Genomic DNA, 471599 nt, shown 5'->3' with positions numbered 1-471599 from the left:
TAGATCTGTGTTAGCCACGATTTAATTGAACAAACCATATTGTAAGCAATGAATCAATTCTCACAACTCTTGGAACGAGCGCGCTGTAAACATGAACGAGTCGCATTGTGATCCGATTAAATTCCTACTACTCTTTTTTACGACTCCTTCGTTCAAATTTTATAGATCTGTGCTAGCCACGATTTAATTGAACAAATCGTATTGTAAGCAATGAATCAATTTCCACGACTCTTGGAACGAAAGCGCTGTAAAAATGATTGAGTCGCATTGTGGTCCGATTGAATTCCTACGACTCTTTTTTTCGACTTCTTCGATCAAATTTTATAGATCTGTGCTAGCCACGATTTAATTGAACAAACCATATTGCAATGAATCAATTCTCACAACTCTTTGAACGAACGCGCTGTAGAAATGAACGAGTTGCATTGTGATCCGATTCAATTCCTACGACTCTTTTTTACGACTCCTTCGTTCAAATTTTATAGATCTGTGCTAGCCACGATTTAATTGAACAAATCGTATTGTAAGCAATGAATCAATTTCCACGACTCTTGGAACGAAAGCGCTGTAAAAATGATTGAGTCGCATTGTGGTCCGATTGAATTCCTACGACTCTTTTTTTCGACTTCTTCGATCAAATTTTATAGATCTGTGCTAGCCACGATTTAATTGAACAAACCATATTGCAATGAATCAATTCTCACAACTCTTTGAACGAACGCGCTGTAGAAATGAACGAGTCGCATTGTGATCCGATTCAATTCCTACGACTCTTTTTTACCACTCGTTTGTTAAAATTTTTTAGATCTGTGTTAGCCACGATTTAATTGAACAAACCATATTGTAAGCAATGAATCAATTCTCACAACTCTTGGAACGAGCGCGCTGTAAAAATGAACGAGTCGCATTGTGATCCGATTAAATTCCTACGACTCTTTTTTACAACTCCTTCGTTCAAATTTTATAGATCTGTGCTAGCCACGATTTAATTGAACAAATCGTATTGTAAGCAATCAATCAATTCTCACGACTCTTTGAACGAACGCGCTGTAAAAATGAACGAGTCGCATTGTGATTCGATTCAATTCCTACGACTCTCTTTTACGACTCGTTCGTTCAAATTTTATATAGGTCTGTACTAGCCACGATTTAATTGAACAAACCGTATTGTAAGCAATGAATCAATTCTCACGACTCTTTGAGCGAACACCCTTAGAAATGAACGAGTCGCATTATGATCCGATTCAATTGCTACGACTCTTTTTTGCGACTCGTTCGTTCAAATATTATAGATCTCTGCTAGCCACGATTCAATTGAACAAACTCTATTGTAAGCAATAAATCAATTCTCACGACTCTTTGAACGAACGCGCTGTAGAAATGAACGAGTCGCATTGTGAACCGATTCAATTCTTACGACTCGTTTATATTCTACTACTCATTCCAGAAAAAAGTAAGCAATAATGCGCTTAGTCCCAGAGATATTATAGCTTGGTTATTTTGCCGTAGAAGGGAAAAACCAGAGTAGTCCACGTCAAAATGGCAAAAACCAGAGATGTCCTTACGCGTGGGCGACAAGCATGAATCTTGCAATTAGTATTATATTATGTAGTAAATTTATGTATTCCGATAAAAACCTATTTAAATATTAATTTTCTTCCTACAACTAAATAATAGTTTAGATTGAGGTTTTATACAATTTTTAATTGGACATCCCTGGGTTTTTCCTGTTTTGTTTTGCATTTTGACATTTTTATATCGGTATTTCAGAATATGGCGGTAATTAACAATATTAATAATTCAGAATTGGTAGTAATATATATTTTTCTAATTTCTTTACAAACACTAAATTGCATTTTTCTCGGCTCCAATAAAAATGCACCTCCAAACCAAACAAAGCTGGTTTTTCCCGTGTAGTCTTCAAATGATGTTGTTTTGGAATTTATGTAATATACGAAAATGAGCCTTTCATAAATATGGATGGCTAAACATAAAGAACATAGAAATCGTATTACAGTGTATAGTAAAATAAGTTAAAAAGAATCACTAGCAATGACAATTTCGGGACGACCGGTATTCATCGATGCGACTGTACTGTATACTTGCCAAGGATTAAACACTGTTTGTGAGTGTGAGCGCCACACTTGCCAATGTTGTTTACAAAGTGGCGATGGTGGGGATACTTGCCAAGTACGCAAATATTGGCGTACTTGCCAAGTAGACGAGTCGTTAGAGAGTCGTTAACAGAGTCGTCTTAACAGATACGTTCAAAGCTTTATTTTTTACTTTTAACTTCAACTTATTGTTGTGTTTACGGCTATTATAACACGCGATTATGTAGCACAGTTTAACCGATAAATTGGACAACAAAAAGTCAAATCTAAATTATTCCGGATTAGGCGTAACATAATCGCGTAACTCGTCTATACCAATTGCGCATTATTGGAGCTACACGGTTTCTGGATTATTAGGGCTAAATTGGCGGATGCTGACATCAATACCGCTGTTAATCCAAAATACCTGACATCAAACAGTGCAGAATATCGACGAGGAATGATAGATAGAGACTACAACTGTATAGGCTTGGATAAGGTCAAGGGTCTTGAAAGGGACCAGGAATCGATTTAGTTTAAAATAGAAAGCACTTATAGAAGCGAGACGCTGGGGATAGCTTGGTGGTTAGCAACGGCAACGGGGTTTGAATTAGATACTTGGATTCTACCTAAAATAGTTTGCTTCTTTTCTAAAAATAATAGATTGTATTTTTTTTATAATAATATATAATATTTCTTAACTAAAATATATATCTGTTTAAAAATATACATTTCAATAATATTATTAAGCTTTATCTTCGTGGCAGTTGTTGGTTGCGTCCTTCTTCATCTGCAACTGTTTGAAGAGTTTTAAGACTCTTCCTGGGTAGGTGGTATCGAAGGCATTGTTCTTTTTTTATAAATTGGTCTATGTCGTCTACGTTTATACGCTCTTCTCAAATATCACATTTTTATTTTTCTTTTCTTAAAATTTTTATAATTTAATTGTGTTAATTCTTTTGGTAACATATTATATAATGTGGTAGTTTCTGTTGTTAGATTTTGTGAAAGTTTTTTTGAGTTCTTTTGGTTGTTCTGATATCTGACCTTCTTCTAGTTTCGTAAGTGTGTATTTGTTTGTTAGTTTTTAGAGAAATATTTGTTTTTATTAATTTATTTTTGATTTTGTGTAGAAGTAATATAATATTATGATATTTTATTAATGGTATACTTCTTCTGATGGTGTCAGTTTATCTAGGTTAAATATTATTTTTAGTACCTATTTTACTTTTTTGTTTGTTTTTGTCTTTGTAGCATGATTAAGTTTTTTCTGTTGTATTACTCCACGTATTAATTAAGTATATATTCCTTGATGACACTAATGCATGATATATTGGTTTCTTCATATTTGGTAGTATTATGTTTTTCAGTTTCAGGAGTGTAGCAATTGTTCTGGCGTTTTTTTATTTTTAAACTATTTATATGTGTGTCCCATTTTAAATTTTTATGAAATTTAATGCCGAGGTAATTGACTTCAGATATTTCTTTTATTTTTTGCTCGTTTAGCGTTATATTTAAGTCTTTTATTTGCTTTTTTATATTAAATCTTATAAATTCTGTTTTGGATTCATTTATAGTTGTTTTTTTATTTACACAAATAAAAATTGAGTGATATTTATTATGCTGTTGTTTATACAAGGAGTTTCAAAACAAATGCGAAAAACGAAGTGATGGCTCCTTATTAAAAATAAAAGTACAAAATCAGCATTTTAATTTCATTCAAAGCATTATAATGTCATTCATTTATGTATAAAAATACTAGTCCCCAAATATCACATTTAAAAAATAAAATGTATTATTACGGGTCTTATAGTTCACAAAAATGTGCGTTAAGCTATTGTCCCAGCTGTTTTTTCCTTTTCCCAGCGCGAAGACTCAATTAAAAGCATCTTCCTCAATGACACACGAGCTAGCGTCACGAGAAGCGTCACGAAAAATGGTAACGATAGTTATTATTCCCTTTTAGCTCCTTCAATTTTACCCTGGAGAATTAGACGCTGAAAGTGATAGCGTCTTCCACGTAGTATGTATCCCAAATAGGCTATTTTCCTCTTCTTGATGAGTTCGAAGAGTTCACGCGCTTCTGGAGCAGTTCTTCTGAGAATCTCATCATTCCTCACACGGTCGACCCAGGACACTATTAGCATTCGTCGTAAGGTCCACATTTCGAAGGTTTCAATTCTGTTTCTTCAATTCGTTCAGGTCAGGCCAATTTAATAGACTCCATAGTTGATCTATCCTCCATATCTCTAAAAACTGACGGGTATGTGGTGCCTTTTATAAATAGTTACAGTTGAACAGTGGAGGATCGAGATTTTTTGGAAAAATCAAAATTCACGCAAAATAGGAGTTTTTAGATCAAAATCATAATTATATTGACTTTCAAAAAAGGCTCGTCTAGAAACAACATTATAGGCGGCTCAATGGGCTCATAAAGCCGCCTCTGTAATTGAAGGTAAATTTAAATAAAATTTAGAACCCAGAAAGTTTAGAACTTTCTTTGTCAAAACATTCTTTATCTCTTTTATAAAAATATATGATTTTTACATAGTAATCATAGTTAATCGCTTATTCATTGTAAAAAAAAGATGAAAATTCTGAACGTAAAGATCTTTATCCTTATCTTACTATTAAAGAAAGTAAAATATTTTTATTGGCAATTTTTAACTGGTTGTTAAATTAATCTTGGGTAATTCGTGTAACGCCATATTATCGATCGCTAGTCTGTCCGTATTTCTAATGGTAGGAATTCTTAAGCCGTTTCCAGCATTTTCACGATACAGTTTTTACTATTTCAACTTCATAGTTTGCAATGTTTGATATCGGGTCGACATAGTTAACTATTGATGCGTTACATCGTCGACTAATACTATAATTCAACAATGACAATCTAGAGAAGTGTATCGCTAGTGATGCCGCTTCAAGGCGTATATATAAATTATCTAATCGACCGATTTGAAGCAATTAGAAATCGAGTAATGCGGCCATTGACGCTTCACCCTTCCTCCTATTAAATTCTACAGATATACCTTCATAACTTACAACTATTCACAGGCTATACTATCGATCGCCACCTCGTCCGTATTTCTGGCTCTCGAAACTCTAAAGCCGCTTCCAGCATTTCCGCTTAGCAATTTCTATTATTTCAGCCTTATAGTTTGCAATATTTGATATCAGGTATTTAGAACTAACCACTACATTGATATTATTTTGTTGATTGTATCAACTGTCCCTAACTCAAATACAGTTACTTCAAATCGGTCCTTTGTTTAATTTATGCGTCTCAAAGCAACATTCAGACGTATAAATTAAACAAAGGACCCATTTGAAGTAACTGTTTTTGAGTTAGGAACAGTCGATACAATCTCGATAACACATTTGCTGATAACGCAGGCTATGTGGTGATTAAAGATCGAATATACCTTGTGTTTAAATAGAAACGATGTACTGTAGCCTTGAAAATAGAATTTCAGTTGATCAAGCGTCTAGTATTACAGTGAATTTTCTACAATTTTTAAGTATTAACTCAATAGAATGTTCTCACCAATAATGGTCGCAGTCAATATAAAGACCGAGAAATTTACTACTCTCATTGAAGTATCTTTTAATATCAAATTTTACTTCAAACTTAAACTGTTTATTTACTGAGAAGAACAAAAAACTCACACCTTAGATAATATTTATCTCCCTATTAAAAACTTTTCTTATTGACATTTGTCCCATTATTGCAAGGATAATTCCAGTAATGCGGTTATTGGCGCCCTCCATACGTCCTACTATTAAATTCTAAATTTTTAAGATATATCTCCATAAACTGCGAACTATTCGCACGCTATAATATCGATCGCCAATCTGTGTATATTTCTGGTGCTACGAACGCCTAAACCGCTACCAGCTATTTCACCCTAGAATTTCTATAATTTCGGTCTCATAGTTTGCATTGTTTCGAATCAGATATTCGGGATTAATCACTGTATTGGTGCTAAAAGGTCGGCTGATTTAATAATAATGAATCGGTGTAGTGTGTACTCTGCTCCGATTTGCATGAGTTAAATAAATGATTGTTTTGAAGCAACTGCGTTTCAGTTCAGCACAGGACAATTTCTCGCTAATCGTTTTGCTGAAAACGCAGAGCATGTCATAATTAAAATACCCAATATGCAGTGTGGTTAGATGGAAATGTGTTGCTGTGGCCGTAGAAATTGCATTTCAGTTTATCAAGCACTCAATTTTTCAGTCAATCTCCGACATTGATTTAGGTATTAATTGATCACAATTTGGTTACCAATAAAAGTTGGAGTTAATCTAAAGGCCGAGCAATTTTAGTACTGCCACTGAACTATCTTCTATTATCCAATCTCACCTTAAACTCAAACTGCTTGTTGACTGAAAAGAAATAAAAATCAGACGGATTTGTCAAATTCTCGGAGAATTAGGAATTAGACTGTAAATAATTTTGATCTCTCTATTAAAAATGTGAATATTTCTTAATGGTAATTTCAAATTTCACCATTAAATTCTAATTTCTGGAGATACATCTTTATAGCCTACGAACTATTCGAAGGCTATACTATCGATCGCCACCTCGTCCGTACTTCTGGCGCTAGAAATTCTAAAGCCGCTTCCAGCTTCTCTGCTTAGCAATTTCGATTATTTCAGCCTTATAGTTTGCATTGTTTGGTATCAGGTATTCAGAATTAACTACTGCATTGATACATTTGTCTGATTTAACAATAATAATATTGGGAAGTGGACGGCCTGAATGTTGCTTTGAGACGTATAAATTAAACAAAGGACCCTTTATTTGAAGTAACTGTATTTGAATTAGGAACAGTCGATACAATCTCGCCAACACATTTGCTGATAACGCAGGATAACATGTGGTGACTAAAGAGTCAATATACCGTGTGATTAAAAAGAAATTATGTACTCTAGCAGTGGAAATAGAATTGCAGTTTCAATATTGCAAGCGTCCAATATTGCAGTGAACTTGTCACAATTTTTAGGAATCAATTCTGTAATGTTCTCCCTAATAATGGCTGAAATTAATATGAAGAACACAAAATGTATTAGGTACTCTCATTAAAGTATCTTTTAATATCCTATATTATATAAATATAAGTCCGGTTCTACAGCGTGATCCGCCTTCCGGTTCCTTGCCGCCATTGCCTTCTGTCCATCCAGTCATCGGCTTGTAAATTGCGCAATGACATTGCCTTTGTTACCTCCTTTAACCATGTCTCTCGGGGTCTTCCTCATTTTCTTTTTCCCGTTGGGATCCATTTCATTATATTCTTTGGTAGTTTTTCTTCTCCCATTCTGTTTACATGCCCATACCAGATTAATTGTTTATTTTTATTTCTTTTATGATGGTGATCTCTTTCTTCGTTATTCTTCTTATTTCTTCATTTCGCACTTTTTCCAATTTTGATTTTCTTGCCGATCTTCTGAGGAAGTCCATTTCAGTTGCTAAAAGCTTTCCTTCCATGGACTTGCTCATCTGCCATACTTCAGCGCCATAAGTAAGTGTGCTCTTAACTATAGTGTCATATATACGGGTTTTTGTTGTGGTATTTATATTTTTTTGCCAAAGAATAGAATTTAGTGCCCCTGTAATGTTTCTGGCTTTTTTTTTCTTTTAATATCCAATTTTATTTAAAACTTAATCTGCTCAGTAACTAAGCAGTTTAATAGAACAAAAAAATGACACTCTAGATAATGCCTATCTCCCTATTAAAAATGTAAACTTTTCTTATTGGAATTTTCAAAATACCCCATTATTGAACAAATAATTCTAGTAATGCGGTTATTGGCGCCCTCCGCAGGTCCTATTATTAAATTCTAAATTTTCAAGATATATCTCCATAACCTGCGAACTATTCGCACGCCATAATATCGATTGCCAGTCTGTCTATATTTCTGATGCTACGAACTCTTAAACCATTTTCAGCCGTTCCGCCCCACAATTTCTATTATTTCCGTCTCAGAGTTTGCATTGTTTGAAATCAGATATTCGGGATTAATCGCTGTATTGATGCTAAAAGGTCGGCTGATTTAATAATAATGATTCGGTGTAGTGTGTACCTTGTGATACTGCTCTGACACGCATGAGTTAAATAATTGATTGTTTTGTTGACTGCGTTTAAGTTAAGCACAGGACAATTTCTCGCTAATCGTTTTGCTGGAAACGCAGAGCATGTCATAATTAAAATACCCAATATGCAGTGTGATTAGATGGAAATGTGTCGCTATGGCCGTAGAAATTGCATTTCAGTTTATCAAGCACTCAATTTTTCAGTCAATTTCCCACAATGATTCAGGTATTAATTGTTGGAGTTAATCTAAAGACCGAGCAATTTAGTACTGCCACTGAACTATCTTTTATTATCCAATTTCACCTTAAACTCAAACTGCTTATTAACCGAAAATCAATAAAAATCAGACGAATTTGTCAAATTCTCGAAGAATTAAGAATTAGAGTGTAGATAATTTTGATCTCTTTATTAATAATGTGAATATCTCTTATTGGTAATTTCACACTTTCCCATATCTTGGACAATTCCAGCAATTAGGTTATTGGCGCCCTACACTCGTCCTACCATTAAATTATAATTTCTGCAGATATATCTTCATAAACTAAGAACTATTCGCAGGCAATACTATCGATCGACACCTCGTCCGTGTTTCTGGTGCTAGAAACTCTAAAGCCGCTTCCAGCATCTCCGCTTAGCAATTTCTATTATTTCAGCCTTATAGTTTGCATTGTTTGGTATCAGGTATTCAGAATTGATCACTGCATTGATACGTTTGTCCGATTTAACAGTAATATTATTAGGAAGTGGACGGTCTAAATGTTGCTTTGAGATGCATAAATTAAACAAAGGATCGATTTGAGGTAACTGTATTTGAATTGGGAACAGTCAATACCATCTCGCTAATACATTTGCTGATAACGCAGGCTATGTGGTGATTAATGAGCCAATATACTATGTGATTAAACAGAGATGATGTAACTGTACTGGTGGAAATAGAATTTCAGTTCATCAAGCTCTCCCAATTTTGTAGTTCATTTCTCACCTCTTTTGGATATTAACACAATGTGCGAACACAATAACGATTAAAATCAGTATTGACTTTAATCTAAAGCTAAATCAAGCTAATATTGATTGCTCTTTAGAGCAAACACTTTAGAACTCTAATTAAAAAATCATTTAATGTCCCATTACTAATCTAACCCAATCAACTTAAACTAGATAGGGAATTATGACTCAAGAATAGGACATTGAGTTGGAGAGTCATCAACTCGAGGGAGGAGGGTCATGGTCAGGTCCTCAAAGTAGGAATTGACCTCAAATCTAAGGAAGCAATTTAGTTAAAGAAGTGGAGAAAATAGAGACAGATCCTCCAGCCTTCACCTCACGGGTTCCTCAGCCGGAGGCAAGCTCTTCGACTGTAAAGGGCGGCACGGAGGGCTAAACTCCAACCGTGGAAGAGTGTGTACCCTCGGAGGAAGAACTGTTTTCAGAGGAGGATGGGAAATACCCTGTCCCCTCTACAACATGGGTATGATGGGTTTTATAGACTGTGTGATGACTCAAGGAAGGGGGCACAATAGATCTTTAAGCGCAGTGTTTAACACCCCTCTTACTCGTTCTACATTCTACAACTCAAGAAAGGAGGATACAATAGAAAATTAAGATCCCAGTGATTAACCCCCCTTCCCACTCATTCTACATTCTTACGGCGCACAGTGGTTTCGGCAATGGAAAAAAAACCCAAAAAAGAGGGTGTTAAATCGGGTTTAAATTATCCCATCTTACATCGAGTTAGTTCAAAGACAATATAATAATATTACTTTTTTAATTTAATTACTAGTTTTCAATTTACAGCACCTCCTTTTTGACAATTTTCTTAATATACGAAAACAAGTAATATTTTACAGCCCTTCTTTTAATTCCTAAAAATCGGTATTACCCAGGAACTGTTTCGTTTATCCATGGGCATTAAAAGTAAAAATCATTTTGCCAAAATATACCGTGCCTTTGGTGCAGTTTAGTTTGAATCTATTTCTAATAAAATTACTTTACTTCTTACTTTAATCAGACTAGAAAAAAAAGCTTTGGTCTCGGATTAATTTGACTAAAAAAAGCAACTGTTAAAGTAGTGATTCTATAAATTTTATCGCCAGATTCGGCCAAGTTTGTTAAAAATTTAAAATAAAAGATAAACAGTGTGAAAAAAAATTAAAACTACTTTCTTCATTTTTGCGGATGCCGAAAACCGATTTTAGATAAATTTTGATATGAAACTTTATCAGTATTGTTGTTGGATTTGTCTAATTAGCTGGATAATAAACATGTCGCAATTTGTGATACCATACAGTGTTGTGTGCGAGTTACTCTTTAACCGCTAGTACCCTTTAGAGCAAGGTTTAAGGGAACAGTATCCAGAATTACAAGGAGAGCGGTTGTTGCTGGTAACTGGAGCCATAAAAAAAAGATTTGAACCCAACTTTGCCAAAAAATTGAGAGAAGTGCATCATGTGAAACGAATTTTTTTTCGAAAGTATAGTGAGTGGTTGCAGGGCGAGTTTTTGGTTAATTTTCCTGAATCTGATCATGAATCCGAAAACGAGTCATCCCTTAAGTCTGTCGGAGGTCGCCCAGAGAAACCTTTTGAAGATTTGTGTAAAAGAAGTAAGCAAAATAAAATAAAAAAACTTCGAGAGGATTTTTCGGATGAATTGATAATCGCAGCAGCAGAACAAATAAAAAAAGAAAAACAATCTGATCCTATGAGGTATATTGACTCTAAAAAAGCCTTGGGTTTAATTCTTGACGCATCTTTAATAAAATATCAATATGAAATATTAAGAAAATGTGTTAAGGAAGTAGGCTGTAATATTTTCTTATTATAACTTCTTCTATTTTTTAAACTTTTGAAGGAATTTTGAATTTGCCAGCCAGATTCTAAAGCATTGTTTTATCGACTATCGAACCGTTCTTTGCAGTTTTTTTCAATTATTGGTCAGGACCCATAATACAGGGTAAAACAAAAATGCGCGCATTTTTAACAAAATTTTAAGTGAGTCTCATTTTGTGGGGGGATGGAGGAAATCCATTTTTTGTGGGTAGTTTGAAGGAGGTGTTTTATACCTCGGGACGTTTATGAGTTTTTTTGGCTATCGCTCTCCATTGCGATGTTTTCGATATTCTTATGATTGTCGGTAGAGTTTTAATACTAATAATTTTATTTCATTGTGAAATGAAGATATCGTATTTTTAAGCATTATACATTTTAATGTACAATTAAATAAAGCAAACAAATAATTTTATAAAACTAAAAAGTGTTACAGTTATACAGGGCGTTAAAAATTTATCTAGCTGGTATATTTAAATTATATGAACAGGTTTTATTATGTATCTTGGCATAACAAAACAAGCATTTAACACTTTTTCATTAACGATACAGTATAATCACTTAGTATAATCATTAGTTAATACGCATAATACTCAAAAATACAATATATTAATTTCATAATGAGATAAATTTATTAGAATTAAAACCTTACCGAAAATCATAAAAAAAGGAAAACATCGCAATGGAGAGCGATACCCCAAAAAAACTCAAAAACGTCCCGAGGTATAAAACAGCTCTTTTAAAATACCCACAAATAATAGAAATCCTCCATCCCCCCACAAAATGGAGGTCACTTAAAATTTTGTAAAAAATGCACGCTTTTTTGTTTTACCCTGTATTATGGTTATTGGCCAATAATTAAATAAACTGCAAAGAACGGTTCGACAGTCGATAAAAAAGCGTTTCAGAATCTGGCTAGCAATTCAAAATGCCTTCAATAGTTTAGAAAATACAAGAAGTTCAACTTGATGCAAAAATTTTCACTTTGCGTTTCAATTGGTGCTCAGTTTACTTTTAAATAAATTTATTAAACCATGTTATTTGATGTATTTTATTAAGCTGAATCGAATAAAATTCGTCCCAATGCGATTGGATTAACGGTTTAGGAAATATAGGGTTTTTTCGTTATATTATCAGTTTCACACCACTGTGCGGCGCGGAGCGGCGGGTTCATTTTCTTCAAAGATGTCAGGGTTTTTCGCCACTGAAAAAGAAATGTACACAAAAACACCACTGCCTATAACTTAACCTTAATGATGTAACTTCCGATCACCAGCCAAGAGAAGATGGTTGTAAAAGAGTCTACTGCAGAAGAGAACTGAGTTAGACAGCCTTAAGAGTAGTCAGTGATTTTCAAATTGTTATAAGTACTATCTACTGTATACTCATGATCATCATTCTCAGCTTATCACCATCTCAGCTACACTATTTCCAATTATGGTGTAGCCTCCTTCACATGTTGAGGTTGAGATACGCTCTTTGTAGTTGTCCATTGTTATCTATTGTTGGCTCAGCGGGTCCAAGTTATCCCTGCTAATTTCCTAATATCATAGTCCCATCTCAGGTTCTTACTTGGATCTTTTGTCTGTATACTCAAACCTTGGCATTTCCCAACTTGTTCATAAATTAATTTATTCTTGATTTGGTGAGTGATGTATCTTACGATTATTGTAATATCAATAGACTGTTTATCAATAAACTTACAAATACCATTACTTAGTAATCGCCATTGATTACTTAAACGTATTTAAGTTCGAGGCTTTTGAGCGGATCGTAAAGCATGTTAATGGCTTGCAGGTAAGTGGTGCTTTACTGTCAATAAGCATTTGCTCCCAGTGAAATACTTTACTTAAAAGGTTTTCTTAATGTTTATAGTATAATGCTTCAGCTAAAACTGATTTGAGTTCGTTTAGAAACCAGTCTATTCTTAAATTTAATTAACATCGCACACATATTGATTAAAACTGTCAAAAACGTATTTTACGAATTGCTTTTTTTTATGTCAGCAAATAAGATTTTGTGCTATATAGGGTGAGTCTTAAAGAAGTGTAAATATTTTCAGGGCTTGTAGATATCGATAAAAGACATATTTTCTCTTTACCGTTCTTTAAATAAGTCCAAAATAACTGAGACATTTTACGTTGAAAATTAAAAAAAAAAGATTTTTCGCTTAAATTTTCAGAACCACTGGATCTTTTCTGGGTTTTCTTTCTTGTAAATTTAATCTACTACCTATGTTGCTATATTATGTTTTTTAACTAAAAATTTTAAAAAATTCTAGAATTTCTTTCAAAAGATTTCAAATTTTCAAAATGTTTATTGATTCTCGTATAGATCATCGGTACATTACAGTGATTAAACATATACATATATGAGAACGCTCCAGCTTGTGTTAGGCTTCATCAAGACCAACGACTTCCACAGAGAAAAAAATGTTCGCCAATGCGACATCATCTCTCCAAAATTTTGTAATAATTGCATAATTAATTGCTGCAATACATGTGCAAACAGATAGAATGGAACGAATTGGGTATAAATATAAGTGGCCAAAACTTGTTTTAACGTATGGTGCAGAGACCCTAACACTAACCAAGTAAACAGCAAAATCAGAATAACGCAAAGAGCAATGGAAATATCAATGTTGGGGCTATCTCTGAGAGACAAAGTACCGAATATCGAAGTACGGGAGAGGAGAGATAGAACAAAAGTCATGGATGCCATAGAGAACATAACTACTTTGAAATGGAATTGGGCAGGGCTCATTGCAAAACTAAACGATGACCGATGGACGAAGAAAATAATAGAATGAAGACCAACACATGGCGTTTCCACAGTAACTGGATGCAAATTGATCAAGATAGAGAGTTATGGAAGCAAACGAATGGGAGGTCTACGTCCAGCAGTGGACTTTATTGGCTAGTTGATGATGATGAGAGATCGCCCACCTCTGAAAATATTTGCACTTATTTAAGACTCACCCTGTATAGTTTTAATATCATCAATCAATGAAGCAATAATACGAAAAAAACTTATATTATCTTCGCTTTTCCATCTCGATACGGAGAAATTTATTTCAAACCAGTCATTAGGTCTGACTTAATGGCCTTTGCTATTTAGATTCGAGGGATTTCCTATCGATCTGGATCGTATATAGCGGGTTTTCTTATCCGGAAAACTCGGTTATTTCCATAACTCATAAGGACCAATTTTATTCTGGATCGAAATTTTATTTGAAGCGCATTTCAAGAAGAAAATATCTTTAATGCGAGGTGAAATATTATTATTTTACATTTACAACATCTATGAAATACAAGTTGAACGAACTATAGAAAATGAACTAATTTTACTTTATTTGTTTTTCTATGACTCACGTTCCTTTAAAGCCTTTAAAATACCTATTGGTATTGATTTGGTTTAACAAGAAAACGTGACTAATTAAAAAACATACTAAAATACAACTTAGGGTAGAGTTTCTCGTCTAAAAAGTGCTAGTGGAAATAAAAGACATTCTCATAAATTAACACAACACTGAAAATAGTAGAAGAATATATATATTTAGGACAACTAATACACAGCTCGGGATCTCTACTACCAGAAATCAACAGAAAAATTAAGTTAGCATGGAGTACTTATGGAAGAAATTCAATCATATTCAAATCTAGAATGCCACTCTATCTAAAGAAGAAAATAATTCGAGCAATATGCACTACCAGTCATAACCTATCCAGGCGAAACCGGGACACTTAAAACGTTGACATTGACTATATTATAGGACGACAACTTAAGTTATGTTGGTATTTGCCTGATTTTGCATTGCTACCTGTTCAGTGTTAATTTAAAAATAGATGCGGTTTTTCTTAAATTACTTAAAATTGTTCAAATTTGGCATGTATATTCAGCATACGCACTGAGAGAAAAAACGTTGTAAAATCAAAAATAATGCTAATGAATCAAATAAAATCAAACATTTTTTGGCCTCATTAATGGTCATAATTGAATTAATAAGATATCTATTGATTTTATGCATATACTCGTATATATAAAACATACATGATCATTGTCATTGTTAGTGGTATATCAGATTTAGAATAAAAATGCTGCCTATTTGATTTAAAGAAATATACATTTGTTTATTAGTGTTTTCATTTTGTTTTTCAAATACATTCCTTTTGTTTCAAACCTTTTATTTATATTTTCAAATGCAATGCTTAATGATTTATTAATATGTCACTTTGTTTAAAGCTTGAGTTGATTTTAATCGAATAGGATCAGTACTAACAATTTAAATGAAATAAATATCAAATGTATTAGGAAAATAACTTTATTTCGGAATTAATCTTTTGGTGATAAGTAGGTAAATACAATTGTATTGAATGTCCTTCCAAAATAAAATAGAAAATAATAGATATAAGGGTATCCTGGTGAATTTTGTCTAGTGACGAATGGTTTTTGTAATGTCCTGGAATTGATCTGTCTTTATTAGATTCCTTCAAAGGTCACAGAGATTCTAAAAAAGAAAGAAACGTTTAGTTAAATATATGATATACTTTTCTCCATCTTAAAACTGGAGTTAACCTGAAACAGAAATTTTTCTATACAGGGTATACAGGATTTGCAGGTTTTCTGAATCGTATAATTGCAAAAAACAGTATTTTTTAGGTTCCTAACGCCACTATAGATAGAAAACCGCGCTGTGTTGAATTTAAAAAGTGGGGTTCTTAAATTTCTTAAAAAACTCGAAAGTCAATCACTCGTTCTTTCGCGAAAAAATATTGTAGTTGGGTAATACATTAAATTTTCCACCCTGTACAAATTTCTGTTCTGTACAGGATGAGTTAACGATAGAGTAAAGTCCATTATCTCAATAATTGTTTGGATGTTTACAAATAAATGTTAAACACAAAAGTTATAGGGAAGGTTAAGGTACACGTTTTAAATTATTGTAGAATATACTGGGTGCTTCATAAAGTAAAAAAAAATAATGAAGGTTGGAAAAAATATATTTTTTATTTATTTATTAATATCTCTGATATTATCGAAATATATTTACTCATATATAATATATTATGTAAAGTGGTCCAAAAGAAAGCCAAAAATGCAATAATATACAGGGTCTTCCATTAAAAAAAAAACATACCGATCACATTTTTGAGCCACCATAAAAGTTGAAATATTTTCCTAAATACATCCTAGTATATACTTTAGGTTTGCACTTAAACAAAATTGTGAAGTTTATTATTCTAGGAGCTACAGATGGCCCGACGCACTACTGCCGGACCCTGTATATTATAAAAAAAAATATTATTAGATAAAAAAGTTGTAGAATTTTACGTAAAATTTAAAAAATTAAATAAAAAATAGGGTGTTGCATTTAAAAAAAACATGTTATATCCGCAACACTTTTTTGAAGCACTCTGTATATTCTACAATAATTTTAAAATGTGTATCTTAACCCTCCCTATAACTTTTATATTTAACATATTTTGTAAATCTCAAAACAAAGGAGATAATGACCTTACTCTATCGTTGACTCACCCTGTATATTCTGTAATGTTTATCAATATATTTTTTTACCTTTTATACTGGTACGAGCTGTAGTAAGTTCCACCTTTTTAATAATTTTGCTAGCTTGACTTCGTATTCCTATACATCTGAATTCTAGCGAAATATTACATACTTTGCAAATTTGAATTGTTGAATTCGTTCAGCGTTAAATTCAAAATCACAATGCATCATTTCGGCCGGCGTCGTTTCCATCACTCTTCAAGAAAACCTTTGGTCGCCATAATGCTACTAAAATAATATTAACGTTTGATTATTCTAAAAAACTACTTAAACAATACATTACCTGTAAACGATACAAAAACTGTCATATACTATAAATATCATTGTACTATTCAAAATAATGGACCGCGACAAAAATCATACAACAACGTGTGGCTGATCGGGCTTATCCCGTCAATACCGCCAAACACCATCTTTTTATGTCCACCTCAAATGCATGACTTTCTATTAGAAAATATTAATCACGTGACAAAAGCCTAACAGAAATGTTAACAATCCTTATAGAAATAAAATACTCTCGTGCTTAAAATAAATTTATTATAAGGACGTTTTATTGGAATAAATAGACAAGCAACACTTTTCAAAAATAATAAGGCAATGTCAGTTTATTTTAAACGTGGTTCTTTTGAAACATATAGAGTAATAATTACTTTAAAAGGACTAAATATTAGATATCCGATAAAACAGTATTCACTTTATTTCGAATGCTTTAATTTTTATTATGTATATAAAACAATATTATATTATCAGCAATCGTTTATGAAACAAATAATTAGGTAAATCGAATTCCATAGAACGAGTTAATTATTTTAACGTGATTTATTGTGCATTTTACAATGCATTTTTTTTCTGAGTGCGCAGATCTTTAAAAAAACTATTTATAACTTCGCTGTAAAATTAATAGGGGAGCCAATATTTGGATAGTTCAAAATTTGCATGTGATTTTTCTATGTTTCCAACCACGATGCACCACCCGGTATGTCCATACGAACAAAGTTTCGTAAAAATTCGCATCAAATATAATAGACATCCTAACCAACTATACACAAATCGATAATGAGAAAAAAATTCGAAATTTTTGATTTTTTTAAAGAATTTAAAGTAACTTTAATTAAAATTAACAACACATACAATGTTTCCCTTTTCCCAATTCCCAATTCTACCTAAATTAGCATTCCTCCAACGCACGCAATAAATTTTTCTGGCACCCCCTAAGCGGTCGATGTTTCCTTACGGCTATTCTTCCTTTCGAAAGGCCAACGAAACCGCTTTCTTTCTCTGCCGTTTTGGCCACAAAATCCAGCGGGTGGCAACACTGCACGATGCGTCGCGACGCGTTGCCTGGAGACGGCGCCATCGATCTGCAGGAAGACGAGTCGACGCCGCTGCCGCCACCGGGACGGACGGCGTCATGGGCGTCGCACACAGACGTACTTCTGAAAATCCGTGGTCAAAACTTATCCCACTGCCACACAAAAAGCGATTTTTGCGTTTTCCCGTCGAAGCGCTTTTGCGTTTTTACAGTTTGAAGCGTATATTTCGATTTGTGTCCATCCTTCTTCTTCATGTCCCTAGCGAACTTTGACGACTGCCATATTAACAATATCTCTGTATCGCTCTCGATCTTGCGCTACATGGAGTAATTCATCCGCGCTCAAGCCTGTCCATTGTCGCAAGTTCCTCAACCACGAAAGCCTCTTGCGCCCAATCCACTTCTTTTCTTCGATTTTTCCGTTAAGGATCAGTCGGAGAAACTCATCGAGGTCCTCTGGTTATATGGCTAAGGTATTCAAGTTTTCGTCGCTTAAAAGTATTCAGAAGTAGTTGTATCCATTAAAAAGACGCAAAATACCACTTGGCGAATTTCATACACTGAAGAAGCTCTTGGATTTCGCGGCCCGTTCAACGTTCTTGAGAAAGAGATAGGCGAGATCGGCACGGTTAGCGCTGAAGAGACGCTTATAGATATAGATAGAGATAGAGGTAGATATTTAGACGAATATAAAAGATATGCTCGTCGAGAAACGCAATCGCTATATATTTCTTAGAGAAGTGGAAAGCTGCTCACTAGTGCTTGGTTTAAGCGATGATTTAAGAAATAAGAAGATGCGCAACTTTATGGGCGATTTAATGGCACGAAACATGTCAGAGATATAGCTATGGCGTTACCGTCAGCCTGTCCGAGGATTCAGAGATTTTAACTCTGCGCCGCTGGACGCTTATAGTCATTTACAGCGCAGCGGATAGAAAATACTATACCGTAGTTCTGCTTTCAGTCGACAGAGTGAGTCGTTTTCGGAGACAGTGTAGCCAGAACTACTGATTAATACGTAAATTTAAGGATTTTGGGTACTGTATTTTAATAGTAGTATGATTATATCAAATGACTTAATCACCATTAAATCTTGGTGCGATTCGAACCTCCTGAGTCTCAACATTTCTAAAACTAAAGCTTTGTCGTATAAAAACTCGCTGCAGCCTTTTGAACTTAACAACACCACCATTGGCGTCGTAAAACCTGTAAAATTCTAGATTGTTGTAGACAATTCTCTGAAATAGGACATGCATATCGACGCTTTGTCGAAAAAATTAAGCTCTGCCTGTTTTGCATTAAGATCTGTTTCTAAGGAGCTTAACTTGTCAGTGGCTAGAAATGTTTATTATGCACTTTTTGAGTCGCACCTCAGATATGCCCTTCCATTCTGGGTTACGTGTTGTGCGACTCAATTTGACCGCATTTTCAAGTTCCAGAAGAGAGCTGTTCGATATTCACTGGGACTAAACAGCAGAACTCATTGCCAGAACTTTTTAAAAAATTAAAAAATTTGAATCTGTTTGCCTAATACGTAAGCATGTATCAGCTCCTCAAGAAAGGCCATCTCACACTTATCCACTCAGGAACGCGGAGCAAGATCTTTATCTACCTACCCCACGTTCAGAGGTAGTTATAAGTTCAATTTATACAACTCGAAAAAAATGCACAATCACCTGCGATTTGAAATCAAATCCATAACATCATTTTCTTCATTTCGCAAAGCATTGAAATCTTATTTACTAGACAAGGCTTTCTACGCCGTAAATGACTTATATTTTGATAATCGAATTTGATATTAACGTAAACACTGGTCTAATGTTTGCTATTACTATATTTACCAATGACATCGAGGTAAATTTATCTAGAGGCCATTGATATTTAGTATAAAAATAAATTCGATTACTAAATATTTTTAAATCTTATTTTTATTTTTTATTTTTATTTTTAATTTTTATTTTTATTTTTATTTTTATTTTTTTATTTTTTTGTTCTTTGACATTGTATACATTTATAGACATTTATTTTAAACAATAAGACTGACATGCTATTTGTATAATGTTTTGTATTTTCTTTTGTTTGTTTGTTTACTTTACCTTTGTCTACAAATTGTAAATTTTTTTGACAATAAAGGCATTTATTTATTTATTTATTTAGTACGGATTTTCTATCATAAAAGAATTTAATAAAAAATTATATGATTAAACAAAGAGCGGCGTCAAAGTTAGCTTGGAAATGAAGATCGTTGCTATTTGATATGTAAAATATTATGGTAAATGTCAATAATTCGTCATTTTCAAGCCAACTAAACGACTTCTTCTGACATTTTTATTTTTGTTGTTTATTTTGTTTAACGCGAATAAATTTTCAATACATAAACGTGGATTTTTCATCCAAAGATATTTTCGTCAAAAAAAAACGTATTATAGATATTACACATTTTAATATGGCAACCCTGTCACCTTCAGATCCACAGCGCCTTCAATATGCTTTTGCTGGTCGAATTAGAGAAAACAAGTGTTTTATACGTTGGCCGCAGAACGATTGGTGTCCCCACCGTACATCACTTGAACGCAAAGGGAAATAAATTTAGCCTTGTCACGAATTCGCCCATTAGGTTGCATATCTTCCCAATTCTTTCAATCAACGAATCAACGGTTTAAGTCTGAACCATAGACAAACTAACAAAAGCAAGACGCGTCAACGCTGTACTGCAAAACGGTAACAAGTTTGATAAGAGTTTATTACCGCGTTTGCGTCAACTGGCCTTTTAGACGAGGACGGTTTACTTATGGATTGTGTGTTTTGTAGTAGCCTTTTAGACGAGGATGTTTTACTTATCGATTGTGTATTTTGTAAAAAGGATATTTAATTAATAAGCGTTTATTAAAATCAAATACATTTATTTCCATCGGTAAAATAAAAATTATTTCTGGACGTAACAGATATAAAAACAAAAAAGTCAAATAAACGAAAACGTATTCCTCTTATTAAAATAACAAAAAAGATGATAAAAAAACAACAGTTATGGCAAACGAAATAAAAGCATTATTCTTCAAAAGGTACAAAAAAATAATTATGTATATTATAATATTAATAATAGGAACAACAAGAAACATCTTAAAAATATACAACTTTTTCAAATATAAAACAAAAACATAAACTTTACATTTTCACAAGAATTTACAAAAATATTAATATTTCGAGTCTATTATAAAATATAAAGCACGAAAATTCAAATCATAAAAAGATAAAGATTCTTATAACTTACAGTCAATTTGTAGAACCTTCGTCTTGTCTACGTTAGCGATGTAATCACAATAATATGTATAATCACAGTAATTATAATGTTCTTCATAAATGTAAAATGTATTACATTATTTGTTTTCGTTTTGTACGGTAATAAAATAATAGTAATAACCAAACAAAACGCAAAATCAGGAATTCAACAATTCGTTCAAGGCAAAAACGTTTTTCGTTTTATTTAGTTTAGGTTTGACGAGTGCGACTGCACGATGAATTGAGACTCAACTGGCCAGCGCAAAAACAATAATTCGACTTCAATCCTTTGAAAAGTCTTGCTTTTGTTAGTTTGTCTATGGTCTGAACTCACCTTGAACCGAGTATGTACACCCGTGCCTAAATACCTAATTTTTGAACTAAGTTGTTCAACGATAAGAAGTCATTCAACAACCTGTTATAATTTTGGTTTAAATCTGAACTCACCCTGAACTAACTGTTATTCTTATCTTTCATTTTCTTGTGTGTCTAGGTTAGGGTTGCCAACCGTCCTCTATTCCAGAGGACAGTCCTCTTTTTGATCTCACTGTTCTCTTTTCTCTCACGTATTGAAAAAGTCCTCTTTTTTACATACCAAACTCAAAATCTAAAAAATATTCGTCTATCGCTACAATGCTTTAAAAAATTGTTAATCTTTAATAATAATATAATTTAAATAATATTTGGGGGTGGAAGCGATAAACATGTTTAACTATTTTATGTTTACTTACTGTTAGCTTATGTTTTGAAAAAAAAAATGTTGAAAATGGTTTTGAGTATAAACATTTTTAAAAAAGTAAGAAAGACACCATCAATCGCATACCGTTTACACAACATAACTTTTTGGTAAATTCTAGACATTTGCACGAGGTTTCAAAAAAATATTTCGTCTGTGCCTCTTTTTTACCCTCTCGTCCTCTATTTTTTACTTTGAAGTTGGCAACCCTAGTCTAGGTCTAGAGAAGAGTTCATATAAAGACCAGCTCTGAGAGAAGCTGTAGTACCTAGAAAGAGTTTATTTTCCTATTAGGAATTAATAAAAACATAAAAAACTGATCTTCAAATATCGCGCAATATTATCCAAACGCTATACAAGCCAATCAAATAGCAGAATAAAATTCAAACTATTATTAGCCCGGTCGAGCTACCAAAATCAGTGTGTTTTTAGAAAGGGGCTGATTATAAATAATTTTTAAGGTGTTTAAACGTTGAAATTAAGCGTGGAGGTCACTTCGAAAATTTTGGCGTTTGGTCGCTACTTAAATTATACTAGCAGAAAAAAAAGGTGTAAATAAAATTAAGATATTTCCTTTCGGAAACGGTAAGTAGCTAAACGACCAGCGAGGCTCCTACGGATAGAGCTAGAGGAGCTCTATATTCACCCCATATAAATTCTGTTTCGAAAATGCACAGTTTTTCAGATTTCCCTTTGAAAAAAGTTCTTTCTAACTTCGATTTTTTATTTACCAACTTTTTTCACTTTTCTAGCTTGTTACAGTTAGAAGACGTTAATGTAATAATTCTAAATGCGGATGTGACCCGCTTTTTAGGTTATGTTGTATTTAAAAAAAATTGCCGAAAATGAAAAAAAATCGTTTTTTTTTTCTCACCCTGTATGGACTTTTTTGGCAAACTGCTGATACTAAAAAATTAACTAATCGATCTGCATCGATCCACGCCCAAAAATCTTTTAAATCGGAATAAGTGAAGAAAACTCGATTTTAGCCGGGAAATTTTTTGGAAAAACAATATCTTCAAATTATTTAAATGGGGAGATTATAGGACTCCTCAATGGTTGTTTAACTACTTACCGCTTCCGGGATATTTGCGTTTTTCGGTATTAATAAAATATCAACGTTAAATCGTTTTCTACGGGTCCTTATAAAAATCTAAGAATCAGTCGTCTATCCTTTGATGCATAAATGGTTTCTTAGAATTGAAGGGTTTGGTAGTTATTCAAAAAAAAACTTGAGAAAAGCAAAATTTCCAAAACTTTTATTAGTAACCAAACACCAAAATTTTCAAAGTCACTTCCGCGCTAAATTTCAACGTTAACACTTTAAAAATTATTTAGAATCATAAAAGAGGCCCTCTAAAAAAGCTCACGGGATTTAATACCTCAACCGGACTATATTGATTGCCCCAATATGTTGTCCAAGCTTTCAAAATAAACAATAAACGCTACTATATGTATAGGCTTAAACCGTTGTAAATAAATAAAAATAAAAGCAATGGAAGTTTGCAATTAATTCATTGTTAAACATTTACCGATTGTGTATTTCGTTGCTTTATTTGAGTAGAGTGTTAATAGGTATCAAGTTTTGTTTTAAATAATTAATATTTTTTTCCATAGCAACTGTTAAAATTGCCTTATATCTATCAAAAATAGTAGATAAAATAGTACTTTAACCGAGGATAGGTTAAAAACCATGATACAAAGAATACAAGGTATGATATTGCGCAGGTTGGTCACTACGTCACAGGTGATAAACGGCACGATTGTTCGGCAAGTTCCGCGCGCAAATTTCAAATTGTCAAACAAATGACACAATAAATGTGAAAATAATTTTTCAAATGTCAAGCTCGATGATTTGACATAACTTTTGGGGTTATGTCCTAATTCTTCCCTATTTTAGGTCTTTTTTTATTAGTGGCAATTGCACAATATGGATACTTTTTTGTATAGCGTATGACGTCACAGGTGGTATGCGCAAACTTAACGAAATTGGAGCCGCTATCGATCATACCTTGTTTTCTTTGTACCATGGTTAAAAACTTTATTTCTTCTCGCGCGTTTTTTAATTGCTTCCATTTTTGAAAATTTTTGTATTCCGTTTCATAAGTTATTCGGGATTTAAATGGAAGTAGTTTGGATATGGCGTTTGTCGCCTCAGCCTGAATATCTGTTGGTAATTTACTTATTTCGTTTTGAGCCATTTCTGGCTCCAATTCAATCAGCAATCGATACGAAAGAGAATTAAAAAATATTGACTGAAAACTGACAACTAAAGAGACAGCTTTATTTATTTGTCAAATTACATAGAAACCAACGCCAACCCAGCACAATATTTTTTCTACCCGTAATAAATTCCTTGAAATAATAATTTCTGAATATTTTTTAAAACGTAATTCGCTCTGGAAAAAAAATGTTGTTTTATACACAACGATAAAATTCTATTGTCGTCTCCCTAAACTAATTCACTCGCGATTTCATCGCTCGTGAATTAATCTTTTCGGTCAACGATAAAATGCCATTTTATCGTCTTGTATAAAAAATAACTATTAGTTTTGTTTTAAATGGCCATTTTTTGTATTTAAAGTAGTTCAAAAGTTTTAATGGTTTCGCAAATAAACGCAGTATTATTTTATATTATGGCTCTTTCAACAACGGTAAAATACGAGAGAAAAATCATTGGGTGGCTTTGATAGAAATTTACTGTGGAAAATGCCATATGAAATATAAAACCGCGCACATCTGCGAAACCGTTAAGAATTTTGGAATATTCTTAATACAAAAAATGTTAATTTTTTAATTCTCCATCTACTGACAAAATAATATACAGGGTTTTCCATTTAAAAAACGGAAGAAAATATATTTTATATTTTAGAAAGTTTGGCGTAGAATTTGGAACACCCTGTATTATTTAAGATTGCGATATTTATAGCAAACTAAGTATAGAACATCTAAAGTAAATGCCTAATATATTTTCGATTCTAGAACAGTTCTTGTAATTTGACTTTTTTAAGAAAGGCTGAAAAATATGTATTCTGTAGTAATTGTGTTCAAGATTTATTATGGCAAAATTACATTATATTGCATATTAGCAGTCTTGTGCATAAAATCAATGTTGAATTTTCTAGTAAGATTATTTTTGCCCAAAACACATTTTTTTTATTTTTATACGGGGTGGTCCGAACTGTATTCCGGAAACTTCGGTAGCATATTCTGCAGATAAAAATAAGTAAAAAACTTCTTATAAATGTATGTCCTAAAATACTTAGTTTCGGAGATACAGGGTGTAGAAGTTTCATTTTTATTTCGGTTTTTTCTAAATAATTTCTGAAGTAACGTCAATATTTGAATGAAAATTGGTGTCTAAGAGTTTTGTAACACGAGAAATTTGATTTTGATGTCAAAATGACTCCTATTTGTATGGGGCGCCACCTACATGCGTTTTGACAATTTTGAAGAGTAATAACTTTTCGTCCGTACCTGTATAAAAATACTGATTAAAAAAATATACATTTCCATGACTTTTTACGTAAAAAATGTATCTTGGTAAAAATCGCTACGAGTAAACGTTCTCAAGATATTGAAAATAGAAATAGTCAATACATGTTAAACAAAAATTAAGCACACGTTGAATAGACTTATTTGACTGAAATAATACATTTTTATTTTTCTAAATGAATCATAAATTTTTCTGCGAAAAAATGATGATAAAACAGTCTCTGTTGAACTTTTGGCACAAAAAGATTTCAAATTTAAGATTTCAGTCTAATAACTATTTAGTCAACATGTTTAATTTGTCAATGATGACAGGTATTGATAATTTCAATTTCAAATATCTCGAGAACCATTACTCGTAGCGATTTTTACCAAGAGACCTTTTTTGTGTAAAAAAGTTGTTAATGTATATTCTTTTACTCAGTAGTTTTATACAGGTATGGACGAAAGTTATTACTCTTCAAACCAGTCAAAACGCATGTAGGTAGCGCCCCCTACAAATAGAAGTCATTTTGACATCAAAATCAAATTTCTCATGCCAAAAAACTCCCAGACACCAATTTTCATCCAAATATTGACGTTACTTCTTAAGATATTTGAAAAAAATCGAAATAAAAATGAAACTTCTACACCCTGTATCTTCGAAACTAAGCATTTTAGGGCATACGTTTATACGAACTTTTCTACTTATTTTAATCTGCAGAATATGCTGCCGGAGTTTGCGGAATACAGTTCGGACCACCCTGTAGGTATATATTTTTTTTAGATTTTTAATATTCATTTTTATACACATATTGAGTAGAAAAAACAGAATGTAGATATATTTTAAAGGTACAATTATTTACAAAACAAAAGGCCAAACAATAAATAAATTTTAAAGGAAAAAAGTAAAAGCAGTAGAAATAACCGTTATTTATTTGTTATACAAAAAATATTTTTAATAAATAAATAATTAAAAAATATTTTTGTAATATATTGCATAGTTTAAATGCTTTTGTAGAAATACATTTTTGTTACTGGGTAAAACCATTAATATTGCAATAAAAGGTTTCAATTAAGCCCTTTTTTCGTTTATTTTTTAGACTTAATGAAAAATTAAATTTTCGTTTATTTTTAATATCTAACTTTAAAACATTTCAATTAATTGTTAGAAACTAAAACAAAACAAAATATTGAAATGACAGAGACAAAACGTTTTTAGTAATCAATATTTTATTTTCTAATGATAATTATTGACAATTTCAGATCTATCTGAAATTATTTGGAAACTTAACAATTCTTATGAATAATTATGAACAGAAGAGAAAGTATTTGAAATAGTAGTGAAGTACACACAAAATAAAAATCAAACCATTATGGTGATTTTAAAATTTTAAAATGAAACCACTTTACGCGAGCTGGGAGTCAAAATCTAAGGTCGTGACACGACACGCGTCACGACAGGGGAGAGCAAAAGTGGTAAAGACAGCCTACGGCACAAAACACATACACAAGAAGAAGTGCGAGCGCCTTGCTAAATATTGGAAAGTGAAATTGACGTTTAAATTTGACACTGTTGACAAGTCTACTGCTACTAGCGCCCCCAATTTCGCTTGTAGGAACTACGGACTAAATTGTCACGCATGGCGGGAAGTTTAAAAAAATAATTTTTTTTATTTCTTCATTTATTTTTAATTATGACATACACAAAAACACAAAAAATACACCATTTTTTAAAAATATGTTTAATATCAGTATCAAATATACAACAGAAATTAATTTCACCACAATAAATTAATAAAATTAAAAGAATAATGTTACAAGTAAATCAAGAGACAAAATTAATTATAACAGAACTGAAAAAAATGGCGTCATAGATGGCTTAGAAATAAAAGATATATCGTAATTTTGAAAGTAAAATTATATGGGAAATGTCTTCGATCATCATTTTTAAGCCAACTGGACGATTATTTCAAACATACAAGCTGAGTTCGTTCATAGTGCTCTGAGAAATCTAGATAAACAAAGAATAATAAATTAAAAGTATTCCAGGGGAAAAGAGAGGAAAAACCTGTATCGTCTCTGATATCTGTCAGGGTATTGTTGAAAGTGTCATCTTTTTGCTCGAAGTTTTCAGGTCGATCAAAAAGATGACATTTACAACAATACTTTGCTGTAACTTTCACAAATATCAGAGAGAGTACATACAGGTATTGCCTCTCTTTTCCTCTGGGATGCTTTATATCTGTTGTTCTTTGTTTATCTATATTTCTCAGAGCATAATGCCGAACACGACTACAGTATATAATAATTTCAATATCCGAAGTGGAAAGAAAAAAGATCACCTTTCTGTTTTGTACTATGGTCCCTTTCTTCCGATGGCTCATCTCGTTGATATTTAGGAAGGATAAATAGGAAGGAAAATATAAAATTCAATTTGATTTGATGATCCTTTTCTGTCACCTAAAATCAGGAGAACGACAATGAGCATGTTAAGATGAAAAAAAAATTATCAACACTTACCTACACGTTAGTCCGAGGAGTTTTATTAAAAACCTATATATTTGCCTAAATAATTTATGTATTAAATTTGCAAAGCAAAATGCAGCGTGTAAACAAAAGAAATAAAATGGCGACAAGTCAACGTCAACGACCCGACAAGGAGAAAAGTGGTGTTCGAATAACAAATTATGGGTCACCAAAAATTGTTTTTGTCTCCTTTCAACGCACACTTTAGAAAGAAAAAGAGATGAACTGGAATACTGAAAGAACGTCAAGGTTTTATCTGTCACTCTTGTCAATAATTTATCGGTAAGGAAGATTCCTAGAAAATCGCTTGTAGTCAAGTTTTCAACCATTGCCAGTTCTCCCATAAGAAGTGTCATCCACCTGGCCTACGGCTTAAGCTCCGCGCGCACTGAAGAGGTGTCGGCGCGAGCGAGCGGCGCGACTGACACAGAAGTGTCTAGCCCTAGCAGTCAACTTTTAAGCTTGACCAATCAGGTTGGTTAGCGTGGTTATTTGAAGTGTGTTAATTCATTTGTGTTTGTCAAAAACTCTAACGTGATTGGTCGGGCCTAATAGTTGCCTGCTAGGGCTAGACACAAGTGACTGACACGACCGGTCGGAAAGTCGATTGTAGCCGCGCACTGGAGTCGCATGATCGACGGTCGAGAGGACGTCAGCAGCATAAATTTGAGCATAGACGAGGAGAAGTTTATTCTAATTTAGTCAAATTCATTCGGTATTTCAAAAAATTATAAAGTATTATTACTATTTATATTTTTATGGAACTTTTTATATTTTATGCTTTGTGATGGAAATTAATATTATTTAGATCTTAACCAAACACACATTAATATATTTAGATCTTACCAAACCACATAAAATTAGTGAAACAGAGTGGAAGATGGGGATAAAATATACTACATGACTCTTAGCTTAACCGATTTTAACAAATTTGGTATCATTTAAAAGGGTTTAATTTGTTCTTTAAAAACAAAGCTAGATATGAAAAACAGTCAAATAAAACTTCTATTTTTAGTTTTTTAATCTAAATAAGTGTCATTGCAAACATTTATATATAGCTTTTGTTATAAATTTTTAAAATCTTTGTTTTAAGTCAGTAGTAAATAAAACGAAACTTGTGTTTACATTTTGTTTAATGATTGACGTTTCGACCAATTTTAATTCGGTCTTCTTCAGAATCTATAATATACGTATAAATAATTTTCTACGTTTGTGGTAAGAAAAAATTATATATTAAACATATTGTTAGTAATAAAATTGTATTGTATATTATAGATTCTGAAGAAGACCGAATTAAAATTGGTCGAAACGTCAATCATTAAACAAAATGTAAACACAAGTTTCGTTTTATTCACTACTGACTTAAAACCAAGATTTTAAAATCTTAAAATATAATAAAAAAGTCAAAGAAAATTGAAAAAAGAAAAAATATAAATAGTTTTTATAGTACCGTATTATCGAAAAGGAACGGCATCAGCGATGATCATGAAATTAAGGTCGGTGCCATTTTATATGTAAATTTATATAGGAAATGTCATCAATCGTCATTTCCCATCCAACTGAACGCCGTTTTTTCTATCATACGGTAGATATATGTACAAATATTTTATTCAAACATAAATATTATTTTCTCTATTTGTACCTTGTACGGAGCGATCAACATAGTAACATAGGATGACTATTTATCAGCTGTTATTACTAACGTCAAAACAAACCAAAAATTAAATAATATGATAAGTTTTTTGACGATATTTAAATTCGATTTCCATAATAATGTGAAATAATCAAAACGAGATGAGAAATAAATGGGTTTAATCGAAAGGTTTTCTAATTCAGTTATTGAATAAGTGTAGTAAACAATATAGGTTACGTGCTTGTAAGAAATTTTTTAAAAAACCGCATATTAAGTATGATATGGTCTCGTACACTTTCGATTAATAATTCATCGGATATGTTTAATGTAAAACCGCTCCACTAAAAACTTCGCTCGGCGTAGACTATTCGTCCCCCTCTCATGCATTCTCTGATTTCGCCTGATGGCGCGAGTACCGCCGATAGCTCGAGGCGCACCGATCGCACCGATCTAATGCGGTGCGCGGGCTTACATTTATTTCAACTTAAATTGAAAATTACGTGCCGCTCGCTCGCGCCTATACCCCTTCAGTGCGCGCGGAGCTTTAGAAAAAATCGTCCGATTGAAAAGAAATTTGCTAATGTCGATAGACTGGATCAAGGCCATCTCAACAAGATCTTAACAACCGTTTGTGGGCCGCTTAAGGATCTGATATTGAAGAAAAATGTGGGTCGATTTCGGCATTATTGGGGACGGGCTCCAGGACGATGCCCACGACCGACGCGCGACGTTTCGAACCGATGCCTCTAAATGGACGAAATCTTCAGGATTTTTCTTAATTATGGGACGATTGGCATTTGGCACGAGGATAGAACTAACCGAATGTAGTCCTCAGACGGACAGACAGTCATTTTAATACAAATTTCAAACTACATTTTTTCAAACATATCCATCAAATCCTTTAACTTGATAGGTGTTTGTAAGAAGTTTCACTTCACATATGCGCACATAGTGCACACTCAATTTTTTTTAATATAATATTTTAATAACTATACTATTGTAATTTGTAGTAAGTTACCAATTGTTAAAAAGAAATTTTACTATCAGTTTCATAAATTGAAAGATAAAAAAGAAATTAAGACCAGGCTAAATTGCCCTAGTAAAAGAATTATTGTTTGATTTAATTCATCAAAAAAGGACTAAACGACGAGTTAACTGTGTAAGAGATTTCATTTTTCTGGAATAAAAAAAGGAAGTAAAATGGAAAGCGCAATTAGAAAGAAGGTCGTTAAACTGGCATGGCCCAAAAGCAGAGGCGGCTGTAGTACTCCCACTTTAATTATTACAGATTTCATGTCATAAAAATTGTGTGTAAAAATACAATAATGTGGTGGATTTAATTTAATTTCAAGTTCATTTTCATCTTTTGAGAGCATTTATATAAAAGCTCGTTTTTAAAAATATTTTTTATTTAATAATTTTATGCTTCTCTCAATCGGTGCATTTCTATTAATGCATCATTATTGCAAAGCTTAAGTGGCAATCTTCCGTCAACTAGACTGGACCAACAATGGATTAAAAATATATGAAGAATATCTTAACCATCTAAGATTCGCTGATAACATAGTCCTAGTTGCCAATAGTCTTGAAGAACTACAAACACAAATTAACAAACTAAATACAGCCAGCAATAAAGTAGGTCTCAAAGTCTCAAAATAAATTTAGCAAAAATTAAAGTAATGTATAACGAACTAGTAGACAGAAAATACATTCTAATAAATAATACAAAACTGGAAATAGTAGAAGAATACATATATTTGGGGCACTAATCCGCTCGGGATCTCTACTACCAGAAATCAACCGAGAACTTATAGAAGAAACTCAAATCATATTCAAATCTAGACTGCTATTTCATCTAAAGTAGAAAACATTCGACCAATGTGACTACCAGTCATGACCTATGCATGCGAAACCTGGACACGTAAAACAGACATCATAAGGAAACTGCAGGTCGCAATACATTCATTGGAACGAAATATGCTCGGAATAACCAAGAAAGACCGTAAAAGAATAGAGCGGATCAAAAGATCCAGGCAAAAGATCCAGGTAATAGATAAAAAATATGTGGCGGATTTTTTTATTAGCCTCTTTTATTTTTCTTTTAGAGACTATTCGAACTTAGAGACTACTCTAGAATTCGAACATTTTAGGGTCTAGATGTTTCACCAATGTAAAATTTATCGCATTCGCATGGTATTTGGTATATGTATAATAATAAAAAGAAAATTTATTTTTTTCTGGTATATAATAAAATAGATAAATTTTACATTGGTAAAACATCTAGAACCTTAAATGTTCGAATTAAAGAACATAAAGATTATTTAAGAAAGAGAGATTTTTACAAATCTAAGATTTGTCAGCATTCATGGGACACAGGGCACAGAATAAATTTTAATAACGCCAAAATTATAATGAAAGAAGCGATAGCCTCTAAAAGAAAAATAAAAGAGGCTTTTTGATACAATCTAATAAAAATAACGGTTTTGCTCAATCATCTGTAGATGTTAGTAATGTATGGCAATCGCTTTTTCGATTTTCAAGAACATAACATAAATAAACATAACATAAACGTAAAAATAACCTACGTAAAAATTAAAAATAATCATACAGAAAGTTTGGGGCTTTTTGGTTTTACCTTTACCTTATTAAGTAATTGTTATCAGGGGGTAATTGTTAATTTTGAAGTTTAACTTGATATAATGTCATTTTAACAGAACGTCAACGGTTTTTTAGACGTATCTGTTTAGACGTTTGTTCGTTAGGCAAACGAACGAATGTAATAGATGTCATCCACAGAATCAAATCCCTCAAGTGGCAATGGGCACGATACATGGCGAGAAGGACGGACAAAAAATGGATCACAAAAATTACAGTATGGTCTCTCTTCAGTCCTTCACTCTACGGGAGAGTATGGTGACATCATGTGTCGATTTCCCTCACTTCCTCGGACCAAGTTGTTCGACACTGCGCCATATGTGAAGCTTCGGGGAGGTTGTGGCCCACTAGGGTTTTGACTTGGTCTACCCACCTCTTAGGTGACCTTCCACGTGATCGTCTTCCCTCTACCTTCCCCTCCACCATCAGTCTCTCAATTGAGGTGCCACTCCTGGCAATATGGCCAAGATATCGGAGGATTGACTGATTTAATCTGGTAACCAGACGTGTCTCAATTTTTATCTTGTTTACATATGTTTACTTATTTACAGTATGGTACACACGAGGAAATAAGAGACCTAGAAGAAGACGTCTTCTAAGGGAAACTTGAGATGGGATCATGATATTAGGAAATTAGCAGGGATAAGTTGGGTCCGCAATAGTATCTAAATATGTGAGTGAGGTTCCACCATAATTGGAAATGGTTGAATAAGCTGAGAATGATGATGATATTCCTATTCTAAATTACATTTCTTTACACCCATATGTAAAAAATCCTATTTGTTCTAAATTTAAACCCCCTTCAAAAAAAACGCCTAGATCCGCCCGTGTCCGAAAGAACTTCTATTGTCCCTAGGGAATGGATATTTAAAAAAACGGATCGGACGGGTCATTAATTTTTATAAAGACGGCATGACAAAGCACTAAGGGAATAAAGTAGGACCGCTGACGTACTTGGTTACTTTGCATTTTGTATTTTGTAAATGTTACAGACAAATTTAAAAGCAGAAGAAGTAAATTTAACGTATCAAATGTAGCGCTTTACGTTGAAGCCGAAAGAGAAAAATGGTATTATTTAAATTACGGCAGTTTTGGCTACAACATATTTATATCCAGCCTGCCAACTTATGACTAGTGACAGCAAAACTAAAAAAACTTGGTAATAACTTTATTTGGTTTGCGTATAATCATAGACAATGTAATAGGTTAGGTTAGGTTAGGTTGCTGGGGTTTGGGATCATATTTGATCCCTCACTCGGAGGCCTTGGGCCCATTGCGATACCCCTGTATTGTTTTACCAAACCCTCCTCTCATGCTTTCTTTGGGTTAAAGCACTTCCAGCTCTATGCAAAGTTCCCGATGTCGCTGATGTTGGCTTCTGCTGCTTCCTCTAGTCTCTCCAAAAAACCTTGCCCTAAAGTTTTAAAGCGTCGGTATTCCAGTGTCTGACAGTGGCACAGCAGGTGCTCTATGGTTTCTTCTTCCTCTCCGCATTCTCTGCAGTAGTCGTCGTCGGAAACTTTCCATCTTACGAGGTTTACCCCCGTGCCGTGGGACAGTTTCCAGTGACGACACCTACAATTATGCGTACTAGGTCCTTTTTGTGCTCTAGTAGTTGTTTTGTCTTTTTGCTATCTACCACTGGCCATGGTCTTCGAGCTGTAGCGCAGTCCTCACGGTGTTGCCACATCTCTTGCTGCTTGGCTTTGATGGTAGTTCCTATAGCCTCCTTTAGTGTGTTGATCGTCACAAATGGTGGGTCATCTGCCACGACCTCTCCCCTGGCCCCGTCTTTGGCGAGTCTGTCTGCTTCCTGATTGCCCACCACATTGCTGTGGCCTGGCACCCAGCAGAGAGTAGCCCCGCCTCGACGCAGCCAGGACAGTGCTTCTCGGCATTTCATCACAGTTTTCGATCTCACTGATTGCATGGTGATGCTTCTTAAAGCGGCCAAGCTGTCAGAGTATATCACTATATCCCCTATTGGTCTATCAGCAATTTTCTCTCGTATACATCTAGCCGCTTCCTTTATGGCGTAAACCTCTGCTTGTAGAACATTACAGCCATCCGATAGCCTCAAAGACCGTTGGATGTCTAGTTTCTCTGCGAAGATACCTGTGCCCCCTGAATTTACGGAAGCATCTGTGTAGACTGCTATCTCTTGAGTGTTCATTACTCGGTTGCTTTCCCATTCTTCTCTTGTCGGAATGCGAATCCTTATCTTTTCTCCAAAATCATGTTTAGTGAGCATATAGTCCGTTTTCTGGTCTAGCAGAGGTGGACTCGTGTTCACCATGATTTTTCCTATCACTGGCAATATCCTCGAGTGACCGTAGTTGGTCTGGTTCCACAGATTGGATTCCCTTAATCTTAGGACACCCTTAGCGGCCAGATCCTTCACGAGCCAGTCGATTGATTGCAAGTCCAGAATTGCTTCTAGCGCAGCTTGCGCTGTGTTGTTCCTTGCCCCAGTTATACCTAGAGCTGCTAATCGCTGTACTTTCATGAGGCTTTTTCTATTAGTCTCTTTAAGTACCGCTTCCCACCATACTAGTGCTCCATAAGTGATGATTGGTCTACTATAGCAGTGTACATCCAGTGTATAATGTACGGTTGCAGACCCGATCTCTTTCCAAATAGTTTTTTACATGCATAGAATGCATTTATTCCCTTTATCATCCTTTCCTCCGTGTTCCTTTTCCAGGAAAGCTTCGAGTCCAGAATGATTCCTAAATATTTTGTCTCCTTAGCAAGTACAAGCGTCTTCCCTTCCAGCTTTGGTAGCGTGAACTTGGGTATCTTGTATTTTCTTGTAAACAGAATGAGTTCGGTTTTGTCTGGGTTGATGCCCAAACCATTCCTTTTTGCCCATTCCTTCAGAGCAGATTCCATGATGTCACTGATCGTCTGCAAGTTTTTGCCAACGATCAAAATTACCACGTCGTCTGCATATGCCTTTATCCTAATTCCCTTTATTGTCAGAGAGGTCAGTATCGGGTTCATTACAATCAGCTCGGATAATACCCCTCCTTTTGTGGCTTGCCGGATTCATTAATTTATGAATAATTAATTTTAATTATTGAAAATGTGTACTTGTTTCCACACCACCCAAGAACTAAAGTATATGGCGCGTTTATTTTAACGTCGTCTCCCCGGAGGCCTACTTCGCTAGATAAGTTAAAAACTTTAACTTATCTGCACAAGCCCGACGGATCTGGCTCATTGATGTCAAAGTCGATCGTGTCTGCTGTGCTGGGCTCATCAGGGTGGTCTCTCAATACGTCCAACTCTTCATCTTCAGCCGCCAGTGGGATATCTACAGGCAAGTTCAACTCATTCCAAGTCCAAGTCACAAAATTTTCCATTGCAGTATGCACAAATCATTGAACATTTTAATCCTGCTTTTCTGCATCCGCAGGCTTTACGCATAGTTGTTGGTTTTGCATTTACAGGATAAAAATGCCAACAGGGATTTTGGAGCTGGATCTTTCAACGTTGTGCCTGGAGTAATGCCTGTTTTTGTTTTCTTCCAACCCCATTCTTCGACATCTTTGGTACAACCAGACCAATGCTGAACCTGATGGTAAGTTCACAATGAATGCTGTCTAGCACGACAATTAATTATTCATAAATTAATGAGCGAATTAATGATACGCCACGGTTTTATGACAAAATTGAAGAAACTAAACTAAAACTAGTTTTAGTGAACTAAATAATCGACATTTGATTTCGGAAAATCGACTATACATAATATATATCATATTTTACGCAAAATTGTAAAATTTCCAGGGATTTTGTGCCTAAACGGTTGACTTTAGCGAAAATTTTCATAAAACCTTTTTATAGGAAATTTTATTCTCTCTATTCTCTCTAATTTTGCTCTGCTCAAATTTTTGCGAAAAACGCATAGTTTTCGAGATATTCACAAAATACCGATTTTGGGCGCCATCTTGGCAAAATGGCGGCGCCGCGCCGGCGGCAAGTCTGGAAATGTGCATTTTATGGATTTTAGTTACGGACCTCAAAATCTATAAACCTGCAAAGTTTCAAAACTTCCGGACTATTTTCCAAGCAGGCCCCTTTTTTGATCCCCAGTGACTGAACTAAAAGTAAGGATTTCAGTTACCGTCTCCTTTATGCTGCCAGGGCTAATCTGGACGGGACCTTCTTTCTTTACGCGGAATCCGAACCGCGGTCTTCGGCCATATCATGGTCAATGGCCTACCGACTTGGCAAGTGTCTAAATCGACTCTTACTCACGAGATGTCCTATCTCATCCGACCTCGAACCGGCGTGAATGAGCAGTGTGTGTCAATAGATTTTACACTTTTGTCTTTATTGGACAACAGCACGATACAGAGTTTCGATCACCCGTCCATCCACTAGTATCGCCTTACGTCGCTTAACTTCGGTAGTAAGTATAGTAATTTTATAATATTAAATCCCAATAAAACCATCTCTACATGAAAATAACTTTTTTTATTTCATTGATATCAGATGTTTTTTCATATTTAAACTATTAAATAAATATTGCATCGTGTGTCAGTCTCGGTCTCGGCCAGGATTAAAAATCTAGGTTCGGTCGGACCTTAATAAAAACTGTTGTTTATCTCGAAATAATGATTTTGGCACTTAGAACATTATTTACTTCAAGTCAATTGACAATATTCCTTTTTTTCCTGAATTTTACATTTTCTTTCCAATTACCCACACCATTCTTTCATCTATGCTGCAATACATTTATTAATTAGTCTCGCAGTAATGAGGAGCAGAAAACTAGGAAAAGCTGTTCCACAACGGTATTTATCGACCAACTTTAATAAGAAACTTGTTCCTATCTTTAGCTATGTCTTGTTCTCCATTATTATATGAAACTTTTTTATAGTCGGCTATTGTGTGGGCCTTGCAATATGGCGTCATAAAAGTTTACTTGCTTTGAGACGGAAAGGATGGTTTTAGTAGCCTATTTTTTGGTTTAGCAATTAATATAAAAATATATTCTTCTTCTTCTTTTACTTATATGAGATCTAGTCGATCTGTTAATTTTAAAGTTGCCTCTGTAGGACTTCTTGGGAGATGATGGACTGCCAACTGTCTTTCTTTCTTTTTGGAGGTCTTCCCGGCTACGGCTGTCTCTTACTCATGGGTTTCCCTTGAAGAGCTATGCGTGGTAGCCTGTTTTTTCTTCCATGCGTTTTAAGTGTGCGAACCATTGTCTTTTTCTTTGCCTACCTCATCTCACTACGTCCTCTATTCCACATTGTTGTCTGATATTCGTGTTTCTTATTCTGTCTCTTCTAGTCTTCCCCATTATGGTTCTTAGGTTCATTTCAGCCACTCTTAACATGCTTTTGGTCTTGTTTGTTTTTTCTCGGATTTCTATGCCATATGTCATTATTGGTTTGATGCAGGTCTTATAAATTTTAATTTTGCTGTCTGTTCGCATGAAGGGGTTTGCCCACACTATTTGTCTCAGACATCCTGACATGGCCGTTGCTGGCTTCTCAGAGCCGTCTGGCTTCTCAGAGCTTTCTCTGGATCATGGTAGTGCATGATCATGGTGATCATAGACATATCTATTCCTAGGTATCTGAACTGTGATACTTGCTCAATATTTTTCTTTTCTACTACCAGTTTGCTTCTTACTTAAGAAGAAGATGTATTGTGTATATTATTGGATATAAAAATGTTGCTGGCAGTACGAAAAACAAAGGAAAACAAAAAATGCTTTGTTTTAGGATTTTATCTTAATATTCTAGTAGAAAGACAAGATTATTAAAAGATCAAAAAAGATAATTTATATACAGGGTGGTCCGAACCGTATTCCGGCAACTTCAGCAGCATATTCTGCGGATAAAAATAAATAAAAAAGTTCGTTTAAATGTATGTCCTAAAATGCCAAGTGTCGGAGATACCGCATACCAAAATCTCTGCTTTACGGTGAGCTTGTAGACGGTAAGAGGAGGCCGGGTGGACAACTCAAAAGGTTTAAGGATATTTTCCACGAAAACTTAAGGGGAATTAACAAGCAGAATGAGTGGGAAGAGGCAGCTCACAATAGAACGGAATGGAGAAGCATTGTAAAGTCAGTTAAGAGCGACAACCAAAAAGTAAAGAGGCACCAAAGCAATGAGATTTTTGAATGTCTGGAGTGCGATAGACAGATAACATCACGTATCGGGCTTTTCAGTCACAGAAAAGCTCATGAAAGAAAACGCCTTGCGTGACAATATTCTGAAATAATTTCTCAAATAATTTCTGAAGTAACGTCAATATTTGAATGAAAATTGGTGTCTGGAAGTTTTCTGACATGAGAAATTTGATGTTGATGTCAACATTACTGCTATTTGTAAGGGGCGCCCTCTACATGTGTTTTAACTGTTTTGAAGAGTAATACCTTTTTGTCCGTAACCTGTATAAAACTAATGAGTGAAAAATATACATTTCCGTGATTTTTTACGTAAAAAATGTTTCTTGGTAAAAATTGCTGAAATAATAAATTTGGGAAATTTTTATCTTTTTAAATCAATCATAAATTTTTCTTCAAAAAATAATGATAAAACAGTTTCAACATGTTTAATTTATATCAAAGATGATAGGTATTTATAATTTCGATTCCAAATATCTCGATAACCCTTACACGTAGCGATTTTTACCAAGAGACTTTTGTTACGTAAAAAACGTCGCAAATGCATATTTTTTCACTCACTAGTTTTATACAGGTACGAGCGAAAAGTTATTACTCTTCAAAACAGTTAAAACACATGTAGGTGGCGCCCTCTACAAATAGGGGTCATATTGACATGAAAATCAAATTTCTAATGTCAAAAAACTCCCAGACACCAATTTTCTTCCAAATATTGACGTTACTTCAGAAATTATTTGAGAAAAAACAAAATAAAAATGAAACTTCTACACCCTGTATCTCCGAAACTAAGCATTTTAGGACATACATTTATACGAACTTTTTTACTTATTTTTATCTGCAGAATATGCTGCCGAAGTTTCCGGAATACTTGTATAATCAAAGGGTATGCAAAATAAGTTCTAAAAATTTTCCATGCTGATAAAATCAGCATGTTCATTTTAACCCTTTAAAACTTAATAATCCGAATTACCATTTTGCTAAAGGAATATTTGTCATATAAAGAAAATAGTCATAAAATTTTACGACAGACTATCTTAAATCTTGTTCAATAGCCGACTGTAAAATAAATCCGTATAAAAATGTTGAATAAGAGCAAACTCAAAATGGAGCTGGTACAGTATTAAAAGTTTTTCGATAAATATTTTCGTTCAAGAAATCAAACTTTATTCCTACACCTCTAAGCGAGCTTCTGGTTTCTATTGAACCAGCATGGCGATAAGAAAACACCTCAGCCCCATAATAATGGTTGTTTGTCTCTTTTCTTTTATGTATAATGCTTGTGTTTGTCGTTATGAGAATATTTCTTGAAATATACTCTTCTTTCTTTTCTTTCCGTTTGTAAGATCTGAATTTATACTGTAACGTTTTTAATTCTTTACTTTTTTATATACAGGATGTTTCAAAACATTTTGAATGAAATGTAAAAAAAAATGCTCTTTATTTTCACAAAATATTTCACATTTTGTGAAAATGAAGAGTAAATTTTAATTTTAAATTTCGATAACAGCTACCTAAATTTTGGTTCACCTTGTATAGCCTGATATTTAATTACAGTAACCATTGTATGTTAAACCAAATTGAAATTTGACCCGAAAAGTTATACAGGGCGAGACAAAATTAATATGGAACATTAGTCACATTTAAAAGCAAGTTACTCCTTTATGTTAAATGGAACACCCACTATATTTTTCCTGTATCCAATGGGGAATTTATATATCTTCAAAATATTATTAAGGTTGCCTAACCCTCAGACAAAGAGTTTCCTAGATATTTTAATTTTTATGATTTTTCCTCAGTAGATCTTTAGTATTTGAAAAAATCGAGGGTGGCTGTGTAATATACCTTTTGTTAATTTAACAAAACTTAAAGATTGTAGAGTATACTCAAGAGTAATAAAAAGACACACGTTTAAAACATATTTTAATTATTACGGAATTAAAACTAGATATAGAAACCTATAATTATGTGACAAAAATTAGCTAAATGAAATCAAATGCTTAAAATGCTTCCTTTCCTGTTAACTGCATAAAATAATTGTCTTTTAAAAAGGATCTTTTCATTTTTTCAAAAGCAGCTACAATAATTTCTCTCATGTTGTCGACAATAGTTGGTCGAGTTTTGTAAACACTGTCTTTAACATATCCTTATCTAGTCTGGTTTTTTATGGGGATATGTTAAAGACAGTGTCTTTAACATATCCCCATAAAAAACCAGACTAGATAAAATCAGTGGTATTTAAGTGAGGGGTGTAGTAACAAAACGTACAATCTCCACTTTTTATAAGAAATGCGGTAAAATATGATTCGGATACTACATTTCGAGCTGCATTAGAATAAGATGCTATTTAGCATCAAACTGGACAATATCCTATTGTATTTTACGTTCAAATGTTGGCTTTAGTTTCAAAACGTGCAATCTCCAAACAACCAATAGGAGAAACCACAACAAGACGACGTGATTTGGTTAGTTATATTAATCTAATAATATTAGCGAATAATAATTACCAAAGAATTGAGGCACGGAATCCAGGTACGTGGAGAAGTTACCTATAAGAGTGACTTAGGTACTGATAAACCTATTTGCAAAAGAGGTAAACGTTTAGGTGATATGGTCTCAAATATTATTGAAAAACAAAATGTGATAAAGGAAAAAAAAAATCGCACCATCACTGCTTTGCTGAAAGGTCATTATGGTGAAAACTGGAAATAAGATAAAGATTTGGAATTTTATAAGTTCGTTCTAGATGACGCAGAAAAACAGTCTGAGGAGGATAAAGGAGAAGACGAAATTTGCGAGTATTTTGATGAGGGACCCAGCGTGAGAGTTTAAAGATTTACTTAATTAGTTAAAAAAAGATAGTTTGAATCCTAAACAATAAGATTTTTTGTATTTGAATAAACTACTTCATTTTCGTCGATATTATTTTTTGCTGTTAAGTCGGTCAGTTGCTACAGTTTACTTTCAAAATGTACAATCTCCACAGTTTAGTTTCAAAATGTACAATCTCCACAGTTTAGTTTCAAAATGTACAATCTCCAAATTAAATTTTTAAATTTCGAAGTTACTCAGCAATATTTTTTATTTTTCTTGTAGCATGATATACTAAGTACCTACTTATCTTAAACTGCAGAGCCATTGAAAATTATGTTTGCATCTATATTTTGATTTATAAGAGTTTTTCGTGATTTTCTCAAAATTGACACAGAAGGAGATTGTACGTTTTGTTACTACACCCCTCAAGTATTCTATTAATTGGTGGATGCACACTGCATTCACCAACTAATAGAATCATAGTAATTCTTTCTGATGTAGGATAAGTTTGCATTTTTCGCCAAATTTTTGAGATTTTTTTTTGTGTTTTAACTGACACAAAATGATAACTAGTTGTTAAAGTTGGACTAATTAGACAGCTATGTTGAAGTAACGTCAGACATATCACAGTCACCTAGATTTTATCAAATAATAAAGATCTACTCAGATCAAATCATTTAAATGAAAATATCTAAGAAAATCTTTGTTTGAGGGGTAGGCAACCTTAATAGTATTTTGAAGAGACATCAATTTTCCATTGAATATCAGAATAATATACTGGGTGTTCCATTTAAAATAAAAAAGTTACATGCTTTTAAAAGTGACCAATGTTCAATATTAATTTTGTCTCACTTCTCACTCTGTATAACTTTCTGGATCAAGTTTTAATTTGATTTAAAGTACAATAGTTAATTTAACTACATATTAGGCTATTCCGGGTAAATTCCAGTTTAGGTAGTTTTTATTGTAATTTAAAAATTGTTCTTTATTTCTAGAAAATGTTAAATATGTCAAAAACCTTACATTTTAGTCATATACTTCTCTTATAAAACTCAATTTTATTTTTCTCCCAGAATCCTTTCGGATCTTTCGGAAATCAATTAATATATAGGGTCTTCCATTACAAAAAACACAACTTTGATATGTAATTGTTTTGGGACACCCTGTAGAACTCTATATTGTTAAAAAGTGCTCTAAATTAACCTACATATTCCCAGACAATTTTATTTCAACACAAACTGTCGTTCTCCTTAGAGCCTCCCCGGCATATGAGAGGTGCCACCTAAAATATATTTAAGGATTCATTTCTGAGCCCAGCTTAACCTAAAATATCTGGCACGCTTGTTGACGCATTTTATTTGATTTCACTCCAGAATATTTGATGGGGAAGGAACTGGATTTGTTAATCATGGAAACCCTCGAGATGTCTCGAGGTGAGTTTGTGGAAGTTTTTTATGTTGTTGACTTGACATGACACACATTGATCGATTAATACATTTTCTTTGCAACTACCCACACCATTCTTTCATCTATGTTGCAATACATTTATTAATTATTCTCTCAGTAACGAGGAGCAGAAAACTGGGAAAATCTGTTACACAACGCTATTTATCGACCAACTTTTAATAAGACACTTGTTCCTATCTTTGGCTATGCCTTGTTCTCCATTATTATATGAAACTTTTTTATAGTCGGCTATTGTGTGAGCCTTGCAATATGGCGTCATAAAAGTTTAGTTGCTTTGAGAAGGAAAGGATGGTTTTAGTAGCATTTCTTTTTGGTTTAGCAATTAATATAAATATTATATATTGTGTATTTTATTGGATATAAAAATGTTGCTGGTGGTACGAAGAACAAAGGAAAATAAAAAAGTCATCTTAACACCCTTCATTTTGCTATATATTTTATGTTATACGGGGTGATTCACTAAGGTTAGGCGTTTATGGTGTAGCAGCTCTGATAAACGTATTCTGCAAAAAAAAATTTACCTATATATTCCAATTTATCCGATACAGATGAAGTTTGATAGTACAAATAAAAATTAACGATTTCTTATTGAATTAAAAAAGCCTGTTGAAATAACGAGCTAAAACAAAAATAATAAATCAAAATTACGATTTTATATTCTAGCAATTTCGATTTACCCATCTAGAAGATTAATATTAATTGCGATCCCAGTTAGAAACAAACGAATAATAGTTTTATAGTCCCGTTTCATTAGCGGAACGCGAATAGTAAAGACAGTAAAATTTTAATTGACCCTCTGGCTGAGTTAAAATTTCAAACGAAACAAAAGGTATTTCGAGTATCGTAAAATGAAAATGGATCTGGCATTTTAAATAATAGGTATCGAATGATAAATGGTTTGAATCTAAATAAATTTCAGTATTATTATGTAAGAGATGTTTTTAATTAAAAGTAGGGGAAGAAAGGTGGTTCTCTCCCCACAAGGGTCAGAACCGGGAATTCCCGGTTCTTTTGAGACATCAAAGAACCGGAACTCGAAATTATTGATTCCCGGTTCTTTCGGTACTTTCGGGACTCGGTAATAATAATTAAAAACATATTTTTTGTTACGTGCGAAAGACTTTTGATACTTTCTAGCATTCGAAATCAAACTCTTCTAAACAAGTAGTGATGTTATCTCTTACTGTTCTTACTTCTGAGTTCTGAGTTCTAAGTTATTTTGAAGTGTAAATATGTTATTTTATTATTTAGTATAATATTGCTAAATATATTAGTTATATTTTTGTGTTATGTTTTTATAGGCATTTAGCTTTTGTCTGAAATTCAGTTAAGTTGGTTTATGTTGTTTGATGTGAAATTTATGTTACCTATACTTTTTTCTGTACTTGTGTTCATGTTTGTGTTAATGTTAATTTTTCATGATTTCATTAATTTTTCACATTTCTTAATAATTTGATATTATTTTCATTAAAAATCTCCATTTTTTATCCATTTTACTTTGAAAAACCATCCCTTGCTTTCTGATTGATGAACTGCACCACCATTAAACAAAAATCAATCAGTACCGAAAGTACCAAAAAAAAGCCGGTGCTGCCATCATCGGAGAAAATCGTAAACAACCGTCAAATGCAAATATACGGGTTTAAATAGCGAGTATATGAAAAATGTATTATATAATTATTCTAAAAGTGTTGGAAGTATAATTTGTGAAAATTCTAAAAATAAAAATCAAAAAGTAAATATTTTGATATTTCAAAAGGTCTAACTTGTATTATAATTTATTATTCCAACTAAAAAAAAATTAGACGAGTTCAACTACGGTAGCGAGCATAGTTTTACGCACCGGTTTTGCTAGTGGGGTCTAGTGATGTAAACTTTAGTTACTTTTATGGACTCGTGACTACTAGTTCCTTTTGGTAATAGGACTCGTTACTTTAGTTACTCGTTACTTTGGTACTTAGTATCGTTACTTTATCGTACTTATCGTTGTTTTGTGTACAGGTTGGAAGACTTGGGCTTGACGTGGAACTTCGTTACTTATTGTGCGCGGCGATCTTCGTTGCATGCTTGGTTTAACCTATAAGGGGTTTCTATTTTCTTCTAGTGTAAGGGCTTAATAGGATAATTTCAATACTCGGTATTCAAGTACTGAATAATATGTATTTAATAATATGTATAATATTTTTATAATATGTTAAATAAAACTATGTACTATTAATAAAATTAAAAATAAAAGAAAACAAATCATAGAAAATATGTGTATAATAAATATAAAGTATTTTTTTTATATTTCCTCTCTCTCTTTCTCTTTGTATTACATTAATAAATAGGCAAACATTAAAGAGTAAAAATTAAAAAAATGTATATATTTTTGTTAAAATGTAAAAATATAAAAAAATGTATATTCCTCTGTGGCGGATTCATCTCTTCAAAAAAGTCCTTTGGATTAACGCAGCAGTGTTTACTAAAAATTACTATTTTTATTTTGTCTTCTTACAGTGGAAGTGGCGAAATATCTATTCTCTTTTGAAGAAGAAAAATATTTGCTCTGCTTTTTCAGATGCTAACATTTTTTGTGACTAACGTGAATCCATTTTTAATTAATATCTAAGACATGTTAATCTAAATAAACAATTCTGTTCTATAAATAAAAAGCGACAACAAACGGCAAAGGAACAGACCGCCTCCGGGTCGGCATGAACCAATCATAATAATTGTAATAAAAATATCATACATTTGCCATCCAAAACACCGGCCGGGGGCGTCAAGTCAACACTTTAAACATAAACATATTGATAACAACTAGACCTACGTCGAAGTAAGGAATATCTCGGTTCGTGCATTTCCAGGGATTACGATTACTGCTGGCGCAAACGTAACGAATTAGCTTAGTAACGAGTAACGAGTCCTAAATTCAAATAGTAAGCGTTACTTCGAGTCCTCGTAAAGTAACTGTTACTTTGTGACGATTACTTAGAATTTTTACATCACTAGTGGGGTCATAACTGGGGCTATTTTCAACATTCGCTGGTCCAGTGCGTATATGCGTATCTCATGTTAGCATTTCCTATAGAGTAATTGTTAACATTTACTAGATCTTCGACTTTAACTTCAAAGTTATTTTTAAAATTATTTATCACAATACCTATATATTACTATTATTATTGTAGAAACAGAAAGTTTCTAGAAACCATTATAAAGTGCCTCGGAAACCTTAAAAAACTTGAAACTACAGATAAACTTATCCCAAGTTTTGTTCTGACAACTACTGAAAGTTATTGCGAAAAATATAATATTTTTTTTATTTATTTAAAGGTGTTGGTTACCGAGGGCAAAGTTTCTGAGGACAATAATTGCCCGAGGTAATTAACACTTTATAATTTCTGTGGTACATACTTAATTTAGTATATTTTGTCCCACTTTAAAACGACACAAATGTTGCATTTATTAATATTCCGCTATATTTTTATTATTGCTGCTGGTAGGAATTTTCCTTGTTGCCAGGCTACTATTGTATTAAATGACCTGTTTATATTTTTTTTGGCAATTGTTGTCAATAATGTCAACATGAATAAAAGCAGCACTCCAACAGCAGTCATACAAAAGAAAACATTGTTTCTAGCAATGGAAACACATTTCAGGGAACATTTAATAATTGTAAATTTATTACACGTGACATTAATGATGTAAATACATTATTAAAGTGGATAGATGACGTCTATTTTCATTTTACATTATTACTCAAAATCTCTATTTTTTATAGTTGTAATCTACAACAGTATGTCCCCGGATTCTCGGATTGTATGTACAAGAGGAAAAACTTTTTATTATTGATATTTTAAGAAAAATGCATAAAACAAGCAAACGTTTTTATAAAGAATGCATTTCTGAGGAGATGTCAATAACAAAAAAGTGTTTTATCTTGTAAAGACAAATCGGGGACATACTATACAGGGTTGTTCACCACATACGACACGGAATATTGTAGCTAAACGATTAGATTTTTACAAATTGTAAGTTTTGGGTTCGTTGAAGGACTATTAGAGCTACAATTTAAAAATATTTTTACAAGATACAGAGTGTCCCAAATAAATAAAAAATATCAAAGTTGTTTTTTTTAAATGGAACACCCTATATATTATTACATTTTTAGTTTCTACGATTAAAATAAAGGTAAATTTGAGTAGGATCTATTACACTTAAACCTTACCGTTTTTGAAATATTTTTAATTTTGTGAAATTGCAGTATAAATTTTAATGCTTCGTTTCTCCGAGGGTATCAAAGTTTTTAATACTAAATATTTACTGAGGTTTATTTATTGATCAGTTATTGTGTTGCAATAATATAAATTTTACTACCTTATACAGAGTGTCTAAATATTTATTTTAAATAATTATTAGCTTTAAACGGTAATAACTTGTTTAATTTAAATGGAACACCCTGTATATTTTATGATAATCAGATGCACAATTTAATTGTCTCTCAAATTGTATTATACCATTTTTACCTCTCTTCAAGTTTCCGTAGAAAATGCATTTTCTTGTAATTAAGAACTCATTTATCAATATACCCAGGGAATACTGACATTTTAGATTATTTTTAAAGATGTACCAAATTTTTAAAGAGTACAGATACTAATATTGTCGATATAGTTCGTTTATATCATTAAAAAATAAAAAAACTGTTTAAATATTTGTTAAAGAGGACCAATTAATATGATTCGAGTATTCAAACTACATTAATTGACTGTTTGCGTTGATTAATAATAATTGCTCCAAATACTAAAAAACTGAATTATGTATGTGTATTAGACAGTGTGGTAAAAAACCAACACCTTAAAATTTTTTTGACAAATGCTTATTTATAACAACAGAAATGTTCATTTTCATAACTTATTATTATATTAATTTCTGATTCAAATCCACATTTATTTAGAATAATTTATTAACGAACACAATTAAGTATGTAATTAATTAGTATTTGGTCGGAAATACTTGTGGTATATTTAATTAATGGTATACTCTTTTATAAAGATATAAATAGTTTTCTTTTTGCATACAAATTGGCTAGTAATATTATCGTTTTACTAAAAACGATAATATTACTAGCCTGTACATTTTGTACATTTGTTGTTTTAAAAACAATCTAAAATGTCAATATTCCATGGGTATATTGATAAATGAGGTCTAAATTATAAGAAAATGCATTTTCTACGAAAACTTGAAGGGATAGGTAAAAAGTGGTATAATACAATTTAATAGACAATTAAATTGTGCATCTGATTCTCGTAAAATATACAGGGTGTTCCATTTAAATTAAACAAGTTATTGTCGTTTAAAGCTAGTAATTATTTAAAATAATTTTTTAGACACTCTGTATAAAGTACTGTAATTTTTATTATTGCAACACAATAACTAATCAATAAAAAAACTTCAGTAAATATTTAGTATTAAAGACTTTGATACCCTCGGAGAAATGAAGCCTTAAAATTTATACTGCAATTTCACAAAATTGAAAATATTTCAAAAACGGTAAGGTTTAAGTGTAATAAGCCTTTATCAAATTTACCTTTATTTTAATCGTAGAAACTAAAAATGCAATAATATACAGGGTGTTCCATTTAAAAAAATACAACTTTGATATTTTTTATTTATTTGGGACACGATTTCTTGTAAAAATATTTTTAAATTGTAGCTCTAATGTCCTTCAACGAACCCAAAACTTACAATTTGTAAAAATTTAATCGTTTAGCTACAATACTCTGTGTCGTGTGTGGTGAACAACCCTGTATAAAAGGTAGAGGGAATTATGTAGGGTTGCCAACTTTCAAAATTAAAAATAGAGGACGAGAGGGTAAAAAAGAGGTACAAGCGAAACATTTTTTGAAACATCGCTCAAGTGTCTAGGATTTACCAAAAAGTTATGTCATTAACGATTAACGGTATGCAATTGATGGTCTTTCTTACTTTATAATACTTCCTCTAAAATAGAGGACGGTTGGCAACCCTAGAATTATGGCATCTTAATTCCCGTTAATAATGTCCCAAGAAAGTTATGACTCTTTGTTAGCGTAACCAAGCTTATATTAAGAGTAATTCAGTAAGAAATAAACTATATCTACTGTATTTTTATTACATATGTCTTGATTCTTTTCATTTCAAACGAGAACCAGTGATTTTTTGATAGGCTTTCCTATTCAGAAGTGAAATATACATTTTTATACATCTTTTTGAGTTGATGTTTACTGAATATATATGTTTGGTAGTTCTGAACACCCACGTTCAAACCGATTCAATACAATTTTTGTATCGTATTGATCAATAGAAGCCATGTAAAGTCTAGTTAAAAATATCTCGATTGATGCTAACAGCATTTTTCATAAATATATCTAGCCTAAATAGAGATACAACCAGCAGCGGCGCGCATTTCAATATTTTAGGGGAGTGCAAAAAATGTTCACGCGACCACACCCAAAGATTGTTTTTTGAAATCAAATATTCAATATAAGGCTGCTAATTAATGGATCTTATTTTATTAAAAGGAAATAAATCATCCCTGTGAGTGCACGGATTAAATGTATATACAAAGAGTGCTAACAAGTGCTGTTTTCAAGAAATCCCTAAAAAAATATAATATTTAGAGTTAAATTTCGCAGAAAAAAATATATTATAATTTTTAACCGCAGCATTGCAACACAGATAACATAATTTACTGTGTATTATGTTATCTGTGATTGCAACCAATAAAACCTGCAAATACAATTTTGCAATACTATGGATTCAGGGGAGTGCCGCTCGAATGGCTTAAGTCATATCTTGTGAGGATTAATAGTCTACGTCTTCTTTTCTGTGGTGTCCCTCAGGGTTCAGTACTGGACACTATTTTGTTTCTGTTGCAAGAAAATCTGCCTCTTTGCGGACGATAGTAGTTTCACTTGGAGCGGCCCAGATGTTACATTTTACGGATGTTAATATTTTATAATAACACACTCTTAAATGATTATAACCATTTACAATTCTCCAATTGTAAAAATTTTATTGATACGATTTTTTTTTGTATTCTGCAATATTTTTTCTATTAGCAATTTTAGTGACTTAATTTTTTTTTTGAATTGTATGATGCTTGGTTAGATCTTTTATTATTTGTATATTTTTTGTGCTTTTATTTGTTTTTTAAATGCTTTGTCGATGAAACTATTTTAGCGTTTTGTACAATAAAGCGTTATTTATTATTTATTACCGAAATTTAAAAAGTTGGTAACTTTGCAATCCCTATTCCTATGTAAAAAACATTCTGAAAACAACTGCATAGAATTCGATCGACGCGATAAACTCTTTTAGAAAAATGCGACACGAAAAGCTTCTAGGTCGCATCGGGGCACATGCTCTTTTTCCCCGTGAAAATTTTATTTTCGACTCTTTGAATTTTTATTGAATACATAATGCATGTGTAAATTTATGCCGGAGTTGTTTGTCCTCGTCTAAACGTCGCCCGTACTACATGCTCGAGAGTTGAGAGAGTTCACGGAAAATTGTTGGATTTTACGAGAGAAATTTTTGCTGGAAAGCAAAAATCTCCAATCGAAAATGCAAGGTTCTGAAATGTGGAGATGCATGAAAGATATTTAAACATGTTCAGTAGATTCATTTTACAAAGGAACTACACTATCGGATAAAAGTAGAACAACACTTCGAGAAATATTTGCAAATCGCAATTTTTTAATTAGACAGCAAGAATATTTACTAACAAAACAAATGAATTATTGGATTAGTCATGCCAAGAGGAATTCCAATTTCAAAAGACTTGAAGCAAAGAGCTGTGAATGCATTCACGGAAGGTAACAAACAAGCTACATGCCGATATTTCAAGACAGTTTGTGTTACCCCGGGACAGTGTATCTAAAATAATTTCATCGTATAATAACAGGAGACACTTAGAAAAGTTGCCAAAATCGGGAAGGCCAAAGAAAACAACAGTAATGACTGACAGACGCATCAAAAGAATTGCTCAAAATGATCCTTGGAAGTCCGCACCTAGAATTATTGCCGAAATTCCAGAAATTACGGTTGGTATACGAACAGTACAAAGAAGATTAGGAGATGCAAAGTTATTTAGTAGACGTTCAGCTAAAAAGCCGTTAGTTTCGGAAAGATATAGAGCAGCAAGGTTGGCATTCGCACGTCGGCATTTAAACTGGACCGTAAAGACTGGAAAAAAGTTCTGTTCAGTGATGAAACGTGCTACAAAATATTCATTTCTGATGGAATGAGACCTGTGAGGCGACCAATCAATACAAGGTTTAATCTTAAATACGTAACACCTACAATTAAACAGGGAAAAGGCAGTATATTTTTATGGGGTTGTTTCTCATGGAATAGGATATGCCCTATATACACTTTATTAATGACACGATGGACCGATTTGTTTATAGGGATATGCAGAATGGGAAATGCCACTGCGTTTTATTTTCCAACAGGACAACGATCCAAAACACTCTTCACAAGTTGTTCAACAGTGGTTTAGGGAAAATGACGTTCGAGTTTTGCAATGGCCAGCACAATCCCCAGACCATAACCCGATTGAAAATCTCTGGGAAGAAGTAGAACCAGAGTACCTAAACGTAGAACGTCGTATTCGTTCCCAAATGTTTCCAAATAAACAATCCTTGATAGATAAAATTAATCAAGTTTGGACAAATCTTCCCGAAAATGTTATTCAGAAGTTGATTGCTCCAATGCCGCGCCGTTGTCAGCAAGTTATTAATAATAATGGATATTCTATCAATTATCAATTACTAATGTATTACTTTCAATTATTATTGTGTTAAATATTAAATATTTTAAATATTTAATGTGTTAAATATTTTTTGTTGAAATAAGACACAATAAAATCTGTTGAAAACAATTTGTTGCTCTACTTTTGTCGCCCCCATGCTCATCAGTTTTTATAATCATTATTATTTACCATTTTTAAACTGATTAAAAGTAGGTACACCAAAATTGTGTAAAATATTACTTTTAGTGTAAGGATACTGTGTTAGTACACATAGCCGAACACATAGCCACGACACCGATGTCTTTCATCTGATTGTCAAGTGATTGAGAGAGTCCAACAATATATGACGTGACTTGGCTGAACCTTCTATAGTTCCAATTTTTTTAATTTTTTTGAATTTGATTTTTTTATGAAGCTAGCTAATCCACATTTTTTGTAAAGAGAGTAGAAGTGATCGATCGTTAAGCTGCTATTCGGAACGAAGATTTTTCTTAGACCGATTTACACTAAAAAAATTAATTTGTGAATTTAATAACAATATTGAGGGTTATTTCTTGCCACAGATTATTGTAGTAAATTTACCATCCGTTCTTTAGTTTTAAAACTCGTTTGTTAAATCGCTGTATGGCTAATTTGTGGCATGTATGTAAATATGTTATAATATATCTTTACATTCACAAATATTCTTGATGAATTCATGTGCAACTGGTAGTAACTTTACTTATTTATTGTAAATTTATTTTTTAAAATCGTCAATTTATTGTACTATTACTATACTAACCACAAAATTAAAACATTTTGTTATAGAAATTCACTATAACAAACAATAACACTATACAGGGTGTCCCAGGCTGAGCGTGGATTAGAAGTCTCTAGAGAACCACAATATTTAGATCGGAGATTTTTTGCACATCATTGTTTTACAACGAGATCTATCGATTAATAATATTTTCAATATGGCTGCACTTCCGGAAATACCGGAAGTTGACAGCGACCTTCTTATTTTAAATGGGTACCCCCATTTTTTATTACATATTTAAATTCTCTGTAAAATTTTATGAATTTTGATATTAAACACTCTATTAACCGTTTTTGAGAAGAAAAAAAATATTTAAAATTTTTGGACGAAAAAAACTACCTAAACTAACTACGTTAAAAAAATTGTATAGCATAAAAGTCAAATTTAGTGATTACCACAGCCACTGTGACATAAAGAAAAGACATGCGGCTATTTATTTCAAAAATTAAATTGTTCAAATGTCATATAATAATGGCGGTAGCTGTCATGGACTTGAGCGATTAAAAAATTGTCAAAAATCATTTTTTTCAAATGGAACCCCACTTTTTTTTATTTCACTAGTGCAAAGGTTTTCCAATTCGTTACTTTTTGAGTATATATGTTCCTATACCTAAAATAAATCGTTTTTAAGTTATTTAAGATTTAGTTTGAAACATATATTTTTCATGATGTTATCTAGCTTCCTTTGACATTAAGCGTCAAACAGTCAGACAATTTATTTCCATCTGTCAGAAAACGAATTATTTGAATTTCCTGCTTAAAAGTTTAAAAAGTGTATTTATAAAAAAATATATCTCGTATTTTCGCTCTTTAGTGATATCTAATAGTTGATATTATTAATAATATACCGTATGATCGAGAGTTGGCTTGGAAATGATGATCGATAACATACTGCTTTTTGAACAAAGTGTCACAATATGACATGGTCAGATTTATTGTTTTACATCATTTGACGTTTAAAGTCATAGGCTACTGGTTAAAATCAAGAAAAATATACGCTTTAAAACTAAATCTTAAATAACTTAAAAATATTTTATTTTAGGTATAGGAACATGTATAGTCAAAAAGTAACAAATTGAAAAGCCTTTTTACTAGTGAAATAAAAAAGTGGGTTTCCATTTGAAAAAATGATTTATGATAATTTTTTAATCGCTCAATTCCATGACAGCTGCGGTCATTATTATATGACATTCGAACAATTTCATTTTTGAAACAGATAGCCACATGTCATCTTTTTATGTCACAGTGACTGTGGTAATCAATAAATTTGACGTTTAGGCTATACACATATTTTTGACAGGCAGTTTTTTTCGTTGAAAAATTTTAAATATTTTTTTTTCTCAAAAACGGTTAATGTTAGGTATAGAGTGTTTAATATCAAAATTCATAAAATTTGAAAGAGAATTTAAATATGTAAGTGTTGCTATATTGAAAATATTTTTAATGGATAGATCTCGTTGTAAAACAATGATATGCAAAAAATCTCCAATCTAGATTATGTAGTTCTCTAGAAACTTCTAATGCTTGATATACAGCCTGGGACACCCTGTATATCACTATAACAATTATTACTTTTGTAAAATCACAAAGCGTTAGTAGATATTAATAAATTCAATAAAACACGTGTTTATAATTATATTTATTATAAAGGCTAATAAAAAGTCACATAAGAGACCTTATGAATGTAAGATACTCATTGCCATCTCTTCTTGTCTAGAAGAACCTTACTGGAATTCTGCGCCTAACCAAAATCGGAACAAAATTGCCAATAAATACAAAATAAAAAAAAACATACAAGAAAAATGTATCTAGTCAAAACAGTCAACTTACCAATTTGAAGACTATGGATGTATAGAGTCCTCTATTCCAATTTTCTATTAAATATGTCTTCCGAAACACAGTCTGAAAGAATAAATAATACTTAGAGAGTTGTAGATATAGAGAGATCATGGAACAAAATTAAGATGCAAATAATTATAATAAATGGAGATTGTATTTTCTAAGCTTTATATTTACAGAAACAACATAATATAAATATAATTAGTGTAATATACCTTACCCATACTGAGACACTTCCACCTGTTCAAAATACTGCTTAGATTAAAATGTTCTTTATCTTTTCTGTAACTACATTTATAATCGATTACTTAATTCGCATCAACTTCACAAGAAGTCACGTGACATGACGTCGTTTTCTACTAAATATATTATGGTAAATTCACACAAGTCTTGTGAATATGTCTACAGATATGCAATTTTACTAGAAAATTGTATTTCTGTATACTATTTCCTAGACTTTCGTGAGTGTATATATCCAACCTTGAGCGTCGACTAGCGTTGGTTAATGGTTCGTACCTTCAGGCGTGTCTTCAGGTAAGGCTACGCTACGGTTTACAGTTGGTCGACTCAAATGTAAGTGACTGGGTCTATAAATCATTGAGCGTGGCATTGAACGAGTAGGCGCCAAATGCGCCGATAATAAATTAGCTCAATTAGATCGCGAGATTATTATACGTTGGTGGCTGCGACGCGACGTAGAGTCATCGATTCTTCTCCAGCGAGCTTTCGCATGTACACTATAAATACCTGTGAAAGCGTAGATTGAATACCGATACTCTAATTGAAGGTAAAACTGCCATGTATGAGGCACACGTGGCAGAATTTGAAATTTTAACGAATAGATATCTGTCGATTACTGATCTATTATTAGATATTATGTAAATAATATATGATAATAAATATACACTCACGGGCAAAAAAACCGGCCACTAAAAACTAGTCCCAATTTCAGAGTTGGATTTCTCGCGAGCCACTCATTAGATTTTGATGATTTTTTTTTAAATTGTAAATTAATTCCTTCTTAACGGATGCTACGTCAGAAATTTTTATTCCGAATTTATTTTGAGAATGTTCAGGGCACAACAATAAGACGACATTTTTTGCTCGAACTTTTTGTGACACCCTGTAGGGTGCAGCAGCTGTAGTAGCTATTGCTAAATCAAATCACATGGTAGCCTCATCTTTTGTGAGCATTTTGTTTTTTTTTTAATCACGACATTATCTCTGCGTGTATTGGAGATACGCTGCTTTAAAACGAACGTCTCGGAAAACTTTCTCGTTTTTCTTTTAGTCTTTGTTGGATTGTTCTCTCACTGACTTGAGTTCTGCGCACGGCTTGTAGCAGATGTTGATTCTGAAACCTGTGCTGAAACGTTGTAATTCTACGATTTCGTAAGTATTCAGGGCAATAAAGCGGTCGTCAATTGTATTTGTCTTCCGTTTTCTTCCGGAACCCACTCGCCTGGTGAAATTTCCCGTCTCCATATACAGATTCATCCTGGACTGTTGTTCGAGGTATACCCAGGATATCGGATACATAACGTTGACTTCGGCCATCCTCAATTAAAGCCACAATACAAGCAACATCCGTCACAGATAATGGCATTTTTTAATTTGACAACCGTTGTTGTCATATTGCAAATTCTCATAAATCCGTTTTCGCCTATGCCGCCTTGATTATTTATACATAAAACTTTCTGCCTGCGAAACATTTTTCCGAGACGTTCGTTTTTAAAGCAGCGTATCTCCAATACAAACAGAGATAATGTGATTAAAAAAAGCCAAATGCTCACAAAAGATGATGCTACAATGTGATTTGATTTAGCAATAGCTACTACAGCTGCTGCACCCTACAGGGTGTCACAAAGTTCAAGCAAAAACTTCGTCTTATTGTTGTGCCCTGTACAGGGTGGGTCAAATTCGACGCTTTTAAATGGAAACATCCTTTTCTATAGGAGATAGACGAAAACTAATATTGGTGTCTGGAGCTCAATTTTCATCAAAAACATGATGGTGAAAACCGCACACCAATATCTGCTACAGTTTCGGAATTACGGGGTGTTTTTCATAAATGTGCATTTTTAACAAATCGCTGTAACTTTTTTGCTATGGAAAATTCTGTATTTCTATGAAAACATTTCCAAAGCACCTTTTTACGTAGAATTTAATGGTTTAAGTATATTTTTTTTTAAATTAATAATTTAAGAGTTATCAATAGAAAAATTGATTTTTTATTTGGGACACCCTCTATATTTTTAATTAATTGAAAAGAAAAAGAAATTACCTTTCCAAAAATATAGCACACTTGATATTTTGTTATAATCCCCTTCGAAATACAGAATTTTTAAAAGTTCGCCACTTTTAACTAGTAGGCTTTGGACCCCTTATTGATGATATGCCTTTAATGGAACTGGAAAACATATTTTCCCAGCAAGACGACGCACCGCCTAAGAAGGCTGAAGTTATCAGCAGATTTTTGCAGCCAATTTCAAGAATAATTGAATAGCTAACCAAGATCCCAGCCATTGGCCGTCGAGGCCGCCTGACTTAGTGCCCATGGATCTAATCCTATGGATATATTTGCGGAAGAACAAAGGTTCCTTATTCTTCCGTATAATCTACACAAGAATTAGAAATACTTACCAGTTATGAGAGGGTATCTTTCACCCCTACTGAGTTAATGAATTCCGCGAGAAATGTTTAAAAACTGCCCCGTCTGTCCATAACAGAAGACGGTCGATATGTCGAACACCTGTAGCACAATCTCATGTCTTGGTTTGGTTCGGTTATTAATTTTATTTTTATTGTTATTAGATATATAGTTTAAATGTGTTGATGTTGGTTAAATATATTTTAAATTGTTATAAAACTCTGCATGTCTCATAGCAAATATTATTTTCGTTTTAATTGATGCTCACAGCTAGAATTTTTTTGCATTACAGCCGGTGCCGTTCAAAGCCTGCTTATTTAAAGCGGGCGAATTTTTATATACTCTATATTTCGAAGAGGAATCGAGCAAAATATCAAGTGTGTTATATTTTTGGAAAGGTAACTTTAAATTCTTTTCAATAAACTAAAAATATACAGGGTGTCCCAAATAAAAAATCAAATTTTCTGTTGATAATTCTTAAAGTATTAATTTTAAAAAAATATATTTAAACCATTTAATTCTACGTAAAGAAGTGTTTTGGAAATGTTTTCATAAAAATACAAAATTTTCCATAGCAAAAAAGATACAGCGATTTGTTAAAAATGCATATTTTTGAAAAACACCCCGTAACTCCGAAACGGAACAGATATCTTTATGCGGTTTTCACCATCATGTTTTTGACAAAAATTGAGCTCCAGACACCGATATTAGTTTATATCTATCTCCTATAGAAAAGAGTGTTTCCATTTAAAAGCGTCGAATTTGACCCACCCTGTACATGCTTAAAATAAATTCGAAATAAAAATTTCTGGCGTAGCATCCGTTAAGAAGGTATTAATTCAACTTTGAAATTGGGACTAGTTTTTAGTGGCCGGTTTTTTTTTGCCGGTGAGATATAGTTGTGACCAAATAAAGTTAAACTTGATCGGCACAGCGTTGTCCACTTTTATATATTTTCGTTTAATTAAAATATTTTATGAAACAAAAATATGATAAAAAACAGGTATTATTTACATCAACAAAACTGACCTTCTTAACAGCTCTTAAGAGTCTTTTACGCTACTATCTGTTCGGGTCGCTCTCAATGGTTGGGTAAAGCGGGTGTGTGGCCGAAGGAAATATATATTATATTTCAGAAATCTGCCTAAGGCCGATCCTGTCGTGTCAAGCCACATCCAAAATTCCAAACACACCTGCTTTGATTAAGGCTTGATTAAGGTTTGCAGAGCTTCAGCATTTGCCATAAAATAGCGAGCAATTTGTTACAAAACCATATAAATTATATGTCACTGTAATCAAAAAACTTCAAATCTATATCCGTATTGTAACGGAATTTTAAGTTATGTCTTTATTTTCGAGAAAATTTAGTCCAAACATAAGGAATATATGTTTGATCATCAAAATCTTAAAAATAAATAAGTTGTCTAAAAATGTGCTACAATACGGATATAGTATAATCCTTTATCTTTAATTCCCTTCGTCATTTGTGTAAAAATAGCTAGCCAGTTTTACATAAAACGTTAAATGCCGAACACTTATTTTGCTACTTTTTCGGGCTAGTTATGGACTCTTATTATACTCTTAAATACAAAGTGTTTATTCTTTAATTTGACTCATATATAACAGTGTTCACCTCTCGTTTTCCAAACTATTTTAACCTGTAAATACCCTTGTAATGGCTACTCAAAACTAGGTTCTCCACAATAATAGCATCCTACGGATAATTGAAAAAAGAAATTGTGCTTCGCCAAATGCATCACGTTACGATTTCATCTAGCGGAATAAAGAAAAACTGGAGTAGAAATAATATGAGACCACCGCAAGTGGCACGAACTGAAACTCAAATGGGAGCACAAGTTAAAGTTGTCACACACATACAGTTTTTCCTTAAGGCAAAACTACGCAGTCGAAGCCTTGAGGATTTTTGATGTAAAACTTCTTTACTCACGTTCGGAGTAAAAATTCAAGGCCGCGACACGGTACACGACACACGAGAGGAAAAGAGGTAAGGACAGCCTATACGGCTTAGAGAAAATTGCCTGGAAAATTGTCTGATTTAAATGAAATTTGGTATGTCGATCAAAAGCCAACTTGATCGTGTACGATACGTGTCATTGTAACAGTTAGTTTTGACGTAAGAAACGTCAAAAGTTGATGTCGTCCGATCGCGACCAAATTTGGTGGCTAGGCTATGTGACTGACGGCGCACACTGGACTTTTTAAAGTAGACAGAAACCCTGCCATACACCAAACCGTGCGACGTACGAGCGCTAACAACTATATGTTGGGACAAGGTCTTGTTTGCAATAAAAAATAGTAATTTGTTAAAACGACTCAATTTATTTTGTTTATTGTTCTAAATTCAAACATTACAATATGATCTAGACAATTTAACTATGTTTTTATAACTTTGCAAACAAATCACTTTTGATAATAGCTTTTGCCAAAATCAAGCCAAATTTGCTGACAACTGTATATTGGGACAGCACAAGAAATTTGTTTAATACAGAGTTACATCACCTTTCGCCTTAACAACTGCCTGAACTCTTAATGGCATTGTATTTATCAAAGATTGGCACATTTGAGGAGAAAAATTATCCCAAATTTCCTGCAGTTTTGCCCGCAAATCAAAAATTGTTCGTTGAGGGTGGTTTCTTAAATATTGCTTCATTTTATGCCACACAGTTTCTATAACCTTCAGGTCCAGACTACTTGAAGGATGGGATAGAACTTTTATATTATTATTACCGAACCAATTTTTAGTAGATTTTGCTGAATGGCACGATGCTCCATCTTGTTGGAAAATATAGTCTTCGTTTGGAAACAATTCTTGAGCACTAGTCAAAAGTGAGGTCTCAAGTATATGTTGATATTTTTGGGCGTTAACAGTGCCATCTATAAAATCTAATTTGCCCAAACCTCTTGCTGACATGCAACCCCAAACCATAATCCCCTTAGGAATTTTAACAACCCTCTTTAAGCAATCTTTATGAAAGGCTTCTGCTTTATTTCGTATTATTCGTTTTAGATGATCTCCAACGCAATCATCAAATTTAGACTCATCGCTAAATATGACCGTATTCCAATCATTTTATGTCCACGATAATTTAGATTTTGCCCAATTGTAGCGATTTTTCTTTTGAATTTCTGTCAGTAGCGGTTTTTCTTTGGCCTAAATAAGAATTTGTATCAATAATATTCAGGTAATTGATTATCCACACAAAATAAAGTTTATCTTGTAAAACCCCAGACCGCATTTGTGGATATATTTTCGGCAACATTCTCTTGATATATTTAAACCAGTTACAGTATAACATTTAACTATTACTTCGCGAAGAGTACTTCTTCTCGCAGACTTGCAAATTTTTACTAAATTTCGTAAATCTCTTTGAGATACAACTTTTGGCCTTCCCGAACTTTTACCTCTAACGGCTCTAACGTCTACATTGATTCGCCGTATTTTTTGATTATATTAAAGACCCTGGTTTTTGGAATACTTAAATCATCAGAAATTTTTCGAATTGTTTTTCCCGTACTGTATTGACGAATGATAATTTCGCGTAGTTTTTGATTTGTAGCTTTTCCACGGACCATTACTTTGAATTAAATAATTAACAAAATTGAAAATTAAAAAAATTAAAATTACTTACAGTATAAAAAAATTAAAATTACTTACAGTAAATCTCACTACTCAAAGTATCGAATCACTTACAAGCTGTCAATGCTGAAGTAAACAGTTTGCGACATTTGACGTTTATAGCAAAGCCGCCTATGATGATATTAATTATTTAAAAATACTTGTCCCAACATTTAGTTGTTAGCAAATTTGTCCTTTTATGAACAAAATTCTCTACTGTAAATATGGATTGATTTACAAATTCATAAAAATATTGTCAAGTTGTTTAGGATATATGGCTATGATTATATTTAAAAAATTAAACATATATTTTTCAGTCATTTTGAAAAACCAGGGCAATAATTCCAAAATATTACCTTATCCCAACATATAGTTGTTAGGGCTCGTATAGATTTTCTGTAATGCTCATGGTATGAGTTGTAGAGAATATTGTCCTCAGACTTTCTTATCTATGCTCAAACTGGTGCATTTTGTCGAAGAGGCATATTTTCCGCAATCGCGGAAGATTTCTTCGTGCGAAATATTGTATATAATGTTTTGATATATTTTTACAATTTAACACCCCATAAGTATCTCTTTGAACTCTCCTTTTCAAATTCTATTTTTACAGTCAGTGAATAACATTGAATAACATGTAGTTAAAGTCAGATTCAGATTTAAAATTATAATAAATTCAGATTTCTTTGAATTTTTTAGCCTCTTTAGCCTCAATTATTTTCAGGATATGGGATAATTGCCACTTGCACGACCAGTGACGCCCCTACAGATAGTGGAGCTATTTTGAAAGATAATTCGAAAGATTTTTGGGCGTGGATCGATACAGATCGATTAGTTAAATTTTTTAGTTTGCACAGTTTGCCGAAAAATGCATACAGGGTGAGGAAAAATAAATAATAACCGATTTAAACTGTGTTTCGAAACAAGGCAGAACATTTTCGACATTTTTTTTTAAATAGAACATAACCTAAAAAGGGGGTCAAATTGCATTTAGAATTATATCCAGAAAATCGACAATGGAAATCTTTCAAATTAAATATCTCGGAAAGTGTGCATTTTCGAAACACAGTTTAAATGGGGCGAATATAGAGCTCCACTAGCTCTATCTGTAAAGGCCTCACTGGTCGTTTATAACCTATTTACTGTTTCCGAGAGGAAACATCTTATTTTTATTTACACCTTTATTAGCCGACCATACCAACAGGTATTATGGTAGGCTATTAAGATCGGCAAAAAATTTTTTTTTTTTAATTTCACTCAGAATAAGTTATTTGGGTTATAAATGACCTATATACAAAATATTTTCATGGTGTCTGTCTGTAACACGATAACTCAAAAACCGCTAAACCGATTTTAACCAAATTTGGCACAAAAATACTGTGGCACCCGAGAATCTGGCCATTAGTTTTTGGTGGGCGTGGGGGGTTGGTAACGGGGTATGGAAGGGGGTTAAAAATTTTAAAAAATCGTATCTCCAAAATTACAGTATCTAGCGAAACGCGGTTTTCAATTTAAGATTAGGAATAATATTTGCAACAAAATTTGTAATAACATCAAAATCAGTCAAAGTCACAGTTTTTGAGATAAAAAAAAATTGGAAAAATTCCTTTACTTTGAAACTAAAAGAACTGCAACTATCAACTTTTTATTAACATATTTTAGTATGGGCGGCTATACGTGCCTCTCGGTGCCAATTTTTTTTCCGCTGGTATAATTTAATGTAGCAACCAAACGCCAACATTTTCGAAGTGTTTCCACGCTTAATTTCAACGTTAACACCTTAAAAATTATTTAGAATCATAAAAAATATTCCCTCTTCTAAAAACACACGGATTTTGGTAGCTCAACCGGACTAATAGGAGCCTGGTAGTGGTAGGAAAAACTTGAAGCGCGCTGGTACAATAACTGCAACGGAAGAAGGAAGAAGACGCAAAAAGGTCCCCTGTATTTGAATCGCAATGTCCGGCAAATTTCATCGGACATTATAGTGGTCCTACGAACACAGCGTTTCGATTTCGTTATTCCGGTCTCGCGTTCGTGACGTAGGCGGTCTGCCGCCCGCCCGCGCGCCTTTGTATGACTCACCAGAGGGCGCATGCGAGCGACGTGAAGCCCCGGTAGGTGGAGCAGTCGTAGTACAACTTTTAACCAGGAGAGTTCGTTTACGGTGCGGTTCCGCGTTCTGGTGGAAAAACTCTTTTTGGAAATGTTGCGTCCGACGACGTTCGTCTGTGTTTTCGGCCTGCTAGCGGGGATTTTAGCCCAAACAGAGGTAAGTCTATTTCAAGGCGGTCAATGATACTGTGTACATGACGACAAAGGAACGAGTCGGCCGTCATCGCGACGACGACATGCGGTGACATCGATTTTTCCACGGTTTCTTCGGCTGTTTGTGTGTATTCTTGCGGAGCGGGTTGCCCCACGGCGGTTCCACGCCCCTAACACATTCGTTTTTTCGCTTTTCCGGCCCTATATCCACAGGGATTTTCGTCAAAATAAATAACAAGTTCTTAATTAAAGGTCCGATGAAGTGGAAGTAAATAGAACAACATCAACAGTCTATTAGACCTAAATTTATTCTGTTCTTATTTAGTTAATGGTTTTTATAGTGAATTTTTTTTTCAATCATGGAAGGAAGTAATCAATTTTTCTACCTTACATCTACTCAGATTATCGTCTAAAACAACTAATGGTGAAACTAAATGATGAACATAAACAATCCATTTGATTCAAATTTACAACGTCCTTATAAGAGAAATGCGTTTTATTACATATGTAAATTTTATATTACTTTGAAGATATGGAAGGTGTCAAGTACTTTGAACTATCAAACGATTTTAGAAAAATTAGTTGGGTGTAAAATTTATTTCAATGACCTTTACTAAGACAGGTCAAATTTACTTTGCCTATGGTCTTTACTAATTGAAAGGTTCAGGGGAAAACATTCTACCACATTATAATAGGTCTAATTGGTCCCTACAAAATGCATAAACTCTGCAGAGCAATAATCTGTTAAATCCTTTGATATATGCCTAGTCAAAATATACAAACAGGCAAAGAACCTGATAAACAACAATCGTCCAGGGACATAACTTGATAAGTCCATTTAATTGCACCATCATATTTAGGCATAAAATGTTTTAATAAGATTATTTCTAAACTTGTGCCAACTTTGCATCAGGACAAGGGTGCATAAATGGGAGGGGTAATGGGGATAATTATCCCTCCTAGAAAGAAATTTATAATAATAATAATAGCTCCCGTATATAGCGTTTGATGCCTTAGAAGTAGCAAGGTACAGCTTGCTATACTAGAGCCGTTCGGTATACAAGGAAGGTAATGTGGCTAGCACTACGCTTCAACCGCCTATTGTTACCTCAGGATTGTGAATCCCAAGTACTCAAGAAATTTATAAATCAGATAAAATGTTACCATAAAAGAAATTAATAAAGCCAATCAAAATAGAAAATTCAGCCCAATCAGAGTTTATCTTTTTCCGCAGTCACAACATCTTTCAGCAAAAATTCAATGTAATATTCTATTTAAATATTACCACTACCCGTTCCAGACTCAATCTCTAGATGCGCCACTGTATCAGGATAATTATAAAAACAAACTGCGAAAATTCTTATTAGATAATGTATTTTAATCGGTAAATTAATTTTTTAATTTTTAGGTGTAATTTAAGTACTTTTTCTTTTCTATGTTCTGTTTTTTCCTGACTAGTCGCGAGTCGTGAGTTGTTTTAGGAGTGTTTTGTGCAACTATTAGAGTTTTGATTTTTGTCATTATGTCGGAACAGTGGATTTTCTGGAGGCTCTGGCCAATATATATACCTGTGTCATTTGTGCCTGTGTGTTAACCTAACTGTAGGTTCCCTTAAGTACTCTTGAAGATACACACTGCCTCATATCTGAGTGTATTTTGAAAACATTTTTTTAGTTTGTTAGGCGTCCACATTTTCATTAAATTTTTTCTGGTTTTCAAAATTTAGTATTTATTTCATTTCCCATTACTGTAATTAGTAAACCTACAAAACATAGTCATTACAAGTATAGTAGTCACATTATTACGTTCCGAACGAGGCGTTTTCTCGCTCTCCTGTAAAATTAGTGAAATGCCACATCAATCATGTTTTTCCTCTGGACTCTGGACCCTTCAATCAAAATCATCAATTGTAAAATACAAACCAAACGTGTTATTCCTGTGAAGACACGAATGGGGTCAAGATTCTTGAAAAGTCCAACAATTTTCACACCTTGAGTTTTAAAAAAAATCTTAAGTTTTAAATGGAAGATAACCGAGAAATGGATATAAAAAAGAGATGAGTAATTAAGACCCAGTCGAGCTGATGTAAATAGAGAAAAGTCAACAACCTGAATATCTAAATTAGATGCTATATTTTTGCGTACTTTCATTACTATTAAATTGTTACAATATAATTTTTTTCCTTAATTTATTAATTTTATATATTTTTGTAGACATCGAAGGGTTTCAGTGTCCTGTATATAAAACGATTAAAACCATTTCACCACTGAATCTTGTCGAGGTGTGTATTTTAGGTGTACGATATGAATATGCAATAGATATAAGCTGTACTGTAACAAATTACCTATAACAGATGCGAAAGAACACCGAATTACGCGTTCAGGTTTCTGTGACCTTCAGAAAGAGTTCATAGACAATCGGCATCAATGTATAGTTTGGGTTATTATTTGTTTGGGTGAAAATAATCTGCACCAATATGTTATCGAGGCATACAAAAAGGTCCACAGACTTCGAGACATACGAAAAATCAAGTCCATTTAGCGTGTGTCGCAATTTTCACACCTTTTTATATAGCTATAGCAACAGCAGCGACTATGAAAAAAGCTGTGTGATTTTCATAGAAAATAAGGGCACCTGTAATTAATTTGAGAATGTTATAAATCGCTAAAAGAGGTTTCAAATCTCTTGGATTTCTATTAATATTAAATAAATTTTATTAAAAATTGAACTAAAATTGTTAGTATCATTAAAAACAATTCAAATTCAAAAATTGTATCAGTCAAATTCCCTTATTTAAGGTGAATATTAAAGTAAATATAAATACAGCTCATTCTAAGCTCTACTTATCTTTAAGAAAAATTTAAATCATTGTTGCAATTGGGCCTTAATGCCATTTCGAATGAACAATAGTATTAATAATGTACATTATAATAATAATAAATTTTATATCATAGTGTGTATTAAAACTACTAAAACCCTTTTAAATTGATATTATATTAACAACTTTTGTTTTTTAATCCAAAAAAAAGTTACCAATTTTCTCAATCAGAATATTTGCGGTCCTGAAAAGGACCTCCGTTTTCCCATGTCCGTCAAGGTAGGTAATGGGTAAACGGTAAAAAAACAGGATAATGAAATTTAAAAAATTACAAAAATTGTTCAAAAGTGCCTCCCTCTTGCATTAAACAATAACCCAAATGATCATAAAATCCCCTCCACACATTGGATAACATATCAGGGGTGACAGTGTCAAAGGCATTAAATATTTTCTGTCTTAACTGCTCCAAGTTTTTAATTTCTTCATGGCCGTAAATTTTAGATTGTATGTACTCCCATAAAATCATTCACCGAGAAGTCAGGCGAAATTAAATGTCAGTCTAAACAAAACTGTAATTTTTGAAAACTTGTCAAAATTTGGACACACGCTAACTGGACTTGATTTTCCTATGTCTCGAAGTCTGTGGACTTTTCTGTATAATCTCACAGTAATTTAATAGATTGCTCGTCATATTATATCAGCTCGTAGGAGATTAGGAAAAAAAAAGATATTTATAGTTTAAAAAATAATTTATTTAACAAAATTTAATTAAAGACGTGACAAAATAGTTACATTTCTATTGGTTCTATCGGACTTTTTTCGACTGTATAAATCTTTATTTTTTGTACTAACTTTAATGCATAAAATATTTTCAATCTAATAAATAATTTAATGATGTAAATAAGAGGAAATTTCTCACATGGGTGGTCAAATTCTATAGTTTTCATTATATCAAACAGCCTCTGAATGTTTTATTCAGTGCAAAACTCATCAAAATTTAATATAAATAATTTTTCCAGCCCGTCAAAAAAAAATGAACAAATTTTTCCACTTTCATGATCAAAGGCTTTTAAATGGGTAAATAATTTCGAGTTATCCAGAGATTCGGATTCTTTTGCAAATTTTAGACAAATATCACATTGATGTATTTGAAGACCCTTTTTAATGATGTAGTCAAACATAATTAAAGGCATTTTGAGTTGAAATCTTTTCTCAGAGGCTGTTTGATATAATGAAAACTATAAAATTTGACCACCCATGTGAGAAATTTCCTCTTATTTACATCATTAAATGATTTATTAGATTGAAAATATTTGATGTATTAAGTGTACAAATAAAGATTTATATAGTCGAAAAAGTCCGATAGAACCAATAGAAAGGTAACTATTTTGTCACATTTTTAATTAAATTTTGTTAAATAAATTAATTTTTATACTATAAATATCTTTTTTTCCTTATAAATAAAACACATTTGCATTCCATTTTAAATAAGATATACAAATTACCAAACCTTAGAAATAACAGTTCAAAAGTTCAACAAAATCCTACACGCGTTTTTAAAAAGAAACATATAACCACGCACTATGTCATTCCAGCAAGCGAATACGACACAGCATAGGTTTCCGGACTAAACGACTGGTGTATTTACACCACTCAATAGGCGTGTCGGGTTTGCCGAGCGGTTTCCGATGCAGTCGCTTTCTTTCGCATCTGTTATAGGTAATTTGTGGTACTGTGTGTTCCTGTATAGTTATTTTCTTCTTATTTAAAAGGGATTTATTTCATTAATTGTGTATTTTTTTAATTCTTTTTAGTCTTCAAGGGGGGATGCTCATCCAATCCAGAAAGTCATTTTTTTTGGAATTTCAGATGATGGTTTGTTTAATAAATATGAGATTAGAATTTCTTGACTTATAACGAGTTATAACTCATCACACAGTCTCAGGGCTTTAACAAAAGCCAGTATCTGATACGGCTCCGCACAGAGGCCAGCTCTCCATCCTCGAAATCAGCCGTTCATCGCACGTCGTCTTGGCGCACTTAGTGATAAGTTGTTTCCCCATTTTCCCCACAGAATCTGCATTCGCCGTTGTTTCTCAGCTTCAGCCTACTGAGGTGTTCGTTGAGGGGTCCTGTTAAAAACCCCATCAAAATCCGAAGATTGTTTTTACTTAAATCAAGGAAAATCTTTTTTTTTCTCGGTCTTAAGTTCTGAGGACTGGAGGACTCCCATTTGTTTTTAGGTTAGACAACTACAAAGGCATATCTTTAGTGTTTTAGTTACCGGAATTTCCTTTGTACAAGCATATTTCAATTATGAGTGATATTTTCATACATATATGTACAAATATTTTTTGATTTTTCAGTTTCGTTAGGTTAGGTTAGGTTATATATCAATATGTCAGTCGATATTACTGTTTAAGCAATATCGTGTTTATGTACCTTCTTCAAACATCGGTGGGTTTTCTGTAGGTGGATTAAACAACGATCTAATAATATATCGACGTATCCTCGAGCGTCTAGTTAAAGTTAAGATAGAATTTTACCGTATGTTTCGTTTTATTAAATTTAAATTAAATATTATTTTCTTAATTGTTTCTTGTTTGCTCTGGCGATGAGGGATAAATTCTTAGAAAAGTCAAATTAATTAATTTTGTTAAAGAATTTCACCAGGAATTTCACCAAGACTAAAAATGTATTCAATTAATGTATCTTTATTTAAAAAAAAACTATTTAAAAATCCTTATAACACCACCGGTTCTTGTGTGGGTGGACGAAAGATGACTTCATAGAAATATCTTCTTACTGCATTTTCATTCTTTCGTGATTTTTTTTTTGGGTTTTGGACGCTTGGTTTTTACTGATGGTTTATCGGTTTACCGGTTAAATGTCCTAAAATAGCGGTAAAATATTACCGGTAAATCGTCTTCAAATACTGGTAATTTCGGTAGTCATCCAAAAATAAATATACACTAATCTAGAAGCAAGAAGCCAACTTTTCCAGAACTCAGAAAATGTTCGATACAACGAAACCCAATCGAAAATACAATATTTATTGTATGCTATTAAAATTTAATATTTAGTATTAAAGTATATTATTTAGAATTAAATTACACCGAAAAAACATGGTATAATTTTCAATCGCAGCATGGCAACCAATAAAAATTGCTTTAAAGCAGTTAGTTGCAAAATTTTTAAAATGTAGGATTGCTAAAGTAACAAATAAGAGCACCACTTTAAGTATCGATGTTGTATGTCCTTTAATCCTTACATAATCGTAATTGTAAACAACTTGATTCTAAAAAATACGGAATATAAATAGCATCAAATCCGCTATAACAAAGACAATAGTGTATCTATAATATTTTCAAAGAAAATTGGAAATATTGGGATTCGGACTCTTAGTTCGTTTGTCGACGATGCCGACAATGACAATGACAGACAAAATAAAGAGTCTTATCCTATTCAAATCCTATTTTCAATTGACATTGAAAAACTATAACTAGTTCAACACATCTCAAAGTTGAAAATGCAAGAATTTGAACACGAACGCTATTGATATTGATGATATGATTCGTTAATTCTAACTCAGTCTCTAAAAAGGTCAAAATTGAACTGCTCTAATATTTCTGTTTCTTCAACATCAACAGACACTATTGTCGATTAATCAAAATCTGTTTCTTTCAGTAAGAAAAAAAGCAAAGGCCAACCAGGCATGAATCTGTAAAATAAAATAACATCTATGGTTATTGCCCAAACCTTGAAATCAGAAATCCAATATTTTCAGCAAGAAGGAATTTGAGGAAATATTTAAAAATGCTGCTTTAATTTGATAGAAGTTGCTTTTATATTTTTTTCCGCTGGTTCTGATAAAGAATAACCTAGAGTTCCCAACTTTCAAAATAAAAAATAGAGGACTAGAGAGTAAAAAAGCGCCTCAGACGTAATACCATATGACGCGTCCAGTTGGCTTGGAAAGGAACATCGATTAATTTCCCCATATAATTTTACACTCGATTTTACATATAAAATGACAGCGATCTTCATTTCATAGCCATCGCTGATGAACGTTTTTCTCGATCATATTGTATTTCTTGTGCGTAAATATTGCTTTTCTGTACGAACGAGTGGGAGTACCGAAAACACATTGTTTCCAAATTAACAATTTTATTAAGAATTTTGGCGATAGATGAATATTTTCTATATTTTGGGTTGTAGTTCAGTCATTGGGGATCAAAAAGGGGGCCTACTTGGAAAAAAGTCCGAAAGTTTTGAAACTCTGCAGGTTTATAGGTTTTGGGGCCCCTGAACTAAAATCCATAAAATGCACATTTCCAGACATGCCGCCGGCGCCGCCATCTTGCCAAAAATAGGTATTTTGTGAATGTCTCAAAAACTATGCGTTTTTCGCGAAAATTTGAGGAGAGCAAAATTAAAGAGAATGAAATTTCCTATAAAAACGGTTTTATGAAAATTTTCGCTAAAGTCAACCGTTTAGGCACAAAATCCCTGGAAATTTTACAATTTTACGTAAAATATGATATATTATGTATAGTCGATTTTCCAAAATTAAATGTCGATTAGGGTTCACTAAAACTGGTTTTAGTTTAGTTTCTTCAATTTTGTCATGAAACAGTGACGTATCATTAATTCGCTCATTAATTTATGAATAATTAATTGTTGTGCTGGACAGCATTCATTGCGAACTTACCACCAGGTTCAGCATTGGTCTGGTTGTACCAATGATGCCGAAGAATGGGGTTGGAAGAAAACAAAAACAGGCATTACTCCAGACAATGTTGAAAGATCCAGCTCCAAAATCCCTAATGGCATTTTTATCCTGTAAATGTAAAACCAACAACTATGGTAAAGCCTGCGGATGCAGAAAAGCAGGATTAAAATGTTCAATGATTTGTGCATACTGCAATGGGAAATCCTGTGACAACGTCACTGAAGTGTCACTCGACGAATCCGATGAAGAGGAGTTGGACTTGCCTGTAGATATCCCTCTGGCGGCTGAAGATGAAGAGTTGGACGAATTGAGAGACCAGGCTGATGAGTCCAGCACAGCAGACACGATCGACTTTGACATCAATGAGCCAGATCCGTCGGGCTTGTGCAGATAAGTTAAAGTTTTTAATTTATCTAGAGGAGTAGGCCTCCGGGGAGACCACGTTAAAATAAACGCGCCATATACTTTACCTCTTGGGTGATGTGGAAACAAGTACACATTTTCAATAATTAAAATTAATTATTTATAAATTAATGAGCGAATTAATGATACACCACTATTTTATGACAAAATTGAAGAAACTAAACTAAAACTAGTTTTAGTGAACCCTAATCGACATTTGATTTCGGAAAATCGACTATACATAATATATCATATAAGCAAAATTGTAAAATATTCAGGGATTTTGTGCCTAAACGGTTGACTTTAGCGAAAATTTTCATAAAACCTTTTTTATAGGAAATTTTATTCTCTTTAATTTTGCTCTCCTCAAATTTTCGCGAAAAACGCATAGTTTTCGAGATATTCACAAAATACCGATTTTGGGCGCCATCTTGGCAAGATGGCGGCGCCGGCGGCAACTCTGGAAATGTGCATTTTATGGATTTTAGTTAAGGACCCCAAAACCTATAAACCTGCAAAGTTGCAAAACTTCCGGACTTTTTTCCAAGCAAAAATCCCCAATGACTGAACTATTGGGTGTGTAAAAATGAGGACTTTTTTAATACGGGAGAGAAAAGATAGAAAGAGAAGAGTACGATCAAAAAGAGGACTGTCCTCTGGAATAGAGGACGGTTGGTAACCTTAGAATAACCGGTAAATTTGATATCCTTATACAGTGTGAGTCAGGAGTCTTAAACGAGTGCAAATATTTTCAGGGCTGGTAGATCTCGATAAAAGAAACACATTTCCTCTTTGCCGTTTGGTTTGTTTAGTTAGTAATAAGTCCAAAATAACCGAGATATTTTACTATGAAAATTTCCAAAAAAATACTTAATTTAACTACTTAAACTATTTGGATCTTTTTTATCTGGGTTTTCTTTCTTGTAAATATAATTTAATGTACTATCTATGTTGCCATATTATCAAAAAATTATGATTTTTAACTAAAAACTAAAAAAAAATCGAAAATTTTTTCCAATTTTTTTTTGCGAAAAAAACTTCATATTCTGGAGTCGAAATATACTCGTACTACTCCTAAAATGTTTGCACTTTTTTAAGACTCACCCTGTATAGTGGGCGCGCTATAGAATATAGTGACTGCAGTTCACTCTATATTTTTATTTTAATAACATCGTTAGTAGTAAAATGAGTTTTATTGTTGACAACAACCCGAGTGGGGGATTTGCCTACATCTGCATTTATTAGCGTGGTTGTGCTGGCTTGCGGATTATATAAGCGGACGTGCAAATATTATCTTTGTAACTTACCTGGCCGAAGCTCTATTGCATTGGGAATCGTTCGGTCACGATTGGTACACGTCGTGCCACTTTTGACATCGCAACATTGTAGGATTTTAAAATTACGGTCGGTCGGTGACTTGCGCGTGACAATAATGACAGGTTTCCATGATTGCTTTTTAGGAATACTTTATTTTATATTAGGAAAATTGATTTTCGGCGAGGCGGTTTAAATATACAGTAAAGTAAAGTAAAGATTTCAGTTAACGTCTCCTTTTGGCTGCCAGGGCTAATCTGGACGGGGCCTACTTTGTTTACGCGGAATCTGAACCGCGGTCCTCGGGCATATCATGGTCAATGGCCTACCGACTTAGGAAGTGTCTAAATCAACTCTTAGTGTGCGAACACAGTGCAAGCAGGTTTCCCGCTTACCGGTAGTCGGCGTGGATCTGGGTACCTATTCTTGACATCGTTCGCAACTTTGCGTATACACGCATCACGTGTGTTGTTTTTTACAGGGTGTCCCAGAAACAAGCGCAAGTATTTTAAGGGGTGGCGGATCTCGTTAAAAGAAACATATGCTCTCTTTATCGTTTTTCAAATAATTACAATATAACGGAGTTATTTTACTTTGAAAATTCCACACCTGTAATTTTTAACCAATCAAAACGTGTTTTTTTGATAAATCACCATGGCAACGGATAAATTTTAGTGAAAATTTTTTCCTTGTGGGCACCCAACAGCGAATTATACTGGAAATTTTTTGACGTTTATAATGACAGAATATATTTTTGAGAGTCTGGTTTTTATTTGTTTACATGATAATTTTGATACATTTCAATTACAAAGCTGAGATGAAAGTTTGTAAACTGCTTCCATACGCTTGACTTCGATTTCCTAGTATTCGCGGGTGTCAACTGCTTAATCTCCTGGCGAATATTTTCTTTGCTTTCATGACCGAAGCGAAACATTTTTTTTAAGCCGTGCCGCTTGACAGCTTCAAAACTGAAATAGTTTTTAAGTTTGGGTGTCTCTTAGTTGTCATAGTAACTAAATAATCAATTCGACCAAAAAGCGAAAAACACATTTTAATTATTTGATTTTCAAACACAATTTGGTGTGGAATTTTCTTACCGAATACCACACGAGGTCAAATTAAATCCGGACATTTTTTCTCGCTCATGAATATTTTTAGAAAATTATCCCTCGTCTTCGACTCGGGATAATTTTCAAAATATTCATGGGCTCGAAAAAATTTCCGGAAATAATTTGACCTCTAGTGGTATTACTAGTGAAAATTTCACACCTCTACTTTTCAACCAATAACATGCTTTAATGTTGACTAGTTACCATGGCAACTGAAAAAATTTCCGGAAATTTTTTCGAGGCGCCACGAAACTTTAGTGGAAATTTTTTGACAGTTGAAAAGGTAAACATAAGATCTACAATCATAATGTGAATGAACTACAAACTGTTTCCATACACTTGATTTTGATTTTCGGGTGTTATCTGGTTTTATATTTTCAATTTCTTCTTTAATGACTTGTTGGTTTACTTTTTCCAAATCGCGACATTTCGCTATACACTTCTTACTCTACGTACAGACGTTTTAAAACTAGTAATAGCTTAATGACAGAATCGCAAACAAAAATGACAAAACACATAATATGTCAAAAACATCAATACCTTGGCCAACTTAACAAATTGAAATTATTTTAAAATGTCATGTTGGATTAATATTTTTTTTCAAATTTAGGTGTGAAATTTTCTTACCGAATACCACGCAAGCTTAAATTATTCCTGGAAATTTTCTTTCGGGCACGAATATTTTAGGAAAATTATCCCTCGTCTTCGACTCGGGATAATTTTCAAAATATTCGTGCCCTCAAAAAAATTTCCGAAAATAATTTAAGCTCTTGTGATATTATAAGTGAAAATTTCCAAAAGAAATGATTTTTTGCTAAAATTTTGAGAACCACTGGATCTTTTCTGGATTTTCTTTCTTGTAAATTTAATCTACTACCTATGTTGCCATATCATCAAGAAATTATTTTTTTTTAAATAAAAACTAAAAAAATTCCAATAAAATTTTCAAAAAATTTCGAATTTTCCAAAAAAAAATTTTCGCGAAAAAAACCTCATAGGCGTGTTTCTGGGGTTGAACTATACTACCAGTTAAAATACTTGCACTTATTTCTGGGACACCCTGTATATGGGTACATGGTAGCGCCACGCCGCCTCGCGCTTATAACCTTGAAAAATTAAACCGTGTTATCAAATCGGCTAGTTCACAGTGAAAGCAGGTAGGCGCCGTAAACCAGCGTTCATCGGCGTTCTCGCTTTTACCGGAACGAAGGCTGGCCAAAATTATGTTTTATGATTTTTTTTGCTCTTTTGCTAGTAATATTAATTATTAGAGGAGAGGGTGCTAATATGGAACCCCGTTTTGTTTTTCCTACACAATATTTTTTCCTCTACTCTGAAACCCTTTCCACCGATCAAATAGGGCCATTCTGTGCAAAACCGAGCAATTGGATGAGGATGATAAAACAAGAAAGTAATTTGTATATTATAGACGATATTTGAGCGAGGATAGGTGTTATAGGGTAAAGACTATTTCCTTTAAGAATCTATTTAAATCAATGTTTTTTTTGGCAGTGGCAAATATTGGTAAGATTTTTGTACATATTCCAAAGCTGGAAACAAGCATTGAACGGACACTAATTTCCATGCGGAATATTGCCGAATAGTCTTACACCTTATAAAAATGCCTCCGATTTTTTAAATAGAAAACATTATAAAGAAATAGATAATAAGGAAAAGTTTCAAAATAAAAATATGTATAAAACAGGACTTGCCAGCTGGGCTCTGTATCCATCATGAAAGTTATTATAAACAATTTGCAAAAAAGCACTATACAAACAATTCCACTATTTAATAATCTTAGAAATATTCAGAAGACACTCAAGATAATTCACACTTATAACTGAAATATTATTTGATAGTCAACTTACGACTTAAAAAAGCTAATAAATGTGCTTACATTTAGTATTTATAGATTTATATTCAGTTAAGATAAAAAATGAAAATAAAAAATATCACTTTTGGCCAGGTTTATATATAGACCAAATACCCCTATGTGCGGCGCCGGCCTTTGAATATGGAAAAAACACCTATTTGAGACAACCTCAAAGGAATAAAAAGCCTCTCTGTGTTTCCACACATAGAAAACACATAAAGTATTTTATAATAATTTTAATATATTGTGTTATCCATTATACTATTCTGTTTTTATGAATTTATAATTCTTTAATTAAATAAAAAGCCTATGCATTACATGTTTCTATCAAAATGAATATATTTATTTATAGGATGTTTTTTTTTTATCATAATATCAATACGTAGTTCATTAACGTAGTTTTCGTGTAGTTAATAAACGGGAAAAGTAATTTTTGAAGAAAAACTACACGTAGTTAATCAGTTAAATTATTTCTTAATTATCTACTTCCGAACCCTTCTCGCATCTCCGAAAAAGCCAAATAAAATAATACACGTGATGCATATACGGAAAGTTACGCATCATGTGTATTGTTATACGGCTTTTTCGGAGATGCGAGATGCCAGCGATATTTGAAGATGCGAGTGGTCAAGAATAGGTCCCCAGAGGCGGCGCTGGTTGCCGGTAAGCAGAAACCTGCCTCCACTATGTTTGTACCCTTACTCACGAGATATCCGATCTCATCCTGCCTCGAACCGGCGTGAATGAGCAGTGTGTATCAATAGATTTTACACTTTTCCCTTGGACAACAGCACGATACAGAGTTTCGAACCGGTCACCCGTCCATCCACATCGCAACCAAAATAGGCATAGTCAATATCTCCTTATAACCATAGGGCCTCTTCTTTTCCACATGACGCCATCTCGATGGGTTTCAAGATAATTTATGCACATATTATTCTATAATATGTGCATATATTATCGCTTAGATCTTGTTAATATATTTTGAAGATAATTAATAATTATAAGAGTATTAATAGAGTAATTTTGTTAGGAATTTCTAAACTTCAGTAAATTTACAATTTGTTCGAAATATGTGAAGCCTTCCTAGTTAAAACAAAATATTGACGAGATTAATATAAATCATATTAACCTAACCTAACCAAGAAATTTTTATACAATATATATTTTCGTAAACCCTAAATATTTATGTTACCCTAAATAGTTTTTGAATATAGCTATATTTTACAGGTGCAGGTTTGTTTGTTTAAATTATTTGTTTGAGGTATTTCATTTGTATTCATGTTGCTAAAAGGCGTTACATAATTATTTTAGCAAGCCTATATCAAGATTATGTAATGCCATTTTAGTTAAGGCTCATCGAAAGGAAGTGCATCCGTTATAAGCTTTCCAACGGGTATTTGAAAACATACATAGTTTACAGTTCAGCTTGACGGTGACTCAACTTAATCTGCAGTCCGGTCTTCGTTGGCAGATGCTAAAAAATTGATTAAAAATCAAGGACAACGCGATTTAAGAATACCTATCAAACAACTTATTTTGGGTAATTTTTTTAGCTGAAACCACTTATAAAAAATGAAATAAAAAAATTCAGTAGTTTTTGCAGTTATTGAAACGATAAGGAGACTTATCGGAGGGTGAAACCACCCCTCAAATATTAGAATATTTTTTATTTAAAAACCGGTAAGTTTTCCGGAAAAACTCTTAAACACGTATATTTTATTTTGTTGTTTTACATATTTTAAAATTTTTTATAAATTTATACAGTGTGTATCATAAAATATGACCATTGAGTAATCACAATTCTGCTTAAAAACTGCTTAACGTTTAAAGCTGATTTTTGGCAAACGGATTGACTGTGGGGTGTAGAGGTTCGATAAGGAGGGGTTTCTTGAATCTCAAATTCCAAGAGGGTGAAAACGCCCTTCAAATATTACAATATTTATTATTTAAAAAACGGTTAGTCTTTCGGGAAAACGCTTGGACAAGCATAATTTATTTGGTTTTTTACATATTTTGAAATTTTTTAAAAAATCATACAGGGTGTTCTAAAAAGTTGGGTAATTTCTTAACCACGATTCTGCTTAAACTGCTTGACGTAAAAAGCTTATTTTTAGCAAACGGATTTTTCGAAAGTCAAATTCCAACGAGATGAAACCCTCAAATATTACCAAGTTATATAATAATATCGCCATATTGTTTTTTCTCATGCTGACATAAATGAGAGAAAATGTTATCCAGTTTGTAGGTTAATGGAAATTCTTGCTTTGCTTTATCATCACCATTACAAATGATTAATTCGACGCGAACGAAGTCGCTGATACACGCTAGTATTTTATAAAACTCCTCCGTACAAGACTACTTTACAGGCCCTACCTCCTTTCCAAATCGAGATATAAGAGACTTATAGGTATGAGAATTGTGTGATGTAACGTTGTTTCGGGTAGTAAAAATTAAGTGGAAAAGAACCCGAACTGGACGTCGCTTTTGTGACAGTTTCAAATGTCAATAAAACTGTCGAAAAAGTATTAACACGTAAGGAGGGCTTAATTACGTAGTTGTTGTGTGCAATAACATTCAATAACTGAATTTTCTCGAATATTCAACTTTACCGAAATCACATTTTTATAGCTTCACAACTTCTCACACCGCACCGATTTGATCAAAAGCAAAAATGGATTCAAGCATTAAGCAGCTCGGCGAAACAAATAAACAAAGTGCTCATTACATTATCAAAAAATTAAATAAACATACCGGGTGCGTCTCGAAAGTGGTTCACCCCTATAGCTTTTTTATTTTTTCAGATAAAAAAACGAAATTTGGTTAGTATATGACAATCAAAAGTTATTGTAGTAAGTTTTGGTAAAATAGGAATGTGACCAAAAACAATTGAATACTTTTTTTTACAATTAATCCTCGTTTCCTCATCTGAAAAAATAAAAAAGTTATAGAGGTGAGCCACATTTGAGACTCACCCGGTATACTATGGGAGAATAAATTATAATTTGCATTATTATTGGTATACTTGTTTTAATCTAGTAGCATTAGTGCTTAAATTTTTTATGAACATCTAAAATTATAATTTATAATTATGTGCCTTAAAAAATCGTTATAACCTAAATAACCTCTATGTCTTCGCTAGCCAAATCGGTGCGTAAAACTATGCTCGCTACCGTAGTTGAACTCATCTAAAAAGATTTATTAGCTTGAATAATAAATTATAATACATACAAGTTAGATCTTTTAAAGATATTAACTTTTTTATTTTTAGAATTCACAAATTATACTTCCTCTAACACTTTTAGAATCACTATAAACTAAATTTTTCATATACACTGTACTGGCTATTTATATTTGTGTATTTGTATGCTATTTGTATATGCCAGTTGTTTACGATATTCTCTGATGGTGGCAGCACCGGCGGAGAAGGCACTTATCACCTATAAGCTTCATTCAGAACCTCCCATAGAGGAATAAATTAGTGGTGTCAGTTACACTTTATACTTTTTAGTTTACGATCATTCACAATGTTTAAAAAACACAATTAAAATTAATAGACTATCCCAGCAACAGCTTGCGTTAGTCAGTTGTGTCCATAGAGAAAGCCTACCTAATATTTAGCTTAATAAAATAATCAACTTTTGATTTCTAACCACAATTTTTCTTGACGGAAAATAATCAAAGCCCAAAATAACATTTATCCCAATTTTTGAAGTATAATTAGTGGAAAAGTTAAAATGGAAAAGTTAAAATTAGTTAAAATTAGTGGAAAAGTTAAAGTTTGACAACTTTTTCTACTAATTGAAAATGTCTACCACTAATTTTGACGTTCCGGCTGCTTAAATGTTGAAATTAAAGGAACAAACTTCTATGCTAATTGAAACCATTAATTTATTCCACTAATTCCGAGGTTCTGAATGAAGCTTAAAGGTTGATTCTCACTATACCTTACATATCAGCTCCCTTCCGTTTACATAAAATATATCACGTAAATGAATAGGACAATGCACACTATCCGTTCCGTTTTCCTTCCGTTCCATATCTTTCCTTCCATACATTTTTTGGCGGACGGACTGAAGCGTATCGGAAACAGCGTTGTCAAGTTCTTACAGTACCAGTAGTTTGTACCAGCTCTGTTAAAATTTTGCTGATATTTATTTATTCTTTCGCCTCTTAATTAAATCTTTTACCTTTTTCAAAAGATACAAATTTTTAAAATAAAACTTTCGTAATGATATAAATTCTACAATAAAAAGTATGGAACTGATACGGCCCGCGAGCTTACGTATATCGTCAATACAATAAAAATACGGAACGGATATGGAATGGAAACGGAAGGTATAGTGAGAATCAACCTTTAATGTTCGAGTAATAATAAAATGAACTAAACAAACGTCATAATTATAAAAATAGAGCCGTCGAAAAATAATATATCAATTGAGGTAATTATCCAATTTCACCTATTAACTAAAACAACTTAAATTACAGACATTAAAATTAATTAGGTGAAGATTAGGTGTAACTAATAATACGCGATTTCACAGCCTCGCTGGATGCGAATAATCTGTTACGTGCGATGAACACCGCTTTAGTGCTGCAGCCTTCACTTTAATTGCCACAGAATAGGTAATGGGATAATTTTAAAACTATATAGATTTAACTGTGTTAAATAATAGGTCGCGTTAAAACTAATGACACCCACCAGGTGCATTAACGAATTGCGGAGTAAACGTATAAAGGTCAAGAACCCTAATGGGAATATACAGGATGGTATTTGAAAAGTTGAGGAAAGTAACCAAATATGAAATACCATTTAGTTTTTGTGTTATATAAAGAAAGGTATTGCAAATCAAAAATTTTAATTCTTAGTTATTATCAGTCATACAGTTGTACACAACTTAAAAACTGTTGTATTCCTTGCTTTGTTAACGTAGGTACTCCACAGGGTGTTTAAAACTTGCACGAAAATATTAATATTTTGTTTTCCCTCGTATATAGATCGTATACAGATGGCAACTTTCATTTTTAATTTAAAAAATAGATACTACAAAGTCAAATAATCTACCTACAAGTTGCTTAAAAAATTATCAAAATCGGTCCACTAGAACACAAAATACAGGATGCTACAAATTCGAGGTACGAGCATTGGTATCTCGAAAACCGTAATAGATACAAAGATGATTAAATTAGAGCAAAGTTGCTCCTAAGGATGTTCACCAAGATGCCATCAATTTTTTTTTAGAAATTTTATTTTTTATATAAGATTGAGTTTTTTGGAAAAAATGAATTTTTTTGAAAATCAATTTTATTTTTTCCTGTCGTTACTTTTTAGAAAATAAAAAAACTAATTGCACATTCTCATAGCCACTTTATTAGGGCTATCTGACAGTATTTTGAGATTTTCAAATTAGCTGATAGTTTGTGAGATACAGAGGTCAACTTAATTTTTGTAAATACGGGCCTGCATTTTTTGTTTCAGGTTTTGAAAGAACTCGGTCTCCTGAAAACATTGATACGCACTTTATATTTTTACCGGCGTGAAGATAGCCAAGGTTTTTGATCCACGGTTTCAGATAAATCCCAGCCACAGTATTTTTTTTTTGTTTTGGGTACCTTAACAACAACAAAACTATTTAATTATTTATTTAAGTCCGACTCTGTTTTTTTTAATTATTTAATCTGATTATATTCATCGCAACAATATTGATAGGCGCTAATTAACATTGAATAAAGAAAATCGAGCCAATTGGAAGATTCAAATAAATTATATGCAGGTGATCCAGGTCAGCAATTTAAGGAAATTATTTTTAACTTTTTTTTATTGTGAATTTGAAGTCTCAGTGTGCGATCTAATAATGTGCATAATATTAATCGTAGTTATTATAAATAAATCAAACTTTCTCCAAACTAGTTTTCAACATGTTCGAAAGGGTTACTCCCTAATGCACAAATTTATTTTTAATTAATTTTAGTTTAATCTTATTTATAGCTCTTTGAACATATCTTCTCATATTTCCGAATGAAAAGGGTCAGTGATGGGCGGTGGGTAAGTACCCAATTTGTAGATAAATAAAATCTGAGTATATATGTATGTATATACCTGTACATTTAGATGAACATCCTAATTTTATAAAAGGTATTTACGACGACCGCATAGTAAATACCCGGTATAATACCGGGAACAGGAATATACCAATATATATATATTAGGAATATTGTAGATATATTCCTGATATTACTTGTATATTTCTGGTATTATACCGGATATTTACTATGCGGTCATTGGAAATACCTTTTATAAAATTAGACTGTTCATCTAAATGTACAGGTATATACCGGATACCCTATTTTTTTTTTCTACGCCCGTGTCTCGTTTTTCAGGTAGAATGCAGTGACGAAACTAGTTCTTCGTTGGGAGCTGTCTATTTCGAAAAATGACTCAAACTTATGTTCTTTTTTTTAAACAGGACACTCTATATATTATTTTTTATTTTATTTGTCTTGTTTTCTAAAATTATAATATGTATACTTCGAAAAATGACTCAAACTTATGTTCTTTTTTTTAAACAGGACACTCTATATATTATTTTTCTATTTTATTTGTCTTGCTTTCTAAAATTATAATATGTATACTCTAGGTATAGTTATTTATTTAGGTACTGCTAAACTGCTCTTATTTAAGAGTTATATTATAACTATACATAAAAATTAGCGTGGAATAGCCAATAACCCACATTTTACGTCGAATAAATTAGTTGATTGTTTTGATTACCTAATTTAAACCGGCCGACTATGTAATAAAGTTAAATAATGCATTTTTACCCCTTTTATGAAAATATGTAAGTATTTTAGAAAACCCGTAACAAGGAAAATAAAATAATATACAAAATATCGCAAAATATCGACAGATTCTAACGAAGAATTAGTTACGTCACTGCATTCTACGTAAAAAACTGTACGGGACACCGTTTTCACCTTATCGATAAGTTATAAGATAATCGAGATACAAAGGGAATCGAAAAATGCAATAATTTCAGATTCGCCCTGTATATTAGAAAGTAAGAGAGCTAGGACATATCTGTATGTAGCATCTTTAGTTTCATAAAAAAGTAACATCGTAATGTGAAAACCGCATCTTTGTAGCTCGACTCATAAACGAGAAACCCTGCAAAACACACGAAAATGGTACACCCTGTACAGACGTACTGCCAAATCAAGAAATCAACTACGAATGAAATCCAAGATCGATTTATATATTTTAATATTTTTTGTGTTCGTGATAATTCCTTTGCAACTTCCTCCAAAAACCGACAGTACGGGGAAGGAGCGTTTCGAGGAAGTAAACGGACGAAGGAGCGTTTTGACGAAGGAACACACAGTCGCATAAATCGACAATTTCCCATAGTAAATATATGATTTTTAGACGAAGGGACGCGAGGAAGGAACGAAGTGAAGTAGCGAAGTGTGAGTATGGGGCGTTACACTGGACGCGCGTTTCGCTAACCATGTTAGCATCATCAGCAGATTATTAAAAACTAAAATACAATCTACAATTTGAGCGTTTATATACTCACTCAGTAGGCACCGAGTGGGCGTGGCAAGATCTAGCCAACCGAGTCAGAGCCCACCGAGCGTAACAGTTAGATTTCCGCTACTAGAGTAGTAGGAACAAAGAACTTGAAGGAATTGGACCGTTGTCTCTGTTCATACTATCTTTACATTTATTAATTCTGATGCTTTCATATGCATCTAATTGCCTGTAATTTGAGACTTGTTTAATTAATTTTAAATTATTAAGATCTATGCAATGTTCTTTATCACCAAAATGTTCGGCAACGCAAGATTTATCCGGTACTACTCCGATCTTATCTGAGCTAAATGTTCTTTAAATCTAGTTAATATTGATCTTCTAGTTTGCCCAACATATTTCTGATTACAATCTTTACAAATTTCATAAATACCCGACCTTTCCAGTGGAGGTGTTTTATCCTTTGGATTACCTAATAATTGTTGTAATTTATTATTAGCACTATACACAAGTTTATAATTGACATTCTTAAAAATTCCTTTTAGACCACGGGATAACTCTCTTAACGGTATTGAAAAATATTTTGACGTATCTTTCTCCACTTGAAAAGTCGAATTTTCAGAAATCATTAACCTATACCTACGTTTTCTAATTATTTTATCAACTAGTGAAGGAGCATATCCATTACACTCAGCTACATTTCTAATGTAATCTTCATAATATAAACCCATGGTAATTGCTCGAAGTCGCGGACGCTCCGTCGCGGACGGTCCGCTCCATCTGACAGCGCTGTTAGGTTCATTTTACAGCGCTTTCAGATGGAGCGGAGCGTTCGCGCGGAAGATAGCCGTCGGACGAACTCCGTCGGACGGAGCATACGCGCCCATGTAAAATTATTCATATAAACTCATGGTTCTTGCTCGTAGTCGCAGACGCTCCGTCGTGGACGCTCAGCTCCATCTGAAAACGCTGTTAATCTATAAACTCCATATAGGTTAGTTTTTTTGGTCACCCTAACAGACAGGCATATAGTATCGATTTAATAACAAAAAATATCCTTAGTAACATAAGGGTTTTATATCCGATTTTATGCGGCATGATCCGATCAATAGCCACAAACAAATATAAATATTCAAATACGAATTTTATGTAGGTTTTCTTGATAGCACAAGGACCAGTCGCAACAAACGGTTACGACAACGGTTTTATAAAAGTACGAATAAGAGTTCTCAAGAAAACTCGACAGAAGAAATAACAACGTAGAATTTTACGTATTTACGAAATACCATCCACTGCTTTAAAACTTCAAAAACAAACACCAAACGTTTGAATGCGTTTTGAAAAATAAGCTTTATTTTACATAAAACTGAAAAGAAATCTGTTTATTGTCCATTGTGTTTACTGTTGTTTACCTCTTCATATTTTGAAATGTTTTTATCTATGTACTTGAAATATTTGCAGTAAAAAGATATTGGTATTAAGCGCTAATACAACAAAAGTATTTTTTTAACAGGAAAACCATGGATCTTTTCTGGATTTTCTTTCTTGTAAATTTAATCTACTACCTACGTATTTACTACCATATATTACTACCATATTATCAAGAAATTCTATTTTTTAATTAAAAACCAAAAAAATTCCAACTTTTTTTTCAAAAAATTCAAAATTTTCATTTTTTTGCGAAAAAAACTTAAAATCGTGCTTTTAGTGTCGAAATTATACTACCCCTATAAATATTTGCACTTATTGAAGACTCGCTCTGTATAAACTGTTAAAATTCATAAAAATAGCATAGCGGTATGCCAGACCGCACGTTAACAATTAAAGGTTAATAAGCTATGGGTGGATATTTACTGTGTCATTAGGTTTCAATATGAAGTATAAATATATGTATAATCGCATTCTTTTTGAACAATACCGGGTGCGTCTCAAAAGTGGCTCACCTCTTAACTTTCAGATCAAAAAAATGAAATTTGGTATGACATGTTTATTAAAGTAGTTAGGTGATTCAGAGTGCTTTCTGGCAGATTCGAAAACATTTTTAAAGTTAGCCCGTCGGTCCCAGATGAGGATTTATTTTTGATGGTATCAATTGTACTGCGAAGCTTTTCTAAAACTACGGGCGAAAAAAAGAAACTGTGTAAGTTTACATTATCAGTAGAGAGATATGAAAGTGGATCATGAGAAGGACATATGGTATTAGTTAAGTTTTTCGCTACATTTACAAAGTAATCGTTAAGGTTCTCAGATGAGGTAGAGATATTGCTAGACGAAGAAGCTTTGTATCTCACATCATTCACAATAGACCATGTTTCTTTTAGCAACATTACCAGAATTGACTATTCTCCTATTATAATAAAGGTCCTTAGCGGCTCTTATAGTCTTATAATAAATTTTTCTGTATAGTTTTACGTAATTGTGGAAGAAGACACTGTCTGAGAATTTGTTTAAGTGAGATAATGAACGCATGTTTTTAGAAGATATGCGTAGACCTTTAGTGGACCAAGGTTTATTATGATTATTTTTGATAGGCCTAAGAGGAAAGGATTTGAACGCTAGACTGGTTAATGTTTTTACGAAAATAGAAAATTCGGTGTCGACATCATAAAGATACCTTGGTATATTTTTACTTTATTCGATGGAAAATGTTATTCTCTGTCATGGCTGTGTTAAAACACCAATTTTTAATCAAGGAGCCTTGGAAAAATATGTTTGATCGTTTAATGTTTTTCGTGTCTTGTACTGGCTGGTTAAAAGATGCCCGAATCATATTTTTCACCATATCTCAATTTTTTCAAATGGAATAAGGGTGGCTCATTAACATATTTGGAAAACCCATTTTACAAATAATTTGGTACCACACACTTGGTATTTCGAGTCAAATTGTCGTTATGAACCTCATGTTATAATTTCAAATAAGCCATAATATGCATAGACCATATGCGAAAATGTTAAAAGTTGACATAAGATATGTCATTCTATACAGAGTGTTATTTTCTATCGAATAAAGGAAAAAATACCGAGGGTGTCATTTAAAAATCAACAACTTTTGATTTATAAGCGTAAGTCTTCCACTGTTGGTCTTGGTCTTCATCTTGCAACACTGGTCTTGTTCTTGCGAAAATGTATGACCAAGACCAAGACCAGTCTAGCTCACCACTAATGATCAATAAAACAAGAGTTACAATGGACTTTAAAATGAAAATTTGATGATTTTTTATCGGGACTATATACTGGTAGGTGTATCCGTTTTTTTTTTGATCATAGAACATTTGATCTCTCTACTATTACTCGAATATAGTACTTAGATATTAACTAAGATATTCGTTTTCTAAATCAATATTTACTTATATGACATTTAACAATGTATTTTAAAGAGTGGTATGGTATATTACCATAAACTCACACAATCTAGCATTTCTTCGCTCATTTTACAATGAAATCTCATTTCAAAGCAAACTAAAGAATAGTTTTCTATTTATACACTGCCCACATGCACAAATCCATAATAAAATTTGAATTACTAATTTTCTACAACCTTCAGAAGCTCATGCATTTGTTCGTACACAGCCATAAAAATGTGATAAAATAGATTTGTTGATAGGTATTCATATGATTTTTTTACTGACGTTTATTACATAAAATAGATTCATAAAATTGGAAATGATTCAACTAATTTAGTGGTCAACGGTTGATTGATTTTTTTAAATAATGATGATTATTGTAGCATATTCTTCATAGGATATCGCCATATTTGATTATATTATTTTTATCTTTAACGGAGCTACTTGGTAAGAAAATCTATGGAAATTTATACAGCAAAACTAAATTTAAAAATAAATTAATACATTTACTTTACACCATTTTTAACAAGGATCTAGAGATTTGTTGTAAATAAAAAATACTGGAACCTCATAATTAGATGTATTTTATTTTGGTATTCCGACAACACCTTTCCTTTAGATGTGGTGTATAACACCCTCCCATTTTTACCAGGTACATCTTCAGAGCGATAAAAAATTAAACTTTTCAGTCTACATATTTTTAAGCTGAAATTGTAAAATATTGTATGGTAGGGAATGCAATCCCGCACCAAAATATCAATCCCGCAAACCCGCGGGATTAAAGCAATCAATCCCGCGGATCCGCAAAATTGCGGGACTGTAATCAATAGTCATACATTGGGTCCCAAAATGGTACAAAAGGCATTGTATATTTTGCATAGGCCCACAATATATTGATATATTGATATAGCGTGTATCTTAAACTAGCTGTACAGACATTTGGACACCGATGTATACAGGGTGTTCAAAAAATATATTTAATATTAAATAAACTTAAATTTTATTATAATTTATCTACTTATTTTATAAATAAAAATATTATTCTGATTGAAGATTTTTTTAACTTGTGTTAGTTATCTGCTTTTAGATACACTCTATATATCAATAAGTTTTTGGCATATGCAGAATGTACAAAGCTTTTTGTACCATTTAGGGCCAAAAATGCATATTTTTCGAAAAAAAACGTCGTATTTTCCTTAAAACAAAAAAAAATAAAAAACCGATCAAATTGTTTTTTCTTGAATTGTTCAATTTCAATACAGATTCGTCGTACTTGGTAAAAATTTCGATTTTTTAAAAATTGTAAATTTGCGGTAAAAAAGATTCATGATCAAATTTTCACACTGTTATAAAACACCCTGTATACGAGAATTCGCTAAATATATTTTCGAAAACCACATCAGCATCTTAATCACAATAGATTCATCTAAAACCTGGTCCAAACCGCATCCCAAAATCTTTTTTAGTTCAAGAGATATCTCAACTTTAAATTTACCCTAAAATTTTGCTTGTCCCAATAATTATGTCCGGCAATTTATTTGACGAAATTGTCCACAAGTACTAGTTAAACGCTTTTCTTCACTTACGTACATACGCCAGAAAGAAATCTAACAACTAGCCTGTTTGTTTCACTTATTTTTAATGGCTAAGCCGTAAGGGGAATCCCCTGGCTCCGAGTGTCGACGCATCGGCCCGGAACGAAGCGGTTTGAAGATCAAAAGATTAAGAAATCGAGATCGATTCGGTTGCTCAGTAGTAATGTGTTGATCCCGCGGATCCCGCACGGTAAATCCCGCAACTTTGATCCCGCGGAATCTCAGAGAGATCCCGCATTCCAGCATTTGCGGGATTGCATTCCCTAGTATGGACTGTTAAGAATATTGCAATAAGATCAAATAAAATGTGATATACAGGGTGGTCCGAACTGTATACCGGAACCTTCGGCAGTATGTTCTGCCAGATATAAATAAGTAAAAAAGTTTATATAAATGTATGTACTAAAATGCTTAGTTTCCGAGATACAAGGTGTAGAAGTTTTATTTTTATTTCGATTTTTTCCAAATAATTTCTGAAGTAACGTCAATATTTAGATGAAAATTGGTATTTAGGAGTTTTTTGACATAAGAAATTTGATTTTGATGTCAATATGACTCCTACTTTTAGGGGCTCCACCCAGTGGCGGACTAAGGGGGGGGGGCGGAAGGGGCGGTCCGCCCCGGGCCTCCTCTTTTAGGGGGCCTCCGAATCTAGTAATTTTTTATTCAACTGGCAAACAAGGCCAATATGTGTTCAGTAGTTATAAAGCAGTTTGTAGGTGGAGTATGCCAACCATACATATATGCCAACTATAAACAATATAAATGGAAGGAGATATTTACTTAATTATTAATTATCAGGCCCCAGAAATTGTCAATGGCATTTTCTATTTAGGAAATTTAATCAATGAGTAATTTTCTTTGTTTAAAATATCGAATAATTATTATTTTTTATATATTTTGAGACTGAATTTATTTATTTTAGCTTTAAGTTATTTTTCAATGGTTTCATTATTTATTAAATTACAACCAATGCACAGCATAACTTGTATTCTAGCTTCCTTACTGATGATGAGCAGTGAAGAGTCTTTAGTATAACGGGGGCCACGGGCCTAAGACAGTGAAGGGGCCCCTCGGATCTTGGAGGACTTACAAAATTGCGATATTTTGTCGCGGTATTTCCCTGGAAGCATTTAAAAAAAAATATTTAAAATTTTTAGACGAAACAAACTACCTGGCAAAACAAATTGTACAGCCTAAAAGTCAAATTTAGTGATTATCACAGCCCCTGTGACATAAAGAAAAGACATGGGGCCATCTATTTCAAAAACGAAGATTATTTTCTTTTATCTATGTTCAAAAATTAAATTGTTCAAATGTCATATAATAATGGCTGTAGCTGTCATGGAATTGAGCGATTGAAAAATTATCATGAAGAATTTTTTTTCAAATGGAAACCCACTTTTTTTTTATTTCACTAGTGAAACGGTTTTCCAATTCGTTACGTTTTAACTATACATATCCCTATACCTAAAATAAATAGTTTTTAAGTAATTTAAGCTTCTGTATGTTTTTCTTGATTTTATCTAGCTTCCTTTAGCATTAAGTGTCAAACAGTCAGACAATTTATTTCCATCTGTCAGAAAATGAATTATTTGAATTTCCTATATTATAACTACTGCTGCCTTAAAAGTTTAAAAAGTGTATTTATATAAATATATTTCGTATTTTCGTTCTTTAGTGATATCTAATAGTTAATATTTTAGTAATATACGGTACGATTGAAAAAAAAAACAGCGCAAAGTTAGCTTGGAAAGGATGATCGATAATATACTGTAATAGGCTACTGGTTAAAATCAAGAAAAATATACGCTTCAAAGCTAAATCTTAAATAACTTAAAAACGATTTATTTTAGGTACAGGAACATGTATAATCAAAAAATAACAAATTTTAAAAACGAAAGTAACGAAAGCCTTCTCACAAGTGAAATAAAAAAAAGTGGATTTCCATTTGAAAAAAAAATGATTTATGATTTTTTAATCGCTCAATTCCATGACAGCTACCATTATTATATGACATTCGGACAATTTAATTTTTGACATAGATAGCCACATGTCTTCTGTTTGTGGTACAGTGGCTGTGACAATCACTAAATTTGACGTTTAGGCTATATACATATTTTTGACAGGCAGTTTTTTCCTCCAAAAATTATAAATATTTTTTTTTCTCAAAAACGGTTAACGTTAGGTACAGAGTGTTTAATATCAAAATTCATAAAATTTTACAGAGAATTTAAGTATGTAATAAAAAATGGGGTCACCCATTTAAAATAAGAAAGTTGCTGTCAACTTCCGGCACTTCCGAAAGTGCCGCCATATATTTTTAATCGATAGATCTCATTTTGAAACAATGATATGCACAGATTTTGTGCATATCATTGTTTCAAAATCTAGATATTATAGTTCTCTAGAAACTTCTAACGCAGGCTCACCCTGTATAACCCTGGGACACCCTGTATAAATACTTGAATTTTGTCAACCATTATACATACGTCATTCAATTTTTACAAAATGTGCATTAGAAGTATATCATTATCTAAACAGACCGGGGGCCACATTTAGCTTCGCCGCCCCGGGCCCCCGACAGGCTTAGTCCGCCACTGGCGCCACCTACATATTTTTTAATTAATTTGAAGAATAATAACTTTTCGTCTGTACCTGTATAAAACTAGTGAGTAAAAAATATACATTTATGACGTTTTTTACGTAAAAAAGGTCTCTAGTAAAAATCGTTACGAGTAATGGTTCTCGAGATATTTGGAATCAAAATTATCAATACCTGTCATCATTGGCATAAATGAAACATTTTGACTAAAGAGTTATTAGACTGGAATCATAAATTTAAAATGTTTTTGTGCCAAAAGTTCAATAGAAACTGTTTTATCATCATTTTTTGGAAGAAAAATTTATGATTATTTAAAAATATAAAAAGTTTCCAAATTTATCATTTCAATCAAATAACTACGTATCTACTCAACATGTTTATTTTTGGTCAATAATGACATGTATTGACTGTTTCTATTCTAGATATCTTAAGAACGGTTGCTTGTAGCGATTTTTACAAAGAGACATTTTTTACGTAGAAAAATGTATATTTTTTCACTCAGTAATTTTATACGGGTAAGGCCGAAAAGTTATTACCCTTCAAAACAGTTAAAACGCAAGAAGGTGGCGCCCCCTACAAATAAGAGGTTGACATCAAAATACAATTTCTCATGTTAAAAAATTCCCAGATACCAATTTTCATCCAAATACTGACGTTACTTCAGAAATTATTTCGAAAAAATCAATACAAAAATGAAATTTGTACACCATGTATCTTCTAAACTACGCATTTTAGGACTTACATTTACGAACTTTTTTATTTATTTTTATTAGGAAAATATGGTGCAGAAGTTTCCGGAATACAGTTTGAACCACCCTGTAGATATTAATACATCATACTCCAGTTATGTATTTTTAATTTTTTTTATATTTTAAAGACACTATTTCATCCAGAAAATTGAATATTATATTATTTACAATTTCTTTAATAATAATATTAGAAACGTCTTGTATTTACAGGAGGTTTCAAAACACATTTGGCATTTCTTGTGGGGAGATTGCTCACGTAAAAATATATTTTTTTTAATATCAATATCATAGGTACGATTCTGCTTTGTTTCGTAGCTTCAGGGTGCAGGGCGCACAAATGTTATTTTATAAAAAAAACAGTGACAATAAATAAAGTTGTCACTGACTGTTTATCTCTTGTTAGCAACATTCTGTAAATTGTTTAATGCCGATTAAAAATTGTTTCTTGATATTTTGTCGATTTCGGTCTTCGAGATAAACGCAATTTTATTAATTTGCCGCAATACAAATCTAACAGCAATTCATTTTATTTTTAACGTCATTAACTGGCCAAAATATTAAATAAATACTCATTAATTCCTCTTAAAAATATTTTTAAAATTACACGATGTTAAAATTGCGTTTCTCTCAAGGAGATTGAAAAAGCAAATCGAAAAAATGTCAAAGTGAATATTATTGTTTAATCAGCATTAAACAGCCTACACAAAAGTCAGTGGCGCTCATGTTTTTAGAAAAATATTCCAGTAATATCCCGTATACACATCTCTGGTAAATCTGTCGACACTTTTTTAACGTTAAAATAGTTAACTTATAGTAACTTTTACCCTCAAAATTCCATTCGAATCACTAAAATCACTTGGAAAATAAATTATAATAAATAAAAAAATAAGATTTTAACCATCTGTAAAAACAAAGCAAAATCAGACCTATGTTGATATAAAAAATAAATCTTATTTTTTTAAGTGAGGAATATGTATACATCATACTTCTGATACAAAATTTAATTATTACTATTAGAAGTACCTGTAACGCCTACTATAACATATGTTACAGATTAAACTAACAGTATGCCTTTTTTGTCGTTCTGAGGGTGTATTTTACAACTGCTTCCTATTTCTCACGATAATCTCTACAATTTTCCCAACAAAGGAGCCATTTTTAGCTTTGGGGTTCCAATAACATCTGGCGCTCTCGACCATTGTAATTCCAGTTGGTACCCACGCACGCAGGTACCTCAACTGGACAACGCAGTCGGCATATCAATCTTATTTGACGTACCTACCAGCCGTAGAAAAGGTTATTACTAGGTACTTCATTCACAGATATCGACTAGATTTATGAATGACTAAAAAATAAAACGTTAAAGTTTGCTATAAATGTAGAATTCAATATTTCTTAAATATTTGTATCATTTAATTTATTTGTGATGATTTTTATTTACTTCAATATGCAGTTGTTTTGTTTAAAGAACACCGTTACCATGACAAATATTCAAACTTTATAAGTATCAGACTTTACTTGCTAAATTTCTAAAATTGTCATAGTAACGAAATTTTTAAAATGAAACTTTTATAACAAACGAAAATATTTGTTTTGCGAATATTAATTTCAACTTTTAAAATGTTCATTTCATGGATTTTACCAATACTTACCATAATAGGTATGATCATGTTTTTGTCAAAAAAACCCATGTGCAAATGTCTTTTTATTATCTCAAAAAATGTAAGAGATAGGTATTGGAAATAGAAAAATTATGAGATATGAAAGTATAGTTTTCAAAAATTTAATAATATACCGGGTGTTCCGTTTAAATTAAAAACGCCACTTTTCAAATGATGCGGCACCATTGTAACGCTGAAAATAGTTTAGCAACCTTTATCTAAAAATCAAATTCAAAATCAATTTTTCAAAAAAAATATTACCGGTTCTCCATAAAGATCTCACGTGCCATCACCGTGATTCACCCTATATAGAGTACTTTACACAATTAATAAATAAAATTATGTTTACTCTTCCTTGTTCTCCAAACATGGTGTTAGCAACTTCCTGTTTATTCAACAGGTATTATAGTTGGCATATTTAAGCTTTGTTTAAGTTGTTTTATTATTTTTTTACGTAAAAAAATACAATAATTCTTGTTGGGGGGGAAAATATAGCAAACACGGAAATATAACTTTTAGGTATTGACGTTCCGCTTAGTATAAATGAAATATGATTTTTGAAAGACTGAAGTGTATAAAGTCGAATCATTTTAGATTGGGTATTTAGGTTTTTCGAGATTCCGGGATTTTGGGATCCCGGTGGAAACCCTACGTATACCTAAATACAAGTAGTGAATTTCTCACTGTACCAAACGATACGTATACGTCTTTGGCCTGCTTTAACTGTCTATTATCTATGATCGCTGTGTACACAAGCTGTATTATTGAACAAAAAAACGGTGTCACAGTAGTAGTAGACAAATACATTTCTATTGGAGCTTTGTTGTGCTGTCGCTGTAATTCTTGACTATTAAATTAGATGTGCTGAAAGCTGTTAATCTTAACTTGTAGGTTTAACTTTAATAAAAATATTTCTGCCTTTTTTCTGTTAAAAAAACTGACATATTAACGTAGCTTCTTTTTACACATACAACGAGCGATTAGAAACTTCACCCTAATTTAACATTTTTCTGCTTCTAATGAAATTTTATTTCGTTTTGAAGTTGAAAAATGCCACTGAAATATTTTAAACTGTTCTTTAATTAAATTAATTTCGTGGCAACTCGATAGGATATTTCAAACTGATGAAACTAAAATACATACAGTGAGTGTTTTTTTATTTAATTACTGAGAAGTATGTTCCACGATCTTCTTTAGAAGAGGAAAAACTTTATTATTATTAATATATTGAGAAAAACGCACTATTTATAAAAAATACTTGTTCCGAAATGGTTGATCCCATTTTTGCATTTCCAAATTTTCATACCGTTTTAGAGAGAAATAAAAAAAATAAAAATACGGTTGAATATTTTCCTAAAAGTCCGAAAAGTCGTTTTTATCGTAATATAATTTCGTTTTCATTCCTTGATAGAGGGTTGTTATTATTTTTAATTAACGTCATATTTTTTGTTGTTAATTTTATAGGTCTGTTGTGTTTTGAGTCTTTTTGTTGAAAGTTCTTTTTTATCAGTGCATGTACTAAAATGCTTAGTTTCAGAGATACAGGGTATATAGAAGTTTTATTTCGATTTTTTCCAAATAATTTCTGAAGTAACGTCAATATTTAGATGAAAATGGTGTGTCTGGGAGTTTTTTGACATGAGAAATTTGATTTTGATGACTCCTACTTGTAGAGGGCGCAGCCTACATATGTTTTAACTGGTTTGAAGAGTAATAACTTTTTGTCCATACCTGTATAAAATACTGAGTAAAGAAATATACATTCACGGCGTTTTTTACGTAAAAAAAGGTCTCTTGGAAAAAATCACTACGAGTAATGGTTCTCGAGATATTTGGAATCGAAATTATCAATACCTCTCATCATTGATATAAATTAAACATGTTAACTAAATAGTTATTAGACTGAAATTATAAGTTTGAAATGTTTTTGTGTCAAAAGTTTACCAGAAACTGGTTTTTCATTATTTTTTCGAAGAAAAATTTATGATTAATTTAAAAAAATAAAAAAAATCCCAAATTATTCATTTCAGTCAAATAACTATCTACTCAACATGTTTATTTTTTGTCATTAATGACATGTATTGACTGTTTCCATTCTAAATATCTCGAGAACGGTTGCTCGTAGATATTTTTACCAAGAGACATTTTTTACGCAAAAAATCACGGAAATGTATATTTTTTTACTCAGTAGTTTTATACAGGTACGGACGAAAAGTTATAACACTTCAAAACAGTTAAAACACACTTAAATGGCGCCCCCTACAAATAGGAGTCAAATTGACATCAAAATTAAATTTCTCATGTCAAAAAACTCCAAGACACCAATTAATTATCATCCAAATATTGACGTTACCTCAGAAATTATTTGGAAAAAATCGAAATAAATATGAAACTTCTACACCCTGGATCTCCGAAACCAAGCATTTTAGGACATACATTTATATGTAGTTTTTTACTTATTTTTGTCTGCAGAATACGCTACCGATGTTTACGGAATACAGTTCGGACCACCCTGTATAGAAATTTGGAAAAGTATAAAGGGAATAACCAGTGTTTCCTCTTGTAAATACGATACGGGACATACTCTATATTTCATAATAACTTTGGCAGCAAAGTTTTGTAATAACACTATTTTATTATAGGAAAATTCTTTTTAAATCTCAATACAAACTAAGTTAGAAGCCTTACCCAATATAAAATATCTCTCGGTATTTTACGTTGTAATTGGAAGTAGCTTAACTTGCGCTGAGATAATATTCCACAGCGGTAAGGAGCACCTGTGTAATATTTAATTTTATCATTTAGGAACGGTTAACTCAAACAAGTGTTCTACTTAAAGAGAGAATTAGGCGAATGCTCGAAACAGTAGTAATAAGACGTCAATGTTTAAAAATACAGTTGTGTGAACAGGAAATTTGTTTTGAATTAAGTACATAGTTAATGCAGAGTCGCGAATTTTAAGTGGTCGTTATGCTTTTGACGATGTTTTCATCGAATGGCAAGGTTATTAAATTCCTGCGTCGGGCATTTATCGAAAAATGGCACATTTATGATTGTATTTACGCCCCGACACAGCTTTGAATATTAAATTTGCATAATTTATCATATTTCAGTGCAACGTTTAGAAATAGTTGTAAGAGTTAAAAGGGATATTTTATTTTACGTTCCAAAAATATTTTTATTTACAACTTTCATAATATATAATTTTGACATCGTCCTGATACCTCTATTCTATTTTTAAAAAAGTTCAAATTCGTATTTAATGTCTCGAAAGGGGTCTACTTTGTTTATGCAGAATCCGAACCGTGGTCCGTGGTCCTCGACCATATTCTCATAGTATAAGGAAACTAGTAGCTTTACTCCTTGACAAATCCTTTGTCCTTTTTCTGCCACTTTATTTGACCTTGTTCTGACGTCCTTGGTCTCGCGTGACCACTGACATAGCTGTACAGTAGATATCTATAACTAGGCAAAGTATAGTCGTGGCACTGGCCATAGGTTCCCAGAGATGTATTTAGGAAAATATGAGTTCACAATAAAATAAAATAAAAAAATTTGATCATCGAATAAAAATTTGCTTGAAAACAGAATATTTTCACATTTCGTGTTAGTAACAATTCTATATCTGAAAATCTTCTGATGGGAAGAAATGCGGAAAAAATATATAATGACATATTTTTGTATTATTATTTCTACAACTTATAAGAATCAAGTTTAATTTTAACATTAATATGTTTGTTTTGTAGTAATATTGGTTAGGTGATTTTCAATGGATAACTACATTACACTAAATAATAAAATAACATATTTAAACTTTAATAATTGCTAATAAACATTATAGGAACTTCAAAAGAGAAAAGAAGCAAGAACAAGAAGAAATAGCATCACTACTTTTTCACGTAACAAAAGAATAATTTTTTAAGTATTGTTACCGAGTCTCGAAAGTACCGATAGAACCGGGAATTAATAATTTGGAGTCTCTGTTCTTTGATGTCTCAAAAGAACCGGGAATTTCCGGTACTCTCTTTAATCGATACTTTTTTAAATTTGATCGATCAGATCTGAAATTAAGCTTCTTCTAAACCTCAAGTTCGTTTGGCCATTTAGATCATCGTTGATGAATATTTTACTTTTCATATGGTCACTAATAATGCCCCCCCAAACGTTGTCGAAATTCTCTGGCCATTTAGTATAGACTATAGACCTTCCTCATTCAGTGTGCGTGTTCGTGCTACCCAGTACATACCTGGTCATTCAATGCGAAGCTTGAAATGTCAGATAAAAGTATGTTCTTTGCGTTCACGATAATATTGTCAAATAAATGCATCATTTGCTCACAAAACTATAGACTCCTATCACGAAAAACAACAAATATGAAACGTTAAAATTTTTTATTTGGTATCTACCTAAAAATATCTAAAACGGCTAATTGGTAAATGTGTAAAACATTAAAGGCTCTTTAAAAATCTCTGATAATAATTTCATTTATTTAAAAAAAATATCGATATCTTTAAATTTGCGACTTAAAATAATAAAATGTGTTCAAACATTTTTAACTGTAATTGATATAAAAAGTCAAAGCACAATTTTTTGGATTATTACGACCTACACCAACAGCACACATTAAAGCATTCATTTCTTGTCAGTCTTGCTGGGACGTCTCTGTGCTGGGATGCAACGCTCGAACTTCGCAGGCCGACCGACGGAACTCGACTGAAACGCAAACGCTCTGCAATCTGCCACAATCTGTCGAATTCGAAAATCTGGCAGAAAATATATGGGAGAGTGCAACTACTCTTTTCCTTGTACTATGATATTATAGCCCATGCATGGTCTACTGACTTGGCAAGTGTCTAAATCGACTCTTACTCGCGAGATATCTGATTTCATCCGGCCTCGAATCGGCATGAATGAGTAGTGTGTGTCAAAAGATTTTACACTCTTGCGATATAACAACAGCAAGACAGAGTTTCCAGACGTTCACCCGTTCATCCACTTACATCGTCTAAAGTAGCTTAACTATCGGCAACCGGTGTTTTGATTTAGTTATACCATTGCTCTTTCTTTTTTACTTCTACTGTTTCTGCATCTTCTTTAAAGTTATTATCAATTCTGATGACATTTCCAAATTTCCGGAATACAGTTCGGACCACCCTGTATGTAACAAATTTGTACGTTCGACATCAATCGGGTGAAATTGAAACTCCTTTAGCTCGCTACGTTTGTGTTTTGAATACACTAACTTGCGTACTACCCATTCGCAAACGCAAGTAAATGTCTTATTGTGCAAGCATGGTTTTCAAACGATACATATGTCTTACTCTATAAAGATACATCCCTGCATACTTGTGGCTAATTGAAATTTCCCTAATACAGACCTGGTCATCTCGCGGTCTGGGTTTTACGTATAAAATAATTATGAAGAGAGATACTACTGGAAACGCAAATGCGTTAAAGAGGAAAGAGGGATATAGATTGGGTTGGTACATTTCTCCTATGCGATATTGCTAGCCAATACCGATCAAGATAAGGGTTCGGGAATTAATGCAACAAGGGTCAGACCGTTAAATTAACAGATTAAATAAACAGATCGTTAAATAATTTTGCTGCAGGTCTAATACCTCACATAATATTTTGCACTATATTGTGACTGCTTAATTTAATTTTGTTTGTTATCTTCCTAATCTTAAATCATGCCTGCCGCACGTTGTATGATTAACGGCAACCCTGCTTTATCTATCAACTTGTTAAAATGTTAATCCGCAAAGGCGCGTTTCCATTTGTCGGCTTTTGTCATGCTTTTGCCTATCGGTACAGGCAGAAAGGAAAAGCCGAGTAAAGACGGTCCTAAACGATGCGTCCAACGTTGGAACGAACGTTCGAACCAACATTTGACACAGTTTTCGACAATATTACAATTGGCGAATAATGTGTCTCCTACATGATGCTTCGAACGTTGGTTCCAACGTTGGACGCAAACCTAAAGGCTGATTCATGGTACACCGTGACGGGCCGGGGCCGTGCGACGGTGAAGGCACGGCCAAACATTGTCAAATGGTATTTATACCTATGCATTCATGCTAAGCCGAGCACGGGCCGAGCTTCGCCGGAACCCGTCCGTGCCCCGTCCGAGAAATGTCGGTGTACATTTTTCCTCGGATCCGCTACGGTCCGGCCCCGTTGCGGCAAACATAAATGAGTCGCCCGGGCTAAATACTTCGTTCATCTACGGGCCTATAGCGGCTGTTTTCTAGCAGTGTTGCCGCACCCAACTTTTAGCGCGTACCACATTATAAACTAAAAATGTACCACTTTGGTACAATTTTTTAAAGCACAACAAAATACATCTGCATATGACTTTAACCGGTTTGGTCGCTGTGAATTTCTTCATAAATTTCTACATAAAAAAACTTCCTGGAGAAAGACACAAATCGAGACGAAAAACATGAAATAGAAATTCAGAAAACCCAATTATAAGTATGTATAGGTTGAAGAATTCTAAGTAATTCTAATACTACACACAATACTTGGAAAACTTAAATTTTATTTAAAAAAAACGCAAATATAGAAGCATGTTAGAAACAGTAAATTTTCAAGTTTTTTCTTCGGGTTATTTAATATAGGCAACGCTATAGACATTACAACGTTTATAATACGTCGTTAATTAATGCGGATTTTCTCCGAATGGTATCGGTAAGCGCGTTTAATGCAATATCAACGACAATAATTATTAAATATCTATTCAATTTCGGTGCGCGTGGAAAATAATTATTGTACCAAATCATCCTGGATTTGAAAATGTAGTACCACTGTACCAAATAGAATTAAAAGTATCAAATTTGGTACAAATGTACCACTGCGGCAACACTGTTTTCTAGAATATAATCGGCACGGACATGATCCCCGTTGTCAACTCGGTGTAGCATATATTGAAGGCCCGGTAGAGATGGGCGGTTATTGGTAAAAAACCGGTTATAGGTTAACCGGAATTATCTTTGAAAAATAATAACTTGACAAAATTAACCGACACAAATTAACCGGTTATTCAAATAACCTAACCTAACAAAACTAAATATTTAGTTTTCCTATAGGTTTACTTACCTCTACACTCCATAGGTCTACTTCAAATTTAGATAATAAACTTAGTTAAATCGCATGATTAAATAGAGATTGTAGCAATGTAAGTATGTATATGTACAAAATGAATTTAAATAAAAATGCTAACCTCACTTTTTTGAGTAGACATGGATATGATATTAAAACTAGTAATTACTTAACGTTTAAATAAACCACACAACTCACAAGTTCTACAATCTACAACCAAGTTATTTTAATCAAATACCAAAGAAAAATAAGGAGACTGAATGAATAAATAATGAAAGATTATCTTCATTCATTACTTGAACTTCAATTTTGTATTCTTAGTCTAAGCTTCAAGAGAGACTTCAAACTACAAATAAAAAATATTTACGGTGAAACGTGGGTGAAACTGGGCGAAACCATGGAGAACTTTTGAAAAACCGTTGAAAATCCGTTAAAGTCGGTTAAAATTTAAATATAGAATTTAGAGAATCTATTTGAAGTTAGGTTCGTATCACTTGGCTAGCTGGTGGCTAGTAGTAGCACAGAACAGATACAAATTGTACAGATACAAGATTTGTATCTGTTCTGTGGTAGTAGTCTATAGCATTAGTACTTTGTTTTACGGCCTGACCTGTCAGGGCCATTCGGCCGTTGTTTTGATTATTATCAGGGTTCGCCTGATGCCTGATTTAATTTTGACATTTGATGTTTGATGTCATATATTTTCGTTTTGGGAGCGGGAGCGGGATCTCCCGTTATCGTCAAAATATCGGGAAGATTCGTGCCGTTCGCTTCTTCGAAATTTACGATTCAAACAGCTAATATTTAATTGTTACTTGTTTTAAACAAGTACGATTTTTTTTAAAATAACCGGCTATAGGTTATTGAACGTAATGCAAGGTTATTAGGTTAACTGGCAAAAAAAAACTATCTTTAAATAACCGGTTATTTTAGAGGAAAATACCGGTTATTCAAAAAACCGGTTACTTTTGCCCATCTCTAAGGCCCGGACGTGGCTCGGTGTCTACTTTACGGAACGTGCCCGGCTCGGGTACGGCCCGGTGTACCATGAATCAGCCTTAACGCTACATTTGTGAAATTAACTCAGTGTCGTACGTACTCTTGGCTTGAGTAGATATGGATAATATATTAAGTGCTGGGATTGCCGCTGGTATGATAGTTTTAAGTTGCGCTAAACTATTCCTACAGAAGCAAAAAAAAGAAGATGTAACAGGAGATGGTGGATGCTATCTTTAAATAAAAGCAGGGAAACGTATGTTTTGATACTTTTGATAATTTCACCCTAAAAACTTTATGATAATCGTTTAGCATTTTTCATAGGCTTTCCAAAAAAGTGCCACAAGTGGGGTGTTACCATTTAAGATTTTCAAGTGAGTAGGGGTGCCGTCTAAGGGGTAGGTTGGGGTGGTTCAAAAAATACTTCATATGTATTCCCCTTCGATATTATAGAAACGGTATTTTTTATTTTTTTGATATCTTTTTTGGTTTAAGAATTATAGCCATTGTAAGTTTTCAGTGGCCCACCCTGTATAGTCACAGGCATACATCGCAGACGCTTTTCAGTGTAAATCTGAGGATTACTTAATATATTTGTGTTGAAATTACCTACTGTAAGGAAATTGTATCTGATATTCTAAATAGGCAACAGAAAAAGAAAAAGAACGTATTTTAGATTATGTAACATTTATATTTCTCGTATACAGGGTGGTCCGAATTGTATTCCGGAAACTTCGGCAGCATATTCTGCACATAAAAATAAGTAAAAAAGTTCGTATAATTGTATGTCCTAAAATGCTTAGTTTCGGAGATACAGGGTGTAGAAATTTCATTTTTATTTCGATTTTTTCCAAATAATTTATGGAGTAACGTCAATATTTGGATGAAAATTTGTGCCTGGGCGTTTTTTGTCATGAGAAATTTGATTTTGATGTCAATATGACTACTAGTTGCAGAGGGCGCCACCTACATGTTTTTAACTGGTTTGAAGAGTAATAAGTTTTCGTCCGTATCTGTATAAAACTACTGAGTAAATAAAAACACATTCACGACGATCTTACGTAAAAAAGGTCTCTTGGTAAAAATCGCTACTAGTAATGGTTCTCGAGATATTTGGAATCGAAATTATCAATACCTCATTCATTGACATAAATTAAACATGTTGACTAAATAGTTATTACACTGAAATCATAAATATGTTTTTTTTTGTCAAAATTTCAACAGAAATTGTTTTATCATCATTTTTTCGCAGAAAAAATTATGATTAATTTGAAAATAAGAAAAATTCCCAAATTTATATTTCGGTCAAATAACTATCTACTCAACGTGTTTATTTTTGTGTCGATAGCGACATGTATTGACTATTTCCATTATAAATAGGTATCTTGACAACGGTTGCTTGTAGCGATTTTTACCAAGAGATTACCAAATTTTTTTACCAAGATTTTACCAAAAATATTTAGTAAGTTTATAGTAAATATAGTAATAGCAAATATTAGACCAGTGTCACAAATTAACTACAACAGATGCGAAAGAACACCGAATTACGCGTTCAGCTTTCTGTGACCTTCAGAAAGAGTTCATAGACAATCGGCATCAATGTATAGTTTGGGTTATTATTTGTTTGGGTGAAAATAATCTGCACCAATATGTTATCGAGGCATACAAAAAGGTCCACAGACTTCGAGATATACGAAAAATCAAGTCCATTTAGCGTGTGTCGCAATTTACACACCTTAAAAAATTAGTTTTTTATAGCTATAGCAACTGCAGCGACTATGAAAAAAGCTGTGTGATTTTCATAGAAAATAAGGGCACCTGTAATTCATTTGAGAATGTTATAAATCGCTAAAAGAGGTTTCAAATCTCTTGGATTTCTATTAATATTAAATAAATTTTATTAAAAATTGAACTAAAATTGTTAGTATAAAACAATTCAAATTCAAAGTAAAACAATTCAAATTCAAAAATTGTATCAGTCAAATTCCCTCATTTAAGGTGAATATTAAAGTAAATATAAATACAGCTCATTCTAAGTTCTACTTAATGCTATTTCGAATGAACAATAGTATTAATAATGTACATTATAATATTAATAAATTTTATATCATAGTGTGTATTAAAACTACTAAAACACTTTTAAATTGGTATTATATTAACAACTTTTGTTTTTTAATCCAAAAAAAGTTACCAATTTTTTCAATCAAAATATTTGTGGTCCTGAAAAGGACCTTCGTTTTCCCATGTTCGTCAAGGTAGGTAATGGGAAAACGGTAAAAAAACAGGATAATGAAATTTAAAAAATTATAAAAATTGTTCAAAAGTGCCTCCCTCTTGCATTAAACAATAACCCAAACGATCATAAAATCCCCTCCTCACATTGGATAACATATCAGGGGTGACAGTGTCAAAGGCATTAAATATTTTCTGCCTTAACTGCTCCAAGTTTTGAATTTCTTCATGGCCGTAAATTTTAGATTTTATGTACCCCCATAAAAAGAAATAATTCACCGAGAAGTCAGGTGAAATTAAACGTCAGTCTAAACAAAACTGTCATTTTTGAAAACTTGTCAAAATTAGGACACACGCTAAATGGACTTGATTTTTCTATGCCTCGAAGTCTGTGGACTTTTCTGTATAATCTCACAGTAATTTAATAGATTGCTCGTCATATTATATCAGCTCGTCGGAGATTAGGAAAAAAAAGATATTTATAGTATAAAAAATTAATTTATTTAACAAAATTTAATTAAAGATGTGACAAAATAGTTACATTTCTATTAGTTCTATCGGACTTTTTTCGACTATATAAATCTTTATTTTTTGTAAACTTTAATGCATAAAATATTTTCAATCTAATAAATAATTTAATGATATAAATAAGAGGAAATTTCTCACATAGGTGGTCAAATTCTATAGTTTTCATTATATCAAACAGCCTCTGAATGTTTTCTTCAGTGCAAAACTCATCAAAATTTAATATAAATAATTTTTCCAGCCTGTAAATAAAATTAACAAATTTTTCCATTTTCATGATCAAAGGCTTTTAAATGGGTAAATAATTTCGAGTTATCCAGAGATTCGGATTCTTTCGCAAATTTTAGACAAATATCACATTGATGTATTTGAAGACCCTTTTTAATGATGTAGTCAAACATAATTAAAGGCATTTTGAGTTGAAAACATTTCTCAGAGGCTGTTTGATATAATGAAAACTCGAGTGAAAACTATAAAATTTGACCACACATGTGAGAAATTTCCTCTTATTTACATCATTAAATGATTTATTAGATTGAAAATATTTGATGTATTAAAGTTTACAAATAAAGATTTATATAGTCGAAAAAAGTCCGATAGAACCAATAGAAAGGTAACTATTTGTCACATTTTTAATTAAATTTTGTTAAATAAATTAATTTTTTATACTATAAATATCTTTTTTTTCCTTATAAATAAACACATTTGCATCCCATTTTAAATAAGATATACAAATTACCAAAACTTAGAAATAACAGTTCAAAAGTTCAACAAAAATCCTACACGCGTTTTTAAAAAGTAACATATAACCACGCGCACTATGTTATTCCAGCAAGCGAATACGACACAGCATAGGTTTCCGGACTAAACGACTGGTGTATTTACACCACTCAATAGGCGTGTCGGGTTTGCCGAGCGGTTTCCGATGCAGTCGCTTTCCTTCGCATCTGTTATAGGTAATTTGTGCCAGTGTTTACAAGATCAAATTCGATTATCAAAATGTAAGCCATTTACGGCGTAGAAAGCCTTGTCTAGTAAATAAGATTTCAGTGCTTTGCGAAATGAAGAAAATGATGTTATGGATTTGATTTCAAATGGCAGGTGATTTGGTTGGTGCATTTTTTTCGAGTTGTATAATATTGAACTTTTAACTAACTCTGAGCGTGGGATAGGTAGATAAAGTGTAGATAGGTAGATCTTACTACCGCGTACCTGAGATGGCCTTTCTTGAGAAGCTGATACATGCTTACGTATTAGGCAAACGGATTCAAATATAAATAAGGAAGGAAGAGTTAATATTTTTAATTTTTTAAAAAAGTCCTGGCAATTAGTTCTGCTGTTTAGTTCCAGTCTGTGGTTCCAGTGAATATCGAACAGACGTGGTATTTTTCATTTCTCAATATATGCCCTAAGTATGATGTTTTTCTTATTTTTATTATATTGAGCAATTCTCTTTCTCTGCCTATTCTGCTGTAGACTTCGGTATTTGTGATATGTGGATTTAAGTAACATAAATGTTACTTAAATCTACGCAAGTATTAGTTGTACAAAAGGCGACCTTATTGCTGTGGTAGCAATCTCTTCCAGGCAAACTTTGGGTGAGAGAGAAACCGAAATAGTGATATTTTATAAGAATATAAAAAAACAATAAAACAATTTTATTTATTTACTTATTATGAATTAGTAAAATAAATTGATAGGTAGTAGTCACAGAAATTGACAGTTATTTGGTCATCACATTCCAAGTCTTTAGTTAGATCACAATTTATGGAAAGAAGTGATAAACTATTTAGTCGATGGTTAGACATTGTTGTCCTATATTTATTTTCTACATAGGACATCTTGGAGAAGGAGCGTTCTGCTTTACAGCTAGTGATTGGCAATGTTAAAAAAATCTTTAAAATGGTATAGCAGTTAGGGAACACGTTAATAAGTTTATTTTCATACATGAGCATAAAAATGTCACTGCAAGAGGTGTAAGACTCAGACATAGATTGGAGTAAGTATGATTTTAATTGAATGCACTCATTCACTAAATGCTCGTCTACGTCATCGGGATTGTAATCAATAATATGAAGTGTAATTTCCAAATCTATGTTTTCGATATTTTTGTCTTGCAAATCCATTAAAAATTTGAATTTCTTGCTATATGTCTCATAGACTTGTCTCCTTTTATTTAAATCCATAATCAGCTTATCCAACGCAACTTTTAACGTGTCTCTTTAAATCTTTCTGCGCCGTATACTGAGAATTCACCTGTAGACTTATCTGAAAATTTGGGATAATGCGTCTCTTGTTTATGTAATTGTAGTCTATTATTACACTAGTACTTAATTTTTTAGCTTTTTCGTCGTATTCCTGTAACATTTGATCTGACTGATGTCGTATGTTGCTCACAAAGTCTTTTAAAGAAACAATTAACTTGTTGCCTTCACAAATGTCTAAACCAGGGCTCTGTATTATTTTATTAACTAAATGAAATCTCTCCAAAACTTCTTCCCAAAAGATAAACAAAATTGCAGTCTCGAGTTTCGCCATTTTATTGAATAAATTTCGTGCCTCTTTCCGGAAATCAACTTTCTCAACCTCATTTTCGCTGAAACTTTTGAAAATTTTCATAATGTCATCATAATTATTTTTAAAGCTTTGACAGCATCATAGTGGCAAGGCCATCTTGTCTGGCTTAAACTTTTAACCTGAATTTTAATTTTATTTCATGATTCAACAGTTCCCACCTATGGGTCTATTGTTTTTCGCGGGGCCCCTGGGCTGCAGCTCAAACAGCCCGTAGGTAGATCCGGCCCTGAGTGTAAGTAAGTAAGTAAGAATGTAAGGGCATATCTGAGGTGCGACTCAAAAAGTGCATAGCCACAGTTCTAGCCACTGACAATGTTATTTTCGGTTTACTAAGATTTTATGTTACGTATAGAATTTTACTGTTGAATTCAAGACTATAAACTCGACAGTGTACAGAACTGCTCTGTAGATCTCTGGGGTATCGCAATTTTAGTCTCTTCTACTATTAGCTAGCGAAATATAGCAAACTCGAACTTATAAACCATTTAATAAAAGACACTTTTTTCCCTTTTTTCCACTTACTTCCCTCGTGTAAAAGGCCAAATTGCGATTTTCCGAAGACGGCAGCAGGCAGCCCGCAAACCGAGCCTCGACGGGAGGGCCATTAAGGTTTCTGGCCCCTCTGGGGGCGAAAACCCGGGGCTAGAAATTAAGGGATGACTCACACAGCGCGCGGAAAACTTCCTTTCGAACGATGGCGGCGCTTATTTTTGAATTAGTGCCAAGAGGACCTTTTGTGCCAGACACTGTGGTTTTCTAGGGGTGTGTGGACAGGGGAAAATGTCATAAAACCGATAATGAGGGTTAGTATCTGTTGGAGGACGCAAGTCAAAATTAGCTGGCGATAATTTTTTGTGTTAACTGAGCGTTTTGAGGGTCGTTAAGGTCGAATTTTAAGTCCTATTATTATTTTTTTTCGTAGTTAAATACATAATACCTGAATATTTAAAAGAAATAACTATTGCTGATTTGTGTATTCGCTCTAACAAACATTTTTTTATTACCTACTAATAAAATAGTGACTCTTGCTTAGGGTCTTGGTCTTGCGTAAATCTTGCACTGATCGGTCTTAAAACAAAATAACAAGATAAAATAATTTACTGATGATAATATTAAAATATTTATTATCGGGTTTAAATGAGTTATACAGGGTGTTTGAAAAAACATGTGCCACCTCCCGTGTAGGAGGATTCCTCACGGGAAAATAATATTTATTTTTCATATCAACATAGGTCCGATTCTGCTTTGTTTCGTAGCTACAGGGTGTTAAAGTCTTTTCGATTTATTATAATTTTCTTCCAATTGCTTTTAGCGTTTCGAATGAAACTTTGAGGGAAAAAGTTACTATAGATACTACATATTTTAAAACTAAAAAAGTGTCCACATATTCACCAGGGACGTGCATATGGGTTATCACTGGAACATTTTTCTAAAAAAAGCATGTACGCCACTGACTTTTTTTCTCTTGTTAGCCAGATAGTGTAAGCAGTTTAATGCCGATTAAAAGTTGTCTCTTGATATTTTATCGATTTCGGCCTCCTTGGTGAGATAAACGCAATTTTATTAATTTGCTTTGATCCGAGTCTAATAGCAACCTATAAAAAAATTTAATATCATTAACTTGCGATATGTAGATCGATTCAGCCTTAAATGAGTCTTTGGGATTCACAATCCTGTGGTAATAATAGGCGGTTGAAGCGTAGTGCTAGCCACATTACCTTCCTTGTATACCGAATGGCTCTGGCATGGCATGCAAGCTGTACCTTGCTACACCCAAGCAGGGTTCGGAAAACTACATGTTACTTTTAAAAACTACATAAACTACATTACATGTAGTTAATCTAGTTTATGTATGTTGTATGTTCATGTAACTTTCAAATATCAAAGGTTTGAGGCAGGTTTGAAATGAGGTTATAATAAGTCGAAGCTTTAGAAAACATATAATTTGTTTTAATGTTTTGAGTCTTCGTATTTTATAATAATTTTAATATATTGTGTTATCCTTTATATTCTGTTTTTTTATGAATTTATAATTCTTTAATTAAATAAAAAAAATCTATGCATTACATGTTTCTATCAAAATTAACATTTATATTTATAGGATGTTTTTTTTTATCATAATACCACAGAACAGATACAATTTGTATCTATTCTGTGATAATACCATACGTAGTTTTCATGTAGGTAATGAACAGATAAACACGTAGTTTTTGAAGAAAAACTACATGTAGTTTATCAGGTAAATTACGTCTTAATTAACAACTCCAAACGCTGTTTCCCAAGGCTATATACGGGAGCTATAAACGCTATATACGGGAGCTATTATTATTATTAACTTGCCAAAGTTTTTAATTCATCGATTCCCCATCAAACAACATGAAAAAAAGTTCCTATAAACATGGGTATGGTAAATATGATATAGAGTTACAGGATGTTAAACTTTCTAAAATTAGGTTTTTTGTAATTATCTTAAATACCATTATTTTTTTTATTTGAAATTGATGCAGGTTGGAATAGTAATAAACTATAGTAATAAACTATAACTGATAGCAATAATATTTAATAATAAATTAGGTAGTAGGGTTAGGTATCTTATTTTTACGTGAGGACTCTCCCCATGCGAGATAGCACATGGTTTTTGAAACACCCTGTATTTAGCATTATTATTCACACTTTAACTTCCGTATAGCTTTTGTGGGATTTAGTAGTCTGTATGACCAGCTTGTGTTGCACTTTAATAGTCTGTGTACACACAGCCTTTGTGGCATATTATTATTAGTTTTAAACTTGTATTTTCATGTTGAAATAATATTAAATTATTCAAGTGCCTGTTTAATTTTAAGTTCACTTTATTTTAATAATAAGTAGTACCATTGTTGCTTACACCATTTTTCTCTTTAATTGCAGGTAGGTCATCTCGATAGCCAGGTCACACAAGACTTCTGTTGCTATAAAACATTTGTCCATTTGCACCGTCCAATTCAAAGTTGGTTATTACTATTAGTAACGTATCATCTATTAGTATTATTTTTATTTTATATTATTAGATGTATTTTTTATACAACATTGAGGCTGCGTTAAATTAGTTTTATAGTTTTTATTTTTATTTTTGATTTGGTCGCTTGAAAAAAATGCCCCTTACCTAATTATTGTGAAATGTTCATTTTTAAAATTAAACTAATATACTCTTTTATGCAGAGAAACCAAATGAAACGAAACTTTTTTATTACCTTAATGTAAGCAAAGGAAATGTTGGTTGGTATATAAATAAATAACGACAGTGACAATTAAAAATCTATGGATTTAAAAAATTTAATAATGACTCGTGCAGCTGGTTCAATATCGTGCCAATTATTGTACAAAAGTAAAACATTTTCTATTTCTAGATTTTTTATTTTATTTTATGAACACAGCCTTGTTTTATTGAGATATTCGAGTAAAATAAACTCTGTTATAAAATTGGTTTTATTATTTTGAAGCAAATGTATGTACTGCACGCTTGTTTAATAAATTTACTTTAATAATTCTTAACGAAAATTGAATATTAAACCCACAGAGATAACGTAACTATTTAATAACTATGTTATCTTTGATTGTACCATACCATCGAAAAAAAAACGGCGTCAAAGACTAAGGAATAAAAATGGTCTATACTTATTTTACTATAAATATCATAAATAATCTAAAAAATCACATAGAGTGTTCAAAATTCTACGCCACTTTTTCTAAAATATAAAATAATTTTTTTTGGTTTTTTTTTTAATAGAACACCCTATATATTATTTTTTTATTTGATGGAGAATTAAAAAATGAATATTTTTTGTATTAAGAGTAATTTCAAAAATGTTAATGGTTTCGTAGATATTCTCGGTATTATTTCCTATAGTTCTTTCAATGGTAAAATACGACGGATAATCACTGGGAGAGGCTTTGATAAAAATGTGGAAAATGCGTTCTCGTATTTATAATAATTTTTTTAAGAAAGTCTGAAAAATATAATTTTTTTATTTATTTATTAATATCTCTGAAATTATCGAAATAAATTTACTCATATTTCAGGATTACGTAAAGTGATCTGAAAGGAAGCCAAAAATGCAATAATATACGGGATGGTCCATTTAAAAAAATCCTGATCCACTCACTTTTTCATCCACCCTGTAGAAGTTAAAATAATTAACGATACCTTAAACAAATTTCCCAAGTTTTTTATTCTACAACCTACAGATGCCCGACGCACTATTGACAAACCCTGTATACCATAACAAAATGCATAGTATACATCTTGTGTGGTAGAGATTGAATTGTTAAATCAAAAATAATTCAGAAATTTTCTTTGCCAGATATTTGAGATTGTCTGATTGTCTCATTTGTCCACACCTTAAAAAGTAGACAATAGTTAGAAATAATAGTTAACACACAAATAGACATGATAGAAACGGCTTGAGTTATTGTGATGGTTATTTGTTCATCGATGCTAACAATTTGTGTACATATGAAATAATATTTAAATTTATATATTTGCATTCTTGACAGTTTATTCCCCGTATTCAGTATGTTTCCGGTATAATCCCCGCGTACGTCTCTGAAAGAGGAAAAGCTTTTATTATTAACTTCTTGAGAAAAATGCATTCTTCATAAAAAAGTAGTTAATTCAGTTTATACTTTTTGAAATTGCTATACCATTAAAATAAGAAAAAATATGAAAAGATAGTTGAATATCCCAAAAATCAAATCGCGTATCTATGGTAATATTACTTCGTTTTCATTCTTCGATAGGTGGCTCTTATTAATTTTGATTAACCTAATCACAAAATAAAATATGAAATGAATAATATCTCACCGACACTTTACGACATCGTCTGTTGATATAGAAGAAGTTTTGCTTGCTGTATCGGTGAGAACCAGCCCCTGGACAGCGCACCTGATGAAGGGTAGACCCAGAAACCGGTTGTGGGAGTGGAGCTTGGTTCCCCCCTTTACGACAAGCAAAACAATTTTTTTTTACTTTTTATTTTTTTTGAATTTTTTCTTTACTTTCGATTTTTCGAAATTAGAAAAAATACACAGGTAAAGGTAAGAAAATATTATTTATTAAAAATAAAATATATACCTATATTTTGCTGTTTTAAAATGTTAAAAAAACATAGAATTTATAATACTTAACCTTTTTCGTATCATTGCACTAAATAAAGTTTGTACTTCTTTAACATATTAAATTAGCAAAAAAATTACGTTAATGAAAATCTTCGATGAAAATTAAGAATAAAAATAATCTATGGTAATCGCAAAACATTTTTCGATGCACGTCATCAATCATATCAATATTGACACTGAAGTCTATAAACCTGACTAAATGAAATTTTGGCAAAAATGTTTAAATTTTTTGTGTAATTTAAGATACCGAGCAGCTCTTCATTTTACTATATAGAGCAAATGATTGTAACAGTTATTTTATTTAGATTAAAGCTGTAAAAATTAGTTTAAACCGATTTTTTTATCGCTATGTTGGTCACATGGCGCCGGGTTCAACAACGTTGTCGTTTATTATTTAATAATTACCCTAATGTCAGTCATTATTTTGTATAATATCGTGTTTTTGTTAGTAATTCTCTTTTTTTTTGCCTATTTTCATAGTCTTTTTTAAAAAATTGTACTTTTAAGCACAAACAGTTCTTTTAAGAACTAAATTTTCGAGTTTTTGTATTGCATTTCTTGAAATTGTGTGATGAAAATATACCGAAGCCTTTAAACAGTCAAAGCAAAGAGCTTGTGCTTCCCTGATAAACTATTTTGAGCGAGAACGTGACAATAAAGGTCCTTTATTACCCTTGACTGCAGTAGGAGAAGTAAGTTTGATTGATAAGCACATTATACCATCTTTCAAAGTTATTTCCACATTACTTTTTGTTAAATTCTGTGATTATTAGTTTGTACATTAATAGCACCCTCTTACTTGTTATTGCCACTTATGGCGTTGTGAGATTATACATCAATAAATAAATAAATAACCCATAATAACGCTTAGATTAATCTTCATAATCGACTAGTTTTTGCCAATATGTAAAATAAGCTATAAAACAAATAAATCAATTAATTACCAAAATATTAGTTACTAAATTAAAAATAAAACGTAAAAATCTTTAAAAAATGATATAATAAATACTAATTTGTCAATTTTAAATTAAGATTCATCTCAAAAATTCATCACAATCTGGCAGCGCTGTCGCCATCGCTTGTCACTCAGAGTTGATCACGTGCATCGGAAATTGTTTTGCGATTACCGTATCAAAGAATTAAAACCTTAAAATGATATTACTCTAGAAACCCGTTTTGATTTTTTGGACTTAAAAATCAACTATACATATTATGTTGAAGATTTTTTTTCTAAAGAATACATTTTTCTCAAAATGTTAATAATAAAAAAAATTCTTCTTTCTAAAGACAATACGACGAGATACTGTATATTACTTAATTTTTAATATTACTTTTACTTTTATTGCAGAATAGATACTAATAATTTGGCACAATTTCAGTTAAATTTTAACGACGATCTTAATAAAATTAATAAATATGCTCTGGATCATAATTTGAAATTAAATGCCGGTATATCTTGTGTTATAGTATTTGGTAGTGATATAAACAAAATTACAAATACGGCTGGTAACATGAATATAATAATAATAATAATAATAATAATAATAAAAAAGGTTTATTGTTCCAAATCACATACAAAATACATAATATATAAATTATTTTAACAATTGGAACAAAAGGCAGTCAGCTTCCTTCAAAGTCGAAGGTGCTGTTGAGGCCACGAAAAAAAATATACAACAATATTACCAAACAAAAGGCAATAATAATATAATTTTGCACAAATCAATATCATACAAAACTAAAAAAAAAGACCGTACAAAAAGTATTATTACGACACAAAAAAGCAACAATCTTTAATAAACTTAGAACTTTCTACTTAAAATAGCACAAGAGGATTAAAAAAAATTAAAAATTATATCAATCATTCCGGGAGCAGTTGATTCTTAATTTTTCTTTTGAAAGACAGGACAGACCTCGAAAAATCAGTAATTGTGAACTTATTTATTGACGTAGCAATTTGGTAGGAAAATGACTTTTTAAAGAATTCTTTTTTATGAGCGGGTATGGTTAGAAGATGTTGTCTGCGGATATTTAGGTTATGCACATCTGTACGAAATTGTAATTTGTTGTAAAGATAAGGTGGGCATTTATGTTTCAGAATTTTATAGAAAAAACATACCGAGTGCAAAAGACGACGTTCGGACATGTTAAGCCAATTAAGTTCTCTAAGTTTATGTGACACTCTTTGTCTTCTTCTTATTCCGCAGATCAATCTTACGCAAGAGTTCTGGATTTTTTGTACTCTGTTGTTATCTTTTGAGTCGAGAAATGGACCATATACATTATCTAGATAATTAAAATGAGATAGAACAAGCGTGTCACATAAGATTGTTTTAGTTTTTTGTGATAAAAAGTGCCGCTGTGAATATATTAGTTTTAATTTTGAAAAAGCTCTGGCCAAGCAGAGGGTGATATGTCCGTTAAATTTTAGTTTATTATCCATGACTAGACCAAGGTTTTTGCAAGACTTCTGAAATAAGATAAGATTATCACCTAATCTAGGTCTAACATGCTCCATAATCATATCCCGGTAACTCTCCGCGCAGAACAATAGAGCAGTTGATTTACTTGGATTTAAATCAAGCATATGATCCGAGGATACTTTCAATATTCTATCCAAATCAGAGTTAAGTTTTCTATGTGCAGCATCAGCTTGATTCTGATTAAAAGATATATAGATTTGTGTGTCATCGGCATACAGGTGATACCCACTGTACTTAAGACTCCCTACAAAATTTGAGGTATATATACTAAATAAGAGAGGACCCAAAATGCTACCCTGTGGGACTCCAGATGAAACACTCAATATCTCTGAATAGTTATTCTCCCAAACAACTCGTTGACATCTATCTGTCAAAAATGATTTTATAAACGATGAAGCTTCTACTGTAAAACCTATGTATTTTAAAATAAGTATTAAAAGTATGTGGTTAAGCACATCAAAGGCTTTACTATAATCGAGAAGTACTAGTACGGTAGCATTATTCTTATCCTGGGCTCTCACCACATCATCAACAACATCAGTCAAAGCACTGCCACAGCTATAACCAGCTCTGAACCCCGATTGTTTAATGGGCAAGATACTAGTAACTGAAAGATAGGATCGAATTTGGGTTTCCATTACTTTTTCTAATATTTTCGACAAAGTTGGTAATATTGAAATTGAACGTAAATGGCTGAATTCTGTGGGGTTACTTTTTTTTGGTAATGGTGTCACATTAGCAAGTTTCCAAGACTTTGGGAAATAAGATCTCTGAATACAAGAATTAATTATATCAGTTATATAAGGCACTATATGAGGACAACAAAAAGATATCAAAGAGATATTTAGATCATCGGATCCAAAGGCTTTAGATCTAATAGCCAGAATAATATGAGATATTAAATCTTCTGACACAGTAGAAAAAGAAAAAGAATTTTGAGGAAGTAAACTGTTGTTATTATAATAGTCTAAGATATCCTTTTTAGGAATATTACATGTTTTTGTTGTTTGGGTAAAATATCCATTAATTTCATTGACATTTTGTAGGTTTTCTGGAATATTACTAGTTTTGTTAGACAGTATATTAAGTCGTCTTAGCTCATTCCATTGTTCCTTGGCTGTGGAGGTTTGAAACTTATAGTTAAGGTATGCTTTTTTCTCTGATCTAATTGCTGATGTTGTTAAATTCCTCATTTGCTTGTAATAATTCCAATGTTCAGGATTTTTTGTTCGACGATAACGATTTAATGCCTGGTTTTTAAGCGTTTTCATATATTTTACATTGTCTGTTATCCACGGACTATATGCATATCTTTTACACTTGATTAATTTCATAGGCGCGTGACAGTCAAAAAGTCTTAGAATGAGATCAGTCAGAAATGTAACTTTTTCGTCAATATCATCCATACCAAAAATTAAATCCCAGGGAGCACTCTCAAGATCCGATTGAAAATTAGTTAAATTCATATTTTTAAAATTTCTATATTTAATAGGTGTTTGACTAGGCTTCCTTTCTATATATTTTAATACTACGTAAACCAGAAAATGGTCCGAGACACTTATATCCTTCACACCAGAATCCTGGACATATTCAGTGTTACAACAAATCACATCAATAAGTGTAGAACTAGTACATGAAATTCTAGTAGGAACAGAAATAATTTGCTCAAGATTAAAAGTTTTGATTACATTTTGAAATTGTATGGTTTGCGAGCTGTCATTATCTATTAAATTAATATTTATATCACCAAAACATATTATTTCGCTGTTTTGTGTAAAAAAATCAATAAGCATATCCTCTAGGTATGATATAAATTCATTATTATTTGCATTAGGCGGCCGATATACAGTGCCTATAATGAGAGTTTTTGCGCCACATTCAAGTTTAACCCAAAGATGCTCAACAACATCCACAGACTCGCCACGTAAAATATCATAAATGAATTGGTTCTTAATATACAAGCCAACACCACCCCCCCGTGAATGCCTGTCCTGTCTTACAAAATTGTATCCCGGAACATCTATAATTTCATTGTTAATATTAGGCGTCAACCACGTCTCTGAAATTCCGATCACAGAATAATCATTACTTAGAACATGGTCTTTAAACGTATCGAAATTATGCACCAGAGATCTAATATTTATATGTGCTCCGTTAAAAAAGGTCATTGTAACAATTTATTAAGAAACAAATTAATTAATCGCTATTCAACTACAATTACAGCCTAATAAACTTAATCCATTAATATAATATAAATATGTCTAACCAATTCTAAATCTAAAAGGTAATTAAAGTAATCTTCTTAATATTTAAAAAAAAAACAATTCTTGTAAACAACATTAAAAATAAAGACACATTTATCGACAACACTATGAGTCTTATCTCGGTATATGAATGACCAACAGAAAAACTATCATGGGCATCAAGTTGGATTTTGACCGCCAGCACCAATAGAATAAAATCTGTTGCTTACTTGAATTTATGTATGTTTCCTGGTTGATCTAGAAGTAGTTCTTGATCTTTTCGCTTCGGACAGAGGTGCTTTGGTTGGTGAGTTGCTATTATTTAGTTCCCTTTTTTTTGACTTTTCGTTTTCTATGGTTTGGAATTTAGCTGTAGATTTTTCTTTATTTTCAATACTTAAAGATGCCGGCACAAACACTTCTTCTGAGTCAGACGTTGGATTCGGTGATTGTGGCTTATATCCATATAGTAATGTTGCGATACCCATTGTTACAGAGACTAAAAATCTTTGAGTCTATTTTGATGCGAAGCTTTCTTTTCAGGCACATATAACTACTAAATTAAAGGCTGCTTATATACGGTTGAAGAATTTTTCGTCTCTTAAGAAATATATACCATCAAAGACTAAGTATCAATTATGTGACACACTTATTTTATCTTTATTTGATTATGGCGATGTTGTTTATGGTACATCCATAAACGCTAGATTCTCTAGAAAAATCCAAATACTTCAAAACTCGTGTCTACGGTTTTCTTTTAACATTCCTTTTAGAGATCATATAACGCCACATCTTAAAAATTTATCTATTTTATCCATGACTAACAGACGACAATTTCATTTAATGACATTCATTTATCGAATTTTAACTACAGAGCAGCCTCCCTATTTGTTCTCATTGTTTCACTACGTTGACCATGATCATTCGACTAGACAAGTGCATTATTTTAAAATTCCTCAACACCGAACAGCTAACTTCCAAAAATCTTTCAGTTTCATAGCGCCACATTTGTGGAATAATATTTCTAATAACTTTAAATTTCAATCCTTTACAGATTATAAAAACAAATTAAAAATCATTTACTAAATTCGTAAATATTATAATTTCTTCGACTGATTTGTGAAATCTTGTTCTTCTGATATGCCCGTCATTGGTTGCTGTTCCGGTTTTTACACTGTTTCATTATGCCTCTCTGCTTATCTCCGCTCATCCCTGATAAAATTATATTTTCACTTTTTTTGTATAATTTTAATTTTTTTAATTTTGTTTATTTCTATAATTTAATATATATCTATTTTGTATTTGGGGTCGCACCACTCTGGCACTTTGTGCCATTGTATCGGTTTTTTAATCGCGGTGCGATCCCTTTAGACACACATTTATTAATACTAATATTATTCTGTAAAACTTAATGGGGTCTAATAAAGAAATTTGAATTTGAATTAATTATTTATGTTATTTTTATTTTATTATGTTGGTAGTTCTTACCTACCTCGCTTTGATTTCCCCTGCACGCCACTGGAAGCTTCGTAGCTCTACTTAACATGCAAAAAAGTCGTTTTAATAAAAGAAGAACAAATTCTGGCCAGTAAACTGTTCGAAATACATTATGCCTCCTCACCGCCCCCCAACTGAACTCCGGTCCTTTTACCTATTCCGCCCCTGTACAAAATTAATGGTCTCGCCAAAGTTGAGGAGGCGAAAGGGCCCTCCGAGGAGGAAGCACACGCCGAACGATCGATCCCGAATAATGGAGAGCGTCGGGGGATAGCGATGCCCGTCCAGAGCCCTGCCTGGCCCTCCTCCTGAATATGAAAGACGTTTGCCCTGCCTTTGAAGCGTATCGGTAATTCGATTTGAAGTTTCGGGGTGTAAGGAGGGAACGGGTTGGTTTTATAGGACCATTCGGGGGAGGTTTATGGATTCTTTCGGGGATTCCGATTGAAAAACGGATCTTTTTCGCTCTTTTCATCGTCCAGAGAATATTTGCTTACTGATGTATACAGTTCTGGTATATGCTAGCTTGTTCTGGATACAGTAGTGATGCTCTTGAAGCATTTTCCATCCACATTTAAAGGCGTCGATGAATTTTTGGACCGCTCGTGAAATTTCTTTTATACAGGGTGTTTTAAAAAACATGTGCCATCTCTCTTATATTAACATACGTCCGATTCCGCTTTGTTTCGTAGCTACAGGGTGTTAAAAACTTCATCTTCTCTCTATTTATTATATTTTTTTTCCAAGTGCTTTTAGCGATTCGATTGAAATTTTGGGCGTAAAAGTTACTTTAAGTGCGAAATATTTTAATGCTAAAGAAGTGTCGACATGTTGGCCAGGGACGTACAGGGAGAATTTTGCTAACAAAAGAAAATAAGTCAGTGGCGCACATTTTTTTTGAAAAATTTTCCAGTATAACCCTTATGTACAGGGACAATCATTTTAAGTGTCTCACCCATTTTAAAATTCTCCTGTGTCCTATTTTAAAATAGTAAAAAAATATTTTAATGTAATTTTTCGCGAGGATGCCGATTTTCTACATCAAAATTTTTTAAAACGTCAATTTTGAAAGATACGACGCCATCTTGATTTTTTTTAAATGGAAACCCCCCCATATTTTAGCATGGTCCGATAGACATATATTAGCTAATTTCAAAAATGTATATATAAATGTTTGTAAAATTTTGTCGATCCGATCCGATCCGACCGGTCCGATCCGATTCGATGAGAGAGGGAGAGAGAGATGCCATATCGTACTGGGATTAAAAAGAGGGCGAAAGATGCGATTATTGTTTGCTTTAGAACGGCTTCTTTAAATTTACGCTTTTTCCAATGAGGTATCCGAGCACTTTAGGCAGTGTAGTTTTTGGTCACTGTATATCGAAAACGGTAAGTGCCAAGTAAAACTAAACTATACATTTTTGAAATTAGCTAAAATATGACTATCGGACTATGTTAAATTGAAAATCGGTATACTCGCGAAAAATTACATTAAAATATTTTTTTACTATTTTAAAATAGGACACAGGAGAATTTTAAAATGGGTGAGACACTTAAAATGATGTCCCTGTACATAAGAGTTATCACTGGAAAATTTTTCAAAAAAATGTGCGCCACTGACTTATTTTCTTTTGTTAGCAAAATTGTGTAGACCGTTAAGGTGCGTATTCATTATCCGAACGAACGAATGAAAGTGCGGTATATTTAGACGCACCTTAAAGGTGCGTATTCATTATCCGAACGAACGAACGAACGAACGAATGTTCGCTAGTGGTATGGACGGGGACCGTACGATGGAACCGCACGAGAAGACCGGAGGCATTTGTTGGCGAACGCCTTTGATGTACCGACTCGAAACGGATGGTCGAGCGAACGAACGAACGAACCGCCGGCGCCGCATGCGTTCGGTCCCCGTCTAAATATACCGCACTTTCATTCGTTCGTTCGTTCGTTCGTTCGTTCGTTCGGATAATGAATACGCTGACTGAAAGTTGTCTCTTTATATTTTGTCAATTTCGGTCTCCTTGATATAAACGCAATTTAATTAATTTGCCTTAATCCAATTCTAATAGCAACCCTTTGTCATTAACAACATGTCATTAACTTGCCAAATTGTTAAATAAGTACTCATTGATTCCCCATTAGTAGTTACAGTAAGTTACAGGACGTTAAAACTTTTAAAAAATAGGACTTTTTTGTTTTAATGAGGATTGTGTTAGAGGAATCAGTAGGGCTTTACGTTCTTAAGGGAAAGTATTTTTGCTCTCTTAGGAGTAGGAATAGAACCGTATGAAACATCATGAAAATTAGAACCTACGTTTTAAAAACTTTCTATAAACTCACCTCAAAATATTTCGGGAGTTTCTCCTTTCATAAACATTCTAGAGTGAAATCAAACAAAATGCGTCAACAAGTGTGCCAGATATTTTAGGTTAAGTTGGGCTCAGCGATGTATCCTAAAAATATACAGTAAGAATACTGAATCTACAAGAGACAATAACTTCTTTACCTCTTTCGTTGAATTCCAACGAATTAAACAAATTTTTACAGGGAGATGAAATAGCCAAACTATAACCCAGACTTGTAATGGCAAGGATCATAAAATAATTAACTAGAAAGAAGTGCCAACTCTGTGTTAAATCCATAGTTAAATCGTGGAAACACGATACGCCACCGAAAGCCTTCGTTGTCGTCTGGAGAACTAAATTTCCAGTTGACAGGTTGACATGATAAGGACATGATGGCTTAATTTTCATTTCCGTTTCCGGTTATTCAATGGCGGGCCCAGTTCAGTTCAAATGTATTTTGTATTTTTTCTTTTCATAAATAAAACCAAAAAATAATTTATTCACATATATTTATTTGACATATGGAACAACGTGACTAAATAAATATAAAAATATACAGGATTGTATTGTTTCAATACCAATTAGTTAATTATATGCACTTTTAACGTAAATTAGTTAAGGTATAAGCATGACTTACAGTAATTTGTAAATAGACAAACGTATTCGCAGACTTAAGGACAGAAAACGGACACAGGGACATGAAAACGGGAGCCTTACACAAACAAAAACCTGAAAACAGAAAAACAGATTTTTTTAAACCAAAACTAACAGTGTAAAAAATATGAATATAAAATATAAATATACTAGGTCTACACTAAGATGCATTTTACCAGGACATTTAACAAAACTTGAAAATAAAATAAATATGAAATAAATCTAATTTCCCTTTTACATTTTAAAATAAAGATAAATAGGTATAAATAACAAATTTATCAACTAATATGTATCTTATAGATTTATTGTATTATAGATAATAAACCACACATACTGCAGATAATTAATGTGGGTTATAGTTAAAAATGATCTTACCTTGTAGTAAACTGTTTCCATTTTCAAAAAAATCGCCGATCAAAGAGATTATAACAGCATTTTCTTGCATCTAAAAAAGTAAAAACAGTGTTTATTTACTACCTATTTTTCATATACATAGGACATACCTACTACTGCAGAACCGTCATTTTCTCCAGGATTCTTTATGTAATATATATTTTATATACTTTATTACCTTTATATTTATAAATTTCAGCCGAAATATTAAATTGAACTTCCAAAACGAAACTATATAAACATATAAAAGGAGTGAATTAAAATGGCGTCGAATAGATTTGTTCGATTTGTTCTAGAACAAATCTTAAGTTGTCTCTGAAATCTGTCAATTCTAAACTGTGAATTAGACCATAGTTAGACAGAAACAATGCTGTCCTTGTCTAGGCGGCCATACTTGTCGTGAGGAGAATGACAGGAATGACACTAATGACTGTTTCCAATTTTCCTATTTCACCGTCACCCCCCTGGCAAGGATGTCGAAAAACAAAATGGCCATCCAAATGACAATCGACAGCACGACAATAGTATACAATGTTGCCAACTGGAGAAAGTTAAAACTAGGCAAAGTATAGTTGAAAACTACCAGGGTTGAATCAGAAATGACGAGTAACCAATCCAAGGTTGATTCTCACTATACCTTCCATATCAACTCCCTTCCGTTTACATAAAATATTATATCATGTAAATGAATAGGACAATGCACACTATCCGTTCCGTTTCCCTTTCCTTTCCATATCCTTTCCTTCCATACATTTTTTTTGACGGACGGACTGAAGGGTATCGGAAACAGCGTTGTCAAGTTCTTACATTTGTACCAGCTCTATTAAGATTTTGCTGATTATTATTTATTCTTTCATCTCTTAATTAAATCTATTACCTTTTTCAAAAGATACAAATTTTTAAAATAAAACTTTCGTAATTATATAAATTGCACAATGAAAAGTATGGAACTAATACGGAAAGGAAGCTTATGTATAGCGTCAATACAATAAAAAGTACTGAACGGATATGGAATGGAAACGGAAGGTATAGTGAGAATCAACATTTAATTGAACCAATCGTTGGGTCATACAAGTTGGACATGTGTAGGCCGCTTTTTGAAAACATTTTGAAACAAAGCTGCATACGGCGATGATAATAAAATAGACATGATAATAGATATTCAAGAAATTAATTCTCTTGAACGACTCTAATTCATATCTTCCAAAGACGAGTTATTAAACTGACGCTCCCATACCATCCATCTATCCCTCCGTTGTCTAGAATCCGAAAGACGAGAAATATGAGGGTGGAGCTGTCAATAAGATCATAAATCTCGCTCACTCGCCAAGAAATTCCGTTATTAACGATGCCAAAAACAATGCCGCGAGCAACATATGGCGTCAGGCCTTTTTCCTCTAAACGCTAGGCCGCGATATATTGCTTTCTGTTTGTTGTCGGCGCGCGATATGGCGAAAGTCGTGTCGCTAAGATGAAGGGAAAAAAGGTGGAAATATGTGGGTAAAGGAGTAGAGAAGTATAGAAACGTGTTATGAATACCGGCTATAATACAAATAATGTATTTTTATCGACATTTTCTCTTCTAAAAAGTCCTTTTCGTACAAAGTAGCATTGTTTTTGGTCTAAGTAAAGAATGGGGTTAATAGTTCAGAAATATTATGTTTTTAAGATGATCTTAATGAAAATCATTATTATTTATATGTATTATGTGTATTTTGTCACTTAAAAAAATCTACAAAAGGAATTAGTTATTTTCTCTAAACACTGTTGCGTTAATCCAACGGAGACCGACTTGTTAGCAATGATTTACTAATAAACAAATTTGCCTAACGGACAAAAAATGCTTAACGTTTCGGGAAGTATATCTCTTCCCGTCGTCGGAGGCAAAAAAAACACAAAGAAAAAATAAAAAAAATATCCAAATCCTATATAACAGATACGTTTATAAAAACCGTTGAAAAAATTACATATCAAATTAAACTATTAATTAACATTAACAATTACTACCTAACAACAATTACTTAATGAGGTAAAACCAAAAAACCTCATACTTTCTGTATGTGAATATTTTTTATTTGTTTTTAAAAAATATTTTATATTTTAGAAAGTTTGGCATAGAATTTTGAACACCCTGTATAATTTAATATTAGGATATTTATAGGAAAGTTAAGTACATACCAACTATAGTAAATACCTAATTGTTTTGATTCAAAAACTGGAAAAACGTATTTTATTAATGTCTCTCTGAAACTAACAAAACATATTTAATAATAACTTAGGATTATGAAAAGTGATCAGAAGGGAAGCCAGAAATGCAATAATATACAGGGCGTTCCATTTAAAAAATAATTTCGATCCACTTACACTTTTTTGAGCCACCCTGTAGAAGTAAAAATATTTACTGAAATAAATCCTAATACACGCTTTAGATTTGCATTAAACAAATTCAAAAGTTTTTTATTATAGGAGGTATAAATGCCCGATGCACTATTGCCGGACCCTGTGTAGATTGCTGAAAATTTGTATATACCGGGTGCGTCGGAAAAGTGGCTCACCCCCTATAACTTTTTTATTTTTTCAGATAAAAAACGAGATATGGTATGTTAGTATATGACATAAATTAGGATTGATTAACGAATTCAATTGTTTTTGGTCACTTCCTGTTTCACCGGAAATGAGCTGTGATTCTACTTTCAAAGCGTCTTTATGCAAATCACATTTTATACGAAATAACAAGATATACTTTTATATTGTCTCAAAATATGGAGTAAAACTGATTAGGTGATAGTATATAGAAACTAATGAAATTGTTACAATCTTTCTAGGTATTTTAAAATTGCTATAGGTATAAACAATTTCCTGTACGGGGTGCGTCTCCAAAAATGGCTCACCCCTATAACTTTTTTATCTTTTTTCGGGAAAAAAACGGGATTTTGTATGTTAGTATCTGACATAAATTAGAATTGATAGACGTATTGAATTGTTATCGGTCACTTCCTGTTTCACCGGAAATAACTATAACTTTTGATTTTTAAATGACACCCTCGGTATTTTTTTACTTCATTCGATAGAAATCGACGTTCTGAATAGAATGACATATCATTTGTCAACTTTTGACAGTCTCACTTTATAAAAAATTGTATTTAAAATTTCAATCTAGAGTGAATTCTAATTCTTAATCAAGAAACCTTGGAAAAATAGATTTGATCGTCAAATATTTTTAGTGCCTTGTTCTGGCCATCAGTTAGAAAATGCTCAAATCGTATTTTTAATCATATCTCAATTTTTTCAAATAGAACGAGGGTGGCTCATTAGCATATTTGGAAAAAGCATTTTTTTACGAATAATTTGATACCACACACTTGGTATTTCGAGTCAGATTTTCGTTACGAACCGCAAGTTATAATTTGAAATAAATCATATGCGAAGTGTCAAAAGTGTCAAAAGTTGACATGTGATATGTCATTCTATTCACAGTGTTATTTTCTAACGAATAAAGTAAAAAAATACCGAAGGTGCCATTTAAAAATCAGTAGTTGTAGTCATTTGAAACAATTGATTACGTCAATCAATTCTAATTTATGTCATATACTAACCAAATCTCGTTTTTTTAACTGAAAAAATTAAAAAGTTATTGGAGTGAGCCACTTTTGAGACGCCCCCGGTATATACTTACCTGCAGCGCCCTAATGAATTCTTGTTTTAACGTCCGATTCTGAAAGTTATTAAATTGCATATTTATTTCTTGCTACGTCATAACACTATAGCTGCATATATTGCATGGAAATATATGTAGAAGCAAGTTATTACACTATTCTCGCATAGGTGAACAAATACGCCCTATTTTGTTATGCAAAATGGAATAGTTTGTCAGGAAGCAAAACTACAATAAGCCAAAACTGAACTCTTGAGGCAATAAGCAGATCATAAGACTAGCTTGTATACAATAATAAATATATCACATAATAATTAAATTAAATTTATGAGTACGGTGTCCAAATAAGAATAGCAGAATCTGCAGTGTTAGAGATAAATACTTTATGGCTATATTAGTATTTTAATTTATTTGTTATTAAATATTATTAAATTATCGCAATTGCATATATAAAGAATTCAATATTTACATTCCCTTTGAAACAATTCGAACTTTATGTTAAACGTGATATTCGGATGATCCTAAATTGTGAAGTGATTTTTAATAAAATATAACAAATATTTAATAAAATATTTATAATAAACTAGGTATTCGCATATTTGTATTATCCATAAAATATTTTAGTATTTAATTTGTTATTGAAAACAATTTATCCCAAAAATTTTGTAATAAATTCCTATATTGCCTGTAAGGCCGACAATGTGTATATTAAATCTAGTTTAATTGTTTTTCATATATTCTCAATTTAGAAAAAAATACATTGAACAAATATTGACATTGTGCTTTTCGTTTTTTTTGTCGAATTATTGAAATTTTTTATCTTAAAAACAGGGTGTAGTAGAAAAATAGGAGATAAAATTGACTATAAAAATTCGACTGGTTTAAATAAAAACAGCAAAATAAAAACACTAAATCACCACAATACACCAAAACACTTTTACTTTTACACTGGGCGCGCGTTTCGCTAACCATGTTAGCATCATCAGCAGATGATTATAAACTAAAGTACAATCTCCAAGTTGAGCGTTTATATACTCGCTCAGTGGGCACCGAGTGGGCGTGGCAAAATCTAGCCCACCGAGTCAGAGCCCACTGAGCGTAACAGTTAGATTTCCGCCACTAGAGTAGTAGGAACAAAGAACTTGAAGGAATTGGACCGTTGACTCTGTTCATACTGTTACGGATTCCGTGGGTCCACTATTTAAACTCACGATAAAATACTTAACGAATTTATTTTCTCACTTTATACACAATTACTAACTTATAACACACAACAAACTAACTATTTATAAGATTCCTTCACCAAATTGTCCGATTTTCAATTTCCACGCGGTATATTCAAATTTCAAAAACTCCTCAGTTGTCGATGGCTCCGGCTTATATACTCTATTGACTGCTTCTCGAAATTTCCCCAATTCTCGGAAAGCGTACTTCTTCATACCAGACAATTCTATTGTCTGATTCCCTTACTTCTCGACTTGACTAAAAGATGGCGCCTGAAAAAGTCTTTTAATTTCTGGCGGATACGTTGCGGTTGTGCAGGCAACCAGTAATACATTTTTAATTTCTGGCGGATGCGCCATTTTTCTTGACATTGCCCCCTTCTCAAATTTGATCGTCCCGATCAAGGTTTCCTGTCTGGTATCTCTTCAATCGATCCAGATGAACTACTTTCATCTTACTTCTAGGGCTGCGTTGAATCCGGTACACTACATCATTTATCCTCTTGATGACTGTATAAGGACCTTCCCATGCTGGAGTTAACTTTGGGGACCTTCCTTTCTTGCGCTGTGGATTATACAACCATACTCTATCGTCCTGTTGAAATCCCGTAGAATTAGCTCTGAGGTCGTAACGAGCTTTCATCCGGTCACTGGCTAGCGTAATCTTACTTCTCACGGCCTTATGAATTCCCAATAATCTTTCCTTCCTAACGACTCTTTCGAACGACCGTCCAACGTTATCTTGTTCCATTTTTCCTCCAGATCGAGTACTTGGTCCTTGTCTAGCTGCGCAAATCTTACAACGTTGACACCATTTCTTAACATCTTCACAATAATCCACCCAGTAAAAACGGTCTCTCAGCTTGCTCAGGGTCTTGTTTACCCCAAGATGGGCTCCAGTTTTACCACATGAATTTCTTCCAATACCTGGGTGACTTTCTTCCTTGGTACCAGTAACTGAGTTGTTACGGTCCTGCCATCCGCACTTTCCCACGTGCGCTTTAACAATCCATTCTCAATCACCAGTGAATTCCACTGAGCCCAGAGAGCTTTGAAAACCAGCCCTCTGTCCGCAATATCCTGCGACGGTGGTCTCTCGCCGTTACCTTCCTTGAGCCGTAGTATTGCTCCGATGTCTGGATCTTCCATTTGATCTTTCCTCAATTGTAACGTCGTCCATTGTTCGTCAGTTCTCAGTTTAAAATTCTTTACTCTGATAGTGCTTTCGCGATGTTGCATTTTCTTGTCCAAGGTAGCTCGTCGTCGATCTAGGTCGTTGTCGATAATTTGTACCCGTCCTACACGGCACCCAGCGGTTCTCTAGTTTCCCGAACACAGTCTTCTTTGGTATCACCAGGTATCATCACAATTTTCGATGATCTTTCTTCCATATTTCCTGGTCTCTTCTCTTTAGATACAGAAAATTCCTCATTTCCGATTTTCAGGATGTTTCTATGGTGATCAAACGAAAAACCATGTTGACTGATCACATCCATCCCCATGATAAAATCATCTTCAATGTCAGCCACTAAAACGCTATGCCGAAACTTCAAATTCCCTAACTCCAATTCCATGAAAGCCTCTCCCCGTACAACGGCCATTTCCCCCGTAACTGTACGTAAATACACTCTTCTTCTAAGAGGCATCATCTTCCATTCTTGCACCGAGTTAGTCCGCACCAACGATACCATAGCGCCTGTGTCCACAGTCATTCGAATTCTTCTACCATTGACCTTCCCGTTGATCACCAAACTGTCAGCGGTTTTTCCTAGACTCCTAACGGAAAACATCCTAGGGGCTCTGTTTTCTTCAGCCAATACTCGCTCATTAGTGTTGATTTCCTGGTGCCTATGTTCTCTCGATGGTAAACGGAATCGCATTTGGACGCGGCAATCCCGTTTGATGTGGCCATTCCTGCCACATCTATAGCAACTTATGTCCTGGGATCTTCCGATGTGCCGATGTTCTCTGGATGGTGAATGGAATCGCATTTGGATGCGACAATCCCGTTTGATGTGGCCATTCCTGCCACATCTATAGCACCTTATGTCCTGGTATTTTCTCTGGTTCTCTGTCTGGTTATTGTTGACTCCCTTGTTTATTAGTAGCTCACATAGTTTGTCGAATTTTCTACACATCTCCTCCAAACTTCTGTGGGTACTCTCGGGCTGTTCCTCTACCGTTACCGATCTTATCTTCGGTCTAGGGATGGCACTAAAAGCAGCTTCGATTTCCAGCGCCCTGACCAGTGCTTCGCTGCTGGTAGAAAATCGGGATATTTGCAGCGCCCTCTGTAATTCGTTGTCCCTCAGTCCGCTGATAAAGCACTGAGCAGCGAGTTCCTCCCTAAATCCTTCCGGTGCTTCAGGATACGCTAGGTGTACCAGCCGACGTAAGTCTGCTTCAAATTCCTGCAGACTCTCTCCGGACCTCTGCAGGCGTGTCTTGATCTGTGCCTGGTAAAGTTGGCGTCGATGTTGGTCGCCATATCTTCTGTCCAGTGCAGCGACCAAAGTTTGGTATTCCTGCTGTTGGGCTGCAGGAATAGTTTGCAACAGTTCCAGGGCAGGGCCACGCAGCGCGATGACAAGTGCCGCTGCTTTCTCCTGGTCAGTCCATCCGTTGGCAGCGGCGGCTGCTTCAAACTGGCGGTGGTACATCGTCCAGGTGGTTTGTCCATCGTAGGTCGGGGCCTTGAGGTTCGCAGTTCCATGAACGCCAGGTGTCTTTACTTGTACCTTGGTCTTCTGTAGGTCCATCTCTAATTTTTCCATTTTCTGCTGAAGGCGTTCCTCAAGATCTTCTACGGCTTCTTGAAGGTGGATGTCTTGCCTTTTTTTCAGTTCTTCAAAGTTCTTCTTAAATCGGTTTTGATCTTCTAATTTTTCTTTCTGGCGACGCACTTCTAAATCTTCAACAATTTTCTCCAACCGTTCTTGTCTAATTTCTTGATTTTCAAGAATTTTCTGAAGCCGGTCCTGTTCTTCTTGTTTGTCGTGCTCTCGTTGAACTTTGAAATCTTCCAGAATTTTCTCAAGCCGGTCCTGTTCTTCTTGTTTGTCTTGTTGTCGTTGAATTTTCAAATCTTCGAAAATTTTGCTTGCCGGTCCTGTTCTTCTTGTTTTCTTTCTTTTGACGCGCTTCTAAACTTTCTAACATTTTTTCTTGATTTTCCATAAGTATTTTCTGTAGACGGTCTTGTTCCTCTTCTTTCTCTCTTCTCATATTCTCCATAAAATCGCCCAATAATTTGCTTACTTCCTCCATTTTCTTCGCTTGCTCCCTTGTACCAACCATAGAAATAATTAAATTCGGTCTAAAAATCTTCCAATCCACTTAATTTCTTCTTAAAATCCTCTTGAATCGCACTTCCGACACCAATTGTTACGGATTCCGTGGGTCCACTATTTAAACTCACGATAAAATACTTAACGAATTTATTTTCTCACTTTATACACAATTACTAACTTATAACACACAACAAACTAACTATTTATAAGATTCCTTCACCAAATTGTCCGATTTTCAATTTCCACGCGGTATATTCAAATTTCAAAAACTCCTCAGTTGTCGATGGCTCCGGCTTATATACTCTATTGACTGCTTCTCGAAATTTCCCCAATTCTCGGAAAGCGTACTTCTTCATACCAGACAATTCTATTGTCTGATTCCCTTACTTCTCGACTTGACTAAAAGATGGCGCCTGAAAAAGTCTTTTAATTTCTGGCGGATACGTTGCGGTTGTGCAGGCAACCAGTAATACATTTTTAATTTCTGGCGGATGCGCCATTTTTCTTGACAATACTACTATCTTTAAATTTATTAATTCTGATGGTTTCATATGCATCTAATTGCCTGTAATTTGAGACTTGTTTAATTAATTTTAAACTATTAAGATCTATACAGTGTTCTTTATCAACAATATGTTCGGCAACGCAAGATTTATCCTGTCTACCATATCTTATCTGAGCTAAATGTTCTTTAAATCTAGTTAATATTGATCTTCTAGTTTGCCCAACATATTTCTGATTACAATCTTTACAAGAAATTTCATAAATACCCGACCTTTCCAGTGGAGGTGTTTTATCTTTTGGATTACCTAATAATTGTTGTAATTTATTATTAGCACTATACACAAGTTTATAATTGACATTCTTAAAAATTCCTTTTAGACCACGGGATAACTCTCTATCAAACGGTATCGAAAAATATTTAGACGTATCTTTCTCCACTTGAAAAGTCGAATTTTCAGAAATCATTAACCTATACCTACGTTTTCTAATTAATTTATCAATTAGTGAAGGAGAATATCCATTACACTCAGCTACATTCCTAATGTAATCCCTTTTTATTTCATATCTTTCGTTGGAAAGTGGGAAACTAAGTAATCTATGAACTAAGAAATTTAAACTAGCCATTTTATGTTCAACACTATGATGTGATTCATTAGGAATATATCTGCGTGTGGTCGTATTTTTCCTATAGATATCAAACTCCAGGCAATTATTAGTATTTCTAATAACTAATACATCTAGAAATGGCAATCAGTCGTTGTTCTCAATTTCATGCGTAAATTTAATGGAAGGAAAACGATTATTTAACTTAGAAATAAAATTATCTATGGTGTCTGAATGTGTGTCAAAAACAGCAAAAATATCATCCACATACCTAAACCATACTCTTGGAAAATACTCAAACTGATTCTTAGCCTCCACTTCAAACCTGCTCATGAATAAACTAGCCAAAAATGGAGACAATGGATTACCCATTGCTGTACCTTCCCGCTGTTCAAAAAAGGTCTCCAAACAAATGGTCTCGACAACAAAACTGTGAGTGAATATATTGAGCTTACATCGTTATGTATGAAACAAAATTGTTTTCAATTTAATAACAACTTTTTTGAACAGCGGGAAGGTACAGCAATGGGTAATCCATTTTTGGCTAATTTATACTTTTTTGCAAACTACACAACTTAAATGTTTTTTATTCATTGTGATTTAGTAGTTAGTAGCGAATTTAGTTACTAAAATATTTATTTGCATTAATTATTCTAAAATATTTACACTATGCACATTAATATGTAATTTATAAATACATATTTGTACACGGTAACTTAATTCCAACAAAATAATCTCTGAATTAAAAGCCTGCAAATAATTGAAATGAAACCGAAAAAAAATGTTTTTATGAAAATTTGAAGTAGGTATTCCAAAATACTGTTACGTCAGGGTCTCGACTGGGTCTCAATAAACTATCTTTCTCGCGCTTATAGATACTCATAAGACTTTTTTGTCGCGCTCATTTAAAATCTTTATTCGCGTCAGGCAAGTATTAAAACCCGTTGAATTCGTCTGGCAATTAACACATATTTTTTAATATCATCTAATAAACACGCTGTAAAAATTTTAGAATGCCTAAAGTATATTTTCCAGGTATAATAATTACACATTTTTGGAATGGTCGGGTTACACTTTAAACCCGAAAAAAAAGTCTGGCATACTTATTTCTAGGTTAAATAGATGCTAAAATTTAAGAATAAACAAATTTCAAGTTGCCTAAAGAATGTTTTTTGGATTTATTTTTTTGCAAATGTTAGGGGATGCGTAGTAGCGAAATACCCCCAACCCCCCAGCCAGACTTAGGATTCTGGGTTCACAAGTTATTAAACTTTATTTTTTTTTTGTTATTCTAACTTGCCTAAAATATGTTCTCTAAATATGTCGCCAGTTCTCCGGCCATTATGGGCTACTTCATCTCCCTTCACGATTTGAAATATTGTATTCCTCATGATATACGTCCTGATATCCTCGACAGTTGGTTAAAATGTGATAATACGATTAAATATGGCTGAAAGGGATTAAATTTGAGCTAGATGCGTCTTCTGATAATTGACATTTGGTATTCAAACGCGGTAACGGCATTAAAGTGCACGTTATTATCTTAATTAATGAAATTGTCGTAATTGATATTCCTAGTTTTGTCATTTATGGCTTTCCGTTCTATGTCGCGTCGTCTTGAATAAGGTCGAACTGTTACAGCTTAATTATTATTACCCAAAGCTGTAAAAGTACTTCACACTTTTCGAGGGTGTTTATAATTTAATCAATGCTTTGATTTTTGACCGTCCAAATGTTTGATTTAACCACAGATTTAGCATTATCCATTTTTTAACAATTAAAAATGTCATTTGCGTAGTTTCAGGATCGTATAAACCAGGGTTGGCATGATTTAAATCGTGATTTAAAGCAAGTGATTTTTTAAATTTTAATCATGTGATTTAAATCATTTTTTTTTTATTGAAACTCTTAATAAAATCAAAAAATAACTTTAATTAAAAGTTCGAATACATATCATTCGCAAAGTCTAGTGCCAGAACTAGGTTCTTCTGATATAAAGACTATATCTTCATTCCCGAGAATTTATATAGATAATCGTTGTCAGAAAACGAAATGTTTTTTTTTTGAAACGGTTGTACGTTTCCAAATTCCTACCGACATTTTGATCTGCAGTAAGCACTTTACACTTTGATATTAGATAATATATATACTAATTTCATTCTCGACTAAGACTATTTCCGAAAAATAGGTAGTGTAGTGTTTTATTAAGAGTAAAAATTATACTTTCTTTGACACCTTTGAAGGACCATCGTAAAGCTATTCCGACGTTTCAGGGAGTACAAAAAGTACATTTTTACTCCGAATAGAACATACTATTTTTTTTGAAACATTACAAATAAATTTTTTATCAATTTCAAACATTGCAAATAATACGAATAGTAATCGGGCAACAATTTGTACACTCGTTGAATTTGACACTTAATATCAGTTTAATAATATATTTTTGTACTTTTGTGCTTAGGTGTAACAGTGCTTTACTTTTGTGCCTAGGCGTTAAAATGACAAAAGTTAAAATATCTTAGAGATGTTTGAAAAAAAATCCTTTTGATCTGAAGCGAGCGACTTTTTTTGCGGAATATATTGGTGACCAATATCGAAAAATGACACGCGCCGTAGAATTGTTAATGTTATCGGTATCAGGCAGAGTTATAAAGATTTAGCCATTTAGGATAGGACTTTAATTGGAAATAAGTCCTAATCATTTGGAAATCCGATTTAAATATTGTTTTGAATTAAAATCAAAAAAATCTTATTTAAATCAAATAAATCTGATTTTTTGATTTTTTTTTTAAAAATCATGATTTTTTCCAACCCTGGTATAAACAGAGCGTTAAATAAATATCTCTATGAAAAATTAAGATCTGAATGTTCATCTAAAGCTTAGAACCGTTGATTGAGGAAATAAGAAGATGCGCAAACTTATGGGCGATTTCGTGGCACAAAACTTGTCTGAGATGTAGCTGGCGATACAGTCGCCGTTAGTCAACCTGTCCGAAATTTAGTTTAGCTCTGTGCCGCTGCGCGCTGATAGTCGTTTACAGCGCAGCGGATAAAGAATACTGCACCTTAGTTCTACTTTCAGTCGACAGAGTGGGTGGTTGCCGGAGACAGTGTTGCCAGAACTACTAATCCGTAGATTTACGGATTTTGGGTAAAATACATTAATAATACGGATTTTCTATCATTAAACAATTTAATATAATATTATATCATTAAACAAATAACGGCGTCAGAGCTTGGAAACGAAGATCGCTATTATTTTATATGTAAAATTTTAATGCAAATGTCAATAGTTCATTTCCAAGCCAACTAAATGACTTTTTTCGATCATACGAAATATTCAGAGAATTTTAATTTATGTTGTTTATTCTATCTATGTTTAACACGAATAAATTTTCGATACATTAATGCGGATTTTTTATCCAAACATATTTTCGTTGATCCTATTACAGTTCTTACACATTTTAATATGGTCATCACTTTCAGTTTCACACCGTCTTCGATATGCCTTCGCTAGCCGAATTATAGAGAAAATAAGTGTTTTATGCGTTGGCTGCAGAACGAGTAGAGGCTCCACCGTACAGCACTTGAGACGTTAGGGAAAATAAAATCAGCCTTGTCATGAATTTGCCCATTGCGTATCTTCCCAATTCTATCAATCAACGTTAAAACCGTTGTTGTTTCTGTCAAAAATGTCAATATGTTTTCAAATGGACGGCTATTACTACTTACATTAACTATTACCTTTATCAATCAATTTTCGTTTTTTATTTTTCCATCAGGGGACTGCAAAAACAAACCAATATAAATCACGGCGCTTTTTTTTTATAAGTTGATAACTTTATAATGTCTTTGGTTGATAAGTTTCTTACCTATTAACTTTCTGCAATGTTGTTGGCACTTATTACTAGTATCAAAAGATTCAAACATTTCGAATATATATTTAACCGACACAAAGAATGTCTGGTATGTCTAGTTTAAGTACTATTATTATTATTAATAACCAACTCTGGCCGTTATGAGAGAGAAATACCGGGTGCGTCTCATAAGTGGTTTGGTTTTTTTTCACCCCTATAACTTTATTTATTTTTTAACATAAAAAACGAGATTTGGTATGTTAGTATGTGACATAAATTAGGATAGATTGACGTATTCAATTGTTTATGGTCACTTCCTGTTTCACCGGAAATGACTACAACTTTTGATTTTTAAATGACACCCTCGGTATTTTTTTACTTTATTCGATAGAAAATGACACTTTGAATACAATGACTTGTCATATGTCATAACTTTTGATATTTTCGCATATGGTTTATTTGAAATTATAACTTGCGGTTCGTAACGAAAATTTGACTCGAAATACCAAGTGTGTGGTATCAAATTATTTGTAAAAAAATGCTTTTTCCAAATATGCTAATGAGCCACCTTCGTTCCATTCGAAAAAATGAGATATATTAAAAATACGATTTGAGCATTTTCTAACCGGCCAGGACAAGACACTGAACACATTAGACGATTAAATCTATTTTTCCAAGGCTACTTGATTAAGAATTAGTGTTTTAACATAGCCAGGACACTCTTGATTGAATTATAAAATACGATTTTTTATTAAGTGAGAATGGCAAAAGTTGACATATGATATGTCATTCTATTCAGAATGTCATTTTCTATCGATTAAAGTAAAAAAATACCGAGAGTGCCATTTAAAAATCAAAAGTTGTAGTAATTTCCTGTGAAACAGGAAGTGATCAAAAACAATTGAATACGTCAATCAATCCGAATTTATGTCATATACTAACATACCAAATTATAGGGGTGAGGCACTTTTGAGACGCACCCGGTATATATGAAATATTTATGAAATTTTTTATCTTTGAAGATGCGTGTCACCAGAAACGAGGTAGCAATTTCGTTTTAATGGCTCTAAATACTTCTAAAAAAGTAAACTCGTATAATATAATATAAAAGCGATGTTTATTGATATAATCATCTTATTGCTACATGAAATGTCCTTACCCAGTTTACTAGAAAAATTAGTATCGTTTTTTAAAAGTTTTAAAACTTTACTTCAGCATACATTTTAAATAAACTACTGGCATTTTAAAATTACCTATTCTGTGTCGGCATAACAACTTGGCACTTAATGTTTGTACTTCGGTGATATATTGTACATTTAGAACCGACGAAGATAAATGTGTTGCTCTAACTTTGTAGAAACGTCAAAGTTTCAGTCTCATTTGTTTGTTAAACAGTAAACTAGAACAGGTATGTAGATTCTTTTGTTGTAGATGGTTTGTTATATTTGCAAATCTCCATTTCAACATATTACTTTTATTACTTTAGTGTAAACTTACAAAAGAAACATATCACTTTAATTAAGTTTTATTATTAATTATACAGGGTGTCAAAAAAATAGTGTATCTAACTAAACTAATAAGCCTCCCGAAGAAATTACAGTCCTCAAAAGGTTAAATAAAAATAATATATTTTGTTTCTTTTTAGGAACATTGGTAAAGCTTTTCTCTTGAAATTTGGTACTCTTACACACATTTTAATGCCAAAGCGATTGGCGATAGTGTAAAAATCCGTAACAGCCCTGAAAGGTTTTTTTCCATTAAGGTAGAGAGTACTACTGTTGGTACTTTTTTTATTCTTATAGATACAGTAATTTCAATAAGTGGCCTAAAAAGCTAGGACTTTTTTACTTAAAAAAGATGCTCTTCATTTAGTTCGAAACGGTGAACGGTTTTCAAGATATTTGCATTTAAAGGTTACGATGCATCGATTTTAGCATTAGTGAAATGATAAAATGTAAAGAAAGGGTATAGCCGGATTAATATGGGAAATCTGCCCCCGCGGCTTTTTTGACTCGCACTCAGGGGATCGATTTGGTGTCGAATCAAAATAATTCACCTAAATTTTTAGCTCTTCAAGGCTCTCCTTCCCACTGGCGCTAGCCTAGCATTTGTAAGGGTTTGGCTGTCACAAAATGCTGCAAAAACCATGTGACCTTTCTTCACGAATCTTTTTTTATTAGTTTGTATACATCTTAAGACGTGCTTATAATTATATTTCCTTCCCCAAACTCAACTCAAACTGTTTCAAATTTACCCTTAAAACACCCTAAAAAAAGATGATTTTATAAGTAATTTTTTTAGCATTAAATGTATTCAAATCGATTTTAAAACTAATTACGAGCATGTCCGGAAGCTTCCTTAATAAAGTGAAACAAAAATTATTTCAAAATATTAAAAAACATGGTCGCAATTTTGTGACGCCCGGCCCTCTGCAAACCCAATTTTGATCATTTTTGTTGCCCGTAATGTGGCGCCCTCACGTGAATTTTGTTGCTGACGCTTCTGAAGGCGGGCAAAGGAAACCAGGTACGTATTCGAATTATTTGGATAAATTATTTTATAACGCTTGTCTCTTACACAATAATGAATTTGAAATTTTATTTTGTAATCAAATCACACGGCAAACAAAATTTGCGTTGCATCTATTGTGTGTGTATGGTCATTGATCATGATGCAATGTAACAAAACATAAAACAATAAATAATTAATAAGATGGTTTGACCACTGTGAAGTAATGGAAGTCCACAGTAACTTGAACCTGCGCCGGCGCGCGACGCGACTTCAATAAGCAAAAATTAGAGTAAAATCGTTATATCGCATTAAATAAAGAGATAGTATATGATACATGATACAGAGATTACATGATATAATAATTTTGTTACTACCTATTCTTACTTTGCTCTATTATTTTTAAATTGTTTAAAAAATTAATATTGTTAAAAGTGATAAAAATTATACTACTATGTATTATACTGGCGAAAGTTAAAGTGCCATAATAGTAGTACTCTACAAACAAAAAATAATTCGTTGAAAAAAAAACACACCAAAATAAAATAAAAAACAGTGAGATGTACTAAGATGACATCTTTACTCAAAAAGTATGTACTACATATAAGAAGTCAATGGACATACATATAGGCAATAATAATGCATATAAACATTTATTATATTAGATAATAATATTGTTTAAAAAATGGACGATTACGATAGACCACTTAACTTTTAGCAGAGATATTTCTAATAGGCATATTTCTAGATTTTCTAGGATCCACCAATTCGGTCAAAAGACATTTTATGTAGAATTCCGTAAGCTGTTTTTAGTTTCTTTTCCAAAAAACTTCATCTTTGAAAATAATTTCGTGTTTAATCCCCAAGGGTGTCCACACAGGAAACAACAGAGGGCCAGGGTTACTAAAAACATTGATTATCTCCAAAAAATATATATTAACATTTCATAAATCTTGTTATTTTACAAGTAGGCTTTGGAGCATCACAAAACAAAAGCAAATAAATAATGGAATTGTGGTAACTAATAAAATGCTATTATATCGGAGCAGAAGTGTCTCAATTTTGTAATTTTTTTTAAACGTATATTTTACAAATATTTTTTTTATGATGAATGTAGATGATAGGGGTAAATTTTTACTGTTTTTGTGCTCTTTCACATTTTAATAATATTCTCCCATATTTGTATTAGAGTCATTTTTGTTAAAAAAAGTTTGCAAACCTAAAGTATGTACGAGGATGTATTTCAGGAAAATATTTTAACTCATTATAAATCATTTATGTGTCCTCTCTCCTTTCTAATTTCTAGCAGTGGTATGTGTTAGCGGCCATTATTGTTTTATCATTCGGAAGCTCTATATAAATGTTCTGTTTGTGTGTAGTTTAAAAGAGATTTTAAGGTAAGCACAATTTTTTAATTACCTCGTTACACCTTCCTAAGAGTATTATTAATATTATAGCAGCGACTCTTCCCTTATTCGATACCCAATTTACCATATTTTGACTCCAATGAATGAAATCTCCAAATATTCTCGTATAATGATAAAGAGGATAGCTGTGCAATATATTTTTTTTTAATTTAGAAATAGTAAAAATCTAAATGAACCAGAGAAAGAAAGATTTAAACACTTCAAAGAACTTCTTACACTGATATTCGGTAAGTTATTGTTGGATCAATATACAGATATGTTTAATATTCAATAATCAGTTTCATATAAAATTTAAGGGTGAGATTGTTAATCTGGAAATAAAATACAACAAAGCCCAACAGAGTGCTCGATGAATGAGTATGCTAACAAACCAACTGCTTGGAGGGAAAAGAGAAGAAAAAAATGACTAAACGAGGTCCACGAAATCGTGGCGATATACCATAACGATTTCGTGTTTACCATTTTAGTATGTTGTTAAACTAGGTACTTATATTTTTAATACATTTTGATACAAATTCTGTTCTTTTACAGTGTTTTCTTACTTCTGGTTTCTGCAGTGTAAATAATTATTATTATTGTGTTATTTGCGCTATTGCGTTCCATGATATAAAGAAATATAAGAATTTTATCTTTTAACCACTTACTTAAGAAAAATGGTACATTTAATACAAAACAAAAATGGAACAATTTTAAGGCTACTTCTCTTGAACTTACCATCGAGATACTGTAACGTTTTTAGTTCGTTACATGTCTTTGATTATGATATATGATGTCTGGGCACAACCCTGTTATTGTTTGGCACAACCCTGTTATTGTTTGACACAACCCTGGTATCGCTCTGTGGGAGCGCGCGCTGTCAACATCGCTTCTGTCAATTCTCTGTCATCTAACTTCACTTTTGGTTGGACCGTTTGGCCTCTTAGACGCCATTAGTCCCAGTGTTGAGAAATGGTGGTCATTTAATGGCTGTATTATCTGAATCAGCTGCCATTTCGAAGCTACAGGTAAAGCTGAGTTATTTTCCTTTTAGATTCGATATTATTAGTGAATATTTTTAGGGTAGAGTTACGGATGTCCCAACTTGTATTTGTATTTGGCTGGCACGTTGGCGTCCCTTTGCTTTTGTCCTCCAGAATGTCATTTGGAAGAAAGGACAGATTGTTTATTATTTATTGAGCCCTCGGAAGTATTTCGAGGTAGGTTCATTTTGTTTATTAGACGGTGTTTGATTTTAAACAAGAGTTTCGTGTTCTTAGGGTCTTACGGACGGACATTGTCTTACGGACAAGTGGCCAAGGTATGGACCACTATCTTATGGACGGATGTCCCATGGACAAGTGTCCCCAGTAGGATTGATTTGTCTTACACATAGAGTGCCCCAGCGTGGATGTGGCTTGAGCCCCGTGCTGCTTCACCCCCATTTCTAAGCCTGGATCGCCGACAGACAGTACAGAGATGCTAGACCTCCTCGCGCTGCTACTGTTTGAAGCAGGGTTACATAAAAGAACAGCTAAGTGTATATTTAAGTTCTAGTTTTGCATTTAACATCTAAAATGTTTTCAGTCTTAAACAGTAACGTACATTTTAAACAATAGCGTACAGACTATATTTAGTGGTTAGATTATTAAGGATATTTATGTCGATGCAGTAGTAAAAGTGTGATTTAGATTTTAGATTTCATAATATCACGCATTGTAATAGTATTACTTTCTATAGACATTATTATTACGCTATACTAACAGATGAATAACGAGATAGATTCTAGAATCTACAGGTTGCAACACATCTGATTTAACACCGTATAAATTTAACAATTTAAATAAAGTAATGCTACTTTTCCTATATTTTCTATAACGTTACACGCATTGTATTTTCTTTATAGTCTTTTCATAGAACGTATTTAATATTATTTACATATATAGTTTTACTCAACAAGTAACCACTATAATAATTATATTAATTGTACAATGCTATTTACCATCAGAATTCATCACGAATAAATATAGTCATTAGTTTTAAGTATTATACAACTGTGTTTTCTTTCTCTGTACATGCCTGGCGCCCAATATCTATATATCTTTTGTTTATTATTATTGATTAATTTTCTCTCTAGTGAAATACCTTATCCACGACTGCTCTCCGATGAAAAGCTGCCGTTCGCAGTGGTAGTTGTTTAAAAAACGCTACAATACTTTTGGAAAATACAAAGTTTTGTCTTCCTAATTTTCGTTCTAAAAAGATATAATTGGTATCATTGAATAAATACTTCTTAAAAAGAACGAAAAGTTAGGCATCAAAACTTGCATTATTTCCTAAATTCGTTCATAAGAAGTAGTTTTATCTAGCACAAGATGTATATACGAAGCAAAATACATACATATACACGCGGTAGTCACAACTGCAATGTGTAAACAGAGTTTAAACGTAATACACAAGCACTGTGTATCCTACGGCACACTGTGTATCCCTTACTTTGTGTATACGTAAATGCTATACTGTGGCTACATTGTGAGGCGGACGTTTAACCTTTGTTCATACGTGTTGAACTACAATGTGTAAACGTAGCATATTTACATAGGGGGAATTGTGTCACCCTGTGTTTACATCTAATAATGTAAACACATCGTAAATGTGATTTGATGTGCTGTATGGGGTTGACCCTGGATTTATCGAGAGATTCATAAGTGCAAGTAGTCGATCTTCTACCTCACAGGTACCTCAGCCGAAGACTAGCTCCTCGACTGTGAAGGGCACGGAGGGCCAAACCCCAACCGTGGAAGGGTGTATATCCTCGGAGAAGGTTGATGGCCACTTCTCGGAAGAGGAACTTCCGTTGTCAGAGGAAGATGAGGAATACCCTATCCCCTCTACAACGGGAGAATCCTCACACACCCCAGTAACATAAACCAGGTCCAAAGTCCTACTCCAGCCCCTCTTCCCACCCCGAACTTATCCTTTCTTCGTCCCCCCCCCCATGCATGGGATATCCCAAATAAACCTGCACCATGCAAAAGGGTCTTCCGCTACAATAGCAAGACTCTTTGAGAAAAATCATTATGCAATGGTACTAGCCCAGGAACCCTGGGTGTATCAGGGACAAATTAGAGGTTTGTCAGGAAAAAATTCAAAGGTAATATATGATAACAGGCAGGAATTTCCCTGAGCCTGTATTCTTATAAGAAAGGACATTAACTACACATGTGTTTCAGAATTTACAACCCCAGATCTTGTTCCTATCATGGTTCAGCTTAATATCGAGGATTGCAGTAAAAACATCGTGATTGCCTCTGCTTACTTTCCGGGTGACGGGGAGGCACCGCCTCCGGAGGTACTGGAGCTCGTGCGATTCTGCATCCAACGGCGACTACCTCTGCTATTGGGATGCGACTCCAATACACAATGAGGTATGGGGAAGCACTAACACTAACACTAGAGGTGAGTGTTTACTTGAATTCCTCTTAGCATGCAATCTTGAAGTTCTCAATGTAGGGAACAGCCCCACGTTTGTGACAAAAACGCGGGCAGAAGTGTTAGACTTAACAATCGGGAGTGCTGATGTAATCAGTTACGTGAAACAATGGAGGGTCTCAACGGAACCCTCCCTATCAGATCACAGAATCATCGAGTTCAAATTAGGAGGAATCACACCCCAAACAGAAACTCGAAGGAATCCAAGAAAAACAGACTGGGACATGTATAACACCAATCTCGTAGACAACCTAAACCGTATAGATGCAAGTAGGGCCAGAAACCATCTGCATCTAGAATGGTACGCAAGGGAAGTCAGCGGTGCAATATTGGATGCATATGAATCTAGTTGCCCCGCAAGTAAAGGCATACAAAAAAGTAACAACAAGCCCTGGTTGAACAAGAAGTTGGCCAAACTTAGATCGGAGGTCCGACGACTCTTTAATAGAGTTAAATCCAGTGGCGAATGGCAGCTCTACAGCGAGAAATTAACTGAGTATAAGAAGGAGATAAGAAGTGCAAAGCGGTCTGACTTTAGATCCTTTTGCGAAAACATCACTTCTACTCCTGATGCAGCTAGATTACACAAAGCTATGGCCAAGAGTGGATCTATCCCCAACATGGCACTTAAGAAATCTGACGGAAGCTACACGGAGGGAGAGGAAGAGAGAGCAAATCTCCTACTTTATACACACTTTCCAGGTAGCATACCTATTGATACTTATGTAGCTCCCACTGAACCCCACAATCCTTGCAGGGAAGATTGGGAAGTGGCAAGCTAGTAATAACAGAACAAAAGCTGAAATGGGCGATCGACACCTTTCAGCCCTATAAAGCAGCAGGAGTGGATGGGATCTTTCCTGCCCTTCTAAAGGAGGGTCAGCAAATAGCTACTCACCATCTACTAAGCATTACAAGAAGCAGTCTAGCGATGGGATATATACCAACCACATGGAGAAGAGCAAAAGTAATCTTCATACCCAAAATAGGCAAAACTGACTGGACAAATCCCAAGTCATTTAGGCCTATTTGTCTCACATCGTTCATACTAAAAACGCTGGAGAAAGTAGTTGACAACCATATTGGAGAAAATCATCTAAAGGTTAAACCACTGCATGATAGTCAGCATGCATATAGAACGGGCAGATCCACAGAAACTGCTCTGTACCAATTAACGGAGCTAATACAGACAAGTCTGGATAGCAAAGAAACAGCAATTTGTGCCTTCTTGGATATTGCGGGGGCGTTTGACAATATACCACATAAGGTGGTCAGGCGATCTCTAGAAACAAGAGGGGTGAACAGAACTATTATTCGCTGGTTTTGGGAAATGCTGTCAACACGAACAGCAGAGGCTCAGATGGGCACCAAAACTGTAGCTGTTAAAACAACGCAAGGAACTCCACAAGGTGGAGTAACCTCCCCTTTGCTGTGGAGCTTGGTGGTGGATGAACTACTAGATGAATTAACTCTAGCGGGAATACACTGCATTGGGTATGCAGATGACATAGTCATGATCGCTCGGGGGAAACATGAAGGCACCTTGTGTGATATTATCCAAAGAGGACTCCGTATCACTGAGAGATGGTGTAGGACTGTCGGGCTGAGTATCAACTCAGACAAAACCGCGATAGTGCCATTCACCAGAAGGCGAAGTCTGAAAAACTTGAAAAGAATCCAACTAGATGGAAAGGAAATACTGCCAACACAGGAAGTTAAATACCTGGGAATAACCCTGGACAGTAAACTCCTGTGGAACAGGCATATTAAGAACACTACCAGCAAAGCCATAAAGGCTCTCATGATATGCAGAAGACTGGCCGGAAATAGATGGGGCTGCTCCCCTAACATTTTGCGCTGGATGTATACCATGATAGTAAGACCCATGATTACTTATGGAGCAGTTGCCTGGTACACAAAACTAGAGCAACGGACGGCAAGGCTAAACCTATGCAAAGTCCAGAGACTAGCATGTGTTTGCATCACAGGAGCCATGAGAACCTGTCCAACAGCAGCAATGGAGGTCATTCTAGATCTAACACCACTGCACATTGTCATTGGTAGATATGCCAATGCGAAAATGATTAGAATGGTCACTAACGGAATTAGTACTGGGAGAATTGTCAGATCAGGGGCTTGGAACACCCTCAAAAAGGAAAGGACACTCCTGCAACTCCCAGTGGACGATATGCCAAGAACGTACAACTTTGACAAACATGTCAATGTAGTATTGAGCAATAAGAAGGATTGGAAGAGCGAAACGCTTGCCCAGCAGTTAAAAGACCATACCATAACTTGGTATACTGATGCTTCCAAAACCAATACGGGAACAGGGATCGGAGTGTTTGCGCCGAGAGCTAATTACTCCGAACCAATGGGCACTTACCCTAGTATCCTACAGGCAGAAATCTACGCTATCGAGAGATGCGTACAACTTATCTTAGATAGGAACTATCGGAAACAAGAAATAGCCATCTTATCTGATAGTCAAGCAGCGTTAAAGGCGATCAACTCAGTATCAATCGATTTGAAATTGGTCAAAGAATGCATAGAGAAGCTGAATAAATTAGGCAAAAAAACAAAGTCCTCCTACACTGGGTGCCTGCTCACCAAGGGATAGAAGGCAATGAAAAAGCAAATAATCTAGCTAGGAAAGGAGCGAACACTCCACTAACTGGACCAGAACCGTTCTGCTTTCCAAGTGGTAACCAACTCAAGGCGGAACTCAAGGACTTGGAAGATTCCATCCGCTACCTGGAATGGAAATCTTGCAATGGTCTAAGACACTCGAAGAAGTTTCTGAGGGCTTATGATCAAGAAAAATCACAGATCTTCCTGGGTCTGAGTAAGAACAATCTTCGGATTGTCACGGGGTTTTTAACAGGACACTGTCTCCTCAATGAACACCTCAGTAGATTGAAACTAAGAAGAAACGGCGAATGCAGATTCTGTGGGGAAGATGGGGAAACACCAGTACACCTCATCACTGAGTGCGCCGAGACGACAACCATTCGTGCCATGAATTTTGGTACGACTGATATTGGAGATGGAGAACTACCCTCTATAAAACCGTCCCAGATACTGGCTTTTGTCAAAGCCCTGGGACTGTATGATGAGTTATGATTCAAGAAAGGGGGACACAATGGATCTGTAAGGTCGAAGTGATTAACCCCCCTCCCACTCATTCTAAATTCTTCTAAAAAAGTAGTCGATGCACCGCCTTCTGTTAGTTTAAAAGCTACCTCGTCTCTTGGATTCCCCGCAGGTGTTATAGTTTGTCTAGGGAAGGGCAGCCTTAACTCAAACGGTTATCGAAATTTTCAAAAAAAAACTGTTTTTTCAATTTTATTTTTATTTTTATAGAAAATTTCAAAATTAATTAATGATCATTTTTTTCTAATTCTTAGAAGTCTAAGACATGAAAAAATAATATGATCATGATTCTTAAGCGAAAAGCCGATTTTTAGCGGAGAAAAGAAAATTAAAATCAATTAATCTTCGTGAAATATGTCACTCACTATAAATCGTCAGAAATGTCTTTTATACCTTTTAAACTCAGTATTTTTTAGAATTTTTTGAAGTGGTGGAACAATATGAAAAAAATTAAACACTCATTTTTTTCTAAAATCTTCTCGGACTCATTTTTTTATAATAATCTTTATGTTTATTTCTGGCAAGGATGTATTTTTAATGAAAAAATATTTTCTATTCACTTTTTTAAACTAAACAAAAATATAAGTTAGTTAAAACAGAATATTTTAGAGAAAAAAGTAGTTTTTAATTCTTTTCATATTGTTCCACAACTTCTATTGTTCCACAACAAATCTAAAAAATTCCTGAGTGTAAAGACATTTTCTGACGATTTTTAGTGAGTGACAAATTTCACAAAGGTTGAAAAAATGAAGATTTTAATTTTCTTTCCTCGGCTAAAAATCGGCGTTTCGTTTAAAAATCATGATCATATTATTTTTTCATATCTTAGACTTCTAAGAATTAGAAAAAAATTATCATTAATTAATTTTGAATTTTACTATAAAAATAAAATTGAAAAAACAATTTTTTTGAAAATCTCGAAAACCGTTTGAGTTAAAGAGGTAAAAATTTAGGTGAATTATTTTGATTCGACACCAAATCGATTCCCTGAGTGCGAGTTAAAAAGCCGCGGGGGCAGATTTCCCATATTAATCCGGCTATACAATTTTAAAAATAAATTATTCTTCTGATTTTGCTAATACTAAAAGCGATGCATCGTAAACTTTAGACCTAAATATCTTGAAAACCGTTCACCGTTTCGAACCAAACGAAGAGCACCTTTTTTACGTAAAAAAGTCCCAGCTTTTTATGTTACTTGTTGAAATTACTGTATCTATAAGGATAAAAACGTACCAACAGGAGTACTGTCTACCCTAATGGAAAGTACCTTTTCAGGACTGTTACGGAATTTTACACTATCGCCATTCGCTTTGGCATTAAAATATGTGTAAGAATACCAAATTTAAAAAGAAAAGCTTTTTTCCATAACAAGGGACCGTTTTCTGCCGGAAACACTACGACCTGTGAGGCCTATTGTGTTTGTCCCCTTCCTATATCTGCACCCATTCTCCTATCCCTGTGCTCTACACTAGCTTATGCAGGTCCTTGATAGGATGGGAGCATAGTTCCTCGTGTTCTAGCCTAGTAAATTCTAGCCTTCCCAAATAAAAAGTGTCGCTTGCGATCCAGAGCCTCGCAATGACATATTATGTGCTCCGCTGTTTCAGGATCTTTATCGCAGAGTCCGCAGCAAAGACTTCCTTGATACAAGTTGAGCTTGTTCAGGTAACACTTGCCAGCCAAGAGGCCTGTTGTAATCCGCACTTTATTCCTGCTAAGCATTAGCAGTTCTTTTGCGGTTTTAGAGCTAGGTCCTTGGATAAAAGCCTTGCTGTGCCTGTGCCCTTGTCTGTTTCTCCAATGGACATTATATATGAGTTTTAGTGCAGTACGGGCCATACATTTGGGTATTCCCAGTACTGGCTCTGGACCAAGATAGGATACCGATGATCCCTGCCTAGCTAGCTCATCGGCTTTAAAAGAAAAGCTTTACTAATGTTCTTAAAAATAAACAAAACATATTATTTTTATTTAACCTTTTGAGGGCTGTAACTTCTTCGGAAAGCATTTTAGGGCATTTGTTCATAAGAACTTTGTGTTTCATTTTTATCTGTAGAATCACCCACCGAAGTTAGATACACTAATTTTTGACACCCTGTATATTTGAATTTCCGTTTATTCTCACTATGAATTTCTCTTTATATATGATTGATAAATAAACGAGGATATGGTGATTAATTTAAATCTCATATAAGCTCGGTAAATAATCAGATCAGTGGAAATCAATGCCGTTTACCGTAACAAAATTAATTTAATTACTTAACGATATGCTATATCCAAAACGATTTATTAATATTTGAACAATAATGTTTGCCAAAATAAATAAAATTAAAAGCTCTAGTGGTATAATAATCGGCATTGTTTACTTTATACATATTGATATAATACAAAAATGTATGTACCTACGTGGGCGGAATATTCTCATTTTTGGAGATTTTAAAACTATTATTGATATTATGACAATTATTTAATTACTAGCGTGTACCAGCGACTTCGTTCGCGTCGAATTAATCATTTGTAATGGTGATGATAAAGCAAAGCAAGAATTTCCATTAACCTGTAACTGGATAAAATTTTCTCACATTTATGTCAGCATGAGAAAAAACAATATGGCCATATTATTATATAGCTTGGTAATATTTGAGGGGTAGTTTCATCTCGTTGGAATTTGACTTTCGAAAAATCCATTTGCCAAAAATAAGCTTTTTACGCCAAGCAGTTTAAGTTAAGTTACTATAAATGCGTAATGCACATTTTAAAGCTAAAAAAAGTGTCAACATATTCACCTGGGACGTGCATATGGGTTATCACTGGAATATTTTGCTTAAAAAGGCATGTACGCCACTGACCTTTTTTTTCTTTTGTCTGCGACATAGTGTAAGCAGTTTAATGTCCATTAAAAGTTGTCTCTTGATATTTTGTCGATTTTGGCCTCCTTGATGAGATAACGCAATTTTATGAATTTGCCTTGATCCAAGTCTAATAGCCACCTTTAAAAAAATTTAATATAATTACTCATTGATTCCTCATTAAAAAATATAAAAAAGTTCCATAAACATGGGTATGGAAATGCATAGTTTTAGAGTTACAAGATGTTAAAAAAAAAATAAATTAGGTTTTTTGTAATTATCTTAATTACCATTTTTTATTTGAAATTGCTGTAGGTTGGACTAATAGTAATAATAACTAATAGTAATAATATTTAATAATAAATTAGGCAAAATACATAATTTATTAATTTCATTTTAATTTTAAGTTTATTAATTGTGATTAATAAAATTGCGTTTATCTCATCAAGTAGGCCGAATTCGACAAAATATCAAGAAGTAACTTTTAAGGTACGCGCACACTGACCAGAGCCGCACGTGCCGCATCAACGGAAAAAAAATATTGTTTGTGTTTCTTTCAATGAAGGTGCGCACACTAGCCAGAGCCGCACGAATCGCATCGACGAAAATGCGGCCAGCATTCTTGGGCCAGAATGATTTTCGATAAATGCAGCTAGTGCTGCTGACGTCATACGCAATTCCTTCCACTCTCCGTAGGTAGCCCAAGAGGAGATTAGAAATTTAATATGCTAAGAAAGTTTGCAAATTTTTCATGGTTCATATTGAAAAATTTTTAGTTTATCCTCAATTAAATACGGAAATAATGTGGATTTTTGCAAATATTGTGAACCTATAACTTTCGAATCTTTCTCGTGATTTCTTCTTCTTCTATTAGCAAAGAGCTTATAATTATTTCTTGTTCGTTGTCATTCATTGTCGAGAAATATTAAAAAAAAACACGTTTATCACCGCAGACAGGACTCTGGAAGCGACTGATGAGAAAGTCGGTTGGCAAATACGGGTGTAGTAGGGGCAAAAAGGAACAAAATATCGAATAAAGGCCGAGACACACATTACCGCACCGCGTCCGCACCGTGCCCGCACCGTGCCCGCACCGCAAGTCGGCCGACTTTCGGTGAAGATGACACGAAACCACACCTGTCCGCACCTGATCCGTGTGTCGACCGTGCGGTCTGTCTCATGATTGCAGTTCAGTATTATTTTAGAAGCTTATGGAGCTGTTTGCAATCAAAGTGGTTGCAATAATTTTCCACACTCGTTCTTTATATTCAGCATTCCTATATTTTTCGTTCGACTGGTCATATAGCACTGAAAACTTTCTTATCTCTTCGATTAATTTTTCTACATCCATTTTAATATTAATAATGTTTATTATTATAATAATACTAATATACGAGTATTATATTAATTTAGTGTTTAAAATATAATTTAAAAAAATGTTTAAAATAGATTCGTACACCGCACCGTGTCCGTCAAAAAGTAAACTAAAGTAGTTGGGCACGTGGCGGGCTCGGTGCGGGGATGACGGTGCGGTGACGTTGCGGTAAGGTGGGGACTACGCGGTTCTTTTACGTTGTGCAATTCTCTCTCCGTGTAGCGCCCAACACACGGCCGTCACACGGTGCGGACGCGGTGCGGTAATGTGTGTCTCGGCTTTAATACGGAGCGTGCGGCGCGTTCGGTACGGCTCAGTGTGCGCGCCAAGAAAAAAAAAGTGCGATTCGTGCGGCGAGTGTGGCGCTGGTCAGTGTTCGCGTACCTTTAATTGGTATTAAACGGCCCACACAATTTTAATTTCAAAAAAAAAAAGTCAGTGACGCACATGTTTTTTTTTGAAAAATATTCCAGTGATAACCCATATGCACGTCTCTGATGGATTTATCGACACTTATTTAGCATTAAAATATGTAGCACTTATAGTAACTTTTACCTTCAAAATTTCATTCTAATCACTAAAAGTACTTGGAAGAAAATTATAATAAATCGAAATATTATTAAGAATTTAACACCCTGTAACTACTAAACAAAGCAGAATCAGACCTATGTTGATATGAAAAATTAATCTTATTTTTACGTGAGGAATGTTCCCTCGAGAGATGGCACATGTTTTTTGAAACACCCTGTATAACTTACTTACTTGCATTGCCGAATATTTGACACGCATCAGAAGATGGTTACGCTAGGCATTTTCTTTCATGAGCTGTTTTATTACTGAAAAGCCCGATACGTGATGTTTTCTCTCTTCCGCACTCCGGACATTCAAAAATATTATTACTTTGTTGCCTCTTTACTTTTTAGTAGACCTTGTTAACTAAGTTTACAATTCTTCTTCATCGCGTTCTATTGTGTGTTTGTGCGCTGTTTCCTCCCACATATTCCGCATGCTTATCCCCTTTAAGTTTCCATGGAAAATATCGGTAGGCGGTTTTCTTGCATCCTGCATACGTGACAAGCCTATCTTAAGCGGGATTTAGTAATCATGACTTCAGCGCTCTCGCAGCTTTCTCAAGGACCGATACGTTTGAGATATGGTGGTACCATTTGATTCTTAACAGTTGTCTAAGATATCTCGGTTGCAATTTGTTTAATGCGTTCGCCGCGGCGGTACGACACCCAGGTTTCACTTCCATATATCATGGTGGGGATTATTATTGCTGCTCGGTATACTGCAAGTTTCGTTTTTGTGCTGCTCAAGTCATGATTGTAGAAAACCCTCCCTTTTAATTTCCAGAATGCTCTTGAGGCGCTGCTAATTCTGTGCTGAATTTCAGAGTCGATATTTTTGCTTTTTTCGAAATCAAACTGCCAAGGTTCCGCTACATATTCCAATAGTTCTCCGATTTTTATAGCATTGTTATGATTTTCCGGAGGAGTGCTCATGATTATATCTACAGGGTGGTCCGAACTGTATTCCGGAAACTTCGGCTGCATATTCTACAGATAAAAATAAGTAAAAAAGTTCGTATAAATGTATGTCCTAAAATGCTTAGCTTCGAAGATACAGGGTGTAGAATTTTCATTTTTATTTCGATTTTTTCCAAATAATTTCTGAAGTAACATCAATATTTGGATGAAAATTGGTGTCTGGGAGTTTTTTGACATGAGAAATTTGATTTTGATGTCATTATGACTCCTACTAGTAGAGGGCGCCACTTACATATCTTTTAACTGGTTTGAAGAGTAATAACTTTTCGTTCGTACCTGTAACGAACTACAAAAAAAAAACTACTGAGTAAAAAAATATACATTTACGACGTTTTTCACGTGAAAAAGGTCTCTTGGTAAAACTCGCTACGAGTAATGGTTTTCGAGATATTTGGAATTGAAATTATCAATACCTGTCAACATTGACATAAATTAAACATGTTGACTAAACAGTTATTAGACTGAAATCATAAATTTGAAATGTTTTTATACTAAAAGTTCAACAGAAACTATTTTATCATCATTTTGTTGCAGAAAAATATATGATTAATTTTAAAAAAAAAATTTACTAAATTTATTATTTCAGTGAAATAACTATCTACTCAACGTGTTTATTTTTCGTCAATAATGACAAGTATTGTCTATTTCCATGCCAAATATCTTAAGAACGGTTGCTTGTAGCGATTTTTACAAAGAGATATTTTTTACGTAAAAAGTCGCAGAGATGTATATTTTTTCGCTCAGTACTTTTATACAGGTACGGACAAAAAGTTATTACGCTTCAAAACAGTTAAAACACATGTAGGTGGCGCCCTCTACTAGTAGGAGTCATATTAACACCAAAATCAAATTTCTCATGTCAAAAAACTACCAGACACTAATTTTCATCTAAATATTGACGTTACTTTAGAAATTATTTAGAAAAAATCGAAATAAAAATGAAACTTCTACACCCTGTATCTCTGAAAGTAAGCATTTTAGGACATACATTTATACGAACTTTTTTACTTATTTTTATCTGCAGAATATGCTGCCAAAGTTTCCGGAATACAGTTCGGACCACCCTGTATATAAATAAAAAATAAGTCACGAACAGAAAAGTATTTGAATAAAATCTTCCACAGAGTCAACTCTCTCTAATGAAAATGTTAAATAAAAAAATAAATATTACCTAGATTTTGCTCTACCTGCGTTTATTTATTTTTAGTCTTTTTGAAGGCTCTTTCGAAGTGTATACTAACATATAGGTACCGGTTTTAAATTTAGATGAGGTGGAAACCAGCATTCAGTTGCAACATACTATTCTAAATAAATACTATTTTGAAAATACCATAAGATCGAAAAAACGACTATTGAATGACAAATCGATGATAATTTTGGCGAGATCAAGCCCTAGGCGACAGTACGTGACTCTTACTCTTCTTAATTTGGCCTTAAGAAGGTTGTAATTTATTTTTATATTGAATAAAAAATATTTTTAAATGATATAGTATAAAATTCGAGAAAAAAATATTATTTTGGAAATAGATTTGTGTTTTTGGAAACGTTCTATCCTTTTTAAATATTTCTCTAATTTATGTTAATTTTTACATGGTGGTACCTCGTTAAAATTATAACCTATATTCATTCCCCAGCCGGTTTTTTTTCGATCATACGGTATACGTTTTATACTTTGTAACATAATAATTATCTTTTAAACTATAAATAGCACTGTGTATTATTTATACAACAGCTACAAGGTGTCCCAAATTCGATAGAAATCTCGAATTCTATAAAGCCGACTTCCAAAAGCTTCCTTTTTAAGGATATTCAAAAAAATGTATACTTTCTAACTTTATAAAACTGAAGAGATCAGTTTTGTTAAAAAATATTGATAATCAAGAAAAATCAATTGTTTTTTCGAAAAAATACCGTGGCGTACCATTAAATTTGATTTTTTTTCTAATTTTTAACACTCTATTGATCAAAAAGGAAGTACTTTAGACTCGTATTAATAATTAGACCGGGGAATCACAACTTAATTTTGAAACTAGTGATGGGTTGTTATTTAACTATCTGTTATTTTATAACAATTATTTAGAAATAACATAACGCAACCGTTACTGCTTTTAAAAAATAACAGATATAAAATAACGACACGCAGAGATCGAGTGTTCGTGAAACGAAGTCGGCGCTCTGCACCGCCACGAAATTCGATGCTGCTCGAAACAATTCCAAAAAACAACTATGGATGGAAAACCTATTATTTCGACAACCATCGATACAGGCGGCGAGATACAACGGACAACGGAGTGGGGTATGCGCTACGGCGCGGCGCGTCGTGTTGGGCTGACAACAGCTTAAAAATAATAGGATATAAAAGAAGCAGCTTTTTTGAAACAGTTGCGGGCATAACGCCTGGCTGTCGAGATAACAGGAGTGGGAAAGGAGCGCTGCTGCATCGGTCGATTGTCGATGGAGGCTCGCAACGGGTTGGAGAATAACGCATCAGTTGTTTTAGCTATGTTGTTTTTTTACCTGTTACGAGCATAACAGAACGGCGTTCGAGATAATCGGAGGTTTGAAACAGGTTGGAGAATAACGCATCAGTTGTTTTAGATACATATTGTTTTTCAACCTGTTACGAGCATAACGGGCGGAGGTCGAGATATTATGGCGCTGTATGTTTCAATACTTTGTTATTAAGTTTCAATATTTAAGTATTTATTTATTCTGAAAAATTTTCAGAATAATATTTTAAGATTTTTTAAAAATGTATACAGGGTGTTTTGAAAAATCTGGTCATTGATTAATCACGATCCTGCTTAAAGCCCTTGACGTAAAAAGCTGATTTTTGGAAAACGGATTGACTTTAGGGTGTAGAGGTGCGATAAGAAGGGATTTTTCGAAACTCAAATTCTAAGGGGGTGAAACCACCCTCAAATATTAGAATATTTTTTATTTAAAAACTGGTGAGTTTTTCGAAAAAACTCTTAAACACGTATATTTTATTTTGTTGTTTTACATATTTTGAGATTTTTACAAAATATATACAGGGTGTTTCATAAAATATGACCACTGAGTAATCACTATTCTGCTTAAACTGCTTGACGTTTAAAGCTGATTTTTGGTAAACGGATTGACTGTGGGGTGTAGAGGTGCGATAAGGAGGGGTTTCTCGAATCTCAAATTCCAAGAGGGTGAAAACGCCCCTCAAATATTACAATATTTATTATTTAAAAAACGGTTAGTCTTTCGGGAAAACGATTGGACACGCATAATTTATTTTGTTTTTTTACATATTTTGAAATTTTTTAAAAAATAATACAGGGTGTTCCAAAAAGTTGAGTAATTGATTAACCACGATTCTGCTTAAACTGCTCGACGTTTAAAGCATATTTTTGGCAAATGTGAGAAAATTTTATCCAGTTTGTATGTTAATGGAAATTCTTGCTTTGCTTTATCATCACCATTACAAATTAATAATTCGATGCGAACGAAGTCGCGGGTACAACTTAACAAGTATAGCTAGAGACGTGAGAAATATAAAATAAGAGACGCCCCCCGATGCGCAGTGGACATCCCACAAATTTGCTTCAATCAGATTTTTCGTAGCGTAACTGCATCTCTCTTCCGCCGAATGCGTTCTCTCTCTATCGTGTGCGCGACCGGTGCTATCCCCAAGTCTCTTCCTATATTTGTCAAACTGTACATGCTAGTTTAAGTGTAAAATTAATTCGAACTCTAGTGTGTAGTTGGTTTACTTATGAAGAATATACTACACATTTTCTTATATTGCTATTTTTTGACCGCAAATGGTAAAATCATAACGAAGAGCTTCTCGCCCGTCGAGTGAGATGCACCCTGTACACTGCTACGCAATTCAGAATCTACGCGGATCGAGGGGTAGGGCGTAGGTAGATCGGAATTTATAGATATAGACGAGTGGCGGCATTTTGGCTTTTTTATATCGCAATTTGTAAACAGCGCTTATTTGTAAACAACCCCCGTTTTTAGAGAGGTATTTTAGATAACAATCGATATTTAGAAATGTTATGACACCCTGGAAATACTACACCGAGCACGTCATTGTTGCAACTGCGTTAATACGCCTGGCGGTGACCGCCTCATATTCTTTCAGATATTTAGCAATAAAATAAAGAAACCTGTTATTTTTAAGCTGTTATTTTAAGCTGTTTTTTATAAATAACTATAACAGTTTCAACTGTTATCTAAAAATAACAGTTTTGCCCATCACTATTTGAAACTGTTTAAGAAAAAATACTCTGTATAATACAGATAAGATAGTGCTCGCATTTTTCCAGTATCATATATTAATCTTATGATCATTTTTTTCTATTATTTTCATCTTATTATAATCTTAAATGACCTAAAAATGTCTATTTTTTATTTAATCATCTATTATTAGAATCAATGGAAAATCTTTATAGTTGGTTGTCATAAAATTTTTTATTGGTGACAAGTCAACTTAAGCGAAATAACTTTTTAAAAAAATGTTTTAAGAGTTAGTTTTCGAAACTAAAATTTTAATGTTTAAAAATCTGACTCATACTAAAGGCATGTTTAGTTGTTTTATTAACCGTTATTTGAAAAATAAGTAGTAAAAATAGTAAAACATAATATTTGAAAATAAACACATTCACCCAATAAAACAAGTTTGACTTTACTTTTAATTTTTAATGATTCTTATTGCTTTGTAACTAGAAACTATAGATCAATAAACGATTAATTTTGACTAGGGGTGGGATATTTTACCTATCGATAAGTTATCGCAATTTACGTATCGATATATTTTATATATCGATAGGTAATATCGATACGATAAATCGAAATTTATTTTTTATGATAAAATGACAAGACACTAAAAACATTAGACGACCAAATCTATTTTTCCAAGGCTCATTGATTAAAAATTAGTATTTTTAACACAGCCATGGCACTTTAGATTGAAATTTAAAATACAATTTGTTTTTGAGTGAATATGTCAAAAGTTGACATATGGATATGTCATTCGATTCAAAGTGTAATTTTCTATCCAATAAAGTAAAAAAATACCGAGGGTACCATTTAAAAATCAAAAGTTGTAGTAATTTCCGGTGAAACCGGAAGTGACCGAAAATAATCCCAATTTATGTCATATACTAACATACCAAATCTCGTTTTGTCTAAAAAAAATAAAAAAGTTATAGGGGTGAGCCACTTTTGAGACGCACCCGGTATATCAATAGGTAACGATATATTGATCATTTATTTTCAGTCACCTATTGTTATTCGATATAAGAATAACTTTCCATATTTATCGATATATTGGAAAAAATCCCATCACTATGACTAACCAGCCTTTTTGATATTTTGTGTAAATTTTCTAAAACAGTTTGTTATTGTTCTGTATCGTATTGCCGATATTCGTTCTGATATTAGCTCGCTATTTTTGAAGAAAATCTGGCGACAATCTTAGAAGTTTTAATTAGAATCGGAAAAGATTCTCCGAGGAAAATACGAGAGAGATAGAGAAAGCGAGATAGAGAACGAATGAATGACGAACGACAAAAAGTTTTTTCATTTGCATTTAAATCATTCTTTTCTACTTATAAGACGACGGGCTTCCTCCTCAGCGTGGAATTAGACAGCGGGGGAATGGAAATACTGAAAAAAACGAGTTATTTATAAAATATTTAGAGGAAAACGCGAATTTTCTTTTTGCTTTCCTTTTCTGCGCTCGCTATTTTAGAAATATGACTAAGCTCTTTAAGATTTTCTTGGAATGTTTTAATGTTTTGTATAATTTTGTTCTCTTAATTCTTTTATGTAATTCTCTAACCGTATTGTGAAGTTGTTAGGTGTGAGTGCTAGCGGATTGCATCACGTGACCAAAATTTAAGAAATACTTCCTTTAGATGTTGAGGAACCAACAAACTAGATGAAGAAGAGAATACCCTGTATATTCTTGCATTTTTGGCTTTCTTTCAGATCACTGTACATAATCCTAAGATATGAGTAAATATAGTTCGATAGTTTCAGAGATATTAATAAAAAATTAAAGTGTTATATATTTTCACCCTTTCTTAAAAATAATATTAATAATAAAAGAACTATCCTGAAATCAAAACTCTATTAGGTATTTACTTTAAATGGCCTGTACTTACTTTGCTATAAATATGGTAATCGTAAATTATACAGGATGATCAAAATTCTACGCCAAACTTTCTAAAACATGAAATTTTTTTTTTACTTTTTTTAAATGGAACATATTGTATATAATTTTTTCAATAAACGGAATTTAAAAATGAACGATTTTTGTATTTAAAGTATTTCAAAATTTTTAAAGGTTTCGCAAGGATATTCGCAGTTTTATATTTCATATGGCATTTTCCACAGTAAATTTTTATGAAAGCCATATGATAAAAAAAGAGCCATATGAAATAATACTGCGTGTATCTGCGATGGCATTAAAAATTTTGAAATACTTTAAATACAAAAAATGTTCATTTTTTAACTCTCATTCTAATAAAGTAATAATATACAGGATTTTCAATTTAAAAAAAAGAAGAAAAATTATTTTACATTTTAGAAAGTTTGGCGTAGAATTTTGAACATCCTGTATAATTCACGATTACAATATATACAGGGTGTTTCAAAACAAATGCGAAAAACTTCAGGGGGTGATTCCTTGTTCAAAATAAAGGGTAGTTTGCTTCATAAACGTTGGGTCAAAAGTCAACCATTAGGGAGATATCGCGGTTCAAAGATGGCGGAAAGATAATGTTCTTATTTTTTATCTTGAAAACGAAAAGAGATAGACTAATGAAATTTTATGGAAGCATTACTGTTATGAAAACACACTTTCTGGTAATTTTTTCACTTTTTTAAAATGAGTGGAAGGGGTTGAAATAAACTACCCCTATCATTCTTGTTAACGAAATTTAAAGAAAAATCTTATCAAACACATGCAAAAAATTAATTTGGATAGTTTAGTTTGTTTAGAAACTTTTTATCTCTTTGTGTTTTTTTTATAAAACTCACCGATTTGAAATTAAAAATAAAATGTAAAGCATTACATGTCAGGACTAAAAATATTTTTAGATTAAGAATCTAGTGATAATAATGATAATAATAATAATCTAGATAATAACGTATTGCAGTAGAGTAATGTCAAATAAAACAATATTAGAAACATCCTAAAAAGTGACAGCGGCCGACTAGATTTTTTCCTAAAAAAATTACAGCTGCCCACTAGATTCTTCATCTAAAAATGTTTTTTGTCCTGACATGTAATGCTTTACATTTTATTTTTTAATTTCAAATCGGTGAGTTTTATCAAAAAAACACAAGAGATAAAAAAGTTTCTAAATAAACTAAACTATCAAAATTAATTTTTTTTGCATGTGTTTGATAAGATTTTTCTTTAAATTTCATTAACAAGAATGATAGGGGTAGTTTATTTCAACCCCTTCCACTCATTTTAAAAAAGTTAAAAAATTACCAGAAAGTGTGTTTTCATAACAGTAATGCTTCCGTAAAATTTCATTAGTCTATCTCTTTTCGTTTTCAAGATAAAAAATAAAAACATTATTATTCCGCCATCTTTGTACCGCGATATTTCCCTAATGGTTGACTTTTGACCCAACGTTTATAAAGCAAACTACCCTTTATTTTGAACAAGGAATCACCCCCTGAAGTTTTTCGCATTTGTTTTGAAACACCCTGTATAGCAAAGAAAGTATAGACTATCTAAAGTAAATACCTAATATAGTTTTGATTTCAGAACATATCTTGTATTTGTAATCATTTTTTGAAGGAGGGGTGAAAAATATATATTTTTAATTTACTTATTCCAATCTCTGAAACTATCGAAATATATTTACTCATATCTTAGTATTATATAAACTGATCTGAAACGAAGGCAAAAACTCAATAATATACAGGGTGTTACATTTAAAAAAATCATCGCAATCCACTCACTTTTTTGAACCACCCTATAGAAAAAAAAAGTTAAAATATTTTCCTGAAATACATCCTCGTACATACTTTAGGTGTACACTTAAACAAAATTCCGAAGGAGCTACAGATGCCCGACGCACTATTGCCGAACCTTGTAGAAAAATATGAAATAGCTCTTTCATTATTCCTAAGAATACAGAATATATGTATTGCTGTCTGTGCTAAGACACTGTTTTTATTATTTCTTTAAATAAATGAGAGTAGAAAACATTTTATTTAGCAGTTTGAAAGTTATTAAATTATACCTTGTTGGATGTCCCAAAGAAAGAATAAAGTAATGCATTTTTTTATAAAGGAAGCGACGGAAGTGAACTCTAATTTGATTCTTTGTAAATAAGATTAGAATCTTCTTAATGGCGTTAAAGACCATCTCCTTTTTATTAAGCAAAATTTAAAAGAGAATTTTATTTTCTGTGGCTTCTTGGTAACAAGATTTTCAATCTTTAATTAGATTTTATGAGACCTAATAGCGCTTGGCATAAAATGTTTTTATATTAAATATTAATTATTATGATTTATAAATTCAGATGTTATTTGGATTTCTTGGTTTGCTTTTTTAGGTTTGTTTGAAATATTTTTTTTACTTATCTATTCTGTTTTTTGGTAAATAATTATGAAATTATTATTTCTTATTGGCCTATTTTGCGTGAAAAGCTTACAACGTGTTTTGATTGTTATTACCTAGACCAACCTTTCACTACACGTCGACACCTGTAAAATAATAGCAAAAAATTGTGTGTGCACTATGTGCGCATATTTGAAGTGAAACTTCTTACTAACAACTATTAAATTGAAGGATTTGAAGGACATGTTTGAAGAAGTGTAGTTTGAAATGTAAAAAAAAATAATAAATTAAAATGACCGTGCCGAGTATGGTTCCAATATACCCATAATTAAGAAAAATCCTGATGATTTCGTCCATTTAGACGCATTGGTTCGAAACGTCGAGGGCGTCATCCTGTAACCAGTTCTCAATTATGCCGAAATCGACCCACATTTTTCTTCAATATCAAATTCTTAGTCCCACCCTGATGAAGTTGTAAACGAAACGTCGTTTCCAACTTTGCAGGGTGGGACCATGTGCACCGTCGCTCACAGTATAGCCTACCCACCAAATTTGGTCGCGATCGGACATCAACTTTTGAAGTTTCTTATGTCAAAACTAACTGTCACAGTGACATGTGTCGTGCACAGTCAAGTTTGCTAACCTCACAAACCGACATACCAAATTTTATTTAAATCGGACGATTTTTTTACGATTGATGATGGGGTTTTACAGTGCACGAAACGTTACGACGCTCCAAAGTTACGACGCTCCAAAGACCCATCTCAACTTCCTCATTGGCTTACCACTTTTTCGATCATTACCACTTTTCGTGACGTGATTCTAGCGCTTGTTTCATAGCCTTCAATGTTTAATCCCTGCGCGCGTAAAAAAGTTTCACTTCTAGATTTGTAGGATTTGAGCCTAATACATCTCGATCCGGTAGCGATCGTCTTACCAATAGACCCACAGCTGATTTTATAACTAGGAACTAGGCTATAGCTAGGCATTACTTAGGCTGTATTCCGTTGCTTACCTTGATATACCTATCGGTTTCCTGAAAGTTTTCTTATTACGGAACACGGTCACACGGTTCCTGAAAAATTCGGTTAAAACTGTCACATGACTGTCACCAAACTATCCAGCGCGAGAAGGCTGGTTTTTCTGGTTTTGTTTGTCAATAAATATCATTTATGTTAGTGAAATCAAGCAAATATTGGAAGTTCGAGTGAAATTCTCATTTAATTTGTAAAATTTGTTATAATATTTTGTATTTACATCCAAAAGCAATGGAGGTAGTCAGTAAAGGTAAATAAATTTCATTAACTAAATAGATTGATTTTTTAGGACCAATTAAACTTATCATGCAGTCATTGTTTCTCAAAGTCAGGAACATTTAAAGAAAACATGAAAAACAAGACAACAAGTAATCGTGAATGTTTTGTAAGCTATAAAAATATAAATATTGATTAGATTTGTTTATTTTTTATCGATCTGTTTTAATATTGGACCTCCAAATCGTCACTTGAGCTGTCTAACGAGTTTAACAGTTTATTAATAAAGTACTTTTTCAATATTAAACTCCATTGAAAAGAAGAAGCAAACGTAAAAGCAGAGAATAGGTACATTAAAAATGCATAAAAGATAAATTTTGTAATAAAGGTATTGAAATTTAGAAAACGTCAACATTTGACATTTCCAGTATTCTACCAAACCGTTCCGTATCAAACCGATGTTTTTCAGGAACCGTTCTTTACCGTAGTTTACCGGTGTGGTTCGCCTGGTTTTGCAACGGAATACAAAATAACGAATAATACAGAATACAGAATAACAACGGACAACGGAATACAGCTTTATAGGTACCCGGTGGCGTAGAGGTACAGGCCGTCGTCTACCAATCTCAAGGTGTGAAAAAATAAGAATAGTTTGGGTACCTAGGTCGACTCAGCCTTAAATTAGTACTTGGGATTCACAATCCTGAGGTAATAATAGGCGGTTGAAGCGTAGTGCTAGCCACATTACCTTCCTTGTATACCGAACGGCTCTAGTATAGCAAGCTGTACCTTGCTACTCCCAAGGCGTTAAACGCTATATATACGGGAGCTATTATTATTATACAGCCTTAATCTGTTGAGAGTACCAAGTCCTAAACACATGCTTCTTCATTTGAATATCACACAATCTCTGGTCTGGTTCGCCTGGTTTTGCAACGGAATACAGCCTTAGTTCCATCAAGGAAGAACCATCCAATAAAAACCGTCTACCGTAACACATTCTGAAATACAGTACCGTAACGCTATACACTACGTTATTTCAAAACACCTACCCATTTCAAAATTTGACATTTTGGTAAAAATAAACCTGCTTTTAGCAAATTATACGATTGCTGTGCATAAGAGGATTTACATGTTTTGACATGGAAATGCTATACCATTTTTAGCTTTTAGTTAGCCCTTGTTATCCGCAGATAAATCATGCCCGTTGCGTTCAATAAAATTACCCATACAACTATACTCCCACGTTCCATTCAGAATGGAGGTGTACGTATACGTTATTCATGCGACTTGTCATCTATCTGGTATTGTATGCAGCGATCGAACCAGTTATGCAGATCGCACCACGTAATTATACTCAACTCAAAGATCTATACAAATGAATGGTATTGCCGGAGGTATGTATAGCAGGCTTTAATAGTCGATCGATGAAAATATAGGTTTAAATTTATTTTTAGAACCTTTCATTCGAGGGCGCGTTTGGTGGGATGTTTTTATTGGACCTTGCTATTAATATGAAACGGAGAACGCAATATGGAATTATAGAACATCAATAGATAAATATACAGGGTGGTCCGAACCGTATTCCGGGAACTTCGGCAGCATATTCTGCAAATAAAAATAAGCAAAAAAGTTCGTATAAATCTATGTCCTAAAATGCTTCGTTTCAGAGATACAGGGTGTAGAAGTTTCATTATTATTTCGATTTTTTCCAAATCATTTCTGAAGTAACGTCAATATTTGGATGAAAATTGGTGTCTGGGAGTTTTCTGACATGAGAAATGTGATTTTGATGTCAGTATGACTCCTACTTGTAGAGGGCGCCACCTACATATCGTCGGCTTTATGACGAAAAGGCGTATCTCGATTTTTGGCGATTTTAAGATATCAACGTCATGACATGCCCAATGGGTCATATTTTAACATAGCGAATTTGCGCATCTCAATATTGTACCTTTTTCATTTTATATTCGTTTAAAAATTTGCCCCATCTCAAATACTACAATTCTTCGTTATGACGAAAAGATGTATGTAGAGATAGGGCTCTTTGTTATATCAATTGTTATACCAATTGTTATACTACAAGAAAATAGTACTACTACTTGAGATAGGTCCTTTTGTTTTAAGTTATGAAAATGCTACCTAATTATTTTCTGATGGTTGCTTGGGACAAAATAAAACTTCTATCATGGCACCAGCTCTCTTTGACAGTGTGATTTTAAGTCTGTTTTTTTGCAAAAAACCATTGTTAGAATGAGCTAGACTCTGCACATAGCTGTATGGGTTATGCAAAAGATTGTCCGAGAATAAATGGCCTAAGAGAAATTGATCGAAAGCAAAACAACGAAACGGAAATTGCCCTAATGGAAAAATTCCCGAAATTATAATTTCCCTAAGAACATTTTAACGGACCAAAAACTTGCCCGAAAAATACAATAATTTTTATCTCATTATCATTGTCAGGCCATTGGCATTGTCATTCCTGTCAATTTTTGGAAAATTTTATTTATTGTGCCTATCATCATCCTGCATATACACGTAGAATGGAAGTATCATTGAACAGGGAAAACAGAAACTGTTAGTCCACAGTTATTTGTATTAAAAAGGCACGAATGAAGAAGCATGTTTTGTTTTTGTTTAATTTGGTTTTTATTAAATGGACCGTGAGTTTAAATGCCTTGTATTAATACCCTCAATTAACTGAATAATTACTAAAAATATATTAGTTAAAAAAAATATTTTTGTATAAAAAACAATATTACTAAAATAAGCTACATAACTGTATTTTAATTGCTTATTGTCTTTGCTTCTGGTATGAAAATTGTCTTTGTTTTCAGTTGATTTACTCCAACGTGAATAAAAGTATTTAAAAATATTTGTTTCTGATTTTTTGGTAATATTCTGATTTTTTCTGTATGTATGTATTGTATTTTCTTGTATGTATTCCATAATGTGAATATTGTATTTTTTTTCCTTATTAAGGACACTTTACCATCATTTTTAAATTTATTTTACATGGGCGTATGTATACTATTCGTTCGGAAATAAATTTATTATTATTATAACAAAAAGGCCTATCTCTATTAAACAACTAAAAAGAAATTATTTATTAGAATTTACGCACAATTTATCTTCAGAACCTTTCCTCAATGTCTCCGTTTAAGTGTTAATACAAAAACACTATTAAAAAATTAAAGACTTTACATTTATTGGCCAAACACAGTAAGTGATTTACTTTAAATTGCTCTCCTGAAAAGTAGCAAAAATCGAGATACGTCTTTTCGTCATAAAGCCGACGGTATGTTCATTTTTTCGCAGAAAAATTTATGATTAATTTAAAAAAATAAAAATTTCCCAAATTTATTATTTCAGCCAAATAATTGTCTACTGAACGTGTTTATTTTTTTGTCAGTAATGACATTTATCGACTATTTCCATTCTAAATATCTTGAGAACGGTTGCTCGTAGCGATTTTTACCAAAAGACATTTTTTACGTAAAAAATCACGGAAATGTACATTTTTTCACTCAGTAGTTTTATACAGGTACGGATGAAAAGTTATAACTCTTCAAACCAGTTTAAACGCATGTAGGTGGCGCTCCCTACAAATAGGAGTCATATTGATATCAAAACCAAACCAAACCAATTTTCATCTAAATATTGAAGATAATTCAGAAATTATTTGGAGAAAATCGAAATAATGAAACTTCCACACCCTGTATCTCTGAAAGTAAGCATTTTAGGACATACATTTATACGAACTTTTTTACTTATTTTTATCTGCAGAATATGCTGCCGAAGTTTCCGGAATACAGTTCGGACCACCCTGTATACATACATATATCGACCTACATATAGAGAAATTGGAACAATTTCCGTTGCACGTCATCAATGACACCATGCGTCGTCTTATGGAGTTTGCTGGTGGTCGTATTATGATGTGCAACGAAAGTTATTTTAATTTCCCTATATTAATCCATTACAGTCAGAAGGGACAGCATGAAAATATAATCTTTTGTCAGTTTTGTTTGACGTTTTAAGCTTGATTTTCATGTATCCGTTATCCGACGATACGATGATACTATACTAATTTTATTGGTTAAATTTAAAGACTTCGATTGGTTAGAGAATTACACAGATTTTAAATTTATTGCATTTTCAAGCCTCCGTTCTCGGATATACGATTTGCTTGCGATTGGTGTCATTTTATATTTTCATTTCCATAACGATTTCGCTGTCTTACTTATAGTATAAGAGCTAGCAACGTTTTTTCGAGAGAGAATTTTAAGAAAGCCGGTTCGTTAATATGTATATCTTTTGCTATGCTCTCCTGAACAGAGTGCGGACCGTCTGGCTGGCGGTAGACGTTGCGTTCACCACTGCGCATCACATATTCGCCCTGTATTTCCGGAACTAAGGAGGCTAGAATAAACATATGTGTAGCATATTTAGTTTCTTAAAAAAGTAGCAAAGTAATGTGAAAGTCGCATCATTGTATCTCTACTTATAAACTAGAGATCCTATAAACCATAAAAAATGGGATCCCTGTACTGATGTGATGCGCAGTAGTGAACCGAGTAGTCTACCGGCAGCTAGACGGCCCGCACTTTGGTCAGGAGAGCATAGCAAAAGATATATTAAAGAACCAGCGTTGCTAGCTCTTATATTTACGCGTACTATTATATTTTTATCAAGGTTAGATCTTTGGGTTAGATTAAATTGTCAAAAAAGTGTCAAAACGTCCGTTATCGTACGACTTTTCTCCGTTGACGGGTTGGAGTAAAAAAATTTCGGACCATCGTATTCAAACTTCGGTCTGCATCATATTACAACCTAACCTAACCCATGCAGTGACATTTTATAAGAAGAAATAATTTTCAGCTTATTCGGCCATTTCCAATTATGGTGTAGCCTCCCTCTCATACCCTCTTTGTAGTTGAGTTTTTTGTTGTCTATTGTTGGCTATGCGGACCCAAGTTATCCCCTAATTTCCTAATATCATGGTCCCATCTCAGGTCCGGCCTTCTTCTATGTCCCTTAATTCCTCGTGGGTACCATGCTGTAATTTTTGTGCTCCGTCTGTTGTCCGTTCTTCTTGCCAGGTGCCCTGCCCATTGCCATTTCAGGGATTTGACTCTGTAGATGACATCTATTTTATGTTTTTTTTTGTCGTATCCACTCTATTCCTTTACGGTCTCTCTAGGTTATTCCCAGCATATTTCGTTCCATTGAGCGTTTTGCGAACTGCAGTTTCCTTATATTGTCTGTTTTAAGTGTCCAGGTTTTGCATGTATCAGTCATGACTGGTAGTACACATTAGTCGAATGTTTTCTTCTTTAGATAGATTGGCATTCTAGATTTGAATATGATTGAGTTTCTTCCATAAGTACTCTATGCTAACTTAATTCTTCTGTTGATTTCTGGTAGTAGAGATCCCGAGCTGTGTATTAGTTGTCCTAAATATACATATTCTGCTACTATTTCTAGTGTGGTATTATTTATTAGAATGTCTTTTCTTTCTACTGTTTTGTTATACATTACATTAGTTTTTGCTATATTAATTTTAGTGCTGGCTGTAAGCAGTAGTTCATTAATTTGTGTTTGTAGTTCTTCAGGACTATTGACAATTAGGATTACGTCATTAGCGAATCTTAGATGGTTAAGATATTCTCCATAAAAATAAATATTTTTTGTTTTTTTTTTCGTTGCTAATAATAATACTCTATTTTCGAATTTCTAGTTTTAAGCGTAATGTTACCCAATAATTTAAATTAACTACCTTAAATTCGAAAATCGAATTAATCCTGTTCCTCCCTTAATAATCTCTCGGATGACGTCCAGGAAACGGACTTAAATGACTCAAAGACGTGATTTACGTTGCAATTTCCATGATATATGCGAGTAATAAGCCGTGCATCAGGTTTCCCTCCTTAAGTGCATCCGTAATAAGGTGTTGGGGCCGAAATTCTAGTTCTACATTCGCCAAGTAAGAACGTTTATTCGAAACGAGTCTCTAGACGTCCTAATGCATTTTGTTGTTGCCGCCCAAACTCGTTAAATCGCCAATAAAACTTTATTTAAAGTTGAAAACTGGCATCGGTCCAAACGCCTTGCGCTGTCTGGTTCTTACTTCCAGTTGGGCCTTTAGATGGCGCCCTAGAGAAATACAGAAAAAAGAGCTGGAAAGTTAAGATACAGTACAGAAAACTTTGTTTTTGTTGACCAAATTTACTAGTCAAAATTAGTCGTGTTTCTTTAAATATAAATAAATTGGCAGGAGTGTGAAACAGAGAGCATTAAATAGTCATATAATATCGCTGAATATATTAGTCTAAAAGTTCTGCTTTTATTGGATATTTCAACAAAATTGTATTTTGAAAATTGTCTGTATTTGAAATACACTCACCGGCACGAAAAACGAACGTTTTAAAATTTTCATGCACTTTAAAGTTTTATTTATTATAGTGTTCTAATTGACCAATTTTGATGAATTTTTAAGCAATGTGTAGCTAAATTATTTGACTTTTTAGTATCTCTTTCTAAATTAAAAATGAAATTGCCATATGTCAATTACACGAGAGAAAACAAAATGTTGATTTTTTGGTGAAAGTTTGAAACACCCTGTAGAGTACGTTAACAAAGCAAGGAATTTAAAAATGATTTTGTCATCTAGGTGCATCTTTTCTCGATATTTTGTTTTTTGATTCATCTCAATAGCATTATATTTTTTGAAGATATTCGCTTTTGAAGAAGACACTTTTTTCGTATTTGTCACATTAAAAGTATGTCTTTGCTTTTGATCCTGATCAATAAAGCTATAAAATAGTGTTTATAATTTATGTAATGTCACTGTCTTTGAAAAATCATATTATTATTGTCTGTTGGGCAATTACTTTAGCAGATATGGTTTTAAGTTCAAAAGTTGATCTCTATTAGAGTAAACGTCAATAATAGTATATTACATACCGAGGAGGGAAGTGTTTCATTACTGTCGAGAGATTAATTAAATCTCGAGACAATAATGAAAACTTTCCTCTGAGGTTTGTATACTATTTTATATACATTTTTTTACTATTTTATATACAAATTTACATCATTAATTAAAAAATAGGGACAGTATTTTATTTTGAAAAAAAATAAATATGCGAAAATTTGTCGTTTTCTGTTTTGACATTTCCATATCTAAAGAAGGCGTCCATTCTTCTCAAAGAGACCTGGTTTAAATTAATCTATAGTATAACTATAGATACTATAGATTAACCAAACCGGTACCGAACCAAACCGCCCATACAGCACATCAAATCACATTTACGATGTGTTTACATTATTAGATGTAGACACAGGGTGACACAATTCCCCCGATGTAAATATGATACATTTACACATTGTAGTTCAACACGTATGCACAAAGGTTAAACGTCCGCCTCACAATGTAGCCACAGTATAGCATTTACGTATACACAAAGTAAGGGATACACAGTGTGCCGTAGGATACACAGTGCTTGTGTATTACGTTTAAACTCTGTTTACACATTGCAGTTGTGACTACTGCGTGTATACGTATGTATTTTGCTTCGTATATACATCTTGTGCTAGATAAAACTACTTCTTATGAACGAATTTAGGAAATAATACAAGTTTTGATGCCTAACTTTTCGTTCTTTTTAAGAAACATTTATTCAATAATACCAATTATATCTTTCTAGAACGAAAATTAGGAAGGCAAAACTTTGTATTTTCCAAAAGCCTTAAAATTGTTCCATTTTTGTTTTGTATTAAAAGTACCATTTTTTTCCATAAAATGGATTAAGTGGTTAAAAATAACATTCTTATATTTTTTTATATTATGGAACGCAATAGCGCAAATAACACATAATAATAATTATTTACACTGCAGAAACCAGAAATAACTGTAAGAAAACACTGTAAAAGAACAGAATTTGTATCAAAATGTATTAAAAATATAAGTACCTAGTATAACAACATACTAAAATGGTGAACACTGGTATATCGCCACGGTTTGGTGGACCTCGTTTAGTCATTTTTTTCTCTTCTTTTCTCTCCAAGCAGTTGGTTTGTTAGCATACTCATAGATGAACAATCTCAGATTGACAATCTCACCCTTAAATTTTATATGAAACTGATTATTGAATATTAAACATACCTGTATATTGATCCATCAATAACTTACCGAATATCAGTGTAAGAAGTTCTTTGAAGTGTTTAAATCTTTCTTTCTCTGGTCCATTTAGACTTTTATTATTTCCAAATTAAAAAAATTATATTGCAGAGCTAACCTCTTTATCATTATACGAGAATATTTGGAGTTTTAATTCATTGGAGTCAAAATTTGGTAAATTGGGTATCGAGTAAGGGAAGAGTCGCTGCTATAATATTAATAATACTCTTAGGAAGGTGTAACAAAGTAATTAAAAACATGTGCTTATTACCTTAAAATCTCTTTTAAACTACATACAAACAGAATATTTATATAGAGCTTCCGAATGATAAAACAATAATGGCTGCTAACACATACCACTCCTAGAAAGGAGAAAGGAGAGAGAACACATAAGATACACTTGGTCGGTGTGTCTACGTTGAGGCTATCCGCGCGTGCGCACACCTTCATTTCATGCTAGAATGTAGACACAACAGTACACTATTACAAAGTGTCTATATAGAAATTTATATTATGTGTATACGTCACATTTTTACAAGGTGTGTACTATAGGCACAACTATGATACGAAGTATCACACATACATATGACATATACATTGTATGTCCCATATATCGACGTCAGATTTCATCATTTTAATAATTATTTGTTACGTTACAAAAAACTCTTTAGAATCTTGAGTGCATACGGTATACAACTAGTAAACACTGTATCACACAATTCTATCAATATAAACCTGCGTGTATCTCATATGTATATGTTAGGACTAGATGAACACTTAGGTTCGCTTTAACATATTTGGTTTCTCATGTGTCTCCCTTGTAGAAACGTAATTTCATTTGGACGTTCTGTATGGGCGGTACCAGTGGTTGTTATGGCGCAAACTTTCAACAGCAAAACAAACAACTAAGTGACAGTTTTGAATTTCTCGTTCGCTTTTCGAATTTATATAACATAGAAAGCCAGAATGTTGTCGGAAAGTTGTGATAATGAAGGTACTCCACCAGAACTCCACCAAAGTACTCCACCAGAACTTATAGACTTACTTTAATATTGGTACTCCACCAGAACTTACAGACGCTGCAAAAAGAGCAGAAGCCAGTTTACTTCCAGAGTAAAGTAGGGAGCGATGTGAAATAGCATTGAAAGTATACGAAAAATGGTGTGCCGAAAGAAATGCTAGGAATATTGCTTCGGAGACAGTTTTGATGGCATATTTGGGACATGGCAAGGCAGAAAAAGCCATCTACTCTTTGGACTACGTACAGCATGATACGGACAATGCTAGAATTAAGGGAAAAGACTGACATATCAAAATTTCACAAACTCGTCGCTTTTTTAAAACGCCAGAATTAGCCCAGGTTTTAAGCCAAAGAAGCCTAGCATTTTTACCAGGCAAAACTTTTCAACAAATAAATGTATTAAATTTTTCAATTATTATTGTTAATCTTCTTATTTATTTTTGTTGATCTTAGATAAGTATTTAATAAAGATATTACAAGAATATTTTGCTTAATGAAATAAGAAAAACCGAGTGTAGGAAATGGAGGAGGGAAGAAATGTAGATAATTTGACACTTTTTTAAAAGTCAGTAATGTCAGTATTACATATGTGGTTGTAAATAAAAACTATTTTATAAGTGTGTTGATAAGGACCCAAAACCAATGCTAAAAAAGCTGTAAATCGTTATTGTTATTCAAAAGCGAATATCTCCAATAAAAGTGAAACTATTCAGATGAATCGTCGCAAATTTTTAGATTTTCTCAAAAATTTTACTTTTAACTAAATCAATCCAAGTAGTTATTGCAAATACCCTGCATAACCCCAATCTTTACTTTAACCGAACTTACCATAAAGGTTAGACGTTACAGAATCTGATTGACTTTATTCAAACTTATTCAACTGATCATAAAACTCCATTTAAAGTTTATGAAACTGAAGCTGACCTGGCACTTTAGACTTATCCAGTCGATGTCGATATTACGGTCAGAGAAGCAACTCGAAGAATAAAGGGATTTAAATGCAGTTTTCAATGATTTTCGAAAAATTGACCTAGAAAGATAAGCGGTTTTCAAAGCGAACTATGAACAGTTTATGCCGGAGAACTGTCAGAAACTTTTCAATGGAAAATTACAAACTTGTTTATAGAGCAAATATATTTGAGGTGAAATGCCTGTATGATTTGATTGTCAAATTTTGCGTATTAAATCTGGACGAAGTCTGTGGGGCCTTTAGGAGTTACGAGGTTAGTCGTAGTTAGTAACGTAGTTAGTTAGACTAACTACTAGTTTAAGTTTATAGAACGTTATAAATAAAATGTGTTTAGAATTTTATGTAGAATCCGCCAAGTTCGATCATCGATCTTTCGGCATTCTTTATAAATGTCAATATTGTGTGTGCACTATGTGCGCATATTTGAAGAGAAACTTCTTACTTCCGTCTGCCTGTCTGTCCGTCTGAGAACTCCATTCTCATTTCTAAGTTTTTTTTCTTGTCAATTTAATCTACTATCTATACCGCCATGATATCTGCCAAGATGAGCACAGCCGTACCATCCTTTTCTCGAAGGTATTAACGGCAGTTTTCACCACCCTGTAACTTCGTTGTGGATAAAGCAAGAATATTAATTTTCACTACGCATGAAGACATACTATAGCCGGATAGGTTACCAAAATATCTACTAATTATACCTCATAGTTTATGAATTATCGTTTGTCAAATTTCTTTAATTTCGATATTGACTCACTGACAGATCATCAAAATTCTAAAATATTTCTAGATGTATCACAACTTGGTCACAACCTTCGAATTCGAATTTTAGGTAGCTTTGAGCTTATAATGGCAGGAAAAAATGAAAAATCTTGAAATATCCTTATGGATTAAACGTTAGCCGTCTAGCCGCTACCTGTAACTGTCTGAAAAAAGGTAAAAAACTAGAATTAATCGAAGCGGTGTCTTCTGCTTTTATTTGTATATTAATGTAACAGCGATAAAATTCAAGGATTATAGATTTTTTCTAGTCTTCAAACAGACTTCAAATTTCGAATTTTAGGTAGCTTTTAAAAAGTAAAAAAGTATAAAGTTATAAAATATGTATATATGAAATATATATATATATATATATATATATATATATATATTATATATATATATATATATATATATATATATATATATATATATATATATATATATATATATATATATATATATATATATATATATATATATATATATATATATATATATATATATATATATATATATATATATATATATATATATATATATATATATATATATATATATATATATATATATATATATATATATATATATATATATATATATATATATATATATATATATATATATTTTTTTTTTTTTTTTTTTTTTCTCACACTGTTAGTGGTAGTTCTAGTCCTGTCCGGGCTGTAACCAGCCAAGGGCACGACGAATATTGTCAATAAGGTGAGACAATTCTTCGAATAATTCCGACGGTACCAAGCACAACTGCTTTTTGCATCCACATTATGGTGTTGTTCGGGAGGTTTAGTTCTTTGATATGTTGGTTTGTCATTTTGTGCACAAGTCCATTGGCACTTATTATTAACGGTACTATAATCACCTTCCGCAGTTCCCAGATTGCTTTTATTTCCTGAGAAAGTGCAGCGTACTTGTTTATCTTATCTGCATAGGCTTTAGCCACGTTATAATCCTGCGGTACTGAGAAGTCGATTATGATGGCGGTTTTTTCAGGTTTATTCCATATTACCATATCGGGTTTATTATGTTCTACTCCTATATCTGTTTCTACTGTAAAGTCCCAGTATATCTTGGTGGTGTTATTCTCTAATACAGCTTTTGGAACGTACATGTGGTGGGGGGTAAATGTGTCAAGGAGGCCCTTATTCAGGCATACCAACTGGTGCACTACTTTTCCCATGTTATTATGTCTTTCTAGGTATCTGGTCCCGGCTATTTTACTGCATCCAGAAGACAAGTGCTGTACAGACTCCTCACTAATATTACACAAACGACATTTTGTGTTTTCAACTTGTTGTTTTAATATATACCGTGCATATGTTCGGGTTTTTACTACTTGGTCTTGAATGGATAGTATTGCGCCTTCGGTTCCTGGGAAGAGGTATCCAGCTGTTAGGTAGGTATTTGAGGCCTTGAAATCCACATCTTCTTGGTGTAAGGAGGCGTAAAATCTGCCATGCAGTTCTTTACTCTGCCAGCGCTGTTTCATCTGTCCAGCAAGATTTACAGCTTCCGGTTCTTGGTCGCTAGCCAGGTTGAGTGATGTATAGTTTTTATCTAAGACTCGTATGCTTTTATACACAGGTGCATTGTTGGTGAGTAAATATTTTCGTAATTTCTGTCTTTCTTCCTGGCTAGCAGACTCTAAACTGATTAGTCCTCGACCCCCTTCATCCCTAGGTAAGTACAACCTTTCTATGGCCGAGTTTGGGTGTAGTATGCCATGCTTTGTAAGTAGAGATCTAATTTTCCGGTCCAGTCTTTCTAGATCCGTTTTTGACCACGTGAGTATGCCGGCGGTATATGTTAGCACCGGTACTGCCCAGATGTTGTATGCAGTAAACTTATTTTTGGCATCGAGTTGTGTTTTTAATATTTTATTTGTTCTTCGTACCAATTCCTTTTCGGCCTGCTCTTTATTGTCTTTCTGTTTCAGCTCGTAGGTTTGTTGTATGCCTAAATATTTGTATGAAGTCTCCGCTCCCAAATTTCGAATTTCGCTTCCGTCCGCTAGCGTGATGTCTGCGCTTTCAGTTAGCTTTCCCCTCTTTATATGGATAGTCGCACATTTATCGAGCCCAAACCTCATACAAATACCCTGGCTGAAACTTCTGACCAGCTCAAGCTGTCCCTCAAGCTGCTCTCGACTTTTTGCATACAACTTGAGGTCATCCATGTAAAATAGATGTGTAAGCTTCGTTCGGTCGTCAATCTTGTATCCGTATGCGCTTCGGTTTAGCATGTTACTCAACGGGTTCATAGCGAGACAAAACCACAAGGGACTCAAGCTGTCTCCCTGGAATATTCCTCTCTGGATGGGGATTTCTCTGGTCTTGTAAGAGTTGGTATTTCCTCTAACTAATAGTGTGGTGCGCCATGAACCCATTAGGTGCCGGAGTAGGTCGATGGTTTGCTCATTAATTTTATAGATTTTCAAAATCTCCATCAGCCAGGAATGAGGAACCGAGTCAAATGCCTTCTGGTAATCAATCCAGGCAACAGAGAGGTTTCTTTGACGTTTTCTTGCCTGCATGGTGGCAATGTTGTCTATAATCAGCAGTTCCTTACACCCTCTTCCTTTATGCTTGCAACCATTTTGCTCCCAGGACATAATATTATTTTGTTTTAGATGACAATTGAGTTTATGGCATAAAATAGATGTTAAAATTTTATATGCAGATGGAAGGCATGTTATCGGCCTATAGTTATTTGGCTTGGCTAAATCACCTTTCTTAGGCAACATATGTGTTTCCCCCTGCGTGAAGTATATGGGTATGCTGTTTGGGTCTCTCATAGCATTTTGAATAAGGCGTGCGAGTGGTTCGTGTGAATTTGATAACGCCTTCCACCAGTAATTGTGGATCCCGTCCATTCCCGGCGCTGTCCAGTTTTTCATCCGTTTTACTGTGGCTTGCACGTCGTCTTTCGATACTGTGATGTTGGGCATCTCCGTGTATTTTTCCGAATTCTCCTTTTCGATGTTAATCCACTGTGCTTTCCGATCGTGTTGGATGTTTTCAGCCCAAATTTCTGACCAGAATTCTGTCATCTCAGTCTCTTTTGGGAGTTCATGTTGTTCATCAGTGATTTCGGCCTCAAGATTTCGGAAGAACAGTCTTTGATTATTGTTGAAGAGTGTGTTTTGTTTACATCTTAGTGTTCTTTTATGGTATCTTTTCAGTCTTTTTCCAAGAGCAGCTATTTTTTGTTTTAGAGTCTCCGCTCTTTGTATCAATGTTTGCTCCAGTAAAAGGGTCCCTGGTTTCACCTTAAGTTTACGCGCGCACGTTTTAATTTTCTTAACAAGTTTTCGGCTAGGTTGTTGGGTACTGAGATAACTATGAATTATTCCTATTTCCTTTCGGTAGTTCGATATTTTTGTTTCCAACCGTTTTTTCCATGGGGGGCTCTGGGGTTCTCCTCCAGGCGAATTATATTTATCCTGCTTCAGAATTTTACAGGTTAGTGTAGCTGCGCAGTAAACTTTATGACAGAGATTCTCAAGGCTGTCCGCTTCATTAAAATATTTTTCTAGAGCAGTATTAATTGAGGTGATGGTGGTTTTACATTCAGCATTCATTTTGAGTCTTGGTATTTTTGGCCTTGTACCCATCGGTATCCCTTCATAGTTTTGATTGGCTTCCTGAAACATGAGCAATATACTCTCCTGTTCTTCTATTCGCTGTATATCTTCTTCTGATGGTGCGTAGGTGTTTAATGAGTGCAATCTAGGGTTAAAAGTTCCTGAAAGTCTTGGTGTTCTTGTGTTTATAGATTTTCTGTTAGGGCTTGTTTTAGCTTCAGATTTCATAGTATTTAGCTCGTCTGTTGATATTAGTTTTCGTGCCTTGATGTTGGATATTTGCGCGGCTAAATGCTGAGAGCTAAATTGCTTATTAGGGTAAGTTGTATTCCATATTTCCTGCAGTTTGGATCTGTACTTGGATTTTTTTGTCTCTCCCTCAGTGACGTGGAAGTAAGCATTCATCAGAGCAAGGTTCATCTCTAGTCCAATGCTGCCTTCCTCCTCTGCAAGAAATGGCGGGACTGCCTTGAAGACGTGCGTCCGGCTGGTCCAAACTACTTTGGGTGTCCTGATTGGAGGTGCTAGGCCTTGTGGTTCCGTTTCGCAAGGATGTGCCACTCGCTTCACGTTCCTGTGCTAGGGACTGTACCAGTCTTCCCCAGATGCAATCCCAACATCGGGGGCGGGTTCGAGGCTTCGTTTTCTTTATCGAGAGCAAAGAAAGGATCTCAACGTGTGGATTGCTAGTCCACATGTCGGCTTGCTGGGATCTGCGGGGGTGCGCCCCGAGGCCTAATGGCCTCCCCTGCAGGCGTAGCTGGCTGTACAGGTCTTACGTCGTTACACCAGCGCAGAAGACACTGCTGGCAACAGTGCCTATTCGGCCAGACCGGGAGGAGGGAGGAGGGAGAGTAGGAATCTTTGGTAGGATTAAAGGTTAGGACATGACTTCTCTCTGAAAAAGGAGTGTGAGAGCAAATCAAGGCTCGCGTGGGCAGGAACGCATTCCTGAAGTAGGTCTAACCCACCACCGGGATCGTAGGAGTGTACCTACCCGCTACCCCGTATATATATATATATATATATATATATATATATATATATATATATATATTATATATATATATATATGAAAAGTTAATAAAAATGCAAAAAGCAATTTTCTACCACTTGTAGTTACTCAAAACTTATGTAAAATGTAAAAAGATGGTATTTTCGTGCAACTACAACGAGTAGAAGTCAACAATTTAAAGGTCTAAAATGCTGCCAAAACTGTGACGCGCTGTAAATCTGTTCATGCAGCGTTCCGAAAAACCTTTTAAATTATGATTTTCTACCACTTGTAGTAAGCCCAAGTAACTATAAAATGAAAGAATATAATATTTTAGGTCTTAAAATAGCACTTTTGAGCTACTACAATCAGTATAAATCAACAGTTTATAGGCTAAGAATCTATTGGTGACAAGACAAACTGAATCTGTTCATGTATGTATCTATAGAACTAATAAAATAAGCTAAAAGCCCCGAGTTTTAGCCCCTAGCTCACATAGCTCAACTTCTTCACTCACTTACATTCTCAAGCTGTATTATTGATTAACATCAACAGTCAGTGTCTAATCAAATCCCGTATATAATAATAATAATCCGCTAACCTCAAGACATATTGGTGATTCTATTTATAGATAATTTCAGGAATAAGAGAACTGTTCACCAGGGTTCGGAAAACTATATGTTACTTTTAAAAACTACATAAACTACATTACATGTAGTTAATGTAGTTTATGTAGAGGGTGTAGTTTATGTAACATATGTATGTAACTTTCAAATGTCAAAGGTATGAGGTGAGGTTATAATAAGTTAAAGCTTTAGAAAACACATAATGTATTTAAGAAAACAGAAGAAATATGGCTTTAAATATAACCATTTACATCATATTATTTAGACTCTTCATATAAAGCAAAATTATTCATAATATCAATAGGTAGTTTATTAACGTAGTTTTCATGTAGTTAACGAACGGGTAAAGACGTAGTTTTTGAAGAAAAACTACACGTAGTTAATCAGGTAAATTACGTCTTAATTAACTACTTCCGAACTCTGCTGTTCACTTAAAAAGTACACTTTAAAATATCCATAAACTAAACTATACAGATTTGCACCAAAATTAGAATCTAAAATAATTTGAACGAACGCGATGTTAGAAATGTATTTTTTATTTATCCAAATAAAAGTTTTTAAAGTCATTCGCTCATGTCCATCTCCAAAGATTTTTATAGGCCACTCTATTTTCCTTGGACCGTGAAATAGAGAAGTACATCCGCATAAAATCCCCAGCCAGTTTGATTTATTTCCTTTCTGTAAGAGAAACTCATTCCATCCACACTCAAACTCTATTTAAACTTAAAAACTGGCGCTGACCCAACGTTTTTACTTCTCTTTTTTGAAGGAGTCGGTTCAATAAGCAGCACATATGAGATTCGATCGATCAACCAGGAAAGTCAAGTTTATCATCAAATACTATAGAAATGGTATTGATCAAATCCAGTGGACATCTTGAAAATGAAGCGTATTTCTTATTTATGATTTTAATTGGTAATGTTAATGAAATTTATTTTTGCAAGGCAGGCCTACAAAATATACAGGTAGTTCCAATATTCCGTGAACGTAGAACAACTACGTATTTTTGGATCAAGATAAGTTAGATAAGTTAATTGCATATTATTTACCTTTATACAAAAGCGCTTGGTTTGTGCCGTTAGAGGGCATCAATCAAAAATCTGGCGCTACTATGGGCTTTGTACCTTTCAGATGATTTCAAAAAATTCCGACCGCAGCGGTGTACTGTTTGACCACCGGATCTGAAGCTACGGAAGGAATGCGAGAAAAAAAAATTGATATTGCCACGTTTATCTATAAAATTGCAAAATTGCCAGGCATGAACTATAAATTTAATATATTTTTATTATATATAATGTGTTTAGTATATATTCTGACGTATATTACTAAGGAATTTTAACGTAGTTCATATTGTTCGATGTGTTTTATTTAATAACTTATTTCTTTCATTCTGTATAACCTGCTTATTATGAAAGTTGAAGATTTTTCATGGATATCATTGGCAAACCGGCATCGCCGCGCATGGCCGCCTATTCATCGAACATGATTGGCGAGAGTACGTCACAGGATTTGTTACCACGCGGTTACCATGGCTTTTACACCTTTCCTATTCGCTTGCTTTATCCCCAACTTCACGGTCTCTTCTGAAAAGAGTAGGAATATTGAATACTATTCAAATATCCAGTGGTGGTGTCATTCTTTTGATCATTATTACTTTATTTCATTATTTTATACCGGTTATCCTAAACTTTATTCCTATATTTGATAGCTAAGTTGTGTTTTATTGTTTTGTTATCTTGTTATAATGTTTTTCGTTCGTAAATACTATTCAAATATCCAGTGGCGGTGTCATTCTTTTGATCATTATTACTTTATTTCATTATTTTATACCGATTATCCTAAACTTTATTCCTATATTTGATAGCTAAGTTGTGTTTTATTGTTTTGTTATCTTGTTATAATGTTTTTCGTTCGTAGTTTTTAATTATTAATATCAAGTTTGATCGTATATTTGTGTTTTAAAATGAATAAATTTGTTAAGGGTAAGACGCTACATAGCCAGACAAGAGAAATAATAGCTAATTTATATAGGTAAGTAGAATAATAATAATATAATTAAAAAATATTAAAATTAAATATTGGCTAAAATGAAAAGCACCACATTTTACCTAAATATTTTAGCTAAACTAAAATAAATATAAATTAAACGTGGATGAAATCTCATTTGGTTTATTTCCTTGTGTTCATAATAGGGTTTGCGACGAAGAAGCTACAGAGAGTTCGCTTAAGTTGCCGCTTAAACGTAAACTTGAGTGGATATCTCTTTATACCGGAGGTAGCGTATCGGCTATAAAAAAATTCACACAGAAGATAAAAAAAAGGCTGGAAACTAACCCCAATTGACAATTTCAGATGTAAATAAAAATAGCGGAAAATGTGAACTAGTAAAGGAGAGCGTAATTAGAGCGTTGTTGGGTGCAATAACATTAAATAACTCAACCTTTCCCGGATATTCAACTCTCCCGAAACAACATTTTATAGCTTCATAGTTTCTCACATCGATTTGATCAAAAGTAAAAATGAATTCAAGCAGATGGACGAAATCAGTGAGTAAATAAAGTGCTCGTTAATAATCAAAAAATTAAATAGACCTACATACTATTAGAGGATAAAATATAATTTGCAATATTAAAATTTCGTTATAGCCGAAATAGCCCCAATTATGCCCCACTAGCAAAACCGGTGATTAAAACTATGCTCGGTACCGTAGTTGAACTCATCTAAAATGTTTTTTTAACTGAAATAATAAATTATAATACAAGTTAGACCTTCTCAAGATATCGAAATATTTACTTTTTTATTTTTATTTTTAGAATTTTCACAAATTATACTTCCTAACACTTTTAGAATAAATTAAATAATAAATTTTTCGTATTCTCGCTATTTAGCCCTAAACCCGTGTATTTGTAAGTACGAGTTGTTTACGATATTCTCGGATGGTGGCAGCACCGGCGGAAAATGCACCAAGCCTATATCAGCAACCTTCAAAAATTATAAATCTTTCGAAACTTAAAGCTTCCATTTTCAAAGTAACTATTGCTATTTTGTGACTTTAATTTGAATTTTATTTACTCAAACCTGTGATAATTGTGAAAATTATGGCATTAAAAAACTTAAAAAGCTGTGTGAACTGCAAAAACCATTTTGGCATAACGTCGGTTTTCAATGTTTCATAGGTATTTCATACATATGTCCTTATATAAAATACAATTTCTTATAATGTCATAAACTGTATATGTTATTTATAAAATTAAAAGAAAATTATAACAAATTTGAATAAACAATATTTGGCGACATAATTCCGGAAAAAACCGAACCGTTGTAAGAATAGCGCTAAATAATATATTATTATACAATACAATGCTCTTATGGGCACTTGCAATCTAAACAATTGTTTCATTTATCTATGGCTTGACATTGCTCTTTTCCTGTAATCATCCAGACTGAAAAGAATTGAATTTACATTTTATATAAATAAGAAAATTTTCCTTGATTGAATTTTTATGGGATCAATTTGATCGTTTGTGAAAACTGAGGAAAATACGCCTCCGCCGCCCGCAACAATTTTCTGACTGGAAATGATTAACTGCTTAACTGCCAGCTGGAATGATCCATAGATATTTTTCGTCGTGAGATTTATTTGTCTGGATCCGTCGGCGGCGTTCGACACTTTTCCAGAATTTTCAAGAAACTCTTGGATATTTGTTTTTGATCGATTAGTGGGGAAAAATTATTTTTAGATTACAAAGAAACATACTTTTTTGTGTCTTGACTCATTTTAGATTTTTTTATTTAAACGAATTGCACAAAGAGTTTATTATGTGGTACTATACGTATATTGAAGAAAATCAACTCGTAAACCACCTTTTGCTCCTAAACTTTATAGCTATGTATATTGCTTATTATTGCTTTAAATAATAAATGAAAATTTAAATCTCTTACTGAACCGTGCGTTCATGAAAGTTCATAAAATGACAGCGATCTCTATATTCTTACTAGTTGCATTCATATATTACTAGATTTCGTCATAGATAAATTAATTACTAATTTATACAGTACATATGGAAGAAACTCAGTCATATTCAAATCTAGAATACCACTTTATCTAGAGAAAAAAACCCTTCGAAACCTGGACTCTTAGAACGGACATTACAAGGAAACTGCAGGTCGCACAACGCTCAATGGAACAAAATATGCTGGGAATAACCAAGAAAGACCATAAAAGAATAGAGCGGATGCGACAAAAGAATCTCAGAAACTAATCCCTCAAGTGGCAATAGGACACCTGGCAAGAAGGACAGACAACAGATGAACCACAAAAAGTACAGCATGGTACCCACGAGGAATCAAGAGACCTAGAGGAAGACCAAACTTGAGTTGGGACCATGGTATTAGAAAATTAGCAGGGACAACTTGGACTTCGGGGAGGTTGTGGTCCACTAGGGTTTTCACTTGGTCTACCCACCTATTAGGTGACCTTCTACGTGATCGTCTTCCCTCTACCTTCCCCTCCACCATGTGTCTCTCAATTGAGGTGCCACTTCTGGCAATATGCCCAAATATCGGAGGATTGATTGATTTAATTTGGTAACCAGACGTGTCTCAATTTTTAGTTCTTCGATAATGGAGATGTTTGTTCGATGAGCCGTCCATGGTATTCGCAGCAACCCACATCTCCAAGGTGTTTATTCTTTGCTTATCACTTTCCTTTAATGTCCATGTTTCAGAGTCATACACAGCTATGGGGAAAATGAGAGAGTTGCAGTGCGCAATTTAGTTTTTCTGGTGATTGCTGAAGTCTTCCATATCTTAGTCAGCTTTGTTGTGGCATTCCTCGCCATTGCCACTCTGCGCCTGATTTCAACCTCGCATCCTCCAGAGTTTTCTATCATGGAACCTAAATAGTTGAACTGGCTCACAACCTCGTATCCAGCCACGTTTCGGGTATCAGGTTGGTTGTTGCGGAGGGCGATCAACAATCATCGTCTTGGTTTTCCGTTTATTTAGTTCCAAGCCATATTCTTCACTAATAGAGCACAGTGCAGCCATGACTTCCTGCAACTCTTCTTTGCTGGCGGCTATAATAAGAATACATTATACTAGGCCTTATAAAGAATACATTTTTCTAAAAATATTAATAATAAAATAGTTTTTCCTCTTGCAGAGACGATCCGGGGACGTGCTATAGAATAAATACACGAAACTAATTTAATAGCATATCGTTTGGTTTGGTTTGGTTTCGTCATTGTAATAAAACATGAAATGGCGCAATTTTATCGTCACGAATTATACTACTTCATTGATTTATTCGAAGTAAAGGGCAACGCCCTTGCTTGGGACTATGACGTCTAAGATTGGAACGAAACATTCATCAATTGGAAATTTATAGGGTAGTTTTAGGAGCGCCAGTTGCTCCGATATTGTCTATTGTAGTCGCCGAGTTTGTTGGGAAAGCCAATACCTATAATAGATGCTCTAAATGGAAAACAACAATTTGGCAAAGTTTCAACTTGTAAATAATTTAAAATATTTATTTGAAGTAATTTAGTATGTACTTAACCGTGATCTATCGGGAATAATTTTATTTAAATATACAGTACGTCCCCGGATTGCCTTTACAAGAGTAAACACTTTTTTATTATTGTCAATTATAAGTCAATTTGAGAAAAATGCATTCTTCATAAACATTTCTGCTTGTTCTAAAATGGTTAACCCTGTTTATACTCTTCCAATATTTATTTATATTTTAAATAAATTTCCATACCGTTTTAATGAGAATTAAATGTCCTACAGTATCACGTTTTCCGATAACTTAACTAAAATTTTCCGCTTCTTTAACATTTTAAAACAGCAAAAAACATGAAGATAATTAAAACTCTATCAATAACAATCTATCAAAGGATGAAAATGAAATTATATTACCACAGAAAGGCTTTTTGATTTTTAGGACTTTTTTAGTAAAATTTAACTATATTTTCATGTTTTTTTTTAATTTCCTCTAAAAACGGTATGGAAATTTGGAAAAGTATAAACGGGATTAAACCATTTTATAGCTTCATTCAGAACCGCGCAATTGGTGGAGTAAATTAGTGGCTTCAATTAGCGTAAAAGTTTGTTCCTCTAATTTGAATATAAGCATTCAGAACCTCAAAATTAGTTTTAGGAATTTTCAATTAGTAGAAAAAGCTACCAAAATTTTAACTTTTCCACTGTTTATACTTCAAAATTATAATTATGTATCTTTAAAAAAATTTATTAGAACTGAAATTTATTAGTCTCCGCTGGCAAAATCGGTGCGTAAAATTGCTATGCTAGCTACCGTAGTTGAACTCATCTAAAAAGTTTTATTAACTTCAATAATAAATTATAATACAAGTTAGACCTCCTGAAGATATCAAAATATTTACTTTTTTACTTTTATTCTGTAGCTACTTGGGCATCCGTATGGCGGAAAACGAAATTCTCTGTTAGTTATTTTAAATAATATTACTTATACAAAAAAATTCAAAAATGCCTAATCATTTTTATTTTTTTGTACGTTTTTTACGTAAATGAGACATAATCTTTGTAAAAATTAAAAACTAAGAAGAAAAACAATAAACATATAATAAAATCACGCAACTATTTCACCGATAACGACTGCACTGTTCTCCAAGCTTGGTATACTACCGTTCTTTTAAAATAATTACCTAAGCGATGTATATGCCGTCAATAAAAATTCGACAAATTTGCAAGTGGCCAATGTAATGAATGGAGGGAGTGTTTTACGGTGACATACTCATCCAGTCCACGTGGACTCTGCCCCGTATATATACAGGGTAAGTCTTAAATAAGTGCAAATATTTTGAGGACTAGTAAATCTCGATAAAAGAAACATGTTTTCTCTCTACCGTTTTTCGAATAAGTCCAAAATAACCGAGATATTTTACTTTGAAAATGCCCAAAAAATGATTTTTTGCTGGTTCTTTTCTATTTTTTTTTTCTTGTAAATTTAATCTACTACCTATGTTGCCATATTATTAAGAAATTTCTTTTAAAAATTCCAAATTTGCAAAAAAAAATTTTCGCTAAAAAAACATCATAATCATGTTTCTGGGGTCAAAATATACTATCGGTAAAAATATTTCCACTTATTTAAGACTCACCTATCATAGGTAACGATCTAAAAAGTTGATTATTTAATATGTTTTGTAGTAAATTGATTATACTCCAATATTCTGTCTGCATTATTGAAATTCCGCACATACATTATATCTACAGTTCATACCAAATAAACTTTTCACATGATTAAGCTTGACCGGCACAGCGTTTGCCTACTTTTTTATATTTTCTTTTAATCAAAATACTTTAGGAAACAAAAATAAATGAATTATAAATATATAAACAGTTACTATTTACATCAACAAAACTCACCTTCTTAACAGCACTTAAGGGATATAAAGGGTACCGCTTCCCCGTTCAAAATATTCTAATAAGGTTGCGATGCGTTTTTTACCACGGCTATTAAGCTAACTTGTACACTTCGCACTAAAAAGGTTCTAAGAAGAACAATGTTCGACTGCAAGGTCTGCTAGTAAACATTTTTAAGCTTAAAAAGTATCACAACACTATTTATTTAAACGAAAAACTCATAATAAAAAACTAAAGTGTCAAAACGAATGACAATATCAGGAAATAAATAAATAAATGCGACAACTTGACATTTTTTTACAGCAGAGCTCCCACCTGAATCCCCAGCAGGAAATTTAAATTCTACTTAGTCAGCAAGGCGCCGAAAATGTAAAAAATAAAAGTTTATTTGATATGACCGTATGTACGGTAATCGCAAAACAATTTCCGATGCACGAGATTAACTTTGAGTAACAAGCAATGGCGACAGTACTGCCAGATTGTCAGAGATTTATGGTAAAGGGTAAACATGTAAAATTGGGAAACAATATATTTATTATGTAACCAACATAGCGATCTAATAATCGGTTTAAACTAATTTTTAATAAAATTCGGTTTTAAACTATTTTTTCAATTATCATTTGCTCTATAAAGTAAAATTAAGAGCTGCTCCGTATCTTAAATGATACAAACAATTTAAACATTTTTGCCAAAATTTTATTTAGTCAGGTTTATAGACTTTAGTGTCAATTTCGATTGATGACGTACATCGGAAAATGTTTTGTGATTACCGTATGATTTATTTAAAATCAAACCTACAAGCAGCCACGATACTTCGATCAGTTTATCCTCTTTCCACAGCGGTTATCGTACTTATTCTTGCGGACCCGTGTGGACTCGGCATAACCTAACTAACTCATATGTCCCGCCCCCATATGACCTTAAATATCGCCTTAAAGAATAGACACCGTAATGATTCATTCGAACGTTCGAGAACAATCGAGTTCCACTGGAATGGAGTAGTACATACGAGAACATTCGAAACCTTCTCTATACACTTAATAATCTATGGATTATTCGAAAACTCTTTAGCTGTGGGTATATAAACCGATGGCTGGGGCCTGAAGAGGACAGAAATAAATAGACGAGTACAGTTGTCGCGCTAAATTCAAAATAAATTCATTCTAGATAAATAGTTATAAATAGTTTGTAAATCGTTCTTTAAGTCTTTTATCGTTATTATTTTTGTTATTTAGTGAAAATAAATTGTGTTTAAATAAATTGTGACTTTCTATCCACATGGAACCGACGAAAAACGTAACATTATTAAAAAGGATACAATGCGCGAGCGCTTTCGAGACCATCCGTCTGGTACAAAAAGTTCTACGATTTGTGTAATTTTTCCATTACAATTTTGAACAAATATCTACAGCGGATTAATAACGTGTGCGATTAAACGTGTTTAGTTGTATTTAAATAAACCACAAAAGGGGGGAGGGGGGTCGACGCAGGTATGCGGCTGTGGAAAATTCCAACTGAAGCGTCCAATGCTGCCGCAAACGTGGCACCGTAATGAATTTTAAACGATGAATCGTGTGTTTCGTTCGAGTCGTTGGTATCGCAGTCGCCGTCCATTACGCGCAATTAATCATTTCGGAAAAATCGTCGCAAGGGAAATACATTTTGTTGGAGATAGCAAATTGTCCGATAACCGCACAAAAATAAAGTTGTGCAGAATCGGAACTCGGACCAAATATATATTGGTTTTAAGAAAATAAGAAAAATAAATGTAGGATATGAGATGAAACAAATATTTAAAAATATACATATAATTCTTTATAGATATTAGAAACATTCAGTTTTAAGACACTTTACAGGATGAGTTTCCTACGATATTCTCTATAGGTATCTGGGAAACTACTGGAGATAGAGAGTCGGCTAAGTAAGGGAAGAATTGCAGTTTTGTGGGGTCATAAATACGTGCCTTTCAGATTTTTGAAAAAGTTCATGGCTTGCTAGATATTTCGAAAAAAAAACAAATTTTAGCTATTTTAAAAATTATCCCTAATTCCATTATGATCTATTTTAGACAAAAAGTTTTCAGATAAAAGTTGTAGATAGTCATATCTCTAATGAGTTTGTGTTCTCCGATTTTTTCTAAAGCCTCTCATTTTTTACATACCTATGACACAAACATGTTTTTTTTAAATGGAAACCATAGTTGGCCATGACTTCATAAAAAGTGCCATTTTTAAAGCTTTTCAGCGATATAAGCTATAATATGTTTTTTTCACAAAATTACTGAGTTATAACCAATTCTTATCTTTCTTGACTAATTTCACTTAGCTGGCTATGGATACAAGTTCAATCGTCGTTGCTCTCAGAAATGTGAAACTGTCACATCCAAACTTTGTAAATTAAAATAAACAAAAATTTTAAATATGAAATTTTCAAATGAAGAAAAGCGTGTAGGATTATTGGTTCAACTTTTCTTCGCCATACAGTTTCGAGGATACGTTGACCTGTGAACGTTTCTTACGTTTTTTAGAGAACGGTTTTCAAGACATGTTAGAAATGTTAAATTTAGATACTCACGCATTAATAGACTGGTTCCAACATGATTTTCATTATGACACCCCCACCCCACAATAAAAGAAATGTTAAAAATTATTTATATCATAACTATGTAGACTGATAGAAGGAGGTGGACCAATTGAATAGGCCTTCTCGATCACCCAACCTATCCATTTTAAATTTTTTTATGCGGTATGGTTAACAACAAGGTACTCTCCCTCTTCGCTTTTTTCTATATTTTTAATATTTCTACCTAAATAAGTATATACCGTATGATCGAACAAAAACGGCGTCAGCGATAGCCATGAAATGACGAAGAGTAAAGCTGTAACTATGGTAATATTAGAGATTAAGAAATTACACCGTGGGAAAATTTGCGTTTAACAGGCAGTTCTAAAAATTTTTTGAAAAATATACAGGGCAATTTAAAAGAAAATGCACGATTTTCAACATCTTTTTTTGCGAAAAAACTTATGGGCGTGTTCCTGGGGTCGAAATATATGTACCACCCCTGAAAATATTTGCACTTATTTAAGACCCACCTTGTATATAAAAACCTTCAGTTATGTTATGTTTTAACAGCAGGATTATGGGACGTCGTTGCAGCCAATATTATTTTTCAAACAAACATCGTTATAGAAGAATTTAAAAAGATGTTTCAATAAGATATTTTTTTTTTTTTTTAATAAAGATACTCCTGCAACTCCCAGTGGACGATATGCCAAGAACGTACAACTTTGACAAACATGTCAATGTAGTATTGAGCAATAAGAAGGATTGGAAGAGCGAAACGCTTGCCCAGTAGTTAAAAGACCATACCATAACTTGGTATACTGATGTTTCCAAAACCAATACGGGAACAGGGATTGGAGTGTTTGGGCCGAGAGCTAATTACTCCGAACCAATGGGCACTTACCCTAGTATCCTACAGGCAGAAATCTACGCTATCGAGAGATGCGTACAACTTATCTTAGATAGGAACTATCGGAAACAAGAAATAGCCATCTTATCTGATAGTCAAGCAGCGTTAAAGGCGATCAACTCAGTATCAATCGATTTGAAATTGGTCAAAGAATGCATAGAGAAGCTGAATAAATTAGGCAAAGAAAACAAAGTCCTCCTACACTGGGTGCCTGCTCACCAAGGGATAGAAGGCAATGAAAAAGCAAATAATCTAGCTAGGAAAGGAGCGAACACTCCACTAACTGGACCAGAACTCAAGGCGGAACTCAAGAACTTGGAAGATTCCATCCGCAACCTGGAATGGAAATCTTGCAATGGTCTAAGACACTCGAAGAAGTTTCTGAGGGCTTATGATCAAGAAAAATCACAGATCTTCCTGGGTCTGAGTAAGAACAATCTTCGGATTGTCACGGGGTTTTAACAGGACACTGTCTCCTCAATGAACACCTCAGTAGATTGAAACTAAGAAGAAACGGCGAATGCAGATTCTGTGGGGAAGATGGTGAAACACCAGTACACCTCATCACTGAGTGCGCCGAGACGACAACCATTCGTGCCATGAATTTTGGTACGACTGATATTGGAGATGGAGAACTACCCTCTATAAAACCGTCCCAGATACTGACTTTTGTCAAAGCCCTGGGACTGTATGATGAGTTATGATTCAAGAAAGGGGGACACAATGGATCTGTAAGGTCGAAGTGATTAACCCCCCTCCCACTCATTCTAAATTCTAAAAAATTCTAATTTTATAAAGATCCACATTTAAGGGTTGTCTCTACAGGATTTATTCAGATCCCAGAAAAAATGTCTGATATTTTCTTATATGGGATCCGATTTAAAATAAAACATGCGAAATAAAGCTTGTATAACCCTTAGATTAACAATAAAAATTATAACCTAACCACAAAATCCATAATTCTATTTTAAGCTTCTTTGTCTTTTTTATTAAAAAGAATATACGGGACTATTGAAATTTTATTATTATTTATTTTGAAATTAAATTTGAATTGGATTCCTTTCTGAAATGATTTTTTTTTATTTTTTTTAATATAGATACATATTTAGTTAATCTATTTATTACACTATGCTTTATTACTTTACATTTTCTTGCTCTTACCTCTTACAATATCTTGATATTAGTGCTTCTTGATATCTTGCATTTTTCTTGAGAGTCTTAATATCTTATACGTATCTATTAAAGTTGGATCTGTATTTGAATTATACGCAACAACATTCTAATTACCCGAAGAAAATATACAGAATGTTCAATAAATTCAGAATTTTAATTTTAATTTTTAGTGTAGTTTATTTTAATTTTTCTATTTATTATTTATTTCCTCATTATTATTTTCTTTGGACATATAAACAAATTAAAAAAATCTATATTTATAGTTTTTTAGGGCAGTAACCAATTATACTTTTTTGTTTCAGGTATGGATATTGCAACAGTCAAAAACTTTGCAGAATTTAAAGGCAGACAGGTTTGGTATAATATATTATGACGAATATTGAACGCCAAACAGAAACCGATATGAAAATTATATTTAAATTACTAAATATAAATTGGATTCGTTATAATAAATAACAATTTAATATTTGATTTCCGAAAATAATTAGCTAACTGTTCCAAAATTTAGATTAATTGTTAATTATTATTTACTATTTTATCAGATTTAGTAGAATTAACTATGTATGGTTATGTGTGTTCGTTATATATTTCGGTTATGTGTGCTATTTTTAACCATATTAAATAATTCCATGAATTTATTGTAATATATGGTAATCGATAGAGTGGATTAAATTTGAAACAATTATTGTGTTTTTTGTGGATAGTCAGGATACAAATTATAATTAACTATTGATATGCAGTCAAAATAGAACAACAAAATCTTTGGTTTAATTTTTACTTCCTTTGTTATAGTGATTACTTTCTGCCACTACTCGCTGACGAGTTTTTGACTCATTTAATTATGATTACAGAAGGCGTTTCCTTTCTTGAGCTTTTCTGTAACTGAAACACCCTATACGTGATGTTATATCTCTTCCACACTACGGACATTCTAAAATCTCATTGCTTTCTAGCCTCTTTACTTTTTGATTACCGTTGCGTTCTATTGTGCGCTGCTTTCCCTCACTGATTCTGCATGTTTATCCCCTTTAAGTTTTCATGGAAAATATCCTTATACCTTTTGAGTTTTCCACAATGCTCTTGAGGCGCTGATGATTCTGTGCTGAATTTCAGAGTCGATATTATCCTTTCCGAAATCAAACTGCCGGGGTAATTGAATTCCGCTACATATTCAAATAGTTCTTCTCCGATTTTTTATCGAGGGCACATGGTTTTAGTTTTATCGATGTTCAGCTTAAGGCCCAAAGCCTCGTATATCCAGGTATATGCGTGTTCTAATGATTACCGACTATCTGATATACTATATGATCAATTAACACGACATCATAGTAGCATGCGACATTATAAACGCTGATAATATCAAATCGAGCACTAATGTTATTAATTAGATATATGGACTTACTTGGTTTCCGCGGAATCCGAACCGCGGTTCTTGGCGGCCGCGGCATCTCATCAATGGCCTACCGACTCGGCGAGACTCTAAATCGAATGTTAGGTGAATGAATGAGCAGTGTGTGTCAACAGCACGACAGAGTTTTCAGACGATTACCCGTCCATTTATTCGCATCGTCTAACGTCGCTTAACTTCGGTGATATATCGGGAAGCGTTGTTCCGACGTAGCTGGGCCGCTGCCTTACATAAAAAGTTATATATTAATGTCAAAAAGTAATAATAGAAAATGAAAAACAGTAAGTTTTTAGGCCGGCGATATGATGCTTTCTACTAATAAAATTCATCAGATTAATAAATAATCTGTAGAGATGGAGCCGCCATAAGTTATCAGCCAATATCACCTTTAATTATTTACAATTTATTTATCCGATTTAGATTTGACCTTTACCAGAAAAGAACATGTTTATTAGACAAGAATCTGTAGATTAGATTAGATTCTTAGAGGTGGCTTTCGGCCTGATCCACTGTGACCTTCTCAGATCTATTGTGGTCCTCTTCTGATCCTTAGATTACATTCTCCAGTCCTATCCTTTTAACAAAGTTTAGCAACTTGGAGACTGAACCCTCCATGTAGCTCCTTGGCAATGGCCTATCATTGCCTATTACCGGGAACCGCACATTTGCCAGGCTGTCACACCGACATAAAATGTGTTCTGACGTTTCTTCTTCAGATTGACAGAACCTACACATAGCTTCGTCTGTCAATCCCATCAGCTTTAGATGCCTATTTAGCTTACAATGCCCTGTTAGTAGACCTACTACAGCTTTGACTGTCTTTCTGTCCTTGCTTATCAAGTCTACCGTGAATTTTGGCGAATGTTCTACAATGAACCTTTTCGCCTGTCTCTGCCCTGGTGAGTTTCTCCACCATTCTAGAGATTTGTTGGCCACCCATCGTTCCGTGGCCATTCTCGTGACCGCCTTTGCAACGCCGCAGAAGGGTTCTGGGCCTATGAATGGCATTGATGAGCCTTGATTGGCCCTTTCATCTGCCTTTTCGTTACCCTTGTGACCCTCGTGCCCTGGCACCCAGGCCAACGTAACAGTGCTACGTCCGCCCAAAGTATTTAGAGCACGCACACAGTCCCACACTAGTCTAGAATTGACCTCCGCGGAGCTGAGTGCCTTTAGCGCCGCTTGGCTGTCTGTGAAGATGGCCACAGAACGATTCGTTCTTTGTTGCCTTATTATTTCTTCTACACAATAGTGGATTGCCGTTATTTCTGCCTGGAAAATTGTGACATCCTTGGATAGGCTTACGTGGAAGGATCTCCCTTGTTTCGGCCCTACTATTCCAGCTCCTACGCCTTCTGACGTTTTTGAGCCGTCTGTATACCAGGTTGCCTCAGCTTGAATGGGTACACCTTTACTCCAGTCTTCCCTTCCTGGTATGGTTATATTAAATTTGTTGTTGAAGCTATACCTAGTAGCTGTTGCATCAATTGGTAATCCCAATACTTTGTCTGCTTTTAGCTCTTCGATTAGCTTCTGGTTTGCAGCACTATGCGTTTGGCTTATGTGCTGCTGACCGTGAATTAACCTGTGCATGACAGATCTGGCTTCGCCTTGTATGAAAATATGTAGTGGTGGTAAGTTCAACAAGACTTCCATCGCATTTGTAGGAGTGGTTTTTATGGCCCCAGTTACACACAGACACGCAAGCCTTTGTGTGGAACTTAACAGCCTTACCGCACCCACTTGCGATGTCTTTGTCCACCACGCCACCGACCCGTAGGTTATCATGGGTCTTACTACCCTTGTGTATAGCCATAGAGTCATTTTAGGGTTAAGTCCCCAGTTTTTTCCACACATCCTTCTGCACCTACCTAAAGAGATGGCAGCCCTCTGTGTTGCTTTCGCTATGTGAGTATTCCATGTAAGCCTTTGATCAAAAAATATCCCAAGATACTTTGTTTCTTTGGCAAATGAAATCTCCGTTTCTCCTAGCACTGGTGGTTTTAGGCCTTTTGGTGCTATCTTTTTTGTAAAATTGACAATTTGTGTTTTCTGAGCATTGACTGTCAGTCTCTCTTGTTTCACCACTTGTCAACTTTGTTTAGGGCTGTCTGCATTCTTTCTGATATCATACCAGCAAACTTGCCCCTGACCACAATTACGATGTCGTCTGCATATCCTAGGCAATAAAAACCTTGTGTGGACAGTTCGTTGAGGAGGTCATCTACCAAGGTTGCCCAAAGTAGAGGAGATAACACTCCTCCCTGTGGACAACCTCCACCCGCTACTGCTTTGATAGTAGCTTGCCCTAGAGTGGAAATCACTATCCTGTTTTCTAAGGCGGCCCTTATCCATCTACATACCACTGCAGGTGTACCTCTTCTACTCATTGCATTTACTAGTGAGTCGGTAGTAGCATTATTGAATGCTCCCTCAATATCTAAAAAAGCGGCCATTGCTATTTCTTTGTCCTCTATCGACTTTGAAATAAGCCTATTTAAATCATCTAATGCAGCATCCGTGGATTTACCTGGTTGGTATGCATATTGACGATTGCTTAGGGGACTATCCCTTAGCACTTCGTCCCTTAAAAACCTATCCAAGAGCCTCTCTAGCGTTTTCAGTAGGAAGGAGGATAGGCTTATCGGTCTATATGACTTTGGTGTAAAGTCCGATACCTTGCCTACCTTAGGAAGATATATGACCTTAACCTTTTGCCATCTTTCTGGTATGACTCCCCATGCCAGGCTAGCTTTGAGAATCTTACATATGTGAGGTATTAATTCCTCTATTCCCATCTGTAATAGTATGGGATATATACCGTCTGTACCCGGAGATTTATACGGCTGGAATTTATTTATTGCCCATCTAATTCTACTTGGTCTGGTAACTTCTGTGGCAATTTTCCAATCCACAGGCCTTGGCCTGGCCAGCCTTGGGTCTAGGTTGGTTTGCCTAGTAGAGTCCCTCAGAATTAGCGAGGCCGGAAAGTGAACTTTTACTAATTCTTTAAGAGACTTTCTTCTTTAGTTTCTGTATAAGTGCCATCAGCTTTCTTAATGAAACCTATTTCCTTGATGGATGCCCCATCTTTTGCCAGGACTTTATGGATACGAGAGCATGCCGGGACATCTGTAATTTCCTCGCAAAACTTTCTCCATGAATTCCTTTTGGCTTTTCTAATTTCTTTATTGTATTGCGTGAGCTAATACCTGTAGGTAGCCCAATCTTGGTTGCTTTTGGCCTTGTTAAAGAGGCTTCGAACTTCCGATCTTAACCTCTTCAAGCCGTTGCTCCACCAGACTGTATTGCTACCCGTGTTTTTCTTAGTTTTTTTCTGGACAGTTTTCATGATAGGCCGCCACAATTGCTTCGCTTACCCTTTCCACTGCCGAGTTTAGTGCTTCTACGCCCTTTATCTGTTCCGTATTACGTCTAGATACCTACTGAGAGACATTCTAAATCCTATCCAGTTTGTATCTCTTGGGTTACGGTATTTGATTTCTGACGGAAAGATATTAAGGTCAAACCGAATATGTCTGTGGTCCGAACACGACGGTTCGTCCGACACATGCCAGTTTGTTATGTTATCACTTACCTTGCCTGTGCAAAGAGTTAAGTCTAAAACTTCTTTACGAGCCCTAGTGACAAACGTAGGTTTATTTCCTATATTGGATATTAGTAAACCCTCAGATAAGATGAAATTTTAAAACAGACTCACCTCTAGTATTGATGTTAGTGCTGCCCCACACGGTATGATGTGCGTTGGCGTCACATCCTATAATGAGCTGTATTCCTTTTTCTAGGCAGAATGCAAGTACGTCGCTTATAATGCTAGGTGGACATTGAGCTTCATCGCCAGGGAAGTAGGCTGAGCATATCACCATTCTCTTTTCTCCTTCTTCCGTGGTTAGTGTTAGAATAGCTGTAACTACATCATCGGTGCAGAGCACCGGTATTAGTGTACAATCTACTCTATTACTATGAATTATGCACGCTCTTGGTCTTATGGGCCTAGGCGTGCATAAAACCTTACCTTGTTTAGATGATAGACCAGCAATTTTCTCGCCTATCCTCCAGGGTTCCTGCAGGAGGGCCACATCAATGCCTTCTTGTTCCATCCTTCTGACCAGCGTTGCTGAAGCAGCTTTTGCGTGCTGAAGGTTGGCCTGCAGGATCCTTATTTCTCTCTTCACTGCGAAGAGTTGGAAGGGTCAGGTTTACAGGACTCTTCCTCCCCGATGGATTCCGCGAGCTCTTGGACCAATGTCCTTTTGAGCGGGCTGGTTCCATCCAGAAGAGGTTCTTCCTCCACCTGAACTTCCATCGGTAGGGATTGCTCCCCTTCTACAATACAGGTAGTTGCGTCTGGCTTCTCCCGCGATACTGTTGTCTTCTCTTCTTTAGGCCGGAAGGTCACCCTTCCCATCCCGTAGAATGGAGACATTTGGAGTTCCTGGAGAGCATCTCTTGAACCTTGGTCCATCGAGAAGGTCCACAGAACCCCCTTGTCTGAGGGTTTACTGCCCCAGATAGTCCACAGATGCGTCCTGAGGCTATGGTTACTTATACCCAATCTCTTGAGAATCCTTTTAGCCTCAAGACGCTCCCCGTCTTTTTCGTCCGGTATGAAGACGACACATGGGTTGGGCCTGGGTATTTCATCCCCCTCCAGCACCGCAAGAGTGGCACCCTCCCACGGCGCTAGAGACGGAACGACCTCCTTTACCCACTTCGCAGTAGTGTCATCCGCACAGATTAATTCCAGGAATCCCGGCTTGTACGTGCCCCTCAGAAATCGGACCTGTAGTTCTCTTTCCGGAATCGCTTCGTACACAGTCAAGATGGATTTCTGGACTGCCATAAGCTTGTCCGGTTCCATCCTGACTTCCGGGAAACCCTTATGTACCACTGCTAACCTAACGGAAGCAGCAGCTTCGCTATAAGACACACCTTCGGTTTTTGGCCTTTTCCTTTTGCGTTGGATTTCAGGTGGTGTGCCTTGGTCAGACCTTGGCCTTTTTGGCCCTTCGGTCGGTGGTTTTACACATTTTGTCATGGCCCTTGAAGGCTTTGACGGCCCCTCTGTTGCCCTTTCAGCAGCTTTGACAAAGTTGGCTTTGATTACGGCCCGTTTGGCCTGTATGTAATCTTGGCCTTCTTTTACCAATCTGGTGATTTTAGCTTTAGAGATGCCAGATAGCTTAGCAGCCCTGATTTCTGCGTCTATCATGAGATCTACGTCTTCCGTCGCAGTTACTCTGACAGACTTAGTAGCTCCTTCCCTTGCAGCGTGGGAGGATTCCTTTGAAGTTCCCGGCCTTTCGGCTTGTGGAATTTCTCTGGAAGTTCCCTGCTTTTCAGCTTTAGGAACCTGTTTTGTGGCCCTTGAGTTACTATGCCCCTCAGCTTTGGTTACTTTTTGGCCTTTTGTTGTATTTTTTGACCTTTGAGATTTATTATCCATATTGGTTCCACGAGAAGCTAGGGAAAGGAAATCCACCTCCGCAGAGCCCCGCATGCGGAGGTAAGGTCTAGATCCGATGGGGTGCGACCTGTTGCCCCAAAGGAACCGTTCGTGACAGCTAACCCTAGTGCCATCCAGCCTTCGCCACGGTGTCTAACAGCTTAGCTTGGGAGATGTTTATCGACTTCCCGGTCTAGATCCACCTCGTGAAGGATGTGATCAGAGATCACATACTCTCAATCATTGTTGAGAGTACCCAGCGGTCTTGGGAGGGTTCATGGAGGTGCAATGTCCTAAGACTCTCCGTGCAGGAACCTTCTCCCCTGAAACTGAGTTCCTCAACCCCACAAGAATCTGTAAATAGAAGTTTCTAGAGAATCTCTAGAGAGAGTACTGTATACAGAAGGTCCACTAGATCTCCCCATTCCTACTGACAAGGACATCTAGAAATGACAGACAGAGGTTTTTCTCTTTCTCAATCATAAATTTTATTGACTCATTTTGTGAATTGAGATGATTGAGAAAGGAATTCAACTGTTTATTGGTTTCATTCCAGATTATGAAGGTATCGTCAATATATCGAAGCCAGATTTTAGGTTTGACGATTGCTGAGCTAATGGTATGGGTCCCAGACAATTCCATATACCCCGCTGGCAAGCGAATAAACCTTGGTTCGGCGTTTACATGTATAGGAGTGAATCGCTATGGCAATCTAGTAAGTCGGAAGGAGCAAAAATACGAAGTATTTATTACATAACCACTTAATCTGACTAGATTCCATGCGCTGCGGAAAATACTTGCCTTCTGTCTTTATTCAGTACATCTTATTTTGCTAAGCATGTTGACTGTACTCTTCGTACACACGAAAATCGGCACCCAAGACCAGAAATGCCAGCCCTAGTATATACCGGGTGTTGCATCGTCGGACGGGACATGGGAAATCCCATGTAAATTTTAATGGGGTCAATTATTATTGGCTTCCCTAATTATTTTAGAGAATAATTTTATTTAGGTTTATTGAAGAGCACTAAAACCCACATTCAAAAGAATAACTTTAGATATGTTTGAATAGCTCGTTTACGAGTTATTGCTGATTTCTTTTTAAATATTTCTCCTTTCTTATGGCCCTGTATTTACTTATGAGCACCAGTCAAGGTAAAAGATAAATGTCAAATGAAGTTGTCATTTCAGAAATTAACCTATTTAGTGCTTTATTATTAATATAAATTAATATGAATTAAAGTATAATAAAGTAATCAATTACAAGGTTAATTATAGTATTATTACAATATTCAATAACTTATTAATTTAGGTACTATTAAATTGTTAGAACTTTAGGATTTAAGAAGATGTTCAAATATTCCTCCATCGACTGCTAGACAATAACCCAGGCGATCATAAAATTCTCTTCTTACATTCCCTAGTTGGTAAACTGAAATTCTATTGCATTCGGCAGAAATAGCATTTTTAACTCGTCTAGATTTGGGTATTTTTTATCCTTGTATATCCTGTTTTTTAAATGGCCCCAGAGAAAGAAATTATTTGGCGAAATATCAGGAGACCTTGCTGGCCAATTTACTGTATGATTTAGGCTAATAGCGTTTCCGTTAAAACTATCGTCTAAATATTCCCGAACAGCCAGGGTACTATGTGCCGGGCAGCCATCCATTTGGTACCAAACTTCCTGATTTTCCCTAGCGGCATCATGTAAAGCAGGTAAAATATGATTTTCGGGTAGTTCCAAATAATATTCTGCATTTAAATATTGCGTAAGAAATAATGGCCCGATAATATTGTGTCCGAATATCCCTGCCCAAACATTTACTTTCTGTGGATATTGCGTCCTTGTTTCGACAAACCTGTGTTGGTTTTCTTTGTTCCAATATCGATAATTTTGAACATTGGGTTCATTATTTAAGGTAAACGTGCATTCGTCAGTGAAACATATGTTTTTTAAAAATTCCCTATCCGTGTTTGCTCTTTCCATCATATCAAAACAAAACGCCTGCCGCCGTATTTCGTCCCCATCTCGTAGCTCTTGGTGCTTTTCATATTTGAAGGAATAGTATTTATGTAGTTTCAAAATTCGAAACGCTGTAGTGTGATCTATTCCTATTTCATCCTTAAGTTTCCTTGTGCTGATCTTTCCATCGTTCTCTTCCACGCACAGTAAAACTTCCAAGTCGATATCATTTCTTGCATCTTCTCTTTGTTCCTGCCTTGCTTCACATCTGCAGTTATTTATTAGGGTACCTTTGGTCTCAAATCTCTGGATATTCCTTGCGATTGTAGATTTCCAGGTATCGGTCTATTCGGATACAGAGCAGCAAACATGTCCGACACCTTTTGATAACTATTTCCTTGATAATACCATTTAATCATCAATTCATGGCTAATATTTTCGATGTAGGTATGAGTTTTCAATAATAATAAAGCACTATATAGGTAAATTTCCGAAATGACAACTTCATTTGACAGTTATCTTTTACCTTGATTGGTGCTCATAAGTAAATATAGGGCCATAAGAAAGGAGAAATATTTAAAAAGAAATCGGCGATAGCTCGTAAACGGGCTAATCAAAAATATCTAAAGTTATTCTTTTGAATGTGGGTTTTAGTGCTCTTCAATAAACCTAAATAGAATTATTCTCTAAAATAATTAGGGAAGCTAATAATTGAACCCATGAAAATTTACATGGGATTTCCTATGTCCCGCTCGACGATGCAACACCCGGTTATATTAGCTACAGGACAGAGCAAGGAAGTCATCGGCAAACCGTCATTTTGAGCATAAAACTTATCTTTAACTTGAAAATAAGAATTGTGCAGACATCACATCAAGAGTTTAATCACTCCGCTGAAAATGTTATGTCTGCCTTCAATCTAACTTCGACAGTGTCTAACGACTTTTCCAAGGGTACGTTAGTATATAAATTTTCCACATCAAAACTAACAAATTTGTGTGAAGGAACTAATTCTATGTTCTTAAATTTCTACAAAATGTTTGGAATTCTTAACAAATAAAGTTGTTTTTCCTGCTAATGGTTGGACATTTTGGAGGAGAAATCTACTTAAATTGCTAGTTCCTGAATCTCTTGGGCTAGTGATAGCTCTCAGTGGCACACCAACTACTTGAATTTTTTATATCAACTAAATTTATACGCATCTAAATAACAAAAAGAATGAAAAATCGAAACCAAAAAGAAACCTGCAAGAAAATACCAACAAGTTTTTATAAACGATTGAACTCCCGTTGAATTTTAATTTACGTCTCTGTTCTTTGCACAAAACTTCAGGAACGTTGTTGTACGTTGTATACGATAAAGAAAATATATCGGCATTTTCTGGCTTTTCTATTCAATTGAACCGGAGTTAAGCAAGACCGACCCGGAATTAACCGACAGTTAGGCTGCGATTTATGGCCTGGCTATTGTCGAAAACGTTCAGACCGAGAATAATATTAACATTTGTTGTGTTTTCGCTTTTTTTTCGCCTTGTTCTAGAGATATATGGGGTGGAAGCAAGGCCGACAGCCTTACATAACCTTAACTCCTACATTTTTCTTTACAACAATGTTTGTTTACTTGAAAGTGGTAGACAATGATGAATTGTAAAACGAAATATCTTCTTGAACTGACAATTTGTTTAATTTTTAAAAAAAATGTGTGTGCAGCTTGTGCGCATATTTGGAGGTAAAACTTCTTACTAACAGCTGATTTGAAGGACCTGTTTGAAAAAGTGTTTCAGTTTCACAAAATATGTAGTAAAATGACAGTCTGTCCGTCTGATGACTCCAATCGGGTACCTCTATCCACGTGCAGTGTTTGGTTTCAATCGATCTATAATTAAGAGAAAAATCATGACGATTTCATCCATTTAGAGGCATCACACATACATAAATGCTATGTTTAGCTTAAAAAAAATCGAAATTACAAATATTCTTTTTCGTATGTTCATCCACTCACTGTCGTTCTTATAAAATCTGTGAACCTAATCTTAAATGTTATATTTTTTTTCCGAGCAACTATAAACGGCGCAAGCGCTACCGAAATTTGATGGAGTTCGCACTTTCTCGGGAGAGCGTTAGCCTTGCATAAACGTGTAGCGCAAAAGAGTGTCATTTACACCCAACACAGTCATTTGAAAATTAATTATCATTATGGACAGTATAATTAAATAACATCAATATAATAAATTTGAATTGTTTTGAGTGTAGATAAAGATATTTTAAACACACTATTATGAGTTTATTTTTTTTATAATCTTGTTTTCATAATGAAGTTATAGTAATGAGTTCCACGGAATTCCGCTTTTAATTCGTTAAAATTAAAATCCCCAATGTATGTTGATACAGATAAAAAAAATCAGGCTTTCCCAAATCTGCGCTTTTTTTTAAATAGCCCTTTATTTGCCTGAGTCGCACTGATTTCTATAACAGTCCTGTAATATCAAGAAAAATTTTGTTTAGTTCTAAGAAGATAGATATTTTAAATTATGAATTTCTAAGTTTATTAGAATTTTTTTTTTTCATATATTATTGACAGTAGAAAAAAATTCAAATGGCTGTGCTGGGTGTAAATGACAGTGTTTTGCGCTTCACGAAAAGTGCGAACTGCATCAATTTTCGGTAACCCTTGCACTACTCTAGTTGAATGGAAAAAAATATTATATTTAAAATTAGCCCTACAAAAGTAATAAGAAAAACAATGTGTGGATAAATAGAGGCCTCGGTTCAAAACGTCGAGGGCGTCATCTTGTAGCCCGTCCACCATTATTCCGAAATCGACCCACATTTTTCTTCAATATCAAATCCTTAGTTCCACCCTAATGAAGATGTAAACGAAACGTCGTATACAACTTTATAGGGTGGGGCCGTGTGCACCATCCTCACATACCCCACCCAACAAATTTGGTCGCGATCAGACGACATCAACTTTTGACGTTTCATACTTCAAAACTAACAGTGACACGGTCAATTGGTTTAATCTATTGACATACCAAGTTTCATTTAAATCGGGCGAATTTTTCTTGTCGTTACCACTTTTCCTCTCGTGTGGCGTGTGTCGTATCGCGGCGTTGAATTTATACTCCCATCGCGCGTAAAGAAGTTTTACTTCAAAAATGTAACGACCTTATAAAATATTATTATTAGCGGACATAAAAAAAACATGAATTGAGACAAATAAAAGCGCTTACTAACTTCACAATGGAACTATGTACGATACGCATTTACATTTTAAATATTGTACTTGATGTTTTACTTACAAAGGTGAACAAATAAATTTTGTTATGATAAATTATATTACAGACAGTCGTGTTTTATATTTCTAGAGATATTTTTTGAAATAACAGATTATACTCATAAATATAAGTTGAAAAGAATGCTGAGAGGGTAGATATTATCCTGTAAAATTGATGTAAGACTTTAGAAGTTATTTTGTTGTGCTTGAAGGAATGCGTATTTAAGCTGAAAATAGAAATATCTTTAATATTAAATAAGTATAAAATGTCTAAAAGGTATTTTTAAGATCTTTTATAAACCGGCTGATACAAAGCACCTACAGCAAGTATCCTACATTTTATTTTTTACAAAATATAACTATGACAACTAGTTTAAAAAAAAAGTTTTAAAAATATGAGATAAATATGTTTTTATACAATTTTTCAATTTTACTTGACATATTTAATATCTCTCGTCAGTTTCGTGTAGGTAGATGGATTTATGAATATTTAATTTACTACTAAATTACTTTAATAAATTTATAAGCCGGTTTTTGAAAGAAACCCTTAAAAATACTTTCCAGCATTTAATATTTATATACACTCAGATGCAAAAAACCCAACGGAGAAATTTTTGGTCAAGTGTTACATTTTTGTTATTTTTAGCCCTATCTTTATGATTTTTTAGCAAGCTGTATTTAATTATATCAACTTTAATTCCTAAACTCAATTTGAGATTTAACTTTAATATTTGACATATTATACAGGGTTAATCGAGGGGTTGTTTTTTGTTCTAACTTTAAAACACCCTGCGCCATAATTTCGTGTGTAAATTTTGCTTAAATATAATTTTGCTTTGCGGTCAGAACCATGTCTCCTAAGCATTTTGTTTTTTGGATCTTGTCAATACATGCCTTGGTAAATTTTTAAGAGCGAAATAAACTGATGACGAACATTTTTTCATTACTTTGTGATGTAATTTTTTTAATACGACTAGATGGTTTTGGTACTATTATCGTAACGTCATAATACGCTGCATTGAATACTCTATACTAAATTTTAAAAAAAGACTAACGATGCAGCCCGGGTTTTAATAAACATTAATAACGAAAACAGAACTAACGATATTAAAAAAACATCTGTAATACTCAAGTATACAAAAAGAAAAAAATACCCTAATACTTTGTATTACCTTCTTTGGCTGCTATAACTGCCTGTACAGATCCGTTCATACTGTCATTGAGGGTGCATATATCATATTGCGCTATGTTTTCCCATTTTTTCTAAATGGACCAAGCGAAGTTCATTTAATGAAGCTTCTGCCCTCCTGCCCATTATTTCCCAAACGTCGAACATGATGGGCGGTTCATAGCTGTATATAGTTCACAATAATCACCACAACCACAAAAAATTGCAAACTGTTGGTGGCAAGTTCATTTCGCTCTTAAAAATTAACCAAGGCATGTATTGACATAATCAAAAAAAAATGTTCTGGAGACATGGTTCTGACCGTAAAATTATATTTTAGGAAAATTTACACACGAAATTATTATACAGGGTGTTTTAAAGTTTAGGCAAAAAACAACCCCCCGTTAACCCTGTAATAATACAGGGTCATTGGCTTATTGAAGGGTCATTGGCTTATTAAAACCAAATACTAAAGTTTATCAAAAAACTGAGTTTACGAATTAAAATCATATAACAGCTTGCTAAAAATATTATGAAAATAGGGCTAAAAATAACAAAAATATAACACTTTAAATTTGACCAAAAATTTCTCCGTTGCGTTTTTGTTGCATCTCAGTGTAGAATATTGAGTTGTTTCTGTTTTTAGCTTAAATTTACAAATTCTCCAACGGAAGAAAGTAACTATATTGAAGTCTGATAATAACTTTATAACATGTACAATTTAAAAAAAATTGTATAGTGCACATAATTTTTTTTTAAATTGTATTTTTTCATTCGCTTTCATCAATTTATGATTATTTACAGCTATCATCAGTAGGTTATTTTTCTGCTGAACTTTTTGACGCGAATTGTCATACCTAGTTATGAACTATAAATTGTTGGAACGCAGGGCAAATAGCATTCTATTTTATGTCGCCACGCAAATATTTTGACACAAAATTTAAAATGTAGGCAAAATCCTACATAGTTCAATTATGAAAGTTATTTCCTATTGTTGTAAGTCTTCATTCATGGTGTACTAATTTTTGTGTTAAGAGCATTATATTTTGTCTTTCACTCCTGTATCAAATTATTTCTGATATTACTGTACGAGAGAAATCGAATACCTTTGAAAAGCTCTTATCGCCATTTGAAGTAGTTCATTCTACCGACCTTTTCTAGAATAGCAACATTAAACTGAGCTGGATACACGAGAACGATTACGGATCCTATCAGAGGCACAACAGGAGCGGCAGGATATAAATTCGGCCGATTTATCACATAAAGATAATCTGGGACTGGTCCGAGATGCCCCGCCAAGGACAAATGACCCCTGAAAGCCTTTAAGGGTCCGAGGAAATGAGCGGTCAGCCTATCTACCACAATTTTTAACCTACTTGTAGATTTTAAGTAATCCATAGAAAATATTAGGTGTCTTATTTTTATCGATACGACAGGAGAGTCTCTATACCGGGTGTTTTTCAAATGCGGCTCATTCCTATCTCAGAATGGGACCCATTAGTCTAAGAGCTAGCAACGTTTTCGAGTAAGTATTTAAGATGTCTGGCTCTTTGACATATCTTTTACTATGCTCTCTGGAACATCATGCGGCCCGTCTGGCTGCCGATACTCGTTGCGTTCACTACTGCGCATCGAAAGAATATCCTATATATATTTTTTTTAATTTAGTCCTAGAAATTCTAGTATTGAATATAAGTCGAACATGTCTTCATAGCGCAGTGTGTAGAGTTTCTGCCTGTCAAGCGAGGAGCCAGAGTTCGAATCCGGATCAGTGCAAAAACTTTTTTATTTTATTTTCGTTTATATTCTTAATATATTATTAATTAATAATATTTAATACTTTACTATCAGAATATAAACGAAAATAAAATAAAAAAAGTTTTTGCACTGACCCAGATTCGAACTCTTCACTCCTCGCTTGATAGGCAGAAACTCTACGCGCTGAGCTAAGGGGACTCGGTCGGTTTATATTCAATACTAGAATTTAAAGGACTAATAAAAATATAGGATATTATTTCAATGCGCAGTAGGGAACGCAACGTTTACCGGCAGCCAGACGGGCCGCATGCTGTTCTAGAGAGCATAGTAAAAGATATATCAAAGAGCCAGACGTCGTAAAACACTTGTTTTTCCGACGTTGCTAGCTCTCGTACTACATGTTGATATGAAAAATAAATCTTATTTTTGCGTGAGGAATCTCCCCACGGGAGAGGGTCCATGTTTTTGAAACAGCTTGTATATGATTGGATTAGAAAAGCTTGTTTTATTGTTTCTTTAGAAGCTCTCAGCTTATTCATTGAGGCATTTGAAGCCTGCATTCCATAAATGATGCCAAATTTTAAATTTACGACATTTTTCTTCTTTAATTTGTGCAAACTGGTTTGCACAAACCAAACTGCTTCACTATTAAACTATCTTATAAATCTCGCCTAACGATTAAATACACATTCGACAAACAAACTGTGACTTTAAATGTTAACCAACATATGCCACAAGTATGTAAAACCATGGTAATTCTCAGTTATCAATGAAGACGAGAGATATTTTATTCAAGCCAAATTGATTAAAGTGATTAAGCTAAGTGATCAATCTTTGTTATCTCCTGCTGACTTCCGCTATTCATTTATTAACAAAATGGCTATGTCCTACTGACTTAAAGGCCGTTAGACGAAAACGAATTGCGATCTATCATGCATACCCAATCCACATTACAAAGTGGAGTCCAAGAATTAATTCAACGCCAAAGTATACCTGACGTGGAAACGGACAAAGAAAATCAAGTCGAAAAAGTGATCGTTCATGATTCAGCTATGGAAGACAATAACTCAAATGAAGAATTAGATAAATAATACAAAAATAATAGCAAAAATAATAGCAACATACAAAAATAATAACAACACATCAGCTCTGGATGTACCTCTATCTTGCACCGCGACATTATCTGGACAGGTATAACCGGGTGACTGGTATTCTACACCAGGAAATCTCCAAAAAATAAATTATTTTAAACGAAATTACACCGTACTACCGATACTTACCTGAAGAAATAGTAGAAAACGAAAACGTAAAAGTATACTGGGATACTGACATTATCACAGATCGTACTGTGCAGCATAATAGACCTGATATAGTAGTCTTCTATAAAAAACAAAAACATTCTTACCTACTAGACATCACAATACTACTAGACGAAAATATTTAAAATGCAAGAAAAGAGAAAATTACAAAATATGAAGCACTGGCACAAGAACTAAAAGCCATATACGGTTTGAGCAAGACCTTTATATTACCAATAATACTTACCTGTAACGGCCTAGTAGACGTAAACCTTGTTCAAAGCCTTAAGAAACTCCAACATCACAACCCGAAAAGAATCATCTCTACCATGCAGAAGTCCACAATTCTTTCTACCTGTTCTATCGTTTGCACTGTGGTGTTGAACCGCGATTAGGTCGTTGATAAGAATTATGCCGACTTAAGCTTGATTTTCATGCATCCGTTGTCCGACGATACGATGATACGATATTAATTTTATTGGTTGAATTTAAAGGCTTCGATTGGTTAACCGTTTCTAACCAATCAAAGTCTTTAAATTCAACCAATAAAATTAATATCGTATCAACGTATCGTCGGATAACGGATGCATGAAAATTAAGCTTTAGTCGCTAAAACCGGCTTTAAGCTGAGGAAAAAAAATTGGTCAAGTGCGAGTCGGACTCGCGCACGAAGGATTCCGTATCATTCATTATCTATACAACATTAGACACTATATTATTATAAACTTTTTTTCCGATTTAGCTGAAATTTTGAATGCGCGTATAAGTAATTTAAAAAAAATGAAGAAACACATTACTAAAAATTGTATTAATCAATAATAAATATGTAAAAAGTAAAAATAAATATGTAAAAATAAAAAAAAGGATTAAAAAAAGTCGCCTTGACGCCTTGTAAAGTCCTAACGCTTTAACCACGCGGCCACCGAGGACTTGAAAGATTCTATGTAAAATTCTTACTTAAAAGAAAATGTTTAGTGAAAGTACTTTTTTATTTATAAACATTTATTTAATTCTGCTTTTAGTATTTGTTCTTATAGCGGCAACATAGATACATTATCTGTAAAAATTGCAACTGTCTAGCTATAACGGTTTATAAGATAGACCTTTGTGACAGACGGATGGACGGACGGACGGACGGACAGCGAAGTCTTAGTAATAGGGTTCCCGTTTTTACCCTTTGGGTATGGAACCCTAAAAACTACAAAAATAATAATTTGTGTGTTTATGCCTTGTTTGGAATTTATATGAAATTTCTATATTAGGTTACTTATTTATTAATTTCTTGCTGTTTCTTTTTTTAAAGTTTCTTTATTTAATAGTACAATATATCTTAAATTATACAGGTTGTTACTTATAGGGGAACAGAATGGCAACACTGCCTATTGAGAACGCATGCACTTATAGGGTTTTCTGCCGAATTGTCCCGTCGCCGCGTCATCTATCGACGAGCGGGCCGAGGTTGCCATATTTCAACCATAAAGCTGTTAAACAAATTAACAACCTGTATATATTTAGATGTAGATTTTATTACCTTAATTCCACACATATACAATTGGTAAAACTACCCTAGTGTTAACAATTAAATAAAATATATGTATATGTTACTCACATTTAAATCTGGACTTTCTTAGTCATATCCATTAATACACGGATGGTATGGAGGGGAGTGGTACCCTGATACGACTAAGAAAGGCCAGATTTGAATGTGATTAACATATACATCTATTTTATTTAATTGTTAACATTAGGGTAGTTTTACCAATTGTATATGTGTGGAATTCCACTGATATGTGTTTTAAGTTGTCTGTTAAATTTTTGATTGTATTTTGCTCTCTTAACTTTGTAGTGTCCCGAAGATGCAAATAAATTTTGAGAAACGTCGACAAATTTAAAACAAAGGACTTCTGTTGATTTTTTTCGGTCCTAATCCAATTAAAAAAAACACAGTTTAAAAAATATTGACTGAAAACTGACCACTAAAGAGACAGCTTTATTTATTTGTCAAATTACATGGAAACCAACTCCAATGCAGCACAATATTTTTTCTACTCGTAATAAATTCCTTGAAATAATAATTTCTGAATATTTTTTAAAACGTAACTCGCCATGGAAGAAATATTGTTTTATACACGACGATAAAATTGCATTATCGACCAAAATGTTATTATATTAAATACCATTTTATCGTCTTGTATAAAAAATAACTATTTTTGTTTACTATAGAAAAACGAATATTTAAAAAAGTACATTCTTAAAAACAAAAATTAATGCACCGTTACATTGTCTAATTGAGTCACTGGATTGGAGCGGAGACTCTTTAAGGTCAGCGGTTTCCGCGTATTAGGCAGCACGCTAAAGGGCTCATTTACGTGGAACATGATTGACCTAGTCGCCGATATAGAACCGCCCAGCTTTTCCCAATAATTCGTCTTGCCCTAGCTCAGTCGAGTAGAAATATCGAGGCTTTCACAATTTGTTTTTAGGGTATTATTTGTGTTTTCAACCTAAAAACCGGAGGTAACAAAGCAGGGTCGATATTGTTGCCATGGCAATCGTTACAAAGTTAATAAGTTCATTAAAATTTGTTTTTTTTAAGAAAAAAAGGTATTTGTTATTCTGAATTTAATGGACATATGGACAGGAATTTATTCATTTTGTGGTTATACGGGGTGAGTCTAAAATGAGTGCAAATATTTTAGAGCTGGTAGATCTTATTAAAAGAAACATTTTCTCTTTACCGTTTTTCAAATAAGTCCAAAATAACCGAGATATTTTACCCCCAAAATTAAAAAAAAGAATTCGCTTAAATTGTGAGAACCACTGGATCATTTCTGAGTTTCCTTTCTTATAAATTTAATCTACTACATATGTTGCCATATTATGTTTTTTAACAAAAATTAAAAAAATCCAAAAAATGTTTCAAAAAAATTTCAAATTTTATTTTTTTTGCGAAAAATGCGTTTTTTTTGCGAAAAATACCGTGTAGACGTTTTTCTGGGGTCGAAATGTACTACCTCTAAAATTATTTGCACTGATTTAAGACTCACCCTGTATAATTTAGAAGGTGGGAATCATACTTAGTAGCATTATGAATATAATCGTCTAGAAGATATTATATAATACACGGTATAAGTAATGAGATCGTTGGAGAAGGACCATGGCATAGCTACAAATTAGTTTCAACGATTAAAATAAATGTAAATTTGATTAAGGATTGCCACACTTTAATCTTACCCTTTCTAAAATGTTTACGATTTTGTGAAAAAGCAGTAACAATTTTAATTTTAATGCTTTATTTCTCTAGGCGTATTTAAGTTTGTAAAACCAAATATTGTACTGAAGTTTTTCTATTTACTTAATTTTGTGTTGTAATAATAAAAAATATACTACCATATATACAGTGTGTCTAAAAATTTATATTAAATAATTACTAGCTTTAAACGGCAATAACTTGTTCAATTTGAATGGAACGCCCTGTATATTTTACGAGAATCAGATGCACAATTTAATTGTCTATCAAATTGTATTATACCATTTTTTACGTATTTCTTCACGTTTTCATAGAATACAATTTTCTTATAATTTAGACCTCATTTATAAATATACCCATGGATATTGACATTTTAGATTATTTTTAAAGATGTAACAAATTTTCAATAAGTACAGATACTAATATTATCGATATAGTTCGCTTATTTCATTAAGAAATAAAAAGAAACAAGTTAGAATAATATTTCATAAATGACAGCTCCCAGCAAACAATTTTTGGGATTATGGTTTTTGGCAAAACGAAGGAGGTCAAAAAATGCATTTTTCAAAAAAAAAGAAGGCTATGGCAAATTTGTTTCCCCATCTTTAGTTTCATTAAACAGTAGCACAGTAAAATGAAAATCGCCTCTTTGTACCTACTATATAAACGAGAAACCCCATAAAACACGCGAAAATGGGTCACCCTGTACAGAAACTTTAAATAATAAGTTTGTAAACTTATAAATACTTTCAGGCTTTTGCGGAAGGAATTTAATATAAAATAGTCATGGCGTTTTACTTTGGGCAAGTTAATTAGAAAGGTTTTGGAAATAAGGTTAGGGCATGTTCAAATTAAAGCGGCGTATGTCGACGTCTCAAAACTACGCCTATAAAAGTCTTTGAATCTTAATTGCTTTAAAGGACTTGCTAACGGCGTAGACAGAGCGGGAACACCCAGTAATTTCTCTGGGAAAAGTTTCCATCCGCACCATACTACGTTTTAACTTAAATTCGTTACGGAATCCTGCCAAATTATTTAAATAAACATTAGGCGTAAATGGCCTAAGTTCTTTGGAGGGTAATTATGTTTTCCGGTGAAAACGGACCTAGGGGATGAAGAATAATAAACCCGTCAAAATTGTTATTATATATTTATCAGACCTTACCACATAAATGACGTAATTCTAAAAACGCCTTTTACTAAGAAGCACTTTGGTTTTGTCTTTATGCATCATTAAATTAAATGTAATAACTTTTTTCTTTTTTTTTCATAGCAACTGTTAAAATTGTCTTATATCTATCAAAAATAGTAGATAAAATAGTACTTTAACCGCAAGGGTAGATTAAATTTTAAAACTTTATATCTTCTCGCACGTTTTTTAATTGCTTCCATTTCTGAAAATCTTTGTATTCCTTTTCATAAGTTATTCGGGATTTAAATGGAAGTAGTATGGATATGGCATTTGTCGCCTCAGCCTGAATATCTGTTGGTAATTTACTTATTTTCTATTGAGCCATTTCTGGCTCCAATTCAATCAGCAATCGACACGAAAGAGAATTAAAAAATATTAACTCAAAACTGACAAATAAAGAGACAGCTTTATTTATTTCTCAAAATACATAGATACCAACGCGCAACGCCAACACAGCACAATATTTTTTCTACTCGTAATAAATTCCTTGAAATAATAATTTCTGAATATTTTTAAAACGTAACTCACTATGGAAAAAAATATTGTTTTATACACAACGACAAAATTGCATTATCGTCTCCCGAAATTAATTCACTCGCGATTTCATCGGTCGTGAATTAATTTTTCTTTTTATCGCCTTGTATAAAAAATAACTATTTTATCACTTTTTTTAGAAGACAACTTTATTTAGTCAAGTTTGTCAAATACTATGCAATCTGATGAAAACAGCGTTTCGGTAGGCTTCAAAATTGCATTAGGTTGTTGCATCGATTTTTGTGCTTTTACAAAAGTTTAAAATACGATATCTTACACATCTTCATAATTCATTCTACATAGTGCCATACTCTGTAGAGAGCTTAGGCTACCTCTTGCATGTACTTGTGATGTATGTCATCAGTATTTCACAAGCAAAAGCAAACAAAACAGGATCGATATTAGTGCCATGGTAATCGTTACACAATTAAAAAGTTCATTAAAAATTAATCTTTCTAGAGAAATAAAAAAAGTTTGTTAATCTGCATTTAATTGAAAATGGGCGAGAATTTATTGACTTCGTGAATTATATTTTAGAACGTGTGATTCATACTTAGTAGCATTATGAATATAATCGGCCAAACTAAAAAATATGTGATATTTGTGGTATTTGCCTATAATTTTTATCAGAAAGTTTTTTTCCTTTTTTTAAAGTTATGAAATTATATTCATTAGAACGCATTTAACATAAATAACTAAATTCATTTTTACTATGAAGCACTTAAGTTTTGTTTTTGTGCACTATTAAATTAAATTTATCTTGTAATGGAAGAACATTTTTCTTTGATGTTCTTGCGAAAGGTTAAAATGCGATATACGAATATAGTAAATTTTAAAACTGGTATTTAAAAAAACATATTTTTATGTTATAATTTTATCCTAAGTAAAACAACACTTGATATATTATTTGTATATATTTGCAATATTAATATATTTGTACTAAACTCCAGTCAACCAAAAATACAAAAAAGTGACAAATAATGTCTGAAAATAATGCGAAAATAGTGTTGTTAGTGTTAAATTATAACAATTCAAATCGTCGTAATTGAAAGCTAGATATGTCTATTTCATTAAATATTTTTGATTTAAAAAATGGCATAAATTGTTGTGTTTCATTAAAAATTTCATAGAAGTAGTCCATGGCTTTATAATTTATATCCAAAAGGATGCGTATCATAGTAGAGTTATGAAAACATGTTAATGTTTTAATTTTTTTTTTATTTCCTGTTGTTTTTTAAAATAATCATCAATAATAATAAATAAAGATATAGCCAATTAATACATTGATATAAAATAAAACCAGAGATAAAACAATTAAGAATAAATATTTAACTATTAATAAAATAATAAATAACAAAAATTCTATTTAGCTAATTTAGAAACAGTTATTTTTTAGCTGTATTAACACATTTTTACTTAATATCCTCAGAATAAATATTTTATTTAATTTGATGTTTTCGTATTTGAAATATCTTATTCCTTTTGAATCGGAATCAATAAATAATGATATTTAAATTTTAATAACCTTATACACTCATACACTGACACACATATAACAACTAAACATTTCTTTCGTGTTTTTTTATTATTAGATATTTGTATAAGTAGAAGTAGCGGTTTTCATTATTTATAAGAAGTTTTACAAAAGAAATTAGAGCTATCTAAGTTCAATTAAAAGTTAATTTACATGTAATAAGGGTTTTAGATAGTAAACGTAGATATTGTTTGTTATTATCTTGAATTTTCTATAAGAGCTGTATTATTTCTTTCTGGCTTTTCTTAAGACAAAATAAACTAAAAGCTTCTTTTCTGTAAGAAATACTCTAAATAAGAACGAAACAGGACTGTAGAGGTTCCGTGCTTAGGATAGGGTGATTTAAAGAAGAAAATTACGGCATTTTTTAACCTGTGCGTTTTTCTAACGACCGATAATAAATATTAAAGGCTCTTGGAATTGTTTCTAAGGCTTCCCTAATTACTGTAGAGGATTTATAGGGAACCGTTCGAATTTTAGCTTTAAAAGCAATGAGTTTGATTAATTTACTAATATAATAGCGTTAAATAATGTCTGTGGTGAGATTATTTCAGTGATTCATCAATGACTTAATATTTTTAGAGGTACGGTAATCGCAAAATATTTTCCGATGCACGTCATCAATCATATCGAAACTAGCCTATAAACCTAACTAAATAAAATTTTGGCAATCAAGAAATTATGTTTTTAACTGAAAACTAAAAAAGTTTACAAACGTTTTTTAAAAAATCCCAATTTTAAAAAAAAATCACGAAAAAAAGTCTAATAAAAATCTAAGAATCTTGTTTCTGGAGTTTTTCGCGAAAAAAACTCATAATCGTGTTTTTCTAATATCGATAACTCTAACAATAAAGTGTTACGTTTCTTTCTTTTTAGAGTAAATGGCTCGTACCCTAAGCATAGAAATAAAAGCGAGGTTTGCCGAGAACTGAATAAAATACTTTTTTTTTTGAACTGAATAAAAATTCGAATCTCCTGACAATTTCACAGCTCAGAGAATCGGTCTTTTCAACGTCCGAAACTATTCTCTTCGTGAAAATATTTGAGAGTTATACGGAATAGGTCTGTTTCATAGACTATCAATACATCCACAAGACATGCTTTTGTATTATTTAACTGAAAACAAGATTCACCTTTAACCGCTCACGTGCGGAAGTAGAATTTAACCGCTAACGTGTGGCTTGTCATGCCGCTACACTATTATTAATGTATAAGACATTATAAACAGAAACAATTTGTTTTGTCAAGATCATTTATTCATAAATCATTTAAAGGATTGTAAAAAATTCTATAGTGAAAGATATAAAAGCAAATAAATTTAAATGGTACGGGCACTTTCAAAGAATGACCAACAATAGACTACCAAAACAAATTCTGAATTGGACACTCACTACATACTGGTACCTAGATGTATGATACCTACATTATGCTAAATTCTCTGAATAAAAAGATTAAGGAAGAAGTATAATTCTATCCATGTATTCATGCATGTTCGACGGAAAGAGGACTCTAGGGTGGCGATCATTGACAGGTCTGTCTCATGTGTCAGATTCACTTGACACATTTGAATTTGATTTGAAATTTTGTGGATTTGTCAATCTTTACTGAGCTTATTTTATGTTATTTATTATTTATTCTACTACTGATAGTTGTTTAAAGGTAGTAAATCTAAAAGGAATTGTGGCAACTTAAATTAAGAGTGACACTATTGCGATTTATCGAATAGTGTAAAATAGTTGGTTATGTAGTATGCATATATTATTTTATGGTTGTGTAGTATATATTATATATTTTTCCATTTATAAATAATTATTATAGCTTATCTATTTTTATTAGAATTATATATTTTTATAACAATTTTAATAACTCACAACATTTATTCACAACGTAAAATAAAACAACAAATTATTAGTCGTTGTAATGTAAACAACGCTTTGATGAAAAAAGAGCATCTCTAATTGCAACAATGATATTAAAATGTCCCCGCACAATATGTAATATTAGCTTTAACTGTTATTACATTACATTTAATTAGTACATGTACACATTAGTTTACCATAAATTAAATGAATGTTTTTATTCACTGAATATGTTTTGTTCTAAATCAAATAATAAAATGTTGTCTGTTTTAACAATATGTTATGTTCCTGTGTACTGAAATATCAAAGAGAATTTTACCTAATTTTTCACTTCAGTAAAAGAAATAGTCAGCCTTTAGCCCTCATATTAGTGACTTGGATCATCTATATTGACTACAGTATACAGAATCCAAAGCGTCAGTCAAACGTGATCTCCTGCTAACTCCATTTTTGATTTTAAGTAAATAATACGTTTAGTACATAATTTTTACTAAAATTTTTTAACAAAATATTAAGTTTTATTGTTCCCCAACAAAGAGTATTTTTATCTCTGTATCATATTAATGCATGAATATACTTGCTACATGTATACATCTTGTTTTGTACCGGTTCTTTTCTGTCCCCTGTTTAAAAAAAAATAGGAATAATGGAGTTAGCAGTTTATCACATTTCACCGATGAAAGGACGTGCCCGGGTGCGTCTCATACCGGGTGCGTCTCAAAAGTAGCTCAACCCTATAACTTTTTTACTTTTTCAGTTAAAAAAACGAGATTTGGTATGTTAATATATGACAAAAATTAGGATTGATTGACGATTACGGAATTGTTTTCGGTCACTTCCTGTTTCATCGGAAATTACTACAACTTTTGATTTTTAAATGGCACTCGGCATTTTTTTACTTTATTCGATAGAAAATATCACTCTGAATAGAATAACATATATCATAATATGACCACAGTTGACATGCGGTTCATAACGAAAATTTGACTCGAAATACCATGTGTTTGGTATCAAATTATTCGTAAAAAATTCTTTTTCCAAATATGCTAATGAGCCACCCTCGTTCAATTTAAAAAAAATGAGATATGATTAAAAATACGATTTGGGCATCTTTTAACTGGTCAGGACAAGACATTAAAAACATTATACTATCAAATCTATTTTTCCAAGGTCCCGTGATTAAAAAGTACTGTTTTTAACATAGAACTCTAGATTGAAATTTAAAATACGATTTTTTATTAAGCGAAAATGTCAAAAGTTGACATTTGATATGTCATTCTATTCAGCGTATCATTTTCTAACGAATAAAGTAAAAAAATACGTTATTTCCGGTGAAACAGGAAGTGACCACAAACAACTGAATACCGTCAATCAATCCTAATTTATATCATATACGAACATACTAAATCTTGTTTTTTTTATCTGAAAAAATAAAAAAAGTTATAGGGGTGAGCCACTTTTGAGACGCACCTGGTATATTTTTCAGTTTAGAGGCTGTCTGTTGTATGATTTTTGAAACGCCTGCGCCTCGCCGAGGTGAAGAATACGGGGCATGGGAAAAAGGAAGGCAGAAAACGTTTCTCTTCAATCCGTCGCTCTCTATCAGACATTTCTGGAACATTCCGCAGCTTCCGGAAATGTTATGAAGTCCCCCACCAGGCAGCTTTTTCCTGCGGTTTGGCCGAGCATCGATGCGCCTGGGAATGTTAAAGGTCACGGTTGAAAACCAGAGGCTCTTTTTCGACAGCTTTGTCGTATAATATGGATGAAGAAGCTGGCGGGCATGTTTTATAGATTAGATTTATTTCAGCGGATTTAAAAATAAAATGGAAAAATCAAAAAATGAAACTTTGTATAGTATGGTAAATAATATGTATGGAAACGATCGATTATTGGGTAAAATATATGAGGTACCGCAAAAAGTTAAATACAAAAGTTTTTAAATATCTATTAGCGAGTAATAAATTTAAATATACATGGTCGGTCATAAATTCGTGACACATCAAAGTTTCATTTTTTTAAAAGGAACCCCCTGTATATTATTGCATATTTCAATTATTCCTTCAATTCTAAGCCAAAATAGAGATACACACAATGTACCTCAAACCAACCGTTTCTGAGTTATTGACTTTTGAAAATATCACTTAAACAATTTGATTTAAGTAATTTCGATGTGTTCGGTTTCATTGAACGATGCCATTCTGCGGAAACTGTGATACTTAATAATATTTGATACAAGTTAACATTTATATATGTTCACTCAGATGCAAAAAAAACGCAACAGAGAAAAATTTTGTCAAATTTAAAGTATTATATTTTTGTTATTTGTAGCCATATTTTTATGATTTTTTTAGCAACCTGTATATAGTTATATCAACTTTAATTCGTAAACTAAGTTTTTTTATAAACTTTAGTATTTGGCATATTATACAGGATTAATCGAGGGGTTGTTTTTTTACCCTAACTTTTAGACACCATGTGCAATAATTTCGTGTGTAAATTTTTCTAAAATATAATTTTACGGTCAGAACCATGACTCCTGAGCATTTTGTTTTTTTTATTCATGTCAAGACATGATATATATATATATATATACTAAATTTAAAAAAAAACGTTAGACTAACGATACAGTCCTGGTTTTAATAAACATTCATAACGATAACAGAACTAACGATATTAAAGAAAACATCTGCAATACTCAAGTATACATACAGAAAAAAATGTAAAAAATACCCTAATACTTTGTATTGCCTCCCTTGGCTGCTAGAACTGCCTGTATACGTCCATTCAAACTGTCATTGAGGCTGCATATATCATATTGCCTTATGCTTTCCTATTCTTCTTTAAGAACCAAGCGATGTTGATTTAATGAAGCTGGTACCGATTTGCGACCTTTAAACCTCTTGCCAAGCATTTGCCAAACGTCGAACATGATGAGCAGTTCATAGTGATATCTGTAGTAGTATATGGTTCACAATAATCACCAAAGCCGCCTTGTCATATTGAAAAATAACTTCAAAAAGAAATGGTAATTAAAAAAATTGTAAATTATTAGTGACAAGTTTATTTCATTCTTAAAAATTAACCAAGGCATGTATTGACATGATCTAAAAAATAAAATGCTCAGGAGATATGGTTCTGGCCGTAAAATTATATTTTAGAAAAATTTACACGCGAAATTATTGCACAGGGTGTTTTAAAGTTAAAGTAAAAAAACATCCCCTTGTTTAACACTGTATAATATGCAAAATACTAATGCACACTTGCACCGTTTGTATAAACTTTGTTTAAAGGCTAAACAGTGATTAACTATACATATTTTATTATAGTTAATCACTGTTTAGCCTTTAAACAAAGTTTATACAAACGGTGCAAATGGGCATAAAGTTTATAAAAAACTGAGTTTACGAATTAAAGTTGATATAATTATATACAGGTTGCTAAAAAATTCATGAAAATAGGGCTTAAAGTAACAAAAATATAACACTTTAAATTTGACCAAAAATTTCTCCGTTGCGTTTTTTTGCATCTCAAAAAAAACGCAACAAGTCTATCTTTTGCAACAAGTCTATCTTTTGCATCAGTATAAAATGAGATTATATCAAGTATGGAAATTACAAAATTTTTGTTTAACATCTCAAAACCAAAACTCGATATCTCAGAAACGATTTTCTAAAAATGCTACAACACAATACCTTCAGAAATCAATTATTTGTTATTGTCATTGGCATGCATAGATAACGGAAACGAGTTTAGATTGGAATATTCGGCTTGCCGCCAAAACTTATAATTGTTTTGGGGTGCATACGTTCGTTGTACGGGATCTGGCGCTGCTATAGCGGTTGCTAAGAACAACCGTAAACAAGAACAGAAATAATGTTCTCTTGTCAGAGTCAGAATCTTTAAAAATTATAAAATATTTCAAAATTTAAACTGCCCTCATTGAAAAATACCGAAAAGTGTTTAGAGCGTCCATTTTCAAAGTAATTATTGTTATTTTGTAAGTTTAATTTAATTTTTTTTACTCAAACCCGTGATAATTGTGAAAAAGTGGCATTAAAAACTTATAAAGCTGTGTGAACTGTGAACTGCAAAAACCATCGTGGATCGTGGCATAACGTCAGTTTCCAATGTTTCATAGGTTTGGTTTCCAATGTTTCATATAGTTTTTTATATGTACTTATTACTTTTTATTTACACTGTATTTTATTTAAAAAATTAAAAGAAAATAATAAATTTGAATAAATAATATTTGGTGACATAATTCCGGAAAAAGCCGAACCGCTCCGAAATTATCAACAACTTTAGAGAGCGGCCATTGTAAGAATAGCGCCAAATAGTATTTACATTGTCCTTATGGGCGCTTTCCAATCTAAACTTGTTTCTTTTATCTATGGTGGTATGTCAGTTAGATTATATATTATGTTTTTAGTTTCATGGGTTATTTTATACCGCTGGCTTTAGATACAAAAATATTAGCACAAAGATTCTTTAAAAAAAGAATTAGTAGTAATAGAAATAAAAATATTTTCCTGAAATATATCTTCGTACATTCTTTACGTTTGCACTTAAAAAAAAATCTCAAGTTTTTTATTCTAGTAGCTACAGCTGCGTGGTGGACAAAGACATCGCAAGTGGGTGAGGTAAGGCTATTAAGTTCCACACAAAGGCTTGCGTGCCTGTGTGTAACTAGGGCCATAAAAACCACTCCCACAAATGCGATGGAAGTCTTGTTGAACTTACCACCACTACATATTTTCATACAAGGCGAAGCCAGATCTGTCATGCACAGGTTAATTCACGGTCAGCAGCACATAATGCCAGGCGCATATTGATGCTAACCAGAAGCTAGTCGAAGAGTTAAAAGCAGACAAAGTATTGGGATTACCAATTGATGCAACAGCTACAAGGTATAGCTTCAACAACAAATTTAATATAACCATACCAGGAAGGGAAGACTGGAGTAAAGGTGTACCCATTCAAGCTGAGGCAACCTGGTATACAGACGGCTCAAAAACGTCAGAAGGCGTAGGAGCTGGGATAGTAGGGCCGAAACAAGGGATATCCTTCCACGTAATCCTATCGATGTCACAATTTTCCAGGTAGAAATAACGGCAATCCACTATTGTGTAGAAGAAATAATAAGGCAACAAGGAACAAATCGTTCTGTGGCCATCTTCACAGACAGCCAAGCGGCGCTAAAGGCACTCGGCTCCACGGAGGTCAATTCTAGACTAGTGTGGGACTGTGTGCGTGCTCTGAATACCGTATGATCGATTAAAAACGGCCTCAGCGATGGCTATGAAATGAAGATCGCTGTCATTTTATATGTAAATTTATATGGGAAATGTCATCGATTGTCATTTCATAGCCATCGCTGACGCCGTTTTTATTCGATCATACGGTACTTAAGGCGAATGTAGCACTGTTACATTGGCCTGGGTGCCAGGGCACGAGGGTCACAAGGGTAACGAAAACGCAGATGAAAGGGCCAAGCAAGGCTCATCAATGCCATTCATAGGCCCAGAACCCTTCTGCGGCGTTGCAAAGGCGGTCACGAGAATGGTCACGGAACGATGGATGGCCAACAAATCTCTAGAATGGTGGAGAAACTCACCAGGGCAGAGACAGGCGAAAAGGTTCATTGTAGAACATTCGCCAAAATTCACGGTAGATTTGTCACAGTCAAAGCTGTAGTAGGCTAAATAGGCATCTAAAGCTGATGGGAGTGACAGACGAAGCTATGTGTAGGTTCTGCCAATCTGAAGAAGAAACGTCAGAACACATTTTATGTCGGGGTGACAGCCTGGCAAATGTGCGGTTCTCGGTAATAGGCAATGATAGGCCATTGCCAGGGAGCTACATGGAGGGTTCAGTCTCCAAGTTGCTAAACTTTGTGAAAAGGATAGGACTGGAGAATGTAATATAAGGACCACAATAGATCTGAGAAGGTCGCAGTGGATCAGGCCGAAAGCCACCTCTAAGAATCTACAGCTACCCGACGCGCTATTGCCTCACCCTGTAGAGTAGTTTCAATCAACGTATTCTTTAGTAATAGGCTAGTAATAAATTAATTATTTGTGATAAAGAAGTATCAGTCGTTAATTTAGGCACCACTCTACTATCTGGTAAGTTACTTATAAAGGAGTACAATTTACCTAATTGGAGTATTATTTACATGGAAAATATTGTACTCTCCCCTAATGTCACAGGTCACAGAATTACCTTGTCACCTCGACGACCGCAGACGCTTACAGGTTCATTAAAATGTTCTCTCTGCGCTTTGATCCATCGATATCCGCCTACAATAACCCAGAGACAACGATCCGGCGTTTGTATGCGTACAATGAAACCGCAGAGACAATTCATAGATAAATTATTTTACTTGGATTTACCGAAATTGAATTTTATTAAGAGTTTATATTAAAAATTACTATAATTTTAGAAATTTTATTTAGTTGTGTACCTAATCCATTATTAAGGTGGGTTCCTATACAAGCGAATTGCGAAATGCGAATCTTGTTGTTATTGGCCGATTTCCAAAAAATACGGTGGTTGCAAAATTGACAGAAAGTTGTATTAAAATTTTGCGCATAAAAAAACTTGAGAATTTTGTTTGTGCAAAATCTAAAGTATGTACGAGGATCTATTTTAGGAAAATATTTTAGTGGATCGGGATGATTTTTTTAAATGGAACACCTTGTATATTATTGCATTTTTGGCTTCCTTTCAGATTACTTTATATAATCCTATGATATGAGTAAATATATTTCGATAATTTCAGAGATATTCCAAAACCAAAAAAAAATACACAAAAACTTGAATATAAATTAGGAATAAAGAAAATCTAAATACAAATATTAATAAAAAATATATATATTTTTCAATCTTCCTTAAAAAATATTAAAAATACAAGAACTGTTCTGAAATCAAAACTATATTAGGTATTTACTTTAGATGGTCTATCTTACTTTGCTATAAATATCGTAATCTTAAACCATACAGGGTTTTCAAAATTCTACTCCAAACTTTCTAAACCGACCAGTGTAATATTAAACCTTACCCCAAAGACGATTTATTTCCCATTTAAATTACATGGGAATTTGCCACATTTTTTGAAAATATTTTTTTTAAGGCAATAAACTAAAAATTTAGAGGGCGTCATGAGACAAATGATCAACTTTGTAAATAGCGGACACCCTTATACACGTATAAGGGTGTCCTTAGGTAAGGGGTACACGTATATACATACTATGTATATTAATATATAATGTATAAAAATAAAAATTAGGTTTTGATTAAAAATATGATGAGCGTAATAACCCTGCAGGCGGATCTTAGACTATACATTTTGTAATTATTTTATCAACTAAAAAAAAATATCAATAGGGAACTTCCCCAAAAAATAAAATTATTTAAAAAACCATTAAAATCGAAAGATATTATCATAAGGAACTTCCTAGAAAAAGAAAAATTCCAATAACAATTAAATTACCTCAGAAATAAAGGTTTAAAATTTGAATAATCTTACTTGCTCTTAAAACGCGCCGCCATTGGTTGTGACGTCAGACCGTTGTAGTTTGATCCGGTGACCGTGAAATATTTAGCTACACTCCTAATGTAATCTCTTTCTATTTTATATCTTTCGTTTGTAAGTGGAATACTAAGTAGTCTATGAACTAAAAAAATTAAACTAGCCATCTTATGTTCAACCATAGACTTAAAATAAAATATAGACTGAGCATCTCATTCATAAATAGCTGGAACATGCGGTCAGACACTGTCTTGTTATTGTTGTGTTATTGTTTTAGGTTATAACGAGTGCGACACGAGCGATAGATAGGTTGTCTCTGTCGTAACGGTCGTTCCCTGACGACTCTGCCGAGAAACACAACACTGTCTTTCGTTTCTCAAGTACACCTGAACTCCCCGTATCATAGCCGGGTAACTTTTTTATTTTAATGAAGCTATAATTAAATTAAAAATATATCGTATTTAAACTTTTTTATATTTTATTAAGATTTAGGACAGGTTTTTTAAATAAAAGTTTAGAAAAAACAATTTAGAGTCCAAAACGGATAAAAATAATAAAAGTTATAGAAGAAATTTTATAATCGAAATTAGGTAGTTTTTGAAATTAATAATAAATTATTAATTTTAGTCAAACATTTACAACCCCTAATATTAATCAAAACAGGATCTATTCCACAGATATAATAGAATCGGCGACAGGGAGAGAAAAAAAATGATTGTTGTAATTTTTTTTCTGGTTAAGTGATGTCTTATTATGTAAATTAGAGAAAACATAAATCTGTTCCATTAAAGCAAGGAAGGTGATAGGAAGTGGATAAAATAAAAACTACATTTATTTAACTCGGTACTATCTTTATTATACCGGGTGCGTCTCAAAAGTGGCTCATCCCCCATAATTCTTTTATATTTTCAAATAAAAAAACAAGATTTAGTATGTTAGTATATGAAATAAATTTGGATTGATTGACGCATTCAATTGTTTTTGGTCACTTCCTGTTTGACCGGAAATGACTATAACTTTTAATTTTTAAATGGCACCCTCGGTATATTTCTACTTTATTCGATAGAAAATGACACTCTGAATATAATGACATATCATATGTCAACTTTTGACATTTTCGCATATGGTTTAATTGTAATTGTAACACGCGGTTCATAACGACAATTTGACTCGAAATACCAAGTGTGTGGTATCAATATATTCATAAAAAATGCTTTTTCCAAATATGCTAATGAGTCACCCTTGTTCCATTTGAAAAATTGACATATGTATGATTAAAAAATACGATTTGTACATCTTTTAACCGGCCTAGACAAGACACGAAACCTATCAGACGATCAAAACTATATTTCCAAGGCTCCTTGATTAAAACTTAGTGGATTGAAAAAACTGGATTGAAATTTAAAATAGGATATGTTTTTAAGCGACAATGTCAAAAGTTGACATATGATAAGTCATTCTATTCAGAGTGTCATTTTTTATCGAATAAAGTAGCAATATACCGAGGGTGCCTTTAAAAATCAAAAGATGTAATCATTTCGGTGAAACAGGAAGAGACCAAAAACAATTGCATACGTCAATAAATCCTAATTTATGTCATATACCTACTAACATACAAATCTGTTTTTTTATCTGAAAAAAAAAAAAAAGTTATAGGGTTGAGCCACTTTTGAGACGACCCGGTATATTAAAAATATTGTTTCATAATGTAATATCATTTTAAAATTCTTGTACGTTATTTTAGATTCTGAAGATAATTTTAGAATAAACCGGAATATATTTTTTAAAAAAACATTATTAATTATTAACAGGGTTATAATTATGATTTTGTTACAATGTAAGTAAGTAAATAATGTAATGTAAAAGAAAAAAATCAGATTTTACATTTTACTAAAATATTATCTAAATAAGTGCCTTTCTACAACAACGCCACTGACTGCCAATGGGTAAATTGAGAGTTGCCTACCGGTCAAAAGTCGTTTCAAGACTTAAATGGATTATTTAAGTCAAATTCCTTGCAAATTTGGCACTGGCGAACCATATTTTATAGTTTTTGAACAGAAAAAGTCAATAAAATAAACACTTAAGGACTACAAGCTAAGAAAATGCGTTAATACAGCCGGGGAGATAGCGGCAACAAAGCTTTACCGCACACGTGCGACACGTACTACAAGGTAATAAATGAATGAATAGGCTCCCTCGCCTCTAATCGGTGTTGTCATATTGTAAAGAACTTATCCTTATTAAACAGTATCCGACTTATAATTTAGTAGTATAAGGACTATTTAATACATCTATGGAATATTAAAACCTACTTTATTAAACTGTAGTATTAATATCTCAATATATGTGTATAACAAGAAAAAAAATATTGATAATATTAAAGACGTGACAACATAGGCTGGATGAGGAAGGCTCGGTCGACTGTATCCAGAAGTAAACATGTGTACAAAAAAGGTTGTTTGTCCGCGTTGAGATGTAAATAGTGTAGTCTATATTTTATTTTAAGTCTATGTGTTCAACACTAGAAGAATTCCTTTTTCTGTGACTATGATTATTGATCATTAGGATTATATCTGTGTGTTTTAAGTCGGAGTTTGATCGCTAACCCTTTTGGGTACGAACATCAACTCAAAAACAAAATAATCGAAGAAAAAACACATAAAGGGGGAATTAATAAGAGATTAAAAACATGTATAATCTCATCCCTGAATCATTATTCTCTTCCGTTCTTCTTATTCTCCGCTTCGGAATATTTAAGTCGACTTCGATACCCAAATTAATTCTCACCGCGCGTGCTGGCTATGAATTTACATTACTTCCAGCTGACACCAGAAAGTCTGTCGTTGATTATACGCAGCGCCGCCGAATCGATAGGACAATTACGGTTAGAGATGGGCGAAACGGTTATTTCATGTAACATTTGGAAGAATTAAAGATAACAGGTTAATGTTATTTCAGAAATTCTAAAAGTACCTAGTTTAAATCAATACTTACTTATCGTTTACTGTCGTCTCTAGATTGCGGTTTGATATGTTTTTTTGATATTTTGATTGTTTTGCGCAAAACTTTTTTAAATATAGTCATCAGGTATAATAATACTATAATTAATAACTACATGGTATAACGAAAAAGAGACATTTTCAGTGTTAAAGTTTGTATAGTGTTAATATGAAAAAACAGATATAAAATAACAACTTGCGAATAAAACAACCCATCTCTAATTATTATGATACTTCAATCCCTTTCAAATCTTCGCCCTCCTAATCCAATCCCTCCTCCACAACCCGCATCGTTCATTCCGATAAGAACTTTTATTGCGATGCCACAGCATCTCTCCTGACTTTGGCTATAGCTTATATTAAACGGGACATGCGTAAGTGTACGTCCATTCCATAGTGCACCCGCTTTCCGAGGGCTGACTTATATCTCGACAGGTTATGTCGCTTTGTGAACCTGCGCCATTGAAGCAGGTAGTCGTCATTAACACTCCCTTGCAGTAAGCGGGAATGTCATTTGTTATCATGGAGCTATCCCGTGGGGATCTATTATGTCTTTTATTAGCTAGTGATAATGTTCATGTTCTTATACTTGTGTGTCATCACATTATATATATATTTAGGTCCTAAAATCAAGCTGGGTAACCAAAATATGGAAGGTACTACAAAATACGGAACCAAAATACTGAGATCAAACCCAGGATCCATTTGGCATGGGTAGCATTTGGAAATACGAGCGATATTTTCAAGGTAAAAAGGTGCCCATCAACCTAAAGAAAAAGGCTTACGACAGCTGCAATTATGGCAATTACCTAAAAACACCAGAACAACTACGATTAGCACAAAGCCATGGAAAGAATCATGTTAGGAGTCACCATTAGGAAAAAAATACGCACATACGTCAAAAAACAAAACTAATAGATGTTATCCAAAAATATCCTTATGGATAAATAAAAAATAATAATTAATAAATAAAAAATAATAATAATAATAAATTATATAATTATAATTATTAATTTATAATTAATAGATGTTGTTAAAAGAGTGGCAAGTCTGAAGTGGCAATGGATAGGACATGTGGCAAGACAGAATCCAGACCGATGGCCCCAAAAAGTCATTCTATGGAGACCTAGGGGAATAACAAGAATTGCGGGTCAACCAAAAAAGAGATGGGTCGATGACGTCAGAACAGTGACAGGAAGACAATGGATAAAATTGGCTAGAGATCGCGAAGCATGGAAAAAACTAGAAGAGGCTTATATCCAACACTGGATGGAACCAGGCTGAGAATGAAGAATAATGTTCATGTTAAACTTATGTTTAACATGAACCGTTTATGAAATTAATCGGTCTCATTTTGAATTTCGTAAATAGCCTACGTTGTTTTCACACCTCACAGCTCACATACGGTAATCGCAAGACATTTTCCGATGCACGTCATCAATCATATTGAAATAGACACTAAAGCCTATAAACCTGACTAAATGAAATGTTGGCATAAAAATATTTAAATTTGTTGTTTGATTTAAGATACCCAGCCGCTTTTCATTTTACTTTATAGAGCAAATGATTGTAACAGATATTTTATTTAGATTAAAGCTGCAAAAATTAGTTTAAAGCAATTTTTATTATCGCCATGTTGGTTACATTGCGCCGCGAGCATCAACGTTGTCGTTTATTATTAACGTTGTCGTTTGATAATTATCATAATGTCAGTCATTATTTTGTATAATATCGTGTTGTTGTTGAATATTTGGGAGTAATTCTCGTTTTTTGCCGATTTGTATAGTCTTCTTTTAAAATTGTACTTTTAAGCACAAGCAGTAAATTTTCGAATTTTTGTATTGCTATTTCTTGAAATTGTGTATTAAAAATATGACAAAGGATTTAAACAGTCGAAGCAAAGAGCTTATAACTTTTCTGATAAATTATTTTGAACGAGAACGTGACAATAAAGGTCCTTTATTACCCTTAACTGCAGTCAGAGAAGTAAGTTTGATTGGTAACACTCTCAAAGTTATTTATCCTTATTTCGATTTGTAGTGCGTAGCTGCTGCCTTAAATTTAAATATTTCTACTGTGAGTGTTTAATTACTGTTAATAATAAATTAATTACTAAAATATGAATTATTAAATTAAAAATAAAACGCAAAAAATCTTTAAAAAATGATGCAATAAATATATTGTTTCCGAATTATACATTAAAATTTATCTCATAAATCCATCACAATCTGGCAGCGCTGTCGCCATCGCTTGTCACTAAAAAAAATTGATCACGTGCAACGGAAATTGTTTTGCCAGTATTTTAGTATTATGTCCTTTCTATGTAAGTGTTAAGTTTTTTGAGTAATTTTTTTTGGAATAAACAGTTTCATTTTTTTACTTGCAAAAAAAATACTTCCTGAAGTGTCTACAACTATATTCATGGGAAAATCCTTCCCTAGAGGCCTCTTAAAGAGACAAAGTCAAGCGTAGCTTGAACGAGGGCACACATGAACCTGTCGGGACGCAAAATAGTGCTTTGGAGAGAAAACTGGGTTAGCCCTTCCCCAGCGGGCTGCAGTTTGCCCTCTCCTGAACTGGAAATTTTTATGTAAAGGTTTACCCTTGAAACGGAGCCTGACAGACGGAAAACAGACAAAGCCAAGTGGTTTTAATTTTGACGAGTTGAATAACGAGCTGGCAAAGATCCAGCATTCTTAAATATAACATTAAAGGTGAAATAATAATACTAATCACTTTGTTTATTTAGCTCATAGCTAGCCAAATACAATTTTATTTTTATTTAATATACTAATAAGCGATATAACGCCGATGAAAATACGTAAAAGCGTATCTCGAATTTTGACGAAATTTAGATAGATCCGCCAATGCACATAAATTGAAATGTTCTTCAAGTTGTGACGTTAAGGCGTATTTCCAAAACGCACTGTTCGCTTATGGAAAATGAAAAGTTAAGGGCGTTTTGTTAATCGTATAACGTAAAGCGCATCTGAAATAATGTGTTAACAAACCCCTTTATAGTACATTTATCAATAATTTTTATAATTTATCTTATTAATCTTGCCATGAGTTAAATAACTTCCAAAAATGAATCTCCCAATTTTAATACTCCGAGACTTATGTTTAAAATAGTAGAGTAATTTTTCTTAAAATCGCTCTCCTGAAAAATCGTTAAAAACGAGTTACGCCTTTACGTATTTTCAACGACGATAATACAGGGTGGTCTGAACTGTATTTCGGAAACTTCGGCAGCATATTCTACAGATAAAAATAAGTAAAAAAGTTTATATAAATGTATGTCCTAAAATGCTTAGTTTCGGAGATACAGGGTGCAGAAGTTTAATTTTTATTTCCGATTTTTCGTAATAATTTATGAAGTGACATCAATATTTAGATGAAAATTGGAGTCTGAGAGTTTTTGACATGGGAAATTTGATTGTGATGTCAATATGACTCCTGCTTGTAGAGGGCGCCACCTACATATTTTTATTTGTTTGAAGACTATTAACTTTTCGTCGGTACCTGTATGAAACTACTGAGTAAAAAGAATACATTTATGACGTTTTTTACGCCAAAAAGGTCTCGGAGAAGCCAAAGGTCGGTAAAAATCGCTACGAGTAATGGTTCTCGAGGTATTTGGAATCTAAATTATCAATACCTGTCATCATTGACGTTTTATCATTAATTTTTCAAGGAAAAATTTATGATTAATTTAAAAAAATAAAGTTCCCAAATTTATCATTTCAGTCAAATAACGATCTACTCAAAATGTTTATTTTCTGTCAACAATGACATAATGTATTGACTATTTTCAATCTAAATATCTTGCAAACGGTTGCTCGTAGCTATTTTTTCCAAGAAACTTTACGTAAAAACCGTCGTAGATGTATATTTTTTACTCAGTAGTTTTATACAGGTACGGACGAAAAGTTATTACTCTTGAAACCAGTTAAAAAAATGTAGGTCTACAAGTAGGAGTCATATTGACATCAAAATCAAATTTCGCATGTCAAAAAACTCCCAGATACCAATTTTTATTCAAATATTGACGTTACTTCAGAAATTATTTGGAAAAAATCGGAATAAAAATGAAATTTCTACACCCTGTGTCTCCGAAACTAAGCATTTTAGAACATACATTTATACGAACTTTTTTACTTATTTTATACGTTTCCGGAATGCAGTTCGAACCCCCCTGTAAATCGTGATAATTCTTTTGAATGTTTTTTTTAATAATCACTTTTTTACCTTATTATAAAACACACCTTGCTTAAATTTTCTTTCCTCGAGTAAAGTTCAACAAAGTTTTTGTTCCGAGGTAACGAAACGTCAAAACTATGACGCATTTACAACGGCGATGGAAAAAACTTGAACTCATTAACGTGCCCTCGAGAAAAATCCCGCAAACTTTGCGACTCTCCAGCCTTTCGTCTTGCTTGCTAAAATTCTGGATCTGTGCCAAACTCATCGTTCTTCTTGTCGCAGCCCGAACTCGACTCGTTTTGTCAATTTTCGTCTGTTCAACTTTTTGTTTCTGTTTTTGATTAAAATATGCCTATTACGAATTGTCAACGGGGATTGATTTTGTTATTATATATAATTCAGTTGCATTAGATGCGAATTCATATATTTTTTTTTCGAACTCCTAAGCTTCATTCAGAAACTCGCAATTGGTGGTTTCAATTACACTTTATACTTTTTACGTAGATAAATGAAACAAGTTTAGTTTGGAAAGTGTCCATAAGGACAATGTAAACACTATTTGGCGCTATTCTTGCAACGGTCGCGACCCAAAACTTTTGAAAATTTCGGAGCGGTTCGGCTTTTTCCGGAATTATATCGCCAAATATTGTTTATTCAAATTTATTATTATTTTCGATTAATTTTATAAATAAAATACAGTGTGTTGTATACAAGAAACTTTATTTTATATAAGGACGCATGTATGAAATACCTTTGAAACATTGGAAACCGACGTTATGCCACGATCCACAATGGTTTTTGCAGTTCACAGTTCTCAGCACAGCTTTTTAAGTTTTTAATGCCACTTTTTCACAATTATCACCGATTAGAATAAATAAAACTTGAATTAAACTCACAAGATAGCAATAATTACTTTGAAAATGGACGCTATAAACACTTTTCGGAATTTCTTTAATGAGAGCGGTTTAGATTTTGAAAGATTATTATGATTTTTGAAGATTCTGACTTTGACAAGAGAAAATTATTTCTGTTTTTGTTTGCCGTTGTTCTTAGCGACCGCTATAGCAGCGCCAGATCGCGTATAACGGTCGCGACCCAAAATAATTTCGCGACCTAAAATTTTTACGGGCTTTCCAATCTAAACTTGTTGCATTTATCTATGACTTTTTAGTTTACAATCATTCACAATATCTAAATACACAATTAAAATTAATAGAATATCCTGGCAACAGCTTAAGGTAGTCAGTTGTATCCATAGAGAAAGCCTAATATTTATCTTATGAAACAATAAACTTTTGATCATTGCCTGGAAACTTATATGGTGAAATTTTGATAAAATAATTTAGTACACACTAAGAACACGGTATGTCGCTAGTGGTAGGAAAAAATATTTTTAGAGGTTAGTAGTTTATTTGGTTGCCTGTGATATGCATATACAGGGTGTTTCCTAATTAATCTAAAAAACAAAAAAATCGTTAGAAAACGAATTAAGGCGGGCTCTTAATAAGTATATTTATTTTTTTCTCGACAACCGTTTGATGAACAAGAAAAACTCAAAAGATCAATTTTGTTGAAAAAGAATGGCCAGTCAAGAAAAAAATATATTTTCTTTAAAAAAGCAGTGGTGTACCATTTATGTTAAGTAAAAAAATCGATTTTTTTTAATTTTCACACCCTGTAGATCAGAAAGGAAGTACTTTAGACCCAATGGTTATATAAAAATTGTTTTAAGAACACATGAGGAATCACACCATAATTTTTTTAGACTAATTCGAAAACACCCTGTATATTGTCAACTTGACAATGACTGCTGATAAATCAAAAAATACCTTTTCAGTGAAAAAGTCTGATTTTCGCAGGAAAAAGTGTTGATTTTATTGAATTTGGGCCTGCGTTTGCAAATACTCGTTTGTTTTTTAATTTTCCATCTATCTAAATTTTAAATATCATAGTCAGAAAAAAGTTTTATTATTTATTATGTAAAATGGTGTTTTCTTGTTGTGTTGCATCTTGCAAAAGAAACTAACAAAACTGCAAAAATGTACGTGTTTCCAAAAGACGATAAGGTATGTATCTTAGATAAAAGAAAAATATATGGTATGTATTCGTTGTTTGATTTTTTTTTCGTTCGCTTTAAAATCTATAAATCTCGGTCTATTCATTAGATAGCCAGTCGACTTACGATCATTTACATGAAACTCTGTAATAATAAAAAATAAATTGTAAAATATATATATATATATATATATATATATATATATATATATATATATATATATATATATATATATATATATTACAATTTATTTTTATTATTTATATTTATTTATATATATATATATATATATATATATATATATATATATATATATATATATATATATATATATATATATATATATATATATATATATATATATATATATATATATATATATATATATATATATATATTATATATATATATATATATATATATATATATATATATATATATATATATATATATATATATATATATATATATATATATATATATATATATATATATATATATATATATATATATATATATATTCTTATGTTTTATTAAAGTTACTCTGATATACTAATATATCAGTGTAACTTTAAAAATAAATCCTTTCAATTCAAATATAAACATAAAAAACGCTGCTGAGACTATCAAATTGTTGATATAATAATATTTTGAGTTTAACCTATCTCTTTAAAAGCAACTTTTTTCCAAAGCCTACCATAAATTCACTGAGGCGTCGTTTCTTAGTCATTTTCATTAATATCTTAATTATTAGATATTCATACACCTAGTATTATGGTATTCTGGTACATTGTCGATTTTTTGAATGAAATAATCTTTTCTATCTTATTTTTTATTAGAATGGTCATAATCAAGAGGGCTAGGGATACCGTGTTAGAAAGATAAGTTAATTAAAAGCTTATTTGTTCGTATTTATTATAATTTTGCTAATAACTTTGGTTTGAAAAAAGACATCAAGATGCAGTTTTCGCTGATTTTTTAAACTTTTATTACTCTTTAGTATCAGATAAAATTATATATAGTTATAAATTATATTTCGTAGATCAATCAACGAAAAACGATCTTTAACATGCTAAAAAAATCAACAAAATTGGTCCATTTTTTTCAAAGTTACAACTCGTTGAAAATGAGTAAAAAAATCGCTGTGGTATTTAATTTGACGGGCAGTTTACTTGGTTATCAAACCGTGATCCCGTAGATTACTTAAATACCTACAAATTTTCTAAAAAAAGAAAAATTAGCACATTTTTGAACACAACAAAATAATATCAACTAAACAAAACTAGAAAACGTCATTTTTACTGCATCACAAGCAAATAAAAATTAATACGTAGCCAAGAGCCATAATTCAGGATTTTTCTGGGGGGTGCCCGGCACCCCCGGGCACCCCTGTAGTTACGCCAATGTATCTTTGTTATTAAATAGTTATTATAACTTATCTGTTTTTATTGAAAATATATATTTTTAACAATGTTTAATGTCTAATAACATTTATAGGTAACGTAAAACAAAATCAGTAAATTATTAGAGACATGCCATTCATTACATTTTTCCATTTTAAATAAAATTAGAACGGCACTGTTGAACCTCTAAATTTGTTGATTTCATATGAGAAATTTTGGAATATATACCTTTTAGTCTTTTTTTAATAACAGGGGTAAGATTTTCAATTTTGAATTATGCATAAAACGTACAAATACCGAAAAAAAAGCTAAAAGCAGAGGAACAGAGCCATTTGTCAAAGCGATATTTCGCACAGCCGGTAGATTTTAAAATGATAATTCGGTCCGTTTCGAATATTCGTCATGGCAGCGCCTATGTATGTATGGAACACACGCGCTGTTAATATTTTTTGTGGAAATTAATGACCCTTTTAGTCGCTCACAGGCCTCGATATTCGTTCCAAAACATATTAGTCCCCAGCTGAAAAGGGCATTTTTCATTATTTCGGTGTTTATCGTTTGGGTAGCAATGCTACGGGGGGTGCGCCCCCCCTTGACTTCCCACACCGAAACTTCAATATTGCCTGTTAATGACAAATTTATCCTATTTTATATTCGAGTATCAAAGTACAAACCGGCACAAAGTATCGGTTTTTGCGTAGTCCGATTACATCATTAAACCAGCGGCGGCTCGTAAACTTTTTTATTTCTCGTACTACTATTTTTATTTTATTTTTATTTTTTTATGTATATTGCTCAGGCATCTGTAGTGGTTAGTAATCTATGGTTATCTTTTTTGATTATAAACATAACATATAAGTAAAGATTCAAAACAAACAAAAAAATAATCATATAATATACAGAAAGTTTAGAGGCTTTTTGGTTTTACCTCATTAAATACTTTTTATCAGGTAGTAATTGTGTCAGTTTTGAAGTTTGACTTCATATAATGTCATTTTAATAGAACGTCAACGGTTTATAATAGACACATTTGCTAAAAAACTAAAAAGTGTTCTTGAATAGTTGTATTTAGATATTTTAAATAGTTTTTCTTTGTTCTTTGTAGTTTTTTTTGCTTCCAACGACGCGACGGGAGAAGATATGCCTCCTAAAACGTTAAGCATTTTTTGTTCATTAGGCAAATTGGTTTTATTAGTTTGTGAGTTCAGAAGTGGGATAGCAAGGCAAATTGGTTTTATTAAAATGACTTGAGCACAAAAAAAATGCAGTGTACCGAGCAATAAACCTCACCCTGTTATATCGAAGCTAAACCTGTGTGCCGGCCGTACCGCCGAACACGAATGCATTAAACAAGTTGCAACAGAGGCACCTTACACAACTGTTAAGAATCAAATGGCACTACCATGTCTCTAACGTATCGGTTCTAACTAGCTATGAGAGCAGCTATGCAGTGATGTAAGTATTCCACTAAAAGTTTATGATATACAGAGTTTGTCTTAAATAAGTACAAATATTTCAATGCTGGTAGATTTCGATAAAACAAACATCTCTGCCGTTTTTCAAATAAATCCAAAATAACCCAGTTATTTTACTTTGAAAATCACCAAAAAAAAGTGATTTTTTATAAAATTTTGAGAACTTTTCTGGGTTTTCTTTCTTGTAAATTTAATCTACTACCTATGTTGTCATATTATCAATAAATTATATTTTTTAACTAAAAATTCCAAATTTTTTTAAAAAAATCCAAATTTTCAAAATTTTTTTGCCAAAAAAACTCATAATCGTGTTCCTGGGCTCGAAATATACTACCCCTAAAAATATTTGCACTTATTTAAGACTCACACTGTATAATAATCAAGTAAACGGTTTTTAAAATTATGACTCTGTATTGATTAAACGTTACTTCGCCAATTTCGTTCAATTTCAAACCTTGAACCCCATTTCGAAAATACGCTGTGATTTTGTAAGTATACTCTTTTTTATGTTGAGCTATACCGGGTGCGTCTCAAAAGTAGCTCACCCATATAACTTATTTATTTTTAAAAAATATAAAAACCGAGATTTGGTATGTTAGTATATGACATAAATTAGGATTGATTGACGTATTTAATTATTTTCGGCCACTTCCTGTTTCACCGGAAATGACTACAACTTTTGATTTTTAAATGGCACCCTCGGTATTTTTCTACTTTTTTCGATAGAAAATGACATTTTGAATCCAATGACCTATCATATGTCAACTTTTGACATTTTCGCTTAAAACAAAATTGTATTTTAAATTTTATTCTAGGGTGCCATGGCTGTGTTAAAAACACTAATTTTTAATCGTCTGATCAATCTGATCCTCTAATGTTTTGTGTCTTGTCCTGGCCGGTTAAAAAATGCCCAAAACGTATTTTTAATCATATCTCAATTTTTTCAAATGGAACGAGGGTGGCTCATTAGCATATTTGAAAAAAGCATTTTTTTGCGAATAATTTGGTACCACACACTTGGTATTTCGAGTCAAATTGTTATTGTGAATCGCATGTTACAAATTCAAATAAACCATATTCCAAAATGTCAACAGTTGACATATTATGTCATTCTATTCAGAGTGTCATTTTCTATCGAATAAAGTAACAAAATACCGAGGGTGCCATTTAAAAATCAAAAGTTGTAGTCATTTCCCTGTGAAACAGGAAGTGACCGAAAACAATTGAATACCGTCAATCAATTTTAATTTATGTCATATACTAACATACGAAATCTCGATTTTTATCTGAAAAAATAAGAAAGTTTTAAGGGTAAGCCACTTTAGAGAGGCATCCCGTAGTTGTACTGAAAAATAATATTTTTTACATTGAAAAATATACCGATTTCACAAATAACAAAATCAAAGCTTTGTCAATTTTCGAGAAGATAAAGAAAAGCCAAAAATAATGAACCGAATTCGCGTAATTTACTAATATTTTTCAATCGATAATTTGTTTTAGCATCGGGACTACTTACTAATATTAAAATCCTCTAACACAGTGTTGCCAACCATTTCAATGATTGTTGATCGTTACTTTCTATCCAATAAAAATGCTCAGTTTAATTATGGAGAAAAAAACTAGGCACTAATTATATTAAAACGCAATTAACAGCTAGTATGCGAGCTCTGTTTTATCGAAACGCTTCAAAAGGGCATATTAAAGACCTAAAGGCCCTTTGAGTGGCAAATTTGATGGCGCTAGTAAATCAATCAACTGTGATCCGGGAAGCTTTTTATTCGATTTCTTTATTTCAAGGGCACTTTAGCCAGAAACAAAATCCTATTCAGCTAAAAGATTTTTCTGGCACTAAATTCCAGACAGCTTAAGGCCGACTACTTAGTTCGCTTAATAGTTTTTGCTATGTTTCAAATAACAGTTTTATACCGTGCTGGCAACTGTTACTTTTGGGTCGGTATTTACATGTGTAGAAGTAAATCGCATAGGGATCTTATTAAGTCGAAGTGAGAGAAATGCGACCATGTGCTGTTGCGATGTTGCTGGTACGCCTTTCCCTGTCAAGTAAAGTAAAATCACGATCGCAAACCGCTAATTTTTAAGACTTTTTTTTCGAAAAGGTAACTAGATAAAATCATTAGATATGTTTCTGAGCATCTGAAATGGAATTATAAGAATATCGTTAAGGTGTCCATTTTTTTATAACGAGAAAACGTCAGTAATCGCTATAATTTAAAAACTCAACTTTTTTATACATAACACGCCATAACTTAAGAACCACTTTAGATATTGAAGCTCTTTTTTATTTTGAAGATCGGATCATTTACAATATGTTTTACATTATTTACTTTTAGTAGCAGTTTTCAGCAATCGTGTAACTTTTTTATTTATAAAGAATTTTGCATACTGTCTGCTAAGAAAGTTTTTGAAAAACTACAATCAATTATTTCTAATAGACTTCGAGATATCGATTTTTGAATTCAGAGTTCCAATAGCGCGACCACTGTCGAAACCAACTCAATTCCATTCATGTTTACTAAAAATGCAAATGTTTCTAACTTGCACTTAAAAATCTTCAAGCTATAGGGAAAATTACAACGACTCGTTAATAAATAAACAAGTAAAGTATCACGAGACGTAATTAAATCGTGAACACATGATGTACACCTTTCCCTAGAACTTTAAGTACTAACAGAGGTACTGATTGGGTCAAACCGGTCGACTGCGACAAATCTGCTATATCCCCTTCCAAGTCTCTTAGCAATGTGCACAGTTTCTCGGTTTATTTCATACGTTTGGCAAAGTGTTTACTGTTCCCTCTTTGTTCAGTACATTATAAACGCATTGTACTTTTCTTACATACGGAAATTTCGACCCAAGACTAACCTTTGCCAGCGCTTAGTATTAGCGGGTCATTGAGTAATTTTATTTAACATAGTGTATCTCGTTAGCTATAATTGGAGTTTTTTTTTCTTTTCGGAGCTCCGTTCATTAATATAATTAAGTAATGAAGCCATTTCATTTCGTATCTGTATGTTTCTGTAAGGTATAGGCCAAAGGCCAATACATTTAGTAGATATTATTTTGAAATAAAGATTATTATTGAAATGAAACTCCTTTACGCGCGTTGGGAGTAAAAATTCGCCTTGAATGACGGCCGTGAGACTTATGCGAAAGGACATCAGTGACGCGCGTTCTAGCGAAAGGAAAAGTGATAGCTGCAGTGTTGCCACAGCTACCCCATCCGGGATAGATCTACACAATTTATAAAGAAATGTAAAACAATTTAACCCCGTTATCACGAGATAATCTACCCCAGTGAAAAATAAGCTTGTGGCAACACTGGATAACGATCTGCGCCATACGCGGCTAAGAAAATCGCTATAATAAACTTGAAACTGTACCAACCTTGATGTCATGCGTATTTTCATCGATAGGTTTGTTCTGAATAAAGGTCTAGGTAAAGCATCTAGAGAATTAGAACTTAGCTGCCTGCTGAGAATTAAAACTTATATAGAGTTAGTAACTCGCATTTTCAGTGGAGGACACTGTCGTATTTATTTCAAACCAATAATCAACCAGAATATTCGTATAATTTAATAAAATTACTGTAAATCACTATAAATAATGCAATGTTTGTAATTGAACTGTAATTTCTGTATTATTAATCCGGTAAATGATGGAGATAAACAATTGTGATTGATTGAAAATTTTATTTCAATATGAAACTTCTGTTAAGAACATTCTGGTAATTCGAATAGTGAATTGAATAATGATAATACAAGTGACATCTATCTAAAGAAGACAGCGATTTAGGTGACAATTTGGTTATATAAAAAATACTGGTTGTCTAACTGATTTTGAAAAAATAATGTAATTTTAAGTGATATGACAACTTATCAAAAAGCTAAAAACAAATTCTTATAGAACTTTTTACGCGGAATCCATTGACGTAGATACTTTTTTTCTTAATATTTTTATTTTTAAGATATTGACTAATGTATTTTTTTTAAATGGGCACCCTGTATGTTTGTAAGTAAATTGATTGGTATTTATATAAAAATTTTAAAAATTTATAATATTATAGGTTTATTAAAACAAACAACAACGAAAATTATAATATTCATAGTACATATCTAAAATTTTGCACTAGGATATGCAAAATATTGTTTTTTGGAGTTGGAGATGAGTGAAAGTTAAATTATGTTTTCAGTTTGTAATAAAATATCTATGTACTAAAGTATCTAAAAAGAACGAATTTTTATCATAACTTGTGATGCCATGATTGTCAGATATTAAAATACACAATATTAGCTTCTTGGAAGTTTTTTGAGTAATCGATCAATTTTAAATAATGATATGATAATATTTTCAAGGAATTTGGATACGTTTAAGGGGTAAACAATTTCTTCGAAATTTTAGTCTCTAAAGGACGGTCCACACTTGCTATATAACACTGCTATATAGCAAAGTTATATAACATGTTACATATTTTTTAGTCATATTTACCAAATTTCGCTGCTATATAACTTGCTAGATGTTATCCATTTGTAGTCGGTAAAGATCAAAAGATGTTGCGCAGCACTGCTATTGTAACATAAAACAACGCGTCCAGACTTGCTAAATTTCGAAATGAAATCGATTCAATATTCAAGAGTAGTGTCACTTCATTTTCCAATTATTTTCCAAATATATAAAAATGCTACTTACAAAAAGTACTTTTAGGAACATATGAACAGTTGACATCATTTTTAAAATAACACAAAAACGTACGTAGAAACACGCAACCAACAAATTGTGTTCACGAAAAGAAATATGCTTGAACGTACATTACAGTAAATTTCATTTTTTTACCTGAAAACCCATTTAAAATATACTTATTTCCAATACATTTATAAATTATTGAAACAATCTGTATACTATTAAGAATATTCTAATATTCGCAAGTACCATATTGAGATTATTTATATGTTAAAAATAATTTATTCTAAACCTGTTTTTTACCAGGGTATGTTTTATAAACTCAGCTGTAAAAATAATTTGCAAAGTAAATTTTACAAAATGGAAGAGAGGCTACAAAAATGAATAATTCAGAAGCCTGTTTTTAATCAACTTTCTGTCAGGCGCAGACAATATCCGAACCAAAATTTGGTCACGGAAATTTGTAAATGCTGGTCTGTTAATTAGGAAACAAACAACAGCATTTCAAGAGCTGTTCATCCTGCTTTTAAGTGAAAGCCTCGAATTGAATATTGTTGCTAGAACGATAGAAATTCAACGATTATTAACTATTAAATATTATCAGTGTATATTTATCATGTATTTAATAAAATTAAAGAGTATTACAAGGTTTGCATCAGTTGTTTCCAACTAATTAAATAAGTTTAATTATACTGGACGCTTTCCATGCAAACCGCAATTAGTATTGGAGGTTCATAGTGGTCACGGAAGTAGTCACTAAATGTTATATTATGAAATTGTTCAAATTCCCACTGGTGAAATATCTTTGAATTAATCATCATCCTTAAGTACCCTTGATGATTAAAATGCCGTTAAAAATGACTTCACATCAGAATTTGTATACTTATAAATTATATGGTCCGAACTGTAGTCTGGAAACTTTGGCAGCATATTCTGCAGATAAAAATAAGTAAACGAATTCATATAAAAGTATGTCCGAAAATGTTTAGTTTCGGAGATACAGGGTGTAGAAATTTTATTTTTATTTCGAATTTTTCCAAATAATTTCTGAAGTAACGTCAATATATTTGTTCCAACCGGACGAGAGAACCGTCCTAGAACGGTAATTTCCTATCAGTTAATTCATTTGTTAATCTTGATAAACGATCAAACTTTTCAAACAATAAGTGGGCGACTAGAAATTACCGTGCCAGGGGCGCTATTCTGTAAAATCGTCGGTATCGGTAAGTTACGACGCTCTCGATACGTATTTGTATATAGTAAAAATGTGTTAATCGTTGTTGTCCTAGTTACCGATCGGTCCTATGGCAGATATCGTAAATTTGTACCGACAAAATTGGTATCTCTACCGTGCCCTTGTCAACCTCACGGTAGAGATACCGAGAGTCGTCGGTACAAATTTGCGATATCTGCATTGGGCCGATCAGTAACTCTGACAACAACAATCAACACGACGCTCATTGGCCGTACGTACCGATAGCTGTCGGTAACTTACCGATACCGACGATTGTACAGAATAGCATACATCGGTTCTCGGTCCGGTTGGAACGAACCTTATATTTGAATGAAAATTGGTGTTTGGGAGTTTTTTGACATGAGAAATTTGATGTTGATGTCAAAGTGACTCCTATTTGTCGGGAGCGCCACTTACCTGTGTTTTGAAAAGTAATAACTTTTCGTCCATACCTGTATAAAAGTTCTGAGTGAAAAATATACATTTCCATGATTTCTTACGTAAAAAATGTCTCTTGGTAAAAATCGATACGAGCAACCGTTTTCAAGATACTTAAAATGGAAATAGTCAATACATGTCATTATTGACAGAAAATAAACATGTTGAGTAGATACTTATTTGACTGAAATGATAAATTTGGAAACTTTTTATTTCTTTTTAATTAATCAAAAATGTTTCTTCGAAAAAATGATGATAAAACAGTCTCTATTGAACTTTTAGCACGAAAACATTTCAAATTTATGAATTTAGTCTAATAACTATTTAGTAAACTAGTTTAAATTTATGTCAATGATGACAGGTATTGATAATTTCGATTCCTAATATCTCGAGAACAATTACTCGTATCGATTTTTACCAAAAGACCTTTTTTACGTAAAAAACATCGAAAATGTATATTTTTTACTCAGTAGTTTTATACAGGTACGGACGAAAAGTTATTACTCTTCAAACCAGTTAAAAAATATTTAGGTGGCGCCCTCTACAAGTAGGAGTGAAATCGACATCAAAATCAAATTTCTCATGTCAAAAAACTCCCGAACACCAATTTTCATCCGAAATAAAAATGAAACTTCTACACCCTGTACCACCGAAACTAAGCATTTTAGAGCATACATTTATACGAGATTTTTTACTTATTTTTATCTACAGAATATGCTACCGAAATTTACGGAATACAGTTCGGATCACCCTGTATAATACGATATCGGACAAAAGTTAAATCTTTTTCAACTTCATACTATGTTGGAAAATGATTGAAATTATGTTATCATCGATATGAAAAAATTGAACAAAATGAAACATTGTTATTCTATTTGTCTGAAATGGCAATGGATCGGACATGGATCCAAAACGATGGCCCCAAAATATCATTCTATGGGGACCTAGGGGAACAACAAGAAGTGTGGGCCGACCAAAAAAGAGATGGGCCGATGGCATCAGAACAGTGGCAGGAAGACAATGGATGAGATTGGCTAGAGTCGCGATGCATGGAAAAACTTGGAAGAGGCCTATATCCAACACTGAATGGAACCAGGCTGAGAAAGAAGAAGAATGTTATCATCGCCGCCTAAAAAATGTCGATGAATAAACTACAGAAAGTTCTTTCCAATATACGCTTTATGAAGCACGCTATACGGAGACTATCAATCCGCTATGTATAGAACTTTTTTGTAGAGGGTTTTGTCGGCTTTAATTTTGTATATAAAATACTTTCCTGTAGAAGTCAGTTTTCAAGAAATACGCGATAAAGGGCAGACGATGAAAAAGTATCAGAAAGTGTTACTATAAATATCCTGATATTACTATGACGATATACTGAAAAACAAAAAGTGCCATCCCTCGTGATGAGATTCTTCATGTGAAATAAGACTTATTTTTCATATAAATATAGATTTGAGTCTGTTTTGTTTCGAAGCTACAGAGGTTTAAAGTCTTAATTTTTTTTTTCGAATTATTATAATTTCCTTCCAACTGCTTTTGGCGATTCAAATGAAATATTGAGGGTAAAAGTTACTATAAGGTCGACATATTTCAATGCTAAATAGTGACAACTCTGATTTTTTTCTCTTGTTATCAAAATTGTGTATACCGTTTAATGCCAATAAAATTCTTTTTAAATTCATTGCTTTGTTAACATATTTCACCAAAATATCAATATTTTGTTTTCCCTCGTATAATTGACAGATGGACACTTTCATTTTTAATTTAGAACCAGATACTAAAAGTCAAATAGTTTAGCGATAAATTGCTTAAAAAATCATCAAAATTGGCCCGCTAGAACAAAACATTTAATTTTAATTTACATAAAAATGTTAAGGTGTCCGTTTTTCGTACCTGTGAGTGTAACTATAAATATAATATGCATTATTATATTATTACAAAAATAACCATAATCTTTTTACAAAATATAATACAATCTGCATATTGTATTTATTCGCTAATCGTAATAACTCTTCTACACTCACCGGCAAAAAAAAACCGGCCACTAAAAATTAGTCCCAATTTCAAAGTTGGATTTCTCGCGAACAACTCATTAGATTTTGATAATTTTTTTTAATTCCTTCTTAATGGATGCTACGTCAGAAATTTTTATTCCGAATTTATTTTGAGCATATACAGGGCACAACAATAAGACGAAGTTTTTTGCCCGAACTTTGTAACACCCTGTAGGGTGCAGCAGCTGTAGTAGCTATTGCTAAAATAAATCACATTGTAGCCTCATCTTTTGTGAGCATTTTGTTTTTTTAATCACGACATTATCTCTGTTTCTACTGGAGATACGCTGCTTCAAAACGAACGTGTCGGAAAAATACTTCGCAGGCAAAACCGCGATTCATCCGTGACAAGGACTTTAGTCCATTGCTCAATATCCCAATTCACATGTAAATCAAACTGAAGACGTGCTAGACGATGTCTTCGAAGTAGCTGGGGTCCTGTGGCAGGCCTCCTTGCAGACAAGCTGTTTTCTTTTAGTCTTCGTCGGATTGTTCTCTCACTGACTTGAGTTCTACGCACGGCTTGTAGCAGATGTTGATTCTGAAACGCTGTAATTCTACGATTTTGTAAAGTATTCAGGACAATAAAGCGGTCGTCAATTGCATCTGGCTTCCGTTTTCTTCCGGAACCCATTCGCCTTGTGAAATGTCCCGTTTCCATATACAGGCATCCTGGACTGTTGTTCGAGGTATACCCAGGGTATCGGACACATAACGTTGACTTTGGCCACCCTCAATTAATACACCTGCCAATTAATACACCTGCCACAATACAAGCAACATCCGGCACAGATAATGGCATTTTTTAATTTGACAACCGTTGTTGTCATCGCATATGTCGCCTTGATTATTTACACATAAAACTTTGTCCCTGCGAAGCATTATTCCGACACGTTCGTTTAAAACAGCGTATCTCCAATACAAACAGAAATAATGCCGTGATTAAAAAAACAAAATGCTCACAAAAGATGAGGATACAATGTGATTTGACTTAGCAATAGCTACTACAGCTGCTGCACCCTACAGGGTGTTACAAAGTTCGAGCAAAAAACTTCGTCTTATTGTTGTGCCCTGTATATACTCAAAATAAATTCGGAATAAAAATTTCTGACGTAGCATCCGTTAAGAAGGAATTAATTTATAATTTAAAAAAAAATCATCAAAATCTAATTAGTGGTTCGCGAGAAATCCAACTTTGAATTTGGGACTAATTTTTAGTAACCGTTTTTTTTGCCGGTGAGTTTATTTCTTAATAACTGAGTATCTGAAGTTTGAATTTCTATTTGATTGAATTTGCCTTTCTCCAAAGATGTAGGCTAAGATGACATTCGTTTTCATAAAGCTATAATATTTATTTGCATTTCCTTTATTGGACACGCCTTGTTGGCTGATATAACCAGAACACGCTGACATAATGTAGCATACATATGCCCCACTTATCTTGTCTGCGATATGTTTATGTTGTGTGGTAGCGTTGTCATAAATTTTATATATAGAAATGAAACAAAGTGCGGTGTAGGTACGTGTCGCAGACGAATATATCAATATGTCAACTTTTTGTATTTAACAGGGATATAAAATTCAAAATTGATGGAAAATCTTTGTTGAGACACGTATATACACTGTCAGTGTTTTACTGTACATTGTATATAAAATAATAATCTGACTTTTCCATTATACAACAAACAGGAACGAAATAATGGCTTTTAATAATACTCTTCGTTTTTCTTTTACTTTGAACAGACTACTAGGTTAAATTGTTATACCGGTGGTTATACCGAACAATAGACAAAAAGGCTAGATAGAATTACAAAATGTTTTACAAAAATTCCTTACTCTTCTTTTTATCTCTTATTAATATTCTTAGTAATACTGTGGGCAGCGGCATAGAGTGGCGTCTATACATGGGGATGTAATAAGTTACTGCAATTAACGTTTAACCAACACAATAAAGGTTTTTTTTTTCGTTTTTTAATAAAGTCTTTAATTTTTTATTTTCTCTATTTTTAATTTTGAAGTTACAAAAATAAAATATAAAAAAAATTTAACCGGTTAAAAAAATAATCAAACCAATTTAAAAATAGATTATATTACGGTATCTCCAAAAAAATCCTCTATGGGTATTTCGCCACTGCAAGAAAATCTACAAAATAAAATAGTTATTTTTTCTAAATACTTTTGCGTTAATCCCAAACGGAAACAACTTGTCAGAAGTTAGGTTTACAGTTATACAAATTTACCTAACGAACAAAAAAATGCTTAACGTTTCGGAAAGTTTATCTCTTTCCGTCGTCGGAAGCAAAAAAATACAAAGAATAAAGAAAAAAACTATTTAAAATATTTAAATTCAACTATTCGAGAACACTTTAGTTTTTTAAAAGGCTGTACTTAAACTGCCGTTAAACGGTAGCTTACTAAAATGCCGTTAATAGGTGTTACGTCGTTGATGAGACACACTTGACGGTTTTATGAAATATAGGAATTTTATAAGGACTAATCAACGCTGTCCACCTCACCAAATAACCAACTTAACCAACGCAACTAACCTTGACACTTGTAAAAAAATATAAAAAACAAATATAAATTAGTAAAAACCAACCAACCCCAACAAATAACCAACTAACCAATGAATTAACACCCTCCAAATAACCATGCTAACCAACCCGCCAAATAACTAAACCAATCCACCCAAAAAGAGTGAAACCAATGCAATAAGATCACGCTATAAGCCAAAAAAATATAAAAAAGTCTTGGTTCGACGTGAGATTTGAACCACGGACCTTTCGGTCACGGAACAATAGCCTCAGCCACGGAGCCACATGTGCTCTTGCAAAATGTCTATCGCTAGGCATTACTTTCCGCCGACATGAACGACGTCATAATATCTATTAACGGCATTTTAGTAGGCTACCGTTTAACGGCTGTTTAAGTACATCGTTTTTAAAACAGATAAGTCTACAAAAACCGTTGACGTTCTGTTAAAATGACATTATATCAAGTTAAACTTGTAACAAAATTAACAATTACTACCTGATAACAATTACTTAATAAGGTTAAACCTATAAGCCCCAAACTTTCTGTATGATTATTTTTAATTTTTACGTAGGTATGTTATGTTAATTTATGTTATGTTCTTTAAAATCAAAGAAGACAAAAAAACAAAGCTGTGAATGTATCTGCTAGATAAAATAGTAGACAAGGTCAACAAAAAAATTACTGAGTGCCTTACAACCACATAACCATGCAGCGTGCACTTTTATAAACATTTTCATTAAATTGGCGATATTAAATACACGATTTTAATTTAGTATTAATATTCAAAATATGCTTTGGAGGCCCTTCTTCAACAGTTTTTAATTTTTCTGAATACACCATAGAACTAAAGGATGATTGCAAAAATATATCTATATAACAGCCGCACTCAGAATCGGTCATGGCGATGATATTTTTTATTTTATACCGCGAATGAGATGTATTTAAAAAACCGCATCACCAACCCATCAAAACAGCGAACGGAAGATGTAATCGCGGCCGGAAAGTTCGCTGACCCCGGCTCGCGTTCGGCGGCATTCAAGATGTAACGAGGACAGTCGCATCATCGGGTTCTCGAGATGCGTTTAGCGTAGGTCTTAGCCTCATATATAAAGCTCGACCAATACAGACATTAAATTATTGAAATTGAATTTAATTATTTGGCCAACTGGACGCCGTTTTTTTGATCATACGGTATATAAAAGATACAATATTAAATATATTGTAAGCAAATAGATTGCAAAAGTCTATAAACGTTCCCTGTTTCATAACGGATACATTAATTATTGTTTTTTTTTAAGAAAAATTTTAGTTTCTCGGATTTTTAAATCAAATACAAATATGTAAATAAGAAATATATTTTATTTAGAGATTAGAGAATTGCTAAAGCTTCATGCAAAACCTCGCAATTAGTGGTCTCAATTAGCGTAGAAGTTTGTTCCTTTAATTTCAATGTAAACATTCTGAACGTCAAAATTATTGGTAGACATTTTTAGTTAGTATTTTATTAGTAGAAAAAGTTATCAAACTTTTAACTTTTCCACTAATTATATTTCAAAATTTGTAAGAAATGTCATTTTAACCTTGATTATCTTCCGTCAAGAGAAATTGTGGTTAGAAATCAAAAGTTTATTGGCCTTCTCTATGGATACAATTGACTAACCCAATCTGTTGCTAGGATATTCTATTAATTTTAATTATTTTGTTTTTTAAATATTGTGAATGATCGTAAATTAAAAAGTATCGAGTGTAATTACAACCACTAATTTATTCCACTAATTGCGAGGTTCTGAACGAAGCTTTAGCAATTCTAATCTCTAAATATATTTCCTATTTACATATTTATTTTGTAATTGATTTAAAAATCCGAAACTTAAAATTTTCTTAAAAAAGGTTCTGAATGAAGCTTTACTGTTTTAAAGTAAATGTATTGTTGTCTGCTCTAATTAATTGAACTTACATTTCGCAATATGGTAGTTTTATAATTTTCTGATGTATGATAGGCCGTTTATATTATATGTATAATATTAAAATATTATAGTAAATAATAACGAAATCTTTATTTATCTTCTTTCTTTAACAGTAATAACAGAAATTTTCGATATCAATATCATTCATTCACTTTTCGGAAAAATATACGTATACATGCTTTTATCGAGATTTTTTTTTGTAAACTTTTGCTGGTTTTTCCTTTACACGAAATTCGCGCGAAATGTATTTACACAGCACACATTCGAAAAATAAGTTATAAAAGAAGTTCGAGTAGTATTATGAGTTTTAAAAGTAGAAAATGTATTTCTATATTCATTAATAGAACATATTTTGCTCCAGTTCAGTATCAAATTGAGCGAAAATAAAGTTAGCGCTTGTTATTAATTTTATTAGTGGACAAGGAACATTTTAACCAACCAATTTTGTGTATAAAGTATTGAACAAATTCTTGGAAGGCTAGGTTTATGCTTCGCCTATTCAAGGAAATTTCATGACGAGTAATTTCCCATCATATAAGTACCTATTCTTAGAAATAGTCTGACGCATCTTAACTTCCGCCTGTGTTTATAACAAGCTGGAAAGTTCGGGAAATTAATACATCTAAACAATTTCCTTCATGATGAAAGGGATGAATTTGCTTTATACTTCATTCCAGGAGTCGGCTTTTACTTACGTTTACTCTCTTACGTTTTACTTTTTGGAATACATTTTAATACACTCAAATGCAAAAAACCAATGGAATTTTTTTTCGTCAAATTTAAATTGTTATATTTTTCTTACTTTTAGCCCCATTTTCGTGAATTTTTTAGCATACTGTATATAAATCTATCAACTTTAATTCATAAACTCAGATTTTTATAAACATTAGTATTTGGCTTATTATACAGGGTTAATTAAACGGTTGTTTTCTTAGCCTAACTTTCAAACACCCTGTGCAATAATTTCGCGAGTAATTTTTCCTGAAACATTACTTTTCGATCAGAACCATGTCTCTTGAGCATTTTGTTTTTTGACACATGTCAACACATGCCTTGGTTAATTTTTAAGAGCGAAATGAACTTGCCACCAACAATTTGCAATTTTTTCAACTATCATTACTATATGATGTTCTTTTTTTATATCACGAGGTAGTGACTATTTTCGTAACGTCATATCGACACTGATTAGAACTCTGTATTGGTTTTATAAATATCAGTAACACCCACAAAACTAAGGATATTAAATAAAAATAGCTGTAATAACAAAGTGTATAATCAAACAAAAAACTTGTAAAAAATACATGGGGTGGGTAATATACTTTGTATTACCTACCCCGGCTGCTATAACTGACTGTAGACGTCAGTTCATACTGTTAATGAGGCTGCAAATATATTGCGTTATGTTTTCCCACTCTTCTTCAAGGAAAAATCAGAAAAGCCACCTCGTCATTAAGAAAAATAACATAAAAAAGTAACGATAATTGAAAAAAATGCAAAATATTTGTGGCAAGTTCATTTTGCTCTTAAAAATTAACCAAGGCATGTGTAAACATGAATCAAAAAACAAAATATTCAAGGTACATGGTTCTGACCGAAAAATCATGTTTTAGAAGAATTTACTCACGAAAATATTGCACAGGATGCTTTAAAGATAGCGTAAAAAACAACTCTTCAATTAACCTTGTGTAATAAGTGAAATACTAAAGTACGATTTTTTTAAGAATTAAAGTTGATATATTTTATATTTATATACAGTTTCCTAAAAAAATCAAGGAAATAGGGCTAAAAATAAAAAATATATCAGTTTAAACTTGACCAAAAATGTTTCGGTTGCGTTTTTTGCCTCTGAGTGTAGATTAATGTAACTAACAATAACAGCGTTTTCAGATGGAGCTGAAAACGCTGCTTCATACGCGACCCATGTGAAATTATTCATATAAACTCATGGTACTTGCTCGAAGTCGCGGACGCACAGCGCTTTGAACATATGGCTCTAGAGGACAAAAATCCAAAACTTCTCTTTTATTGTAAGCAATTTATTCAAACTAGGTTTATTTGACACAAATGATGAGTACTCTCATTGTACTAAATGATGATGTTCTTAGTCCCACGTTTATGAAAAAAAAATCTTATAAATAATAATAATGTTGGAGCTGTGTTCCATCTAAGCAAATAATAAGTTATAGTATGAAAACGGTGTAAGTATTAAATAAATTCCTGTAATAAAAAGAATTGAAATAACATTAGAACATGATTCCTACAATATAAGCCTAATATAAGATAAAAATATTTTTCTTTAATGAAAAAATGTTATATTTAATTAAAAAAACTTAAGATACTATAAATTTACTTTAGGACAACAAAATGCATAGATCGTAACTACTCTGATTCAGGAGAATCACTGCTGACAGAATCTTCCAAATTTATAGTATCCAAATCACAGGTAGATGAAGTATCCTCACGTATAAGATATTTCTGTACATCATTTTCTAATATGTTACTTTTTCGCGTTGTTACTGTTCATTTTGTCGGTATGAGGGGTTCGGATGTTAATAGTTACCTCTTTAATAGACCATATCCATATATTATTTTTTCCTTTTCTTGGGTATGAGATTTTATAATAAATTGAAAGATGGACACTTTTTTTATGCGACATTTCACTCCAACATAGTGGACTTTTTCAGGCACAGGTGGTGTCTCATTTGACTGGAAAGTTCATCAATATCTAATAAGAACATATTTTTTGAAATACAAATAATTTTGAGTACTTGTCCTTATGATCAAGCCAAGTATTAGCCAGATCGGCATTGCTTATCAATTTTACTCCATCTGAAAAGTATTATAAAATAAAGTTCGTCGCAAGCAGACGCAGGTAAACTATACAAAAATTAAAAGTGTATGAATATGGCAACAAAAATATTCAATAAATACGATATGTTTTGATATGTTTTTTTAAATGCCTTTTTGAAGTTTGAAACGTAAAATTTTTATACCCATTTAAAAAATAAATAAAAACTAAACAATCACGAACTTGTTTAGAAATAAATTTAAAGTACATACCTTGTTTAACAATATCCATAGTGGCTTTCAATTAAGTACGTACCCGTTTAACTCCATAATATACAGAACTACTATGAATGTTATTCTTTTCACTGATGAGATAATAATCGCAAAATTTATTTTTAGTGAAAATATTTGCTAACAAAAACGCTGTTTATGAAAAATAATATACAGGATGGTTGAACATTGCTATAAATTGCTATTAGCTTTAAATAAAGAACTAAAGTTACCAACCATTACCCAAAGTAGTGTATAATATCAAAAATAATAAATGCGGAAGTTTTAAAAGATGTTTTCTATACTTTTAATAGATAGCATGATATTTAATTAATTAAAATAGTAGACGCTTCGTTGAGTCAAGAAGATTATATAATTACGAGTATATTCATTATTCCTCAGTCCGCTTCTAAAGAAGATCTTTCTCTCGGTATAAATAAATTAAGTATTTCCTAACTTATTATAAAGACGTTGGTGAATGGAAAGGGTGCGAAATCTCGTTACCATTAAGAAGGTTAAATCGTTTATTTAGGTCCAAAAGAAACATTTTAAAAGGGATTTTTACGTAAGCTGACAGTAAACAAACCTTCCTTTTTGTAGAACACTTAGAAACGTTAATTAACATATTTTCGCTTCAGGAATAATTAACTTTTATGTATTCATTTTTTCCTTTTTCCCAAAAAGCTTCCAACCAAATATTTACTTTAAAAAAGTTATTCTTTTAGCTGCAAAATTCTGCTAGTGATATATTGATGATTGCCAATCAAAGTTTGTTCAGTAACCTTATATTATAGGTTATTTCAATAAGCTTATTCAATTTTTAAGTAAAAATTTTAATCGTTCAGTAGATGGCGATTTATTATAATGTTTTACCTGAAATTTAATTTTCACATATAACGTCGTGATTTACTTTGAGACTCATTAACGAGTATATTTATAAAATTGTATGGAACAACTAAATGTATGGTTTTAATGGCTAGTCAGAATTACAATTTGGCTTGTATTATTGTTTATATATTAGTGAAACATCTAGACCCTTAAATGTGCGAATTGAAGAACATAAAGATTATTTAAGAAAGGGGGACTTTCACAAATCAAGATTTGTCAGCATTCATGGGACACAGGACACAAAGTAGATTTTAACAACGTAAGAATTGTAATGAAAGAAGCGATAGCCTCTAAAAGAAAAATAAAAGATGCTTTTTTAACACAATCTATATATTAGGAGATGGAAACAAAGTGTCGCTAATATGGATGCCGGGACATGTCGACCTAGAGGGAAATGAACGTGCTAATTCCCTCGCCAAAAGTGGTGCAGGCTCACCATTCGTGGGCCCAGAACCGACACTTAGCGTACCAAAAAATCTCGCAAGAGGCAGGCTCTGTGAATGGGTTAGGGGTGTAACGCTTCGGGACTGGTATGACAGTCCCGGAATGGAACATGCCAAAACAATCCTAGCAGGGCCGTCCAAACGTAGAACAGATGAACTCCTAAAGGCTGGTAGGAACGGAGCGCGTACGCTTACTGAAGTATACACGGGCCACTGCCGGCTGAGATCACACCTACAGAGGATGGGACTGGTGGAAGACGCCGAATGCCGACTCTGTATGGAAGATGACGAAACAATGAAGCACGTTATGTGTACCTGCCACGCTGGGGGCAGGACCAGGTTTGAGGTGTTTGGCAAACCCACGCTAGACTTATCAGACCTAGAAGACATATCACCCTCGGACATAACGGCCTATGTTAAAAGGCTGGGTCTTGAGGGCGAACTTTAATGCTCTTTTTCTATTAAAGAGCTTGTAGAAACTGAGCCACAATAGGTCCTCGCGGCCTCAGTGGAGGGTCCCACCTGGGACTCACTTTTAGTAAAATGCAATACAATCTAATAAATATAAATGTATTGCTCATGCATCTGTAAAAGTTAGTAATGTATGGCAATCGCTTCTTTGACTTTAAAGAACATAACATAAATTAACATAACGTACGTAAAAATTAAAAACAAATTAAAAATAATCATACAGAAAGTTTGAAGCTTTTTGGCTTTACCTTATTAAATTCTTCTTCTTCTTTACGTGCCGTCTTTTTCGTGGAGATTGGCGATCACACTGGCAAAATCTTCACGATTCTCGGCTTTCCTTATGAGTTCTTCAAAAGTTAGGTGAGTCCAGTTTCTGATGTTTCTCAACCAAGATAGTTTCTTCCTGCCGAGACCTCTCTTTCCTTCAATCTTACCCTTAACTATCAATTGTAAGATGTGGTATTTTTCATTTCTCAATATATGCCCCAAGTATGATGTTTTTCTTATTTTAATTATATTGAGCAATTCTCTTTCTCTGCCTATTCTGTTGTTCGGTATTTGTGATATGGGCTGTCCATGGAATTTTAAGCATTCTTCGATATATCCATGTTTCGAACGATTGGAGGCGATTCATCTCTTGAACTTTCAGTGTACATGCTTCTGCTCCGTATAATAGGATTGACCAAACATAACACTTAACGAGCCTAGTTCTCAACTCAAGGTCAATCTGGGGTTCTGGAAGACGTTCTTCATTTTTAAAAATGCATTTCTCGCTTGTTTTATTCTGGTTTTTATTTCCACGTCGTTGTTCAAGGTGCTAACTATCCAGGACCCCAAATATTTGAACTTGTAGACCTGTTCTGACGTATTGCCCTCTCTTATTAAGTTATCAGTTAGTAGTTGTTAATTTTGAAGTTTAACTTGATATAATGTCATTTTAACAGAAGGTTTTTGTAGACGTATCTGTTTTAAAAAAAAATAAAGTGTGCTCGAATTGTTGCATTTATATATTTTAAATAGTTTTTTTTCCTTTGTTTGTGTTTTTTTTTGTTTCCGACGACGGAAAGAGATATACTTTCCAAAACGTTAATATTTTTTTGTCCGTTGGGCAAATTTGTTTATTAGTAAGCCACTGCTGACAATTAGTCTCCGTTGGATTAATGCAGCAGTGTTTACAAAAAATACTATTTTATTTTTTAGATTTTCTCGCAGTGGCAAAGTACCCATATAGGATTGTTTTGGAGAGATGATTCGTCACATAGGTATAGACATTTTTTATTATTGTTTATGTTTTAACACGACAACACAAACAATAACACAAGTCAAATAATAAGCAGAAAAATGATATGTTATCACTTACTTATTAAAAAGTTTATTAACGAAGATCCACTAAATATTATTGATTATTATACAGGGTGAGTTTGAAATAAGTGCAAATATTTCCAGGGCTGGTAGATCTCGATAAGAGAAACATATTTTCTCTTTAACGTTTTTTCAAATAAGACTAAAATAACCAAGTTATTCAAATTTGAAAATTAAAAAAAAATGTTTGTTAAAAGGAATAGAAGCCACCGGATTTTTTCTTTATTTGCATCCCTTTTAGTGCCGTAACCATAGAGTAAAGCCATAACCATGGGAATATCAGTGACTAAGAAATTATACCGTGGTAAAGTCTGCGGTGAACACACAGCTCTAAAAAAATTTCTAAAATATACAGGAAAATTTGAAAGAAAATGTACGATTTTTAACATCTTTTTTGCGAAAAAAAAAACATAAATGTGTTCCTGGGGTCGAAATATACCACCTCTAAAAATATTTACACTTATTTAAGACTCACCCTCTATAAATGATTAATAGTACCGCGATATCAAAAAAACGGCATCGATGGCTATGGGGAATATATCATCGATCACCATTTCCATGACAACTGGACATTTACCACACATTTTTTTAAGATTTATACATTTTATCCACTGATATAGTTATAATATTTATTTGTTTCTTCGATCACGAATTTATGTTAATATAACGGCAGAATTGAAAAATCATAGATGTTAACTTTTTTAAAATTAAATTTTACAGCACTACAGTTTTTTTTGTAAAAAATCAATGCTATCAGCTGGTAACACAATCTTTTTATTAAATAAGACAAACATTTTATGCGTTTGAATGTAAAAAATACATGGGAGGAACTTGTATTAGCATTATATTTACAAATCTTCAAAAAAAAGAATATAATATTTAGTCTAGAGAAATTACTCGTACATTCCAATCAAGTAGTTGTAATTGTAGAAGTTTCTAATATTTATATTGGCCCTTAACTTTTCTCCCGACTTTATATCCTAATTTGTATACTCTTATTTGAGTTTTCCTCGTAAGAAATACACGAAAAATGTATTTACACCGCTTATATTTGAAATATAATTTTTAAAGTCACGACCAGTACGTTTATAAAGCTATTTGAAAGTTGAAAAGTTATTTTCCAAATGAAAGGTCCAGCGGAAAAACATAATAAGCGCTATTTTACTAATTTTATAGGAGAGCCTTGGATGGTTAATAGTTATCAGGTTATTTCCCTGTATGTATATTTTTACTTATCATATTATCAAATGATTTAACAGCTTATTGCCATACAGATTTTATACATTTTATAGGGACCAGTTAGACCTACTATAACATTGTAAAACCCTAAAATTAAGAAATTAGAGCTTATCGTGTTTTACCCCTGGACCCTTCAAATTATATTTAAACTTTATGTGCATTTACTCAGAAGGAAAGATCTCTATTATATTGTAATGCTAAAATATAAAATATTTTAATAATATATCAACAATCTGATATTTTAAATACTGATTAAGTATTTTTTTTACCAAAAATTCGTTGTTCCATACAAGTTCTATGATATCTCAGTATAATTTGTGTTGGTAATTATTACCGATTATTTTATAGCATAGCATAATCAACGATTGATTAAAGTCTGCTTTCCATTATTAATTAAAATATGCCAATCTACTTTGATATTCCCTAATTAAGTTCATCGAAAACAACTCGTTATTACAAAGTAGTGTGTTTCAAGGCTTTAATATAATTTAATTCAAAATGTCTCATCATTAGCCTTTTGTTATAACAACTATATTCCATTAATACAGTACCACTAAATTAAATTGCTAAAATCAATAGACCATATTTAAATATGCTTGTGGTAATATTGTTTAACAACGATATAGTCCAAGAGGCAGTGAATTTTTTTGTACTTATTTTCCCAGTGGGTAACTGTACAATAGTTTGCTCGGATGATGACATTAAATGACAATTTGCGACTCTGGCTAAAATTTTCGGATGGGGTTTCTAAATAATTTTTTGACGATAAATAAAAAAGTGCACTTATTTTTCCAGTCAAAAGTCATAAATATATGACATTTATTAAAATGAATCATTTTATTAATGGAAATAGCAATCTGGCACATCCCAAGTGGTGGAAAGTCAACATGACTACTACTAATAGAGGACGCCACCTACATGTGTTTTAACTGTTTTTAAGCGTCATAACTTTTTGTCCGTACCTGTATAAAATTACCGAGTAAAAAAATATACATCTCTGTGACTTTTCAGGCAAAAAATATCTCTTTGTAAAAATCGCTACGAGCAACCGTTCTCAAGATATTTAGAATGGAAATAGTCGATACATGTCATTATTGATGAAAAATAAACACGTTGAGTAGATAATTATTTCACTGAAATAATAAATTTGGGAAATTTTTATTTTTTTAATTAATGATAAATTTTTCTGCAAAAAATGATGATAAAACAGTTTCTATTGAACTTTTGGCACAAAAACGTTTCAAATCTATGATTTCAGTCTAATAACTATTTAATCAACATGTTTAATTTATGTCAATGATGACAGGTATTGATAATTTCGATTCCAAATATCTTGAAAACTGTTACTCGTAGCGATTTTTACCAAGAGAGCTTTTTTACGTAAAAAACGTCGTAAATGTATATTTTTTACTCAGTAGTTTTATACAGGTACGAACGAAAAGTTATTACTCCTCGAACCAGTTAAAAAACATGTAGGTGGTGCCCTGTACTAGTAAGAGTCATATTGACACCAAAATCAAATTTCTCATGTCAAAAAACTCCCAGACACCAATTTTCATTCAAATATTGACTTTACTTCTGAAATTATTTGGAAAAAATCGAAATAAAAATGAAACTTCTACACCCTGTATCTCTGAAAGTAAGCATTTTAAGACATACATTTATACGAACTTTTTTAATTATTTTTATCTGCAGAATATGCTACCGAAGTTTCCGGAATACAGTTTGGACCACCCTGTATACATATTCTTTTACTATTTCCAGTGTTGTATTATTTATTAGATTTTTTTTCCATTATTCGTTGTTCGTTACTTTAGTTTGTGCTAAATTCATTTTGAGATTTTATTGCTGGCTGTATTTAATTTATTAATTTGTGCTTGTAGTTCTTCAGGACTATTGGCAATTAGGATGTCGTCAGCAAATCTTGATGGTTAAGATATTCTCCAATTATTTTTAATCTTTTGTTGGACCAGGCAAGTTGACGGAAGTTCCGTCTCCCTGTGGTACTCCTTTCCCAGTTGGGAACTCTGGGGTTGTTTTATATATCATTACTCTTGCTTTGGATTCTTTTATATATTGGCGAGAGTTTCTATATAAGGCTTCTATATATTATAATATTGAATTTAAATTATATACCTCTAATTCTAGTCATAAGAACTTATAAAAATGTAAATACTAATAAAAATAATGCCCAAGATAAATATAATATAAAAATGTATGCTATCAACACTACAACATAACCGAAGGGGCTATTATTTACAGATATTTAAAAAAAAACTTTTTAATTACGTTTATTAATATACCATACAAGTATAATTATAAAATATAATTAAAAATTTTAATTAAAAAAATTAAAATTAAATATTAATAATACCATACAGATATAGGCATAAATTCTCAATTATTTTTAGTTAACAATATTAAAGGGCTATGGTTTCAATTAAAATCAATCGGGGTTGATGGAGATTATAAAATTTAAACTAGCAATTAAAAATTTACCACGACCCGACAGATTATTATCGATTGTCACATCAAAACCCACTGCGGCCCCGTTTTTAATCATGTTGATGTTTATTGTGTTGCAAAATTCACACTGTATTTTTAGAAAAATATATGGGTCCGTTCTGTTTAAAACTTCAAACGGAAAATGTTATTTTTAAATAAAATCCTACCCAAAAAAGGTTTGCATAAATATTGGAAGCTTATATGGCAATGCTTTGTTTTCCCCACTAGCGATTTTAGTCTTCCTATATACGGGAAAATGTCACCGATATCCTTTGTTTTCTCTGAATTTTTGTATACTATCCTTTTCATTTTTTTTTCAAGAATGTGCGAGGCGGTATAACTTAATTATAAAGTTTTTTTTTTCAAACGTCACAAAAGCATTAATCTTTGGAACGTGATTGCCAATATAAAAACGTCATTTTACGCCTAGGCATAAAAGTGAACCACTTTTACGCCTAAGCCATGCCTAAGCACAAAAGTAGTGTAGTATTCAACGAGCGTTTTTTTACAACCATAGTTTCTCGATATATAATCACTGCCATTGTATTAATATTTATATTTTTAAAGTTTGAAATGGTTTTAAATTATTTAAAAAAATATTTGTGACGCTTAAAAAAATAGCATGTTCTATTCGGAGTAAAAATTACTTTTTGTGACTCATCTGTAATGTCAAACGTACAGCCTAACCATAAAAAGTATCATTTTTACTTCTTATAAAACAATTAATAATTATAAAGAAAAACGCAGACTTTTTTTGTTTTTTTTTCCAATGGGGGTCTTGATGTCGATTCAGTCTCCCATAGATACTATCGAAAGAAGACGGCTTAGGAATGACAATTTATGATAATTTTGCCGAGATCAAGCCCTAGCGGTTGTTACTTTACCAGTGGTCTTCTTTATTTCTTAATGACGCTTACTGCCAGTTGCTCTTAAGAAGATTGTAATTCATTTCTATATAAGTAAAAATTATTTTTAAATATAATTAAATTAAGTAAGTGTAGTTTCATTAATTTTAAATATAATTAAATTAAGTACTAGTAAAATTCTAGAAAACATAATTTTTTGGAAATAGATTTGTGTGTCTGGAAACATTCTATCCTTTTTTAATCTTTCTATAATTAATTAATGTGAATTTTTGACAAGCTTGATGTCAATTTTTACTAAATGACGTCTAGAGATTGACCTCGACAAAATTATAATCGATTGTTATTCCTCAGCCGTCTCTGACGCCGTTTTTTTAGATCATACGTTACTTTTTTTCCTTAGTGTTTTTATTGAAAGAAAAATATAAGTTGTAAAGCTATATTTCAACTTAAACTTCAAATTTTTAGGATAAAATGTAATTGAAATAAGTTAACGAGTTTATTATTGCCGATATACCGGGTGCGTCTCAAACGTGGCCTACCCCTATAACTTTTTTTTACTTTTTCAGATAAAAAAGGAGATTTAATCAATATGATTAAAAAGAGCATTTTTAATCATATTTCAATTTTTTTGTTCAAAAATGTCGCATGTTACGATTTCAAATAAACCGAAATGCGAAAATGTCAAAAGTTGACATGTGATACATCATTCTATTCAGAGTGCCATTTCTATCGAATAAAGTAAAAAAATACCGAGGATGCCATTCAAAAATCAAAAGTTGTAGTCATTTCCGATGAAACAGGAAATGATCAAAAACAATTGACTACGTGAATCAATTCTAATTTATGTCATATACTAACATACCAAAATTTCTCATCTAAAAAAATTCAAAAAAATATAGGGGTGAGCCACTTTTGAGACGCACCCGGTATATATGAAATTTGTTTAGAATAAGATACCGAATGATTCTATCGGTGTTTGCTGACTGGGAAAATAAGTACCGAAAATCTTCACTGCCTCCTAGACTAATATGAACCTCCAGGATAAAAAGTAATTGAAAGAATTATAGTTATAATAATAGCTCCCGTATACAGGGTCCGGCAATAGTGCGTCGGGCATCTGTAGCTCCTAGAATACTAAGGAGCTAATACTAGAACAACTTGAGAATTTTGTTTATGTGCATACCTGAAGTATGTACCAGGATGTATTTCAGGAAAATATTTTAACTTCTATAGAGTGGTTCAAAAAAGTGTGAGTGGCCCTGGATGATTTTTTTTAAATGGAACACCCTGTATATTATTACATTTTTGGCTTCCTTTCCGATCACTTTACATAACTCTAAGATATGAATAAATACATTTTGATAGTTTCAGAGATATTAAAAAATAAATCGAAAATATATTTTTTTCAGCCCTTCTTAAAAAAAATTATTAAAAATACAAGAACTGTTCTGAAAACAAAACTATATTAGGTATTTACTTTAGATGGTCTGTACTTACTTTGCTATAAATATGAAAATCGGAAATTATACAGGATGTTCAAAATTCTACGCCAAACTTTCTAAAATATAAAATTATTTTTCTTCGTTTTTTTAAATGGAACACCATGTATATTATTTTTTCAATAGACGGAGAATTAAAAAATGTATAATTTGCGGTTTTATGTTTCATATGGCATTTTCCACAGTAAATTTTTATCAAAGCCACACCCAATAATTTTTCTCTCGTATTTTAGCATTGAAAGCGCCATATGAAATAATACTGCGTGTATCTGCAAAACCGTTAAAAATTTTGACATACTCTAAATACAAAAAATGTTCATTTTTAAACTCTCCATCTAATAAAAAAATAATATACAGGGTGTTCCATTTAAAAAAAGAAAGAAAAAATATTTTATATTTTAGAAAGTTTGGCGTAGAATATTGAACATCCTGTACGAATTACGATTACCATATTTATAGCAAAGTAAGAACAGACCATCTAAAGTAAATACCTAATATGGTTTTGATTTCAGAACAGTTCTTGTATTTTTAATAATTTTTTTAAGAAAGGCTGAAAAATATATATTTTTGATTTATTTTTTAATATCTCTGAAACTATGGAAATATATATATTTATATCTTAGGATTAGGTAAAGTGATCTGAAAGGAAGCCAAAAATGCAATAATATACAGGGTGTTCCATTTAAAAAAAATCATCCAGGTCCGCTCACACTTTTTTGAGCCACCCTATAGAAGTTCAAATATTTTCCAGAAATACATCCTGGTACATACTTTAGGTTTGCACTAAAACAAAATTCTCAAGTTTTTTATTCTAGGAGCTACAGATGCTCGACGCACTATTGCCGGACCCTGTATAGCGTTTAACGCCTTGGAAGTAGGCAAGGTACAGCTTGCCATACTAGAGCCGTTCGGTATACAAGGAAGGTAATGTGGCTAGCATTACGCTTCAACCGCCTATTATTACCTCAGGATTGTGAATCCCAAGTACTCATTAGCTGAGTCGACCTAGGTACCTAAACTCTTATTATTTTATTAAAAATAGTTGGCTGATGAAATGCCGGCTGTGGGATTCGAACCCACAACCTTTGAATTGGTAGACGAGAGCTGTACCTCTACGCCACCGAGCACCTTAATTGAAAGAAGTTAACGGTTTTATTATTGCCGACATATAAATTTGTCTAAAGTTTCCATAAACTCGTCTACAGGAAATATTAATTTTCGGATACACGTGTACACACGTGCTGATTAAAGAGCGCGCTATCCGAAAATTAGGTCGCACTTAAAACGTGAAATATCCAAATATGCGAGCATAGAGTTTCCCCAAATCAAAATCGTTGTGAAGAAACATAATGATGCAACGGCGTTAAAATTACTCAACTTCGATGTTTAAAAGCTTTAATTAGGATTTAACGTTTCCCGTGAAAATTAGTTTTCCAAATGTAATTAAAACGTTAATACACAATTTGATTAAACAGCGAATTGTTTTACTTCACTTTCGAATGGATTTAGTGGAAAATATTGTAGGTATGTAAACAAACACTTGAATTAATTGCTTTTTATCCGTTAAAGCGAAAATATTTGATACACAATTTTAACTTGATATAAAATGGGATAAACGCTTGATTTAATACTTTGGTAGAGATATTAAATCCCCTGGATTTTTTTAGGCCCTCTCTAGTGGAGCCCTATAATCGCCCAATTTGAACTGTGTTTCGAAAATTTAAAAAAAAATTCCCGTCCAAAACCGAGCTTTTTTCACTTATTCCGATTTGAAAGATTTTAGGGCGTGGACCTACGCGTAGGAGGCGCCACCTGCAATTTTGAACTGTTTTGAAGAGTAATAACTTTTCGCCTGTACCTGTATTAAACTAATGAGTAAAAAAATATACATATCCATTTTTCAATAAAAAAAGTATCTTTGATTGTAGAAATAGTTTTTTTTGTATCTAGTAGTGGCGCCTCGCGCACTAGACACAAAAAAAACTATTTCTACAATCCCAAAAAACTCTCTAATTTGTCATTTCAGACGCATAACTGTCTAGTCAATATGTTTTAATTTCCATTCAAAAAATATCTTGGGAACGGTTGTTCGTAGCGATTTTTACCAAGATACTTTTTTTACTGAAAAATGGATATGTACCGATACTTGAATTTTTGAACGAGGCGTAGCCGAGTTGAAAAAATTCTCGAGATCACCAAAGTAGTTCGCGCACGAGTTGCAAACAACATTTTTTTCTACAAACATTAAAATCGGGAAGCGTGAGAAAGCGTGAGCTTGGAATGTATGTTTTTTTTTATTTACATCGTCATCGATACATTTAATATCATTTAACATCGTCATCGATTTCCTTTTAGGTCGTTTTAATACTTGGTATTTCTGGTGCCTGCCGCCGCACGGTGGGGTATTAGCATGAAAAAGGTGATCGAAATTCGAAAAAGCAAATGTGTTTAAGATTTCCCAAAAAAAGATAAATGATAAGTTAAATCATCTCTGCCATGAATGGCGTTGCTATGGGTGTGTTTAGTTGCATTCATTTGTTTCAACGAAACGTCAAAGTTGTTACTTCTCACAGATAAGAGGTAAATGGCTAAATTTTATGTTTAAAATTATAAATTGTTGTTGTTCTTGTGCTCTTTTTACGTTTATATTATCGTTTTGATTGAAAATGGCTCAGCAAGCTGCAGGTATGTATTCTACAAAAGCGTATTATTTATTTTGATATTCTCTATACTAACGATTTTTTGCAACTAAAAGTTAGGCGTTCAGAAAATTTGATTAAATCTGTGACATTTTTATTATACTTAGAGATTTAGTAGCGCATTTCGAAGAATCCAGCATATTGTCTATATACGTTTTACTTAGTAAACATTGGGCTTTCATACAGTAAAATAAAATACTGCGACTTTTTGCGACTTTGCTGATAAAATGAGAAAAACATTCTTGGTTTCCTCTAATTTGCCAATCAGTGCTATACTAATGCGAGGTGTAAACCGCGATGGCATTGTTGTGTACAAAGCGATCGCATTAGTGCCATTAGCAGTATAGCACAATTTGGCATTAGTAGCGACTTTAGTGGTATGGGCATTGCTCGCGAATCAGTCGTAGCATTAGTAGTAGTAGTTGCGATATTACTACTGGCACTGACCGTGGAAACACTGGAACAGTGATTTTTCTTTCTTTTTTTAGAATCGACGAATTATCCTTTATTTTGTTCATATTATTTCCTCTTTAATTGAAAATAGCAATAATTTATATAAGGTCTACATAAAAAAATTTCGATCAACTATCAGTGTCAAATACCCCACTGTGCGCCGCGCCATGAGGAACTTACTAAAATGACGGTCGATAACATAGAAGATAAAGATTCAATTTTGATTGTTAAGGTACCCGATACAAAAACAAACATAGACCGAGTCTTTACAGTGTCAAATTTGAATTATATTGAGATTTACCGAAAATACGCAGCTCTTCGTCCAAGAAATGCTACCAGTCGCAGATTGTTTTTAAAATATTAAAATAAAAGATGTGTTAACCAAGTGGTCGGCATAAATTCTATTGGTAAGATGCCTAGCATGATAACAAAAACGCTTGAAGCTGTCAGATTATGAGGCCTACACTGGGCATTGTTTCCGGAGAACTTGAGCCACACTCCTTGCTAATGCAGGGGGTGATATATTTAGTTTGAAGCGCCACGGAGGATGGAAATCTTCGACAGTGGCCGAGAGATACGTCGAGGATTCTATCAACAATAAAATAAAAAGCGTGTCAAATACCGGGATCAAGTACCTCTACATCAAAATTGGATAGTGTTTCAAGTCCCAAAACTCCCATATCTCAAGCAGAATTAGAACTATTTAGTTTGGGATTAAAAATTGGTTCGTGTACTGGTTGTACTCTTAATGTCAATCTTGTAAATAATAACTAGAATATGCATTAGTGTTAAGTTTTTAAGAAAAACGCAGTGGTTTAACAACTATTTATTTATGCATTACTTGAAGCGTACATGCAGTCACAAAATCTATCTGTCAACTGTCTATAGTAATGTGGTAATAGGAATGGTATAGAGTATCGATACAAATAAATAATAAGGATTTTAGTGTATTCTTCTCAACACCCCTCCTCGCTAAAATCCTTTAAACCTAATAAATCTCTAAATTTCAAAAATGATGGCCCTTGCAATCCCTTAGTTAAAATATCAGCTTGTTGCTTACTTGACTCTATATGTATTATGTTAATATTACCATTTTTTACATAATCACAAACAAAATTAAATTTAAGCTCAATATGTTTAACTCTGCGGTTATTGCATGGGTTTCTTATTAATGCTATACAACCTTGATTATCTTCAAAATATGTTATTACATTAAAGTTAATATCAAAATCAAATAGTAATTTCCTTAACCATAACCCTTCACAAACAGATGAACAGAGAGCTATTAGCTCGGCTTCTGTTGTAGACAATGATACACACTTTTGTTTTCTTGTACACCACATTACAGTGTTATTATAAAGTTTAAATACAAATCCAGTTATAGATTTTCTATCAATTGTATCATTACCCCAATCAGCATCAACATAGCAACATAACTCTTTACTCTGATTTCTATGATAAGTTAAACATACATTAGTATTACCTCTTAAATATCTTAAAACTCTTTTTAGATAACTCCATATTTCATCTGTAGCTTTATCTTGAAATCTACTAAAGAAATTTACAGAAAAATAGATGTCAGGTCTGGTTCCAAGCATCAAATACATCAAACTTCCTATTAATTCGCGAAATGGTTTAGTTTTTAGATTTTTAGGATCGGTACATACATTCAATTTTAATTTTTGGATCGATTGGTACTAATGAACTTTTACAATTCTCCATCTCGAATCTTTTTAAAATACTTTCTGCATATCTTGATTGATTTAATTTTAGAATACCCTCTTCTCTATCATAATCTATTGCTAGTCTAAGAAAATATTTCAATATACCTTTGTCTTTCATTTTAAACTCACTCATTAACTGACATTTTACTTTATTTATTTTTTCCAAATTTACCCCTGATAATATTATATCGTCAACATATATTAGTAAATAAATTTTATCATTTTTACAATCTGAAATATACAAACAATAATCGTTTTCTGATCTATAAAATCCTATGCTTATCAGGTAAGTATTAATTTTATCATTCCAGCATTTAGATGATTGTTTCAACCCGTATAATGATTTTTTAAGTTTAAGCACTTTATCTGAGTTCCACATCCTTTTAGTTGTCTTACAATTTCTTCAAATTCCATTAAATACGCCTCTAATGACTTGTTCTCTTCTAATTTAAGCGATAGTAACTTTTTCTTTAAATACAACTGACCTGGTAGACCTTTTTTCTCATATTTTTCTTTTAATGTTTCCCACATTTTATAAGCTGTCTCCTTATCTCTTAAAGTTTCGAGTTGACTATCTTCTACACACTGGACAATTAACGATTTTGCTTTTGCATCTTTCTTCACCAAAGCTTCCTTTTCTTTTTCACTCATTGCACCATTTATCCTTATTTCTTCATTGATTGCATCAGTTACATTATTTTCAGCAAGAATCATTTCCATTCTAAACTTCCAGTTAAAATAATTTAACCCATTCAGAGCTTCAATTGAATATAATTTTCCCATTTGCGCCATTTTCGTACAAAACTTTCCCGGTATATTTCCTAACCTTACTTTTGAAAAACTCGCAAATTCCTGGGATTCTATTTGTTTTCACCAATTCCTTTTTATTGCTCTGGATGCTCTGTATCCTCTGGGTGCTCTGGGCGCTCTGGGCACATAACCTTTTAAGAAAAACGCAGTGGTTTAACAACTATTTATTTATGCATTACTTGAAGCGTACATGCAGTCACAAAATCTATCTGTCAACTGTCTATAGTAATGTGGTAATAGGAATGGTATAGAATATCGATACAAATAAATAATAAGGATTTTAGTGTATTCTTCTCAACATAAGTTTGATATTTGTTATTTGTTTATTCTTGAATATTTCGAAATAAATAATTCGTTATGATTTAGTTCTTCATTTTCCATGAAAATTCCAAAATCCCATATAATTTACATGCAGTGTGCGAAATAGACATTTCGCGCATTACTTCCCGCACCGTGTCATGGTAACGTAGGAAAATCAAAAAAAGTGTTACTTCGCATATTGCTATCAATTCGAACCTTGTCATTTTTTGACGTTTGTAGAAAAAAGTAAATATTTTTATAAAGATTGATTGTGTTATCATGGTGTTATCAAATACATAAGTTCAAAATCATGTTTTTAGAAGTTTAAAAATGATTAATTGTGATTATAACAAAAAGTTTATCGAAATGTAACGTTTTTAATTACTAAAAAATAATACATTTTCAATATAAAATATATTTAATTTGATTTATATATTTTTTTTCTGTGCTGGCGTTAATCCAATTTTATTAGACTTAATGAAAATATATGCGATTTTGCAACAAAAATGTACGTCGGAAATTTTATTTTCCGATGTAAAAGCCAGCAATGTGCTCGCCTGAATTTATTTTAAAACGCGCTTGAAATTTGAAGTTATTTTTTTGTCATTTTTGTTCACCAGCGATTTCAGTCTTCCATCCCTGGAATGCCCAGTTTCAGCATTCCGTTTTTTTTTCTATCATGCTCGGTAGAAATTTTAAAATTCAATGCCAATTTTTTTGGAGAAAAAAAATACCAACGGTGATGAGGAATGTTTCTTTATAATATATCGATATCTATCAATAGTTATGGATATATCGAATAACAATAGGTGACTTCAAAATTATCGATATATCGATAACTATCGTAACCTATTAATGTATTGATTGCATTGCCATTAGTATCGATTATTGATAATTATCGATATATTTATATATCAAAATTTATTTTTGCACGGGTAGAATTGAATTTACCTTTTTTAAAACCTAAATATCAGTTAAAAATTTCAAAATTGTTATATAAAATAATATTTTTATTGAAATAAAATAAGGTTTATTATATTTTCAGTTTTCCTTAAAATTTTCACACCCTTATAGCAAAATAAAATACTAAATCACCACAATACACCAAAACACTTCCTTTTACTTTTATACTGGACGCGCGATTCGCTAACTACGTTGTAAAATGTTTTGGTGTATTGTGGTGATTTAGTGTTGTGGTAATTTAGTGTTTTATTTTGCTGTTCCAACCCCTAATGTAACTGTAACCCTTATTTTATATTAGAATACTTACTATTAGGGATATATTTTTAGATGCTTTATTGATTGCACAGCTACACCACAATCGACTGAACTACACATTTTGAAAATTTACATATTTCATATAAAAAAAAATTGGCGCCGGGAGGCACGTATAGCCGCCCATGCTAAACTTGACTGATTTTGATATTATTACAAATTTTGTTGCAAATATTATTCCTTATCTTAATTTGAAAACCGCGTTTCGCTCGCTACTGTAATTTTGGAGTTACGATTTTTTAAAATTTTTAACCCCCTCCCATACCCCCTTACCGACACCCCACACCCACCAAAAACTAATGGCCAGATTCTCGGGTGCCACAGTATTTTTGTGCCAAATTTGGTTAAAATCGGTTAAGCGGTTTTTGAGTTATCGTGTTACAGACGGACAGACAGACAGACACCATGAAAATATTTTGTATTTAGGTCATTTATGACCGAAATAACTCATTTTGAGAGAAATTAAAATTTTTTTGCCGATCTTAATAGCCTACCATACCTATTGGTATGGTCGGCTAATAATAGCAGAACATTAAATCACCTAACAAAAGCTATTTTTTTGCTTTTAAGTTATCTAAGTTAGTACATCAAAAGAGGCCGCAAGTGTACTTTAAATTTTGAACTGACAAATATCATTTTCCGTCATGAGTGTCCCAAGTGTTCAGTAAAATGTCAGAGTATGAACTGGTTCATGGATCAATAGATAATAGCCAAACGCTGCAAATAGACAGGATTACTTAACCTCTTAAATAATACAATATACGTACTTTGGCCAAATTCCTATTTCACTTCCTCCCATATCAGCAACGACTGCACTTTCTATGGACAAATTTGGCCGATTAAACCGTCCTGATTAATTTACAGTTTTTAAACAGAATTATCCGGTCTAGTTGGGTTTATGAATTGTTATTAGCTTACTTCAGGTTTTTTTATTACCGATTCTGAACCGTCCTAGAACTGTGATACTCATGCGCAGATGGACATATAAAGAAATTATTAAGTTTGCGCATGCGCTGCCTAGTTCTAGGACGGTTCAGAATCGGTAATAATAAGAACCCAAACAAAGCTATTAGCTTTTTTCGTTTTCCTGTTATTACCGATTCTGAATCGTCCTAGAACTGTGATGCGTATGCGCAGAAGGAAATATGAAGACATTATTTCAATTGCGCATGCTCTGCAGAGTTCTAGGACTGTTCAGAATCGGTAATAACAGGAAAACGAAAAAAGCTATTGTTTATGAATTAACACGGACACAGTGATAACGGCAGGGGGAGGAGTATGTAGGTACAGTGACCAAAAATACCGCATAGGCGGGAACAGCGACTCTTTGGAAGCCGAAGCGTCGGTTACAAAATGTGTCCCAAAAAAAAGTTACATATCAAAGTTGTGTTTTTTGTAATGGAACACACTATATATTAATTGATTTTCGAATTCTAGGAGAAAAATAAAGGTGAGTTTTATAAGAGAAGTATATGACTAAAATCTAAGGTTTTTGACATATTTAACATTTTCTAGAAATAAAGAACAATTTTTAAATTACAATAAAAACTACCTATATTGGAATTTACCCGGTGTAGCCTAATATGTAGTTAAAAAGGTTGCCTACCCCTCAAACATAGATTTTCCTAGATATTTTCATTTACATGATTTGATCTGAGTAGATCTTTATTATTTGATAAAACCTAGGTGGCTGTGATATGTCTGACGTTACTTCAACGTAGCTGTCTAATTAGTTCAACTTTAATAACTAGTTATAATTTTTTGTCAGTTAAAACAAAAAAAAATTCTCAGGAATTTGCCGAAAAACTTATCCTACATCAGAGAGAATTGATATGATTGTTATGAGTTGGTGAATGCAGTGTGCATTCACTAATTAATAGAATAGTTAAATGCTCCTGATTTTATCTAGTCTGGTTTTTTTATGAGGACATGTTAAGGACAGTGTTTAAAAAACTCGACCAACTAGTGTCGACAGCATGAGATAAATTATTGTAGCTGCTTTTTCAGGTAGAACTCCACATGAATGCCTTTAAAATGAAAAGATCATTTTGAAAAGACAATCATTTTATGCAGTTAATAGGAAAGGAAGCATTTTGAGCATTTGATTTCATCCAGCTAATTTTTGTCGCATAATTATAGGTTTATGTCTAGTTTTAATTCTGTAATAATTAAAATATATTTTAAACGTGTATTTTTTTATTACCCTTGAGTATTTTACTCCACAATTTTTATTTTTGTTAAATTAATAAAAGGTATATCACACAGCCACCTAGATTTTTTCAAATAATAAAGATATGATGACGCAAAATCATGAAAATTAAAATATCTGTGAAAATCTTTGTCTGAGGGGTAGGCAACCTTAATACTATTTTGAAGATATATAAATTCCCCATTGAACACCGGAAAAATATACTGGGTGTTCCATTTAAAATAAAGGAGTAACTTGCTTTTAAAAGTACTAATGTTCCATATTAATTTTGTCTTAACCTGTATAACTTTTCGGGTTAAATTTCAATTTGGTTTAACATACAATGGTTACTGTAATTAAATATCAGGCTATACAGGATCAACTAAAATTTAGGTAGCTGTTATCGAAATTTAAAATTTACTCTTTATTTTCACAAAATGTGAAATATGTCAAAATCTTTAGATTTTAGGTATATGCTTCTTTAATAAAACTCACCTTTATTTTTTTCCTAGAATCCGAAAATCAATTAATATATAGGGTGTCCCATTAGAAAAAACACAACTTTGATGTGTAACTTTTTTTGGGGACACCCTGTATAATTCTATATATTTTTATAAAATGCTTTCAGTTAACCTACATATGCTGCCAAAATTTCATTTCGATATAAACTACCGTTCTCCTTGGAGCTTCCGCGGCGTATGAGAGGCGCCACCCTGTACAATATAATTTTTGTTTATGAAATAAAATCCAGCCAATATGTCTAATGAAGTAAAATAAAAATAAAAAAAAAAAGAAAATCACTGTCTTACGGATAAAGTTTTTAGAAACTAGCGTGAAAATGCATCCCTATAAAATATCTTCTTTTAAAACTTTTCTTCTTTAATATTTTTATTTCCATTTCATTAAAAAATCTATTTTCCGGAGTATTTTCGAAGTAAAATGGAACTATAAAAGTCACGTCTGATAAAAATATCTTCGTTTGAAACAGTCAAATATATGAACGATTCAAAATATTTTTATTTACTCTCAAAGAGCTCTATATAATCGAATTCTAGTTTCAATTTATTATCGATGTGGAATCAAAAGGAAGGTGCTGCCTTACAGGATTCGAAGTAGATGAATGAAATTTTATTATTACATTGTTGTGTCGGATTTTTATTTTAGGTCTTTCAGTTGTTTTTTTTTTCTTAAAAGAAAGGTAAAACTAGATAGACAAACAACAAATGTTTAACCCATCTTTCTACTATTCTGTAGCTGAGTACGTCATAAAGTAAGTAACAATAAAATGGTAAAGTAAAGGTACATTCAGACTGAGAGCGTCGAGCGTCGCGTAGTGTTAAGGTGCACGCGCACTGAATCGGTACCAGTCCGGCGAGAAACGGCGAAGGCGGTGACTCGACTATCGTAGATAGGTAGAGGTAGGAATCTGGCCTCTACTGGCCGAAATGTTTTAGTGGACGCCGGCGCCGTCTATATGTACGATGGTCGCAGTCGCTTTTGCTGGTCAGTCCGATCTGATGCAGTGCGCGCCCAGCTTTAGCGTCGCTTTCGGTCGTTCAGGGTGGGAGCGTCAGCGCAGCGTCATTTGAGCTTGTTCTTTATGGTTTGTAAAATGGCTTCAAGGAGAGCAGTTTGTCTAATGTTACTATTGGAAACACCACATTTTACATTCAAAAGAATGGACAAAAAGTAGGAATTCACCCTATAAACAGAAGACGATATCTGCTTGGAGAATTTTATCATTTATATCTTGAATTTCGAAAGCTCTCATATATACATATACTCGTACTGTGAAAAAATACTTACTAGAAATACCTAGAATTGTAGCTGTTTCTTCAAGTAGTCAGTCATACAGATTTATATTTTTATATTGAGGCAATTTTGCATTCCACAGTGCTGGTCTTGCCTGTATTTCGGCGATTAGCACCTCTGCGTGCTGGTCCTCAGACGCCATGACAACCACTGAACGCTAGAAATCTCGCCGAAAAACAATTATTCAGATTGAACTCGACGCTTGACGCTCAGTGGACGCTAGTGCAACGCCGAACGCGACGCTGTCTGCCTGAACGGTCTAATTTAAGTTAAGGGAATTGATTCCATTTCGTGGCGATGCGGACGCGACACAAAGCGACGCGACGCTCGACTCTCTCAGCCTGATTGTACCTTAATGATGTTTAATCGCTGTTATCACTCACGTCAATATTGAGATGAACCGCTTATTTAAAAAATAAACATATTTCTTTAATCCAAAAGATTCATTTTTGAGACGCTCTGTATACATAAATAAAATTATTGATTTTTAAAACATTTATACACAAACGAGGGAGAGGGAAATCAGACAACGAACAGAGATGATAGATGTTAGGTAATAGCTTTTAGACTACCGTTCGAGACGCATTAATGTTTTTTTTTGTAAGTTTTGTGACAAAGAATGTTATTAAAGGTAAAGTAAATGTTTCCTCGTTATTTAACTAATGTTAACTAAAATATATTATATTATATTTTCTTGTTGTAATGTTCTGTGCCTAGATCATATATATACTTACGTGGATAAATCAACGCCATAACATTAGCATTAAAAAATATGTCCCCAACATCACGACATGCCATTTTCAAACCTTCTTTATTGCACTTATGAAACGTTCAATAGAGGACCTGACTTTACGCATGCGCATTAAAAGTGGCACGTATTTCCAAAATAATTACAATTTTATCCGGTTTAGAAAGTACAAATTATACATTGTTATGGAAACCAACTTTTCATTGTCATCATATTGTCATAATCTTTTGTCATAATCATATATGTTATAATGTTATTATTCCACTGTGTAACAACGCTTGTTTTTGGCGTTTTTTATTTTAAACATTGTATTAATTACTCTTTTATCGACCCCTTTTATACATATAGCCAAGGATGCAAGTGTGTTCAGTGAGATGTTAATTATAAGTTTGTGCAATTATATTTCTATTTTTTATTCGTTGGGTTTTAATTTTTGGGTAAATATTCGTAAAAATGACAAGAAAGTGTTTGGTGTGTGGAAATTATAATATAAATATTCCCGAATTATCTTTTCACAGGCAAGTAACGTATTCAGTTTTTCTTTTATGTATATTAAACCACATGCATACTTTCTTGTTAGATTTCCTAAGAATATTGATATTCGTACGGAGTGGCTAATTTATTTTTTATATAATTTAATTTTTGTGACAGTAACATTCAATTATTGTTCAAATATATGCATTTTACAAATTAAATTTTTAAAATTAATGTTCAAATTTGGCGCGTGGGCGATAGGTCCTCGACAAGGATAGATAGAGTAGAAGCACCGCGTGTGCAACAAAAAAAGAAGATAAATGGAAGTCGTTGATATGTTTGGGACAGTTTCCATAGTGATTTACTTATCCACGTAAGTATATATGATCTAGGGTTCTGTGCTTAAGCTTTTACTTATTGATTTGATCTGTCAAAGATATTATGTAGCATGTGTACTGAATACTTTACTTGCCTATGAAAAGATAATTCGGAGACCTTTATATTAGAACTTCCACACACCAAACACGTTCGAGTCATTTTTACGAATATTTAGAAAGTCCAACGAAAAAAAAAAATAGAAATATAATTGCACAAACTTATAATCAACTTCTCACTAAACACACTTGCATCCTTGGCTATATAAAAGCGGTCGAAAAAAGAGTAAGAGTAAATGTATGATCTAAGGTCATAACGTTCTATTTTCAACAACGATATATACTAGGATATTTATTTATTTTAAATAATTTAGTTATTTCATATTATATATTGCAATTTTTTTGATGGATGGCATTTTCTAGCTAAATAAATCAAATTAATTTTTTCATCCCCTGATGTACTCGCCGCGTATATTGATTATTTGAATTTAGGGATATTTAATTTAAGGTAATTATTTACCTTTTAGGGTACAATTTTTGATAGACTCTCCAAATTTAATTAAGTGTACATTTTAATCTAATGGAATTTCGTGTTTTTACCGGTTACAAACTCTACTTAATTGGAAATTATTTTAAAATCCTCAAACTACAGCGCAAATATTTCGAAAATGTTTAAAACCATTGACATTTTAAAATAAATATTAAAATTTGGAAAGGGTTTTAATTTTATCCTACCATTTCCATTTCCGTAATTGGCATTATAGCGTTTTATTTGAAAAGCACTCGTATTGAGACAGTCTCTAAAAAAATAGTATTAAAAAGTTTAAAATACTAATAATAACCTGGTTTCGGTTATAATCGGTTTACGCAAGTTATTTTGTACAAAATTTGTGCAGATCTATAAATTATTTTATATTCGTAACTCGCTAAACTTATTTTGAATTTAATATCGTTTAGTAATAATCATTAAATATCAATAAACCGTTTTGCAGAATTACATTTTTTTGTGAAAATACGCAAAAATATATGATTTTTAAAAGTTTTTTGTTAAAAATACTATTGAAATTGACTGCTACTTGAAATTTTGATGGTTAAAATTTACTGAAATTACCTCTTGTTACAGGGCTTAGATCCGAACCTGAGTTCGGGAGGCGCGGTGGCCCATTTCGAGCCCCAAGTAGCCATCCTGTGCGATGCGGGACCCAGAGGGCAAGAGGCCTACCAGCCCAAATACATGACGGAGCAGGGCGAGTGGACCTCTGATCTTCGATCTAAAGCCGCCTGTCTCAGAGACAAAATGGACATTCTAAACTACTGCAAAATGGTAAGTCGAATTGGTAGTCACAAACATTAGTTTTGTTTCTATGAAAATAATTGGAATACGAATGGTGTTGATGATTGAAGATGTAGTCCCTCCTATAAATTTTTTATATTAATGGTACAAATCTGAAAAATTTTGCAATATCAGAAACCAGCATAATATCAGATTTATCTATGTGGTTAGTGAACTTTAGGTCTCTTTTATTCGAAAAGTTTTGATCCGACTTCACACTTAAAAGAAACTTTACACTAAATTACCAAATTTTTAAGTAATTAGAGTGCCAAATCCTAAACACATGATAAATTGTAATTGAATATCACACAATGTCCAAATATTAGCGCATGCAGTAATATGTTTTTGTATATTTAACACTTTGAATAAAAAGATTAAGGAAGCAGTATATTGCTATCCATGTATTCATGCAAGCTAGGCGGACAAAGGGCCCTAGGGTAGGGATCCTTGACAGTTCTGTTTGACGATTCATTTGACATATTTGAAACATTGTGGATTTGTCAATATTTACTGAGCTTATTTTATGTTATTTATTATTTATTCTACTACTGATAGTTGTTTAAAAATAGTAAATCTGGAATGAAATTGTAGCAGAACTTTGACACTATTGCGATTTATCTATATAAAAAGAATCTAAAATGGTTGTGTAGCGTGCAGTAGATATCGGTCAAAAATCGAGGGAAATAATGGAATAACTTTTCGCTTGTAAGTGACTATATAATATATATACGTGTAGTAAACCGATTATTTATGAAATTCAGTTAAAATTAACTAATTTTATATTTTTTCGTGCATTTTTGCTTTTATTTAATTAGATGTCAAAGAATTTAGATACGTCAATTTGACTTACCTGCTTCCGTAGCGTATGGGATGTTTGTGTTAATAAATAATTATTATAACTTATCTATTTTATTAGAATTGTATATTTTATAACAATTTAAATAACTACCAACATTTATTGACAACGTAAATTTTTCTGATTGAATTAAGCGCTAGAATTTTTCAGTCAAATGAAATATTGTTTAACTATTTTACCTTGTGTATCAACTAACAAACCGGTATTTAGAAAATAGGCGTATTAGAAGAAAGTTATGGTTTGGTTTATGTTAAACTAATATTTAGTCAAAATTTGATGGCATTTGCTACTGCACTTAACTCTTTGCACACGAATATCGCTCTCGAAATTAGAGGTAGAGGCTCAAGATAAGAAAAAGTAAAGGTTCATTAGATCCTCGCAATTAGTGGTTTCAATTAGCGTATAGAAGTTTGTTCCTCTAATTTGAATGTAAGCATTCAGAATGTCAAAATTAATGGTAGGAATTTTCAATTAGGGGAAAAAGTTAACAAACTTTTAATTTTTCCACTAATTATATTACAGTTGAGGGTTGGAACCTTTGGTGTTACACAGCAAAATAAAAACACTAAATCACCACAATACACCAAAACACTTTTACTTTTACACTGGACGCGCGTTTCGCTAGCCATGTTAGCATCATCAGCAGATGATTATAAACTAAAGTACAATCTATAAGTTGAGCGTTTATATACTCGTTCAGTGGGCACCGAGTGGGCGTGGCAAAATCTAACCAACCGAGTCAGAGCCCATTGAGCGTAACAGTTAGATTTCCGCCACTAGAGTAGTAGGAACAAAGAACTTGAAGGAATTGGACCGTTGTCTCTGTTCATACTATCTTTACATTTATTAATTCTGATGCTTTCATATTAAGATCTATACAATGTTCTTTATCAACAATATGTTCGGCAACGCAAGATTTATCCGGTCTACCATATCTTATCTGAGCTAAATGTTCTTTAAATCTAGTTAATATTGATCTTCTAGTTTGCCCAACATATTTCTGTTTACAATCTTTACAAGAAATTTCATAAATACCCGACCTTTCCAGTGGAGGTGTTTTATCCTTTGGATTACCTAATAATTGTTGTAATTTATTATTAGCACTATACACAAGTTTATAATTGACATTCTTAAAAATTCCTTTTAGACCACGGAATAACTCTCTATCAAACGGTATTGAAAAATATTTAGACGTATCTTTCTCCACTTGAAAAGTCGAATTTTCAGAAATCATTAACCTATACCTACGTTTTCTAATTAATTTATCAACTAGTGAAGGAGAATATCCATTACACTCAGCTACCTTCCTAATGTAATCTCTTTCTATTTCATATCTTTCGTTGGAAAGTGGGAAACTAAGTAATCTATGACCTAAGAAATTTAAACTAGCCATTTTATGTTCAACACTATGATGTGATTCATTAGGAGTATATCTGCGTGTGGTGGTATTTTTCCTCTAGATATCAAATTCCAGGCAATTATTAGTATTTCTAATAACTAATACATCTAGAAATGGTAATCTGTCGTTGTTCTCAATTTCATGCGTAAATTTAATGGAAGGAAAACGATTATTTAACTTAGAAATAAAATTATCTATGGTGTCTGAATGTGTGTCAAAAACAGCAAAAATATCATCCACATACCTAAACCATACTCTTGGAAAATACTCAAACTGATTTTAGCCTCCACTTCAAACTGCTCATGAATAAATTAGCCAAAAATGGAGACAATGGATTACCCATTGCTGTACCTTCCCGCTGTTCAAAAAAGTTGTTATTACATTGAAAACAATTTTGTTTCATACATAACGATGTAAGCTCAATATATTCAATCACAGTTTTGTTGTCGAGACCATTTGCGTTCAGTAATTCCTTCAAGTAGCCTAAAGTATGTGGAATTGGAACACTTGGGAACAACGAAGATACATCAAAGGAGACCAAAATTTCACATTCATGCAATTTTATATCTTTAATTTTGTCAATGAATAACTAAAACTAATTATACTTCAAAATTTGCGAGAAACGTCATTTTGGGCTTTGGTTATCTTCCGTCAAGAGAAATTGTGGTTAGAAATCAAAAGTTGGTTGTTTTATAAGTTAAATATTAGGATTAAATATAACGATCTATGGATTGCTAGAATATTCTATTAATTTTAATTGTTTTTAAACACTGTGAATGATCGTAAACTAAAAGGTATAAAGTATAATTGAAACCACTAATTTATTCGTCTAATTGCGAGATTGTGAATGAAGCTTTAAGTAGGATTTATAAACTCACAGTTGGATTTGGCTTTGGCGTTGGCGCCGCCGCCCAATTCTTAAAACTGTATATTACCATAAGAGCATTTATAAACACGGTTGGCGTTGGCTTTGGCGCCCGGTTGCCGTCGGACTTGAATTATGTTTAACTTTTTACCGTTCGCGGCGGTTCGCCGTCCGTAGCACCACGTAGCAAATGACGTTACAGCCAATAGAATAGTAAAGAGGGATCACGTGATGCTTTGTTTATATCTAGTTTTGAAGTATGGGAATTCCAAATTTTCCCAATAACCCTAATAGGGTAATTTCATCAAGACCATTACTTTCCAAATCCATAATTAAAAATCTCGAACAAAAAACCAAAACTTTAAACACTTTCGTCTCTAAAAACGCCCTATAGACTCTGCTACTCTCAAGTAAAAAGTAAACAAAAATGTAAGGTTAGATCTGCCCAAAACGGCCAAAGCCAACTGTCAACCGTCGAGTTTATAAATGCGATTTTGCGGCGCTACGAACGGTCGACGGCAACTCCAACGCCAACGCCAAATCCAAAGCCAACTGTAGAGTTTATAAATCGACCTTTAAGCTTCATTCATAACCAATACAAAATAAACAATTCAGAATAGTGGAATAAATTAGTGGTTTCAATTACACTTCATACTTTTTAGTTTACGATCATTCACAATGTTTAAAAAACACAATTAAAATTAATAGAATATCCTAGCAACAGCTTGCGTTAGTGAGTTGTATCTTGTATTCCTAAAGAAAGCCTAATAATATAAAACAATCAACTTTTGATTTCTAACCACAATTCCTCTTGACGTAAGATAATTAAAGGCAAAAATGACATTTGTCGCAAGTTTTGAAGTATGATTAGTTGAAAAGTCAAAAGTTTCATAACTTTCTACTAATTGAAATTGTCTATCTACCACTAATTTTGACGTTCTGAATGCGTACATTGAAATTAAAGGAACAAACTTCTACGCTAATTGAAAACACTAATTTATTCAGATCGGGGAAATTAGCAACTCATTGAAAGCAGGAATTATAAAATACGATCCTGCTTGGGCTGTTACAATCCTGCTTCAAATCCCAACCCAGCCACACCTACCAATTTTCAGCTATAGTTACTTTTATTTTGGTTGCTGACTTCCCAGTGTTGGCAACATGAGAAGCAGAATCGCCCAAACTGGTTCCTGCTTGCGCTGCTATACCCCTTGATGCATCCTGCTCTAAATGTCAGCAACACTTGCTGTTTTTAAGATAGGCAAGTTTAAGTCTGATTGGTGACGTCACACATAGCAACACTATAAAAACAGTTTTGGCGATCCTGCTTCCCATGTGTTGCCAACTGGGAAGTTAGCAACTAAAATAGAAGTAACTATAGCTCAAAATAGGTAGGTGTTGCTGGGTTGGGATTTGAAGCAGGATAAAGCAGTATTGTAGCAGCCCAAGCAGGATCGTATTTTATAATTCCTGCTTTCAATGAGTTGCTAACTCCCCTCACCTAATTTATTCCGCTAATTGCGTGGTCCTGAATGAAGCTTTAGGCTGTATGATAACCACTATATTATTTTTTTCTAGTTATGTGTTGCTCATTCTTGATGTAGACAAATGTAAGTGTCTACTTATATCTGTTCCATACAAAGAGTATTACTTCCGAAAGAACGATTCGCAATGCCGAAATAATTCAGTGCTGCTACTATTCTCAATGTGCTATGTCTCAATTCGCTATCTATCTTTGACCTATTTTCATGGGAACGTCGTTGATGCCATCCATAACGCGCCCCTAATACTCTTTCTACGAGCTGGAGCGCTCGCGGCGCATAAATTATACACGTGGCAATCATTACACGTCATATAATGCGCTACGAAGAAAACCGTAGAACGAGAGTTGATGGTAAATTTACCGGAAAATTCGACAGTTTCGTTGCCGCTAGTTCAGAATCTATCGATACACATCGCCAGTTTTCAACAAGTTCTTGCAGACGTTGCTATGCGTTTTTAAGAGTTTTTATTTCTACACTCAGATGCAAAAAAACGCAACGGAGAAATTTATAGTCATATTTAACGTGTTATATTTTTGTTATTTTTAGCCCTATTTTCATGATAATTAACACACCCTGTAGAAATCTTATACTTTATATTCATCAGCACTTATGTTCATATTTAAGCCGCTGCACGACGCAGGCACAGGGTTCCTTCAGAATCCATCAACGCGTATTGTACTCCCGCTTGTTTAATAAATGTTTTTAAAAACATCTCCACAAAAACCTCAAAATTAACTGTGCGTATTTTTTTTTCTTCTTCCTTCTTCATACTAGGCGAATCGCCTATTTGGTTTCGTCGTCTCTACCGGTTAGACTGACAAGTTGTCGCTCCATCGTTTTCGTGGACGTTCTAAGCTTCTGCGACCTAGCGGTGATTTGTCGCGTGCAACTCTCACTATCCTTCTGTTGTCCATTCTGCTGATATGGTCGTTCCATTCTTCCTTTCTGCTGAGTACCCACTCATTTACATTTTCCACCTTGCTCGCTCCTCTAATGCTTTCATTTCTCTCCCTGTCCAGAAGCGTCTTTCCAGCTATTCTGCGTCTGCGTAGTACTCTCATTTCGGTTGTTTCTAGTAGTTGTTTAGTTTTCGCTGTATCAGGTCGAGTTTCTGCAGTGTATGTCATTATTGGTCGTACCGTTGCCTTGCAACGTACCTAGGCAACGGTAAGTTTTCCTAAAATATAATTTTACAGTCAGACCATGTCTCCTGGGCATTTTATTTTTTGGACCATGTCAATACATGCCTTGGTTAATTTTTAAGAGCGAAATGAGCTTGCCACCAACAATTTACAATTTTTTCAATTATCATTTCTTTTTTGAAGTTATTTTTCAATGTGACAAGGCGGCTTGGGTGATTATTGTGAACTATATACTACTATGAACTGCCCATCATGTTCGACGTTTGGCAAATGCTTGACAGGAGGGTTAGAGGTCGCGAAGCAGTACCAGCTTCATTAAATGAACTTCGCTTGGTCCTTAAAGAAGAATGGGAAAACATAACGCAATATGATATATGCAGACTCAATGACAGTATGAACGGACGTATACAGGCAGTTATAGCAGCCAAGGACGGTAATACAAGGTATTAGGGTATCTTTTACATTTTTTTTTCTGTTGGTATACTTGAGTATTACAAATGTTCTTTAATCACCAAAACCATCAAAAATTACATCAAAAAGGAATGATAATTAAGAAAAAAAGAGTTATAAATTGCAAATTGATTGTTATCAGTTCATTTCGTTCTTAAAAATTAATCAAAGCATGTATTGACATGAATCAAAAAATAAAATGTTCAGGTGTCATGGTTCTGACCCTAAAATTTTATTTTAGGAAAATTTACAGACGAAATTATTGCACAGGGTGTTTTAAACTTAGGGTAAAAAACAACCCCTCGATTAACCTTGTATAATATGCCATATACTAAAGTTTATAAAAAGCTGAGTTTACGAATTAAAATTGATATAATTATATACAGCTTGTTAAAAAATTCATGAAAATAGGGCTAAAAATAACAAAAATATAACATTTTAATTTTTTTACCAAAAACTCCGTTGCGTTTCTTTTGCACTGAGTGTATCTGTTGTAGGTTGTAGGCAGTGATAGGTTATGGGTAAATACCCAACAGGTAGGTAAATAAAATTTGGGTACTTATAGTATGTCTCCGGATTGTCTTTACAAGAAAAAAAAATTGTATTATTCACATTTTGAGAAAAATGCAGTCTTCATAAAAAATTTTGCTTGTTCTAAAATGATAAATCCCGTTTATACTTTTCCAAATTTCCGTATCGTTTTAGAGAAAATGAAAAAAAAACATGAAAATTTATAATATACAGGGTGCTACAAATTCGAGGTACGAGCATTGGTATCTCGGAAACCGTAATAAATACGAAGATAGTTAAATTTTGGGCAAAGTTGCGGCTTGGGATGTTCCTCAACATGCTATCAAAAAAGTTTCAAAAATGTCAAGGATGACTGAGTTTTTTATGAAAACCTATTTTTTTGAAAATCGATTTTATATTTTCCTGTCGTTACTTTTTAAAAAACCAAAAAACTAATTGCACATTCTCATAGCCACTTTATCACTGCTATCTGATAGTATTTTAGATTTTCAAATTAGCTGATAATTTGTGAGATACATAGGCCAACTTAATTTTTTTAAATACGGACCTGCATTTTATATTTGAGATTTTGAAAGATTTTAGTTCGAGTACAACGATATGCCACACTAATGCAGAAATTGACTGGAAAAATATAAAATTACAGAAAAAAGTGTAAATTTGCCGGAAAAATGTAAATTTACAGAAAAAGTGTAAATTTACAAGAAAAATGTAAATTTACATGAAAAGTGTAAATTTGCCGGAAAAATGTAAATTTACAGAAAAAGTGTAAATTTACAAGAAAAATGTAAATTTACATGAAAAAGTGTAAATTTGCCGGAAAAATATAAATTTACAGAAAAAGTGTAAATTTACAAAAAAACTGTAAAGTTTGCCAAAAATATTTTTCAACGTTATTATGGCAGCTCAATGCTTTCGTAGTTAAGAGCCCGAATATAATCATAAAATCTGTGAAAAAAGGACCAAGGTTGGAGTACTATTAAATTTTAATTCGGTTTTACCTTGTTGCCTTATTCCACGTGCCACTCGCGTTTGGTCCGAAAGCAAATTAATTAAAATATAATAACAGGTAAAATTGCGTTTTAAAGAGGCCGGATCATTGAGGAGAGGGACCATAATAGCGCCATTTACTTCCTATTTTTTTCTTTTAAAACCTAATTTAAAAAAATAAAACGGTTTTCGGTAGGTTTTCCGGCGTTCCTAATTTAGTCCATTTTGAAGTTGTTCAGAGCAAAATTGAGTTCTTGTCGTGTTGAAGTTTCCGTTCGGGGGTTTCTAAAGAAAATAAAAATAAGTATTTATTTTGCTTAAATACAGATTTTGATTACACAAATTTTTACTAAAGATTAAAGGTTTTAATGAAAAAAGTCTTTAAAGGCTTTTAAAGTCACATGAGATAGGTATATTGATTTTTTTATTTCTTATTTAGATCAGAGTTTACTTTAGCATTAAGTCATTAAGTTATGCCGTTGTTTAGGCATAAAAGTAAAGCATTTTTACGCCTAAGCATAAAAGTACGAAAATACCGGGTGCGTCGCAAAAGTGGCTCGCCCCATAACTTTTTTATTTTTTCAGATAAAACATCGAGATTTGGTATGTTAGTATATGACATAAATTAGGATTGATTGACGTGTTCAATTGTTTTCGGTCACTTCCTGTTTTGCCGGAAATGACTTCAACTTTTGCTTTGCAAATATGCTAATGAGCCACCCACGTTCCATTTGATAAAATTGGGATATGATTAAAAATACGATTTGGGCATCTTTTAACCGGCCAGGATAAGATACTAAAAATATCAGACTATCAAATCTATTTTTCCAAGACTCCTTGATTAAAAATTAGTGTTTTTAACACCGCCATGGCACTCTATATTGAAATTTAAAATACAATTTTGTTTTAAGCGAAAATGTCAAACATTGACATATGATATCTCATCCTATTCAGAATGACATTTTCTATCTAATAAAGTAGGAAAATACCGAGGGTGCCATTTAAAAATTAAAAGTTGTAGTCATTTCCGGTGAAACAGTAAGTGGCCGAAAATAATTGAATACGTCGATCAATCCTAATTTATGTCATATACTAACAAACCGAAACTTGTTTTTATATCTGAAAAAATAAAAAAAGTTATAGGGGTGAGCCACTTTTAAGACGCATCACCCGGTATATTATTAAACTGACTAAAGTGTCAAATTCAACGAACCGCAACCCTGGTTCCTCGAAATATCATTACTTACAAGATATTACTTTTAATTTTTTTTTATATTATTCTGAACGGGTTAAAATTATTTGTGATGTTTGAAAAAACAGCATGTTCTATATTCGGAGTAAAAATTACTTTTCAGCCAATGACACTTTTTGAACAGTATCATTTTTACTCCTAATAAAACAATATACTATTTTTCAACACTGCCGTATTTACTATCAAAATAACCTTTTACTAATTTATCTGAAAATTGTGTTCCACTTTCCAACTTCCTTGGCTTAAAAGGGCTATATTTACCATTTTTTTTAACTTTGCTCAGGCTACATTTACTTTGCCTAACTTTGTTTTATAAATTTTAGATAATCTAACTTAATTAAAGGACGTTTCTCTGCACGGACTAACTTTTTCGTTTGACCTATTTAATAAGTAAAGCTTCTAAAATGGGAAGTTAAATATAATTCTAATAGTTTAAATCGAATTTTACGGAGCATAGTGGACTCTGTAGTTAGTCTGGAAGTTTGCTCTTTCTGCTGTATTAAGGCATTTAAAGAAGGGACAAAATTGTCTATCTTAGTTCAATCATTTCATATTTTTTTAACAAAAAAAATTGTGTATGCACCAGAGCTGCAACAAGTCACTTTAAAAAAAGAGACGAAGTCTTAAATTATAAGTCATTTCTAAAATCAAAATGATTTAAGTCTTAAGTCAATTTCGATATAATGTCCAAATGAGTTAAGTTTTAAGTCTTTGACTTAAGTCATTTTCTTTCAAGTCAGGCCATTTTTGTAAAGACTCATAAAGGGCCCGAGTTAAGACGCTCCAAAGACCCATTAAATCGGACGATTTCTTCGACATTGATGATGGGGTTTCATAGTGCACGAAACGTCGTCAAACTATCATGAAAAGATGAGACTCTTCGAGCCCCATCTACTTTCCGAGTTTCAGAGCCCTAACTCATATAAGGCCCGAGTTACGACGCTCCGTCTTAACCTCCGGTCGTTACCACTTTTCCTCTCGCGTCTCGCGTTTTGTGTGTCACGGCCTTAAATTTTCACTCCCATTGCGTGTAAAGAAGTTTCACTTCAATAAATTAGTTAGTATAGGAACTTATCACGAAGTTAATTTGGTATATATATTGTTAACTGGACAGTTACTTATAGGGGAACAGAATGGCAACACTGCCTATTGAGAACGCGTGCACTTAAGCCGGGTCCACATATGTAGCACTCTATTGTATCAGGATCATGTATCACGTATCAAGAGCTTGTATCGTAAGTATGGACGTTTATTTGGGCTGTGTCGACTGAATATGCATATCGTGCCAAAGTAAGCGTCCATACTTATAAAATTCATACGTACCAGCGTACAAGCGTGCGTATCATTGTATATGGACGGTACAACAAATCACCTTGTATCGTCGTATCATGTTCATCAATTTTTCTCAGCGAACCCTCAATGCCCCTTTGATGATCGGAGAAAAACCGCCTCAAGACGGGTCAAGGCGTATCAAGTCAATTGTATCGTTATACTGTATCAAAACACGTCCAAATGACAGATCGTGATACGTGTATCCGATACGCAGTGTTAAGATACGCGCCAAAATTCGGATTGGCATGTATCAGATACGGTATCACAAAGGTGTACCATATGATCGCGTTAATTCGGCGTCCAAACTAGCGATCATGAAACATGTTGGTGCAACGCGACGGAGATATGATACACGAAGATGCTACATATGTGGACCCGGCTTATAGGGTTTTCTGCCGACTCGTCCCGTCGCGTCGTCTGTCGACAAGCGGGCCGAGGTTGCCATATTTCAACCATAAAGCTCTTGCCGCGAGTAATAAACAAATTAATAACCTCTGTACCTATATATTATATTTGGTATATCAGAAATGTTAGCCATCTGGAATTTTACATTTTTTGCAATTTGTCCACCTCAATTTTTACATTTTTCGTCAAAAAAGGTTACGAATTGATTTGTAGAGAATTGAATTTTCTACAACTTTTATACGAGGCATGTTTTTTAAGTAAGTACCGTTTTGGAATTAAAAAAAAACGTGCTAGATATATAATATAACGAAAAGATATCGCAATAACTTTATTTTTACATGAAAGCCTGTACCTTAATCTACTTTTCTACATAATTTCCGTGAATATTGAGGCACTTGTCATAACGTGGCACCAGTTTTTCAATACCCTCCTCATAAAATTCTGCCGCCTGACTGGTTAACCACTGTATCACAACTGTTTTGACTTCGTTATCGTCTTGAAGACGCTGACCGCCCAGGTGTTTCTTCTATCAAGTGCAGGAATCTTTTATCAAGTGCAAAAATCTATCAAGTGCAGGAATAAATTGTAGTCACTGGGCGCCAGATCAGGGCTGTATGGAGGATGATCTAGAGTTTCCCATTTAAAAGATTTGATGAAATCTTTGGTCCGATTAGCCACATGTGGACGGGCATTGTCATGCAGCAAAACAATACCCTTACTCAACTTGCCACGTCTTTTGTTTTGGATTGCACGGCGCAGATTGTTCAATGTCTCACAATAAGATGCTGCCTTGATTGTCTCATTACGAGGCAGAAACTCCACTAGCAATACTCCTTTTCTGTCCCAAAAAACTGCACATGATTTTCCGGGCAGAAATTGTTTGCTTAAACTTCACTGTTTTGGGTGATGATGAATGTCGCCATTCCATGGACTGTTGTTTCGATTCTGGTGTTTCGTAGGCCACCCATGTTTCGTCACCAGTAACAATTTTGTCTAAAAAATCTTCACCTTCATTGTGGTACTGCTCAAGGAAAGTCAATGCACTGCCTAAACGTTGGGTTTTGTGCAAATCCATCAACATTTTCGGAACCCAACGTGAACACAATTTCCGGTAATTCAAGTTCTCGGTCACAATGCGATACAAAACACTACGAGAACATTGAGGAAAGTAGTCGCACAATGATGAAATTGTAAAGCGTCTGTTTTCTTTCACCTCTTTGTCCACTTTCTGCACCGAATCTTCATTAACGACCGAAGGACGCCCACTCCGTTCTTCATCATGCACATTTGTGCGGCCATCTTTAAATGCTCTCACCCTTTTCCTTACCATTCCATCACTCATAATGTTTTGTCCGTAAACTTCACAGATCTCACGATGAATATCGATCGGTTTTACGCCTTTAGCACTAAGAAATCGTATGACAGCCCGTACTTCACAATCGGCGGGGCTCACGATTGTCGGAGGCATCTTAAACACTCAATAAACAACGTATACAATGAAGAATCAGACTGTACTGGCACAAAATAGAAATCAACCAGAAGGTTGACTCTCAAAATGCGCGCGAAACGGTGGCTAACCTAAAAATTCCTTTATGAGCGGGTAACACCTGTCAATGTAGCGGCGTTACCGGTTTAGTCAGGGCAGGTCAGGGTTTAGTTGAATTCTGACGATCGCATAATAGGAATATATCACATAAATACGAATTTTAAAAGCGGAACAAATAAAAATAAATTATTAATAAGGAGAAATACATTGATATTAAACAAATGCATAGATTGTTTTATTTTAAATACTGTATTAACCCATCTTAACACAATACTTATTACCTACCTACCTAATCATAATTTTATTATTATAATGAGCCTGATTTATCTGGGTAACATTGTGTTCAAGCGAAACTTTCCCAGCATTAAAAAAAACATTTTTATTTTGATAATGTGTACCCAAAACGCAGAACGTGCCTCTAACAAATAAATTCAGGATTGTAAACTGTTACACTTTAGAACGTACCTATAGCAACGCAATTTGCGTAATTTCCCAGACCATAAAAACTTTTAAGAAAGGTGTAGGGATGACCACGGGTTTCTGCCAACCAGTAAAACGCAGCTGGTGAGTAGAAAGTTGACCTTTAATTAATTGGTTTAGTTTATTTTTAAAATTCACGATCTCTACCCATTTCCAAATTTTTGACTACGCATATATTATCTGCCTACCTAATTGCAAAAAAAACGCTGCATAAAAATTACATGTGGTGGTACATATACAATATAAACTTTACCTTTCGAAATAACGTATTACGTTCAGTCTGTAATCACATACCTATCAGATAATAAAAATACTTATTCAATATAACCCTGACAACAGCCTGCGAAAGTGTTTTAATCCGGCCCTGAGAGTTACCCGCTGCTAATATGGCGTCGCGATTCGTGAAACGTCATCAAATTCGGCAGAGTCGGCGTTCTGGTTGATTTCTATTTTGTGGTACTGGCGTCTGTGCATAGACAAGAGATGTAGGTAACCAGCGCGCATGCGCGGAACACCGACCGTAGCGCTGCGGCGGCGGAATCGCAAAACGGTACTTACTTAAAAAACATGCCTCGTATGTATAAGTCATTTTGTTAAAAGAATATTATTTCTTGGCATTAATTTACATAAAGTGTCAAATATTATGACTAAACGTGGCTCTTTCAACTTTTCGACAATTCATAATAAATATAAGGGGCATATTTAATCGTATTATATTATCGTTTATCATTCCTCAATTATTTAACTATGTATTATTTTTATTTCTAATTACTATGTCATTTGAATAACAAAAATCTTTGTTTTCAGGTGTATCCCAAACGGGACATAACCAATATTGTGGAAAGCAGTCACTATTTAAAAATTGGGTCTTGGTGTAGAGCTGGTGCCACTCCCGGTTCTCAATCTAGAGGAAAATGCAAAACTGCACGTTGGGTTAAACCTTTCAGGTGTCTAGGTAAGTTATTAAGGACATATTGTATCTGTATTAGTTTAGTTAGATTAGTTCTTATGAATTTTGAAACGATGTTTAAATATTTTCTTAATATTCACCATTATAAAACTGTAATCGAAACCCTGGCGCAATATCTTTCCAGGTTAATCCACTTTGCATAAAACCAATAACTATGAAATTAAATAAGTAAACAAATAATATAAAATAAACATAAAATACTACACCAAAGTCGCAGAAAACTTAAACGAGTTAAGGGAATACGCAAAGCTATTTAAGAAAGTTATGTAACAATTGCATTCACGCAATCTCCGTCATTTTAAATATAAAAACCGTATTTCGCTCATTCCTTATTCAATGTCGTTTCAAAAAAAAATGGCGAATGCGCAAGGAAATGCTACCACACACACTTCATCTATCTATCTAAAAATGTAAATAATCAATTCTAAGCTTTGTCTATTTACAAAGTCACGTAAACAAATAGTCACAAAATCATTCTACCTGTGATTCTACTTTCAAAGCGTCTTTATGCAAATCACACTTTGTACCAAATATTTATACAAGATACAATTATATTGTCTCAAAGTATGGAGTAAAACTGACTAGGTGATATTAGGAACTAACGAAATTGTTACAATCTTTCTAGGTATTTTAAAATTGCTATAGCTATAAACATTTTCCTGTACGGGGTGCGTCTCAAAATTGGCTCAACCCTAGAACTTTTTTATTTTTTTCAGATAAAAAACGAGATTTTGTATATTAGTATCTGACAAATTAGAATTTATTGACATATTGAATTGTTATCGGTCACATTCTGTTTCGCCGGAAATAATTATAACTTTTGATTTTTAAATGCCACCCTCGATATTTATTAACTTTAATCGATAGAAAATGACACTCTGAATAAGATAACATATCATATATCAAATTTTGACATTTTTGCGTATGGTTTATTTGAAATTGCAACATGCAGTTCATAACGGCAATTTGAGTCGAAATACCAAGTGTGTGGTACCAAATTATTCGTAAAAAATGCTTTTTCCAAATCTGCTAATGAGCCACCCTTGTTCCATTTGAAAAAAATTGAGATATGATTAAAAAACGATTTGAGTATTTTTAGTCCGGCCAGGACAAGACACGAAAAACATTAGACGATCAAATGTATTTTTCCAATGCTCCTTTTAAAAATTAGTGTTTTAAAACAGCCATGGCACTCTAGAGTGAAATTTAAAATACGATTTTTTTTAACCGAAAATGTCAAAAGTTGACATATGATATGCCATTCTATTCAGAGTGTAATATTCTATCGAATAAAGTAAAAATATACCGGTGTTATTAAGGTGCCGTTTAAAAATCAAATGTTGTAGTCGAGGAATTACATGTACAGGGTGTCCCATTTTGGTTGAAATCATACGGTATCTCCGTTATTAGTGAATATAGAAGGGTGCGGTTTGCGCAAACCTGTCTCACTTTTTTGTCAAATGGAAGATGCCGTAAACAAAATTTTCAGAGCCCTCTTCGTTTCCGAGCTAAAGGGTCTTTTTGAAAATTTTGCAATTGGGGGACACCTCCTATAGCTCTGTTATTGTTAAAGCTATCGAGAAGGTGAAAACTGTTTATTGTAGAACTTTTTACGTAGAATACAGTGGCGTAGTCTGTTTTTCTACCAAAAAAATATTTTTGAAAATATGAACTAAAGTTATGTTTTTTTAAATGGAACACCCTGTATATTTATAAATCATATGATCTGTCTTGCCATAAGCTTCTCAAAAATATATATCACTCTATATTTATTTTCACTATTTACTGCAATATTTAAAAGTTTTTATTAAAAGATCATATTTATTAGTAGGCCATGATTGATAATAAAAGAAACTAAAGAATTATTAAAAGTATACTGCTATCTGTCTCTTGTTTTATTTTGGGAGCCGCTAATAAATTCTTTATATATTAGGGAAACTTAACTCTCTACCGCTATTTGTAAATCTTGGAATACGTGTATACGTAAGAATAATCTATCGTATCGGAAATTTTAGATATTCCTTTAGCTAATTTACGTGAAATATACTTTCAGCAAGATGGGGAACATTCCCCCTCATAACTATGGAAATATTAGAATACTGTTAAATTATTATTTTTCAAATCAATGAATTGGAACCAATGAACGCATATTGATAGCCTCCTCGATTCCCGGATTTCGCCGTTCTCGATTTCTGATTTTGGGGATTTTTGAAATACGAAATATATCGTGGGCACTACAACAATGTCGAACACCTGAAAAATGCTTTAATAATTCAAGATTTAGATATTTGCAAACCCATCCCGTTATAAAAAAAAGGAAAAATATATTCACAGTTTCAGTGGTAACAGTTATTTCAAAAGTAAAATATATCAATAACCAACCAAATTTTAATATGTGTATGACTATTTTAGTAAATACCATTTTGATTTTTTGTTATTTATCACGGCCTACTAATAAGAAAATGATATATTTTAAATATTGCAGTAAATAGTGAAAATAAATATAGAGTGATATATCATATGATTTATAAATATATAGGGTGTTCCATTTGAAAAAACATAACTTTAGTTCATATTTTCAAAAATATTTTTTTGATAGAAAAACAGACTACGCCACTGTATTCTACGTAAAAAGTTCTACAATAAGCAGGTTTCGCCTTCTCGATACCTTTAACAATAACAGAGATACAGGGGGTGTCCCAAATTGTAAAATTTTCGAAAAGACCCTGTAGCTCAGAAATGAAAAGGGCTATGAAAATTTTGTTTGCAGCATCTTCCGTTTGACGAAAAAGTGGGACAGGTTTGTGCAAAACGCACCCTTCTATCTTCACTAATAACGGAGATACCCTATGATTTCAACTAAAATGGGACACACTGTACATTTTATTGGCAGTCGCTGGCAGTCATTGGCAGTCTTACGGCAGTCACCCATAATAAATACATGGCAGTCATATGCAGTCTTCTTCACAGTCATAGACAATCGCTTGACAGTACTATAATAGAAAATATTAATATTCATTCTTACTGTCAACACAAGACAAGCCTTCCTTATTTTATTATTAATTTTCAATCTACACAATGTACCTAGTTTAATGTTAATCCAAATTAATTATATTCAATATAATATTCAATTAAAATAAAATTTAGTTATTTTAAAATTCTTTTAACGTCCAACCATACTTCTCCTTTCACTGACAAAACAGTACTAGTTTTTTCCATTTTCAATGGAAACTGTGTCCGTTTGCTCAGTGTAAAGTTAAAATTTCTTATGACGCTGATCAGTCCAACTTTTGCTTGTAATAAACCAAATCTTAAACCTAAAAAAAAATTAAAAAAGATTACCTAGGATAATAATTTTTATAAGAGTATACCGGGTGCGTCTCGAAAATGGCTCACCCCTATTACTTTTGTAATTTTTTAGATAAAAAAACAACATTTATTATGTTGGTAGGTATACGACATAAATTAGAATTGATTGACGTATTCAATTGTTTTTGGTCACTTCCTGTTTCACCGGAAATGCCTACAACTTTTGCTTTTTAAATGACACCCTCGGTATATTTCTACTTTATTCGATAGAAAATGACACTCTGAGTAGAATGACATATCATATGTCAACTTTTGACATTTTCGTTTAAAAACTCGTATTTTAAATGTCATTCTAGAGTGCCATGGCTGTGTTAAAATCACTAATTTTTAATCAAGCAGTCTTGGAAAATTAGTTTTGATCGTCTAATGCTTTTCGTGTCTTTCGTGTCATATTTGCAAAAAGCATTTTTTTACGAATAATTTGGTACCACACACTTGGTATTTCGAGTTAAACTGTCGTTATGAACCGCATTTTACAATTTCAAATAAACCATAAATATGCGAAAATGTCAAAAGTTGACATACGATATGTCATTATATTCAGAGTATCATTTTCTATCCAGGAAAGTAGAAATATACCGACAGTGTCATTTAAAAATTAAAAGTTGTAGTCATTTCCGAAAATAAGACAAGAAGTGACCAACAAGTGAAGTGAAGTGATTGAATACGTCAATTAATCCTAATTTATATCATATACATTCTAACATACCAAGTCTTGTTTTTTGTCTAAAAAAATAAAAATGTTATAAGGTCTAATATATTTGAATATTATTTTGTAGAATAATGAAATGGTTAGTTTCTAAGTGTAAATGTTTTTTTTATATATTAAGGAATTTGGTTTGGCTAGTTTTTATATTATGTGCTATCGATATACAGGGTGGTCCGAACTGTATTCCGGAAAGTTCGGCAGCATATTTGACTGATAAAAATAAGTAAAAAAGTTCATATAAATGTATGTCCTAAAATGCTTGGTTTCAGAGATACAGGGTGTAAAAGTTTCATTTTTATTTCAATGTTTTCCAAATAATTTCTGAAGTAACGTCAATATTTGGATGAAAATTGGTGTCTGGGAGTATTTTGACGTGAAAAATTTGATTTTGATGTCAATCTGATTCCTATTTGTAGGGGGCGCCACCTACATGTGTTTTAACTGTTTTGAAGTATAATAACTTTTTGTCCATACCTGTATAAAACTACTGAGTAAAAAAATATACATTTCCGTGATTTTCTACGTAAAATATGTCTCTTGGTAAAATAGCTACGAGCAACCATTCTCAAGATATTTAGAATGAAAATATGTCATTATTAACGAAAAATAAACACGTTGAGTAGATAGTTATTTCACTGAATTAATAAATTTGGGAAATTTTTATTTTTTTTAAATTAATCATAATTTTTTCTGCAAAAAATGACGATAAAACAGCTTCTGTTGAAATTTTAGCATAGAAACATTTAAAATTTATGATTTCAGTCTAATAACTATTTAGTCAACATGTTTAATTTATGTCAGTGATGACAGGTATTGATAATTTAGATTCCAAATATCTCGAAAACCATTACTCGTAACGATTTTTACCAAGAGACCTTTTTTACGTTGAAAACGTCGTAAATGTATAATTTTTAACTTACTAGTTTTATACAGGTACGAAAAGTTATTCTCTTCAAACCAGTTAAAAAATATGTAGGTGGCGCCCTTTACAAGTAGGAGACATATTGACATCAAAATCAAATTTCTCATGCTAAAAAACTCCCATACACCAATTTTCATCCAAATATTGACGTTACTTAAGAAATTATTTGGAAAAAATCGAAATAAAATTGAAACTTCTACACCCTGTATCTCCAAAAATAATCATTTTAGGACATACATTTATAGTGTGACCAACGGATCTGTAGCTACGGGGTATCGGCAGGGGAACGCAGTTGTAAACAGAACACGCCCAATTTCATTCATAAAATAGGCATGGGCGTACGGTGTTTTATGAAAATAATGTGTATCATAAATATAATATTCAGATTAATAATTTTTTTCAAAAAACTTTATGCTGTTTGAATCGTTACTGTTGAGTTAGCAGATAAACACTAAAAGCTTTTATTAAAGCTCCCTTAAATATTTTGAATCATTTTATTATTATGTGTTGTTAATATAATAGAAGAAATAATTACAGCTGGGGGTTGGAACCTTTGGTCTTACACAGCAAAATAAAACACTAAATCAGTACAATACACCAAAACACTTTTAATTTTACACTGGACGCACGTTTCGCTAACCATGTCTGCCATCAGCAGATGATCAAGACTGAGTCTTGAGGTGTATTTATTTATATATCTGTACTAACTATATTTTTTTCTATAATACATAATTTTAGATATAACTATTTCCAGCAAAAAAAAATCTTGAAAATAGTTAACTTTGGAAGCGCAAACAAAACATAATTTTACTCACCAGTAGATCCAATATTACCTATTACACCAGATCGCTCCGCCAGCACTTTTTAAAGGTTAGGTCATTGTCTACCCATATGTTTCATCCAAATAGATAATACTTGGCTATATTTTCGAATTTCGCGTATATATTTATATCTCTCTCTGCAATTTAATGGGCCGCTCCATTAATATTTATCTGTTATTTTGACATTTACGCCAAAAAAATTTATTTGATTTTAATAACCCCTTTAGCGTTTCCCTGCCAAAATTCGATTCTTCCTGCAATTTTTGTAAAAGCTTTCTAATTGTGGGGACGAGTTTGAATTCGAGATAAAATCTATTTATCAAATTCCTGACCACTTGGAAAAAGTCGTCGAGCGTTTCAACAGCAGTCTCACGTGGTCGTTTCTTTCCAGGGCTGGATATCATTTTATCGGGGTTAGTTTCCAGCCTTTTTTTATCTTCTGTGTGAATTTTTTTATAGCCGATACGCTAACTCCGGTATAAAGAAATATCCGCTCAAGTTTACGTTTAAGCGGCAACTTAAGCGAACTCTCTGTAGCTTCTTCGTCGCAAACCCTATTATGAACACAAGGAAATAAACCAAATGAGATTTCATCCACGTTTATTTATATTTATTTTAGTATAGCTAAAATATTTAGGTAAAATGTGTGCTTTTTATTTTAGCCAATATTTAATTTTAATATTCTAATTATATTATTATTATTCTACTTACCTATATAAATTAGCTATTATTTCTCTTGTCTGACTATGTAGCGTCTTACCCTTAACAAATTTATTCATTTTAAAATACAAATATACGATCAAACTTGATATTAATAATTAAAAACTACGAACGAAAAACATTATAACAAGATAACAAAACAATAAAACACAACTATCAAATATACGAAAAATATAGGAATAAAGTTTAGGATAACCGGTATAAAATAATGAAATAAAGTAATAATGATCAAAAGAATGACACCGCCACTGGATATTTCAATAGTATTCAATATTCCTACTCTTTTTAGAAGTGACCGTGAAGTTGAGGATAAAGCAAGCGAATAGGAAAGGCGTAAAAGCCATGGCAACCGCGTGGTAACAAATCCTGTGACGTACTCTCGCCAATCATGTTCGATGAAAAGGCGGGCATGTGCGGCGATGCCGGTTTGCCAGTGATATCGTTGAAAAATCTTCAACTTTCATAATAAGCAGATTATACAGAATGAAAGAAATAAGTTATTAAATAAAACATATCGAACAATATGAACTACGTTAAAATTCCTTAGTAATATACGTCAGAATATATGCTAAACAAATTATATATAATAAAAATATATTAAATTTATAGTTCATGTCTGGCAATTTTGCAATTTTATAGATAAACGTGGCAATGTCGATTTTTCTTTCTCGCATTCCTTCCGTAGCTTCAGATCCGCTGGTCAAACAGTACTTGGGCTGCTACAATCCTGCTTTATCCTGCTTCGTATCCCAATCCAGCCACACCTACCAATTTTGAACTATAGTTACTTTTATTTTGGTTGTTGACTTCCTAGTTGGCAACACATGAGAAGCAGAATCGCCAAAACTGGTTCCTGCTTGCGCTGCTATACCCCTGTTACATCCTGCTCTAAATTTCATCCCAGCAACACTTGCTGTTTTTAAGATACAGCAAGTTTAAGTCTGATTGGTGACGTCACACATAGCAACACAATAAAAGCAGGATGGCAGAAACAAGTTCCTGCTTTTTCTGCTATAATCCTGCCTCATCCTGCTTCAAACCCTATACCAGCCACTCTTGCCGTTTTTGAAATACGGCAAATTTCGTTTTGATTACTGGAAATCGGGAATTGGGGAATTGGAGCTTTCCAATCATGTAACATGTAAAAGATCAAATATAAAATGCTTCTGATGATTCCTTTCACAACGAGACTGCCAGTAAATTACGTAAGAATACCCATGGGCTCATTGGGGATGTAAAATGAAAAAAAAAACATTAAACAAATATCTATGAAAAATAAAATTTTTATTAAACAAAAAACTAAAAATACTATAAATCACGAAAGATAACCATCACGTGACAATTTTACTGTTTATCAAAAACAATTGATACCGCCAATTCAAATGTGTTAGACAGAGACAAAAACAAACAATCCAAAAGCCGCGGGAAATACATAAATACATACATTGCAAATTAAATAAAAGCTTTTAAAACATTTTCAAAAACAAGCTTTTATTTAAATGCTCTAAAAAGAAGAAAATAATTTTCTGTAACGCTTTTACTATGAACTTATAATCTCATTACACAATTTATATGATATATAGTGTGACCAACGGATCTGTAGCTACGGGGTATCGGCAGGGGAACGCAGTTGTAAACAAAACACGCCCAATTTCATTCATAAAATAGGCATGGGCGTACGGTGTTATATGAAAATAATGTGTATCATAAATATAATACTCAGATTAATAATTTTTTTCAAAAAACTTTATGCTGTTTGAATCGTTACTGTTGAGTTAGCAGATAAACACTAAAAGCTTTTATTAAAGCTCCCTTAAATATTTTGAATCATTTTATTATTGTGTTGTTAATATAATAGAAGAAATAATTACAGCTGGGGTTGGAACCTTTGGTGTTACACAGCAAAATAAAACACTAAATCAGTACAATACACCAAAACACTTTTAATTTTACACTGGACGCACGTTTCGCTAACCATGTCTGCCATCAGCAGATGATCAAGACTGAGTCTTGAGGTATATTTATTTATATATCTGTACTAACTATATTTTTTTCTATAATACATAATTTTAGATATAACTATTTCCAGCAAAAAAAAATCTTGAAAATAGTTAACTTTGGAAGCGCAAACAAAACATAATTTTACTCATCAGTAGATCTGATATTGCCTATTACACCAGATATGGTATCGCTCCGCCAGCAGTTTTTAAAGGTTAGGTCATTGTCTACCCATATGTTACATCCAAATAGATAATACTTGGCTATATTTTCGAATTTCGCGTATATATATTTATATCTCTCTCTGCAATATAATGGGCCGCTCCATTAATATTTATCTGTTATTTTAACATTTACGCCAAAAAAATTCATTTGATTTTAATAACCCCCTAAGCGTTTCCCTGCAAAAGGAAAATTCGATTCTTCCTGCAATTTTTGCAAAAGCTTTCTAATTGTGGGGACGAGTTTGAATTCGAGATAAAATCTATTTATCAAATTCCTGACCACTTCGAAAAAGTCGTTGAGCTTTTCGACAGCAGTCTCACGTGGTCGTTTCTTTCCAGAGAGGATATCATTTTATCGGGGTTAGTTTTCAGCCTTTTTTTTATCTTCTGTGTGAATTTTTTTATAGCCGATACGCTAACTCCGGTATAAAGAAATATCCGCTCAAGTTTACGTTTAAGCGGCAACTCAAGCGAACTCTCTGTAGCTTCTTCATCGCAAACCCTATTATGAACACAAGGAAATACACCAAATGAGATTTCATCCACGTTATTATTAACTTACCTATATAAATTAGCTATTATTTCTCTTGTCTGACTATGTAGCGTCTTACCCTTAACAAATTTATTCGTTTTAAAACACAAATATACGATCAAACTTGATATTAATAATTAAAAACTACGAACGAAAAACATTATAACAAGATAACAAAACAATAAAACACAACTTAACTATCAAATATACTAAAAATATAGGAATAAAGTTTAGGATAACCGGTATAAAATAATGAAATAAAGTAATAATGATCAAAAAAATGACACCGCCACTGGATATTTCAATAGTATTCAATATTCCTACTCTTTTCAGAAGAGACCGTGAAGTTGGGGATAAAGCAAGCGAATAGGAAAGGCGTAAAAGCCATGGCAACCGCGTGGTAACAAATCCTGTGACGTACTGCCAATCATGTTCGATGAATAGGCGGCCATGCGCGGCGATGCCGGTTTGCCAATGATATCGTTGAAAATCTTTCAACTTTCATAATAGGCATTATACAGAATGAAAGAAATAAGTTATTAAATAAAACATATCGAACAATATAAACTACGTTAAAATTCCTTAGTAATATACGTCAGAATATATGCTAAACACATTATATATAATAAAAATATATTAAATTTATAGTTCATGTCTGGCAATTTTGCAATTTTATAGATAAACGTGGCAATATCGATTTTTTTTTCTCGCATTCCTTCCGTAGCTACAGATCCGCTGGTCAAACAGTACCCGAACTTTTTTACTTATTTTTACCTGCAGAATATGCTGCTAAAGTTTCCGGAATACAGTTCGGACCACCCTGTATAAGTTCAAATTCAGAATAAAACACTGCTCAGTTGGCCTTCGTTGTATTAATATAAACATCTAAATTAATAAATATTCCTAATAAATTATATAAATATAAAACCTAAGTATTTTACATAACGGTGTGTCACTTTTGAGACCCACCCAGTATAGTATATTTTCAAACAAATATATAACACACTAAAGTATGCATTACAAGCAATGACTAAAGAATTCAAGGACCAATAACACCTGAGACCAAATTGTTACCATTTGTCTCCAAACCCTCTGATACTCAGGATGATATAGGAACTAATAAAGAACTTACCTATACACATTCTTGGTCCCTCCCCGAATGGTAAGAACGTGAATTCGGGTCTTTTAGCCTTATTTTCTTCACTAAAATTCTCGGGATTGAAAACTTCCGGATTTGGATAATAATCTGGATCTCTATGAAGACCATAAACCGGAAAATGAACGCGAATGCCTTTTTCAATGACTACGTCTGTACCAGGCACTTCATATCTTCTATTGCACATTCTAGAAATAACTGGTACTGGAGGATATTTTCTCATTGCCTCTAAAATTGTTAATACAAAAATGATTACATTTCGAATAATATGTACATTCAATACTGTATTTTAGGGTGGGTCAAAAAAATCGATTATTTTTTTTCACTTTATACTCTGAAAAAAAGGTAGGTAAATACCTCACAAAAATTATCTCCTAGTATGAGCTCTTAATTTTAATAGGAAGGTTCAGTTTTCTTTTTTTTGCTTATTACTAGAAAGAAAAATTCATATCTCGTTATCTACTATTTGGAAAAAATATCTCCTCCAGCGCTTTCACATGCGACGGACCGTCCGTCGTGTTTTTTGAAGGTCCGACGGACTGCTTTCACATGAACTTTTAAATCCGTCGGCGATAGACATGAATTTTCAGAACACGCAAACCATTGTTGCCATTGCTTCATTAATTCGACGAAGAAGGCAAAAACGTACGAAAAAGGGAATATTGGTTCATCCAATTCTAAGTAAAAACTTTTAAAAGGTGCTTTTGTGACATCTTTTATTGGATTCACATCATTCATAAAAAAAATTATATTTTTCTCGCAAATTAATTAAAAATGTTTTATTAAGTTCCTGTATATATGAAACAGTTGATAAATAGTATAATATAATCGATAAATCAAATTGTCAACAACTTTTTTCTTTCACTTTTTTATTTTCATGGGCAAAGTCGTAATTATAACTGAATCGCAAAAAGACTATGCTAAAATATTTTTTAATATTTCATTTTAATAATTCCAAATTAATAACTGCGCTTTCACATGCGACGGACCGTCCGCGACGGAGCGTCCGCGACATCCAGCAAGTACCATAGTTTATATGAACAGTTTCACATGGGCGCGTATGCTCCGTCCGGATGATTTCGTCCGTCGGGCATCCGTCGAGCCCTTGCTTCGACGGAGCGTCCGCGCGCGTACGGGCTACGTGTTTAAATACGCTATTTCACATTTACGCGGACCGTCCGTCGCTGACAAAGTGCTGCGTTGCAATGTGCAAGCGTCTTTGCAGCTTAATAATAATGAGTGACTTTAAAATTGATACAGAACTATTGATCTACGCCGTGGAAAACCAAAGAAGTATATGGGATGTCTCCTGCGATCAATATAAAACAGAAATATTAAAAACAAAGCATATGGAGACGTTTCGGCTGCAGTAGTACCCAATTTTGAAAATGTCCGGAAGAACAGTGTAAAGCTGGTAAACAAAAACATTTCCTAATATTATTAGATAAGTTATTAAAATAAACTATTAATGAACAATAATAAACAAGAGATTCTGCATACAAATATTTATACATCTATTAGTATACATAGTTTTTTGGTAAGGCGATTCTAATTTATAATTACATAAGTACGATTTTGCCTATAAATATCAAGAAAAGAATCCTTATAGAATTAGAATACTACTGCAGCCGCAACGTCTCCATATGCTTTGTTTTTAATATTTTTGTTTTTATATTGATCACAGGAGACATCCGATATACTTCTTTGGTTTTCCACGGCGTAGATCAATAGTTCTGTATCAATTTTAAAGTCACTCATTATTATTAAGCTGCAAAGACGCTCGAACATTGCAACGCAGCACTTTATCCGCGACGGACGGTCCGCGTGTATGTGAAATAGCGTATTTAAACACGTAGCCCGTACGCGCGCGGACGCTCCGTCGAAGCAAGGGGTCGACGGTTGCCCGACGGACGAAATCATCCGGACGGAGCATACGCGACCCATGTGAAATTGTTCATATAAACTCATGGTACTTGCTCGAAGTCGCGGACGGTCCGCTCCATCTGAAAGCGCTATCATATGTTTAGGAAATTGAATTCTCTACAAAAAAGGTCTCCTAATTTTTTTTTGTAAACCTCACCGTTCGAAAGTTATTCGAGGTTGAAGTCTGATTGTTTTAAGGCAATTTTCTTCTTCGGAGATGTGAATTTTTCTTTCTAATAATAAGGAAAAAATAGAAAACTGAAAGGCAGAGGACCTTCCTATTAAAATTAAGAGCTCATACTTGAAGATAATTTTTTTGAGGTGTCTATCAACCTTTTTTTTCAGGGTATACAGTGAAAAAAAAATAGTCGATTTTTTTGACCTACCCTAATCATTATTCATTATACTTGCCGTTGACAACCATGTCTAAATATTTCATTTCCATTACTGCTTCATATGTTACTTTTCCATCGTGTACCAGTAATACATCCTCGATTTCCTTTCGCAGTTTGTTTTGGATATCTTGGTTTTGAGCTAGTTCTAAAAGAGCGAACGTCATAGCGGTGGAGGAAGTTTCAAAACCCGCCACGAAAAATATAAAGCATTGGGCTATTATTTCATTGACTGATATTCCTTGTTTGGTTACCCGAGTTGATTTTTGAGAGATATATTCGGAGTTATCACTGACGGTTCCAGTATTCTTCAACTCTAACAGCAGCTGCATGAAATCTTTTCTGTATATCCTGTTAGATTCTCTGTGTTTTATCGTGTCTTGGACGAGATTTATAAAGAAGTTTGCAACCGCATTTCCGGATCTTTTGTATTTTAATTTACCTAGCAACCTCCAAGGGAAAAGGGAAGTAAAGATAAACTTGCTAAGTTTGGGTTCTATCACCCTCTTGCCGACTTTTCTAAAGATATTTTCAGGGTCCTCCAAGGAATTACATTCAATTCCGAAACCGCAACTTCCGATAACATCTGTAGTGAAGCGTCCCAGCACATCTTTAACAGCACAAGGCTCCAAAGAATCAGCGTATTCGCCGAATGCTTTCTCCAAACCTCCAGTTTTCTCTACCAACGTCTCGAACATCATCTTCATCTTACCCGAGGTAAAGGTAGGAGTTAACTTGGCTCGAAGATTCTTCCAAGCCTCATTCTCCATGTTGACCAGATTCATACTCAAAATGTCTTCGGGTGTGTGATAGCTTCCTCGATTCACGAAATGGCTAAAGTCTCTTAGCATGATATTCTTAATTATAGCTGGATCGATTGGCATGTAGACTGGGTTGGTAAAGATGTATATGCCGCCGTGTTTTGAATTGGCCACCTTGAAAGTGTTGTATCTTTGTAGTACGCTGGTTGATAGAGACGTGTCTCCGAAAATGGTTTTGCGGACATTTCCGAAAAATAGGTCTGGTTCGATTTGAATAAGTCCGCGACGCTTCCAATAAGTATTTATCCATTTCATATAAGCTATAGCACAAATTACCGCGACGAATATGATTTCTATAAACATGTTTTATTATATTTAACTGACTGTTAACTCACTGAAGCCATGCACTGAATACCTCATTAACTAAGGATTATTTATCTTTTATACTAGGTTTAGTTCAAACAATTAAATATATGTTTAGCATTCATTAAACACGTTTTATCAGTGCTCTTTTTTTAAATGTTTTTAAATATCATGATGATCTTCCACTTTCAACTGTTATTTGTAACGATAAAAAATAAACCAACACCCATGTGGCCCAATGTGAGTTTATTTTAAATAACTACCCTCAAATGAGGGAATTGTGCGTTTTTTTTCCTTCTTGGAGAGTAGTTTCTTTGATAAAAATTATTTTTTAAGTATTTATCCATAATTTTAAATAGGTAAAAACATTTTTTGTAGTTTGATTCAAACTCTGTGTACCGAGCTTAATATAGGCTCTAGACAAAAAATATACCGATTTTAATCTTTAATGGACTGTAAGAAGCTACAATATACAGAGTGGTCCGAATTAAATTCAAGAATCTTCGGCAGCATATTCTGCAGATAAAAATGATTAAAAAAGTTTGTATAATGTATGTCTTAAAATACTTAATTTCGGAGCGCGACCATACCAACAGGTATGGTAGGTTATTAAGATCGGCAAAAAAAGTGTTTTTATTTTCACTGAAAATGAGTTATCTGGGTGAAAAATGACCTAAATACAAAATATTTTCATGGTGTCTGTCTGTCTGTCCGTCTGTCCGTCTGTAACACGATAACTCAAAAACCGCTAAACCGATTTTTAACAAATTTGGCACAAAAATACTGTGGCACCCGAGAATCTGGCCTTTAGTTTTTAGTGGGGTTGGGGGGTTGATAAAGGGGTATGGGAGGGGGTTAAAAATTTAAAAAAATCGTAACTCCAAAATTACAGTAGCGAGCGAAACGCGGTTTTCAACTTAAGATTAGGAATAATATTTGCAACAAAATTTGTAATAACATCAAAATCAGTCAAAGTCGCAGTTTTTGAGATAAAAAAAATTGGAAAAATTCCTTTACTTTGAAACTAAAAGAACTGCCTACCAACTTTTTATTAACATATTTTAGTATGGGCGGCTATACGTGCCTCCCGGCGCCATTTTTTTTTATTTTTATGTAAACAGGTATTACTGCCTTCAGGTGCAATTAGAAAACATGAGATAATATAGTCGACACCTGTATTTAAAACAAGATATGTTATTTTCATTTCAAAATGATGCCACAAAATGAAAATTATAGTTCAATTATTTATGTAATTGGACAAACTAGGGATAATTTCAAGAAATTAATAAAACAACCAGAGTTTTAAAGATAATAATATTTATTCTTTAATAAAAAAAAAATTGGCGCCGGGAGGCACGTATAACCGTATAGCCCATACTAAAATATGTTAATAAAAAGATGGTAGGCAGCTCTTTTAGTTTCAAAGTAAAGGAATTTTCCCAATTTTGGTCCGCGGTTATTTCCCCTATCCGCCACCTAGGGTCGCGTCCGATGGGAGTTTGGAGTTGTCCACACGGATTTTCTCAAAAACGGACTACAGAATCACGGAATATCTCAAAAACTGCTTTTGATGTTATTACAAACTTTGTTGCAAATATTATTCCTAATCTTAAATTGAAAACCGCGTTTCGCTAGCTACTGTAATTTTGGAGTTACAATTTTTTTGAAATTTTTATACGCCTCCCATACGCCCTTACCAACCCCCCACCCCCACCAAAAACTAATGGCCAGAATCTCGGGTGCCACAGTATTTTTGAGCCAAATTTGGTTAAAATCGGTTTAGAGGTTTTTGAGTTATCGTGTTACAGACGGACAGACAGACAGACAGACACTATGAAAATATTTTGTATTTAGGTTATTTATGACCCAAATAACTCATTTTCTTCTTAATAGCCTACCATACCTGTTGGTATGGTCGGCTAATAAACCTTCCGGTTTCTATGAAATTATTAATATTGTTATATTTCAAGAATTTCGTTACCATGGCACTTTTAGAAATTTAGCAAATAAAAGTCTAATTAGCCGACCATACCACTATTGATACCTAGCCTTCTATACCTATGTATGGTAGGCTCAAGGGGTGTCTCACTATTGGAATTACATGTACATTTTCTTGGCAGTCATTGGCATTCTTATGTCAGTCATTGGTAGTCTTATGGCAGTCGCCTATAATAATTACATGGCAGTTATAGGCAGTCTTCTTCATAGGCATTAGCAGTCGCTTAGCAGTGGAAGGATATTTTGGCAGTACGTGTACATTTTTTACCCGAGTGAGACACCCCTCGGGTAGGCTATTAAGATCGGCAATTTTTTTTTTTTTTTAATTTCACTCGAAATGAGTTATTTGGGTCATAAATGACCTAAATACAAAATATTTTCATAGTGCCTGTCTGTCTGTCTGTCCGTCTGTCCGTCTACCGTCTGTAACACGATAACTCAAAAACCGCTGAATCGATTTTAACCAAATTTGGCACAAAAATACTGTGGCACCCGAGAATCTGGCCATTAGTTTTTGGTGGGGGTGGGGGGTTGGTAAGGGGGTATGGGAGGGGGTTAAAAATTTTAAAAAATCGTTACTCCAAAATTACAGTAGCTAGCGAAACGCGGTTTTCAAATTAAGATTAGGAATAATATTTGCAACAAAATTTGTAATAACATCAAAATCAGTCAAAGTCGCAGTTTTCGAGATATTAACATATTTCAGTATGGGCGGCTATATATATGTGCCTCCTGGCGCCAATTTTTAATACTTATAATTAGCCTAAAAATACTTAAAATAAGTGGAATATTTGTCTTGGTAACGATTTTCTTTAAGAAAGAACTATATTAGAATCATTATTTCTTTTAATCTCTTTACCCAAGAAACCAAAAAGGTATAATAAAAACATGATATATCGTTGAAAAGCAATTCTATTTTTCTTTTGATTTCTTAAATAATATACATGTTGAATTTAAAATAAAAAAGATTTAAGCGATTTTATAACAGATGGACATAAATAATGTTTATCTGTATGTGATATCCAATCGGTTCTTTTAGAAAGATCAAATATATCGACTTTTCTTAACCCAAATTTCAACTTTAAGAATGCTCATTTCATGATTTTAGCAATGTCTATTACAGATCATGTTTTTGTCAATTTTACACGTTTTATTGTTTATCTCGGAAATTGGTAGGAATTACTTATATATGTTAGTGTGAGATAGAAAAATTATGAGATATGAAATGGCAACAGCAGTTCCTAAAAATAAAATATACCTAGTAATATAAACAAGGCTAGTATATACCAGCTTGTTTTATTTACAATAACAAAGATGCACTTTTCAAATCATGCTACAATACTTGTAACGCTGAAAATGATTTAGATAGTTCGATAGTTGGAACCATGTTGGAACAGGTGTCTACTTATTACTGTGTTATTACCTATACAGAAACGTATTAACAATAATTATTATATATTTTGTTGAACCCACACAGTCTAGTATAAATAAATATATTACAATCTTACTATACTTATACAATAATATAAAAGTTCTCTAAATTATTTTTTTCCTAAACGTAACAATCACATAATTACACACATTTTATTATACAAAGTCTTAAAGCTTTCAATTACAAATAAGATAAATTGTAAAATAATATCCTCCAATATTTTAAACTCTTTTAACATCCAGCCAAATATCTCCTTTCACGCTCAGAATAATTCCAGACTTTTCCATTTCGAAAGGAATCTTAGTCTTATTATTTAACGTAAAACGGTAGTTTCTTAACAAGCTGATCAAGCCCACTTTGGTTTGTAACAATCCGAATCTTAAACCTAGAAAAGAAGTATTTATTAATACATAAATTAACATAATTATTGTTTACTAAAATGTTGGTGAGTTTTTAATTTGAATTTTTCGTTGTAATAGGCTTCTTTGAAAAAGTCAATACTAAAATACGTTATATTTCATTGCATATACAGAGTGGACCAAAAGTACATCATTACTACATTGATTTCCACTATTTCAAATGCATAGTTTTAGATATACAATTTATATTTTCGGATTTTCTATATACATCCAAAATCAATATCTATTTATGAATTAATATTTTGTTATTTATTATTAATTTTCAATTACATAGATATAATAGTTATTAATATACCGGGTGTTGCATCGTCGAGCGGGACATAGGAAATCTCATGTAAATTTTAATGGGGTCAGTTATTGGCTTCCCTAATTATTTTAGAGAATAATTCTATTTAGGTTTATTGAAGAGCACTAAAACCCACATTCAAAAGAATAACTTTAGATATGTATTTTTGATTAGCCCGTTTACGAGTTATCGCCGATTTCTTTTTAAACATTTCTCCTTTCTTATGGCCCTGTATTTACTTATGAGCACCAGTCAAGGTAAAAGATAACTGTCAAATGAAGTTGCCATTTCAGAAATTTATCTGTTTAGTGCTTTATTATTATTATTAAAAACTCATACCTACATCGAAAATATTAGCCATGAATTACACTACCGAAGAAAAAGTATTGATGGTTAAATAGTATTATCAAGGAAATAGTTATCGAAAGGTGTCGGACATGTTTGCTGCTCTGTATCCGAATAGACCGATACCTGGAAAATCTACAATCGCAAGGAATATCCGGAGATCTGAGACCAAAGGTACCCTAATAAATAACTGCAGATGTGAAGCAAGGCAGGAACAAAGAGAAAATGCAAGAAATGATACCGACTTGGAAGTTTTATTGTGCGTGGAAGAGAACGATGGAAAGATCAGCACAAGGAAACTTGAGGATGAAATAGGAATAGATCACACTACAGCGTTTCGAATTTTGAAACGACATAAATACTATTCCTTCAAATATGAAAAGCACCAAGAGCTACGAGATGGGGACAAAATACGGCGGCAGGCGTTTTGTTTTGATATGATGGAAAGAGCAAACACGGATAGGGAATTTTTAAAAAACATATGTGTCACTGACTAATGCACGTTTACCTTAACTAATGAACCCAATGTTCAAAATTATCGATATTGGAACAAAGAAAACCAACACAGGTTTGTCGAAACAAGGACGCAATATCCACAGAAAGAAAATGTTTGGGCAGGGATATTCGGACTCAATATTATCGAGCCATTATTTCTTACGCGAAATTTAAATGCAGAATATTATTTGGAACTACTCGAAAATCATATTTTACCTGCTTTACATGATGCCGCTAGGGAAAATCAGGAAGTTTGGTACCAAATGAATGGCTGCCCAGCACATAGTACCCTGGCTGTTCGGGAATATTTAGACAATAGTTTTAACGGAAACGTTATTGGCCTAAATCATACAGTAAATTGGCCAGCAAGGTCTCCTGATATTTCGCCAAATATTTCTTTCTCTGGGGCCATTTAAAAAACAGGATATAAAAGGATAAAAAATACCCAAATCTAGACGAGTTAAAAAATGCAATAGAATTTCAGGTTACCAACTAGCGAATGTAAGAAGAGAATTTTATGATCGCCTGGGTTATTGTCTAGCAGTCGATGGAGGAATATTTGAACATCTTATTAAATCCTAAAGTTCTAACAATTTAATAGTACCTAAATTAATAAGTTATTGAATATTGTAATAATACTATAATTAACCTTGTAATTGATTACTTTATTTTACTTTAATTCATATTAATTTGTATTTATAAATACATCTTTAAGATTTCCGATGTAGGAATGAGTTTTCAATAATAATAAAGCACTAAATAGGTAAATTTCTGAAATGACAACTTCATTTGACAATTATCTTTACCTTGACTGGTGCTCATAAGTAAATACAGGGCCATAAGAAAGGAGAAATATTTAAAAGAAATCGGCGATAACTCGTAAACGAGCTAATCAAAAATATCTAAAGTTATTCTTTTGAATGTGGGTTTTAGTGCTCTTCAATAAACCTAAATAGAATTATTCTCTAAAATAATTAGGGAAGCCAATAATTGACCCCATTAAAATTTACATGGGATTTCCTATGTCCCGTCCGACGATGCAACACCCGGTATGTGTTTTAGGGAGTGCGTAGTTCGAGTCTTTAATAAAATTGTCACAAACGCATGTATCTACAAGGTGTTTCAAAAAACATGTGTCAACTCTCGTGGGGAAATTCCTCACGTAAAAATAAGATTTATTTTTTATATCAACATGGGTCCGATTCTGCTCTCTTTCGCAGCTACAAGATGTTAGTCTTAATAATCTTTCGATTTATTATAATTTTCTTTCAAGTACTTTTAGTGATTCTAATGAAATCTTGAGGGTAAAAGTTACATTTTCATGTTAAAAAAGTGTCGATAAATTCATCAGGGAAAATTCATAAAAAAAACATGTGCGCCACTGTCTTTTTTTCTTTTGATATCAAAATTGTGTAGGCCGTTTAATGCAGATTAAAAGTTCTCTCTTGATATTTTGTCCAATTCGACCTCCTTGCTGAGATAAACGCAATTTTATTAATCACAGCTAATAAAATTAAAATAAAATTAATAAGTTATATATTTTACCTAATTCATTATTAAATATTATTGCTATTAATTATTATTACTATTAGTCTAACCTACAGCAATTTCAAATAAAAAAATAATGGTATTTAAGATAATTACGGAAAACATAATTTTAAAAAGTTTTAACATCCTGTAACTCTAAAACTATGCATTTCCATACCCATGTTTATAGGAAATTTTTTCATATTTTTTGATGAGGAACCAATGAGTACTTATTTAAAACTTTCGCAAGTTAATGATATTAATTTTTTTTTAAAGGTTGCTATTAGACTTGGATCAAGGCAAATAAATAAAATTGCGTGTATCTCATCAAGGAGGCCGAAATCGACAAAATATCAAGAGACAACTTTTAATCGGCATTAAACTGCTTACACTTTTTCGCTAACAAGAAAAAAAAGTCAGTGGCGTACATGCTTTTTTTACAAAAATATTTCAATGATAACCCATATGCACGTCCCTGGTGAATATGTCGATGTTTTGTTGCTTTAAAGTATGTATGTCGCATTTATAGTAACTTTTACCTTCAAGATTTAATTCGAAACGCTAAAAGTACTTGGAAGAAAATTATAATAAATCGAAAAGACTGTAACACCCTGTAGCTGCGAAACAAAGCAGAATCGGACCTATGTTGATATGAAAAATAAATCTTATTTTTACGTGCGAAATCTCCCCGCGAGAGATGGCACATGCTTTTTGAAACACCCTGAATATATTATTTAGTTAAAATTATAAAAATTTGATAGGAAAAATTGAATTAAAGATAGGCGTTTGTTGTTATGGTAACTATGTTGTTTATGTTTAGTATATATACAAACAAAAGCTGGACAAAAGTAAAGTTCGGAGCTTGTGTCATAAGGACTTGCAACGCCGGAAAACTAAATAATAATAATATACCGTATGATTGAAAAAAAAAGCGTCCAGTTGGCTTGGAAATGACGATCGGTGACATTCTCCATATAATTTTACATGTAAAATGACAGTGATCTTCATTTCATAGCCATCGCTGACGTCGTTTTTTTTCGAGCATACGATATTATACAGGGTGAGTGTTAAATAATTGCAATTATTTTCAGGGCTGGTAGATCTCGATTAAAGAAATATATTTTCTCTTTACCGTTTTTCCAATAAGTCCAAAATAACCGAGTTATTTTACTTTGAAAATTTCCAAAAAAAAAACTTTATGCTTAAATTTTGAGGACCACTGAGGAGCATTTCTGGGTTTTCTTTCTTGTAAATTTAACCTACTATTTATGTTGCCATATTATCAAGAAATTATGTTTTTAACTAAGAACTAAAAAAAATCCAAAAAAATTTTCAAAAAATTCCAAATTTTTAACTTTTTTCGCGAAAAAAAAGTTATAATCGTGTTTCAGGTGTCAGGAGATACAGGGTTGTTCACCACATACGACACGGAGTATACTAGCTAAACGATTAGATTTTTACAAATTGTAAGTTTTGAGTTCGTTGAAGGACTATTAGAGCTACAATTTAAAAATATTTTTACAAGATACAAGATAAGCGTGTCCCAAATAAATAAAAAATATCAAAGTTGTATTTTTTTAAATGGAACACCCTGTATATTATTATATTTTTAGTTTCTATGATTAAAATAAAGGTAAATTTGATTAAGGTTTATCACACTTAAACCTTACCGTTTTTGAAATATTTTCAATTTTGTGAAATTGCAGTAATAATTTTAAAGCTTCAGTTCTCCAAGGGTATCAAAGTTTTTAATACCAAATATGTACTGAAGTTTATTTATTGATCAGTTCTTGTGTTGCAATAATAAAAATAATACTACCTCATACAGAGTGTCTAAAAATTTATTTTAAATAATTTCTAGCTTTAAACGGCAATAACTTGTTTAATTTAAATGGAACATCCTGTACATTTTAAGAGAATCAGATGCACAATTTAATTGTCTATCAAATTATATTATACCATTTTTTACCCATCCCTTCAAGTTTTCGTGGACAATGCATTTTCTTATAATTTAGACCTCATTTATACCCAAGGAATATTGACATTTTAGATTGTTTTTAAAGCAATAAATGTACAAAATGATTTTTAGCAAAACGATAATATTACTAGCCCATTTGTATGCAAAAAGAATATTATTTAAATCTTTATAAAAGAGTATACCATTAATTAAATATAACACCATTATTTCCGCCCAAATACTAATTAATTACATACTTAATTGTATTCGTTAATAAATTATTCTAAATAAATGTGGATTTGAATCAGAAATCAATATAATAATAAGTTATGAAAATAAACGTCTCTGTTGTTATAAATAAGCATTTATTAAAAAATGGAATATCATTTTTAAGGTGTTAGTTTTTACCACATTCAAAATACACATCAGTTTTTTAGTATTTGAGGCAATTATTATTAATCAACGCAAACAGTCAGTTAATATAATTTCAATACTGGAATCATATTAATTGGTTCTCTTTAACAAATATTTAAACAGGTTTTTTTTTATTTTTTTAATGAAATAAACGAATTATATCGACAATATTAGTATCTGTACTCTTTAAATTTTGGTACATCTTTAAAAATAATCTAAAATGTCAGTATTCCATGGGTATATTGATAAATAAGTTCTAAATTACAAGAAGATGCATTTTCTACGGAAACTTAGAGATAGGTAAAAAATGGTTTGGTTTGGTAAAATTGTGCATCTGATTTTCCAAAAATATACAGGGTGTTCCATTTAAATTAAACAAGTTATTGCCGTTTAAATCTAGAAATTATTTAGAATAAATTTTTAGACACTCTGTATAAGGTAGTATTATTTTTATTATTGCAACGCAATAACTGATCAATAAATAAACTTCAGTAAATATTTAGTATTAAAAACTTAGATACCCTTGGGGAAATGAAGCCTTAAAATTTTTACTGCAATTGCACAAAATTGAAAATATTTCAAAAACGGTAAGGTTTAAGTGTAGTAAACCTTAATCAAATTTACCTTTATTTTAATCGTAGAAACAAAAAATGTAATAATATACAGGGTGTTCCGTTCAAAAAAATACAACTTTGATATTTTTTATTTTTATTTGGGACACACTCTTCAACGAACCCCAAACTTACAATTTGTAAAAATCTCATCGTTTAGCTACAATACTCCGTGTCGTATGTGGTGAACAACCTTGTATACTACCCCTAAAATTATTTGCACTTATTTAAGGCTCATCCTGTATAGAATGAGTATGGTCTTTTACCTATGCACATCCTAGGTCCTTCGCCAAATGGCAAAAATGTGAAGTCCGGTCTTTTGGCTTTGTTTTCTTCTGTAAAGTTTTCGGGGTTGAACACATCAGGGTTGGGGTAATATTCGGGGTCTCTGTGAATACCCCAAACGGGAATTTGTACGCGAATGCCTTTTTCTACAACAATGTCCGTGTCTGGAATTTTGTACGTTTTACTACAGATTCTCGGTATGGCAGACACTGGTGGAAATTTCCTTAAAGTTTCTGGAAAAAAGTTGATCATTTGATATGGGAATTTGATATAGGTATTTCAAATGTTAATAGATAATTTAATATTCTTTATAAGTGATGTTTTTATGACTTTTTTTGAAAAATATGTTCATTGAACACAATTTTCCTCTATACAAAAGTGCTTCATTTGTCCGCTAGAGGGCATCAAACTTTAAAAAAATAAACACATTTTTTCAGATATTTTAAAAACCGTTATTCCGATTTGAATGAGATTTTGGGTGTTATGTTTTGTTAAGTGCTCTAAAACATTTGGCTTTCACAAAAATCAAGAAAAAGTACGGAAAGGGTGAAAACTACCCCCATCCCTATAAATTTTAGTATAAATATTTTCCGACTCCACCGACGATGTAGCGTTTTTTTACAAGAGACAAAAAATGTATTAAATACTACAGGGACTATTTTACGAAAAGAAAATCTGTCGTTGGTGGAGTTGGAAAATATTTATACTAAAATTTATGTAGGGTGGGGGTAGTTTTTACACTTCCCGTACATTTTCTTGATTTCTGTGAGAGCCAAATGTTAAAGCACTTAGCAAAACATATACATCTAAAATTTCATTCAAATCGGACTAACGGTTCTTAAAATATCTGAAAAAATGTGTTCATGTCTTTAAAATTTGATACCCTCTAGCGGAAAACGCAGCACTTTTGTATAGACGTAAATTGTGTCCAATAAACTTATTTTGATTACTTAATATGTAGTAGTTCTATGTCCACGGAATATTGGGACTCCTTGTATATCTAACAGCAAAATAGTATGTTTGTAACGAGGTCTAGACAGCCACCAAGTTAAAATCTGGTTTTAACTTGGAAAGTTTTAAAGAGAAAAACAGTTATTTTTTATACAAGACGATAAAATGGTATTTTATTTAATTTCGGGAGACAATAATGCAATTTTATCGTCGTGTATAAAACTTTTATAAAAAAATTTTTCCATAGCGAGTTACGTTTCAAAAAATATTCAGAAATTATTATTTCAAGGAATTTATTACGAGTAGAAAAAATACTGTGCTGGGTTGGCGTTGGTTTCTATGTAATTTGACAAATAAATAAAGCTGTCTCTTTAGTTGTCAGTTTTGATGATTGAATTGGAACCACAGAAATGGCTCAAAACTGCTAAAAACGAAATAAGTAAATTACCAACAGATATTCAGGCTGAGGCGACAAACGCCATATCCAAACTACTTCCATTTAAATCCCGAATAACTTATGAAAAGGAATACACAAATTTTCAAAAATGGAAGCAATTAAAAAACGTGCGAGAAGAAATAAAGTTTTTAATCTATCCTCGCTGTTAAAGTATCATTTAATCTACTCTTGCGGTTAAAGTGCTATCTACTATTTTTGATAGATATAAGGCAATTTTAACAGTTACTATGGAAAAATATATATTTTTCTTACCATTTACTACTAAATCCAGATATTTCATTTCAGCCACGGCATCATAGGTCACCTTTCCGTCATGCTTTTCCAAAACTTCAACGATTTCTGTCCTTAGTTTTTCCTGGATGTCTTCATTTACTGCTAGCTCGTAAAGTGCAAAGTTCATAGCAGTTGAAGATGTCTCAAACCCAGCCAAAAAGAAAATAAAACATTGGGCTATAATTTCATTCTCTGTTATTGATTTTTCCCCATTTTTTAATTGAAGCAACAGATGCATGAAGTCCTTTCTCAAAACATTGTGCGTTTCCCTATATTTGATCGTGTCTTTCACGACCTTGGTGAAGAACTCAGTAACATCATTTCCGCTAAGTTTGAAATTCAGCTGGCCCAGTATCCATTTGGGTATTACAAATATTTTCCATAATTGTTTTGGGGCATTTTGAAAAACCTTTTTACCAAAGGTCCGGAAGTCACTGTTCGGCTCCTCCAAGGAGTTGCATTCAATTCCAAATGCACAGCTTCCAATGATATCAGTTGTAAACCTACCTAGAATGTTTTTGATCTCACATGCTTCTCCTGAATCAGCATACTGTCCAACAACTTTTTCCAATCCGTGCGTTTTTTCGACTAAGGTATCGAACATCATCTTCATTTTACCTGAAGTAAAGGTGGGAGTTAGTTTAACCCTTAGATGCCTCCATTCTTCGCCTTCTAAGCTGAATAAATGCATACTGAGCACATCTTTAGGATGGTGATATGTTCCGTGGCCCAGAAAATGGTCAAAATCCTTCGTCATGATTCTTTTAATAATAGCAGGATCGATGACCATAAGAAAAGGGTTGGTGAAGACGTACGTTCCAAGAACTTTTTGTTTTAGTTCTCTACCTCTTCTGTATTGGTCGAAAATGATTTCAGACAATGCCTTTTTTGTTTTGAAAGTGAATTTGGTGGTATCTGCCACTACAACTCCTCTTCGTTCCCAATAGGATCCTCTCCATTTTATTACAGCCCATGCTGTCAAAATTAAGGCTAAAACACTGGTAACTATCGTAGCAAACATCGCGATAAACGACTAGATATCACTATCGAATTGAATGAGACTGACAAGGTTCTTTTTAACAGTCAAATCGATTACTTTATATTTATCTCGAAATACAACGTACAACTTAACAAATATAGCTAGAGACGTGAGAAATATAAAATAAGAGACGCCCCTTGATGCGCAGTGGACAGCCCACAAATTTGCTTGAATTATGCTTGAATCAGATTTTTCGTAGCGTAACTGCATCTCTCTTCCGCCGAATGCGTTCTCTCTCTATCGTGTACGCGACCGGTGCTATCCCCAAGTCTCTTCTTATATTTGTCAAACTGTATATATAGTATGTAGTTATTTTAAAATAACGTGACTCATGATTCACCACGATAAACAACAAACTCGAAGCAATTTAAAACTAATGTACTAATTATCAGCGTTATTATGTGATTTTGTATTACAAACTGCACATTATTTATCTGTTTTTACTTGCAAAAAATATTGTCAATATAGATGTTATATTCAATTTGATTTAAATTTCTCTATGTCATCTGCAAATTTTGAAAGAATTGAATATTTCGTAATATTACAAAATGGTTTCGTTTTTTAATATTATGGTCTCTCTCTTAATCTGATTTGATACGATTGGATTGTATTTTTTTTTTCATAGACGTGTTTCTGGGGTTGAATTATACTTCCCCTAAAAATATTTGCGCTTATTTAAGATTCACCCTGCGTACACAGAAAAAAAACATCTCTAGATTAGATAAAATACTTAAGCACTATAGGAACAGACAAAACCTTATTTTCCGTATCTAAATATTTTGACTAGAATTTCTCTCCTAATATAAATAACACTATTATGTAATTTATAAAATATTAATTATTAAGAATTAATAACCATTTTTGTGTTTGAAATAAAGTCGTTAGTTTTTTCAAATAAAATATTATGTACTCTACAAAAGAAAATTTAGTAGTTGAAAACAGATGAAAAATATAGTTGTGTGTGATAAACAAACGTTTTATCAAAAAATGGGGAGGTAATTCACTAAGGTACATAGGAAGAAGTACTAATTTAGAAAAATCGCATGTTGTAGTAAATACTTTTATTTTATCAAATACAAAATAAACGTGCTGGTGTATATAGTATCTTGGCGTGAGTGAACTAATATACCACCTACATTAGAAAAGTTTTTTACTAAACCAACAAAGGGAATTTGCTAGGGTAGATAAGCACACATGCTTACTTAGAGAAAATTCTTATGTAGATTCAGGGTTTATGGTTATCCTTCAGCCACTTCTAAGCGAGGGAGCTTCCACCGTCCTGCTGGTTTTTCCTTTCGTATACTTATTGTTGGCAAAATATAATCCAGTAATTGCATTACAATGTTAGCTCTAGCGCCTAAAAAATTAAATACAAAATTATTAAATCTCGGATACTTCTGTTACTTTATAGATAATATTACCTGAAGAAATATCATCTGTCAACTCGTTTAGTAGTTTCCTTATTGCGTTGTCTTTAGAAAAGTTAAACACTTGCAAAAAGACAAAAAAACTTGCATATTCTATTTGAATAAATTCCCATAAAATAAATAATTTTCCACCTGGAAATAATTTACTATTATACATATATTATTATACAAAGCTATCTGAAAATTTTATTTGAGTAATTTCAGGGATGATTTTATCTAAAAAACATGAAAATTTCTGCTATTGATAATATTATGATTGGTGTATAAATAAATAAATGATTGATTTACCTCTTATGTTTATAAATGTTCTTATGATTAGAACCATTGATATGTTGTATAAACCTGCCTTTAAATTTACCAAAAGATAGAATTCATGAATTTTGCATTTATCGTTTTATGTTGCATTAGTCTTAAAATTATAATAATTATCTGAGTAAAATTGGAAATTACTTACCCACAGAATCTTTCATGATTTCTTCGAGGTCTCACTCAATCAATAATCTTGCTTTTCTTCCATTATTACCTTATTACAGATTTGACACAGTAAAATCAAAGTCTAAATACTTGACTGGTTGTTTCTATATATCTATTGTAATATATAGACTTTGGTAAAACAATCGAGTTTCTTTCACTATTATCTAAATATTTAAGACGTTGCAAACGCTGCGATGCGATGGTTAGATGGCAATAAATGACGCAGTGCCGATGCGAAGTTACGATCTGTTTTAATTATATTTTTTGTTAAGCGAAAAAATAAATAGTCTCCATTATTCCGTATCACTATCTGGAGTAGCTAAGAACCTTGTCTAATTTAAACATTAATAATTTGTTAATATAACAAATTATTTTTTCGAACACATAAGTTATGTTTTTTAGATTGCTGGCGTACTTTAAAACTTATTTAAGTTAAATAATTTCACAAACGCTCGTCTACAAGTTTTTTGATTGTTTTAAACAAAATAATGTCTTACTTTAAAGCCCCATACTCACACTTCGCTACTTCACTTCGTTCCTTCCTCGCGTCCCTTCATCCAAAAATCATATATTTACTATGGGAAAATGTCGATTTTATGCGACTGTGTGTTCCTTCCTACTTCGTCAAAACGCTACTTCGTCCGTTTACTTCCTCGAAACGCTCCTTCCACGTACTGTCGGTTTTTGGAGGAAGTAGCAAAGCAATTATCATGAACACAAAAAAATATTAAAATATATAAAATAAATAAATCCATCTTGGATTTCATTCGTAGTTGATTTCTTGATTTGGCAGTACGTCTGTACAGGGTGTCCCATTTTCGTGTGTTTTACAGGGTTTCTCGTATATGAGTCGAGATACAAAGATGCGGTTTTCACATTACGCTGTTATTTTTTTATGAAACTAAAGATGCTATGTCCCCAAGTCTCTACCTATATTTGTCAAACTGTATATCTACAATATTTCTTATATTGTAGATATACATATCTATATGGTAGATATTATATATTGGTATATTTCTACTCCTGGTATTATACCGGGTATTTACTATGCGGTCGTCGGAAACTCCTTTTATTAAAATTAGGATGTTCATCTAAATCTACAGGTATATACATATATACCGAGATTTTATTTATCTACAAATTGGGTACTTACCCACCGCCCATCACTGACCCTTTTCACCTTTTCGATAAGTTATAAGATAATCGAGATACAAAGGTTATCGAAAAATGCAAAAATTTCTACTAATTAAAAATAAAAAGTAAAAGAAAGAAATAAGAAATAACTTTGAACTAAGAAGGCTAGGATAAATATGTGTGTAGCATATTTAGTTTCATAATAAGTAGAACAATGATGTGAAAACAGCATCTTTATATCTCTATTCATAAACCAGAAACCCCATAAAACACACAAAAATGGGACATCCTGTACATCTAGCAATCGCCAGTCGATATAAAAATAATTCACACACAATAGTCTAAAAAATGGAAGAAAAAAACAATATTGTCTTCGTATTTGTGAAAAAATGCATGTCCATATTTATGTAATCGTAGCGACAAAAATAAAAAAATAGAAATAGTGTGCATGATGCCTTTACAAAAATATCTGAAGAAATAGGGATTGACATCATCAACGTTTAATTAGTATGTCATATTTCATGGTTTCGACACAGCTTAGTTATTCTGTAAGCTGTGGTTTCGATATAAATTACATAATAAACTTTACTCTATTGTTGACTCGCCTTGTACATTCATACTGATATACCTTGTACATGATACTGAAATATTCGGATTTATTAAAAAAAATATATATTATTAAAATTCAATTTTTATTTTTGACACGACAAAGAATTGCAGTTTTATAAAATAAAAATTATGCGCCTTTCGGATTTTTTAAAAATGTTAGAGGTTACTAGATATTTTGTATTAAACATGTAGCTGCTTTATTAAAAATATTTTGTGGTGTGTTGTTGCATAATTGTCTAATTTCCAAGCATCGAATAGGCGAAGGAAGGAAACGAAGGGACGAAGGAACGCGAGGAAGTAAGGAGAGGAAGGAGCGAAGTGTGAGTATGGGGCTTAATAAAACATTGTGTTGAAACACAAACGGTATAAAATAAATTTGAGTCAAATAAAAAAAGTTTTCTGTCAGGTCTACATAAAAAAGACAATAGTACTAAACAGCATTTGTTTTAAAAGTAAATAGGTCCTATTTCGTTAAACTACACTATTAAAATTAATAAACATAAACAAACGATTTATGTTTTTAATAATTAGTAAGTTGTAAGTCTCCCTAATTCAAATAAAGTTTAATTTGAACGAGAAAATATTGTTAGAAGAAAAAAATTATTCTTGTGCATAATGTATCTTGTAAATTTGACTACTGCTTTATCTGAATCCAAAAAAATACACATGTAATTCATGTAATTACTCATCAGATAATAAATCTTATCTAATTACGCCAAGTTATTTTTTTCTGTGTACCTATTAAAAATTAGGAATTTATTTTGTGCGTGATTTTGTTTATTGTTAATAGACATTAATACATATATTATTAGATACAAATATATTACACATATAAAATGACCAAATTAGAAGATTAAACTCTAGTAACATCCAACCAAATGTCCCCTTTCGCTGATAATACTACACTGGCCCTTTCCATTTCGATGGGCATCTTGGTTTTGTCATTCAAAGTAAAATTGAATTTTCTTACCAGGCTTATCAGACCCACTTTGGTTTGCATCAGTCCAAATCTCATACCTAAATGAAATAAGTTCAATTATATTGTACAGGGTGTCCCATTTTCGTGTGTTTTACAGGATATCTTATTGCTTACAGGTAGAGACACAAATATATTCACATCACTGTGCTACTTTTTTTATGAAACTAAAGATGATACACACAGATTTTTCCTAGTTAGTTCCCGAAATACAGGGCGAAATTAAAAATGTTGCATTTTTCGAGCCCACATATCTCGGTTATCTTATAACTAATCGAAAAGGTGAAAACTGAGCCCAGTAGACATTTTCACGTAGAATCCAGTGGCGGAACTAGTTTTTCGTTGGGAGCTGTCGTTCTTGAAATATAACCTAAACTTATGTTTTTTTTTTTAAATGGGACACCCTGTATATTACTTTTTAATTATATTTGCATTGTCATGAGCTTCCTAAAAATATATACCCTATACTTATTTTCATAAATAAGGTAAAAAATACATTTGTAACTGTTTAACACCCTGTAAAACACACGAAAATGGGACATCCTGTACAGGGTGGTCGAAATTGGTCTGTTTTAATAGAGAAAACATATTTCCTGACTAGATAAAGCAAAACCGACATAGATGTCATGGGCTCGATTTCTGAGAAACGTTTAATGGCGTAAACCGCCTTTTGATATTTTCACTGCCAACCAGAGATACGGGGAATTTTTTACCATTTAGAAAATTGCCCATAATTTTTGTTTTCGCGGAATAAAATTCTGAAAAAACATTCTTAAGGCACTTTTTGAAGCACAATCCAGTGGCGTAGTCAGTTTTTTTCTATACATGCTCTTTTAGTCAGAAATAATAAAAAATATAATTTTTTAAATGGAAATCAAGGTTGACTATGAAATTAAAAAACTGCTGGTATTTAACCCTTTCCAACGATATAAAGTTATGTGTATTTATTTCTAAAAATGAGAAAAATATTACGTTTTTTATCTTTGTATCGAAGCGGGCCTTGATTTTGTGTTGACCTATAGTTGCCTAATTATTTTTTATCACAATTTAATATTCTATATCATTATTTATCTGCAAAATTAAAGACTTTTGAAAAGGTAAATCAACATTCTGTATTAGTATTACCATTTACAATTAAAAAGCCAGGGTCACAACTGCACTATTAAATGGAGAATTGGATTAGAACAAGGGATCCCATATCTTGGCCTCCTAGATCCTGTGATGTGAAGTAGCTCCTTTTTCGACTTTTTTTATGGGGGAAATTAAAAGGCCTTATATATAAGGGAAGAACCATTGGGACGAGAGAAGAATTGCAGAAGGCTACTAGGCAGGCTTTTGAACTTATTACACCAGTTCGCCTAATAAATTGTTGTAACTCTGTGCGCAAAAGATGTTTATTGTGCATTTAACAAAGGGGTGCTCAGTTTGAACATCTTTCATGATTTTTTTTTAGAAAACTATATTCGTCACTCAAAGAATACTTTTTTTAGTTTTATTCTTTGTTTATTGTATCGATTTCAATTGTAATTACTAATACTAATATAGAATGTTAATCTACCTTTTCAAAAGTCTTTAATTATGCAGATAATAATATAAAATATTAAATTGTGATAAAAAATAATTAGGCAAATAGGTCAACACAAAATCAAGGCCCGCTTCGATATAAAGATCAAAAACCTAATATTTCTCTCATTCTCAGAAATAGATGTCCATAACTTTAGATCATTGGAAAGGGTAAAACGCCAGCATTTTTTTAAGTTCATAGCCAACTATGATTCCCATTTAAAAAATTATATTTTTTATTATTTCTGACAAAAAGAGCAAGCATAGAAAAAAGAACTGACTTCGCCACTGGATTGTGCCAAAAAAAGTACCTTAATAACGTTTTTACAGAATTTTAGTATTCCGCGAAATAAAAAAGTTATAGTCAATTTTCCAAATGGTAAAAAATTCAAAAAGACCCCGTATTTCAGTTGGTAGTAAAAATATCAACAGGCGGTTTACGCTAATAAACGTTTCTCAGGAATCGAGCCCATGACATCTATGTCGGTTTTGCTCTATCTAGTCAGGAAATAGGTTTTCTCTGTTAAAACAGACCAATTTCGACCACCCTGTACATACGGATGATTAGTTATTTATTAAATTAGATAATTAATTAGATATATTAGATAATTAATTATTTATTAAATTACGATCTGAGTTTTTAATAAGTAACGAGAATTTAAATGTAATTTCCTAAAATTATGACTTAGTTATTACAGGATAGATAATAAGAACTTAATTATCATGACTGTTTCTGTTTTACTATACTAAATGAGTCTTATACCGGGTGCGTCTCAAAAGGGGCCAAAAGGGGCCCTGTAGCTTTTTATTTTTTCGGATAAAAAACGAGATTTGGTATCTATACTAATATATAAAATACTTAACTGACTGACATACTGATTAATCACGCTCCTGCTCAAACCACTCAACGTAAGAAGCTCAATTTTGGCATACAGGTTGATTCTAGGGTGTAGAGGTTCGATAAGAAGGGATTTTTCGAAATTCCAGTTCCAAGAGGGTGAAACCACCCCTCAAATATTACAATATTTTTTATTTAAAAAACGGTCAAGTTTCCGAAAAAACGCTTAAACACGTATATTTTATTTTGTTTTTTTACATATTTTGAGATTTTTAAAAATATATACAGGGTGTTTCGAAAAATCTGGTCATTGATTAATCACGATCCTGCTTAAAGCGCTTGACGTAAAAAGCTGATTTTTGGAAAACAAATTGACTTTAGGGTGTAGAGGTTCGATAAGAAGGGATTTTTCGAAACTCGAATTCTAAGGGGGTGAAACTATCCCTCAAATATTAAAATATTTTTTATTTAAAAACCGTTGAGTTTTTCGGAAAAACTCTTAAACACGTATATTTTATTTTGTTGTCTTACATATTTTAAAAAATTTTATAAATTTATACAAGGTGTTTCGTCAAATATGCCCATTGAGTAATCACGATTCTGCTTAAACTGCTTGACGTTTAAAGCTGATTTTTGGCAAACGAATTGACTGTGGGGTGTAGAGGTTCGATAAGGAGGGGTTTCTCGAATCTCAAATTCCAAGAGGGTGAAAACGCCCCTCAAATATTACAATATTTGTTTTTTTACATATTTTAAAATTTTTTAAAAAATCATACAGGGTGTTCCAAGAAGTTAGGTAATTTCTTAACCACGATTCTGCTTAAACTGCTTGACGTAAAAAGCTTATTTTTGGCAAACGGATTTTTCGAAAGTCAAATTCCAACGAGATGAAACTACCTCCCATATATTACCAAGTTATATAATAATATCGCCATATTGTTTTTTCTCATGCTGACATAAATGTAAGAAAATTTTATCCAGTTTGTATGTCAATGGAAATTCTTACTTTGCTTTATCACCACCATTACAAATGATTAATTCGACGCGAACGAAGTCGCTGGTACACGCTAGTCTTAGTATATGACATAAATTAAAATTAATTGACGTAATCAATTGTTTTCGGACACTTGTTTTACCGGAAATTACTGCAACTTTTGATTTTTAAATGGCACCCTCGGTATTTTGTTACTTTATTTGATAGAACTGATGACACTCTAAATAGTCAACTTTTATATAATAGTCACATCTTATATGTCAACTTTTGACATTTTCGCTTAAAAAATCATATTTTAAATTTCAATCTAGTGCCACACTCTGAATAAGATATGGCATTTATTCAGAGTGTGGCACTAGATTGAAATTTAAAATATGATTTTTTAAGCGAAAATGTCAAAAGTTGACATATAAGATGTGACTATTATATAAAAGTTGACTATTTAGAGTGTCATCAGTTCTATCAAATAAAGTAACAAAATACCGAGGGTGCCATTTAAAAATCAAAAGTTGCAGTAATTTCCGGTAAAACAAGTGTCCGAAATATGTCAACTTTTGACATTTTCGAATATGGTTTATTTGAAATTGAAACATGCGATTCATAACTACAATTTAACTCGAAATACCAAGTGTGTGGTACCAAATTATTCGTAAAAAAATGCACTTTCCAAATATGTTAATGGACCACCCTTGTTCCATTTGAAAAAATTCAGATATGATTAAAAAAACGGCAAGGACAAGACAGGAAAAACATTAGATGATCAAATTTATTTTTCCAAGGCTCCTTGATTAAAAATTGATGTTTTAATACAGCCATGGCACTATAGATTGAAGATTAAAACAAAAATATACTGAGGGTGCCATTTAAAAATCAAAAGTTGTAGTAATTTCCGGTGAAACAGGAAGTGACCGAAAAACAAATGAATAAGTCAATCAATCCTAATTTAGGTCATATACTAACATACCAAATCTCTTTTTCTTATCTGAAAAAATAAAAAAGTTATAGGGGTGAGCGACTTTTGAGACGCACCTGGTATACTTAAGTTTTATTTTTAATGGGTTTTAGGTATTTAAAAACAAATCCATATGTAAAAGGAACGTCAGAAAATATCAGGCGAATAAACAACTGTATACGTTAAAATAAATAAAGACAATGGTCCGAAAAAATTCTTCTAGTTTTAATAACTCTTACCTATACACATTCTAGGGCCCTCTCCAAAAGGCAGAAATGTGAAATCCGGTCGTTTGGCTTTATTTTCTTCGCTGAAATTTTCCGGATTGAACACTTCCGGATTAGGATAATAGTCCGGGTCTTTGTGCAGGCCCCAAACAGGAATCTGGACTCGGACCCCCTTCTCGATCACTACGTCTGTACCGGGGATTTGGTAGTCTTTGCTGCAGACCCTGGGAATGACCGGCACGGGGGGGAACTTCCTCAAAGTTTCTGGAAAGAAATTTAATATTTTATCATTCGATATGGATAATTTTCTCTACACACATGGCCAAAATTATTGCATATATCGTTTAAAAATATACGGAAAGGAATTTAAATAATCTTTTTTATACCGGGTGTCCCACTAAGAATAGCTCTCGGCTGTATCCCGGAAAGTATTAACCGTTGAGCTTACAGAAAAAAAATATTTATAACTAAAGGGGCTATGAGAAATTGCTGGAAATTATATTCAAGTTTGTAAAACGGTCGCTAGGTGGCGCAACTGCTATGGAAAATAGATTTTTTACAGAATTTTGCCTAGATAATGGGTACTATAAATAATAGCTTCATAATGTTCAATAAATTTTGGATTTTTATTGTTACAACCATTTTCTCATATCTGCTAAAATAAAGTGGTGGGGGAAGGTTAGATCTATATTAATTTAATTGTTAATAACTCCGGACTGGATGATAAGAATCCAACAAACGAGGGCTCGTTTAAAAGAGCGTTTCTTATTCTATATTATATCATAATAATAGTAATAATACGGTTTTAACGTTGACGCTAGGGGGCGCTTTCTTACAATTTAACAAACATAGCGCGTTTTTTCAAAAAAATTAAATACGATAGTATGTGCTATTTTAGCTGGTAGTAAAGAGCAGTAAAAGCTTAAAAAGTCAGCGAAAACCGCATCTTGATATCTTCTTTCAAACCGAAGATATTAGCAAAATTATAATAAATACCAAAAAATAAGCCCTTAATTACTTTATTTTTACAATACAGTATCAGTAGCCCTCTTGATTAGGCCCATTCTAGCAAACAATAAGATAGAAACAGTTAGTTTATTTTAAAATTGACGAAATACTAGAATACCATAATACCAGATGTATTAATATCTAATAATTAAGATATTAAAATAGTGAACAAGAAACGATGATTCAGTGAAGTCATGGTAGGCTTTGGAAAAAAGTTGCTTTTCGCGTAATAGTTCAAACGTCAAATTGTTATTAGATCAACATTTTGATAGTCTTAGCAGCGTTCTTTTATCTTTTAAATGCTTTTTCAAAATGCCTTTATTATTTGAAGTAGTTGAAGTTGTTGGCATTGTGAAAAAGCAATCAAAAGATAAAAAAAAGCTGCTAAGACTATAAAAATGTTGATCTAATAACAATTTGACGTTTATATTATTACGCCAAAAGTAACTTTTTTCCAAAGCCTACCATGACTTTACTGAATCATCGTTTCTTGTTTGCTATTATTAATATCTTAATTATTTTTTGTTTTTACTCTTGGCTTTAGGTCGTTGGGGTTGCAAAGATGTTTCTAGATTTTGTTCATTCTTTTATTTTATGACGACGTTTTGACAGTATATGTCTTTTTCAAGCTTCTTCATAAAATAAAATTTCAAAACGTCGGCATAAAATAAAATAATGAACAAAATCTAGAAACATCTTTGCAACTCCGACGACCTAAAGCCAAGAGTAAAAACAAAAAATATATGGTATACAGGTCAAAGAAACGAAACAAAAAAAAATATCTTAATTATTATATATTAATACATCTGATATTATGATATTCTGGTATATCGTCGATTTTAAAATAATCTAACTGTTTCTATCTTATTTTTAGGTTAGAATGGGCATAATCAAGAGGGCTACTGATACCGTGTTGTAAAAGTAAGGTAATTAAGGGCTTCTTTTTTGATATTTATTATAATTTTGCTAATATCTTCGGTTTGAAAGAAGATATCAAGATGCAGTTTTCGCTAACTTTTTAAGCTTTTACTACTCTTTACTATCAGCTAAAATTACATATACTATTGTATTTATTTTTTTTGAAAAAACGCGCAATGTTTGTTAAATTGTTGAACGCCCCTAGCGTCTACGTTCAAAAGCTTATTATTATTGTTTATATGGGACAATATAGAGTAAGAAACGCTCTTTTAAACGAGCCATCGCTTGTTGGATTCCGATCATCCAGTACAGAGTTATTAATATTCAAAGAAAAACAGATCTAACCTTCCCCCACCACTTTATTTTGGTAGATAGGGGAAAATGGCTCTAACAAAAAATATTCAAAATTTACTGAAGATTATGAAGCTGTTACTTATAGTACACCTTATCTAGGCAAAATTGTGTAAAAACTTCATTTTCTTAGTTTTTGTTGCAGTTGCGCCCCCTAGCGGTCGTTCTACAAACTTGAAAATAATTTCCAGCAATGTCCCATAGCCTCTTTAGGTATAAATAGCTTTTTTCGTTTTCCTGTTATTACCGATTCTGAACCGTCCTAGAATTGTGATGCGTATGCGCAGAAGGAAATATGAAGACATTATTTCATTTGTGCATGCGCTGGAGAGTTCTAGGACGATTCAGAATCGATAATAATAGGAAAACGAACAGACCTAATATTTTTTTCCGCAGCCGCTTACGGCTAATACTTTCCTAGATACAGCCGAGAGCTATTCTTAGTAGGACACCCTGTACGTACCTTTGATAATCTGTAATAAACATTTTTTTGTTAAAATGGTTTTGTAGCAATGTTTATCGTTTGGACCCAATATTATTACAAATTCTTGCACATTTCGATTTGTGGTCTCTTGGGTTTCGGAAGAAATTTGACCATTGTTTTGGCCTTAAAATGCCTAGAAACATTATTTCACAGTTTAATAGTCAGAATAGTAACACTGTCTCAACAGGGCTAACGGCAAGTTACAATAGCTGAAATTGTAGGAGTTAACGTGATGTTTCGCGAATATTAAAAAATTCAGTAAAATTCAAGTATCTATAAATATAGCTGATTTGCACCTGTTAATAGTAATTGTTTGTAAATTTAAAGGGTACTTTTTATAACTTTAATAAATCTAAATTATTAGAATATTTTGTAATTTAGTGTAAAAGTTAAACAACAGGTTAAGTTCCTCCTATTTTAAAACTTATGTAAAATAAATTCAAGGATACTATTTTACATGTTAAATGTTGCGCAATCTGATGAAGCAGTACTTATTAATTAATCAAACAAACATACTTTATTAAGGAAATTGATTTGATATTTTTGTATTAATAGATTTCAAATTAATCGATCAGTAGGTAGTGCTCAAATTATTTTACAGTTTATACCAAAAAAATAACTCTTTATATTTATATGTAGGTAGAATTTTAAACTTTTATCCATCAAATTGAACGGGGAGCTGGATGCCACAAAGATTTTTTTTTCAAATATCATATCATTACGACTTTAAAAAGTTTTAAAGAACTGAATCAAGTTCAAAGGTATTTAACTATAAAAAAAATATGAAATTCTATTCTTCAGGGTGGTCCGAACTGTATTCCGAAAATTTCGGCAGCATATTCTGCTGATAAAAAGCAGTAAAGTTCGTATAAATGTATGTTCTAAATGCTAAGTTTCGGTGATACAGGGTGTAAAAGTTTCATTTTTATTTCGATTTTTTCCAAATAATTTCTGAAGTAATATCAATATTTGGATGAAAATTAGTGTGTGGGAGTTTTTTGACATGAGAAATTTGATTTTGATATCAATATGATTCCTACTTGTAGAGGGCGCCACCTACATATTTTTAACTTGTTTGAAGAGTAATAACTTTTCGTCCATACCTGTATAAAACTACTGAGTAAAAAAATATACATTTACGACGTTTTTTACGTACAAAAGGTCTCTTGGTAAAAATCGCTACGAGTAATGGTTCTCGATATATTTCGAATACAAATAATTATCAATACCTGTCGTCAATGACATAAATTAAACATGTTGACTAAATAGTTATTAGATTTAAATCATTAATTTGAAATGTTTTTGTGCCACAAACTGTTTTATCATCATTTTTTTGAACAAAAATTTATGATTAATTTAAAAAAATAAAAAGTGACCAAATTATTATTTCGGTCAAATAATTATCTACTCGGCATGCTTATTTTTTGTCAATAATGGCATGCATTGACTATTTCCATTTTAAATATTTTGAGAATCATTACTCGTAGCGGGTAAACTTAGCTCGTAACAGTTAAAACACACGTAGGTGGCGCCCCCTAGAAATAGGAGTCATATTGACATCAAAATCAAATTTTTTATGTCAAAAAACTCCCAGACACCAATTTTCATCCAAATATTGACGTTACTTCAAGAATTATTTGCAAAAAATCGAAATAAAAATGAAACTTCTACAGCCTGTATCTCCGAAACTAAGCATTGTTGAACATATTATACGAACTTTTTACTTATTTTTACTTGCAGAATATGCTGCCGAAGTTTCCGGAATACAGTTCAGACCACCCTGTATTATACAATACAATGTGTCCCAAAAATAAGTGCAAGTATTTTAACTGGTAGTATAATTTAACCCCAGAAACACGCCTATGCGGTTTTTTTGGGAAAAAAAATAATTTAAAATTCCCTGAATTTTTTTTTAGTTTTTAGCTCGGTTTTTAGTTAAAAACATAATTTCTTCATAATATGGCAAAATAGATAGTAGATTAAATTTACAAGAAAGAAAATTCAGAAAAAGTCCAGTGGTTCCCAAAATTTTAGCAAAAAATTTTTTTTTTGAAATTTTCAAAGTTAAACATCTCTGTTATATTAGACTTATTTGAAAAACGATAAAGAGAAAATATGTTTCTTTTATCGAGATCTACCACCCCTTAAAATACTTGCACTTATTTCTGGGACACCCTGTATAACAATAGTTCTTACCATCGATTACTAAATCGAGATACTTCATTTCAGCTACCGCATCGTACGTTATTTTCCCGTCGTGTTTTTCTAAAACCTTCTCAATTTCCTCCCTTAATTTCTGCTGGATATCCTGATTTTGAGCCAACTCTAACAGAGCAAACGTCATCGTGGTCGACGAAGTTTCAAAACCAGCCAAGAAGAATATGAAGCATTGAGCAATTATTTCGTCGTCCGTGATCGAATCTTCGTTGTTTTTCATTTGGAGCAACAAGTTCATGAAGTCCTTCCGAGAAACATTATTGGTTTCGCGATATTTGATAGTTTCAGTAACGATTTTCGTGAAGAAATCGGTCACATCCTGTCCGTTGCTCTTGAAACCAGTTTTAGCAAGTAACCAGTGAGGTACAATAAATATTTTCCAGAATCTCGAAGGATTCGAAGTAAAAATCTTCTTTCCGTATTTTCGGAAGTCGTTATCTGGGTCTTTCAATGAGTTGCATTCTATTCCAAAAGCACAAGTCCCGATTATGTCAGTAGTAAATCTTCCCAAGATATCTTTAATCCCGCAAATCTTTCCACTATCGGCATATTCAGCCACATTATCTTCCAAACCTCCTGTCTTACTCACCAAAGTCTCGAACATCATTTTCATCTTTCCTGAAGTAAACGTCGGCGTCAACTTGACTCTCAACTTCCTCCAAGGATCTCCCTCCAAGTTAAATAAGTTCATAGTGAGGATATCTTCCGGCCGGTGATACATACCATGTCCTAAGAAATGAGGAAAGTCTTTCTGCATAATTTGTTTGATGAGGACCGGATCGATAGCAACTAGGATTGGGGCATTAAAAATATACGTTCCGATGAATTTTAAATTGTTTTCTTTCGCTTTCTTGTAACGATCCGATGTTATTTGGGCTAAGGATTTCTTGAAAGGTTGTGTGTGCATCTGTGTCACTCCTCTTCTCTGCCAGTAATTGTGTCGCCATTTTATGTACACCCACCCACTAACTAAAGTAATCAACAAAACAGTAACTGCCGTGGCTAACATACTACTACACTTTTATCACGGAAATTAAATAAACAATTAACTATAATAAACTCGTAGGATGCTCGACATGCATACGCTCTCTGTCATTCTAGTAACGTAACTAACAGGCATTTATATATTTTCGACGTAAATAAAGATAGTCGATGTATACCGGTGAAGGCTGTCTTGTTTCATTAACCCGTACAGCGATTCATCCTTTTATTTCGCTCTCTTTCTTGTTAGTGGCGTGCGTAGCTATTGGGGGAACCATAGACTTAAAATAAAATATAGACTACACTATTTACATCTCAACGCGGACAGACAATATTTTTTGTACACATGTTTACTTCTGGGTACAGTCTTTGGTACAGTCGACCGAGCCTTCCTCATCCAGCCTATGTTGTCACGTCTTTAATATTATCAATATTTTTTTTCTTGTTATACACATATATTGAGATATTAATACTACAGTTTAATAAAGTAGGTTTTAATATTCCAGAGATGTATTAAATTGTCCTTATACTACTAAATTATAAGTCGGATACTGTTTAAAAATGATAAGTTCTTTACAATATGACAACACCGATTAGAGGCGAGGGAGCCTATTCATTCATTTATTACCTTGTAGTACGTGCCGCACGTGTGCGGTAAAGCTTTGTTGCCGCTATCTCCCCGGTTGTATTAACGCATTTTCTTAGCTTGTACTGCTTAAGTGTTTATTTTATTGACTTTTTCTGTTCAAGAACTATAAAATATGGTTCGCCAGTGCCAAATTTGCAAGAAATTTGACTTAAATAATCCATTTAAGTCTTGAAACGACTTTTGACCGGTAGGCAACTCTCAATTTACCCATTGGGAGTCAGTGGCGTTGTTGTAGAAAGGCGCTTATTTAGATAATATTTTAGTAAAATGTAAAATCTGAATTTTTTCTCTTACATTACATTATTTACTTACTTACATTGTAACAAAATCATAATTATAACCCTGTTAATAATTAATAATGTTTTTATTAAAAAAAATATATTCCGGTTTATTCTAAAATTATCTTCAGTATCTAAAATAACATACAAGAATTTTAAAATGATATTACATTATGAAACAATATTTTTAATATACCGGGTCGTCTCAAAGTGGCTCACCCCTATAACTTTTTATTTTTTTCAGATAAAAAATAACAGATTTGTATGTTAGTAGGTATATGACATAAATTAGGATTTATTGACGTATTCAATTGTTTTTGGTCTCTTCCTGTTTCACCGAAATGATTACATCTTTTGATTTTTAAAGGCACCCTCGTATATTGTTACTTTATTCGATAAAAAATGATACTCTGAATAGTATGACATATCATATGTCAACTTTTGACATTGTCGCTTAAAAACAAATCCTATTTTAAATTTCAATCCAGGGTGCCATGGTGTTGTTAAAAACACAAAGTTTTAATCAAGGAGCTTTGGAAAAATAGTTTTGATCGTCTAATGGGTTTCGTGTCTTGTCTAGGCCGGTTAAAAGATGTACAAATCGTATTTTTAATCATACATATGTCAATTTTTTCAAATGGAACAAGGGAACAAGGGACTCATTAGCATATTTGGAAAAAGCATTTTTTTATGAATATATTGATACCACACACTTGGTATTTCGAGTCAAATTGTCGTTATGAACCGCGTGTTACAATTACAATTAAACCATATGCGAGAATGTCAAAAGTTGACATATGATGTGTCATTCTATTCAGAGTGTCATTTTCTATCGAATAAAGTAGAAATATACCAAGGGTGCCGTTTAAAAATTAAATGTTATAGTCATTTCCGGTGAAACAGGAAGTGACCAAAAACAGTTGGATGCGTCAATCAATCCTAATTTATGTCATGTACTAACATACTAAATCTTGTTTTTTTATTTGAAAATATAAAAAAATTATGGGGGATGAACCACTTTTGGGACGCACCCGGTATAATAAAGACAGTACCGAGTTAAATAAATGTAGTTTTCATTTTATCCACTTCCTATCACCTTCCTTGCTTTAATGGAACAGATTTATGTTTTCTCTAATTTACATAAGACATCACTTAACCAGAAAAAAAATTACAACAATCATATTTTTTTTTCTCTCCCTGTCGCCGATTCTATTATATCTGTGAAATAGATCCTGTTTTGATTAATATTAGGGGTTGTAAATGTTTGACTAAAATTAATAATTTATTATTAATTTCAAAAATTACGTAATTTCGATTATAAAATTTCTTCTATAACGTGTATTTTATTATTTTTATCCTTTTTGGACTCTAAGACGTTTTTTCTAAACTTTTATTTAAAAACCTGTCCTAAATCTTAATAAAATATAAAAAGTTTAAATACGATATATTTTTAATTTAATTATAGCTTCATTAAAATAAAAAAATTACCCGGCTATGATACGGAGAGTTCAGGTGTACTTGAGAAACGAAAGACAGTGTTGTGTTTCTCGGCAGAGTCGTCAGGGAACGACCGTTACGACAGAGACAACCTATCTATCGCTCGTGTCGCACTCGTTATAACCTAAAACAATGACACAACAATAACAAGACACTGTCTGACCGCATGTTCCAGCTATTTATGAATGAGATGCTCAGTCTATATTTTATTTTAAGTCTATGGGGGGAACAGTGTCAAGAACTTCATGTTTGATGTATGTTGATCAACAGACTTTTTTTAAATATTCCTCTAGTTTTGTAGTCGCGCCAAATATTCTATAGTTGTATCAAAATACAAACAAATCTTGTCGGGTTTAGAAACAGTTGGGTAAATAATACATTTTCAAGATATTTGTTTATTCAACAGTACAGTGTGAGTCTTCAATAAGTACAAATATTTTTAAGCGCATTTTTTTTAATTTTTGAAAAATTGGTTGGATTTTTTTTTTAATTTTTAGTTAAAAAACATAATTTCTTGATAATATGACAGCATAAGTAGTATTACAATATTGAGGGTTGGAACCTTTGGTGTTACAACAGCAAAATAAAACACTAATTCACCACAATGCACCAAAAACACTTTACTTTTGCACTGGACGCGCGTTTCTCTAACTATATTAGCATCATCAGCAGATGATTAAAACAACATCATTCTATGTTTTAATCATCTATGCATTTCCACTTCCGTGTTTATAGGAACATTTTTTTAATATTTTTTAATGAGGATTCTTATTTAACATCTTAGCCAGTTAATAAAATTGCGCTTATTTCATCAAGGAGACCTAAATTGGCAAAATATCAAGAAACAACTTTTAATCGACATTAAACGGCCTACATAACTGTGCTAACAAGAGAAAAATGTATTTTTTTGAAAAATACTACACTGATAACCTGTATGCATTTAGTTGGTGAATATGATGACACTTTTTGCACTATAAAATATGTAGCACTTATTAGTAACTTTTATCTGTAAAAAAATTATTCCCACTCAATGCATGTTTTTGTTTAAAAAAAAGCAAACAATTTATGTTGTAAACTTTCCAGACGTATCTTTTATAGGTACAGTTTTTTTCTGTATCTGCGTACTTCCGTACTACAGTTCTAAACCCTGTAATTTTTTCCATTACGGTTTTAAACATCATTTTTATTTTACCTGATGTAAAGGTCGGAAACAATTTGACTCTCAACTGTCTCCACATATCTCCATCCACGCCGAATAAGTTCATTGAAAAACTGTCTTTAGGATGATGGTACACTCCACGGCCCTTTAAAAACAACAAATCTTTTACAAGGATAGTTTTAATCAATGCAGGATCGATGGGCATGTCCATATACATATACATACGTATATGGCATAGCCATATACGTATTACTTTTTACAAATATACTCAGGGTTCCCTATTTAACCCCGTGTGCAATTTCTGTGCCGTAAGAAAAAGACAACATAACCCAGCTCCATATTAAAACTGCATAAGTCTATTTCACCCGGATATGGATTGAACTGCGATTGCGCCAAACTCCGATTGATTGTTGTTTTAGTTCTGTTTGAATTACTTTTTATTTGTGCGCGTAAAAGAGTGATTTTGTTTAGTTTATTGTTTCCAACTATTTTTTTATATTTTTCCGACTCCATGATAATGTGTTATAAATAATAAAAATATAAATAAAATTGAAGGTTAGGGGAAATGTCAGTCAACCACTTCCCTTTAAAAACATCGACCAATGAAAACTTCTTCAGGTGAGGCATGCTCAGTTAAATGAATATCCGGGTGAAATAGACTTATGCAGAATTCCATATTGTTCTTTCACTGTTTGGGCTTCACTTTTTGGAGATTAGGCTGAGTATATTTGTAAAAAGTAATACGTATATGGGCATAGCTACCTCCGTGAATTTGTTTTTTTAACTTGATGATGTTGTATAATATGTTATTGAATTCTTCGGAATAGGCTAATTTTCCGGTTAATATTTTTCTCACGTTACCCAGGAGGAAGTCGTGGTCCAGTTCGAACACATTTTTTCTTCTCCAGTACGATTGGCGCCATTTTACGTAAGCTAGGAACAAAATAATAACAACGGCGACTTAGGGAATGAACATGACGAATCGAAATACGATTCTTTACTGGATTCGCTGTTTAGTTAAATCAGGTGGGAATAAATTGGATAATTCGGCATCATAACAACGAGCTAAATGTAGCTGCCAACGCATAATGAAGCAAGGACAGCGTGCAATGAATTTAAGCGCCCGACCGATGTTGAATGGGGTTGTTTATCCGATTACGCCACATCAGAGAAGTTCCTAAAAATAATACGCGCGCGTTGTATACACAGATGTTGAGAAGCGTACCTGTGTTTACCAAGTGGTTAACGAGCTGTTAATGATCGATTAAGGCACGTTCCAAAAATACTAATTTATTAATACTATAAATTTTTTAAAAAACAGAAATTTACAAAATAAATCGAATTTTATCAAAATCAGATTTACTTACCATTTACAACTTTATCAATATACTCCATAGATATCACAGTATTGTAGGTAACATTTCCACCGTGCTGTTCCAAAACTTCCTCAATCTCCTTTCTCAATCGGTCTTGAACGTCTTCATTCTGCGAGAGTTCGAGCAAAGCAAACGACATAGTGGTGGAAGACGTCTCAAATCCCGCGACGAAGAACACAAAACATTGTGCGATTATTTCATCAACAGTTGAGTGTAGTTTTCTTTATCATCATCAAGGATTGTATTAGATTCGTTCTTTAGTTGTAATAGCAACTGCATGAAGTCATTTCGATGAACGTTACTTGTTTCACGATAACGGATAGTTTTCTTAACGATGTTGGAGTAAAATATTTCTGCCTCCATGCCGTTACCTTTAAAGCCTAAATTCCCTAATAACCACCAAGGAATAATTGACATAAAGTAAAATCTTAGCAACCCAGGTTGTAATGCTTTCTTCCCTGGACTTCGGAATTCGTTATCGGGATTATCTAAAGAATTGCATTCTATTCCAAACGCACAGCTTCCTATGATATCAGTAGTAAACCTTCCAGATATTTCTTTTATTGGCGCAGATTCTTCTGTATCTGCGTACTTCCCTACTACAGTTTCAAATCCTGTCGTTTTTTTCATTAGGGTTTCAAACATCATTTTCATTTTACCTGACGTGAAGGTCGGAGACAGTTTGACTCTCAATCGTCTCCACACATCTCCATCCACACCGAATAAGTTCATTGAAAGAATGTCTTTAGGATGATGGTACACTCCGTGACCCTTTAAAAACGAAAAATCTTTTACAAGGATAGTTTTAATCAATACAGGATCGATGGGCATGTATATGGGGTCCCATATGGCATAAATACCTCCGTGAATTTGTTTTTTCGACTTGATAATGTTGTATAAGTTGTTGAATTCTTCGGAATAGGGTATTTTTCCGGTTAATATTTTTCTCATGTTACCCAGGAGGAACTCGTGTTCCAGTTCAAACAGATTTTTACTTCTCCAGTACGATTGGCGCCATTTTACGTAAGATAGGAACAAAATAATAACAACGGCGACGTAGAGAACGAACATGACGAATCGAAATACGATTCTTTACTGGACAAATCGAAGCGTCCGCTTTCGGCTGAGATATAAAACCGAGTGGGAATAAATTGGATAATTCGACATCATAACAGCGAGCTAAATGTAGCTGCTAACGCATAATAAAGCAAGGTCAGCGTGTGATGAATTTAAGCGCGCGACCGATGTTGAATGGGTTTGTTTATCCGATTACATCACACCAGAGAGTTTCCTAAAAATAATCCGCGCGCGTTGCATACACAAATGTTGGGAAGCGTACCTGTATTTACCAAGTGGTTAACGAACTGTTAATGATCGATTAAGGCACGTTCCAAAAATACTACTTTATCAATATTATAGATTTTTCAAACAGAAAATTACAAACTAAATCGAATTTTAACAAAATCAGATTTACTTACCATTTACAACTTTATCAAGATACTCCATAGACATCACAGCATTGTAAGTAACATTTCCACCGTGCTGTTCCAAAACTTCCTCATTCTCCTTTCTCAATCGGTCTTGAACGTCTTGGTTCTGCGACAGTTCGAGCAAAGCAAACGACATAGTGGTGGAAGACGTCTCAAATCCCGCGACGAAGAACACAAAACATTGTGCGATTATTTCATCAACAGTTAGAGTGTAGTTTTCTTTATCATCATCAAGGATTATGTTAGATTCGTTCTTTAGTTGTAATAGCAACTGCATGAAATCGTTTCGATGAACGTTACTTGTTTCACGATAACGGATAGTTTCCTTAACGATGTTGGAGTAAAATATTTCTGCCTCCATGCCGTTACCTTTAAAGCCTAAATTCCCTAATAACCACCAAGGAATAATTGACATAAGGGTCAATCTTAGCATTCCAGGTTGTAATGCTTTCTTCCCTTGACTTCGGAATTCATTATCGGGATTCTCTAAAGAATTGCATTCTATTCCAAACGCACAGCTCCCTATGATATCAGTAGTAAACCTTCCAGATATTTCTTTTATTGGCGCAGATTCTTCTGTATCTGCGTACTTCCCTACTACAGTTTCAAATCCTGTCGTTTTTTCCATTAGGGTTTCAAACATCATTTTCATTTTACCTGACGTAAAGGTGGGAGACAGTTTGACTCTCAATCGTCTCCACATATCTCCATCCACACCGAATAAGTTCATTGAAAGAATGTCTTTAGGATGATGGTACACTCCGTGACCCTTTAAAAACGAAAAATCTTTTACAAGGATAGTTTTAATCAATGCAGGATCGATGGGTATGTATAAGGGGTCCCACATAGCATAGATACCTCCGTGAATTTGTTTTTTCGATTTGATAATGTTGTATATGTTATTGAATTCTTCAGAATATGCTAATTTTCCGGTTAATATTTTTCTCATGTTACCCAGGAGGAAGTCATGGTCCAGTTCGAACAGATTTTTTCTTTTCCAGTACGATTGACGCCATTTTACGTAAGCTAGGAACAAAATAACAACAACGGCGACGTAGAGAACAAACATGACGAATCGAAATACGATTCTCTACTGGATCCGCTGTCGGCTGAGAGATAAAACCGAGTGGGAATAAATTGGACAATTCGACATCATAACAACGAGCTAAATGTAGCTGCTAACGCATAACGAATCAAGGTCGGCGTGTAATGAATTTAAGCGCCCGACCGATGTCGATCGGATTTGTTTATCCTATAACGTCAGATCAGAGAGTTTCCTAAAAATAAACCACGCATTGCATACATAAATGTTGCGAAGCGGATCTGTGTTTAAAAAGCCGCTAACGAGCCACTAGTCATGGATTAAGCCGCGTTCTAAATATATCAATATTTTTTTTTCCGTAGAAATTTAAGATAACGAAAAAATATGATTTTACTCTTATAGATAAAATTCATATCATATCGTGTCTTCACATTGTTGGAACTACAGCCGAGGAGCAGACTTTCTATAGATGCATTTTGTCCATTTTTTCTTATTTTGGCACACAAAGAAAAACTGCCACGCTTTTTGCAGCGAAGTAAAAAGTAATTGTTTTGACTACGCCTATGGTGTATCATACTAATTAATTACGAAAAAAACTTATTAAAGTGTTAACAAAACGTACAAAACTAGTATCGACTTATAGCACATATCAAGTACATATAGATGTTTTTCATACAATTAACATCTATATGTAGATGTTAATTGAAATTGAAGAATAATTATCAGAATTCAATAAGAAAACGCTAAAAAGTTGGAGTGGACTGTTTATTTACCTATGAAACGTAACTCCTGGCTCTTTCTTATCGCTGCTACTTTTACACTTGAAAGCTGAACAACTAATCACCATTGTAATAAAGTTTATACAAAGTTTACTTTTAAACTATTAAAACAAACTATTAAAAATCGCTAAAATTGTCGCTGGTGACCAAATGAGGCCTCTAAGGTCACAAATTCTGCTGCAGTCCGTATATGGGCGTTACATGTCCTTATATTCTTTAGTCATTGGCTAGCCGAATTAGGGAAAATAAGTGGTTTATGCTTTGACCGCAGAACGATTGGTGTCACTACCGTACAGCACTTGAGACGTAAGGAGAAATGAAATAGACCTTGTCACGAATTTGCCCATTAGGTTGCGTATCTTCCCAATTTTTTCAATCAACGATAATAGGCAATGATAGTCCATTGATATTGATAGAGAGCAATAGGGAGTTTTCAGTCTTCAAGTTACTAGATTTTTGAAAAGGATAGGACAGGAAAATGTAACCTAAATATCAAAAGAGGACCACAATAATTCTGAAAAGTTTTAAACTGTACGTACTTTCGTATTAGTTCGTTTTAAATAGAGTAAATCTTATATCTTCAACTAAATGAAAGGATATCCTAAAATCCTCCACAATCCCTGAATTAATGGCTACATTTCCGAACAAAAGAAAGATTTTCTCCAGCGTCTTTTCTCCCTTCAGAACCCTTTTTCTTTACCTTTAATCCTCCACCGAACTTCATACAATACATTTTTCATATTCGATCTTTGCCGTATATGTGCATATCGAACGCTATCGGCAAACAAGGCCTGCTTTAAAATGGAGAGCAATATGAGTTTTCAGAAGTTTCCGTCGCCATCAAAGGGGGAAAAGGAGTTTTCCTTCCGGTAGAGAGTGCCACTCTGAGCCGGGGATTATTGGAATTTTCCGAATTAAGTCTTTGACGATATGTTTGAGAGTTGGAGAGCATAAAGTTTAATATGAAGTTATAGGAATATATTCAAAAAGGTACTGTATCGTTGGCGGCTTAGAAAAAGGTTTTCTTTCTAATATACAAATCTTTATGAATCTTATGAAGATATTTTTCAAAATATCTACGAGGCTCTCATAGGATAGCCACCAGGCACTCTTGCAAATCAAAATCTATTAATAAAAATGTATTATATAATTATCCGAAAAGTGTTAGGAAGTATAATTTGTGAAAATTCTAAAAATAAAAATGTAAATACTTTGGTATCGTTGGCCGCAGAACGATTGGTGTCTTCGCCGTACAGCGCTTGAGACGTAAGGGGAATAAATCAACCTTGTCACGAATTTGCCCATTAGGTTGCGTATCTTCCCAATTCTTTCAATCAACGATAATAGGCAATGACAGGTCATTGATAGAGAGCAATATGGAGGGTTCAGTCTCCAAGTTACTAGATTTTTGAAAAGGATAAGACTGGAAAATGTAACCTTAAAGCGCCTGAAAACTACTCGTAAGGAGGGCGAGGGGGGATCTTTTTTGTTTTTTTTATTGCCTCTTTCAATTTTGTTTTGTTTTGAGCTATTTCCAAAACGTGGCGGTATCTGTATCCGAGGCAAAGGATTTTTTTTTCATTAATCTCAGTGAAATAAGTAAAACTAGACGTTTCTAAAATAGCTGTTGTTACGATGATATTTTGTTAATTACATCTGCAGGAATATAATTACAATATTTTTATGATTTAATTTTTTTGTATTAATTAATATGTATTAGTATATAAAATTGTATATGATATTTTTGTTTACGGCCTTAATTGATTAATATAATAGTAGAATTGATCGATGAGTAATACTGGTAACATTGTCATTATATCCGCTGGAGAAAATTATTAATAAACCCGATGTCAACAAAAGTATGGTCCACGGACATTATGTAAAAGCAATGTTCTTTTATTGTTCTTAAGAGAAATATGGAAACAATACTTTTATTAGCACCCAGCATGGTTTCACATAAATCCATTTATTATGCAGAGATTTAGACAATTAAAATTAGGAATACAAAACCAAATTCGTAAACTAAACTTTGCTATAGACTACAGTATACTTTACCATAACCAGAAATAATAAATAATTAGACGATTTTTTAAATAATTTTGTGTATATTTTGTTCATGAGACGCAATACCGTGGATTATAAGCCGATAAATGGTAGACCAGTTAGTCACTGTTTTATATTTTTTTTACTATATTGTAATTAATAATACTAGACAATGATTAAAACTAAATATTCTTGTGTAACCTTCGAGGAATAACTGTTTTCATATCAGTTTTTCCATGTTTACTTATTTTTCTGAAGACAACGTTTGACCTTTTCGTGCTATTTTACAAAATAGTACGATAAATATAAGCCCGTGTTATAAAAATTAGTTCCCACATTTCCTGAAATTGATCGAGACGTGCCGTGATTGGTTGTTTGTTTTTTATTGTTGATCTGGGTTAACAATGAAAAACAGTCAGTTGAGACTTCTGATTAAACGTACCACAACCACAAAAATGATATTAGAGTGCAATATTTAAAGACAATACTTTTTAGCAACCGGGGTTCTTATAAGAACATGTTTAAACTGCATTTGCAGATTTAGATTGACCGTTTCCAATAATTTAGTCAGGAATTGACATAATTTATATATATTTTTTTATAAAATTTAGACTGGGAAATAAACTTTGCTACTTTCGAGAGAAAAATCGAAGAAATTGGATATTTAAAACGGGAAAAGAATTTGGACTTTTTCGTCTGCAAAAGTAATTAATCAATTCGGATCCCTGCAATAATTTACCTCGTCGTCTACGCAGCGGGACTGCGAAAAAGCCGGAAATTAATAAAGCGCATTTTCATCGGAGTCGCTGATGAAATTGCTCAATTTACGTGGCGGTGCGCCCACCCGCCCAGGGCGGCCATTTCCTGTACAGTTTGCGTTTTTTCCGAAAGGATTATCTCTGCTGTCCAATTCCAAAGGTCGACGTAGTTTGGAGCCAGTATGTATAATCCTCGCTTTCAAGCATAGCTTTGGGTACAATACGTAATTAACTGTGAATCTAGAATTGTCCGACCATAAATAAGAGAAATTCTATTGTTAGTTGAATTTTACCCTACTTTACTACACGCAATAGGCATCTGGCTATTTTAAGATAACTTTAGTGTGCTCTGTTTTTATTCCATAGTAGTTACAACAATAATTAATAACTGTTTGTATTTTTTAAAGCAATTATCAATTATTGATAAATTTGCACTCGTACAGTGTAGTACCCAGAGCTGCAAGCTCACAGAAAGCTTAAAGCTTGATTTTCATGCATCCGTTATCCGACGATACGATGATACGATATTAATTTTATTTGGTTGAATTTAAAGACTTCGATTGGTTAGAAAATTACGTAGTTTTTAAATTGATTGCATTTTCATGTCTCCGTTCATCGGATATACCATTTGCTTTTCATTTCCATAAAAATTTCGCTGTTTTACTTATAGTCTATAAGAGCTAGCAACGTTTTCGAGAGAGAATTTTAAGAAAGCTGATTCTTGAATATATCTTTTGTGATGCTCTCCTGGAACAGTCTGGCTGCCGATACATGTTGCGGTCACTACAGCGCATTATATCTCTATTCAACATCTGTTCACTACTGCGCATCACAAATTCGCCCTGTATTTCAGGAACTAAGGAGGCTAGGTTAAATCTATGTGTAGCATATTTAGTTTCATAAAAAATTAGAAAAGTAATGTGAAAATCGCATCATTGTATCTCTACTCATAATCGAGAAATCCCATAAAAGGGAATCCCATAACAGGAAGATGGTGGTATACCCTGTACAAATGTGATGCGCAGTAGTGAACCGCAGTAGTGAACGGCAGTAGTCTATCGGCAGCCAGACGGCCCGCACTTTGGTCAGAAGAGCATACCAAAAAATATATATAAGAACAAGCTTAAAAATCCTCTTTTTCCCGACGTTGCTAGCTCTTGTACTATTATATTTTTACTAAGGTTAGATTAAATTAGTCATAAAGTGTCAAAACGTCCGTTATCGTACGATTTTTCTTAGTTGACGGGCTGGAATAAAAAATTTACGGATGAAAAGTGGCGCAAAAACGCTATGACCAATCACCGAAAACCAAACCGCCTAACCAAAATCAAACGGATAACGGACGCATGAAAATCAAGCTTAAGTCTTTTCTGATTTAAATTATTTTAATCACTTAAGTCATTTGATCACTTGAATCACTTAAGTCATCACAATCACATGAATCATGAATCACTTAATCATCACAATCACATGAATCACTTAAGTCATATTTCGAAAGCCTACTTAAGGCTTAAAATTTAAGTCATTTCCATAGATAAAGGAGACAAGTTTAGATTGGAATGCTCGGCTTGCCACCAAAATTATAATTGTTTTGGAGCGCATACGTAGTAGGGCGCTGCTATGCTAAGAACCCAAAACAACTGCAAACAAGAACAGAAATAATTTTCTCTTGTCAAAGTCAGAATCTTCAAAAATGATAAAATATTTCAAAATTTAAACCATCCTCATTGAAAAAATACCGAAAAGTGTTTAAAGCGTCCATTTTCAAAGTAATTATTGCTATGTTGTGAGTTTAATTTAAATTTTATTTACTCAAACCCGTGATAATTGTGAAAAGTGAAAAACTGGCATTGAAAACTTAAAAAGCTGTGTGAACTGTGAACTACAAACATCCTGCAACCAGTAAAACACACAAAAATGAGACACCCTGTACAAAGTATAAGTTATTTTTATATTTTTGATGCGTATAATTTTTATGGTTTATTGTTTGTAGTTATTCTGAAAATAAATCGTTTTATTTTAAGTGGTTTTATTCTTGTATGTATCTAGTATCTACAATGGTCGCGTTCATCAGTGGGCGATGTGCCATCGATTGGTTGTCCTGCTGAACGCGCTTTTTAGCATCCCTTAGACAAGGAAATCTCTTTCCTTGCCTAAGAAGCATCATAACAACTTAATCTAACTTTATGTGTTTGTATTTTGATTCAAAAATACAAATCTATAGATTTTATATTTAGATTTTTGCACTTGTACTCTTCATGTACTTTTGTACATTAATTTGCTATCAATTTCATCAATGATCCTATCCAAGCAGCAGTGCTAATTGCTCAAGAAGACACTCTAGATGTAGGTTTAATAATAGGAGGTGCGGTTGATCTTCTTCAGCCAGTAGATCACCCATTTTTGGCACAAATCGACGGGATTAGTCAACCGAGAACAATAAACAAAATGGTTTGTTTTCGTTTTCCAAAACTCTTTGTGACATTTGGCGTATGTGACGTTTAATCCATCTTGCATCGCGGTAGCGTAGCGTATTTTAAATTTTAAATCTGATGGAAAAAAATGGCGATTGATCCCAGAGCGCTCACAACTGATCGTTCGCTCACAACTGATCTGCGCGTTCAGCAGAAAATTAGCGATCGCTGCAATAGCGCTACGTCCTGATGAACGCGACCAATAAATTTGTAATATAGTTAATAAGAAAATCGGTAATACAACAAAATTAATATTAACATTAAATTTAAGTACCTATTTTTTTAAAAATAGGTACTTAAATTGAATTCTGGTTGTCTTGACATGGGGGTGATTATATTGATTTAAGTCAATTTATTGACTTAACTTGCAGATAATCATGATTTAAGGAAAACATTAAGTCATAAATACCGTTAAATTGATTTAAGTCTGTACAAAAATTACTTGACTGATTGCCATTGCTAAACGATTATTTCAATCCCCAAAAGCAATTATGACTGAATATCTCGAAACAAATCCTCAAAAAAATAATAAAATAAACCCTGTTGTCTTTTTTTAATTAAATCTAAAGGGAGAAACCATAAGTATAAGCTAATTTTAGTTAAGCATATTCTGGGTGTTGCAATTTCTATGTCAGACAATACCTATAATTCTGCAGATGCTTAACTCTTCTATTTTTGTTTACTCTGCTCAACATTTTAGTTTATAATTAAACTACGAAATACAGATCTCTGTTTCTGTGGATAATAGTTTGTTTTAATAACCACTCAAATTCCCAATTACTACGATTTACAAAGTTTACAGAATTTTAATAAACTTTACACAACTAATATTATAATAAATATTCATTATTTTCACAATAAATCAATATAAGTTGTGAGTTTAGGTTGTGAGTTGTGCCAGAACTTTTTTATAATTATAAAACTAAACTGTTCTCTAATAGTAGTTACATTTATAGGCTTGGTGCATTTCAGTTGATTTCAACAAATTCCGACCGCAACGCACTCTACGGCAGAAATCAGAAATTATCAACAAATAGTTCACGGCGCCGTCATGTCGATCGCGTTAAAATAATATTAAAATGGGAGTTTTGTCGTAATATTTAAGTATTTTAGTTTTTTGCTAGTGCAGTTATTGAAACAATAAAACAATCAGGTACGAGGTTTGTGTGATGTAACGCTGTTTCGTGTAGTAAAAAATAAGTGAAAAAGAATTTGAACTAGGCGTCTTGTTGTATTGTGACAATTTCAAATGTTAATAAAATTGCCCAAAAAAATGGTAACGCGTAAAGGAGAGCGTAATTGAGGCGTTGTTGGGTACAATAACATTCAATAACTTAACTTCCCGGATATTCAACTCTCCTGAAACAACATTGTATATGCTTGATCGTTTCTCACACCAAATTGATCAAAATCAAAAACGGATTCAAACAGTTCGACGAAACAAGTGAGTAAACAAAGTGCTCGTTACATAATTAAAAAATTAAATAGACATAATATATATACTATGAGAGGATGCAATATAATTTGCAATATTAATAGTATACTTTTTTAATCAACTAGTGATTAAATGTTTTATGAACGTCTTCTAAAATTATAATTATGTACCTTTAAAAAATGTCATTATAGCCGAAATAGCTCCAATTATGCCCCACTAGCAAAACCGGTGATAAAACTATGCTCGCTACCGTAGAATTTTTTTTAGAATGAGTGGGAGGGGGGTTAATCACTGCGACCTTACAGATCCATTGTGTCCCTCTTTCTTGAGTCATAACTCATCATACAGTCCCAGGGCTTTGACAAAAGCCAGTATCTGGGACGGTTTTATAGAGGGTAGTTCTCCATCTCCAATATCAGTCGTACCAAAATTCATGGCACGAATGGTTGTCGTCTCGGCGCACTCAGTGATGAGGTGTACTGGTGTTTCCCCATCTTCCCCACAGAATCTGCATTCGCCGTTTCTTCTTAGTTTCAATCTACTGAGGTGTTCATTGAGGAGACAGTGTCCTGTTAAAAACCCCGTGACAATCCGAAGATTGTTCTTACTCAGACCCAGGAAGATCTGTGATTTTTCTTGATCATAAGCCCTCAGAAACTTCTTCGAGTGTCTTAGACCATTGCAAGATTTCCATTCCAGGTTGCGGATGGAATCTTCCAAGTTCTTGAGTTCCGCCTTGAGTTGGTTACCACTTGGGCTCGCTACCGTAGCTGAACTCATCTAAAAAATTTTTTAACTGGAATAATAAATAATAATGCAAGTTAGCCCTTCTGAAGATATCAAAATATTTACCTTTTTATTTTTTTATTTAGAATTTCCACAAACGTTTACTCGCCATTTAAACCCGTGTATTTGTATGTGTTCGTTATTTACGATATTCTCGGGCGGTGGCAGCACCGGCGGAGAATGCACTAAGCCTATACACTTTAAATACCGTTTCTTTATTTTTGTATCTTGCTTCGGACGACGGGACAAAATAAGTACCCTCGAGGGTACTCCCTAAAACTTTAAGCATTTTAGTTGGTTTGAAAAGCCGCTGACGCACAAATCGAGACAGATGACGGAACAAATAATATCTTATTTCAGAGCATAAAATAGAGACGACCGTTATATTTTCATTTTATTTTGTTTTCAGAGGGTCCGTTCCAGTCAGACGCTCTTCTAGTGCCCGAAAATTGCATGTTCGACCACATCCACAACCAGAGCAACTGCTGGACGTTTGGTCGTTGGAACTCCACTGCAGGCTTAGCTTGTCAAGATAAAGGACTTCAACTGCGTTCTTTTGCCATGCTGTTGCCGTGTGGCATCTCACTCTTTAGCGGTGTAGAGTTCGTGTGCTGTCCCAAACATTTTAAAGGTAAATATCGTTTGTGTATCACTAGTAGGGTGTCCGTTATTTACCAAGTTGATCATTTCTCTGACGAGGCTCTCTAAATTTTTAGTTTATTGTCTAAAAAAAATAACAGACCATTGTAAACCCTTAATATTCACAATAAACCTTGCGCCAAAGACGATTCGTTTCCCATTTAAATTACATGGGAATTTGCCACTTTTTGCAAATATTTTTTTTTCTCTCGATCTTGTTCTTTTGCAGCCATGACAATCACATACAGTACAGAATTAAACGCTCTACAAAAACGGTCTCTTATAATTTTTCGATAAACCTACTCCTTTAAAAGTTATTCACGGTTAAAGTTAACCACTCAGTAAATTCCCAAATTCTTTAACTTTTTTGCCAAACCAAAATCCGCCGTAGGCGTATTTTGATTGCGTTGGTTAGTCTCTGGGGTAAGTTTTTTTTGTTTATAGATTTCAGGCGAAATACCCGACCGAACTGTTATATATTATTATAATTTGTACGTTTTTGAAATTTAGATTAAATTATGCTACTATTACTTAAGAACTTACTCTCGAAAGTTACAAGTTTATAATAGAAGACAAGAAAATAACCCACGATTTAAATTGGGTTGTAGTTGGGCATCATTGGAAAATGATCGCCATTTTTAAGTTTTTCAGCGATATAGGTATATATGTTTTTTTCGAAAAATTACAGTTAGATATAGAGTTATAGTTATAGCCAATTCTTTTCTTTCTTGGCTAATTTCACTTAGTTGGTATGATATTCTTACTCTGTTATGATTTATAACATAAAAACACAGAATATATTATTAAACGGTTCTTTACGATTTACATTACGCAAACTAAAACTTCATAATATCACGCCCCATACACTTAAGTTATTTTAGAAAATGTTCTCCCGTACCGCCTCTTCGAGGGGGCCCATGCAATTGGTCCACCTCTTCCGATCCATGAGTTTGCATAATTGTGATATAAATAATTTTTAACATTTCTTTCATTATGAGGGGGAGGTGTCATAATGAAAGTCATGTTGGAACCACCCTATTGATGATTTTGAAACCCGTTCTATAAAAAAACGTAAATAACGTTCACCGGTCAACGTATCCTGGAAAATGTATGGCCAAGAAAAGTTGAACCAATAATCCTACACGCTTTTCTTAATTTAAAAAATTCATATTTACAATTTTTGTTTATTTTAATTTACAAAATTTAGATGTGACAGTTTTGCATTTCTGAGGGCAACTACGATTGAACTTGTTTCCATGGCTAACTAAGTGAAATTGTTTTAAAATGATAGGAATTGACTAGGCTATAACTCAATAATTTTTCGAAAAAAAAACATATTATAGCTTATATCGGTAAAAAGCTTAAAAATGGCGCTTTTTATGATGTCTCATTAAGGATGTGATTATCTACAACTTTTATCTGAAAATTTTTGATTAAAATAGACTATAATGGAATTAGGGACAATTTTTAAAATAGCCAAATTTTTTTTTGGAAATATCTAGTAATCCATGAACTTTTTCAAAAATCTGAAAGGCGCATATTTATGACCTCACAAAACTGCAGTTCTTTCCCCATTTAACCGACTCTCTATCTCCAGTAGTTTCGAGAAACACATACGTCGTAGAAAACACACAACGCCCTGTGTATTGAGAATACTGAAGACCATATGAAACAGAATAAAAATTAAATCTTGCATTATCTAATTAAATTATTTTCCTGATACATTTTTAATGAAATTCCTGATTTTTTAATGAAAATGTACTTGAGTTATTTCAGTTTTCATTTAGATGTATCCTGCTTTTAGAAAGTTTTATGGTTTAACTGGATTTGTGTGTGAGTTAAAATAATGAAATTTTTAGTTTTATAATTCTTCACACGTACAAAGTTAAAGCAAAATATATTTTAAAATAATGAAATTTTTAGTTTTATAATTCTTCACACATACAAAGTTAAAGCAAACTTGATTTTAAAACTCTGGCCATATTTTACATTAATAAAGATTTAATTGGTGTAATAAAGATTTAGATGGATACAAGTACAATATATTTATTGTAATGTCAAATAATATTGAAGCAAGTAACAATTTTTTGAAAATTCGTAAAACACTCAATTTAGAATAAAATAATCTAAGAATGAAATGATTCTTTTATAAACCTGCATTAAATCAAATTAAAGTAGGTACGTAACTTTTTTTAAATATTAATTAACAGTAATTAGCATTATCATAAATTATAAAAAATGTACCAACATATCGAAATAATAATTTCTTTGTTAATACGATTTAGAATTTTTAAAATAACAGGCAAAAATAATCCACAATCTACAAATAAAATAAAAGTTTCGTTTAAATTTCTTAATCAGCTGATCACTATTAAAGATGCGGAAATCCGGGCTATATTATTACATTACTCTGAGGAAAATAACGAAAATAATCGATATTTTTTACTACTCCGCCCCGAAAGGTTCACGACTTGTCCTCCACCTGGCAACACATTTTGTCTAGCCGGTTGAGCAACCTAAAGCATATATAAACAAGGCTACAACCTAACTTTCACTAAAATAACAATATTTTGTATTCCCTAGTATAATTGACAGATGGAAACTTCCATTTTTAATTTAGAAAGAGATACTAAAAAGTTAAATAATTTAGCTACAAATGGCTCAGAAGATCATGAATATCGGTCCCCTAGAACATATATATAAAACTTTAAAATACATGAAAATTTTAAGGTGTCCGTTTTTCGTACCGGTGAGTCTTTGCGGTGAGTGTATTAATTCCATTTAAAGCCTCGTAATTATAAACCATTCATCCAGCTGAAAAAAATATTCGCATTTTTATAGAAACGCTTCTCCCAGCAAATCCGCCATAGTCCGGGAAATAATACGACCAAAATTGAATTTTCCGCCAGCCTCTCTCCATGTTAACCTCTTATTAACCAGATCACCTTTTGATCCAATTAAAATCCCGCTCGGAATTTATTCTGGGCTTTACCTTTTGCCGTTATCCCCGTACCGAACCCCACGACTGCGTCATAAATAATGACGTGGACAACTTTATTGGCCGCCTCGGATTCGGCCGCATTTGATCGTCCTAAAAACTCAACGGGGATTATGTTCTAGAACGTTTACCCGATATTTTATTGCAATTGCGATATCGTTATTGCTGGAGCTATCGGTCCACTGATTTTTTACGATACCGCGCGATTCAAGCTATTTCCCTTATCAGTTTTTAGTATTGGAAATACTACTGGGATCATTTCTATGTAAAATTAAGGCCTCAAATGATATATTACGACATCAATGTTTTGCAAACTTATTCTTGACCTAATATTTTATGGTCAGAGTATAATGACACCGGCATATATTGCTTAATATTCAATTAAATGATGTATTACTTCAATATTTTGCAAAATCAGTCTTGCCTCAAATGCCGTATTACGACATCAATGTTTTGCAAATTTGTTCTTGGCCTAATATTTTATGGTCAGAGTATAACGACTCCGACAGATTTTGCTTAATGTTCAATTAAATGATGTGTTACGACATCGATATTTTACAAAATCAGTCTTGGCCTAAAATGATGTATTACGACTTTAATGTTTTGCAAACTTACTCTTGGCCTAATATTTTATGGTCAGAGTATAACGACTCCGACAGATTTTGCTTAATATGCAATTAATTGATGTATTACGATATCGATATTTTGCAATATCAGTCTTGGCCTAAAATGATGTATTACGACTTCAATGTTTTGCAAACTTATTCTTGGCCTAATATTTTATGGTTAGAATATAATGACTCCGGCAGGTTTTGCTTAATATTCAATTAATTATTGATGTATTACGACATCGACATTTAGCAAAATCAGTCTTGGCCTCAAATGATGTATTACGACATCAATGTTTGGCAAATTTGTTCTTGGATCCTAATATTTTATGGTCAGAGTATAACGACTCCGACAGATTTTGCTTAATATTCAATTAATTAATGTATTGCGACATCGATATTTTGCAATATCAGTCTTAGCCTAAAATGATGTATTACGACTTCAATTTTTTGCCAACTTATTCTTGGCGTAATATTTTATGGTCAGAGTATAACGACTCCGACAGATTTTGCTTAATGTTCAATTAAATGATGTGTTACGACATCGATATTTTACAAAATCAGTCTTGGCCTAAAATGATGTATTACGACTTTAATGTTTTGCAAACTTATTCTTGGCCTAATATTTTATGGTCAGAGTATAACGACTCCGACAGATTTTGCTTAATATGCAATTAATTGATGTATTACGATATCGATATTTTGCAATATCAGTCTTGGCCTAAAATGATGTATTACGACTTCAATGTTTTGCAAACTTATTCTTGGCCTAATATTTTATGGTTAGAGTATAATGACTCCGGCAGATTTTGCTTAATATTCAATTAATTATTGATGTATTACGACATCGACATTTAGCAAAATCAGTCTTGGCCTCAAATGATGTATTACGACATCAATGTTTGGCAAATTTGTTCTTGGATTAATATTTTATGGTCAGAGTATAACGACTCCGACATATTTTGCTTAATATTCAATTAATTAATGTATTGCGACATCGATATTTTGCAATATCAGTCTTGGCCTAAAATGATGTATTACGACTTCAATTTTTTGCCAACTTATTCTTGGCGTAATATTTTATGGTCAGAGTATAACGACTCCGACAGATTTTGCTTAATACTCAATTAATTGATGTATGCGACATCGATATTTTGCAATATCAGTTTTGGCCTAAAATGATGTATTACGATATCAATGTTTTGCAAATTTGTTCTTGGCCTAATATTTTATGGTCAGAGTATAACGACTCCGACAGATTTTGCTTAATGTTCAATTAAATGATGTGTTACGACATCGATATTTTACAAAATCAGTCTTGGCCTAAAATGATGTATTACGACTTTAATGTTTTGCAAACTTATTCTTGGCCTAATATTTTATGGTCAGAGTATAACGACTCCGACAGATTTTGCTTAATATTCAATTAATTAATGTATTGCGACATCGATATTTTGCAATATCAGTCTTAGCCTAAAATGATGTATTACGGCTTCAATTTTTTGCCAACTTATTCTTGGCGTAATATTTTTTGGTCAGAGTATAACGACTCCGACAGATTTTGCTTAATACTCAATTAATTGATGTATACGACATCGATATTTTGCAATATCAGTTTTGGCCTAAAATGATGTATTACGATATCAATGTTTTGCAAATTTGTTCTTGGCCTAATATTTTATGGTCAGAGTATAACGACTCCGACAGATTTTGCTTAATGTTCAATTAAATTATGTGTTACGACATCGATATTTTACAAAATCAGTCTTGGCCTAAAATGATGTATTACGACTTTAATGTTTTGCAAACTTATTCTTGGCCTAATATTTTATGGTCAAAGTATAACGACTCCGACAGATTTTGCTTAATATGCAATTAATTGATGTATTACGATATCGATATTTTCCAATATCAGTCTTGGCCTAAAATGTTGTATTACGACATCAATGTTTTGCAAATTTGTTCTTGGCCTAATATTTTATGGTCAGAGTATAACGACTCCGACAGATTTTGCTTAATATGCAATTAATTGATGTATTACGATATCGATATTTTGCAATATCAGTCTTGGCCTAAAATGATATATTACGACATCAATGTTTTGCAAATTTGTTCTTGACCTAATATTTTATGAACAGAGTATAACGAGTCCGACAGATTTTGCCTAATGTTCAATTAAATGATGTGTTATGACTTCAATGTTTTACAAACATATTCTTAGCCTAATATTTTATGGTCAGAGTATAACGACTCCGACAGATTTTGCTTAATATTCAATTAACGTTCTCTCAATCTTTTTCAGATAATATCAAACCAAAGAAACCGGTGGGCCTGAACATTCTGAAGAAAGAACAAGATGTTTTCTCTGATGTCGTAGATGATGTCGATGATGATTCCGATGAGGATGATGATAAAGACGATTTAGACGATCTTATCGATGATACTGAGCTCTCTGACGACCCCGGCATTGATGATGAAGACGATGACGATGATGAAGACGATGATGGTAAGTTTATTGGATCCCCTATTAATTTTACAGCGAAGTCGTAGATAGGTTTTTTAAAGGTCTGCCCCCTATGCCGAATACACATACAAAAAAAAACCACTCCGAAATTATCAAAAGCTTTGGGTCGCGACCGTTGCAAGAATAGCACCAAATAGTAACCATGGTCAATATTATCACTGATTGGCAATTGATATCAATTAGGTATTACGAATAAGCTAGAACCGTGCTTGACGTGAACTAACAATTGCGAAAGATAGTTCATGCGATGATCATTAAAATTGGTCCAGCCGTTCTTGAATTATAAATGGCGTAACTAACTCGACTTTGTTATATTTATTTAGATACGCAAATCAAAATATGTCGACTTTCAAGCTAAACAATTTTATTTTATTTCAGACTATGATGATACCGATTGGGATACGACACAACAAAGCACCACGAGCGCCGCGAAGCTTCCTTCTACAACCACCGCCACCACGACAACTACAACAACGACCACAACAGAAAGAACGACAACGGAAGCTACTCCCGACCCTTACTTCACGCATTTTGATCCCAGAAACGAACACCAAAGCTATAAGGAAGCCCAAGAGCGTTTGGAAGAAACGCACAGGGAAAAAGTGACGCGGGTCATGAAGGATTGGTCGGATTTGGAGGAAAGGTATCAAGATATGAGATCAAGCGATCCCAGAGGAGCGGACGAGTTTAAGCAACGCATGACGCAGCGATTCCAGCAGACCGTTCAGGCTCTCGAGGAGGACGGTGACGCTGAGAAACACCAACTAGCTGCCATGCATCAACAGAGAGTCCTGGCACACATCAATCAAAGAAAGAAAGAGGCTATGACATGCTATACACAAGCGCTTAACGAAAATCCTCCAAACGTAAGCAATAATTGTTTTAATCTTGTAAGAATATATAGAATATACAATGAATTTACTTATAACAACCTTAATCAGAAGATGGTTTGTCTATGAGGAATCTGACCCTAATTTTAAATCACTTATACATTGGAATTATTCGATAGTTGTTATTCATCAATGAAATACCTCAAGTCCATTTTGAAAATATACAGAATCAGATTGGATTGAATTATATGAATTAGCAAAATTTGATTTATTTCGATTTATTAATAAATTAATAATTAAATCATTACTAGAACTTCTATACCTTATTTTAGACTCATCGGGTGCAGAAATGTCTTCAGAAGTTGCTACGTTCCCTCCACAAGGATCGGGCTCACGCCATTTCACATTATCGTCACCTGTTAGGCAGCAGTATTGAAGCGGCAGCCAGAGAACAGCCCAGAGTACTGGAACGTCTTACGGATATCGATCGCACGGTAAATCAGAGCATGCAAATGCTGAAGAGATACCCAGAACTGGCAGCAAGAATCGGTCAGCTCATGGACGATTATATCCAAGGTAAAAACGAGTATAAAAGTGAAGAAGGTAATCTTCAATAACACTTTTATAAATATTCCTCTTCTCTCTCAAAATCCTCGCTTGGTGAATACTTGTTATACCCTAATTTTCCGTATGGAGTACTTCGACAGGTGACATTCAAAAAATTACAGAATATACAGGGTGGTCCGAACTGTATTCCGGAAACTTCGGCAGCATATTCTGCAGATAAAAATAAGTAAAAAAAGTTCGTATAAATGTATGTCCTAAAATGCTTAGTTTCAGAGATACATATGGTGTAGAAGTTTCATTTTTATTTCGATTTTTTCTAAACAATTTCTGATGTAACGTCAATATTTGGATGAAAATTGGTGTCTGGGAGTTTTTTGACATGAGAAATTTGATTTTGATGTCAATATGACTCCTACTAGTAGAGGGCGCCACCTACATGTGTTTTTTAAGCGTTTTGAAGCTTAATAACTTTTTTCCGTACCTATATAAAACTACCGAGCGAAAAAATATATCTCTGTGACATTTTACGTAAAAAATATCTCTTTGTAAAAATCGTTACGAGCAACCGTTCTTAAGATATTTAGAATGGAAATAGTCAATACATGTCATTATTGACGAAAAATAAACACGTTGAGTAGATAGTTATTTATCTGAAATAATAAATTTGGGAAATTTTTATTTTTTTTTCGATTCTTCATAATTTTTTCTGCAAGAAATTATGATAAAACAGTTTCTGTTGAACTTTTGGCACAAAAACATTTAAAATTTATGATTTCAGTCTAATAACTATTTAGTCAACATGCATGTTTAATTTATGTCAATGATTGACAGGTATTGATAATTTCGATTCCAAATATCTCGAAAACCATTACTCGTAGCGATTTTTACCAAGTGACCTTTTTCACGTAAAAAACGTCATAAATGTATATTTTTTTAGTCAGTAGTTTTATACAGGTACGGAAGAAAAGTTATTACTCTCAAACCAGTTAAAAAATATGTAGGTGGCACCCTCTATTAGTAGGGATCATATTGACATCAAAATTAAATTTCACATGTCAAAAAACTTCCGGACACCAATTTTCATCCAGATATTGACGTTACTTCAGAAATTATTTGGAAAAATCGAAATAAAAATGAAACTCCTGTATCTCCGAATAGATAACTGTCACTATCAAGTATTCTCCCTCATTATACGAACTGTACCCAAAATCGTTCTGCTGTTTTACTTTTAATGCTAATTTTCGCTGTCCGAAAATGCAGAACGAATTTGGATTACCTACTTGAAATCATAATAAAGGACATTAAATTGACAACAAGACATTACATGTAGAATTTTAAGAAGAAGTTAATCACCGCGACCTTATAGATCTATTGTATGTTCTCCTTTCTTGAGTTATAACCAGTTATAACTCATTATACAGACTCAGGGCTTTGACCAAAGCCTGTATCTGACACGGCTCAACAGAGGTCAGCTCTCCATCTCCGACCTCAGTCGTACCAAAATTTATGGCACTAATGGTTGTCTTCTCAGCGCACTCAGTGATGAGATGTTCTGCAGTTTCCCCATTTTCCCCACAGAATCTGCATTCGCCGTTGTTTCTCAGCTTCAGTCTACTGAGGTATTCGCTGAGAAGAGTCCTGTCAACCTAACCGAAGATTGTCCTTACTTAAACCAAGGAAAATCTTTGATTTTTCTCGGTCGTAAGTTCTGAGAAACGTTTTCGAGTGTCTTAGATCGTTGGAAGATACCTATTCCAGGCTACGGATGGAGTCTTCCAGGTTCCTGAGTTCCGATTTAAGTTTGTTTCCGCTTGGAAAGCAGAACGGCTCTGGTCCAGTTAGTGGAGTGTTCGCTCCTTTTTCAGCTAAAACTAGCAATACAAGACATACTAGTGTAGAAAGTTCCACACAGGATATAGTAATATATTAAGAAGACTCCATAATTCGATTTGAGGTTTATAAAATTTAATAAAAAAATAATATATTTATTGCATCCTACTTGTTTATATTTTTTACTAATTTATAACATTAGTTCAATTTCAGATTGCTCTTTAGTTTTCAGTCACTTTTTTAGATACCAGACGCAAAAAATAATAATTCCAAATGGCTTGCCTACCCACAAATAACAAAATCAATCGGCATACCACATGCGGCATTATAAAATTTCCGAATATTGTAATAATTATTAAAAGGTGAAATTTAAAACTGCGGTTTTTGGTAAATTTAATTATTTATGATAAATTTAAGCACGATTTAAATTTACTGGAACAAATGTCCAGGTTGTTAGAAGTTGTAAACAATTAATTAACTGCTATTCTATTTAGCTCTCAGATCAAAAGACGAGACTCCTGGCTCCCTGTTAGCGATGACTTCCGACGCCGAACAAGCCATTCTGGACAAGTACAAGGCGGAAATTGCCACTAAACAAGCGGAAAGGGAAAGACAAAGACTACAAGAGAAGGAAAGGAAGGAACAAAGGAAGAAGGAACGAAACGAAATGAAGGAAGAAAAGAAGAGAGTTGAGGCGGCGCTTGGGAAGAAAATCAGCAACATTGACGACGAGGATATCGAGGATGAGCCAGTTGACGATGAAAAACCATCCGTATGTCCAGCTTCAACATATTAAAGATTATAAATTTAACGTTCTCTTCATTCTAGACACCAATATTCGTAGTATCAACAGCTGAGAGTACTGCAGCTGAAACTGTAAGCAATCTTGTAACAGCTACTACGGCCAGTCGCAAAGAAGTTGATGACGTGGCAGTTCAAGAAGCGGTAGAAGAAGTAGCGAAGGCAGCTTCCCATAGGCAGGACGTCATTAGGGTAGCTCACATCATGTCCCACGACATCAGTCACGGAGAACCAGTAAGTAGTGATTTCAGAGAAATTAGTAAGCTTATAGTAACTATAACTATAATATAGTTGTTCTAAAATCATATTGATAGAGTCGTCCCTCATATATGTCAATGCCATTCTTTTAATGACACATTTCACGAGAAATATGAATTCAAATCTACCGATTTTGTAGATTGAGAAGTGTGGTGTGGATTTTAACGTGTAAGACAGAGAATAATATAAATGACCGGTTGGGAGACAGAGAGACAAAATCAAAAGCGGCACACAGTGTTGCTAGTTTTTAGGTTTGTAGGGAAATTTGTATAGAAAAAAAAAATAACTATTTTAAAAACTTTCATGTATACTACTGAAATGAAGATAATATATCTAAGCTAAATATAATCTATTATATCTGTAGTAAAATGAGTAACTAATTGTGAAAAATAAGGTTCCAACCCTATAGATGCAACATTTCCCATAAACGCTTACTTGTGCGGTTGGAACTTTTGATGCAACCGATGTGATCGGGCATTACGCATAGAAGAAATGTATCAACCCATCTTTTATCTCTTGTTAATACATTTGATTTTCAATTAAGCTGCCTACATCACTGTCTTACACGTTAAAATCCAGACCACACTTCTAAAATGACCAAATCGGTATATTATGTCGGCGTCATACTAGAGTCAAGCAAGACGATTGATGTTTGGGTCGAGATTTCCGTATGTAAGAAGAGTATAATGCATTTATAATGTACTGAACAAAGAGGGAACAGTAAAATTGTTGCCAAATGTATGAAATAATAAGTTAGTTAACTGTACACGTTGCTATGAGACGCGGAAGGGGATAGGGCAGCTTCGTTTCGCCTTCGTTGCAGTCGACGGCATAAATTTACAAATTTTATAAAATTGAAATTGAAATCCAGTACTTAGATTTCTAGGGGAGAGTGTAAAATAACCTATAGCTCCAATTCGAAAATACCCCATTTACTGAAATATTGTATCATTACAGTAAACGACTAAGATCCACAGTGAAAGTTCCCGCAACGTGAATTGACTAGACGATCAAATTTCACGCTGTGACGCCGATTATTACTAATAATTATATTTCTTAATATGACAGTCGCAATAATATATTATATATATTCATTATTATTGCTATCTTATCTCAGTTTTAAGTAGTTTGGAATAAAAACAATAAAAAATAAACCACTTTAAACCTCGATATCTTTATATCTCAAAAATATATCTCAACTGACAAAATATTTATATTTTTTGTCACATTTAATTATCTAAAATCATGCCACAGTTGCCATAGATCAAAAGGTTGATAAAGATATTAACATTAACTAAAAGTTTTTGTTATGCTTATGTTAAAAATAGAAACTAATAAAACCAAAAACATACTCAGATGCCACTCAAAAATGTTTAATAACTAACAATTATTTGAAGTAGACATAAAAGTAGTTTATTTCTAGATAGCGTGCTTTTAGCGATTTCATAAGCAAAATGTAACCTTGTAAAGTTTTTACCTATTATTAATGCTTCCACCCACTACGGGACACAATATTGTCTTTAAATTATAGAAATGGGCAAATAAAACAATTTAGGTCAACTGTAATGCTAGCTTTAGAAGTTGCAAATGACGAAAATTAATAGTAAAATGTTCTTTTAATTTGTAGCGTTTTGTATTTTTTATTTATGATAAGAGTAACTGAGATTTGACAGAAGTAATTTATATATTCTATATAAAAAGCTACGGCGTTTCAAATTTTTAATTCTTTATCATTTTAATGCATGCGAAAGAGATAAATATAAATAGCCGGTTGACAGATATTTACGTTTGTAGGAAAATGTGTATAGAAAAAAATAAACTATTTTAAAAACTTTCATGTATACTACTCAAATGAAGTTAATTTATCTAGCGAAATACAATTTATTACAGCTATAGTAAAATGGGTAACTAATTGAAAAAAATAAAGTTCCAACCCTAGATGCAACATTTTTCATAAAGCCCTACTTGTGCGGTTTGAAATTTTGATGCAAAATCCGGCAATACCGCATAGAAGAAATGTATCAATCCAACTTTTGTCTCTTTTTAATACATTTGTTTTTCATACAAAGGTTAGTCTTGGGTCGAGATTTCCGTATGTAAGAAGAGTACAATGCGTTTATAATGTACTGAAAAAAGAGAGGACAGTAAACACGTTGCCAAACGTATGAAAACCGAGAAACTGTGCACATCGCTAAGAGACGTGGAAGGGGATATAGCAGATTTGTCGCAGTTGACCGGTCGACCCAATCAGTACCTTTGTCAGTACTTAAGTTCTAGGGAAAGGTGTACGTCATGCGTTCAGCTTCACTATTTAATTACGTCTCGTGATACTTAATTTGTTTATTTATAACCGAGTCGTTGTAATTTTCCCTATAGCTTGAATTTTTTAAGTTAAGTCTTTCTCCGTCAACGGAGAAAAATTCTACGGTAACGGAAATTTTGACCCTTTTTGACAAATTTAATCTAACCTTAATAAAAAAAAGCTGACAAATTTAATCTAACCTTAAAAAGTACAAGAGTCGGGAAAACAAGAATTTTAGCTGGTTCTTTAATATCTCTCCTGACCAAAGTGCGAACCGTCTAGCTACCGGTAGTCTAGCACGGTTCACTACGGCGCATCACATCGATACAAGGTATCCCATTTTCATGTTTTATGGGATTTCTCGTTTATAAGTAAAGATGCGATTTTCACATTACTTTGCTACTTTTTTATGAAACTAAATATGCTACACATATGTTTGTCTCAGCGTACTTAGTTCCTGAAATACAGGACGGATTTGTGATGCGCAGTAGTGAACGGATGTTGGAAACAGATATAATGCGCAGTAGTAAACGCAACGTCTACCGGCAGCCACACGATCCGCACTCTGTACAGGAGAGCATATCAAAAGATATATTAAAGAACCAGCTTTCTTAAAATTCTCTCTTGAAAACGTTGCTAGCTATCTAACCAATCGAAGGTTTTAAATTCAACCAATAAAATTAATATTTCGTATCGTCGGATAACGGATCCATGAAAATCAAGCTTTACACGTTAAAATCCAGACCACGCAGTTTTGATGGCCAGATCGGTATATTGAATCGTCAAGAAAGACATTTTCCTCAGACTGGCGCACCAGTGAGCCTCCTTACATTTCGATATAATATTGTCCCGAGTCTTATGGCGCATTCTCACGACTCGTGTACTTGACAAACATTTGTAATTGGTATACAGGGTATACATGGTTTGTCGGGCATCTATACAGAATTTCTAAGTTATTTGTTATACGAACTACGCCGCATTCTCGCCAGACCCTGTATGCCAATAAAAAAATACTTGCCAAGTACACGAGTCGTCAGAGTCCGCCTTTAGAATTCTTTGCAGTTATAAAGCATATTTTAATACCGTGCTGGCAACTGTTTCTTTTGGGTCGGTATTTACATGTGTGGAAGTAAATCGCATAGGGATCCTATTAAGTCGGAGTGAGAGAAATGCGACGGTGTGCTGTTGCGACGTTGCCGGTACGCCTTTCCCTATCAAGTAAAATAAAAGATAACTAGATAAAATCTTGTTATGTTTCTGAGCATCTGAAATGGAATTATAAGGATATCATTAGGGTATCCATTTTTTTAATAACGAGAAAACGTCAGTAATCGCGGTAATTTAAAAACTCAACATTTTAACACATAACACGCCATAGCTTAAGAACGACTTTAGATATTGAAACTTTTTTTATTTTGAAGATCGGATCTTTTACAATATGTTTATAAGAAAAATTCGATAAGGTTGTTTTTTCCATTCAAAAATTTTAAACAACCCATCCATTTACTTTTAGTGAATAGCAATTTTCAGCAATCGTATAACTTTTTATTTATAAAGATTTTCACATACCGTCTATGAAGAAGAAATGTTACTATGTAGCAGAAATGTTACGAAAGTTTTTGAAAAAAACTACAATCAATTATTACTAATAGATTTCGAGATATCGACTTTTGAATTTAGAGTTCTAATAGCGCGACACTGTCGAACACCAACTCAATTCCACTTAATTTACCAAAAATGCAAGTATTTCTAACTTACACTTAAACATTTTCAAGCTATAGGGAAAATTACAACGACTCGTTAATAAATAAACAAATAAAGTATCACGAGACATAATTAAATCGTGAAGCTGAACGCATGATGTACACCTTTCCCTGGAACTCTTAAGTACTGACAGAGGTACTGATTGGGTTGATCCGGTTGACCAGTCGACTGCGACATATCTGCTATATCCCCTTCCACGTCTCTTAGCAATTCGCACAGTTTCTGGGTTTATTTCATACGTTTGGCAATGTGTTTACTGTTCTCACTTTGTTCAGTACATTATAAACGCATTATACTCTCCTTACATACGGAAATCTCGACCCAAGACTAACCTTTGCCAGCCTTTAGTATAATTAGTTCCTCATTAAGGGATCCTTCATAACTGCATATGATGACATAATACTCAGTGACATAATATTTTGACTGTTACTATTTTGGCTGTTATAGAATTATTGGTCTGCGCTCTTATTAAGGCAGAATTACCGGTCATGTTGCAGTACTCAAAATTGATTTCCTTTCCAGACATTCTCCATTCGTCGCGAAATGTACGGCCGCAAAGACGGCAGTAGCGTCTACTTTACTCTGGCGTTCGCCGGCATGGCCCTGATGGCGGCCATCGTGGTGGCAGTCGCGGTGGTCAAGCGTCGCTCGGCCCGCTCCCCTCAGAGCCAGGGCTTCGTCGAGGTGGACCAGGCGGCGACGCCCGAGGAACGGCACGTGGCCAACATGCAGATCAACGGCTACGAGAACCCAACCTACAAGTACTTCGAGGTGAAGGAATAAGAGGCGCGCGAAGGAGCGACCCAGTCACCTAGGTTCAAATACTGTGTTTCTTAATAACGTACAACCGTAAACGAGTGTAATTAGGCTGTTCGTAAAATAACGTTTTCGTATCATTTTTGCTCTATAGTCTGGAGTCTAGCCTACATATAAGTGGAATTATTGAAATAGATTTGTAACGTTCGGTCTTGCTTAATTATTGCGAGTCTACCACTTTTTTCCTCTGTCAACATTTACGAAATCTATTTGGTATTTTTCTTTCATCTTTGTAGCATGAAATGGACAACTTATTTCTCGTCCGACTGGGTAATTGGAAAATTAACTTCACCTTAACATGACATCATGACAATGAACTGTTTTTTAAGATTTGTTGATTGAAGAAGTTTGATTGTTTTGGTTTGTTGCTTTATTTTTATTTATTTTCGTTTTTTTTCGGTACAGTATTGATGTCTAAATTACAGGTTACTAGGTTACTCTACTAGGTTAAGTTCATACCTGCCCAAGAAAAGTGTTTAGAATATAAAGTAGGAACACGTTTTCATGTAACTGATTTCAGTTATTCGATAGTCGGAAAAAAGAGAATGATGCATTTCCGCGAGCGAGAAATTTTTATGATTTTGTGTTTGGGGAGGCTTCTATATACTGGATGCTTTTTTTGTTTTTTTTTGAAAGTGATTTCAAGTAAAAAAAACTTCACCCAAAATATCAATCTGTTAAAACAAAGTAAAAGACCTGATTGTGCATACATTAGAAAATAGTATCCAATATTAAAAATAACTATTAAATTAAAACCTGAATATGTGTAGGAAGAAATAATCCAAAGTCAGATAAACATCGCGTAAAAGATCGATTAGCGAAGTAGAGCAACATTAGAAAATCAAAAAGTATTATCATCGCCTGCTCAATTACACTTGTTTACGATCACACATACCTCTCTTCATTTCCGTTCCGTCTAGTTTCAGTAGGAAATTCTTTTCGAAGCAATATGTTTACGTATCTGTGGTTTTTATGTGTTGAATTTTCAGATTATATTTTATTGATTTAGCGGTTAGCGGCGGCCTCGACATGTTACCAAACCATACTCTTTTCCAACAACCATAAATATTATCGAGGATCTGTCGAGTCCCCTTTAATCCACGTGGTATTGAATCATTCCAATTAATTGTTTTTGTTTTTTTTTATCTAATCTAGATCGTTAGTTCTTAGAATATTTGTACTTAAATACTCTTAATGCAACTTGATAATAATAATTCGACATATGCAAAAAAACAAACTATATATAAATATTTTGGGAATTATGAAAATCGTAAAATAGAAAAAGTAATAATTTTTGCATATGACAGTCCAATGTTTTTAAAATAATGTAACCTTTAGGCGTATTGTAATTATACACTGAACGAAAGTGGTGTAGCGATTGACATCTCAATTACAGATCAAAAAAGAAGAGTGTATCTTTACAATATAACATATAGCAGCTAGACTTATATGGTACCCTCCATATTATACCTAATAAATTTAGATCGTAACTGCATGTTACTTGACAGCTTTTGTACAAAGTATTATTTTTGTTACAAGTTTAACCAATTTTCCTACCACATTATTATATTTTAGGTGATAGATCGAGTTGATAGCTAACTTGAAAGGGCACACGTTATATGCCTTCCCGTTCATTAACATCACTAATACAAGTCAGTACCATTTTAGTTAGTTTAGAATTTGGAATGGATATTTACTTTGACTATCCAATAATCTGGACAATATAAATTCTGCACGCAGAAAAAATTGTTTAGATAATGATAAGAAAAATGCTTGGAAAATGGCAAAATTCTTGGGGGAAATTATATTTTATTTTTTTTTAAACATCAGTGTCAGAAATCAGCTGACTCTTTTAGAATACAGCATGGGTTAAGTTAAAATTATTTAAAAACAAGCAATAAGAAAGGACTTTCTGAATTAGTAAAATTTCTATAAAGTTGCTGTTTTCTGTTGATTACTATTGTCAAAATTTAGTTTATTTCCATATATTTAGTTTGTTTTAAGCAGATGCTTATTGTTTTAGTTAAGGTATGATGTACTATAAATAAATAAATATGCATAAAATACATGCATATGCATTGTTTGCCAAATTTCTGTTATTGAATAGTTCAAATAAAATATTCTTTCAAATTTCTAACCTCACCAAGCACCACAAGCTGCTATCTAGATGTTCACAAAACAACAAAACTCCCAAGAATACTCAATTTTTGCTGAAAATATTTCCTAACATTGCTCTTTGAAGTTAGCTCAAGGCTCAATTATAATTCACTTAGTATTGAAAATATAACACGACCTTTAAGGTACAGTATCTGGTCATTGAGTCTTCCTATGGGCAGCTATGGTAGATTCAAATTGAGAGTATATAAGGTAGTTTGACCGCAGACCGATGACGGATACGTACCTCCAAGCGTCGTTAACACTTACTGCTATGATTATCGAAGACGCGCATCTATTTTTAATTGAACTGTAGATGGTTCTATTAAAGATAGATAAAATCGGTGTTTTCAGCTTTAATTTTCTATTAATACCTAGAATTTTGTAAATAATAAGCAAGTAACGTACTGTTTGATTTCATAAAATCCTTCTCTTTTTCGTTGTTCAGTAGCTATTTCATATCAAAAATTTTCCAAAAAAGAGTCAATCAGTACCCTTAAGTTTTTCAAGCTTTAAATTTATGAATAAATGTAGCTTAATGTGTACAGAAGAAAAAGAAGATTGAGAAATCACATTTTGCAAGGCATAATCTTTAAGAAAAGGTGTTTTATGTGCTGAGAAAATTTCGTATTTATAAAATAAAGATTACCTTAAATCACTTTATCCTTTTTCTGTGAGATAACGTTTTGTTAGGTTAGTTTAGTAGATACGATTAATGTTTTGTGGCCATGTAATTTTAAATTTAATGTAATAAATAAATTATTAAACCTTAAGTTTTATTTGTATATATTCCCTTGTGAGTCATATGTTTCAAGTTACCGTCTGCATTAAAGTATAAGTTAATAAAAAAATACAGACACCTTTATTCTAGAAAAATCACTTTATTCTTTAATATCTTGGAAACTCATATTACGCCAGTGATTATATCAAGGTATATACTAAAGTAGTTCATGTGTCATATTCATTTAAAATAAAAATACACCTACAACATTTGTATATAAATGAATTTTAAAATTTAATAAGTGTATATATTTTTCTTAAATTAAATAATTACTGGTTTTGGCGGTATACACATTTAAATAAAGATGTAATTCTTTTAAACAAGAATCAATCAATATACCACACAATTTTTACAAAAAAACAAATATTCTATGTTTTACCTCCTTAACTCCTAAACTAAATATATCGAGATTTCTTTTACTGGCTGTCGTCTTTTTCCTTTTCACTACCAACTTCTTTTTTGAATCCTAAAAATAAGCATATATGGTTAAAAGTAAACGACACTACTGAAACTAATGCTAAAAGTTTATAAACCAACACAAACTGAAGAGAGAATATAAATCCTAAAAATATTAAAAATATTAAGAATTCACAAAACATCCCCCTTTAGAATTTTGACTTATATGTTATGAAATGAAAGTAAAAGAAGCGCTCCCTTGAGTTTTTTTGTGCACTAAATTCACGAAATATCGATTCCTATATTTAATTCGATTTCTATATTTAATTGAGCAACAATTAAATGCAGACCTTGCAGTCGAACATTGTAGAATCTCTTTTAGTGCGAAGTGTACAAGATAGCTTAATAACCGTAAAAAACTCATCGCAACTTTATTAGAATATTTTGAACAGGAGGTTAGTTAAGGAGTGTGCGTTTTGTTGATGTAAATAATAATTGTCCATATATTTATAATTAATTTATTTTTGTTTTCTAAAATATTTTGATTAAAAGAAATATACAGGGTGTTTCAAAACAAATGCGAAAAACTTTAGGGGGTGATTCCTTGTTCAAAATAAAGGGTAGTTTGCTTTATAAACGTTGGGTCAAAAGTCAACCATTAGGGAGATATCGCGGTACAAAGATGGCGGAAAAATTATGTTTTTATTTTTTATCTTGAAAACGAAAAGAGATAGACTAATGAAATTTTATGGAAGCATTACTGTTATGAAAACACACTTTCAGGTAATTTTTTTACTTTTTTAAAATGAGTGGAAGGGGTTGAAATAAACTACTCCTATCATTCTTGTTAACGAAATTTAAAGAAAAATCTTATCAAACACATGCAAATGCTTTAATTTGGATAGTTTAGTTTGTTTAGAAACTTTTACCTCTCTTGTGTTTTTGATAAAACTCACCGATTGGAAATTAAAAATAAAATGTAAAAGCATTACATGTCAGGACAAAAAACATTTTTAGATTAAGAATCTAGTGATAATAACGATAATAATAATCATCTAGATAATAACGTATTGCAGTAGAGTAATGTCAAATAAAATAATATTAGGAACATCCTAAAAAAGTAACAGCGGCCGACTAGATTTTTTCCTCAAAAATTACAGCAGCCCACTAGATTCTTTATCAGAAAATGTTTTTTGTCCTGACATGTAATGCTTTACATTTTATTTTTTAATTTCAAATCGGTGAGTTTTATCAAAAAAATACAAGAGATAAAAAGTTTCTAAACAAACTAAACTATCCAAATTAATTTTTTTGCATGTGTCTGATAAGATTTTTCTTTAAATTTCGTAACAAGAATGATAGGGGTAGTTTATTTCAACCCCTTCCACTCATTTTAAAAAAGTGAAAAAATTACCAGAAAGTGTGTTTTCATAACAGTAATGCTTCCATAAAATTTTATTAGTCTATCTCTTTTCGTTTTCAAGATAAAAAATAAAAACATTATTTTCCGCCATCTTTGTACCGCAATATCTCCCTAATGGTTGACTTTTGACCCAACGTTTATGAAGCAAACTACCCTTTATTTTGAAGAAGGAATCACCCCTTGAAGTTTTTCGCATTTGTTTTGACACACTGTCTAAAAGTCAAGCTTAATCACGTGACTAAAAGTTTATTTGATATGAACTATATACAGGGTGGTCCGAACTGTATTCCGGAAACTTCGGCAGCATATTCTGCAGATAAAAATAAGTAAAAAAGTTTATATAAATGTATGTCCTAAAATGCTTAGTTTCGGAGATACAGGGTGTAAGTTTCATTTTTATTACGATTTTTTCCAAATAATTTCTGAAATAACGACAATATTTGGATGAAAATTGGTGTCTGGGAGTTTTTTGACATGAGAAATTTGATTTTGATGTCAATATGACTCCCATTTGTAGGGGGTGCCACCTACATGTGTTTTAACTATTTTGAAGAGTCACAACTTTTCGTCCATACTTTTATAAAACTACTGAGTGAAAAAAAAATATACTTCTCTGTTACTTTTTACGTAAAAAATGTATTTTGGTAAAAATCGATACGAACAACCGTTCTTAAGACATTTAGAATGGAAATAGTCAATACATGCCATTACTGACAAAAAATAAACACATTGAGTAGTTGGTTATTTGACTGAAAAAATAAATTCGAGAAATTTTTATTTTTTTAAATTATTCATAAATTTTTCTGCTAAAAAATGATGATAAAACAGTTTCTGTTGAACTTTTGACACAAAAACATTTCAAATTTATGATTTCAGTCTAATGAAACTATTTAGTCAACATGTATAATTTATGTTAATGACGACGTATTGATAATTTCGATTCCCATTATCTCAAGAACTATTAAGGTTGATTCTCACTATACCTTCCGTTTCCATTCCATATCCGTTCCATATTTTTATTGTATGGACGCTATACGTAAGCTTCCGTTCCGTATCAGTTCCATACTTTTTATTGTAAAATTTATATCATTACAAAGATTTTATTTTAAAAATTTGTATCTTTTGAAAAAGGTAATAAGATTTAATCAGCAAAATTTTAACAGCGCTGGTACAAATGTAAGAACTTGACAACGCTGTTTCCGATACGCTTCAGTCCATCCGCCAAAAAAGGTACGGAAGGAAAGGATATGGAACGGAAGGGAAAACGGAACGGATAGTGTACATTGTCCTATTCATTTACATGATATAATATATTTTATGTAAACGGAAGGGAAACAGAAGGGAGCTGATATGGAAGGTATAGTGAGAATCAACCTTTACTCGGAACGACTTTTACCAAGAGACCATTCCTACGTAAAAAGCGTCGAAAAGTGATTACTCTTTAAACCAGTTAAAAAATATGTAGGTGGCGCCCTCTACAAGTGGGATTCATATTGACATCAAAATCAAATTTCTCATGTCAAAAAACTTCCAGACACCAATTTTCATTCAAATATTAACGTTACTTCAGAAATTATTTGGAAAAAATTGAAATAAAAATTTCTACACCCTGTATCGCTGAAACTAAGCATTTTAGAACATACATTTATACAAACTTTGTTACTTATTTTTATCTGCAGAATATTCTGCCGATGTTTCCGGAATACAATTCGGACCACCCTGAAATAACGACAATCACACCCTGTATATAGTTCTTGGCATGTAATTTTTCCTAACATTTTTAAAACAAATTTTAAAACTAGAAGTCAAAATTGGGAGTTTGGGATTTGAAAAGAAGGGTTCATAATACCTATTTGTACCCAATTTTAATTTTCTTCTTTTTGTTCAAAATGTTTTCAAAATTCTCATTTTTCTTCAGAACTATCGAAAAAAAAGTCAGAAACAAAAATTATAAAGTATCTGAATGGTTTTTCACTTTAGGACACTATTTGTCATCTAAAAAAAAATGTTTACATATTATTAAACGTTACCTTTATCTTCACCCTCCATGCCTCCTGCATCGCTATGCCCCGACGGACTATCATAACCGCTTGGAGGTGGTAGATTCTCTCCCTGTGGACCCCCTTCATGAGGTCCAGGATACGGATGCGGCCTTCCCTGTCCGTGGGGCGGATACTGCGGATACCCCTGTGGCGGATAATGGCCGTAACCGGGATACTGAGCCGGTGGATATCCCTGTTGCTGAGGCGGTGGGTATCCGGGCGCTCCTTGCGGCGGAGCCGCGTATCCATAACCCGAATGAGGCGGAGGCCGAGCAGGTAAAGGAACACCTTGTTGCGAAGGAACGGGAGCTCCTATAAAAATTCATATATTTGATGTTTGAAAATAATAACAATCATTAACAATAATATTCATTAGACTGCTAGTCGACATCGCTACTTTTTCAGTATCGGTGTTTAGTTGGGGGGTGTTTAACAGGACACTGCCTCCTCAACAAAAACCTCAGTACACTGAAGCTAGGAAACAATGGCGAATCCAGATTCTGTGAGGAAAATGGTGAACTATCAGAACACCTCATCAGTGAGTGCGCCGAGACGACAACCATTCATGCCATATACTTTGGTACGAGTGATATTGGATATGTAGTACTAACCTCTGTAAACGCATCTCAGATACTGACTTTTGTTCAATAAATCAATCAAACCAACCCATCCCTCAGACTGTATGAACTCATCATAACTCAAGAAAGGGGGACACAATATATCTGTAAGGTCGCGATGATAGAGGTCATTGACATCTTTCAGCCTTATAAAGCAGCAGGGGTAGATGGGATTTTTCCCTACCCTTTTAAAGAAGGGCCAGGAAATACCTACACACCATCTGTTAAACATTACAGGAAGCAGCTCAGTGATGGGATATACCGATGGAATATACCAACCATCTGGGGAAGAGCAAAAGTAACGTTCATACCCAAAATAGGCAAAACTGACTGGTCCAACTCTCAATCGTTTAGGCCTATTAGTTTATTAGTCTCACATCATTCAGACTAAAAACGGTGGAGAAAGTAGTGGACAAACATGTTGAAAAAATCATCTATATAGACAACTGCACGATAGTCAGCATGCATATAGAGTGGGGAGATACAGAGAAACTGTTTTGTATAGCAAAAAAGTTACAAAAACACTTAAAAAAGTAATAAAAAACTGTTCAAAGTCGAAGCGCGTTTCTTTATGCTTTGTTTGATGATTTATTATGTCAGAGCTGTCTTTCTGTTAAGGCAGTGTTGTGTTATAATTTTTTATAAATCACTTACCTTGAGGAGGATACTGCTGAGGATAGGGTTGAGAAGGAGGCATCATTGGATTCTGTGAAGGTGGACCATGCGGTGGATGTCCTGAATGTGTTCCTGCAGCTGGTGGAGGCTGCTGAACATATTTCAAAATAAATAATTGACGCAAATATAATAACTGAAAACTAACAGCACAGATTAGGTGTCCTATAAGAAGTATACAGATAAAAATATTGTCCCTAATTCGTGGTACGAAAATTGTTTTTTATGACGATGTGCAAACGAGTAAAATTTCCTGTGCGAAAAAATAAACTCGCGTAAAATAACAATAAACATCGTAATAGAGAGATATCGCTAAACCGAATAGTGTGCATGGACGTTAATAAGGCCAGGTGTTATTTCCTTTACGTGAGGTTAATCTCTCTTCATTTATTGTTATCGGATCGGAAAGGATTCTGTTCGCGTCGCGTCCGCTATTTAAACTTAACCTAACTTTGAAATTGTTTTGTTTACTAGGTATTTTAAAACTAAAGGGCTAAAGTGTTTATTTCCAGTGCTTTATTGTTCAACCTCTGCCAGTGGGTTTAGCAACAAATTCTCTTAGAAGGGCTAAGTCGTCATCTGCTGTAAACCTAAGCCTCTTTATAGGTTCTTTAATATTGGAAAAGATGGAATCCATATTTTAACCTAACTAGTGCCCGATTCCGAAAATTGGAACCACGAAAAACAATAAAGAAAAAACAAAGTTTATAATCTGTATAATCTGTGCTAACAGTAACATCTCACATATATTATATAGGTTATAATTCTATATAAAGCAAAAATCTCAAAAGCTGTTTTATTTTAATAAATAAAATTAACTTTAGAGTTCAATTTTTTTTTGTTTGAATTTGTTTATTGTTTTTTATTAACACCTAGCGATCTTTAAGAAAAAAATCAACTTAAAATAAAATTATAAACGTATTACAACAGGTAAAAAGGGGCATTGCAGGATTCCAGTCAATCATACCATAACTAGAGATAGGCAACTTTTTTTAGTTTATAAAAAAATAATATGAGGATGAAATAGCATTGCTTTCTTTTCAACCTATACTTTCAATTATTTCGGTCATAATTTCGCGTATTTGAAGTGAAACTTCTTACTAAGAGCTATTAAATTGGAGGATTTGAAGGACACGTTCGAAAAAGTGATATTTCATTTTCTGTTTCCTCAAGAGCCTACAGATTTTGTGGAATACCACCCAAAATACACACTTTTATGTAAATGTCTAATAATATTAATGCTTAAATAGGGCAACGGCCCAGCTACGTCGAAACACCGGTTCCCATTAGAACACCGAAGTTAAGCGACGTAAGGCAATACTAGTGGATGGACGGGTGACCGGTTCGAAACTGTGTATCGTCCTGTTGTCCAAAAAAAAGGCAAAAGTGTAAAATCTATTGACACACACTGCTCATTCACGCCGGTTCGAGGCCGGATGAGATCGGATATCTCGTGAGTAAGAGTCGATTTAGACACTTGCCAAGTCGGTAGGCCATTGACCATGATATGGCCGAGGACCGCGGTTCGGATTCCGCGTAAACAAAGTCCAGATTAGCCCTGGCAGCAAAAAGAAAACGTTAACTGAAATCTTTTTTAACGCTTAAATGTATTTAAGAAGAGAAAAAAAATTAATTTGTCACGGCCTTGAATTGTTACTCCCATCGCGCATTATGAAGTTTCAGTTCAAAATAATTTTTGGCATTACTGCTTTTTTACACGTTCATTTTGGTTTGTTCATAGTCAGTGATATTCACAATGAACAAATTACAAAATTTTACAATAAACCAAACCAATATCGTTAAAAACCACGTTATATAATAGTTTATAAATATTATAAAAAATATAGTTAATCATTTTAAAACTTTTCTTACCGGCGATGGAACATGCGCAGAAGAAATCTGAGGCGCAACATTACTCGGAACGACAGGAACAGCTGTATGAGGCGGAGGATGTTCTGCAACAACCGGTGGCGGATGTCCGCTAGGGGGCGCCTGCAAATGTCCGCTAGAGGGTGCTTGCTGAGGTCCGGCCTGAAATTCTGCTTTATCGGGATGGTTACTGCCATTTAAGCTAGGCGTAGGTTGAGAAGGCGTCGTGTCCATCGGTTCTTCTTGTTCCTCATGACCATTTTGCTGGGACATCAGACTTATTGACTCTGCGGAACCGTTCTGACCAGGTCTTTTAGGTTCATCCTGCACCTTCAATCTCTCCTTTTTAAGAACTTCATACTGTTTTTCCACCATTTTAACAAATGCGTCGTCGTCAACGGCTGGCTTACAATGCTGAAATATAATCAGACGTTTTAGTTAAAACATACCTGTTTGAAATTTGCAAAATATGCTAAGTCCTTGCTATAACGTCATTTTATACCCAATGTTGCAAAAAGACTTCACAACAATATTTACTATTTGATATTTTCAATTCAATATTTTTTTTTATAAAACATGCAGATGATAAGAAAACCTCAGTTGTTGGAGATCAATAAAACTATTTTGAAATTTATAAACTACAGGGTTAAAAAAAATATTTTTATAAAAAACGTATTTTTATTAGCCGACCATACCAACAGGTATGGTAGGCTATTAAGATCGGGAATTTTTTTTTTAATTTCACTCAAAATGAGTTATTTGGGTCATAAATGACCTAAATACAAAATATTTTCATGGTGTCTGTCTGTCTGTCCGTCTGTAACACGATAATTCAAAAACCGCTAAACCGATTTAAACCAAATTTGGCACAAAAATACTGTGGCACCCGAGAATCTGGCCATTAGATTTTGTGGTGGTGGGGGGTTGGTAAGGGGGTATGGGAGGGGGTTAAAAATTTTGAAAAATCGTAACTCCAAAATTACAGTAGCTAGAGAAACGCTGTTTTCAATTTAATATTAATAATAATATTTGCAACAAATTTTGTAATAACATCAAAATCAAAGTCGGTTTTGAAATATTAATATATTTTAGTATGGGCGGCTATACGTGCCTCCCGGCGCCAATTTTTTTCTGTTCCTTTGATTTAAATGATTTTTTACTGTTTTAAACACGATTTTAACTAATAATAATAATACTTGTTTTACACTACATATTGTAAATAGCTTTCGAAATTAAGTACCATCTTTCTTATTAGTTGTGTTATCAGAGATACATACTTTTTTTCTATTATAATGAGTTGAATGATTTTTTTTTCTAGACAGTATTAGATTGAGGCGGTTACTTTGTTTCTTCTCCCTTTTGTATTAGGCCGGTATTATACGATAAAAGTTTTTTGTTAAAGATTTTATTTAAAAGATATCTTATGAAGAATATTTTTTAAAAATGTTGTAAATTACACTGTCAAATTTTTCATCAAATATCTTTTATAAAAGATATTTCATGAGAAGATTGACAGTATACTATAAGTGGCTCACCCCTATAACTTTTTTATTTTTTCAGATAAAAAAACGAGATTTGGTATATTAGTACATGACATAAATTAGGATTGATTGACGTATTCAATTGTTTTCTGTCACTTTCTGTTCCGCCGGAAATGACTACAACTTTTGATTTTTAAATGGCACCCTGGGTATTTTTTTACTTTATTTGATAGAAAATGACATTCTGAATAAAATGACATATCATATGTCAACTTTTGACATTTTATTTAAAACAAAATTGAATTTTAAATTTCAATCTAGAGTGCCATGGCTGTGTTAAAGACACTAATATTTAGTCAAGGAGCCTTGGAAAAATAGATTTGATCGTCTAATGTTATTCGTGTCTTGTCCGGGCTGGTTCAAAGATGCCCAAATCGTATTTTTAATCATATCTCATTTTTTTCAAATGGAACGAGGGTGGCTCATTAGCATATTAGGAAAAAGCATTTTTTACGAATAATTTGGTACCACACACTTGGTATTTTGAGTCAAATTGTCTTTATGAATCGCATGTTGCAATTTCAAATAAACCATATTCGAAAATGTCATTGCCATATGATATGTCATTCTATTCAGAGTATCATTTTCTATCGAATAAAGCAACAAAAAACCGAGGGTACTATTTAAAAATCAAAAGTTGCAGTCATTTCCGGCGAAACAGAAAGCGACAGAAAACAATTGAATATGTAAATCAATCCTAATTTATGTCATATATTAACATACCAAATCTCAATTTTTTATCTGAATAAATAAAAAAGTTATAGGGGTGAGCCGCTTTTGAGACGCACCCGGTATACAATATTTTATAAAATATTGTATAATACACTTATATTCTCAAAGAAATTTTATAGTATAATACCGGCCTTAGGCCTTATATTTTTCTTGTGATAATAGAATAATTTTTATACAGGGTAACGCAGTGTTCCAAGAAAGCTTTCACATATGGTGGTAAAGCAGCGCACACTAATAATATTTTCATAGATATAGGGAGTAATTCAAATACGATCTTAAACTAAAATGGTAGACTTTTTAGTGGAATGCTTTATAGTATAAAATAAAGAATACCCTATTTAATGTAATAGTTTTGACTCGCCCTGTAAATTCTGAGAAATTTAACATAATATTTTAACATGATTGGTTTTGATGAAATCACTAACATATAATATGTACTTACTATAAAATATAACCAGTGATATCCAATTTTCCAATTGCGAGAGAGTTTAAATGGTGCAGAAAATTGAGTCTAAAGGTCATATTTCAGAAACCACTATGTATAGATTTCGGCGTTATAGTATTTTAGATTGAGATTTAAAAGAGTTATAGTACCATATGGTCGAAAAAAAAAGGAGTCCAGTTGGTTTGGAAATGGACATCAATGACGTTCCCTATACATATAATTATACATATAAAATGACAGCGATCTCGATTTCATAGCCATCGCTGACGCCGTTTTTTTCCGATCATATTGTATTATTAGGATGAAAATTTTATGGCCAAATTACTAAACAAAAAAATATGCAGAAAATATTTAATTCATAAAAAATAAAACATTGGAGTATCCCTATGTATAATTCCCCGCAGAGTAGTAGTGGGAGTGAAAATACCAGTTGGAAACACTGGTTCATTGTGTAGATCAGCATAAGATAAGGCGCAAAGTGTAATTAAAGTTTACTTTTTTTAATTCTTCTTGAAACTGGTCACTGCTCTCTATGAATTTCCGTTTCTTAGCTTCGAACTTTTCCTCGATTTGTTGCAGCTCGGCCTCTAGCTTTTTTTGATGCATAGTCAGTGACTGAACTTGCCTCTTCAATACTTGCATACGACCAGTCGTGACTACCGATCTTACGTCCGGAACGACAGACTCGGAAAAAATTTCGTTGATGAGCCGGTGGTTCCTCAAGTATCGAGCATAAGCTAAGTGTTTCACTGAGTACCCATCGTCTTGATCTAAGAATAAAAATATGTGAATAAATATTGTTATAGCCATCGACGCATCAGTATTATTCACCATCTTCATCTTCTGCTGGCTGAATTTCAATTCTTCTATCAGCAGCCTGTTTTGAGGATCCAGAACTTCTTTCATGGCTATCTCCATCGGTACCTTGAGCAGCTAAAATTATGTTTGGTTACAGACAATAAACACAGAATTATTATGCTTAACCAGGGTTGGGTAGGTAGAGAATTTTATATTCTCTACAGTATTTTCTATATTGTACATTTTCTACGCACTTTTCTACATACACATAGAAAATTAATTTTCTATGTGTCGTTATCCAACCCTGTGCATAACAGATTACAAAGTAAGTCAAAGAACACAATTTAATAATATAATGACACTTCTTACCTGATTTCCCACGATTCTTTGCAACAATATATGCTTGATAAGCTGGCGAACTATGATAAGTTTTTAAAGATTTCTCATATTCAACCTAAAAAAAATCAATTTCAATTGACAACAGTAGAAATACTTTTCAAAATAAAAAGACCTTCTCTATTTCATATTCCTCAATGAATTCTTGTTTTTCATCCTCCGGCAGATCCCTCCACATTTGACCAATAATTTTTCCAATTTCCCATAGTTTTAAATCAGCATTCTGGGCCTTCACTGCATCCCATACTTTTCTACTATACCTCATGTAGGGCATTAAAGGTTTTTCTGGCGCCTTGGGTGGTTTCAGGATTTTTGCTTCAGTTTTCTGAGATATTAAAACAAGTAGATATATTTTCTACTGATTAAGTATACAAAAAAACTTACAGCCTTTCCTGTACCAACTTTTTGGGGGACAAATCCTGGATTTCCATTAGGTGTAGAAACAAACGGATTTGTCTCTTTCTATATAAACAATGACACAAATTATAAATGTAAAAAAAATATCATTACTTCAAAAACTTACTGATGATGATGAACTTGAACTACCAGATGCTCTTAATCTCTCTATAAGAAAAATAGATGTTTTAATAGATTCCAAAATATAGTTGAAACTACCCAAATCATGCAATAAAACACATTTAAACTTACCAAAATTATAGACACACAATAACTTTTTTTTAATTTATAAAACTACTGAAAACAATATGCAAGGCTCTAATTTTTAAAATAAAAATATACTGGAGGTTAATAAAAAATATATAGTTATATTTTAGCTAAACTTCATTTTGAGTAAATATCTAAGCTAGAGCAAAGCAACTTAAATTAAATGTAATAAGCTGTACAAAATAAATTTCTTATCGTTAATATTAAGTAGTTGATAGTATATAGGCAGTTACCTTTCAATATGTTGAAAGTCATGGGAGCGCCAGCCGACATCAAATCTGAACAACAAACACAAACAAAGCATATCATCAGCACTAGTCTACAAAACTTTTAATGATATGTATCGACTTAAAAACTAATACTATTTTAAAACCAAATAGTACATCAATACACATCATTGTCGTTTAGCTTATATATAAAATTAATATAGAATCAAATATTAATCTAACATGCCCTTAAAAAATAAATAAAACATTTCCTAACAGAACTGAATACTTTGGAGATTGCAAATAAAAGAGGTCCACTTAAAAATTGTACTCATGCGATCGCAAGCGGATCTAAGTCCTTTTATTTTCTTAACTAAATGATACAATAAAAAATCTACATATACGCGAAGAAATAATGAAGTAAAATATTGGTATAATTTATCTTACGGTTTGATGCTTGCGGACTAGCCATTTGCATGGCCACTTGTTTGTAGTTTGAGGGAAGAGCCATTGTTCTTCCTTCTTCCTAAAATAAATAGAATGGTGGGTAACGGCGATTCAACAACTGCACAGGAATTATCTATTAAATAACTAAGTACCTAAAGATTTTTTACACAAAAAAACTTAAAAATCTTCAGAAATTTGTTGACACGCTCCTTTTAAAATTAGTGACAGTGACAATAATGACAATGACACCTCTTCGTTTTATTTTACGGCCAAAAGCTAAATTTCTCTTCTTTTACTTTTTATAATTTACTAATAGGGAGTTACTAGCTTCATATTACGGTACTACTTACTGATATTACCGGTATAAATTATATATGATCTAGAACACAAAAGACAATCTCGGGTTTGTTCGTCTATTCTATTCTATTTTATGATCTGTGTTATGATCACAGGTTATGATCTATAGATCTATGGTCGTATGATCTATTGATGTTTCTCTTAGATTTTAGTTGGATTTTAGTCATTTTAGATGTTTCTCATTTCTCATATGTTTCTCATGTTTCTATTTCTACAGAGATTTCTATTTATTATTGAATATAAACTATATCAAATAATTTAACATCTAATTAATCCGTGCAGTAATGTTTAAAGTTTTACTTTATATTATTTACCTCATTCATGTATGCGATTCTAGTAAAAATAATGTCCTTTTTATAATTCTAGACGATTTGCGTCCAGCGTTAAGTTGCTATAAAGATGATAATGCTTATAGCCCGAATATTGATAAAATGTCTTCACAAAGCTTTCTCTTCAAATCAACTTATGCCCAGGTTTGATAAAATATATAGTTTGTCCAACGAGAGAATACCGATAGTGACATTTGTCTGCCATTTTTTGAATGTCGTTTGTCGAAATCCTCTCGACTCATTGAACAGACTATATTTCGCAGCAATAAGTTTTTTCTTTTTTGTAGCAAGCACTTTGTGCCCCTAGCAGAAATTCATTATTAACAAGCCGAAGACCTGATTCTGTTCACTTATATGATTTTTATAGTTATTGGAGAGATACAGTAGGAAATTTTACTACAATACCTCAGTTATTCAAAGAAAACGGATATCATACACATTCAATTGGAAAAGTTTTTCATCCAGGTTCAGATAAATATAAAATAAGTCTGTCTATCCAACAAATCAAGGATAATTTCGATAGACGACATCCTTGTCGTCTGTCATAATCTTCTTTGGACAGACAATACCCTTAGATTAACAATACAATACCCATCCAAAAACACTATAATATTTATCTTGTAGGAATATCATCAAATTTTTCTGATGATCAGCCTTATAGTTGGAGTGAAACACCTTTTCATCCTGCAACTTTTAAATTCAAAAATGCCAAAGTGTGTCCTAATAATGATGGTACCTTATCTACCAATTTAATTTGTCCAGTAATTACAAGATTTCAACCCCTTAAAACTTTACCAGATATAGGTACAAAAAATATATACAGGGCGGGTGTTTATGCCTGCCATCTCTCGTTCTTATATCAACATAGGTCCGATTCTGCGTTGTTTCGTAGTTCGTAGCTACGGGGGGTTAAATTTTTCATTTTCTTTTTGACTTATTAAAATTTTCTTCCAAATGATTTTCGTTTATTTTTAACTCTATGGATTTTCGCGATTCGAAAAGCACAGATTAGGTATACTATATGTATACAGATAAAATCTTGTCGCTAATTCATGGTACGAAAATTGTTTTTTATGACGATTGACGATAAGCAAACGAGTAAAATTTCCTGTGCGGAAAAATAAACTCGCGTTTAAACAGCGCATAACTAGGCCGGTCAGGCGCTGTGCACAATTTTAGAAGCCATAAGTGGGCGTGCTATGTGCGCAAACTAGTAACCTAACTAGTGCGCAACTCCGAAAATTGGAACCACGAAAAACAATGCTTTTGAGGAACTTTTGAAGTTTCTCTTTTGAAATTTCTTTTGAAATCTGTGGTAAAAGTTACTATAAGTGCTACATATTTTAATGCTAAAAAAGTGTTCACAGATTCATTAGGGACTTATAGGACTATACCAGGTACATATGGGATATCACAGGCATATTTTTCAAAAAAACAGTGGCGTACATGATTTTTTAGAAAAATATTCCAGTGATATAACCCATATGCACGTCCGTGGTAAATCCCTGGACACTTTTTGCATTAAAATATGTAGCAGTAACCATATATCTTTTACCGTCAAAATTTAATTCGAATCGCTAAAAGAATTTGGAAGAAAATTATAATAATCAATCGAAAAAAAAAATTGAACCCCCCCCTGTAGTTACGAAACAAAGCAATATCGGACCTATGTTGATATAAAAAATAAATCTTATTTTTACGTGAGGAATTCCCCACGAGAGATGGCACATATTTTTTGAAACATCCTGTATACTTACAACAGTCTGAAATAATACTTGAAATTTATAGAGTCAACAAAAGAGGCTATTCGTTTTCTAAATGAGAGAAATAAAACATTGCCGTTCTTTCTAGCGGTAGGTTTACATAAACCACACATTCCTTTCAAGTTTCCTGTTTCTTATTTAGGTATTTTAAATGTTATACAGGGTAACTCAGTATTCCAAAAAAAAATAAGTTTTCCTGTTTGATGAGATTCTCACCTGGCTTTTTATAAAATATGCCGAGAATCATCGGAAAATGCCCATGATTATTATTAAGACTAAATTTTCTGTACCTTAAAAGCCATTTTAAATGTCTAATATCGCAAATTCATGTATATTGAATTATTATTTGTATTTTTAAGTCCATAAATTCCAAAGTACTCTGATGTACTCTTCTCATCCAAACCAAACCGAACCAAACCTGAAATTAGGAACATAGATAATAGACTAAAATTAAGAATAACAAATACTACCAAAGAGTAAAGAATATAATACTACCGCACAAAAAAAATAGCGCTAATCGAAAACGTTATTAATTTCATGATTTTTTCCACATATTTAGTTGACAGATTAATAAGTATGATTTATTGTATAATACAGCTAAAAATAATTATTGTAAAACAGAAAATTGGTCATAAACATTGATTTTGAATGAAGTTACCATTATAATAAAACATCTAGATTTGATTCACCCTGTACTATCACCGTACTATACTGAAATTGATTGAAAAAGACCCTTAAAAAATATTTCTATTCTATTAAAAAAATGCTATTTGTAACTATAGGTATAGCTCTTTAACTTTTATTCTAAAATATATCACATCGTACGACAACTTGGTAAAGATTTTGAATTACAATGTAGTATTTTTGGAATTGCAATTTTATGGCACTGAGCGGAAGAATATTATACGCACACAGTTAAAAAAATAATGTAACATTCTCGGTAACATACCTACATGGTGGTCCGAATTGTATTCCGGAAATTTCGGCAGCATATTCTGCACATTAAAATAAGTAAAAAAGTTCGTATAAATGTATGTTCTAAAATACTTAGTTTCGGAGATACAGGGTGTAGAAGTTTCATTTTTATTTCGATTTTTCCAAATAATTTCTGAAATAACGTCATTATTTGGATGAAAATTGGTGACTGGGAGTTTTTTGATATGAGAAATTTGATTTTGATGTCAATATGACTCCTACTTGTAGAGAGCGCCGCCTACATATTTTTTAACTGGTTTAAAGAATAATAACTTTTCGTCCATACCTGTATAAAACTACTGAGTAAAAGAATATATATTTACGACGTTTTTTACGTAGAAAAGTTTTTTTTGGTAAAAATCGTAACGAATAATGGTTCTCGAGATATTTGGAATCGAAATTATTAATATCTGTCATCATTGACATAAATTAAACATTAGACTGAAATAAACAATTTGAAATATTTTTGTATCAAAAGTTCAACAGAAACTGTTTTCTCATCATTTTTTCGCAGAAATATTTATGATTAATTTAAAAAAAAATAAAAATTTCTCAAATTTATTTTTTTCAGTCAGATAACTACTTTTACTCAACGTGGTTATTTTTTGTCAATATTGTGTATTGACTATTTCCATTCTAAATATCTTGAGAAAAAGGATAAAAAGTCTTAGGTAAAAAGTCACGGAGATATATATTTTTTCACTCAGTAGTTTTACACAGGTACGGACGAAAAGTGATTACTTTTCAAAACAGTTAAAACACATGTAGGTGGCGCCCCCTACAAATCGGAGTCATATGACATCAAAATTTCTCATGTCAAGAAACTTCCAGACACCAATTTTCATCCACATATTGACGTTACTTCAGAAATTACTTGGAAAAATCGAAATAAAAAAAGCAACTTCTACACCCTGCATCTCCGAAACTAAGCATTGTAGGGCATATATTTATACGAACTTTTTTACTTATTTTAATCTGCAGAATATGCTGCCGAAGTTTCCGGAATACAGTTCGGACCACCCTGTATATTATTTAGGTACTATAAAATATTTTAGAAAGTGTGATATTATTGTCCGTATATCTTGGAGTAAAAATCTTAAATGGGAAACCCGATATAGTCTTTCGGAATACTGGGCCACCCTGAAATATTCCGAAAAAATTTGAGCTCTTAAATTATGACTTTTAAGATTTTCATCCGTTGGAAAATATATCGATACCAGTTAATCGCTTTAGACCATCTCTATTACCAGAGGTCGCTTGGAATCCATGGACTGACATTCGACTTCGGGACGACATTAAAAAGCTTAATATATCTTTTCCGTTTGGACCAATTCCAGATAATGATATAAAAAAAATTAAACAGGCATACTATGCATCTGTAACGTATGTAGATGACCTAATAGGGCAAATTTTAAACGAGGTTAATTTAGAAGAAACAATTGTTGTTTTGACTTCTGATCATGGTAAGATATTTAAACACATACCGTGCTGGCAACTCTTAGTTTTGGGTCGGTATTTACATGTGTGGAAGTAAATCGCATAGGGATCTTATTAAGTCGGAGTGAGAGAAATTTGCGGCGTTGCTATATTTCTCCGGTACGCCTTTCCCTATCAAGTAAAGTAAAACCACGATCGCAAACCGCTTATTTTGAAAAGACTTTTTTCCAAAAAATAATTAGATATGTTTCTGAGCATCTGAAATGGAATTATAAGGATATCGTTAGGGTGTCATTTTTTATAACGAGGAAACGTCAGTAATTGCGATAATTTAAAAACTCAACTTTTTAAACATAACACGTGATAACTCATGAACTACTTTAGATATTGAAACTTTATTTTTATTTTGAAGTTCGGATCTTTTACAAGATGTTTAAATAAGAAAAATTCGATAGGTTTTTTTTTTTTTCATTCAAAAAAACCATTCATTTACTTTTAGTGCATAGCAATTTTCAGCAATCATGTAATTTTTTTATTTATAAATATTTTCACATACAGTCTGCGAAGAAAATATAGCAGAAATATTAAGAAAGTTTTTGAAAAAAAACTACAATCAATTGTTTCTAATGGATTTCGAGATATCGATTTTGGAATTCAGAGTTCTAATAGCCCGACCACTGTCAATTACTGAATACCAACTCAATTCCACTTATTTTTATCAAAAGTGCAAGTTTCTAACTTGCACTTAAAAATTTAGAAGCTATAGAGAAAATTACAACGACTCGTTAATAAATAAACAAATACAGTATCACGAGACGTAATTAAATCGTGAAGCTGAACGCATGATGTACACCTTTCCCTAGAATTTTAAGTACTGACATAGGTACTGATTGGGTCGACCGGTCGACTGCGACAAATCTGCTGTATCCCCTTCCACGTCTCTAAGCAATGTGCACATATTCTGGGTTTATTTCATACGTTTGGCAACCTTTTTACAGTTCTCTCTTTGTTCAGTACATTATAAACGCATTGTACTCTTCTTACATACGGAAATCTCGACCCAAAACTAACCTTTGCCAGCCTTTAGTATAAAAGAGAATGAGTAAAACTCTGATTTCGGACTCACATTTCCTTTAATAATTTTTTTCTTGTTATGGAGCTGAAACACTTCTTTTTCCCCCTTTAAGCCAGTGACTTAGTGGGCGTGGCTTATTCATTGGGGGCGTGTTAACTTGTAGGGTCCTATTTCCGTTGAACTGATTTTGGAAATTTTTCTACACTGCTTTGGCTTAAAATTTAATAGACACTACAAAAATCTCAAATCAGAGTTTTACTGAAGACCATACTTTCAATAAAGGATAATTACCCGTTTTGTGTAGGATGGTCTATTGGACAACACGGTGAATTTTCAAAATTTAGTAATTTCATGGAAGCCACGCATGTGCCTTTAATCATACATGTTCCTAAATTATCACACAACAAAGTTGTAATACACGCACTAACGGAACTTGTCGATCTTTTTCCAACTTTGGTAGATTTGACTCAAGTTGCTGAGCCCTTGACAAAATGCCCTAAAAATATAAAATTAAATACATGCACTGAAGGGAGAAGTTTACTGCCCGTCATGTTAGAAGCAGTAGAAAAACAAGTAACTTTAATGCAAATTATTATAACCCTATATTATGATACCTACATGTATTTTTAGAAGATCAAAGGAAAGTCAGCAGTGTTTACTCAGTATCCGAGACCTGGACCTTACCCAACATTAAAACCAAATAGTGATAAACCTATTTTACGTGACATTAAAATTATGGGCTACTCGATGATTACAAGGAGATTTAGATATACAGAATGGGTTGATTTTAATCCTGATAATTTTACTGCAAATTGGGAAAAGGTAAAATCTAAAATACAGAGTGAGGAAAAAGCGCTATAGCAAAGTTTCTGGTAAATTTTCACCCCAATCATTTTAAAAAAATATTAACATAAAAAAAACAGAAAACGTAAAAAATTAGCATAACGCATATTTTAACAATATTTTGTGTCAATATACATAGTGGTTCACACATATTTTCAGACTAAAGTTATATATTTTTGAGCTTAATAGTATATGTATACCGGATGCGTTTCAAAAGTGACTCACCCCTAAACTTTTTTATTTTTTTTTAGATAAAAAAGGAGATTTAGTGTGTTAGTATATGACATAAATTATGATTGATTGACGTATTCAATTGTTTTAGTCACTTCCTGTTTCACCGGAAATGACTACAACTTTTGATTTTTAAAGGGCATCCTCGGTATTTTTTTTATCGATAGAATATGACACTCTGAATAGAATGACATATCGTACCTCAACTTTTGACATTCTCGCTTAAAATAATCGTATTTTAAATTGTAATCTAGAGTGTAATCTATTTTTTTTTTCAAATGGAACAAGGGTGACTCATTAGCATATTTGGAAAAAGCTTTTTTACCAATAATTTGGAACCAGACACTTGGTATTTTGAGTCAAATTGTCGCTATGAGCCGCATGTTACAATTTCCACTATGTAATTCTATTCACAGAGGGTTATATTCTATCGAATAAAGTAAAAATATACTGAAGGTACCATTTAAAAATCAAAAGTTGTAGTCATTTCTGGTAAAACAGGAAGTGATAAAAAATATATGAATACGTCAATCAATCCTAATTTTATGTTATATACTAAAATACCAAATCTCGTTTTTTATCTGAAAAAATTAAAAAGTTATAGGGGGTAAAGTTATAGGGAGTGAGTATCACATAATTTTACTTATAGGTTCATGGTAGAGAACTTTATGATCTTGTCGTGGACCCACAAGAAAATATGAACCTAGCTGGAAGAGATGAACTTCAAAAATGGGTAAAATATCTAAAACATAAATTAAAATTAGGATGGAGATATATCTAATATTGTTTAATACACTTCTATATATACTACTATCTGTGCCAAAGTTTTAAACCAAATAAAACATAGACCGATCGTTACATATATGTCGTTTTTATTATTTTCATGTCGGTAAAAAATGTCCTAGTACAAAATAAGATGTCTGTCTACATACTTTTCTTTATTCAGAATTATAAAAAATACACATTGGAAAAGTTCCAGTATGAACTCGATTTGAAATAAAATCAATCTTATCACGGATGATTGTATATAATTCATTCGCAAGTAGCTTTCTGCCTTTCAATGACTAGTAACCAAGATTCTAAACGTTTATGAGGCATTCTATCAGTCTGGCTTGACACATAAAAGACCATTTAACAGAAAAACAGCAAAGGTAATGTATATATTTTATCTTAAGGTTTTTTTGTATTTTACCCTGCAATCAACACCAACCATCTGAGGATTAGTCAAAAACATTCATATATAAAAAGATAGTACAGGGTGTACCAAAAATTCCCAGAAAATAAGACTTTTTATTGAGCGATTTATAAAAAATGGGAAAATGCGAATTTTTTTCGCCTTACCCGATAACAAAAAGAAAATAATGTTAACATTCGCTATGGCGGCAAATTACAAAAATTCAGTTTATATACCGGGTGCGTCTCAAAACTGGATCACCCCTATAACTTTTTTATTTTTTCAGATAAAAAAACGAGATTTGGTATGTTAGTATGACATAAATTAGGATTGATTGACGGTATTCAATTGTTTTTGTTCACTTCCTGTTTCACCGGAAATGACTGCAACTTTTGATTTTTAAATGGCACTCTCGATATTTTTTTACTTTATTCGATAGAAAATTACATTCTAAATAGAATGACATATCATATGTCAACTTTTGACATTCTCGCTTAAAACAGAATTGAATTTTAAAATTCAATCTAGAGTGCCATGGTTATGCTAAAAGCACTAATTCTTAATCAAGGAGCCTTGGAAAAATAGATTTGATTGTCTAATCTTTTAGTGTCTTGTCCTGGCCAGTTAGACAATGATCAAATCGTATTTTTAATTGTATCTCAATTTTTTCAAATGGAACGAGGGTGGCTCATTTCGTTACGAACCGCAAGTTACAATTTCAAATGAACCATATGCGAAAATGTCAAAAGTTGACATATGATATGTCATTCTATTCAGAGTGTTATTTTCTATCGAATAAAGTAAAAAAGTACCGATGAGGGTGCCTTTTAAAAATCAAAAGTTGGTATTCATTTCCGATGAAAAAGGAAGTGACCAAAAACAATTGAATGCATCAAGTAATCCTAATTTATGTCATATACTAACATACCAAATCTCGTCACATCTCGACGTCACAAAGCGAGTAGTTTTCACATGCACCTGGCGGACACTTTTGGCTGAATGAGCAGTCCTATTAGGTTAATTGTTCTTGGGGTTAGGTGACAAAATATCAAAAAAGCCAAAAAGTTCTTCAAGTTTCATATACAGGGACATTCTCTTTTCTATTTTTCTAACCAATCTTTTTTATATTGATCTGACCATTTGGCTTATATTTCAAAGTGATTCTTTTTGTTATGGGACATAGGTCTGAAGAAATTCCCTATAATCTTTTTTCAATAACTCCCTAAAAAATCCTCTTTGGTGAGAACTTTTTTGCACACCCTGTATATAAAAAAGATAATTTAAAGAAAAATATCAAAATAATTGTCAGAGATAAAAATAGATATTTTTACCTTAAAAATACCCTAAATGATTTTTCCTTTGCTGTTGATATTTAACATTTTCCTACAACACTTATATTTAATTGGTTACATTTACTAGTCAACTAAACGAAACATATTTTACTACAAAAGATTAAATATTTTTATATACGCTTATACATGTATCAGCCGCACGTTTCAAAATTGTAACTTTCAAAAAATCTCTATTTCAATTGTATAACCAGATATGTGAATATTATTGTTGCCAAAGAAAGAAAAAACTGTTTTTTTTTTCGAAAAGTTACAATATTGATAGGCGGTTAAGTCACCCTTAGATAGATTTAGTTAATTAATCACACATATGCCCATATCACATTTGTTTTGATCCTGACAAATCAAGAAAATATCACTCTCAGTTCCAAGACGTTACGTTTCTTTTTCCATATAAACTACCCATACAAAATTCTAAACTAAATGGCATTTAACTAATGACAAATTATTTCCTAGTTTATGAAAGTATATATGTAATATGAATGAGTATATGAAAGTATGTCAACGAAAAAGAAATATTGGAAAAGTTAAAAAGTTTATATTTAACAATAATAATAATTCTAAACATTACAAAGTCACTATTCTCCATTAGTAAAAAATCTTTCCCTACTGAGTTTCATTAAAGCTAAATTTCGAAGTCTATTTCATATTTTTCTTGTATATTTTTAACAGAAAATTGCACAGCCTATTGCCTTTTAAAATTCTACGTTCTAGAAGTCTATTTTGGTTCCCTACACTTTCATCTTCAATTGATATTTAAAAATGGAGGATTTTACAAAGAATAAATGAAAAAATCTTTAAACAAATCAACGATAATAGTGTTTTTTTATTGTCGAAGGAGATATGTGTACCTAATAGAGGAGATTTTCTTTGTAAAAGCCTTCAATACTAACTTAGCATTACAAAAACTACTTTTTTGCATATGTTAGTTTTTAAATTCAAAAATTAACGCACAATACATACAATAAAAATTATTGATTGTATGAATATAAATGACGACATTTCAAGTTATGACTTAAATGATCCTCCTTGGTGTACAGGGTGTCCCACTAAGAATAGCTTTCGGCTGTATCTCGAAAAGTATTAGCCGTAGCGGCTGCTGAAAAAAATATTTATAACTAAAGAGGCTATGGGAAATTGCTCGAAATTATTTCCAAGTTTGTAGCAAACCAAACGACCGCTAAAGGGCGCAACTGCAACAAAAAATAAGTAAATGGAGTTTTTACACAATTTTGCCTATATAAGGTGTACTATAAGTAACAGCTTCATAATCTTCAGTAAATTTTGAATATTTTTTGTTAGAGCCATTTTCTCCTATCTACCAAAATAAAGTGGTGGGAGAAGGTTAGATCTGTTTTTATTTGAATATTAATAACTCTGGACTGGATGATCGGAATCCAACAAGTGAGGGCCAGTTTAAAAGAGCGTTTCTTACTCTATATTGTACCATATAAACAATAATAATAAGCTTTTAAACATAGACGCTAGGGGGCATTGTCTTACAATTTAACAAACATTGCGCGTTTTTTTAAAAAAATTAAATGCATGGTATATGTAATTTTAGCTGATAGTAAACAGTAGTAAAAGCTTAAAAAGTCAGCGAAAACCGCATCTTGATATCTTCTTTCAAACCGAAGATATTAGCAAAATTATAATAAATACCAAAAAATAAGCTCTTAATTACCTTATTTTTACAACACGGTATCAGTAGCCCTCTTGATTATGCCCATTCTAACCTAAAACAAGATAAAAACAGTTAGTTTATTTTAAAGTCGACGATATACCAGAATATCATAATATCAGATGTATTAATATCTAATAATAAAGATATTAATAATAGTGAACAAGAAACGATGATTCAGTGAAGTCATGGTAGGCTTTGGAAAAAGTTGCTTTTGACGTAATAGTATAACGTCAAATTGTTATTAGATCAACATTTTGATAGTCTTAGCAGCGTTTTTTATCTTTTGATTGCTTTTTTAAAATGCCAACAACTTCAACTACTTCAAATAATAAGGGCATTTTGAAAAAGTATTTAAAAGATAAAAAACGCTGCTAAGACTATCAAAATGTTGATCTAATAACGATTTGACGTTTATACTATTACGCGAAAAGCAACTTTTTTCCAAAGCCTACCATGACTTCACTAAATCGTCGTTTCTTGTTCACTATTATTAATATCTTAATTATTAGATATTAATACATCTGGTATTATGGTATTCTGGTATTTCGTCGATTTTAAAATAAACTAGCTGATTCTATCTTATTTTTTTTATTAGAATGGGTCTAATCAAGAGGGCTACTGATACTGTTTTGTAAAAATAAGGTAATTAAGGGCTTATTTTCTGGTATTTACTATAATTTTGCTAATATCTTCGGTTTGAAAGAAGATATCAAGATGCGGTTTTCGCTGTCTTTTTAAGCTTTTACTACTCTTTACTATCAGCTAAAATAACACATACTATCGTATTTAATTTTTTTGATAAAACGCGCTATGTTTGTTAAATTGTAAGACAGCGCCCCCTAGCGTCTACGTTCAAAACTTTATTATTATTATTTTTATGGTATAATATAGAGTAAGAAACGCTCTTTTAAACGAGCCCTCGTTTCTTGGATTCTGATCACCCAATCCGGAGTTATTAACATTTAAATAAAGATAGATCTAACCTTCCCCACCACTTTATTTTAGCAGATAGGGCAAATGGTTCTAACAAAAAAAATCCAAAATTTACTGAAGATTATAAAGCTATTATTTATAGTACCCATTATCTAGGCAAAATTCTGTAAAAAATCTATTTTCTTATTTTCTATAGCAGTTGCGCCACCTAGCGACCGTTTTACAAACTTCTCATAGCCCCTTTAGTCATAAATATTTTTTTCCGTAAGCCCTACGGCTAATACTTTCCGAGATACAGCCGAGAGGGACACTTAGTGGGACACCCGGTACATTAGACATAGTTATGCCTTATTCTTGGAGTATACATCTTGTAGTAGATGTCAAACTTTATACTAACATAAAAATACAAAAATGATTTTGTGCACTTCTATAAGTATTAACAAACAGAATCAATCTGAAAGTTCGCATACTTTTTTAATGAAAAATATTTTTACTGGTAGGTCTCAAGTATCAAATAACTTTTAAATTACTAGGATATTTTTATTCTTATAACGCCAAATTTGCATTGACTATATTAACGTATAAAAAATAAATTTTAAAAATTCTTAAGCCTCATTCAGAACCTCGCAATTATGGAATAAATTAGTGGTTTCAATTACACTCTATTTTTTAGTTTACGATCATTTACAATGTTTAAAAAACACAATTAAAATTAATAGAATATCCTAGCAACAGATGGCGTTACTATAATCAAAGACCAAAATGACATTTCTCGCAAATTTTGAAGTATAATTACTGGAAAAGTAAAAAGTTTGATAAAGCTTCATTCAGAAAATCCCAATTAGTGGAATAAATTAGTTGTTTCAATTACACTTTATACTTTTTAGTTTACGATCATTCACAATGTCTAAAAAACACAATTAAAATTGATAAAATATCCTAGCAACAGCTTCCATAGAGAAAGCATAATATTTAGCTTATAAAACAATAAACTTTTGATTTCTAACCAAAACTTTTCTTGACGGCTGATAATCAAAGGCCAAAATGACATTGTGACATTCCTCGCAAATTTTGAAGTGTAATTAGTGGAAAAGTCAAAAGTTTGTTAACTTTTTCCAATAACTGAAAATTACTACCACTAATTATGATGTTCTGAATGCTTACATTAAAATTAGGTGAACAAACTTCTACGGCTAATTGAAACTACTAATTTATTCCACTGATTTCGAGGTTCTGAATGAAGCTTAACTTTTTCTACTAATTTAAAAAGTCTACCACCAATCTTGACGTTCTGAATGCCTTACATTGAAATTAAAGGAACAAACTTCTACGCTAATTGAAACCACTAATTTATTTCAGTAATTGCTAAGTTCTGAATGAAGCTTAACAGGTATCCGCATTCTATTTAGCATATTAACCTATAGATAGATAACTGATAAGAACATACTTTCACGAATATGGCTAAAAGTTCGAAAAAATCGATACTACACTTAGATATAAATGTTTTTAAATTTTCTACCATAATAATCTTTTAGTTACCTTTAATATGACTAACGTTTTTATCTTATTTTCTGGAAAAATATATGAATTAATTCTAAAAATGATTCGAATGGTACAGAAGCTTAATTTTCGTAAAAGTCAAAAAACGATTTCTTAAAAGATTAATAGTTACCAGTTAAGTGTAAAGCGTAGAGTTGGATATACGGATTTGACTTGGGGCCATATATTACATTTTCGTCGACAAGAATAACACGAAGTTGTGCTTGGAATCGCAGTCTTTGATGAAGAACGTTAATGCCACTCGGAATCTGACTCGGTCGTGGGCGGAACCCGTTACATCGAGCCGCTGGAATCTCCCGGAAAGTGGAGTAACTGAGCGTCGCCGAAAGAGGGCGTCGGCGAGGCGCGACTGGCCGAACTAAAACTACTGCCAATGCTTAGGTCCTCTACGTGATTGTAAATGAACTCCGTGGACGCGTGAAGCTGCTCTCCGCCTACAAAGGACCATAACATAACCAAACAATATTTACCCTTTTGTCATTCTTTAATACATATGTAAAAAGGTTCAGGGATCATGTGATTGTAAAGCTGGATTTATAAACTCGACAGTTGAAGTTCAGTTGAGGTTTAATACTATGAAATAAGTACGCACATTTAGAAAGTCAGTTCGTTCTACCACAGATTATACAGATTATAAACTTATCGTCAAAAGCGTTGTTTTTCGTGATTCCAATTTTCGGAGTCACGCACTAGTTAGGTTACCAGTTTGCGCACGTAGCACGCCCACTTACGGCCTCTAAAATTGTGCACAGCGCCTGACCGGCCCAGTTATTACGCTGTTTAAACGCGAGTTTATTTTTGCGCACAGGAAATTTTACTCGTTTGCTCATCGCCATAAAAAACAATTTTCGTACCACGAATTAGGGACAAGATTTTTATCTGTATAAATATTATGGCTAATGTTTAAGCATTGATTGAAGAAATAACAAGATGCACAACCTTATGGGCGATTTCGTGGCACAAAACCTGTCCGAGATGCTGCTGGCGTTACCGTCAAAACCTGTTCGAGAATTCCGAGATTTAGTTTAGCTCTGCGCCGCTGCGCGCTGATAAAGAATAATGTACCGTAATTCTGCTTTCAGTCGACAGAGTGAGTGGTTGCCGCAGACAGTGTTGCCAGAACTACGGATTAATCCGTAGATTTACGGATTTTGGGTAAAGTATGTTAATAATACGGATTTTCTATAATTAAACAATTTAATATATTATATGATTAAACAAAGAACGGCGGAGTTTGCTTGGAAATGAAGATCGCTGTTATTTCGTATGTAAAATGCCGGGTGGTGCGTCTCAAAAGTGGCTCACCTCTATAACTTTATTTCTTCAGATAAAAAAACGAGATTTGGTATGTTAGTATATGACACAAATTAGGATTGATTGACGTATTCAATTGTTTTTGTTCACTTCCGGTTTCACCGGAAATAACTACAACTTTTGATTTTTAAATGGCACCCTCGGTATTTTTTTACTTTATTGGATAGAAAATGACATTCTGAATAGTGACATATAATATGTCAACTTTTGACATTCTCGCTTAATAAAAAATCGTATTTTAAAATTCAATCTAGAGTGCCATGGCTATGTTAAAAACACTAATTCTCAATCAAGGAAAAAAAGATTTGATCGTTTAATGTTTTTAGTGGCTTGTTCTGGCCAGTTAGAAAATGCTCAAATCGTATTTTTAATCATATCTCAATTTTTTCAAATGGAAAGAGGGTGGCTCATTAGCATATTTGGAAAAAGCATTTTTTTACGAATAGTTTGATACACCATACTTGGTATTTCGAGTCAAATTTTCGTTACGAACCGCAAGTTATAATTTCAAATAAACCATATGCAAAAATGTCAAAAGTTGACATATGATATGTCATTCTATTCAGAGTGTTATTTTCTTTCGAATAAAGTAAAAGATACCGAGGGTGCCATTTAAAAATCAACAGTTGTAGCCATTTCTGGTGAAACAGGAAGTGACCGAAAACGATTGAATACGTCAATCAATCCTAATTTATGTCATATTAACATACCAAATCTTGTTTTTTTAACTGAAAAAATAAAAAAGTTATAAGGGTGAGCCACTTTTGAGACGCACCCGGTATACTGGTAAAGATATTTTCGTCAAACGTATTACAGATATTACACATTTTAATATGGCAATACTGTCGCTTTCAGAGCCACACCGTCTTCGATATGCCTTCGCTCACCGCATTGGAGAAAATAAGTGTTTTATGCGTTGACCGCAGAACGATTGGTGTCTCCACCGTACAGCAATAGAGACGTTCGTCTTATCACGAATTTGCTCATTAGGTTGCATATCTTCCCAATTCTTTCAATCAACGGTTTAAGTGGGCAGTTCGCGACGTTTGGCAGTTCGGATGGCAGCCAATGAGTAAGCGGCTGTAGATCACGTGAAGCACAGAGAAGAGACGACGCCAATGCATTGGAAAATTACCTGTTTAATGATAAGGATTTTTATAATTTATATCAAGATGCCACAAATCACCTTTGTCATCGATACATGTTTATTTTTTAAAATAATGGTTTATAGTTTTTGATCTACCAATATATCATTTTTGAATTGTAAATAGTATAAATATAATATTCCAATAGCAAACGGACTCAAATCAATCTAGTAATTTACAATCCACTTAGTTAGATTACATTTGGTCCTTCGAGCCGGATTGTTACAATATTTCTGTTTATATAAGTTTATATTTTGCGCAATTTTGTTCGAAAAAACGTTCGAAATCTCCACAATTCCAAACCTAACCTAACAACCAAAACTGACACTTTATAAATGCAAAAATATTAAACAACTCAACTGGTGCGAGCTCCCAACTGAACAGAACTTCAACTCCCGAGTTCATAAATTGAGCTTGAATCTGTGGTCTATATTTTAACGCGTAAAGCTTGATTTTCATGCATCCGTTGTCCGACGATACGTTGATACGATATTAATTTCATTGGTTGTATTTAAAGGCTTCGATTGGTTAACCATTTCTAACCAATCACAGTCTTTAAATTCAACCAATAAAATTAATATCGTATCATCGTATCGTTGGATAACGGATGCATGAAAATCACGCTTAAGACTTTTTCAAAAATAAAAACGAATATAGCGACACGAAAAGAAAAAGTTCCATGAAATATATTTGGACCCATGAAGACGTTAAGTTTCTATTTTTAAAATCTACGACGTTAATTTTTTCCAGCTTGGTCTAGCAATCTGGCAATACCGCCTAGAAGAAAACTTATTGTCACTTTTTGCATATTCAAATTTCCACTAGGGTATCTTCATCATTATCTTTACACGTGAAAATCCAGCTACCGATTTAAGATGACGTAGGTATAATCAATCTAAAATATTAGAAATATTGAAAACTACTTTCACTCTGCTTGCATTAAAATATTATTTTATTATTCAACAGGATACCCGTGAATTAAAAATGAAAGACGTTTTTACATGAGATCTATATTTTTATTTTTTATTTTTTTTCCTTAACATTATCACTACAAAAAAATACCTTACAATTAAGCCTGGTTAGTGTGCATTAAAGTGTCTACAGCAACATTAAAATCTCTTTTTTATTTACATTTTTCTATATTATTAATAATATACTTTCCTTAACCCGTAATAAATCAAATTAAAATACCATGTCATAAGCGTAGATAATTTTTTTTGTCAGAAAAACGTAAAATATTATAAATATATTAAGTAGATTTATAAATTCTTTCACTGATTCGACATGTGTATATATTTTTTCTGCCATGTTTGTAATATCACATAAACATAATATGAAAATAAATATATAAGTTGATAAATAGATAATACGAATATTTTAAAGGAACGCGGGTAAAAACAGAAGCAAACAGCTCAACATACACCAAGAACGATTTAAAAAATGAACTTAATTTAACACTTAACATAAGAATGGGCTCTTAAAAATACATATTTACAAAGAACTTATACGCTAACTAGATTTTTTTGTATTAATGTTCATATGTTTTCTAGTTTTTTTATTTATTTTTTTCATCATATCAATTAAAACGCCCAACGTAAATTAATTCTACACAAATTATTTTAACGTATGATCGAATAAAAACGGCGTCAGCGCCAGCGATGGCTATGAAATGAAGATCGCTGTCATTTTATATGTAAAATTATATGGGAAATGTCATCGATCGTCATTTTATAGCCATCGCTGACGGCGTTTTTATTCAATCATACGGTATTATATAATACCGTATGTTCAAAAAAAGCATAAAATTGGTTTGAAAATGAAAATCGATGATACTTCCTACATAATTTTACATTTGACTGCGATCTTCATTTCCAAAGCATCTGTGACGCCGTTTTTTTTTCGATGGTATGGTATACCTACAACATAATACCTAGTTTCTGTAAAATTCTGAAATATCACTTATTCTTAAAACTCCGCTGATCTAAAAATCATCGTAATAATATATGGTTGTTTTTTTACAGGGTGGTCGAAATTGGTCTAGTTTTAGCAGAGAAAACCTATTTCCTGACAAGATAGAGCAATACCGACATAGATGTAATGGGCTCGATTTCTGAGACACGTTTAATGGCGTAAACCGCCTGTTGATATTTTCACTGCCAACTGAGATACTCTTTTTGAATTTTTTACCATTTGGAAAATTGTCCATAACTTTAGTATTTCGCACTTTTTCGGCATATTTCGACACTTTTTAAAGCACAATCCAGTGGCGTAGTCAGTTTCTCTCTAGACTTGCTCTTTTTGTCCGAAATAATAAAAAATATATTTTTTAAAATGGAAATCATAGTTGGCTATGATCTTAAAAAAATGCTGGCGTTTAATCCTTTCCAACGATATAAAATTATGGGTATTTATTTCTAAGAATGAGAGAAATATTAGGTTTTTTATCTTTTCGAAGCGGGCCTTCAAAACGCCATGGTTACAACAGAACTATTAAATGGAGAAATTAGAGAGAATTGGATTGGAACAAAAAAACTAACGCCTAAAACGATTAAACGCCCGCATTTTTTTAAGTTCATAGCTATGATTTTCATTTAAAAAATTATATTTTTTATTATTTCTAACAAAAAGAGCAAGCATAGAAAAAAACTGACTACACCACTGGATAAAGCGCCTTAAGAGCGTTTTTATAGAATTTTACAATTCCGCGAAATACAAAAGTTATGGGCAATTTTCCAAATGTTAAAAAATTCAAAAAGTATCTCAGTTGGCATTGAAAATATCAACAGGCGGTTTGCGCCATTAAACGTGTCTCAGAAATAAAGCCCATGATATCTATGTCGGTTTTGCTCTATCTAGTCAGGAAATAGGTTTTCTCTGTTAAACCAGACCAATTTCGACCACCCTGTACAACAGCAGATAGACAAAAATTTAATTTTTTAAATTGTTTAATTTCAGAGGTGATATTTCCAGAAACTTGAAGAAATGAACCTTTCAAAAATATAGAACAAAAAAACTAGTCTGTCCAGCGAGAGAATGGACGATTGTGACAGACGATATTCAAGAAATCCAAAAATAACAAACTATCACATCGCAATTCTTTCGTTGGATCGAGTATGATGATTTATAATACCCTGTGCCTGATTGGTTATTCAAATTTATACATTTTTGTTTAAAACACCATTAATGTTATTTCTTTTAACACTTAAAAAAGACAAAAAATTATATCTGTTTCAAATAAAAACCACTTTACACTTTAATATCTACTATTTTATTAATGCCAAAATTATAATGAAAGAAGCGAAAAAGAAAAATGAAAGAGGCTTTTTTAATACAATCTAATAAAAATAAATGTATTGCTCATGCATCTGTAGATGTTAGTAATGTATGGCAATCGCTTCTTTGATTTTAAAGAACATAACATAAATAAACATAACATATATGTAAAAGTTAAAAATAATCATACAGAAAGTTTGGGTTTTTTTGGTTTTACCTTATTAAGTAATTGTTATCAGGTAGTAATTGTTAATTTTGAAGTTTAACTTGATATAATGTCATTTTAACAGAACGTCAACGGTTTTAGTAGACGTATCTGTTATAAAAAACTAAAGTGTTCTCGAATAGTTGAATTTAAATATTTTAAATAGTTTTTTTCTTTATTCTTTGCATTTTTTTTGCTTCCGACGACGGAAAGAGATAAACTTTCCGAAACGTTAAGCATTTTTTTGTTCGTTAGGCAAATTCGTATATCTGTAAAGCTAATTTCTGACAAGTAGTTTCCGTTTGGATTAACGCAAAAGTGTTTACAAAAAATAACCATTTTATTTTGTAGATTTTCTTGCAGTGGCGAAATACCCATATAGGATTTTTTGGAGAGATGAATCCGCTACATTAGGTATAGACATTTTTTTATTTTATTTAACTTATAAAAAATATGGGCAATTTTTTTTATTTAGGATTTCGAACTATTGAACTATCAAATAAAGGTACCCGCTTTGAAAACAAATAATATGCATTTATAGATGCATTTCAACCGATTTTATAAATTCCGACAGCAGCGCTAGGTACGGCAGAAATCAGAACTGTCAGAATCTGAACATCGAAATAAAATTGAAATCGTGGCTGTCATAATTATTTTGCTTTTTTACTAGTACTTTGTGTACTACTTTGTGTAGTTATCGAAATTATAAACTTCTCAGGTACAAAGTTTGTGTAATTATACAGGGTGTCTCAGATTTTAATCGGGAAAATTTAATAGACGATAGAACTTGCAAAAATAAAACAAAAAGTTCATATCAACTTGTAAGATTTAAAGCTTCCTTTTCGAGATACAGGGTACCATTACAATACTAATTACAATATTAATTACCAATTAGAATTTAATTTTTTTCGCAAGAAGTAAGCAAGGTAGACAAAAAAGTCAGGAGGCAAAAAAATTATATTTTTAATTACTAAATCCAAAAATAATATTAAACTTCTAAAAAAGCAGTTTTAAAATAATTTAACAGTGATGCCCCACCGCCGCCCCTGGCCATTAAACTTAAATCTAATTACATCAAATTAAGTCGCATAGCAAGTTTTATAAACGGGTCAAGTTATATCAAAATCGATTAAATAGTTTTTCAAATATCTTAATTTTTTTTTCTTTTTTAAGTAACTTTAACACCCTGTATCTCGAAAAGGAAGCTTTAAATCTTACAAGTTGATATGAACTTTTTGTTTTATTTTTGCAAGTTCTATCGTCTATTAAATTTTCCCGATTAAAATCTGAGACACCCTGTATATTTTTTTTTGAATCACCAGAATTATTTAATACTTTACTATCAGAATATAAACGAAAATAAAATAAAAACATTTATACCCCGAGCCGGTCTCGAACTCGGACTCCTTCTGCGCGCTGCGCTATCGAGACTTGTTCGATTTATATTCAATACTAGAATTTAAAGGACTAATAAAAAAATATAGGATCTTCTTTCAATGTGCAGTAGTAAACGTAACATTTGCCGGCAGCCAGACAACCCGCACGCTGTTCCACAGAGCATAGTAAAAGGTATATCAAAGAGCCAGCTTTCTTAAAAGACTTGTTTTTTGCCGACGTTGCTAGTTCTCGTCGTTATTGACCTTTAATAGAGTGTTTTTTTAAACAGATATTATTTTTTGTCACTCTGGAAGTGTATTAATATGACTAGACAGGTAATATGTAACTTATATACATAAAATGTATATTAAAACTAAAATGATAATGACCATAATAATTATATGAATTTTTACAACTTTGATTCTACAACATTCAGTAATTCAAAAGAATAATTTAGTTTTTTTTATACACGTACATACAAAATTAGATTATAAAAACGTATCGATCTAATGAATAAATAAGCCTTAGTGGCAAAGATCAGGTACAGAATATTTCGTTTGTTAAATATATTTTATAATATGGTGTAAATATTGCACATGAAAAATATATTTTTGTTGCCAATTTAACATTATACAACATAAAGTTAATAAGCAGTTATTTGAGTTAAATTATTTGTCAATACAGTTAAAAAATATTTTCATAAAATTGATAATAAATTATCCATAATACTAAGATTATTAAAAGAGAAAAAGAATACTATTTCATAAAACTATTAATGCCATGTTTAATTACAGTGTTTTATTACATGTTTACAAAACGGTATCAAAGTAGAGATAGTTTGAGGCAGTTTGTTGCGTATTTCCCCGATCTAATAACACTAAAATTCTGACATAACTTTATAAAACGTTTTTAAATAGGAAAAACAGTACAAATAACTAAAACAGAACTAAACTCAAAATTCGATAAAACATGATTCTAGTTTTAGCATAGCAAAGACCCAAATTACTACTATTTTTAAGACCACCGTTTTTTTTGTTTTGTTTTTAATTTCATTCTTAACTTACAATAGCCCTAGTATATATACAGGGTGTCCCAATATTCCATGGACATAGAACTACTACGTATACCTCTATACAAACGTGCGTTGTTTGTCCGTTAGAGGGCATCAAACTTTAAAAACATAAACACATTTTTTCAGATATTTTAAGAACCGTTATTCCTATTTGACTGAAATTTTGGGTGTCTATGTTTTGCTAAGTGCTTTAAAATTTGACTTTCACAAAAAACAAGAAAAGCTACGAGAAGAGAGAAAACTACCCCCAACACCTACGTACAATTTTGTATAAATATTTTCCATTCAACCGACGACCGATGTTTTTTCCTAAAATGACCCTTCTAGTATTTACTACATTTTTTGTCTCTTGCAAAAAAAACCCACCGCGCATATTTTTTGGAAAAAAAATTATTTTTCCAAAGTTGATTTCCAAAAAATGTTTTTTGTCACATCAAGCTATGGAGCGCATAAAATCTATTAAGCTCTAATAATCTAGTTGGAAAAAATATGAAGTTTATGTTAGTATCACAAATTATATTTGGCCATAAGCTACATAAAAAGCTTAAAAATTAATCAATTTTAAATTAATTAATATTCAGTTTTATTTTTGTATTGATGCCCTCTAACGCACAAACGAAGCACTTTTAAAAGCAAATTATATGCAGTTAACTTATTTTGATTCAAAAAATACGTAGTTCTTCTATGTCCACGGAATATTGGAACTCCCTGTATATTTTGTTGGTCTGCTTTATAAAAATAAATTCTCCCAAAATGTTTTTCTCAAAAACTATGCGATGTGGCGTTTTTTACAAAGGACAAAAAACGAAGTAAATACTAGTAGGACCATTTTACCAAAATAAAATCGGTCGTTGGTGGGGTTGGAAAATATTTATACTAAAATTTATGTAGAGGTGGGGATATTTTTCACCCTTACGTACTTTTTCTTCATTTTTGTGAATCTCAAATGATAAAGCACTTACCAAAACATATAGGCACCCCAAATCTCACTCATATCGGAATAACGGCTCTTAAAATATTTTATTACTTAACTATGCTCTCTTGCGGACAAACGAAACACTTTCGTATAGAGGTAAATTGTGTCCAATGAACTAATTTTGATTCCAAAAATACGTAGTAGTTTTATGTCCAAGGAATATTGGCACACCCTGTATATAACCCTAAAATAAATAAATTTATCGTCTTCGCTTCTTTTTGCCACCGGTACGGGTTTGAGTTTTAGGATTATTTTCCACAACAATTCCCCCAGTTTTCCCTTCGTCTGAACTTTCCGTTGTCTCCACCGGCGAACTGCCCGACCCATTTTTCTCGTCGTCCGATGATTTTTCACTCAATTTCAAGAAGTCCGGAACTTTATTCGACCCTTGTGACAGTTCTTCGCTTCTGTCAATCTCCAACAAGTCGTCTAACGATGTCGCGAAGTTGTTGCGCTCTTCGGGAGTCTCTATGTCCAAAAGCTTCTCCGTGATGACGCTAGAGTACGATTTTCTCGGTATGGTTATAGTGTAGCTTTCCACTTCTTCGGCCTTAGTAACTTCTTCGTTCTCAATTATATTTAGTGGTTTTTGAGGCTTCGCCACGATGCAACTCCATGAAGTCTTTTTCGGCGGAGGCAGTATTATTTCGGTGGACACATCTGTCCAAATTTTATCAGAAAAGTCGTCTTTACTCTTATTAGAATCAGGACTACTCTCCTTCTGTACCGGTATTTTCACACCGAGCTTAGCTTTGGGTTTCCGCGTTTTCTTTTTTACTTTATCCTTTTTCTGATCGTCGATGTTGTCTTCCGAAGTACTGACCGTATTCCAAATATCGTCATTAGTAGCTTTTCGCACGTTCCATTGAGACGTTTCTTCAAAGTATTTCTCAACAGGTTCCAGAGGAAGCCCACAATCTTCAGCGTCCTCAAATTTGTCCACCTTCGATATGTTTTCTAAAGAAAAAAAGTTCTCCTCTAGGGGAGGAAATTCCGGATTGACCAGCTTCTCGTCCAAAGCCGGAAAAGATATGTCAGTGGAGATGCCAAGACCTTTCATAAGAATGCCCGTCGATTTAGAGGTATTTTCTTTTTTAAATGACTTGGTCTGACTGATAGTTGGGTATTCATCTGATGTTTTGTTGGTGTTTTCAAAAACTTCATCGTCTAGTTCTTTTTCCAGTTCTTGCTGGATTCTAGATGGGTCATAGTCGGCATAAGGTATTGCGTCTACTTCATCAACAACCTTTGGCTTAATATCCTTGTACGATTTTGCAGGCAGTTTCAAACTAACAGAATATTCCACGGGATCGTCCAGTTTTGGCAAGTCTTCAATGACCGAAGTATTCGTTTTGGAGTTCTGGTTTCTCTTCTTCGATCCGGTTCTGCTGTTCTTGGATACTTCAGAGGCCCTTAAAGGATCTGTCGTGGTACTTAGTTGTTTCGAATCGTTCCGATCTTGTTCCCGTTCTGAACTACTTCTCGATTCATCACTGCTCTTTTTAGAAGAATTTTTCGATTTTGATTTTTTGCTCGGCTTAGAATTAACTTCGGTAGGAATAGTTTTTATGTTACTTTGAAGAATTTCAGGTTCAATTATCGATGGTTCGATCCTTTGATAAGACTGAGATAGAGGGTCATTTACTGATTCAAGCATTTCAGATTTGTTACTGATTATTTCATTTTCTTTACATTTGGTTTGATCGTTCCTATTCTTTTTTCTATTAATACTTATATCTGAATTTTCCTTTTTAACCGCGACATTATCTGAAACTTCTCTATGCCTGACTATAACCTTCATATCGCCTTTAATGTCCTGTATTTTGGGGTCTTCCCACGAACTGGGATGAGGCGAGTCTCTGTCTAGCACTCTCACAGTCACCTCGGTGTCGGCCTTCAGACTTTTAGTCATGATATTTCCCGCGTGTGCGCTACTGCTCTTACAGTAAGCTAACATTTTGGGCGAAACCATGGGCCTGAACAGCGCCTCGTCGCAGTTCTCGTAAATAATATCGTCTTCGGGGACCGTAACCTCGGTTTCCTCGTCGGAAGACTGCACCGTGACCACGGTACCCAATGGATTGACGACTTTAGCGATGGGAGAGGGCGCCGGGAAGGCACGTCGCGCAGCTGGCGCCGGCGGTTTCACAGACACGATCACACACCGCCCACCTAGACAGAAAAAGCCAATGGCAGGTTACTGACATTTCTTTTATATGTGATTCGTGTTTCTATAGATATCGCTAAGAAGCATTATAGTTGGGTTTAAATGAGGGAGGGGTTGGGTGAGCTTCATGCGGCATGCAGGATTGTAATAAAAGGCTACACGTAACTTTTATTCAGTAAACTTTGTTAAGAGTTTGTCTGGATATTGTCTACGTACATGATTTACGTATTGTGCTCGGTCTTGTCAATTACAGTCACACAAGTATTAGGTATAGTCTATCGAGTGAACAAATATATGGCAGCGATAATTGTCTATCGTTTTAAGTCAATATAGATTAAAGCTTCATTCAGAACTTTGCAATTAGTGGAATAAATTAGTGGTTTCAATTACACTTTATACTTTTTAGTTTACGATCATTCCCAATGTCTAAAAAGCACAATTAAAATTAATAGAATATCCTAGCAACAGCTTGCGGTTATCAGTTGCATCCATAGAGAAAGCCTAATATTTTTTAGCTTAGAAAACAATAAACTTTTGATTTCTAACCAAAATTTTTGCTCTTGGCGGAAGATAATCAAAGACCAAAATGACATTCCTCGCAAATTTTAATAATAAGTATAATTAGTGGAAAAGTTATAACTTTGTTAACTTTTTCCACTAACTGAAAATTCTTACCACTAATTTTGACATTCTGAATGCTTACATTAAAACTAGAGGAACAAACTTCTATACTAATTGAAACCACTAATTTAATCCACTAATTGCGACGTTCTAAATGAAGCTTAAGTGATTATTTTTTTATCATTTTTGGATGTAGGTCTGTAGAAATCATATATTTTATCAATAGACAGACTATATCATGTTCGAGATTGAACAGGGTGTGTACGAATATCTGCAGTAAATATTGGTTTAAGAAAAAGTTTAAATTATGAGAGCGTTATATTTTTATATATAGAAAACTGTAAAAATCGTGAAATATTGACATTAGTAGCTTTTTTAAACAGAATGCTTTATATCCGAATCTTCAGTTAAATAGACAATTATTTATTTCCGATTTTCAAAACATAGTTGAAATTAAAAAAATAAATATGGTCACATTAACATCACGTTATAAATTTTGTTCAGGTCAGCCATGGAATTTACAATATTTTAATAATTCAAAATATTTTACATAATGTAAAATATAAGTATTCTTTTATGTGAAAATATTATATAAATTATATAAAAAAACTCATGTTTTTAAATTATTAAAATCTTGTGAATTCCATGGCTTATACATTTAGACATATGTTTATTTGTTATAATTTGTGTATTCGTTCATAACTACATTAAAATTGTTATCATATATCGTCTAGATCTCTCAAGATTCATGACATTCTATTTTTAAAAATACGATTCCTGTCAAAATTTCCCACTTCTGATAGCTTTTAGTTATTCCGAAAATAAGAATATGACGATTCAGACAAATAAATAAAACTTAATGATAATTTCATGTTTTTTCTAAAACCATATTTACGAAGATAACTATTAGTTATGTACGTGAACACCCTGTACAAAATAGCTTTTCACTGGCTATAAAGCATTTTTTCCAGTAGTTATTAATCAATATTAAATGAATAAAATAGTTACGTGTGTGCCTTTAAAATTGGAGTGTTAGAGGTGCTGAAACCAAAAACGCTAAAGCACTAAAATGTTATGAGAAAAAAAACTAGTTTAATGAAAGAGAGATTAATGACATAATAAAGCCTCTTTTTCACATAACGTGTATAGACTAGAGGTGTTCAGTGGCGCCTGCCTTTGGCTAATTCCATTTTTAGCGGATTAATGAACCACAACCAAAATGATTTTCGGAGTTTAATTGATTGTTAAAAACCGGTTAAAACGAAAGCAATTAATAGTTGGAGGTGTACATCATTTTATCGGGTGGTTAAAAATATAATTTTATAGTTTATTTTCAAAACTTAAAGTAGAACGTTTAAAATATTTTATTTTTTGTAAGAAGTTTACAAAGAATTTATAGAAAATATACCGAAAAGTGTGTTAAATGTAAAAAAAAACTGTATTTCTATTACATAATTTCTAAAAGTTAAATATGTATATATTAAAAAAGAACTAGTACAATAAAATCGTTTTTTTAAAAAACTTACCTGTATCTCTCGATCCAGGAGATTCAAGCATAGCATCAGCTAAGTCTTCTTTGATCTATAAAAAAATACAGTAAAGAAATCTACATAACAAAATCCTGTAAGTTAAATTGTGTCTAGCAATGATTGTATGTACAAATTATGGCAAGAATAATGGCAGGAAATAGATGTGTTAGCGCACTATAGAAAATTATTAAGAGTAAGAACACGGTACGACCAATAGTGCTGTATGCATGTGAAACGTGGACGTTCAATGCAACGGAAAGTTCGAGGCTAGAGATTTGGGAAAGAAAAATAATGAGGAAGATTTTTGGAAGAAAGAAGATAGACAACATATGGACCAGAAGAATAAATGAAGAATTGAAGCAGCTATATCGGGCACCGAGTATAACGGGAGTAGTAAAGACTGAGATGGCTGGGACACATTGAAAGAATGGCTGAAGCAAGAATTCCTAGTATAATGAAACGTGAAATAGGTGGAAAGAGAAGGACGGGTAGACCGAGAACCAGATGGAAAAAGGATGTTGAAGAGGACTTGAGAGGGACAAGAGTGGATGGGTGGAGAATAAAGGCGAAAGACAGAAACAAATGGAGTAAGATAACCAATCAAGCCATGAGCCTTTTAGGCTTTTAGACCTATTATATATAACGACTGTATATTTTATTTCTAGTACAGGGTGGTTCAATAGAGGACGTCGGAATTGGTCAAGATCAAAATCAGGGTCAAAATCAAAAATAACAATTTCCTCTTGATAAAAAGAAGAAAAAAAGAGCAGAACTATGTATCCGGTTGAAACATTTTAAACGTTGAAAAAATTAGCACAAAATATTTACCTGAGATTCACCTGCGGCACCCAATGCTTCACAATTTCGCCTGTATGTATCTAAAAGAGATTGCTCACTGCTACTTGCAGAACTAGATTCAATCAATACAGCGTTGGCTTTCGTTATGGGCATGTTTACCGGCTTCGACCTGTTCAAATCCAAAGGTTGGGCATCTGCCAGTGACATAGGGGTGCTAAAAACAGATGAAATCCATAAGATACGAGAAAAATTCATTTTCTTTTTTATGAAAGAAGACGACTGCGTCAGAATATTGATTAATTTCACGTTATTAATATTGATAATTTCACGAATTTTTCTTATACATACATGCTTCACTAAAATGGAAAAATTACTGAATTTATCGCCCAACATAAGATAATATCACAGAAAATCGATTATATTTAACCGTCCCTATCACACTATCTGTTTTTCTTATGTGTATATGTCATTTTTAAGGAATAAAATTTAGATTTTATGCCGAAAAACATTAAAATTGACAAAAATATTGTTTGTTTCATTAGATATTTATGGGATGTATTTACTGAGATACTAAGACTACGTGACAAACGATGTAAAAAAAGTGTAGTGATGGGATAATTAAAATTAAAAATCATTCTTAATTCGATTATGAAAATAATCGTGATCATCCTGGATGATTTTTTTTAATGAATGATCTAGTACCTATCTAATATGATATAATAGTAAAACTCTTTGCCGTTATCAAGAAACCAACAGAGAGTTAGAGAGACAAACAACCCGATTCTAAGTGTATAATTCGATTGTTTTGTCCTTTTTAACTTGCGAAGTGATGACAACACTGCCAATACTGTCAATTCGAATTAAGAATAACAAACGAGTTACAAATGATGAGACAACAGTCTTGTGCTGTAAGTGCAATCTCTAGAATTATTATAATATGGGTGGTTTATAATTCGATTATTGAATATTAAAATATGTAATACGATTTTTCAGATCACTAACAAAGTGAGGTTAACTGAATATATTTGACTTTTGAATGTCAAATATGTTTTTTGATGCTGCCAATTCAGTGTAGCTGTATTTCCAAGTAGCATCTTAAAACATTTTGAAATTTATATTTAAAGTAAATTCAAATAAATATAAGAAATAATATACAGGGTGTTCCGAACTGTATTGCGGAAACTTCGGTAGAATATTCTACAGATAAAAATAAGTAAAAAAGTACGTATGAATGTATGTCCTAAAATGCTTAGTTTCGGAGATATAGGGTGTAGAAGTTTCATTTTTATTTTCATTTTTTCCAAATAATTTCTAAAGTAACATAAATATTTGAATGAAAAATGGCGTCTGGGAGTTTTTTGACATGAGAAATTTGACTCTGATGTCAATATCACTCCTACTTGTAGAGGGCGTCACTTACATATTATTTAACTGGTTTGAATAATAATAACTTTTCGTCCGTACCTGTATAAAACTATGTACTGGGTGAAAAAATATACATTTACGACGTTTTTTATTTATCTCTTGGTAAAAATCGCTACGAGTAATGGTTCTCGAGATATTTCGAATCGAAATTATCAATACCTGTCGTCATTGACATAAATTAAACATGTTGACTATAACTATGTTGACTAATAGTTATTAAACTGAAATCATAAATTTGAAATGTTTTTGTGTCAAAAGTTCAACAGAAGCTTTTTTATCAACATTTTTTTCCAAGAAAAATTTATGATTAAAAAAAACAAAAAAGTTCCCAAATTTACTATTTCAGTCAAATAACTATCTACTCACAACATGTTTATTTTTGTCAATGACATGTATTGACTATTTCCATTCTAAATATCTTAAGAACGGTTGCTTGTAGCCATTTTTAACAAGAGATATTTTTGACGTAAAAAATCACCGAAATGTATATTTTTTCACCCAGTAGTTTTATACAAGTACGGACGAAAATTTATTAGTCCTAAAAACAGTTAAAACACATGTAGGTGGCGCCCCCTACAAATAGGAGTTATATTAACATCAAAATCAAATTTCTCATGTGAAAAAACTCTCAGATACCAATTTTCATCTAAATATTGACGTTACTTCAGAAATTATTTGGAAAAAATCGAAATAAAAATGAAACTTCTACACCCTGTATCTCCGAAACTAAGCATTTTAGGACATACATTTATAAGAACTTTTTTACTTATTTTTATCTGCAGAATATGCTGCCGAAGTTTCCGGAATACAGTTCGGACCACCCTGTATACATAGCAGTTAAATCTTGATCAAAAAATTTGTAAAGATATAACCTGTAAGTTTGCTTTCATGTTCAATATCGTTTTGCACAAGATCAAATAGCTCACACAGACTGTAGCATAGGTTTATAACTTAACCTCATTCTAAAAAGAAATAAAAAAATGCACCTCCTACGCGTAGAAACAAAGTTGTGTGTTGTGTGTAAAGCGGCCCATACATTATCAAACAAATTGCGCAACGCAGGCTGTTGCGCCATGAGTTGCCAATGTATGGTAGTGTTTGATGCGTTGCGCAATTGTTTGATGAGTTTCAAAAATGTTTGAATTCTTTTGTGCAACAGGAATGTTTGCGCAATACGTTGTGTATTGTAGTGTGTGTGTGTTGCGCTTCGTTGTGCAATATTTTAGTTCTTTCACCCAAATTCTTTGTTTTCTTTTTCGTTTTTTGGTATCATCGACATCATCTAGGGTATATACGATAATAATTGACGCAATGGCAATTGAGGACATGATTGTTTCTCAAAACTTTTAATAAAAAGTTTGATGAACATTTTACAAGTGCATGTGGGTGATGCTGTTGCGCAACTTGTTTGATAGTGTATGGACCGCTGAATCAGTTGTGCAACGCAACGTTGCGCATCGCTTCGTTGCGCAATTTGTTTGATAATGTATGGGCCGCTTAATAATTTACAACATATTTTTTTCCACAAAGTTTATAAGATCTAAGGATATAATTATAGGTATGTCGTAGTCGTCTTCTTTCATGTATAGAACTATTATATCGATTTTCTTACCCGCTGGTGGTAGTGTAAGTCTTAAAAGTAAACTGAGGACCCATCCAAAGTCGTCTATGAGGACCGGCGTGAGTTATAATTTCGACCTGAGACAACCAATCGTCGTCATTACCTATTAGTGATACTTTGTATTAAATGTTTTCCTTTTAGTTAAATGAAATATAATCAAAAAGTTTTATGATGAAGATCCAGCCACTGACAATACTGTAGGATAAGAGATTAAACTGTCAAAGTCAAAGCCTGCTTAATAATAAAACTTTTTGCCTAGGGTATGTCGTATACTAACTGTTTTCGGATTTTCTCTTAGCGCTGGGTATTGTGGAACCAAAAAATATTAAATTTTGATGAGGTACTGGAAGAGGTCTGTCAACGGAGGTAGGTTGCCGTTGCAATCTCCACTGTAAATAAGGACATTATTTATAGCCATAATCAATAAAAGACAAATATAATCAAATTCTTAACAACTTTTATCCTGCAGTTTTTCCGACGTTTTGTCACATAACCACACTTTTTTGCACTTGGAACATGGTTGGAACCCAAGAACAGTAAACTAATAGGATTGCTCATCCTCATAAGACGTACGTTCGCCTCTTCCCGCGCTTCAGCTGACAGTTGTGACGTCATTGTAGTCCTTGTCATGATAGTGTGTATTATTAGTTGCCTATGGTAAACTTATAAAAATAACAGCTGAGAAATTTTGAGTTAATTATTTTGTCAATTTTATATGTGAAAAAGGTGTCTTTAAAGTTTTTAGAGCTATAGAGTGTATAAATACGTTCATTTTGTGTTGTGGATTGTGACAAAGTGCTTACTAAGTGCCTACGATATAGTTTATTAATTATTTTAAAGCAATATATGGAAATACTCTAAAAAGAATGCTTGCAAAAGGTAATGTTGGGAACTGCTGTTCTTAAAAATGCATTATCCGAGTATTTAATACGATTTATACAGTTAATTTTCTATACTGCATACATATAAGGTGTTTAAATAAATAAACTAAATAATGAACGTTTTGTATTCGGCAACCAATAATGCACCTGTATGTATTATTGGTTGCCGGATAAGGACTAATAACCATGACAAGGACTACAATGACGTCACAAAGCGAGTAGTTTCCGCATGCATCTGGCGGACACTTTTGGCTGAATGAGCAGTCCTATTAGGTTAACTGTTCTTGGTTGGAACCAACTTTTACTAGTGAATGAACCAACATTTACCATTCCCAGGACGATAGCAGTGAGTTAGGTTAGGTTCAGCTAGCGCGGTTGCCACATGTAGAATATAAGGATAAATAAGGATAAGTTGAATAATAGGGAGAAGATAACACCTGGTGTAAATTCGCTTTGTTTTTTTGTGGTTAATCATAAATGTTTTGTTATCGTTGTAAAAAGTGCTGTGCGGTATTTTTCCTCTGGAAGAAATTTTCTGTGAAAAATTAAGGCACTCGCAAGAATGTAGTAGTGCTTGTTTTTCATTTTTGCAATATAATGAAGTCATAGCAAAATTTTTCTATATGCTAGAATACATGCTAGAAGTAGCGGGTTTGAAAAAAACGAATAACTCCCGTTGAAGAAAATTCGAGCATACTTTATTTTGTTCACGATGAAGAACTTTATTAATAAAACCTTGCACCAATAAGTAATCTTATATTTATGAATGTTTCTTTTAAATTGTTTTGTACACTTTAAAATGTTTACTATATTTTCCCTTTTAATATTTAGAAGGTTATAATATTATGACGTTATTTTCTATATTTTTTAATAAATATACTAAAGGAGTAAATTGTAATTGTAAGATAATTGATCAGCTTGAATATTAAGGTGATCCAATATTCTTAAAAGTTTTATTTGTTCTAACTTCCATCAACTCGCCCTGTACAATAGAATAACTTTTACTGGCAATCTTTAGTAAATGTTACTTTCACTAGTGAATGTTGACTAGGAAAAGTCGACAAATCTCTTTAAAATACCACATTCACTGGTCCAATACGTAATTGCTAGCAATTACGTATTGGGCTTTCTTTACATTACTAGTGAATGTTAAAAATCACTGAATTTTCGACTTACACTTTAACATTATATAAAGACTGCCCTATGAGAGGCAAGTGACAGTGACGGTTGTTTGACATTTTAATTTACAGATAGATCTTATATTTTTAAAAGATGACAGACAATTAGAATTTATCTGTGAAAAAAATACCATGTATCCTGTAGTTGTATCTATTTTGCATAAAATATGTATATGTACCTGGGCTTTAGCAACAACCGTCAATTCGATTGGTGACTCGTCGCACATCCTTTCCTTTGGTATACTGCTGGAACAGTGAGGCTCCAAATCGTACTGAACCAAAATACCGTGACAGTTCATGACAAATAGCGAATCCACGGGCTTAACAGTCTTGTTTACTGACGGTTCTCTTTGAATGGCTACCGAGTCTATCCAAGCTCTGGCAGAGGCAAAACAAGCGGTTATACGAAGAGCAATGTTGTCTTCAGAGGAAGAGGTGAGTCTTTGGCGACCTAGAAGATATAAATCTACTTGTAACTCGATAACTAGGTAATGAGTGTCCCATTTTAGTAGAAAATGAAGATTATATTGCTTATTAGTAAGTAAAGATAACAGTTTGCGGTCCGACCTACTGTTTTATGAAACCATAGAAGCTAGAAACAAAATTGCTATGCCATTTTTGTCGTTGTTTTAAATAGGTATAGTCTTTGAATAAAAAGATTAAAGAAGGAGTATAAGGCTATCCATGTATTCATACATGGTGGGCGGAAAAAGAACTCCAGGGTGGGGATCCTTGACAGTTCTGTCTGGCGATTCATTTGACACAATTGAATTTGATTTGAAAATTTTGTGGATTTGTCTACAGAGCTTATTTTATGTTATTTATTATTTATTCTACTACTGATAGTTGTATAAAGGTAGTAAATCTAGATGGAAATTGTAACAGAACTTAAATTAACACTGACACTATTGCGATTTATCGAAAAAGACTGTAAAATAGTTGGTTGTGTAGCGTGCGGTAGATCAAGGTAAAAAATCGAGTGAAATAGTGGAATAACTTTTCGCTAGTAAGTAACTATCTAGAAACCACGCGGAGTTATATTTACTTAGGCAGGGAATTAAACAGCCAGCTAGACCACTCTAAAGAAATCAGAAGAAAAATAGAAATAGCTAGGGCTGGTTTCCTCAACATGCGGAAGTTTTTGTGCCATCCCAGAATAGGTATACCAACGAGGCTAAGAATATTAAAATGTTATATATGGCCCCTACTTCAATATGGATGCGAAACTTGGACGCTAAAACAAGAAGACATCAAACGCCTTAATGCTTTTGAAATGTGGATGTATCGTCGGATGCTGAGGATAAGTTGGACCTCCAGAACAACAAATTGTGAAGTTTTAGACAGAATAAAAACTCGTCCACACCTAACAGGCACAATTAAAATCAAAAAGACTTCCTACCTTGGACATATAATGCGGCACTCAGAATATGAAGAAATACAGCTCATAATAGAAGGGAAAATCGATGGAAAACGTAGCATAGGGAGGAAAAAGAAATCATGGCTACGTAACTTAAGAGATTGGATCCACACCGACGGAAACACTCTTATTCACCAAGCTCTGGATAGAGAGTCATACGCCATATTAATCGCCAACCTCAACAGAGAAGGCACCTAGGAGGAGAAAGAGTAAGCAACTATATAATATACATATGTGTAGTAAACTGATCATTTATGAAATTCATTTAAATTAACTAATTATATATTTTTTCTTGAATTTTTGCTTTTATTTACTACTTGTCAAAGATTAGATGTCAAAGAATTTAGATACGTAAATTTGACTTACCTGCTTCAGTAGCGTATCGGATGTTTATGTTAATAAATAATTATTATAACTTATCTATTTTTATAAGAATTATATATTTTTATAACAATTTTAATAACTACCAACATTATTTGACAACGTAAAATAAAAAATATTATTACAGTTGAGAGTTGGAACCTTTAGTGTTACACAGCAAAATAAAACACTAAATAACGACAATACACCAAAACACTTTTACTTTTACTTTTTTTAAAGTAAAAGTGTTTTGGTGTATTGTGGTGATTTAGTGTTTTATTTTGCAACGTAAAATAAAACAACAAATGAAGGGTACAGGGGAAAAACGGGCTAAGCCAAATTTTATGATTTTGAGATAAAGCAATTTTAAAGTTCACTGCAAAAAATACAATATTTCAATTTAAAAATTCTTTTTTACCCATATATTCCCTAACTATCTCGGATCTTTGAGTCATAAAGTTTTCGCTTTTAGAAAAAAAATTGACAGAAAAATCAAAAATTTATTGGTAAATGGTCATGACTTAGCCCCTTTTTTTTCCTGAATTTATAACACTTTTGTATTTTGAAGTATTTTATTTCACTCAATAACCAGATTTATACCTACATAAATAATATAGAGAAACAGAACAAAAACTAGAAAATAATCTTCGTTATTCTGACATTGATCCGATCATCTAAAATGGAAAATTAATGTTTTGATTTGTGTAAAAAAGTAAAATTTTTTTTCGCCTTGAAATTTGTTTTATAGGAGAGGTCACCAATTTTCTAATTAATTTCCAATTAATTAGCTTCCTTTCCACAAAACTTTTTTAAACTCTGCAAATTGGCAAAATGATTAAAATGGCGACTAGAACGCTATCGAATAGGCGCGTAAAAACACGACCCGTTTTTGCTCGGTACCGCACTTGTCACGTTATTCCCCTGTACGGGATATTTTTCTTGTTTAATGTCTTCTGACTTATCGCGTTATTGCCATGGAAGCTATCTTTAGAACAAAATTTAACATATTTTCTATCAAATGACATCAATATCTCAATTTCGCTAAAAATTGACTTAGCCCGTTTTTCCCCTGTACCCTTCAAATTATTGAGTCTACCCCACGTCTACCCTACATCATAGTTTTACACTTTTTAAATAAAATTAGAACGGCACTGACAAATCGGAATTTAAGTCGGCCATACTTGAGTCTAATCGCGGTTGATCTAAGTTTTTTGATATGCTCCTTCCTTAATATTTTTATTCAAAGGGTATAGTATTAAGATAGTATATATAATATATAGTTTTGCCTAAATATAAAAAGTGTATAATTACGAACCAAACATTTCAATAAAGTTTAACCGTAAAGTTGTTAAAAAATGTAATCAATTAATTACCTTGGCGTGGAGTGGCGGTGCCTACATTCTGCATGTATACAGGCTGTCTCAGTTGAGCCAAGGGACTGATGACTGTGGGATGGGGAAAGGGAGCAAAGCGGGGATTGTGGTAGGGAAAGTTTGAGCTGATGGGATTTTCGAACATAGACACGGGGCTATTAGAACGACCTTCAGCAGTCAGTCCAGCTGACCTATGAAACCTGTAAACAATATTGAGTTTTAATTAATTAAAATATAAAACGTCCATGGTTAAGAAAGGTGTGTAGAATTTTAACTTTCTACTATAATTTTTATTTAAATACAGAATATGAATCATATACTCTATGTAGCTTTATCATTTTCAACCAAAAGTATAGAATAGACAGGTTTACAAAATTTAATAAATTGTATAAGACTACTCCAAAGTTTTTTTACATAAAATATGTATGTAGTTGGAATACAGTAATATATTTATAGAAATATTTTTGAATTATAAACACAAAACATCCCCCTTTAGAACTTCATCTGTCATGTTAAGAAATGAAAGTAAAGAAAAAGCGCCTCTCGTGTTTGTTCGCATACCAAAAATTTCAATTAATGCTTGTATATATTTTAATATATTTTTTAAATTTACATTTTTTTAATTGTAAAGTAATATATTACATTTAAATGGAATATATTACATAACAATTAGGTATGTCAATTACGGGTTTGTCTTCTAACATTTTTTAAATAAAACAAATTATAAAATTTCAATATATGTATATTTTGCCGTAGATATGAAAAAAGTAAAATATAAAATGGACAAACGCTTACTTACATTGCAATCCAAACGCAATATTTCTTTATCACAAATAAAAATATCCGAAAACAGTAAAATCCCTGAAACTTCCGCAGCTGATAACGGGAAAACTAAGAAATATAACAGCACTTTTTGTTTTGAACCTGCTTATCAAAATTACGCTGTATACTATTATGTTTTTACTTTTGAAATAATATAAAATATAACAGAACTGTCTAATTACTAATTATAACTTGTGAATTTTAATATTTTAGCTATCTCTGACAATAACTAACATTTTGTTATCAAAATGACATTTTAGATGGCAACTGACATATTTGTGAGGTTCAAGTTAACGTTTCCTTTCTGCTGCAATGGCTAAACTGAACGGGACCTACTTGTTTACGCAGAATCCGAACCGCGGTCCTCGGCCATATCATGGTCAATGGCCTACCGACTTAGGAAGTGTCTATTAACTCTTACTCACGAGATATCCGATCTCATCCGGCCTTGAACCGGCGAGAATGAGCAGTGTGTATCAATAGATTTTACACTTTTCCCTTTTGGACAACAGCACGATGCAAAGTTTCGAACCGGTCACCCGTCCATCCACTAGCATCGCCTTACGTCGCTTAACTTCGGTGTTCTAATGGGAACCGGTGTTTCGACGTAGCTGGGCCGTTGCCCATCATATTTGTTATAATATTTTAATTTTAAATATGTATGCAATATAATTTAAATTAATATGATGCTTTATACTAAGAAAACATTTATACATTCACAAAATACAAAAAAAAACTAATAATGTAGTTTGAAAACAATGAAAACTGAATTAAAATTAGATGATTAAATTTTCGCAATTTTTACACCATTTGATGACCGGTGGCGCCTCTAGTGTTTGTTTGGACGATTAGTCTTTTGCTCCCGTTTATGGCCATTAAAGAAAAAGTTCTAAAGGGGGATGGTTTGTGATTATAAAAAATATTAAAAATACCTTGACATCTTATTGACAACGTGTGGCGTTGTATGCGTCCGCACACCTATATTTCCTCCATACGGAGTAATGGGAAACACGTGAGTGGTTCCCCTAAGTGTCGAAACAGTCACCCATCGAGAATCGAATGAGAAACACATATCCTGTACCTTCGCCGACGTATCACCTGTATGAAAATGACCAAACGTTATTTCTAAGTTACCTAACGTTAACATAGTCTATACAATTTTCCTTCAACATTACGTCATATTTTATATTGTCGTACCGCTTCTTTCACTTGAAAACGAGATGAAAAAAATTCTGGGCGTCATTACTGTATTTCGTAAATTACTGTACATTTTTTTGTCGTTCTAGTAACTACATATACATATATTTATTAACTAAAGTAGGTTATGGTCCTATTGATGGATATTGATCAGTATGAAAATTAAGGATCGACAGCGTTGTAAATTAAAATTCAAATTGTTTCGTTTGTTATTAAACTATTAGTAAAACTACGCCAAAAATTATATATTGAAACACAACAAAAATTAATAAAGCTTCATTCAGAACCTCGAAACTAGTGAAATAAATTAGTTGTTCCGATTACACTTACTACTTTTTAGTTTACAATCTCTCACAATGTCTAAAAAATCAATTGAAATTAATAGAATATTCTAGCAACAGCTTGCGGTAGTTAATTGTATCCATATAGAAAGCCTAATATTTAGCTTGAAAAACAATTAACTTATGAGTTCTAATCACAATTTCTCTTGACGGATGATAAGCAAAGGCCAAAATGACATTTCTCGCAAATTTTGAAGAATAATTAATGGAAAAGTTAAGCTTCATTCAGAACCTCGCAATTAGTGGATAAATTAGTGGTGTCAATTACACTTTATATCCATAGAGAAAGCCTAATATTTAGCTTATAAAACAATCACTTATTAAACTTCTGATTTCTAACCACAATTTCTCTTGGCGGAAGATAATTTAAGGCCAAACGACTTATATAATAATAATATAATATAATTATTTTAATTAATTTTTTTTCTCACTCTTGGTGGTATATTCTGACAGACGGGTGTACATTACCAAGTACTGTCAGAGTTTCTATTGTTTTAAGAAGGAACGGGTTATGTTTGTGGTTTTAATGATTACTGCTTTTTGAGCAAATGTGTGAATATGTCCTTTTAAATTTAAAATATCGAGATTTTCTTTAAATTTCCTGTGTGTGAGGCCCGTACTAGATATAATATAATATAAATAATATAAATGGTAGGATTTTAACTTCTTTTTGTTGCCATATTCGTTCTACTTCCTGTCTTAGTGGAATATATTTGCTAATTTTTTCTTCATATTTCTTTGTTATGTTGTTGTCATTCGGAACACTGATTTCTATTAGATATGTCACCTCTTTTTTTAGTGTTAACGTTATATCAGGTCGATTGCATGTTACTGTCTTGTCAGTATGGATCGTTCTGTCCCAGTAGAGTTTTATAGTGTCGTTTTCAAAGACAGATTGCGGCGTGTATTTGTAATAAGGCTGTTCTTCTCGTATACATTTATATGTTTTTGCTAATTCTTGATGTATAATACGCGCAACAAAGTCATGCCTTAGAGTGTATTTCTGTACCAGTGAGTATTTTACAACCATTTGTAATATGCTCTATAATTATTATTAATTAATTATTATTATTATTAATATAATCTATACTAATATATAAAATCCTTAAGTGACTGACATACTGATTAATCACGATCCTGCTCAAACCACTCAACGTAAGAAGCTCAATTTTGGCATACAGGTTGATGAGAAGAGATTTTTCAAAATTCCAATTCCAAGAGGGTGAAACCACCCCTCAAATATTACAATATTTTTTATTTAAAAAACGGTAAAGTTTCCGAAAAAAACGCTTAAACACGTATATTTTATTTTGTGTTTTTACATATTTTAAGATTTTTTAAAAATGTATACAGGGTGTTTCGAAAAATCTGGTCATTGATTAATCACGATCCTGCTTAAAGCGCTTGACGTAAAATGCTGATTTTTGGAAAACAGATTGGGTTTAGGGTGTAGAGGTTCGACAAGAAGGGATTTTTCGAAACTCGAATTCTAAGGGGGTGAAACTATCCCTCACATATTAAAATATTTTTTATTTAAAAACCGGTGAGTTTTTCAGAAAAACACTTAAACACGTATATTTTATTTTGTTGTTTTACATATTTTAAGATTTTTTATAAATTTATACAGGGTGTTTCATAAAATATGACCATTGAGTAATCATGATTCTGCTTAAACTGCTTGACGTTTAAAGCTGATTTTTGGCAAACGGGTTGACTGTGGGGTGTAGAGGTTCGATAAGGAGGGGTTTCTCGAATCTCAAATTCCAAGAGGATGAAAACGCCCCTCAAATATTAAAATATTTGTTATTTAAAAAACGGTTAGTCTTTCGGGAAAACGCTTGGACAAGCATAATTTATTTGGGTTTTTTACATATTTTGAATTTTTTTAAAAAATCATACAGGGTGTTCCAAAAAGTTGGGTAATTTCTTAACGACGATTCTGCGGAAACTGCTTTAAGTAAAAAGCTTATTTTTGGCAAACGGATTTTTCGAAAGTCAAATTCCAACGAGATGTAACTACCCTCAAATATTACCAAGTTATATAATAATATCGTCATATTATTTTTTCTCATGCTGACAAATGTGAGAAAATTTAATCCAGTTTGTATGTTGATGGAAATTCTTGCTTTGCTTTATCATCACCATTACAAATGATTAATTCGACGCGAACGAAGTCGCTGGTATACGATAGTATTATATATTATTATAAGTGTAATCTTCCATTTGGGTGCTCAAGTGTTGCTTTTTGTAATAAACAAACAAATTTTAAGGACATCTCTTACATTTCAATAGTGAGGTTAAGTCGCTTCTGTCACTTTCACTTTCGTCCAAAAATAGTTCGCGAAGCGTTCGGGTTTCATCAAGTAGTTCATAGTCCTCAAAAGGTCCAAAAACAGTTCTAGAATTCAAACCACTGCGCAAGTAGTTCTGCGCAGTGCGAGACGATTCTAGGACGGTTCTCAAAAACGAACCCGAATAAAGCTAAACACACACTGGTGCGATCACGGCCGCGATCACGATCACGATCAGCGCAGCGATAACAAGAGCGATCATTCTCTTACAACACGAACGCGTTCACGTTCATGGCCGTACCTATATGTAGTGCGCCATCCTGTAGGTATACATATGTAGGTACAAATTAAAAATGTGAATTATGTATACCGGAAAAAAATCATTCTTAAATATTTACCTATAATGTTTAAACTTAAACAATAAAAATGTATACATTTGTACTATCCAATCCAATTGCAACTTCAATTTTGTCTCAAACTTTTTATTTTTAGTTCTATTATTTTTGTAACTTGGATCGGATAAATCATATAGAATTTTGTGTATTTTTACAGCCTTAATTAGCTGCTCTGTTAACTCCATTTCTAAATTGCAACAAGAAAAAACACACAAAAAACGGAAAATTCCTATCAGTTGGGTCGCGATCAAACTCGACAAGTTGAATCTGATCACCACCGCAGAATAGAACGCCGCCAGGCCGCTTCATCTCCAAAACTCGATCGCGCTAATGTGAAACCAGTGTGCGTACAGCTTAATTAGTGGAAAAGTTAAAAGTTTGAATGTTAAGAAGGGGAGTTAATCACTGCGAACTTATAAATCTATTGTGTAAGTTTGATAACTTTTTCTACTAATTGAAAATGTCTACCACTAATTTTGACGTTCTGAATGCTTACATTGAAATTAAAAGAACAAACTTCTACGCTAATTGACCCAACTATTTTATTCCACTAATTGCGAGGTTCTGAATAAAGCTTTAAGGACAAAGATAACCAACATATTATGAATGAATATTATGATATTGAAATTAATAACACGTTAAATTACTAATTTGATGAGTGAATGTAAGTACTTGAAATTTTCTAAACAATACGAATTCTCAAACACATCCTAAAAACGGATGTTAGTTAACTTAAAGATGACGTAACATTGAACGCTGGTTGTACAAAAAGACTTTATAATAAATTAATCACCTCTGTGAAGCGTGTATAAATGGTGGACGGCTGCCAAAGCCGATCCGATTGGGTGAGGTTGAATCCTAAACAGATGAAAATCGTGCCCTCTTTTGTCGGCCGTAAGAAGTAGCATGCCGCAAGGTCCGAACTGCAACCAGACTATGGCTTCGGTGTGCGCGACAAAATGAGCCACTATAGCCTCTGGGTGTAAAGATCCATCGGCGTTTTGTGTCGTGGGGCTCTGCCATACAAAATTAAAGTTAATATCGAATATTAAAACCAGGATGCAAAAAAATCATGATTTAAAAAAAAAACAAAAAAATCGATTTTTTTAAATTTTAATCAGTTTTTTTTTATTTTAATCGGATTTTTTTTATTTTAATCAATTTTCTATTTAAAGTCCTATCCTAAATGGCTAAATATTTGTAACTCTACCCGATATTGACAATATTAACATTTCTACGGCGCAGGTGTCGTTTTTTACACATCGGTCACCGATATATTTTATTCTGTAAACTTTGCCGATGCCCATATTTACGCAAAAAAATCGGCCGCTTAGATCAAAGGGATTTTTTTTGGAAATATGATGTTAATATGAAGATAATGACTGTCTTAAGTCGAGAATAAAATTAGTACCATCTAATATTCAAAGTGCAAAGTACTTATTGCAGAACAAAATGTCGGTAGAACTTTGGAATGAACTAGAAGATAATTTGGGGAAGGCGGAAATTAGCTTCATAAACATTCAGCTGTTTCACAAAAGGTATAAAACAGCCTTGACTCCAGCTTATCTTTTGAAATTGATTAGTCCTCGGGAATAAAAATATAACCTGACATCAAAAGAAACTAGTCCTGCACTAGAGTTTGCGAATGAAATGTATTCAAATACCGGATTTCTGGCACTTCACAATTTCAAAATAAATCTCTGCCATTTAGAAGTGTAATGGATTCACATGAAATAACTTCAAAAAAATCGGTCTAACATTTTAATAGATGAATCGATATTAGGGATATCTCGATATGTGTTATATGTTTATATTTTACAATTATTTTTCGATCTATTAAAGTATTTAAAAGTTACAACAGCAAGTGTAACTTAACTGCACTTATCTGATGAATAGATGTAGGGTATAATATTTGACATAGGAATACTTTTTATAGCTTTATAGGAAAAAAAATTTTAATTTTTACAGTTATCTTTCGATTTATCATAAGTTTTTAAACAAGTTGATTTTTTTTAATTTAAATCCATGATTAAAATAAAAAAATGCGTTGATTTAAATCAAGGTGATTTAAATCATTGCACCCTGATTAAACTGTCACCACACTGTATATTAACAAAAAAAAACAATTCATAAATACCTCAACGTCTAAAATCGTCACGATGCCTTTTTGAAGTACGTCGCTTGAGCCTCCAGCTTGAGGACTATTGGGGGAAGTTCCCAATTTGCTCATCTGATTCCCTGTAAGGCTAGACGCCACTACATCACCTAATTCTCGAAGACCACGACCGAGTGATTTAGCAGCGTGTAAAACGGTTGCCGTGTAGCTCTGCAAATTAGATAAATTATAAATATAAAGGGCCCGGCAATAGTGCGTCGGGCATATGTAGCTCCTATAATAAAAAAATTAGGAATTTCAAGAATTGTATCAAAAATTATTATCACCTATCAATAAAAAAAATATTTAGGAGTATTTTTTTCTTATATAAATCATATTTTGTTTTAAATAAAGGCAAAACAAATGGGGTTTTACATTATTATCTAAAAAAAACTAAAAGAGAGATCATCCACAATTCACAATAGGAATTAGTTGTTTTTTAGTAAAAATCAACTATGGCCCTGTTCCCAGAAGAATCCCTGACTAGTCAGCGCGTTTCTTATTGGTTGAAATGTGTAGAAACCAGACTAACAATCAGGTTTCTACGCATTTTAACCAATGAGAAACGTGCTGACTAGTCAGGAATTCTTCTGGGAACAGACCTTATATTTGATATCAATTAAACTTCTAGTTACGTAATCGAGGGCGCTATTTTTAAATTCATTGTTGCCAACCATGGACATATTTCGGCGCCGGGCTGACTAACTAGAATTTAAATTTCGCGCTGGGGATTCAGGTGGTAGCTCTGCTGTAAAAAATGTCAAGTTGCCGCATTTATTTATTTATTTCCTGTTAATTTTCCATTGTCATTCGTTTTGACAATTTAGTTTTGTATTACGAGTTTTTGGTTTAAATAAATAGTGTTGTGATACTTTAAGCTTAAAAATGTTTTTCAAAAACAAATTTGAAACCGTTTTGAAACTAAAAAATGCATGAGAGTTAGCGTTCTTCTTTAGTGTGTTCTGTGTTTGGTACAATGACTAAAGAATCCAAGGACAAATAACACCCGAGAGCAAATTGTGACGATGCCATCAAACAGTGCCGTGGCACATATTTTTCTTAACCTAGCTGTTTGAAGCAATATTTATATTTTTTGATAATTGTTTTGACTACGCCTATGGTGTATCATCCTAATTAATTACGAAAAAAACGTATTAAAATGTTAACAAAAGGTACAAAACTAGTATCGACGTATAGAACATATCAAGTACATATAGATATTAATTGAAATTGAAGAATAATTATCGAATTCAATAAGAAAACGCTAAAAAGTTGGAATGGACTGTTTATTTACCTATGAAACGTAACTCCTGGCTCTTTCTTATCGCTGCTGCTTTTACACTTGAAAGCTGAACAACTTATCACCATTATAATAAAGTTTATTACAAAGTTTACTACACACAAACTATTAAAAATCGCTAAAATTGTCGCTGGTGACCAAATGATGACTCATTGTTTGCCACCAAAACAAAAAAAAGGTCACAAATTCTGCTGCAGCCCGTATAGGGGCGTTACATGTCCTTATATTCTTTAGTCATTGGTTTGGTATGAACTGTACCTTCAATGTTTGGAGACTAATTTTGTTTGTTATATTCAGTAAAACCAAAAAAGGTCTTACCAAAAAAATATGCTTTTAAAAAATTTCTGGTAAAGAATACTACTTATAAATGAAACGTCAATTTGCAAAACCCGTCTTATCCCCAAAATGATGTTTCGAGGTAATATGCAATAACTGTTTTAACAAACGTTTGAAGCGTTATTTTACAAAAAAGTGTGTTCACGAAGTGGAATCATTATTTTGTATTTCCTTTTTTCTAGAAATAAAATTTAACATTTAATTTTTAGAGAGAAAAAACACAAAAATAATTTGGATAAGGCGAACTTTTGCAGTATAATCCATATTGCGGGTTTTGCTACAGCAAGATATATTTGCATCCTAACTTGATTTTTTTGATATGCTATTTTATTAAAATTAGGTAAAGATTTGAAGTTGTGAATGTGAAGTCAGTATAGTAATATTATACTTATGTAAAAAGTAAAAAGTCTATAAAAAAATGCCGGATTTGCAACAATAATGAAAATAAAAAGCAAAACATAAGATATAGATGGATTTTGCTGCAGTAACATAATTTATAGTGAATTTTATATAGGATAGGCTACTTCTGCTGCAATTTGGAACTATGTTTATGTAGATTTATTGTCCACTATTAATATATATGTCATCATGCCATTTTTTTAAATGTATAAAGCCGGTCCCACACGATATAAACCTTCCAACGTTGGACACATGGACATTTGCCATATCGTGTGGGAGACACACTTGCCAATTATGTATAATGTATAACATTGTCGAAAACTGTGTCAAATGTTGGTTACAGGCGTCCAAAGTTGGTTCCAACGTTGGACGCCTCGTGTAGGACCGGCTTAAGGCGAGTTTTGCAACTTGACGCCTCAACAATAAAATATAGCTAAAATATTTAATTAGAAAATATTTCGATATTAAAATTAATTTGTAAATACAAATCATACATAGTATTTGTTTTCAGCTTTAACCTTAGTTTTCATTAAGTATTTGAACTCGTACTCATATCTAGTTTAATAACCCATTAAGTATAATAATTATACAAAAATCAGTGTTTTAGATATATAAAAAATAAAACATACTTGTTGATATAAGGTTCAAAATACGATAACAGCAACAAAACGTTCAACGTACTCAGAACATAAAAAATATAAAGTTAATAAAGGTTTTATAATGTAAATATAAATAATTTCACACAACACAAATTTTGATAGATTAGATTAGTTTTGGAAATAATCATAAATTGTCGTACGTCGAATAGAGTAAACAATAAACTTGTTGCAATGTTTATTTAAATATACTTATAATGGATTTAAATTACCTGGCTTTGTTAATAAAAACTTAATAAATAACGTAAACCAAGGTTTATGTGACTAAAACTAATATACTTAAATATATGACAAAGCCAGTATTTTAATATTATTTCAATGGCGATCAACAAGAACGGTAAATGGAACTGCGTGAAATACAGAGCGGGAATGTTCTGATTTCTGCCATATGGGGCGCTGCTGTCCAAAATTTTTAAAATCAACAGAAACACACCAAGCCTATGAACTATAATCAGAATAAATAAAAATACTCATCAGCAATGGTAATATATTTTTTTCTCTTCTTCCCAATCAGTGGAAATTACTTTAACCAAACGTTACAGATAATTTTCGAACGTTCGAGAAGCAGCCACTTGGAGATATATAAGCGAAACCGCGCTCAGCAGTTTAGTTTAGTTTTGTAATACAGCCAGTTTTTGAATAGCAAATAGTGAATTAATTAGCGAAGGTGGCAGAAAAGTTAGAGTAATAGTAGTTGCATAAGTTATGTGTTGTAATCAGTATAAATTGTGTATATAGTGAGAAAATAAACTCGTTAAGTATTTTATCGTGAGTTTAAATTAATGGACCCACGGAATCCGTAACAATGCATGTTTTTCGCGATTTTCCCTCTTCTCGGACAGTTTAGACTGTTTTTTCTAATGCACCTTTATCGTACTGAAGAAAACTCCCTTTTACATAAGGCTTCATGCTTGAAAATAACCAAAACCTCATAAATCTCGGGCTAGTGTCTGACCTTTCAAATATATTAAATTAAGCGTTGACCAGTGGTCGGACAACTTTTATTTCCTTTGATCTGTTACCTATACCTTTGATCTGTTACATTACCAAAAACTCATGTTTCATTATATTTCAAACGAAAGACAGTAGATATTACATAACAATTATCAAGAAAAAGAGTTATTTTTCTAGTTAAAGCAATATTATATACGAGTTTATCAGACACATAAATTTAATATTAAAATATGAGTTTAAATTAGTGGATCCACGAAATCCATAACAATATAAAAAATATGAGAATTCCTAAAATTGAAACTCACCTGAACGCCTTCCCCCTCATTTCCACCGCTACTTCTTCTAGAAGCAACTAGTTTCTTGTCCCCAAACGCCAACCATCTAGAACCCAAAGCCACAGGATTCTGCTGGATTCCCGGACTCAAATAGCATCCGGTAACTGTGTGCTTGTCTTCCAAGGTAAAAGCATCAAAAATGGCAATTTTCTCGGGGAAGGAAATTATGATTGATCGCCGATTTGCCAACACGTCCAAAATTTGATTTTTGAATTTAATTTGCTTAACCTGTTCTCCTGTCCTTATAGAATAAAAATTTAACGAACCCGTCGGTGAGCTATGACTGGCTACATCAACCAGAGCTAGTAATGGTCTCTTTGCCTCAAAAATATCCCTCTTACTGCAGTCTACTGCAAAGGGTGTGGGTAGGATCCTCAGCACCTTAACTGACCCGTGGCGCCAAGAGAACAGTTCCATTGCCTCTCCGTTGGGCGGTATAGTCCATACCTTTAAATATAATTTTAGGTAGTACTAAAAATTCCAAAACTAAAAAATTAATGATTTGTACCTGAACCCCTGTTGTATAACCTAAAACTAATGTTAAACTTGAAGGAATTGGAGTTTCTGTATTAAGGGAAAAATTTGATTCATCAAAATCCAGGTTTTCAAACTGGGCCCATTGGATTTGGTCTTTTACGTCAAAGGTATCGGTACCAGTTGCTGGTACAACGTCATTGATAAAGCCTTAAACAAATAGTAAGAACCCTTAATATATTTACATGAAATAATACTTGAAAATTTACCAGCCACACTATCTAAAATTGTTGGATCTGTGACTGGCTGCGGATACACAGTACTATGCATTGATGACGCTGATTCCTGGCGCGTATGACTTGGGGAATCGGCCGACATTTCACTATCTAAAAAGAAAATTTAATAAAGCCCAGCCTAAACATCACATTTTACCTATTAGGTAAAACGGATTACACACTAGAAGTTTTTGTATTTATAGCATTGAGTTTAGTAAATTTTGAAGCAAATCTAGTTGTATAAATAATATCCTTTAGTATTGATCATTAAATTCCTCTAAATAATTTTGTAAAATTCCAGTATTTTGTGAAACTATGCAAAAATATATTTTAAAAGTCATCTATTAAAAGATGCTGTAATACACTCACTGGCACGAAAAAGGGGCAAAAAGGCTTAAAATTTTGATGTATTTTAATTTAAAATTTAATATATTTTGTTCTAGTGGGCCGATTTTGATGAATTTTTAAACAATTTGTACCTAAATTATTAGGCATTTCAGTGTCTCTTTCTAAATTAAAAATGAAGTTGCCTTCTGTCAATTATACGAGAGAAATCAAAATGTTGATATTTTGGTGAAAGTTTGAATCACCCTGTGGAATATGTTAGCAATGCAAGGAATTTAAAAATAATTTTATCATCTAGGTACATCTTTTCTCGATAGATTTTTGATTCATCTCAATATCTTTATTTTTATTGGAGATATTCGCTTTTAAATTAGACATTCCAGAATTTTAGCACTGATTTGTGTCCTTATTTTTTATTCTTAATCTAAGGTCCTTATCAATAGTGTTTACTGTTTTTGTAATGTCACTGTCATTGAAAAGTCATATTATTATTGCATAGATAAATGCAACAAGTTTAGATTGGAAAGCCCGTAAAAATTTTGGGTCGCGAAATTATTTTGGGTCGCGACCGTTATACGCGATCTGGCGCTGCTATAGCGGTCGCTAAGAACAACGGCAAACAAAAACAGAAATAATTTTCTCTTGTCAAAGTCAGAATCTTCAAAAATCATAATAATCTTTCAAAATCTAAACCGCTCTCATTAAAGAAATTCCGAAAAGTGTTTATAGCGTCCATTTACAAAGTAATAATTGCTATCTTGTGAGTTTAATTCAAGTTTTATTTACTCCAACCGGTGATAATTGTGAAAAAGTGGCATTAAAAACTTAAAAAGCTGTGCTGTGAACTGTGAACTGCAAAAACCATAGTGAATCGTGGCATAACGTCGGTTTCCAATGTTTCATAGGTTTGGTTGTGATTTCATACATGCGTCCTTATATAAAATAAAGTTTCTTGTATGCAACACACTGTCTTTTACTTATAAAATTAAAGGAAAATAATAATAAATTTGAATAAACAATATTTGGCGATATAATTTTCAAAAGTTTTGGGTCGCGACCGTTGCAAAAATAGCGCCAAATAGTGTTTACATTGTCCTTATGGGCACTTTCCAATCTAAACTTGTTTCATTTATCTATGTATTATTGTTTATTGGCGTTTACTCTAGTAGAGTATGAGTAGAGTTACTGCTTTAATTGATCATTGTAGAGATCAACTTTTGGACTTAAACCGATATCTGCTAGAGTAACTGCAAATTTTGTCCTATGCTATTCTAGCCTGGGGACATACAGCCCAACTAAGAGGATCTTCGGCTTGCAAAGGGCGGCTGTGCGAGTCTTCGCTGGGCTTGTATATCGGGCCGACTGTGGAGAGGCATTCAGGGCTGTGGGTGTGTTGACTGTCCCGTCAGTGTATATAATGGAAAATCTCCTTTATGTAAAAAAGAACCCAGACCTTTATAGGGTCCATGGAGAAGTCCATCACCATGAGACAAGGGGTAGGGATAGACTTGTGCCAATCTACCACCGATTGACTACGTGCTAAGATGGACCTGGGTACCTGGCCAGTTAAATTTTATAATAAATTACCCAAGGAAATTGCAGACATGCCCCTCTTGCGGTTTAAGACTGAGGTTAAGGGCCTGCTGATGCGGTATTCCTGTTATTCCTTCCAGGAATTTTTAAATATTAGATTTTAGTGTTTTTAGGTTAATTGTTGATGCCATTATTCTATTTAGTGTTTTAATGTTTTAATGTCTATATACAATTATTTTTAACTTAGTACTAGTAACTTATTTATGTTTTTAAGCTTGATTTTTTCTTTTTTTATCACCATGTGTAATGTGACCTGTGTAAATACTATTGTATGCAACACCAATAATGAATTTGAATTTGAAAACAGACAATACTAATATGATTTTTCAGACAGTGACATTACATAAATCATAAAAACTATTTTATAGGTTTGTTGACTAGGACCAAAGGCAAAGGCATGGTTTTAATGTAAAAAATACAAAAAATGTTAGTGTTGACTTCAAAAGTGAATATCTCCAAAGGAAATGCAGTTATTGAGATGAGTGAAAAAACAAACTATTGAGAAAAGATACAGCTAGATGCTAAAATAAGTGTTACCTTTTTTTGCATTGTTAACGTACTCCACAGGGTGTTCCAAACTTTCCCCAAAATATCAACATTTTGTTTTTCCTCGTATAATTAACAGATGGGAACTTTCATTTTTAATTTGAAGACAGAGATACTTAAAAGTCAAATAATTTAGCTACAAATTGCTTAAAAAATCATCAAAATCGGTCCACTAGAACACACTATATAAAACTAAAATACATGAAAATTCTAAGGCGTCCGTTTTTCGTGCTGGTGAGTGTATTATTTGTTGTAAATTTACTTTTATCAGTGTAACCAAAACGACGGTTTTGTTGTAAAACTAAATGATCCTGTTAGATCACACATTTTCCATCTTAGTTCAGTTCAAGTAAAACAGTTCGTATTTTTGTCTACAGACAATGTTTTACTTGATACATTTTACCTGAACAGGTAAGACTTAAGGTAAAATGTTATATTATATAAGCTTTAAATGTATTTTATCACTTTATTTTATCACAAAAATATCCAGTAATAAACAAATAATATAATTATCAATACTGTATATACAAATAGCCAATTTTAGATAAAAAAAGACCCAAAAATGTTTGGAAAGGCACGAAAACCTTGAAACAGAAAAATTTAGAATTTGTTTGGCAACAAACACAAAGGGTGTGGAACCAAAACAAATAGATCAGAGTGATCTTGAATATTTCAAGGACAGTATTCCACTAACATATCCATTATACCATCGTTTAATTAAAGACCATTAGCTGAACGTTATACAATAATACTTACTTAAATTATGCGATCTATTAGAGAAAAATCACTGAATATATAACTGCGTCATTTCGCTACACAAAAGAAACATCGACATTTGTACGATCAAGAAGAAACCTGCTGTGATTGTGTTGCGCGAATAATTGAGTTAATTAAAATATGCCCTATAGATCTACCCGTATTACGCGAAAAAACTCAAGAAATAATTATACAGTGTTATTTTTAAAAATAAACATTTATGTTCCACAGCAATCACTCGCCAGCAACTGTCATCTAAGCACAACATATATCAGCTGATTGGATAGAAAAACAACAACCTCTCTCATTTCCTAACAAAGAAACCCGAGAGAGACAGGCACGGAGACAGGATATTGTTGTCTTCGTCTTTTTCTAATTAAAATAAAAAAAATTGGGTTTGTCAATATTTTTGCCTGATTTTTGCCTTTTCATTTTGTGAAATCTAGATACACAGTTAAATGATTATTCCAGATTATTCGTACCAAAGATTCGTACACAGATTAACATAGGTTTTTACAAGTTTTGCTTATAAAAAAGAACAGTGTTCAGTACAAAACAAGAAATACTTTCTTTTTTATATTGAACAAGAATGAAACCGATTATATGTTACTTCATATTATAATAAAGCTAGCTAGATTTTATTTAAAAAATTAATTTAATTAAATTCATTTATTGTTCTTTCTATTTTCTGTATCATTTTAAAAATATGGTCATCTTGTTATTTTCAGGAATACTGATAAATTTGAGTCTGAAGAGTTATTCAACCAGTACAACATATCAATTAAAATTAAAATTATTTTTGTATTCAAATTTAATTTTAAATTTGAACTTACCACTTGCTTTTTCCGCTTCTTCCATGATGAGGCGTTAGATGAATGTTAGTCGGTCGTCTAATTATATCAAAATTATTCTTAATTATGGGTATAAATTAATATTATGATGTGTAATTTTACGTATAAATTATTTTTAATAAAGAAAATCACAAGCAAATTATATGTCCACAGTTACAACCTATATCAACTATAAAGACAAACAACAATAACTCAGATAAGTATCTAGGAATATGTTTTAAGGTTTTAACTTACATTGCTATGAAAGAAAAAGCAAAATTTTATTCCCCTCCTTTCAATAAGTAGACAAATGTCTTGAAACTGTTTTTATACTATTTAAGTAAAAAAACAGATTCTCATAAACGAGAGAAAAAACAATTCTTCAGTGAAACGACAAAAAGTTCACTACGCAAAAATAAACCGACTTTCCATAAATAAAATTTACAAAAAACTACTTTACATATTTCGAGACAGTAGAAAAAATTAATTTGTTTATTTACTGCTCTGTTTACTGCTTCTATTATACAAAATTCATCTGATTTGATCCTATATTATTTGAATTCTGATTTGAATGCTAGCGAATGCCCGCCTTTATTTATTATTTATATAGTTCCAATAAAATATAAAATCATATATAAAAGTTTTACGGTCTTTTTAGCGGATGACGACAAACGGTATAGTGGCTGACAAAGTGTCTCTATTAATTTTTAAAATTTTTGGCAACATTGTAAATGTCACGAAATCTATCAACGTCAAAATGTCAAAATTAGTTTAAAGTTGTTCGTTTCGTGTAAAAATGGCGTAAAGATTTTTGTTTAGAAATTACAAATAATTTGTGGGTGTGGCTATTTAATTAATATAAACAAATACTAAAGTTATGAGTTTAACTGTTATATATTAAAATTAAATAAAGGAAACCAACTTCAGTTAAAAACTGTGACAGATCATACAAGCCTTAATTTGAACTAGCGAAATAATTTTTCAAGTTGGACTGTATTGGTTTCAAATAAAAATGAGATTTAAGGAAAGAACCTCGTTAAGGCTTAAAATACGTAAATAAAAAATGTCCAGACTAGCCGATTATTTCGTCATTGTAGGGTATGATAATGAAAAAGAAAGTATGTGTTAACATTACATACTTTGATATGAAACTGATAATAAATTGTTTTCAGGAAGTGGAATAATACTGCAACGATTTCCAGAGAAAGACTGGCCAGATACACCATTTATAGATGGAATAGAATGGGTAGATTATATTTTAAGTAATAACATAGATGTTTTGTTGATAATTTTTTGTGTATAGTTTTGTCAGCCGCAAGGATGGACTTTATCAACAGAAAGACAAGAACCAAGGTTCTTCGTATCCGTTCTTACAGATATAGACGCAAACCGCCACTACTGTGCTTGTCTCTGTTTTAATGAAACTGTTTCAATAACTCCTAGTAAACCTGTTGATGAAGTGAGTATTATTATGAGTTGAAAAAAAATCCTGTTTTAATATTACTTATAGGAAGAGGATGCAGTTGATGGAGACTCAAATCTTCTGAAGCCTATACTTCCAACAATATCTCATAGTAGCATTATGTATGCACCTAAATGTTTAGTACTTGTTTCTAGGTTGGATTATATAGAAACGTTTAGAGTATGTGAATTTTAATATATTTTTAAACTACATGATTATTAGTTCTTTTTTAGAATTGTCTTGGCATAATATATTGTGTGTACATAGAAAATATACCTGTGCCTCTAGAAACTTTAGTAGGCAATATATTAGGCTGTATACAAGTACCTCCTCCTGGTGGACCTCAAGTACGGTTTAGGTATAGCATCAATTATATTTATGGAGTAGATATATGTATTTATTTTATTATATTCTAGTATTGGTGCTGGAGACAGACAAGCTTTACAACCACCCTTGTCTCCTTCCTTACCAGTAACACACTCTTCTGTTAATTTGTTATTTCAGCAATTAGGTATAAGAAATGTTTTAGTGTTATTTTGTGCCATAATGACAGAACACAAGATACTCTTCCATTCGAAAAGCTATAATAGGTAAGTATCAATTTTTTTCACAGTTTAAAGATTATTAACTTGTTTCAATTTAAGGTTAACTGAAGCTTGTAGAGCATTAACAGCTCTAATGTACCCCTTTAGGTACACCCATGTTTATATACCATTGCTTCCTGCTGCTTTAGTAGAAGTCTTATCTACACCCACTCCATTTATAATGGGTGTTCACTCATCTTTAAGAAATGAAGTAGCCGAACAGGTATTATAATCATATGAAAATTAGGTGAGTAATTAATATAGTGTATTTTTCAGATGGATGTTATTGTAGCTGATCTGGATGGTGGGTCAATTATAATTCCAGATGGTATATCGGTACCTCTTTTATCTGAACCTCTTTTAAGTAACACTCAAGAAGCTTTAAGTCTGATTTTACAACCTGAGCTTATGTGCGCCGACCATGCGTTTCCACCACTAGCTGTGAGAGCTCCACAAGCTCTAATGCTTGATAAGGAGATTAGAGCTGTTTTTATGAGGACTTTTGCTCAACTTCTTCAAGGGTTAGATTTAGTAGAACATTATTTGTTTCCAATATATAATATTTTCATCACGTTGCAGTTATAGAAGTTGTTTAACTTTGATTCGTATACATCCCAAACCAGTAATTACCTTTCATAAGGCGGCGTTTTTAGGCAAGATATTTAACAAATAGAAAATTTTTATTCTATAAAAAGCTAAAATTTTAGGTGAAAAAAATTTAAGGGAATGTGATTTTACTACTAGAGTGTTGGATTGTATGTTTTTTACTAGTTTTGTGTCGGAAAGAGGTCCATCGTGGCGTCCTTGTGATGTCTGGGACGAATTATACAGTTCCATAAATGATCTGATTAAAAAAGAGCATCAGGTAGGTCTTATTTCTTTAAATAATAATAAAACATTTTTTAAAACCAGATATAGTACAAATGATAGTACAACTTATGTCAATTTTATACCTTATACAAAAAGAAAATTATCATAATTTTTAAAAATGCCATTACCTGATTTTCACCTATTTATTTACACCTTGTTTGGTATTCTATGTAACAACATATGCTTTGTCTTTGAAGTTAAGAAAGTATTTAATATTTAATAGTAATATAAGGTTATTGAAATAAATACTACCATTTGTTTAATATTATTACATATTTCTATAACAACATATGTCTTGTTTCTTAAGTTAGCAAGTAATTAATGTTAATAAGAAGTCTATTTAGTTTTAGACAATAAAATATTGTATATATTAAGTTGTCTGTTGGTGGAAATATTCCTATTTCATAACATTATTTTATGAAAAAAGAAATCATACAATTTTCAGGAACCAAGATTGATTTTAATGCATATACAAGAGCTGGCAGCCCAGTTATATACCAATGAAATTCCCAACCCCCAATCATATGCACAAAAGGTAAAATTTTAGCTTTTATACCTACTCTCTTTAACTGAAGGTATATTTTACAGATCCCAGTACCTCCAGAGGGCGCTTTTGCCAGAATCCATCAGCCTCCTTTGCCTAGCATTAATGTCGTCTTGGTTCAAGCAATAATCAATGAGGGCATGTCCAAAAACGACTTAAAATCTAGGTAAGTTCAACTTTTTTTTAACATTTTGAATTAGAAGTTGTTTGATTTTTAACTAATCAAAATTATTTTTGATTTAACCTTATGTAGTGATGATCTCAGTTGGTAAGTTTTATGTAAAGTATATAATGTGTAAATGTAAATAAATGGTCTGTTACTTATTGTTTATAATTTATTTGTTGAAAACATTTGGCTTATTTTTTCTTATGTTGTCCACTAATATTTTTTAATGTAATTATCGTGGTATCTATAAGTATACTTAAGGCCCGTCTACACATAAAGTTTTTCCTGCCGGTTTTGCGTGTCAGACAAAACGGACGATCATCTAGATATAGAGAATTCAGTTCAAGGAAAACAGATCTTTTTTTCTTCTACACCCAAGGTTTTACTTGATACATTTTGGCTGAACAGATAAGACTGACAAGTAAATCTTTATGTACAGATGGAGCTTTAGGTTGATTTGATGTCTACATTTTCGATTTTTTGCTTTGATACAGGGTGTACCAGAAATTCCCAACAATTATATCGGGGAAATATTTAAATTATTATTTTTTATTTGTTTATAGCTTTTTCGCACGCACTGTATGTATATTGTACTAATTTTTGTGCCTATAATACAGTATGTAACTAAATGTGAGTATGGTCTCTGAAACAATAGAATTATGTTGGAAAATTATCATCTTTTATCTGGAAAGACTGGGCCTCATGTAGGCTAAAATGATTAAAAATGCTAAAACACGGGATTATAATTATTTATGTTCGTAGAATACAATTATTCTGTATACGCTGTTGACTTAAATTGTGTCTATGTTTGTGTTGCTGTTTCTATGTTTGTCATATTCTTTAAATGTATCTTCAGGCTATCCTCCCTCAGACCAATCCAACCGAGGATAGTACCGATGGGACCTCACATTTCGAATCTGCGGGACAACAAAAATATCGTCAGCAATTCAGCGCGAAGATTAGAAGTATGTATTAACAAAAACACATTTGGTTTTTATTAGATATTTGAAATATTTTCTACTGTACATCTAATTCTTTATATGTATGTGTAAAAAGGGTATTATTCTGTAGGTTCTTCGCAATTGCGTTAATTGTATATTCGAAAATAAAATATCCGATGCTAGAAAAACGTTTCCTGCAGTCTTAAGAGCGTTGCAATCCAAACAAGCACGTTTAGCGCTTTGTAATGAACTATCTCAGCAAGTCAGTGGCACCAAAGCTATGCTGGAAGGTACAAAAATCTAATAAACATATCATTTATTTTCTTAATATATTTATTTTGATCTACAGATCAACAGTTTGACTTGGTGGTACGTCTGATGAACTGTGCCCTACAGGACGATAGTTCCATGGACGAATACGGTGTAGCATACGCCCTTCTGCCCTTAGCCACCATTTTCTGTCGAAAATTATGCACTGGCATTATCCAGTTTGCCTATACGTGCATACAAGAACATGCGGTATGGCAAAACCAGCAATTTTGGGAAGCTGCTTTCTACCAAGTAAGATTTATATTATAGTAAAAGAGATTTTATACTTTGTTGGGATTATTATCTTATTTTTTTGTTTTCTTTTAATAAGTTTATATTGTTACAATAATAAATTGCAAACATTTTTAAGCGTTATTTAAAACTGAACTACTGAAATCAGCAATTCATTTATTTGTGCCTATTAGAAAAATTCTAGAGAATTTATTTTTTCAAATTGTAATTTTTTTATTTTCTAGGATGTACAGAAGGAACTTAAAGCTTTATACACGTCCAGAGTGGAAAGTCTTGTAACAAACGAACATCTCAGCCCTCTATCTCCAAGAGACAAAGATCTAACTTGGCACAGAAGATCTGTTTTATCAAGAATGCAGGAAACCTCTGCTTTGGAAATCGCAGCAGAACAGATGAGGTTTGCTTGTATTAAATCAAATTAAGAAGAGATTTGTGAGATATTTTTATGGTTTTAGGTTATGGAACTCTATAGATCAAGAGAAACAGAAGGAGTTGATTACTTGTGAGGAGAACACGATGTACAGTCAGGCGATACACTATGCCAACAGGATGGTTTATTTGTTAATTCCTCTGGATGTTGGAAACAAAACGAACAAACATGAGAATTTAGATGACGAAAGAGCCAGTAATAGTATAGCCAACAGGTATAATTTTTCGAAATAGCCATGTCATTTCCAAAATCTCAGAAATAATTCCTTAACTTAGCAGTAGTTTCTGGAAATATATATAAAATATATCTTTTACTTTTGGTAGTTCAAATGTACTTTTAATTTTATTTTCTGCATAAAAACTTAAAAATTACGTTATTTTAGTGTTATTTATAGTGTTGCAGAAAGCGATAGTGTCGATGCCGAATCAGGATTTGAAGATCAAGATCCTAGCGAAACAGGAAGTACCGTCATACGCATAGTTTCTAGATTTATTGATAGAGTTTGCAACGAAGGTCAGTCTAATCTGTTTCCTTATGCAGTATATATATTATTTTTTAATTGAATTATAGGAGGTGTAACTAGAGACCATATTAGAAACTTGCATCAAATGATACCTGGAGTAGTTCATATGCACATTGAGACATTGGAAGGTGTTTACAGGTAAATTTAAATAAAATTTAAAAAATCAACATTAATTTGCATGTTGTAAGTAAAATACTGAAATACTGAAATAATTGAATGTCTATTTTTTTCTTTAGGGAGTCTAAGAGACGTCCTCCCATTCAAAAACCAAAAATCCTTACTCCGAATTTACTCAATGGAGAAGGGCTAATAATGGACGGTGGATTACGGGTTTATCTTTTACCAGATGGAAGGTAAATTAGTTATTTCTTCAATAGTTTATATAAACATGTAATTTTGTATCGTTTTTAGGGAAGAAAGTGTTCCAGGGTTGCTTGGTGCTCCGCCATTACTGCCAGCAGAAGGTGCTATTTTCCTGACTAATTACAGGATTATTTTTAAGGGAACACCCTGTGATTCTTTTGGTGAGTGTCGTTGCTGCAAAAAATACTACTGTATCAGTATGTAAAGGTTTACGTCTCAAATTTTAAATCAAATGAGTATCTAAAGTCTTAGATCTTTATTATATTGTAATACTAATTAATTTTTTAATCCTTTTTTTAGATCCTTTATCTAAAATATTAGATCTTTATACTGCACTACCCTTTTTTTATAAGATTTAAGAGATCTTATATCTAAATAATTTAGAACTTCTATCAAACTATTAGTCTCTATACTAATGTGAACTGCTACTTTGTTATAATTCTAAGATCTTAGAACTAAGGGTGGAACTAGATCTTATAGCTAAATATTTTAAACTTTATATATCTAAAATATTAAATTTCTATACTATGCTACTACTACTTTATAAAAAAAATACTAGATATTATACTGATTTTATGTGAAAAATCTAAGCTCTTTATACTGTGCTACTTTTTTTGTTACAAATCTAAAATTTTAAATCTTAAACCTTTAAACTGTGGTAGTTCAAATGTACATTTATTTAATATAACATTTCTGGTATTATTTTTTTGTACATAAGTAAAAGTAACCCAATCTTTTAGCCTGTGAACAAGTAATTGTACGTTCTTTTCCTGTAACATCTCTAACAAAAGAAAAGAAAGTAGCTGTGCAATATCTGGCTCATTTGGACCAATGGTTACAAGAAGGTCTACAATTAAGGTAAATAAAAATTGACTACTATATTGAATAATTTGTAATTAAATAATCTTTAGATCTTGTACATTCCAACTGATGAAACTAGCTTTTGACGAAGAAGTAACAGCCGAAAATATCGATAACCTTAGGAAATTAATTCATAAAATTAGACATCCGCCGAGTTTCTGGCATTACTTTGCTTTTGCTGGACAGGTTACAGTGAGTGAAACTCCACTGCATAAAAATAAAGAGAAAAATGCAACTCTGAAGGGTTTTGCAAAGAAGACCCTTCTAAAAACCGCAAGAAAGGCCGGCTTTAAACAAAAATCGTCTTCAAAAAGACAGAAATATGTTTTACCCAATGTAGGGTTAATGCTTATTTTTATCTTGTTAAGTACAGTTAATTTCTTTTTAGGTAACGTTAAACAATTCAAACAAATATTTGACGTCGCCTGGCAGAATGACTTTACCTCTGGAAGATTTTAATAATGACGACGATATCTCTATTGATGATTTTGAAAGTAATCCTCTTCCGATCACTCCAACACCCACAGATGCAAAAACTTTAGAAAGAATGGTCGAGAGAAGTTATGTAAGGGATTGGCAAAGGTAAATATATTTTTGTACGCATTTAGCTACAGAATTACCTAACCATACAGAAGCGACCACAAGTGAGTTTATCATATATTTATAAAGTAACCATATTGATTCCAAACTGCATTCTGTTAAGCCAAGCCGGTGAAATGGGTATATAAATGTTCTGAAGAAATTTGCATATGTCGCTCAGTTAGCTCTGCTCAAGCGTAGTGCGTAAGCCTGGATTATCGATCGGATAACTAGACTAATATGAGACTCAATGAGGTTATATACAGGGAGACGCTATGAGCATTTAAAGTGCTTGCGAAAAATGGTAACACTAGGCGTGGCTTAAGCCAGCACCAATATGGCGGCATTAGCAGGGCCGGATTACAGAAACTTCTTTGAAAAATGTTATTTTACACAATATAACGACCTCAACTTTTTTAAATAAAAAATTAATTAATCAAAATAACTACAAAACCTACAATTTTTTCAAAAATATAAATTACAAGATTAGTTTTAATGACTATATACTATGTATATTTAAGGAGAAAACACAAAAAAATAATACACATTAAATAAATTAAATTTTATTGCTCACTAAATAACACTATTTTGTTGCTAGTATGTCTTAAACTAATTGCCTTGTTTTTATTGATGTATCTAACAATAATAACCTTAACATTTTTAAAAAAAATTAGAAAAAAAGCGGAAAATAATTAAACATGATTACTGATTTACCATAATTAACATTTTGATAATCATTAAAATTTAGAAATCTTAGGAAATGATTATTTATTTGAGATATTTTATTGAGATGTTCTGTCAAAACAGTTATCAGAAAAATGTTTCGAGCATAGAACACTACCTGATGTAGCTTGCCAGTTTCTCCTGTTCAGAAACTTCACCTAAGCTTCTCGACGGATGGGATTTTGAAACCTAAAAAATCAAATTTAATATAATATTTATTTGATAAAAATTTTCTAAAAAGAGAGCAAAATTTATATACTACGTACTAAATTTAAAATGTTCTGATATAAAATTTTATTAAAATAATAAATGTTTATCAATAAATATAAGTTGTTAAGACTTTATCTGCAAAAGTAAATTTACTTTGTTGATTTTATAATATTTATCTAAAAATTGAAGCTATACTATATAAAGTTTGTACATAGTATATGCTAGCAGATGCTAAAAAGGAATGTAAATAAATGTTTAAGTACAAAATCTTAGTGTAAAAATAGAAAAATAAACCGTAGTTAAAACAAAACTTTTAAATTTGGCCTAGCCAAATACTCTTTCCTGTCAAAAAAAGTATATGTAGTTGTAGACGATTGTGTTGCCGAGTACAATTTGCAACAAATATTTTAAGATGGTGTGAATTTTTAATAATGACTTTATTTATTGTAAAATACAAAGTTCTAACAATTAAGATACGATACGATATATCTAGACGGTCGTCAACAGCTGACTCTTCTTCGGTGCTGGTCACGTACGCCCTCTTTTCACTTCTTGGCGACAGAGGCGCTGTCGTTGTTCGCGCCATATTCAAATAACAAAAAAGACCGAACATGCCGCCCCCCTTGAAGTCAGCGTGGCTTCAATAATTATAATTGTAAATCTTCACTTGGTAGTACACACAACTTGACAGCAGGTCTCTTCACAGTGTTTACTGAAGTTCTGACAGTGGCTGTCCTAACTACGCCGTCCGATCCAGGATGGATTTCTTCAACAATACCCAAACTCCATTTCAAAGGAGGAATATTGTCTTCTTTAATTAAAACAATGACACCAGGCTTGAGCAATTGAGAATAATTTCGTTGCCATTTAGAGCGTTGTTGTAACTCTGAGATAAATTCCTTCGACCATCTTTTCCAAAAAATGCTGAATTATTTTTTTGCAGCATGTGAAATCTGGACAAACGACAGTTTGGGATTGTAGTGTAGTCATCTTCTGGTATGGTCGTAATCCTTTCTCCGATCCAGAAAATGGGAGGTGTTAATGGTTGAATATCGGAAGGATCGTTAGTTAAAGGATATAAAGGTCGGGAATTCAAACAGGTTTCAATTTGAGTTAAAATGGTTAAGAATTCCCTCATAATGTCAGTGGTACATCTTTCATAACCCTTTTATATGAAACTTAGCGGATTTTACTCCTGCTCTCCCATAATCCTCAAAGTGGGGTGCCCTTGGAGGTATGAAGTGCCATTTTACATTATTTAAACTTAGTTCAGTTTGAATTTTATTTTTAGAATTTTTAAGAAATTTATCAAATTCATTTTTGGTGCCAACAAAATTAGTTCCATGATCTGAATAAATATTACCACTAATACCTCTACGAGCAAAGAAACGTCTAAGTGTTGAAATAAAAGCACTTGTTGACAAACTGGTGACTAATTCAATATGAATAGCTTTGGTTGATAAACAAATAAATATACAAAACGTAAGATTTATTATTATTTTATAATTTCGTGTGCACTCATCTTTTAACATAAATGGACCACAAAAGTCAACACCAACATTAAAGAACGGTCTACACTGACTAATTCGATAGGATGGTAAATCACCCATTAGGTGTTCTGAAGGGACCGGATTACATCTGTAACACACAGTGCAATTTCTTACAACTTGTCTAACTAAATTTCTTCCTGAAAGAATCCAAAACTTCTCACGTATGGAAGAAAGTAAAAGTTGAGGCCCTGCATGAAGTAACCTCTTATGTTCATATTCTACAAGAAGTTTGGAGAAGTAATGTTTTCCGGGAAGAATAATAGGAAATTTTTATCATAATTATAATTAGAGTGTCTAAGTCTGCCGCCTACTCTAATTATATTATCAATGATCTATAAAAAGGATGTAATTTTATTAATTTGCTTTTATTATTTACAGATTTTTGAATTGTTTAATGTGGAAAATTCCTTGGCAAAACATCGTTTTGTGGTATTAAACGAATAAGAATATTTAAAGCATTTGTTAATTCTTTGTGTCTAATGAACCAGTTCTTTTATATCAGGATTTTGCAATTTATAGAAAATCTTATACAGTAAGCGGTTACACGTTGTAATTTTGTGAAGGATGAAAATTTTGTTAATAAATCGAAATTGTTTTCATTAGTGGTTACTGTGAATGATAATGGTTTAACTGTTTTCGTTCATTTGAAACATCTATGTCTCATACACTCTCATCAGTGGGAGAATACGTAGGCCATTTTTCCTTAGATGCTGAAAGCCAAGTAGGACCTTTCCACCATAATTGATTATTTATCAAATATCCAGGTGTAACACCTCTAGAGAGAAGGTCGGCGGGATTCTCCTTAGAATTTATATAAAACCATGCATCACTACTAGTGAGAGTTTGGATCTGAGACACAATGATTTCCAGCAACATTTTCCAGTGATGTGACGGTGATAAAATCCAGGATAAAACAATTTGTGAATCACACCAACAGAAGTATCTATCGACCTTGATATCTAAACTATCTTTTACCTTGTTCAGAAGTTGAGCCCCTAGAAGAGCTGCACATAATTCTAACCGAGGCATTGTAATAATTTTTAACGGACTCACACGAGTTTTAGCACAAAGCAAATTTACTGTGATACTATTATCTGTATCTATGGTTCTAATGAATATGCATGCCCCATATGCCTGTTCACTTGCATCAGAAAACAAATGTAACTCAGTAGTGAGTGTATTAGTTGATAATATGCTAACGAGGTATGTTAATATTATTGATGTCTATTAAATGTGATCTGAAATTAATCCAGCTTCTATAGATATCCAAGGGTATAGACTCATCCCAATCGATCTTTGACTGCCAAAGCCTTTGTATTAATATTTTAGCAACAATAATGATTGGAGCAATTAAACCAAGAGGATCAAAAAATTTTAGCGATAGTTGAGAGGATTGTTCTCTTTGTAAAACTAGTGTCATTATTTGAGCAAATACTATATTTAAACGTGTCAGACCTAGAATCCCAAGTAAGACCCAGAGTTTTAGTTTCTAATGACTGATCAAAAAATAATAGTGTTTCAGAAGATGGTTGTTCCTTTACAACTTCAATATTATTCGACATTAATTTTCTAAGTTCAAAACCACCCAAATTTAAAATGAGCAAAATACGAGTTTTAATGTTTAAAACGTCTTCAACTGAAGAACCTTGTTTTGTTTGAATATGATTGTGCAGTGGACTGTTGATTTTTGTGTGTATGTTGTGGATTGAAAGAAGTTGTAACTTCTATGAAACTTTATTTGCTATGTGTGATTTACAAGAATGTGTGTACAATTCTTTTCTTGAACATGGCTGCTATGTCATTCTCTACGTCACCAATATGGCGCACTTTAGGCGCTAAATTCAAATTCTCTATTAAGTAACAAACATGGCGCCGGCCTTGAAATACTTAACTATTTCAATATACAAAATAAAATATTAATTTGAATTAACAATATTAACTTATACAATATCAAAAATGGCACATATTACTAACATATCATAACTTATATTAGTATATCTTAGCTTAATAATACATATCTAGTCTACCTGAGGCAGCGGACAAATTTTATGTATCGCTCTTCTAACAATACCGCCACGGACACGCACCAGCACTACCCGAACCTTATCGTCTTTGCCGGGAATCACCTCCATGATTCTACCCAGTTGCCAACTCATGGGGGGAAGATTTTCGTCCTTGAGGAGAACCAGCGAGCCGATGATAATGTTGCTGTTGTCCTCCTTCCATTTGGAACGTTGTTGTAGGGTATGCAGATACTCATTTGACCAGCGGTTCCAAAAACTCTGCACCATTTGTTGTAGTTTCTTGTAGTGGGACAATCGGTTCAATGGTATATCAACTACTGGTTGTTGAGGAACTGAGACCAGAGCATCGCTACAATTAAGAAATGTCCTGGGGTTAATGGGTAAAGGTCTAAAGGGTCATTTGAAAGAGGGGATAAAGGTCTGGAGTTTAAAATCGCCTCTATTTGAGTCAAGACCGTGTAAAATTCCTCAACGTTAAACTAGCATCTGTAACAACTCGTTTTAAATGATGTTTAAACGATTTTACTGCCGCTTCCCACATGCCTCCAAAATGAGGAGATCTTGCAGGTATGAAATGCCATTCGATAATATGATCTTTAAAATAGTTATAATACTTTTCATTATCGTTTAAGTTTTTTAATATCTTATAAACGTCTTGCATGTTGTTATGAGCACCAACAAAGTTAGTACCGTTGTCAGTATAAATATGTCGACATAGACCTCTCCGAGATACGAATCTCTTAAACGCGTTCATAAATGTTTCAGTAGTAAGATCGGAAACTAACTCAACATGTACGGCCTTAGTAGCTAGACAAACGAATATACATAAATAACATTTAACTAAAGTCCGTGTTCTTGATTTTCCGTCTTTTAAATTGTAAAATCCAGTGTAATCAATGCCACAATGATAAAACGCCCTAGAAGGTGTGATTCGCGATTCAGGTAGATCACCCATTTTTTGAACCGCTGTTTTTGGATTGGTTTTAAAGCACGTGAGGCAATTCTTTAATACACTGCGAACAGCATTACGACCATTAATTGGCCAAAATTTAGTACGCAATCGTGCAAGAATTAATTGACTACCGGCGTGTAAACATTTATGATGCTCGTGTTTTATTAAAAGCTTTGTTAATATGTGTTTTCCGGGCAACAAAATAGGATGTTTTTGTTCGAATGTTAGAGATGAATGTTTAAGTCGCCCTCCTACTCTAATAAGACCATCCTTATCTATAAAAGGATCTAATGATAAAATATTACTATTTTTATGAATCGACTTGCTCTGACATAAAAGAGCTAGTTCTACTGGAAACTCCAGTGCCTGAACCATTTTACACAATACCAGAGTAGCTCTTTCCAACTCGTTATGGGAAAGACCCTTATCTAGTTTATCCTTATTTCTAGAATTATGATTAAATCTTAAAATATAAGCTACTACGCGCTGTAGTTTAGAAAAACTAGAATATCGAGAAAATATTGAACTGTCAGTAATTGTATGATACGTTAAAATAATCTTTTCCTTGCGCATTTCGGGAATTGTATCTATTTTAATTTCACCTTTTGATGGCCAATGATCTATGGATTGAGTAAGCCACTCAGGGCCATGCCACCACAATTTAGAATGTATTAATTTTGAAGGTTGTAAGCCACGAGATACAATATCCGCAGGATTATCTGTGGAAGGTACATGATACCAATCGGAATGTTCACTCAAGCATTGAATCTCTGACACTCTGTTGGCTACAAATGTTTTCCATCTGTTAGGTTGATCATTTAACCACGCCAACACGATTTTAGAGTCTGTCCAAAAGTAACAAGTAACATCAAGTTTCAATGCTTGTCGAACCGTGTTCATTAATTGAGCTAACAATAACGCTGCACATAGTTCTCTCTAAAAAGATATGGTTTTAATCGGTGAAACACGTGATTTAGAACATATTAAATTTGATAAACTATGACCACTGTCATCGGTCGACACAATGTAAATGCAAGCACCGTACGCTACTTCTGATCCATCAGAAAATCCATGTAAATATAACCTTGACGGTTTGGTCAGTATAACATGTCTCGGAATCTGTATTTTATTAATGTCTGTCAGGGTATCGATAAAATCTCTCCAAATGTCTTGAAAATCGCCAGGAATTTCTTCATTCCAGTCTATTTTAATTGCCAGAGCCGTTGTAGGGAATAATTTGCCTCTTATAATGCATGGACATATGAGACCCAGTGGGTCGAAAATAAGTGGCTATTGTAGATAGTATAACCTTTTTTGTAATTGGTTTCTTTAAGTCTTTATATGTTATAAGATACTGAAATATATCAGTTTCTTGTATCCCAATATATACCTAATGTTTTCCTTTCATATCTGATGATATCACGTACTGAGATTGGCTTTCATTTTCTGACTCTTTATTTAAACTGGTATTAAGAACTTCTTGTTTATTTGATCGCCATTTCCTCAGCGTTAAGCCTGAATTCGATAAAACTCTTTCCAGCCCTGATTTTAACGCTATAGCTTCTTCAATGGTGGATGCTCCGCAAATTAAATCGTCCATATAAAAATTATTTAAAATTGCATCACTAACTTTAGGGTCAGTATCCTTGCAATTAAGCCCAATTTGATGTAGAGTACGTGTGGCTAGAAAGGAAGCGCTAGCTGTTCCATAAGTAATTGTATTCAACTGATAATGTTTAACTTCTTGCGATGGTTCTTTGCGCCATACAATTCTTTGTAAATTGCGCTGCGATTCATGGACAAATATTTGTCGGTACATTTTTGCAACGTCCGCTGTAATGACTACATTAAATATGCGTAAGTGTACTAAAATATCAAACAAGTTTCTCTGAACAACAGGACCTATCATCATCACATCATTCAAAGACAACCCTGATGCCGTTTTAGATGATGCATCAAAAACTACTCTTACACGTGTAGTACTACTATCTTCTTTTACTACCGCGTGATGTGGTAAATAATTATGTATTTCATTGGATTTATCTAATTCGATATTAACTCTTGACATATGACCTAAGTCTTCGTATTCTTGCAGAAATTCATGATATTGTTTACGTAAGTCATCATTGCGTGCTAACTTACTTTCCAGGTGCTTTAAACGCTGGATTGCTGTGCTTACTGATTCACCTAATTCAGTATGATTGCTCTTCAACGGAAGTTGTACTGTGTAACGACCGGTAGTGTCCTGTTCAAAATGTTTTCGAAAATGTATTTCACAATCAAGTTCTTCATTTGACAACTTAGTATTATCAGATGACAGATCTTCAATTTGCCAAAAACGCTCGAGTTGATCGTTTAGAAATTTATCATTTTGCGTAAAAAGACAATTGGAAGCTACATTAGAACAAGAGACTATTTGAGAAGAGTTTGACTCAGGAATTTGTAATGGACCGGCTAATATCCAACCTAATTTAGTTTGTTGTAAGATAAGACCAAATTTATTTAGTTCGATTTTGCCTGATGATAGTAAAGAAAAGAAAACTCCGCTGCCTAACAGCATGTCTATCTTTCCTGGTTTATTATACTCTGGATCTGATATTTGAATATTGTCTGGAATGTTCAACTCGGAAGGACTAAAATAATACTGTGGCAACTCACTTGTTATTTTGTTTAAAATTAAAAATGACAGATTTGAACTATAATGAGCTATCAGTTGACTTAACTTTGGCAAAAACTCTTTTATTAATATTTAACTTTGTTTGATTAATTCCTGTTACCGGTATTTGAATCGGTAAAGCGTCTAATTTCTAGCCCCTTTGAATAATTCATGAGTCATAAAATTCGATTGAGAACCTGAATCTAATAATGCTCTACATTTGACAGGCTTATTATTTATATCAAAAACATGTATTTGCACGGTGGATAACAATACCTGCTCGTTTACTGATTTGGAATGTAACAAATTTTGTTCTAGAGAAGTCACGTTCACGATGGAATCTTCTGCATTTGACAGAACCTGACGTTCTTGTGATATGTGAACACTGGAATGTGTTGGTTGAACTGTAGATAATTCTGTGCAATTTGATGTAGGTGATTCTGTGACGTTTTTTTCTTTGACAATATAATTATTGAAATGCAGTACAGTGTTATGTCGTTTATGACATTGCTTACAAGCACTACTACTTCGACATGTATTTACTGAATGTCCGAATTTTAAACAATTACAGCATATATTTAATTTGTTTAATTCCGTATATCTTGCCTTAGGAGAAAGAGCTAATAATTTATCACATTTGTAAATCATGTGATTATCTCTGCAAAACCTACAATCAGTTTTAAATTGCTCATTGGCTTTGGTGACTAAATGACTTGATGAACGCATGAATGATTTATCTGACTTAACTCCTACTACCTTATTTGTTTCACGAGTGTCTAATGTTTCGAGCAACTGAGCTTTATTTTTAAGAAAATCTAAAAATATAGTTATATCTGGTAGCTGATCTGACTTTAAAGATGCTTCCCATTCGCGTCTTGTATGATTATCTAATTTATTGCTTAAAATATAAATCAATAATGTATCCCAGGTATTGACTGGTTGTCCTAATGACTTTAAAGCTCTTTGATGTTTAGAAAAACCGTCTATAATTTTTCTTAAGATACCGTGATTTTCTTTGCTCATAACGGGGAGCTCAAATATGCCTTTTATATGATTTTGAACAATTACACGTTTATTCTCATATCTGTCCTTGAGTAATTGCCATGCTATATCAAAATTGTGATCGCTGATTTCTAGTGACTGAACTACCTGAATCGAGTCATTCTTTAAAGCCGAAAGTAAGTAATAAAAAGCGTTGAATATTGCTGGAGTGACGGATTATCAAGAACGAGTGCTTTAAATCCCTCATAAAAAAGGGTAAACTAGTTCTCGTATGTTCCATTAAAATGCGGCAGGTCGATTTGAGGTAGTTTTTATGTTCATTGATGGATTTAGATAATTATTAGGAACTACTTGATTGTTGTTAGAGGTGTGTTTATTGAGTGTTAATTAAATATCTGAATCTTGAAACTAAATAAAAATATTTATCTTCAAAGTCATTCTCTCAGCACAAATTTCGTCAGAATTGTCAATTAATTCTATAGAAAGTTGTACAGTTTGGAATTCGTTCCATGTTTCATCTAATCTTTGTAAACGAATATCAATTTCATCGATTTTCTTATGATTCGCTGCATCATTTAAAAATTGTTCAAACCGAAATAATCGATTTTTAAGCATATTGCATTGAACTTTTAATGTTTTGAATTCTTCATCCGACATTGTTACTATTTATTATAATTGTTTAAATAAGTATGTAACTGATTTATGTTTAAATAATTACGTTTCTAATTATTTTACCTGTTAATTTAAATTTTGACCCCCATGCAAACGTTAGTGTGAAAAATTGTTCGGAAGTCGTTTTGAAACCGACATGTAAACGAATAATATCCAGAAATAACCGGCTAAATTGAATGCTATGATTTTGTTTAAATAATTCACACTTTGTATGTCAAAACGTATGTCAAAACTACTGTAAATGCTTGAAATTATGTTAATTATACAACTATCCTACCTGATACTATGCTAGTTTAACGACTATAATGTGTTTTTTATGATATATATGAGATTAAATTGACTTTTATTGTAAAATCAAATATTAGCTTTGGTTTAAATGATTGTATGAGCTAGTGGGATATAAAGGAATGGACCCACTTGATGAATTGCTGTGTCTTGCTGAATGAATTTGCTATGATTTGGCTTCTTTTTTTTTGTTGTAAAATGTTAGGTTCAACTCCTTTTTTTCGTGTATTCTTGCTGATTTCTCAAACCGTTTTGATGCTATTCTGCGTCGAAGGACCAATGTTTTGTTTGAATATGATTGTGCAGTGGACTGTTGATTTTTGTGTATGTTGTGGATTGAAAGAAGTTGTAACTTCTATGAAACTTTATTTGCTATGTGTGATTTACAAGAATGTGTGTACAATTCTTTTCTTGAACATGGCTGCTATGTCATTCTCTACGTCACCAATATGGCGCACTTTAGGCGCTAAATTCAAATTCTCTATTAAGTAACAAACAAACCTCCTGTAAAAAGGTCATCTACATAAAAATCGTTAGATATAATTTTAGATAATTCAGGGTCTGTCTTAGAGCATTCATGGGCTAATTCGAGTAAACAACGAGTAGATAGATAGGCTGATGCGGTTCCGTAAGTTACAGTATTTAACTGATAAGTTTGAATTTCTGAATCTGGATCAGGTCGCCACAATATAAGTTGAAGATTTCTCTGATTATTTTTAATTAGAACTTGCCTATACATTTTGGCTATATCACCTATTAAAACAATCTTATGCTTTCTAGACCTTAAAATAATTGAAAATAGATCGTTCTGAATAGTAGGACCCACACAAAGGATATCATTCAACGAAAAGCCACTGGACGTTTTAGAAGATCAAATCAAACACTACTCTAACTTTCGTAGTAGTGCTACTTTCTTTAAAAACGCAATGGTGTGATGTAGATAGAAGTGAGGTTTCTCGTGGTCTACTGAATCAATTCTAGTCATGTGACCCAAAGTTTCATATTCATGTATAAAATCAGAATATTCCTTTTTAGAGGAGGATTTTTTTAGAAATTTTTCTCCAAAGAATAAAAGCGTTTCAAAGCGATTTCTTTGAATCACCAAAGACAAGATGGGGATATTTTAAAAGGTAACTGTACGACAAAACGGCCATCTGGATTTCTTACAGTGGATTTTACAAATAACTCTTCACATGTTTTTTCTTCTGGAGAAGATGTTCAGAATAGCTATATTCTTCTACACTCCAAAATTTCTCCAACATATTCTCCAAGGAATTGTTTATGGATGAAAAGTTACAAGAAAGCCTGAGAGCTATCCTTTTGAATGTATTTCTTAGGGGAAAAATCTACCAGAAATGACCCAAACGAATCTAGTTTTCTGCAAAATAGGCAAAGTCTTTTTACAAGTTTTATTTGACCAATATTTAATAAATCCCAAAAATAGTCGGCTCCTATAAGCAAATCAACACTACCTGGTATATGATAAGATGGGTCTGCTAATATTAAGTTTGCGGGAATATTTAAATCAGATTTATCGAAAAACAAATGAAGGGATTTTTGAAGTAATCTTGGCAATACTAAACAGTTGATATTTATTTTAAAGTTTGATTGTCTAGATTCTATTAGAAGTTTTGTTTGCTTTAAGACCTTTGCCTGATTTTGAGCAATACCAGTAATTGACAAATTAACTGCTGTTGAGGTAATTTCAACTTTTCGAAAAGAACTCTTCTGAAATAAAACTAGCTTCACCACCATTATCTTAAAGAATTCGACATGTATGACTTCTTCGTCCATTGCTTGTCAAATATATTGACAACAGCGGTTGATAATAAAACATTAGCAGGTTTATAATCAAACGATGATACAGAAAAAGGTTTATAGTATTTGATCTAATATTGTCTTGATTTATTTCATGATTAGAACTAGATGACTCCATTAGATGATTGATCTGGACTATTCTGAATAGGTTTTTGTTTTTTAGAGTTTTTGAGTATAATCAATATGGAGCAATGTATTATGTCTTTGCTGACATTTTCGACATGGAATAGAGCGACAATCCTTTACAACATGATTATTTCGAACAATTTATACATAGTTTAAGGCGTTTAACCTCTGATAATCGCAGTGGACATTTAGAGCAATAAAAGAGTTACAGTTATAAATAGTATGCTCCTTTTGACAGAAAACAACATTTTGGGGTGTGTTTACTTACTGACATCCCTCTAATATTTCTTGAAGTTGGTGTTTGTGTAGACTGAATTTCAAGGATTTTACATTTTTCTTGTAAGAATTTGGTGAAATCAGCAATAGTTATACTCTCTAGTTTTGAAGAATCAGCTTCCCATTCACGTCTTGAATTATTATCTAGCTTGGATGAAACCAAATGGATTAGCAATGCGTCCCAGGAACTAACCGGTTGACCTAAAACTTCAAGTGCCCTTAAGTGTCTTGTCATGCTGTCTAAGAGGTTAAAAGTAGCCCAGAAAATGATTCTTTACTGATTGAGTCAAGTTGAAATAAAGCTTTGATGTGATTTTTTACTAATAATTGTTTATTTTCATCTATCTATCTACTAACAACTGCCAAAGCTACCTCGTAATTACTCGATGAACATTCTAATGATTTAAGAAGGTCTGCTGTTTGACCTTTCAAGGACAAACGAAGATAATGAAATTTGTTTATTGTAAAGGAATTGAAGGTTCCTTATGTATTAGAGATTCAAATGTGTCCTTGAAAAAACAACCAGTGTTCATAACTTCCATCGAAAGTTGGAAGAGTAATTTGTGGTAGCTTTATATTAGGTGTACTTGCCTCTTGTATTCCACTTGATGATGAGTGTATAGACACATTAGGTTCATTTTGGACTGCATGTAATGACAAAACCTCTTTGCAATCGACATTAACTCAAAATAGTTGTCCTCAGAATTACACCGCGTGGTGAATGCTCATCCCTCGGACGTATCTACATCTAAAGCCTCTATGTTTGTTTGTGTTGTATTGAAAGAATCTAAAATGCCTTCTAAACTATTCATTCGAAGCTCTCGTTGAACTAAATCTGGCACATCTTGTGTTTTAAACTTGTCTAAAAAGTTTCTAAACCTTTGTCAGTTGTGCTTTATGTGTAGCACGAATATTTTTAATTGTTTTAATTCAGCATCTGCTTCAGCCATTTTGAATAATCTTTGAGAATATATGAATTCATTTATAGGTACCAAGTTGTATGTTTATAAATGCAAATAAAATGTATGAAAATTACATGAAACTATTCTAACTCAATTGTTTAAAAAGGATAATAAAGGATATTAGGATTAAGGACTGATCTTACTTTGATTTAAAATATTGATCGACTGTATAGATTTCCAGCTTCAGATTGCCTGGAAACTGGATTGACTCGAAATTGTTTGCTTTTTCTTCTGATCTTCTATCCGGCTCGAAGGACCAATGTAAAACGATTGTGCTGTTGAGTACAATTTGCAACAAATATTTTAAGATGGTGTGAATTTTTAATAATGACTTTATTTTACTGTAAAAACATGTTCTAACAATTAAGACACGATACGATATATCTAGACGGTCGTCATCATTGACCTTTCGGTGCTGGTCACGTACATAAAATAATTAACTAGAAAGAAGTGTCAATCCCCTGTGTTAAATCGTGGAACATCGATACGCCACCGAAAGCCTCTTGCCATCGTCTGAGAACTAACTTTCCAATTGACAGGTTGACATGATAAGGACATGATGGTTTTAATTTCATTCGCTCTGGTTATTCAATGGCGGGCCCTTTCAGTCTGTAATGTATTTTGTATTTTCTTTTCATAAATAAACCAAAAATAATTTGTATTCATATATTTATTTGAAATATGGGAAACAACGTGACTAAATAAATATAAAAATATAGAGGATTGTATTGTTCAATACCACCACTTAATTATATGTACCCTTTAACGTAAATTAGTTAAGGTAGGCATGACTTACAGTAATTTGTAAATAAACACACGTATTCGCAGACTTCAAGAACAGAAAACGGACACAGGAACATGAAAACGGGGAGCCTTGTATACAAAAAACCTGAAAACAGAAAAACAAATTTTATACTAAAATTAATAAATGTAAAATATCAATAGGTATAAAATATAAATATACTGTTTTAAAAAGGTCCATTATTCCCAAAAAGACCTGGCTTTATAAATCAAGAAGCAAAAAGAGACTTTTAGTCGATAATATAATCAGATATCAGTCCGATTTATTGTAATTGACAATAAATCGCACATACCGAGAGATAACTAATGTTGGCAATAGTTAAAATGATCTTACCTATTAAATTGTTTCCATTTTCAAAAAATCGCCGATCAAAGAGATTATAACACCATTTCTTTCATCTAAAAAAATGTAAAACAGTAGTTTATTTACCCATTTTCATATATTGGATATACCTACTCACTGCAGAAACGTCATTTTCTCCAGGATTCTTCATAATATATATTTTATATACTTCATTACCTTTACATTTATAAATTTCAGCCGAAATATTAAATTGAACTTCCAAACGAAACTAAAACGGAATGGAATTAAAATGGCGGCCGAATATTTTCTGAATTTGTTCTAGAAACAAATCTGAAGTTGTCTCTGAAACTGAAATCTGTCAATTCTAAACTGTGAAGTTAGGACAATAGTTAGACAAAACAATAATGACTTTATTTATTGTAAAAATACAAAGTTCTAACAATTAAGATACGATACGATATATCTAGACGGTCGTCAACAGCTGACTCTTCTTCGGTGCTGGTCACGTACGCCCTCTTTTCACTTCTTGGCGACAGAGGCGCTGTCGTTGTTCGCGCCATATTCAAATAACAAAAAAGACCGAACAGTAGTAAAAATAACAGATATTGTTAAGAATTTTTTTTACAAGAATAGAAGTCGAGGCATGTTTTAATTACTTAATCGCCTCTAACAAAGTATTAAATAACTAAACACTTTGTCAATATAGAAACACTTAATATTTAAATAATAAACGCATAACTAGTTAAATGGAAAATACGAAAATAATTTCATCAGGTCCTGTATTATGTTTACACTTACCTGTGAAATGCAATTTCAGATGATTTCTTCCTCTCTACACGTTGTCGACTGCAACAACTACTTACAGCATACGAAGACATGTTCGGAAAGTCCAAATATTCAAATAAAAACACAAAAATAGTCTTGGAAAATTAAAAAAACACTCGCAGCAACGCACTTAACCTCAAAAACTGAACTGTCAGAATTGCCAGTACCAATATGGCGTAACTGGGTACATTTCTCGATAGCTTATGTCGCCTCCCCCCCTTATAACCTCATTGATGAGACTAGACGCCATATATATATTAACTAACGTATATTGACTCCAAACTGCATTCTGTGAAGCCGAGCCGGTGAAATGGGTATATAAATCTTCGCTCAGTTAGTGAAGCACAAGCGTTGTGCGCAAGCGTGAATTTTTAATTATCGATCGGATAACTAAACCAATCAGAGCATAAGCTGTTCATTCGTACAGCTTCGTACGGCTTTCGTTCGCGATACGAACACAAAGACACTTGAATAAGAAATGAGGCACAGAAATGAGGATCGTGTTTGCGCTCCCGTTCGACCACGCGTTCCACAAGGCCAAGCTAAAACTAATCGATATTCGGAATTTCGGAGTTGTGCTATTGCGCCAGCGTTTTTCTAACAGACGAACTTATGTGAAATATACATGGACCGGTTATCTAGTTGTCTCTAACTCGGCTTCAACTCCAACACATTGCAGGGATAGGCGATGATCCATATAGATTTGATATGTATATGCTAGACGCTAGTACCAGCTCCGTCCAACTTCGTACGGCTTTCGTTTGCGCTCGCGTTCGACAATTTGCTAATCCTCAGAGTAAGGGCTAATCGATATTCGGAATTTTAGAGTTGCGCTCGCTGTTGCGCCAGACGGACTTATGTGAAATATACATGGACCGGTTATCTAGTCGTCTCTGACTCGGCTTCAACTCCAACACATTGCAGGGATAGGGGATAATCTGTATATATTTGATATGTATATGGAGTTTATTTATAATATTTTTAAGTTATAATTTTAACGACGTCGGTTGTCAAATTTTGATTAGTGGAGAGTTAATATAAGTCTATCACGTTTCAAAAATCATTTTTCTCAGTGTGTTTGAAAAAAAATTGGGACACTTAAAACTTACTTTAAAGTAAGTTTAGTTTATTGTCGCTTCTGTATAGCTAAGGTATTTTGAGACTATACTATAAAAGTTTTTTTTAATAAAGTCTTGTTTATTGTAATTATATTAACCAAAAATATTATAGGTTAGGTATAGTTAACAACACTTCCCCTCTTAATTGTAAAGGAGCGCCAGATCAGTTTAGGTTATGTTCGGTCAACTCTATTTACTCCATGTGCAGAAGGTATTTATTAGGTAGATTTTTTCTTTTACAAAACTAAAATAATGATATATGTTAGCTATCCAGCGCTGTTGGTCGTGCCTACAACAGTAACTGACGAAAGTATTAGACGATTCTGCAGATGTTACAGGCAGGGACGCATACCAGCAATAACCTGGCGTCATCCGCGTACCAAAGCCCTTCTTCTAAGAGGAGCTGGACACCATGGTAAGTCTAGCTAATATTTTTAGTATCAGCAACATTTGCCATGACTACCAACATAAAGCCTTTTTTATCGGCCAGTTCAATTGCTTACTGCGACAGTGTGCTGTAGGGATGGGAATACCGGTTCCACATGACTCGCGTTACAATAGCGACCATTCCAGAAAAATACCGCGATTTTGTAACCGAGGTTCCGACTTCCAAAGTGTCACGTTTATGCAGTATTTCTGACATTAGTACCTACCTACTCCCAACCAGTGTTGTCAGGTTCTTACAATTCTACTAGCTGTTACAACCATTCGTGCCATAAACTTAGATACAACTGATATTGGAGATGGAGAAATACCCTCTATAAAACCGTCCCAAATACTGGCTTTTGTCAATAAAAACTTATATAAATGTATAAAAGCAAATAAAATATTTTTATTTTATTTGCTTTTGCGTTTCATCTTTCAAACAACGCTATTTTATACCATGCCTAGTACATACCAAAAATCGCTATTTCGAAAGTAACGTAGCGACGGGAGCACCAACGCCAATAGTAACCAACCAAATCGCGACAGGTAAAACCGAAATCCTAGAAGCGCTCCAGGGACTGCTGGAACGAAGTACGTCGAGGTCGAGCGTCGATAATTAGTTACAGCAGGGACCAGTTCGCGACAGACGGAACTACGATTTTAGGAGCGCGACGGCTGGAGCGAAGTACGTCGCCGCCGAGGTCGAGCGTCGATAATCAGTTACAGCAGTTACCAGTAACTTCTGTTCGCGACAGGCGGAACTACGGCTCTAGGAGCGCGACGACTGGAGCGAACACGCGCGACGCTACGTACATACCAGTTCCAGTTACGACTGTTGGCGACCGACGAAATCGCGACGGCTGGAGCTAAACTAGTGATGGGTTGTTATTTAACTATCTGTTATTTTATAACAATTATTTATAAATAACATAACGCAACCGTTACTACTTCTAAAAAATAACAGATATAAAATAACGACACGTAGAGATCGGCCGCTCGTGAAACGAAACACGACACGAAGTCGGCGCTCTGCATCACCACGAAATTCTATGCTGCTCGAAGCAATTCCAAAAAACAACTAGTATGGATGGAAAACATGTTATTTCATCAACCATCGATACAGGCGGCGAGACAACGGAGTGGGGAAAGCGCTACGGCGAACGTAGCTGCTTCGATGGTCGTATTTACAACAGCTTAAAAATAATAGCATATAAAAGAAGCAGGTTTTTTGAAACAATTGCGGGCATAACGCCTGGCGGTGGAGATAACAGGAGTGGGAAAGGAACGCTGCTGCATCGGTCGATTGTCGATGGAGGCTCGCAACGGGTTGGAGAAGCAGTCATTTTAGATATGTTGTTTTTCAACCTGTTACGAGCATAACAGGGCGGCGGTCGAGATAATCGGTGTGGGAAAGGAACGCTGCTGCATCGGTCGATTGTCGATGGAGGTTCGAAACAGGTTGGGGAATAACGCATCAGTTGTTTTAGATACATTCTGTTTCAACCTGTTACGAGCATAACGGACGGAGGTCGAGATATTATGGCGCTGTATGTTTCAGTACTTACTTATTAAGTTTCAATATTTAGGTATTTATTTATTCTGAAAAATTTTCAGAATAATATTTTAAGATTTTTTAAAAATATATACAGGGTGTTTTGAAAAATCTGGTCATTGATTAATCACGATCCTGCTTAAAGCCCTTGACGTAAAAAGCTGATTTTTGGAAAACGGATTGTCTTTAGTGTGTAGAGGTTCGATAAGAAGGGATTTTTCGAAACTCGAATTCTAAGGGGGTAAAACTACTCTCAAATATTAGAATATTTTTTATTTAAAAACCGGTGAGTTTTTCGGAAAAACTCTTAAAACACGTATATTTTATTATGTTGTTTTACATATTTTAAGATTTTTTTAAAAATATATACAGGGTGTTTCATAAAATATGACCATTGAGTAATATTCTGCTTAAACTGCTGGACGTTTAAAGCTGCTTTTTTGCAAACGGATTGACTGTGGGGTTGAGGTTTGATAAGGAGGGGTTTCTCGAATCTCAAATTCCAACAGGGTGAAAACGCCCCTCAAATATTACAATATTTGTTATTTAAAAACGGTTAGTCTTTCGGGAAAACGCCTGGACGCATAATTTATTTTGTTTTTTTTACATATTTTGAAATTTTTTAAAAAATCATACAGGGTGTTCCAAAAAGTTGAATAATTGATTAACCACGATTCTGCTTAAACTGCTCGACGTTAGAAAGCTTATTTTTGGCAAATGTGAGAAAATTTTATCCAGTTTGTATGTTAATGGAAATTCTTGTTTTGCTTTATCATCACCATTTAAAATTATTAATTCGACGCGAACAAAGTCGCGGGTACACGCTAGTTTAAGTGTAAAATTAATTCAAACTCTAGTGTGTAGTTGGTTTACTTATGAAGAATATACTACACATTTTCTTATATTGCTATTTTTTGACCGCAAATGGTAAAATCATAACTAAGAGCTTCTCGCCCGTCGAGTGATATGCACCCTGTACACTGCTACGCAATTCAGGATCTAAGCGGATCGAGGGGCAGGGCGTAGGTAGATCGCAATGTGTAGGTATAGACGAGTGGCGGAATTTTGGCTTTTTTTTATATCGCAATTTGTAAACAGCGCTTATTTGTAAACAACGACCGTTTTTAGAGAGGTATTTTAGATAACAATCGATATTTAGAAATGTTTTGACACCCTGGAAATACTACCACCGAGTACGTCATTGTTGCAACTTGCAACTGCGTTAATACGTCTGGCGGTGACCGTCCCATACTCTTACAGATATTTAGCTGTAAAATAAAGAAACCTGTTATTTTTAAGCTGTTATTTTAAGCTGTTTTTTATAAATAACTATAACAGTTTCAACTGTTATCTAAAAATAACAGTTTTGCCCATCACTAAGCTAAACACGTCGCTATGCGGTTACTACGGTTCGAGCTAACTTCAAGAGCGATTATAAATAATTTATTTGCAAATTGTAAATAATTTATAATTTTGTCGTCGTTCTTCAGTAACAGGTTCCTGGTTCGTTGTGAAGCGCGACATGACGTTATAAAAAAATGCCGCTCCAAAATCGCGTTACTCCAATACCGACACATCACTAGTGTGCTGTCTTTTTTTAACCAAGATATAAGATTATAGGAAAAAGCGAAAAGTATTTCAAATGCATTTTTAATTCTTAGACATTTAATTTGGTAGTAGTTTCAATCTCTTTGATGACTTGCACACCAATTCTTATTGATTTCTCTATAGATAGTATAAACCATTTATATAGGAAAAAGTGTGATGACTATGCTAAAAGGCCATCCCACTCCGAATGCTTCCACCGAAATGACGTCTTCCTCGGAACAAGAGAAGTACCTTTCAGCTTTAGTCGGTGCGACGCCGGTATTTTCGCACAGACCAGGTTGGGCCATGTCAGACAGTTCATTAAGCATAGATTCGCTGATGTTAGCTGCGGAAGATCCTTTGGCAGGATCCACACTTACTCCTGAAGTGGCCAGAAGAACCAATCCATTCAATAAGGCTATTGGAACATTAGGGTATGATCATTATACGTATTCATATTTTTTTATTGTACTTTTATCCATAAATTATTTTATTTATAATTTTTCACCGTTTGGTGATAAAAAAACATACGAAACGAAGATCAAGGTTGTATTTTGTGACAGTTATTGACAAATCAATACTTGTCATTGACATAAATTAAACATGTTGACGAAATAGTTATTGGACTGAAATCATAAATTTGAAATGCTTTTGTGCCAAAAGTTCAACCAGAAACTGTTTTATCTTCATTTTTTCGAAGAAAAATTTATAATTAATTAAAAAAAGTTCCCAAATTTATCATTTCAGTCAAATAACTATCTACTCAACATGTTTATTTTTAGTCAGTAATGACATGTATCGACTATTTCCATTGTAAATTCTTGAGAACGGTTGCTCGTAGCGATTTTTACCAAGAGATACTCTTTACGTAAAAAAACACGAAATTGTATATTTTTTCACTCAGTGGTTTTATACAGGTACGGACGAAAAGTTATTACCCTTCAAAACAGGTAAAACCATAAACACATGTTGGTGCGCCCACCTGCAAATAGGAGTCATGTTGATATCAAAATAAAATTTCTCATGCCAAAAAACTCCCAGAAACCAATTTTCATCCAAACAGTGACGCTACTTTAGAAATTATTTGGAAAAAATCGAAATAAAAATGAAATTGCTACACTCTGTATCTCCGATACTAAGCATTTTAGAACATACATTTATACAGACTTTTTTAATTATTTTTATATGTAGAATATGCTGCCGAAGTTTCCGGGATACAGTTCGGACCACCCTGTATAATATATTCTAGTAAAAATAGATAAGTTATAATAATTATTTATTAACACAAACACTCAATTCAATGAACAGTGCTTTCCATAAAATCAATAAAATGAAAAATATACGAAATAATATATACATGTACTGATTTCTTTCGAAAATCGACAACTATGAAACTATGATCCCTTCCCCGATTCAAACGGTACATTGTGAGACAGGAAATTCTAGAGAGAAACAAGCCCTATAACATAGGATACAACATTTTAATGAACAGTGCTTTCCATAAAATCAATAAAATGAAAAATATACGAAATAATATACATGTACTGATTTCTTTCGAAAATCGACAACTATGAAACTATGATCCCTTCCCCGACACAAACGGTACATTGTGAGACAGGAAATTCTAGAGAGAAACAAGCCCTATAACATAGGATACAACATTTTAATGAACAGTGCTTTCCATAAAATCAGTAAAATGAAAAATATACGAAATACTATACATGTACCGATTTCTTTCGAAAATCGACAACTGTGAAACTATGAACCCTTCCCGGACAGAAACGGTACATTGTGAGACAGGAAATTGTAGAGAGAAACAAGCTAAAAGTCAAATTGACGTATCTATATTTTTTGACATCTAATCTTTGACGAGTATTAAATACTTAATAAAAGCAAAAATGCAAGAAAAAAATTTAATTAGTTAATTTTATGTGAATTTCATAGACGATCGGTTTACTACACGCATGTATATTATATAGTAATGTATGTATTATATATTATATAACTTACTAGCGAAAAGTTATTCCATTATTTCCCTCGATTTTTGACTGAGATCTACCGCACGTTACACAACCAACTATTTTACAGTCTTTTTCGATAATTCGCAATAATGTAACTTTTAATTTAAGTTCTGCTGCAAAATTTCCTTCTAGTTTTACTACCTTTAAACAACTATCCGTAGTAGAATAAATAATAAATAATAACATAAAATATGGTTCTAATTTTTCGATTGCCACAAAATAAAACGTTTTTTTTCAGGGTATTTCCAAGGCATTCTGGTGGTAAGGGACCAAAGAATTTCGGCAGATGGGGTTCTTTAAAAGACCGAAGACAATCTTCGCAAGCTTCGCTAGTGCCTGGACAACAAAACAGAACTACCATGAGGCACTCTACCGATTTAGATAATACTGTAGATAGCGTGCACTCATTACAAAGGTAAATATTTGACAATGCTACAAATAGCATCATTGCGCCTAAATTGTAAGAAATTACTATAAACTATGTCTTGCAAACACAATCTAGAACAAAATTCAGCTTGTGTTAGAAATATAGTTGGTATATAAAGATTAAAAGATTTTCATAGACTATTATTGTCACTTAATTTAGAATTACTTACCATTCATTAGACAGGGTGTGAATGATTAACATTTATCCTCGATGCTTTGTTATAGAGCTGCTTTATACGTTCTGGGTGAAAAAGCCCAGATGAAAGGCATCAGAATCGACTCCGCCCCCAAAACCGATTTTATCCCAGTAGATTATTACGATGTGAGACATACCAAGGCTGCCTTTAAGAAACTGATGCGGGCGTGTATTCCTAGCTCGCAGAACGTCGAACCAGAACATAGTTTCCATAAGTATGAAGGTCAAACTTTGTAATAATGTCACACAAAAGCTATTTATGATATAATCGACAGGTTAATAGAGAGCTCAGAGTGGCTGCAACAAATACAAAACATAATGCAACTGGCCGGTGCAGTAGTAGATCTTCTTGATCTCCAAGGTTCTTCAGTAGCCATCTGTCTAGAAGACGGGTGGGATATCACTGCCCAAGTATCCTCAGTGGCGCAGATTTGCTTGGATCCGCATTACAGGACGATCGAGGGTTTTAGAGTTCTAGTGGAAAAAGAATGGATTGGATATGGACACAGGTTCAGTCATAGGTATGTTGTGTAGTACCAACACCGCCTTAAAAGTAAGGCCTATTTTTTTTTAACCTGAAGTCATCACTAATGGCTTTAAATTTACTATACATGTGCCTTATGTGTGTTAAATACTTTTAAATATTTTAATTATTACTTATCGAATTCCAGATTTTTGTTATAAATACATACTTATAAGACATAATTATGTCTAAGTCTGTACAACCATTGGTGAACTGTATATCATAATATTTCGAGGTGATATTCATAACGTGAATATACTCGGTTTTTTCCTCAAGTAAAATTTCGACAGACGATGACAGAAAAAAAGCAGATGACGTCCATACCAATCCATTTATTTAACTAAAAAAAGTTTCTAATATTTTTTAAGTTAACTATGGATGGGTTTATATATAAATCCGTCATGCGTCATCTCTTGTTGTGTTTAACCAGTTTTATTGGCTTATTTCAAAAATGACAGATCATATTTCAATATTATTGGTTTAGCGGAACGATGAACGACAAACAGACGCCGATGTGTATGAACTCGACTTAAAATTTTTGAGAGTTGTCAAACTCTCATTTGGCAAATTATAGGTTATAATTTTTGCGTCAAATATAAATGATAAATATTTTGCATTTTGGACTGTGTTATTACGTGTACCCAAGCCATAATTTACAGTTAATATTCGGTGCCCAGAGACAGTTTGCCAGAGAGTTGTATTAGCTGCAAATAAAGTTTGTGTACTATCTTGTATATGATACCAAAAACTGGAGTATCTGTAAAATAACAGCACACGATAGGTAAATAATAATCATATTGAATAATTATACAGGGTGAGTCTTAAATAAGTGCAAATATTTTCAGGGTTCAATATTTTCAAATATACGACATTTCGACCCCAGGAACACGTCTATGAGGGTTTTTTCTCAAAAAAAAAGATGTTGAAAATTGTACATTTTCTTTTAAATTTCCCTATATTTATTTTTCGAAAACTTTTTAGAACTGCCTGTTCATCGCAAATTTTCCCATGGTATAATTTCTTAATTTCTGATATTACCATAGTTACGGCTTTACTCTTTGGTTACGGCACTAAAAGGGATGTAATTACAGAAAAAATCCGGTGGCTCTCAAAATTTAAAAAAAAATCATTTTTTTTTAAATTTTCAAACTTAAGGAGTAACTCGGTTATTTTGGACTTATCATGATGACGATGTAACGTTCAACGATGGTTCTACAGACTATAGATAGTATATATGTATAGAAATTAATGTTTACAGGAGCAATTTAAACGCGAACTCCCAAGCAAGCGGTTTTGCGCCAACCTTTCTTCAATTTCTGGATGTCGTTCACCAAATTCAAAAACAGTATCCTTTAGCGTTCGAATTCAACGATTACTACCTCAGATTTTTGGCATATCATTCGGTATCGTGTAGGTTTAGAACTTTTTTGTTCGATTGCGAGGCCGAACGCGTCGAATCCGGTGTTGCCGCAGTCGAAGACAAACGAGGATCCCTAACCTCACATCATAAAACGGTGGATACTACGTCAGACGATGAAAATATTTATCCAGGTAAAAATAACAATAATATACTGATTGATACAGCGATGTTAAAGTAAGTATAGAAATAACATTTAAGATTGTACTTTAATCATTATTTGATATATTAATTATTACACATCAGTTAGCTTCAACAGAATTGTTATTTTTACACCTACTGTAATATTTTTTAACACCATTTTATTTTATTCCACATTTAACAGGCATATTTTTACAGAACACTCATTAAGAATGTACTAATGTGATCTACTTCTGATATACAATACGATCGAAAAAAACGGAGTCAGCGATGGCTATGAAATGAAGATCGTTGTCATTTTATATGTAAAATTATATGAGGAATGCCATCGATCATCATTCCAACTGAACGCATTTTTTTTTCAATCATACGGTATATAATATATTTCTATCTATTATATCATTAGCTGTGACGTTTGAAATGCATCTGACAGTGTATGCCATATTTTTTAATGAATGTGCTAGCTCAAAAAATTAAAAAGCTAAAAGCCTGTTAAATGTGGTACAAAAAGAAATGCTTACACTGTACAGGGTGGCTCGAATTCGACGCTCATCATTGGGATTTCGGAAACCTTAAGAGATACAGGATCGGTTAAATGGAGGCAAAGTTGCGCAATTTGATGCTCAATAAAATGCCGTATTCCATTTTTTTCTTTACTATATTTTTCTATATATAGTGCTTTAATAGTGATGAAAGGATTTAATTAAATTGAAAAAAAATCAGGTCCGTATTTAAAAAAATTAAGTTGACGACCATCATTCGCCAGAAGCCGAAACGTCAGAGTCAATATTTAATCACACAGAGTTATAGAGCAGAAAAAGTGGCCATGAAAATGTGTTTTTCATTTTAAGTTATCTTAACAAATAAAGCCAGAAAACAATAGAAAACAAAATTGAAAATTCCGTTTTTTTAATATATTCGGAAGTATTCGGAATTTTTCAAAATGCAATACGGAATTTTTCAAAATGCAATACGGCATTTTATTGAGCATCAAATTACGCAACTTTGCCTCCATTTATCCGATCCTGTATCTCTTATGGTTTCCGAAATTCCAATGATGAGCGTCGAATTCGAGCCACCCTGTACAATACAAATGAATATATTTTATATTTTAGGCGGTAGGTTATGTGGTACTAGTCAAGGAACTAACTTAGGACAAAGCATATTTGACTACATTGAGAAACAGCACGCTAGAAATCCTTTGTTTTTCAACTTTATGTACACACCAGACTTTGAGCATCCTGTATTGAGGCCACAAAGTTATCTTCCATGTTTAGAGGTAAAAATTATTTATATTCCTTAAAAACTAAACTATTTGAATATTTTTACAGATCTGGAATTACTATTTAGATGAAGATCTACATTATGGTCCCAGTTACGATCTGGAAATCATCCAGATGGATACACAGCAAGAGGAAGAAGCCGAAGCCGCCGATGGATGCAATAAGTCTCCAAGGAAAGTGGTTACATTAGGGTAAGTGGTCTAGGATAAACCACAAATAGTTTTAAAACATATTTTTTTACGGATTTCGTGGGTATTTATATTTAAACACACGGTAACACACTTAACTGATTTATTAAACGACTAAAAACCACAATACACTTCTTAATAACTCCACAATAATCTCACAATAATGACTAACTACTAATTTCCTATTATGTCCAATCAATTCCTTGGGACCTGGAGACAAATTTCTTATAGACTCACAAATTTTACTTCTAGCTTTTTGTGGAGGTTAGGTTTCCTTCTATAAGCTTTTCTATAAGGTTCTATTAATTTTATAAGTTAATTAGCGCCGTCACTGAGCGGCATCTCTCAGTGCTTTTCCTCATCGCATATCATCCTCTTACAGAAATATTTCTTTAGAGGATGATCGTTCCATGCATTGTCGAGAGATGTCGCTAGTCATTTCCTTATGATTTTCCTAACAATATTAAATTTTTAATAGATATGACTGCGTTAATAAAGTGGTGCCAGATGCTTTCAGTCATCTGTTAGAAGAAATTCACAAGCTGGAGACTGAACTGGGACACTTACCTCTAAAATGGAAGGTGTTGTGGGATAAGTTGGATGTGCCCCTAACAGATTCATTGACTGTATGATAATACTTATATTACATTAGATCAAATGTCAATCAACTATAAGGGTTGTCTGGTAACTAGAACTAGGTAGTCATATAAAACCGATGGTAGGGTAAACTCTGTGTGGCCTTAATAAAATAGGAACGCGCTGTTACTGATTTTGTTGATTCTGTAAAACAGATATTAGATAATGATGACGTAACATTGAACGAGAATTGTACAGACTATAGTAGAGTCATTGTGTGTCCTACCTTTACTTTTTGAGATATAAACAAGAGTAAACAAGACATACATTGTCATCCATTATGTCATTTTTTTTTATTTCGCTGTGTTTGTTTTGAAGCATTTACTAGTTTCAGAAACTATTGTTTATAATTTTTTTGGAATATTCTTTGAGTTATTTTGATATTTTAGATTTTGTTTTAAAATATATTAGATGTTTTGTAGGGCATAATTAAATGCGACATAATTTTGATAATAGCGTTGATTGAAATAATTGGGAAGATACGCAACCTAATGAGCGAATTCGTGAGAAGGCTGATTTTATTTCCCCTTACGCCTCAAATGCTGTACGCTGTACGGTGGAGACACCAGTCATTCTGCAGTCAACACATAAAACACTTATTTTCTCTAATTCGGCCAGCGAAAGCATATCGAAGACGGTGTGCATCTTGAAAACGACAGTATTGCCATATTAAAATGTGTAATATCTGTAATACGTTTGACAAAAATATCTTTGGATGAAAAATCCGCGTTTATGCATTGAAAATTTATTTGTGTTAAACATAGAATAATTAACAAAAGTAAAAATTCTTTTATAGGTACTGAATATGTCGTATGATCGAAACAAATCGTCATTTACCATAATATTTTACATATGAAATAACAGCGATCTTCATTTCCAAGCCAACTCTAACGCCGTTCTTTGTTTAATCATATAACATTATATTAAATTGTTCAATGATAGAAAATCCGTATTATTAACTTACTGTACCCAAAATCCGTAAATCTACGGATAAATCAGTAGTTCTGGCAACACTATCTCCGGCAACCGCTCACTCTGTCGACTGAAAGCAGAACTACGGTACAGTGCTGAACAACGACTATCAGCGCGCAGTGGCGCAGAGCTAAATTAAATCTCGGAATTCTCGGACAGGCTAACGGTAACGCCAGCTACATCTCGGACAGCTTTTGTGCCACGAAATCGCCCATGAGGTTGCGCATCTTCTAACGATAATAGTATTATAATACAGTGTCTTGATTAATCTGATAATAATTACCAGGCAACTTCTCTCGTTTATTGACATTTGAAAAATGTATTACTTACAAAAAACATTTTCAGCGGCATGCTTCCTTTAGTACTGCCTTAGTAAGATCACATGGAAGACTAGTACATAAAAGATCTACCCTAGAAATATTAATGAGAGGTCTGTACTGGCTATTTTTTTAAGTATCTTGACATAATATAAAAGGTTATTTATTAGGTAAGATGGTAGGAGCGGCTGAAACGTCATTGGTATATTCACATCCTCATAGGTTCGAAAAATATAACTATACCACTCCGACGCATTGTGATTCGTGTTCAAATCTTCTATGGGGTCCAGTGAAGGTAATATAATTTTTTGAAATTACTGATTTTCTTTTTAATAAACTGATATTTTTAGACGGGAATGAGATGCATGGATTGTGGCTATAGTTGTCACGAGAAATGTACCGAAGGTGTTCCAAACAACTGTACCAAATATAAAGCAATATCTGACACGGCTACGTCGCAAACTATGCAAGTCAGCGCAGGGGATAACGGATCTGTCAGCTCAGGTACTATATTATGTCATAGAAGGTTTGTTCCAGCCAGCATTTTGGGATCGTTTCGAAATCGTACTCGAATCGGTTTTCTTGCACTTTGTTAGCATGTCCGGACTTCGAATAGTTTCGTGACGGTGCAAAAAGTATCAACGTTGGAACGCTTTGTGGATTGTTTTCGGGACTGTCAAAAATGTCAAGCGTGCGTGTATCGATCGGTTTTTTGTCTTTGTTTAGAATTTCATAACATAACCCTATTATTTTTGTTTGGAATTTGCAATAATAATTATTATTCTTGAAATGGAGAATCAGAATCCAGTAATTGTTGGTAAGTGTTGTTTCAACTGTATACTCACTAACTCACCTATGGTCTCTTTTATGATCCTGTTATGCGTAGTTTCCTGTTATTTCATTGCAGTGATAGAATCTTTGAACATTATTTTACAAATAAAAATTAATGAAAATTCCCGAACGATTTACTCCACACAAACTCACAAGCAAAAGTATAACGCGCAGGTATTCGAATTCGTAAAAAATAACCAAGACAGAAGCATCAGCCGGACGCCGAACCAGAATCAGCTGATAAAAGTCAATAATCCCTGCCAATATGCTGTAATGCGCAAGTCAACCCAAACAGTTCACAATTTGGACCATGTACCGAAATTACCGTTCTGAAATCGTAACTAAACGATCCCAAGGTAGGTTGGTACGCAAATAGGATCGTCCGATAACCGTCAAATCTCGGTTGGAACACATTTGAAATACTGCGCACGAGCGTTATCGTTTGGTGACGGTTCTGCGGCAGGTTGGAACAGACCTAGAGATTTTAACAAATAAATTTATACCTATAGTAAACGCCACGAATGTTTGCGAGTGATTCATCGGTCGCTACCATGTGAACTAATCTGTTCAAGGTCACATAAAACTTAATTCCAGTGTCGTGGTGTTTCAAGTCATATAATAATCAATATATATAATCTGTTGTTTATGTTTTTGTGCATGAAATTTTAAATTTATTATTATTGATGAATATTACAAAAATATTTATTAGTAACAAATTACTTAAAAAAGGATTCCAGCAAACTATCAAAGTCTTGTCAAAACATATATTTGGTTATAAATATAAACTGGAATGCCCCACTGGTCGCACTGCAAGCACACCAATGGACTGACGCACAAAAACGAATCAATCAAAGAAACGCGATATAGTATCGTCTTTATCATTCACGCTAACATTTTAGAATAAGTAGGAGGAGCGCAGGCAGATGATTAGACCGGGCCTTTAAAAACCTACGTCGGCGGTAAAAATTTACGTTTTTAATGTAAAAATGATAGCGCGCGTGTCGATTCTAACTTCACCAAGCGATGAATCACTCCCAAACATTCGTGGCGTTTACTATAATAACTTATATTTTGAAATTAGGGAGTGCCAGACAGACTTCTAGTCAGCAATATTATGAACAATTTTCGTCTAACGTAGCCGAAAACCGTACTCACGAAGGTTATCTTTATAAAAGAGGAGCCTTGCTAAAGGGCTGGAAACAAAGGTGGTTTGTGCTGGATTCCATCAAACATCAGCTGAGATATTACGACGCCATGGAAGATTCACACTGTAAAGGTTTCATAGGTGTGTATGTTAATGAAAAAATTATATCGGGATTTTTGGTTTGCATAAATCTCTTATTTCTAACTAGTTTTGAGATTTAAAAAACTATAAAAAAGGTGCTAAATTATTGGGTATTTTTTCTACATAGATTTGGCAGAAGTTATGTCGGTGAGTTCGGCTACTCCAGCACCTGTGCCGCCGAAAAAGACTGATGACAAATCATTCTTTGATGTAAGTAATAATTCTGATTATATATACAGGGTGATTCACGGCCATGGCACGTTAGACGTTTTTGGAGAACCGGTGATAGGATTTTTTTGAAAATTTGGATTTTTACATAAAGGCACCTGCTCCATCAGTCTAAATTATTTTCAGCATTACAGCGTTGCCACTTCATAGTAAAAGTGGTGACATCTTTGTTATTTTAAATCGAACACCTGGTACATTATTACATTTTTGAAAACATCTTTGATAGTTTTCGAGATAAAAAATAAAACATGTGTAAAATTGACAAAAACATGGTCTTGAATAAGCATTGATTAAATCATAAATTGTCAATATCCAATCTATCTAAATCAACTGATTGGATATCAAACAGGGAGGCCAGAAAAAATAATTATTTCCGTTTGTTATAAAATTGCTCAAATTTTTGTTATTTGAAATTCAACCCTATGAATATTATTTAAAAAATTAAAACCCAAATAAAATTGCTTTTCAACGATATATCATGTTCATGTACCTAAACCTTCTGGTTTCTTCAGTTAATCCATTTAAAAGATAATAAGGCAGATTTACACGTATCCAGTTGCTGGAGCCAGTCTTATGGTACGCCAGCACTGCCATGGTAGTGGCACTGTGTAAACGCTTTTTTGTGCCAATGTGACACTTCTCTAAAACAGCGCCTACTTTATGCCAAAAACTCATCGAAACATGTCAAGGTCGCATTTACTTTGACGCATTTCGATTTTTCAAGTTGTCTTGGCCCACTTCGGTTTACCTCGACCTACTTCCCATTCTTAAAAGCGCCTGAAAACTACTCGCCAGGAGGGCGTGGGGGGGATTTTTTGGCGTTTTTTTTGTTGCCTCGTTCAATTTTGTTTTGGTTTGAGCTATTTCGAAAACGTGGCGGTATCTGCATCCGAAGCAAAGGATTTTTTTTCATAAATCTCAGTGAAATAAGTAAACCTAGACATTTCTAAAATAGCTGTTGTTACAATGATATTTCGTTAATTACATCTTGTTTTATGTTCTATTGATATATGTATATTCCACAGAATTAATATTTGAACACGTGTATATTATATTGTTACGGATTCCGTGGGTCCGGTATTTAAACTCACGATAAAATACTTAACGAATTTATTTGTTTCACTCTGTACACACAACTTATACTATTTACAACACAACTTATGCAACTACTATTACTCTAACGGTATTTCGCGGTATTTTCAAACTTCAGACTTCAGACTATCTTCAGACTTGTCCAACTGTCAAAGCGCGGGCCTTATATACCCCCTGGCGATGGTTTCTGGAATTTTCTAAAGAATTCTATAATTTTCTTTACTTTCTGGCGAATGCGCCAGGTTCCTCAATGCACGTTGCGATTTTTTAGCAGTATGCAGTTATGCAACCAGTAATACACCTTGACATTGCCCCCTTCTCAAATTTGATCGTCCCGATCAAGGTTTCCTGTCTAGTATCTCTTCAATCAATCCAGATGAACTACTTTCATCTTACTTCTAGGGCTGCGTTGAATCCGGTACACAACATCATTTATCCTCTTGATGACTGTATAAGGACCTTCCCATGCTGGAGTTAACTTTGGGGACCTTCCTTTCTTGCGCTGTGGGTTATACAACCATACCCTATCGTCCTGTTGAAATCCCGTAGAATTAGCTCTGAGGTCGTAATGAGCTTTCATCCGGTCACTGGCTAGCGCAATCTTACTTCTAACGGCCTTATGAATGTCCAATAATCTTTCCTTCCTAGCGATTCTTTCGAACGACAGTCCAACGCTATCCTGTTCCATTTCTTCCCCAGATCGAGTACTTGGTCTTTGTCTAGCTGCGCAAATCTTACAACGTTGACACCATTTCTTAACATCTTCGCAATAATCCACCCAGTAAAAACGGTCTCTCAGCTTACTCAAGGTCTTGTTTACTCCAAGATGGGCTCCAGTTTTACCACCGTGAATTTCTTCCAATACCTGGGTGACTTTCTTCCTTGGTACCAGTAACTGAGTTGTTACTGTCCTGCCATCCGCACTTTCCCACGTGCGCTTTATCAATCCATTCTCAATCACCAGTGAATTCCACTGAGCCCAGAGAGCTTTGAAAACGAGCCCTCTGTCCGCAATATCCTGCCACGGTGGTCTCTCGCCGTTACCTTCCTTGAGCCGTAGTATTGTTCCGATGGCTGGATCTTCCATTTGATCTTTCCTCAACTGTATCGTCGTCCATTGTTCGTCAGTTCTTAGTTTAAAATTCCTTACTCTGATAGTGCTTTCGCGATGTTTCATTTTCTTGCCCAAAGCAGCTCGTCGTCGATCTGGCTCGTTGTCGATAATTTGTACCCGTCCTACACGGCACCCAGCGGTTTTCTCTAGTTTCCCGAACACAGTCTTCTTGGTATCACCAGGTATCATCACAATTTTCGATGATCTTTCTTCCATATTTCCTGGTCTCTTCTCTTTAGATACAGAAAATTCCTCATTTCCGATTTTCAGGATGTTTCTATGGTGATCAAACGAAAAACCATGTTGACTGATCACATCCATACCCATGATAAAATCATCTTCAATGTCTGCCACTAAAACGCTATGCCGAAACTTCAAATTCCCTAACTCCAATTCCATGAAAGCTTCTCCCCGTACAACGGCCATTTCGCCCGTAACTGTACGTAAATACACTCTTCTTCTAAGAGGCATCATCTTCAATCCTTGCACTGAGTTAGCCCGCACCAACGATACCATAGCGCCAGTGTCCACTGTCATTCGGATTCCCTTTCCATTGACTTTCCCGTCGATCACCAAACTGTCAGCGGTTCTTCCTAGACTTCTAATGGAAAAAAATCCTGGGGGCTCTGTTCTCCCCAGTCAATACTCGCCCCTTAGTATTGACTGATTTTAGTTTTCCTGGTGCCTACGTTCTCTCGATGGTGAACGGGATCGCATTTGAACGCGGCAATCCCGTTTAATGTGGCCATTCCTGCCACATCTAAAGCACCTTATGTCCTGGGATCTTCTATGGTTCTCTGTCTGGGTGTTGTTGCTACCCTTGTTCACTAGTAACTCACATAGTTTACTAAACATCTCCTCCAAACGTATGTGAGAACTTCCGGGCTGTTCCTCGACCGTTACCGATCTTATCTTCGGTCTAGGGATGGCGCTAAAAGCAGCTTCAATTTCTAGCGCCCTGACCAGTGCTTCGCTGCTGGTAGAAAATCGGGATATTTGCAGCGCCCTCTGTAATTCGTTGTCCCTCAGTCCGCTGATAAAGCACTGAGCAGCGAGTTCCTCCCTAAATCCTTCCGGTGCTTCAGGATACGCTAGGTGTACCAGCCGACGTAAGTCTGCTTCAAATTCCTGCAGACTCTCTCCGGACCTCTGCAGGCGTGTCTTTATCTGGGCCTGGTAAAGTTGGCGTCGATGTTGGTCGCCATATCTTCTGTCCAGTGCAGCGACCAAAGTTTGGTATTCCTACTGTTGGGCTGCAGGAATAGTTTGCAACAGTTCCAGGGCAGGGCCACGCAGCGCGATGACAAGTGCCGCTGCTTTCTCCTGGTCAGTCCATCCGTTGGCAGCGGCGGCTGCTTCAAACCGACGGTGGTATATTGTCCAGGTCGTTTGTCCATCGTAGGTCGGTGCCTTGAGGTTCGCAGTTCCAGAAACGCCAGGTGTCCTTACTTGTACCTTGGTCTTCTGTAGGTCCATCTCTAATTTTTCCATTTTCTGCTGAAGGCGCTCCTCCAGATCTTCTACGACTTCTTGGAAGTGGATCTCTTGTCTTCGTTCCGAATTTTCGATACTCTGTTGAATACGGTCCTGCTCTTCTTGTTTGTCTTGTTGTCGCTGAATTTTTAAATCTTCTAAAATTTTCTCAAGCCGGTCCTGTTCTACTTGTTTGTCTTTTTGTCGTTGAATTTTCAAATCTTCGAAAATTTTCTCAAGCCGGTCCTGTTCTTCTTGTTTTTCTCTACGATGTCGCTCCTCGAAACGAATTTCCAAATTACCCAACATTTTCTCAAGCCGGTCCTGTTCTTCTTGACGTCGTAATTTTTCCTCTTCCTTTTCTCTTTCTAATCGGGCTCGCTCTTCTTCTCGTTCTTTACGGAGTCTTTCTTGTTCTTCTGCTTTCTCCCTTCTCATACTCTCCATAAAATCGCCTAATAGTTTGCTTACTTCCTCCATTTTCTTCGCTTGTTCCCTTGTACCAACCATAAAAATACTCTAATCCGGTCTAAAAATCTTCCAATCCACTTAATTTCTTCTTAAAATCCTCTTGAATCGCACTTCCGACACCAATTGTTACGAATTCCGTGGGTCCACTATTTAAACTCACGATAAAATACTTAACGAATTTATTTGTTTCACTCTGTACACACAACTTATACTATTTACAACACAACTTATGCAACTACTATTACTCTAACGGTATTTCGCGGTATTTTCAAACTTCAGACTTCAGACTATCTTCAGACTTGTCCAACTGTCAAAGCGCGGGCCTTATATACCCCCTGGCGATGGTTTCTGGAATTTTCTAAAGAATTCTATAATTTTCTTTACTAAAATGTATTGTATATGATAACGGCAGAATACATTTTAAAGTTTAATTAAAAATAATTGTAAAAATTTGCCTGACATATTTAAAAAATGTGGATATCAGATAGAATTAACTATTAACATTAAGTAATTTGTAGTTCGATGTTCATCAAGTAACCATCTCCATAAATCGTAAATAAAAAGATAAAGATATCATTTTTTTTATATAAAATACTGAAATAAAGTACAAATTCATTTAATTTCTTTAAAATATATTGCCATTTCATAATAATAATAATACTTTTCAATATTTATTTCATCCTGAATTTCCAAATCTTGTTTTCTTTCATCGGGACGTTTTCTCTTTATGGGAACATGCACAGAGGGTCCATAAGAGGGTTGATTTGAAAAAATTGTAGGCACAGCATGTTCTGTAGGTTTTGGACGTGACCTAGTTACAGTTAATATTGTTGGGAAAAAGAATGTAGACAGATCCTGAGGACTTATTATAATTGTTGCTACAAGGCACAGGCACAGAACAATGTCGCGGAATTTTTTATTTCACAAAGTAAAAAATAAAGAAACGAAAACTGTTTTACATAAAAATACACGTCACTTACGTTGGTTTAACACTATACACTAACACTAACGCTATTAATTATGTTTTTATATAAATTCCCCAACTTTTTCCTAGCCCAGACACACAGAACACACACATCGCCGGTGTTACTATAATTTTTACCGAAAGTATGGTTTTTTTCGCAGGTACGATGTTATGAATCGGATCTAGATAGTTCACTATTCACTCAAAATGATTTAGTATAATTTTATTAGCATAGAAACGCGTAACAAACACAGATTTGTTGCGAAACTAATGAAAACAATTGGTTTGTTTACGACTACTAATTCTGGACCACTTCGATAGAACTGTCAAAACAGTCAGGCCTTGAATATGACGTTAGCCACGATAAATGTTACTTTACCATAACCAGAAATAATAAATAATTAGACGATTTTTTAAATAATTTTGTGTATATTTTGTTCATGAGGCGCAATACCGTGGATTATAAGCCGATAAATGGTAGACCGCTGCTTAGTCAGTGTTTTATATTTTTTCTACTATATTATAATTAATAATATTAGACAATGATTAAAACTAAATATTCTTGTGTAACCTTCGAAGAATAACCAATTTAATTTACCATCGGTAACTGTTTTCATATCAGTTTTTCCATGTTTACTTATTTTTCTGAAGCCACCACAACGTTTGACCTTGATTGCATCGTGCTATTTCACAAAATATTACGATAAATATAAGCCCGTGTTATAAAAATGAGTTTCCACGTTTCCCGAAATTAATCGAGATGCGCCGTGATTGGTTGTTTTTTACTGTTAATCTGGGTTAACAATAAAAAACAAACAACCAATCACGGCATTTTACGAAATATTTCGTAAAACATTTCGGTGATAGTGTAGAGGCTGTTTATCACTTTAATTCAAAAGTAAATTATTAAATTTTAAACATCGTCTGTCAAAATCACCCCACCTCCCGATCAAAAGACTTTTGCAATTCTAAAATTAACATTGTTTTTGTTTTACTTTTCTTAGTTACGCACCAGTCGTCGAACGTACAATTTTTGTGCGGCAGATTCATCGTCCGCACAAGAATGGATAGAGAAGATCCAAGGCTGTCTGCAATAAATGATAATACTCGATTGAATCCAAAGTTTAGATAGTTTATGAATTTATATATTATATTTTTATTATATTTGTCGCATAGAATTTTTTCGAAAACGCCCGTAAATGTTTTCCAGGTCAGAATTAAGTTAATTTGTTCCTTTTCGCAACTTTCTAAAGGTTTGCATTTACGAAAAAATTCTGTCCTAAGAAAACGTAAACTTTTTATTTTGTAATTATTTATATAGTGCACAAATTCTGTTTATTCAACTTTTAAGTTTTTGTATTATAGTTAAATTTTATATTTTTTTATGTATGGTATCAAATGCAAAAAGTATCGCTCAAAGTAATAAAACTTGTTGTCTAATTTATTTTGTTGTTTTTCATGGAATCATTAGGGAAAAAAATACAGCAAGGAAAAAGATTTAACATATAATCTGTATAAAAAGTAACACAGAACAATTCCTTGTGGAATGTATGTATAACAATAATACTCTTAAATTATATAAATATAATCTCACCATTTCCTGATATTGCTTTATAAAAAAGATATCAACAGTGCAGTTACACTATTATGTTAAGTACTATTTCATCTCAATGATTAATTGGTTAATATTATATAGTATGTCCCTGGATTGTCTTTACAAGAGGAAATTTTTTTTAATTATCGACATCTTGATAAAAATACCCCCTTCATAACAATTTTTGCTTTTTCTAAAATGGCCATTTCCTTTTATAATTT

The 471599-nt window shown here is 33.0% G+C and overlaps 9 protein-coding genes across 17 annotated transcripts; 3 read left to right on the top strand and 6 right to left on the bottom strand.

The window, feature by feature from the left end:
- Positions 1–62438: 62438 nt before the first annotated feature.
- LOC115874733 (amyloid-beta-like protein) lies at positions 62439–360631 on the top strand. The gene is made up of 10 exons (XM_030890003.1): positions 62439–62588; positions 271626–271826; positions 285432–285579; positions 343302–343523; positions 349440–349643; positions 350040–350527; positions 350824–351067; positions 353383–353660; positions 353717–353923; positions 358536–360631. The coding sequence occupies exons 1-10, from the start codon at positions 62523–62525 to the stop codon at positions 358794–358796; spliced, it is 2319 nt and encodes a 772-aa protein (XP_030745863.1). The 5' UTR covers positions 62439–62522; the 3' UTR covers positions 358797–360631.
- LOC115874734 (cytochrome P450 6a2-like) lies at positions 288620–299533 on the bottom strand. Its single transcript, XM_030890004.1, has 3 exons — positions 298380–299533; positions 296022–296273; positions 288620–288911 (listed from the first exon to the last, which is right to left on the bottom strand). Exons 1-3 carry the CDS (start codon positions 299482–299484, stop codon positions 288742–288744), a joined length of 1527 nt encoding a protein of 508 aa, XP_030745864.1. The 5' UTR covers positions 299485–299533; the 3' UTR covers positions 288620–288741.
- On the bottom strand, positions 302377–312127 carry LOC115874736 (probable cytochrome P450 6a23). The gene is made up of 3 exons (XM_030890007.1): positions 310914–312127; positions 309235–309486; positions 302377–303299 (listed from the first exon to the last, which is right to left on the bottom strand). The coding sequence occupies exons 1-3, from the start codon at positions 311953–311955 to the stop codon at positions 303136–303138; spliced, it is 1458 nt and encodes a 485-aa protein (XP_030745867.1). The 5' UTR covers positions 311956–312127; the 3' UTR covers positions 302377–303135.
- On the bottom strand, positions 316373–334716 carry LOC115874735 (probable cytochrome P450 6a17). Of its 2 annotated transcripts, none has more exons than XM_030890005.1 (3): positions 333564–334716; positions 321180–321431; positions 316373–316634 (listed from the first exon to the last, which is right to left on the bottom strand). In XM_030890005.1, exons 1-3 carry the CDS (start codon positions 334642–334644, stop codon positions 316471–316473), a joined length of 1497 nt encoding a protein of 498 aa, XP_030745865.1. In that variant the 5' UTR covers positions 334645–334716; the 3' UTR covers positions 316373–316470. The 2 variants fall into 2 exon arrangements, with proteins under 2 accessions (XP_030745865.1, XP_030745866.1); XM_030890006.1 differs by lacking the exon at positions 333564–334716 and adding an exon at positions 326125–327270.
- On the bottom strand, positions 332185–333529 carry LOC115874737 (probable cytochrome P450 6a21). The gene has a single exon (XM_030890009.1). The coding sequence runs from the start codon at positions 333154–333156 to the stop codon at positions 332278–332280; it is 879 nt and encodes a 292-aa protein (XP_030745869.1). The 5' UTR covers positions 333157–333529; the 3' UTR covers positions 332185–332277.
- A 1217-nt stretch (positions 360632–361848) lies between the features above and the next one.
- Positions 361849–374265, bottom strand: LOC115874732 (SWI/SNF-related matrix-associated actin-dependent regulator of chromatin subfamily E member 1). Of its 3 annotated transcripts, none has more exons than XM_030890000.1 (13): positions 374164–374265; positions 374012–374090; positions 373592–373636; positions 373219–373259; positions 373080–373157; positions 372811–373020; positions 372669–372753; positions 372333–372434; positions 371997–372271; positions 368787–369197; positions 366897–367008; positions 365614–365937; positions 361849–362230 (listed from the first exon to the last, which is right to left on the bottom strand). In XM_030890000.1, exons 2-13 carry the CDS (start codon positions 374073–374075, stop codon positions 362181–362183), a joined length of 1797 nt encoding a protein of 598 aa, XP_030745860.1. In that variant the 5' UTR covers positions 374076–374090; positions 374164–374265; the 3' UTR covers positions 361849–362180. The 3 variants fall into 3 exon arrangements, with proteins under 3 accessions (XP_030745860.1, XP_030745861.1, XP_030745862.1); XM_030890001.1 differs by having other exon boundaries at positions 366897–367005; XM_030890002.1 differs by lacking the exon at positions 373592–373636.
- Positions 374266–374491: 226 nt separating this feature from the next.
- LOC115874731 (iduronate 2-sulfatase) lies at positions 374492–381883 on the top strand. The gene is made up of 8 exons (XM_030889998.1): positions 374492–374841; positions 374985–375162; positions 375322–375501; positions 376486–376602; positions 378623–378898; positions 380252–380520; positions 380578–380769; positions 381671–381883. Exons 1-8 carry the CDS (start codon positions 374653–374655, stop codon positions 381800–381802), a joined length of 1533 nt encoding a protein of 510 aa, XP_030745858.1. The 5' UTR covers positions 374492–374652; the 3' UTR covers positions 381803–381883.
- A 14906-nt stretch (positions 381884–396789) lies between these two features.
- LOC115874730 (breast carcinoma-amplified sequence 3 homolog) lies at positions 396790–426735 on the bottom strand. Of its 3 annotated transcripts, XM_030889996.1 has the most exons (15): positions 426709–426735; positions 426457–426513; positions 422378–422494; positions 422143–422318; positions 421605–422081; positions 417637–417825; positions 416293–416515; positions 412208–412373; positions 410454–410653; positions 407483–407754; positions 405522–405633; positions 405236–405347; positions 402229–402412; positions 401398–401452; positions 396790–399255 (listed from the first exon to the last, which is right to left on the bottom strand). In XM_030889996.1, the coding sequence occupies exons 2-15, from the start codon at positions 426479–426481 to the stop codon at positions 397283–397285; spliced, it is 4281 nt and encodes a 1426-aa protein (XP_030745856.1). In that variant the 5' UTR covers positions 426482–426513; positions 426709–426735; the 3' UTR covers positions 396790–397282. The 3 variants fall into 3 exon arrangements, with proteins under 3 accessions (XP_030745856.1, XP_030745855.1, XP_030745857.1); XM_030889995.1 differs by lacking the exon at positions 426709–426735 and having other exon boundaries at positions 426457–426697; XM_030889997.1 differs by lacking the exons at positions 426457–426513; positions 426709–426735 and adding an exon at positions 425624–425927.
- A 472-nt stretch (positions 426736–427207) lies between these two features.
- Positions 427208–471228, top strand: LOC115874727 (myotubularin-related protein 13). Of its 4 annotated transcripts, none has more exons than XM_030889989.1 (41): positions 427208–427571; positions 427626–427699; positions 427757–427912; positions 427964–428095; positions 428149–428273; positions 428332–428505; positions 428560–428722; positions 428776–429020; positions 429079–429152; positions 429207–429364; positions 429815–429904; positions 429958–430079; positions 430167–430181; positions 430936–431044; positions 431151–431310; positions 431370–431581; positions 431806–431978; positions 432037–432225; positions 432406–432524; positions 432582–432672; positions 432771–432887; positions 432946–433058; positions 433638–433755; positions 433809–434094; positions 434147–434340; positions 450754–450852; positions 450908–451056; positions 454373–454640; positions 456466–456642; positions 456879–457064; positions 457125–457370; positions 458631–458923; positions 460046–460209; positions 460262–460404; positions 460880–461027; positions 462355–462439; positions 462497–462621; positions 462677–462830; positions 464239–464442; positions 464570–464652; positions 470789–471228. In XM_030889989.1, exons 1-41 carry the CDS (start codon positions 427517–427519, stop codon positions 470879–470881), a joined length of 6081 nt encoding a protein of 2026 aa, XP_030745849.1. In that variant the 5' UTR covers positions 427208–427516; the 3' UTR covers positions 470882–471228. The 4 variants fall into 4 exon arrangements, with proteins under 4 accessions (XP_030745849.1, XP_030745848.1, XP_030745852.1 ...); XM_030889988.1 differs by having other exon boundaries at positions 432394–432524; XM_030889992.1 differs by lacking the exon at positions 430167–430181.
- Positions 471229–471599: the final 371 nt, after the last annotated feature.

This window comes from Sitophilus oryzae, unplaced genomic scaffold, assembly GCF_002938485.1.
Source record: "Sitophilus oryzae breed Bouriz unplaced genomic scaffold, Soryzae_2.0 scaffold_1297_pilon_pilon, whole genome shotgun sequence".
NCBI classification, from domain to species: Eukaryota; Metazoa; Arthropoda; class Insecta; order Coleoptera; family Curculionidae; genus Sitophilus; species Sitophilus oryzae.
This window is presented reverse-complemented; position numbering and strand designations above follow the sequence as displayed.

Bases quoted from the DNA above. Each gene is read 5' to 3' on its own strand.
- LOC115874733 (XM_030890003.1), top strand. From the start codon at position 62,523: ATGTTGCGTCCGACGACGTTCGTCTGTGTTTTCGGCCTGCTAGCGGGG. The intron at 285,580-343,301 runs GTAAGTTATTAA...TTTTGTTTTCAG, and splicing joins TAAACCTTTCAGGTGTCTAG to AGGGTCCGTTCCAGTCAGAC. The intron at 343,524-349,439 runs GTAAATATCGTT...AATCTTTTTCAG, and splicing joins CTGTCCCAAACATTTTAAAG to ATAATATCAAACCAAAGAAA.
- LOC115874734 (XM_030890004.1), bottom strand. From the start codon at position 299,484: ATGTTTATAGAAATCATATTCGTCGCGGTAATTTGTGCTATAGCTTAT. The intron at 296,274-298,379 runs GCAAGTATAATG...TAACAATTTTAG, and splicing joins TTTAGACATGGTTGTCAACG to AGGCAATGAGAAAATATCCT. The intron at 288,912-296,021 runs GTAAGTTCTTTA...ATTTTTTTTTAG, and splicing joins GGGACCAAGAATGTGTATAG to GTTTAAGATTTGGTTTATTA.
- LOC115874736 (XM_030890007.1), bottom strand. From the start codon at position 311,955: ATGTTTGCTACGATAGTTACCAGTGTTTTAGCCTTAATTTTGACAGCA. The intron at 309,487-310,913 runs GTAAGAAAAATA...ACTTTTTTCCAG, and splicing joins TCTGGATTTAGTAGTAAATG to AAACTTTAAGGAAATTTCCA. The intron at 303,300-309,234 runs GTAAAAGACCAT...CTTCTTTTCTAG, and splicing joins AGGACCTAGGATGTGCATAG to GTTTAAGATTCGGATTGTTA.
- LOC115874737 (XM_030890009.1), bottom strand. From the start codon at position 333,156: ATGTTCGTTCTCTACGTCGCCGTTGTTATTATTTTGTTCCTATCTTAC.
- LOC115874735 (XM_030890005.1), bottom strand. From the start codon at position 334,644: ATGTTTGTTCTCTACGTCGCCGTTGTTGTTATTTTGTTCCTAGCTTAC. The intron at 321,432-333,563 runs GTAAGTAAATCT...ATTTCTTTCCAG, and splicing joins TCTTGATAAAGTTGTAAATG to AAACTTTGAGGAAGTTCCCC. The intron at 316,635-321,179 runs GTAAGAGTTATT...TATTTCATTTAG, and splicing joins GGGCCCTAGAATGTGTATAG to GTATGAGATTTGGACTGATG.
- LOC115874732 (XM_030890000.1), bottom strand. From the start codon at position 374,075: ATGGCTCTTCCCTCAAACTACAAACAAGTGGCCATGCAAATGGCTAGT. The intron at 372,754-372,810 runs GTCTTTTTATTT...GATTTTTTTTAG, and splicing joins AGGAATATGAAATAGAGAAG to GTTGAATATGAGAAATCTTT. The intron at 369,198-371,996 runs GTAAACTTTAAT...ATTATATTTCAG, and splicing joins TTCAAGAAGAATTAAAAAAA to CATTGTAAGCCAGCCGTTGA.
- LOC115874731 (XM_030889998.1), top strand. From the start codon at position 374,653: ATGTTTAAAGTTTTACTTTATATTATTTACCTCATTCATGTATGCGAT. The intron at 375,163-375,321 runs GTTCAGATAAAT...TTTATCTTGTAG, and splicing joins TGGAAAAGTTTTTCATCCAG to GAATATCATCAAATTTTTCT. The intron at 376,603-378,622 runs GTATTTTAAATG...ATGACTTTTAAG, and splicing joins GTTTCCTGTTTCTTATTTAG to ATTTTCATCCGTTGGAAAAT.
- LOC115874730 (XM_030889996.1), bottom strand. From the start codon at position 426,481: ATGGAAGAAGCGGAAAAAGCAAGTG. The intron at 422,082-422,142 runs GTACAAATCATT...TTATATTTAAAG, and splicing joins GTTATACAACAGGGGTTCAG to GTATGGACTATACCGCCCAA. The intron at 410,654-412,207 runs GTATTTTTAATA...TATTGTTTACAG, and splicing joins GTTGTCAATAAGATGTCAAG to GTTTCATAGGTCAGCTGGAC.
- LOC115874727 (XM_030889988.1), top strand. From the start codon at position 427,517: ATGTCCAGACTAGCCGATTATTTCGTCATTGTAGGGTATGATAATGAA. The intron at 427,700-427,756 runs GTAGATTATATT...TTTTGTGTATAG, and splicing joins TTATAGATGGAATAGAATGG to TTTTGTCAGCCGCAAGGATG. The intron at 429,021-429,078 runs GTTAGATTTAGT...ATCACGTTGCAG, and splicing joins TTTGCTCAACTTCTTCAAGG to TTATAGAAGTTGTTTAACTT.